This window comes from Periplaneta americana, chromosome 3 (assembly GCF_040183065.1).
Source record: "Periplaneta americana isolate PAMFEO1 chromosome 3, P.americana_PAMFEO1_priV1, whole genome shotgun sequence".
NCBI lineage: Eukaryota > Metazoa > Arthropoda > Insecta > Blattodea > Blattidae > Periplaneta > Periplaneta americana.
Genome location: NC_091119.1, coordinates 109,276,687 through 109,853,402, shown reverse-complemented (window position 1 = coordinate 109,853,402; position 576,716 = coordinate 109,276,687). Strand labels below are relative to the sequence as shown.

Genomic DNA, 576,716 nt, shown 5'->3' with positions numbered 1-576,716 from the left:
GCACGTCTGTAGACAGCAGTGTATGTGTACAAGTTGCAGTGTCCAGTCGATCAGTCCTAGTTTATTTATTTTTTATTTTATTGGGTTATTTTACGACGCTGTATCAACATCTAGGTTATTTAGCGTCTGAATGAAATGAAGGTGATAATGCCTGTGAAATGAGTCCGGGGTCCAGCACCGAAAGTTACCCAGCATTTGCTCGTATTGGGTTGAGGGAAAACCCCGGAAAAAACCTCAACCAGATAACTTGCCCCGACCGGGATTCGAACCTGGGCCACCTGGTTTCGCGGCCAGACGCTCTGACCGTTACTCCACAGGTGTGGACTCAGTCCTAGTAAAATGGAGAAGTACACGAGAGCGGAATAAGCAGACCTGATTTTCGAATACGGATGAGCCAATGGGAACAGTAGACAAGCTCATAGATTGCATCGGGACAAGTACCCACGTAGGAGGCATCCGGCCCATAACATTTTTCGACTGTTACAAAAGTTAAGAGAAGGAGGGCACGTGGTGCCAAATTACAATTCCATTTCTACACAACTATTTTTGCTTATAACTTTCGACTCAGTCATTTCCGGACCATGGTTCCTTATCTCAAATTGATACATGTGCCCTTCGCCATCGGAAATACTCTTTATAATATAACTTATACTTTATATTCTGAAGTGATATAGTGTTAAAATTTGTGTAATCAAGATGTACAAACTTCTATATTCTGTACAGTTAAACGCATACGAAAATATACTCGAGTAATTTAAAGCTGTTACTAAAATTTTGAAATCCAACCTAAAGAAATTGTTAGTACACAACTATTGCTGCATGACGTAATAATAAATGTAAAATAGCAAATATACTGTTTTTAATCTTATAGGCCTATTAATATTATATCTGAACTGCGACCGAACACGAACGCTGCTCTTTCGGTCTCAAATTTTGTTAATACTCTTGTATCTCCTTTTTTTATATTGATTGTATTATTTTATTTCTATTTCTCTTGTTTGTAATTATATTCTTTATTCTGCATATTTAAATTTAAATAAAATAAATAATCTGTTAGTTGTAGGTTGAAATTTAATTAAATTTAATTATGTTTCATTTAACGACGCTCGCAACTACCGAGGTTATGTCAGCGTCGCCAGTGTGCCGGAATTTGATCCCGCAGGACATGAGCCCGTCGCATTTAAATACACTTAAATGCCATTAACCTAGGTCGGGATCGAAGCCGCAACCTGGAACACAGAAGGGTCTACCGACTGTGCCACCCAGGCCGATAGTTGGTTGTATAAACAGTCTTTATACAATAACTTAATGATTTAGTGTTTAAATATATAAGAAAATTATAGTTTAAAATATAATATAATTAAATTGGTATTTATATTCTTAAAACACCAAAGAAAAATAATTTTTTAACTCCGGATGAATTAACTAATAGATAATATCGCACCTTTAAATTAATACTGCCGTTAACCATCAAAAGTTAGTTTTGAGTAAATGTGAGATAAAAGTTTCAGTCGTATGAAAAATCAGGATTACCAACTATGTATCAGTATTAGTCGTGCAGATTCGACAGTTCTATTGTTTAGTAGAGGATTACATAAAGATTACAAAACTGTCTGTAACTCTAAATTCAATTTTTGGGAGTTACGACAGTATTACTCTAGGGATGCGATATATAGAAAATGAACAATATCTGTTGACTAGTTTAGCTGAAAATCGCTCTATATCTACTGCTATTCATACAGAAAAATAAACGGCATGCTACAAAAGGTTTTTCGTTAGCTATTATGAATTCTTAAAACATTTATCTCAATGAAAGTAACGAACAATACTCACAGTTCGTATATTGAGACAGTAAGGGCCCAAGAAAGAAGATGAAAAGTGAGCGCTTGAAGTAAAGAAAGAGGGAAACTTGAAAGGGAGGTTTGCAAAAGAGAAAGCATGAGTGTTACAAAGAACACATTCTTTGCCAGTTATATTTGACACGTTTCGTAATAATTTAGTTCTATTATCATATTGCGAACGGTGCAGAATGGAGACAAATGGTTAACACGCTTGTAAATTAGCCTACATAGATTCTTCCTCCCAACTCCAAATTCCCTCGCAAGAACTTGTGCAATTTGGAAGACCAAATGTAATCAATTTTATCACTACTGCTGAGTTGCTTCAAACGCGATAGCGTACCTTTCAATTATTTCTTCTGCTATTTCCCCTGCTTTCATTGCATCAATTCGCACTGTCGGTCTCGCTCCGTTATCAAAGTTATTGGATGGGATGTACTCATCCTGTCTGTGGTATTACTATTTATTTAACCCTTAAATCCATCCTTACCTAACCTAATATTACACACAAACAATAAAGGAAAGAAGACGTTTCACGCATCTAAGAGATTTCATACAGGTGAAAGTGAAATAATCCTGCAGATTGAAACAGATGTTAGGATATACTTAAATTAATTACGTTTTGTGATTAAATGCACGGTTAATTAGAAAATAAAGTTGGCGTTTCATCAGTCTGGCAATATCACCGCTAACATACTGTTCTTTCTTCTCATAATACAGATATAAGAGGTCAACGAACTCAGGTCTGTCAGCCTTAGTAAACAATCTCCCATCTCCCATCTCCCTTTCTGGCTACAATGTTGCAAGCTGGTCACATTGGTTAATGGCTTCAAATTAGTGGTCTTTAAATTAAATTTACACGAAAACCGTCCACGGTATTGAAATGATTCTTTATTAGATTTTCTATCGATTTGGGCAAAAATCAAGATCCTACTCGCAATAGTTACGGAATAAGAGGACATTAAACATTAAAAAAGAAACTTTTTCTTTTAGAAAACTATTAACTTTCCATCACTATGGTATTAAACGTTTTTGCACGATCGTGTTTTTGTTGTATTTACAGCTATTGTTGTTAGGCCTTGAAAGTTAGAATTTCCACACAGAAACTTGTTGCTAGGAAACAACATAAAACTATACTGAAATATACCTGTTACAGTGCACTTATTGTTACTTAGTTACCATTATAGCTTAGTTTTGCGAAGGCTTTGGAATAATATTGCTCTAAATTTTCAATGCAAAATATATTGTACTTGCAATTTTAAAACTATGATCGTGCAATGTTGTACAATACACTTTGTAAGGTGCATTACAAAATCTCGAAAATTGGAAAACACGCTCTGCTCGTTTTTCAAACTCTTTCTCGATTTTTTAAAAAGCACTTCCCAACCTCGCATCGTAATCAACTATTTTGTTATATATACAATATGTGCTATTCGCTCTGAAAATCGCTAACTTCCACCCTGCATATCCGCTATGACATTTTCCCATATTGATATGTAGACTAAATTTTTCGTATTGTTCTTTTAATTTAAGACTGATAACAATAATAATAACAATAATAATAACAATAATAATAATAATAATAATTCTTAAATCAATCCTTACATAACCAAAAATTAATTAGCTATATACGAATAAAGGCGTTCCAAGAAATCCGAACGATTTCATACCTCCTAACATGGTTTTCCATATTGATCTGTAGATTTCATTTTTCGTATTGTATTATTCTTTTACTTTACGGCCAATAATAATAATAATAATAATAATAATAATAATAATAATAATAATAATAATAATAATAATAATAATAGTAATAATAATAATAACAATCCTTAAATCCATCTTTACTTAACCTAAAAATTACATACTGGTACTAAAAATAAAGATGTTTCACGTAATTTCATATATCCGATGTCACCTTTTTTCATTTGGATCTGTAGACCCAATTTTTCGTATTATAATTTAAATTTACGACATAATAATAATAGTAATAATAATAATAGTAATAATAATAATAATAATAATAATGTTTACTTGTATAAATAAAGGAGTCAAATCTTAAAGAAAAGGAAGTGGTGACTAGAAAAAGAATAAGAAGAAAAATCATAGTGTTTCACGAGATTTCATTTCTGTTCTTACCCTCTTCTTACAACAGGCAACAAAATATTATGAAGCCTGTGGTAAGGATAACTGATGAAGGTAGTGTGAGGGGAGCTCGAACCGGAGACCCGTGCTGGCAGCGAGGCGCCATACAACAAAGAACTGTATTTTCTTTCCCTCGCGGCTAATATCCGGGAACTGTCCCGATACCTAATAGCAATAAGACTGCAAGATGAATGCATAGGAAAAAAAATTGCCGCTGCCGCCTCACTCCCGTCTTTGTTGTTGGTTCCTCCCCACGACGAGCAGATTCCTGGAGGCGCAGTTCACACTACCGCGACCGAGTCACTTTCTCATTATACGAGGTGTAAGACAACGTATTGTGATGATACAAAAATTGTTTTCGAGACATTCGCGGTAACTTCAACATCACTGATATCGAAACAGTCACTTCGAGCATGGCGTCTGTCTCTGCGTGTTCAGCAATTTATCCGTTCTATGCCCACTGATAGCACAGAACACCCAAATTTTTGCATAGTATAATGATGCATGCTCAATATCTGGTTTCTCTGATGACTATTATTGCTAGTAGAATGTGTTTACATTCATTGTCTATGAATCAATTCGTCGACAATTTATGCACATCAAATATTATAATATTAATAAAAAATATATCTTCATTTGAAATCAAAAAACACAAAATGATAATCTCGAAATCGTAGCCAAATGATTTCGCTTTAAATGTTGCTTATGGCATAAGATGAAGAGAGACATGAAATGAACAGCTCTGCATTTGGCCAGAATTCTATGTTAGAGAGGAACTACTTATTATATGCATAATTATTCTATTTTCTGTTGCGAATATTTCAAAACCAAACAATATCAGGCTAAGCGAGTTACCCTTAGTAAATTTACTAACTGATAGGTGCTCCACCTGACTTAACATAACATCAGGTATACCACAGGGGTCGGTACTCGGACCATTGTTGTTCACAATGATATTACATCACTTATAAAGCATTGTAACTATCATTTGTATGCTGACGTCTTTCAATTCTACATCTCTTCCCGCTTAGATCGAGGAAAACGATGCTATAGACAAACTGAACGAAGACATTGACTCGATTGTGACATGGACATAGAAACTCCGACTTAAAATCAATCCTGGAGAAACACAAGCAATTATGACACAAACGGCAAACTGACGCTGTAAAACAACTTGACATTTCCCACGTTAAAGTAAGTACAGTGCAAATTTCTTTCATATCTTCAGTAGAAAATCTTGGCATTCACATGGATAATAATCTGAACTGGGACATGCAAATCACAGAAATCTGCAGAAAAGTATATTCTATTATCCATGTGCTAAAAAGGTTAAATGTTCATCTTTCCTCTTGCTTAAAAAAGTCCCTTGTGCAGACGCTTGTATTGCCCTATTTTGACTATGCCGATTTCTTACTGACTGACCTCTCCAGCGACAACAAAACGAAACTTCAACGTGCTCATAATTTGTGTGTACGTTTTGTAAGCAATGTTCGCAAATATGATCATATTACTCCAACCCTGGAAGAAATAGGTTGTCTTAAACTAGATAAGAAAAGAAATTTACATTCACTTCTCCTCTTCGAAATATTGAACTCTTCGGAGAAACTACATCTAGTGTCCCGCAAGAAATTTTTCTAAGTCCAATGATGTGACACTGCGCATGTGCAAGATACTAACTAAAAGAGCTACCATACCATGGATAAAGCTAGTGACTAACAGTGTCATGTACTTACACCGTTTTAGCACGTACGTTTCCTTCGTACCTGTCGCCTCGTTTCACTTACCTTTCTTCCCACCACAATCTGAACACACGCTCTCGCCATGAAACAATACTAACAATACAATCTCATCCCACTTCCTCATACTCATTCTCTTTCACAATAACCCTGCCGAGATTCTAGAATTCGATACCCGCTGGCATGAAATTGAATTCAAATGCAAACTTACTAGGCACTTGGTCAGTAATATTGAGACTCGTTCAGACATAGCTTCTTGTAAATAGTTATCTTACTCGGATTGGACGACTCAATGAGGCATTCGACTGGGTGGCAGACAGGACGGGAGCAACATTCGTGGACCCAAATTCGTGGATCGGTGACGGGGTCCTGGGACGTGATGGAGTCCACCTAAATCGACGAGGAACGACGGGACTAGGAGCGCTGTTCTCGAGGGCGGCGGCAACGGAGAGGAGCAACGACCGGGAATGACGGCGGCAAATAGTATGTACGAGTACTATTACTACGGCGGAGGAAGCGGCGACGGCGACGGCAACGGGAGAGACGGAGGCGGTAGCGGCGGCCACAGCAGAAACAACAGGGATCACCAATATCATGTCATGTAATGGTAAGTCTTTAGTAGTACTGCAGGTCAATTGTAGAAGTATTTATAATAAATTAATTGAATTCTGGAACCTAGTAGATTCGCATAATCCTGACGTCATAATAGGAACGGAATCATGGCTTTCCAGCGAAGTAACAGATTCAGAAGTATTTAGAAACGATTATGTAACATACAGACGCGACCGTGTAGGAACAGGGGGAGGGGTTTTTATATGTGTAAAAGAGTGTTTGCAGAGCGCTGAAAATTTTAAAGACTCGGAGTTCGAAATGTTGGGTATAGACATAGCGGATGATTATTCGCGAAACATATTACACATCATCGGTTTATACAGAGCCCCGAAAGAAGGCTTGAACGTACTGTGTAAAATAAGAGATATGTTGGAAAGTAGACAAATTCGCGGTCAATATGTTATCGTTGCGGGAGACCTGAACTTGCCCCAGGTAAACTGGCAGGGCACAATAGAGGGAGGGATGAGTCAAGCCCAGTCATTAGCAAACTCACTCATCTGGAAACATAACTTAATACAAGTAACAGACAGGCCGACAAGGGGAGATTCCTTACTAGACATATTTCTTTTAAGACCCTCAGAAATAGTCGCAGGTATTGAAGTGATTCCCGGTACTAGTGACCACGACGCGGTAATTCTTGAAATATTATGGAATGCTAAGTACAAGCAAAGCGGAGAAAAGAACAAAAATATCTTGCAATATAACAAAGCGGACAGAGAAGGCTTCCAAAATTATCTTAGAGAAAACTACTCATTATGGGTAGTGAAGGGCAGTGGTGTAGAAGAATGCTGGGTGGAGTTCAAGCAGATTATATTAACAGGAATACAGAAATTTATCTCGGTTAAACGCTTATCAAACAATCCCGATCCGGAATATTATAATAAAAACATACGGAAACTGAAAAGAAAACTAAGGAAATCCTACAGACAGCGCAAGGAAAGCCTTGCAAAACAAACCAATTTCACACAACTATCGAAAGAACTGCTTAAAGCGAAGAAGATAGCGCAGGAAAATTACCTAAATAAACTTTTCAAAGGTGAACAAAACGGGTGGGGGGAATTTTATAAATATGTGAAGAGACGACGCAAGGAAAACTATTCGAGCCTCCGCCTAAAAAATGACCGCAATCAATTTATCGTACAGGACAGCGAAAAAGCAGAAAAATTAAATTCCTATTATGCTACTGTTTTTGGGATGAGGACAATAATACCACACTTAGCTTCTGTGGAAAATACGGGTCAGTTTTCTATCAAGCCTAGGGACATAAGGAGAAGGATATCTAAATTGAAAACTCATAAATCAGTATGACCTGATGGTATCGCCGGAGATGTACTGAAATTGGGAGGAGAAGCCATAATTCCCTATCTAGTGCGTACATTTGAAATATCAATTAACAATGGTACTGTCCCGCGAGATTGGAAAGATGCAATAGTGGTTCCAATTTATAAGTCAGGGTCTCGCTCAGATACAAAAAATTACAGACCGGTCAGCCTCACCTCTGTGGTTTGCAAACAGATGGAACACTTGATTTCAGCTTATCTAAGGCAGCATTGGGATAACTCAAATTGGTTACATAACTGTCAGCATGGATTTCGGGGGGGCTATTCATGTGAGAGTCAATTAGTAACTGTATATCGGGATTTAGAAGAAGGAATAGATTCCAGTAGCCAAGTAGATGCAGTGATTATTGACTTTTCACGCGCATTCGATGTAGTCCCACACGATATATTGTTGGTTAAACTACAATCAACGGGGATTGACTTCAGAGTACTCCAGTGGATCAAGGAGTTTTTAACTTGTCGCACTCAGAGAGTACGGGTAGGGGAGGAATTATCGAACCCAATTGAAATTACTTCCGGAGTCCCACAGGGGAGTGTCTTGGGGCCTCTTCTATTCCTGGCTTTTGTAAATGATCTGCCAGTTAATATCTTGTCTAGGGTTCGCTTATTCGCGGATGATTGTATGGTATACAGGGAAATAAAAAGTTATGAAGATACTACTCTTCTTCAGACTGACCTAAATAGAATAAACGATTGGGCAATAGCCAACAAAATGAAAATAAATTCTCTAAAGAGCAAAGCCATCAGCTTTACAAGGAAAATAAATAAAATAGTCGCATCGTATACGTTAGGGGGTGAAACCATTCCGGAAGTTAACAAATGTAAATACCTCGGAATAACATTTAGCAGCGATCTCGGCTGGGGGGGAACATTTTACGGACACAGCGGTAAAAGCATGGAGAGCGTTACACTTTGTGATGAGGGTACTAAGAAAAGGGTCTGATAAATCCAAAGAGATTGCATATAAATCACTAGTATGTCCAGTAATGGAATATGGTGCTGCATGTTGGGATCCTTACAGATTAGAACATATTAAGACACTGGAAAAGATTAAAAAACGGGCTGTCAAGTGTTGTCGGAAAAATTCACCATTAAAATGGCACACACTGACGGAAAGGAGAACGCGAATTCGATTATGCGCACTGTTCAAAACATACAGAGGTGAGCCTGCCTGGAGAGAAATAAATAATAGGTTGCAACCGCCAAATTACTCTTCAAGGAACGACCACTTATATAAATTGAGGGAAAGAAGACAGAGGACGGACACTGGAAAGTTTTCTTTTCTCAATCGTACTATCAGGGACTGGAATGCTTTACCTGCAGACTTACTAAAGGCTTTACCAACAACCACAAACGTATTTAAAAATAGGCTTAAGGACTTTACTAATAGACGATAATTATACACAGTATGTAAAGGATGTAAATGATATTTTGTTATTGAAGTGTTGTATCAGTGAAGTGTGTTGTGTCAGTGAAACGTGTTCCTGTCAGGGAAGCTTTATAGTTTATAGTGGCAGTGCAAAGTATTTGAACAGTGAAATGTTTTTGAAGTGTTAGTGAAATCAGGATAGAATCAGTGAAATGTGTCGTAGTTCCAGTGCAGTGAGTGAGTTGACAGCAAAATGAGTGTAACGTGGAAAGGTACTTGTGCAGATATGAACATATCATACTCGTGGGTTTTAGTTCGAACTTAGATTTAAGATACAAATTAGATTTATTTTAAATGTTATTTTCAGTGATAGTGCTTCATTTAATTTAGGATATTCCCTATATTATTATTATTATTATTATTATTATTATTATTATTATTATTATTATTATTATTATTATTATTGTTAGTATTAATTATTGGTATTATTAAGTGTATTTTTAATTAACAAGTTTATTATTGTCATTATTGAGTGTAATTAGTTACCACTGCCACCGGATATATACCCATTGCAGTGTGAATAAATACATACATACATCATAATATATTTCAATATCCGGTAATTTCATCACTATATAATCTTATTATACTAGATTTAATTTGTACTTCAGTAAAAAAAAAATTCTTTGTTCTTAACGTCTATAATAAATAGTATAGCTTTTATTAATCAGGTAAACTTTTAGTACTTTGATTTTTATTTTAATTATTGTACATTTAATATTAATTGTATTTATAATTGTGTTCTTAATATTGCAGTTGTAATCCCCTGATAGAGGAAAAAAGAAGACCTGATGGCCTTATCTCTACCAGGTTAAATAAATATATACTACTACAACAATGATGCTTATTTCAATTAAAAAAAAAAAAACAAAATTTTAGAACATTTAAAACTCCACAAGAAGAAATAGAAACACGACACGCTTATTTTACGTTAAACGAAAAAAATTAAAAATATTGTTTTCAAACTCTTCAATTTAATTTTAATTAAATATTCTGTGAATAAAGGTAATAAGAAAAGCTTATCTTATGTTTTAAAAATCTACTTCATGATTAAAAAAAAAAACTCCGTTTGTCGTAATGCAAGCAATAGAAATAGTTCCCTCCGACTTTAGTTTTTAAAGTAGTACCCAATAAACATACATACAAGAAACAAAATTTCTCGAGCGGTCTTTAATGCAATTGTGTGTTATGTTTACATTTCTCGTTGACTCCTCCATCTCTCTCACAAACGCACAAGCGATCTATTCAGGGTACGTAGGTTTACGTATCTGCCTCTCTCCAGGCAATAGCCTTTACAGCATTCAGAGTGCGTTACATTTTAAAATTCATTTGCAGAACGAAAAGTTACATTTGTTCGGATCAAATTTCTGCACATTTGAAGGACAAAACTGAAATTCTTTCAATCATTATTATTACAAAACATTGCTCTCTTAAATTGACTGAGCATATTGGAATTAACTAAATAGCTTTCCCAAAGTACCCAATCATATATTTCATATAAAACAATTTTTCTCTCGAAAAGTAAGCAAACACGAGGTAAAATGTACGTGTTAAATTTTTTTGTTTGAAATATCGCAAAGAATAAACTCCTAAAATTAATGACATTACTTACGGTTAAAATGTAATAATACATTCACACATTCTCTTACAATTCCCATGTATATAATGCAACGTCGTATCATAACAAGCCATTAAATACTATAATTCCGTAGGCCTATCCACCCCTATCAGTCTTATGATACAACACAACATGCCACATATAAAACCGTATCGTATTTTTACTCAGTATAAGAAACTTTCTACCAATAAAATAATACATTTTATAACACGTTAGGCTAGACACAACGCATAAGCGCTGTGCCGCGTCCCCGTCTCGGTGTGACCCGAGCTTCAGCGGGCGCAGTGAGTGAAATGGAGAAGCTGCTGTGTTACAATAAATCAGATTATCGTCATGCGGAACGAAGACGCCCCGCGTCGCGACGCTGTCGTCACTTCATCTGGTACAATCCTCTCAGCAAGCAACACCTGCACGTTCGCCTCCTGGTGGCTATTAAGCGCCGGGACGCACCTCACAGAAAACACACAACACTGTTGTAATGCACGCATTCCCATCATATTCAACTACTGGAAAGCAACGCAGAGAAAAGATGACAGAGTTATTGCAATATACATGTTCTCATCATACCAACAAATTAGTCCTTACTTCATATAAATCGCCACACGTACTCTGCCACCACAAACAACGGCTCCGCACTGCGTAGAAAACATGGCAGAATTGTTAAATGCACACATTCCCATTATGTCCAACCGAACAGAAAACGCGGCAGCATTGTTGTAATAAATACATTTCCATCCAACTTGTTCATACTGCACAGCAACACAATATACAGTAGCTGTGGTTGCAAACCTTTTGAGTGTCACGCACAGGCGGAGTTATGGGGGGACATGGAAGGTACTACCCCCCCCCCCCAAACTTGTCTCAACTTTTTTTTTCTATTAATATTAGAAAATATTGAATTCAAAAGATCTGTTTTGCTTTCGTTCATGATTAAGTTTATGTGCTTAAATTGACGAATTAATATTTTCAGGTCATGTGTCTGGACTATAATATTTATTTTAAATTTCTGAATGTAATAAGAATTCCTATACCTCATTCGAGGAATGGAAGCATTTTAATATTTCTTTTGTAATAGCTTGTATTCATGTGTTAGAAGTCTGCAGGTGTTTAGGTCGTCACAAAAATGAAGAAAAAAGAAAAGTGATCCTGGTATAATATGTAAACTTAAAGACGAGATTAAATAAAATAAGGTTTACATTTCATATGATATCTTCAGGAAGGTAAGCTTCATATAAAAAAGTTTCTGTTACACTGTTACATAGTTTTATTGATGAATGCATGTGTTTCTCTTCCACGTGTACCCAGAAACTGGTTTCTTACTATAAACTACTTCATTTTATCAACAGAAATAAAATTAACCTTAATGTTTGTATATCAATTGCGTAGTCGTAAGCTTTCTCTAAGTATTTAACTATAGCAATTTTATTTTCCACCTTTGCTTATCTTAATGTTATTAGTTTACATTAACGTTTTCGATACTCTTGTTGTATCATCTTCAGATGTTAGGATGTTATGTCAACATATGTGATGAAAACCTAGCCTCATATTGTGTTGTGGGTTATTCAAATGCATAGAACCTATCATGATTTCCTAGTTTAGCTAAAGTTGATCGTTGTTATGAATTAACCTAATTCAGTATCTATAGTTACTTGTTAAGATTCTGTTAAAATTCACTATGAAGGTCCGTGTATTACAGTATAAAATTATGTGAGAACGATACTATAACATATGAATATAAAACAAGTGAAGTATACACTATAAAACACTATAAACACTATAAAACACTTTGAACATTTATATGGTTGGCCGTGTTAGCCTGTTGTGTCGTTGAATTGGGCTGCTTCTGCTGATCTTAGTTAAAATCACTGTCTTAATAACACACTTTTTTGTTCACTTATTTATCTATAATTTTGGTACTATGTGTTATTGGAGTCTTTATAGGCTTATCACTTTTTAAAAATTATGTTGTTCATACTGACTACTGTGAAAATCATTGATACAGTTACTATGTGTCGGTAATTAGACGTATGTGGTACAAGATGTTTGTGTTGAGTCCGTGAATCTAGTACAGCCGTGCATGTCTGCAACAATTTACATCATATTGATGAATTGAATTAGGACGATTTTGTTTTATAGTTAAGTTGAAATCTACTTCGCGTAAAACTTATGCAAGAAAACAACTTACAATTTTAGCTGTTGTCGAACTGTTCTTGTTTGGTGCTTGGCTGGGACTAGACTGGCGGGCTCAATCACAATATTTCCTAGTGTACGTCATCTGGCATATGAAGTGGAGGGGGTGTTGGTGGGACCTGTGTGGTTGTTGTGCATGTTTGTTTTGGCGGGAATAATTTAAATAAGTTAAAAAGTGGATTGTTTGTGTTGGCTATTTGTTCGTTAAGAAGGGGTCTTCCTGAGTTGAATTCTTTTATAATATGGAATTGTTCAGCTGTGTCTATTGTGGGGTTATTTATGATTTTTAGTATTTTTAATGTGTCATTTATGTTTGTTAATTCATGATTTTCCTCAATGAGGTGCTGTGCAAATTTGGATTTGTTCCTATTGTAAATAAAATCGGAGATGTGTTCTCGGAATCTGATTTTGAAATTACGTCGAGTCTGGCCTATGTATGTTTTGGTGTAGTTTTTACATTTCAATTGGTATATTCCACTGTTTAGAAGGGGTTCGTTGTTGTTGGTTTTGTTCGGGATTATGTTATTTAATGTATTGTTAGTGTTGGGAGCTATATTGATGTTTTGTTTTTTGAAAAAATTACAGAGTTATTTGAAATTTTTCCGTAGAAAGTCAAACTATGCCATTGTTTTCTATTTTTTGTTTTTACAGGTTGGAGTGTAGTGGAATCTTTTTTATATAGTTTTGTTTTCCTTTTTTGTATTAATTTATTGATTAATTGTTTTTCGTATCCGTTTTCAGTGGCTAGTTTTTTTTTATGTAATTAAGTTCTTTGTTGTAATTATCTTTGTTTAATGGGGTTGTAAGCAATCTATCAATAAGAAAGCGGAATTTGCTGATTTTGTGTGTGATGGGGTGCGTGGAATGTTTGTTTATAGAATGTGTGGTTGATGTTTGTTTGCTGTATATATTGAATGTGATTGTTGGGGGTTATATTGTTACATTTAGATCTAAAAAATTGAGACTATTTTTGTTACTTTGCTCTAGTGTAAATTTTATATTTTGGTGCCATTTATTGAACTCATTTAGTATTTGAATGTTTATGTTTTGAGTGTTTTCATATAGTATTAATGTATCGTCGACGTATCTCTCGTAGATACTGAAGTTGAATATCTTGCTTAGGTTGTTTATGTGTTTGTTTTCTAGATCTTGTAAAAATATGTTAGCTAAGTATATCTGCAATTTATTTTATTCGTTCCTTTCCAGCTCTTTGAACCCAGCACAATAATTTATAATTATGCTCTAAAGAAGAGTCGTGCTTGCGAAATCCTCGTGTACGTAACAGTGTTGAAACTGCCACGCTATTATAAATTCAGTGCCTTTTTGACGTCGATTAGAAAGTAAAACGGGTAACAATAAAGCATTTTTGGGAATAACTACTGCTAGACAGCCATTTATGTTTCTACAGAGGGTCGTACTGAAAGTCATGAGCAATACATTGCTATAATTTCAATTTCAACAATGTAACAAAAACGATTATATGATCATAATCTACAGACTTTACACTGTGTATTGATGTACTGTGACGACATTAACTTCTATCATGTGACCAAAATGGTCGACAACAATGGTTCGTTTCGACAGCGTGCTGTCATTAAATTTCTTGTTAAAGAAGAAAAATCTGCTGCTGAAATTCACCTCAGACTTCAGCGTGCATACGGAGATGTGTGCATAGGCAAAATTGACAAATTATGGTTTATTTAACGACGCTAGCAACTGCAGAGGTTATGTCAGCGTCGCCGGTGTGCCGGAATTTTGTCCCGCAAGAGTTCTTTTACATGCCAGTAAATCTACTGACATGAGCCTGTCGCATTTAAACACACTTAAGTGCTATCGACCTCGGCCGGGATCGAACCCGCAACCTCGAGCACAGAAGGCCAGCGCTATACCAACTACGCTACCGAGGGCGAGTGTGTGTGTGTGTGTGTGCATGGGTGCCAGCAGTGTTAGGAGATGGATGAAACATTTCGAAGATGGGAACACGAGCATCCAAGATGAGCCTCGTAGCTGTCGCCCTCGAACTGCCTGCACGGAACGCAACAAGGAAAGAGTTGATGAGTTCTGGGATGCATTTTGGTTGAATTTTCTGAACCTGGACAGACCACAAATGCTGTCCGTTATATTCAGACAGTTTTGAAGCTTCGTCGTGCATTGCGCGAGAAACGCCCTGGAAAGAAGATCATCCTCCAACACGATAACGCGTGGCCTCACACTGATCGTGTCACCGTGGAGAAAATCAGAACATTTGGGTGGGAAACTCTTCCGCAATCTCCCTACAGTTTCGACTCCCATCTTTTCGATTCTGTAAAGGCGCAGCTGCGAGGCCAACGCTACGAGACGCTGGAGACATCCGGAAAGCAGTGCATCATTGTCTTCGAGAAGATGAAACGGACTTCTACCAAATATTCTACAATGATAATACCGGAAAGTTCACGGTAAAAGTGGCGAATGTCTCGCCAGTGCTATCTAGCGGCAGGGATTGTAGGCAGCGTGGATGACGTGACGAATAGCGCGTTGAACTGTGATAAGAGCTTTATTCTTAAAAAAACACATGATGTCCTAAGGATTATTCTAATTATAGTTGTAGCCTACACAATGTCAGTTAAATGTGGAAATGTTTGTACTATGTTTTGTAAAAACTGCCTAGCAAAATATGCTAGAACTTTCTTCAGATTTCTAAAAGATAGAGATTGGGAGTAGTCATGTAAACACCAGTAGAATAGTACTTTTCTGTTACAAGATGATGCTGCTGCTGCTGATGATGATGATGATGATGATTATTATTATTATTATTATTATTATTATTATTATTATTATTATTATTATTATTATTATTACTGCTTCTACTACCGGCACTAGTTATTTGCTTTTGTCTTCTAGGTGTGCCATGCTCATATAGGTAAACAAACGCAGACAGACTTTAGTTAATGAGGTTTAATAGGGCGGGTCAGCTATCGCTATTTGCGTCCTTATCTAAACTTCTTTAAAAAACAAAATACAAACGATATCATAAGCAAAATATGAGCACTAACTAAAAATGCTGTCAACAGTTCTAGACAAACGTTTAAAATTAGAGGGATAGAATTATGTACAAAAATCACAAGATGTATTCGGATTACTTTTGATTATCGGACGTCAATAACCATGATTCGAAACAATAGGGGAAAGTAAAAATAAGGTGTAATAAATTGGAAAAATATACCGAAGTTTTAAATCAGTCGTAGGACTGTTAATTTTTAATACTCTGGTTTTAATAACAGACTGAAGATAATAGTTATTCCTTCACTGAATTTAACAGCTCCTTCTTCCGGAAATATGAGTCAAAATAAAAGCACAATAAAAGAATCGCGAAGGTCCCAAATAAACATATTAGATCTTGCATCGAGATAGCTGCGGGATTTCTGATGTTAGACAGAAACGACAGACCATACTCCTCCATCGTGTAATTAGATAGTGCATTAGCAATGACATATTCTCTATGTTAACTGAAACAGTTACTAAACTGCATAAATCTACTTTACATTGTTCATATAAAACACAATTTCTTTATAGCCTAGTTTCTCCGTATAAAAATTGAAAGTTTTTACTTTTTTTTATCCAAATAGTGTGTCTTGGGATGTGTAACATAAAAATGTGAATTGTTGATTTTGTGGAGAAAGTGGACGCATGTTTTTTCATAATAAGTGATTCAGGTCGTTATTCGGACAAATAATTTGCCTACTCCTATATTTTAAAGGCATTATTAATATTTCACTAAGTTAAGATCATTTTTTACGACGCAAGAAATCCTAAAAGAAAAAAACTGGCTCAAGCGGAGATGGCAGCTCTAAACACAGCAAGTCCAAATGCTGATTTAATGCTAAAGCAGACACTTTGAGGGATTCATTGAATTAGGTATAGATAGGCATAATCAACAGACTTCAACTGACGTAAAAATTTCAGAAGTACCATTTGCAAACCAAGTACTGGTTTTCATTATTCGAGGCATGTGCAAAATGTTAAAGCACACTACGTATAAGTTATTTTCTATCAAAAGATACAATGCCTGCAGAAATCTTAAAATCACATCTGCTTGATGTAAAAGATAAAATAGAAGATACAGGCTTTATCCCTGAAGCAGCGACTGTGCCAGTATCTTCACTGATAAATATTTCAATGTGCTAGTAAATTGTTACATCAAAAATAAAATGGATAATCATTAGCCAAGGAACGAAAGTTTCTAAAGTCATGCACAACTTAATCATAATTACATTTGAAAATACGAGAATTGTTCCATTTCATTTCTACTCCAATAACTTTGTAACTTCTTATTAATTTAAAATGTTGTGAACCTTGTGACTCTAAATAAAACTATTGATTTGCATTTTTTTATTGACATCAAATGAACATTTCTCCGTTTTTCCTCACGTAACGTAGCACGCCGCAAGGAGTGTGTAAACAATCCAAGCAGCTAGATAGCAGCATAGTCACTTTTCGCCGCCGCTTGCAATGCTAAACAGCCAAGCTTTCCAGTATTATTGTTATAGAGTATTTGCTTCTACAGCAAGGGAATTTTCAAACTTACAGAACGGCGGGAAAAATGTGTGCAAAGAAATGAAGAGTATGTTGAAAAGTGACAGTAAAGTCTGTAGATTAAGATGATGTACCTGGTTTGCCTAAAAAATAAAATTAAGATTTATAACAATGGGTTGCTCATGATTTTCAGTATGACCTTCGTATACCAAGAGGCTTAAATTTTCTAGTGGAAGTTTTAGAACTAGCACTATGATTGCCACTAACTTTCTCCAAACAAAGCACCGGGATGTTATTAGTTTCGCAACGTTTAACAAATTACGTTTATTGTTGTTTTTCCATAGACAAAAATATTTCTGGTCGAAGTAACGTACAAAATCATGGGTTGGATTCATTTAATTCACGAAATAACTATAATCTTATGAAGGACCTCACAGATCACACAATAATAACTGTAATCACAGAAGTACCAAGTGCTAACATTGAAAACCACGCTATAATTGGTAAACTGGCGTCAAAAATTGAATTAATACCACATCTCACTTCAAACAAGTGAAGAATTTCGAAGAAATACCAGCATTATATTGAGAACACTACCTGACAAAAAAAAATATGGTCAACACCTGTCGAGTCAGTTATAATTGGGTTGCCATGGCACCAACTTACTTCCTCATCCCCCTCTGGCTGGACATATCGCTCTTGGATGCGCTAGGTCTCGCACTCGAACAACGCATCATAGCCTGCGGCTGCCGGTAAGTGTAGGCCTACAAGCATTGCTGTAGTTGGGTCGGAACGCACCACAATGCAGTTCCAGTAAAAATAATATTAGAGTTCCACAATTCTAGTATGAATAACACAGAAAACGACTAATGAAGAAATTGGGAGCTTCTGAAATAGCTGTGTTTCAGTATTATTTTTTCAACTACAGCACTGCCTACAAGTTTCTTTAAGTGGCCAAGCACGAGCGCAAGGAGATAGGTTTTCGACAAAAGTGTTAATGGACACGGACAATACAAAATTACAAATTATAATTTAAATAAACGATGTAATGAATGAATTAACTTCGCAATAAATATGTGTGTAGGCCTATATTAAAAAAAAAACAGGCGACTCGGCATTTGAAACACATTAATAGAGAACCGCTACTGATCAGAGTTATACGACTATAAATACGCGAGGGTTTGTGGATTAATAATGGCGTTACTTAGGTCAGCTACGTATGCATAGCTCATGCGCGCGTTCCTGGCCGAATGGGACGCCCTGTAAATTAGTATGCTTTCAAACGAGGTAAATAATTGTTGTTTAGTCAACTGGCCGAAGGAGGTTTGAACCTCATAAGTGACAGCAATAAGGGAACACTCATGAGGCAACTAAACCAGGAGGGATTGGGGTAGGGTGGCCAGTTCCTCTCCCCTCCATTGCATATACCGCTGACTAGATACATATTACACTAATCAGACTTCAGATGTATACAAATAATTCTTGTTTCTCTGACACATCGTCAAGTGAGATGTACTGCCTGATAATAGATGTAGCCTACTGTAGGCCTACATAAGTCAGAATCTCAATCAGAAGGTGCAGTGTGCAGTGTGACTGAGTACATTCCTCAACTATATTCATAGCAGCAGTGTCAGTAAGTGCAGAGAAATACACATATTAATTTTATCAGTGTAATGACCTCATTGAGTCTTATGCTCCGGAGGCTCAAATGGCAGCATATGAAGCTTAAATCCAGCGCACCATCGTCGACTAAAGGAAGTAGATATTTATTTCTCATAGAGTTTTCGTGCGTATCCTTAATCTTGCATTTGTATAGGTAGTGCTTTTGACTGACCACACAACTCAAGTCCCTGTACTTGTGACGTCTAGTGTTAGTTCAAATTCCTCACAAGACTGGGAACGGGATGGATCAAAAGATCTATCCTCGATGCTAATTATTCTCATTCGGAAGAAAAAAGTTCGGAGCTAGACTGTTCGAAGCCTGATTCCATGTTCTAGAAGCAATATTCGGATGATCTGGCAGGTGAAGCCGGTGACAGCTACGCGCGTACTGGAGGGCAGCTCGCCCGAGTGACGGAACAGGCTGTGGCGCCTCGGAGTGAGAGGCCCACGGTAATCCGCACTGTGCACCATGCGGATTGATTCGCCGGCTGCAACCTGTTACTTCCGCTCCGCAACACTTCCGGCCCCCTCCCTCCTTTGTCTCCCACCCCTCGACATTCGCGCATCAAAAACTCCTCACAGCCAAGAACACAATCATGGACGAGAAGCGTGTCCGTCCGTCAGGCCATCTGCTTGCCTCTTCTATCCGTCCAGTTGCCTATGTATTTGTCAGTTACTTCGTTATGAGCCTGTCTGTCAGTCAGCCAACCAGTCGTATTCTTCCTGTTCCACTTTTTCTGCTTTTAGACTATCTCTTTGCCTTAAGTCATTCAGTCAGTCAGTTTAGCCACCGGACAGCAACTAAGTCAATCAATTTACAGATAGACGATCAGTCAGGCAGTCAATCAGTCAGTCGGACAATCGTTCGATAGTTCGGTCAGTAAGGTATTCAGTTGATCGTTTGGTTGGTTAGTCAGTCAGTTGACCATTCAGTAGGTCTGTCAGTCAGTCAGTTGACCGTTCGGTAGGTTAGTCATCAGTTGACCGTTCGGTACGTCGGTTAGTCAATCAATCAATCAATCAATCAATCAATCAATCAATCAATCAATCAATCAATCAATCAATCAATCAATCAATCAATCAATCAATCAATCAATCAATCAATCAATCAGTTCACTGTTCGGTAGGTCAGTCAGTCAGCTGACCGTTCGGAAGGTCGGTTAGTCAGTCAGTTGACCGTTCGGTAGGTCGGTTAGTCAGTCAGTCAGTTGACCGTTCGGTAGGTCGGTTAGTCAGTCAGTCAGTTGACCGTTCGGTAGGTCGGTTAGTCAGTCAGTCAGTCAGTTGACCGTTCGGTAGGTCGGTTAGTCAGTCAGTCAGTCAGTTGACCGTTCGGTAGGTCGGTTAGTCAGTCAGTCAGTTGACCGTTCGGTAGGTCGGTTAGTCAGTCAGTCAGTTGACCGTTCGGTAGGTCGGTTAGTCAGTCAGTCAGTTGACCGTTCGGTAGGTCGGTTAGTCACTCAGTCAGTTGACCGTTCGGTAGGTCGGTTAGTCACTCAGTCAGTCAGTTGACCGTTCGGTAGGTCGGTTAGTCACTCAGTCAGACAGTTGACCGTTTGGTAGGTCGGTTAGTCAGTCAGTCAGTTGACCGTTCGGTAGGACGGTTAGTCAGTCAGTCAGTCAGTTGACCGTTCGGTAGGTCGGTTAGTCACTCAGTCAGTTGACCGTTCGGTAGGTCGGTTAGTTAGTCAGTCAGTTGATCGTTCGGTAGGTCGGTTAGTCAGTCAGTCAGTCAGTTGACCGTTCGGTAGGTCGGTTAGTCAGTCAGTCAGTTGACCGTTCGGTAGGTCGGTTAGTCAGTCAGTCAGTTGACCGTTCGGTAGGTCGGTTAGTCAGTCAGTCAGTTGACCGTTCGGTAGGTCGGTTAGTCAGTCAGTCAGTCAGTTGACCGTTCGGTAGGTCGGTTAGTTAGTCAATCAGTTGATCGTTCGATAGGTCGGTTAGTCAGTCAGTTGGTCGTTCAGTAGATCGGTTTGTCAGTCAGTCAGTTGGTCGTTCGATAGGTCGGTCAATCAATTGGTCGTTCTGTAGGTCAGTCAGTTGACCGTTCGGTAGGTTGGCTAGTTAGTCGTTCGGTAGGTCGCTTAGTCAGTCAGTCAGTTAGTCGTTCTGTAGGTCAATTAGTCAGTCAGTCAGTTCGTCGTTCGGTAGGTCAGTCAGTCAGTCGGTTGTTCGATAGGTCGGTTACTAAGTCAGTTTGTTGATCGTTCGGTAGATCGGTTAGTCAGTCAGTCATTTGACCGTTCGGTAGGTCGGTTAGTCAGTCAGTCAGTTGACCGTTCGGTAGATCGGTTAATTAGTCAGTCAGTTGGTCGTTCGGTAGGTCAGTCAGAGTCAGTTAGTCGGAGTCTGTAAGTTGGTCGTTCGGTAGATCGGTTAGTCATTCAGTCAGTTAGTCGTTCGGTGGATCGGTTAGTCAATCAGTCAGTTGGTCGTTCGGTAAGTCAGTTATTCAGTCAATCAGTCATTCGATAAGTCGGTTAGTAAGTCAGTCAGTTGGTCGTTCGATAGGTCAGTCAATCAGTCAGTCAGTCAGTTGACTGTTTGTTAGGTCGGTTAGTCAGTCAGTCTGTTGACCGTTCAGTAGGTCGGTTAGTCAGTCAGTCAGTTGACCGTTCGGTAGGTCGGTTAGTCAGTCAGTCAGTCAGTCAGTTGACCATTCGGTAAGTCGGTTAGTCAGTCAGCTTGGATGGGACACGTATATTGCATTTTTATGTACTAAATTACGCAAAATTATTTATAGATTAGTTATACAAAGTCAAATTTTGTTATAGAAAATGTATAGGAAACAGTAATCGCATTATATTGTACTTCGTTCTTACCTCCCTATTAATATTTTAAAATGAATTTATTTATCCTTGGTGCAATCTTATTACCTTATGGCATTGTCGGTTGGGGCAGTGTTTCTAATTCATAAGAAAGCCTCTGGATTAGTTAACTATAAAAGAGAATAATCAAAATTTGTCTGTAGAAGTTTATTGAACTACTAACTTCTTTATTTGGATTTTAATGTTTTCAAATTGGAGCAGATATATAAATATACATTATTAACTTTCTTTCATAAGAACAAGAAAAATTTCAACACATATTGATATAATTGTAATACGAGAAGCAACATATTATTTCATTTTACAGAATCCAAAAGTTCAACAGCTGCTGGTATGAAACATGGCTTCAACTATGGCTAAAAACTATACAACAAATTAATTTCCCATTACCCTGTTTTAGCTAACATAAGTATGATTAAATTTAAACTGAAAATTAAAGAAATTATTAAGGAAACTTAACATAGGGTTAGATAATTAATTGTTAAATATTAGTCTTATATTAGATTTGTGAATATTGGTTATAAATATTTTCAATTGTGATTAATGCTTATCATATAGGCTCTTGTTTTTGTAATCTGTGCTATTTTCTTGCTTATATTAATTGTTTATTTTGTCTTCTTCTTCTTTCTGCTTATCTACAGTGCGGTTTTGAACTCCTGACCACGAGCGTTTAATCTTACGGGGGTAAATTCTTTAATTTGTATTTCTGTTTCATGTGATCGCCGTTGCACTACTTATTTGCGTCAACTCTTAAGTATTGCTATTCAACGCGGAAATGCAATGAGCGTTTTGGGTACTCTTCCAGAGTCCAGCCCTTTGGACGAACTTTTTCTCCTGTAATTTTTTTTATCTCTATGTAAATGTTTATATTTAGTGTTTATATATGTGTAATTGTAACAGTGAAAATATTGTTAATCCAATAATTTTTTTATTTATTTTTTTTTTCATAAGTGTATATTATTTTTGGGAGTGTTTTTGTAAGTAATTTTATGAGGTTGTTATTGATATGCTGATAAATTATGTATATAATAGTTTTTTTAATGCATCTATGTTTCTATTACATTTAATATGTATTTCTGTGGTTTTCTTATTGTAATAAAATAAATACATATTTGAATTTTAATGTTAGTAAAAAATAAACATCGGGTGTCATTTAACAACTACATTGAAAGCACGTGTTGAATTACTCCAAAAGAACATTGTGCGCAGAACTTTAACGGAACTAAAAATTGAAAAGTTATAAATAATATTCCAAAATCTTACTCACTCAGTATGTTACTGCTACGAAACGGAATCACGACAACACAAATATTTCCAAAACTAGAGCACTTTTAAGTTTAATGTACTGTACATTATTAATTGTAACTGAACCTTCTCGCCAGCCTCCTTATGTTTGTGCTTGCCAGGGTAGGAAGTAGCTATTATGTGCGCGAGCAGAGAGTAAAAGGGGGCAGGCGGACGCTCTTATGTGGCTTCTAACATTTGACCTTCTTGTTTCAAAGGGCCGTTGTCCGAGACGCGTGTGGGGACACGCGATCCCTGAGGGACGACACACCTCCCTGAAGAGCAGGACGGAGAATGTGCAGCCAAGGATGAGGGAAGTCCCACGCTCCGGCGACTGCAATTTTTGTTTCACTCAAACTTACTTTCACTCTGTCACAAACTCGTGCATTCTCTTCTGGCTTCGTCATTTCTACTTTATTATTTATTTCTGTTTGCTTGTTTATTTTCTTCTCATCTTGTCTACCTTTTAGCTTTCTTTTATTTCTTCCTCCATTTATTTCTTTTTATGTCTTTGCTATTGTTATTAATATTTAGGTCTATTTCTCTACAATTTTCTTCCTTTCTCCTTACTTTCACTTTATTTGTTTATTATTTTTAATTTACTCCTTGTTATGTTGCAACAGTGTTGCTAACTAGTGACTTGAAGCCCTTCTAAAATTTAATACTAATTAACATTTCCCAAAATCCTTAAAAAAAATAAAGAACAGGAAAAGGAAGAAATTTTCAATAATAAACAACAAAATTAAATAAACTTTCATTTTATAATTCAGTATAACTCTATAATATATAATATATTATGGAATCATAACATTAAATAGAATTAAATATTTGAAGGGTTCGGAGCCTTATTAAAAACGGAGGAAGCAAGGGTTAAATTTAAGTGAATACCATAATTTAATGAAGATTGACATATCATTTGGTTTTAATGTGTATACTTTATACAGGGACATCATTTTATTTTTACTAACATTTTTAATATTAACCTGGCTATACCTTTAGAGAACCGGAAACACAGATTGCTACCCCCCTTCCACGACTGTAGTTCGATGATACTGGCGTAAAACACAAACAAATCACTCTACTAGATATAGGAGGGAAGAAAAGTAGTTCATCCATTTACGTAAACTAGGAAATATCGCGATTTTGAGTTCGATAATTTTAATTAGGTTTTTGTTTAATCTTAATACAGTACTGTATTAAGAATAAGTGTTTTTACTCACGAACTGAGTTAGCCATGCGAACGTATTCATTATCCAGTGTATATTATACTGTCTACAGCATATTAGCGTACAATATAGGGAATGAAGTTAAATTGAAAAATAATCAAAATATGGATATTTAAACACATTTTTGAAAATGATGGCCGTTCATTTCGATACAGGCTTCAGTTCTTTTGTGCATATTATAGCACTATAGACTATTGCATCTAATTCCAATTGCCAGTTTCGTCCTTCGTACTAGTAACTCATGTTGAAATAATTCTGTACCGACTCTATGAAAGAGTACCTTACGTACTGTAAATTCAATTTTCACTTCTGCCCGACCCGCACAGATAAATTTACTCAGACATGCTATCTAATATCCGTCCAAGTGGTTATGCCGCAGGATCGTAGGAAGGAGGGAAATCACGTGACAGTTAATTACTTAACGAGGCCCTTTTATTTAAGTTATTTTAAACAGTTGTATAATATTACGTAAACGTCCAATTCCTAACAGAAATTAATGTTTTCAGAAAATAGCTAAGACAGCCCTGCTTTTACGGAAGGGCGAACAGAAGCAGGTGGAGGAAATAGGGATGCGACGTAGGCAAAAGGACAGTACCTGTGCGAAAATATGATTCAATATTGAAAGCTCTTTCGTTACTGGAAAACGCGAACATATTTCTGGAACGTACTATACTCACTAACTCAGTGCTGTTTACTATATGCGGTCTTGGACCTGTGTGTAGAGGCAGTTGGAGCTTCATTAGTAGAAGGGGTGGGAGTGAAGTACATTCAAAAACTCAGGTACAATCAAAATTGAAGTAAAAATAAAATGATGTCCCTGTATAACTTGCTATATGTTTCCATTGAATTATGGTAATAATTCATTGTAACCCTTGTTTTCTGCGGTTTTAGTAAATGGCGCTTGGCCCACTATGCTTCTGAACCCTGTATGTACAAATTCTAGATTATAGATTTGAATAGGAAATTTCAAGGATTAAGTATAGAATGATGGTAATAAAGAATTTCTGGGGGGAGGGGGAAGTAAGTCTAAAGTAAAACTAGGAATTAGGTCATATTTTGTCTACGCTCGCTGTGTGTACGAATTTAACCATTAAATATTATGACAGAATAAACTAAAGGAGTTATTGATTCATTGATTCTAGTTCACGTTAACACTTGTTTAAAAAACTTAAAATTGTATTGGTCGACACGTTAAAAGTGTTAAAATTTAAAATAGGTTATGTACCTTAGACAGACGGCCCGTTTCGACGCCGGTGTTGCGTCATCTTCAATGTCCTACGAACTACTATTGTTCCTGCTGATCTTGAATTCCAGCATTTGCGTTAGTTAGTTGTAGGGATGGGGGTGTGTTGCTCTTATGGTGGGGGTGGTTGTTTGTGTCTTATGTATTATGATGTCGAATAATGTAAGGGTATTGAACTGCAATTGTGTATTAAGTATATGTTGTGAGTGTGTTATGGTATGCTTATATATTTCGTATTGTTCTAACATGTTTAACTGTGGACTTTTTGGTGTGATGTGTAGAATTTCCATATCTGTTTCTATGTTATAGTCGTGATTATTGTTGATAATATGTTCTGCGTAACTTGATGTGATGTAGGGTTTGGTTATAGCTTTAATAAGTTAAATGTATCTTGTTTCAAATATCTTCCTGTATGTCCTATGTAAAAATGTAAGAAGAGAGTATTAACAATAGCAGGCTTTCTATACCATATAAGAATATTTTAATCGTCAAAAGAAAGTAAAAAGATCCAATGAAGAATTTAAAATCCCTAAAAAATTCCCTAATTGTTCTTTGTTTCTCCTAAAACTTACCCCATAAAGACTTACCAATAAAATTTCTCTTAGACTTAGAAATACCACAAATTTATGAGAAAAACCCCTAAGTTGACAACATTGCCTCGGAATTTTGCAGTTATCATGGGGACTGTTGGATACAAGATTCATGGCCGAGGACGATGGGTTTTATAGGGCTGTAAAATCCTTAACATGACTTTCTAAGGGAGGAAATAAAAGATGGCAATGGTAAAGGGTTCTGATCCGTTGTTTTTACAATGTATTTAGTTTCTCCTTGCTTGTGAGTCACTATCTACGGGATTGCATCACAGCGTGTTCTCCTACCACAGGCAAGGCTTTTTTTTTCTAAAGTAGAGCTAAGGTAGTTCTCTTCGTACTGAACTTATACACCTTGTACATACGAATCTGTTACAGGTTACGTTTGGTTAGTTTGGGTTTTTCTTATGCCTTGCATATACGATCGACTGCGTCTCCACAAAAAAAATCCCTTGTAAATTCAACAATTTTCACTTCCGAAATCACAAGAAGTATTTTTTTAGTGAAATGTAATCTTTTAGAAACACATCCCGTTACTCATACAAACATTCTGCTTAAACATAACATTTAGTTGGTCGATTATTATTATTATTATTATTATTATTATTATTATTATTATTATTATTATTATTGTATTATTATATTATTATTATTAATTATTGTTTTATTAGTTGTGATTATTAATTATCATTATTGAGTGTAATCAGTTACCACTGCCACCGGGTATATACCCATTTGCAGTGTAAATAAATACATACACATACAACATTAGAATGACCTCTTCCCCTTAATCTTGTAACTGATTAATCGTAATGCATGTGATCCAGCATGCTGTGCAAGAAGCAAGGAGAAATGAAATACATCGTAAGAACGACGGACCAGAACCTTTTACAGCTCATGCATTATGTCCAGACACTCCCCCACTCTTCCTACAGAGCTGCGCACGAGATCGGATGAGTCTACTTACGAATTATAGGGGAATGGGTTACCTTTGCCTTGAACTCCGTAGACACACGCCCGACCTTCCCTTCTAGTCCTACCCCCTCTACAGAAACGTTGTTCCCGTACTGCACATCGCGAGTGTCTTGACAAAATGCATGAGCTGTACCATTGCCGAAAAGCTATGCCACATATGTTGTTGATTTATTATTATTTATCGGATATTTATTTCATGGAAATGAAATACCAATTCTTAATGACTGTTTGAGAAATATAATGATTTCGATCTCCACTTTTCTATGCTAAAAATATGGCGCAGAAGTAATTCTTACTCCATCCAAATATGTCATGATCTCATAAATCATAATAATGGATGTAAATAGTCGTCACGGGATTTTACATCTTAATCTGTATTAATTCTACTCATTGCCAGGCATGACTTTGGCTTGGTTTTACGAGAGCGGGTCAGTATACTTAGGCATGTTTTGGCCCATTGTGCGAGTCAGACATACACAACACACACATGACAGGTGACCTACGTGGCGTGACAGTTGGGCTATCCTGCCTAGTTGCTGATAGAGCCAGGTCCCATTTCGTGGACGAGTAGCGTGATAAGACCCATGGCCCTGAGCCCAAGTCCTTCTTGATCAGCCGACGCTGACTGGTCGACCATCATGCCATCCGATAGAGCCATACGCACACACGAGTAGCCTGACAAGCTCAGAAGTTCGGAGCCCCAAGTCCTTCCGATATCAAAATGGGAAATCCGTACTATCCTCAAGTCTTCACCCCAGGCTATGTTTACTATTACAGGTGATAGATGAAATGAGGATTATGGAGAGTGTTGGTGGAATGATAGAGGGAACCGAGAATATCCCGAGAAAAACTTGTGACACATCTACTTTTTGCACCACAAATTTAATCACGATCTGGCCGGGGATCGAATCCGGGATGAAAGACCAGCGCACTAGCACTTGAACACGGACGCAGCGAGACAACTCACTGTCAGACGACCAAACGTGTGGTTCGCGACAGGAACAGTTTGGCTGTGAGATGATAATTGCGCATGCGAGGAATGCGCGGACTTGGTTAATAAAATCCTAAAATAACCAAATCTAACCTTCGTACATGGAAGATGGGTAACGGAAGCACGAAGGGAATTTCTTGATTTGATCTGAAGTGTGCACGCGAAAATAAATCCAGGTAAAGATCACGCTGGCACTGCATGAGAGATCCGCGCATGCGCCATAGCCAAACTGTTACTGTCGCTAGCTACTCCTACGATCAATATTAATTAACGGAAATTGGTATATTTATTTTATATTTAAGATAGGCGTTCCTATCGTCAAAGTATGAGTAGTATTCTCTAATTTTTCTCGCCTATTTCCAGCTGTGATTATAAATAAAGCTACGGTATTAGCACATCTGTAGATATGCCGTCGATTTATTATGCGAAAGACCTCAATACTCGTGTGATGAAAACTATGCGAACTCAACTTTGTTTTGAAATTTATCTCGAGAGAAACACTTTTTGATTTCATCGGAACCGGATTTTATGTGTGGTGCCCCTTCAGTACTGGACACCTATTTTGTTACATTCAGCTTCTGACACTTTTTATCTTGTCGTACTATAACCTAATTCGGACGGTTTGTGCAACGGTTCACTACTGTGTTCGACACCCGGCAATGACTATACTCATATGAATCTGGATTTTATTCTCACATCATCATTATTGTATATCTCACAATGAAACAGACTAACTTGACTTCACTTTGTTTCCAGTTAATTTAACACTACAATTGTTTAGCTAATTTCACCCATTATACTCATTTTAGCTAATATCACTTGTTTTACTTATGTTTATATTATTGAGGTTAAATAGGAAATATAGGCCTACTGTATTTGGTTATTTGATGTCAGGTAATTTAAGATTCAAGACCATTAAATTTTATCCGTTACAAAAAAAAAAAAAAAAAAAAAAAAAAAAAGAACTATGTTTGAAATATTCAATTTGAAACATTGTAAGCTACCGGGTCTCCATCCATTAATTTGAGGTCCTTGTTATAATTGTTTTGTGGCTGTCTCATAACAAGATTACAATACAATTAATAACTATTCAATTACTAAAAGATATTTAATAAAGGAAGTTAATATAACATAGGGGAAGATTGCCATCATTGGACCGCCTAACGATTTCTTATTATATCTGACAAGAGTAATGCTTTAAAATTCCGTTTTTAGGCTTGAACAATTACTTTACTAATAGGGAATGGAACAATAAAGTTTTAGGGCTATATCTTATTTCTATCTGTTTAAAGATTAGCTCATTTAAAATTCGGCTATTGGTCTATTGAAGGCGACAGGGTTCTATGAATGGACCACCATGTTCCCATGAATTGACCAAAATAAACATTAAAAAAATATCTCAAAATAATGTCAACAAATGACAAATCATAACAATGAAGAAACATAGATTCGTTTAATGGATGCTGAACTTACTTTTAATCCAATTGTAATCGTATTTTGAAACTCAGAATCATGAGAAATAGAATCCTTGTCATTTCACTATTTTCAAGTTGTAGACTGTTTCAAATTAGCTAATATTGTAGTTAAAAATTTTAGTAGACAACTTTAAATTACAAGACAGCAACATAATGATGTGATTGTACATATAAAATTATTTTCTCGAGTATAAGATTATTCTTATACTGTAGATCAAACAGTCTTTCCTTTTCAAAACACACACATGGCACGCAAAGCATTTCTTTTGACTCCGTCTAACATTTTCATAAGTTTGATATATCCATTTCCTGCAAGACATACACTGAATCTTATTTTCCTCAATGGTTTCTTCATACACTAAACAAAACTTGAATCATATTTTCCTCGATAATTTCTTCACATATTAAACAAAACCAGGAGTTGATTTTAATTGCTTCCTGAAGGGTTTTTCATCGTTTTTTTCTTCGGCACGCTTGTTTTTTTTCTTCTCCAGTGGCGAATAACAGTTCGTTTTTGAGATCGGTCTTTTCTTAGTCTTAGACCTAAGTTCAGCTTCTTCAAGAACTCTCTTGTAAGGTGAGTCCTTTAACTTAATAGTTCTCTGCTGTGGTCTCTGGCTTCTCAACACATGGGCTGCTGCCTGGGATAAAGGAGCGATTTTCAAACTCGTAAGTGAGATTAGACTCTATGTTCACTCTGCTAGACGTGGCATCATGACAATTAAGGTGAATAATGATGGACGTATTTGGCCTGCAACTAGCATCAGGAATGGCGTCGACTTCAGGTGTGAAAGCCGCTGAAGGAGCAAAATGATGATCTTGAAAAACATCTATATTCACAGGCTAAACTTCTGCTGTACGAATATACGAACTGCATTCATGGCTGTGAATAATGAAGCTGCTTTAGCATATGCCTTGTAAAAAACCATTCTGATTTTTTTCCATTTCACTAGGATATTCTCGTATGCATTTCTCAGTTTCTTCAATCATCTTGCTGAGAGAGCCTGGAAGAAAGCAGCATCGAGAGGCTGAGATGGGATGAAACTGTCAAGTTCATTTCTACTGTAATTGGTTTCCATGAATGATCCATTTTAAAATGCAATCCATTCATGGGAACTTCAGCTGGTCCATCTATAGCGACTTCTCCATTTTCTAATCACAGTTAAAGAGCGTTGAAGAGGTTATACAAAATTTATGAATATATAACTCAAAAGGAGGCAGACAGAACACTGCTTCCAGCTATATATGTCATTTCATAACTTAATGTCATTAAGCCAATGTGCTCTGTACTTAAAGTTACTTTGAAATTATAACAAAAATAACAAAAAGTATCTGAGCTTCTTGTTCAGCCTACGTGTTTGCTACCGCCACCAAAGACAACTCAGGAGTGACATATGCCAGGAGGAAGCCTTCAGGTGACGTTTCACGCACACGCAGTCAATATGACCAAGAATATGGCTACGGTGCATTGAAAGCAACGGTCCATCGATGGCTACTCTCCCCTATATCATAAGATCAACAAACAGGTAATAGGATAACAATGAAAATAACAACATTTAATAATCTTAGTGACGCTGCTTGTCTGGGTAGCGCAATATATAACTGTCCACCTACATATGCATAACGTGCTCTTGACTGGCTACACACAACCCGCGACTCAGATACTGCGGTGCCAAGTACCACGCACTTAGATTAAGATTCCTATTTCACCTCACAAAGTACCAACAAGAAAACAAGGTATCTTAACCATGTCACCTCAGCTCTACAACGTGATAACAACACGTAGGCTAACTCATTATCCGTATCGTAAGATATGCAGCGAGACACTTCCAGAAAGCAGCAGAATGAAAAGACGTACTCCACTTTCCGATGCTGGCAATGGGTGAGTTTTCAAGACAGATGACCCACCTGCAAACATTTCTGAATTACACGAGAAAGTAACGTCATTTTTGTGTCCTTTCATCATGTTCAATAATCTTCAGAAACGTTATGAACATTGTGTGGCACGTGAAGGTACACATTTTGAACACATCTGAAGTCGAATTAGTGTAATATGTAGCTAATCGATGATGTAAGCAATGGAGGAGAAAAAAAACTGACCATCCTACCCCATTATATTCTCGCCTAGTTGCCTCATAAGTAGTACCTTGTTGGTATCACTTGTGAGGTTCAGACCTGCCTTAGGACAGGTGACTAAACAACAACTGTACAACGCAATTAAATAACATCAGTGTCGTTTGTTTTGCCGCATATTTTATCATTGCTTCGTTGCTAGTCGACAAATTTCGTACAACCTAAGAATTCTCTTTGCGACGCAATATTTATGAGATAAATGCATTTTCTAAGATGATCACAGATCATGGGACAATGCAGAAAGTGCTATAGATTATAGTTATACCCTGGAGCACAACATAACTCTTCACTCTGTCGACTGAGATCAATTCTACGTATCATGTGATGGCCGTATAATGATCGGGCCCTCTTAATACCATCGATTCCCTAAGGTTACTCCGAACACAGGTTGCGGACATCGCTATAATGCTTAACATTTTTAGATAATGCACGAAACAGTCAAACAGTCACAGCTGCAGCAGGTATGTGGACTGCCTCACCTGTCCGTTTCAATTGCTGACGATACTCGCTAAGTCCATCGTCAATAATTCCTCGTTGTTCCTTTGTTTCAGCACCCCGTACCCTATTGATAGGACTCCCTCTCCGACAGATGGGAGTTCTGGCTTTGTTAAAGAATTCAAACGGGAGTAGGGGGTTGTGCGGGGGTACAGACGTGAGTTTGACCTCTGATTGGAGGGAGGGAGGTTTACTTCCTACTCTCGTCACTGCCGCACCCCTCGCCCCCATCCCGTGAGCGCCCGAAACCCAGGAATTGTGATAATGAGCTTACCATGGAGACACACGCATCGCTATAGTAACCAATACAGTTCCTATGGTTACGCGGCGAGATAGCTGATGTATAGTTCACACCTTATTTCCTTTTTTAATCGACTGGGATTACTCACTCACTGCTCTGTGCCACATTTTTTATGGACTCATCTCCCCCTTTTCTCCCTCTCTTTCTCCTTTATCGTCTCTCCGTCCTTCCACCCCACTTTTTTTTCCTGAACGCTCGGCTGGTTATTTAACGCTTTCCAAATACAGCCCTGAAAGTGGTAATGCTTTAACATGTTCTCTCTCCGTATGTTCGTATGTGTCTGTCTGTCTGTCTGTTCTGCTTCCTCTTCGAGCAGAGAAGAAAGGAACACAAATATAAATGAACTGATTTGAACGGATTTTTGTAGTCTATAAAATTCCCACCCCTAGCGTACAAAGACCGAATGGTTTTAACGAGAGGTTACACAGCGATATTCTCGACTTGGCAGCCATTTTGTGTGACTCTTGGTCAGAAAGTACGTGCCGGGTTGAAGTCACAGTCGCTAGTGACAAAATGAGGCAAGTTCAGAATGTAAAATACACGTAGGCTATACCTAAGTTCTCCTGAACGTACATAGTCAACGTGTATAGACAAATGTGTGAATTTTATCCTCACAAAATTCAACTCGTCTGCATGTATCAGTTTTAGAGTAACATTAATAAAAATAAATTGGCAGCTATCCTATTAATTTTTGTTCATAAATTTAATGGCCAACTAAACTGGGAACTCATTAAATTTCTCTTCCCTACGTTTAATGTACTCTGAAAATATGGAACAGAACATTCTCTTTTCACAAGAGACTTGTTTTAAATCCGTTCAAGAGAGGGACTTATATACATGGAAGTCATAAGGAGGAGATAGTCGCATACATAAATGAGCCGTTCAGAGCAGAAGTGGTGTAAGTCAAAATTGGGTAATGAGGTTTAAAGTAAAAATTATGTAAAATACGCGCAAAGTAGCAATTAATATGTCCTTCGTGCTATCCACTGACTACTAATAGTTTAAATAAATTGAATATTAATTGCTACTTTGCGCTGTATTTTACAGAATGTTTACTTCAACCCTCATTACCAATTTTTGACTTACACTACTTCTGCTCTCTACGGCTCATTTGCATGCGTGCGGAATTTTATTTTCTTGCGGAATTAAAATTGTCTTAAATAAAAGACAACATTCTATCTTTTAATGTCCCTTATATGAAGCTAATCGGCGATGTATGCAATGGAGGGTGGAAGAGAACTGGCCATCCTACCCCACTGTCTCCTGGCCAGTTGCCTCATAAATGGTGCCTTATTGATATCACGTGTGGGGTTCAGACCTGTCTTCGGACAGTTGACTAAACAAAAAAGAAATGTCCCTTAGTATCGTCTAATTAACTGAAATACGCAAAATCAATTTTCTCTTGGGTAAATTCTTCTTCTTGCGTGATTTGCTAATTTGATGAATACTGACATCAAAACTCGAAGTTTATAATGGATGCCTCCGTCTTCCGGCTCCCAAATTCCACCTGTGTCAGTCTGTCAAGGCACTGGAAAACTCTAGTCCACGACTTTTCTTCTCCTTGATTACTCCATCATACCAATTCTTCCTTGGTTTACCACTTCTCTTCTTCTGTCTATCAGCTTCCATATTATCGCTGAGTTGGATAATCTATTTCTTCCTTACGGTGAACGGATCCATACCATAGCAAATTTTTTTTCACCTATTCTACAATTTCTAGATCTTCCTCTACCTCAATATATTATTTCTCTACTTTCTCATTTCTGACTCTAGTTTGGATATTCTAGCCAACCTTTGAAATAATTCCATTTTTGTCACTCTCAACGTCTTCTCTATAGATAGATTGCAGAAGCTGTCACATTTCACAACCGTACCGGTATGTCAAAACACTTTTACATATATCGAGGGCATCATACCAGAAGAACGTATCAACAAACGCAGCGTTATTGAAATATTTTAATAAAACCTATTTATGACTGAAAACAATTGTTTGAGAATTACAGTGGGCATAGGGAAGAATCAAAGAATGTACCTTGTTATGTAGACAAGGATAGGGGAAATTATTCCATATTTAAATGTCTCTAATGTGTGTGTGTGTGACTAATGCCTACCCACTTCACTTGCGTGATTCGGGGTCCGCATACTAGGACTGTGACCCATTTTAATATTGCATACCACTTCGGCGGGCCACGTTATGCACGGTGTGTAAGCTTATCTATGAAGAGTTATGTCATGTATGAGGGTGAGTGTTGTGTCTCTAATGTAAACTTGCAGTTTTGTTGGTACGCCCTTCTGATATGACGCCCTTGATGTGTTCAGTTTAATTTTGTTATAGTTATGATTTTACTTCAGAGAGTGCAATTCATAGCAGCAATACATTTCTTTTGCTCTGTTTTTGGAATTTACTGTTTGAATTCTGTTCACTATGTACCTTCTTTACTTATTAACATTCCTAAATACTGATATTCTAATGTTAAATCCTCTGTATTTGTACCTAGACACAGGTTTAGTGTGTTGAAAGTTATAATAATAATAATAATAATAATAATAATAATAATAATAATAATAATAATAATAATAACAATAATAATATATGTATGTATGTATATTGATTGACATTACAATTGGGTATATACCCAGTAGCAGTGATATATAGTATACATTAATAACATTACAATAATTATATTAATAAAATTTACAATAATTACAGCAATAAAAATAAAATGAACATAAATTTTAATCTAACAATAAATATGCAAATAAATGCAATAAACCTAGGATTATAAATAAAAACTGTGCTATAATAACGTCTACTTTAAGCAAAAGTAAACATAACTTATTTACTTATCACCTTAATTAATTATATATAAAATTAATTAATTACATGACACAACTTAGATAATTACATTGCACATACAATTAAATTTTTAGTCTAATCTTCTCAACTTTTCCTTAAATGTATTGATTTTGAGAGGACCACTCTGAAAGATTGCCGCAGGTAAGCTGTTCCATTCTACTATTGTGCGGTTAACAAAGGATAATTTTGCTAATAATAATAATAATAATAATAATAATAATAATAATAATAATAATAATAATAATAATAATAATTCGTGTCGCTACAACCCTTAAATGGCCCAGACCGAACTGATATACCATGACTATTTCGTTTATATGACGTCATTCCATTTTCGACCAATGAAGTGTACTGACATTTTGAATTCCAACCAATCACAGTCATATATCGTGATAATTTTTGCAGCTCGATTTACCACTCTTTATTTGTCGCATGGTCTTTTTTTTGTTTAATCAGTGTCGCCAACTGTTTCCCCGTAAATCGATGACCATGAATCCATTGTACTAAATAAAGTGCGAAATTCTGCTTCCACATCTACATCTTCATCTTATAATTTCATTACCATTGCATCTAAAGAAAATGATACTCCTTCATAATAATTGTTCATTTCATTAATGTATTAACCAGGTTATTATTCTGTAGTTATATTATAAAATGTTTAAATTAAATTATGATTTCAGCAAATAATGACAATGTATTTCCGTTATAATAACAAGAGAGAAGAGCAGTACATGTAATCAAAATCGTTAAACCTGTATTTCGCTTTTCTCAATTGGCATTGCTGAATAACATCCCATTTCTTTATTGTAATCGATATTAATCTAGTTTAACTTCACAATGTCTGAATAAAAATGTAAATCACAAAATGTTAATAATTGCATATTTATGTATTCCTAAATTTTATTCACGAAATAGTCCCAATAAATGTCACTCGAGGTCTGAGATTTCCCAGTTAAATCTCAGACCTCTTGTGACATTAATATAGATAATTATTGTGATGATTTCTTTTAGCTAAACCATTTTTCATACGTATATCAATTAAACTGACTCTGATTGAGGTTCTATTATCAGGCAGTACATCTCACTGGACGATATGTGCCAGAGGAATAATAATTATTTGTATACATCTGAAGTCTGATTAGTGTAATATGTAGCTAGTCGGCCATATATGTAATGGAGGGAAAAATAAACTGACCACCCTACCCCATTGTCTCCTGGCTTAGTTGCTTCATAAGTGGTTTATTATTGATGTCACTTGTGAAGTTCAGACCTGTCTTCGGGCAGTTGACTAAACAACATCGATTAAAATGTTATACTCGCCATTCCCCAGGGAAGTAATGCCTGGATAATGTTGTTTAGACTACGCGCTTTACACTTCTGTTGGAGAAGATGCAGTAGCGACTAGGGGTTCCTCCCTACGTCAGAAGGACGCGCTTCTTAAAAATTAGCTTTGATAATTATGGTAATGATGAACTTCATTTTAAACCGTATTATGTTCAAGAATTTTTTTACGGAATTAAGAAAAACTGAATTACTCGTATACCGGGCAATTTTTCATTGTACTACACCCAACCATTTTTTAGCATTTGTTACACGGTTTATAAATGTGTTGACTTGAAACGATCAGACCTCACAGCATGAAAGACAAAGTAAGAAGAAGTAGATCAAATTCAGTTTCGTCCATTGATGGACTTAATATGTTTTGAACGTACTTTTATATAGAATTTGGGGAATAAAATGGGACAAACCTACATCTATTTAAGCCACTTGTAGTACTTCCATATTTCTTCGTGTAGTTCTCACACTTCACGAATCCCCTTTCTTGTGAATAGGTATGATTATGTTACGATTCCAAACCTCTGGTACGCCCCTCTTGCCATGATGTCACGAAGAGTTCCTTTAGTTCCTCAATCGGGACGATACCATCCGCCTTGATCATATCAGGAACTATTCCATCCCCTCCAGCTGCTTCTCCATTCTTCATTCGGTCAACTGCAATTTTCACATCTCAAAAATCGAGAAAAGAGGAGTAACCCCTGAAATGTTTCAGAGCTGTCTTTGTTTAGAACAAACCCATGTTTGACTTCCCGGAATTTGTATTTGACTATTAGGAGAGAAAGTCTCGATGAGTAACCGTTCGAGTGTGCTATTTTCTCCTTTCTCATGACATGGAGTTAAAATATTACATTGTCGTGATACAGTACATAAAATCAATTTCGAAACTTTTACGGAAAAACACGTTTCCAGCATCTCTGATAGCAAAAAATTGGTTTTGGTCATACCATTCTTCTATATGAAAAGGATTTCTCCTGAAAGATGGCGCTGGTTTAGTTCATATTCATTATCTGGGCGTGGGACATATTATAAAATGTAACAATGTTTTTATAAAACTATTAATGAGTTTTAATTTTGAATTAAGAAAGTAACTGGGGATTTATGGAATGGAATCCCTGTAATTGCGTAAAATGTTTATGATATTCGTCACTGTTACTGCGAGCATAGTTTAGATTGTAAGGACGTTTGGGACTTGAAATAAAAGTTTGATATATTTTCTTTGCATTTCTGCCTTCATACTCCCCGCATTTAAATTTAACAAGGCAGAGTCTTCTTGTTAACTACTTAATAATCGCTTCCTCATGCCATGAGGCCTAGCCTCCAGACAAGAATGCAACTGATAATCGAAACAAAGTCACATATCTATATGACGGCAATGAGTTGTTTGTATTTGTAATACCTATATAATAATATGACATCGTCATTACAGAGAATTAGATTGATTTGGAAATTAATACCAAAATTAAGTGATTTGAAATTAGACTATGTTAAATTAAGTATTTCCGTCAATATAGTCCCTGCATTTGTGTACGAATAATAATAATTTGTTTATTAAATTAAAATTTAGCTTAATATTTAGTTATGCTTTTAAACGTTGAAAAAATTTCAGGTGAAGCTCTTCCAAGTCCATCTTCTACCGAAATCACAGATCTACAGCAACTTTATTTAACTCGGCCCTATTGCATAAAGATAAAATAATTGAAATGAAGAAGCATACAAATAACATAATTCGTTTATTAATTCGTACGTCATCGTTATTGTTCGAATTGCGTATTTAAAGAGATGATATTCCGGATCGCTAGGTGGGTTCTTTCAGAAAATGCTGCTAAGTACATAACCTCTTAAAATATAAAAACAAATTAGGATGAATCCGCTACGTACAGATTGTGCATTCCTTTTAAACAATGTTGTAGTAGAAACATAATCTGGGTCATAAATGAACAAATGAACCATTTTAACTAACGAATGCATTGCGGATGACATCTTCGTAACTCCCATAAGAACAATATTGTATGCTTTGTTACAGTTTTTCTCGAGTGGTACCCAGAAAAACGTTCCACGTTACCATCAATTTATCTGACGTCACACTCTACAAAAATCCTTTATACCGGGTGAATCTTCTCATCCTACGGATTGAGAAGTTGTGTACAGTAGTATCGGCGTTTTACAGACTATACCGTAAACACAGTCCCCTGCGGCGTATAACTTTCGGCCGAATTGACTGCTACGTACCGCACTGAGCACGAGCGGCTGTAACCACCTATTTATAGGCAAATTCAATGTCTAAAATGTTCTACGCATTCGGGCAGAAAAATGCTTTTCTAGAACTCTCTCGAAACACAGGTAGATTATGAAAACAAAGTATGTATCCAGAGCCATGATTTGAACCCGGACCTAAACCAGGACAATCCAGCGTGTTAACCGTTGCGCTATCACAGCACATTAACACAGGTCAACAGCGTAGATTTATCGGACGGGCTGGTGAATGCGATGCGAGCATCTGCATTTCGCATCGTCTGTAAAATGCAGGTTCGCCTAGTTACCATTCCGCAGGATGAGAAGATTCACCCTGTATAGGTGCAATGTGGTAGGCAAGAATTTACATTTAAAAGTATCACGTCTTTTTGTAGAAATACCTTTTTGTGCAAATTAAATTATTTTATTTAATTGTGTAGGCCTATATCATTTAAATAATAGTTAAGTAATTTCAACGAAGAACTGCTTCAAAGGTCATCAACTACAGATATCACACATCTAGCTTTTAAAAGTAAGTGGAACCGGGGAGGCCACGTAGCAAGAATGGAGGACGACCGATGGATCTACAAATCTACCATGTGGGCTTCGAGGCAGGCCTAGGAGGAGATGGGCAGACATCTTGAAAGAACAGGTGGTCAACAATGGTCCAGGACAGCTAGAGGAAGAGGAGAGTGGAAAATTCTAGGGAACAGCCTGAACGATCAAGTGTCCACACTAACGCGGAGTAGCTCGCAATGTTACGTAGGCCTATATAAGAGTTAAACATTTAATAGGAGGCCATTGCTCTACAGGGACATAAATAGGCTTATCTTTATCTAATACCTTTTGTGTGAAATCAAGAAAGCCAAAGTTAACGTCCTTATAGGGTAAAGGTGCCTAATTCCGTGATACCCCTAATCCCGTGATAAAATTTCAATTGACTGCCATGGAGTTGTGGTCTCTGACTTTTAAGTTTTTGAAATACCTAACAGATGCCAGGAGATGTCTCTTTTCAGTTCTATTGGCATTTTATATTTGAAGTAAGAATTAATATAGCATTATAAAAATTGTATATTACTGTAGATTATAGTCAGCTGAATCAATGTGTATGATTATTTAAACATTATGAGACAATAACAATGCTAGGGAGCTTTCCCATTTTCGGATTTATTTTCATATTTCTCCTTCCTGGCTCAGTCGACCAGTGATGCCAACGCTAAATTGTGAAAATTAATGTCTATGAAAGAAAATAGTTCGTGGAAATAATAATAGAAATAAGCTATAGAAAATATCAATTATAATTCTAATAAAGTAATGGAGCATATATTTAACTTAATTAATGCTGTTGTTAGGAATATAAATAATTGTGTTATAATTCAAATTTAATCTTGTATTGAATTTAACTTTCAGTTTATTTTGTTTATAATATATTAATATGTAATATATATTCCTGTAGTTACACAAACATTTCTATGAAATTTGTCACTTAGGTCCTTTTTCTATGTTGTAATTTCTTGCTTAATCCATATTAAAACAATATACCATGACTTTAAAGTGTTTTTCCAGATACACGTTTGTTTTCTGAGCAGTTAATGAAGATTATTTTAGTATCACGGAATTAGAATATCACTCACGGAATTAGGAAACTACTATCAAGGTATTTGAATCCCTGTCACGGATTTAGGAGCCACTGTTTAACAATGAAGAATCATAGGCCTATAGTATATACGAAACTTGTGAAACTGTTGACATTGAATGTTGTAAGAACTGTAGCTAAAGGTCCAAATAACATCATTTAGGTATTTTTTGAAAATTGCTATTACAATTTTGGCATAAATATAGACTTTATTAAATATGTCACGGAATAAGGCAACCTTATCCTACCGTATGTGTGCATATTAAATTATTTTATTTATGTAGGCCTATGTCTATTGGATGATAATATTTAAAGAAAATGAAGTACAAACATTTATACCATTCAAAATATTATGATGATAATGATGATGATGATGATGATGATGATGAATGAGCGAACTGTAACGAAACGCGTAACACATTTAATATGTAATTGTATCACTTTCGTGACACTGGTTTTTAACTTCGAGTTAGGTATAGATAATTCTTGTTTCTTCATGACTCTCTCATTTCCTGAGTTGTTTCTATTCTTAATATTTATACTCGAGCCCTGTTTTTTGTATTTTCCAATCTGTTTCTATAATTCGCCTCCTTTCTTCTTCTTCTTCTTCTTCTTCTTCTTCTTTATGTGTATTATTTTGCTTGTTCTTATATCGTTTTCATTTCTCATAATTTTAACACACTTTCCCTTCTCTTCCGTTTGATCTATTTCCCTTTTTAACTTCTATTCTACTTTCGTAATTTATTTTCTTTTATCCTTCCTCCCTCCATTTCTCCCAGTCTACTGTACACTTCTCCGCAATTAGCCCCGCTCCAGCGTTGATTGGCAACACTGTTATTAATTCGATGTTGGTGCCGGTGCAGGACAAAGTGTAATTGCTGCTGATTACGCACTCACCTCTCCTGTTCTTAGCAACAACTGGACCGCGGTCCCGCTGCTGCTAATTGGCCACCTCGTAAAACTGTGTAAGAATCCACTCGTATGCAACACATTTGCATCGCTTCCGTCACTATAGTAACGCTATCCCATATCCTTACACAAGTTCCTAAAGCATGCGCAGGCAAACAGGTAGCCAGAGAATTTCAACGATTTGATGTACAAATGGATTGTTAGCTTGTTCGAATAGTATCTTATCCGAACTCGGATAATCGCGGCAAAGTAAATAATTGCAATGGTTATATTCCCAATAAAATGCGAGTTTTCTGTGAAGATGGCAAGGTACAGTCATTCCCTAAAGAAGCAGAATTGTGGCTTATAATAATTGAGTGGATATAAGTGCACTTAAGTTATTTTTGAGAAAATGTGTTGAAAGTACTTAAGCTTTCGTAAATTTCGTGGAAATTTTTATTTCAATTCTAGTGTCTCATGTGGTTGAAAGATATGTGTCTTTGCCGATAAAATTTTAGATGATTTTGCTTTCTCTGGATGCGCGTAACTAATGTTCTTAGAAATGTCGCTTGTACCCTCTCAATTGAAGGTAAGAGTTCAGACAATGAGCATACTCTTTCTTATTGGTTGGATCCAACCACGACTTCCAGTAACATACAATTAATAAATAAATCTAGATGCATATATGTACTCAAATAAAAATAAATTGAATCGATGAAATAATAAATCCCTCATTATGTGTAATGTCTAGACTCTAGAGATCCTTTATAATGAGAGTTGGGACGTTGATCCCATCAACAATTAAAATATATAATGATCTGATAGCACTGAAAATGGAAAAGCAAATCTCCTATGAGAAATAAAACCATAGGTCTATATATTGTATATAGATACTAAATAAATTTGGTACATAATTTTATAATCTATTATTTTATTTTGTAATATAATTTACTATATTGATATTTATATTTTTCAGCCAACATTACAATTCATAGTTATGGAGGACCTTGACATTTCTGCTTTTTGATCTACCATCACTTTCATATAACCCTTTTATGTTAATATATTTATTTGCCAAGTGTTTTCTGATTACTTCCTATTCTTCTGTTTTAACTGAATTGCTATCTATCCTCTTCTGTTCTTTCTCTTGTCTAGACTGTCTCTCTTCCACTTCTCACTTCCCTGTTAAATATTGTATATTCCTGATCTTAATTACTTTCATTATTTTTATTCTCTATTCTCAAATCTACCTGCGTTTAATCATTCTTTTCTAGCTATTTCCTCCTAATAATTTATTATATAATAATATAGAAAATAAAATTATTATTACAGCCAGTTTATCAGTGAGAAATAGAAAACTTGTTAACTTGTATTTATTACAAAGAAAGTCCTTGTAAGTGCAATATGCAACAAAGTGGGAGAAGTTTGACTCCTGTATCTCAAATCTTATATTCAAGAATTCATAAATAAACTCTGTATGTGGTATATTGTGCACAATTTTGACTAACGAGAAAGACTTTTTGTAATGCTGGTGTACAAAACAATATCATACACGACTAATTACAAGAGTATCATTATTGCACTCGTGGGTCGTAAAACACTATGTACTTTGCATACAGAGAGATTCTGAAGTTATGTAAGAAACTACTAGATATTGCGCTGTACCCATGTAAGAAGAAAACACATGGTGGAATATGGGTTAGACTTTACAAGTACTTGGGTTGTATGATTAATTATCATTTATGGATTATGGTACATCTCTATCTAATATGCCCAAATAAAAAACATCAGCGAGGACTAAAAAACTCCTGAGAAAATTGCAGCAAATTTAAGCGTAATTTTCCCATCGACTTCGCTTTCACTTCTTCACTATAAAGTACACTGCAAGGAAGGAATGCAATGTTTGTAGAACAACTAGTATTGCCACCATCTTATGACGCCAGACTGCACATGCCTCAGCATGTCTTATTGGGGGTTTACTCCTATCTGATATACAGTATCTATATAAATAAAACTAACAATATTCGCAAGTCCGACCTGCATTCATGTTCGAGTTAGAAACGAAAAGAGATTGTGTGATTAGGTAGTTCAGGAATTACGTAATTATTTCTTCTAGATCCTCCTCAAGAATAAAACACTGAATACCAATTAACCCAGTGTGCTAATGTGAACATATGGACTGCATTTCTCAAGTATCAGAAACAGCGCAGTTCCTTTGAGGCGAGAATGACTGGATAGTATTAAATTGAAGACCAGAACGTCAGAAATTTGAGTAATGGCATGGAAGAATAATTGGTGAGTGACCAGACAAAATATCTAGTATGTACTAAATTATTTCGTTAACTTTGTTTCGTATTGGTTTTTAATTCTGTTCAGTACTATTTATTTGTTTATTTTTAATAGTAGGTAGATTAATATTTATAAATTTATAAGTAGCCTACATAATGACAGAAAACACATAATTAGGAACATTAAATCCAGATGTTTGAGATGGGCAGGGCATGTAACACGTATGGGCGAATCCAGAAATGCATATAGAGTGTTAGTTGGGAGGCCAGAGGGTAAAATACCTTCGGGGACTCCGAGACGTACATGGGAGGATAATATTAAAATGGATTTGAGGGCGGTGGAATATGATGATAGAGAGTGGATTAATTTTTCACAGGATGTGAATGTTGTTAATTGTTTTTCAAGTATTTTTCTGCATCTTAATATACTCCTGATCATTTAGCCTATAACTTACCAGATGTGATGGTGAGTGTTGTTAATTGTTTCTCAAGTATTTTCCTGCATCTTAATATACTCCTGATCACTTATAACTTTCCATGTGTGATGGTGAGTGTTGTTAATTGTTTCTCAGGTATTTGTTTGCACTTCATATACTCCTGATCACTTATAACTTTCCATGTGTGATGGTGAGTGTTGTTAATTGTTTCTCAAGTATTTTCCTGCATCTTAATATACTCCTGATCACTTATAACTTTCCATGTGTGATGGTGAGTGTTGTTAATTGTTTCTCAAGTATTTTCCTGGATCTTAATATACTCCTAATCACTTATAACTTTCCATGTGTGATGGTGAGTGTTGTTAATTGTTTCTCAGGTATTTGTTTGCACTTCATATACTCCTGATCACTTATAACTTTCCATGTGTGATGGTGAGTGTTGTTAATTGTTTCTCAAGTATTTTCCTGCATCTTAATATACTCCTGATCACTTATAACTTTCCATGTGTGATGGTGAGTGTTGTTAATTGTTTCTCAAGTATTTTCCTGGATCTTAATATACTCCTAATCACTTATAACTTTCCATGTGTGATGGTGAGTGTTGTTAATTGTTTCTCAAGTACTTTCCTGCATCTTAATATACTCCTAATCACTTATAACTTTCTAGGTGTGATGGTGAGTGTTGTTAATTGTTTCTCAGGTATTTGTTTGCACTTCATATACTCCTGATCACTTATAACTTTCCATGTGTGATGGTGAATGTTGTTAATTGTTTCTCAAGTATTTTCCTGCATCTTAATATACTCCTGATCACTTATAACTTTCCATGTGTGATGGTGAGTGTTGTTAATTGTTTCTCAAGTATTTTCCTGCATCTTAATATACTCCTGATCACTTATAACTTTCTAGGTGTGATGGTGAGTGTTGTTAATTGTTTCTCAGGTATTTGTTTGCACTTCATATACTCCTGATCACTTATAACTTTCCATGTGTGATGGTGAGTGTTGTTAATTGTTTCTCAAGTATTTTCCTGCATCTTAATATACTCCTAATCACTTATAACTTTCCATGTGTGATGGTGAGTGTTGTTAATTGTTTCTCAAGTATTTTCCTGCATCTTAATATACTCCTGATCACTTATAACTTTCTAGGTGTGATGGTGAGTGTTGTTAATTGTTTCTCAGGTATTTGTTTGCACTTCATATACTCCTGATCACTTATAACTTTCCATGTGTGATGGTGAGTGTTGTTAATTGTTTCTCAAGTATTTTCCTGCATCTTAATATACTCCTAATCACTTATAACTTTCCATGTGTGATGGTGAGTGTTGTTAATTGTTTCTCAAGTATTTTCCTGGATCTTAATATACTCCTGATCACTTATAACTTTCCATGTGTGATGGTGAGTGTTGTTAATTGTTTCTCAAGTACTTTCCTGCATCTTAATATACTCCTGATCACTTATAACTTTCCATGTGTGATGGTGAGTGTTGTTAATTGTTTCTCAAGTATTTTCCTGCATCTTAATATACTCCTAATCACTTATAACTTTCCATGTGTGATGGTGAGTGTTGTTAATTGTTTCTCAAGTATTTTCCTGCATCTTAATATACTCCTGATCACTTATAACTTTCTAGGTGTGATGGTGAGTGTTGTTAATTGTTTCTCAGGTATTTGTTTGCACTTCATATACTCCTGATCACTTATAACTTTCCATGTGTGATGGTGAGTGTTGTTAATTGTTTCTCAAGTATTTTCCTGCATCTTAATATACTCCTAATCACTTATAACTTTCCATGTGTGATGGTGAGTGATGTTAATTGTTTCTCAAGTATTTTCCTGGATCTTAATATACTCCTAATCACTTATAACTTTCCATGTGTGATGGTGAGTGTTGTTAATTGTTTCTCAAGTATTTTCCTGCATCTTAATATACTCCTAATCACTTATAACTTTCTAGGTGTGATGGTGAGTGTTGTTAATTGTTTCTCAGGTATTTGTTTGCACTTCATATACTCCTGATCACTTATAACTTTCCATGTGTGATGGTGAGTGTTGTTAATTGTTTCTCAAGTATTTTCCTGCATCTTAATTTACTCCTGATCACTTATAACGTTCCAGATGTGATGGTGATTGTTGTTAATTGTTTATCAAGTATTTTCCTGCATCTTAATATACTCCTGATCACTTATAGCTTTCCAGGTGTGATGGTGAGTGTTGTTAATTGTTTCTCAAGTATTTTCCTGTATCTTAATACACTCCTGATCACTTATAGCTTTCCAGTTGTGATGGTGAGTGTTATTAATTGTTTCTCAAGTATTTTTCTGCATCTCAGTATACTCCTGTTCACTTATAACTTTCCAGTGATGGTGAGTGTTGTCAATTGTTTCTCAAGTATTTTTCTGCATCTCAGTATACTCCTGATCACTTATAACTTTCCAGACGTGACGGTGAGTGTTGTTAATTGTTTCTCAAGTATTTTTCTGCATCTCAGTATACTCCTGATCACTTATAACTTTCCAGACGTGACGGTGAGTGTTGTCAATTGTTTCTCAAGTATTTTTCTGCATCTCAGTATACTCCTGATCACTTATAGCTTTCCAGTTGTGATGGTGAGTGTTATTAATTGTTTCTCAAGTATTTTTCTGCATCTCAGTATACTCCTGTTCACTTATAACTTTCCAGTGATGGTGAGTGTTGTCAATTGTTTCTCAAGTATTTTTCTGCATCTCATTATACTCCTGATCACTTATAACTTTCCAGACGTGACGGTGAGTGTTGTTAATTGTTTCTCAAGTATTTTTCGAACTGCTGTCCGCTGAATTTTCAGCCGAAAATACTATTACATAAGCGATAGTGAAGAAAATGATAAATATTATAAATTTATTTGTGTATTTTCATAGTATGTAATAAATATAATAAAAATAAATTTTTAGTGCTACCTACATTTCTTGGGCGCTACGCTAAAATTTAGTTCAGAGAAAACACAGTTTTAAGAATGCATAATGAAAATTAATAATACATTTCAGTAGGGTTGAGCATTAGGGTGTGACACAAGGGGTAGGCGTGTTGTGGAAAAATTAAAACAAAAAACTGTGTATTACTGTGAGCGTGGGACTTTCTTTTTTTGTGTGTGCGCTCTAAGTCTGGGTTATGCAACCCTGCGCAACAAACTCAGCACTTTCCACCCATACAAAGCCCTCCCACCTTTTATCCTCCAAACATTATAAAACTCCCCACAGATTTCTCCCCGTTGAAAAAATTGCTTAACCCATCCGTGACGAAATAATACCGGGCGAAATATTCCCTTCAAACGCGTCTCGACTGTCTCTGCGGACCAGCAGCTCGGAGCGAGATGACGTCAGTCAGAGCTCGCAGTTCCCAAGGAAACGACATGGTCATCCGCATACATGTAGACATGTATCTCTTCATAAGCAAAGCAAATTGCATGGTGATATTTTGCAGGTAGCTCTGTGCTGGAACACGGGCATATCATTCCACTGACTCTAATTAGATTTCCGGAGTTGCTTGGGGTGAATCTAGTGGAAAAGAACATCGGCCAACAGGAATTTCCACCGGGATCTCCCGTTTCCCTTAACTTAAAAGAATTTCATTCCTCCAACACCCTCTCACTTATCTTTACTTTCCCTTCATTTCATGAGGAGCTACAATCGATTGCTACTCTTGTCGATGAAGCTGCCTCTGTAGAAGAAAGAAATGCATAGAAGAGACAACTGGTAAGTTATTACAATCAACCACGAAAAGTTTAATAGCCAACGAGGTTAAGCTAATGCCCGTAAATTTTATCATTAAGAAAATCGACTATCTGTCTAAGGTAAGCAAACATTAAACGACACCACACTATAATAGTGCAAAGCATTTAGATATGACACTTAATGTAAATATGAAATTAATCTATTTTCAGAAAACAGTATATTAGTTTCTCGGAAAACATTTCGAATTCTCAATATACCGTGCGGCCCTCTAGTACCTCCCTGATTTCAATCGCCTCTCAAAAAAAGAAAGAAAAGGTGAGAGTATTCTTGTCGTCTTTATTGGGAAATACTACTAAAAAATTTCACAAAACATTCAGTAACATGAACAATATCCAAATAATATCTACTCAATTTCAGTCCAGATTCTCAGTAGCATATCCGGAGTGTTTGTTGCTGCTGCTTCCACAATGCGATCACGTAAGCCGTAAGCTGTTGAGATCTGTCTTCTTGGTGGAATACACAATGTCCTTGACACAGCTCCAAAGAAAAAAATCTAACAGAGTAATATAGAGAGAACGAGGAGAGCATGTTATTGTACCACCGCGTCCAATCCAACTGTTTGGGATAGTGCTGTATGAACAATGATGCTTCAGTGAGGCGGTGCTCCATCTTCTTCGAAAATTATGCTGGTGTCTTTGCGTGAAATGTTTATAAATACATATTATTCTAGCATGTTTAGTTACGTAGGTGCTATGATAGCAGGCCCAATGAAGAAGAAGGGTCCAAATATCATATCCTGTTTAAGACAGCACCATACATTTAGTTTAGGACTGTCCAGAATACGCTCCATGACTATACAGGGGTTCTGAAAGCTCCATATTCGGACATTGTGCCGGTTAACTTTCCCATACAAATGGAAAGTTAACTCGTCAGAAAACATGACACAACTAAAAAAATCTTGATCTTCGTTAATGCGCTCTAGGATTTCAATTGAAAATTATTCTAGTCACTGAGTTTGGCCTGATTTATTCAACGATTTGTACAGTACCTTATAGAGGAAATTTTATGTTGCTTAATGTTCGCATCGACAGAAAATAATCACTAGTGCAAACTACACTAGTGACGAAAATTTTGAGTTGTAATTTCAAATAAAAATGATAACAATTTTTCTTGCGCCTTTAGTCTTCCTTTTCCAGTTGGAGAAAACCGCTGAAATGCGGAAGTGTTCCCGGTGATAGTCGAAGATGTCCTGTTGACGAAACCCGCTGGAATGCGAAAATGTTCCCAATTCGTCAGGGATGCCCACATGGCGAGACTCGCTATCATAAGAGAATGATTTGTAATATCTGGTATTAGAGAAGTGCCTAAGCGATCTTTTTCTTATCTCCGAAGCTAAAGATCCATACGTAAACAAACCATTCATTTCACTCTTTCAGCCAGGGATTGTAGAAATAATTTAGTCAACTATAACCTCAGTGCAAACGAACTTCTTTCGTACATCCATAGATACCAAAAGTAATTGTGTATCTCTGATTTCTCTTTCGGACTGGTTACTACCAAACGTGATAAGAAAACAGTCCCAGTAACCTACAACTGTTTAGTGTCAAATTTAAAAACTTGGCTCCAGAGGAGTGACCATGTTATATATAAAAATCTTGTTTAATTTCAGACTAATATCAATTTCTTCTGTTTAGGCTATATTAATTACACTATTTAAGTTTTAATAGATACCATACCAGAGTCAAATTAAACTGATTCTGCCTAATCCCTTGTTAAAAAAAAACTAAAATTATATCTCAGTTTTTTTCATATCAATATGTCAACGAGGGTCGTGCTTCATCCAATTATTGGTTATACATATTATACTTGTAATTATGAGTTAATCAGCATGCTTGAAAATTACTCGTATAATTAGAATAAAAATTATTTACTAATGTTCCATTTAATTTTATCATTCTGAGTCCTGAGAATACAGTAAACGAGAGTATAGTATACTATACTACACTTCATACATTATTATGGTATAAGATGAATGTGCAGAGACTCGAAGTATAATATAATATACCTGCATTTGTGACCTAACTATAACCTATATTTTTCCTCATTTTAGTGACTTTTTTGAAGTGTGGAAATTATACTGAACTTTAAAAATAAAGCAACAAATGTCTCAGGACCCAGGAGGTTATGTAAATATCCCAAGTTAAAATAAAATAGCCTATTCAGTATATTATAGAATTCGGTACACAAAACTGATAGTAGTGGGGAGCCCAAGGTAAATGGTTTTGATATGAGCGTATTCCGAATCTCAGCGTTGAAGGCATCACGGTGTTTCGAATTTCAACGATGACGTCACTGATGCTCCACCCGTGTCGCACCGGTGCCATCAGCTTGCAGAGGTGGTGGCAGTCTCCATCAGCAGCCATCAGTGAATCTGATTGTTCTTGTATAGGGCAGGAATTAGCAGACGAATGACATCGTGTACTGTTGTGTCATGGTGGTGTGTTCTGCTTTGGTTCTGCTGTATTGTCTGTAATGAGCACAACGTAAAAACAATATGTTAATGGCTTATGAGCGAACATGTCAACGGACAGTTATTACTACCGGTTCAAGAAATAAATTGTTTATGCTCTCTTTTCTTTGAACGAGATGACAGTACGGAAATTTCGCAAAATCTTGCTAACGTGGCACAAACAACAACTTGTACAGCCGCCATGATAGCCATCGAACCTTCCAGCAGTTTTGTTCCTATTTCGCTGCTGCGTGACGTCATTGTTGTCCACCGGTCCGGTGAGATACGGAATACGCTGTATGGCAACATGGGATCGGCGACACGTCGTTATCCTGCTGCGAGGACCAATTTATCAGCATTGTGTGTGAAAATTAGCAACCAGCTGGGAGCTATGGCAGTCATCTCAGTTGGTAAGCTTGTGTCTCTATCAGCGATTGGTACTATCTTCCTACCACCGCGCCTGGACGGTCGCTTTTACCTCCAAAATCTCCAGGTAACACTCCCTTCCTTGCTTGAGAATATTTTTGGCGGTGAGACGATGCATGTGGTACCAACACATTTACACATTAATGTTCGTCATTTTTTTAATAACAACTTCCCCCAACAGATGGATTTATCGTGTTGGACTGACTGCTTGGCCACCAAGATCACCAGACTTCGCCTTGAATTTTTTTGTGAGGTCACATGTTTAATTTGACTTTCTCAATGCCAGTCAACGACTAGGAGAATCTCCATCACAAAAATATGGCAGCAGCACAAACAATCTATGATACTCCAAGGATATTGCAAAGAGTGAGACAATGTATGGTGAGCAGATGTGAGCTTCGTTTGCAAGTGAAAGGAGGATACATAAACAATTATAATTCAGAACTAATAAAGTTCTAGTGTTTTCGTTACCAGTTTTCTACTAACACGATTTGATCATCACTTAGCGGAATAATGAAGAGTCGCCAATTTATCTAACAAAAACTGTTTATCTTGGTCTCCGAAATTACCCTTCCCAGATTGTGTACTGGATTCTGAAATAACTTCTATATTATGGCACTCATCACAATAAAAGTAATGAGCCATCTCCTCTGATACTTAGCCGCGTCTGAGTCTCAAGCACTAGGACGCTGGTCTTCCATCCAGGCGGCACGGCTTCGATTCCCGGTCAGGTCGTGATGGAATTTGCTGTAAACAAAGATGTTGAAGAAGATTTTCTCGCGATACTCCCGTTTTTCCACCAACACTGTCCACCTCCCGCTCGTTTTATTTGTCTTCTGCATTAGATAAAATCAGTCTAGGGTGAAGTCTTGGGGTAGAACGGGTTTCCGATACTGATGTAGGAAGGGCTTGAGGTTCTGGGCCCTGGAGCTTATCGTACTCGTCTGACGTTGGGACCTAGCTCTGTCAGAACTGATGTAGAATATTCCATCTATTAGCATACCGGCTCAGGAAATTTCAAGCCAAGCCTCTGATATATTATGTAGATGCTTTTCATATGGCCATACAAGTCAGTTCAACACAATTACATAAAAATGTAAATTATAATACTGTAATTTCAATTTATCACAGTCGAGAAATCAGCCTGTTAATCTCAAATCGGGCCGACTGTTGTTCACATTTCGATATGTAATATAATAAATTCTTATTTTATAGATGAGTTTAGTTTTAGTGCGTTTGTTGTAACCGGCAATTTCTTCGGCTTCAAATGAAGTGCTCTATTCAGTTGCAATGCTTTAGCTATTCAAAATCTATCTGGTCTTCAAATTTAAATATTTCGAACACGATTTTTCATTCATAATATACAGAGTGTTTCAGAAATACTTTGACAAACTTTGAGGGCATGTTCCTCACACCAAAACAGGAAAAAAAGTTCATATAAACATATATCCGAAAACCCTTAGTTTTTTTTTTTAGTTATTAATGAAAGAACATAATGAAACATCTGTTAGACATTGTCAGCTTGGCAGCAAGTGTTGCAACTTTAATCAATTCAGAAACTCATAACAAATGTTCAAAATGTTCTCCTTTTGCTTCTACTTTAATGTTTGTTATGAGTTTCTGAATTGATTAAAGTTACAACAATTGCTACCAAGTGACAATATCTAACAGATGTTTCATTATATTCTTTTATTAATAACTAAAAAACTAAGGATTTTCGGACATATGTTTATATGAACTTTTTTCCTTGTTTTGGTGTGAGGAACATGCCTTCAAGGTTTGTCAAAGTATTTCTGAAACACCCTGTATATACAACCGAGGATATCATTTTTGTAAATATCAATGTGTTCATCAAAGATCTTTATGCGCTATCCTGAGTGTAGATATATCTGAGGTTAGGGGTTACTGCGAGATGTAATAAAGAATTAGCAAGCAAAGACTTTATAATACGGAGTATATAACAAGTCCGGCCCCATCGCGCAGAAAACACACTATTTTGTTGTAAGAAGTGGAGACAGCAATCGTGTTTTATTTTGGAAAACAAACGAAGTTCGATGCACGCAACAGGAAAACTAATAACAGAAAATTCGAAGAGATCAAACGAGGCGCAGTAGAGGCAATTTGATAGACACTGCGGGGACGCTGGTTGCAGTTCCTGACAGTCTTTTTCGTGGGGTGAAGACGACTGCAAGACAAACCGAGAGCTGAATTGAATGATTCTGGCCAGAGCAAACAGATCGCAGCACCGCCGTTGTTAACGTTTTTAATGCATTGCTCTACGAGTATCGGTGAAGGTTTACTGCTTCACGAGGATATTCTTTATTTTCTCTCTCTCTCCCTTCATGTCCTCTACTCTTCTCTCAACATAATAAGTTTGACATCGACTCTTTTCTCTCTTTCTCTCTTTTCATCCCCTTCCCGCCTATCTGCTCGCAAATTCCACTTTAATTATCCGGCATTTGCCTTGCTGCGCTACATGGAGTGGGCCTGAAAGGCGGGCCGTGAGAGTGAGTGGGGGAATTAAAAAATCTGGTGGTGCCGAACGAATGAGGAAAAAAGCTGATCTGCGAAACTAAAATAAAGCAGAAGCTCCCTCTATTCTTGCAAGTCCCTCGCTCAGGGCTGTCAATTCCGCTGCGCGCAGTCAGTCGTCATGGAGACTATAGCGACGCTCGGTGTCCAGTGTTATTATTAATGCAGTTCACTGTATATTGTAAGAAAACAAACAGTGAGCGGAAAGAAAGGAAGAAAATTGAAGGAAGACTATAAAAGTAGAGCAAAAGAAAATAGAGAAGTAAACAAGAACGGGAACGGTGGGACTGAGGAAGGAGACGCACAAAACTTCTTAGTACGGAAAAGACACAGAGAAAGGCGAAGAAGAAATAAGCGGGAAAAATAGAAATGAGGTAATTATGAAAATAAACCGAGATGGTTGGATGGATGGTTAGACAGATGGACGGACGGAGAGACTAAAGGACGGACACTAGGGTGGAGCGAAAAAATAGATATCAAAAGTTTGAATAGCACGATGCCTCAAAACACGTGTTTGGTGATAACAGTGAACCACAATTTTTGCAGATTTTTAAACATTATCTTTTGCCCCCAACGTAACCTTGAATTGTATATGACCATTAAAATAGAAAAAAATGGGAGTTTAAGAGTACATTATATCAGTTATTCATGGATTTCAAAAAGACATAAGACTCGAATAAGAGAGAAGTTTTATTAACATTCTTATTGAATTTGGTATTTCCAAGAAACTAGTTCGATTAATTAAACTGTGTCTTAATGAAATTTACAGCAGAGTCCGTATAGGCCAGCTTCTGTCTGATGCTTTTCCAATTCACTGCGGGCTAAAGCAAGAAGATGCACTGTCACCTTTACTTTTTAACTTCGCTCTAGAATATGCCATTAGGGAAGTTCAGGATAACAAAGAAAGTTTGGAAATGAACGGGTTACATCAATTTCTTGTCTATGTGGATGACGTGAATATGTTAGGAGAAAATCCACAAACGATTAGGGAAAACACGAAAATTTTACTTACAGCAAGTAAAGCGATAGGTTTGGAAGTAAACCCCGAAAAGACGAATTATATGATTATGTCTTGTGGTGACCAGAATATTGTACGAAATGGAAATATGAAATTTGGAGATATATCCTTCGAAGAGGTGAAAAAATTCAAATATATTGGAGCAACAGTAAAAGATATAAATGACACTCGGGAGGAAATTAAACCCAGAATAAATATGGGAAATGCCTGTTATTATTCGGTTGAGAAGCTTTTGTCATCTTGCCTGCTGTCAAAAAATCTAAAAGTTAGAATTTATAAAACAGTTATATTACCGGTTGTTCTGTATGATTATGAAACTTGGACTCTCACTTTGAGAGAGAAACAGAGATTAAGGGTGTTTGAGAATAAGGTTTTTAGGAAAATATTTGGGGCTAAAAGGGATGAAGTTACAAGAGAATGGAGAAAGTTACACAACGCAGAACTGCACGCATTGTATCTCCTGATATAATTAGGAACAATGAATCCAAACGTTTGAGGTGGGCAGGGCATGTAGCACGTATGGGCGAATCCAGAAATGCATATAGAATGTTAATTGGGAGGCCGGAAGGAAAAAGAACTTTAGGGAGGCCGGAGGGAAAAATACCTTTGGGAAGGCCGAGACGTAGATGGGAGGATAATATTAAAATGGATTTGAGGGAGGTGGGATATGATGATAGAGAATGGATTAATCTTGTACAGGATAGGGACCGATGCCGGGCTTATGTGAGGGCGGCAATGAACCTTCCGGTTTCTTAAAAGCCATTTGTAAGTAAGTAATTGTAATTAAATAATGATTATAATGCAGTTATAATCTAACAGCCAACCAATCTAACAGATATGCCTATATTGCAAAACACAAAGCATGTCTATGATTGACGAATCTTTTACTCAGCTTCAAACTTCAACTTCTGAAATGCCTCAAATGAGAATTAAGTTAACCACATTAGCCAGAACGTGTGACAGATTTCAGGTGTCGAATAGAGTCGCTGCGGTATTGTTATCGCCTCTGGCGTTTTACAAGGTATAGGAATGATTACCACAAACGACATATCCAAGGTAAATGATAAACGTGAAGTCCATGGGGACAGGGGGAAAGCTTTTGTAGCATTGAAAGAAACAAGTGAGTGCAAACTAATCCGAGTTCTATGTTTCGACGAGAGAAAAGATAAGACGCTCGTACTGGAACACAATGAAGTTAAGCATCATCATCACACTATTGTGGAATAACAGTTAGCACTGATTGAAGAACCAGGTTCACGTTATCTAGGTCATGTTAAATCGTCGTCCGCTTCAGCAAACAGTGTTGAAGAAGCCATTCTAACCTTTTTGGAAACACATGAAATTACATTTCAGCATCTTATCTGCGTTGGCTTCGACGGTACCAATGTGAACACTGGAAACAAAGGAGGTGTTATAAGACTTCTAGAACTATATGTGAAGTACCCTCTTCAGTGGTTCATTTGTCAACTGCTTGGGAACGAACTTCTTTTGAGCCACCTGTTTCATTACCTAGATGACAGCATAAGTGGGGCACTGAAATATTCGGGGTTTATCGGCAAATTGCTAGAAAATTGTTTGCAGTTACCACTAAAGAAATTTGAGACAACTGAATGTGAATTACCATCTGTTGACAGCAAAGACCTGAGTACAGATCAAAAGTATTTATGGGATTTGTGTCATGTTATCGACAGTGAAAACTGTTCTCTTAGTTTGTCCAGGCGAGAACCTGGAAAATGTCCCATGCAAGGTGGCTTACTGCAGCTTATTGTATACTAAGAGTGTTTGTTGGAACAGAATCATCGTCAAATAATTTGAAAATTTTCGTTCAATTTATATTTAAGTTTATGCGCCACTATGTTTAAAATAAAAACTCATCCCTAATGCAAAGATAGGGCCCGTCATACCATGATGAGCATTAGTTTGATCAGGTATTTGAGTAATGATCTGAAAAAGTAATAGATTCCGTCATTCAAAGGAATGCTTATTTTACTTAGGCCTACTTGGAAAATATTTTGTGGACTATTTTAACCGATGAGAGAAAGCATAGTATACGAAAACTAGGACTGCGGTTTATCCTTAAATCCCCACAACAGAAAACCAAAAATTATACAAGACAATTCAAAATTCCACCACTTAATTTCAGTGATACGGACTACATTGACATGATTTATCGGCAGAAAACTGAAATAACCGAGTCTCCTATTTTAAAATATATTTCCGATGGAGATGTACAGTTGTTTTGTGAGCAAGAACCTGCCACTCAAATCAGTGGAACGATGTGTGAAACTAATAATCGAGACTAGCATGTCTGTTACAGGACATGACGCAAGAGATTGTTTCAATCCGAGCCAGAATCAAATCCGACATTACTGTATCTATGAAGTTTTGAAACTAAATCAAATTTTCAAATACTGCTGTAGTGTAGTCCAATAAAACTTATAATGTCTGTATGTTTTTATGTTTATGTAAATTAAGTGCAAAGAAATATATTAGAAAAAATTGTTTGTACTTGTTCACGTGAGTCTAAACTAGCATGAACAATCAGTATTGCATGCTAAGCTGGGAAAATATTTAGATGGAAGTTGGAGACAGAAAAAAACTTTGCAAATTGAATGGGATTTGGCAAACAAATTACTTAAATAAATAGGTAACTTTCTACGGGTAATCTGTTATAGCCTACAATTAAAGAATAGCCATTTTTCGCCCCACCCTATCGGACAGTGAGACAGACGGACAGGCAGACGGACGGACAGACAAACAGATTATATGCACGCGTGCAAGTATATATACATACATACATACATACCAGGGGCGTATTTTGCGGACTACCGGGGCTACCGGCGGTAGCCCAAGGAAATTACAAAAGAAAAAGTTTATAATATAACATAATGTAATAATTTTGTATTATTAGTTTTACCATAGTAATTAAAATTAAAGTAATTGTTAGATATATTTTGTGTAATAATAGGGTCAGCGGTAGCCCAAACCCTTTAACCAGTATACGCCACTGATACATACATACATACATACATACATACATATATACATACATACATACATACATACATACATACATACATACATACATACATACATACATACATACATACATACATACATACATACGTAATAAATTAAGGAAATAAAGAAAGGCAACATAATGGAAATGAAAAACTCTCGAATTCCAGGCCATTACCTATTACCAAGAGTCATGACCAACTTTCTTCCCAATCCTGTAACTCTTCAATTTCATATAACACCGTATGCCATCGACTTACGTGACAGACTGGCCATTTGTGTAGGAAATGTCGCAAATTGCTTAGTTGTACTCCCTTCTGCAGTGAGGCAAGATAGGCTGTAACGCCATTAGCCATGAAGCGACAACCATTGACAAGTTCAACAGGCGTAGAATTTACCTACAAATATAGTCGCCAGATTATAAGTGTACTTCACAATGCCTCTTCAATTTCTGATAACTATGGAAGGGCTAATAAGTAATAATAAATTTAATTTGTATTAACACGTCAGTTTAATGAATTCTGAATAAAAAAAATCTAAAATTTACAGGCTAGGAAAATTTGGTGTTCTTGTTTTAGTTTAAATTTGTTGTAAACTTTAGATTCTTCAATGAAAGTTAAATCTGAAGAAGATTCAGAGAATATTTCAGAATATTCAACTGTACAATATTATTGAAAGGATTCGAAAAGAAACTTCGTAAGAATTTCATAAACAGCTGTTCTATCAATATTGTAACATTAAGTTGAAAACAAAGTCAAAAGAAAGTAAGAAATAAGAATGTTCGTTGCAACAGAAATTTTTCTTCTTCTGGCCGATCTTCAGTTGTAGAAGAACAGACCATCATCATCATCATCATCATCATCATCATCATCATCATCATCATCATCATCATCATCATCATCATCATCATCATCATCATCATCAACCGACAAGTGTTAGGTCGCAGTGGCCTGCTATAATGTCTAGACATCTTTCTTGGGGCAGGAGATCTGCTTGCATTTCTACGTTGCATGGAATTAGTACAAGGCAGGATTAGTTTTAGCATAATATTTGGGTTCATTCTGTCTACATGTTGCTTCTATTGATTCTGTAGTTAAGAATATACTTCAAGATAGGTTCAACTTTTAGTTCGTATAGCCTGAGAGCTAAGGTAGCAGCCGTACCACTAGCCTACTCAATGACGTCCTCGTAAGCCTTCATGAGAAATTTTTGACGTGAATACGTTTTTAAAATCAGATCTACACATGGGGTACCAGGATGAAATCGGCGATGTAACGTTTGCAGGGTGATCCATTCCGACACTGTAACTTCGTGACTAATAATACGATTGAAATAAATGTGGTCTCGTTCGATCTGGTATACGAGTACGATGTGAGCGTGATCTTGAGTTGGCGCTGCGCATGCGCGAGACGCCGGTGGAAGTCCGCGGCGACTGGCGTTCATTTTGGCTTGGTCGAAATTTTCTGGGTAGTATATCTCGCGACTCCGGTATCTAGCGCCTTAATTTTGGAGCCAACGAAAGATCTCATCTATAGCCTATCTGTCAATGTAAGTCAGACGCATTCACATAAAACCCACGGCCGTATTTCAGATTTTTTCAGTATGTTGAAATCTCATCTAAAATAAATCTGGACTGAATTAATGTTGACGATCATAGATATAATTATTAATATAAAAGCGAAATGCAAATAATAATATATTTAAAAACAAAACAACACAAATCATGAAGTAGTTCGAGTCCACAAAATCATAAAATGAAGAACTATTAACTATAAAACTATAGGGAAAATGACTTAATAAACACACATTTACTTACTTACAAATGGCTTTTAAGGAACCCGGAGGTTCATTGCCGCCCTCACATAAGCCCGCCATCGGTCCCTATCCTGTGCAACATTAATCCACTTTCTATCATCATATCCCACCTCCCTCAAATTTATTTTAATATTATCCTCCCATCTATGTCTCGGTCTCCCCAAAGGTCTTTTTCCCTCCGGTCTTCTGGATTCGCCCATTCGTGCTACATGTCCTGTCCACCTCAAACGTCTGGATTTAATTTAATGTTCCTAATTATGTCAGGTGAAGAATATAATGCGTGCAGTTCTACGTTGTATAACTTTCTCCATTCTCCTGTAACTTTATCCCTTTTAGCACCAAGTATTTTCCTAAGAACCTTATTCTCAAACATCCTTAATCTCTGTTCCTCTCTCAAAGTGACAGTCCAAATTTCACAACGATACAGAACAACCGGTAATATAACTGTTCTATAAATTCTAACTTTCAGATTTTTTTGACAGCAAACTAGATGACAAAAGCTTCTCAACCGAATAATAACACTCATTTCGCATATTTATTCTGCGTTTAATTTTCTCCTGAGTTCCATTTATATTTGTTACTGTTGCGCCAAGATATTTGAATTTTTCCACCTCTTCGAAGGATAAATCTCCAATTTTTATGTTTCCATTTCGTACAATATTCTGGTCACGAGACATAATCATATACTTTGTCTTTTCAGGATTTACTTCCAAACCTATCGCTTTACTTGCTTCAAGTAAAATTTTCGTGTTTTCCCTAATCGTTTGTGGATTTTCTCCTAACATATTCACGTCATTCGCATAGACAAGACGCTGATGTAACCCGTTCAATTCCAAACCCTGTCTTTATCTTGAACTTTCCTGATGGCATACTCTACAGCAAAGTTAAAAAGTAAAGGTGATAGTGCATCTCCTTGCTTTAGCCCGTAGTGAGATGGAAAAGCATCAGACAGAAGCTGGTCTATAAAGACTTTGCTGTAAGTTTCACTGAGACACATTTTAATTCATCGAACTAGTTTCTTGGGAATACCAAATTCAATAGGAATATCATATAATACTCCTCTCTTAACCGAGTCATGTGCCTTTTTGAAATCTATGAATAACTGATTTACTGTATTCTTATACCGGTACTCGCATTTTTTCTCCAATATCTGTCGAATACAAAGAATCTGATCAATAGTCGATCTATTACGCCTAAAACCGCACTGATGATCCCCAATAATTTGATTTACGTACGGAGTTAATCTTCTCAAAAGAATATTGGACAAAATTTTGTACGACGTCAACAAAAGTGATATTCCTCGAAAGTTACCACAGTTAGTCTTGCCCCACTTCTTAAAAATAGGTACAATTATGGACTTCTTCCATTGTTCTGGTACAATTTCCTTTTCCAAAATAGCAAGTAGCAACCCATCACCGTAAAAAATAGCTTGTTACGAATCCATACAATAAGCCTCGGACTGGGACTGATTCTCTGGGACGACCACAGCAATAAATCCAAACAGAAGTTAAAAAGAACAATGTTAACAGAAAGAATACTGTAAAGAAAATTCTTAATCTTAATGCATCGTAATAATTGGAAAGAATAGCAATTAGTTAACTGATACCGGTCAACAAGCCTAATCGGATGATGATGATGATGATGAGGAGGAGGAGGAGGAGGAGGAGGAAGAGGAGGAGGAGGAAGAGGAGGAGGAGGAGCATAGTGATATGATTTGGAATACATTCAGGTTTAACATAATTCACTTTAATGTAATTTTGTTAATATAATTATGTAAGAAGTAAGACGTAAGAGGATGCCTTGGCTTTCGCGATCGCAATATAGCCTACGAACACCCACTGGCATAAATAATTCTGGAGATGACCAAAACTTGTTCGGAGGATCTCAAACATGTACTTCCGGTGAAAGCATTAAATTAACTTTTAACTTCTTACATTGTAGCTACTGTTCCCATAATATGCTGAAAGTTTTGCAGATAGAAATTCTGCACTTGGTACACCCCTGGCGTCTGATTACTGGCAGGGTATTATTTGGAAAACCACTGCGAGTCGGGAGCGAGAGAGATGTATATAATCGTTGAGGTTGGTAGCACTGGTTCGTATTATCCTGCTCCTCTAGTGTTTGCTATTCAATGTGCATCATTGTTAAGTGTCGGAGCGAAATCTGAAGGACGGGCGTCGAGACACAGGGCGCGCGCCAACACGCGTTCCACCGCGCAGGGATAATCCCAAGATCGCACTCGTTGCCTGGCAACAACACCGTGTTGCTGAATAACGCACAGGCCAGCAATATCCTAGCAACGAGCCATGCCTTAGTTCAAGTTACGCGAAGCGACAAAAGAAAACTTACTGTCTCTTAAAACCTAATTGCGTGAAAATTATTGTAGTAGAAAACTGAAGAAGTGGGAATTATAAGTGTGCTACCCACTACTTTCACTGAATTGTAAACGTAAGTATAGGGTTTCTTCTTTCGCATTTCTGGACGCTGGTTTTGTTAGACCCAAGACAAAGGAAAGAAAGTTAGAAAATGACAACTTTCGCTATACTTCAGAATACCGCGCAAGTAGCTCAGGTACAAAGAATAATAAATAATTTAGAAAAACATATTATTTTTTATGTATTCATTTATTTATCCTTGTACCATCAATAGAAAACACGTTTCTTCACCAAAAATAAATAATTCAATAATGCAATAACGATATAAGTACTTACGCGGTACTCTGAAGTCGTTCCTTAACTTTAAGTAACTCTAAAAGCCAAAATACTGACGGAGAACTAAGGTTGATAAATTTTACAGAATTCGAATTTTTCACGTGTCATAGACCTACCTCAATAAGAGCTTGCAATAATCTTCCTTTTTTATTAGTAAATATAAACAAAATACCTGCTAGTTTTCTTTTGCCTCGTGACACACATGAAACAGATACACAAATTTACATGTCTAAAAATTTTACATTTGTTTTTGTGCGGATTGTATGTATTATTCATTCATTCATAGTTTTCCGCCCAAAGGTAGGTCTGTCACTGCATACACAGCATTCCCCAATCTTCCAATATTTTCTGTCTTCCTCTTAATCTCCGCATACGAACCATGTATCTTAAATGTTGTCTATCATCTGATATTTTCTTCTGTCAAGAACTCTGCTTCCGTTCACCATTTCTTCCAGTGCCCCCTTCAGTAGGCAGGTTCTTCTCTCTCAGTGACTCAGCCAATACATTTTTCTCTTCCTGATCAGTTTCAGTATTATTCTTTCTTTCCCCATTCTGTCTAACATTACCCTACTATCCATTTTTAAATTTCAATTTAAATGAATATTCAATGTTACTTCTTACGGTTTGGAGGAGCAATGAGTTAGAGTGCACATAGCACATTTAAGTTATGAAACTCTACTGTTGTTCGAACAGATCTGAGGATAATTACTTTTAGTTTCGGAAACAGGTGAAAGTCTGATTGGCATAAATCTTTCGAGTATGGGGATCAATTCAAAGTCAAATTTTCAGTCAGGATGTTGTTAGAGGATGATGCATTATATTGCAAGAGTTTCTGGAACTTATATCACGACGTTTCTAAAAAAAATTATCTCGAAACTCAGTTAATAATATATAACAAATCTATAATACACGTTTCAGGAGAAAGGAAATTAATTTCAGGGCCATATTTCGTTAGGCCTATATTTACTAGCAGAACATTTGACTAATCAAGGATACAAGTTCATTCAGCTATTGAATGCAATCATTTATTGTTATAAATGAATGCTTCATAATTACGTTCTCCACCGAAGTCACATTTTTCATTAATTTTATGTTACATTATTTTCCGGAGAGGTCTTCAATAAATTAGACTATTCCGTGTGTGTACCAAAAATACTTATGCAAGTAACCTTCCTGAAGATATTTAAATTCGAAATTTGCTTGGGCGGAGAGAATCATCCCTTTATTGTTGTTTTTTTCTAAATCGTAATGATAGATCCATATTTCGTCATTAGTTGCAATAAAATCCAAAAATTCTGCGCTGTATCAGGCATACCAATTTCGGGAAAAAACTACAGTTGTGTTCGTTTGAATGTTTCATTTTTTGTTTCGGTTTACGAATGGAGAGTATGGGTTTATAATAACAGAAGTAATTATTTCTTCTTTTTATTTTATTTTATTTTGCTAATACTTGTAACATAAATTATAGTATACACAGATAGAAATTTCAACTCACTCCTGAAAGAGTAGAACTCGTGCATAGTGGCGGATTTCTGATTCTAAATTAAGAAGTATATAATACAATTTGTTTTATGTGTACTACACAATAAGAATATATAAATTTAAATTTACAATTTTTCATTATTTATAACATCCATACATATTTTTTTTTTAATTTAATACTATAAATATTAGAATTGACAAGATTAGGATATTTAAATATAAATTTGTTATATATTCTTTGACCTAAATTACTACTATGATTAAATACTGTAGCAGTGTTGCATTTTGTTTCAAACAATCTTAAAGAATTAATATTTCAGGAGAAAAATTCGCTCCGGCACCGGGGATCGAACCCGGGTCCTTGGTTCTACGTACCAAGCGCTCTGACCACTGAGCTACACCGAATTCAATCCACAGCACCGGACAGAATCTTCCTCCTTCAATGCTTCCCTTTGAGGCCTGATTCCAAGTTAGGCATATATGTTGACGTATATGTCCAATGTCAACAGCCATTATATTAGGAGCGCACTCAGTTGAGTGACTTGTTTGGCCGGGATTCCGTAGTTAAATGCACCCCGGCGCCGGAGCGAATTTTTCTCCTGAAATATTAATTGTCAATATTACAGATATTATTCTGTAGGACAAATTAATAAATCTATAATATTCTCATAGCTGCAGATTACTGTGCATTTAACTGCGGAATCCCGGCCAAACAAGTCACTCAACTGAGTGCGCTCCTAGTATAATGGCAGTTGACATTGAACATATACGTCAACATATATGCCTAACTTGGAGTCAGGCCATAAAGGGAAACATTGAAGGAGGAGGATTCGGTCCGGTGCTGTGGATTGAATTCGGCGTAGCTCAGTGATCAGAGCACTTGGAACGTAGAACCAAGGACCCGGGTTCGATCCTCGGCGCCGGAGCGAATTTTTCTCCTGAAATATTAATTGTCAATATTACAGATATTATTCTCTAGGACAAATTAATAAATCTATAATAATCTTAAAGAATTCATACCTTTCGTTTCATAACTAATATAAAGCGAGTCCACACCTGTGAAGTAACGGTCAGCGCGTCTGGCCGAGAAACCAGGTGGCCCGGGTTCGAATCCCGGTGGAGGCAAGTTACATGGTTGAGGTTTTTTCCGGGGTTTTCCCTCAACCCAATACGAGCAAATGCTGGGTAACTTTCGATGCTGGACCCCGGACTCATTTCACCGGCATTATCACCTTCATTTCATTCAGACGCTAAATAACGTAGATGTTGATAAAGCGTCATAAAATAACCCAATAAAAAATATAAGGCGACATTCCGAAATTAGTTTCAACTCATAACAAAACTTTCACTATGGTTTCCTAAAGGTGTATAATGCATTTACTAACACATTAATATTGCAGAACTCGCAATACAAATCAGGCTAGTGGTAACACAGGTCTGTAGCCGCTCTCGATGAAGTACAGTATAATCAGAGTCCGCGCAGCACGGCTACTTTAGTAAGCAACTTCGGCATCCTCATGCCCGTAGCGAGGGAAGGTAGCATCATTGGTTCATGGTCTAACTACAAATAATATTAGCATTCGACTGTGGTCCGTAGTCTTTTTATAGTAAGCATCTGAAATTCTACAATTATTGTTTGTTTCGCCACGGATATCGGAATGGGTACTCAACTTCCTGCAGCGAAAAACGTTTTTTAAGGGATAGTTGGGTAGTATCGGACATCGGGTAATAGCGGACAGTTAGTTTCTTTCATCTACCACCATATGGTAGTACCTGAATGACATGGTTACGTTTCTGTATGCGACATCACAGAAACGTAACCATGTCAATCAGGTACTATCATCGTGTGGTAGATGAAAGAAACTAACTGTCCGCTATTACCCGATGTCCGACACTACCCAACTCTCCCCTACGTCAAAAATCTACACGAATCCACTTAAAAATGGCGGCAATTGAAAATTGTCACTCTGAGTCGTTTCTAAATAGCGTTCAGGCATTTAGGTACCGCTACTCATTTACCGGATAATGTTTTCATTCCAAAATGTTGCTATATACGGCGTAGATGTTTTCTGGAATGGCCACAAGAACAAGTTTTCCAACATGGTGTTCATCTTTTATATCTCTATTCTTCGTCTCTTAAATTCCGAAACCCAATATTTATGGTGGCGTACGAAAGACAATGATCCCTCAATGTATCCCCCATATTCGCATAAATTTCCTTTCCGGACAACCCTTTCGATACTAGATGCTTTATTACCGGGCAGCACATTTTCGTACCCAAACAAGTTAGGACAGTTATCGGTTAGTACGTCCTGACCGTTAAGAGTTCAAACTCTGACGCTATATGCTTACGTCAGGACGGTACGAAAGGTATAGTTCAGTACATAATAATAATGGATCATGGCAACTATAAGTGGGATTACTACTACATTGAAATGATCTGTCCAGCTACTTTTTAACCACATAAACGCACTAAAACTTCGAAACTAGTGCTCTACAAAATATTGGTGCTACATATGACAGAAAATATAATTAGGTAATAGTACTGAACTAATATATAGAATATATATTATACAACATAATAGTAAACATGATACACATTAACTGTAGGCTTTATACTATATTTACAATATATGCAATTAATTCATGTAACAACATCAGTTCTGTTACGGTGAACAAAACATATATTCTGAGATCATGATATTCATATCTTTTACCATAATTGTCAGTAAAAAATTTGTTTAAGCTAAGAAAATGTTCTTCTTAAGTTACATGACGTTACAGGAACACAATTATAATAACAAAAATCAATATACAAATTAACAATATTTATATTTTACACAATATATACAAATAATTCATTTATTAAAACCTATATGCAGTGAACGAAAACATACATTCTGAGGTTACGAACGTCACATAAAATTTGTTTAAACTCAGAGAATGTTCTTTCTACGTCACATGACATTACGGGAGCATATTTATAACACATTACATCACAGCACAGATCATCATTTCACATAAATCACAGTATGTTTCCATTTCTTATGCTGAAATAGTCCTTCCGAAATTCGAATATAACCGACTATAACGTAGATCTTGCTGGAGGTATTCTTTGAAAGAAAGAAAATAAAGAAGAAATAAATATTGTATATTTTACCAATTAAGTTAAATTAATTTAGGCTCTAGCGACATTGGAATGGGACAAACTTGTGTTCAGAAACGAGCCCACTTAGAAAATTATTTAAAAAAAATACAGATCAACATTAAACACAATATAACATAGATTGATAAAATAAAATAATATTAACACAAAAGTCTAAATGAAAATTCAACTTACTCAGTATTAGAATTAGATCGCAATGTAGTCGTAACTTGGTGTTTTACATGAACATCATTGACGATGGAGCGTCTGTATTGTACTATGATTCATAGTCTATGAGTACCTGTTTGCAGTTTTACCCTGCTTATGCATTCACGTGACGTAATAGATGTAGCAGAAGAAACTACTCGATCCGGTGTACGTTCGGGAACATGAATGCGCTGCCTGTTTATTACATATCGATACTTAATTTTATAAACATTTAATTTTTTATATGTCATAATTTCTTTAAAAATTCACAATATGAAATCGGTCAAAATTTTATCACCAAATACAGAGGAACTATTCATCAAACAAAATAGGCTACTCTTTTCCACGGTAATTGCGTTGCAACGAAGGATCAAGGATAACTACATATTACTACTCCTTAGTATTCAGTTGTCGACAGTCTCATATCTTCTCACCCGACTCGTCGTTGGAATAGTACAAGTAGAATGAATGTGCCATATTATTTACTTTTTTAAAAATAGTCCCTATGTGTGCGGTACTTCGGTACTATTTATTCAATTATACTACAGGATATAGTTTTATATTAAAGGAGTAGCTGGCTACAGGGGATCAGTAAATTGAACCCGTGGCCAAGAAAGAGAAAGAAAAAGAAGAATGTGCCTTATTGGCTGAAGCTGTATTTAGCTGTGCCAAGTCATTGATATATATTTAAAATGTGAGCACTTCAATATGCAGTATATACAGCATACATGTTTTTTAATCATAACGAAAATCTATTACCTCAGCCAAAGCCCACCCAAATCAGGAAGGTGTGAACTCCACAGCAAATTGAATTTTAAGTAGGCTAAACACCACGTAATATATTACGTCACAAGGGTCGCTAGGGGGAAGGTACGACGGTCATTTCCACCGTCCCTGCTTCGGGATGTAACAAAATTAACTGTTGTACACGGCCAATATATTATTTCAATATTAAAGCTTCAAACATGGAGGCGTCCAGGAAATTTTTATCGAAAATGATGGTCAAAATTCCCCCTCTCTTGAACAAGAAGAAGATATATTTAATGCAGGATATTGACTCGTTCTACCCCTTTGCTTCTTTCCCATCCCCTGTGAGAACAAGTGGACTGTGATACAGCCTCATTCAATTCTCTCTCTTTTTCTAGGTTTTTTTTTTGTGTAAGGTTTCGGCAATGGAGTGTCAAACCATTTTGCTGGAAGATTGAACCCGGAGTTAATTAAATCTACCCCCACGGCCGGGGCGGCATTCTCACAAGTGTCCCGGAATCAAGTCGACGCTATATTGCCTTCGATATTAAAAAGTCTTTTTTATATAATTTACTGGCTGTAAAACACTTTTAAACAGTACAAAAGCGTCAATTCCTGACTCATTCCTGCACTCACGTTCCCGAGATATCTCTCTCCAAAGCAGGCAAAGAAACGCGTTTGCTGGTCGCACAGAGATGGAATGTCCATGGAAACCACTCCAACGCGGCTCTGCCAATTGTTTAATTAATCATCATGTACGTACATGATTCATTTCTATTCACGGACTGAATGAAAATTCAAATGAATTATAACACTGAACTTACAGCGAATAATATCAAGACATTCGGCTCATATATCATTGTAATACTTACACCACTAAATAACAATATATTGTATGTCCAATTTTATCAAAATAATTATTCTTGTTCGCTGTCAGAATAACGTGATTCTATTGGAAACTAGACAAGAATTTTGGTATCACGATAGAGCTAAATAAAATAACAGTTATCACGAACACGACACATTTTGCTACTGTATGTGTCATGCATTTTGCGGAACTTTTCATTTTATCGAAGTACAAAATGTTATTAGCCTTTATAGCTTATAATCTAAACTATAATTCAAAAGATACACACAAAAATAAAATAATATACACCGTGTTTCAAAATGAATATCGGGGTTTTAAGCCATTGTAGTATTTATTACATTTAACGTACAATTATAAATAATACATGAATGAAAGAGCAACTCAGTTTTGTACGCGCATGCACTGTTTCCTCTGTATGCCGTTATAAAGCGCGTTGAACGAGTGAGAGAGTCTTTTACTCGTAGCCCCAAGAAATCTGTTCGGAAGGCTAGTCGTGAATTAGCAATTCAAGCGACGTCTGTGTGGATAATTTTAAGGAGATGCATATGGAAAAACGCGATTGGTTAAATGACGTTGTACCTGACCGCTGGATTGGCCGAAAGGGGCCGAATGACAGAGCTTGTTTCACACGGCCTCCACTTTCACCAGATCTTACGCCATGCGGTTTTTACCTTTGGGGATTCATAAAGGATCGTGTGTATGTACCTCCGCTACCAGCTGAACTACCAGACTTATGACAGACGATTGAAGCAGTTGTTGGAACAATTACTCCAGACACACTGATCAAGGTTTGGAAGAACTCGCTTATCGACTCAATGTGTGTCGTGTGACGAATGCTGCTCACATTGAGCACTTGTAGCAAAATTGTTTGAGTTGCTCTTTCATTTGGTGTATTATTTATAATTGTACGTTAAATTTAATAGGCCTAAATACTACAAAGCCTTAAAACCCCGATATTCATTTCGAAACACCCGGTATTTTGTAACAAATAAGATACATTTTCGATTACTGCATTTCACACAGTTATTTACGATAGTGTCAAAAATTACATTTTATGTTATAAGTAGGGGTGTTTGCGAAACGAGGCTGGAGGCCCAGTATAGTAATCCTATGAACAAAATAAAGTCATGTTCAACATGTATGTAATACACTATTTTTTAGACACTCTTTCGTTTTTGCTGGTACAGGGACAATTTCCCCGACTTCTTCACTGCTGTAGTCCGCCTCATAGTAATAGTGAAACTTTATGACGTTAAAAGCAGTCGATGGTATAGATCAATAGTAGAACATTCGACTGCAGAATGATAGGTCCCGTGTTTAAACCCAGGTCCCCCCCTACATTATTTTAATTACATTTAATTCCTAGTTGTTTCATATAGCTATCAATAAAATAATTGTTGAAGCAATTTATTTCATTTGTGCAGCCATTTTTAAAAGTAGGGTTTGTTTGAACAGCTTTATTGCCATTTACTGTCATTGCTACAGTGTGGCATCTCGGTGGGAAACAACTGACGGTCGGTGCAAACTGTTGAATGTCAGTGTTGAATACTTTTCGCACTAGTGTTACAAGTAATTTTCGCACGCTATCGAATAATAGTAATTTTTTTAACAGGCTTTCCTAGTATTAAAGAGCTACTGTACTCCTAGTAATTACTACCTGAAAAACATTTGCCATAATCTCTAAAATAGCGATATGAGATTGATGAAATCCCTTACATTACGTGAAACGTCTTTAATCGTAGTGTGTAGTCATAATTAAGTTCACTTGTAGAAAATCTTGTATTACAACGTCTCATCCATTTAAAGATGTCTAACAAAAATAACATTTCAAATGTAATATTGTCTGCAATGAAGAGATATTTTAGTGGAATCATAGGCCTACTCTCTTCCCCACTAATTAAGAGTAGGATCTATTTACAGCCTAATACTGCGCTGTGTCCTTCGTTGCTCGGATAATATTGTCTGCGTTAGTTGGTACGCGATGTAAATAGTTCATGCGCTACCTACTTGTAGGAATCTTCGCAGCCTTTGAAGCGTTCCGACTTAGAGGATTGTGTCTGAGTGGACATTAGGACTGTGGTGGTTGCAGCTTATCCACAAGAGATGAAATAGAATTGCGTATGCTCTCAGAAAGCACAGGAACAATTATTCATACGCCAGCCGTTTGAAACAGTAGCATATTCCTCAAGGCAGCCACGTGTGCTGCAAGCCATCGCACAAGACAGACGGACGCGGTTGAATGGGAGATTCCTCAAATTTCGACCCGTCACGTCGGCCAGGAAGCTGACGATTTCTGAATAAAGGGTTCCTGCTTCGATCACTGACGTACACTGTGAGATTTATGGAATAGAGCACTTGTGTTACAGCGCTATTCAGTGGCGTATACTGGTTAAAGGGTTTTGGCTACCACTGACCCTATTATTACACAAAATATATTTTAAAATCCCTATAATAAAATTCCTTACATATTTATGTGAATTCCAGGCGTCTTGATTGGGACGAAAATACGTTGATGACTTCGTCCTTGAAATTACAGTTGGGCCACTTGCAAAGTTTCTGTAGAAATGACTTTTCAATGGATATTAGTGCCAAGCCGGATAAACGTTCTTATGTATGAGTTGATCTACAGTAGGATTTTATTCTCTTCAACGCAGAAAATGTTCTTTCTACCGATGCTGACGTAGCTGGTATTGTCACAATTAATGTTGCCAATTTAAGGACTTCAGGAATAACTTGGTTCAGCTGGTTTTCATATATGGCAGATAATATTTCATGGATAGGTTTGTTCGAAAAATCAAAGACTTCTGCTGAATATATTACACTTAATTCATTTTTCAAACGTACTTGATCAAAGTGACTGTTATAGGACTGAAATAATTTGTTTAGTGCCTAATTCGGGAAGTTTTCTCTATAAGCAGAAAGCTTTTGAGAATCTAGAAGATGTGTGAACTGAAGCTTTCCATAATCAGAAAATCTGTCAGTAATTTCCATGTGTATACGATCTAGTATGCTGTAGTACAGCTGCCTGTATTTCAATTCATCATCTCATTTTCTTCGCTTTAATGGTGGTTCCATTGTATTGGCTAAAGAATTTTCATTTTCCATATTACTCCATATGGACAGAAACCCACTACGTCTGAACTCGGATATAGTATTTTTTTTAACTTTGATACCTCTTGCAAGTAGTATGCTATGTCTAGACTTTTTGTCTGAAGAATATTGTAGAGCACATCTGTATGTGCGAACACTCTAGCATAGACTTCAAGAAGAAATATGTTCTGAAACTGTGTGAAAAAATTCAAATATCCTTGAGCCTGCACATTTACAGCATCATCCCAGTTTTCTTCAGAGTCATTACAAATGATATTTTTAAAGAAAGCAGTCCGTTTTTCTCTGTATTCCTTTACTGTATTTACAAGCCGAGATGTAAAATTCAATCTAGTTGGTGCTACTTTTGGGAGTTTCTTGTTCATAAATTCCTTGAGTTTTCTGATCTTTTAGGAGATGATGAGCAAAATGCAGCTAAACCCGACAGTGTTTTGAAAAAAATGCGGCATTCTGGAATGGATGAAGTAGTTTGTTGCAAAACTAAATTGAGAACATGGCTGTAACAATGGACAAATAGTGCTTGAGGATACTTTTCTTGAACTTTTGTTTTTAAGCCATTAATATTTCCCGCCATAACTGAAGCACCATCGTATGTCTGTGTAATTAACTTATTGCCGACATTGTATTCTGCTATAACACCTTGCACATGCTGAAACAAAGCAGCAGCAGTTTTGTCCGAACTGACATTTGTGAATCCTGTAAACCGTTCTTGAACATTGGCAGTACTGTCGACGTATCTTAAAACAGTGGACAATTGACTCTGATTAGAGCAGTCACTTGTTTCATCAACAACAATGGCCACAAAAGGTTTTATGTTCTTTATCATAACCCCACTTATAGGAAATATTAAATCATTCTGAATTGCGAGAGAAGTACCACGGAATACTGTTGAACTCTCAAGATGATTGGCCAGTAAATGGTCAAATTCACTTAAGGAACTTAAATATTCAATATAATTTCCTCTGTTGTCTGATTCCACACTCTCGTTATGACCCCGAAAATCCAATTCTTGTTTTCCTAGAAAGCAGACTGCGTTAATAAGATGCAGTAAAATCTCCCGATTTTTTTTTCACAAGAGCATTGTGTTGGTTGATGTGTAGAGCTTTTTGCTTATCTAGCTGTAAATCAATTCTTGTCTTCCCAAAGTTTGCAAAGTTCATGCTACTACAAATATGAGCTTTTGATTTGTCGTATTCTAGGACTGCTTTTCGAAGGGAGTTCATATTAGAAAACCCCTCTTTTGACCACACATTAGTTTCGCAGCTAAATAACAAACATGGCCAGCAAAATAGTTTAGACAGTTTAGAAGTACCACGCAACTAATTCCACTTACCATATGATGTTGAAGTGAAATGGCGTGTGTACTTACGCTGTTTTTCTTTTACGTCCATGGACAAATTTAACTCAGGAGTTGGTCTTTCCATTTTCACAATTTCAACTTTCTCGTTGTTATGTACGACAGTTAAAAGGCACTTTTAATAAACCTTCTATTACACAGTCATTTTCAACACAAACCTCTCCAGAAACTTGTTCTGCCATATTTTTCACAATATCACTTAGTTGGGAAATTAAAAACTTAATAATTCACAATTAATATAACTCTTAGACACTCGAACAAATCACAGATTTAAAATAATGCACTGCAAGAACACAATCACATTCAATTGCTAGCGTACTAAGCGTACTGCTGCTTCGCGCCTTCGAAGAAACCGATCACGAGAGCGGCAACTCACCAGCCTACACTGCACGATAGAAACAGTAGGGAGCGGGGGGGGGGGACGGGCAGTTGTGCTACAGGACAGCGTGCGCGGTACGGTCACAGGCTACCTCACGTAGCAAGCGGTTTCTCCAGCGATGCCGTCTTGACAACTTGTTTCTTTTCGAGAGCAGAGAGCGCATATAAATCTAACAATTACTTTAATTTTAATTACTGTGGTAAAACTAATAATACAAAATTATTACATTATGTTATATTATAAACTTTTTCTTTTGCAATTTCCTTAGGCTACCGCCGGTAGCCCCGGTAGTCTGCAAAATACGCCCCTGGCGCTATTATGTATGTATGTATGTATGTATGTATGTTTATCTTTATTTTATTTTAGTAGGTTATTTTACGACGCTTTATCAACATCCTAAGTTATTTAGCGTCTGAATGACATGAAGGTCACAATGCCGGTGAAATGAGTCCGGGGTCCAACACCGAAAGTTACCCAGGATTTGCTCATATGGGGTTGAGGGAAAACCTCGGAAAAAACCTCAACCATGTAACTTGCCCCAACCGGGAATCGAACCCGGGCCACCTGGTTTTTTCGCTGTGTAATTTTTTCCCCTTAAAAATCCATCCTCCTCTTCGATTGCTTTTTTTTTTTTTTTTTTTTTTTACCCTTGTTTGTCAATTAAACATAAGAGTTAGACTGGATATTCTTTAATGCATTGATAACAGTATTGATCAATGTCCCAAAAGTCATGGTGGGATTTCAGAGGATTATAATTTTTTGAATGAATAGAGAGTGTCAGATGAGAATAAAACTCTCAAAGTTTTCGTCTGCAAGTTCGAGCCACTAAAGAAAATAAAGACGGTAACTTACTTACTTACTTACAAATGGCTTTTAAGAAACCCGCAAGTTCATTGCCTCCCTCACATAAGCCGACATCGGTCCCTATCCTGTGCAAGATTAATCCAGTCTCTATCATCATATCCCACCTCCCTCAAATCCATTTTAATATTAGCCTCCTATCTACGGCTCGGCCTCCCCAAAGGTCTTTTTCCCTCCGGTATCCCATTTAACACTCTATATGCATTTCTGGATTCGCCCATACATTATACATGCCCTGACCATCTCAAACATCTGGATTTAATGTTCCTAATTATGTCAGGTGAAGAATACAATGCGTGCAGTTCTGCGTTGTGTAACTTTCTCCATTCTCCTGTAACTTCATCCCTCATAGCCCCAAATATTTTTCTAAGAGCTTATTCCCAAACACCCTTAATCTCTGTTCCTCTTTTAAAGCGAGAGTCCAAGTTTCACAACCATACAGAACAACCGGTAATATAACTGTTTTATAAATTCTAACTTTAAGATTCTTTGACAGCAGACTAGATGATAAAAGCTTCTCAACCGAATAATAACAGGTATTTCCCATATTTATTGTGCGTTATAAAGACGGTAACAATCGAACAATTTGAATAATTTTCATTATCACAATTAATCATATAAGATGGACGTCCAAAGAAAAGTGCAAAGCGTTTTGTGGCTGGAAACATTTTATATATGTATACAGAATGGGAATGATATAACTTCAAAAAAAAAAAACAATCTTTTTCGGTACGAAAATATTCGTTGGGCAATAATTAGGAAGTTGATAATGAGCAGGGGCGTATACTGGTTGAAGGGTTTGGGCTACCGCTGACCCTATTATTACACAAAATATATCTAACAATTACTTTAATTTTAATTACTATGGTAAAACTAATAATACAAAATTATTACATTCTGTTATATTATAAACTTTTTCTTTTGTAATTTCCTTGGGCTAACGCCGGTAGCCTCGGTAGCCCGCAAAATACGCCCCTGATAATGAGATAAGATTTTCTCTACATCTTCTTTGAAGTCCAGGAGAAATTTTTATATAGGCCTATTCTATGCGTGAGTATTTCATAGCCATTCACAAATTTATCTTTTTCTCGGAACTACATAGGATATTTAGATATTCAGAATTTTCCATGCGCATGCAGTTTTCACCAAATTCAATGAAAATACCCGTACGTGGGCATACATACTCATACATTATCTGAGATCTAACGTTGGGAAATCTTACATACCTTGAAAATTTAGAGCTAAAACAATAGTATGTAAATAAAAAATATGAATAAATAAATGTCTAATTTTCAAAAATTTATTGTGCCTGAACTTACCTAGATAACTTGAATTTTTCAATGTTAAATATTGGCCTTGAATCAAAGTCCATATAAGGAAGAAATGTGAACTTGCTTTATATAAATGCAATGCGCATGAAACATTTTGATTGTATAACTCATTTGCATAATTGAAAACAAGTAACTTCGACATTAGCAGTCCGAATAAACTCAAAATTGTCACACACCTAACTCTTAATCCATTTAACAAACAGCTGAAAAATGGAAGAAATCGGATTAAGATTGTAAACATTTCAAAACGCAGTTCTGGTGTACCTTCAAATAAATAAAAACCTGTTGTGCTTTTTGTAATAATAAGTGCATGGTTAATTAGAAGATTAGACTGAAAGTCTGCGTAGTTTGGCAACAGCGCATCGCCGGCTCACGTACGAAAACACTTAAGCACTCGGTGCGAGCAGCAAAGTTGCGTCTCTTTGTCATTCAGTAGGGTTGCCAGTAATGACAGTAAATTATAATACATGTTAATCTATCTTTTTAATTTGCAAGATAACTGTCCATTTTATTTGAAAACTGCAGAGGGATAAATAATTCTTTATCAGTTTCTCTAATAAGAATAAAAATCTTGTAAGTTTTATAACCGAGATCTTATTTCTACAGAGCTGATACCTGAATCTCACCAAATACGACCGAAATATTTAACGTAGGCCTACTTTTGGACCATATCGCGCACTTTTTCTTAAAAAAAAAAACTGTCTAAAATATAACAAAGTCCTGTGTTCTGAAGGTATGTCAATGCATGTGGGACAGTTACCTTCTTGTTCTCACCCCACAACAAGGCTACAAATAAGGGTGAACGTCCATTGACGAATGCAATAGACAGAGAAATCTATTTTCCGCATTCTCTGTTCATTTGTTTTATATTCAGTAGAGTTCAGCGTGTGTACGTTGGCCCCATCAAGTAAAAGTTATTCTTTGATCACATAGGCTACTTTCTGTTCCACTTACCCAGGGACGAATAAAAAATGGTATGGGCCCCCGGCGAAAGTAATAATTTGATTTCTTCATTAAAAAATAAAAATTAATAATAATAATAATAATAATAATAATAATAATAATAATAATAATAATAATAATAATAATAATAACAATAATAATAATAATTCACGTCTTTGATGCTAAACATAGGAACGAACATACCTTAGTCACACAGTTATTAACACACTTGCCTTGAATACTAATAACAGTAGTTAAATTTCCATTACACAGAATCAGTGCTCGGACATGGAATATAAATAAGATACAATAATAAAATTATACAATAATATACTAATTGATAAATCGTAGTTACAACCAAATCTCTAGAGGGGAACTTTTGGAAGGCAAAATAGTGACTGTGTCCTCAAAATCAATCTTCGCCAAATTTCATGTTCAGTGCTCATAAAACTTAAATTATTTAAGCCTGGCAAACCCAGTTATCAATAAGAACTCTCAAAAAAGATTACGCTGTTATCCCTAAGGTAATTTAATCTTATAATCAACAAAATTGGATCAAGTATTCATAAATAAATGTATAGAAATTTCTTGATTCATCTTTCATTAATTTTAGATTAGAACATGAACGTTGTTGAGATGCATTGGTCATAAACAATGTGAGAAAAATTTCCATAGCAATTTCTATATTGGTACATGCTGACGAAATATTGTCATGTTTCAAATAGCCTAACTGTATATTTTATTAAGAGGCCTATTAAGATTTTTATCATTCTGATGATCTCCAGAAATATCTTGCGAATATTTCATATTTACTTTTAGATATGGAGCACAGTGGCACAATTCAGGTATCAGCTCTGTAGAAATAAAATATCGGTTATAAAACTTACAAGGTTTTTACAATACTTCGACATTCCTGAACTGTTCAATACACGCCGATTTTCCAAAATCCAAATCTCTGAAAAAAATTCTATATACGCTTTACTGCGCAGTTTCTGAATTTCCTTGATACTTTATTCTCATTCTTTAGCTTTTTTTCGCTTAGCGCAACCTCTTTCAAAACGTCTCATTATTAATGATAAGTAAACAGGGAAGAATTTTAAAATAGGGAATATAATTAATAACTTATTTACACTCGCCAACATGATCACTTACGACCGAAAGTCGAATGAATACTGTCAGATGTTGTGTAGTATAAACCTATTAATAGTGAAATTCCATTGTAATAATTTTAAAATAAAATTTTATTAAGTGCAATTTTTTATAACAATAATCCAATTGCGAAGCCTAGACTTCTGGTTTATAAGGGTGTTAAAAAAAGTATTCCATATATTGAGAGGAAGTAGTATGCACCAAAACAATAAAAAAAAAAGTCCAACAAGCATGGGTCCTAAAACTTACACCTTAAGAGGTATGAGCACTTGTTCATTATCGCTATAGGAGGTATTCAATGTGAAGTTCATTCATAGTAATGCATCCTTCTGTCCTACGTCTGAAGGAATCATGCACTCCTGATTGGTCTCGGATGTGCTAGCAGACACTGGTGACACTCTCCTGTACTGCTTGTACGTCATTGATGGGGATTGCATAGACTAAAGTCTTCAAGTATTTCCACAACCAAAAATCCAAGGGATTAAGGTCAGGGAACGAGCAGGCCAACGTACTGGACCTCTCCAACCAATCCATCGCCCATTAAATGTCTGTGTTAGGTGTTCTTAGACATTTCGGTGAAAATGGGCTTGTGTTCATCATGCATGAGCCACATCTCTAATATTTGAAGGTATGGCACTTCCTCCAGCAAGACAGTCAATTCGATTGCTATGAAATGATGATACAGTGCATCATTCAGTCTGTTTTGTAGTATGTAAGGTCCTATTTGTCTATCGCCAATAATTCCTGGGTATATATTAATTGAAAATAGTTACTAATGCCTTGCTTGTTCAACTGCAAGAGGATTTTCAGCCCACACATCTTTATTATAGAAATTAACAATCATGAAACTAGCCTCATTTGTAAACAACGTCTTTGAATTTCACAGTAGCGATGGTGAACAAGTGTTCATAGCTCTTTTTTTAGGTAGGTCATTTTACGATGCTTTATCAACATCTTAGGTTATTTAGCGTCTGAATGAGATGAAGGTGATAATGCCGGTGAAATGAGTTCGGAGTCCAGCACCAACAGTTACCCAGCATTTGCTCATATTGGGTTGAGGGAAACCACGGAAAAACCTCAACCAGGTAACTTGCCCCGACCGGGAATCGAACCCGGGCCACCTGGTTTCGGCCAGACGCACTAGCCGTTACTTCACAGGTGTGGACTCATAGCTCTTAAGTTACGAGATTTAGGACTCATGTTTGTTAGACTCTTTTTTCTTGTTTTGGTGCATTCTATCTCCTCTCAAAATATGGAATATTTTTAACACTCTATATAGTCACTCCAGCTCAGACATAGCGACAGAGATACTAGTACAGTATTGTTGAAACAGTGATGACAGAGGCAGCAACAAAACACACCATTATTGTTCAGTGAATAAAGATTTGCTCCAAAAATTAATAATTTATTTGACCCTTTAGGCATACTTATTATTATTGTTATTCTCATCATTTTGCGGCCCCTTATGAGCCGACGCCCCCGGTGGTCGCCGGGTTCGCTCATGCATTAAAATGACACTGCTTACCCCCCCAATCCCAAGAATTGTGTAATCAGGTATGGCTGAACTAGAGGTGACAACTGATTCTGCGTGTATTCAGTCTGTGATGCTGTAGTTGTTGCTAGTGCACTACCGAAAATACAGTCCAACGTGCTTAATTCGAAGTGGAAGAGACCATTAAAAAATCGAATTATCCAAGATTTCGAAGAAATAGGTAAGTTTCAAATTACTTCCTTACTTTCTACGCCAGATATATTTTGATTTAAATATACCAACGTTTTTCGAGATAAACGGTCCAAACCAACCAACTAAATTTATGGAACCCGTAAGGGAATCGAACTCGGCACCTCTTGTATCAAAAAATCATTGCAATATAGTAAGAACAAAATCATTTATTTAAAATTTTGTACAATATTGCCAAAATACTGGACATTCAATTTAAAAAAACTTGTTACTTTTTCTTGTTTCTTTGTGTTTCTTTTTTTTTTTTTTCTTTTTTTTTTTTTTAGCATTTCATCATTTTGATTCCTAAACAATTCTTAGAATTTATTTAGTGATTGTAAAATTATTTCACTCATATTTTGTTGTCCTTCAACACAGCACCTTAATTCCTGGATGTGGTCTATGACCTGGCCGATTGTAGACAATGGTTTTTCGGGATGTTCTGGTCCTTCTCCTTCATCTGAAGACAGAGCTACAGTTTGCTCGCGCTATTATTGCGGACTCATTTTCATAATGACTATTTTCAAAAGTCGATTGGCAAAAAGACTGCTTTACGTCTCTAGAATATGATCTTTCTTCAAAAATAACTTTTGTGGAATACGATTTTTATTTTCAACATATCAATTGTCTTATTGAACACTAAATTGTAATTGTTTAAGTATTGAAATTACATGTAACTAAACAAATATACATTTTGCTATAACTATTATTGTTATTATTATTATTATTATTATTATTATTATTATTATTATTATTATTATTATTATTTCAATGTTTTCTGTGTTGCTGTTATTTGTATTTGCTATGCATTTTTATAGTGGTTAAGTGAAAGAGAAGGCCTTATGGTCTTAACTCTGCCAGTGAAAATAAATGAATTAAATAGATGAACACATAACTTAAATTGTAGGAAACATCATCGCAGTATCAGTCTTCGTAAGTAACTATAACGCATTGTGAACAGTCTATGAGGTCTAGTTTTGATTCATGAATAGAACGTCATCTTCAGCACGAACAACATATTGTGACACGCGTCCAATATGACGTCACGTCAATATAGCCTATGAGCAGCTAACATTATCTCCGTACGCCCTGAAACAAAATACGGTCCCTACTAATGACGCTGTATCCAGCGGCTAACTTCTGCCTAGGGCTCCAACCTCGGAGTGAGCCCGGTCAGGGAAAAAAAAAAAATAAATAAATAAATAATAATAATAATAATAATAATAATAATAATAATAATAATAATAATAATAATAATAATAATAATAACAGTGGAATTTGTTGGTACACTAAAACTTTCATAAATATAGAAATGGTAGAGACTGAGGACAGAATACACGGCTGAAGAGAGTAAAGAATTATATTTAAGGTCTACCACAGGACAGAACAGGCTTAATTAACTCTCTGAGCTGTACATAGAGATAATGCAGTCTGCAGGCTCTAGTGGGGTTATCCGTTCTTTCACAGAGAAGAAAGTTCGTCGCGTGGCATTGTAATCTTGTAATTACTTACTTAAGGAGGTTAATTGCCGCCCTCACATAAGCTCGCCATCGGTCCCTATCCTGTGCAAGATTATACAGTCTCTACAATTATATCCCTCAAATCCATTTTAATATTATCCTCCCATCTATGTCTCGGCCTCCCCAAAGGTTTTTCTCCCTCTGGCCTTCCAACTAACACTCTATATGCATTTCTGCGCCCACACGTACTACATGCCCTCAAACGTCTGGATTTAATATTCCTAATTATGTCAGGTGAAGAATACAATGCGTGCACTTCTGCGTTGTGTAACTTTCTCCATTCTAAGCACCTTATTCTCGAACAATCTTAACCTCTGTTCCTCTCTCAAAGTGAAGGTTCAAGTTTCACAACCATACAGAACAATCGGTAATATAACTGTTTTATAAATTCTAATTTTCAACTTTTTTGAAAGCAGACTGGATGGCAAGAGCTCATCAACCGAATAATAGCAGGCATTTCCCATATTTATTCTGTGTTTAATTTCCTCGCGAGTGTCATTTATATTTGTTATTGTTGGTCCAAACAATTGCATTTTTCCACCTGTTCAAAGAATAAATTTCCAGTCTTTATATTTCCATTTCGTACAACATTCTAGTCACGAGACATAATCATATACTTTGTCTTTTCGGAATTTACTTCCAAATCTATCTCTCTAAGAAGCTATCCTTTATATGATCGTCTTTCGATTCTGTAGGGGCGTGAGCATTTATAACTACGATATCGCACCATCTCCCCTTAAGTACTAAATACGATAACCTGTCACTGATAAATTCGAGCTTTTTCAATGCTGATTTTATTATTTTATGGATAAAGAATCCTGTTCATAATTGGTGATTATTGTTTTCTTTCCCATAATACAACAAATAATCTCCTATTTGTGATATGCCGTTCCCATCTAACCTAACCTCCTGTACTCCCAAAAAGTCTATTCTATATCTAGCTAGTTCTTTTGCTACTAATGTTACCCCTCCTGTTCTATACACGGTGTTTCAAGAATACGGGGCATAATTTCAGGTATGCATTTCCCACATGTAGACAATCAAAATAGTTCATTACAACATGTGTCCGAAAATGCTTCATTTCCGAGTTATGGCCTTCACAACATTGAAATTCACCGGAACGTTTTTCTTTCCGCAGGTCGTTGTCACTACAGAAGATGTTCAAAATGTCCACCTCCTGCTTGAATACTGACCTCACATCGATGTCTCATTGATCTGCGAACACGATCCCAAACTCCAGGAGTATTGCGTATGTCCTCAGAACATGCCACAATTCGATTCCGAAGGGATTCCAAATCAGGCACCGGAGACGAATAAACCAATGATTTTAAATGGCCCCACAAGTAGAAATCGAGAGGGTTCAGATCAGGTGAGCGTGGAGGCCAAGCAACTGGGCCACCTCTACCTATCCATCGATCAGGAAACCTTCGATCCAAGTACCGGCGAGCCGTACGACTGAAGTGTGCAGGAGCGCCATCATGCAAGAAGTGAATGTGTTGACGATTGATCAGTGGAGTGTCTTCTAAAACATGAGGTATGGTGTTTTCCAGGAAGTTTGTGTACGCCTGCCCCGTAAGTCTGTTTACAAGTACATGGGGTCCAACGAATCGATCACCAATGATACCGGCCCACATGTTGAGGGAGAACCGCACCTGGTGATGAGATGGAACAGTTGCACGTGGGTTTTCATACGCCCATACATGCTGATTGTGGAAATTTGTTATGCCATCTCGTGTGAACTGTGCTTCATCTGTAAATAAGACTAAGGCAGGAAAGTTCGGATTTACACCACACTGCTGCAAGAACCACTGACAGAACTTAACTCGTGCAGGGTAATCTGCTGGTGACAGGGCCTGTACACGTTGCAAATGATAAGGATACAATTGATACTCTTTCAACAGTCTCCAGACAGTCATATGAGGAACATTGACTTGCAACGCTACCCTTCGTGTGCTGATAGAAGGAGTCATGTTCACAGCCTCCAGAATCTCCTCCTGTACTTCTGGAGGTGTAGATCTTGGTCGTCCCCTTCCCAAACCAGGAGAGTTAAATTTTCCATACTCGCACAGACGGCAATGGAGACGTACAAATGTCTTCCGATCTGGACATTGTCGCTGTGGGTACCTCTCCTGGTACAAACGACGGACCAGCGCAGCATTGCCGTCCGCTTTACCGTACATGAAGTGTATCTCTGCCAGCTCTTGATTTGAATACATGTCGCACAGTCAAACGCCTACACAACACTGAATGTAACCTTCGCCTCGGAATGAACTGTCAGAGTGCCCTCTCTCTTAATGTCTCCTTTGACGGCAACGACCTGCGGAAAGAAAAACGTTCCGGTGAATTTCAATGTTGTGAAGGCCATAACTCGGAAATAAAGCATTTCCGGACACATGTTGTAATGAACTATTTTGATTGTCTACATGTGGGAAATACATACCTGAAATTATGCCCCGTATTTTTTAAACACCCTGTATAGACTTGTAACATTCCAAGTACCAAATCTCATAACATTCCTTTGCTGTGGTCGTGCCAGGGAATCAGTACCATTCCGAGGCTTATTTTGGGGTTTTGTAACAAGCTTTTTTTTTTTTGAATAATTTCGAGAGAAAAATTGTACCGGGGCTTTTTTTTACGGTGATGAGTTTTTAGCTCTTCGTCCAACTCCCAAGCTGGAGGACCACCCCTTATCGGATGTACGCGACTGCTTATTCAATAGGCTATATTCGCACTACCCTCCTCATCTGGAGGCCGTCCCCTCTATCCGCAACCTGAGGACACGCCATGCCGTGGTGATAGGGACCCACAATACATGGAATCTTGTAATTATAAATGTAAAAATTATAACTTGTAAAAATGGATAGTTGTCATTTGCCTAATTTATATCTAAGTCTGTTCATCTATTTTATAAAGTCAAAGTACGTTAAAAAATAAAAAATAAAATAAAATTTATTTTTTTTACATTACCAAAAAGGAGGCTCGACTCTGTTAACTGCCTAAGGGCCCGGGCCTGACTGTATCAGCTGCGAAGTTATCTAGAATCGCTGACATTTGATAGATGGTGTTTGTCGAAATAAGACCAAGAATTCGCCATGAATTACTTGATAGGGGAGACTGTTGTACCTTCAGCATAATGTACCTTTGAACATTTTTTGTTTTTTAATTTTTGCTGCTACCTAGAGGAATCAAACTGAAGTAGATTGTAGAGAAAGCCGCTAAGTAGCTCTGGTCGTAGTTTCGGTTTGATTTATTTTAAAGTTTGAGTTTTGTGGACAAAATTATTCTTTTTAGTACCAAAAGTAACACTTCTTTCATTGATATATATTTTCTAACACAAAACCAGATTGTATTTGTTACTATCAATCAAGTACGGTGTGTTCCCTATCATCTGGTGAGTAATAACATATTTTAATTTCCATGATTTATTCGAATCCCTAGTTTTGGGAGCCATATTTGTTTAAACGTGCACCTTTGAATCTTTGAACACAACATCTTGTACCATGGAACATGGAACTTTCATTATTTACTTTCATGTTGTTTTATGGTCGAGATATTAATGTAATAACTATGTAACCAATTGTATTCTATTAGAATTAGAGTCTGGCTGGGCGGAAGAGAAGGCCTGCTGGCCTTAGTTCTGCCAGATTAAATAAATTAACAATAATAATAATAATAATAATAATAATAATAATAATAATAATAATTATTATTATTATTATGTTCCAAGATACATGATGCTATCGGTTTCTGTTTTTCTTTTATTTTAAGATCATGTCACGAAGTAAGTCTGGAGTTAAGAGGCCCCCAATTGATCCGGATGCCTTCAAGAAAGCTGTTGGAGCAGTTATTGCTCCTCCAGGAAATAAAATCTGAATCATGGAAGCCTGCTCTGGTTTATGATTGCAAATACATTTTAAATATGATTGTCGGTTTTTACAACTATATTCCCACCTATATTCTACATGTTCCAAAGTACAAGAGGATATGTTCGAAAGTACATGAACCTGTTGTACGTTTGAACACATTACATATTCCTTTAGTTTATTTTTTTCCATTCTTAATAGATCTGTAAAACAGGAAAATACATACAGGAAGTTGTAAAGGAATCTTCAATAATTATTTCAAGCATTTTTTCATTTAAAAAATTTCATTTCCCAAAATTAAAAAAAAAATAAAATGTGAAAAGTATTTAAAGGTATGACAGTGTCCCCTATTCGCTTTACTATTGGGAAAATCCAACCAGATAATCAGGCCAGGCAGATATCAAACCAACATCTGAGAACAGTATACATTTGTCGTCTAATTACACTAGTCAACAAGGTTTTTGTCACAAGGGTAAAAATGGTCATTTTAGATCAATGTTTGTGTGCTGATAGTGGATCTAAACTTGAAAATTTTCCATCACGCACCATTTAAGAGAAAAATTGTAAATTGTGGAGAAAAAAAAAATGAATTTACCAAAGAACTTGGGTATCGAACTAAGGACTTTATTTATACGGTTACACAGTATATTCATACGTTTTATAACTTATTGTTGCTCAGAATATATTTGAAATGTATTTTAAGGAATAGATTCATTGAAATGCATGAGTCTCCATTAATAAGGCGCGTAGTAGGTGGTATATATCTGTATTACTTTATTGCTTTATGACACTAGACCAACAGAAAGCACTGAGAGGGTGGGCTTTTAGAGTGACATACAGTAGATTGCATTTTAGGATTAGTTGAATATTGTTTGAGTTTGTGACAAGTTGTATCTCTGGTTTTAAGTGTTCATCTTCACGTTCATTTACGTTTTCTCAGAATGAAAAGATCTCGTCGTGCGTGTGTAAATTCGCCAGACAGCTTTTGTTACGTATATGGAGAATTTACGGCAAAATCGCAGCGTCGGCCTTTATCAGATAAGTTAAAACAAGCATATTATTACTATTTTGAATGTAATGTGTGTGATGAGGACAAATCATGGGCTCCCCATGTGTGCTGCACAACACGTTACTCAAAACTGATAAAATGGATGAATGGAGAGAAGACTCGAAATATGCCGTTCGCAGTTCCAATGATCTGGCGTGAACCGACAAGCCATGCAGAAGACTGTTATTTCTGTTTAACAAAGATTACGGGATTTTAAAAGAAAACAAGAGCTAAAATTGAATATCCTAATGTTCCATCTGCAATAAGACCTGTACCACATGGACCAAAACTCCCTATTCCTAATCCTCCTTCGCAATTGGAGGAATTGGTTCTTCCAATAGAACAAACAGATGACGTGGCTCAACCATCAACATCCTCTGATCCGTCCTATAGTCCTGAACATAATAAAGAACCCCATTTAATTCAACAATGTGAACTGAACGATTTAATAAGAGATCATAATCTCACTAAACAAGAAGCTGAGATTTTAAGATCTAGAATGCAACAGTGGAACCTGCTAGCACCATATACTAGAATTTCATTGTACAGGAAGAGACATGAACGGTTTTCGAAGTTTTTTATAATGAAGAATTCTATGTGCGTGTGTGTAAATATAGACGGCTTAATGGAAGAACTAGGATTTCAGCACATTCCAGAGGAATGGACGTTATTCATAGATTCTTCCAAAATAAGTTTAAAAGCAGTGTTATTGCACAATGGAAACACTAAACCATCAATTCCAGTGGCGTATTCAGTGGATATGAAGGAAACTTATACAAATTTGTCAGTGTTACTAGATGCAGTCCAATATAAAACATACTGCTGGCAACTCTGCGGAGATTTGAAAATTGTCGCTTTATTGCTCGGACTTCGGGATGGATTCACAAAATACTGTTGCCTTATCTGTTTGTGGGGTAGTAGAGCGACTGAGTGACACTATATAGTGAAAGACTGGCCTCCCAGCGAAAGCTATGTCCCAGGAGCACATAATATCCCTTTAGTGAAACCGGAAAAAGTACTGCTTCCTCCTTTCCTCAAGCTTGGTTTAATGAAGAATTTCGTTAAAGCTATGGATAAAAATGGAGAAGGTTTTGCATATGTAAGGAATATGTTTCCGAAACTAAGTGAGGCTAAAGTGAAAGAGGGAATTTTTGTTGGCCCTCAAATTAGGAAACATTTGAAAGATGAGAGCTTCGAAAAAAAATTAAGTGTTGAGGAACTAGAAGCATGGAATGCCTTTGGAAGTGTTGTTAGTGGGTTTTTAGGTAATAATAAAGCTGACAATTATCAACAGCTTATACAAGAACTCCTGCATAGTTACCAGAAGCTTGGTTGTCGAATGTCATTGAAAATACATTTCCTACATTCCCAACTGGACTATTTCCCAGAGAACTTAGGAGCTGTAAGCGATGAACAAGGGGAAAGATTTCATCAAGATATACATAGGATGAAACAACGATATCAAGGAAGATGGGATTTTAGTATTATGGGGGACTACTGTTGGTTTTTGTTCAGAGAAGGTGACTCAAACTACAAGAGGAAAAGATAACTGTAAGTAACCAAATACATTTTTAAAAAATCTAGCTTCAAGTCTGTATATGGTTGTTTATTTCACTGTAGGGCTCCCAAGTTATTTGATTTGAGGTGTTAATCAATTTAATTTATAAAACTTAAAAAATTATAGTTAATTTGATCCAGTTTTAAATTAATAAAGTAAAAGCCAATTTTGAAGGGAAAAAAAGGAACATAATGCTATTTTTTTCTTATTGTAATTATTATTTATGCAGCGTTATTATTTTTCTGTGAAACGTCAGTGTATTTTGTGTATAAATTTTGTATCTTAGAAATGTATTTATTTTCACTGTTGTAATTACGTATTTTGAAATGCGCGAAAACGTTTTTTTTTAAATCAAAATACTTCCCCTTCTGTCACACAAAAATGTTACGTGTTACAGATTTTTCGCTGCCATTTTCGTAATCAGCAGGGTCGATTTAGTAAAAATGAGCTGATTTCATTTCTGTGACAGACAAAAAGTTAAAATTTGTTGACTAGTGTTATTACCATACTTACTACGGTATCCAAGGTTTACGGGTTCAAACCTGGTTGAGCGCAATAAAAATGCAAGACATGTCCTTTCTTTTGTAGGAAGTAAAGTTGTAGGCCTATGTCACAGCACCGAAAAGAATATTGTCTTTGATAGAGGGCACCAGGCGATATATTATGTCAGTCATTTCTCGCCAACGTCATAATTTGGAAGTAGCATAGTGAGCCCATATCATATGCCTGGACTTGTCCTACCCTACTCCTAATCCACTGCATACCATCCCTGCAATAAAATTATGCAGAAAAGTGACGGATAGATAAGTCTTGAAGCCACGCTAGTTCAGTCGGTCGTGACGCGCAGTTGGCAGGGAGCGAAGGTTATCTTTTTTGTTGTCAGGGTTCGCACTGCAGCGCCCAACCGAAGAACGCAGAGAGAACTGCACCCCGTCAATAATTTTTCCCAGTTCCAGGAAATATGTGCTATAAAACAGGTTCATATTTCATGCAGGCCATTCAAAAAAATTTAATCGTGTTTTATTTTCTGTATTTTTTATCAGAATCAGAACAATGGGGATTAACGTTGATCACATGGTACGGAGATTCTGTAGACATCAGGGAACAGGGCACAATTAATGCACCCCACCCCACCCTTTCTGTTAGTGCACAGCGCTGTCAACGCGAAGTAGCGAAATCTCGCTTCAAACATTAAACTGTATAAGCGAACTGAAGCTAGAGATTCGATATTTTGACATTTTCTGTAGGACTTGGGTATAGACAGTCAATATGCGGCAGTTTCACCTGACTACCTACCCTGGTCTACCTTGACGTTCACATTTCCTGATTGTTTCATTATGGCTACAGTTCTTTCCAGTCACTATGCACAGGTTCTACGTGTTTGTAAAAAATTATTAATGAAAAACCGACTCTCATTAATATTGAAAACTGAATAATATAATAGTGTAACGATAAACACACAATAACTTACATTATATTGACATAAACAATTATGTATGATCACATATAATTAAATGATAAAACTGAATAATATAATAGTGTAACGATAAACACAATACACTATGTTGATATAAACAATTATGTATGATCATATATAATTAAATGAAAAAACTGAATAATATAATAACGTAACGATAAGCACATAATAACTTACATTATATTGACATAAACAATAATTATGTATGATCTAATAATTAAATGAGAAAACTGAATAATATAGGCCTAATAGTGTAACGATAAACATATAATACACAATATTGACACAAACAATTGAGGTATGTTCAGCAGAAACGTCAGTTGTCCCAAATCATATTTTGTGGAAATCTTGAAAAAAAACTTCACAGCATCAACAATAATTATTGGCATTTCACGTTGGTAATTTGTATAAGCACAGTTATTGGAGTATCTGCAGTATGTTGTTTACACATAACGCATAATATTTGGGAAATTGGAGTAAAAAATCCTTTGAACAAATTATATTTTAACTTGAAAAATTCCACATTTACAATGCAGAATGCAAAATGCAACAAAACACACTAGCGCCTGCAGCAGCTACTCTGGTGCGATGGTGCTGCCAACACTATGTAGGTCAATGAAACCTGGACAACTGACATTCTTACAATAAATATTGTGGACTACTGACGTTTTAACAGAAACAGAATTTTTTAGAATTCATTCGACACTGTAGTACTGACGTTTTCAAAGAACTGAATACATGTCTTCATGCATGTCCCAGAGGAGCATCAAATGGCCGCTCTAACTGAAATTACCAGATTTTGGACAACTGACGGTTTTGCTAAACTCTCTTCAATTATGTGTGATCATATACAAATAAATGACTTAAGGCTGGTTCACAATAAACCGGGAACGGAAACGACAACGAGAACGGAAACGGAAATAATGTTAAAATAAATGTATTTAAATGTGAGCATTCACAATTAACTATTATGAATGCTCATATTTAAATACATTTATTTTAACAATATTTCCGTTCTCGTTCTCGTTGTCGTTTTCGTTTCAGGTTTATTGTGAACCAGCCTTTATAGTATATGATATTGAACGGTAAATTTTATACTCACTAGCAAGATAACACGGCCGTCAAAATGAGAACAAGACGTCTCCGATTGGCTATACGATTAGAGATCCAGTGTACTTAAAAAAAGCTCTATAAGAAAATTATCTTCTAGAAGACGTTCACTAAGGTATTACCGAGATGATTTGGGACGTGATTATTTGGAAAACTTGTGAACAAAATCCTCCTTTTAACTGCTTTAAGAACTCTCAATCATTAGCCAAAAACAACAACAACTATAATAATAATAATAATAATAATAATAATAATAATAATAATAATAATAATAATAATAACAAAAATAATTTTCATTACTGAATCGTATCAGCTTCCTTAGGACACAAAATATATTAAATTCCTCACACGAAATTTCTACGAAGCAAATAAACACACTCATCTCTGACGTTGACGCTTAGGCGCCATGTAAGCAAGACAGATAATATTTATAGAACGGATATTAACACTAAGTGATGTAATATTACAATAATACAGCAATTCTGCAAATAGAATAGGATTATAAGTCAAAGTAATCAAAGAAAATCTGGTCCAGAGTCTCTCTGCCGCCCGTAGAGCTCGCAGGATCGATCAGAAACGAACTCCAGTACCTTCGATGAAGAAATTTCAGCTATGGCGTGTCTTACCTGGGTTTGAATCCTCGCTATCCTCCAGAATGCTGAGAAGGATGAGAAAGTGTAGCGAGATCTGAGCATATGACATAGGCTAAATACTGGCTTTGCAAACAAGAAATTGAAATTTCGCTGAAGTTTCTCAGGCAAGCTGTCGAACTTAACTTGCATAAACTTCTCGGTAAAAGGGAAAACATGTCACAGCTAACTGCTCGATGACAGCTGATACTTGCTGATTGATTCCTTTAATTTGGGCTTCACAGATCCAGACATTTCTTTCGTAGCTATGGCAACCGCCATCGCCCCACTTCAGCAAATAACGAAAGAGTAACGATCAGATCAGTGAAATAAAAATGAATGTTGGCAGAAAGGAGATATGCCTGAATTACATACGTACAAGGTCCTTTAAACGACACTTCAAAATTTGAAGCATTATAAATATTATTACCATGAGATACAAATAAAGGAAAGAACAAGTACATACAGGGTAAACAATGGGGTTTTCATTTGTTACGTTCTGAATTTGTATATAGTTAGTATTTTGTTGATTAAAACATTAATTATTTCATTAGTACTGCTAAGATAATTTTGAAGTTTCAAGCCATGATTCTATCATGAAAGGATAAAACATAGCTGGTTAACTGCTATTATGAAAACAGTAGGGGATTTAACTAGGAGTTTTGAGGTAACTGGTTCTGTTGGTGATAAGAAGAAATCTGAAACACTAAAGATAATCAATGACCTGCTAAGGTACTTCAGCCAAGTAAACCTAATGAAATAAGTAGAAATAATGATCCTGGAATTAGTAGTGTTAGGTGTCTAGGCATATTCAAAGAAAATATAAACTAAAACAGTTTTCGAACTCAAAGTGATAAGAAGGAAATACATTATTTTGCTTCATTTGTGTTAGCAGAGATTCCAGTTAATAATCAATGGTTGGATAAAGTTTCCTAGGTAGATAAAACACGCTCCTTTCTTAATAGTAACGTTAACACACACAACTGCATAATTTGGTCTGAAAATGACCTCCAAGGTTTAATTCAACAAGGTCTTTGTGATTTGAAAGCCAGTATATGGTGTGGCTTCAATCCGCAATTCATCATTTGTCCATATTTATTTGAAGAAGACAATAATGGAATGATAAAGACTGTCACAGTAAACGGAGAGCGCTACTACAGTATGCTTCAGAACTTCGTCACTCCAAGACTTTTTAAAAATAGACTTTATTGATCGTTCAGCGTTGCACCGCAGTACAGATATGTGAGGAAAGGAATAACATAACAATAAGCAAATAACAAGGAGAAGGATTCCATTGATTCCTGTTGCTTTTCCAGTCTAAATTTCCTTAAGATCTAGCTCAGCTTCTTCCCTTAGAATAGAAAATCCTTTCTCATATTCTGATACGGCACTTTGTCTTCTATAGCTAAATTCTCTGGACGATTCAAGATTAATAATAATAATAATAATAATAATAATAATAATAATAATAATAATAATAATAATAATAATAATAATAATAATAATAACTTGGACTATCGATCCAAAGCTGCGCTCTGTCGCTCATACGAACTCCAATCGAAGACGAATATCGGATAAATTCCATGAAGAGACTTCGGACTCATTTTGTACGGATAAATTCCATGAAGAGACTTCGGACTCATTTTGTACGTGGGCGGTTCAATAAGTAATGCACATCATTTTCTTTTCTCGCCTATCTTTCGTTGGAAAACAACGACATTTTATACACATCGTCTTTAAAGCTTCTTGCATTTTTTCATATACAGGGTGATTCACGAGGATTTACCGTCCTTTTCCGAAGACATTCTGAGCAAAAGATGTCATATAAACATGGACCCTATTCTCAATATTTACAGAGTTACGTTTCCTTATTGGAACGCATTGCTGTGAACGCGTGATCTTGGTCAGCGTGCAGTCAGCAGCCAGCGCGAGCGCTACGGAAATCAAAGATTGCCGTATGCAGTTACGTAGAGCGACAAGTGCAGTTCACAAGCGTGCGGCCAAGTGTACTCAAGCGGACGGCGACATTTTTTAAAATGTGTTGTAAACTGTCCAAGACTGTAAATTAGGATGCAAAACAGAACTGCAAATAATTAAGTCGGTGGAAGTGGTGTGATTTGTAATAATTGTTGTGATAAGTGCGTAAGAATAATGTAATTTTATAGTTAAAAATAAAGAAAAGATGTTTGTACGAAGCAACTAAGGAGTTCATAGCACATTTTTAGCTTCATAATACTTACCAATTAAAGAAATGACGCTTCTGAATGGTTCATTCTCTATTTGTATTATTATTTTACCTTCACACTAAAGAAATACATATTTTACAAAAAAACCTTGAATTAGTATAACTCTGAAAATATTGAGAATAGGAGCTATGTTTATATGAATTTTTTGCTCAAAATGTCTCCAGAAATAAGCTTCGTAAAGGACGGTAAATCCTCGTGAATCACCCAGTATAGTTTCGCCGTTTTCCGTTAGATGGCTGTGATGTAGTTTGGTTTTAAAATGGCAACTGTACGTGAAACACGTACAAAGCAGAGAGCTGTGATTGAATTTTTCTTTGCGGAGCAGGAAACCATTGCAAACATTCACAGGCGCTTACTACATGTCTGTGGGGATCAAGCAGTGGATAGGAGTACTGTCAGTCTCTGAGTTAGCAGAGTGTCAGCGACAGAACGAGGTAAAGAGAGACTGTCAGATCTTCCACGCTCGGGATGACCACATGCTACTGCAACATCGAAGACAGTTGAACGCACCGATAGGCTTATTCGGGACGACAGGCGAGTAACATCCAAACAACTTGCTGTTCAAGTCGGCATCTCTGTGGGTAGAGTTCACACAATGCGAGGCCACACACAAGCGTGCGTACTCGTCAAGAAATCACAAAATTTTGGTGGACTGTTCTTCCTCATCATCCGCCCTACAGTCCGGATGTCGCACCATCTGACTTTCATTTGCTTGGTCCCCTGAAGGATGTGATTCGTGGGAAGCGATATGACGACGATGAGCAAATCATAGGAGACATCAGAACGTGGCTAAGAGGAAGACCATCTGAATGGTACCGAGATGGCATAAAGACTTTAACATCTAGATGGCATAGGGCCATAAATTTGAAAGGAAACTACGTGGAAAAATGGGTATTTGTAGAAAATTTATTCGAGAATAATGTGGTATATTTGAATTTGTAATAAAACAAACCTTGAATGAGAAAAAAAGATGTGCAATACTTATTCAACCTCAGATGTGGTTGATACAACATCGTTATACACTTAATAAGAATATCATTATCATCATCATCATCGTCATCATCATCATCACCATCATTGCTGGGTAACTTTCGGTGTTGGACCCCGGACTCATTTCACCTGCAATATCACCTTCATGTCAGTCAGACGCTAAATAACCTAAGATGTTGATAAAGCGTCGTAAAATAACCTACTAAAATAAAACCATCATCATTAGCACCGTCATTATCATAATTTTATATCCTATTTTGTTTTTTTATGATGGTTGTGATTTATAAGTGAAGAGTCCACTGCAAGAATGATGGATGTCATTTGGAATACATTTTTAAGGAGAAGCAATTGAAAGTTTGAAATGCTTAGCGCTCAAAGCTTAACTGTGACTTTCCGTTCATCACCGGACAATGACTATCAGTGTTAATGCCATATAACTCTCTATGTGTATTCTATATGTCTTAAGCTATGCATTGACAGTCTTGGTTCATTTTCAACAAGAATGTGACATCCATCATTCTTGCAGTGGACTCTTCAAGTGCTATAGTCATTTCTTCTTCGATCTAGCAAAGTTTATTCAGCTGGTATTGTAAAGAATCTCATCTCTGCTGTGTTTTAGGTCTTGTTTCCTAAATGTCCAGATTTCACTTGCGTACGATAGCATTGAAACTAACAAAATGTTGTGTACTGAACTTACAGGGTAGTTTTAAACTAGTATGCATTAAAAATTATATTTAATATTCGTAACAATAACTGAAATTTAATAATCTTGGTTCTAAAATTTGTAATAACACTGATAACTGACAGCCCAGATAATAGCATTTATTACCCTAATTAAAAGGATACTACTATTATTTACCCTCGAATTAAAACATAAATCCTAACAAGAATTTTATTTACACAAATAGCCCACTATGTACTTTGAGGGCGCAAACTATTAGGTCTAGATCACACCAGGGACGGCAAGCAAGCTCGTTTAATTCATACCTGAGTCAGAGATGTGTGCAGCTCCTGTCCCAAGAGAGTGAATCCAGGACTTCAGAGTTACGATTTGCGTAGATTTAAAATCTAATTCTGTCACAATCTTGCCACCGGCGTCAAAATATCGACAACCAATAAGAGTACTGTAAATATCCATCGTCTCCTGCTGTTCCGGAGCTACGATCGGACGTGGGTTCAATACCCTCTTGGGCTAATTATGTGGTTTGGGGGTTTTCCGATATTATTCCCAACTGAAAAACAATGTTAAGTAAACGCATGAGAAATCCTCTACCTTATCTAGCCAAATATTATCTCGCTAGCACCTATTACATCGATACTGAATAGCCTAGTATTTGATACAGCGTCGTTAAAATAGGTTAACAAAGGTACTGTATATTCTAGTGTTCGGTCAGTCAAGCAGATTAAGCTGTTTTAAGGAGCCTAATAAGTAGCATATGATTCTCACCCGTTTCTTTTTTTTTACCTAGAGATGAAAATAGAACTTATTATCAAAACGTTATGAATTCCTTATTCAACAGGAATGGGAAAAACAATTTCGATGTATAATTATTTGTTCTAAAAAACAGTACTATTGCTTTCTCCTCTTGATGACCAATGTTGATACAGTAATTGAATATGCAATTTCGAAAAGGGCACTTGTCGAATTTTTTGGCTGATCGGTTTTTTCACTGATATGACGTACTCTAATTACGTCTACATATCGTTTTGTGTGAAAAGGGCGCCCAACTTGTATACGCCGCTGTCAGAAACGCTGTGCAATAATAATTGCGAAAAAGGCACATCTCTATGTCATCAACAATATATCAATGTCATCAAAAGCTCAAGTGCCACGAGTAAATTTGACATAACACAGGTAAACCCAGAATAAATAATCGACTAAAAAATGGTCTTACCTTAACTTTAAAGTAAAACCGCTTTCTCTGAAAAACTATGGAAAACAAGTACCAAAGGACTAGAAATTAACATTTGTTATCCTCGTCCCATGAATTTGTAATTATCCCTGAAAAATCAGATGAAGTGATCGCAAAATATGACATAGGTAATAATATTTCTGCAGAAATGTTCAGTCATTCGAAAGTAAAAGTTTGTTGTGCTCCTCTACATAACAATAGAGACTATCCATCTTACAATGGCAAAGCACCGATCAACCAACTAAAAATAGCAGACATTGTAAAATTGGAAAGGTACATAGTTTCAGAATTCAAAGAGTTTTACCAGGAAATATTGCAATAGCCATCTACGGCGGCCAATGAGATGTCAAGATAGGATTTCTGATTTATTTTAGTACATTATTTTTCTTGAAATATCATAGTCATCTAATATTTGTCAACGAATATATATGTTTTTTGTATATTATAACTTGTGTTATCCTTTTTACTATTTTTCTTTTCCAATTCTTGCTTATTTATAAAAACATTGTTCATGTATTTCGAAAATGGCATATCTCCAAAATAAAAATACAAAAAAAAATCATAGGATAATAACTTAAATATATATTTTTTCTTTCATATTATATTGTGTTTGACCCTAAAATGCTAACTGTAAAGTTTCGTTGGTCTGGGTACAACGGTTTAAAATTAAATCAGTTTTTTTTTTTTAATTCCTGAACATTTTTACATTTCAGAGATATGCCCTTTTCAAAATTACACATTCAATTTACTGTAAATCTGTCCTTTAATAATAATGACAGTAGAGCAGAATAATAATAATAACAACAACAACAATAATAATAATAATAATAATAATAATAATAATAATAATAATAATAATAATAATAATAAGAGAGCGAAATAAATCGCCGGCCTTAATTAAGGATGACCACGAGGTTCCGGAAATGAATATTAAATAAAATATAATAAACTAAATATGAATATTGTTATAAAAATAAAATGTAATAATTAAGCGCCGTTGTTTATCAATTATAAAATAAAATCTTAGAAGATGACCCTTCAAATTATACTTATAAATAATAAATTTTATTTAAAATTAGCATATCCTTAATTAATATGCCTATTATTATTCTGTTGAGAAGTTTTTGTCATCTAGTCTACTGTTAAAAAATCTTAAAGTTAGAATAACATTTATAAAATAAGTTAGTTATATTACCGGTTGTTCTGTATGGTTGTGAAACTTGGACTCTCACTTTGAGAGAAGAACAGAGATTAAAGGTGTTTGAGAATAAGGTTCTTAAGAAAATATTTGGGGCCAAAAGGGATGAAGTTACAGGAGAATGGAGAAAGTTACACAACGCAGAACTGCACGCATTTTATTCTTCACCTGACATAATTAGGAACGTTAAATTCAGACGTTTGAGATGGCCATAGCATATAGCACGTATGGACGAATCCAGAAATGCATATAGAGTGTTAGTTGGAAGGCGGAGGGGAAAAAACCTTTGGGAGGCCGAGACGTAGACGGGGGATAATATTAAAATGGATTTGAGGGAGTTGGGATATGATGCTAGAGATTGGATTAATCTTGCACAGAATAGGGACCGATGGCGGGCTTATGTGAGGGCGGCAATGAACCTCTGGATTCCTTAAAAGCCATTTGTATGTAAGTAAGTAAGTAATAACAATAATAATAATAATAATAATAATAATAGTAATAATAATAATAATAAAGGTAAAGGTATCCCCGTAACATGCCATGAAGGCATTTGGGGGGCATGGAGGTAGAGCCCCATGCTTTCCATGACCTCGGCACTAGAATGAGGTGGTGTGGTCGGCACCACGCTCTGACCGCCTTTTACCTCCGGGAAAAACCCGGTACTCAATTTTATAGGAGGCTGAGTGAACCTCGGGGCCATTCTGAAAGTTTGGCAACGAGAAAAAATCCTGTCACCACCTGGGATCGAACCCCGGACCTTCCAGCCCGTAGCCAGCTGCTCTACCAACTGAGCTACCTGGCCGCCCCAATAATAATAATAATAATAATAATAATAATAATAATAATAATAATAATAATAATAATAATAATAATAATGCTAAAATGTTAAAAATTGAAAGTCTTATGATATAAACAATATTACAAAGTGTTTCGTACAAATTATTATAGAATAAGATCACTGATGAATAAGTGTGGCACATGAACTTGCTCTTGTGACAAGTTCTCATTAGTACAATTTTGTACTCTTCAGACGCTCAACGGAGGCATTTCACCGGAAATCCCTTTCACTTAACGCGTTCACAATTCACTAGCGCGAAATACATCTGTTGAATAGTATTTGTGTACAAAATCATAATAAACACCATCACGATTATCAAACTCATCAATAGCAACATCAGCATTATCAACATGTTGTACAACATCTTGTCTCCTAATAATCCGTTGCAATCTCCTGCTTACATTTAAGAGGTTCCCCTAACGTTATTCTACACTTTATGCAATAGTTCAGAAGCCTTCGAGGAATAAAGGTTAATTCACAATGAAAATTAAACATAACAAAAGCGTTAACTTAAAAATGTAAACGTTGCGGTAAAATCAAGAACATTCACGATGGGAACATAAACATAACCGCAAAGATAGGCTACTTGGTAACCATGGAAATATAACAACGACGTTATTTCCTCATATTCTGTCGTATACTTCAGCGCTCCATGATTGTGTGATGTTTGCAAATCACGTAAGCATAAGCATGAAAGTTTGGAGTTTGCAAACTTTCATGTTAACGTCTAACGGCAATGTTTATGTCAGTGTTTATGTTAATCATTGTGAATGTTCTCTTTTGGTAACCTGGGCGCAGACTTCTGTGTTTATGTTACTGTTATGTTTCATTTTCATTGTGAATGGGGCTTAAGAGTGCAGGGTATATGCCGTTACCAAGTCCGTACTTAGGTATGTGCCGAATCCGATGGATGTAATTTTTAATTGACTAACAATATCAGTGAACATATTTTTTTGCCTTAATTACCATATATCTTGAAATCTTTCTGAAAGATTCCATAATAAATAACATTGAGAAAGTTCGTTCTGTTTTCATTGCACTCTTTATTCTGCAACCGTAAATGTAAGGCAGTTATTGATCATTTCAGGAGTCGGTGCAGGATTAGCGGAGATTGGGCCATCGATCAGGTAAAGGAATTACAATATTTCCCTTAAAAGAGAGACCAGAGCTACAGTTTCCTGTTCCATCCACTGGAGGGCATTGATAACGCCGACAAAAACGTCACTTGAAGGCTTGTATCAGAGGTTACAAGGATCAAATATTTGCCTACCCTCTCCCTCTTTTTTCAGCAATACCTGACCTGAGAGAGTGTTTATTGTTAACAGGGTACGGTATCGACGTCCTTGTCAGCCTCGATTATTATTACCCAGCATTCACTCGGTCCTGGGAGACAGACAGACGTTGTGTTCACTTCACACACACCCAAAGTGTTCGCCCGCCACCCTCCCCTCCCGCCTCCCAACTCCTACACTCGAAAATGTAAATTACTTTTTGGCAGGCAACGCTAACGGTGAAGCATTCACAGACAGACACACAGACAGACAGACAGACAGACAGGCATGCAATATGGAGTACTAGGATCCCCGCGAGCTTCTGCCACCACCGCCACGAAGGGTGGAAGGGGGTGTATAGGACTATGAAAAAAACATGAATCAGTATTTTTGATATAACAGAATGATGGTGTTCCTTTGGAATATGATAATTGGGGGTGGGCTGAAGTGTCCGCTCGCTGCACAGAGCGTCGCGCGCGCTCTAAGGCTCCTCTCTAAATAATTCCGTATCTAACACCGCGTCAAAGCTAGATCAAGCCATTTTTGTTGTAAGTGTTTTGGGCGTTTCACATAAACATAAATACAATAACGGTAGCGTTTCGTTTTAAACCGACGCCAAAATACGTTGCAAAATGGCAAAAGTACTTAGGCCTACTTGTTCTTCGTCCGGGCCATGCATATATTATGGCTAGTTGGCGTCTACCGCCCGGCTTTTATTGCAGTTCTTCCTTTATCCATGGCTTCTGTAACCTGGCGACGTAAAGAATTTCATTTCTGAAGTGGGACACCTGCAAGGTGGAATTCATTACCCCGATTTTGATATGATAGCGAGAGTAGAATAGAGTTTCAACGTTTCGGGAAATAGCCGGTGAATTGTCTCCAGTAGTGTCCACTCACACAGAGGCAACGTCCCTTTACGTTCTGTAATGTAGTTTACTTTCGAAGGAATCCTAACACTGTCTATCTTTCATTCCAGCGACGTCAGCTAGGCTTAGCTAGACCCTAATGGCCACAGAGGGCAATGCAGGACAGAGATGTTTGAATATTTACTTAGCAACAAAAAGTTATCATCATCATCATCATCATCATAATCATCATCATCATAATCATCATCATCATCATAATCATCATTATCATCATTGATTGATTGATTTTTCGAAAGCATTTGATTTGGTGCCACAAGACATATTAATAGATAAGTTAAGTAGGCTAGGAATAGATAAAAGAGTGGTGCTATGGATCCAAGAATTCTTAAAAGGTAGAACCCAGAGAGTTAGAGTAGGTCATGAAATATCGGAAATTGGAAATATAAGTTCAGGGGTGCCACAGGGCAGCGTTCTGGGTCCATTACTCTTTATAATATACGTAAATGACCTATGCCAGAATATTACATCAAATATGAGGCTATTTGCAGACGACTGCATTATCTATAGAAAGATTAGAAATATTTCAGATGTAGATGCTATTCAAACAGACTTGAATAAAATTTATAACTGGGGGTTAAAGCATAGGATGAAAATAAATGGTTCTAAAAGTAAATCTATAACATTTTGTAAAACCCGAGAGGAAACTAGTCTTAATTACGAATTCAGTGGTGTTGTAATTCCGCAAGAACAATGTTGTAAATACCTAGGAGTGTATTTAAACTCCAAACTTTCTTGGGGAGAGCATGTTGATAATGTTACGGGTAAAGCATGGAGGGCACTTCACTTTATTATGAGAATCTTGAGAAAGCCTAGCCCCAAATCGAGGGAAATAGCATATCTAACGTTAGTGCGACCGTTAATGGAATACGGAACTACGTGTTGGGATCTCTATAGAATATATCAGATAAATTCCTTAGAAAGAATCCAGTATAGGGCAGCGAAATTTGTTAAAGGTAAAAGAGAAGATGGAAACGATACGATAAAAGAACTTAAATGGGAAACTTTGGAAAACAGACGTAGGAAAACTAGAATAACATCATTGTATAGAGCACATCTAGGTCAGAAAGCATGGGTAGACATAACGGCTCGGTTAGAAAAGCCAACGTACTATGGTAGGAACGATCATGATTTTAAAATCAAATGTAGGAAACAGAAAACGGATGTAGGTAAATTCTCATTTTTAAATAGAACTATAAATGATTGGAATGACCTACCTGCAGCGGTCTTTGAGGGCTGTCCTTACTTAAGGAGATTCAAGAATAATTAAAAAAGTTGTATATAAAGTGAAAATTAAAATTAAGGTGACATTCAACATTTAATTTTTTTAGGTGACATGTATTTATCTAGGCTGACGAGTTTATTTCCTTGGTTTGAATTGTAAATTATTTAAAACTAGCGTGTAAGAGGGCCTTAGACTAGAAATGTTTAGTTTAAATGTAGTTCTGTTTATAAGTATGCATAAGGATGTAATTATTTGACTTATTTGAACTGTTGTATCAGTGAAGCGAGGTGAGTCAGTGAAGTTATGGTTTCACAGTGCAGTGAACAGTTCCGATCAGTGATAATTTATAGCGTCAATGAAATGTGTTCTATAGTGTCAGTGAAATGTGTTACAGAGTGTCAGTGAAATGTGTGCTAAAGTGTCAGTGAAATGCGTCATAGTGCCACTACAGGGAATGAGATGAGAGTAAAGTGAAAGACTATTGAAACTTATGTAGGACCTATAGATAATTATGTAGGTTGTATTTTATTTTATGTTTTATTATTATTGTGTTAAATTGTATTGTGTATTATTATTGTATTGTGTGTAAAATTGTATATGTGTTGTAAAATTGTATTGTGTATTGTAAATTTTATTGTGTATTGGTTATCATTTTATTGTGAATTGTTAATATTGTATATACCACTGCCACCGGGTGCTTGCCCACTTGCAGTGTAAATAAATACATACATACATACATACATACATACATACATACATACATACATACATACATACATACATACATACATCATCAACTTCTAGGATTAGACCCTTAGGCCTGTTCTATTCCTACAAAGTTGACTGTCGATCTCTTCATTTTTTCTTGTGCGGTTCGTTTGCTTATGGTGTATAATTGGATACAGTAGAATCTGGCTTATACAAAACTCTGTTATACAGGATGATTCAAAAAGGACTTTACAACTTTGAAAGCTTACGAAAAGCCATTGAGAAGACTTACATAATTGGTTTTAATGTCATTTGATAGCAGACTGCCATTAGTCATAGGGCAAACATTCCATCTGAAATCAATTTCTTCCCAAATTCGACACAGCACATCCGGCGTTGGTTCGGTTTCTGAGCTCAGCGAGATTGTCAGGGAAGGGTAGTACAAACACAAGGTCCTTAACGAACCGCCAAAGGAAAAAAAATCGAGGCGCGCCAAATCTGGGATCGAACAAAGCTACAAAACTTGTTCGACAACTGCATCAGGAACACGTGGACGTTCTGCTAATAGAACAACCAGTCGTAACAGAAGTCCTGTGCCAAGAATAAATTTTTGACCTGCAGGAAGGATCCTTGCCAAATTAGGTACGAAAATTACGTTAAACTCTTATCGCAGATTTTGTTTCTTCAAACCAAAACGCACAGCGAGCACGCTCTGCATCTGTGAAAGCAGCCATTTTGAAATGAACACTGCTAGCGTTTGCGGTGATAGAATTCTGTACTACAAAACTAAAACTTGATATGTTCTGCTATGAAATGGTATTAAAACCAATTATGTAAGTCTTCTCAATGAATTGTCGTAAGCTTTCAAAGTTGTAAAGTGTTTTTGAATCACACTGTAGTTCTGGCTTGAACGTAATTATGCATAGGTTGTGGCAAAATTAATTTAATTACTAATAAATTAATTCTGAATTGTACGTAATTTATTTGTCTGTAATTCGGTTTTGTTGTTCGGTCAACTATCCGAAGACAGGTTGCAATCTCATACGTGACACCAATAAAGCATCACACATGAGGCAACAAAGCCAGGAGATAATGGAATAGGGTAGCCAATTCCTTTCTCCCTCCATTGCACACACTGCTGACCAGTAACATATTACACTAATCAGACTTCAGATGCATGCGAACAATTGTTCTTTCTCTGATATATATCGTCAAGTGAGATGTACTGTCTGATAATAGATGTATAAAATAAAATCTCAATCAGAGGTATTCGCTTTTGTAAGCAGTAATTTCTTTTAATCGAGTATGAATTATTTGACACGTAATAAAGTTTCATTTTAACTTCATATGGTTATTTTAGTCTTATGACTTTGAATACATTTTAGTGATATCCCACAATCATCATTGTCAGCTGCGGGATATTAGGAAACATATAAGCCATGTGACAGTGAAGACCGCTGCCTCTTTACAGCAGTGAACTCAAGTTCACGAGACCCTTACCGATAAGACAGCAAACTCACACAGCCCAGGCAAATACAGAGTCGCCATGCTCCGTCTTTACACGATTGCTTATCTTCTTTCTCCCGGGACGTGTTCCAAACATTTGAAAACAGTTGCAGGCTACTCAATATCTGTCTAGCAATCATGCGTGACAGTAAAAGGAAGAGCTACTCGCTAGAATTAAAGTTACATTTATAAAAGAAGTTGAAGCGAATCCCAACAAAACAAAAACTGAAATTGCAAGTAATTATTATTAAAGTCTGAGTTACTGATTGAAGAAAACATTTTATAGTAAATGTATGTAGTGAATTTATATCAAAAAATAAAATTCTAGCTATTTTCTACTGATTACAACAGACTTTTAAAAGTTATAAAACAAATTTGGACAAGCTAAAAGAATCTTTAAGTGCTCCTTGATCTTTACAGCAGGTTCGGCTAAACTGATTCCTAATCATTCGACAATTATCTTATATTCTAATTTTATTTATACGTAATTCTTTGTTGTCATTCCACTTCTTTACCGTATTTTAAACTGGAGGAATTTTGATTAATTCATTTCTTTGAAGACGTGTATACCAGTTTGGTCTAAAGCTGTCTAAAATTTCTAGTATAATGTACTTGGTATTTTCAATTCCAATCTAATGCAGTTATTTCTTTCCAAATCTCTTAGTTAGCCTATATCCCACCCAAAATCTGAGAAATTTCCTTTCAGAAAAATTGATCCTTTTACATTGATTCATAGCTAATGTCCAATTTTATACCCTATAGGGGAGGACAGATTGTTTTATAAAATTTATTAATCATATCTTTTCTTTCGTTTTTCAATAATGTTTGTTTCACTGTACTTATCAAACTGAAGAAACCTGTTATTTTTAACTATTGATGTCTGAATCAGACCGAACCGAATGGTCACGCGATCTAGGGTGCGCTCCCTTTAGGCGGCGTAGTCCGAAGATTCTGGATTCGAATCCCGCCTGGGGAATGGATGGATATCCCTTGTTAAAGTCTTGTTCTGTGTCTCTGTGGAGACTCCTACGCTCTACTGATCCCATGCTAGTGGATGCCCATATATGTGTTGGTGTTTAGTTTGTATGGTCCATAGAATCGTCCCCTCTACAGGAATTGATGTGTAAGTCATACAACAGGAGGATGTTAAACGAAAAAGATCTGTGGATCAGTCACATAATTAAATAGTTAAAATAAATAAAATGTTCTAACATCATGTTACTTATTTTAACCGTTGCTCTAAGCGGCTGTGTATCTTTAAATCCAATCATTTTGGTTTTACTACTGGATTTCTTCAACTCATAAATAATGTTATTATATGGAACTAAGGAAAAATGGGAAGACTTTTTAGCAGGAGGAATTCACTTCTGGAAAGCCGTTACAGTCAAAAGAAAGCAAATCTTATTTACTTACAAATGGCTTTTAAGGAACCCGCAGGTTCATTGCCGTCCTCACATAAACCCGTCATCGGTCCCTATTCTGTGCAAGATTAATCCAGTCTCTATCATCATATCCCACCTCTCTCAAATCCATTTTAATACAGTAGAGCATAGATTATCCGAATACCTATCAACCGAAACATCGGTTAACCGAAAGTGTTCCAGTCGACAAAATCAAATTTGCGCCCGCACCATGTAGAAGTTTTGCTACCGATATTTGCGAGATTTAGCGCCAAAAAATGAGTCTCAGCTCTGAAGCATAAAAAAAGGACTCCTTTTACTAAACTGTAGGCTACTTTAATGACTATTTTGGACTTCTCAAAGTAGGATAGTCAGTTCTCTGTGTTATTTGTAAGACGTGTGATGCTAAATATATACTGTATGTGCAGTTTTGTGTTTAACAACAGTGTTTCTTTGTTTTATACTGCTCCTATGACACCGGTACAATTTGTTTTCGTAAGAGATCGGTTAGCCGAAAAATCAGTTATCCGAACACCCCCTGTCCCCAATTGTTTCGGATAATCGATGCTCTACTGCATTATTCTCCCAACTACGTCTCGGCATCCCCAAAGGTCTTTTTCCCTCCGGCCTTCCAACTTACATTCTATATGCATTTATGGATTCGCCCATAAGTGCTACATGCCCTGCCCATCTCAAACGTCTGGATTTAATGTTCCTAATTATGTCAGGTGAAGAATACAATGCGTGCAGTTCTGCGGTGTGTAACTTTCTCCATTCTCCTGTAACTTCATCCCTCTTAGCCCTAAATATTTTCTTAAGAACCTTATTTTCAAACACCCTTAATCTCTGTTCCTCTCTCAAAGTGAGAGTTTAAGTTTCACAACCATACAGAACAATCGGTAATATAACTGTTTTATAAATTCTAACTTTCAAATTTTTTGACACCAGACTAGATGACAAAAGGTTTTCAACCGAATAATAACAGGCATTTCCCATATTTATCGTGTGTTTAATTTCCTCCCGAGTGTCATTTATATTCGTTAATGTTGCTCCAAGATATTTGAATTTTTCCACTTCTTCGAAGGAAATCTCCAATTTTTATATTTCCATTTCGTAGAATATTCTGGTCACGAGACATAATCTTATACTTCGTCTTTTCGGGATTTACTTCCAAACCTATCGCTTTACTTGCTTCAAGTAAAATTTCCGGGTTTACCTAATCGTTTGTAAACATAATAATTAAATAATACATTCAATGAAAAATAATCGGTAAAAATGAAGGGCTGTAGAGATAAAAGTGAATATTTCAAATACACAATGTAACTTATGTAGCACAGTTTTGGAGAATGAATAGAGGACCAAAAGGAAGAAAAAACAAAGGAAAACCTTTCAAACATGTCAGCTGAATCTGCTGACATCTTTGTTAAACAAATTTTCGAAGTACTGCAACATTATCCAAAGATAGTGGGCAAACAATGGACTTCAAACAGACACACAAGAACAAATCTAGCGGAGTGAGCTAGGAAAACAAGCACGTGAAGACACTGGTCCACTCCACTTACAACCTACCCATTTGTTTCGGAATCGGTGAATTAGAATATTCCTAATAGTGACACATAAATAAGCTTGTGCCCCATCATACATGAATCACGTCCGACGAATAACATGTGCCTTTCGTTCGATCAACACAATAACAGTAACAATGGCCTGATGATAACTTATATTTGTAAATATTTCCAAACACGAGAACCACATATCATTAACATGAAACACAAAAATAACATTGTAATTGAAAAATAAATCATATCTGTCTTATTTTTATATGAAGTTTTTGCTTGTTTTCTGATCATCTATTCGTCTTTCAAGGATTTTCCTCATGATCGGTTAAGTCTAGAGATGAACAACGATCGAGAAAACAAGACTAACAGCGCCCGCAACGCCGAAAACCCGCACGGCAATGTTGTAGGCTATACGTCACGTCGTTGACGTAAAGGCTGCTTGTGAGTGTTTCGAGACATCGAGATTGATCACTCCCGAAGTCCGAACACCAAGCAGCCTTGAATCGCCACAGTTGACGTTTTATCTACTTTGGCAGCTGTTATATATGTACAAACAATCAAGTAGCCTATTTGAAACATCATCTCTACCTTTCAGTGTATAACAATCCGTTCCCCATTCTTTATTTAATTACTAGGCCCTTATTAAAAGGCTAGGAATTTTCTTTTCATATGTTTGAGATCAAGTGTGCAATTTCAAGTAAAAAAATATTAACGTTATGTTTTATGTTTCTTAGAAATGCAAATTTATTTGAGAATATTTTTTTCTCTATTTATATAACCATATGTAATATCATATAATAGAACCAGAACATTTCGATAACTAAGATACTGTTCTGTTTTGTCTTTCTATCTCATTCCCACATTTATAATTATTTATTTCAATGATGTATATTATTCAAAGTTATGAAATCTTTCCACGACGACCAAATGCTATTTCGATAATGGTGAGCGAGACTCGAAGCGCACGAGAATGACGAGACGGGACTCGAAAGACAAATGCAACGAACACAGCGAGCGAGAGCGGCAGTTAGTTTGTTCATCGCTAGTTAGGGCCTACACCCTTCAGAGAGAGTGACTTAGGGTGCTATTCATAGACATTTCGCAGCACGCGCTACGAGCGTACTAAGCTAGCCCCGGCTATCGACTGGTTACTTGTACAGAATTCAAATCATATCTATCGCTAACACTGGTTTCTGAATACGAAAAACGCTGATCATCCACCGGAAACCCGCGCTAAAAATGTCTATGAATACGGCCCTTATAGAATTTCAAAGCCACTGGCGTAGTTCAGGAATAAGGGGTTGGTGTTCTGATCGTAGGTTGCTCTCGGGCGTGAATTCGAATCCAGCTTATGCTAATTATCTGGTTGGATTTTGTCAGTAGTCTTGTCCAGCTCTAAGAAAAATATCAGATAATTCGTGGCAAGTTCTACATCTAAACTAGTCAAAATGCCACCTATTTATCACCAATTCTACAGACAGAAGAGGATTCTGAGCTTGATAAAGCGTCGTTACATAACCTATTAAATTAAAATTATAGTTTCAAGAATAGGCCAAATTACAGATCTGCAGTATTATTACTCAAGAACGCAATGCAGTAAGTAAAAGGAATAATAATAATAATAATAATAATAATAATAATAATAATAATAATAATAATAATAATAATAATAATAATAATAATAATACCGGTAATATTAAAGATAAGTTAATAATCTTAGATTACTACGATCAATAATTTAATTTTAACATATTTAAGATATATATTCATAAACAATTTGTATGGACGCCGGAATAGGCAAACCGGCTTAATCTATAATGTGTGTGTGTGTGTGTGTGTGTGTGTGTGTGTGTGTGTGTGTGTGACAACGACAATATTGATGATAATATGATAATGATAATTGTGGTGGTAGTGGTGGCAATGATATGAACTTAGATCTTTCAGCTGGTTGTGAATAACTGAAGTATTGGAAAAAGTACGTCGTCCGATAATAGCATCTTATAATAAACGAACTATTTAAACTTCTGCACAAACAAAACACTATTTGAAAATATCTCCTGCTACAACTTCACGATGGAATGTTGACTGGTATCACAAACAACTATGAAAAATGCATATGTCAATGAAGGCACTGAATTCGCCTGGTGTGTTACACGAGGCGTGAAAACAATTGAAGCACGGATCGCAGGTTACCATGGCAACGTGCGGTTTGCTTTGACGGTGTCGAATTATCCACGTGGAGCGGATTCCTCAGTCTCAGATGAAATTGCTTTCAGGGGGCCTTGTCCCGGCAGCACAATGGAGCTCCTTGTTTCGAAACACACGTTACCAACTTTTCTTTCCGATCCTCAGTGCACGACAGAACTAAGCGTAACAATGGAGCATAGCAACGACACATGGCTCACGGAGCTCCTGTCGTCGAAGACTACAAACAAGATAGCAGAATAACCAAAAATACAAAGTACGTAACATAGCGACATGAAACGTACACAAAGACAAGTAGGTGTGGTAATGCTATATCGCATATTATGTGTCGTGGAAGAGGTAAAAAGGAAGCATATTGAATATAATTATTGCTACATTAGGAATCGGTTTAATTTACATCAGAAACCAATGAGTGTAGTGAAGTAAAATAGATTTGTTTCAGTGGAAGCCTAGACTTATGTTATGGATGATATTACACATTTAATATAAATTGATGACTGAAGTAACAACTGAAATGAAATAATAAAATAATTTTATTACTACTAGAGATTTTCTAAACAATTTGCACATTTAAGGTGAGCTTTATCTGTACACCTTCAAATAAAGTTACTTTATATGGCACATTTCATGGTCTACTGAATTATCACTTGTCATGGAAATAGAACTGCCATTACTGTTCATGTTTCTTCTTTCACTAATGGCGGGAAGTTGACTGTTCGTCATCCACACATATGAAGCCAGTTGTGTAGAGTAATTTACCGACAGAAACGTTGCCCAGGGTGCGCCATAGGAGGTTACACTGCGATGAGATGAGATGATGATGGAGTTTTTTGGGATGCCACAGGGGAACCGGAACTTCCAGAGAAAATTCCTGTGATACCTGGAGCATGAGCTTGCCCAACATAAGTTATAAATCGGGAGTATATCGGAGATCGAATCCGGGTCCACGGAATTATAAATCCAACGCTCTAGCCACTGAAGTTTTATCACAATTTTGAGCTGCCATAGAAATACGGAAGGGACGGATCTGATGATAGAAATTCTATTGAAATATTAAGAAGTTAGGGGAAGTAGATTTAATATCAGTTTCGGTTAAGTAAGCAAGTATTAACTTAATCTCTTTGTTTACTACGAATTATGTTACAAGTCTCTCTGAAAATAATACTGCGGTAGTTGAAAAATTTTACAACGTGAATGGCAGAAAGCACTCGAAAGGAACTTGACACATTATTACCACAAAAGTTTCAAGATCTTCCAGGATAGAATTCTTTACTTTTCTGGAAAATCTTTAAGGTAACTGACAACTCATTAGAACTTAATGAAGATAGATAAAACTTTGAATACGTTACAGTGGAAGTAAACTTAGTAAACAGTGACATATTAAGCTACGAAAGTAAGTTTTCAGTTACTATTAAAACATCTTACACTAAACAACACTTACCTAGTCGTTGATATGAAAACAGATCTGGAAGTCATTAGACATCATGTTAAATTTTATTTCTACGAATAATTAGAAACCTTGAACTTTAAAATGATAACACTATAAGAACAAGCAGCTAACCGTTGTAAACGCAATAATTAAAGCGCCCTTCCTTTAACATGAATAATTGTGTTTAATCAAAGTGATTCCAAGTTTTTCGCCATGCGTCTGTCTAAAAATGTGTTAGGTGTGATGGAAGACCTGATATTAATGTAGAGCAATATTCTTAAAGAGACGAGAGTTGTGGGAAAGAGAAGAAAATTACGCAATATTGAATTTTAGTCTCTGAAATTAATAGGATGTTTTCACATTTCTACACATTTAATACAACTACAATAATAATAATAATAATAATAATAATAATAATAATAATAATAAATATTATATAATATTAATAATGTTATTACTTTTATTATTATTATTATTATTATTATCACCATTATCATTTGAAGGACAATACATATATCGTCGTTGTTCCTGAAATAACTCCTATGTGCAAAATATACAATTTTTCAGTAGGAAGAGAAAACACATTTATTCATTTTATGGCAGTGGTACATAGGAAATTGTGACTTCTTACGTTTTCGAAAGAAAGAAATAATGTAATTACATATAGGAGATTTTAGTATTTGCTGAATAACTATTTAAGTTATTTAATAGAGCGAAACCATGAAAATCGATAAATATGTCACATAGGAGTTCCTGCAAGAGGAATAACAACTATATATATAGGTTTCTTTTGTGATATTAAATGTCATTTTCTGAGTATGACGAATACTCGAAGTAGAAACAGAGAAAAAAATAAAACTGTTTTGATATCTAAATTGGATGTAACATTAGAGTGACAAGTTGATGGAAAGAGGAATAAGAAAACGAAGAAACCGCCGGCGTAGCTTAGTCTGCTAAGGCGCTTGCCTGTCGATCCGCAGTTGCGCTCAGGTGCGGCTTTGATCATCGCTTGGGCTCATTACCTGGTTGGGATTTTTCCAGGTTTTCCCCAACCGTAAGGCAAGTGTCAGGTAATATATGGCGAATCCTCGGCCTCAACTCGCCAAATACCATCTCGCTATCACCACTTCCATAGATGCTAAATAACCTAGTAGCTGATACAGCGTTGTTAAATAACGAAGTAAAAAAAAAGTAGGGAAGATCAAAGTAACAGTGCAAGGAAAGTTAGAGGAAGTATGGATTACTAGTTCTGACAGAGGAAGACACTACAACAGTGGATAATTATGGCGATATTAGATTTGAAGTTAAATAAAACTGTCATACGGTAGCTATTATAGGAATTCATTACTTATGCATATCAGCAGAGGAAAAGAAATTTCACAATAACAGCAATAAATTATTTATGTTATTACCAATACAGCTTTAAGAGTGCAGGATGTAAAATATTTTACCAAAATTTTAGAATCTAAGAATTAATTCAAATCTTTACTGTGCAGTAAGTGCATTTAGATGCAATTTTCTGATCCAGTCACTTGAAATATCACAGCTCCATTGGATCCCTAATTAAAGTATTGGATCCCTAATTAAAGTATTGAATGCAGTAAGTGATTCTACGAGTTGGTATATATCAGCTAAAAGAAAACTAGTAGAACCAAAAAGAATTGGAGCGAAGACAATGAGAAGATAATAATTTGAGTTACAGTCGAAAATGAAAATTGGAAACCGAAAAAGTCGTCAATATCTATTGAATAAAGAACTACTAAAATAAACCACAAACATTAATTGTATAATTATTTTTCTTTGCTAGATAAGTTCATCATCATCATCATCATCATCATCATCATCATCATCATCGTCATCATCATCGTCATCATCATCATCATCATCATCATCATCATCATCATCATCATCATCATCATCATCCCGAGTTAGCGTTATTAGTAAACTGCACCGTCTTCAAAGATTTCTAAAAAAGCTAGTTGGTTTCATAGGCTTTGTGGGCGTCCACGGTCTCTTTTTCCTATGATCTGTATTAATATAATTTTTGGGGAGTCTGTTTATTTCCATCCTTTCAACACGTGAAAGTGAATTTGTTTGGTAATCACACAGATTTCCTAATGAACTAAATATCCCTAATTGAAGATAAGTTCTTAGTAATCGAAGTTAATAACAACGGATATTTTGTACATATCAAAATCTTTCACAAGCCTTTCTCTTTTACAATTTTTTTTTTTGTGGAAAGGGGCTTTTAAACTTCACACGAGATGTAACTCCTATCGCGTCATGTCAGCATGTTACCGATAACCGCTATTTTCCCTATGTAAATACAATTCTTCAATACTGTACACGTGTTTATTCATCTTCACTAAAACCGAGTAAATTGCATGTAGCCATTTTAAAGGAGGAAAGTGAGAAATAACGATATCTTCAAAATCTTTTATATTAAATGTTTGCTTGTTGTGAGGATACGTGTGAGTGTGGACTTGCGCCCGTTATGCACGCGTTGTCAGCTGTAGCACCACCACTCGCCTCGCGTCGTGCTAATGGAAACTGAAGGATCACTCGCCTCGCCTCATGATCGTGTTTTGTTGTATAGACATTGTAGCAGAATGTTTCCACGAGACGGAGTCATTGTGCGCACGCACAACAGAGCAACATCGTCATCTATTATTATTATTATTATTATTATTATTATTATTATTATTGTCATCATCTTCATCATCGTCATTATTTCTGACTATTTTTCCTCCCGCTTATCATCAGTCTTTTTTTCGTTCTTTATTACTAGGTTATTTAACGATGCTGTATCAACTACTGGGCTATTTAGTGTCGATGAAATTGATGATAGCGAGATGGTATTTGGATAGAGAAGAGACCGAGGATTCGTAATAGATTACCTGACATTCGCCTTACGCTTGGGAAAAACTTCGGAGAAAACCCAACCAAGTAATCAGCCCAAGAGGAATTGAACCCAATGCCCGAGCGCAATTCCATATCAGCAAACAAACGCGCTACCGCCTGAGCTACGCCGATGGCTTTCTCGTTATGCTGATAAAATATTTTTCTCTTCACATCTTTATACAAGTAAGATTTTTTGCTGTATTCTATAAGCAAGGGATTATAGTCTATTTTTAGAAAAATTCTCTCTTGCATAGGGAAGCATGACAAGCCTATTTTAAATTCGGCACTACACTAGATTTCAATTTTTGAACCGATGTAACTGGACGTGATTTTATTAGCAAAAGTAAATGAAGGATAGAAGTGTAGCGGATGCAGCTTTGATACATTGAACAAGTACGTAAGATTTCATCAGGATTTCTAATGCAAAACGTTGCCTGCTAGCAATAAACTGGCAACATGTTCTCGGAGACAGCCCAGTTGAAATTATTGTGTCACACTACATCAGTTTAATGTTGATTTGCGAACGAACAATCAATATCGTATGTTCAAATTTTTGGCACTGCTATTATTCTTAAATTATACGAATCGCAATATTCGTGCATTGGCATTGGCATGACGTATCAAGTGGAAAGTGATCATTCCCATCCACTGCAGTAAGGTTTTTGTGTACCCGTTATGAAATGAGCTACATGTCGATAGTGCCTCTCGGCTAAGTGGGTTCTATCATTCCGCCCACCATTACTCTCCAGCCAACAAATCCCATCACCATACCTCTGATGATAGTATCCCGTATCTAAGAGATCCTTCTAAGTCTCCACCAGAGATTCCGGGGCTCCGGTCCCTCTAAGTCCTCTAGTACCTATGACTACTATCGTCTACCAATCTTCGAATAAAACCGAGGAGCTGTATCATCGTACCTACATTGAATATGTTGCTGACTGCTCAACGAACTTTGAGTCCTGAGCCACTATGCGTCAACTGACTCTCGGCTGTAGGCCACGTGTTACTTCCGGCTTAGTTATTTAAGTTTTGATAACAAGTATAGTAGGCCTACCGTGTGGTTTACGAATGAAAAATATTAAGCCCAACGGTCCTTTGTGCTATCTCGAGGTTTCTAAGTGAAATGATCAGAAAATTTTTCCGAACCTTTCCATCAGAGTCCTTTGACGTAGAACTACGCCTTTCTCTTCTCTAGGGATGGGGAGTAACTTGGGAATTGTCCGTCACATAAAAATGCAACCCTCTACTTTGTTCTCTTTGTATTTCACTTGTTCTCACTCTGTTCACCTTGTTCTTCTTTTTAGCTTGTGTTCCTTACATCGCTTCATTTTCCTTACATTCCTCTTGTTCTCCTTTTATTTTCCTTGTTCTATGTGCGTTTCCTTTGTTCTCCTTGCCAGTACTGCAAAGAGGTACGAGAAGAGCTGAAAATACACTTCATGAGCCCTGCTGGAGAAGCTCCATGTCAGTACCGGCACATCTAGGTTTGATGTAAATGTCCATGTGTTCTTTTCTGTACTCGTTTATGTAAGACGTCTTAATGTTCTTTTAGCAGTTGATAGTATGAATTTTAAGCATTTTGCAACAGCATACAGGCCTTTGCACCATCAAAATAATGTTTTTGCATTGTATTGTTCATTAGGGAGAAATAAATAGATTTTTACTGGCTACAAAGAACAATTTTTGACAACTGATCTGTAATAATTAAGACATGCAAATAAATAAATTCATTAAGTAAAAAGTAAATAAAACAAAATATTTAGCATAGATTTGCCACAATTGTGAGAATAGTCACACATGCAACTCTCCTTCCAAAAATCTCAACAAATGAAAATATTCTCTCTGGCTCGGGCATTGAACATAGTGTGCCGGCTTCAGATATTTTTTCCCGCACTCCATTTAATGAGTTTGGAGATTACAATTTTCTTTTCATTTGATCCTAAGCCAAATCCTTGAATATTCTATTTCTTTTTGCCTGTTCCTATAATACTTCCATCTTGTGAAGAAGACTGACAATTCCTTCTTTTGTCCAAATTCTGTCCAGTTTGTTTTTCTTTGTGGCGGCAACGACACACAAGTCCAACCTTCTTGAAATTCATAGAGCATTGTCCGACACCATCCAAGACATGTCTTGACGGGGACACAACTTGCACGTACACCGCTCTCGCACAATTCGCTTGTTGATTTAGCGACACTGCTCTACTGGCCGTCTTAATACAGAAACTATTGTAGGTGTCTGAGATCTAGTGTCAGACATTTCGCTCTCCCGTTTAGACCCAGCTTAACAGTTCCAAGCTTCCAAGTCTTCCTTGAAGGACACGCACTAGCTTAGGTCTTGTTTTTTCCTCTCTCTCTCTAGCCTCATCGATTCATCGTACCTTCATGACCTACTGTACGTAATTAAGAAATGCTGCAGTGTACAGAGTTCTAACTGCAACTGTGTTATGATATTCCTTTCAGTCCCAAGCTTTGCAGCACTTTCCTTATACCAAGAGGGGTAGTTGAAATACTCTAGTCGACCTTTTGCACAATTATAATTAGGCTATATATATATATATATATATATATATATATATATATAAGGAAAGTACTTTATTTATGAATTATATATTACATTAGGTGTTCTGAATGCATATTCTGTTATAGTAAATAAAATAAAGTAAATAAATAAACAAATAAGTAAGTAAATAGGCCTAAGTAACTAAGTAAATAAATAATTCACACACCTTTCTATGTACAATTATATATCGTGAAAAAAGAAATACTTCAGTAACCTTCATTCACTAGTTATAAAGACTGAACTACTATAGTAAAATAATGGAAATGTTAGTATGTACCAACCAATTATTCCATTGACGAAAACCAAACTTATGAAATATTGCTTAAAGAATGAGAGCATAACTCTAATAATTTCTGGGAAAAAATTTATTTCATACTTATAGTGAATAACATGTAGGCTACAGAGCACAGTCTATGTTCATACAATAAAATGATTATAATATGTGCTGAAAAATCTTACCTTCATTCAGCATTGAGGAATTATGCAACATAAAAACAAGTATAATAATATTTAAGAAAAGCGTAAAAATGTCCTTAATAGATCCTGTTATGTAGCTAATCGGTGATGTATGCAATGGAGGAGAAAATTAACTGGACACCCTACCCCATTCTTTCCTGGCCTACTTGCCTCATAAGTGGTGCTTTGTTGGTATCACTTGTGAGGTTCAGACCTGTCTTCCGACAATAATAGACCCTGTACGCCATGTGGGGTAGTACTATTGAATTGTATCGTATAAAACAAATTTCTTATAAAAAAGAAAATCCAAACAGATGTGTAAAGGATGTGAAACATTTTTAAAACAAACTAATATAATAATAAATATATGTGAATATTAAGTCATTACATATGAGTCAGGAGCAAAGGGATATAAGTGCATTTAAGTTATTTATGAGAAAATGTGGTTGAAAATACTTAAGATTTCGTAAATTCCATGAAATTTTTTATTTCAATTTTAGTTAAAAAATGTATCCCTTTGCCACTAAAATTGTTAATGTTTTAGTTTGCCCTGGATGCACTTAACTCATGTTTTTAAAAATGTCACATGTACCCCTTTGCTTGTGACCCCTCAATGGTATGTTACAAAATATGTCCTGGAGTTTTCCGACTACCCGCTTGGGACTGGGAGGAATATCTAAGAACGCATTGCGAAAGGTAAAGGAGATCGAACAGCAGCAGGCTTTTTGTGTTCTCTATTAGTATTATCGCTTCACGATTGCACCTTTATTACTATATATTTAACCTATCCACTTTTAACAACCATCAATTTATGTAAAGTACTAAAGACTACCATCAACTGATTAAATATTTCACTTACGTCATCATGAAGATATACGAGATTCATCGTAGAAAACTGTAACGCAATTTTCGCTCTGGCATCGATTCAGAGACTCTGGCTATGAGCTATGAGTGCAGAGAGGACATGTGACCGCTGCGATGCGATTGCTGCTGCGAGCAAATGGAGTTGAAGGTGTTGTGTGGGAGGTCCGTTCCCACTTACGAAAAGAGACGTTCTTTACGGAGGGATTCGATGCAGAGACCCGCGATTCACGTGCGGCGTGACCCCGGTGCAGGCAGGTGCACGGTCCAGGGAGCAGAGGAGAAGAAGGGAAGCTGAGCGGACCGGATCTCGCGCGCGTCCCAGTCGCTAATTGGCGAGCACAAAGCGCCCGAATATTACCATTTTTATTGTAACGGTCTGTTATCATGCGGAACAATGTCGGAATTGGGCCCATTTACGGACAGAGAGGGAGATGGCGGCAGACAGAGATGAACACAGCTTCCATTTTTTTCTCCCCCTGCGATGCGTTCTCCCTCTATAAAAATCAATATGCATATATCGTAGCTGCTGACATTCATATATGTACCGAAACTCAATTGTCTCGCGAACAAGTGTAATAATAATTTAGTTGTCTCCCACTGGACTGTTTCTTGCTAATGGGCGTGGCTCGACGGATCCTCTCCTGCCGGGGTCAACAATAAATTCTGCAAAATCCCCTTCTACTGTATCGATGCAGCGACGACTGAAAGCTGGAAAGATTGCGTATTACAAGATTTTGTACAGCTGTACAGCTGCTGCTCTCGGTAATGACGGATGCAATGTTAAACAGCGATGATAGCAATACCCAGAGTCGGGCAATGGAAAAATCACCAGCAATTATGTCTCAACAGCGCGAATCCGAGGCCTGACAGATATCACTGCGCTGCAGCGGAGGATTCGACGCAATTACCGCTCTTAGCTATTGGATTGCCTGCTAGGATCACTTTTATACAATTGCACAATCGTAACTAATCCCAGGAGTCGATTCCCTCGTGCCGCTTTACCTAACTATATATTAAGGTGTTGACTCGTTGATATGATATTACCGGGCTGTGTCCTATTCAGTAACATGCGGATAGGACATTTAGACCTATGGCCTTAATTCTGAGTCTTTCAATAGTTTGTTAGGGTCACTTTTGTGCAAACTAAATATTATAATAAAATTCATCGTCTACTATGTGGATTAACCTGAGGGCATTTTTCCGGTTTCAAAGTTGTTTAATATTTATCTGACCAGCGTTTTCTTCAGCGTCCTTTGTTTCTCCTTACATCTAGTTTCTAATGAAACAGTTTGTATGGTGTCCTATATGGTTTCATGCCTTCTTTTCATTTATTATTGTTGTTTGTTGTTTAGTCAACTGTTCCAAGACAAGTCTGAACCTCACAAGTGATACCAACAAGGCACCACTTATGAGGCAACTAGCCCAGGAGATAATAGAGTGGGGTGGCCAGTTGCTTTCCCCCTCCATTGCATACATCGCCGACTAGCTACATATCAGACTTAATCAAACTTCAGATGCATAAAAACAACTGCTCTTCCTCCGACATATATCGTCAAGTGAGATGTACTGCCTGATAATAGATGCACATGCTTACTTACTTACAAATGGCTTTTAAGGAACCCGAAGGTTCATTGCCGCCCTCACATAAGCCCGCCAGCGGTCCCTATCCTGAGCAAGATTAATCCAGTTTCTATCATCATACCCCACCTCCCTCAAATCCATTTTAATATTATCCTCCCATCTACGTCTCGGCCTTCCTAAAGGTCTTTTTCCCTCCAGTCTCCCAACTAACACTCTATATGCATTTCTGGATTCGCCCATACGTGCTACATGCCCTGCCCATCTCAAACGTCTGGATTTAATGTTCCTAATTATGTCAGGTGAAGAATACAATGCGTGCAGTTCTGTGTTGTGTAACTTTCTCCATTCTCCTGTAACTTCATCCCGCTTAGCCCCAAATATTTTCCTAAGCACCTTATTCTCAAACACCCTGAACCTATGTTCCTCTCTCAGAGTGAGAGTCCAAGTTTCACAACCATACAGAAGAACCGGTAATATAACTGTTTTATAAACTCTAACTTTCAGATTTTTGGACAGCAGATTGGATGATAAGAGCTTCTCAACCGAATAATAACACGCATTTCCCATATTTATTCTGCGTTTAATTTCCTCCCGAGTGTCATTTATATTTGTTACTGTTGCTCCAAGATATTTGAATTTTTCCACCTTTTCGAAGGATAAATCTCCAATTTTTATATTTCCATTTCGTACAATATTCTGGTCACGAGACATAATCATATACTTTGTCTTTTCGGGATTTACTTCCAAACCGATCGCTCTACTTGCTTCAAGTAAAATTTCCGTGTTTTCCCTAATCGTTTGTGTATTTTCTCCTAACATATTCACGTCATCCGCATAGACAAGCAGCTGATGTAACCCGTTCAATACCAAACCCTCTGTGTTATCCTGAACTTTCCTAATGGCATATTCTAAAGCGAAGTTAAAAAGTAAAGGTGATAGTGCATCTCCCTGCTTTAGCCCGCAGTGAATTGGAAAAGCATCAGATAGAAACTGACCTATACGGACTCTGCTGTATGTTTCACTGAGACACATTTTAATTAATCGAACTAGTTTCTTGGGAATACCAAATTCAATAAGAATATCATATAATACTTCCCTCTTAACCGAGTCATATGCCTTTTTGAAATCTATGAATAACTGATGTACTGTACCCTTATACTCCCATTTTTTCTCCATTATCTGTCGGATACAAAAAATCTGATCAATAGTCGATCTATTACGCCGAAAACCGCACTGATGATCCCCAATAATTTCATCTACGTACGGAGTTAATCTTCTCAAAAGAATATTGGACAAAATTTTGTACGACGTCAACAAAAGTGATATTCCTCGAAAGTTACCACAGTTGGTTTTGTCCCCCTTTTTAAAAATAGGTACAATTATGGACTACTTCCATTGTTCTGGTACAATTTCCTTTTCCCAAATAGCAAGTACAAGTTTATAAATTTCGCTATATAATGCACTTCCACCCTCTTGTATTAATTCTGCTGGAATTTGATCGATACCTGGAGACTTGTACTTTTTCAGATTTTCTATCGCAATTTCGACTTCTGAAAGCGTGGGTTCGGGTATAAATGGCTCAGCAGTTTGTATTTCAATTTCGTCCCGATCATTTCTATTTGGCCTATGTACATTTAGTAGTTGCGCAAAATAGTTTTTCCATCTGTTTAGGATTGATGGAGAGTCTGCAAGCAAGTCACCATTCTCATCCTTGATCACGTTTACCCTTGGCTGATATCCGTTCTTAAATTCCTTTATACCCTTATATAAATCTCGAATGTTTTTATTCTTACTATTTGTTTCTACCTCATTCAGTTTTTCCTTCAAGTAACCTCTCTTTTTATTCCTAAGTGTACGGCTTGCTTCCCGTCTTTCATTGAAATAATTATCTCTCTTCTCCTCAACTGGATCCTGTAAGAATTTCAATTTTGCCTGTTTCCTTCTTTCTACTACCATGCAACAATCTTCATCAAACCACGGTTTCTTTTTCTTAGTTTCATAATAACCTATGCTCTGCTCAGCTGCAATTTTGATACTATCTCTGATATTTTCCCACACGCTATTAACATCTAATTTCTTCTCAACTTCGTCGGGACTTTCTAAAGTGGCAAACCTATTCGAAATTTCGACCTGATAATTTTGCTTAGCTTCCTCGTCCTTTAATTTCAAAATATTGAATTTAGTAATATTAACTTGTTGCTCTACTCGCTTGGCTACTGATAATCTTTCTCTTAATTCTCCAATCACCAAATAATGGTCAGAATTACAGTCTGCACCCCTGAAAGTTCGAATATCTATTATACTAGTATGTCTCCGTTTATCTATCAAGATGTGATCTATTTGGTTGTGTGTCAATCCATCTGGAGAAGTCCAGGTATATTTATGTATATCCTTATGGGGGAATGTTGTACTTTTGACAATTAAATTTTTCGATGTGGCAAAGTTGACTAATCTAACTCCATTGTCACTACTAATTGCGTGTAGGCTCTCTTTTCCAATAGTTGGTCTAAAAATATCCTCCCGTCCTACTTTAGCATTGAAATCCCCCAATAAAATTTTCATGTGATATCTAGGGAACTGATCAAAAGTATGTTCCAATTCCTCATAGAAGCTATTCTTTATATGGTCGTCTTTCTCTTCTGTAGGGGCGTGAGCATTTATAACTATGATGTCGCACCATCTACCCTTAAGTACTAAATATGATAACCTGTCACTGATAAATTCGACCTTTTTTACTGCTGATTTTATTCTTTTATGAACAAAGAATCCTGTTCCTAATTGGTGATTATTGTTTCCTTCCCCATAATACAACAAGTAATCTCCTATTTGTGATATGCCATTCCCATCTAACCTAACCTCTTGTACTCCCACGAAGTCTATTCTATATCTAGCTAGTTCTTTTGCTACTAATGTTACCCCTCCTGTTCTATAAAGACTAGTTACGTTCCAAGTGCCAAATCTCAAAACCTTATTCCTTTTCTGTGGTCGTGCCAGAGAATCAGTCCTATTCCGAGGCTTATTATAGGGATACGTAACAAGCTGTTTTTTTACGGTGATGGGTTGTTAGCCCTTCGCCCAACCCCCAAGCTGGAGGACCACCCCTTATCGGCTGTCCACGACTGCTTATTCAATATATTCGCAGCTACCCTCCATATCTGGAGGCCGTCTCCTCTATCCGCAACCTGAGGACGCGCCATGCCGTGGTGATAGGGACCCACAATACATGGAATAGATGCACATATCAGACAGAATCTCAATCAGAGGTGTATTTATTATTATATTATTCTATTAAATTATTGAGATTTTTTGTTGTAAAATTAAGTAAATCCAAGAATTGGTTTTCTTGTGTCAAGATTTGCTGTATCAGTTTCCTGATTCGTCAAATAAAGCCTAAGCCTTATTCGTAATGACATCGACAGGTACAATTAATTCCTTGTATTGAAACAATCACTTTGGAAATGTTATGACCAAAATCTATTGTAAGCAGTGTTCCTAGAGTTTCCATTGCTGTCATGCACAATTTTTACATCATATCACACTATATCATATTTCAAGGGAACCAAAACTATTGGAATCCTGAGTCAAGAAGATTTTATGTCGTGTGCCGTAAGTCGAAGAGAAAGTCACATAATAAACCGAGAAGAAAAAGAAAGAAAAGGAAATAAAGGTTATTATTATTATTATTATTATTACTATTATTAGTATTATTATTATTATTATTATTAGTATTATTATTATTATTATTATTGACTTTACAACAATTCATTAATACTAAAACAAACTGACTTGCTTCACTCAAAGTCTGGAACCTTCAGAAAACTTCGAATTGTCTTATTTCCTGATGATAACTGATGTAATCAATTTTGTATCATTTCCGATGTTCCTGATCAACGTGTACGGGCTTATCCCGGTTGTAAACAACTATGGACCTGATACCTTTCTTGTTTTCAGATGTCTGTTGAATTTTTTAATCCAGATTAGCATTACTGATTAGTCTTGCAACATTTTGTACTGTAAATTAAAACATATATTTTGTACTAATGATAGGCCTCTTTGTTTATTAATGTAATGTCCAGTCTACACCAAATGTGTAATCAGTAAAAGTAGTAGTATTATTATAGGTGATACCACGAGTTATATTGAGGCTAGTGAAGAGTTTTTTTTTTTTACTAATTTCGGCACCGCAGCCAGAGGCTTATTGCGCCTAAACCCACAACTTTACTGAACAAACGCATACACTATAGGACTCCCTCATTTACTGAGTCAGGGTACCCGGGGGTACTGCGACACCACAAACACTTGGACAATGGACAGACAACCAGTCCCCGTGGAGAGGTCCGAATTAAAATCCCTCCTGACTTCACGACCAGGAATCGAACCCGGGAGACTTTGATCAGGAGTCCAGCACGCCACCTCAAGACTAAGGAGGCGGACTACGTCATCATTTTCAAGTATATTTATGTAGGTAAACTTAAAAGTGCGAGCGGTATTGATTAGGACTGTTTCACAAATAAAATAAAATATAATAGAATCATAAAGTGCGATAATAAAATATAAATTAATTACTTACAGTCGTGCAGTTGAGAGCTTTGTCATTACAGCTAGATAATGACATTGCTTCGTTACATGAACTAACATCAGTTTTATATGCTAAAAAAAAATGTACTCGTATTAACAATAGATAGACAGACTTTATAACTAAAACATGACCTATATGATCGTCAGTTAAATACAAAATTATGGCATACATATTTCTCAAAATTAACTGTCAAGGGAGTTCGTTGTTATTAATTAGCAATAACCGAGCATTTGTATTTCAAATGCACATCGATCTTATACGTCTTCAGTAAAGGGGAAGTGATAGCGAGAGCTAGGAAGTTTGCACCGAAATTATTGAGTTGTGTGAACTTGGACTATATCTCTATCGAATGAAGAGTAGTAACGCAGCTCTAAATGTCAACAAACCAGCATCACAAACATGTATAGTCGGGTGGTAACTGTATTTGTCGTTGTGCCAATGGCCCATGGTCATAAAAGAAGAAACACAATTAGCAAATAATGTATAAAGACACTAATAGGCAATTAGAAGTTTCGTAATTTTCAATAATATAAAATAATTTTCGCATACGTATAAAAGTAACAAATCAAATGCATAGTGATATGTCTCTAGACTTTGTACCATATACCTACTTAATAATGTACAGTAGTGGCAAAAAAATAACCGGACCGACCCTCGTAGCTGATTTCAGAGCCTTATTCACTTCAGAGCGTCGCGTCGGTGCATATTCCTTGGACATATAAATATAGATAGCTATGCTAATAACGATTTTTGATGTGCAACAGTATTGTTATTAAAACATCAGGGAGTTTTGATTATCTTCTTCTTCTTCTTCTTTTTCTTCTTCCTCATGGAATTAGGCCTTTGACCTGTTTCCACATCAAGAGATTGTATCTTTCCATCTTGTAATTGGACGTCCTACTTTCCTTTTGTCTTTAGGTTGATATTGAAGTGTCAGCTGTGGAAATATATTATGTGGCATCCTTTCAATATGTTCTAACCAGTTAGTTCTTATTTGGTTTATTCTGTCATTTATGTTGTATATATTTAATTGTTTTCTTATGTCTTCATAATGTTTTTGTCTAAAAGTGTATAACTCGCTACGGAACGCAAGAACTTCATTTCAGCTGTCTCTATTTTTCTTCTGTCTGATCTATTGAGGGAGTTTTGATTATGCCAGCATAAATTATCCTCACTAGTGAGATGACAAATGATTTTAATACAGTGTGCTGGAAAGAGATAACATGCGGGCTTTAGTATAACAAACCAGCTGCGTGGCTGTTGTTCAACTGCACAGGTGGTTTCGGGTCCAAGGAATTTGCACCGGCGCTCTGGAGTGAACAAGGCTCTGAAATCAGCTACAAGGGTGGGTCCGGTTTTTTTGCCACTACTGTACATTTTCATTTATCAAAAGAAATACTCCTACTATATTCAGGAAAAAACTATTCGTATTCGGAAAATATTCGTTCTACGTCACAAGACGTGACTGGAACAAGTATGAAATATGATACAGTATTTCTTACTATATCATCAAGTGAACAATAGCTTTGTGAATCTAATAGTGCATATCGTATGTAGCACGCTATATTAAACTCATAATTTTTTTCAAGGACACTTTTCATATTTGTTTTAATGACTACTGGGCCTTATGCGGATTGGTAACTTATATATATAGGCTATTTAAACAAAATTATTCTGCCACATATCTCACGGCTTCAATCATTTCCACAGTTCTGGACTGCAGCAGAATGATTGCTACAGGCAATTCAATTACTTGAAGAGATATTGTAGGATACCAACATTATACGTTTAACAAAAAGAATAATTATACAGTATATACTTGGCTTAGGTGTTGAAAAAGACTGTTTCTCTCCGTTGCTTATTTCCTAAGGAAAGAGAGAGATTCCACGTGCTTATCCCTGAACTACATAGGCTACTATTATACAGGGTGATTCATGAGGATTTACCGTCCCTTACGGAGCTTATTTCCGAAGAGATTCTGAGCAAAAAAGTCATACAAACATTTGTCCTAATTTCAATATTTTCAGAATTACACGAAATTTGAATGTTTGTAAAATACCATTATTCTTTAGTTTTAAGGGTAAAACAATATTACAGATAAATAATGAACTCTTCAGGAGTATCAGTTCTTTAATTAGCTAGTATTCTGAAGCTAGAAATGTGTTGTGAATTCTATAGTTGCTTCGTACAGAATTATTTTTCGATTTTTAACTACAAAATTACATTTTCTTACGCATTTATCACAACAATTGTTACAAATGACGCCACTCTTGTAAATTCTTCAACATTTACATTAGGATACATAATTAAACTGTAAAGAATTAAGTTCCTAAAGTCGTATGATTTGTAACAATTCTTTTGATAAGTGCGTAAGAATTATGTAATTTTTAGTTAAAAATTGAAAAATAAAATCTGTGCGAAACAATTAACAACACGTTTTAGCTTCAGAACACTAGCCAATTAAAGAAACGCGAATTGAAGTTAAAACCAGCTGTAATACCGAACGATATCTGGCATTATACTGTATGTCACGTCCTTAGTGCTAACAGAGCGATCATAACGATAGGAGGCCTATATAGCGATATAGTAGATACTTCAGAGAATCAAGGCTGTGATTGGTTGTTATCATCATAGGTAGAAAGTTCGTACCTAAGCTGTACATTTCAGTTGAGTACAGCGAGGAGTATATAGATGTGACCCGCGCCTGCTCTACTCCCTCTCGCTACAGACGACACACAATATGTTCACATAAACAATGCATAGTAGCATTCTGTGGAGCTGTGTAGAGTCGTGAATAGTTTGAAGGTTATTGTTAATTTATATTAATATTTTAGGTTCTGAACAAAGTGAGCTATTCTTTTATTATTGTATTATTTACGTAATGTTAATATTATGCATGATTCCAAAAACGTAAACTGATCTGTTATTAAATAATTATGCAAACAGGAGTGTGTAACATGTTTATTTTTTCCCGGATTGTTCTTCGTTAAATGTTGACGTCTCGTGCTGCTACGCATTCGACAGCGTTACAGTCCAAGTTCAACATCGAAATTACGATACGAACTTCCTAGCAGTCATTGCAATAGAAATGAAAAATTGTCTTGAAAACAATTATGGGTTTAATATTAAGTACCACATACGAGATACACTATTAGATTCACAAAGTAGTTGTTCACCTGATGATAGTAATAAATACTGTATCGTATTTGAGATTTGCTCCAGTAACGTCTTGTGACGTAGAACGAATATTTTCGAAGTACAAATATTTCTTTTTCTGAACATAAAAGGAGAATTTATTTTGATAAAATGAAAACGTTCTTGATTAGGCCTATCTGTTGTCGTGAGACTCGAATCATTATTGTATACTTTGTATGTTATTTTTATATGTATGGGTAAATTATTTTAGTTTGGGAGTTACGAAGTTTATAATTACAAATTATTGTTTTTTATATTATTTGGTTATTATTTTCTTATTCTAAGGCTGTGTACGATTGGAGCACATGTTTGGTTACCACCCGGCTGTACATGTTTGTCGTTCTGGGTCACTGACATTGAGAGATGCGCTATTACTTTTCATTCGATAGAGATATAGTCCAAGCTCACACAACTTAACAGTTTTAATACCAACTTCCTAGCTCTGGTTATCATATTCCAGGATATGCAGCACCTCTCTCACCAATAGGTTTGTGATGCGTGGCGGTTGTTCAAGTCCATTATGACTCAATCGTAATATTGTAGCTATTACGATAGGTATGGGTAGGTGCGTTATAACAGAATCAAGGGGGGGGGGGAAAGAGACATAGTCGAATTTTTTGCATTTCCGAAAATATATTAAGTAATTTTAACAAAAAAGTGGCGTAAGCTACTTTTTGCACAATTATCGTAGTTTAAATTTAAATATAGACTACAGTGGAAGCTCTTAAGTTCGACAGAAAACAGATTCGACATCCTATAGTTCGACTGTTACGTAGGAGAATTAGACACGCCCCTATACTGGCACTAAAGAAATGGGTTTGCCATTTGAATGGGAATTGGTTCTGTGTCTTGTAATAATACTTTTGTTAAAGGAAAACATAATATTTTATTGATTAGGACATCCATATTTAATCACTGATTTTAAATTAATGAACTCTTCTGTCTCTATTTGAGAATTGTGCCGTTTGTGAGACGGAACTGTCGAAACCCACTGTGGTACTAGAAGCGCATACACAAGTCTCGGGACGGGCAGGAAATGCAAGTACAGTACTGAATTCGATGTTGGATAACCAATAAGAATTTGTATTCATTTCACCTGCCACACCCACTACCCTTATTGGACTGAAGTTTCAATTCTGTTACAGGCACTGTATTTTAAGAAGATAGTTTTTAATCTTATATATTGTTATTTATAGGGATTCTATAGTAACATACGAGTATCTTTTGTGAGAAATAGTTAATCGACAGATCCATGACAGTAGCTACTCATTTCTAGTGATGACAGATTCGAAATAGACTTCAGTACAACTTACTGTACTTTTGTACCAATCGTAAAACAAATACGATCACAAGCTGAGATCTACAGCCCTCTCTTATAGTACTCTGTCACAATTTGATATCTTAATTCAATGTTCAGGAATATGGACGATTTTGTCCAACCCTGTCACCACCTGAACAAGTGTTACCAACTTTCTTCATCTCATCTTGTTACTGTGCGCTGTCCACCCGCGCTATAGGGATCATCAATTTGCCCACGACGAAGATGGGGGATGTGGGGAGGGTGCTTGTCAAGAAGAATTCAACTACGCTGGGTTCCCTCTCAAGTTAATACAAAACAGTTGAATGTTGTTATGGCATTGCATAAATTCCAGTTGCTATGGATATCTGCTTAAGAGAGAATGCACTGCTTCCGTGAGAGAGTGAGCTAAGTCACAGAAACAATTAAACATGGTTCTATGTACCATCTCAAATATTCTTACGTGGAGATATGTCTATCTTAAAGAAGATAAACCAGTTATGAGTATTATAACGAAAGTCAATATTTGTTGTTTGAGCTTGCATTAGTTGCCTCTCTCTCTATCTAAACTGTTCTATCCCATATCCAAGATCAGTCGTGTCTCAGCCAGCTGTCGAGTTATTACAAGAACACTAGAGTAACATACGTGATAATGTCCTTGAGATTTATGGTTGGCAAAATGGTTTTCTTGCAGCAATTTGTTCTGAATGTGTGAAACTGTAACTGCATTATATTTTCGACAATCATCATACAGATGACGCTTGACGCTCCATCTAGTTTAATCCAGCATCGTTAAGCGATCTTCTCTCAGACGAATCCTCTGTTGTAAATATCTTCGTTATGAATTCTTCAGCTAATTGCTTCCGCATTCCTCAGTGGTCTTGCTGTTTACAATACAAACGAAATGTATAGACAGACTCTCTCTCAAACCCGGGGCCACACGTTTGAACCTGTTGATCGTGATGGTACTAATGCAAAGGGAAGGGGAGGAGAGAGTTAGGGAGCGGTCTTGGGGGAACAAGAGTACACAGCGATTAGGTACTGGGACTTCCGGATTGGAAGGGCAGTTCAGGTTAAAAGGAAACATCAAAGAACAGGGAGAGAAGAAATGCGACAAGAGTGAGAACGAAAATGAACAAGAGGAAAGGAAACTAGTGAAAGAGCGAAGAGATGAATGAGTAGGAAAGAAAATGAAGAGATAGAGAGAAAAAAGAAAAGAATAGAAGGAGAAGGAAAGAAAAAGGAAAACAGGAATGGAACGGGAAGGAGAGAAATGGAACAGAAAAGAAAGAAAAGAAAAGGAAAAGAAAGGAATGGAAAGATAAAAGATAAAAAAGAAAAAAGAATGGAAAGGGAAGGGAAGGGAAGGAAAGGAAGTTAAAACAGGAATGTAAAGGAAAAAGGAAATAGAGAGGAAAGGACAGAAAAAGAAAAACAGAAACGGAAAGGGAAGGAAAGGAAAAGGAAAACAGGAATGGAAAGGGCAGAACAGAAAGGAAAAACAGGAATGGAAAGGGAAGGAAAGGAAAAGGAAAACAGGAATGGAAAGGGAAGAACAGAAAGGAAAAACAGGAATGGAAAGGAAAAAACAGAAAGGAAAAACAGGAATGAAAAGGGAAGGAAAGGAAAAGGAAAACAGGAATGGAAAGGGCAGAACAAAAAGGAAAAGGAAAACAGGAATGGAAAGGGCAGAACAGAAAGAAAAAACAGGAATGGAAAGGGAAGGAAAGGAAAAGGAAAACAGGAATGGAAAGGGAAGAACAGAAAGGAAAAACAGGAGTGGAAAGGGAAGGAAAGGAAAAGGATAACAGGAATGGAAAGGTAAGGAAAGGAAAAGGATAACAGGAATGGAAAGGGAAGGACAGAAAGGAAAAACAGGAATGCAAAGGGAAGAACAGAAAGGAAAAACAGGAATGGAAGGGGAAGGAAAGGAAAAGGATAACAAGATTAGGAAGGGAAGGACAGAAAGGAAAAACAGGAATGTAAAGGAAGGAAAGGAAAAGGATAATAAGAATAGAAAGGGAAGGACAGAAAGGAAAAACAGGAATGTAAAGGGAAGAACAGAAAGGAAAAAACAAGAATGAAAAGGGAAGAAAAGGAAAAGGATAACAAGATTAGAAAGGGAAGGACAGAAAGGAAAAACAGGTATGTAAAGGGAAGGAAAGGAAAAGGATAACAGGAATGGAAAGGGAAGGACAGAAAGGAAAAACAGGAATGAAAAGGGAAGGAAAGGAAAAGGATAACAAGAATAGAAAGGGAAGGACAGAAAGGAAAAACAGGAATGTATAGGGAAGGAAAGGAAAAGGATAACAGGAATGGAAAGGGAAGGACAGAAAGGAAAAACAGGAATGAAAAGGGAAGGAAAGGAAAAGGATAACAAGAATAGAAAGGGAAGGACAGAAAGGAAAAACAGGAATGGAAAGGGAAGGAAAGGAAAAGGATAACAGGAATAGAAAGGGAAGGACAGAAAGGAAAAACAGGAATGTAAAGGGAAGGAAAGGAAAAGGATAACAGGAATGGAAAGGGAAGGACAGAAAGGAAAAACAGGAATGAAAAGGGAAGGAAAGGAAAATGATAACAAGAATAGAAAGGGAAGGACAGAAAGGAAAAACAGGAATGGAAAGGGAAGGAAAGGAAAAGGATAACAAGAATAGAAAGGGAAGGACAGAAAGGAAAAACAGGAATGTAAAGGAAGGAAAGGAAAAGGATAACAAGATTAGAAAGGAAAGGACAGAAAGGAAAAACAGGAATGTAAAGGGAAGGAAAGGAAAAGGATAACAGGAATGGAAAGGGAAGGACAGAAAGGAAAAACAGGACTGAAAAGGGAAGGAAAGGAAAAGGATAACAAGAATAGAAAGGGAAGGACAGAAAGGAAAAACAGGAATGGAAAGGGAAGGAAAGGAAAAGGATAACAAGAATAGAAAGGGAAGGACAGAAAGGAAAAACAGGAATGTAAAGGAAGGAAAGGAAAAGGATAATAAGAATAGAAAGGTAAGGATAGAAAGGAAAAACAGGAATGTAAAGGGAAGGAAAGGAAAAGGATAACAGGAATAGAAAGGGAAGGACAGAAAGGAAAAACAGGAATGAAAAGGAAGGAAAGGAAAAGGATAATAAGAATAGAAAGGTAAGGACAGAAAGGAAAAACAGGAATGGAAAGGAAAGGAAAGGAAAGGAAAGGAAAAGGATAACAAGAATAGAAAGGGAAGGACAGAAAGGAAAAACAGGAATGTAAAGGGAAGGAAAGGAAAAGGATAACAGGAATGGAAAGAGAAGCACAGAAAGGAAAAACAGAAATGGAAAGGGAAGGAAAGGAAAAGGATAACAAGAATAGAAAGGGAAGGACAGAAAAGAAAAACAGGAATGTAAAGGGAAGGAAAGGAAATGGATAACAGGAATGTAAAGGGAAGGACAGAAAAGGAAAACAGAAACAGAAAGGAACGAAAAGGAAATTAAAACAGGAATGGAAACGGAAGCAGAGAAAATGGAAAAAGGAAATAGAGAGGAAAGGACAGAAAAAGAAAAACAGAAATGGAAAGAGAAGGAGAGGAAAAGGAAAGCAGGAATGGAAAGGGAAGGAGAGAAAGGAAAAACAGGAATGGAAAGGAAAGGAAAGGAAAAGGAAAAAAAGAATGGAAAGGTAAGGACAGAAAGGAAAAGCAGGAATGGAAAGGGAGGAAAGAAAGGGATAACAGGAATGGAAAGGGAAAGGCAGAAAGGAAAAACAGGAATGCCGGTTGGACGCACGGATGAGGCTTGTCTGTGAATTAGCCTGATTGTCTACTCACAGACTGGATAATCATTGAACCTTAGCGTAGTCAGCTGGTATGCGCTGGAAGTGTGCCTAGCTGGGAGTAGAAGTTTACTCATATGAGCGCAGCGCTCACTAGAATTCAGCCGTCCCATTCGGCATAACAATAATAACTACAGTTAGGCTTGCTTTGGCCCATTGTGCGATGATTGTCGAAGTCCGACGGTGGCCTGGGTGGAATTCGTGAATCCGATGCTGACAGATGCCGCAGCCCTTATAGTCAGATTCCATCCTCAAAGAACCTTATAAACCCCATGACCCGGAACCCCAAACTCTTCCTTTATCACCATCGGAAATCCGCACTAATCCAAAAACCTCACCGCAACCTACTTTTAACTAATAGATGAATTAAGAGAAGATGGAAATTGTTGTTTCAATGGTAGAGGAGAACGTGTGAACGTCGGGAAAAATCCACTGCAAGGTTTGCTTTGTCCACCACAAATTCCATCATAACCTGGGGCGGGGATCGAACCCGTACTGCCTGAATGGAGGACGCGGCTCTCCCTATCTGCTTACAGTGTAGAGGTACACAAAATACCTTATGACTTCTACAGTACTTCAAGACTAGTATAGAAAGCAGCTCAGAGCAGAGCAAAAGCTGCGACGTAAATAATACGCACACAAACATCCTTTGAATTCCTCGTCAGAGACACTGCTGTAAGATTTGTTATTGTAAGCGATAAGAGGAGTGATTATAAAGTACCGACAAGAAGATGTTTATAATAAGCAAATGCTTTCTTTTCATGAAACGATGAATACAAAATCAATAAAGTGGCAATGATGTGACGTCGGAAGTTGATTCCTGTGTAAATACTGTCGGTGACTCAGGAGAAGACGAGAGCGGACTGAGGAGGAAGGGATGTGAACAGATAACGTACGACAACACGTCCAATATTTGTACTGCAGTAAGCGGAAACATAGGTCTCCTTCTGTTCAACTTAGCTTTAATTTCCATACGCACTGTTACTCATGTTTCCTGTACGAGTAATAACCTGGCTACTGGGATGCTTATCTGAGCGATGTTTATAATAATCAGCAGCGATAGTCAAGAAGGTCACATTCTTTCCGCTCGTCTTCTCCTGAGTAACGGACAGTATGTTCACTCTCAGAAGTTTTGAAGGTGTTCAACTGCCCGAAACAAGAATGGGAGGCACTTGAAATTGGGAAAAGTTAGGAGCGGTAATAATAATAATAATAATAATAATAATAATAATAATAATAATAATAATAATAATAATAATATCGGTAATAATAATATTTTTTTCTTGGTTATTTAACGACGCTGTATCAACTACTAGGCTATTCAGCTTCGATGGGACTGGTATTTGGTGAGATGAGACCAAAGATTCGCCACATATTACCTGATATTTGCCTTATGGTTGGGGAAAACCTCGGAAAAAACCAACCAGCTACTCAGCCCAAGAGGAAATCGCAACTTCGGGTCGGCAGGCAAGCGCCTCAGCCGACTGAGCTACGCTGGTGGCTTTTTCATAATAATTATCGCACCCAGTCCGCAAAATAACAGTGGCATAGCGTAGCAGATTGATTCCATGAACTTTCAAAAATGTAAAAGTTGTTCTATTGTCGAAACAGCAGTCTTGGAAAAAAGTTGGGATGGAAACAGCCATAATAATATAATCTTTCCACGTGTCCGGCCTTGACTGTCCAGATGATTTTCCCTCATTCATCTCTTTCCAGCGCTCTCTCTTTCCATCCTCTGACACCTGCTGATTTAAGATCCTCCGCAGCCTCTTGCAGCGGGTGTATATAATGTGCGCCACGGTTAACCCAGATTTTGTAATTGAATGGAAATTAGATAAGTAGAGTGCGGCACGAAGATTTGTAAACTACGCCGCGTAGATTTGTAGTTGCGTCAGGAGTAATACGGTAAACAAAATCGAGGGAGTTCTATCAATATTGAATCTATCTATAGGTTAGTACGGTTTGCCAACGGTTGGTAACAACTATTCTATATCATAGATCACAACACACCCCCACTAACCAGTGATTCGCTTGTGTCTCAACTCTCATAGTTGTCGCAGCCATGGACGTGATGGCTTCTGAAATGGTGAGTCAAAACGGTAAACATCTGATCATCGTTGATGGCTACAAATCCCGATTGAAACATAAAAGTCAAGATGGTTGGTGCAGATGGTGTTGTGTAAATGAAACCTATTACAGTAAAATATAAATGTGTAGCGAGTCAGACTATAACGCTGACTTACAGAAATCAAATTTAGAACATAATCACGAACGCGATCAGAACTTAACCGCCAAATAAGTGTGTAATCATCTTAAAAGAAAATTAAGAGAAGAATGTTAAATGTTATGTTTTATTTAACGACGCTCGCAACTGCAGAGGTTATATTAGCGTCGCCGGATGTGCCGGAATTTTGTCTCGCAGGAGTTCCTTTACATGCCAGTAAATCTACTGACATGAGCCTGTCGCATTTAAGCACACTTAAATACCATCGACCTGGCCCGGGATCGAACCCGCAACCTTGGGCATAGAAGGCCAGCGCTATACCAACTCGCCAACCAGGTCGACTTAAGAGAAGATGATGCATTACTTCGATAGAAACCCACACTATGGCCGAATGAACAATCCACTGAATACAAAGAAACAACAACTGCAATAGAATCATTTCATGCAAAATATAATTCCATGTTTTACCACGCCTCGCCCAACATTTTCCTTTTCTTAGAGTAGGCCTACTTCTCCAATTATTCCAAATACTGTAAGTGCCTACATAAAAGCAAGACGTATTCAACAAGGAATACATGTAAGAAAATAAGCTAAAATAAATTATTAATATTCTCACTAATACATAAACAATTAAATATTTAGTTTCGATTTAATTAAGAAGACGTCATATGAAAACAAAGTGCTCATGAAAAAGAAATAAAGTTCAGAGGAATGTTCATTTTATAAATGAAAAAATTACTAAGCCTAACATTTTTAACCATTTTATAAGTTACAAAGTTATTAAGCTTAGCATTTTTAACCACACCTACGTAATTTCGTAGTCAGTTCTCAGTCTGGGAAAGTGGGAAGGAAAATGTTAGCGTACCGCACTTTACACATGTCGGTAACGTTATTTACACCATCTAATTGGCGCACTTTACGTCGGTGGCGCAGTGTACAACATCTCGGTTGGGAAAAAAAGATGAAAGTGGCGCTGATTACCACCTCGCCTTCCAGCTACCACAGTGGAGGAGCACCGAACTCTTCTGATAACAAACAATAACAAACAAGTCAGAAAAGCATGTGTAGATATTTCAGCATTCACGATAATTTCGTTCATTTTCAAAAGTTTAAACATCTTTCTATTGTCCGAAATAAGAATATAAAATAATTAAGGTTTGAGAAAGATAGCGATGGAAACTCTCAGCCTTCTGAAGCGTATTTTTTTTTCTTCTGGCATTCAGTGACTTGTGGGATGGGATATCTACCGACAATCAAAGTTAACAACTTGAGAATTCTTCATTACTTTAAGATGTCTGGTTGTTTTACTTTATTTCTGTTTAATTTGTTAGTTGTATGTTTTGTGACAGTGAAGCTTAGTTGGATTTAATTCGTTATAAATCAGAGGTGAGTTAGTATTTCCATTACGTAAATTTACGTTTATTTTATCTTTTTATTGCTGTAATTATTGTATATTATATATCACTGCCATCAATTGCAGTGTTAATAAATACATACTTACCAGCAGTAAAATATCAGAAGCTTTATTTTACTCACAGTGTCACCATCCGAAATTATTTTCAGCATCATAGCTTTGTGCCTGCCCTCAAAGTTAAGATCAAACATTTTCAATCAATTTTTATGTTTATCCTATAATAGAATATTAGTTCACCGTTGTAGAGTAGCGATTAGCTCGCCTGACTGTGAAAAGAGCAGGCCCGGATTCAAATCCTGGTTGTTTTTTTCCTGGGTTTTTCCTCAAGCAATTGAAGCAGAATTGCTGGATAATTTTAGGCGTTGGATCTCGGACTCATTTCGCCATCATTAACTCTACAGGAGAGCGGTCATTTTTTTGTGTCTAAGGCTGTACATTGATATTAATAGATAATTAAGATTCTGATACAATTTAATGCCTACATAGCCGATCAGTATTATTGAAGTTAGATTTTCACTTTTCACGGAAGTAGTGCATATCCTAGCAACGACTTGCAGCTACTGTTGCGTCGTAGAAAGAGAAAAAGGACGTGGCGTGTGGCAAGAAAAGTTTGCTCATCTGCTTCTCTTCCCCTCCCCACTCTCCCCCTCTCCCATTACGCGTGGATTGACGTGGGTTTCGATTCCTGCAGGAAGAAGACTAATATCCCGTGGGAAGAAACGTGATAATGTTGCAACATTTTTACATAAGCTGATGCAGCCATTGTATCAAAAACTCGATCTTCTCCTCCAGCGCGCGGAGAAGAAAGTTCCACATACAAAGGAAAGCTTCCTTAACTAATATCAGCTCGGTTCACACCGCAGAATACCTCAGTGCAGAATCTGTACAAAACGTATCCTTGAGTTATTATTACCATGGAGATGGAGGGCGAACTCCAGCGCTAAGTCCACACTGACCTCGAAGTTACCCGCATTCCCAACCCTCACCGGCTGACTACACTAAGGTTCGCTGGGTATCCAGGTTTTGAGCAGGCAACCCTGCTCGTCTCAAGACAGTCCCCTCTACGTGTTACCAGCCGGCGATCGGGGAATGATAGAAAATGGAGATCGGATGGATTGATGTCGATGTCTAAAATAAGGAAACGGGAGAGCCTTCAGAAAAACTCCAACTGCGATCTTGTCCACCACAAGTGTTATTATGAATTTTCAGTGCAAAATCCCTGAGCTGACCGGACTCGAATACGGACCGCCAACGTGGCAGACTGATAGTCTATAAAACGCAACTTCCGATTCCCCATTATAGTACACTGGAAGTATATGGCACTGGATAATGGGCAGCAGTTCCAACCAGGAAATTGTAATGGCTACAGTTCTGCGTTTGGTTACCTAGAGTCACCAAGCAATCCGCAACAATGTAGTTGCGTATGGGGTATAGGTCAGTGGCACTGAACCCCAGACCCAGAGTTCAGGTCTGTCTTCAGTGAGTAAGGCAGTCAACATGCCGAAACAAAACAAAAATAAAGAAGTCAGTGTAAATAATTTTGTTTTTTACTGTGATTTATTGTGTTATTGCAGTTCCCACCATTTATTTATTCATGTATTTATGTATCTATAGACGTGTACTTACATTTGCTCTATCCAGTTACAACGTTCACGTGTAAAAATGTAGGTATCTTTATAATTAATTTCCATAATCTGGCATTCCTGCCTAGAACTCGCATTACGGAATGCGCGCTAGTTCGAGTCCTCACGGGGGAAGAAATTTTCTCATGAAATTTCGGCCAGTGTATGGGACCGGTGCCCACCCAGCATCGTGATGCACTTGGGAAACTACGATAGGTAGCGAAATCCGGCTACGCAAACCAGCTATAACGGCTGGTGGCTCATCGTGCTAACCACACGATAGCTCCATTCTGGTTGGATGATCGTCCACCTCTGCTTCGGCATGTGGCCGTGAGGCCAGCAGCCGGCTGGTCGGTCTTGGCCCTTCGTGGGCTGTAGCGCCACGGATTATATTATTAATCTGGCATTAGTGACGGTAATATATGGAGACAAAATTCTACAAACATTTCTAAATGAACGAAAGTTGAAACATTAAGGCCGAAATATATTTCATATACTTCAATATTAACTTATTTTTCATTGTGAATATTCAAACTTCAATTCTTTCAATAACTTGTCATATTTATTTCTAGACTCATTATTTTCACTTTGATAAAATACTGTACTATACCTATTTCTTTAAAAAGTGCAATTTAAATATTGAAAACTCTGTAAATAGGAGAGAAATGAGCATTGGTTTTCACTTTTTGGATGAAAAATACAGAGTGTTAAAAAAAGGATCCAATATTTTAGGAGGTGCTAGTATGCATCAAAATAAGAAAATAATGTCTAATAAACGTGGATCCTACAACACATACTTTCTGAGATCTGAACACTTGTTCGTAGGAGGTGCTCAATGTGACGTCCATTCAAGGCAATGCATTCCTTCGGCATAAGTAATCACGCACTCTTTGAAATTGACCTGGTTGTTCTTGATAACCAAAAGTCTAGGGGACTTATGTTTGGGGAACGAACACGCCAAGGTGTGGGGCCTCCCCGATCAATCCAGCGGTCCTGAAATGTCAGCGTCAGGTGTTCACGCACATTGCGGAGAAAATGTTATGGTGTGCCATCGTGCATGAACCATCTTTATTCTTTACTGACATGGCACATACTCCAGCAAGGTAGATAATAGGTTAATAAGAAAGTCCTGATAACGAGCCCGAGTTAATCTCTGTGGTAGCACGTATGGCCCTTAATCTATTGACAAGAACGCCTGCCCATACGTTGATTGAGAATCGGTGGTGATGTTTTATTTCTTCAACTCCATGGGGATTTTCATCAGCCCACACATGCTGATTACGAAAATTCATAACACCATCTCTGCTGAACCCCGCTCATATCAGCAACCAGACTTTTGTTTTCAGTATTCCTTGCGATGTATCATTATTCCATCAAGTTATGGAGTTCCAGAATATAACAGAAGGAACAACAGAAATAGGCCTACTTGCAAATCGTATCTGAAATATTTTGCGGAAACACCAGCTGACTGAGAAAATTATTGCATTTTACACAGATAACTGCAACACCAATTTCGGTGGATACAAACGGGTGGCACTAATAATGTATTTTCAAGACTGAGCAAAGAGTTGAAAATGGACATTCATAGTACTGGGTGTGCTGCTCATGTTGTCCATAATGGAGTCCATACAAGTGCTGATATTTTGCAAATTGATATTGAAACAGTTATAAGTAGAAAAGCTGAGATCTTTTAAACTTTTAAAATGTTGTCAATTATTTCAGAATTGAAAGACGAGGACATCTTTGATGAAAAACATTTTTTAGCCACCACAAATTCATTTTATGATACTTTCCTTGAATATTGAAGTAAATGAACTTACCATTTCCAGCCACTAAAAACATTTCACTGGATTAAACTGAAACTCCACCAACTTGGGCAGGAGTTCAATGCAACCTAAAAACAATCAACAATGTTGATAGCAACATATTGAATATCACTGACGAAGATGAATTATTTGATGAAATCAATCATATAAATAATGTTGCCAACTCTATTACAAAAAAAGGAAGGACATAAACGCTGAATTGGATACAAAGTGGTGTGACGTGTTTAAGGTTATCCAAGAAAAAAACATCCACTACAAAAACATACTGTCAGTTGTTGACTTTGTTATGGCAGTCTCAGGAACAAATGAATAGATTTGCGATTGCAGAGAGAAAACAGGATTATCTAGCAACTGTGGAGAGAATTTTTTCTCTCATGACTTCTTTGTGGACAGAAGAAAAGAACCGTTTAAACATCAAGACTGAAAGCAGTAATCGTGATGAAGACACACTTTGATATTTCGTCTATTGACTTTTATGAGAGAATACTGAAAGAAGAAAACCTTTGGGAGACACAAAGTCTTCACATAATTTAATGACAATTCTGATACTGTGTAATTGTATTTCAGTCCTGCATTTAATTTACGTTCAAAATAGTTCTACAATAATAATAATAATAATAATAATAATAATAATAATAATAATAATAATAATAATAAGTTACTCAACTTTTATGTATATCATAAGGAAGGTCCCGTTTTTGTCCCTTTTTTAAGTGCTGAAATATTCAAAGTATCCCTTTTTCTTGTTTTGGAAATCTGATCACTCTAACATAACATATACATGGACATCATTTTATTTTTACTTCAATTGTTATTGTACCTGAGTTTTTGAATGTACTTCACTCCCACTCCTTCTACTAATGAAGTTCAACCGTCCTCCTCACAGAACCAAGACCGCATATACAGTCCTAGTAGCCTTACTGTCATAGTAAACAGTACGTTCCAAAAATATGTTCACGTTTTCCAGTGACGAAAGAGCTTTCATTATTGAATCATTTTCGCACAGATACTGTCGTCCATTTGCCTACGTCACATCCCGGTTTCCCCCACCAGCTTCTATTCGCCTCTTTGTAAAGGCTAGTGGCTGGGTTATCTTAGCTGTTTTCTGAGAACATTAATTTCTGTTAGGAATTGGACGTCTACGTAATATTATACAACTGTTTAAAATAACTTCAATAAAAGGGCCTCGTTAATTAATTAACTGTCATGTGATTTTCCCCCCTTTGTACGACCCTGCGACGTGACCACTTGGACGGACAGTAGATAGCATGTCTGAGTAATTTTATCTTTTCGGATCGGGAAGAAGTGAAGATTGAATATACAGAACGTAAGGTACTCTTTTATAGAGTAGGTATACAATTATTTCAACATGAGTTACTAGTACGAAGGACGAAACTGGTAATTGGAATTAGGTACAATCGTCTATAGTGCGATAATATGCACATTAGAACTGAAGTCTGTATCGAAATGAACTGCCACCATTTTCAAAATTGTTTTTAAATATTCATATTATGATTATTTTTCAACTTAACTTCATTCTCTATATTGTACGCTAATGTGCTGTAGAGAGTATAATATACACTGCATAATAAATACGCCCAAATGATAGCTCAGTTCGTGAGTAAAAACAATCATTGTTAATACTGTACTGAATTTTGATTAAACAAAAACCTAATGAAAATTATCAAACTCAAAATCACGATATTTCCTAGTTTACGTAAATGGTTGAACTACTTTTCCTCCCTCCTATACTTAGTAAAGTGATTTCTTTGTATTTTACGCCAGTATCATCGAAATCCAGTCGTGGAAGGGAGTAGTAAACGGTGTTTCCGGTTCTCAGCCGATCCAAAGGTATAGCCAGGTTAATATTAGAAATGTTAGTAAAAATAAAATGATGTCCCTGTAGTTAGAAAATGAGTCATGAAGTAGGTTAAGGCATATTTAACAGTGCTCAAATAAGGTATTCAAAAATCCCTTGAAAGGACATAAATTCTGAGATAATATTTATTTAGAAGGCAAGTACAACTGCTACCTCAAATTATAAGCTTTGTCTTTTAAAGGGAGGATCTGAAGTAAATTTTCTTAGCAGTTTCGCACCTACTTCAGGATTCTGACGATTATCCTTTGTCTATATAATACCGGCACCTGTGTTGTTTTAGAGATGCATGCCTGGTGTCGTGTTGATGTCACATCATGAAAATTCCACTGTACGGTTTGTTAGTGCGTAGTAAAATAAATATTAATATACTAAAATCGCAAGGTAAACGAGAACAGCTATGAAAACTAACGAAACAAATTAAAGTGTTCTCCGCTGATTTGATGCTAGTGACTATGTGTCATTTCGATGAACTACTTTACGCAAGACCCTGAAGTTTCCTCGCACCATGATTTCAGTTGTGAGGGACAGAAATATCTCAAATTTAGTCTATATACTTAACAAAAATAGTTAATACTATTTATAACTCTTTATATTTATAGAATATAGGTCAGTTTCTGTCAGATGCGTTTCCAATTCACTGCGGGCCAAAGCAAGGAGATGCACTATCACCTTTACTTTTTAACTTTGCTCTAGAGTATGCCATTAGGAAAGTCCAAGATAACAGAGAGGATTTGGAATTGAACGGGTTACATCAGCTGCTTGTCTATGCGGATGACGTGAATATGTTAGGAGAAAATCCACAAACGATTAGGGAAAACACGGGAATGTTACTGGAAGCAAGTAAAGAGATAGGTTTGGAAGTAAATCCCGAAAAGACAAAGTATATGATTATGTCTCATGACGAAAATATTGTACGAAATGGAAATATAAAAATTGGAGATTTATCTTTTGAAGAGGTGGAGAAGTTCAAATATCTTGGAGCAACAGTAACAAATATAAATGATATTCGGGAGGAAATTAAACACAGAATAAATATGGGAAATGCCTGTTATTATTCGGTTGAGAAGCTTTTATCATCCAGTCTGCTGTCAAAAAATCTGAAAGTTAGAATTTATAAAACAGTTATATTACCGGTTGTTCTGTATCGTTGTGAAACTTGGACTCTCACTTTGAGAGAGGAACATAGGATAAGGGTGTTTGAGAATAAGGTGGTTAGGAAAATATTTGGGGCTAAGAGGGATGAAAATATTAAAATGGACTTCAGGGAGTTGGGATATGATGATAGAGAATGGATTAATCTATCTCAGGATAGGGACCAATGGCGGGCTTATGTGAGGGTGGCAATGAACTTCCGGGTTCCTTAAAAGCCAGTAATTAAGTTATATTTCATAAAATAAGTGAAATTTCTTAAACTACAACTTTGCAAAACAACGTGAAACTAGTGATCACAGGAAGTAGGTCAAAAAATTAGGTGAGAAACATACAGCGTATTCCGAATCTCACCGGTCCGGTGGCATCAATGACGTCACGTTGCAACGAAAATAAGGAACAAAACTGCTGGAAGAATCGATGCTGTCATGGCGAGTGTGTAAGTGGTTATGTGTGCTACGCTAGCAAAATTTTGCGAAATTTCCGTACTACCATCTCGTTCAAATAAAAGAGATCATAAACAACTTATTTCTTGAACCGGTAGTAATAACTGGTCCGTTGACATGTTCGCTCATAAGCCATTAACATATTGTTTTTACGTTGTGCTCATTACAAACAATACAGCAGAACTAAAGCAGAACACACCGCCATGACACAACAGTGCACGATGTCATTCGTCTGCTAATTCCCGCCTTATACAAGAACCAATCAGATTCACTGATGGCGGCTGATGGAGACTGCCACCACCTCTGCAAGTTGATGGCATCGGTGCGACACCGGTGGAGCATCAATGACGTCATCGGTGGAATTCGGAACACCGTGATGCCATCGGATTGCTCACCGGCGAGATTCGGAATACGCTCATAAACTACAGTAAATATTTGGGATGTGTAATATGATGATGCAATGAGTTTAGAGAAAGATTAGGTTAAACCTGAATATGCCTATATGATCAATGCAACTGCGAGTTGGCAGATATAGGATACAATATAACACTATTAAACAATTCCGTGCTATTCAGCAAGTTTCAGTGACCTTGTTGTAATCTTGGAATCTAGATGCTAGAAGTCGATTGATTTATTTTTATGATTTAGGCATTGTAGCATTGGTTCCCAACCTTTTTTGACTGACGACACACTTTACCGAACGTCCACAATACCGCGACACACTTACTTGTTTTTTATTAGTAATAATACTGATATAATAATAACAACCAATCGCAATGACTTTGAAAACGACAGTTATAAACGTCTTTTTAGTTTATTCCGCACCATCGACTGATTTCACAAAACATTTCCGCATATAAGACATTCGGATTTTGTTTATATTCATCTCCACGCCACCTAAAACCATATTGCAAGTATTCATCACTATATTTACGAAACGCAGTACGTTTTTGTGAACGCTGAGGGAATTTTGGCTCACATTATTTGAATTAGCACTGCTGTGATCTAACCCAGAACTCGATTCAGATTGTCTTTTTCGAATTCAAAATTTGTCCATGATAAAATTTAAATAGTGCGACTATTTTATCAAAAGTGCTTTATCACCCACTCACACGTATATACTGAAACTGACCAATATGTTCTGGCGATTCTAAATTCTGTTTATTACTAAGTGGAAAGAGTAAACGAGTTACTAAGCATTGTTGGAGGTGTTCACTTTCATTCGAATTATCGCCAGGCAGAAAAATTGAACTGAACATTGTTGCAGGTCTTCACAATTCATTGTAAAGTCTGTCTCAAAATAAAATGTACCATATCAAAGACTTAGTTGTAAATAAAAAAATGCGTTGTACAGAGACACACCGGTTGGGAACCCCTAAATTATAGAATGGTGCCGTCTCAAAGCATCTGAGTAGACATTCACTTGTGAGGCAGAAAATTGGATGACTTATTTAGGTACCTTAATTGTACGACAAACGAACCCCGATCAGCCGAGTATGATGCCGCCAACTTCGGATCCAATTACAAACATAGTAATAACAAGACTATCTGAATGACTCAATGAAACAATAGGATAGGATAGGATAGGATAGGATAGGATAGGATAGGATAGGATAGGATAGGATAAGAGGAAACGCTGTTATTTTAAACAAACCTACTACCCTGACCATGTCAGAGACTGTCGCACAATATCAAAATTCAAGTTTAAATTAAAAAGTCACATTCTATTTCATGGAATTGCTTGTTGAACACCTGTCAGATTGCGCAACTTCGCTTTAACCCATGACATATAGTAAATATTGTAACTAGGCTGTTGTAAAATTGACAATTAAAATGTAATTTATTATTATTATTATTATTATTATTATTATTATTATTATTATTATTATTATTATTGTTATCAGTTATCACTATCATCATTGCTATCTCTGTTTTCTTTCTTTTTTCTTGTATTAACTCGATGAGAGATCTATAGTGTTCTTTTGACTCTGTTGACCATCTATAGGGCTTTAACTTAATTTGTATTATTTTCATCAGTGTTTGTATTTCTTTTTGTATTTATATGTGCTATCTGGTAGGATGGAAGAGAAGGCCTTATGGCCTTAATCCTGTCAGATTAAATAAATAAATTATCATGCAACAACTTCGCCTACCAAAATTCTCGTAGGAATTGTCGATTTGTCGAGCATCGAATCCAGAACCCTCCAGGGAAAAACCGCGAACACTGAAAGGAGGTATTCACATCGCGGTTACACAGTTAACGAGACCTACCAATACGCATAAACTGTAACAACCTCGGCACTGGAGGGGAGGGCGTAAATTTATGGGCGGTGCTGTACAGCGCAAAGTGATATTTGTAAACGTAATGGTATTTGTGGAGTAATTTTGCAACGCAATCGCCCATGACACTGTTGTTATCCATAAAAATAGTGTCTTCACTCCAGTAGACACGCAGTATCGCCCGCCAATGAGTTTCCGATTAAAAAACAATCATCATTCTCGGACGGTTCGATCCAACGCAACCAACCCGCCCACTGTCACCGCGCCTCGAAGCAAGGGACCTCGAGATATTAGGCTCAGGTTTTTCGGTGGCTGCCATTAGATCAGAGGTGCGCGGATTCAAACTCAGCCCGGGGAAATCGGATTAAAAACGATCAAACTTAGACATAAATCAAGCTTGTCAGCATGTTGTAATACATGCTTCGAGATCGACTGACTAATCACGCAAGGGATGTTGCAAATCCAACATTTCGATACCAGAATCGAAGCGAACATCGAAAAAAGTTTTTCATACAAGTGTCGACAGTGGTACAGAAAAAAGTAGTGGTATCGATACCGATACCAATACCTATACCGAAGGTGTTTTTAAGATAGTAAACTTCATTCACTACTAGACGAGTTGTAGGAAAGGTTTGAAATAAAGCAATGAAATGCTGAATAATAGTAATTTATAGTATAAGTGAGTAAAATTAGATTTTATGTGCCCATGGCGAAGTCGAGGGTCATAATTTCCACAAGCGCATAAAATCTGTTTACTCTTGTGTGCTATACAATATTGATCCATTACTGATATCTAAATTTAATTACTGGTATCTAAATTCAATTTTAAATTGTACGTCTTTTCTTTGTAATGTTTTGTTTGTGATGAAATAATTATAAATGAATGAATGTATGGATTTTATTGTTGCTAATGTGTTGGTTGTCATGGAAAAAGTTTTTAATTCACAGCAGTGAATTAAAAACGTTTGTTTCATACTGTATCGAATTTTACTTCTTTCCGTACTCCAAACCAGTTCGGAAAATAAAACTTTACGTTATAGTTACTTTTCGGACTCCAGACCTACCAACATATGAATACACCATGATGAATCTAGTATGAAAAGACTCAATTATTAGCCTTTTCTTTGTTTTGTGGCATTATTTCCAGTTTCTATAATCATTTTACATTATATATATGATATAATTTTTATTTTACGCGTTGTCATAAGTCAAACGACGTTCCTGCGTTGTCATAAGTCAAACGACGTTCCTTAAAATAATTAATAAATTCTAACTTTGATATCTTTTTTGGACGGGTCTGTGGTATTAGATGTTATTCCTACAACCATAAAGGAACACAGCACAAAACATATACTTTAAATCACTTTTATGAAAACACAGACATAGAAAAGCTTCAGTTCAGAGACATGCTACCCATAATATCAAGCAAATCTTCATTATCGATCGGAGTACTTTGTAATGGCGCATTATATATACAAGCTAGAATTTACCTACTTGAAGTCAATAAATTAAATATAGATGATGTTTCTGTCAGTTCTCATTAACTTCCTAACTAAACTAAATTAATTTACTTGCATAGACCTAAATATTTATTTCACCTTTGTTGCACTGTTTCATAATATCTGGTATAATTTTCATTGTTATAGTCGTGTCGCTGTTATTTCCGGTGTGACTCCTCCCCTTTGCTTAAGTCTTAGTAAGTGAAGGCTCTATAAATTCTAAGTAGATAGTATCGTTCGCCATTTTTGTTCTTTCGTTGCCGAGCTACCAGATGAGGAATCTATTTGCCACACCGTTAAACATTATCATGTCGTAGCTCCTATTATAATAAATCAAACGCACTGTAATTGAGCAAATAATTGAGCGGCAAATAACGTCCTCTTGTGGTTTCTGCGAACGCCAACGAAAGAGCCAAAATGGCGGGCGATTATATTAAATGTTTATCGAGCCTTAGGAAATGCATTACATCATCAGTAGCGAATGACAAGACGCACACGTTTAAATGTAGCCGACCTGCAACGTGATTGGCTGCCGGAAAAAAGAGCGACGGGACTACACAATTGCATTTTGTACATGATTCTCTCATGCCTCTGTATCGCATCGTGAAGATTCTGCCGCCAGATGTCAGCTTATTTCCCTGTACCTCTACGATCACATAGGCAATGATCATTATTATAAAGTTGTTCTCATTTTATACGTTGTGGGACATGAAGTAGCACACAATAATTAACAAATATTAAATATTTATACCGGTGCTTCAAACTGAATATCGGGGTTTTAAGGCTTTGTAGTATTTATTACAATTAACGTACAATTATAAATAATACACCAAATGAAAGAGCAACTCAAACAATTTTGCTACAAGTGCTCAATGTGAGCAGCATTCGTCACACGACACACATTGAGTCGATAAGTGAGTTCTTCCAAACATTGATCAGTGTGCAAATCAAGATTTCAGGTATAACTGTAAAGTTGATTTGAATAATTTCGAGGGAAAAATTGTTCCGGAGCCGGGTATCGAACCAGGGACCTTTGGTTTAACGTACCAACGCTCTACCACTGAGCTACTCGGGAACTCTAACCGACACCGATCCAATTTTTCCCTCTATATCCACAGACCTCAAAGTGGGCTGACAACCGTCAAGCAACCAACTTCGAGTGCACACTAACTCCGTGTGACTTAAATGATGGTTTTCTGTTAACAAACAGTGACGTGTATTATGCAAATCAAGATTTCAGGTATAACTCCCTGTAAAGTTGATTTGAATAATTTCGAGGGAAAAATTGTTCCGGAGCCGGGTATCGAACCAGGGACCTTTGGTTTAACGTACCAACGCTCTACCACTGAGCTACTCGGGAACTCTAACCGACACCGATCCAATTTTTCCCTCTATATCCACAGACCTCAAAGTGGGCTGACAACCGTCAAGCAACCAACTTCGAGTGCACACTAACTCCGTGTGACTTAAATTATGGTTTTCTGTTAACGAACAGTGACGTGTATTATGCAAATCAAGATTTCAGGTATAACTCCCTGTAAAGTTGATTTGAATAATTTCGAGGGAAAAATTGTTCCGGAGCCGGGTATCGAACCAGGGACCTTTGGTTTAACGTACCAACGCTCTACCACTGAGCTACTCGGGAACTCTAACCGACACCGATCCAATTTTTCCCTCTATATCCACAGACCTCAAAGTGGGCTGACAACCGTCAAGCAACCAACTTCGAGTGCACACTAACTCCGTGTGACTTAAATGATGGTTTTCTGTTAACGAACAGTGACGTGTATTATGCAAATCAAGATTTCAGGTATAACATATATACCTGAAATCTTGATTTGCATAATACACGTCACTGCTCGTTAACAGAAAACCATAATTTAAGTCACACGGAGTTAGTGTGCACTCGAAGTTGGTTGCTTGACGGTTGTCAGCCCACTTTGAGGTCTGTGGATATAGAGGGAAAAATTGGATCGGTGTCGGTTAGAGTTCCCGAGTAGCTCAGTGGTAGAGCGTTGGTACGTTAAACCAAAGGTCCCTGGTTCGATACCCGGCTCCGGAACAATTTTTCCCTCGAAATTATTCATTGATCAGTGTGTCTGGAGTAATTGTTCCAACAACTGCTTCAATCGTCTGTCATAAGTCTGGTAGTTCAGCTAGTAGCGGAGGTACATACACACGATGCTTTATGAATCCCCAAAGATAAAAATCGCATGACGTAAGACCTGGTGAACGTGGAGGCCATGCGGAACAAGCTCTGTCATTCGGCCCCTTTCGGCCAATCCAGCGGTCGTTTAACCAATGGCGTACTTCCATATGCGTCTCCTTAAAATTCTCCACACAGACGTCGCTGGAATTGCTAATTCACGACTAGCCTTCCGAACAGATTTCTTAGGCTACGAGCGAAAGACTCTCTCACTCGTTCAACGCGTTTTTTAACGGGAAACAGAGAAAACAGTGCATGCGCGTACAAAACTGTTTGAGTTGCTCTTCCACTTCATGTATTATTTATAATTGTAAGTTAAATGTAATAAATACTACAAAGCCTTAACACCCCGATATTCGTTTTGGAACACGGTGTATACTTACTTACTTACTGGCTTTTAAGGAACCTGGAGGTTCATTGCCGCCCTCACATAAGCCCGCCATTGATCCCTATCCTGAGGAAGATTAATCCAGTCTCTATCATCATATCCCACCTCCCTCAAATCCATTTTAATATTATCCTCCCATATACGTCTCGGCCTCCCTAAATGTCTTTTTCCCTCCAGCCTCCCAAGTAACACTCTATATGCATTTCTGAATTCCCCCATACGTGCTACATGCCCTGCCCATCTCAAACGTATGGATTTAATGTTCCTAATTATATCAGGCGAAAAATAGCTATAATGCGTGCAGTTCTGTGTTGTGTAACTTTCGCCATTCTCCTGTAACTTCATCCTTCTTAGCCCCAAATATTTTCCTAAGCACCTTATTCTCAAACACCCTTGTCCTATGTTCTTCTCTCAAAGTGAGAGTCCAAGGTTCACAACCATAAAGAACAACCGGCAATATAACTGTTTTATAAATTCTAATATTCAGATTTTTTGACAGCAGACTGGATGATAAAAGCTTCTCAACCGAAGAATAATAGGCATTTCCCATATTTATTCTGTGTTTAATTTCCTCCGGAGTATCATTTATATTTGTTACTGTTGCTCCAAGATATTTGAACTTCTCCACCTCTTCAAAAGATAAATCTCCAATTTTTTATTCTCCAATTTTTATATTTCCATTTCGTACAATATTCTCGTCACGAGACATAATTATATACTTTGTCTTTTCGGGATTTACTTCCAAATCTATCTCTCTACTTGCTTCCAGTAAAATTCCCGTGTTTTCCTTAATCGTTTGTGGATTTTCTCCTAACATATTCACGTCAACCGCATAGATAAGCAGCTGATGTAACCCGTTCAATTCCAAACCCTCTCTGTTATCCCGGACTTTCCTAATGGAATACTCTAGAGCAAAGTTAAAAAGTAAAGGTGATAGTGTATCTCTTTGCTTTAGCCCACAGTGAATTGGAAACGCATCTGACAGATGCCTATACGAACTCTGGTGTACGTTTCACTGAGACACATTTTAATTAACGAACTAGTTTCTTGGGAATACCAAATTCAATAAGAATATCATATAAAACTTCTCTCTTAACCGAGTCATATGCCTTTTTGAAATCTATGAATAACTGATGTACTGTACCCTTATACTCCCATTTTTTCTCCATTATCTGTCTAATACAAAATATCTGGCCAATAGTTGATCTATTACGCCTAAAACCACACTGATGATCCCCAATAATTTCATCTACATATGGAGTTAATCTTCTCAAAAGAATATTGGACAAAATTTTGTACGACGTCAACAAAAGTGATATTCCTCGAAAGTTACTACAGTTAGTCTTGTCCTCCTTCTTAAACACGGCGTATATAGTATGAAACAAAATATTGTACGTAACTCCTTAAGAAAGCGTTTTAACGGTTCTCGTCACGATATTCTGGACTCGCTGGACGGCTAGTTCGTAAACATCTCACTCTTACCGTAAAGACTCGCTTTCCTAAGGAGTTAGTAAATTACTATTAATTCAATGCTGTGAATAAAGCTATTGTTTACGTTGCTAAGGACGGTGAAATAAAGACCGTTTAGATACCTGCTATGGATAAATACATAGTATAGTAATATATATTTATTTAACCTGGTAGAGATAAGGCCATCAAGCCTTCTCTTCCTCTCTAGGGGATTACAACTACAATATTAAGAATACAATTACAATTATATAAATAAACGTAAAATCAATAGTAAGAAAGCATTACCACATTCCACATGTCCTACAATCACCTAAAATTACAATATTTGCATGCATTTTCTTGGACTGTGATTTCAATGTTAGTCGTCAGATTTCCGCTTTCTTAAAAAAATCGCTTCGGTACTGACGTTGTTATAATTCTATTCGGAATGATTTTCACGCTACTTAAAATACAAAGTCCTGCACTTCCAAACATCATAGTTTTGTGTTTGTAATTTAATTTTCAATTTCGGTTACCTTATAAGTCCTAGTACACAGAGCACTCGTTGTTGTTGTTTGTTGTTGTTGTTGTTGTGGAGGTTGCCTTAGCTTGGCTTTTTCGAGGGGCGGATCCTTGCACATAGGCACGCTTTGGCCCATCGTGCACCCTATATGTGAGATTAATATCTGGTCCGACAGGTGGCATTCGTGAATCCGATGCTGACAAGTGGATGGTCTGCCTCAGATTGACAGAGCCATGTTTCATCCTCAGACCTGTACCTAATAAGCCCCAGAACTCGGTGCCCCAAATCTTTCCCATATCAGCGTCGGAAAACCGTACTACACCCACGACCTTAACCCAGCCTATCTTTAACTATTGCAGGTATTCGTATTGCAGACAATAGAAGAAATGAGAGGATGTTGGAGAGTGTTAGTGAAATGATAGATCGAAATGGGAATATCCCGAGAAAACTCTCTGCAACTTCTGTTTTCCCATCACAAATTCTATCACGACCTCGCCGTGAATTGAACTCGGGCCTCACGGCATTAATCTATTGTAAAATGGACAACAGTAGTACAAACTTGTTACATGACCTTCACTTTCCGCCAAAAAGTTAAATAAAAAAATTGATATTATTATCATTATTATTAAAATTACCATCAGCGTAGCTCAGGCGGTAGGCGAGTTTGCCTGATGATCCGGAGCTGCGTTCGAGCGTGGGCTCAATTCCTGCTTGGGCTGATTACCTGGTTGGTATTTTCCGAGGTTTTTCCCAACTGTAAAGTGAACGCCTGGTAATCACAGAGTGAATTGTCTGCCTCATCTAATCAAAAACAATTTCATTATCACCAATTTATTTCGACGCTAATGAACCTAGTAATTGATAGAGCATTGGTAAATAACCGATTAAAAATTTGTCAGAATAGGTATGTACTGCTATGAGTTAAATAACTTAAGTAAAGGAAGAATACCGATTGCTTTATTCAGTGTTCTACCAAAGGGCAGATCTTTCACTGCAAACCCAGCTTTATCTAATGTTTCCTATTTTCATACCGACACCGAAGTAAATAAGAGCAGTACCTACTCTTCCAGGTAAATTACAGGGAGTAGTTCGGGGTATCGATGCCAATATACCCGACTTAGAAATAAAATTAATCCTAATGTGGATAAAGTTTCAGAAGTAAGACATGCCTATTCATCATTATCCTCATCATAATCATCATCATCGTCATCATAATCATCATCATTTTGTAGACTTCAAGGTGTTACGTCTCTTGTTGATTTGTTTCGGCCTCACTTGTGAAGACCGAGACGTAGATGGGAGGATAATATTAAAATTAATTTGAGTTGGGATATGATGCTAGGAACTGGATTAATCTTGCTCAGGATAGCGACGAGTGGCGGACTTAAGTTAGGGCTGTAATGAACCTCAGGGTTCTGTAAAAACCATTTGTAATTAAGTATTCTTATTCAGGACGATGTAAACTGGTCTTGAAACACTTAGATGTGTGGACTGTACTCATCTAGGGAAATTCTGTTACTATTTTTATGACATTGGTAGGCCTATAATACTTGGATACAAATATCAGTGCTTCAGTGTCAATAATATACAAACAACTTCCTCAGGTTGTAACTAGACCTACTATAAAGACAATGTAGAATTTATTGCATATCGTACAGTCAGTGAATACATATACTATGTGCAATTGACAAAGTCAATAAATAGGATACAAGCAGAGACATGAAAGACGATAAAATCGTATCAGAAACACTCAACAACACTAACATTAAAAACTCATTAATATCATAAAAGGGTTTGTTCATCAACCAACCAGAGCCAAGTCTGTTAAACATCTCCTTTCAAGATTGAAGAGATAAAACGTAAATCTATTTGCAATCTTTAAAGACATACCGATAATAAAAATTATTCATTGTTTTGGTTAGTATATATATTTAGGTAGGTCAAAAAAATCATGGTTTCTGGGATTGTACATGTGCACTACATCCCTATGTGCCAACATTTATGATTTATCTTTGACTATTACACTCTTACTACATCATACTACTTTTGACCAATAAAACGGTATGAAAGGACGTATTTCAACCAATCATGGCTGCTTATCGCACAATTTTATCGCGTCCCTAGCACTTGTTTAATTTTATCGCGTCCCTAGCATTTGTTTAATTTTATCGAGTCCCTAGCATTTGTTTCTTTGTTTGCCAACATTTGAAACTGCGCTGGTCTCGACGTCAAAAAAAAGTATATATATATATATATATATATATATATATAATTACAAACCACTCCAGTCGATGCACAGCAGTTTCAAATATGACTCGCATTGGCATTCAAGAACAAGAATTAATAAAAATCACTGATCATACCTATGCATCTTCTGAAATCCTATTTACAAATAAATGAAGAGCACCATTCGGAAATCCTGAATAGGTTGAATACATCATGTAAGCCTAAATCAACGAGTTCCACTTCTATTACGCACACGTCCAATATAACATCAATTGAACCACCAACCACATTCAAATTTGAAAATTGTACATTCAATAATTATTCCTTTTAAAATTATTCATTCGGAAATCCTGAATAAGTTGAATACACCATGTAGGCCTAAATCAACGAGTTCCACTTCTATTACGCACACGTCCAATATAACATCAATTGAACCACCAACCACATTCAAATTTGAAAATTGTACATTCAATAGTTATTCCTTTTAAAATTATTCATGTTTATTTTTATGTCATCGTCGTTAATTAAAACTTTTCTAACACTTGTGTATATTATTTAGGTTATGTTATAGCTTCTGCTATATGATATTATGGATAGTCACGTATCAGAGATTGTTTAATACTGAGATTTATTGAAAATCATCTGTCAAGTGACGTTGATTACTGGGATCCGGATGATTGAAGTGGAATGCAAATATTTTAATAAAAACGAAACTGAATCAACAAACCCTTCTTGACTAGTAACCGTCTACAGAGTTCAATGAAGATTCCATAGTTGGCCCAACTGCCATCTTGCGTAATGGTGCAATAATACATTTGAAGACAGGTTTATTTTCATAAGTCAATTAATATTTTATTGTATTGGAGTACTTTGTTACTTATAATCTTGATATACTTTCTTCTAATCGTGTAATAGTCAATTAAATCCCACTCGAGTTTTGATTTTCTCTAGATAAATCAAAACCTCTAGTGAGATTACTGTTGACAAAATTTAGGGCTTGATAAATGTACTATGATGTTATAGTCATTTTTATTCGCAAATAACGGTCTGTAGTGTGCCTTCTTTGATGAATTTCTTACAATTATAGTAGTTTTTTTTTGTAACATAAAAACCTTATGCATATGAGTACTACTATCAGTCCATAAAAGTAAACCATAAGAAAGTATGCTCTGAAAATAAGAAAAATATGCAACTCTAATGTACGTCTTCGAAACAAACACTTTTAAATTTCGCAGAAGAAATATTATTATTGACAATTTTTTTCCAAAGAAAATTAATATGGTCTGCCCAGGTAACTGTGTTGTCCACAGGAATACCGAGGAGTTTAAAGTTATCATTATTCATGGCTGTACTACTAAATAACAGAGACGCAGTTTTATTTTCGTTTAGAAGAAATTTATTTGAACTAAACCATTTCTTAGCTTCCGTGAAAGCTGAATTAGTAAGTGTTTTCAATTCATTAATGTCTCTATGATGTGACAAAAAGTGGCATCATCAGCGAACACCACACAAAAAGCAGAAACATTGCGCATAAAATCATTAACCATTATTAAAAACAGAATTGGACCCAACACTGATCCTTGAGGAAGAGCATATTTTACATTCATGAGCTTAGATTTTTTTGCCATTAATGAAGACACACTGCTGACGATTAGCAGTTAAAATGTCCAGTGGAAAATGTCCACCGCACAAATGTCCATAAACTATAATGTCCACCTTGTCATGACGTCCATATGAAATAAATGTCCACAACGAAAATGTCTATAAACTATAATGTCCATATGAAATAAATGTCCACAACGAAAATGTCCATATACTATAATGTCCACCTTGCTAAGACCTCCATATGAAATAAATGTCCACAACGAAAATGTCCATGAACTATAATATCCACCTTGCTAAGACCTCCATATGAAATAAATGTCCACAACGAAAATGTCCACCATGATTTAATATCCAGCAATTATATGTCCTAAATACATAAATGTCCAGAAAATATACAAAATTACATTCTATTAAAATTGGTATGTTTTGTGGTTCTTCAACAACTCCCCTGTGCATTTTCAGATCTTGTAACTATTTTTCCAATACGCCTCATGTACTGTAGGTGCTGAGAACTTCCATCCTTAAGAATAACTGTGTTTTCCAGATCAGTATTTGTCACGCATCTTGCCATACATGTTTGCATGTCTGCAGACCTTCAATATAGTTTTTCCCCATTTTTTTTCTAGAAAGGAAGTGGTATACACAACTGTTGTTCACTAATATTTTTTCTATCTTCTGTGATAGTATTACTTCAGCCATACTGAAAATTTTTAATGAACAGCATTGCATTATTAAAATATCAACTTGTAGTTTTTGAAATATCTTGCTAAGCAACAACTTCGAACTAATATTTACAGTGAACATTTCTGCATGTGGACTTTGTGTCTCGTGAACATTTCAGATTATGGACTTTTATATGGACATTTTAGTTGTGGACATTTCTGTTGTGGACTTTTATTTATGGATATTTCAGTTATGGACATTTCTGTTGTGGACTTATATTTATGGACATTTATGTTGTGCTCTTTTATTTATTGACATTTCTGTTGTGGACTTTTATTTATGGACATTTCAGTTATGGACATTTCTGTTGTGGACTTATATTTATGGACATTTATGTTGTGGACTTTTATTTATTGACATTTCTTTTGTGGACTTTTATTTATGGACATTTCAGTTATGGACATTTCTGTTGTGGACTTTTATTTATGGACATTTTAGTTGTGGACACTTATGTTGTGGACTTTTATTTACGTGGGCTTTTTGAAATGGACATTTTAACCTGGAAGTCTGCTGACGGTTATTGATATAAGTTAAAAATAATTTCAATTCTACCATAAGTTTGTAAGTTTTCTAATATAACATCATGTGAAACACAGTCAAAAGCCACAAAATGTAGCAGAGACAAATTTATTGTTCTCAAGAGCTTCGAAAACATAACTAATAAAACTAATAACAGCTTTGGTTGTATTAGAATTAGATCTGAATCCATATTGAGAATAGAAAATACGTTATTCGATTCAAAGTATTCAGAAATTTGATTTTTCATTACAGTTTCAAATATTTTAGCGAAAACAGGAATGAGCAAAATTGGCCTATAGCTATTAGGTTCCGTATCGCTACCCTTTTTAAAAATGTGATCACCTTAGAAATCTTTAAAGCATCAGGAAATACGCCAATGCAAAGACAGTCATTGACACAGGCGGTCAGTGGAATTACAATAAATTTAATAATTTTTTTCATAAACTTATTAGACACCTATATCATAATAATTTTTACTGTGTGTGTTTTTCATGGAAAAAAAAAAAAAAAACAATTTTTAAAACATTATCAGCAGAAATAAATTTTCATTTGAAAACCAACTTGAGTTTGGTAATGTTCGATAATAATTCACTCGCTAAAGTGTCAGATGGTTCCAACTGGGCATTTATATTCTCGGGGAGATTGGACAAATACTCACTAAATTCATCACACGAAACAGCAACCTTATTATTTATACTTAGAGTAGGACGTGACTCCTAGCCTACAAAATCTCAATTGTGTGTCATTTATTTAATAAGTTAATCAATTCACATAAAGTTTCCATATAATGTGCCAAAAATATTGTACGTAACTAGTACGAAAGTATATTGAGATTATTAGTATAAAAGTGTCTTTCGCGCACTCGTTTCGAAATTCAGGACTCGGCTAACGTCTCACTTATATACAAAAACATCACTTTCTGTTCTAGTTACGTAAATAATTATTACATAATTTAACACAAAACGTTTTTTAACATGGCTCGTTTAAGTGGGCACCTACTCGGGAAAATATCCGTAATCATTTGTGTAATATTCTGCGCGCATCTTGCTCCTTTGCGGCAGCGCGCCGATGCAACCCGCAACATATCGTTATTGGAAAAACAATTAGTTTGAATATAATCGTATATGTATTACATTCAATGTATTACTAGCTCTCGAGTCAGAACTTATATGCTATAGCCCTTCCTATAGTCTACTTCTATATGGTAGTGAAATTTGGATTAAAAAAAAAATTGAAATGAAATTTTTCCTAAGAGCAGGATAATTGTACCCCTTTGGATTTAAAAAGGAACGAAGACATTCTAGAGCAGGGGTCATCAGCACAGAGCACGCTGGGGCTAGCCTCTCTTACCCGCGGAAAACGCTGTGCACTATAGTGCTCTCGTAGCTGCTAGCGGGTATGCTCTCTATCTCTCCCTGTTGCACGACAGTGCACACGGGACGGCACCGCGTACCCATTGCACATTTCAGCGAGTGCTGACGACCACTGTTCTAGAAGTATTAAAGATTGAAACTATTGTCACCAGAATGAATGACACTGGAATCCCAAAGATCTTTTTACACACCAAGTGGACACATAGGCCAGGCAGACTTCTTAAACGATTACTGGTTGGGGCTAAGCAGGTCTACAAAGGCCTAATTCGTGAAGGATAATGATGACGATTATATTTCCACTGGCTTGAGCAGCGAATGCTTTATTTTCTTTTATGATTACGATATGCATTAAACGTCCAAGTTCTTTGTTTTATGATTATGCTAAGATGATTCTAATCAATTACAGTATTTGAAATCACACAACCAGCAATAACTTTAACTTTACACACCATAATTATAGAGATTCTACGAATCCCCTGCCATCCATTTTTATTCGGAAATAATCTATACGGTTAGTGCTGCTATGATCAGGTTTTTCTCCGGAGCGGTTGTTTGTGCGCTTTCAATCGGAGACCTCCGGTTACCTCCAATTGATGCCGCGCAGGTTGTATATGTGCTGTGGCGCAGACATACATTTTCCGCTGAGCATTCCTTTAATCGGATCAGGTAGTGATTGGAGTCTGCTGACGTCCGCGTATCTTTTAAAAATAAGTCTGTAATTTTTTGTTGTTTATTTTCTCTTTTTTACTTACCTCTCTCTCTCTTCCTTCGACTCTTCTTTTTTCCTTGTTTTGCTTGAAGTACTATGTTAGCTGACAGTTTTTTTTCTAATTTTGAAATTCATAGTCTATGTGGAAAGGCGTATTAGTTTTATGTCATTGATCAAATTAATAACATTAAAATTAACTGAAAACTAACGCAGAAGTAAAGCTTTTCAGTAGTTAATGTAAACATTTATAATTTTCCTGGAAAAACTCGTTTATTCACAAACAGTTTTTATCAATTATTATTCTAATCGGTTTAGTTTAACGTAAAATATATTAAGGGAGTTTCAGAATCGAACAAAAGAAACGTGTGGTATCAATGGGTTAAAGTTTACTGTCCAAAATAATTTATTAAGATTCTTCACCAGACAGCATTGTGAACATTGTGTTAAAGGGTGTCAGTATTTGAATTATCTCTTCTAAAACGCGTCACTCTTCCTCTGTAATAAAAATTATAAGCGGATATCAACTTAAGGATAATTGTAATTATGTATTATTACCACACGTTTCTTTAATTTCAGAATGAAACTCAATATTTTAATCTGATAACTCAAGTTACCTTTTAAATATTCCATATAAGTTATGTATGATTTTTATTGCCTCGAAAGTTACGTTTTATAGAAATTTCAAGACTTTTTTTATAGACTGTGGACTTTTGGAACAGTAGCACTAAAGCAGTTAAAAATCGTATCAAATGGTTTGCGTAATTTTAAAACTACGAAAACGGTGATATCACTAATTAACCGTCAATGTGTATCTGAATGGTTTATTTTTGACAGCAAGTACGAGTACCACAACCGCGGCTCTTAATGTTAGCCTAAACACTTACATACCTACATTTTAAAATTTAGATCTACTCAGAGAATCTATCTAACCTGGTCCACGCCATAGAGATTTCCAAATACGGACCTGTTAGCGTCCTAGGAGCGTTTGGCTTTTCTGGCAGCACAATCACCAACTCATATTTCATTTCAAGTAAGCGGCCCAACACTGAAGTTTGGAGTTTCATCTGTAACAATATGCTGGATCAATCTTAGAGGGTCCTTTTTTGCTGAAATTCTTATGCTTTTCAGTTTTTCATTCGCAATGTTACTCTGTCTGCACACAAAACCACGAAATTATTTATTAGAACTTTTATATAATGAATTAAAGTAAACACGCTTTTTAAAAGAGTTCAAAAGTGTTTTGAACAGTTAAATTTACTTACTTACTTTCTTCAAGTTCGCGATTGTGCGATCGCTTCAAATGGTCTAACAAATTCGAAGTTCCACCACCCTTAGAGTAAATTCGCCCACAAAGTTCACAGCGTGCGACTTTATTATCATTTTCAACTAAATTAAAGAATTTTCATGCGACGGATATTCGATTTGGTGCCATTTTATTCCACTCACAACTACCTCAGTTCGTACGCGCCGGTCGACCTTGAGCTCTACGTCTTCCAACTTCGCTTCGCTCCGAACTACCGCATCCCTCCGTATGTCCCCTGTTCCACCTACGATAGTACCGGAGATCACCGGTGAGAGCTTTATTCGTAATCTCCGATTGCTCCGCGGTAGTAGTCACTCCGATGAGCAGCACTATATACGGTACAACTTGCTCGACAATGTTTACTTTGTTCGATACTTAAAAGCGAGAAATACTGACTTAAAATGCATAGAATATTCGTTCATTTGTCAATGATAACAGAGAGAATCCCTTTGGTTTCAATACTATATTAACCTAACTTACTAATCACTAGAACCCGGATATTTGGCAAAATGCCTTTTTTACTTGATGTAAATAAATCATTATTTGCATAGATATAAATGTGATTTGGAGTAAATCAAAATTATAGGGCCAATTTTTATTTTGCCTTTTTAAGGTGTTTCTTACTAATAAATGCTTTTTTGTCTTTTAGAGCAATATTTTTTGTTTATTTGTAATTTTCTAATTAATTGTAATGTAATGTGTATGAAATTTAAATATTTGAAACAATGACTGACAATAGTAAATAACAATAGTAACAATAGTAAACAAAAGTAATTTATTTCGGTGCTTAATCTGCTAAAATAATCATGCTTTAATACTATTGGTGTAATATGAATAATGATCGACAATCTACAGTTACAGAATAATATTGTTTTGTCTTCACAGTACCAAAAGTCAGCTTTATAATTTTAAACACTAAGTTCGTTCTCATAGAAATTGTCACGTAGCACTTCCAATTATTGTTTCCTTTCATATTTTCGAATCTTACTGTTACAATTTTGTGCTATATGTGTTTATTATTGTAGGAGAAAGAAATTTGAGTGAGGAACAGTCCGTTATTGTCAGGTGACAGGAGGTATAAGATGGGTTAGCTAGAATGCCTAATTCAGTAAACCATTGAAAAGTAAATTTCATGCTTACGTTAGTGCATTCGGTGCCCACGTGTTTTCAACCGATGGAACAGTTTTGTTATGTAAGGTTTGTGAAAAGACAGTTGATCACGTAAGAAAGTAAATATGTGAGTTATGTTGATATAATTTAAATTTATTGCTAAAATATATTATGCCTTTTTTAAATGTATAATGCTTTTTTTCAAAGATTATTGTTCCTTTTTTTTACGTTTTTATTGCCTTTTTTACCTGCCCATTTTAACCGTTATAAACGCCTAAACATCCAGGCTCTACAAATCAAACTGCATGCAATTTCTCTTAATCCACATTTAAAATACATTCTAAGGCACAAATGAAATCAATTACGGCTCGACTTATTTCTGTTGCTTGGCAGCTTTAAAACGGACTACGTTTGTGACTCGTCCTCAAGTCTCCAAGATAACAACACAAGGCAGATGAGGAAGATTTCCTTGACGACGGCTGAATATAGAGAAGATACGAAATCCGGAAGGTGTGTTGCGGGATGGTATTCTGCACGGGGCAGGGTGCTCAATATGAGACTCCCGCACGGCGATGACAGCGTCGGAGAAGAAACCGAGAAGAGGGGGAGACATTTTTAAAACTAATCTCAAGTAATAAATTTCCCTACTAGTGAAAACTGATTCCTCTCGTCATATCCGCAGCCACACAGCCACCAGAGTTTTATTAATAACGCCTGTCCTTGACTCAAGAATTATTGAGCACCCGTGCAGGCGGGGCCCACAAAAGGCATTCCAGCGGCCACTCAAAACATACGTCCTTCACTCCTAAATCGTGGTCCGCGAATCGTTCTCATTTCGGAAATAAAATGCGCAGTTCAGAAGAGATTTCATGGTGCGAGGTTTAAGGGTTGTTGCACCTTTCCGTAGTCATAGAAACATGTAACGCTTCATAGCTACATATCATTAGGAAGGGAGAAAAAGTTGGACCTACCTGTAGGATCCATTAACAAGAGAACTGGAGAAAAGCTCTTGGTAATGGAGCCAACATATAGACTTTCTTTTCTCTACCTTCCATGATGATGAAGTCAACACATAGCTCCGAAATATCGAATGTTTCTGCAGCTATGTCAGAATAAGAAGAAACCACGAATCTTTTACCAAGTTGAATGCCGTGAAAGTTTCAAATAACACTTTATTTTAAGTGAAATTTAATTTTCAGTATAATTTTGTTATGTCACTGTAACTACTGTAAAACTTCTTTTTTATGCAAGGCAATTTTCGTGTCAACAAGACGTTGCTCTTAAAACTGAACTTGGCTCACTTAGATCGAACAGGTTTCCAACCAGACAGGGGACGGGAAAAGTTTTTCTCCTGGCGGATCACTGAATAAAATTAGACAATAAGGTCATATTGAAAATTCTATGGCATAATTACATGCAATTCCATTCCCGTTTGGACTGATTAGCTGGTTGAGATTTTTCCGAGGTTTTCCCCAACACTGACATGAATGCCAGGTAATTCTATGGCGAATCTTCAGCCTCATCGTGCCAAATATCATCTCGACATCACCAATTACAACGACGCTATTATCCTAACGTTGTTAGTAACAGGCTAAAATAAAATAAAACAAAACATTTTCAGGGGGATTTAAGGAAATCCAAATGATTGCGTAAATCTTGTACACTCGAATTAAAGTAACAAAATACAATGCATACTTTCTTGAACACTGTGGTGTATTTTATTTGATATTCATGTATATGCATAACCCGTACACTCAATATATCCATGATTACTGTTTGGAATGGAGCAAGACGGACAGCGTAGACAGCCAAGAGTCAAGAAGTTCATTTTTCGACTTTTCCTTTTCCAGATTCTCTTAAGTTACTTAAAACGAAAGGGTGAAAATCGAAATGAGACAGCAGCCAACAGGCTTCAACCTCACATAGATACTTCTTCACAGCCCCAAATTCACTTGCAAAGACGAGCGAACACGTATTCCTCCCTTTTCCTCTTCTTTCATTGTTATGGTACCACGAGTCACGACAGAGTAAATGCTTCATATCAAAATACTACAATCTTTCTATCTTGTACCTCGAACGTAGATGTTTCACTGAGAAATTACATGCATACATGTGACTGACACTACTGATGGAAATGATCAGATGTAAGACTTTTTCCGGAATTCACCCGTTTCTCCTTTTCTTTAGTGGATTATTTTACGACGCTTTATCAACTGCTGTGGTTACCTAGTGTCTGAATGGTGATAATGCAGGCGAAATGAGTCCAGGGTCCAGCGTCGAAAGTTACCCAGCATTGTTTACTCTTAATAGGTTGAGAGATAACCCCGGAAAAACCTCAACCAGGTAACTTGTCCCAACCAGGATTTGAACCCGGGGCCGCTCGTTTCACGTTCAGGTATGCTAACCATACTCCACAGCGGTGGACCCGTTTCTCTTAACTTTACCAATAATTATACCAGCATTCTCCATTTTATTTTCCAAATTTCATGTAATTTAATTTCATAAGAAGTAAGTCACAAGAGCGTAACAGATCTGATGATGCGGGATAGAGGTGGTCTCACTAGTACCCTACTTCTCAGTTAAACGCTCACGATAGTGTATTTGTGTTAGCCGTGGACGTCCAGTTGTGAGAACTGCTGGCATGCGGCAGAGATTGTGATACTGGATGACGGAATCCCTTTCAGCGAGACTTGCTGGCATACGTAAGACCCCGTTTATGGCATGGGAATTTCTCGAAACGGTAATTTATTTGAATCCATTTCGTGCGGACAGCAGTGCACACACGGTTCGACTTTTTCCGGTATATAGCGTAAAAGTTGGTAATATTGTGATAAGAATAATATTGTGATAGTTCTTTTTGAGAATGTATTACAATTTTACGGAGCGAACGGAAGATCGGGTTTTTTGCGTCAACGTATTAAGAGAATGTTCGTAGACAAGTTTCTGCACAAAATCGGTGTTTCTTTCGCTCAGTAAAATTGTAATAAATTCTCAAAAAGAACTATCTCAATATTACCAACCTTTACCCTAACTGATATTACTGCTTATGGTTTATTTTCTTGGACTATTATTTAAAATACATACATACATGGACATATTTAATATGCAGCTGAGTAAGAAGACAAACTTTTACTTTCTGGGTTACATAGCGATACAAAAGACATTTTTCATAATTCCAAAAACAAAAGATTTCATTTCATTTATGAAGAGTACGGTTTAAGTACTATATTTGTAGGTATGTAGTTAACTTTTTATATGAAATAACATAAAACAGCTTATGTGAATATATATTTTTTCTATTTTATAACAATACTTTTTTATTTACAAACATTTATATTTAAAAGTGATGTACTGTACAAGTTAAAATAAATTAATGGGAATCTAGCGTTACTCAAATGGTTCACACAGAGTAAATCGAAATTGTTTAAAAGGGATGGTAAATCTTCGGACAGACTTTGTTCTCCGCTACCTGTCCTTTGTATTTCCACGGGATTTGAAAGCTTAGTCTGAGTTTGCAACGAAAATTAGAAATAGTGCTGCATAAAATTATTAATTTCTTCAAAACATTTAGGTCCTAGTACACATTAAACTTTTAACTCCATTTATCTCTCCACCTATGGAGGAAACAGAAGAAAAAACCGTTTGGATAGATTCAGCGTTCGTGTCCATTTTGTGTTTTCCATTTCAAATGAAGACCTATGAATTTTTACTAAAATTATTATAATTTATGTACATCATTATCCTATAATTGATTCGTAAATACTGAATCTGTAGACAATACATAAAATAGGTTAGGAAAAATCGCTGTACACAGACAGATGGTAGTTGAAAACTACGTTTTCGGGATCACTGATGATGAAAACGCGCATTGTCTCGAATATCTCGAAATCCATTTTTTATGCCCACACAATTCTTTCTCTTCATACCTACTTTTATAGCCTAATATGAAAGTAAACTTATTATATTAGGCGTGCATCATATCCAGATAAATTGAAACGTAGATAGGCTGACAATGAATGAAATGTGTTGGTATTACACTGCTCCTACTATTTAGTAGAATAATACGTTTGAATCTAAAAAAAAGTAGAAAAACAGTACAACGTGGTCTGTTGTTGGAACGAGAATCAAGCCTCTGCTTATCGGTAAGGCATCATGTCACAAACACGTTCACGTCTGAGTCTTTCCGACAAAGTAAATATTATTCAACACCTTGAAAACAGCGCAAATATTAAGAATATTGCTGTAGAATTTAAGGTAATATTTGTTTATTATTTATTTAATTATTTATTTGTTGTAGTATTGTATTTTATAGGTAGATTTTATTGGGTTATTTTACGACGCTATATCAACATCTGAGGTTATTTAGCGTCTGAATGATATGAAGGTGATAATGCCAGTGAAATGAGTCCGGGGTCCAACACCGAAAGTTACCCAGCATTTGCTCGTATTGGGTTGAGGGAAAACCCCGGAAAAAACCTCAACTAGGTAACTTGCCCCGACCGGGATTCGAACCCGGGCCACCTGGTTTCGCGGCCAGACGCGCTGACCGTTACTCCACAGGTGTGGACTTTATAGGTAGATGTTCATTTAGTGCTCTGCCCAAGGGCAGGTCTTTCACTGCAAACCCAGCATCCTCCAGTCTTTCCTATTTTCTGCTTTCCTCTTTGTTTCCTCATATGATCCATATATCTTAATGTCATCTATCATCTGATATCTTCTTCCACCCCGAACTCTTCTCCCGTTCACCATTCCTTCCAGTACATCCTTCAGTAGGCACTTTCTTCTCAGCCAGTGACCCAACCAATTGCTTTTCTCTTCCTGATCAGTTTCAGCATCATTCTTTCTTCACCCACTCTTTCCAAGACAGCTTCATTTCTTATTCTGTCTGTCCACTTCACACGTTTTATTCTTCTCAATATCCACATTTCAAATGCTTCTACCTGCTTCTCTTCATTTCATCGTAATGTCTATGTTTCTACCCCATACAATGCCATACTCCATACAAAGCACTTCACTAGTCTCTTTCTTAGTTATTTTTCCAGAGGTCCGCAGAATATGCTCCTTTTTCTATTAAAAGCTTCTTTGGCCATTGCTATCCTCCTTTTCACTTCCTGGCAGCAGCTCATGTTACTGCTTATAGTACACCCCAAGTATTTGAAGCTCTCCACTTCAGTGGCGTATACTAGTTTAAGGGTCTGGGCTACCACTGACCCTATTATTACACAAAATATATTTTAAAATCCCTATAATAAAATTCCTTACATATTTATGTGAATTCCAGACGTCTTGATTGGGACGAAAATACTTTGATGACTTCGTCATTGAAATTACAGTTGGGCCACTTGCAAAGTTTCTGTAGAAATGACTTTTCAATGGACATCAGTGCCAAGCCGGATAAACGTTCTTGTGTATGAGTTGATCTACAGTAGGATTTTATTCTCTTCAACCCAGAAAATGTTCTTTCTACCGATGCTGACGTAGCTAGTATTGTCACAATTAATGTTGCCAATTTAAGGACTTCAGGAATAACTTGGTTCAGCTGGTTTTCATATATGGCAGATAATATTTCATGGATAGGTTTGTTCGAAAAATCAAAGATTTCTGCTGAATATATTACACTTAATTCTTTTTTCAAACGTACTTGATCAAAGTGACTGTTATAGGACTGAAATAATTTGTTTAGTGCCTCATTCGGGAAGTTTTCTCTATAATCAGAACATTTTTGAGAATCTAGAAGATGTGTGAACTGAAGCTTTCCATAATCAGAAAATCTGTCAGTAATTTCCATGTGCATGCGATCTAGTATGCTGTAGTACAGCTGCCTGTATTTCAATTCATCATCTCCTTTTCTTCGCTTTAATGGTGGTTCCATTGTATTGTCTGAAGAATTTTCATTTTCCATATTACTCCATATGGACGGAAACCCACTACGTCTGAACTCGGATATAGTATGTTTTAACTTTGATACCTCTTGCAAGCAGTATGCTATGTCTAGACTTTTTGTCTGAAGAATATTGTAGAGCACATCTGTATGTGCGAACACTCTAGCATAGACTTCAAGAAGAAATATATTCTGAAACTGTGTGAAAAAATACAAATATCCTTGAGCCTGCACAATTACATCATCATCCCAGTTTTCTTCAGAGTCATTACAAATGATATTTTCAAAGAAAGCAGTCAGTTGTTCTCTGTATTTCTTTGCTGTATTTACAAGTCGAGATGTAAAATTCCATGTAGTTGGTGCTACTTTTGGGAGTTTCTTGTTCATAAATTCCTTGAGTTTTCTGATCTTTTAGGAGATGATGAGCAAAATGCAGCTAAACCCGACAGTGTTTAGAAAAAAATGCGGCATTCTGGAATGTATGAAGTAGTTTGTTGCAAAACTAAATTGAGAACATGGCTGTAACAGTGGACAAATAGTGCTTGAGGATACTTTTCTTGAACTTTTGTTTTTAAGCCATTAATATTTCCCGCCATAACTGAAGCACCCTCGTATATCTGTGCAATTAACTTATTGCCGACATTGTATTCTGCTATAACACCTTCCACATGCTGAAACAAAGCAGCAGCAGTTTTGCCCGAACTGACATTTGTGAATCCCATAAACCGTTCTTGAACATTGGCAGTACTGTCGACGTATCTTAAAACAGTGGACAGTTGACTCTGATTAGAGCAGTAACTTGTTTCATCAACAACAATGGCCACAAAAGGTGCTTCTTCTATTTCAGATTTTATGTTCTTTATCATAACCCCACTTATAGCAAATATTAAGTCATTCTGAATTGCGAGATAAGTACCACGGAATACTGTTGAATTCTCAAGATGATTGGCCAGTAAATGGTGAAATTCACTTAAGGAACTTAAATATTCAATATAATTTCCTCTGTTGTCTGATTCCACACTCTCATTATGACCCCGAAAATCCAATTCTTGTTTTCCTAGAAAGCAGACTGCGTTAATAAGACGCAGTAAAATCTCCCGATTTTTTTTCACAAGAGCATTGTGTTGGTTGATGTGTAGAGCTTTTTGCTTATCTAGCTGTAAATCAATTCTTGTCTTCCCAAAGTTTGCAAAGTTCATGCTACTATAAATATGAGCTTTTGATTTGTCGTGTTTTAGGACTGCCGTTCGAAGGGAGTTCATATTAGAAAACCCCTCTTTTGACCACACATTAGTTTCGCGGCTAAATAAAAAACATGGCCAGCAAAATAGTTTAGACAGTTTAGAACTACCACACAACCAATTCCACTTACCATATGATGTTGAAGTGAAATGGCGTGTGTACTCACGCTGTTTTTCTTTTACGTCCATGGACAAATTTAACTCAGGAGTTGGTCTTTCCATTTTCAAAATTTCAACTTTCTCGTTGTATGTACGACGGTTAAAAGGCACTTTTAATAAACCTTCTATTACATAGTCATTTTCAACACAAACCTCTCCAGAAACTTGTTCTGCCATATTTTTCACAATATCACTTAATTGGGAAATTAAAAACTTAATAATTCACAATTAATATAACCCTTAGACACTTGAACAAATCACAAATTTAAAATACTGCACTGCAAGAACACAATCACATTCAATTGCTAGCGTACTAAGCGTAATGTTGCTTCGCGCCTGTGAAGAAACCGATCACGAAAGCGGCAACTCACCCGGCCTACACTAGTACACTGCACGGTGGAAACAGAGGGGAGCGGGGGATGGGCAGTTGTGCGACAGGACAGCATTAGCGGAACGGTCACAGGCTACCCCTTGTAGCAGCGGTTTCTCCAGTGATGCCGCCTTGGCAACTTGTTTCTTTTCGAGAGCAGAGAGCGCATATAAATCTAACAATTACTTTAATTTTAATTACTGTGGTAAAACTAATACGGAAATACAAAATTATTACATTATGTTATATTATAAACTTTTTCTTTTGTAATTTCCTTGGGCTACCGCCGGTAGCCCCGGTAGTCCGCAAAATACGCCCCTGCTCCACTTGTCTGCTGCTTCATTTAGAATTCGCAAGTTTATCTTCTGTATTTTTCTTTCTATGACCATGCTCTTCGTCTTATGTGCATTTATCTTCATCCCAAGATAGATAAAGGGTAAAGGTACCTAATTCCGTGATAAAACTTAAATTGACTGCCATATAGTTTGGTTTCTGACTTTTAAGTTTTTGAAATATGTAACAGATTCCATGAGATGTCTTCTTTTCAATTCTATTGACTACCCGCTTTTCGAACAGAAGTAGTCGACTGCGGAAGCTTTTGTTTGGTGAAAGGTGGTTGATCAGTAAGTTTTTCTTTCCCTTGTGACCGCTCCTGAAGAAACATTTTATATTAGAGGTAAGAATTAATATAACATTATAAAAATGATATATCACTGTAGATTATAGTCAGCTGAATCACTGTGTATGATTATTTAAACATTGTGAGACAATAACAATGGTACAGGAGCTTTCCCATTTTCGGATTTATTTTCATATTTCTCCTTCCTGGCTCATTCGACCAGTGATGCCAACGCTAAATTGTGAAAATTAATGTCTATGAAAGAAAACAGTTCGTGGAAATAATAATAGAAATAAGTTATAGAACACATAAATTATAATCATAATAAAATAATAGGGCATATATTTAACTTAATTACTGCTGCTGTTAGGAATATAAATAATGAGAAATAATTGTGTTATAATTCAATTTATTCAAATTCATTTTTGTATTGAATTTAACTTTCAGTTTATTCTGTTTATAATATATTAATATGTAATATGTATCCCTGTAGTTACACAAGTATTTTCTATGAAATTTATCACTTAGGATCTTTTTCTATGTTGTAATTTCTTGCTTAATCCATATTAAAACAATATACCATGACTTTAATGTGTTTTTCCAAATACACGTTTGTTTTTAAGCAGTTAGTGAGGATTATTTTAGTATCACGGAATTACGATATCACTGACGGGATTAGGAAGCCACTATCACGGAATTTGGATCCCTGTTACGGATTTAGGAGCCACTGTATATCAATGAAGAATCATATATTATAATATATCAAACTTGTGAAACTGTTGACACTGAATGTTGTAAAAACTATAGCTAAAGGTCCAAATAACGTCATTTAGGTGTTATTTGAAAATTTGTATTACAATTTTGGCATAAATATAGACTTTATTAAATATGTTACGGAATTAGGCAACCTTACCCTAGTTCTAAGAAATAAAACTAATTTGTATTAACGTTTTATCAGATTCTCTTCTTATAATGAATTAACAACTCTTAAATACCCATTCCCGTATGATCGATTTTTTTACTGTCCATAGTATTCCTTGTCTTTCATGCTCTACCTAAACACGATGCTTACCGATTGCAGGGGACTTGCTCCGCGTGTTATATCTATGTAGGTAAACATTGACTTTCTCCAATATCGACAGAAGAGTATAGTAGGATACAGATCTACTCCCATATAAACTGGCCTGACGTTATTCTAGTAGAATTTGGGTCCACTCCATGTACCCTTATAACATTTATGTACACTAATGAAATTTTCTTTACCGGGTTTGAAACATTACGTTAAGGCGAACTGATTAACAATCTCATCTAATATATCAAGAAATGGTAAGTCAGGATGCATCATGCGCCACCAATAATCTACCGGGGAACCAGCCATCAACTGTCTTTGTCCCGCGCATTTTTCTCAACAAAACAGATTTTACATGATTCCAGTTTGCTTCTATTCCTTGGTTGACTGCTTCCACCATCTTCGAGGACCGAAATCTCTTGCGCTCGTTGCACTTAAAAACCTTCATACCTCGATCTCTTCGAAATTTCCTGCTCGACGAAATAGCTCCGGCGTAGTTAGAGATCCCTAGGAGACAGTGACCTGCTTGAGGCAACAAATCGTTTCTTTGTAAACTCAGTTGCCATATGATCCTCAGTGTTGGACGCAATGCAGAATTGAAAGTTAGGCCTATTTGTCTTTCCTAGCCGTGTGGTGACTTACTGTACCATAACTGCATATTGATCTGATGTCGATAGCACATTTTTCTCAATTGTGGGGGCCTATTATCTTGCACAATAGTTACTTGTCATGTGCACTACCCTAGTAAAAAAGCTCTACATATAACATTTTTATTTTCACAATGATGTTACAAATCCACTGTAATTAATTTATGGTGTTATGCAGATACTCCAAAGCTATAAAAATTGACATACAAGTCTGATTGGAAAATATATCGGTGAAACATACTATTCAAAAAATTATTCCTGGAAATTGCTTGTGTACTATTACTTGGCACAACAGCTAATCTTCGTGGTGCATTAACAAGAAAACCGTTATAATAAAAATTATGGAAATTATTTCTTTAATGCAGCCTGGATACATTGTCACAAATAACTCGTCCTATTAGTCACATATTAAATTTTCGTCACAGTATTGCGCATCACATAATAACTTTTGTAACAAGATTATATGTCCCATAATGGTTTTTATTTTCCAAGTATCCTTGGTTTTTATTTTTCTAGTATCGTACAATATTTACATGGCTTTTCTTTTTCTCATTTCGCAAAACATTTCCATAGTTTTTAATTCATTAGCATCACAGACCATTTACAAATTGTTTATTTGTAGTATCATAAAACAATTCTATGGCTTTATTTTATTATCACAACACAATTCTATCGTTTTTGCTTTTCAAGTTTAACAATACATTTCCATGGTTTTCATTTTTAGTATAACAATACATTTCCATGTTTTCATTTTTAATATAACATTACATTTCCGGTTTTTACTTTTTAGTCCTACGAAACATATCCGTGCTTTTTATTTCTCGACTATCCTCAAACATTTCCATCATTTTTACTTTTTAGTATCACGAAACATTTCCATGGTTTTTATTTTTTAGTACAACAATAGACTTCCATGGCTTTTATTTCTTAGTAATTTAAACATTTCCCTTGTTTTTATTTCTCGACTATCATGAAACATTTCTATGGTTTCCATTTTTTTGTATCACGTTACACTTCTACCGTTTCCATTTTTTAGCGTAACAATAAATTTCCATGGTTTTTATTTTTTAGTATAACAATACATATATATGTTTTTTTATTTCTTAGTAACATTAAATATTTCCCTCGTTTTTATTTTTATGGTTTTCCTTTTTTATTATCATGTTACATTTCCACGGTTTCTATTTTTTAGTGTAACAATACATTTCCATGATTTTTATTTTCTGGTTTCTAATACGAAACATTTCCATGGTTTTTATTTTCTAGTATAACAATACATCTCCATATATATTTTTTATTTTTTAGTGGTTTTATTTCTGGACTATCATAAGACATTTGCATAGTTTTTTAGTATCACGAAACATTTCTATAGTTTTTATTTTGCTAGTATGTCGTAAAACAAATATTGTCTATGGCTTCTAATTTGTTTAGTATCACAAAACTTTTTCAAGATTTTTATTTTTCTACTATTAGAAGTAGTTCCACTGTTTTGTATATTTCTAATGTTGCAAAGCATTTATATGGTTTTCTTCTTTTAGCATCACGAAACACTTCTATGGTTTTTATTTTTCTGTATCACAAACTCTTTCAATGATTTTTATTTCTTTACTATTGCAAACCATGCTTAAGCTTTTTTTTTCTCGTATCACAAAACATTTTCAAGATTTTTATTTTTATGTTATCACAAAACATTTCTAAGGTTTTTATTTTTCTAGTAACGAAAAGCATTTCCATGGTTCTATTTTTCTAGTAGTGCAAAATATTTCTATAGCTTTTCATTTTTATTGTCGCAAAACATTTCCAAGGTTTGTATTTTTCTAGTAAATTATTATACGTCATTTTCATGATAATTATTTTTATACTATCACAAACACTTTCATGGTCTATTATATTATTACAAAATATTTCCATGGTTTTCATTTCTCTAGCATTGCAAAATACCTCCATGGTTTTTATTTGTATAGTTTCACAAAACACTTCCATGATTTTTATTTTTCTAGTAATGCAAAGCATTTCTATGGTTTTTATTTTTTATTATCTCAAAATATTTTCATGGTTTTTATTTTTCGAGTAAGTTATTACAAAACATTTTTATATTTTTATAGTATTACAAAATATTTCCATGGTATTTTTACAGTAGTATTACAAAATATGTTCATGGTTTTTATTTCTCTAGCAGCTCTACCGCAGATTACTTCAGTGATTTTTATTTGTAAAGTATCACAAAACATTTCTACTATCGGAAAACATTTCCGTGGTTTTAATTTTGTATATCACAAAAATTTTTGAATGAGTTATCGGAATTATTGAGAACAAAATCAAATTTACAAAAATTAATTGTGATGTTGAGAATTTATCTACAAGGAGTACATGTTCACCAAACGTCGAGTAAAAGAAATGGTATTGCGTGTTTTTTGACCTATATAACGAGTATAGGCCTGTTTTAGTTATTCCACAAATAAGATTGATTGGCTGATTGATTGATTTCAAGAAGGTTGAATCCGGTAAGGATCCTTGCACGTAGGCCGACTAGACCCATTGTACGCCATATAATCTATTATTATTTAAGTCCAAAGGACGGCTCGGGTGGCATTTGTGAATCCGACGCTGAGAGGCGGGCCGTACTTCTTATGCCCTGCAGGTAAGGTCCCATCTTTTATTGACGAGCTCGAACCCAGAGCCCGGAGCGCCACGACCTAGATCAGCATCGGAAACCTGTCCTATCACAGATATCATCCCAGCCTATTTTTTTACTATAATAGACGATAAATGAAATGAGGGGAAAGTAGAGAGTGTTGGTGGAATGAGAGAGAGAAACGGGTGTACCCCGAGGAAAACCCTCTGCAACGTCTGTTTTGTCCATTACAAATTCCATCCAGATCTGATGGAATGTCGAATCCACACTGGATGGAAGGCCATCACTGTAGCAACAGACGACAAGAAGCATAGTTAAAGGAACATCAGAGCATTGTGATTCTACTCCTGATTGGAGAAAAATACAGGCAGCAAAGTGTTTACAAGGATTGAGGACGGCGACTGAGTCCCCATCAGACATTATTAGCAACATCTGTCAAAGGCTCTTGAGCGAAGCACTTCCTAAGAGGTAATCTGTTTCAAGAACTCTACGAAAGACTCGACGACAAAATGTGCCACCTGAACCAAGAACTCTGAAACTGGAATTTATTGCTGACAGATGTACCGGAACCCTAAACGGTCAAACAGAATATTCTTGTGATGAATTTGGTGCTGTGATGCATTGCCTTTTTGTGTCGAAAAGGTCTGTGACAAAGAGTTGTGATAGGAAAACTTTGTTGCGAAAAGTCCTAAAGCTTTCATTAGCTACCCTATCCAGTCATAAGGAATTAAATTTAGTAGGAATTTATCTCTGACGACAGAGACTGGGAAATAGCTGGCGAACCTAATACATGTCCGTCAATCTGGTGTGTGTACTTCCGTATACACCTGACACTATCAATCTACTTCCTCCTATTTTAAAGTATGTAACGACCTTTTTGGCGTATTCAAAAACTGATTGTAGAATCTAATTCAAACGTTTCTAATTCCGGCAACAGTCTTGCAGAAATATGCACTCGCGATGCAGAAACTTGGGCGAGAATTGGTCACCGTTAATTTCACAAGGAGCCGATGCGTTCAGGGATAGGGTCTGTAGTTCCTCTAAGTGCTGTAATTTTACGACACGAGACTTTCGGCTTTATTAATATTGTGAAAAATTTATGCTACGCCTTTTCATCGCCCTTAAATTCTAACAGTCTCGACTTGAGCACGAAATCCTCAGATCCAAAGAAGTCACAGAAACCACTCCCCCGCTGATGACGAAAAATTTTACAAACGTCCACAAGTTTCTTCATTTCCTCGGTTACCATCCTCCAACAAACGAATATATGTTGTTGGGTTTTTTTTCTCCCAGATATGTATTCTCCACAAAATCTAGAGATATAATTTTTAGCATAACAATACCGTTTTGTTTGTTACCCTACATGAAGAAATAAAAAACAGCTTACAAAACGAAATATAGAGCGGCTCATCGCATCTTGACAATGCCTCGGATTATTCGCCAAGTGGCCACGGGCGGCGTTACGAGCGCCGGGTCCAAGGCCCCCTTCCAACCTCTCGGTGCTCGGATATTGTTTTGATAGGCAGTAACTTAGCAACCAGATCTACGTCATTCCAGTCAGAGCTCGCCAAGTACTTTCACTCATTTCTAGAACATAGTCTACTGATAAAAATGTATACGATAGCTGTGCTACAGCTTTTGTACTTGATTACTGCAACATTTGGCTAAAAGAAGAAATCTGAACCCAACAAGTATTCTGTGATCTTCTGTAAATTAGATCACACAGATTTAGATTTAGAATACATTTGGAGTGAGAAGTAAGTCTCTATGTAAGTAGGGTTGCCTACAGTCTTTGATTTCTTATTATACTTAAATATTGGTAAAAACTATTGTGATGCTGCAAAGAAATCGATTTCAAGATTTTCGCGGAAATACTTATTTTCAGCACAAGTCATACGGAAAAGCTACTTTGGATCAGGATTTTTCCTTAAGTACTGGATGAATTTTGTCCGTATTTAATTTTTTCGAGTTAACTTACTCGCGAATGATGCACAAAAATAAAAATAAAAACTTTAGAAAAACATTAATAAAATTACAACTTTTAAAAATCATTAGGGGAGAGTTAGGTAGTATCGGACATCGGGTAATATCGAACAGTGCGTTTCTTTCATTTACCAACAGATGGTAGTACCTGAATGACATGGTTACGTTTCTGTATGCCACATCACAGAAACGTAACCATTTCATTCAGGTACTATCATCTGGTTGAAGATGAAAGAAACTCACTGCCCGATATTACCCGATGTCCGATACTACCCAACTCTCCCCTAACACAAAAATTTGATTTACTTCAAATCAAACCAGACATATTCTGTCATGTTTTACGTGGTGTGTCTAAAAAGTTCGGTGAATGGTGTCATATCTGAACGGAAACTTGGCGCATGTGCTTGCGCATGCGCATGGTTCTTCAGAGACTTGGGGAGATTCGATACACAGCATGCAATGCATCTGACTGGCAGTGTAAACAGACTGCGACCAGTTGAACGTAGTCAGTGTGAGAGGAAGTGTCACAGCGCAATAGAGCAACGTGTAAACATCAAGTTCTGCTACAAATTGGGGAAGACTGCAACGGAGACACATTGAATGTTGGTGCAGGTGTACGGGAGGGAAGCCGTGAGCAGAAAATTTGTTTACGAATGGTTTAAACGCTTCCGTGAAGGGAAGGAAACAATTGAAGATGAGCCACGTTCAGGTCGGCCATCGACAAGCAGAACCACAGAAATGATCGAGACAGTGCGACAAATGCTGGCACAAGATCGGCACCTGACTCTAAGATCGTTTGCGGAGGAATTCGACATTAGCAAGGACACGGTGCACACCGTCGACCGCGATGATTTGGGTAAGCGGAAGATCTGCTCCCGATTTGTGCCGCACAAGCTCACAGATGAGCAGAAAGCAAAATGGATGGACACTTCTGGTGATTTCATTTCCATGTGTGACCAGGATCCATTGCTTCTGAAAACCATCGTCACGGGAGATGAGACCTGGTGTTACCAGTTCGATCCGGAATCAAAACGGCAATCGATATCATGGTGTTCACCGACTTCCCCGCGACCAAAAAAAAGCCTTCTGCAAAAATCCAAGGTGAAAACACTGTTGATCGCCTTCTTCGACAACAACGGCATCATCCAAAAGGAATTTGTTCCTGCAGGTCAAACCATTAATGCTGCATTTTACCAGTCCGTTTTGAACCGATTGCTACAGCGTATCCAGCGGGTTCGGCCAGAGTTGCACAAGACTGGAAAATGGATGCTGCTCCATGACAATGCCCCTGCACACTGTCCGATCCGTGTGCGCCAATTCCTGGCTTAGAAGATAGTAACTGTTCTTGAATACCCTCCGTACTCCCCTGATCTGGCCGCCTTCAAGCGGGGAAACATTAAGAAGTCCGCAGGAGCCAAGTCAGGGGAGTACGGAGGGTGTTCAAGAACAGTTACCATCTTCTGAGCCAGGAATTGGAAAAGTTCGGTGAATGCTATCAGAAAACAAACAAAACAAAGATACAAACAAATTTTCATTATTGCCTTTCAAAATAGTCGCCACCCGCTACAACACACTTTTGACAACGTTCGTACAGCTTCTGGAAACTATATGCAAAGGCCTCCTGTGGAATCGATAGAAGAACGGCTGTCACTCGATCTTTGATGGCATTCACGTCCGCAAAACGTTCACCTTTTTTTTCATGGCCGCCTTCAAGCGGGGAAACAGGAAGAAGTCCCCAGGAACCAGATCAGGGGAGTATGGAGGATGTTCAAGAACAGTTACTATCTTCTGAGGCAGGAATTGGCGCACACGGATCGCAAAGTGTGCAGGGGCATTGTCATGGAGCAGCATCCATTTTCCAGTCTTGTGCAACTCTGGCCGAACCCGCTGGATACGCTGTAGCAATCGGTTCAAAACGGACTGGTAAAATGCAGCATTAATGGTTTGACCTGCAGGAACAAATTCCTTTTGGATGATGCCGTTGTTGTCGAAGAAGGCGATCAACAGTGCTTTCACCTTGGTTTTTGCAGAAGGCTTTTTTTTGGTCGCGCGGAAGTCGGTGAACACCATGATATCGATTGCCGTTTTGATTCCGGATCGAACTGGTAGCACCAGGTCTCATCTCCCGTGACGATGGTTTTCAGAAGCAATGGATCCTGGTCACACATGGAAATGAAATCACCAGAAGTGTCCATCCATTTTGCTTTCTGCTCATCTGTGAGCTTGTGCGGCACAAATCGGGAGCAGATCTTTCGCTTACCCAAATCATCGCGGTCGACGGTGTGCACCGTGTCCTTGCTAATGTCGAATTCCTCCGCAAACGATCTTAGAGTCAGGTGCCGATCTTGTGCCAGCATTTGTCGCACTGTCTCGATCATTTCTGTGGTTCTGCTTGTCGATGGCCGACCTGAACGTGGCTCATCTTCAATTGTTTCCTTCCCTTCACGGAAGCGTTTAAACCATTCGTAAACAAATTTTCTGCTCACGGCTTCCCTCCCGTACACCTGCACCAACATTCAATGTGTCTCCGTTGCAGTCTTCCCCAATTTGTAGCAGAACTTGATGTTTACACGTTGCTCTATTGCGCTGTGACACTTCCTCTCACACTGACTACGTTCAACTGGTCGCAGTCTGTTTACACTGCCAGTCAGATGCATTGCATGCTGTGTATCGAATCTCCCCAAGTCTCTGAAGAACCATGCGCATGCGCAAGCACATGCGCCAAGTTTCCGTTCAGATATGACACCATTCACCGAACTTTTTAGACACACCACGTATATAAGAGACTTACCTCTTCAACTCTGCAAATTTAATGCCAGAATGTGCCAATTAAAATCAGTCGGAACAATTTAGTTACGCAGCTGATTTTAAACTTTTCTCTACACAACAAAAATTAACGTGTTCGTTCTGCATTTGAGCACTGCATAATGTCCCCTTCTAGCCTAAGAACAAAGTCCTCGTATCATTTAGTAAGTTGCAGCACTTTCCAACGAAATAAGTCGGGTATCCCATTTTATCATACCATCCTGTTTTATCCAACACTCCCGTATATACATATGTGTGCTAATTCTAAAACTGACAACAAAATCGCTATCCAGTTCAATTAGTCTATCTATACGATATGACACTATATGAATATATTATTACAAAAACAACCCTTGTCAAAATTGCTATTTTTCAGGAGAACAATAAAAATAAATAGAATAACACATGTCAGCTGTTTCCGTACAACTTTGTTCATTCTTGTGGTTACTGCACCTGACATGTGTCATTTTTGGAGTCTATAAACATTTGAAACAGTAGCAAATATGTCCTTAACTCAATTTCATTAAAAACGACTAGGGCTGTTTTTGTAATAATGTCTTCATATGATATGACATGGCATGACAAATTGTGCTAATTTTAACAATGACGCAAGAAAATCAACTGAAGTTCATCTTATGTGAATTATTAGTTACAGTTGAACCCTGAGAGTAACCTATATACTGTAGCATTAACACAATCTATACAGCTGGCAGAATACGAAATCTTGCCAATACTAAAAATGGCAGTTTTGAGATATTTTATGTACGTTATTAATTACAATGAAACTTTATATTTGATCTTGTTGTATCGCATTAATGCCTTTATATGCACTCTTGTTGTACCAAATTAACACAGTCTATATCCGAGAGTGTTTAAAAAAGTAAAGTAACAAGAACTCTCATGGATAAACTTCATTTTACAGGCAGATATACTGATACACAGTAGTAGGGCAATGGTACGCATTACTTTTCAACATGTCATCATGCTTGTCCAAATACTTGTTCCAACGGCAGACCAAGGCATCAATACCGGCATAGAAGAAATCTGCGTCGTCCCTGAAGTCACGTCATGAAGGCTTGCTGGACGCAGTATCAGTGTTGAATCGTTTTCTACCCAGTTGCTTCTTCAACGATCGAAGAGATGGAAATTACTTTGTGCCAACTCGGGGCTGTAAGTAGTTGAGTCACTCCCACCCGAAGCACCGTTTCCGTGACATGACATTCGCACCATACACAGGGCATCTCAACAAAATGGCGATGAATTTCTACTGATGAGATGCCCTTCTGACGCAAAAACCGAATCACACTACGCACTTCTACGTTTGACCATGTTTCCATGCGCGCAGTCATCTTACAGCTGATATTGCGAGAGTCTGACGTAATATATGCGCCATCTAATGGCTGTGTGATGAAGCTGTACTTTGCTGCTGCGGCCCTGGCGGAAAATTCGAACAAGAGGAGGATATATCACCAGGGAGAGCTCTTGTTACTTGTTACCTTACTTTTTGAATCATCCTCGTACTTATATACTAGACATACCAGTGCACTTTGCTGCACTTGTTAAAAATGAAATATATAATTGACTTAACTTTGAAAACCGTTAGTTATTATAGCTTTATTAACCTTTGTTCACTCTAAATCGGCGTTTTCCCAACCCACACTAGTTGTCTACGCAAAGATTCGCACAGTATTGAGGCTGTGAGCAGACTACTTCGCTTGTTTCCTCAGCCGGCGATCGGCGAATATTATGCAATAATAAGTGAATGATGTTGATGTCTAAATGGGGAAATGGGGTAACCCCGAGGAAAAAACCCAATTGCGACCTTGTATGTCACAAGTGCTACTAAGATTTCTTAATGATAAATATGAGACCTGATCGACACTCAACCCCGACCGCCACTTTAGATTAAATCAGCGTCGAATGAACTTTGAAAACACTTCTCTTAATTGACAAACATTGAACCCAAAACACCAAGGGCGCCCACAGGGGGTAGCCAGTGGTAGGAACACTGAGATTTTTATTTTTACGCGTTTTTTATTTTTCTCTACGTATTTGATACATGTTTCCTGAAACCCTCAGTAAGTAATTCAACAAAAGCGAGTGCTTTAGACTATGAATGCGTGCGCAAGGTAATTTAGATTTCAGAACTGGCTATTTTTCATGTTCAGTTTTCTCTCTCTTCGTCCATCTGTTTCCTCTATTTTTCTAACCATCTTGCTACCACTGAGATTGGATCCTGCGGGTGCCCTTGCAAAACACCCTGTACAACTGTACGTGGCTGCTAGGGTATGAACTCACATTAATACTAAGATTGACACTGAAAATCGTTGGTTAAATTCATTTTGTGTGCATTTGTATTGTAATTTAATTTCAGATCCAGTCTTTTGTATGTATGTGTATGTATTTATTCACACTGCAAATGGGTATATACCCGGTGGCAGTGGTAACTAATTACACTAAATAAGGACAATAATAAACACAATTAATAAAAAATACAGTTAATAATAATACTAATAATAATTAATACTAATTAATAATAATAATAACAATAATAATAATAATAATAACAACAGGGAGCATCCTAAATTAAATGAAGCACGATCACTTAAAATAACATTTAAAGTAAATCTAATTTATATTTTAACCCTAAGTTCGAATTAAAACTCACGAATATATGTTCACACCTGCACAAGTACCTTTCAGCACTACACTCATTTCGCTAACAACTCACTCACTGCATTGGAACTACGACACATTTCAGTGACTCTATCCTGATTTCACTAACACTTCAATAACATTTCACTGTTCCAATTCTTTGCACTGCCACTATAATCTACGAAGCTTCACTGACAGAAGCACACTTCACTTACACAACACACTTCACACTTCACTGACACAACACACTTCTTCACTGATAGAATACTTCAATATCAGATATCAAGTACACCCTTTAAATAGTGTGTATAATATACTACCGTCTATTAGTAAAGTCCTTAAGCCTAGTTTTAAATACATTTTTGGTTATTGGTAAAGCCTTCAGTAATTCTGCAGGTAAAGCATTCCAGTCCCTGATGTAGCATTTCGAATCAATTCAATTCAATTCAATTTATTAAGCCATTAAACATACAGTGATAGGCTTCGTCACAAAAAAACATACATTTGAAAATACACATATAATTGAAAACAGCAATTAGATTGAAAACACAAAACATTCTGAAACTCTAAAATTAATTAAAACACTTCACTCTTATGTAATAATTGTAACTAATCTAAATAACTTTATTTATTAAAAAAACAATTTCGTATGAATTTATGTTAAGAAATTCATCTACAGAGTAGAAGGGATTAATTAAAAGCCAATTATAAAATCTAGCTTTGAAGCTATTGGTTGGTAACTTATAATATTGACTGGGAAGCTTATATAATTTCATCCCCATGACAGAAAAATTTGTACTAGTTTTATGTAATCTACAGTATGGAACATTAATTTGTTCACTATTTCTAATTTTACGATCATGTATATTGGCTAATAATGAGTAATTGTCTATATTTTGTCGAGTGTAAAGGACTAGGTCCTATATATATATATATATATATATATATATATATATATATATATATATATACATTTATGACAGTTAATATCTGTGATTGTTTAAAAAGAGGTCGACAATGTTCAAGATAGTTTGATTGACATAGAATTCTAATGGCTTTCTTTTGCAAAATCAAGACACTCCCAATTTTGCTACCATTTCCCCATAAAAGTAAGGCATACCTAATTATCGACTGAAAGAACGAAAAGTAGGCACACCTTAAATAATTTTGAGAAACACAAGTCACTAATTTCTTTAATAAATATATAACTCTTGATAATTTTGTGCATATATATTCGATATGTTTTTCCCATGTTAAACTGGAGTCTATAAAAAGTCCTAGAAATTTGGTATAGTTTTGTATGTTGTCCTCTTTTATTACATGATTTAGGGTAAAAGTTATGTTGATAGTATTTTCTTGATTAAGCAAAAAACCATTAGATTCAAACCATAAAACCATCTGTGATAGAATATCATTGGTTAGAGCATTTCATTCATTCAGAGTAGAGCTAGAACATAAGAAAGTAGTGTCATCAGCATACATAATTAAAGAGTCCACTGCAAGAATGATGGATGTAATTTGGAATACATTTTGCAGGAGAAGCAATTGAAAGTTTGAAATGCTTAGCGCTCAAAGCTTAACTGTGATTTTTCGATCATTACTGGACAATGACTATTAGTGTTAATGCCATATAACTCTCTATATACATTCTATATGTCTTAAGCTATGCATTGACAGTCTTGGTTCATTTTCGACAAGAAAGTGACATCCATCATTCTTACAGTGGACTTTTCAATTGTTATAGCTTTAATGAATTTAGGAAGGTCATTTATTGCTACTAAGAATAGCAGTGGACCAATTATTGAGCCTTGTAGAACACCATAATGTATACTGGAAAGATTTGACCAATTTTCACCTATTGAGACTAATTGCCTTCTGCCATGAAGATAGGTTCTAAAAATATTTAGTATATTCCCTCGAATACCATAAAATTCTAATTTTGATAAAATTAAGTTGTGATCAACGCAATCGAACGCTTTGGAGAGATCACAAAACACAGCATTAACTTGTGATCTACTTTTAAAAATTTATTAAAATTTCGGTTATCAAAAGCTCAATTGCATCATTTGTTGATTTCCTTCTTCTAAAGCCAAATTGGTTAGTACTAAAGAGATTTGAATTTTAAAAGTAGTCATAAATTTGATAGAAAATTACATATTCAAATATCTTAGATAGTACTGAAATGATAGATATTGGTCTGTAACTATTTGGACTTAATCTATTGCCTTTTTTTATAAATTGGGATTACTTTCGAAATTTTTAGTTGATCTGGAAATAGACCTTGTTTTAGACAAATATTGATGATATTTGTAAGAGGAATATAAATTGAATTTATAACTTAAAAAAAATCATTTGACATATCATAAACATCATTTGTATTTGATTTTTTCAAAGTTTTTATTATATTCCATACCTCTTCAGTGGTGACCTCTCTCCATTTAAAAGTGCATGAGATTTTGTCATTTACGGGTATTTCCATAGGGGATAGCTCAGAGCATTGAATTTTGGATTTGATTTTGTCCACCGAGTCAATGAAAAATCATTAAACTCTTCCAGCGATATATTATGATTGTTTATTTGATTTTGAGAGTTATTAGACCTTTCTTTATTTATCAGATTCCAGGCAGTTTTACATTTGTTATGAGAGTTGACAATTAATTTTGTGTTATAGTCTAGTTTCGCTTGAGTTAATTGATTTCTGTATTCTTTCTTAATTTCATATAATTTATTTTTAATTGTGAGCAGATCAGTCTCTTTATAAATATCATGTAGCATTAGTTATTGGGTTTTCATCTGTTTTAATTCTGCAGAGTACCATTTGTTTTTATGTTTTTGCTGATATTTAGATTTACATTCTTGACTTCGAATGATAAGTTAAAATATTCTAAAATTAAATTAAAAAATGTGTTAAAGATTTGAGCTGCATTAGTCTCTTGAACATTGAAGAAGGATTCCCAATCAACATTGTTTATATAACAACAAAATTTCATTACTCTTTCAGCGGTAAATAAACGCTTTTTAATAATTTGAGGTTGGTTATATCCGCTTCTCAAGTGAATATTTAATTGCAATAATAAGGCAGAGTGGTCGGAATATGGAAATTTTTTTACCTGAATGGTATATGATTCCCGCTGACTACCCAATGAAAATGTTGTCGAGGCATGCATTTCCTCTCGTAGGAGTGTAATTTCCTGGATAGAAGTTGAATTGTCTTAATAGATTTAATAGGTCAAGTACAGTTGTTTTCTCTGTTAAGACATCAAAGTCAGAATTTACGTCTCCCCCTATTACTACTGTGTAATTGGGCCATTTAGTGAGTATTTGAAGAGGCTTTTCGAGTTGAATTTAAAAAATATTTGAAGATCCACTTGGAGATCTATAAATAGAAATAATTATCAATTTCAATGAGTCAATCATTACTCCTGAACATTCGAAATGAAATTCTACTTTTAGTTCATTAATTTCCATAGGAATGAAGTCTAAGTTGTTTTTTTTTACAAAAATAGCTGATCCTCCATGAATATGATTAGATCTTTTAAAACAATCACCTAAATTAAAACTATCAACATTTATATAGTCAATATTATAGTCACGCAACCAATGTTCCGTAAAACACAAAAATAAGTAGGTGTCTAAGTTAAAGAAAGTTTCCAGGAGATTAATTTTGTTATTCAAACCCTGTATATTGAGATATAAACCAGTTATTGTTATTATCGCATTGTTATCATTTGGTGATGATGTGGAGTTTTCTATGTGGCCTGCGTTTGGGGGCGCCTCCTTTGAAAAAACCTAGTGACCAAAACTCCTTGCGGCCAGATATTGGTGTCCAAATCTCGTGCAATATTGTCGGAATTTATTGTAATTTTAAACGATGCATAAGAATTAGGAAATTTTGATTTCAGAGGTTCGCATTGTGCCTCCGGGAAACTTTCTTTCACAAAGGACTCTAAACTTTGCACTGTTGTAGTTGGGTCTAATCTAGAGAAAAATAAGTATCTTTTCTTAGGAACAGTTTTTAGTCCAATATCATTAGTAATTGACTTGTTACCAACTACAATTCTTTTGTTATGTTAGTAAGTGTTAGGCTGACAAATGTGTGGCAAGTCCTACATGAACTGTAAGTGTAAGTTGAACGGTAGAGGAAAGCAAGTATAGCAATGTCACATATGTGTTACATCTTCATAACCCGGGGAATAAGCAGGAACGTCGTTAAACAAAATCAAATCAAAAGTTACAAGAGCATTGTGCGGATAATTCCTTCATTTTTTCTCTCTCTGTCTCCAGCTTTATGGAAATCTGGTTTAAAATACACTCGTGGAGTTTAAAAATAAAAACTAGGACTGGCAACTGACTGTGGAAATTTTCACAGACGCTGTGCGAATTGAAAGCTCCCTGCCTGCCCTATGTGTGTGTGTGTGTGTCCTTCTCTTATCAATTCACCAAATGCTTCATAATTGGTGTCATACCCCCTCCCCTCAGCGGACTTCGCTCATGTATATTCATGGCCGAGGGGTCGACGGTGCTGGAGACCGCTTCAAATATTTTGCAGTTTTTTTTGTCTCCATCTCTCCAGCGCCGCGGAGACAAGGGCGGCGTGGATCAGTGTGAAGTATCACTTGAACTCTTCGAGTATTTTTAACACATAAGGGAGAGCTGTTTGCATCTCCGTGAACAAAACCTCCCTCCTGTCTAGAAACTATGACAGAATTTTTTTATTTCACTCGAGTCCGGTGCCTTCCATTGTTGAAGCCTTTCGTGTTTATCGTTACATTTAATTTCCTGCTCTCAGTTGTTCAGTTGCTTAGCAACTGGTAATGGAGCTTATATGGGTCATGTGAAACAAAAACTAGTCTTGCTAACTGGCCCTGCCCTGGTACATCTCACCATCTCTCACCATGAGAACTCAAATCATCTCATCAAAATATTTTGCTTTCTCTCTTGACAACTCACTGAACGAAACAGAGTTTAATATTGTAAATTGTTCTCATAGTGCAGCATAATGTCGGTACGAAATTTCGCAGATTATGCAATTTAAAAATGTAGCCTATAAAAATACGGTTTTCAGTTGATTCCAATAATTTCTCTGGGACACACTTTTTACTAAAAAAAAAGTCGAACTTACAGCGTTGAGGCGTGTAGACGTAAGCCTAGTTAATTACTAGCCACAAATAAATTATCTAATGATGAAGGATGAGTGGAACGGAGAAAAATTCTCTCCGGCACCGGGACTCGAACCCAGGTTTTCAGCTCTACGTGCTGACGCTTTTTCTACTAAGCCACACCGGATTCCAGTTCCGATGCCGGATTGAATCCTTCTCAATTTAAGCTCCACCTCTCAGTTTCCCTTTAGCGGCCAACCCTCATGCACTGTGTCAAAGATGTTTAATAGTGGCAAAATGTCCAACACACTATGTGCAGAGGTGCACTTATTACGAGTGACTAAGTGGCCGGGATCCGACGGAATGAGTTCCGTCTTAAATCACTAAATGATTATTTTACGCATATCATATTATTATGATGTACCGAAGTACTGAGAAGGATTAAATCCGGCATCGGAACTGGAATCCGGTGTGACTTAGTGGATAAAGCGTCAGCAGGTAGAGCTGAAAATCCGGGTTCGAGTCCCGGTGCCGGAGAGAATTTTTCTCCGCTCCACCCATCCTTCATCATATGATAACGCAGAATTCCTGCACGGAAATATCATAATACTTCGGTACATCATAATAATATGAAATCATCTAAGTATTACAATTCAAGTAGACTTTTTGTGTACTCGCTGTGAAATGGGTTGCAATCTGATTGTGTAACCGCTAACTACGAATCAATTCCTCTCGAGATAAAGGAAATCCGAAAACCAATCTTCTGGTGATAGTCTGCCTTACCTCCAAGATCTACCCGATTCTTCTGGTTCGACGCTTTGGATTTGGGAGTTCTGTTCGTTGTCATCTTTGCCGTCTATTAACCTCTGGACAAACCACTGTGGACAGTAGACACGGCTCGAGTAGATATCTTGATTTTTCGTAATCAAAGAAGAATTTATTGTGAAGTGAAGTGTGTTAGTGAAATGAAGAGGGGGAAAACCGGAAAACGCTGATAACAATCGTTACAAACTTGGCTCTCTCCACCACAAATTCAAATCCGGGACTTGAACTCTGGTCAGCGGTCGACGTAAGCCAGTGATCTATCAACTGAGCTGCCAAGGCGACTAGGAATAATTATTCACCGCTATGGAGTAACGGTTACTACGTATGACCTCTGATCACATATAACAGATTGATCAGCCTAATGCACTTTTAAGACAACAACACGCAATTTCTGTATACTGCTATCTAGCGACTGCAAAAGAAGTCACGTTCCACCCTGGTGGAATTGCATGGAGTAATAGCTTGGAGCTGTATTTCCATCTCGTGGTCATTGTCAAAAGTTAATTTTCGACAGTGAAGATCATAGCGATCGTTGTCTTTTATACATGGATCATTCAATAATTAATGGCAACAATGCTTGTATGTGGCGCTATCAGTGGTAAATGATGCAAGCTGATAACAATGAGAAAGAAGAGTATCTGATGTGTGTTATCTGTGAGTTTGAAGACAATAATTTCATTTATAAGATATTTGTAGTGAGTTTAATTTGTAGACTGTTATCTGTAGTGCTCTAAAATGTTCAGCAAATACGGACAAAGATGCTTTGTTAAAATTCAGATTGCAAGAGGCAAGAATACTCGACAATGCCATACAGCATTACTGGAAGCTTGTGGTAGAGAGGCTTCACCACATCATACCGTGGCTAGGTGGGCACATGGATTTCGTAACGTGAGGGAAGATGTTCATCAAAAACATGGAGCTGGCAGACCGCAATCGGCAAGTGATGATGTACATGTGAACGCTGTAAGAGCAGTGCTGGAAGAACTTGTTGGACTTGTTTTGAATTAGCAAGGGAAGTTGGAATTGCTCCTGGTACGATTCTTCACATACTTAAGTAGAAGTTATAGATGAAGAAAATCTGCGGTCGGTGGGTTCCACACAATCTTAAAGAGAAAAACATATGGCAGAGAATGGAAACAGCGATATTGCACTTAGAACGCTATGGACGTGAAGGCGAGGGTTTCCTTCGGCGTATCATAACTTTAGATGAAACTTGGGTTGGATGCTACCAACCAAAATTGAAGAGACAATCAAATGAGTGACGGCACAATGATGCCCCATGGCCAAAAAAGTATCGACAAGAACAGGAGCCACTTAAAGTCATTTTCATTGTTGCTTATGATTTTGATGGTGTCCTTGTCACTCATTCTGTTCCTGCGGGAAATCATGTGAATGGTTCATATTACAGTTCCTTTCTGGAATACCATTTACATCCAGCTGTACGGCGTAATCGTCCAAATCTCCTGAATTCTCATCCTATTGTGCTACATGATGGTACTCGCTCTCACATAGCTGCCTCTGTGGTTAATTTACTTCGCAGATGGAACTGGGAAATTCTGGAACATCTTCCATACTCTCCAGATATGAGCCCATGTGATTTTAACCTTTCCGCGAAAATGAAATTACCACTTAGAAGAATTCGCTTTAGAACCAGACAGGCAATTATAGCAGCAGTAGAGCAGCCTGTTCGAAGATTAGTACAACAAGACGCTGTGGATGTCATCCGTCGTCTCCCTGAGGTGTGGAGGCGGGTTCTTCTTGTTAGAGGAGATTACTTCTGAGCACTGCAACAATGTGACTGTTCCAAAATGTTTTATTTGTTGTTAATTCAAATGTTGCCACTAATTACTGAATGAATGATGTATGTTGCCATTTTATAACATGGGAATGATCAATATGTGATCAAGTATCTGACCGTGAAACGAGCGGACCCGGCTTCAAATTCTGGTTGGGAGAAGTTATCTGGTTGAGGTTCTTTCCAAGGCTTTCTCTCAACCAAATGAAGCAGAATTGCCGGGTAACTTTCGACGTTGGACTTCACTCATTTCGCCATCATAATTACACTTCCCTTCTTTCATCATCATCTCCACATCTTTAATATATTTCGGGCCTGCTTCGATGTAGAATCAGCTGCGAGGCCACCGAACTAGGACCTCGTGGATACGTGGTCATTCGTTGTTAGTGGTAGTGCTATGCACCGTGGGCTCTTCACTGGGCTCGTAGTAGCTGCTCGTGGAACCGGGGATGAGGGACCGCAGAGAGGCCTACAAGAAAAGGTAAAGGAATCATGAAGACTGTAGGGAAGTTCTGAGGAGACGATCAAGGGAATCTGTTGCGCGGGGGACCTTAGGGCATGCACATCATTCCATCCCGAGTAGTACAATGAGCCCATCTGAGCGGCCTGCATGTCGTCCCCTGAAAGGGGACTAACAGACTAGAGACAATTGCAAATAACGCCTTGATGACTATCTAGTAGGTCCCTTTCGTATTACACATATAAATCCTTTTCATTATTAATAACAGGAATATTATTAAGAAAGTGTGAAAATTTCTGAGTTTCGAACGAATGAATCATTATCACAAAGAAAATAATCCCTTAATTTAATGAAGAACGTAGAAATCACGTCATTAATCCGAGTTGCAGCTACTAGGCATATAAAATAATAAGTATTGCTCCAGAGTGAGAATTCACAGTGTTTGTAACTTCATTTTTTATTCGTACCTCTACAAGCACTAGGCTATATTCTTTGAATAGAAGTTCTCTGCTGTGATCGTCTTTTCATCTCCTGAGCTTTCGCATTTCTAGGTTAGCACCAACTTTTCTTCTATTTTGAAATAATCACATTTAAGTTACATACATTATTTAACAAAATCCTTAGTTCTACGCTCTCTGATGTTTGAGGAATGTAGCTCCGGCTTTGTTGTACACGCTTCTATTCCGACAAAATTTGTTTGATACTATAAAATGCAGCCAGCACTTTCAAAGGTTCTACGAGTAGCTATATTGCTCTAAAACATGGAGTGGCAGGCAATGAATTCGTTTTCACCTGTGAGGAACGTCTTTTCATTTGCAATCAACCGAGGTTCTCCTCTACAAGCATACGGGAATGCGCATCCTTCATATTGGGCAACGATTCGCTTTTGATTTATCGACGCTCGGCGCTCGTCGTGTGTTTACGAGTGCGTGGCGCCTCTGCATTGTAGCGGCTAAATCAGGAAACATAGCGCTCTGTTACGTGGTTCAGTGGCCACCGTCTTTTGTCAGAGTGCTATCTACTGTGGCGGAATCGGCCTCGAAACAATCGCATGCGACATTGCGTGAACGTTTGTTTGTTCCACATTTTTTTACTAAATTTCACCTGTTCTCGTGCGTGAAGCTTAGACAGAATAAAAAAGTAGCTCATAATTTTAATGTTGAATAGAAAATCTTTTGATGAATATAGAACTGTTATAATACTTCGTTATAAATATGTTGGCCTGCATGTAGCATCATAAACAATGTGGAGGAGAATAACGTCACAAAGCGAACAAGTTTGAATATAAATTGAGTAATTCTCTTTCAGATTTGCTAGCAATAATAAAATACAGACATACAACCCGTTTAAATACATATTAAAATAGCACAGATAGTCACTGTTAAAAATTGAACACATTATTACTCTTGTTGCTCATTAAAACATATGCAATTGTTTTGTATCTATAGTAAATTGAGTCGGTTAGAGTCATAATTCACTTGTTCCAAAAATGAGAATTTAAAAAAAATGAGGGAAAACATAATATTTGTAATACTTGGAGTCAATTTTCTTCACAATGAAGGTTAATAAATGAAAGAGCAATGATTAAAAACTACTATTCAGATTGGTAACCGTATTTATTTATACAGGAGTAAAAGTTATTTAGCTTTAAATTATGGATCATACGAGTTTTGACAATGATCTTTCGATCATGAGTGTTCTGAGAATGCTCCGTTTGGAACATGTAAGTTTAGAAAATAACCAGTTGGGATCATGTAGAATTTGATAGTAACAAATTAAAACATTACACAAGAACATTATCTCAAGTATATTTTTAAATTTAATATAAAAAATAGGTGTCCAATTATTAAATTCTTCAGATGAGTACTTTTACAAAATAACAAAGTACAATATAAAATGAGGGGTCCAGTCAGAGAGAAGGACGTCACAAGTCTTGGAATAGAGAAATTAAGTATTCTGAGAACAGTCTGCGAATTTCTGGCGGAAATTTAAAACTCCAGTGGGGTAAGCTATTGCCAGAGATATTGCAATTATGACACACCATTCTAGAGGCAGTAAAAACTAACTCTTCTTAGAAACGCGGATTCTCTCCTTATTTGAGTATAACTCTCAATTTACAACCTACAAAAGAAATACTGATTAATAATTTTATGAAAACTCAAATTTTCCTTTACACCACAAGATTAACCTCTTAGTATTAAAAAATCCTTTCACCACTTCTCCATGTTTAAAGATAACAATTTTCATTAAAGAAACACTGAATATGACGTTCAGAGACTTTACATACCAGTATTTGGAAATGTTTGGTTAATATAATTCGCTAAAATACCGGTTAACAATTAACGCATTTTATAGAAATCTGGCTTTCAGGTAGTAGCTCCCTGTAAAGCAGGTTTGAATACTTTCAACGTATATTTGTATAATACATTCGTTACTGGAGGTACGTTAACAGAAAGCTACAATTTAAGTCACACAAGTATTTGTGAGCACTCATAGTTGAGTTCTGGCGTCTTGTCAGCTCATTTGAGTCGTGTGGATACAAAGGAAAAATTGTGACGGTGTCGTGTATAGTTCCTGGAGTAGCTCAGTCGGAAGAGCGTTCGCGCGCTAAGCGAAGGGTCCCGGAATCGATACCCGGCCCTGGAACAATTTTTCCTTTGAAATTATTCAATTAACGAATTTATTATATATTATTATGATAGAATATTCGGCCCTGCTTAATTTAATAATACATCACTAGGACCCAAACAGGATCAGAAAAGAACACTAACCTTGCTAATTTGGCCTGGTGTTTTTTCGTTATTTCTGGAACCGTTATACGTTTCCATGGTCGTCCTCTCTCTCCAACCGATGATACGTTCTCTTCCGTAACATTGTTTTTACAAAATACTCAATTACAGCCACTAAATTCACTGATATTTATAAAAATAAAACAGCACATGCAAGATACTCATCTATAATCTTATTCTATACAAGAAGAAGTGGAGAAGCGGGAAGGAAATAATGATCGGTATTGGTCGAGAAGCGCTATGCAACAGAACTCACAAGATCCTGTGGATCATGAGACTTTTGACAGAAACCGGGAAGTTTGTCGCCCGTTTACACAAGCATCATGTAAGAATGTGACAAATTAACCTCTGAATCCTGTTCTACGCAGATAACCGCATGGGAATATAACAGCATCTTAATTTTTCATTTTTTGGAGCATGAGAGTTATGACTCTAACCAACTCAATTGTAATCTGCTATTTTACAGTTGCAAAAAAATAAAAAAATAAATAAAATAGAAACAATTTCATTGTATGAAACAAATCACACTTTTAGGAAGAGGCCTTATAATTCAGTAGAAATTATTTAATTTTTGCCTACATTGACTTCAAATTTTGTTCTTGAGACTTATTGTTGCTTAAAAGAAACACTGGTGTAAAAAAAAAAAAAAAAAAAAAAAAAAAAAAAAAAAAAAAAAAAAAAAAAAAAAAAAAAAAAACTTACTTGTTTCCGAAAGTCCTAGCTTGTCATATAATTATTCCTAATATTGAAATTGTATTTCCTTGCAAAGTCAGTCTTACAAAGGAACTTAATGAACTCATGTTGAAATCTACCCTCGATCTGCGCTCATAGCTAGCTAGATCTGCACAGCAAATATAGAGCCTATTTACTAACTGCAAAGGCGTGAAAACTTACTTGGAATGTGGCATTACAACGGTGCGTGTTTGTAGACAATAGATGAGTCACCATCCTCCGTGAATCACTTTTCTATCACATGACGCAAATGTGGAATTTCATACTATATACCTTCACCTTAACACTGCACCTCTGAAACAGAAAATATATGGACCATTCACAATTAACTCCCTCTTCTCATAAAAGGGGCCGGGAAATGTATTTTCAGTAATTTCAGCAATATTTGTTTCGCTATCCCCACATTATTTATCACCTCCGAATAACCTTTGTATTTTGAAAGCATTGTTTAATAAACATCTAACATAATTAGAAACAGTCAAAATACGATAGCACTAAGTATAAAAATTCAGACCACCCTATATAAGGTTTGGAGAAGCAATATGGCAGCTCGTCTCGTAACCTAATTGATTACTGCAACAACTCAAGTCTGGCTGACGAAAAGAGCCAATCTCTGAACGAAGGGCTTCATTTAAATTCTACTTTATTAGAAGTTGTTTTGCTTGCATTAACTCGGGACTGGCGCCATTCTTATTAATATCAGCCCCCAAATATACACTTCGCCTCGAGGATGAGGCCAAATGACGTCGAGTGTTGGATGGGATTGTTCGTTTTGCAGTTGTAGTTTGGACCGCATATGAAGCGCTAGTTGACATAACCTGTCACTGAATTATAGAAAACAATAATAATTGTAGCCTAACTATAGCAATACTACTAACAAATACAAAAATAATAAAACACAGTAATGAATGGCCGTGAAAATTGGATGTTAAAGAAGACAGACCGAAGAATAGTACAAAGAGCTGAAATGATATTAAGAAATATTACAATTTGTATGTCAGGCATTTAAAAATAAATTATTGTATGACACAAAATCTAAGAAAACAGAAACAACTGACATACATATTTAAAGAATAAATAATGGCAGAATTTTCAAATATACGACAATATTGAAAAATGAACACGTAAAAGTAACAAAATGTGGGACGAACTTCATGAAAGTAAATTCTGAGGGATGATGATGAGGACAGTATCATCACTATCACAAGCATAACAAATCATATTGATGATTCTAAAATCTCGAAGTCCTCCTGGCATTGAACAATTTCGTTAATTGCTAAATAAATTAAAAAGAATATGGCTTAGAGAATATTCTTGCCGTATTCCTTTAACAGGTATTTTCTCTCTTAGTTGCATTGCAATTTTAAATTGTAAACTAATTGTTACGGCTCAAGAGGGATCAAATTTCTTCCTCGCCCTTTCGGCATATATGGTTCATACTAGAAAAGACAGGTCCCGCGCCGTGACGTCGTGGTCTAAAGCATTCTGCCTAGGACTCGCGTTACGGGATGCGCGCTGATTCGAGTCCTCATGGGGGAAGAAATTTTCTCAAGAAATTTCGGCCAGTGTATGGGACCGATGCCCACCCAGCATCGTGATGCACTTGGGGAGCTACGATAGATAGCGAATCCGGTTGCGAAAGCCAGCTGGGGTATCATCATGCTAACCGCACGAAATCTCAATTCTGGCTGGATGATCGTCCACCTCTGCTTCGGCATGTGGGCGTGAGGCCAGCAGCCGGCTGGTCGGTCTAGGCCATTCACGGGCTGTAGCGCCACGGATTATTATTATTATTATTATTATTATTATTATTATTATTATTATTATCATCATCATTATCATTATTATTGTTATTATTATTATTATTATTATTATTATTATTATTATTATTATTATTATTATTATTATTATTATTATTATTATTAGACTATTATTACTACTAGAAAAGATAGGGAATCCAAATTTTTTTCGCAGGCGGTTCCCGGAATTCATCGTTGATACTACAAAATGCATAAGCAAAGTATGTGCAATCGTGTTTTCTCAGTATTCCGGGAAATGTTAACGAATTCAGCAGCTTCGACGTCCGCCTAACAAGTAGTTTTGATCTTCATTATGTTGTGAATTTGTGTAACTTATAATTAATTCGGAAGCTTCTTATTCTTATTGTTAGACTAATCATTGTACGCACTTATAGGCAAAGAGTGTGAGATGCTTTCAAAATATTCGAACACTTTTACAAAACATAACACTATTCAGACCTACTAGAAGCAGTTATATGTGTGGATAATTGGTGAAGATCATAATATCTGAGAGAAAAGCACACTGGGAGTACGACTTTGGCCATATACAGGGTGATCCGTTTGGGTATGGATAAAATAAAAACACCGTAAAACATTTACTACTGAACTTTATTTGTTGAAACTTTGTGCATATAATACTGAAAGATGGGAGATTCCTCAGAGCTCAACATGACCCCTATTGCGCACCCTGCACAACTCATAACTGTGATGCAATTCAGCTCATGTCCGTTGTAACATAAGAGGGGTGATTTGTTGAAAAGATCGAGTAATTTTTACTCTCAGATCATCAATGTTCCTGGGTTTCTGTGAATAGACAATGTCTTTAACAAAACCCTACATGAAGAAGTCAGGAGGGGTTAGATCTGGGGAGTTTGTGGACCAAGCCAAAAGATAGCTGCTTCTCGTACTGGGTTTCGCATGCGACCTCCTGCATGTTTTTTTTTTTAAGACAGAACCTACAAATGTTCGATACCACAACATTATGGAATCGTATTTAGGTACATTACGCACACCATACTCAGGTCGAAATTCCCTTTGAACTCTTTTAACACTCTCACATTTAGCATACCAAAGAACACATTGTGCTCGCTGTTGATTTGTAGTAGCCATTTTAATCATCTACGATTTTCATTTGTCCTTTCAGATTATGCATTATTGATTGTCATATATGGGAACTCCCATCTTTTAATCATAACATAACCAGCAAGAAATTTTTCCTACTATCATAATAGCTTTACAATAATAAATTAATATTATCCATACCCAAACGGATCAGACTGTATTTTATTTTTATGGTTGGTGGGTGTAGAAAGAGTGAAATAATAGCAAGGAAAATACGTAGGTATAACCCCACAATATCTAACCCCAACTTCATCTTTGTCAGCCACAAATTAAAGTTAGACTCACTGAGATTTCAACTGAGTTCTCTGGCTTGTGATTCCGGTACTGCGGTTTATTTTATGAAGTATGTACCCTTTGCAATTAAACCACATTTAACAACGGCATTGAATATTATTTTATTCTCTGGTAAGAAATCACTCTAAGAATTTGACAAATAGCACTGAAATGATTTTTGTTACAACTTTAGAACCTTCAGTAAACAATTCTAACGAATAACTGAAAGTACTGGAGAGAGAGAGAGAGAGAGAGAGAAGAAGAAGAAGAAGAAGATAGTTTCAGAGTCACTATTGTCAGTGTTTGATAAAACTTTATACCTTTCCCCTGGAAAGGATCAAAGCTCAAAACTTAAGCCGTATTTTTTACCTTATAATAATAATAATTAGTAGTAGTGGTAGTGCTAGTGCTAGTGGTAGTGGTAGTAGCAGCAGTAGCAGTAGCAGTAGTAGTAGTAGTAGTAGTAGTAGTAGTAGTAGTAGTAGTTTCAAATTACCTGGTTAAGGTTTTTCCCGGGGTTTTAGTAACACATTAAGACCAAATGATAGCACATACGGCGCTGGACTCAGGACTCATTTCGCTGACATTATCACCTTCATCTCACTGAGATGATAGATAACCATAGCAGTTGAAAAAAGTCGTAAATAACCAAGTAGTACTATAATAGAAGTAGTAATAATATTTTATTTAATTACACTTTTTAGTGCAGAAATTATTCACCGTCAGAATTGAAAATGGGAGAGAAATGACCGACAATTCTTCCTGGAGCTCTCTAACAGAGACAGAGGTCTTTCACTTGCCGTAAATCTTTGGCACTGGACCAACAGCTTTGCTTTCCTCCTGGAAGGAGCCGTGGTTTAATGTTTTTATTTATTTATTTATTTATTTATTTATCTATCTATTTACTTATATACTTATTTATTAACTTATTTAATTATTGACCTATTTATTTATTATACCTATTTATTTATTTACGTATTTATTTATTTACTTATTTATTCGATGTATGAACTTTAAAATTCGTCGTCTGCCAAATTTGAATCCGCAAACTTCGGATTCAACTTCTAGCATGGTAACCACTAGACCACAGACGAAGTCTGAGTCTTATGTCACATAGCGCTTGCGGTATATACTGTGAAAGAAGCGTTAGACCGATTAATACATCAAGCAAATTCTCGACAGCCGTTGCATCTTTCACATACATAATTATGTCTTTCAGGTTGAGATGACTGTGTGATCTAATCAGATACAGCATAATATAACACATGAAGAGATGTAAAAATTCTTCATGATTGTGCATCATTCTATTATTGGTGCTGTCATCACCTCAGATTAGTCAGAAATATATTTTTGCTTCTACCTTCTGTGCGCTTTTTCTAGTAGCCTATAACAGTATAACTTCTGGAAGACCTTAGTCGATCATATCTAGAGATTTTGATAACAGATTACCAGCGATTAGTAATAATATCTTTAAGTATTTTTATAAAAGATTTCTTTATTTTTACCAATTTTAAACTATGTAAATTACAGCAAAATTATTCCTAAATTTCTGAATGCTTCCATTTTTCCTCTTTCATGACTAATAAAATGTAATCAGTAATTCGCACGAGTATATCCTTCAGAATTGACCTAACTTCAGCAAAAACTAACCATGTCTAGACATTTCAATAATAAAATTAAAGAAGGCTCACCGGGACACATTTTGACTGGTGACAGGATTTTTTCTCGTTGCCAAACTTTCAGAACGGCTCCGAGGTTCACTCAGCCTCCTATAAAATTGAGTACCGGGTCTTTCCCGGGGGTAAAAGGCGGTCAGAGCGTGGTGCCGACCACATCACCTCATTCTAGTGCCGAGATTATAGAAAGCATGGGGCTCTACCTCCATGCCCCCCAAGTACCTTCATGGCATGTTACGGGATACCTTTACTGATGAACCAGCAGCAAGACTAAAACATGACAAAAACAATAAATCATAATTATTGAAAGCATCGCATTGAATCTACTTCTTTGAAATCTGTAAAACAATTTGTTCATTATTAGTATCCCCTTCCACAGTTAAATATAGAGAAACTGAAAGGACTATTTGCAAAATAATATGTCAATAAATGACAGTGAACGTGTCTGTGTGCTGGCAAACTTCGCAAAACCAGAAATACATTTTCACTCACAGCTTGAGCTCTGCTCGACTGTGTTTTGTTCTTATTCTCGTCACCAGGTGCTTGAGCCGGTTTTAACAAATTATATTCCAGCGCAAACCAACGACACCCACCCCTCGAGCACTGTTTTGTACTGCTCACTTTACAAAATATAATCACGCCCTCCAACAGATATTCTGACGTCATTTCCTACAAAGATAACACCTCGTTCATCACCACGTGACCCTCGAAGCAGCGACTCGAGAGCCCTCTCTCAGACCTTATTGGAAGTAGGTCGTAAAGAAACAACTGACTCGCGCCGTTAATGAATTTTCAAGATGGCGCGATGGGCACTACATGAATGGAGTGTCTCTAATTAATTGTTACTTTTGTCTCAAGATTTCAGTACTCGAAGTTGACAGTCAAGCAAGATTCATTATGTTCCATGCGCACTTTGCGTTAAGAGTTCCCAAATACTCGCGTCATGTATTGAGATATTGAACAACAAAGGAGGTGGTGACTCGTTGGCTTTGCAATTTCATTGTTTGAGTCCTTGGTTGAAAAATTTCAGGAGTTTCAAAATACGATCTAATTACGGAACGCAATAGGTTATGTTTACTTTTCTGTGAATTAGCCCTTAAAACTGTATTTCATTCACTAAAGTCTATACATGTTTATAAGGTGTTAATTGACAAAAAGCTCGAAATACTTCAATTTACCATCAAACTTCTCTTAGAATGTACATTTCTTCACCAAATTCTAACACACAATTGCTCTGTACAGAAAGGGCTTCAGTCCATGATGTAGGCTATCAGAATGAAGCTAGCCTTTGGAAATGATATCTCAGCTAACAATTGTAACATTCTGTGCAGGAAGTACTTTATGTGTTTGAGAGACGTTGAATGGCGGGTTTTAATTTATTGTTCCTCGCAGAAAGAATAGACTTTACTTTGTTTATGCCAAAATGTTCTGCGTCTGAAGTTCTTTCTACATAGAGTGATTCAAATATTATATTGCTTTGAAGTGCCGAATATGAATAAATTTTGAGCATGATATTGAAAATAGCTTTTACTTGATTGCATTTAAATGTTTCTAGATATTGTTAAAATCTTAGGATTTTCTGAATTCTACTAATCATACAATTTTGATGTTCATTTCAGAGACGGAACACTTGTATTGAAAGCACTTGAATACGAACGCATCTTCTTCAACAAATGCTTCTTGCATTTGTCCTGCATGTGGAGGAGAAACTTATACTGAGCAAAATTAAGGAAAGTAAGCATTACAGTGTTAAGGATCATGCGCCTTTCGGTACAATGAAGAATGAGTTGAGATGGAAAATGATTCAGTTTTATGTGATGACTTAACGAAATAAATTTAGAACATAATTTTGGCTTTTTTTGCTTTTGTTCTTAGTCTTTTACGGATTTATACCGTTTAAAATAACATTTGTCACTACTTAAAGTATTTTTCGCAGTCCTTCGTTCTCATTGAATGTGTTAAATCAATTTTTTTACACACACACACACACGCACACGCACACACACACACACACACGCACATATATTAGTTTTTCTTATTTGCTTAGTGTTCTGTTACTTCACCAATAATGTTGTTCTGTGAATGATTAGTGTAGAAAGCATTAAATACATTATTTTGTATTAAATATACCCTTGAAAATTTAAAATGCATTTAATCCCTATACTGTCCATATTACCGACATATATCCCTATTTATACTTACAGTGCAGGTAACATGGTCACTTGTAAGGTTCTAGTAAAAATCATATATATATATATATATATATATATATATATATATATATATATATATTATGCGTCATAAAAGAATAATTTTAACATTTTAATGGATTATATCTTTTAAAATAGATATAGCCTACTCAAAAATGTTTTAAGTTTTAAAACTGTTATCATTACTCAAGTGCAATATAATAGAGTAAAATGCCTTATGGTGCCCATATTTGCCGGATTTCCCCTATTCGGAAGGGTCACAAAAATAACGTTGGAATGTAGTGAGTTAAAAACTGCTGGGTTAAGGGAATCCAGAGAATTCACATCTTAGTACTTCGGAACTAGCTCGGTAATTTTTATTCCATCTTCAGAAGCAAACTAAAAGCGGTGCTATATTCAAACCAGTTTGGTCAAAATAGAGGTCAATACTTCTTTAGAATATGTAGAAGACAGAATAATAGACACAAATAAATTGATTGCATTGAAATAATAATAATAATAATAATAATAATAATAATAATAATAATAATAATAATAATAATAATAATAATAATAATAATAATAGAGAAGTCAAATTTAAGCTTTTCGGATTTGAGTATGCCATTTCTTCAGTTACTGTTTTCTTAACCAATATGTCCGGCGTAAATGCTGAGAAAAATCGAATCCAGTATATTGTACTGAAAATTAATAACTTGGTAGACCTATAATATTCTATGTGTGTCTCCAATGCCTACTCACTTTCACTTGCGTGATTTGGGTTCTGCATATTGTGGATAGATGGCAGGATAGTGACCCATTTTCAAGTTGCGCACCACTTCGGCGGGCCACGCTGTGCATGACGTGTATAGCGTATGTGGAGAGTTATGTCGTGTACTAAGGTAAGTGTATGTGTAAATGTAGTTTATGGACTGAGTGAGGATGTAGATGAAGATGAGGAAGGGAGAAGGGGAAACCTGGTGCCGGCAGGTATCAAGGACTTAACGTCCGACGGACGAATCGGTATAAACATCAGTGAGATATTATGCTTTCTCTTCATATTATGCACTGCGGAAAGATTCGGGATTTAATCCAGGCACATTGGTGCACAACCTAGTGATTAAAAGTTGTACACAGCCGCATCTCTTAGTCCCGAGGTAGAAATTTTACATGAAAACCTATGACCCCGCCGGGAATAGAACCCGGGCCGGCTAGTCTGGAGGCAGGGACGCTACCACAGAGCTAACTCGGCGGACCACCTATAACATTCTAAAACGTAATAATTATGTTTATGCTCTTGTTTGTCTAATAATTCTTTTCATTGTTCTTTATTTTCTTATTTATGTTTTTCTTTCCTTCATTCTTTTTTCTTAATTTACTAAAGTTACGATTCCTTGAAAATTTGGAGAAAGATTTTTAAAAAATTTAAGACGTATTGCTTTTAATAGATGTTTAGAATGTAAAATTGTCAATTAAGTAGAAAGAAGCACCATATGAATTAGAATTGCATCCAATTGGTCATCCCTCATCATTTGCATTAGAGACTGACTCCAATTGGTCATCCAATATCATCTTCAACATCTGTATTAGGAATTGAATTCAATTGATCATATGTCAACATCTTCATCATCTGCATTATATATTGGATTTAACTCACTATCCGTCATCATATTCATTAGGACTGAATCCAACATTAACATTTTTGTTTACATTTCTAATTAATTTCACATAAAACACATATGGAGGATGAGACTGTTCTATGTGCCATTGTGGATAATTTTACAGGAGCACAAAAAACTTTGTACAGCTTGAACAAAAAGTTATAAAATTAATTCCTTCGTCCCAAACTATCTTTATTGCTTGCATAAGCATATCCATGCACGTTTACAGCATAGTACGACGGCACATAGAACGCAAATCACGAGAAAAACAGTTTTGAAAAAAAAATGGCACTTACGAACGTTTTGTCAGTTGCACCCTTTATATATTTTGTTGAAACAGACTTGTCGTTAACATTTGTATTATTTTTTTAGCTTGCAGAGCTATATTTATGGAAAATTTATATAATACTATATGCAGAGCGTTTAGAATAGAAAGTGTGGTAACTCGGCAAGGGTCTAATGGGACTTTTAAACCCCCTAGTGTCGCCACAGGAACTGAGCGAAACATTGGCGTGGCGATCGTTTTTAGATTCCAGTTTTCCTCTTAATACTGTCGACAGAACAGACAGAACTCGCTCTGGTATGGAATTAAACAGATATTTCTTGCGATGTTCGGGTGATTTTTATTGTGCCGTTTATGTGAGCGAGTAGTAATATGCCTAATTGTTTTGTTCTTGGTGTAAATCCGGTTATAATATAATCTGTAAGGGAGTAAGACGTTTCTTTTTTCCACCCAAAGACTAGGCTATTTTGCAGAAGTGGTGTAGAGCAATTCCACGGAGACAGAAAACTGTATGCTCGTTCTTATATCTGCGGTTTTTATACTAAGAGCCGACAAATTTATTATTGACGGTAAGGAGATAGGACTTCTACGGAAGAACTGGTGACCGAAACCGGATGCCATACCACATATTTTCCCGAACTTGTTTCGATACCTTAAAAAATTAGAAGAAGAAAAAATCTCCACCCAATCCTTTCTCATAACCAGGGAAAGGATTTATATGTAAATACATATTTACTTATAAAGCTAATATAATTTATATTTTGCATTATCTTTATGTTTCACAATGTGTAGGGTTGAAAAATCCTACTTTTATTTTCCATATTTTTCCATATTTTAGAGTTTAGTACATATTTTCGTTAATTTCCATATATTTTCCATATTTCATATAAAACAGTCCATATTATATTAGGTTTAACAATAAAACAAAACAAAATTCCATTAACTTTTAAAAATACATTTCAACAATAGAGATTTAAACACATGTTCAGTAATCCCTTTAACATCAGAGTTATTTGAAAATTAGCAGTCCTATCAACAATGGGAAAGTAAGTTACAAAACTGTATTAATTTAATTTAAAATTTTTAACAGACTTCAGTTGTGCAGCTCAACAGTTAAATGCCAGTCAGAGTACACATAGGTTCAGTTTTGTAAATCATACTATAAAGACGGTAAATATGCCAAAAGTACGTCATTCAGTCAATTTAAAATCAAAACTAACAAGTTACATTTCAGAATTTAAAGAAGATGGTTTATCAACTGACAATAAAATATTATTTTGTAATTTGTGTCAGTGTGCAGTATCATCTACACAAAAGTTCCTGGTGCAACAACACATTACAACTAGTAAACATCAGGCCAACAAACAACTAAATTCCAAGCAGAGACAATTGTTTTTAACACAACCAACAACATCGAATGTAAGATCTGAGTTTAACATCGACCTGTGCCGTTCTCTCATCTCTGCTGATATTCCTCTCTACAAACTAAAGAATAAGGTCTTCAGGGAATTCCTTGAAAAATATACTCAACATACAATCCCGGATGAGTCAACACTTAGGAAGACGTATGCTCCATCCATCTACGATGAGACAATACAGAAGATAAGAGATGAAATTAAAGATAGTTCAATTTGGGTTTCCATTGATGAGACTCCCGACAAAGAAGGTAGACTTGTTGGTAATGTAGTTATCGGTTTGTTAAGTGAACAATATTCTGAACGAATTCTTTTACATTGTGATGTTCTAGAAAAGTGCAATAACAAAACTATAGTTAAACTGTTCAACGAAGCTATGGGTATCCTGTGGCCAAAGGGTATTATGTACGATAATGTGTTATTCTTTATTAGCGATGCTGCCCCTTATATGGTCAAAGCTGGACAAGCATTATCTGTTGTATATCCTAAATTGACTCATTTTACTTGTGTGGCGCATGCATTTCATCGTGTGGCAGAAGTGGTCAGAGACAATTTCCCTAAAGTAGATTTGTTGATTTCATCAGTGAAAAAAGTATTTCTCAAAGCTCCCAGTAGAGTTAACGTGTTGAAAGAAATGTACCCTGAAATTCCATTGCCACCAAAGCCAATTTTAACTAGATGGGGTACATGGCTAGAAGCAGTTGAATATTATGCCGAACATATAGACTCTATTAACAATGTTCTCCTTGCATTGGACTCTGAAGATGCAGTCTCAATTGATACTGCGAAAACAGTTACCTGTGACATAAGTGTGAAGAATGACTTAGCTCACATTCAGCATACATTTTCATGCATCATAAAAACGCTCAAAAGTCTCCAAAATAGGCACCTTTCACTATCTGAAAGTTTTGAAATTATAAATAGTACTGTGGAACAACTGAATCGTGGTAGAGGTAAAGTTGCAGATGCAGTAAGAGCTAAGGTGGACACTGTACTTTCAAAAAACCCTGGATATGAAGAACTACAAAAGGTTGTTGCTGTGATGAGTGGTGAATCAACAGTGAAGATTAACTTGGACTTATCCCCAGCAGACATTGTGAAATTGAATTATGTACCAGTTACTTCTTGTGACGTCGAACGCTCTTTTAGTCAGTATAAATCTATCCTCAGAGACAATAGAAGAAGATTCACTTTTCAGCACTTGAAAGAAATGTTTGTAACCTATTGTTATGGTAACAGACAATAAAAATTGTGTTTTGTTGAAACTACATTGGAAGATAAGGTACGTCCATTATATTTTTTGTTTAGTTTGATTAAAATGTACCAATATTTAACGTACATAGTCATTTTTTTATCATTTTAAGTCCATATTTAATTCCATATTTTGGTAAAAATCCATATTTAATTCCATATTTTGGTAAAAATAACTACATATATATTTACATATTTCATATATTTTTAGTCCATATAAATCCGTTCCCTGCTCATAACAATGCACCCTTACCAAATATCATCTGGCTATGACCAATTTCATCGACGCTAAATAACCCAGTAGTTGATACATCATTAAATAACCAAGTAAAAAATAATTGGACGTGATGCCCGAAAATCAGAAGAACACCTTAGCTGATCTTGCTCTTGTATGCATGAATGTGTCATTACTCCACATCTGAATGTCCAAAATTGTCTAGTTACTTTGACCGTAATTTCTTTTTCTTTTACTCGGTTATTTAACGACGCTATATCAACTACGAGGTTATTTAGCGTTGATGGGATTGGTGATAGCGAGATGGTATTTGGCGAGATGAGGCCGAGGATTCGCCATAGATTACCTGACATTTGCCTTGCAGTTGGGTAGAACCTCGGGAAAAACCCAACCATGTAATAAGCCCAAGCGGGAATCGAACCCGCGCACGAACGCAACTCCGGATCGGCAGGCAAGCGCCTTAGCCGACAGAGCTACGCCGGTGGCTCGTAATCTCTTCCAGTGAATGAACGCCAGACCAGCATTTCAGCTGTTTTGTGCGAGTTTTTCAAAATCGATACTCTTTTTAGAGCCATAAACTGTGATGAGTTCGAGGGAAGTGAAAATACAAAAGAATATACAAGGTGAATGAACGGCCTTGTAGATACAATGAACTCAAATTCTTCCTCCTCTGCCCTGTACAAAGGATTCTAGCATTACACGATTTTAGAAAATATATTACACGTAATTGGCAACACAAAGAACACGTCTGTCTAAGAAAGAACTCTTGAATTATTTAGAGTGACAGTTCAGAGCACTCACGAAATATATTCATTCTTGTGGAATAGCAGATTTAAATATATTGTGACAGAAAAAGTTTAACCAGGATCTTCTACAGCAGGGGTCGTCAGCACAGAGCACGCTGGGGCTAGTCTCTCTTACCCGCGGAAAATGCAGTACACTAAGGTACACTCCGTAGCTGCTAGCGGGTATGCTCTCTATCTCTCCCTGTTGCACGACAGTGCACACGGGACAGCACCGCGTACCCTTTGCACATTTTAGCGAGTGCTGACGACCACTGCTCTACAGCGACATTTCGGAATTACAAAATGATTATCTTGTGGTGATCACCATAGACTTTCTACATCTGAACATTTTTCAGTCTCTGTGCCGGTTACAAAATGTGCTATATGCAAGTGCTAATTGTGAACCCCTAATTGAATCCAAGCACCTAGCTTCTACTTAATTAAATGTACATATTTAATTATTAATTATTTTATTTTTAATAATAGCAATTCTGTCGTAATTAATGAAAAAGTTATTTCAGTAACAAAAATACAGTATAATGCTGCTTTGTATGTGGGGTACAGGTTAATCTGATTTACAATTTTATTACATTTGTTTATTACGTTTCCACATCATAAGAGATTTATGATCAATAGACATCGGATTTTTAGGCACTAAAAATTGCAGTTTTAGGCGCCTAAAATAAGCTCAAAATTTGTAAAGTTAGGCTCTATTTTAATGAAAATAGGCATTTTAGGCACATCAAGGTATCATACTTATTACTTTCACTGAAATTTTTAGTTATACACTAAAATACGCACAAAAAAGTATGTTTAAACATTAAAAAAGAATACTATATTATATTTATAAACAGAGCTGCACAAATTTAATATATTGAAACTAATGAATAATGATTATTGATATCAAGATTACTCATTTTAAGTTATTGAAATTCAGTTCCATGCTCAGACTTTATTATAATTATCTGCACAGTACACCACCAGAATTTTTTTTTAAATTCTCCACAGTTAACCTTTGCCTTTTGTCACTGAGAATCATTTTGAAAGCAGAAAAACTTCTTTCAACCGAAACTGATGTGAGAGGCGCAAATTTTAAATTAGGTACAATAGAAACATCAATACTTACTCGAACATTTACACTTTCCCCCGATATCACTCTTGATACTTTTTCCAACAATGAAAATCCTACATTCTTATTTAATACGTTGTCCCACTTATTTTTAACTTTTTTTCCCAGTTTCGCCCAAAGCAGAATGTATGTTCACTTGAGCTTCCTTTACTATTGCTATTTGGCTACAAAGAGATTGCTTTTCACGTTCTAATTGTTCAATGCTTGCAGGTATGAAAGAAAAGTTTGATGTTATGTAGGCAATATCGTTTTTCACTCGTGAGTCATTCAGACAATCTTTCACTGCTTTCACACACGCTGCACTATCAGTTTCAGGTAATTTATTAATAACTGTGACCACTTCTTTAAAATACTTAGAATAATACACCACTGACTGAATCCAGGTTCCCCATCGTGTAACAACCGGCTGAGGTGGGAGTGGGATATCTGGAAAGTTCTCTCTGAATATTGAAATCCTGGATGGGGCTTTACAAAAACTTTTTTTGTGTTAGAAATAAACGAATTGACAAGAGGAAATTCATTCCGGATTGTTTCAGAAACCCTGTGAAGGCCATGTGCTAGACAGGTTACATGCGTGAGGTTAGGATAAAATGTTTTAAGAAGTGGAGCTGCAGCAACCATGTATGAGGCAGCATCAGTACAAAACAACAGAACTTTAGAATCGTCTATATTACCTGAGTATAAAGACTGTAGGCCTTTATTTACAAAATAAGCAATGGCTTGGCTATTCACTTTCGAAAGTTCCTTAACACATATGAGGTGTGGAATCGAAGGTCCATCTACTACCATATTTGCTATATACCTATTCATAGGATCTGAGGTTTCATCCACAGAGACCCAAATGTAAGAATCACCTATATCCTCCCGAATGGAAGCTAAAGTTTCATTGTATATTCTGTCTAAGTTTTTTTTTCTTAAGGTCGACTCAGATGGGATATTTTGTTTGCAGTATTTTTGTAAAAACTGTCTTAAAACCGGATTTTCAATTGCATTCCAGGGAATGTTAGCAGCAACAAACGCTCTGGTTAAATCAGCATAGAAATTGCTGCTGAGATTGGATGAAATAGGCTGTGTTTTACTGTTTGTTGCAGTTGATTTTTCTGCTGAGCTTTAGCCTTATGAGGCGCTCCTTGCACATGCTGCTTTAGGTGGCACTTCTTTTCTTGCGAAATCTAAAAATGTAAAGTAAACTGAATTAAAATAAAATCCTAATTGTTGTATTGCCGTATTTCTATCACAAAGTTAGTGGGTTTGAACAATCACAATTTTAATGACCTGAAAATACTTTAACTATCGGAATTTAAAAGGTTAAAGTGTAGTGATCTTAAAAAGAATTATACCTCAGGATAGCTCAGTCAATGTATAAATATTATAGGCCTACTCATTAAAATTAATAGAATTTATATATTTCAACTATTGTTACATACCTGTTTGCTACAAATCTTGCAGAATATTATTTTTCCACCATAAGTGAATTCTGAATATTCTGTTAGCCATTGCCGGATCAATGTAGATCTTGCACTTATATTTTTCGGCATTATCGCGTTAAACTTCACAGGAAAACGTCCTACCGCTCAAAACTTCTCAACACAAATAAGATGAGGGAAAGAGCAACTGTTAACGAGCATTCAAATGAACCGTTGTTATTGAGATTCAATTGGACAAAAATACAAAGTTCCACTTATTGGTGCATTTCCTGGTAGTGTTAACACTAGGAGGGCCATTCTTTTAAATATTTTGTAACGGTTTACCCTACTAATTCTCAGTTTTATGACTTTTCATAAATATTTCAAAAACACTCTTTCTCCAAAAATTGTGATTTTATGAAACTCTGAAGGGCAGTACAGCTAATCGGTTTCAGACCGAAAACAGTCATTTTTATAGTATAGTATATCTCTGAATTGGTAGCAGCACATGTTGTGATTGTTGCCTGCTTCAAAACTAAGGTTGGTTCTTTGTCGGCATTTATGCCTCCAAACATGTTAAATTCGGTGAAATCTATTGTGAGTGTCGTGAGATTCAAAACATTTTGTTTCCTTTATCAATGGTTTCATGGCCGGTGTGAAGCAAACTTTCCACTTTTTAAATGCCTTAAATTTCGCAGTGAATGCATGTATAAATTATAAAAAGTAAAAGTAAAATGCGAAACTTTACAGTGAGTTAGGCATTTTTAGGCGAATATTAACAAATTAGGCTCTAATAACCGTTTTATGGCATTTTAGGGCGCTATAAAACTCTTTGAATACCTTTCAATTTCCATGAAACACAAATATTAATAATTATTTTTACTTTTCTCCTAAAGAAACAAAATAGGCATTTGCCCTAGAATCCGATGTCTGATGATCAAGCATATGAGAAAGTAAATTGGTCCCATGGAAAAAGTCGTTAATTTAAAAATCTCCAATAAGTAGCATACAACAACTTAATGCAGTACTACTAAATTGTTTTAATTGTACAAAACAAAAAATAACCCAGATATTTCAAAAGATCAAAACTTGCATTGTCATAGATATAATATCGAAGCTTAATTTGTAAGTCTGAGTTGCAGTAATATTGCTTGTTCCCCCTGAATTACGTATAAACCAGTTACCACTGCAACTAATGGGTAAATAGTAGATAAAAACTATTGGTGAAAATAAAGTGTCTCCTTTATTATATTACATTCTTTCCTGTGTATAAAAAACATAATTTCATAGTAATGCGTACTTTATAATGCCACAAAAATTAGTTTATTTTTGCGAAGCTGTACTCCTTTTTTGCGTACTTCTGGTTGAAGCTGGCACAATGTTCCCATTTTCGGTTAATTATTATATTTATTATTCAGAGATGTATTATAACTCACAGTTTGTTAATGTAGTAATGTTACATTTTTAAAATAAGTAAAATAGGCCTATTGCGACAAAGTACTCTACAATGCAGTCTTTATGTAATGGGTTATTTTAAAAACCTTTTGCATTCGCTCGAATAGCGATGCTGAAACTGGGGCGGACAACAGAGCTAGCGCCACTCGGCGCCGAACCACTGAACTAGAGGAAGTTGCGTCACTTTCTCTTCTACCCGTTCTGCTATATGTAATAAATTTACTTAAATAAACCCACTGCCTTGCTTGAAATTAGCATCGATTGTCTATCACAATTTTCCGTACGAAATAATAATAATAATAATAATAATAATAATAATAATAATAGTTATGTTTTATTTAACGACGCTCGACACTTAAATGCCATCGACCTGGCCCGGGAACGAACCCGCAACCTTGGGCGTAGAAGGCTAACGCTATACCGACTCGCCAACCAGGTCGACAAATTAATGTAGCTACTTCACATTTTAATTCATCGCAGAACAAGTACCACTACATCACTTCACGTGTTTCTCCGTATCAATCATGACGTAGAACTACCCGCTTTCCAAAACAACCCAAAGCAATCCATTTTCATAATCTATTGTGACGTACCAAACAGACACCTAAACATCCATATCTCTCTCCAATTTTAGGTATTGCTCACGGTGCACCATCCACATTGTTTTAACTAATAGAAATTCCATTTGGGTTCTTTGGGATTTAAACTCGAGTCTCTATCGTGGAAAGCCTACACGCTATAAAATAAAACCGCACAGTATACTTCTACATGCTTTTAAAAAGCCGTACGCTTTGTACGAGTATAATCTTTCTAAACCAAAAAAAATAAATAAATAAATAAATAAATAAATAAATAAATAAATAAATAAATAAATAAATAAAATAATAATAACAATAATAATAATAATAATAACATGAACTTCTTTTTTCTGGTCCAGAATTGTGCACCAGTAGGAGAACTTGAGACTGAAACCGCAGTACAACTGGCTTAGGTTGTCGTCGGTGGTCTAGTGGTTGCCTTACTTATTACTGGATCCGAAGTTCGCGGGTTCAAACCTGCCAGAGGGCGATGAACTTTCAAGGACAATGAAAATCCTTAAAATTCTTTGCTATATGTAAGTATAAATCTGGAGGTAGTACAATGGACCCGTATCAAGGTGAAAGTTCGAGTTTTTGTTCTGCCCTCTACTCAAAATACATAACTTAACATACACCTGGCTTAACTTCTTTCTTTGTGCTTTAAGGTGGTATTCATAGAGATTTGGCTAGACCGCGCTACGAGCGTGCTAAACTAGCCTCGACTATCGACTGGTTACTTGTACAGGATTCATATCATATCGCTAACACTGGTTTATGAATACGAAAAGCGTTAGTTCGCTGATCATCCACCGGAAGCCCGCGCTAAGAATGTCTATGAATACGGCCCTTCATAGTTATTTTAATAGTCCGCCGAGTTAGCTCTATGGTAGCGTGTCTGCCTCCAGACTAGTCGGCCCGGGTTGATTTCCGGCGGGGTCAGAGATTTTCTTGTAACATTTTTCTACCTCGGGACTAGGAGAGATGTCGGTGCGCAACTTCTAATCACTAGATTGTGCACCAATATGCCTGTGTTAAATTCCAAATCTCTCCGCAGTATGAAGAGAAGGCATATGTCACTGTTGATAGTGATTTGTCCGTCTGATGGGGATTTTAAGCTTGGCGGCCCCCTTGATGCTATTTGACAGGAGTAGGCTACGTGCCGGCACCGGGTTTCCCCTTCTCACTTCCTCATCTTCATCATTATCACTCATTCCAGACACTACACTTACACGAACACTTACACATACAGTACACTCACCCTAGTACACGACATAACAATTAGAAAACGGGTCACAGTCCTGCCATTTATCCGCAATAAGCGGAATCCTAATCACGTAAAGTGAAGTGGTTAGACATTGGATACATACATACATACATACATACATACATACATACATACATACATACATACATACATACATACGTACGTACATACATACATACATACATACATACATACATACATACATACATACATACATAAATGTATAGTTATTTTAATTGTCTCAACAGATAGAGCAGTTGAATTTATTAGCTACTTATGTTACTTTTTAAAAATATTTTCATACTTTATACAACAAATTTCAAACCTAAATACTTAAAACAATTCACTTGTTCTAAAAACTGGTAATCCAATTATTATTATTATTATTATTATTATTATTATTATTATTATTATTATTATTATTATTATTATTATTAGTAGTAGTAGTAGTAGTAGTAGTAGTAGTAATAGTAGTAGTAGTAGTAGGTAGTAAGTAGTAAGTAAGTAGTAAGTAAATAGTAAGTGAATACTGAGTAAGGAGTAGTGAGTAGTGAGTAGTGAGTAGTGAGTAGTGAGTAGTGAGTAGTGAGTAGTTAGTAGTAGTAGTAGTAGTAGTAGTAGTAGTAGTAGTAGTAGTAGTTCGCTATTGTGGCTATGTGGATAGCATGTTCACTTCCCAACCAAGCGGTCTGTGATGTGATTCCCAGCGTGAGCAATGGAAGAGATTTATCTTTCATCTATGGGACTAAGTGTTTGTCCCTTGTCCTTTGTCCCTTGTCATAAATTCTGTCCTGTGTTGTTTCAGCGGTGGCTCTGCGCGGAGCTGACGACACGATTAGCGAGGCCTACAATGTGTGCCTGTCAAGTGTTGGTTCAGAGATAGCCTATATATAACCTCCCATACACTGCATTGGATTGTAAGTCCGTAGGAAAGGAGAGGTAAAACAGAAGTATTTATTTTATTTTTTTTTTATTTTTATTAGTTTATTTTACGACGCTATATCAACATTTAGGTTATTTAGCGTCTGAATGAAATGAAGGTGATAATTCCGGTGAAATGAGTCCGGGGTCCACCGTAAGTTACCCAGCATTTGCTCATATTGGGTTGAGGGAAAACCCCGGAAAAACCTCAACCAGGTAATTTGCCCAGACCAGGAATCGAGCCCGGGCCACCTGGTTTCGCGACCATACGCGCTAACCGTTACTTCACAGGTGTGTAAAAAAGAGAAATAGAAAGAATATCATTATTATTATTATTATTATTATTATTATTATTATTATTATTATTATTATTATTATTATTATCATCATCATCACCATTTTATCAACATAACTGAGCATCGGTAGCATAATATATTTACTCAATATTCATTAACTAATAACTTGTGTATGCGTAAGTTTCTCTAAAGAATTTTTTGTTGTTGTAGAATTAATAATGTTTTAAGGAACTTCAACTGTCAAGTTGTGACTAGGATTCTATGTATGACTTATATTGAATTACTAACTGATCATGCATAAAATGAGAATATTGCAATTACAATAAGTACGAACTCAGTTTTGCTTAGAAAGAAAGGATTTAGGGTATTTAAAAGCCTGGATATATATTTTCTGGAGAAAATGAATAGTTCAAATTCTCGAACCCCGAACTCCTCTTCTACCAAACAACCACTTTCCCGTCTCGATAGAATTCTATATAGCATCCGCATTGCACACGATAACAGACGCACTCTGCAGACGGAAAGCGAAACAAAAGAACAACAAATCTGATATATGACGTAACAGGACGGGCTTAGCATTCAATAAACCTGGTACCGACCCTCCATTTCAAAGACCGTGGATCGGGCTTGAGGGCGAAATTATGTGGTGGGATATACATACACGGCATTCCTACAGCATGGGTGGCCTGCTTCTATTTGGATACAAAAATTGGAAACTGTCGGTCCCCCTTTGTCAGGATAAAAATCTCATCTTGTTCGGATTAGCAAACATGGAGTCCTATCAAACAGCAGCTACAGGCTACGTGGCAATAATGCAGCTCATTATTTGCTTTAGATAAATGCTGTTCTGAACGGAAAAACACCTCCGCATGCGTGTACCAAAATGCAAATTGACAAAAGAGGATTGGGGCTCTCCCCACCCCAGGCCACCCGCTAAATATCAACAACGTCATTACAGCGACTTGCTACATATTTGATTCGACAAAAATACTCACCCCTCCTCCCCGGCAGTTGCTACAAAGGAAAGGACTTGATGGTGGAAGAGATATTACAAGGGTAGAACTCCCTCTTCCCCTCGAGGAATCTTGCTTCTTACAACAGCGGTGGTAGTCAAACAAAATTTTCCCGACAATTAAATACTTTCCTTAAGGAGAACCGATACTACTAGTAGCCGCTGAATGCAGGAGGGACGCCCTGAAAGGAATCCACAATATATTTTTCTTCTTTTTCTTCTTCTTCTTCTTCTTCTACACTTTTGTAAAGCTATCAGCCTTTGTTGATCGGAGTTCAATCGCTCCGTCTTTTCTGTGACCTCCTACGACCTTTTTTTTTTTCTAAGATGGGTACTAGTTTAACGTATAGCTTTAATAGACTGTCCCCCATCCATCGAAATACATACAATCCATTTATTTCTTCTCTTTGTAAGTTATTCATCTACAGGGTGGAAGTGAAATACCCAGCAGATTTTCAGAGCGATTAGCTCATGTTGTATATAAGAAAAAAGTGTAATAACATATTGGTGAAAAGTTCATAGTTTTATCAGAATTTTTTTCAAATGTTTAACCCCCTCCTATTTGATAACTATTGCGAGTAGGATCATTATCTCTGTCCAAACCGATAGAAAATATAATAAAAAATCTGGCGTATTTCAATATCGTGGACGGTTGTCGTGTAAAATTAATTAAAAAATTAATTTGAAGGCACTCACCGATGAGAGCAGATTGTAACGTCGTAGTTAGAGAGAAAGGTGAAAGGTAGGGAGAGGGAGATGAGTTCGTTGACCTCTTACATCTGTATTACGAGAAGAAAGAGCAGTGTGTTAGCGACGCTGTTCCCAGACAACTGAAATTTGCAACTTAATTTTCTAATTAACAGTACATTTGATCACAAAACGTAATATAGATTTTATATTTATTTTAGTTTACTCTATCGTCCCTTTCAATCGGCAAGATTATTTTACTTCCACTCTGTATATTCAGCATATCATATAGTACTATTAGGCTTATTACAGACCATGTCTCGTCACTTCCATTAACTTCATTAATGTTTTTAATTCGTTTATTTTATGACGCTTTATCAACTACAATGCTTACCTAACATCTGAGTGAAATGATGATAATGCCAGTGAAATGAATCCAGGGTCCAGCGCCCAAAGTTACTCAGCATTTTCTCTTAATGGGTTGAGGGAAAACCCGGAAAAAACTCAGCTAGGTACTTTGTCCCAACCAGTATCTGAAAACCTGTGTCCGCTTGGTTTATGGTCAGACATGTTAACCGACGTTCTAGTGTTTTTTTTTATTCTTGGTGTATTTATTTTTACATGTGATTTTATTTAAGTAGGTATGGCAAGATAAAATATTTGGAGCCAGATGTTTGAGATGGATAGGGCATTAACACGTATGGCCGAATCCAGAAATGTATATAGAGCAGCCGTGTCGAAAATGCGACTCACGAGCACATTGTGGCTCGCAGTGCATTTCCCTTGCTTCCTACCTACAACCCCCACCCTCTCACTCAATGGAGTCAAACTCCGTTCCATTTGTATTTGTCTCTGACCTGCGAGTGGCGTATCGTCGCAATGTCTCTCTCGAAACCATGTACCTCTATAAAAACGAAAGTTTCAAGTAGGATGGGAGGATGCATTTTTTGCTGACAATATAATGAGAATATTAAAAGTATGATTTGTTCACAAATATTACTAGGAAAACGGTTGTATAACATAAAACGGCATTATAAGTTACTACATGTTACTGATGAAACATTAAAAGGTTAAGTATTATTATTATTATTATTATCATTATTATTATTATTATTATTATTATTATTATCATTATTATTATTATTATTATTATTATTATTATTATTATTATTATTATTATTATTATTATCTCTGTACGTCGATCCTTTTTCACCAGATGTACGAATAATGCCGTTAGATCTTCAATTTAAACTCACAGATTTACAGCGTGATGTTAAATGAAAGCTAGATGTAAGGACTTGACAAATGTGGAACTTTTCAAATCTTTGCGAAAAAATAAAGATTTGAAGTTTCTTTCTTTCGCTTGCTCTGTTGAAGCCATGTTCGCTACAACTTACGTTTGTGAAAAATTATTTTCAACTATGAAAATAGTAAAAACCAAATTTACATCACGACTGACAGACAAATACCTTCGTGATCACCTACGACTGGCAGTAAGTGACATAATTACTGATTTTGAAACTCTGTCGCAGAGACATTCTGAAGACAATTAATTTTAGGTTGTGATAATGTGTCCTATGTTTTCTTGTTCATTTCTTTCTTCGTTACACGTAATAAACATTAGTTTGTAGCCTTGTACTGTATAAAATTTTATTCAAGTGCATGACATAAGGAAAATGAAAATCCGTTAATAAGTCAGACAGTTGCTTCACTTCCCCTTCGGGTGTCCGCCTCCCTCCATAGATGCTATGCACGTTGCAGCTTACACAGTGGCTGCATTTCGCCACGGCTGATATAGAGTGTTAGTTGAGTGGCCGGAGGGAAAAAGACCTTTGGGGAGGCCGAGACGTAGATGAGAACATAATATTAAAATGGATTTGAGGGAGGTAGGATATGATGATAGAGACTGGATTAATCTTGCTCAGGATAGGGACCAATGGCGGGCTTATATGAGGGCGGCAATGAACCTCCAGGTTCCTTAAAAGCCAGTAAGTAAGTACAGTATGCCAAGATATTAGGCATATATTCATTTTGGCAGTCTGTGAATACATTTCCTCGATAAATTTTCAGCATTTTTACTTGAATAAATAAATTATTATTATTATTATTATTATTATTATTATTATTATTATTATTATTATTGTTTTAAGCAATAGCTTCTTGCTGCTGACTTGACAATGTTACACCAGTTTTGTCTATTTAAACAGCACGTATAAAAATTGTCCAATTTGAAAGTTTTCAAATAGTTCTCAAAATTGTCAAATGATTGTAATTTTGGATGTCCTAATGTTTTCCTTGCTACTGGCTTTTATTTGGTCACTGTTTTAACCAATTTGTCCGGCCTAAATCAAGTGAAATAGTCAACCCAGTAGGTGAATACGGTAGACTGAAAACTGGTTTGTCAGACATACAATATTTTGAAACACAGTAATTTACGATTTGGGAATATTTACGAATTTTATACTCTTAAAACGAAGCATTTGTTTCTTTTGGTTAATTTTTCCCTTATTTCTTTCTCTCTTTTACTCTTTGTAATCGCTTTAATTTACTTATTTCTCTCTTTCTTTTCTTATTTATTTTCTCTTTTTTTCTTTTTCTCTCTTTAGTTTTTGTTTTCTTCTTTTCTTTTCTCTCTCATCTTTATTCCTTTACTTACTTCTCCCATTCCTTTCCTATTCCTCTTCTCTCTTATTTTTCTTTTTTTTTATTCCAACTTACTTTTCTTCCTCCTTTTGTATCTTTCTCTTTCTTTCTGTATTTTTCTTTCTCTTTTTCTCTCTGTTCTTATCATAGCAGCAGTCTTCAAATAGCTTTGGCCCAAGTTCAAATCTAAAGTTTCTCGGTATGACCCATGAGCACGTCGTCAGACCTCGAACTAAGACAACAATGGTCATCATATTGACAAAAGACAAACATCCATGCCCTGAACACTACTCAAACTATGATTTCCAGGCAACGTTAAATCCCCGTACTTTAGCTTAAAACTGAACTCCACTCGTTAAAACTAAAAGAGATGTAACTCGCACCAAATGCTGAACGAATGAACTGTAATGTATTAGTATTAAAATTTAGAAATTTAGGGCAGTATGTAACTCTTAAATTGTATCTATGTTCCTGCATTTTAAGCAGTTTGTGCAATATTTCAGTCTTGAATTGTATCCTAAACTCTGAAGCACTCATGTGTATTTAAGGTTATCAAGCACACAAACTCGCATTTCAGCCTTGCAGATAATTTTATTATGAAATTGTTACAAATAAATTGAATTATCTATGGATAAATGAGTAAGAATCTAGAATTTATATGCAAAACTTGAATTGATATGTACAATATAATATGTTTGTGTGTATATGTTTATTTATAACATAGACACTTAAATATTTCTTTGTTCTCAATTCTATTCATAGTGAATCATACTGAAGCTGAGCCCACAGAAAAGTGTAATCACGAGTTCATGACGAATAGTGCAGAAACTGAACTCAAGTTAATAATGAAGAACTTGATTATGAACATTTTCGAAAAAGAAACTGATGCATTTCATTCTGTAATACATGTTACATCGTAAGTATTAATACAAAAAATTAATGATGATGAATAATTTGTTGTGAAAAAATACTTACGTAGTACTGAACAGTTTCCTCTCTTTCCAATTCACACCAATTCTCTTTAGAATCCCCATCAGTTTATTCCAATCCACTCTGCCAAACGCCTTTTCTAGGTACACAAAAACTACATACACACTTCTTTATTCTTCTCTAGGTATCTTTCGCCGATTGTTCGTAGCAGTCCAATTGCATCTCTCGTACCTTTTCTTTTCCTGAAACCAAACTCCTCTTCTTCCAACTGTCCTTCCATCTTAGAATATAAACGTCGATTCAGTATTCGCAGGAGAATCTTCGCCGAGTATGATACCAGGCTGATAGTCCTGAACTCCTTACATTTCTTGGCATTATTTTTCTTCGGTATTGGAAGCAACACTGTCTCCGTAAAATCTTCAGACCAGTCGCCTTTCTCATATATTTCGTTGCATAATGATGGAATTTCCTTCTTGTCTTCAACCAAGCATTTCACTAATGCAATGGAAATTTCATGAACGCCTATGGTGTATATATTTTAATATTTTATGCTAGGCCTAACCCTTTGTCATCGAACATATTCGAATGTCAAGCTAGAATAATATTATAGGTCAGTTTGCAAGGTCAACTTTATACAAAACATTCATAATTACTATGAATTAATAAATTAATAATTATTTCAGTGTAACACAATAATTAAGGTTGTGTTTAATTGGTTTATCGCACAAATCATACCGTCGTTGATTATGGACATAACGCCAACTGCAAATGAAACGTTAGGATAGCAGGTCAAATCACATAGATAATTATGAAAGATATCCACTTAGTTAAAAATAGTCTGTAGAGAATACGTACGTAATCTACATTGGTTACTATATAATTAAAGAAACATGACACTCAGGAAAAGTCCCTGAAGGTTGTGTAAGGAGCGTGGAGAATCTCGGAAAGACCAGATTGTGTGTCTGGTCGACGAATGATATCAACAATAGATACGGAATTTCAAGAAAAGATATTAAATCATATCAACTGAACGATTATATTTACTTCACACATCCTATACTAAAACTCCAAAGTTCGCTACGGAATAGAGACAAATAAAGTGAATAGTTTTCATAAGTTTCTAACGTGCGTTATGTACGATACAGTTACAGACATCAGCTCTAATGTTTGAGCTACTGAGATATGAGGAAGACCTACTCTTTTTTTCCGTGTTTCTAAATGCTCACTGAGGAAGATATAAAACACATTATAACCTAGCTATATAGATCGTAGGTATATTTATTAACTGGAAGTTGAACCTAGTCGTGATGCATTTCATTCTGTAATACATGTTATATCGTAAGTATTAATACAAAAAGTGAATGTTGATGAATAATTTGTTGTGAAAAAATACTTACGTTACAAAAGTTGTTCGCAGAATTATGGATTGAACAGACCTTGTGTTAAAACGTTAACTCGTGTATGTTACTTTTGTAGGTACCGGTACAAAAGAAGTTTGGCTGTGCAATTATTATGGGATAGGGTTTATACTAATTTCTACAGTTTTCGATTTTAGTGGGATATGCATTTTTCGAACAGTTAAAACTATTCAATCTTAAAAGATATTATAAGTTGTATCATAGTGAGGACTATGCTGAAATCAGAGGTGAACAACGTGTCGTACAATTAGATCAACTCAAGACAGCACTGACAACACAGAATGTAAGAATAATCTATTAGAACTTAATGTACATTCCTGTTACGTGTCATTTTATTGAAGTATTATCCATATTGTTGTGATCCTCTACTTTATGTGACAATTGTACTTATTTATTTATTTATTTATTTATTTATTTATTTATTTATTTATTTATTTATTTATTTATTTATTTATTTATTTATTTATTTAGTCATTCATTATTCATTCATTCATTTTTTTCATTTATTCACTCATGCACTTATTTATTTATGTATTTATTTATTCGTTTGTCTATCTATTTTAGCAGAGTTAAGGCCATGAGACTTTCTCTTCCACACTGCCAGAAGTGACATAGGCCTACGCATTTACAGTAAGTAATAATAATATAGTAATCAGTTGCGTAATATTTACTCTGGTGTATTTTATACTGACAAAAATTGTTTTTGATTGCATAGATCATTTATGAAAAATACGTTTCTCGTCTATGACTGCAATCAAAACAAAAGAGAGAAACATCCTTCAAAATTGAAGATATCAGTGTGTGTGTGTGTATCGAACACACAGTTCAGATTTTAGACGCTACTTTCTGAAAAAAAAACAGGCACATTTATGGCATTAATTATTTTTCACTTTATAATGAAACATTTTTTAAAATTTCATGTTTATGTTTCTAAATACAATATAAATGTATATATTTTTAAAGACATGAACCCAGTTATATCGTTGAAATTGACAAAAGTTCACAAAATCGATGACATTTTGTTTGCATTATCGAGTAGACGTGTGTGCAGATTTCATACCGCCTACTACAAGAAATCGGATCACTGATTGTTGTTCAATCGCATATTGTCTTTTGACGTGAATTCGTCTTTAAAATCAGACAGATATATAGGATACCAGAACGGTAACGATATTCTTTTGAGTTTCTTCCGGAAAATGGTAACATATTGTTGTTTAAAATTGTGCACATTTAATTGCATGGGTCGACCTGGTTGACGAGTTGGTATAGCGCTGGCCTTCTATGCCCAAGTTTGCGGGTTCGATCCCGGGCCAGGTCGATGGCATTTAAGTGTGCTTAAATGCGACAGGCTCATGTCAGTAGATTTACTGGCATGTAAAAGAACTCCTGCGGGACAAAATTCCGGCATATCCGACGACGCTGATATAACCTCTGTAGTTGCGAGCGTCGTTAAATAAAATATAACATTTTAATTACATGTCCGCGAAAAGAAACATACGTAGCATACGACACATAGCTAAATTTCCACCAGTACTTTAACATATTGAAACGAATAAATTTATATTTGTCAAGTGATGTTGATTAGGAGTCAAGTTTCCTTAAATATCCGCCGATTTTGTCTCTAGTTGTTATGTTAATATCTTGGCCTTACAAACTGTTATTCACAGTACTTTACAGTGATATATATATATATATATATATATATATATATATATATATATATATATATATAGATCGTCAAGGAGAGTCTTATGACTAGACCAAGAATTGTATGCCGTTACATCGCGTTTCATGCGCCTCTGACTTTAGGGTACCAGTACGTAATTGCGTTGGGGTGGGGGATTTCAGTGTGTTTCGTTCAGCAGTGAACTTTAGTTGATCGGTTACATTACGACCGAATACTGCTATTCGTAACAAGCAACATTCAACGTCCTGTAAAGAAGAATAATAGCAAGATGCCGAGGACGAAATTTGTGGCTTATTTTCAAATGAGGAAATTTGTAATAATGATACAGATTTTGAGGTAAATAATGTTTGTGTAAAATGTTTCAAATTTTCCCCCATTGTTTCTGGATAAGTGGAAAGAAGTGTCTCTAGATATAAGGCTGTGTTTTCTAGCAACAAGCTATCATTCTCCTTTGAAAATTAGAAAATGTGGTTTGTTATTCACTGTAACAATATATGAAATGAAAAATTATGTAAATCAGAAACGTAATACACCATCATATTAATATAGTGAAATAATAAGGCTGATACTTGTCAATGTCATACTCGGTGTATTTTCTACAGACATAAAATAGCATGTAGTCAATGATATTGTGACGAAACGAATAGCTGGAACACGAAATAGGGAAAGATGAAGCAAAAAAGATAAAAAATTTACTGGATAAATATTATGGATATTTAGCTCTATGTAAAATTTGTGACAATTTCAAATGAGGAAATTTATAATAATGATACAGATTTTGAGATAGATAATACTTGTGTAAAATATTTCAAAAATTGAATGTCCTCAGTGTTTCTGCAGAAGTGGAACAAAGTTTTTTCTAGATGCAAGGCTGTTTTCTAGCATCAGACAATCATTCTCATTTGAAAATTTGAAAATGTGGTTTGTTATTCACTGCAACAATATATGAAATGAAAAATTATGTACAACAAAAACGTAATACACTATTATATTAACATAGTGAAATAATAATGCTGATATTTGTCAATGTTATATTAGGTGTATTTTCTACAGACAGAAAATAAAATGCCTTTAAAATAGTGAAAATTTTCTTTAACAAAGAAAATTATGTATTTAAATTTTTCTTTAGCAGATAGTTGTGCTTCGAAGTCAAAGGAGTGGCTTTCAACCACCCAAATGCTGAGGACTAACTTACCGTGATGATAAGCATGAGTTCAAACGAAGGAAAGACACTGCGTTAACTCACCCCAACTCTGAGACGTACTCAAAGTCAGAGGCGCACGACGCGCACTGGTAGTATAACTGCATATATTTCTCTACTTATGACATACTAAACATTTTGCAACACCAGCTACTTCTATGAATAAGAAATCTTCCCATCCATCTTTAAATGATAAAATCGAAGATCTCCGTTTAGTACCTGTTATACTTTTTTTCAGTAGGTTATTTTACGACGCTTTATCAACATCTTAGGTTATTTAGCGCCTGAATGATAATGCCGGTGAAATGAGTCCGGGGTCCAGTACAGAAAGTTGCCCAGCATTTGCTCATATTGAGTTGAGGGAAAACCCCGGAAAAAACCTCAACCAGTAACTTGCCCCGACCGGAAATCGAACCCGGGCCACTTGGTTTCGCGGCCAGACGCGCTAACCGTTACTCCACAGGTGTGGACTGCTTATACTTGGCTGAGACATCGTTGTAAGGTTACTGACGTTATGTTCCAAGTCCACCACTGACTATGTATGAACCCGCAAGCAAGCGGCATGACGCAATAATCATCTGCCAGTGGGATACGTTCGCTGCCACTAAGGTTGCTGCTCTTTGCCAATAAACACGATTCTGCTCGGGACTGTTGTAAGGGATGAAATCCTGTATGGTTCTCCAGGTGGAGTGAGGGATTATCACCTCACACTTATCCATAAGCTTTGGATAAAAGCTGAAGAGAAAAATAATTCTGATTACGCCAACCGAAACCAGTCTGTGTGTCCAAACCTGGACTATGTGCAGCAGGATTGCCAGCTCTGTGAAGTGTAAACAAGCAGGGATGCGAGCCCAAGATACTGTCATGCATATTGCATACCTGGCCGGGCGCGGAGACGCGCAAAATGTGAATAGCAATCAGCAGTATGGGAAATTAAAATACTTTATCAGCTTTTTCACGTAATGCATTTACCCGAAGAGTGGGTCTAAGCCTCTTTGGCTGCGATACGTTAAAAATTTATACACGTAATAGGAGCGGGGATTCCCCACATACAATCAATACAGGAAGTTTTTCCAATTTTTATAGCGCTGTAATTGTGTTTTGATTTCCGATGGATGCGGACCGTATGCGTTTTAAAAAATTAAAATTCTAGGCCTACACACCAGAAAAATTTTTTGTTGTTCAGTACTGGAAAAATGCTATCTCCTGTGTGCGGATTTGATGGGCAGCTTGGCAACTGAAAGGGATGGAAGGAAATTGAGTCCATGGTAGGCCTACAATACGCGAGTGTTGGTTCGACACTTAATAGTTACTGACCACTCCTACAAAACAGATGGGAAATGCACGTGTGAAGAAAAGGTCTCACATCTACTGAAATACTGACAATAGAGGGTTTTCCTGTTATTGTACATGGGTGACGATTGATAATTCCAACTACTGAATATCCACTGCACCGTTATCACATTAGTGAGCTTACGTTGTCGTACTCCTTTAGCTAGTATCAACCTGAGTACAAGACACCACCACCACCATCATCATCATCATCATCATCATCACAATCACACGCTTCCAGGTATTAGGTCAGTCGACTTGTTGCAGTTTTAATGTCATTTTTCAGCGGTCTTTCCAAACTGCTTTTTCGTTTAGGGTTGTAATTTAAAATTTATTTTGCGATTCTCCAATTTTGTATAAATCTTTATATTAGTTCGACTTTAAGTTCATGCAGTGTTTATTTTCTTTCTGATGGTATACCATTTTTAGCGAGTTTTTATTCTACAGATTTAATTTTGGAGATAGTTTCTGAAGAGTCCACTGCAAGAATTATGGATGTCACTTTCTTGTCGAAAATGAACCAAGACTGTCACTGCATAGCTTAATCCATATAGAATGTACATACAGAGTTACATGGCATTAACACTGATAGTCATTGTCCAGTAATGATCGGAAAATCACAGTTAAGCTTTGAGCGCTAAGCATTTCAAACTTTCAATTGCTTCTCCTGCAAAATGTATTCCAAATGACATCCATCATTCTTGCAGTGGACTCTTCAACTTTAAAGATATGTAAGCAATGACTAGCCAGTTGTTCGTCTCATGAATCGCATTTATGACCTACGTGATATTGACAATAATGAAGGTTGCGCTGGAATAATGGGGCAATTTAACAAACACCTGAGAAAAGACTATTTTTTAAAGTTGAAGTACATGAAAAGTGTAACTATTTGTTACGATTCAGAAAACTACCTTTCAAATAATGGAGCAGAACAACAAAAACATTAGTGACACAAATATGAAACATACCTATTTACGCGTTTCCAAAAATGTCTTTCTGCCATCACTCTGTGATTATATTACCGTTTTAAGTTTATTTTATTCAATTATACTATAAAACAAACGAAAATATATTATCAGAGCTTAACGTCAACCTTGCCTTTGAAAAAATTCCACCATGCAGGATTAATAATTGACATAACATATTGAAAAAATTACGAAGAACAGATTACTAAAATTTAATTTTAAAGTAGCAACCAACAGTGAAACGGAACCAAGGCCGCCCTCTTATGAGATTTCTGGATGAATAATGAGCCCAGTCACCAGGTTTAAAATCTTTGATTGTTTTATATTGATGATAATGATGATGATAGTGATGATGATGGTGATTATTATTATTATTATTATTATTATTATTATTACAAAGAGGTACATAATTATAGATTACTTACAAATAATTATTCGTATATTGTAATCATGCAGCTACTGAAGAATACCAGAGACAAATATATATTTTACCATAGTGGGAAGGTTTTAATTACCTACAATTTTAATTGAACACAATCAGGTGGTTACATCTAACAATAAAAATAAGTAGGTTATTTTATGACGCTGTATCAACATCTTAGGTTATTTAGCGTCTGAATGAGATGAAGGTGATAATACCGATGAAAAGAGTTCGGGGTCCAGCACCGAAAGTTACCCAGAATTTGCTCAAATTGGATAGAGGGAAAACCCCGGAAAAACCTCAACCAGGTAACTTACTCCGACCGGGATTCGAATCCGGGCCACCTGGTTCCGCGGCCAGACACGCTAACCGTTACTCCACAGGTGTGGACGGTTACATCTAACTCTGAAGATTACTTATAAATATATATTCGTATAGGCTATTGTAATTATGCACCTTTTCAAGAATGCCAGAGACAGATATAAATACATTTTACCAAAGTGGGAAAGGTTTTAAATATACTTTTATTTGCAGAAGTTTAGATGGTTACAGCTAACTCTGAAGGCTACTTACAAATAGCTACTCAGAAGTTGCATAAAATAACATCTAAATCTAATTTTCAGATATCCGACAATGCTCAGAAGTTTACTGCATTCATAGGGAGAGACATTCTAAGAGTAGGATAAAAATAATGATAAAAATGAAGCCATCCAACAGATAATTCAATTCAATTTTTTAGCATCTGACATTTTGTACAATTATGGTTACGATTTACATTATAAGCTAAACTTATTTCAACATATATATGTGCGATACTATTAGGCGTACCATTAAAAATAAGACCAGGGAAGAGACTCTTTCAAAATTTATAGAGTTATGGCGATGCAATCACTGATTTATGGGCATTAAGCAATAATCAAAAAAGTAGATGAAGACTCTTATATACGCGGGGATCATGTACGCAATACAAACATTAAAAAAATGTCATTGAATGTGTTAATAACGCAAGGAAACAAGAATGGTATGAATAGAATATATTACAAAGTTGACAGACATCCAAAAACATAACATTGTTTATCAATACCTATTAAAAAACGACGAGATGTGGGACACACTAGAAAGAGATGGGAAGATGATGTTACTTAATGAGAGGAACGGTTTCAAAATGGAATCGTACCAGCAAGAAAATTATGATGATATTTTTTATAATAAGAACTAATCATATTAATAATTGGTAAATATCTAAAAGACAAGATACGAGGAAAGAAATCAGACGGCAGTGTAAAGTACAAGATAAAACAAAAGTTATAAAAAAAGAAAACTGGGATGTCCATGTAAACAGGCTGCATTATAATGCTCGCCAAGAATACCCAGGGGCATCATTCCTCTTGGACGACGCACGACGGATAGACAGAAGGCTTTCAAAGCGCTGGGCAGAAGCCTGTGCATCGCCGGTGTTAACTGAATCACCAAGAAACCATCATTATAGAAAAACAGGCGCAGTCTAAATACAGGTGGAAGAAAGAAGAAGAATTCTTCATTATATTCAAAGACAGCAAATCCCTATTTTTAGAATTTCACACTTAACCCTTTGCAGCATAGTGGTTGTTCATAAGAACCACCGTTTTCTTTCTTTCTAAATTTTATGGCGCAGATATTCCACCAAGGAACCACCTCTTGAGTATACATAGAGGTGCCATCTATGTTTTGAAATTGTGTGCAGGTTAAAATGTTGAAAAACATTGATCGAAGCTTTGTTATGATTCATGAAATGAAAAACAAAAAAAATTAATTTGTGCTGCAAAGGATTAAGAAAGTGGACTTACTCTCTGGAGCTATAAATGATCACCATTATTTCATCAAGTTTTGTTGAGAACTTTTCACGTAAGTCGGAGTTTAAGATACATCTAAAATATACATTACAGTGCATGCTTATTTATAAGCTGTCAGGGGAATTATTCGACGAAACATAGCTTCAACCAAGAGAAGGTGTGCGCTGCTCACTATTGCACACTACACAAACGTGGCGAGTTCTGCACATTAACATCAGAAATACAATAATCATAACAGTTTATTCTGGAGTCTTAAGTCTTATTCAATTCCTAGAATGATAGCTGCATAATAATTTAGTCCTTTTACTTAATTACAGAACCACAATCTAAACTGAATCAGATATACAAGGAAAGAGATAATAGTGAATCGTAAACTGGCTTCACTTGAAGGCATTGTCACAGCCGGTATCATCTCTCAGTTTACGGCAATCGTTCGAGCACTGTAAATAGTCACAAAAAATTTTTTGGAAAAGTCTTCCAACACTGTAATATTTTCCAGCTTATGTGATTTTTAGGAGACTTGAATAAGGGCATACTGTACTGTATTTCTATCTTGCATAGAATTCTTGGTCATGATCACATCAAAGGAATAAGGTTATGAGATTTGGTAATTGGAATGTCACGAATCTTTATAGAACAGGAGGAGTAACATTAGTAGCAAAATAACTAGCTAGATGTAGAATAGACTTTGTGGGAGTACAGGAGGTTAGGTTAGACAAGAATGACATATCATAAATAGGAGATTACTTGTGGTCCTACGGGGAAGGAAAAAATAATCACTAATTAGGAACTGGATTCTTTATTCATAAGATAATAAAATATGCAGTAAGAAAGGTCGAATTTCTCAGTGACAGATTATCGTATTTAGTACTTAAGAGAAGATGGTGTGAAATCGTAGTTATAAATGCTCACGCCCTTACAAAAGAGAAAGATGACCACATGGAGAATAGCGTCTATGAGGATTTGAAACATACCTTTTATCACTTATCTAGATAACACATAAAATTTTTATTGGGAGATTTCAATGCTAAAGTAGGACGGGAGTATATTTTTAAACCAACTATTGGAATAGAAGGCCTACACGTAACTAATAATGATAATGGAATTAGGTTAGTCAACTATGACACATAAAAAATTAATTATGAAAAGTACAACATTTCACCGTAAGGATATACGTGAATATACTTGGACTTCTCCAGATGGATTGAGACACAACCAAATAGATAACATCTTGATAGATGAACGAAGACATGCTAGTATAGTAGACATTCGAACCTTTAGAGGGACAGACTGTAATTCTAACCATTATTTGGTAATTGGAGAATTAAGAGAAAGACTATCAGTAGCCAAGCGAGTAGAGCAACAAGTTAATATTAGGAGATTCAATATTCCGAAATTAAAAGACGTGGAAACTAAACAACATTATCAGGTCGAAATTTCAAATAAGGTTGTCACTTTAGGAAGTTCAGAAAAAGCTGAGAAGAAGTAAGATATTAATAGAGCGTGGGAAAATATCAGAGATAATATCAAAATTGCAGCTACGTAGAGCATAGGTTACTATGAAACTAAGAAAAAGACACCGTGGTTTCATGAATATTCTTCAATGATAGTAGTAAGGACTGACAATGAGCATACGCAGTATATTATAACTAATACTTGGAAAATTTAGATGGCTCAAAATTTGTTTCTGGGTCTGTAGATAGGCTAATAGAAATGATGGGAACGAAATTCAAATACAAACTGCTGAGTCATTTATAACCGAACTCTCACTTTCTGAAGTCGAAATTACGCTAGAAAAGCTGAAATTTCAACAGAATTAATACCAGAAGGTAGAAACGCATTATCTAGCGAAATTTATAAGCTTGTACTTGCTGTTTGGGAAAACGAATTTGTACCAGACAATGTAAGGAATCTGTAATTGTACCTATCTTTAAGAAGAGGGAAAGACTTACTGTAGCATAAATTTCGAAGAATATCACTTTTATTGGCGTCGTACAAAATTTTATCCAATATTCTTTTGAAAAGATTAATTCTTATGTACATGAAATTATTGGGGATGATCAAAGTGGTTTTAGGCGTATTAGATGAAGTATTGATAAGTTTTTTTTCTATTCGACAGATATTTAAGTAAAATGTGAGTATAAGGGCACAGTACATCGGTTATTCATAGATTTAAACAAGGCATATGACTCGGTTAAGAGGGAAGTTTTATGTAATAATCTTATTTAATTTGGTATTCCCAAGAAATTAGTTCGATTAATTAAAATGTGTCTCACTGAAATGTACAGCAGAGTTCGTATAGGCCAGTTTCTATCTGATGCTTTTCCAATTCACTGTGGGCTAAAGCAAGGAGATGCACTATCATCTTTACTTTTTTAATTCTGCTCTAGAACAGCGGTGACCAAAGCGGGTGTCGTAATTACATCGCCTAATCACAGACATTCAAACTGGTACGAGAAGTTTCCTGTACATTGCTGTACTGAAGACAAGCAGTGGCGGTATCATGTTGCTCTACAAACTATGTCTCTACAAGCAGTAAAAGGTGGTTTCGTAAAGAATGAGAAGGAGAACGTTTTTTTTTCTTCTGTCGGACAAAATGTAATATGTTTACTTTGCTCAATGGTTCAATTAGGAGCATATATAAACATTAATTGCCACGCTGAATAATGTATTATTAGTATTATTATTATTATTATTATTATTATTATTATTATTATTATTACTAACCACTAAGTATGTGTTTCTTAGTGCATGAATATTGAAATTGTTAGATCTTCTCCCTAGAAAGATAAAATTATTAGGTTTTATCTCAATTTTAATTTTCTTAATCTTTAAATCAGGGTAACTATTTATTAGTTATCCATTTAATAATAGTATTGTAGAAAAACTGATTCAATATTATGTGCCAACGAACTGTTAAACGCCAGAAATTGACATGTCTTAAATCATAGCCAAGAAGAGAAAGATGAGATAAATAAATGTAAGGAAGTCAGATACCTAATGGAGTTTGAAATATCTCGTGCTCTAAAGCCTTTTAATAGAGCAGAATTTATTAAAAGTGTAATAGCTTAAATAACTTTACCATAAGAAGTTTTTAATTTAAAAAAAACTACGAATTTCTCGATCAAATATCGAGAGAATAATTTAGAAAATTTCTGATTGTATTCAAGAGGAAGTTTAAAAAAGAAACAAAAAAGTCGTATATTATTCACTGGCTCTTGATGACAGCAGTGACATTATTGATACAGCAAAGCTTGAGAGTTTTATCCGTGGGATTGATCAAGATGTTAGTATAGGAATCACCATTGGCTGTAATTTTCATACCCAGTACCATTCCTCCGTCTCCTTACTTCATAGGCTGTCTGTCGCATGTAACCACTGCAGCTCGAATATGCCATTAGGAAAATTCAGGATAACAGAAGGGGTTTTGAATTGAACGGGTTACATCAGCTACTTGTTTATGCAGATGACGTGAATATGTCAGGAGAAAATCGACAAACTATTAGGTAAAACAAGGGAATTTTACTTGAAGCAAGTAAGGAGTTAGGTTTGGAGGTAAACACCGAGAAAACGAAGTATATGGTTATGTTTCGTGACCAGAACATAGTACGAAATTAAAATATAAAAAAAGGAAATTTATCCTTTGAAAAGATGGAAAAATTCAAGCATGTTGGAGCAACAGTAACATATATAAATGACACCCGAGAGGAAATTAAACGCAGAATAAATATGGGAAATGCCTGTTATTATTCGGTTGAGAAGCTTTTATCTTCCAGTCTGCTCTCGAAAAAGCTGTAAGTTAGAATTTATAAAACAGTTATATTACCGGTTGTTGTATATGGTTGTGAAACGTGAACTCTTACTTTTTAGAGAGGAACAGAGACTAAGGACGTTTGAGAATAAGATTCTTAGGAAAATATTTGGGACTAAGAGGCATGAAGTTACAGGAAAATGGATAAAGTTACACAATGCAGAATTGCAGGCATGTATTCTTCACGTGACATAATTAGGAACATTAAATCCAGATATTTGAGATGGGCAGGGCATGTAGCACGTCTGGACGAATCCAGAAATGTATATAGAGTGTTAGTTGGGAGATCGGAAGGAAAAAGACCTTTGTGGAGGCCGAGACGTAGATGGGAGGATAATATAAAATGGATTTGAGTGAGGTTGGATATGATGGTAGGGACTGGATTAATCTTGCTCAGGATAGGGACCGATGGCGGGCTAATTTGAGGGCGACAATGAACCTCTGGGTTCTCTAAAAGCCATTTGTAAGTAAATAATAGAATCAAGGGTTTTCTTGCAGATTCTCAGTACTATTCACGTCTCAACACAAGTCCTGGGTGTCAAAAAATAACTGTAGGACGGTTTTCTGCAGGGTAGCCTATACGTACTTAAAAAAAAATATATCCGCTATAAATTATTTTCGTACTTTGTTTGTAAGTAATCTTCAGAGTTAGCTGTAAACATCTGAACTTCTGCAAATAAAATATATTTAAACCCTTCCCCACTTTGGGAAAATGTATTTTTGTCTGGCATTTTTCAAAAGGTGCATGATTACAATACGTTATATGAATATCTATTTATAATTAATCTTCAGAGTTAGATGTAACCTCCTGATTGTGTTCAATTAAAAGTGTATTTAAAATCTTCCCACTGTGGTAAAATATTATTTGTATTTGTCTCTGGTATTCTTCAATAGCCGCATGATTACAATATACTAATAGTTATTTGTAAGTAATCCACAATTATATATCTCTTTGTAATAATAATAATAATAATAATAATAATAATAATAATAATAATAATAATAATAATAATAATAATAATAATAATAATAATAATAATCATCATCATCATCATCATCATCATCAAACAGGACCACTACGACCATTTGTACAGGGTGAATAGATTACTTCCTTATCGCGAAGAGTTTCCTCGATCCTGGAAGCAACGTTCCCACTGATCGGCTACGGAGACAGCGTGTTATCGGCGGGTAAACATTGCTAGCTTCGATTACATCTCAGCTATCTTTATCTTCATCGAAGCAAAGGCTAGATCAGGTATTGCACGCTTGTGTTAGTGTTAATAATTTAAAGCTCATAATGGCACACAAATATAGTATTAAACATGAAATTATATGTATATTAATATGTGTTAACAAATTCGGAACGAGAAGTTCGAAGGCGAAACCTATTAAGAAAAAATTTCCTGGTGTTGACATGCCAAGTTATCCAATGATCCATGAACTTGTGAGTAAATTTCGGGTGACAGGCAGTGTTACAGAGAAGAAATGCAGAAGAAGATGTATGTACTATCCTCACCGAGGAAAATTTAAATAACAATGTACGTTTCCCTAAAAACAGCTTCGTCGTCTTTCGCAAGAACAAGTCTGTATACAGTTCTATACGACTGCGCATCTCCCCCACTATAACTTCTGTCACTTCCAACGTAATTACGCTATTTTGAACTGAGTTGCAGGCATGTAAACATGGCTGCTGGGTCATTCCATACAAAATTTTAAGAAAATGCCAGCGATGTCATGAATTTTTTTGGGCTTTTAATATAATAATCTTATTATGAAAATAAATTAAACTGCCAACTATGACCTCCATAACATTAATATTTTAGTCATACGGATGACTGAAAAATGGGTGGCAGTTACATGTTCTCCATCATTTAAAATATTCTAGACACCCTATATGAAGTGTCTTCGAAACTAAACAGATGCTATTGTAAACCTGAATAACCATATTTTAATACCTTAAAGACTAATCCGAATAATATTAAGTCATGGTCAGAAAAACACCATTGAAAAAAGAAATAGTTTTATATTTGAATGCAACAAATTAAATTCATGCGAATTTCATTCATATTAAACAAAATCTTATTCCTAATCCATCTCCCAAGTTTTATAATTTTATTTTAAAAAACCTGTGAATAATTAAATGAATAAAATTATTAATTTTTGTTCCTACGGTTGAAAATCGCTTGCTATGTGTGGCGGTCGCAGCGTTCGCGAGACTTCATAACGATGAGTAATCTCAAACGTCCGACTCCCTGACCTTGATCGCGCAACATTCTGTACGAGCCTACCTACTGAGCGCCTTTGTTCCGGTGAGTTATTTTTATTAAAAACTGACATGCTATTTAAGTCACTATTCTGAAATTTTCACAGTGGAATCAATATACCCTAAAGAATTAAACACATTTTTTTTTCTTCTGTAAAAATGAATTGCATTTTGTGTTCTATATTTTTTTAAATTATTTTACGATGGGTAACTATTAAAAAAATATATATTTTTTTTTCATTTTAAGGGCATTTATAAACAAGGCTCTCCTTTTTCGAATTGCATTGAACTCACTTTTTCATCTTATTTACATAGTAAGAAAACTTCAATGAATGAAACCGTGTTCTTTGTTAAACCAATATTGTGGAAGAGAAGGCCTGATGGCCTTAATTAACTACACTAGAATAAATAAATAGATTAATAGATAAATATTTTAAATGCTGATTGCTGCCAAATTATGAAAGATATAAATATAGTATTGCTTGAAATTCATATTTAGAACATACAAAATAACCTACTACAATATTTTTAACTTTTGAGACATCAAGGTTCAAAAACATACTTTTTTGAATGGAATGACCCTGCTACGATTGATTCTTGGGCCAAGTGCGAGTTGCGTAGAGTAATTCGGTTCCTCCAAGCAGAAGAGAATAGTGCATCTTCATCGAAGAATGAGCCGAGTATACGGCAAAAACTTTATAAGTGATAATGTTGTGCGTGAATGGTGTAGGAAAATAAAGAAGGCCGAACCACTGTTCACAATGAAGGGGGACAAGGACGCAAGTCTGTCGCAACAGAAGACATTGTTCAACGAGTTGACCAAGTGGTTCGAGAAAAACGGAGGTTTGCCATAAATGAGTTGTGTGTGGAATTTCCTGAAGTTTCAAGATCATCTCTTTGCACAATAGTAATAGAACACCTACGCTACAAAAAAAAAAACTGTGCGCTCGATGGGTTACAAAGATGTTGTCTGATGACCACAAAGATTGCCTAATGGCATCAGCGCTGAAGCTCTTCACCTGTTATGAGGCTAAAGGTGAAGATTTTTTAAATCAATTGTGTCACCCCCGAAACAAAACGATAGTTACAACAATGGATGCACTCAAACTCGCTAAACAAACTGAAAAATTCAAACAAATTTCAACAACAGGAAGGTTACAGCTACCGTGTTTTGGGAACAAAGGTGTGTTGCTTGTTGATTTTATGGAACCAGAGACTAAGATCAATACAGCTGAGGCCACCGGCGTGGCTCAGTCGGTTAAGGCGCTTGCCTGCCGATCTGAAGTTACGCTCGGGCGCGGGTTCGATCCCCGCTTGGGCTGATTACCTGGTTGGGTTTTTTCCGAGGTTTTTCCCAACTGTAAGGTGAATGCCAGGTAATCTATGGCGAATCCTCGGCCTCATCTCGCCAAATACCATCTCGCTATCGCCAATTTCATCGACGCTAAATAACCTCGTAGTTGATACAGCGTCGTTAAATAACCAACTAAAAAATGCAGCTGTTTATTATAACTTTACAACGACTGCGGAGAGCCATTCAAAACAAAAGAAGGGGCATGTTTGTCTTCTGGAGTTCTTCTGATTCATGACAACGCCCGTCCTCAGTGTTACTGTAACTCAATAGCATCTTTGCAATTTCAATGAGAAGTGTTTGAACATCCTGTGTATATCCCCGACTTAGCGCCGAGAGACTTAAACCTCTTCCCTGAACTGAAAAAGTGGCTAGGAGGGCAGAGGTTCCAGACTAATGACAAGTTTCAGAACAACGTTAAGGTCCATCTCAACTCTCTGGCGGAAAAATTCTATGAAGAGCAGATTGTAAAGCTCGTCCACAGATGACAAATGCCTCAATCTTCACGGTGATTATGTCGAAAAATAAGCATGTTTGTACATAGCTTTGGTAATAAATTCATTATTGTAATTTACACTTGTCTTTTTTATGAGCCAACGGAGGTTGAAAAGAAAAACAGCTCTAGTATAAATTAAAAACATATTCGATAGACAAACGATTTACTGAAATTACAACAACTATGAAAGCAAACTGAGTGTGGTAATATGGCCAACTGTTTGCTGAAGGAGAGCAGGAAAGAGATAGTAAACATACAAAATTCCACCTCAGAGAAGAAAGAAATTATAAATATCATAAAACATATTTCGGACGTGATATCGTCATATTTTACAGATTTCTCGGGAACTAACATCGTAAAAATACACATTTGAACTTCCAGGTTTTGTTCAATGGGATGTTTTGAAATGTGTTGATTTATTTATTTACCTGGTTATTTAACGACGCTGTATCAACTACGAGCTTATTTAGCGTCGATGGAATTGGTGATAGTGAGATGATATTTGGCGAGATGAGGCCGAGGATTCGCCATAGATTACCTGACATTTGCCTTACACTTCGGGAAAACCTCGGAAAAACCCAACCAGGTAATCAGCCCAAGTGGGAATCGAACCCGCGCCCGAGCGCAACTCCGGATCGGCAGGCTAGCACCTTAGCCGACAGAGCTACGTCGTTGGCTGAAATGTGTTGATTTGAAGAGTTTTTCACTAGAGAATTTTGTGGGCTGAAGTATCAACTAAAAACGAGTCGGTAGTGCTGGCTACCTGGGCAACACCGCTTGAATGCAGTTTGTTAGAACTCCTACTTCTTGTGCAAATATTGTACGTAATATTTCCATACATATGCACTTAAGTTATATGTGCTATATAAGTAGTATTTTAGATTGAAGGGTCAGATGCAGTAATAAAGCTACATTACAATAACTTTATCCCCACTACATCCACTCTAAGACGCAGGCACACGGCATGTCCTAACCCACGGGTTCACCCAGTTCCCCACTGGACCATACGGCCGAGTCGGGCGGAGCGGGAGGGCGGGTGTGTCTAGAAGGCAGGCGGCGCGGCGCTCTGATTATCCTGCAATCAACTTTAATTAAAAGTAACGCATCACCGCCATATTGCAATTTGCTTTGCCGCTAGTCATGTAATTCCGATGCTGCTTGCAATTATATTAAAATATTTTTTTCACGTGTAGCAGCACATGTATATATGTATGTATGTTTTTTATAACGCGGCGTTAGAAAACAAAAGAAGGGAGAGAGGGGAAGAAGCGTCACACAGTGCGGAGGGACAGAGAGAGTGAGAAAGAGAGAGATTGAGTCGTTGTCATGGAGATGAACAATCGGATTGTGACGCCCCCACCCCCGATCCATCCCCTGCTTCCGTTTATTTCCGTTGGCACGCTTATTGAAAGAGTTAGCATCCGCTAGCCTGGGGATTGAGAGGTAGACGTCTGTCTGTCCGTCCGTCCGTCTGTGATTTATTCTGGGGCAGGCGGGAGGGGGCGGACAGCTCCGCGACCAAATTGTAACGATCCAACTCATTACTCAAAACCTGCCGCGCAAAAATATGCAAGTCCAAGATCGTCAGCACTCATTTGTTCATAAATCTCCCAACCTTTTGGGTCACAGGAGCTATCAAGAGCAAGAGAGCCCAAGTGTTACACGATTATAAGTTTATTTCCTTGGAATTAGTCCCTAATTTCTGAAAACTTCTTCCACTTTAACAAACTTGACACATCACAATAAAATGAATCACTTCGTGCTGCTGGACAATGTGGAGCAACTGCAAAATATCGATTTCCAAGAAAACGTAAGTTTTGGAGTCTACTGAGTACATTTTAAACATATCTTACAGTAATCTGTGATATGCGTCGCAATCTTGATATGTCGCCAATTCGAACCATAATCAATTAAGAGTCTTTTAAGTATGTATTTAAGACTTCAATTGGGACTGAGTGTATTTCCCCTGCTATCTATTTGTCCATGTTGTCTCAAGTGGTAGTCATGATATTCACGTGATAAGGGAATCACGTCATTATAAACTGTTGGAACATAATCATTTTTAAAAGACTGAAGAACCGAATCTTTTCAAGATAGACTATGGTGATTCTAATGACTAAAGTATATGCATTTCATTGTTTTCTTTCATTCCAGTTATGCAAGCGACCAGAAGTTCTCCCGAATTATGAACAATCAAGTGTTCTGAAGGGAAAGGGGTGAGATGAGTGAAACCTAAGTGGACTTACAGTCTAGATATAGGCCACTACAGAGATTACTTAGGCGTGTCCGTGCAGATCACCCGACTTAACTGACTACTCCCATGCCTACGAGTTCGCCAATTGGACGTCTTGCGAAGTGCTTGTCTGTGCTACCGACATCGATTTATTTGAACGAAAGCTTTGTACAGAAGATGTACAGTACACTTAGCGGCAAAAAGAATGGGCTGGCCGACAATTTCTAAGTTCCAGAGACACAACATTGCGCATGCTCGTCTCGTCAAAGCCGTAGTTCACTAGGTAACACATAATTAAACCATTTAAATTTGCTGTATTTTGTTTAAGAGTCTAAAATATGAAATAAAATCGAATGGCGGATTGATTCTAGATACATCAGGGCCCTTGAAGAGTGAAATAATAATAAAACTGATAAATACTAAATCAACCGGAGCGAATGTGAACAGGAAAACGACGTATTATGCCGAACTGATATAAACAGTCACAGTAGCATAAGTCGTTACGGCATTGGTCTATTGAACAAGTTGATAGTAGTAGCTCAAGTATCGAATCTCCCCCAATCTCGTATAATGCCGAACTGATATAAACAGTCACAGTAGCATAAGTCGTTACGGCATTGGTCTATTGAACAAGTTGATAGTAGTAGCTCAAGTTTCGAATCTCCCCCAATCTCGTATTATGCCGAACTGATATAAACAGTCACAGTAGCATAAGTCGTTACGGCATTGGTCTATTGAACAAGTTGATAGTAGTAGCTCAAGTATCGAATCTCCCCCAATCTCGTATTATGCCGAACTGATATAAACAGTCACAGTAGCATAAGTCGTTACGGCATTGGTCTATTGAACAAGTTGATAGTAGTAGCTCAAGTATCGAATCTCCCCCAATCTCGTATTATGCCGAACTGATATAAACAGTCACAGTAGCATAAGTCGTTACGGCATTGGTCTATTGAACAAGTTGATAGTAGTAGCTCAAGTATCGAATCTCCCCCAATCTCGTATTATGCCGAACTGATATAAACAGTCACAGTAGCATAAGTCGTTACGGCATTGGTCTATTGAACAAGTTGATAGTAGTAGCTCAAGTATCGAATCTCCCCCAATCTCGTATTATGCCGAACTGATATAAACAGTCACAGTAGCATAAGTCGTTACGGCATTGGTCTATTGAACAAGTTGATAGTAGTAGCTCAAGTATCGAATCTCCCCCAATCTCGTATTATGCCGAACTGATATAAACAGTCACAGTAGCATAAGTCGTTACGGCATTGGTCTATTGAACAAGTTGATAGTAGTAGCTCAAGTATCGAATCTCCCCCAATCTCGTATTATGCCGAACTGATATAAACAGTCACAGTAGCATAAGTCGTTACGGCATTGGTCTATTGAACAAGTTGATAGTAGTAGCTCAAGTATCGAATCTCCCCCAATCTCGTATTATGCCGAACTGATATAAACAGTCACAGTAGCATAAGTCGTTACGGCATTGGTCTATTGAACAAGTTGATAGTAGTAGCTCAAGTTTCGAATCTCCCCCAATCTCGTATTATGCCGAACTGATATAAACAGTCACAGTAGCATAAGTCGTTACGGCATTGGTCTATTGAACAAGTTGATAGTAGTAGCTCAAGTATCGAATCTCCCCCAATCTCGTATTATGCCGAACTGATATAAACAGTCACAGTAGCATAAGTCGTTACGGCATTGGTCTATTGAACAAGTTGATAGTAGTAGCTCAAGTATCGAATCTCCCCCAATCTCGTATTATGCCGAACTGATATAAACAGTCACAGTAGCATAAGTCGTTACGGCATTGGTCTATTGAACAAGTTGATAGTAGTAGCTCAAGTTTCGAATCTCCCCCAATCTCCTTTTTTTATTACAAATTTGCCATCATATGTGTCTCTCAAAGCTATAATTATGTGGTGATATATCTTAGAATATGCCCAAACTCTAATAAATACTAAACCTCCCTCTCTCTTTCAAGCAATACTGCTATATATTATGTTAATACAACGTTCTGTCTCGTCATTACGCTTGAAGATGGCACAGAAACAATAACTCATTGCCCTGGTTCGCATAGGTTATTCTGCGTATGCTACTCTCCGACAGGATATCGATTGGAGAAATGTCATTTTCTCCGACGAGGTAATTGTCTCCAATACCAACGATAGTACTGCCCTAGTTTATTGTATGAATGGCCACCGATGCGATGAACGCTTCGTGAGACGAATTAACAAGTTGGGTTGCGTGAGGGACTCGTGTTGGGGTGGATGTCATACGATGGGGCAGGACTTCTGGAACGCATCCACGGACGGTTTACGACAAAGTCTACGAACACATTTTGGCAAATGTAATGATCCCTTCCGCCCGAAAGCGATATCCAGAAGGAACACTTTTCTTCCAGCAGGATAATCATCCGATTCACATCGCCAATCGGATTCAAAGATGGTTTACGAGGAGGCGTGATGTCGACCCAGTCGACTGGCCTCCAAATTCACCAGATATGAATCCGATTCAAAATTTGTGGGCTGCAGTCAAAAGGATCCTACGCTCTAATTGGGCAGAAAAACCACCCGTTCGAACACCTGAGGAATTGTGGGACAGAGTTCTATATGCGTGGGAGGAGATGGCCAAGAATTTAGACCTGTTCCATAATCTTGTGGACTCCATGCCGCGCAGAATGAGGGCAGTTGTTGACGCAGGTGGTTTGTGGACGAGATACTAGTCCCCACCACAGGCCTTGTTTTGTTAATATATTAAAAATTGTTTGTTTTTGTTAATTTAATTATTTATTTGTGTTTGATATGCGTCCGGTTTTTTAGGATGTGAAACAAGTATTTTTGTTTATACGGGCTAGGTCTCATCTATCAATAGCCCAGAGGAGATGGGCAATAATATTCTTACAAGGCAGGCATAACGAAGTTTGTTAACAAATGTCATTTCACATTTAAACTAATAAATTAAGTAAAAGTTAAAATTTAAAAAAATAATAATTTTACCGTACCGGGAGGCGAACTCACAACCTCTGGTACAGACGTCAGACTTCTTACACACTGCTCGTAAGGTTTACTACATTATAGACGGATGACTTTCAATGAAGAGACACCACAGCAATGCCTTGCAGTGGGTTACGTTTACACGAGTGAACCGCGCGATAGAACTTAGCATTTCTATCGACCAAGAATCGGCCCATTCTTTTTGCCGCTAAGTGTACATTAACCTACAGTATGTCATGCTTTTTATGCAATGAAGTTGTCTGAAATGAGGGAAGGAGTGAAGTAATATCGAGAGGTTAAATTTAGACTTGCATACTGTCCAACGGAGCTGCAAGTCGGCTCTGTAATCAGGGAAGACAGAAAAGAAGAAAAATATCTACGAGAAATGCGTGTACATAGCAAGATAGTATCTACTATCAGAGGAGAGCATGAACTGGGACTGTCCTCGCACGCAGGCCGCTCGAGTATGCCCATTGCACTACCCGGGATGGAATGGTGTGCATGACCTAAGGCTCCCGTGCTACAGATCCCCTGCGCGCCGCCTCCGAACTCCCCTACCACCAACGACGAATGAAGCACATCCATGAGGTCCAAGTCGGCCCGCAGCCGACTCTACATCGGAGCAAGTCCGAAATCTTGGAAAGAAACGGAGATGATGTTGAAAAAGAGGAAGTGTAATTATGGTGACGAAATGAGTGCAACGCCGAAAGTTACCCAGCAATTCTGCTTAGAGTAGTTGAGGAAAATCCTAAAAAAAATCTCAACCAGGTAACTTGCCCCAATCAGTGTTTGAACCTGGGCCCGTTCGCCTCACGGTCAGACGTGCTAACCGTTACTCTTTTACAATGTGTAACTCATGACCTTCCTCAATAAGATGATAAGTAAATTTTGATTTATTCCTGTTATATTTGAAGTCTGTGGCATTGACAACAAGTCCACCCACCCCACAACGCATAAAATCAGCAAATTCAGATATTTAATAGACCGGTTAATCATGACACCATTAAGTAAAGAGAATTATAAGACAGAATTAAATTATATCCAAAACCTTGCCATAGAAAACGGTTACGACAAACACTTAATCCATAAACTATTGAAAAACAGGAAAGCTAAATTTTCAAAGAAAAAACAAACCACACTGGAACCAGAAAGAGAAAAACCAAACATAAAATGGAAAACCATGAGGTCATGAGTTACACAATATAAAAGATAGACTAAAGATTATAAAAGCCACCAATAGCCCCGCAATAGATATAATAGAACAGTACCACATTGCAAAAAGTTTTAATCAAGGAAACAAATTACTAAATGAACAAATAATCAATCCTAATAACCCGTTATTTAATCTATTCAAATTAATATCGAACAATCGAACCATACCACCTCCGCTTCCGACGGCAGGTCCCCCGACCCCTGTGTCACTTCCGGTTCCGCCGGACACACATTAGGTTAAGAGCTAATGTACACCTTGAGCGCTTCTCAGTCACAACCAAGCCATCGGGTAACAAACATCATACCCAGACCATGCACGTAAGTCATCAACTCTATCTTTGCATTTCAACATTAGCATTCATTAAACGAAATGTAATGTTCACAGCGCACAATGGCCGGACTGAAAACCGCACGAGGTCAATAAGAATTCTGTACCTGTTTAACAACTCTTCCACCAAGCTACAACCAGGTAATACAAAACCTACATTACGTACGACGTATCTAATGGGAAATAGTGCAACATATAGCATATATGAATATTAAAACAATTCAACAAGACTACAGTGTTTTATAGTGATTATCAGTGCAAGTTAATTTTAACATTTACCATTTTATTGGATATTTTATAATATTTAACCACGATGATCCACATTAAGAGAAGACTACTCTAACAACATGTCATCGAAGTAATCACGTGAACTATTGTTAACATATGTATTTTATCTATTTTATCCTTAAGTTGTGTTTTATGTAGTTTATTAACAGCATCAATGATGTTCATGAATGTTCCAATTCCACAATCAAGCAGACCTATTTAAATGTAACAGGTATCCGCATTTGAAAATGGTACACATGTACTGAAAAGGTTAATGCTATAAATGTAATACTAGATAAGCACAGACTGTTTAATTTATTCAATACTTAAGATTATAACTTGCTTATCGGAAACTTCATACATAATGAAATTACCAAGAGTTAGTTTCCAGTCCTGGAGACCACACATTATGGAGTAAAAAATGTTGCTTAGATGAAATATATGAAATTGTTATAAATTGTACAACTCTCATCACCCTCTCTTACACGTCACTAATATCATACCAGCCAAAGAATTATAAAGTAGACCCGTTCTCGAGCACTCAGCTATCAGAGCAGCTTCATGTGATTGCTTCTGGTGACAAGTAGTTGACATTATAAGTAATAGGCTAAATAAAATTCCAAATAAAATATATACCGTACAGGTGGCAATGGACACACAAGGAGTAGAGAGCTTTTAATATAAGCCAACAGAGTAAAAATGCTAAAGTCAAATAATCCTGATCATTTTTCCGTATTCAGAACCAGACTAACTGCATTTTTAAATCCACTAAGAATAATACAGGGTTGTTTCCGATCTCTGATAACGAATTTGAATAACATCATGTGCGTCAGGAGTCACACGGCAGCTGAACTGTGGCGCAAGGTGACAAACCAGTAGTGAGTGATCTCATAGTCACACGACAGCTGAACTGTGGCGCGAGGTGACAGACCAGTAGTGAATGGTCTCATAGACACGACAGCTGAACTGTGGCGCGAGGTGTCAGACCAGTAGTGAGTGATCTCATAGTCACACGACAGCTGAACTGTGGCGCGAGGTGACAGACCAGTAGTGAGTGATCTCATAGTCACACGACAGCTGAACTGTAGCGCGAGGTGACAGAGCAGTAGTGAGTGATCTCATAGTCACACGACAGCTGAACTGTAGCGCGAGGTGACAGACCAGTAGTGAGTGATCTCATAGTCACACGACAGCTGAACTGTGGCGCGAGGTGACAGACCAGTAGTGAGTGATATCATAATCACACGACAGCTGAACTGTAGCGCGAGGTGACAGACCAGTAGTGAGTGATCTCATAGTCACACGACAGCTGAACTGTGGCGCGAGGTGACAGACCAGTAGTGAGTGATATCATAATCACACGACAGCTGAACTGTAGCGCGAGGTGACAGACCAGTAGTGAGTGATCTCATAGTCACACGACAGCTGAACTGTGGCGCAAGGTGACAGACCAGGAGTGAGTGATCTCATAATCACACGACAGCTGAACTGTGGCGCGAGGTGACAGACCAGTAGTGAGTGATCTCATAGTCACACGACAGCTGAACTGTGGCGCGAGGTGACAGACCAGTAGTGAGTGATCTCATAGTCAGAGTGACGGTGATTCACAGCAGAAATTCCCAAGAAAATCGAGCATTTTGGGGGGGGGGTACATAACCTTTTCCGATGCCAAGTACGGTTAAGTGAAAATAAAATAAGCCTGCAATAAACGAAGTTTCGTTATTTCCAAGAAAGGCATCTTCTGTGTACTTAATAAGATTGGTGAAGCTCGAATGGAATTAATTTGTATCATCTCGTGGGGTGCGGCGACTTGTGACGGGGTGTGGATTTGCTTGCTTTTTCCACTCTGGAATTAATCCCATCCGAGCTTTGCCAGTCTTATTAGGTACACACAAGATGCCTTGCTTGGAAACCACGCTTTTTACAGGCTCCTATGATTTTCACGTTAGTGTACTTGGCATCGGAAAGAGTTGTTATGTACTCTTTCCGATGCCAAGTACACTTACGTGAAAATCATAGGAGCCATCTTCGGAAGTTTCCCACTGAATTTGGTGCTTTTTAGTATTATTCAGAGAAGAAAAACTGCCGTCGGTAGTCAAAGAAATTTTCACATATTTTTAAAGATTTCTACAAATTGTCTTTATTTTGTACCTATGTTTGCGACCCAATTGCTAGAGACAATGGTAGTAAATGAATCTCAACAACAATAGACAACAATTCCTTTACTCCTTTTTGCTCTTCTCTTGAATTAGGCTATCTAATAGTAAGAAAAAAATAAATTGAAGGCTAAAGGTTAAATACGTTAAGGTTATGTTTGCCGTCTTATTTACCGTATCAAAATTACATGTGATTTATTTATTCACATACATCACAACATATAGAAAAACCGTAACATTATTTAACCTTTAAAAATTGAGCTTATCGGAAATCCTACAAACATGACTATAAATTGAAGGCTGTTTGAATTGACAGCGGATGGCCCGTGAATACTTACAGTTATTATAGTGATCTGTCTTTTTGAAAATTATTAGTCGCTATGGTAGTACCTGTGCTGTGATTGCGGTATCCTTAATCATAGGAAAGTAAAGTTTCTTTCGTTCAGAAATTTGGATAATCGTGGCTGGAAAATATTAATTTAAAAGAATGGCTTTTGCAAGTGTCTGAGAACTCTACTATAGTGAAGTGCACATTTTGTCAATGCAACTTAAAGGCAAAATTTAATGATTTAATTGACCATTCGAAGACAAATAAACATAAAGCTGCGGTGAAGGTATTTAGTTTATCACGTCAAACGAAATACAAGTTTCCTCCCGCCGATAAAATTAATTTGAATAACTAATTATCTACTCATAATAAAATAAATCTAAGGACACATTTTACAACTCGAACAAAAAAGCCTTTACAAAACACTGATACATGAATGAAACTAAGTTTAACCCGCCAACAGCTCTCCTCCGCGCCGCGATTTTGAATTGCATATGGAACTCGACTATGAAGAAAGAAAACAGTGGTAATAACCAGGGCAACATGAAATGCCCTCATCTACCCTTTACCGATCGGTTTTCCAAATACTGACCATTAATTGACGAATCTGAAACTTGTGAACAAGAATACTTCAGTATTAATACTGTACGTCGAAATGTAGAAAAAAAAGTACTTATGATTAGAATAAAACTACTTAGATATATGCAGCAGAAACTGATTCGAAGGGAGACCTTAATATATGAAAAAGGAGAATACAAGACATTAAATGACTTCCAGGACTCAAAAATCTTTCTTTGTTATTTTTTATATCCTTCATCTTTTGTAAACATTAGAATCATTCATCTTTTCTTGTCTCTACTGTCATAATATAGGCTATACCAATTATGGGGACTGCCGGAGCACATGGTCCGCCATAGTCTTCGCGGTTTGCCCGAAGATTGTAGATGGCAATTATGGTACCACTAGTGACCGGTTTCACAGATCTTCGTTATTATTATAATGTCTCGTTAAATAATTTAATGACACTTTAGTCAGTTTTTGTGTTTCACCAAGCACCGTTATTGCTAAAGCATCTTTAAACTCATCGTTAATTTATTAGGACCTATTTGTCGCGTTAAAACAGTAACGATGCGTTAAGAAGTCAACAATATGGCGGACGAATTCGATGCTAAAATTCTTTATTTAAAACTTCAATATAATTGCGAATATATATGTGGTAATAACACTCGGAATAATGATTATAAAGATAGAAGTGATAAAAAAAATTCCACGAAAGCTACACATTAAATAAATAAGTAGTAAGAATGATTCTAGAAGAAATTGAATATAGGTTGGAATACGACAGGTAAGAATCACCCACTTAACACCTCTTCAACAGATTCTTCTCGCTTTAAGATTTTATGTTACGGGAAGTTTTGAAATAGTAGTCCTAACTGGTGATATGAACGGGGTGTCAAAAGCTGTATTGTCTAGGTACTATGTGAATAAAGTGTCACACTTATTATCAACACTACGACCACAATAGTCATTAGTATGTAATTTATGAAAGAGGCAGTTTTCGGTCCTAAAATTAGGCCTAAGCACAACCTCTGAGAATGTAATGTATGTAATAAAATAGTGGCATCAATTCTGAAGCTGTTCACCTTATCGTCCGCAAAATTCTTCGTAGACTTTCTTTTGAAGTTACAATTTAACTGCTTTACATTCCTCCTACTTACATTTTGAAAACTATTTAATAAAATTCTTTTTCACAATTATGTTACCCAAATCTCCTTGACTACAAAAGGAATGAACTAATTACAAAAGAATCGGAAATTACACCTATTTGTGAAAATCTCAACCACTATAGACAAAAATGGCTTAACAATGTCAATAGGATGGACCGTTCCAGATTCGCAAGACAAATTCTCCGCTATATGCCACATGGAAGACAATCTTTGGGACGCCCCCTGAAAAGATGGACGGAGACCATAACAGGCCACTAGGCCTAATACCTGCAAGGACGATAATGATGATGATGATGATGATGATGATGATGATGATGATGACCCAAATCTCTACTTTTTTAACATTAAGTATTCCATCTGACTTTTTGTGACAACATACTGCATTTAGGAAGAATATCAACAACTAAGAACTTTTAGATGTTCTTAAAAACCACTGGCTCTTACTCATTTGCCTATCATTGTTTCATTATACCAAACAAAACAAAGTTGGCCGTAACCATATGTAACCAATGAAATTCGCGATTTCGACGCCATGATCGTATGAGAAATAAAACACGCAAGATACAGGTATGTTGATTTTAAAGAAACGAGACTTGGTGAAACAATCAACTTTTAAAGATCTAGTTAAAATTAAACAAGCCGTTTGTGCTGATTTAAAGAAGCTTGGTGAAACCCGCCATTGATGATGCATAGATCTGCTTAAAAGACACCGGAAACCCTCCCCCCCTCCCACGTCTTTGCATGCCAGACGGGAACATTACGACTTATGTAGACCTGTTAGGCACGGCAGACTACAACCAGAGGTACGGTATACGGATTTGGTGACTTGAGTGAATGATAAAGTCGGCTTAGTCGGGAAGCACAATCGACGTGAAATGATTTTATCACGTAAGAACAAGAATAGCCTATTTGGGATGAAGTGCTTAGGGATGATCCATGTCCCTCCCGATAAGTAGGCCTACCTCGTACCTCTAACATTACCTACATTCATTCAGCAGAATCTGACTTGAAGGAATACCTTCGCACATGGCAAGGGGGGGGAAAAAAAGACAATGAAATAACATTCTGGATTCAATCGCTGTTCTTTGCTATTTTTCATATTCTCAGTTTTTTCTAAACAACAGAGTCTTTCATCTCTTTCAGTCCTCAGTATCATCATGTCTACCAACACTGGCACTTACTATACTCTTATCGAAACTCTTCGGCCACATAGTGGGCTTGACATAAGGTTTCCAAATTCGACGAATAAACAAAACTATTTATCATCTATTCTCTTTGCCGTATCTGATGAATTCGTACAATGTCTCAGTCAGATGAGAGCGATATGTGACTGATAATACTGGACATTTCTCGAAGATGAGAGACTGAGGAAATAGTAACAGCAAAACTGCGTGCTTTCAACAGGCATGCCAGATCATAACAATTTTCAATTCTACAGGACTTGGAAAAAAAAAAGTGGTGCGGTAACTATTTGCACATCATGTATCTGCTACAAATATAAGCTTTAGTAGGCTCTGTTTTTCAGGTTCGCATTAAAGTAAGAATAATCGGAACTCCAAATACATTCATATAAGTATATATATATATATATATATATATATGTGTGTGTGTGTGTGTGTGTGTGTGTATAAAAGCTTAAGAGGCACGATATTTTTATTGTGAACAAAATCCGTTCTTAAACAAAGCGGGAAGGAAATTAGACTTTTTATTGGGATACGGTTCAGAATAAAACAAATCCGTAGCGTAGAAGTGGGTCACGTGACAGACTCGCATCTACGAATGCGGATAAGCTTATTTATGCGGGGAAGGAATAGGGCAGACGATAACATACGCCGTAAGCACCAAACAGAATCGCATCGATGTTTCGCTCTCTCAAACGAAGATAAGTTGAAGCCTTGGATTCAAAAAAAAAAAAAAATGAAAACCAACAAAAGCTCATCATATCTGTTATCATGTGATCACAGCAGAAGTTTTAATCGGATTTCGAAATATCCGCCATATTGTGGCTTCCCATCCGCACACAAAAACAAAAACATTCGAGTGATGAAATAAAAACCTGACGGAGTAGAAGCGCCAGGCAGCTTAGAGGGAGCGTACATCAACGTTCCTTTGTCTGATTGACAGTTGAAGCACGACCTGCGTCCTGGGTTCAATCCTACGCACTATCCTTGCATTTTATTCTGATATGCTTTGTGTTATGTGGCAATGCTTCGATCCTCTTTTTATGAGAAATATGTTACGGCATGAAAACTGTCGCTTCAAAGAACAGGATATAGAATTTGTAACGCGATACCTCAATTCTGCTTTAATTAAAAATTATTGTACACTGATTGTAGCTTTCATTTAATGCACAGAATTTAGTCAGAGAATGAATGTAAACTTGTGACGGCACTGTTACATTATTTCAAGAAAAGTCCACATTATAAAAACTGTTCAGAATCGGCGAGGCAGTGATAAGGTGGTGAAGATGGGAAATGGTCTAAATACTCCTAGACTTGTCCTGTGTTTTTTTTCCCTCCATAAATCTCGGAGAATTATCCCGAACCAACCCCGGTATCTTTCATTAGAAAGATTAGCGTCTGATTTCGTATGGCAGGGTCCAGTCGCAAGAATTTTAAACAAAATATTTATCGCACTGAACTAGCTGCTATGTATGGATCGTAGACGTAGACTCTGGTGAAAGCATATAAATGTCTAAGGAGACTGAAACGGAAAATTCTGCGTCAGATTTTTGGAGCTGCTAGAAGTGAAGGTACTTGACGATAAGAATGGCTGGAGAGCTTAAAAAGCTCTCTACAGAAGACCAGATATTGTCGTCAATGAAAAAAAAGTAACAGATCTAAATTGCTGGGACATGTTATAAGAATGCCAGAGAAGATGCATAAGAAATTCTTCAATGAAAATCTCGGAGAATAAAATGCAGGACTAGCGGAAGGCGGATTGGTAATTTGGAATGGAACTTGTGACGTTGGTAGTGGGTGTGATGAAGGAGAACTAAGGTTGCTGATCGCGAGGAATGGGTTGAAACAAGTTAAAACCACTGTAAACCGAAGACGAAAACCTTTAAAGAATTTTAGAGTCAAGGGAAGTATTATCACAGTCTGGTATATACAGTCACGAAGCTTGAGTTGTGAGGGTGGTAGGAACAATAGACTGTGCCGGTACTATTTCGAATTGTCTGTAATGAGGCGATAGTAGCGATCCTAGTGGTTAGAAACTATCTATGGATGTATATGCTACGTATTGAGCTTCGTGACTATATATACTAAACTGTGGTATTATTTCGTCGGTTTACAAGCAAAACACATTAAGGCTCAGATTTACGGACACGGAATAAAATCTGTTAAAATTAATCCAATAATTAAGCAAAAAAGTGTTGTACGAACACAGTACGGAATAGTGCATTATTCGGAGGATATCTTCAGAATAAGCTATTCCATGCTCTCTGTCGCTGTTAAATTGTTATCTAGAGAATAAATTATTAAATGGCAGCAACATTAGACATGAATTTCTGATACTGATTGTGAATTACTACATAATATATTTTTTAGAACGCGGAAACAAAGGAAAATAATGCATAATATACCTGACGACTGTATGAAATGAGCATGACGACGAAGAATTTCTGACAAGACTTACTTTTAGACTAAAAATGGACACTGTTTTAATTGTACTGGAATTTTATTAATCAATGATGATTTGGAACACATGACAGACAGGTAAAAATAATTCGCATTATCATAAATGTAAAGAAATGATAATTTTTTTAATAATTAAAATTAAATTTTAAAGAAATTCATAAGACGATAGTGTAACATTAGCTAATATCAGTATTACGTTCTGCATTCCTGTAGATATTTGTGTGAGCATTAAATAACCTAGCTATAGGCTCCCATACTCTTACCTTTTGATATTAGACGTTATGACTTACGACATCAGATTTTTTGTTCCCTAGCACATTATTGTAGCAGTCATTAACTATTTCAGCTGGCTTAAATGTACTTCATAACTTATAGTTTTGATTTCTAATTCCTTTTGATTCATATTCATATCTTAATAATAAACTCCGTAGACAAAATAGTAATAATATGTTCAGAAATATAAAAAAATACCCGTATTGTGAATACACTTTATAAACAAAACATCACTTAAAGTACTGCCAACCTCTGTTCCAATTCTACTTTGAATAGATAATCTTGGTATAAACGAAAGTCATACAACACGGAGCTCCATTTGTTCTATAGTTAGGCCTAAGTTAGGCTGTTACACACTTGAAGAGATTTCGCTAGCGAAAAATGTTTTGCGAGAAAATTCAAAGATTGATCATATAGATTCAAATGGACGTCCAAACACTGGAAGAGATTCTCGTTCGAGGCGAAAACCTCGAGCGAGTTTCTTGCTGAAATCGGTAGCTCAGCGAATTTTCTTGACACATTTATCAAAGATGTTTGACATTTATACTCTTTATGACGATTGAATGAAGGAAAAGGTATCACAGGTGGCGATGAATTGTATTGTTTTTATTGAAAATGAGCAAAGATGGCTGATAATTGCAGTCAGAAACTTATCGAACTTGTACGATGTCCCCCGTAGACCTATTTATATGATACACGGGATTAAAACTATAAAGACACGGATCTTAAAGAAGAAATCTGGAAGAAAATATCAGATGATCTGAAAATAAATAGGGCTATATTTTATTTTGATGAGATTTAATAGTATTAATTATAACATTTGAAACAATGTTATCTATATAGAAAATACTCGGAATAAGCCTGAAGGACAGAGTCAGAAACGAAGAAGTACGGCGAAGAAGCGGGATAGAAGACGTGGTCACACTCGCTAGCTAATAGGATGAAATGGTGCTGGGGAGGACGCGTGGTACGAATCATCCTACCAGATGGGCACACACGACGACACTGTGGGATCCAAGAATTGGCTGGAGAAACCGTGGACGACCGAGAACCAGATGGGGGGGTCAGTTCAGGTTGCAGCTAGGAGGACTGTGGACCAGAATAGGACGCCAAAGAACACGGTGGAAGGACGCAGTCAACCAACTTTGAGCGGCAGCAACAAAAAAAGCTAGGAGTGTAAATAGACTATCAGGTCGGCTCTTCTGATGGTCAAGACTCGAGCCACCCTGCCCAAGCAGGAGGCCTTGCCCCACTGGGGATTTACGGCGTTTATTATTATTCATTGATTAAAGTTCTCGTTAACACTTTGTTAAGAACATAAAATTTACTTTGTCATACGTTAAAAGTGTTAAAATTGTTAAAAAAAGGTATTTACCTTCGACAGACGGCCCGTTTCGACGCTATGTGTCGTCGTCTTCAGTGTCTCTTGAACCACTGGTGATCTTGACTCTGCGATGTGCAGTTGTCGATGGTGGGGGTGGGTGTGTTGCTCCTATGGTGGGGGCTGGCTGTTTGTATGTTATGATGTATTATGACGTCAAATAATGTGTGCGTATCGAACTGTAGTTGTGTGTTAAGTATAAATTGCGGGTGTGCTATTGTATTCTTATATATTTCGTACTGTTCTAGGATGTTTAATTGTGAACTTTTTGGTGTGATGTGTAAAATTTCCATATCTGTTTCTATATTATTGTAGTCATGATTATTGTTGATAATGTGATCTGCATAATTTGATGTAATGTAAGGTTTGGTTATAGCTTTAATATGTTCATTATATCTTGTATGAAAGGATCTTCCTGTCTGTCCTATGTAAAAATGTCGGCAACTATTGCATTTTAATTTGTAAACTCCAGTTGAATTATATTTATTTGAATGTTTAGTGTGTTATTTAAGTATTTCTGTGTTGTATTATTTGTTTTGTATGCAATTTTGTACTTTAGTTTTCTGAATGAAGTTGCAATTTTGTGGGTATTGGTATTGTGATATGTTAATGTTATGTATTTATTCTCGCGTGCTGTTTGTGTTGGTTTGTTCTGTTTTTGTTTTGCCTTTTTTATTAGTGTGTCTTTTATGTTAGGGTTGTATCCATTGTCTTGTGCTATATATTTTATTGTGTTTAATTCTTCAGTGTAGTTGTCATTGTTCATTGGTATATTAATTAATCTGTGTGTCATTGTACGGAAAGCTGCATGTTTACGTTGTATGGGATGATTTGATGAATTGTGTATATGTGTTGTGGTTGTAGTGGGTTTCCTGTATATTTTGAATTCGTGTCTGTTATTTGTTTTGGTTATGGTGATGTCTAAGAAGTTTATAGCTTGGTTATGTTCCGTTTCTATTGTATTCTTTAATTTGGGGTGTATTTTGTTGAGTTGTTGATGTAGGTTTTCTATTTGTCTTTTGTTATAAGACTATTATGTCATCTACATATCGATGCCAGTACATTATTTTCTCTGCGTGTTTGTTGTTGTTGGTGTTTAGTATGTGTGTTTGTTCTATGTTGTGAATAAAGATTTCAGCTAATATACTTGATATAGGTGAACCCATTGGTAATCCTTCAGTTTGTGTATAGTATTTATTGTTATGTGTGAAATAATTTTGTTTAGTAATAATTTCTGTGATGTGTATAATTTCGTGAATGTGAGGCTGTGGTATGTTATTTTTGATAAGCATTTTCCGAAGTATTTCTAGTGTTTCTGTTACTGATATGTTTGTATATAGATTTACGATGTCAAATGATGCTAATGTTGTATTGTGTGGAATGTGTTTGTGTTTTATTTTGTTAACTAGGTCTATGGTGTTGATTATTGTTCTTGGGTTTTCAAATTGTATACTATTTCTTACAATGTTGTCTATATATTTCGCTAATTTGTATACTGGTGCATTCTTGTAGTTAATAAGAGGTCTGATTGGTATATTTTGTTTGTGAATTTTTGGTAATGCATTTAGTTTAGTTGCGTGAGGTTTAATTTGTTTCAATTGTTGTTTTTTGTTGTTAGGTATGATGTGAGTGTTTTGATTTATTGTATTTTTGACTATTGTTTGATATTTTGTTGTTGGATCTGTTTTTATTTCTATGATGTTATTTTCGTGAAAAAATGTGTTAATTTTGTCATTCATGTCTTGAGCATTCATTATTACAGTGCAATTACCCTTATCAGCTTTTACAAATGTCAAATTGTGTGCTTGTTGTTTCTCTCTTAATGTCTTTATTGTTTTAATTTCATGCTTATGAGTTAAAGGTTTGTTTATTTTATCTATGTTTCTTAATAAATCTTGTCGAATGTATTCTTGGTGTTGTGGTTGTGTGTTTTGAATTGCTGTTTCTGCATTGATGATCATTTGCATTTGTTGTGTTCTTGGTGTCTTGTTATATTGTAGGTTATGTTTTAGTCCTTTTTCAAGTAATTTCGTTTCATTTTGGCTAAATGTTACGTTGGTATTGTTGAATAACTTAGGATGGAATTTGTGTGTTTTGTTGTATTTGGTTTTTTGTTTATGTGTTAATGTTGCCAGTTTGTTTCTATGTCGTTTCTTTATCTTATCACTTATTTGTGCTATTACTTTGTTCGTATGTAAAATAATTTCCTCTAATTGTATATGATGTACTATTTTTGTTAACTGCAAATATGTCTTATATGCATTTGTATTGTGTTTGTTTTTCATGTGATCACCAGTGGTTCAAGAGACACTGAAGACGACGACACATAGCGTCGAAACGGGCCGTCTGTCGAAGGTAAATACCTTTTTTAACAATTTTAAACACTTTTAACGTATGACAAAGTAAATTTTATGTTATTATTATTATTATTATTATTATTATTATTATTATTATTATTATTATTATTATTATATGTCTGAACAGTTTACATAATTTTAATTAGAACAGCAAAGAATCCCCTGTCATATCATGAATGGCAAAAAACTGAGGTCTATTCAGTCTGAAATAACGTCTAAACGTATTATCCATATCGAAATTAGTGACGGAAAGTCGCCCTTATCTTCGTGAGATACAATGTGATTTCCAAATATTTCAGGCTTTATTTTAGGCCTACTTTTTCGTTTCATTAACAAAATACGTTCTTATAACTATTTCCTCATCATCTAAAGATTCAGATTCAACATAGCGTTCGTACATAATTTCTAAAGTACGACAATATACTTATAGGTTATACATTTAAGTACGACAATATGTGTAAATACATAACCTGTAATATTTCTCCCAATGAGTGATTACTATAATCAGAAAAATTCTCTCTGCATGAAGGCAGTACATAGATGAACATAGCGTGGTGTGATCTATGATAGCGAGAACTCGCTAAGTGTGTGGAGGAAGGCTCTTCGCCTCTTCCTCGCACCACATTTCTCGCTAGCGAGATCTCTTCAAGTGTGTAACGGGCCCTATTCCACGAATAGCTATTCCAAGATTTATTCCGCGATCGGACAACTGGACCTAATTGAAAGTAAAAAATATTACTTCTGAGAAAACGGTGTATATAATGTACATAATGTATGTTATAAACTTAGAATTGGAAAATGAAATAAACATAAAGAGAAACGACTTACTAAAAATACAATTTTGAGGATTCAGTTTTGTCAAGATTAATATATTTGTTTGTAAGCTGACGATTTGACAACAATGAAGCTGGAATAAAATTAAATTCTCAGATAAAACCTAAGAAAAGAGGAATTTTGTCCCATGGTCGCTTTATTCATCATATAGGCCTACCTTCCAGCATCTACTAGCATCGAATCCTAATCTTTGGTCAACTGATTGGGACATAGCAGGAATGAAACTGTCAATACATTAACATCATCATCATCATCATCTTCACAGATCAAGCCGTCTAGCTTGTTCTACTTCAGTATTTTTAACTGTTCCCTGGTCCTGCAGTGGCAATTTCATAAACGGTTATTAATAGAGCTCGGAAGTTGATGAAATATCATCCTTTTTTCTGAGAAATCACAGACAATGCAGGATGCAATACAAACTCGTTTTTCTTCAACACGAACCAATATAGCCTACTTCTATTTTGCATTTTCTTTTTTTGCATTTTCTGGTCTTTTATTGTCTATTGGTAATTTTTTTAGGAAATCTTTTATGTTTTGTTGCATTTTTTTTCTCTTTTCTTCTTACGAACGGACATTTTTCGTGGCATTGTCGTAGTCTATATTCGAGAGCCTACTGCAGATTGCATCTTAAAAGAATTTTTCTTATGGTTCCGTCAGCCTGGACTCCTGTTCATGTGTTTACGTGCTTCCCTTCATTCGCCGCAACAGAACAATTACTGCAACCGCAGTGCCCATAGTCAGCATATTGTATCACACTAGAGAAAACGTAAAAATGTCGAAAAATTAAACAAAGCAAATAAGGTTTTTTTGCAACAATTAGTGACTGAATTTGGTGACAATGTATTTTCCACAGATCGAAGCATACTGTTGTTTTGTTTGTACTTTACTATTAAATTCATGGTCATTTTTTTAATTTTAATGTCATATTTTCTAAAATTTAAGGTCATTTTATAGGTCATTTTTCTGTTATTTTTAGGTCATCAACATCCGAGCCCTAGTTATTAAGTATTCTCTGCTTACGTTCACTCCGTGTTTTTAAATAATAATTTATAGCAACTGGACGGCCGACCGAGCTCGGTACAGGAGACTGAGGTAATTTCATGTTGTTGGGACAAGTGCAATTGCTTTCCTTCTTCATGGTCGAGTTCCATAGGCAATATTTCAAGACTGCGACGCGTGGGGCGTGGTTAACGAGTTAAATATACATTCATTCATGCATTACTGTTTCGTAAATCGCTCTTTTGAGATGTAAGTACGCCCCTTAGACTATTTTATTTTATTAGTAGTAGTTTAGTAGTTATTCAAACTAACGTAATCGGCATCAGAAAACTTAAGTTTCTTTGGGCGCCATAAACTAAATGACTGAACCGCAGTTTTATATTTATTTGTCTTTTAATTTTCAAAATTAAATCATTAAATTCTGCCTTTAACTGCACTCGACAATATTTATACGTCCTATGGTAGAGTCCTTCAGAAACTCCTAAAAGCCAGTCTTTTAACCTAATAATTTTTAGTCTAAATGTCTGAATGAACGGAACTTTGTTTTCCCATGATTAAAGATATCGCAATCACAACACAGGCACTAATACTGCGTCTAACGGTCTTTAAAAAGACAGAAGACTATATTATTACTGCAATTGCAGAAAAAAACTGAAACTGCTTACGGGCCACCTGCTATCAAATCAGACAAGCTTCAATTTATTTTTCCTTTCTTACCATTGCGTAATTTAAGAGAAGAGAAAAGGAGTAGACGAATTGCTATCAATAATTGAAGGGTTCAGAGCCATAGTAGGGCCAAGCGCCATTTTTTAAAAACGGAGAAAGCAAGGGTTAAAGTTAAGTGAATACCATAGTTTAATGAAGATTCATATATCATTTAGTTTTAATGTGTAGGCCTATACTTTATACTACTTGCTATATGTTTCCATTGAATTATGGTAATAACTTCATTTTAACCTTTGTTTTCTACGGTTTTAGTAAATGGCGCTTGGCCCATTATGGTTCTGAACCCTTCAACTGTTGAGATTTATTTTTTGGCATTCTCTCTAGCAATGACGTCTCTAACGTAGGTACAAAATAAAAAAAAAAACTTTGAAAACTCATCTGACCACCAAGAGCAGTTTTTTTTCGCACACGAGTAGCAAGATAAGCTCCAGGGGCCCGGATCCCTGAACCCTTACTATCTCAGCAACGGAAATCCGTACACCCTCAAGACTTCACCCCAGCTTATTTTTACTATTACAGATTATAGGTGAAATGAGGGGAAGGTGGAGAGTGTTGGTGAAATGACAGAGGGAAACGGGAGTGTCCCGAGAAAACCTTCTACAACGTCTATTTTGTCCACCACAAATTCCATCATGATCTGGCCGGGGATCGAACCCAGACCGCCTGAGTGAAAGACCAGCGCACTAGCACCTCAGCCACAGAAGCGGCATGAGTGCGAGAGCAATCATGGACATTCACATAGTAATTATGGTGTTCGGCAGGACGCTCAGCTGTTTTCTTTGAATTCAACTGGGATGTTGTGAAGTTGCTCGATTGTTTGCGTTCTTTTTTAAGTTTTTTACATAATATTCGGCTCTGTGTTCATCTGTATGGTGTAAAGGCACTAAGCCTATGATGAGTAAGCAGCGTCAGTGGAAATTGTGCGACGCTCTAGAGCAGTGGTCGGCAAAGATTACGTCATATATATATATATATATATATATATATATATATATATATATATATAATTCAGCCCGCAATACACAGCAAAGGGGAAAGTAGGAGAGGAAGGATACCAAAACTGTTTTACTTTGAATGAACAAGTGAAGGCTAAAGGGAGGGAGACCATGCCTTACCCCCTCCTAACTGCTTGTGTGTTACGGTTTTGACTCATGAGACAAAAAAACATCGTTGACCAATGTCAATTTAGCTGGAGGCCATTTCTTCTTTAAGACCTGACGTCTTCAAACTCAATATAAAATTATTCCTTTGTTCGTGTGAAAATGTTATTTCTGAAAGCTGTGCAGTGTACTTCGTCCTAAGTTTAACTGACCAGCCTTCACTTCCATACTTCCATAATTTAGTGCGATGTATTTTAAAGGATCTATGAGTGTACAAAATGAGACATAGTACCTACTTCAATTGGCTATTTTTAAATTTTATGTATATTTTTTACGCGAATGTACTTACGATCAGCATGTGTAGCAAGCGTACAGGTACAACATCTCCACTCGCCCCTTCTTACGATAGAGCAAAGTTGTTCGTGTTCAGCTAATATAAAGCAGGGTACCCATGTCCGGCTCTAGTCATAATCGTTGCGGTGAAAAGTTGTTAGAGCTGGACATGTTTTATTTAATTATCCCACTTAAAATTTCTTGGTAACTTGGGTACTGTCCGGCCGAGTGGTTATGTCGCAGAATCGTCAAAATGGAGTAAATCACGTGACAATTACTTAACTAGGTCCTTTTCTTTAAATTATTTTAAACAGTTGTATAACATTACGTACAATTCAAATTCCGTACAGAAAATATTGTGAGGAACGAGCCTAACAACCCAGCAACTAGCCTTTACAGACATGCCAGCAGAAATGGGTGGTAGAAACCGGGATGCTACATAAGCACGCCGACTTTCAGCTTATTTGGTAGTGGAAGGTCCCTGATTCGATTCCAGGTACTTTTATTTTTGCTAAATTTCAAGAACTCCTCTGGAATCTATTCAATATCTGTCAAATTGAGTACGGGGTCTTTCTCATAAGTAAAAAGATGGTCAGAGGGTGGTGCCAACCTCACCACCTCATTATATTGTCGGGGTCACGAAAAAATGGAGCTCTTCTTCCGTGTGTCCCATACGCATTCCTTCCGTATAAAGATGATGCGTAGCTATCCATTTTAAGGAAGGGAAGAATTTGCTTACAACAAACCTGTTTTCTGACAGTTGACTAAACAACAACAAACAACAAGGTCACGGGATTTGTTGAAAGGAATGTACATTTGACATTATCGTGTATATAATTTTATCCACACGATACCTCCATTCTGGTTGGATGATCGTCCACCTCTGCTTCGGCAAGTGGGCGTGAGGCCAGCAGCCGCCTTGTCGGTCTAGGACCTTCACTGACTATAGCGCCACGGATTATATTATATAATTTCACACAATATCTACTGTAATATGCAATTTATTACCTGTAATTTTTGTCGAATATCAGTTTTTATGTAAATATTGCTTGAAACACAAAATTCAAGAGTTTAATATGCATATCTGTCAGGGTCCAGTAGCCTATGGTAGTTCTACACACGAATGACGCGTTCTTCACTCTTCCTCGATATTGGAAAACTGTTACTATAGGGGAACAACTTACAAAACTCCGTTGGTCTGCGCATGTGTCAATCTTAAAGGGTGACTCAATATACTATTCACCTCCTCCTTCCTCGCGTACTGATAGCAGTGATGCGTCAGATGACTTGTCAAGCTGTAGCGACAATGGTTCAGATTAATGGAAGGAAACTCCAGATTCCGCCTCCAGCACAACGGTAAGGTTTAGTAACCTCCTACAACGGAGTTTTCCCAGTTGTAGGCCTATAACAGCACTAACACACCTATCTGCTGCACTGTACATTATGTCCCGATAGTAAAACTTTGTTCAAATTTTCACCTAAAGAATATTTTGACAGAATTGTTCAGAACTTTCTCTACTGCTATCGTTCTTTACTCGGAATTTTTAACGGCACTACACTGTTTTTATTTTGTCCCAATCGTATGTACAATACCGGAAGTCACCAATTTCGTTCACGGAATTCCTACCACTTAAGGTCCGAAAACATACTAATATATTTTATTTCACATGGAAAATCAACGATTTGTTTTTACTAGCATATGTTCGATCAACTGTGTGTTTCACAGTGGTAAAGAACACTGGCTGTAGACTGTACCGAGAATAGTTATGTTGAGCAACATGAAACACCAGGAATGAATGAAGCTATTGTGCAACACAGTCAAAATGCTCACGTCATCAAACACGCAAAAGACGAATCTACGTATATACAAAATGATATGTCAGTTTACTTCGGGATCGCTAGCAGCCATTAGATAAAATTAGATCATTGCTATGTTTGACGTTTTAGTGAAGTTATTTACATTGCAGCACTCAAAGTCTGTAATCTTGACCCAATTATTTGGTCCACCCAGAATCATTCAAACTCAAATGCGTATAGACAATTCCAACAATAACGATGACGTATAAATAAATAAATAAATAAATAAATAAATAAATAAATAAATAAATAAATAAATAAATAAATAAATAAATAAATAAATAAATAAATAAATAAATAAATAAATAAATAATGTATTTTGTGCTTCATTATTTCAATTATTTATATCTTCACACAAAGGAGTCCGTATTAAAAATAGTTACTCTAGATCTGTGATTCCGGTGTAGATGGACTGGAAGAAGAGGTTCGCGTGAAACCTTCTGCAACGTCTAAAAGTCCACCGCTGTGGAGTAACTGTCAGCATGTCTGACCGTGAACGAGCGGACCTGGGTTAAAAATTCTGTTTGGGACAAGTCACCTGGTTGAGGTTTTTTTCCAAGGTTTTATTTCAACCAACTGAAGCAGAATTGCTGGGTAACTTTCATCGTTGGACCTCGGACATATTTCGCCTCATAAATACACTTCCCCTTTTTCATCATCGTCATATTAATAAGGTTGCTGTAAGGATCTACCAGACGAGTGGCTTTCAAAATTAGCCGTGCGATTAGCGCAGATAATAACTTAGGGAGAATCACGGCCGGCGTGTCCTACGTCATATACTCGATCAGTCTACGTAGCTCGCTTCCCTCACTCGCCTATGGCTAACGTCTTATGCGAAACTGCTCTACTGCTGCTGCTAAACACTGTTAAATTATTGGAAGAAGACGGACTCCATATGCAGCAGCATTTCTGAATATCTCTCTCACTGTTCAATCTAAAGCTTTTCGGATGGCAACTCTTGATTGAAAGCGAATGCCTCGCTTCCACCCAACTTGCAATAGTTCAGTATGGTAGGATTTCTCTCCCACACGCTTCTTGTAGTGCTTTGAAGCACTGAGTTGCATGTTTTTCTCTTGCAACTTGGATTTTTATGAAGCACCTTTATTCGTAGCTTTAGGACTATATTGTTTACTACAAATCAGAAACAACCACTGTATTTACAAAATATGGCTACTTCGAGACTTTCAATATTGCAAATTTATGAACTAATCGCTGCTCTATTACGTAATACACAATTCAAATGGTCACTGCTAGAAGCACTGATTTACAGCATTTTTGCCATTACTTATTGAATACCCTAGTATATGGCGTAGAAGTTCAAGGCAGAGGAAACGTAGGCCTAACTGTGAATGCCTTTTGATGAAAAAACACGTTATGTGCTATGTATGTTAAGGAGTGGGAACAGAACAAACCAAAAATATATGAAAACCTTATTCGAATTTCGTATCTCCTTCAAAAAGTCTGTCTAATTTCAAAGCAAGATACAAGCATGAAGAATGCTATTTCACTTTCAGTGAGACTGGCTAACACTCTGTGTTTGTTAGCAACGGGTAGATTATTTATGTTAATATAAAGTGAACAGAATTTTATCATATTGCAAGAAACCTTTGCTTAAGAATGTTGCTTCGAGGAGGAGTCGGTTGCGGGCCGCCAATAAACTTGGACTCCATGATATGTGGTCATCAATGGCAAAGCTCTTAAGATACTTTTGAGGATTAGCCTACTCAAAAGATTTGAGTTGTTGTATCTAGTGACATCATAAGTTCCTAATAACAATGTATCGTAACACTTGGTTTCACTACGATTCTTCCATATATTAAATGAGGAGGTGAGTTGCAAAACGTGCCAAGTGTCATTTTCAGGCGAATTGAGTTACATACGTCATCCACGTCTCCAGACCAATCTCTAGAATGTGCTGAAGAGATATCCTACCAATAATGACCATGTGTCATAATATAAGTATTTGAATATAGGGAAATGTTGCAAAACAAACTTAGTTTGATTTCTTTCAGAACCCGCGACGTGTATCAACTAATAGTAAGGTTTGGTTTTCATGCTTAATGGCCGTTCACAGTCGGTTGTTTATGATAGAGGCAAGTGACAAGATCCATCATGCTGGAAGTACTGTCGTGAATTCTACTGCAGGTGTGAACTTACGCCCACAGAATATGTATTTTCTGCTACACATGGACAGATGATGAAAGTGGGAAGGGACCCAACCAGATAGCTTCAAATATTTATGACTGCTTGAAAGAGAAGATTGATTCGACTGTTGTCAAGAAACTCCGCTTATTTTCAGATGGTTGTGGTGCTCAGAATCGTAATCGAATAATGATGGGATGGTAGCAAAGTGGCTCCGAGTAGATGCTCCTCAAGAGGTTCAAGACGTTGAGATGCTATTCTGAGTGCTCGGGATTCAACATCCCACCTGAAAGTGTTTTGGACACATTGAAGCTGAAATTAGAAGCCAGGAAGAAATCTTGTAATCTGAAGATTATGTTGAAATAATGAAAAATTCCAGTGAAGTTATCAGATTGGGAAGGACTGGAACTGTTACAACTGGAAGAGTGAAGCTGAGGAAGTAATTAAAGATACCTCATCACTCTATTTCAGCATCGCTCAGAGTAAGCGCATCATACTCAAGCGGAGTAAGAAGAGTGAAATTTGGTGAGAGGAGAGCATCTTTACAACACCAATATAGGAATGGAGGACAATATAATAAAGAAGGCAAGACATGGGCTTTTATGCAACCACAGAAAATGCCAATAGAAATTTCTGTTGCGTTGGTCAAGATCCATGGTATTCACAATTCATTGGTGAAGCATTTTGGTAAAAATTGGGAGAAAGATATACGTACAGAAATGTAATTTAAAAACGATGTCAAAATGTTATTATGGACAAGGGCTGTGGAGTAACGGTTAGCGCGTCTAGCCGCGAAACCAGGTGGCCCGGGTTCGATTCCCGGTCGGGACAAGTTACTTGGTTGAGGTTTTTCCGGGATTTTCCCTCAACCCAATGTGATCTGGGTAACTTTCGGTGTTGGACCCCGGACTCATTTCACCGGCATTATCACCTTCATCTCATTCAGATGCTAAATAACCTGAGTTGTTGATAAAGCGTCGTAAAATAACCTACTAAAATAAAAAAAAACGAGGGGATGCAACGTATGAACAAAGAGATAGGCCCGGATAGAGTCAGGAAAGTCAATTCGTGTGAAAGAAAATGTTATGACATGTATTTTCATTTTGCTATTTTAAGTAATGTAGGCCTAAAACATTGTTCTACTCATGACTGATGTGATTTGTATAAAACAATCCATGAACTCGACGTTCACTTTCAAAACTGATAACCAATGTTATTATAAATTACCGAAATTTAAGGGTAACTGTGGCCCTGGATCTGTTGTTCTTTTGAGTACTGAAACAGATTGTGACTGATAATTATGACCCCAAATTTCGTGCTTTGTGAGTATAATAGTATAGACACAATATGTTTTTCTATTTTTCCTACAAATATCAATAATGTTATGTGGCAGATTTTGCCACTCACCCCCTCAAATTCACTGTTGGCATTCATTCCAGGATGAAGAGTTCAGTGCGAGAGGCTTGTGGCAGAAGCCTCGTAGCGACGGCCTCACTCATAGGTAGCGGCACTCACAAGTTTGAGGGAAGGCCGGGAAGGAGGGGATATCGATTCGCTACGGCTCAGTAGTAGAAATGTGGCTAGTCTCAACATCGCGTTATAATACGCCGCGCTATATTGGTGTTCTGTGAATGTGCTGCATTGTTGAGTGTTAGGTTAATCAAAAGTGCATGCGTGAGTTTGTGTGTGTTACATACTAATATTGTGTTGAAAACTCTAAATGGATGTTCAGTGAAACAAGCGTTAGTAAGCAAGACTTCATGTCCCTGAAACTCCTAACCTACACTGATTGTACAAATGGAAACGCGCTTTTGAGATGTTGAAAAAATGAAATGTTTTGTTCAGCTATGTCAAAATAGCTTTGTTGGATATAAACTGAATTTTCCTATAATGAAGTTAAATAACCTTCTTATTTAATTGTTTAAGCTAATTAAGTTAAAAATTGATACTCTAATATTTATGTACTTTTGTATTTTCTATTTGTATATAGACCCTATTATTACTTGCTGTATTATTTTACCATTTATTAATGTTATTGTGCTCAATGAACTCTCTTAATTTTGTGATATATTTTGTATAACTGATCTGAACTGCGCCCGAGCACGAGCTTCTGCTCTTTCGGGCTGCAATGCCTAATGTAGCTCAAGTGTAAAGTATTAAATAAAGTATAAAGTATTATAAAGTATAAAGTATTATAAAGTATTCTATCCACATATTCATTTTTCAACGAACAATTAGAAAATGAATTGACTTTACTATAACACGCAATATTGAAACTTCCAATTTGGTATGAGTGGACTACAGGCGCGTAGCTTGAAAGCCTTCGAAGGGAAGCGCTGATTGTATTATGCAACTTCAAGACTGAGGTTCGATGCTTGTTGCCGTCATACCTGGGGTTCAGTGGAAGCAGGACCTACCTCTACAGTAAAAATAATAGAACTTCAATAATTTTTTTAGGCAAAACGGGGGCCTATTCGAGAAAAAGCTGAAGCACGGGTGTTTTTATTTTCAATGTACCTTCACCTAAACAATTCCCTGTTCGAGCTGTGACATCGGTCTGACAATGACTCCTTGTTAGTTATTTAACGATGTTTACCAACTAAGAGATTATTTGGCGTCAATGGGATTGGTGATAGCGCCATAGATTATCTGACATTCGCGTTAAAGTTGGAGAAAACCCCGGAAAAATCCAACCAGGTAATCATCCAAAGCGGGGATAGAACCCGAGCCAGAGCGCAAGTAAATTAAATTGTACGAGTTTATTCTTCTATGACAATGAAGCAAAATGAAACATTATTGAGCTGGAAAGATCTTTCTTTAAATTATTTTTTTCTTTCCATATCTATCATCATTTGTAATCGTCTATCTTACATTCTCTTTTTCTTTTCATGTGAAACATTAATATTCGATCTAAAATCTGAGAAAATGTGTAACACTTTTTGTAGAGGGACGGAGGGGCGTTCATCGCGGACTCTGTCGGACCTGGGTGTTGTGTAGCTGAATCGATATATGGTACCAAACATTGAATCATGATACTTACAGAAATGCAGTCCTACAAACTTAAACAGTCATCTCTACCATAGGAATGGTAATCACAATAAGCCTCCGGCTACGGTGTAAACCTTCGGGCCCATCCTCCGTAAAAAAGAAAAGATATGAAGTTAATTAGGCTACAGAGGCAGCACTATCGCTTTCGTTAATGCATTAGCCGATATATGGTAGTTTCGAAATGAAATGTACAGATACAGAATTAAAAAATGGGTTGTGTCTTGGTAGCAGTCCTCCTCTGTGTATGCAACAAGCTTCGCAAGGCTGTCCACAAGTAGCATACATTTAGGCGCTCTTGTTTACTGCATATGTGCAATGCGTTGTATCTGGAACTTAGTAAAATTAGGTGGCCCATATTTTGTTTATGGGTCTGTAAATAAAAGGAAGTGATGACGTCATACGGCAGTACAAGTTTAACTACACGAGTCCACTTATACAATGGAGATTGGTGGTAGTTAGTGTTTCAGTCCTGAGACTGGTCCGTCCCCATGTAGAGCGCCCTCAATGCATCCCAGTCCTTGGTCTTTTGTTTCCAGTGTTGGTAGTTGATACATTCTGCGTCTTCTATCAAGGGAGATTGGATATTCAAAATTTAAAAAGTGAAAGAATCCATTATATATCTATAGATCTATGTTAAGATTTGAATTGATATCTTTTACAAGACTCAGTATTGCTTTCTTACGGAAGCGAAAAAGTCGTGAGCAGAGTGCATGCGTACTTACTGTAGCGAAAAAAAGAAAAGAATATAATGATAGTAAAATCTGTTAACCGGTAAAACCAAAACGTGCCAAAAAGAGTGGAAACGAAAGTTCGAGGGAATGCAGACAATGCAGAAAGGAAGGACAAACAATTTTACAAGATGTTATAACAATAAATAATCATGCTTCTACAGCAACTCTAAATGTGTAGACTATTCAAAGTTAAAGAATGTTATAAACAATCTTTTAGCTAAGTTACTAGACATTTTTATTAAAAATAAGTTTAGTTACATTTGTAATGTGTGTGATAGACTGTGATATGAAGAGAAAATAAAACCTGTGAATTTAATTACGTACCAAGAATAAAGACGTTTCGATTAATTCAAGTGATTACATAAATTCTCTGTCGCTTTTTCGTTTTAATGTCCCTCTTACTCAATTTTAATCCCTTTAGGCGCCTGATATCCATCTTCAGTGCCTTAAAATTCAGCCATAATGTAGTTGACATTGGATTAAACTTGGTGTAGCCAGTAAACTTGTATGTGATTAGTCATTTACATTTTATATGGGTCTGGAGGATATAAAGTGTCAACCTTGCTCCACACCAGACCCTTGCAATAAAGCTAGGATCTCTTTTCTTAGTTCCAACATAAGAGATCCGTGCAGTTCCACAAGTGTGCAAAAATATCATTATTACCCTGAAGAGAGAGGCTGAACCCATAGCGCTACGTCCATCAAAGTGAACTACGTATTTCAGTAACCCCGGCTAGATGCACTCTCATCTATCCTATACATGGATTAAAAATACTTTGTGATCGCCAACTGATGCATTCTGAAAGCAATGTTGCCGTACATTTCACTCTTATGGTACTTAATGCGCGCTTTCTGCCGATGTGTTTCGAAATTAAACAAATGTGATGCCATGAAAAGAAAATAACAAAATAAATACAGGAAATAAGACAATAAAATAATAAGAACAACGTAAATAGATTTCACAATGAATTAAACTACAACAGCACAAACAATAACTATTTAACACAACAGAACAAACTCGTTTACATTATCTGAGAACTGATACGCACAAACCACACAGCAGACGAAATACAAGCGAACAATCGGGGTTTTGTTCATAAGATGACCCGTCAACAATGCTAGTATATTACAACTCAGAACACACTGTGATTTGTTGTTGCCATAGCAACCATTGTAACGTCCTGCGGACATACTTTCGGTGAAATCACAAAGTATCCAGATTTCATACAGGCAACACTTCAGGTCCCCAAGGCAATCCTCTTCGCACGTTGGAGACCTATGATCAGACAAATTCTATGAATATGAGAATGGAATGGAAACGGCCATAATGATGTAAATGTCTCACATGGGGAAACGGGAAAACTCAATTATACGCCAAATGTCTCAAAATTAATGTATTCGAGAAGTAAATTATTACATAGAGTAGGGATTCAAATTTTATCCTTATTCATTTACTTGTGAGAATTATACAGAGTGCCTATAAAGTAACTATACATTTCACGGAAAGCATTACTGTGGCTCAATTCTGTTGTAGGTCCAGCACTCCATGCTGAACTCTGTGCTGAACGAATGACTGTAGTGAAATGCCGTATAGGTGGCAAAAGCTATGCTGAGCTCCAAAGGTCTTTCAGAGAAAGTATCACAAAAAGCGCCTCGAGGCTTGCTGTTCAGTAGTTAGTGAACAAATTCAGGCGAGCAGGGTCTGTAGCCGATGAACAGCATCGTGGACATCCTCCAGTCATCCCACAAAGCATACATAGAGGGTAAGAGATAGCATCACCAGAAGTCCAAATGCTTCTACTCTTTAGATTAGTCGTGAACTAAACATTTCCAAGTTCACAGATTGGAAAGTGCTGCACTATACTCTTAAGATAAAAGCCTGCCACATCCAAGTGCTTCACAGTCTGGAAGATATGGTCTAGAACAAGCCATGTGTTATGATCTGTGTCGTGCTGCAGCCGAGAAGGCCCTGATGGGATCATGTTCTCTTCAGCAATATTTCTCCAGTGCCCTGTCCCACGACATGACTCCCCTCGACGTTTTTGCATGAAGCTTCAAGAGCTTCGTTTATAACACCTCTGTATCTAATTTGCGGCATTAAGAGATATGTTATTGTATGGAGGTCAGCATAGTTTTTGACACCTAAACAGCAATTCATTCAGCAATGGTTAACATTTTGACGTTTCCTCACTGGACGTATAATAGAAATGAGCCACACGTATGCTTTCCGTAAAATGTATAGTGACTTTATGGGCACATGAAACTGAAACCCTAGTTACTTTACAAAATAGTTCTCCAGCTCATCGACAAACTTTAGCAAGCGACCAAGATGTTTCTTCATTTCTTCTTCAAAGAACACTCTGCGTTGGTTGCACAGCCATTCTCACACTTACGAGTATTTTGTCAATATGTAATTCGTTGCAAATGTTTTGCCACCTAAGGTTTTCTTCAGCGGTGCAATCGGACACGACGAGCTGTTATAAGTATATATAGCAGCATTGTACAGCCAAATTGAGTAAGGATAGGCCTATCTTATGTAATTTTTGCTCAGTGAGCTAGGGTGTTCGCAAAAAAGATTCTGATTCCTTTAGACAACTTTCAATATCGTCTGCTGAACCTTATGACTTGTACAATTTATCTTTCAAAATGTTATTATCGTATGGTACACTCGTTATTTACGTAATAGAAAATCGATTAATACTGACCCTTTCATGTTACCAAAAACCGTAGCCAATACTTAATCTGATATGATTTCACTTCAGTCTTTTTTGGTAGTGGCGAATGTGAATGTTTTCATACCTTCTATCAATCTTGAATTAAGAAGTGTATTGACGTACCAAAGTATCATCAATTGACACAATTCCATCTAGCAACTCGTCACTCTGTTGATTGGAGCTTCGGAGGTGTTAGGAACAAAGTGCTCTGTTTTCTTCAATCAGATTTTTTGGCATTGATCGTGCACACTTTGTTTTTAATCTGTAGAGATTGGTGAATAATTTGTTCTGTACAGCCACCATTCATGACCAATTTACTGACATGCAATTTTTTAGGTTTTTCAGAATAATTTCTTAAAATGAGTTGAATTTCCTGTTTATTAACAAAAGTCTCGGGACTAGCAGTATGTGACATGTTAAATAATTTACCTAACAAGAAAAACAGTTTTCCTACAACTGTGCTAGAAGTCTTCTATAAATTTCGTCACTTCTGATTCCTTCCTCACTGAGAAACGTCACGATAATTCGTTGTGCAGTAGTATTCGAAACGTATCTTCTACGTCTGTTTTTACTTTGTTAATTGTTGACAGAAAGAAAAGATGAGCAATGGAAAATATAAATTCTTATAATAGACTAAGCCTACTTAGAATTAGTATTAGTAAACATTATGACGGGGCGCGCGGTAATGTTGGAGTCAATACGTTACAAGCCGAAATAGAAATGAGTAACAGGGTGATTCCTTGGGGGCAAAGGAGGCCAGCACATAGGACTGTCATCGCTACTGTTACTCAGTGCCGATTCTCTCGTGAGGTAGAAGCCTTAACATCTCACCCACCCTAAGAGCCTTCCGAGACCTGTAATTACATAGTTGTCCCTTAAAATTAGTTTAACCCGCGGAAAAAATAAAGTCTGAATAAAAGCCTTAACATACCACCCACTCTAAGAGCCTTCCAGGACCTGTAATAATTATATAGTTTTCCCTTAAAATTAGTTTAAGCCGCGGAAAAAATAAAGTCCGGATAAAACCCTTAACATCTCACCCACCCTAAGAGCCTTCCAGGACCTGTAATAATTATATACTTTTCCCTTAAAATTACTTTAACCCGAGGAAAAAATAAAGTCCGGATAAAACCCTTAACATCTCACCCACCCTAAGAGCCTTCCGGGACCTGTAGAGTAATTATGTAGTTTTACCACGAGAAAAAAATAAGTCCGGAAAAAAAGCCTTAACATCCTACCCATCCTAAGAGCCTTCCGGAAACTGTAATTATATAGTTTTCCCTTAAAAATATTTTCACCCGAGGAAAAAATGAAGTCCGGATAAGAGCCTTAACATACCACCCACTCTAAGAGCCTTTCAGGGCCTGTAATTATATAGTTTTCTTTTAAACTTATTTTCACCCGAGGAAAAAAATAAAGTCCGGATAAAAGCCTTAATATATCACCCACTCTCAGCCTTCCAGGACCTGCAATAATATAGTTTTCCCTTAAAAATAATTTAACCTGAGGAAAAAATAAAGTCCGAGTAAAAACCTCAACACACCACCCACCCTAAGATCATTCTGGGACCTGTAATTATATAGTTTTCCCTTAAATTTGTTTTCACCCGAGGAAAAAATAAAGTCCGGATAAAAGCCTTAACATACCACCCACTCTAAATGCCACCCAAGACCTCTAATTATATAGTTTTCGCTTATAATTAGTTTAACCCGAGGAAAAAATAAAGTCTGGATATAAATCTTAACATACCACCAACTCTAAGAGCCTTCCAGGATCTGTACTTGTATAGTTTTCCCTTAAAATTATTTTAACCCGAGGAAATAATAAAGTCCGGATAAAAGCTTTAACATCCCGCTCACCTTAAGAGCCTTCCGGGGCCTGTAATAATTATATAATTTTTCCTTAAAATTAGTTTAACGTGAGGAGAAAATAAAGTCCAGATAAAAATCTTAACATCCCACCCACCCTAAGAGTCTTCCGGAATCTGCAATAATTGTATAGTTTTCGCTTAAAATTATTTTAACCCGAGGAAAAAATGAAGTCCGGATAAAAGCCTTAACACCCTACCCATCCTAAGAGCTCTCCGGGAACTGTAATTACATACTTTTCCTTTAAAATTATTTTAAATCAAGGAAAAAATAAAGTCCGGATAAAATTTCAAGCACAATAATTGCATTTATATTATACTCGTAGGCCTATATGCTTACAATCGAAAAACGTTCCAAGGAAAAAATTATAATCTGAAGATACGTACACGAATATATTTCTAAAATTATGTAACATTATCATCACGCAAATAAAAAACTATTGCTTTATGAAATGTTTAATTTTGTGTGCAAAAACGAAAAAAGGTGGCCACAAATAATTCTAAAACAAGGCCTTTCTTTTTATTAAAGGATGTATTTTGTACTCGTAGCCTAAGCGAATCACCATAATAGTTATTTATGGGGCAGTTCGTAAAGGTTCTCTTTTGAGCACAAGTGTAAAGTATGTGAAACGAAGAGAAGCCGATTTCACAAACACACGAGGGCCAAAAGGATACCTTTACGAATGTGTGTTATACAATGTTTTTTCTACGACAGCACAAATTTACACTAAAAAAATATTTAAATTTTGAGAGGTTATAAGATCTCAATGTCATGGTCTCTAAATTCAGAACCATTAAGAAGTATGTATCCATGGAATGTCAGCCTGTTTTATTCATGTTCACGATTTCATGACCATCTAAACCGGCCATATAATCAACAAAGCGGTTAGAAACAGTTGGATGATAAAATCTTGTTACAATGAATACTACATATAACTTCAGAATAATAAGGGCTAAAATGTAGATATGAATGTTAAATTTTTTACTTATTTCTGTTACGTGTAATGTTTAAGTAATGAAAGATCGATGTAGTGTATTAATTTCTTACTGAATGAAGTTTTTACATTGAATATTACATTTTCTTTGGCAGTGCGTAAATCAATAGCAGTGCTAAAGTGATTACTTACTCTTTTTAGGCACTAGTGTTTTAAAGACTCACTTTGGCACTGATAACTGTAAGTAAGATGCAACTTTACGCACAATCGTAGAAAAAAGATCTTTATTTTTGAACACTTTGATTTCAAGTTTGACAGTAGAATTAACCAACACTTTTATAACACAATTATGATCTAATAATATTATTAATATTTACGTTAATAAATTTTAAATATGATTTTCACAAATACGAAAATAAAGTAGAACCGACTGCAGTACGGTACTTATGAAGAGCTTGCTATATTATGGTTAATGTTTGCAAACTTAATTACATAAACCGCGTAACTAAAGTTTTACTGTTTGGGATTGCAAAATAACACACTTTCTCTGTGAGAATCGAAAACGGAAGTTTATACCCATTTCCTGCACAACAAATTACTTCATATCCTAAGAGTATAGGGATTTTGATGGTTAACACCGCTGGACATTACCGCTTTTATGGTTACTTGCCGGTTCTTAAGGCTGTCCTCATGGCGGTCGCCGACTCTGAAAGCTATAAAAGGAGGCTGAGCACCATCTTACAACGCTATATATCCGGATGATTTTCCTATTCTTTCCATTTCATTGGTATGAGTATGAAACAAGTTGGCACCGATGCTCGTCTGAATACTTAATATAAAAAGTGCCTATCACTCAAGGAGAACATACTTTATTACAGTACGTAGAAAGTGTGTACTAACAGTAAGACATAAGTTACCATATTAATCTTATTACATGTAACCGAAAACTTAAGAAACATCTATCTTTCTTCCTTAAAACTGAAATAAATTGCGGTACAAGTTTTGAATTGTCACGTGATTCGAAAATGCCATTTCGTTAGTGTAACACAGTGATGTCAAAGAAAGCGCATTTTTCTGACCTTGACGTCGTGCGCGGGCATCAGGCGCTTGGTATGGAAGAAGGAATAAGCAGTCTGTTGGATTAAGAAAACAATGGTGCACAAACTTCAAACGGAACGTGAAATTTATATCATTATTTCTATATGGCTTCTTTCTGTTTGATATTATCTATATTGTCTGTAAAACAAAAGTACTAACACCAATTTCTTAATATTGCAGTTGTGTTTTAAACGTTAGTAACATAATAAAGAGTTAAGAAGGAATATTCACATTAATTCGATAGCAGTACAGCTATAATATACTAAGTGTATGAAACACATCATTCATAAAGAAAGTGACATCCCCCCCCCCCAAAAAAAAGATTGAGTATGACATGATAAGTTGGAATTGATATTGATGGTATCTTTAGCCTTATAAAAGTAATCAATGAACTAATCAAAACAATATTATAGTACAAAGCAAAGTTACCTATCCTGTATATATTTTAAGTGTAACTAATATTCTATAACAAAACTCTTATCGCATTATGCTTTTAAGGTGATATTGGTGCTCAACTTCCTATCATCAGAATATTAAATTATTTTCTTGAAACCTGCTGAAGCTATAGAGCTGACATTTTTACAACACATGGGCATATATCTTTTGCTTATGATGTAACAGTAGTTGCATTGTTAATTCATTTCCTTACAAACATTTTCTATGCGAATATTTTCAAAATTTGTAATACACTATCTTCAGTAATACGTATTTTACGATATATTAGATTTACGCAAACACTGTTTCAGTACCTGGAAGGCTACTAAGTAAATAGGCCTATATCTGGAAATTTCACTTTTCTATAAAAAAAAATTGAGAAAATATTCCTTTTGAATAAAGAAAAACAAACTTGTGAAAAATGTGCATTAAAATTAAAACTTACATTCTTATAATGCACTTATACTTCTCATACAATTCTAAAGATTAACATGGATACAGTTTTAATAAGTTCTCTATTGAATCAGTGCTGGCCATCCCTGTATATAGCTCGACAAAGCGGCATATACTACCTCTTTCGTCTGTCTCTTTCCCTTCCACTATAAAGCGCTCAGGCTCTCCTGAGCTCTAAAGCGTGCGCTTGCGCCTATGGGCATCAATTGACATGACTGGTGTAACATCAGATTTATCTGATTCAAACGGGAGAAAACTTTCTGTGTTGTATATTATAGTAATCCTGGAAGTTGTTCCTCACGTTTTGTATTTACGGTGACCTTTTTCTGCTGAAAATATGCATGAGAAGGATTCACTGTCAGGTGTATTGGCCAATTTACAAAAATATATTAGCCATGTGTCATGTCATCTGTGCTCAGGATACATTCTGTACGTCACAATGCACTTGCAACATATTCTACATAATTTCCTCGACCAGACTCGCTTACAGATTTACTTCAATCGGTTATTCAACGACGCTGTGCCAATTATTACGTTATTTAGTGTCGACGGAATTGGTGATAGCGAAATGACGTCGAGGATTCGCCATGAATTACCTGACATTCGCCTTGCAGTTTCGGAAACCTACGAAAAACTCAACGAGATATTCAGCCCAAGTGTGACTCGGAGCAACGCCTGAGCGCAGTCGGATTAGCAGAGAAATACGCTACCGCCTGAGCTACCCCGTGACTGTTCAGAATTAGATGAAAGACAATTTTATACTAGTGTCATATAATAACAATAAAGAATTGGGTCCTCAATACTTGGGTGTATCGAGAGCGATCGATACTTTTGTGGAAAGGACTCAATACTTTTTCGACGCCTTTATGTTTTTAGGTGCCTTTTTCTTTTCATTCATTCATTTATTTAGTCACTCCCTTTCTTACTTGTTTATTAATTTACATATTAACTTACTCACATTCACTCACTCACTCACTCACTCACCTTCTCACTTATGCATTGTTGATTCATTCATTTATTTTTTATTCACGTATTACTTTATTTATTTCATTTATTCATTCATTTAATCATCCATTCATTTATGTACTTATTCATTCATTCATTAATGTAGTCATTCATTCCATCATTCATTAATTCATTTATTTAATTATTCATTTTTTCATTCATTCATTTCTTTATGTATTTACTTACTTCCTTATTGATTTATTTATTTATTTATTTATTTATTTATTTATTAACTTATTTAATTATTTACTTGTTTCATTATTTAGTTATTTATCTATTAATTAATTAATTTATTTATTTATTTATTTCACTTATGTCCTTAATTTATTCATTATTTTATTTATTTATTTATTTATATATTTCACTTATATCTTTATTTCTTATTAACTTATTCATTGATTCATTCATTCATGCATTAATTTATTAATTCAATCATTCATTCATTATTTATTTACTTATATTTTGTTAATTATTTATGTACTTATTTATTTATTCATTTATTATTTATTTATTTCACTCATTTATTCATTTATTCACATATTGATTTATATCTACCGCTCTAAGGATTGAAAAGGTTTTCATGTGACATGCACAATAACATAAATTTTTAGACAAGAATTGGCGTTGTTTTGGAAGAAAATAAGCTTAAAATATATAATGATAGAGGTCTCAAACATAATCACATACTGTACATATGTACAAATAATAAAAATGGCCAAATGGACTAAGCGATTTTTGGGATCACACTCTTCATTCATTCATTCATTCATTCATTCATTCATTCATTCATACCTTGTCGGCTGTGTAGGAGAAAGTATAGGTTACTGGATACGACATATCACAAAGACGCTGACTTTCATAGGGTTGAAAAAATGTTATGGAAAGTTGATAGACTACCAGAACATATGTTAAACGAAAACGAAGTCCACAAAATCTGGAAACTGCACAGAAAACAAATAAGAAACCATTTTTTAAAATATCCAAAATATAAAATTCATAAATATAATTGCATTACTATTAATTACTCTGCATTCAAAACCTTATATATAGTTTCACACCTCGGATATTATAGGTGAAATAGTACACTTTGATCTAGAAAACAGATATATCAATGACTATAACTTAAAGGACAATTCATATTCATTGCTTTAATGATAATTACAAATATTTATACATAATATGCATTATCTACATAGATCTACTAGTTCTTAAAAACCACAGTGTTACTACAAGACATTCTGATATGGATTTCTTCATACTATGTCTTTCTTTCCTAATAACGACGTTAATTTTCCCAACAGGCAATCTACTGTAAAGTCTTCACTGAGAGTTCTGTAAATTCCTGATATTTCTCATAAAACTTGTGGATATTTGTAACAGATACTCAACAGCTCACCAAGGAACTGCAGTATGAAAGATGGAGCTGCGTGTAGCGTAATTGTGCCATATAAATGCCGCGTTGTAGTAATATGATAATAATTCACCCTGTACAATCACTTATATTTTATTACAGTGTATCGAAACGGAATATATCCGGAGAAAGTATCTACCACCCTCCACGCTAAGTCAGAATAGGAGTTCGCTTGCATGTCTTGACCTCATGGGGAATAGAGAATGTGAACAAAAGACTGGATTGTTCCTCTTGAAGGCGAGACAGATTAGAAAATCAGCTGACGAAGGGATAATGGTAAATACTGAATTATACAGTTCTATGCCTGTTTGTATGTTAGGTTAGGATATATTATATAATGTGTTTTGTTTGTGCCATTTTTACATTAATGTGTGTGTTCTTTTGGAGAGTGGTTGGAACTAATCATAGGTGAGGAGGTGAAACCTACAAAAGAGGACTTGTTTTACACAGCAAGTACGGTCATTGTATTTAAGAGAAAATTCTGATAATATAGTACATCAGTATGTATTATATTGCTCCATCCATATCTGTCCGTCCGTCCGTCCGTCCGCCCGCCCGCCCATCCATCCATTCATTATCTATCTATCTATCTATCTATCTATCTATCTATCTATCTATCTATCTATCTATCTATCTATCTATCTATCTATCTATCTATCTATCTATCTATCTATCTATCTATCTATCTATCTATCTATCTATCTATCTATCTATCTATCCATCCATCCATCCATCCATCCATCCATCCATCCATCCATCCATCCATCCATCCATCCATCCATCCATCGATCTATCTATCTATCTATCTATCTATCTATCTATCTATCTATCTATCTATCTATCTATCTATCTATCTATCTATCTATCTATCTATCTATCTACGCCCTTTCATCTCGTACTTCATATCCTGTTAAGGAAGGGCGCCAATAGCCATAGTAGCTGACGCGCTCTTTTTAAACACCACTAACTAACTCTTGTTAAGGACCTCAGAACGGTCATTATTCCTTGAACCATGATCTAATAGCATCTCTATATGCCATGATCACGCACTGTTTAGAGTACAATCTAAGGATTGGAGCTTATCGTAAAATTACAAGTTTTCTTTAAATTGATTACTTAATAGGCTATCCAAATGTCTTCCATTTCTCGTGCATACGGCTTATGCTTGACCACTTAACTCCTCTCAACCATTAACAAATGTTATAAAAACATATTGCAATGAGTAGACAGCGTAAAAAAGTCATTCGGATGAGAAGGTAACTACATCGCGACTAGTTTGTCTCGTCAGCACAGTAGGTGCACTAGAGGCGCGTGCAGGTATAGGCCGGGGGAAATGTAAATTGATACACGGAATAATCACTGAATTTGGTTGTACGTTGATGTAACTATTGTAATGCCATATTGTCATAGCTACTTATGTGAAACAAATGAATAATTCTGATGATAAAATTGCAATAGGATTACGTTAATTAATACTGTATATACAAATACACATATTTCTATCTACTTCGGAAGAGGGAAGATAGTCAAGCCATCCCACGTCCTGGGTCGGATTCACATTGCAATGCACAACAATATACAGTACTTCCGAAAGTTGTCGAATGCGAAGTTTTTCCGAATTCCTAGACAATGTTTGTATTGTGAAAAACTTCTTTCAACATCACATGATGTGATTGGAGCATATTTAAAGTATGACACGTCAGTAGCGTTGATTCCTAGTTCATTTAGCTGTTATAATTGTTCGTTAATAAACAGAGCACGTCTGATGGAGCACACTGCAGAGTAACCAATATTTTTAAAGAACACTGTTAAACTGAACACAAATAAATATGTTTACGTAGGCTATCTCAATGTTCTCTGTTCACGTGCGGACGAGGACTGACTGAGAATGCAGAGCGGCAGTTGTTTTCGGTGTTCGCGTGGTGCTCTCTGCGGACTGTACCGTGTTGTACCTGCTTGGCATACGTCCACACCTCATGCTATAGTCTATGCCAGCGTTGTCAGGCAGAGAATAAACGGAGCGGAGCGCTCCACTATGACTCCTTTAAGTGCTCCGGTGTTTCCACAGACATAATAAAGTTCAAAGCATGACTGCGTCTACAGCAGGAGCGCTGAACGAATCGAGCTGAAGTTCTAGTTCCTTCTTTGACACAAGCTGGGAGAACGTGTTTTTGTGCACAAAGGTGAGGAATAATGTACAGTGTCTAATTTGTAAACAGTTCCTGTCAATGAAAAGACTCAATGTGAAACGTCATTACGAGAAAAAGCATCAAAACGATTACAAAAATATAGGAGGGGAGGAACGTGCTGATCTGGTAAAGCGTATGAAACTGGAAAGTGATTAAGATGAATGCAATGTATTTAAACTCTTTTCACTGGAGAATACTATATTACAGTATTATCTGATCTTCTTCACGAATTTAGCAAACTTAGGTAGCTTTGACACTGAATTAGCTATATTCGAAACTCCACTCTCAGTAGATATCAAAACTGTGTGAGACCCTGCTGTACAGTTGGAACTCATTGAGCTTAAATGACATCGTCGTCTTTTTGAAATACTGAAGACAAATGCTATTGATATGGTGCAATTCTATAAAGATCTTGATAAAACACAATTTCAGCACTTACGTAAGAACGCCGCTGAACTTATTTCTATGTTAGGTAGCACTTATGTTTGCGAGGAGGAGTTTTCCGTGTTGAAACAGTTGAAAAACAAGAATAGAGAAAGGCTTTCTGACATCAATCTGAAAAACAACCTTCGAATTTGTTTGGCAAATAGCATCTCAGCTAACATAAAAATATTAGTGGGCAATAGAAAATGTCAGGTTTCAAGCAGTAAGCGCACAGTTATTGGAGAGTTAATGAACATTAATATCTGTTTGTGAGAATTAATAGAACAATATTTCAGGTTTTATAATAAAAATAGGATTTAAGAAGTTAATTTATTTTATTTGTTGCTAACCAAATGTTTGCTATTAAAGTTTTGAATACTCGTTAAATATGTATTTTGTATTCTATTATTATCATTATTATTATTATTATTATTATTATTATTATTATTATTACTATTGATATACGAGCATCTGACAATTTACTTGCTTAGCACTGCAGTTCTGTTTGACTCCGTTTTTTAAGCCTAGCTTTTTTCCTTCCTTATGTAAGTTCATACTTTCATTACGAGAAAGATCTAGAAACAGAAATCAAGCGAATGCCGCATACTACGCGACCAAGGCGGGACCCGTCGTGGCAGAATGAGGAACTCCGTTCTCGCTGCGTATGTTTACTGCTGGAGTGTCGTCACATCCAATACCTAGCGTTTCAATCTGATCACAATGCCGCATGTAGGGAGACGTATGTTTCGTAGCCAAGCGCGGAGCATGATTTATAATGCCATCAAGTTTTGTGATGAAGAAAAGATAACTGGTTTATTCCTACCTCTATCGAAGACAACAGAGCGTGCTGCAGCTAATTTGAAGTTAAATAAAGAAACAATTAGTAGGATTAGAAAGGAAAGTAAAGAATGTGAGGACAAGGGTGTAGAAATATCGACACCAAACAAAGTTAGATGACATCCTACAAATAAGGTTGAATTAGACGACATGGGCAAATGTATCATAAGAACAGAAGTTCATAAATATTATAGTCTCTACAAAAAGCTTCAAACATTAGGAAAGTTGCATAAATTTTGTAAGAGAGGGCTAGGTTTTAAAGGGTGCAAGGAAACTTTACAAAAACTCATACTATCCATGGGATTTGCATCCAAAAAATGTAAAGATAAAAGCAAATATCTAATAGAACGCTCTGATATAGTAGCCCGTTATTTACCTGAAAGAAATATGGTTCCATATTCATTATACTGTTCACAAATGTTGGCAAGACGTAAACGTGTCAGGAGTTTATACAAATATCAGTGCAGGTCAACGACTTATAGTGGCCAATGCTGGTGGTAGTGATGGGTTTATACCGGGTGTTTTCCTCATATATGACGTCCGGAGTCCGACCACTTTAAAATGGTAATGTAAGAAATGTAGGCCTATATCAAATGAAATATTGTATAAAATACAGTACCTACTTTAGTTTACGTTACTTTCGATTCATGTTCCCTTCTTTACGAACACCGATGTTTTGGTGTTTTTTCTTAATATATTCCTATGTAAGCATATGATAAAAAAAAACTAAACAATAAAGTTAACTATATATACGAACATATAGCATATAAAGCGTGTTAATAATAATGAAACAAGAGCGCAGTTCAGCATGTGCTTCATTTTGCATCTGATGCGGACTTTACAGCACGGCCTGTGTTGTGAAGCGAATCGCAGCGCCACCACACAAAACGGTTCCCGCCTTGGTCGCGTAGTTCAGCTGCATCTGATGTTCAGGATACACTGTTGAACAGACCCAAGCGGAGAACGTAAACAACGGAGCTCACGCTTCGACTGCAGTCTCCAGCTCCACAACCTGTTTTGGAGCTTACAGCTCTGACACTACTGGTCTATGCGTACAGTACTTGTAAACAGTAAACATGACTTCTATTTGACTTTTTTTCCGCTGTCTAGTGATGAGTTTCCTGGCTGTTATTTTCAATCATTCCGTTTAGCTAGCGGCAGCATCGTACAGAATTATCCGTCCACATGAAGCCTAGGTACCACACTTAAAAAAAAAAAAAAATTATATCTCAGCTTTTGGAACTTCAAGTGGTGACTTGTCCTTCATCACTTCAACCCTGTTGATTCCACGGAGTATCTTACGTCAGAAACTGTAAATACGATTCTGGAGATTGCATTACACTTTACGTTATGTACACGTTAAATGCAACTTGTTTGTAGTCGTACCAGTTTTCAAGTTACATAATTCGAATTTCTTGAAATGATTGATTTATGTGAAAACGCGACGTACAACTTTTGTTCTGTAATGTAAGTTGAGCCATGGACGAGTACCTCTTGAATCGAATTGAATTTCGATAGGGAGCACTATGATCCAGCAACTGCCATCTTCGTAGATCTATTGCACTAATCCTCAAGCTAAGGAGGAAAGGAACTGGTCACCCTACCCATTATCTCCTGGCCTAGTTGCCTCATAAATGGTGCCTTCTTGGTATCACTTGTGAGGTTCAGACCTGTCTTCAGGCAGTTGACTAAACAACAACGACCTCAGGTTAAGTGTATTTCTAACTCACACCGGCTGACGACACTAAGGCTCGCTACTTACTAGTGTCGTGTATTACAGGTGCTATGTTCGCTTCAAGTTTGTCGAGTATGACTATGTTCAATATTCGTCTATGTCCGTTCTGCAGAGAAAGGCCTGTCGAGTTTGTTCCACTTTGTTATAAAAATATTCCCTGTCCTCCACTCCCACCCCTTCTTGTTTTAACCTCTTAAAAGGATTTTAGCAAAGATCTTGCGATTAATTGTTCTTATGAAATAAGACGAAGTTCGTAATGTCGTGGTTGCATCTCTCATGTTCCAACATAACAGGACACAGCCATGTTTCGAGAAGGGAACCCCACTCGTCCCTAACCTAGTCCCCTACGTGCGTCGGGGAATGCTATGGAATGATGACGGATGGAGAAATGTTGTCGTTATAAAGATGTGATGCCTAATATGGGAAATGAGAGAACTTCGAGAAAAACTCTAACTTTGTCCGTCACAAGTGTCACTATGGATTTTTCAATAAAAAAAAACCCAGCCTGACTGGGACTCAAACTTGGACCGCCTGCGAACGAGTGCCTTTAGTCTAGTAGAAGTTGCAGTACTAGTCTTCGAGTTTCTCCTCCGTAACGAACGAAACAAATATACTTGGCTGTCAAATACAACAAGAGAATAATATCTAAAACGATTTTAAGTGTACAGTAACACATACCTGATTTTGCTCACGATTCGCCACTGAATAGATCTGCCGCGAATTGAATCCCAATTTCTCTATTGAAAGGACTTCACTAACTACGATGTTCCAATCGAAGCCGGTACTCCGAGATACACGCTCACACTGGCACAGATCTTGCTCGCACAACCGCAAAAAGATTAAAATCACAAACAGACCGTTGATGTAGATTTAAGCTGCTTTGCTCCGTAAACCGCAAACGAAAATATTGTGAATTATTTGCTGTTTCAATAGTCACCGCCGCCGTCGCTCATAATCTTCTAGACTTGTTACAGATGAGATGGACGGAGAGGAGGCAGAGAGAGGGGGAATTTGCTGTCGGCGAACAAATGAAGCGCGTCATCCGCACCGTCAATACTTTAAAACCATTCCGCTCCCATGGGAGACCAAGGTCAACAGAGGCGGAAAAATGGACAAGCAACAATTTTTAACAACCGAAAAGTAAGAATTGTAAATTGACCATTTTGTGTTAACGTAGTACCCTTAGTGCCGGTTTCATCGACAGATGTTTAAACAATACAAACACGTTGTTAAAAACATGTCACATTTCAATAATTTGTTAAGAATCATGTGTGTCACCAGGATTTTTTTGTTAATAAATAGTTAACATCCTTCTATCCTTCCGGAGTATTACAAACAGTTGACTCACAAGTTGATTTTGTGAAAGTATTTCATTATGCTTTTATTTAGGCACAACTTATTAAAATGGATAGCGGAAACATGAAGAGAAATTGAGACACTAGGCTTATTGAATTAGAAAAATCTTTAATGACAGAATTATAACAAAATATAAAGAAATTATTAAATATAAGAAACCACAACTGAAAATATTATATACCAATAAAATTGTGATGTTTTTTGTTACTAAGCTGCCGATCTTAAGAACAATAGGCTGATTCTACTATAGTCTACTCAAAATAAGAACCGCCCTTCATATAGATACTAGTCGAAGTACTGAAGGCGGAAGGAAAGAAAGCGTTCTTTACTTGTCTTTTTCTCCCTTGTTATTTCACAATTTATAGCAAAGACGTGGCGTACCTTTATTTTTCCCAAAAATCATACCTGACAACGCGTCATAATTCATAAAGTGAAATTGCCCATAAAAGCGACCTGTATTAGCCTATTGACAAACGAAGTTTGTTACAGCAACGCATAAATATTGTGCCAAGGAATAATATTGTTTGTCGAATAAAATGCTACTTGTAAAAATGTATAAATAGCTGAGGTATTTCGTTTAATATCTATGTGTCATCAATCAATGTTTTATTTAGATGTAGTTAGTATACCTTATCACTAACAGAGACATATAAATGCGAAAAATACATTTAAAACCAATAAGCTGCAACATAACAACAGGTTGAGTAGGTTAGTCGAACAGGTGTGCGGAGTAATGCATATTTGTTTATGTTAGGAACAGGTCTTCGTCGGATGAACTATAACAGTTGCTTTTGAAATACCGACATTGTCTCCAACCATTAAATTAAAACAGCCTATGACATAAAATCTCAATGTTATAAGTCACATGTGATATACAGGGTGTAAGGGGTATAAGTACCGTCCTTTTCATAGTCGTCGGGGACGGTCTACAGGATCAAAAATGTCCATACAACATAGGGTCAAAACTTGATAGTTTTCCCAGAAAAAATATTTCTTGTCTTATTTTATTTGCGTTATACTGCTTATATCGTTAGTAAAATTACATCAGTAGGTATATCTAGAAAAGAATTAATATTAGTTTACATAAATATGTTTGTGTTCTATTACGTTTTCGTGAAATTAAATAAAAATGCATGCTTAAATTTGTTAATATTCTGGCGTAAGAGACGTGGCAACGTTCAGCAGGCAGTATTCTGCACAGACGTAAGTACGAGTCAGCTGAGTTCAAGCTCCCTGTCCATAGCTCTACTGCCGTCACAGTTTAGGAATATCATATGTTATTAATTTATGGAGAAAGTCATAGAAATTCAAGTGAGGCAATAAGGATGTACTGTCAACGTTTTCCTCAAAGAAGGTTACCTAATCGGCGAACTTTTGTAGCAGTTTCCCAACGATTATTAGAAACTAGAAGTCTCTCAACCCGTTTCGAAAATCACACAACCAGAAATTTGTTTAAAAATGACACTGCTTTACGGATACGAGAGAGGTTAAAATGTTGCATTATAAAAAATGTCAGTGTGATTTTGTGCAGAAAACCATTATTGTTTATTTTTTAGACGTAGGCCTACAATTAAAAATGGAGCAATGTTGTTACATAAAATGTAAATTTACCATAACATTCTAATAATGAGATTGAAAGTTTGTATTTGCTGCTCGTTTTATGTAAACAACAATATTGTCATGGTCCGCTCCTGCATTGGAACAGAGCATCTGTTCTACACCGATATGTCTGTACCCGCTTGATCTGTACCTACTTCTAAACCTCCTTCTCCCCGCTTGAGCTGTACTGTATACTTCTAAACACCCTCCTCACCAACCAGCAACGTTGCAAAAGTCTAATATTGTAAACTTTAATAACTAGTTAAATACTGCAGTTAAAAATATTGTAAGGACATTTTTCTTCCTTATGACATGAATAATCATCAGTTAAAATAACGGCACTTACACCCCTTACACTCTGTATAGGAGAAAAATAGAACCTTGTTTCTTTCTCTTGTGTATTGTAACCTATTTCGAATTTTTATTACGGCCTTAAAACAGCTTTCAAAATTCTGTACTTCCGTTTTTTGTGAAGGATTTTGTCTGTAATGAACAACACAACATTCAGTAGGTCTCAATAAAGCTTCCCTGGTAAGTCTCAATGAAGTTTTCTTGAAAATAACATTATTTATACCAGCCATCTTGAGAATTAACAAATGCTAAAACTTTTAACACGAGTAAAATGAAATGTTAATTTAATATTTAGTTTAACATGTTGTCACACTTAACAAGAGCGATGAAACAGAATTTTTTGTCAAATCCGATGTCAAAATAGTGTAAGGTAACTAACTTTTGGATTTAAATATGCTTAAGTTATATAGAAGTAGTCCTAAGAGAACTTAAGTCCTGAAATATAACAAACTATTAAATAATTATGTGTACATCCATTTATAAATCCGGCTCACAACGCTGTGTAGCTAGTGGCACTCTTGAAAGTAAAGTGAAGTAGGCGTAACACGCTATGAAAAATTGACTTCTGTATTTAATTACACTTAAATTACAAAAAGTAATCCTAACACAATTTGAAATCTTGAAACTCCTAAGAATTTTTGGAGTATATTACTGAATAGGATAGTAATATCCCAGCAACGAATCCACAAAGCTAGGTAAAGCGATATAAAAGAATCGACTCTTGGGTTTAACACTTAAGTACTCGCGAACTATTTTGTGACATTAGTACCATATAACACTGGGGGTCAACATGACCCCCACGCGACTACTTAAATGTTAATTATCAAATTGTATGAACTTGATTCCAATAAACGAAGAACTGAGAATTATATGAGTGCTAGCCATCATGTTACCGAGTACGATATAGTGCACTCATACATCTCAGCAATATTCTAGCATTTAATTAGGGCCTATAATAATTATTAAATTGTAGTAAAACAGCTTAACAGATAATGGGAGCATGCACGATTTTTTTCTATATACATTCTATAATCTATAATCAGGGAAAAGGGGTACTTGGTTTACCGAGCGGGCTAACGGATTGGTAGAGGGCTGGCCTTGTATTCGGGAGGTCCGGGGTTCGATCCCAGTGGCCGGCAATCCTAACTGAAGTTTTTCATGGTTTCCTCAGTTATTTCCAGGCGAATGCCGGTATTGTACCTCTTGAAAGTCCGGCCATGGACTGTGAACCTTCCCTTAATCCTTTCATATGTATGAGTGAATGCTGTGTAATGTCTCAAATGTTTGTGTTGTATCGGAGGTGGCCCTGGCATTGAGCTGATCTCTCATCCGGGGAGGCCCTCCATGTCCTTGTGTGATCAAATAAGTATGTATGTGATCCAATAGATTAATTCCTCTCCCGACAGGTCGCGGCCCTGTAAGGCCCGGGTGGCGTGGGTCGTATAAATGAACCTAAAAATCAGAGATTAAACTAAGGGAAAGAAAGAAAGAAAGAAAGAAAGAAAGAGTACCTGGTTTGATTGAAATATCTCTTTATTACAGGCAATAATATAGGCTATTCTAATATTCTTTCCTTGACGCGTCTGAAGTGAAGAGTAACGACTAGAAGCATTTGAAATGTAGATATGGAGACGGATGGAGCGTGTGAAGTGGACACAGAATAAGAAACGTAAATGTGTTGGAAAGAGTGGGTGAAGAAAGAATGATGCTGAAACTGATGAGGAAGAGGAAAAGGAATTGGCTGGGTCACTGATTGAGAAGAAACTGCCTTCTGAAGGATGCACTGGAAGGAATGGTGAACGGAGAAGAGTTCGGGGCAGAAGAAAATATCAGGTGATAGACGACAATAAGATATGTGGAGACAAAGAGGAAGGCAGAAAATAGAAAAGACTGGAGAATGCTGGGTTTGCAGTGAAAGACCTGCCTTTGGGTAGAACACTATGAATGAATGAATATCAAATATACAGTTTTTTTTTTTCCTTTTATGAACTGTAATATTTTTAGGACTAAAAGAGTTCCTAACAAACTTATAGTTTTATTGTGTTCTGAAAGGAAAATAAATAGTATTTTACAGTCTGGTAAGAGTAGTGCCTGCAGCATAATGACCGGTACATTTTACATAAGGTTTCTATATTAAGAAATCTCCATTTCGACTTCATATGTAAGTAATTTATTCCAGCTTGTTTTTAGAGTTTCAATGGAAATTTTAGCGCAGCGGCAGCGACTTATAAATTGCGTGGGAACACTAATATTATAATAGTATTATCTGCTATACGCTTAAAATTATCACTATTTTCAATTCGAAGAATAACTTGCAGTTTTTGCTGCATGTTTAAAGATGTCCGCTTGACAGACATCTCTTACCGTCTGTGACGTGCTCGGTACTTGTGGCTGAAATGAACTGGCATCATCATTGTTTACTAAGGCACGGACACGCTTACAACCTTACTTACTTACGGCTTTTAAGGAACCCGGCGGTTCATTGCCGCCCTCACATAAGCTCGTCATCGGTCCCTATCCTGAGAAGATTAATTCAGTCTCTACCATCATATCCCACCTCCCTCAAATACAGTTTAATGTTACCCTCCCATCTACGTCTCGGCCTCCCCAAAAGGTATTTTCCCTCCGGCGTTCCAACTAACACTCTATATGCATTTCTGGATTCGCCACACATGCTACATGCCCATACCATCTCAAACGTCTTGATTTGATGTTCCCAATTATGTCAGGTGAAGAATATAATGAGTGAAGTTCTGCGCTGTTTAATTTTCCCAATTCTCCTGTAACTTCGTCCCTCTTAGTTCCAAATATTTTCTTAAGCAACTTATTCTCAAACATCCTTAATCTCTGTTCCTCTCTCAAAGTGAGAGTCCAAGTTTCACAACCATATAGGACAACCGGTAATATAATATTGTTTTATAAATTCTAACTTTCAGCTTTTCTGACAGCAGACTGGATGACAAAAGCTTCTCAACCGAATAATAACAGGCATTTCCCATATTTATTCTGCGTTTAATTTCGCCCCTAATGCCATTCGTAGACCTATTTGTTACTGTTGCTATAAGATATTTTAATTTTTCCACCTCTTCAAAATATAAATTTCCAATTTTTATATTTCCATTTCGTGCAATATTCTGGTCACGAGACATAAACATATACTTTGTCTTTTCTGAATTTACTTCAAAATGTATTTCTTTACATGCTTCAAGTAAAATTCTCTTGTTTTCCCTAATAGTTTGTGGATTTTCTCCTAACATATTCACGTCATCCGCAAAGACAAGGAGCTGATGTAACCCGTTCAATTCCAAACCCTCTCTGTTATCCTGAACGTTCCTAATTGCATATTCTAGAGCAAAGTTAAAAAGTAAAGTTGATGGTGCATCTCCTTGCTTTAGCCCGCAGTGAATTGGCAAAGTATCCGACAGAAACTGGCCTATACGAACTCTGCTGTACGTTTCATTGAGACAAATTTTAATTAATCGTACCGGTATTAGTTTCTTGGGAATACCAAATTCAATAAGAATATCGTATAAAACTTCTCTGTTAACCGAGTCATACGCTTACAACCATTCACAGAATTGGAGTCGTACTGTATTATCCTAGTTCCTGTGCATTTATTACTGTGTCATGAAGCCAGATGGAGTGATACATAGTTGGGATTAAGGATACGTTTCTAGTGCTGCACGAAGGACGCGACCCTAACTCGCATCCAGGATCATCCAGTATCTAGCTGATACTCGAAGATAGTTGTACCACCTGGCTATTGTTTGAGACTTGCCTAGTCATTTCTGCTTTATCTTCGGAACTAGAAGCCTCATCCATCTCATCCCAACCTCTTGGAATTTATATGCGCAATGAACCTGCCTCTGCAATCTACATGAAGAATGTGTTTCTTCCGGCAACACGCACTAACACACAACTAACAATGAGTGTAAATTTAATTAAACTCTTAGTTATTAACTTGCATACAAGTGAGCCTAATAGGTAACTGAAGTGTCTTAGTCACAATATAAGACATAACGTACATAGGAAAATCAGTATTTGCTTGTTTCAGAAACTGGGTGATCGAAAGAAGTTCGATAGAACAGGACTGTTTTAATAATACAATTCGTTTTTTTAGTTGTGGTTACATTATTTACAACAGTCTAATTGTATTGTAAATGCAATTGAAACAAACATCTTTTTTATTCGTCCGCAGCATGAAATAGGTTGCATTATATATTTATTTCCTTTTTCATTTTTTGAGTGATGCATAAAACATATAACAATTATAGACTAAAGAGAAAGGAAGAGCTTCCTTTCAAACAATAGAAGTCCATTGGATAAAATGTCGGCTTAGAGGCAGCCTCATAAAACAAATGAAGTCCTGTAATTCATGAGCTATAATCTGTGTTGGAACAAGTGTCCAGGAAAGTATCGTTATTTCAACAAAAATACTATGTTCTTTAACAAGCTGTTGATGCAAGGCCTTTATGATGAAATGTTTTCTGAAACTCATCTGTCATGCAAACCTGCCAATATGTTGAGTCCTGGAAACCTGCTACACACATAAAATAAAAGTAGGCCTACGCTCTGGTTCAAGCTACGGCTGGACCGCAAATTTTACTAAGACGTTACGTTAAGTTGAATGATAGCGATCTTCTTCTGCGGATATTAAATGTTTTATCTGCTTATTTCCGAACTCTGTGAACCTCCCTACATCTCCTTCTTCCGTTTTCGGTAGCATTCTTACTTTTGTGAGGCAGTCAGTCTCGGCATCATGAAGCTGTAAGATAAAATCTTATGAACTATATTTTTGAATACTTACTTACTTACTTACTGGCTTTTAAGGAACCCGGAGGTTCATTGCCGCCCTCACATAAGCCCGCCATTGGTCCCTATCCTGAGCAAGATTAATCCATTCTCTATCATCGTATCCCACCTCCCTTGAATCCACTTTAATATTATCTTCCCATCTACGTCTCGCCATCCCTAAAGGTCTTCTTCCCTCCGGCCTCCCAACTAACACTCTATATGCATTTCTGGATTCGCCCATACGTGCTACATGCCCTGCCCATCTCAAACGTCTGGATTTAATGTTCCTAATTATGTCGGGTGAAGAATACAATGCGTGCAGTTCTGTGTTGTGTAACTTTCTCCATTCTCCTGTAACTTCATCTCTTTTAGCCCCAAATATTTTCCTAAGAAAATTTTATTTATACATGACATTAGGTAGGCCTATCGTTAGAGCTTTCCAAAGAGTATTTGTTGTTAGCATATATTGAGTAGTTTTCGAGCTAACTTATTAAATATTTTAGATGGTAAGAGTGAAAAAATCGCGTGATTTTAATATGGCCGCTATTTTAGCAGTTTTCAAGATTTTTCAATTAGGCCTATTAGGCCTATCGTTTTAGCATACCTATTACCTTTCAAACGATATACGTTCACTGTTCTAATCGAAGTAGGCGCTGAGCACTGTGAGCAAATGCAGGTAAATCGAAAGTCTGACACCGTTAGAGCAAAAATGAGCCCCCTTTCCATGTGCACCAAAATGTAAGACTTTCATGTAAAAAAATCAACTGTTCTGAACATGCACCTATGTCCCATATCGTGAACCGCCAAACTAAAATTCCTACTTAACTCCGAGAATATGTGAAAGGATTTACACAAACATAAAAGCTACAATTGGCTTGCGACGAGATAAATCTATCTAATTTCTTGGTAGTGGCACTACGAAGTTACACAGACCTTTAGTCTGCCGCGGTTCGACCTGTCCGCCATAAGTGTCACTTATGGTTTTTTGAATGAAAAATCCCACACATGACCGGAACTCGAATTCGGACCACCTGATGGCCTTGTAAAGTCCTGTAATTAAAATTTGTTTACTGATCCCAAACGGAGATATAATATAACGTAAATCAAAATAAGTAAACGGCGCTATTAAATTGCGTATTACTTTCTCATTAGTTCCTTCATTACATAAAAATATTACTCAGCAGAATTGAAATTATTATCGAGGAAAATTGTGGAAACGCGTTTCGAAATCTTTCCGAAGTGTGTAACATTACTGGAAAAATTTATATTTTTCACGTAACAAATAAATTTGCGGGTCCGGGAATAAGTAGGCATTAAGCTGCAGCAAAAGAAGTTTTTTTTTTTTTTAAAGAAATAAACGCTGAACATTACATTGTCAGTGAATTTGTTGTGCGTGATGTCCAACGCATATGTACACATTACGGTAGAAGGATGCTAATTCCCAGTAGAACATTGTAAAATATGTTCCGAAGATTTGTGTATGTTTAATGCTTTGGAGGAAAACCCTATGAAATTCTGCTTCTGTTATTTCCTTTATTTTCAGCATTTCTTCTTCCCTTCACGCGTATTATAGGCCGCGCCACCGTTTTTGGCATGTGAAATAAGTAATGGGAACCTTAAGTGCGAATGTCTTACCTTTGTAGCAAAGTATGGGCGATAAAGCTGGCAATTGTGATTGGCAGATTGTTGATGTGACGTGTATTTAGGAGGAGGTACCGTTCTCAGCTTCAGTGTCAACAGAAACTCACTGACTGGACACTGTACTCAAGGACACACAGCAGGAACGCTAGCGTAGGGAAACTTAAGTGCGAGTATCTTACTTTTTCCACAGTCTGGGCAGCAAGACTGACAACTGTGATTGGCAGATTGCTGACGTGAAGGAGGTAATACCAGTCTCAGCTACACTATCAACAGATGCTCGCAGATTGTGCATTGTACTTAAGGACACGCGCCAGAAACGCTGGCGTCAGCAATACTAATAGGTTAGCTGAAAAGTTGTCCTGTAACTGGTACTTTTTCTATCAGAACAACAATAAACAAACAAAATATTATTATTCCTCAAAATAAAGACCATCATTTTTCATTACTTGCACCTATCTTCCTGCCATAACCGAATTTGTTAACTATTTGGACGCGAAAAATTCTGCACTCGTATTTGTGAATCTTCAAGATTATCAAATCTCCTTCCTCAATCTTGTTCAATGGGCAGGAGCATTGTCTTGCTGCAGTAAAATTCGCTTTTATAGATTAACGTTGTGCAGTTTTGCCTTGAAACTTCACAAACTCGGCCCAGTTGCTCAGGGTACAACTGAGCGTGAATTGCGTAACCATTTGGGACCACTTCGAAATGGACAGCACCGAGGAAATTCCAAGAAACGCGGAGCATCTCCTCTTACCCAAAATTACCTCGACAAATCACTGGTTGAAATTATTCTTTCCCACGACTTATTCACTGCTTGCTTTCCTCAAAATTATATATATAAAAAAAATCATTTTTCATCGCATGTCACAAAGTGCTTTCAGAACCTGTCGTTCAAGGAGATGAAGAAGCTGTTTGCCGGAGCTGTTGTAAGTTCATATGGATCTACTATTGCGTAGCAACTGTGGCTACGGAAACACAAAGGCTTGCGGACAATTCACGGATGCTGACAAATGGCAGTTCTTCGAGCACGCTGCGCAGAACCTCATTTTCTACAACTGATGGTTCTACTTCAAGGCTAATATCACAGTCTAGTATATACAGTCGCGAAGCTCAATACGTAGTAAATATGCAAACATTAGGTAGTTGCTCACCACTAGGAGCGCTAATATCGCCTCATTACAGACAATTAAAAATAGAACCGTCACAGTCTATTGTTTCTAGCACCCTCAAAACTGAAGCTTCGTGACTGTATATAGTAGACTGTGCTAATATCTCCATTACTGAATCGCCTAAACCAATTTAATACTGTTCTAATACTAACCACAACTTTACCTTCTACTTAAGATTTCTTCGTCACACATTCTTGACTAGATTTTAGAGAATATTTGCAGAATATACAGGTTGTTGAAAAAAGTATCCAATAGTTTAGGAGGTGATAGCATGGATCAAAAGAAGAAAATAATGTCTAATAAACATAGGTCCTATGACACATACTTTCTGAGATCTGAACACTTGTTCATAGGAGATGCTCAATGTGACGTCCATTTATGGCAATGCATTTCTCTGCCCTACAATACAGCAGACTATCAGATAATCATAACGCAGTTGACACTCCTGGCATGGAATAATGATACGTCGTAAAGAATACTGAAAACAAAAATCTTGTTGCGGATATGAGTGAGGTTCAGCAGAGATGATGTGAATTTTCGTAATTAGCATGTGTAGGCTGATGAAAATCCCAATGCAGTTGATGAAACAAGGCACCATCATCGATTCTCAATTAACGTATGAGCAGACGTTCTTGGTGATAGATTAATAGGGCCATACGTGCTACCACAGAGACTTTCAGGACTTTCTTATTAATGTATTGCCTGCCTTGCTGGAGAATGTGCCATGTCAGCAGAGACTAAAGATGTGGTCCCTGCGCGATGGCGCACCAGCTCATTTTCTCCGCAATGTGCGTGAACACCTGACGCTGACATTTCTGGACCGCTGGATTGGTCGGGAAGCCCCACATCTTGGCCTGCTCGTTACCCAAACCTAAATGCCCTAGACGTTTCGTTATAGGGGCTCATGAAGGAACCAGATCAATTTCAGAGTGCGTGATTCCTTACGCCGAAAGGCAGAGGAATGCATTGCCATGAATGGACGTCACATTGAGCACCTCCTATGAACAAGTGTTCAGATCTCAGAAAGTATGTGTTGTAGGACCCATATTTATTAGACATTATTTTCTTGTTTTGATGCGTACTAGCACCTCCTAAAATATTGGATACTTTTTAATACCCTGTATATTATGTATGTATACACTCGTCCTAAAGTATTCTTCAAAATAGTACAATCAGCAGCTATAAATAAATCGTCCACAGTACCAAGAACCATCAACATCCTAAAGCGGAAACAATTCATTTAAAAGAAAAGTAATTGGGACATTATAGGGATTTCAGAAAATTTAAAAGTTTGATCTTCAAGTGAATATGCGTTTCTGCTGCTTCACAAAGAAGAATCTGGAATAGAACAAACAGGGCTATATGTATTCGGATAGAGAATTCGTTTGTTCCTCACTTTCACTTATAAACATAAATACAAATTTACTGCATAAACTTTTTTTATTATTTTCCACACTATATTAGAGCGCCACATACTGAAATTTATCCAACATAATTGTAAGATCTGAATGATAAAATAGATGTACAACATTAATTTCATTCAACAAAACAAATGTAACGTAAACAATATTTTGTACAATAACATCACTATACAGTATACACAAAAATGTTTTTAAAATTTTATTCATTTCTTTTTTGCTATACAGGTGGTATTTGGAACTAGTAAATTGCTTGGAGTAATAAAGACTAGAAGACAACTCAGAATGAGTTGTACAATTTATCTTAACACGGAAGAAATGTTTGTAATTAGACATCAGTTCACACTGAAAAAATGATCAAATTCTTCAAAAATTTCTGTCATTAGTATATTCCACAGAAACGAAAATAATAAATATCTAATTTAACATACAGGGTGGGTTAAAAGACACTATACATTTCAAAACAATTGACGACTTGAAAGCACCCTTGGAAAAACATTTTAAAAAATTGGTTGGAATGAGATACAGTGCAGATAAGTATGTTTCAGTGTCCCGGATCGTTTTCAGTGATGTATCAACTTGGGAAACAATTGGGTAAACAATGATAAACTATGGTTATCCTATATAGTAGAACACGCCCATTCATAATTCTTAGCAATATCTTAGCAATGAGTCACACACCGTAATATATAGTTATGTAAAGCGACGTATGAAAATCTACCGTTAGGCTTTATTATAATTATTAAAATCACATAAAAGTGAGTGCTGTGAATTATAAGTTGATCATCCACCATGTTACTGAATGGAAAATATTTTGCTTATAATTCTCAGTGGCATCTTAGTAGCCAGTCACACATTTTGATATAGGGCTAGGCAAAGCGATGACGACATAATAATATCTACTATTAATAATTGTAAATATTAAATTTATAAAATTGGTCCTAAGAGATAAATAATATGCTCAGAATTATAACTGCGCTGTTCACAGTGCCACTGAATGTAATGTAATCTATTTACAAGCTCTAATTCACTGAAAGTTAAAGGCACATAAAATATTTCGTGGTTCAAAGACTGTCACCACATAAAAGAACATCCTTTCATGTTCAGTTAAAATGCTTTAATGATTCTTCAACTGAATTTAAAACTTTTTTACTTCTCCTCATTTCTTTGGTAACTGTACATCTGTCAACATAACTCCCTTACGGTGGGAAGAAACAGATCATTCAGAGATCGCACCTAGCATTTACTAGTTCCAAGTCCACCAGAATAAACACGTCTTTACAATAAAGTACAATGGTTTGATGAGAAGGACACTCATAACAATGTTTGTTGCGTCTCGTCGTTCAAATAGGAAACGTCATTCCTTAACATCATCCTACTTCCTCCTTGTGATCATCTTCGCAGGTTGCGCGTTCGCAGCTGGAGAATCAGGCCAAGGCCTGCTAATCAGGTGACGTGTATCTGTTACTGAAGCTCCAACTTTGATACTTCTCAGAATAATTGCACAATGAAGAATCATCTGTCAGTTGAGCTTCTCACTTTCGTGAACCAAATGGTGTCGCTACTTAGCCTACAGTAAATCGGGAAAAAAATAACCGTACTGAATTCGCAGCTTGAATGAATGAATGAATGAATGAATGAATGAATGAATGAATGAATGAATGAATGAATGAATGAATGAATGAATGAATGAATGAATGAATGAATAAATGGATGGATGAGGATAAATAAATAAATAAATAAATAAATAAACAAACAAAAATATTAGTAAATAACAAAGAAATGGAAATTTAGTTTCAGTATATACAGAATGTTGCGAAATAAGTGCAAATATTTTGACAAGTGATGGAAACAATACGAACTGATAAATCCTCTGTTACTTTTTCATTACTATCTATAACGGTTTATTCAATAATTAGCCAGCATGTTTTTAGAATAAATGTCACGTTTAAACGCCTGCAACATTAGGCTGTCCGCAATAAAACTAATTTCATTTGCATTCTGAAGACCTTCAATGAGTCAGTTTTTCTCAGTTCGTATACTTGGAAGATCAACTAAACTAAAAACTTAGTAATTTTGCAATGCATAGATACACTATGATATCGTCGCCTGAATGCAAGAACTAGGTAACTCGAAATTTGCGTTTTTTAGTTACCTCTTTTATAGCATAACAAAAATCGCACAAAATGTAATCCAGGATCTAGGTAACTGATCGAACGATACCAGCGATAGCTATTTTCCAATATAACAAATAGGTAAAAGAAAACGAGACATATTCCTTAGTGCAATAAATAAGTAAATAGCCAATGTCACAAAATATGAAAAATCAAGTTACCTAGTTCTTGCATTCAGGTGACGATATGCTAAAATGAATACGGGATTTTTTGTTTATTTTATTATCTTCTATATTCAAAGAAATATTTTCATTTTTTATTAATATCCTTTATACATAAAACACCTTACGCATATCTGACTCCTCCCATATTATCATGTTTCGTTCACAAATAAGTATCACTTCTGATAAATTAGGTAGTCTTAACATGTTTTGAAATGATTCCTAAATCGAAGAAAAGTACCAATTTTTAAGTAGGAAAGTAATCGATATGTATACGAGTATTTGCTGACTTTATTCTTTTCATCAGTTCCCCAAATGGAAATTTAGAAATTGCGGTATATTTAAAAAAACATAATTAAGTTACGCCATGGAAGAAATATAATTATACAAGGTGGACCAAAAGTCGCTACCAATTCAAAATCAGCTGAGGACTTGGAAAGGAGCCACTGAAGATGATTTTTAAGAAATTGACTCATATCAGATTATGTGCGAAAAGGTAAGCCTATGTCTAAGTTTCCAGAGAGTCTTCAGTGATGTAATAACGCAGAAGAAAAACAATCTGAAGGACACTGAAGAAAGAATGAGTAGTGACTTTTGGCACACTCTGTACGTGAAAACAAGTTGATTCCTTTGTTGAGAGAAGTTGAAACAATATGTGAATTATTACCGTGATTTCATTGCTATTTAAGTCGCAGCTGTTGGTTCTATTTCTTTCTGCTGATTTATTCATTGAAATGAGCAGTCCTAGAATGGTTACAATAAAATACGAATGAAACTTAATGTGTTAACAGTCAGATTTTCTAAACACGATAATAAATAACCATTGTAATTGATAGATGAGCTGTGTGTGATTTTAATGCAATTCCGCTACAACTTTACTTTTACTCAATTGAAGACCTCGATGCAAAACCTGTCAAGTCCATTTTTTTTTTTTTTTTTCAAAATCCACATTTACTCGTAGTATGCATTGCATAGATAAATATATGCTGCACACTTTGGAACAAGAATCTGTCAAGTCTGATTTATAATAATGTCTCTTCAGTCCAAAAGGACTTAACTTCACTGATTCGCGTCAAGTAATAGATATGTCCGGCTGATTCTTGTTCCCAGATCTTCCCGGTATACGAAAGATAAGTCAATATTGTTTTCCTACAATAGGCCTATATATTTCAATATCAATTTTCATTATAACCTTAGTCCCTAAGATCATATACATGTAGGAAATATAACACATTACAGAATATTAATGTTTGGAAATATTTATGTAATAAATGCACTGACTAATCACTCAACGGGAACTCACCTGAGACTGAAGTAAATTTCGTAGATTTGTTTTCAAATAAGAAATAAATGAAGTTTAAGCATGACATAGGAATAAATTGTATTTTCGGGACAAAAACATTCAAGTTCACCATTAAAAAAAATGCTATGTACGGAAGGGAATAAATAAGAATATTGATAACCTTATAAAATATCCACTAATTTCCTAAATGATCGTGTAAAAATCAGTTTCAAATTAATGCACATTTAATTTTTGTAGGACGCTAATTTTATCTCCTGTAAAATATTCATTTCTGGACTTGGCCGGGTTTTGCATCGAGGTCTTCAATTATGTATGTATATATGTATGTATGTATGTATGTATGTATGTATGTATGCATGTATGTATGTATGTATGTATGTATGTATGTATGTATGTATGTATGTATGTATGTATGTATGTATGTATGTACTGTATGTATGTATGTATGTATGGATGGATGTGTGTGTATGTATGTATGTATGTATGTATGTATGTATGTATGTATGTATGTATGTATGTATGTATGTATGTAAGCCTATGTATGTATGTTCCAGGATTAAAATTATCGGCATGAAATTCAGAAGCAAATAATGATATTGGCTGCATATTATTCCGGTGTAGTCTGGCCTAATTCCAGCATTGCATTACGCAATGAAATACGGGAAAGAAATTCAGATATATGTCCCTGCTGCGACAGAATGCTGCCAAAGCGGGGTTCTATTACATATCTTCCGTTGCACTGTAAATCCTACTTTCACATCTTGTTTTGAATGTCAGCAGCTAAGTATACAGTGAGCTAATGCATAACATAGCAAACGACGAAGTAAGAAAAGCAAGTGCCTGACACTTGAAACTGAACTCCTAAACTTAGAAAAGAAAAGCTGTGGAGCGAAAATAGCAAACTACTCTTTTCTTAAATTAAAGTGCCCTAAAACTGAAATCACATAGCCTTATACTCTACTCTGAAATTAAGCGGACTATTATAATTCATTAGTATAAGACTTATTAAGAATATTAAGATTTTATTAATTTGTCCTACAGAAAACATCTGTAATATTGACAATTAATATTTGAGGAGAAAAATTCACTTCGGCGCCAGGGATCGAACCCGGGTCCTTGGTTTTATGTACCAGGCTCTCTGACCACTGAGCTACGCCGAATTCAATCCACAGCACCGGATCGAACCTTCCTCCTTCAATGTTTCCCTTTGTCGCCTGACTCCAAGTAGGCATATAGTTGACATTATGTTCAAGTCAACTGCCATTATACAAGGGGCGCACTCAGCTGAGTGACTTGTTTTGCCGGGATTCCGCAGTTAAGTGCACAGTAATCTGTATAGAAATATGCACTGCTGCTATGAGAATATTAAGTTTTTATTAATTTGTCCTACAGAATAACATCTTTAATGTTGACAATTAATATTTGAGGAGAAAAATATAATATCAACATATATGCCTAACTTGGAGTCAGACCACAAAGGGAAAGATTGAAGGAGAAAGGTTCGATCCGGTGCTGTGGATTAAATTCGGCGTAGCTCAGTGGTCAGAGCGCTTGGTACGTAGAACCAAGGACCCGCGTTCGATCCCCGGCGCCGGAGCGCATTTTTCTCCTCAAATATTAAATATTAACAGCATACGACGCTTTTTGTTGTTGGAAAAAAGAATTAATTTAGTGAATGTAATAGTAATCGTGTCATTAGAAAAGAGTTGTCCAACAATTAATTTGAAGTAGAGGTATTTATACCTTTACAACTTACGCAGGTTATTATATCTTCGACTCATGCAAAGTTTGCGTATATTATGAATAACACATGTAACAGTAATACGATTCTTTTTTCGATAAACTTGCTTCAGGGTTTTGTAAAGGGAACATCATGAAGTAAACAGATACGTTAGTAAGTGAATAATTGAATGAACGAATAAATAAATTGTAATTACATATACTCACATTTAAGTATTACCGTATAATACAAATAATGCATAAATAAAATAAATAAGTAAATAAGATTTGTGTTTGTGTGACTAGATACAACTTTGGAAGTTACAGATAGCAATTACAGATCACTTTTCCTTGGTATGAACCAATTCCCTTCTTGACAATGATTTACGTTAATACGTCACTTCCCTGAACTATCACGAAATATTATAACTTCGGACTTGAACTAGAGACTCCAGCCACGAAGTATCACATGATTCAATTTTCGAAGCGTTGTTAAGCAAGTCCGACAGAGAAGGAGCCTATTGCCCCGTGTTAACTAGAAGTTCAATTTAAACTTACGAGCTAACAGAAATGAAAAACATCATCAAGAAAGAACTGTTGCGTTTTAAGTAATCGTATTTCCCACACAGTTGCTTCGTCTCGAGATCAAAGCAGCAGTCTGCTTGCGCCTCCCCTCACTTCAAACTATTACTGCTATTTGTTCTGTTGTCGTAGAACACATTTCATCTTAGTCTCAAACAAAAACATTTTCTTTATTACGGAAATGTTAATAAATATCTACAATTTTCATTATTCTTTTCCACAGTCATTAAAATTATTCCGCATCCTTCACATACAGCTCCAATAAAAAAAATTGAAATGAAAAACTATCCCAAGAGCATTGAGTTACCACCAATCTATTGCACTTATCCACAGTAACTTTTACAAAACATTTTAATTGGTCTTATACAGAGTGATTCTTATGTGTAAATATTAACAGGGTGTAATGTAGAAGTAAATACAAGACTAAAACATCCTATAATACATGGTGATCCGTTTGGGCATGGCTAAAATAAAAACACCGTAAAACATTTACTACTGAACTTTATTTGTTGAAACTTTCTGCATACAACACTGAAAGATGGGAGATTCCTGGGAGCTCAACATGATCCCCATTGCGCACTCTGCACAACTCATAACGGTGATGCAATTCAGCCCATGTCCGTTGTAACATAAGAGAGGTGATTTGTTGAAAAGCTTGAGTAATTTTTACTCTCAGATCATCAATGTTCCTGGGTTTCTGTGAATATACAATGTCTTTAACAAAACCCCACGCGAAGAAATCAGGAGAGATTAAATCTGGGTTTCGCCTGCGACTTCCTGCATGTTTTTTTAACACAGAATCTGTTTCTACAAATGTTCGATATCTCAACATTATGGAATCGTATTTGGATACATTACGTACACCATACTCACGTAGAAATTCCTTTTGAACTCTTTTAACACTCTAAAATTTAGCATACCAATGTGTTCATTGTGCCCGCTGTTGATTTGTAGTACCATTTTAATCATCTATGATTTTAATTTATCTTTTCAGAGTATCATTATTGATTGTCATATATGGAAACTCCCATCTTTTAATCATAATATAACCAGCAAGAAATTTTTCCTACTATCAATAGCTTTATAATAATAAATTAATATCATCCATACCCAAACGGATCATACTGTACTTTTCCCTGAAAATACTTCTTTTCAGACTTATGCAGCAAAGAAGCAATAACAAACTCAATACAAACTGAAAGTAATTTCTCCCAAAGCTTTTAAAAACGCACGACGTTCATAACGGGTGTTCAATGTGATTTTCCTGAACTCGTAGACAGAGTCGTACTCGTCACCTTAAGACACCTTGTAACGTCAATGAGTTCGCTCAACCTCTTTTCGAACACTTTCATAACCAAGTTCTGCTCTGTCCGGAATGACATTAATGTATACTAACGATTTTAAACTACTTAACTGGTAGAAATTTGGGGGTTCATGCCCGTTGATCTGGCTCGCCAACCATATGGTTCTTCATGACTCCGGCATAATTAGTAAAGCACTTTCAGAAAGAATATTATAGGGCGTTTTGTTTTTGTCTTTACCTCTACATTACGCCCACCCAATATTCATAGTTTGTCTGCTTATGAATCACCCTGTATACAGTATACTGAGTCTATTTCCATTTCTTTTTCAGACATCTGTATTACATTTAAAGACTTCATAATACGTTATGTATATTCTTATCACAGACGCAAGGAAATTGTATTTAACTAAATTTTGCCGTGTTTTCCATGTCAAGCCCATTATGTTTAAGTAATTTTAAATTAAAATATACAAGCTTCCCCAGAACAATGACAATTAATTTAAGATGCAAATAACCTTCCAAACCAGTCACATCAAAATGGTCTGAGGTAAGATCATGGAGGCCTACAGAGTAGCGAGAGGCTAAGGGTGCTATTCATAGACATTTCGCTAGCCCGCGCTACGAGCATGCTAAACTAGCCCCGGCTATCGAGTGATTACTTGTACAGGATTCATATCATATCATATCGCTAACACGGGTTTATGAATGCGCTGATCATCCACCGCAAGCCCGCGCTAAGAATGTCTATGAATACGGCCCTAAGGCTTCCACCTGTACATAGACTACGATCGGCAATAGTGGCAGTAGGGATGTTCTACGTCCCCGCTGTCTTTACACCCAAGGAAATATCCCTGGTATTCATTTCTGTTAGATGCTGAGTAAATCCCAGGGCCATAGTGCGACTGGAAAAATTAGAGATAAAATCGATAACTCGATCGGGAATCGAATCCGCGACCTTCCGCTTTGTAGCGCACGCCTTAGCCGTGATTTGCTCGCGCGCTCTCCTAAATGGGTGTAGTTATATAAATATACAGGTTGTTAAAGAAGTATCCAATATTTTAGGAGGTGATGGTATGCATCAAAACAAGAAAATAATGTCTAATAAACATGGGTCCTACAACACATACTTTCCGAGATCTGAACACTTGTTCATAGGAGGTGCTCAATGTGACGTCCATTCATGGCAATGCATTTCTCTGCCCTACAATACAGCAGACTACCAGATAATCATACCGTAGTTGACACTCCTGGCATGGAATAATAATACGTCGCAAGGAATACTGAAAACAAAAGTCTGGTTGCTGATATGAGCGGGGTTCAGCAGAGATGGTGTTGAGAATTTTCATAATCAGCATGTGTGGGCTGATGAAAATTCCCATGCAGTTGAAGAAACAAGGCATAAGGACCGACGATTCTCAATCAACTTATGAGCAGGCGTTCTTGGTGATAGATTAATGGAGTCATACGTGCAACCACAGAGATTAACTTGGGGTTGTTATCAGGACTTTTTTTATCAATGTATTAAAACAAATTTCAAAGAGTGCGTGATTCCTTTCGCCGAGTGGCAGAGGAATGCATTGCCATGAATGGACGTCACATTGAGCACCTCCTATGAACACGTGTTCAGATCTCAGAAAGTATGTGTTGTAGGACTCATGTTTATTAGACATTGTTTTATTTTTTTGATGCATACTAGCACCTCCTAAAATATTGGATACTTTTTTAACATCCTATATAAGAAGTCTCTACGAAGAACTTTAGCGCTGTCGGGTGTTCTTTGGCTTGAATGCTATTAGAATCCAGGTTCTCATATAAGTAACTTTAAAGACGATAAAACTCTTTAGCATGACAAGGTAGTAAATCTAGGAAAAATAGCCCTGTCCCTGAGTAAAAGGGTTTCAGATTAAATTTACTGATCATTTTCTACCCTAAGTACAATAGGCAATACAATGTACTCTTGTGTGGGAACAAGATTTTTCTCACTCTCCACCTACAATACATACAATGTATCTCCTGGTATATATATATATATATATATATATATATATATATATATATATATATATATATAAATACACGATATAAACTGCCAAAATTATAAAGATTGTAAATCTTGGTTTACTAAACATGATATGTAGTAAAATTTTCTTTTTCTTCCATATTTGTTTTTAGTTCCTAAAATATCAGTTTTTAGGATCGATAGTAGCCTAATATTTACTATTCGAGTAAATGTGAACGTCAATGCCAATGCTCTTACGTCCAACAAAAGCTAACACAACCACAATAGAGAGACAACAGAGTATCCTGATTTGTAAACAAGGATATCACCATAGTTGCAATGTTGGTACATGGCGGATCGAAGTAAATAATGACGGTCTACTAGCATTTCCAAAAACATTACACTCACAGATAAAATGTTTTTCTAGGGAAACCACCAGAAAAGGAATTATTACACTTTTTCACTTTTTTGTTCAGTAATTTATGCTTTATCACAAGGACTTTTTGGCAGTTTATATTGTTTACACTCTGTATATATATATATATATATATATATATATATATATAGTAAATCTATATATATATATATAATGAACTTGTAGAACTTTGCTATTGAATGCCTTCTGATGTAACTGACAATGAATAATAATAATTAAAATAGGCAACATAATTTCTATAAGTAAAATATATATATATATATATATATATATATATATATATATATATATATATATAATCAGCTTTCTGATTGAAGAAACAACCAATTTACGCTTTTGATATGGAACAGTCATATTGTAATGAATAATACATACTGGGGTTCGAAGCAGCAGACTACTGCTGTGGGAAGATCACAGACGAAGTAGTTTTGACGTTTTTTCACGAGTACTGTGCACGAAAAAAGATGAAATGGATTAACATCGTTGAATTTTTTAGTCAGATCTCTTCGACACAACCTGAACTTTGCAAAGTCGCAAACGAAGCAGCTGAAACCAAGATCACCACCAAACTCATGTCAAGTTCAAGGGCAAATACAATTCAAGTGAAAAAGATTACCTTAAATACCGACATTGTAGGTCTCAGTGAATGCAGACGGAATACAATTTCGACAGTTCGCACTATAAGTTATAGAGTGTTCACAAAAGAGATTATAGACTTCAAGGGCGTAGAGCGCTCAGTGACAAATAGCTGACAACTAGGCCTATTTCCCACTACCTGCAGCACCTGTTTCTACATTCTTCTTTTCCTGTTTCAGTGAACGCAGTGCACCTAAGTCCATAATCCTTTCTTGCCAACGTCCTATGTATACTCCAGCTACGTCACTTCTTCTGTCAGTGAAGATGTCTTAACCTTGAACTTCATTTCATGTTGGAAGTCCTACCGATCCTCATTTCTCCTATATTTTTCGCTTCACAAGTGTAGGACTCTTGTTAGTCACGAAGATTTAATATCAATATAATCCAGACTCTAAATATCACATGTCACAGACTCCACATTGAGCACATTATTATGTACAGAACTGCATTACACTGGCAAAATGTCCGGCTTAACCCGTTTTTCTGAAGCGTGGATGTGTCTTGTCAAACTGGAAACGGTGAAGACAGAAGATCCTATCCCACGATCACATTTATCGTAAAATATATTGGTAAATCCTTGCTTAGCGACTCTTTTAAACTACAAAGGCTGTTCCACAGACGATGAAATGGTAAGGTGATAATGGATCAATGGTGCATTGAAAATGTCAAAGTAAATCGAAATATTTGGAGAAACATGTTCCACAGACGCTCTTTTTTTTTTTTTTTGGTAAATAGAAGATTAAGTTATATCGAGACATCTTTAAAATAAAAGTGACAAAAAATGAAATTGATGTCAAGCTGTATGACAAGTATCAGAAGTAGAACTGTACTGAATATTTGTTTAGTTTGCTCGAATAGAACCCGCTGAAGCTCCAGACTATACACTATTAACAACATTGTATCTTAAGTACAGAATCCAGAAGCTGTGGACGTCACGATAACAGATTTCATTCTCCTCCAGGGCTTATTACAAGTGTCTGTCAACTGTGAGTACAATACTATTTGTTGTCTTGGATGGAGACCAAGCAATACGCTGCCTCGAAGTTACAGACTCTGTAGTGCTGTGTGGTGTCATATGGAAGAAGGTCAAAAATAGACCTCGACCAAAATCCCGTATGGGAAAGAGAAAATATTTCACAGAGAGATTAAACCCACAACTATGTCTACATTTTTCGTCGCAAGTCTCATAGGAGAGAGCGGATATCGAGTATTGCTCCCCTCGCCGACTAAGCCACGGCAGCACCTTGCTTCAAACACGACAGTAAGCTGCCGTGAAGCTCACCAGGGTCGCGCAACCGAGGTAGACATTATCCCAGTTTCGAGGTGTCCACTGCCCTACAGCTGGCGCATGACGTCGTGCTCGATGGCGGGCGGAGTGGTGGTGGGGGCTCCCACCACGTCCACGGGGCCCTCGCTGCCGGAAGCCTCCCCGGGGCTCTCGCTGCGCCGCGGCGCCTTCTCGTGCTTGACGTAGTCGACGACGAGCTCGAGGCCGATGAGAGCCCGCAGATCCTTGCAGCGCGGCTTGTCCTCGCCGTCCTGGCCCTCGGAGCTGGAGGCCTTGTCGTCGTCGCCGTCGTCGCTTTGCTGTGGGGGTGACTGCTGCTGCTGTTGCTGCTGCTGGCTGCGGCGCACGTCCTGGTAGATGCGCGTCAGGTTCTGCAGCACGTAGTTGGTTGTGCAGGCCGCGGCGTCGCGCCGCAGCGCGCACTCGGCGCCCGGAGAGTGGCGTCCGCGCGGCTGCGGCACGCTGAAGGCGGAGCAGTGTTTGCTCTGCTTCACCAGCGACGATGATGACGGCCCGGGAGACCTTTGCGGGGGCTTCTCGTCGCCTTGGGGTCCCGACGGGTCGCCCGTCCCCGACGGAGGAGTGTCCTTCCCTAATTTGCGGTCCCAGATGTGCCCAGACACCCGCAAGTCGATGAAGAAATGCAGGGGGTCGATGCCGTAAGGGGGCTGTGGCGGAAGCGGATATAAAGGAGGGTACCACAGAGGGGGCGGTGGAGGCAGAAGCATGTCGGGAGGAAGAGAAGTGTCTGCAGACGGTAGCGGAAGGAGACCGCATGGAGGAAGGAGCAACGGGGGTGGCGGCGGGGGCAGCGTGGGTGGGGACGAAGAAGGAACGGGAGGCTTCTCCTCCTGGGGAAGAGGTGGCGGAGGCGGGGGCGGTGGGGGCGGCTGGGGCGGCGCCCTCGAGGTAGTGGTGAGCTCCAAGGGTTTGTCGAGTGCGGGGCCTAGCGCCGAGGGAGGCTTGGCGCGCTCCGAGCTAGCTTCCCTCCACGACCGCTTGCGGCTGCGACGCTGTTGTGCCGCCACCGCAGCCGCCGCCGTTCCCGGCCCCCGCATCGTGCCGCCCAGCTGAGTGCCGCTGTTGCCCTCTGCCTTGGCCTGCACGAAGCTGCGCAACATCTCGCTGAAGAAGAAGCTGTGCGGCACAAGCGGCATGTTGTAGAGGTAGGGGGGCGTGGCGGCCAGGAGCCGCGACACCAAGTCCCCGTTCCGATAGTCGAGGGGCGACTGCAGCCGCGCGGGCTTTGGGGGCGTCGTCTCTTGCGTGGGAGACTGCTGCGGGGACCCCACATCCCCCGCCGAACTCATTCTGTAACGAAACACAAGTCGTTCCCTTCTCACAGCTTACTAATATGACGTGTCGTGTAAGTGGAAACATGCATAGTCTCATGTGTACACAATTATGACAGTACGGTAGTCATTTTTTCAACAATGGTCATAAATATTTTTTTTTTGTGCGAGATCGTGCGTATTTGCTTGGTTTCCGCACAAAACCAATTCGCGGAAAGTTTAAAATTCTGCATTCAGTATTCCCAACCTAACACACATAACAATTTCCCTCTTCTTACCGCTTAAGTGACATATTGATTTTACTGCTTTAGGCTTTTAACATATTATTTTTAGAGACGTTCAATATAGTAATAATTATAAATTGGAAACTTACCACTGCAATTTCACCTAAATTGCACTGTTAATTATTGTTTTTAAATATTTGCAAAAATTAAGTAAACTCTACAACTCCACTAAAGTTACTGCATTCGTGATGCAAGTAACATTAAGGAAGCCGTGAAAAAATCAACAAGATTCCAGACTCATAATAGATTGGGGGGAAAAAAAGACAAACGCTTATCACGGCCTGATGGAGTATAGTAAACACAGAAAACATTTTAAAGCAACAATGTTGAAGATAGATATTTTTGTTGTGTAAATTTGCCGTCATTGAACAGAAACCAAGATGGAGATTTCATTGCAACTAATTAGAAATTCCTCTTTCAGGTATGTAATAAACGATCTTCGCACAAAATAATGTACGATACGCGAGCGGTATGTTTTCTTTAAATTCTCGTAAATTAAAAAAGCTCAACTATGTTTCGCTTTTTCAAACTTTACCTCGAACATGAAAGCTTCAACATACCGCTCTTGTAACGCATATTACTATTACAGCTTACGTATCAGTCAATTAGATACTAAGCGATTGTGTACACAAACAACTAAGTGCTAAAAACAAACTATATAACTAAACATGCACTAATAAAATTACCAATACGAAATTAAGAATGAATTTTCATTTGATAAAGACTATAGCTACGTATCGTATTAGAGTGATACTGCTTATATTTTGGACAATGTAAGTAAGTCTTTGACAATGTGTTTGAAAAAAAGGTATATTGATAATGGTTATGCCTTAGAAACAACTCTGATAGGAATGAACAATATAGGCCTTCTAGGCATTTCATTTGAGTACAAAAAAATAACATAAAATAGTTTATTTTGACAGTCTGCATCAGTAAATTTATTGTTGGCATTAAATTGAACCACAATAGAAAACATCATCACCATCATAATTAGCTTTGTAGCCCACAAAATACACAATTTGATTTAAATACATTTGATATTAGGTATTCTTTTTCCCCGGTCCCAGTTGGAGCGAGCCCATTCCCTGCAGTTCATTCACTGGATCGTGCACCTTGTTTCATGCACTTTCAAGCTGTAGATAACTGTGTCGTTCTTTCGGTACTCTCTGGTTTACTTAATGTCGCCGGCTCAGTACTAGCGCGCTGGTCTTTCAATCAAACGGACCGGGTCCGATCTCAGCCTTGGTAGCCATGATGAGAGCTATGAAGTTACTACCAAAACTGTTAAGTGTATGAGTTTGGACTACATCTCTACCGAATGAAAAGTAGTCTAGTAGCGCAGCTCTCAATGTCAGTGAACTAGAACGAACAGAGTACAGCCGGGTGGTAACCAAACATGTGCTTCAATCATCCACGGTCTTAGAACAAGAAAATAATAAACGAATAGGCTTAATATAAAAAACAACAATTTGTATTTATAAACTTCGTAACTCCCAATCTGAAATGATTTAAAATAACATACGAAGTATAAAATTATGATTCTAGCTTCATTGTAACAAATAACAATGAACATTTTCATTTTATCAAAAGAAATACTCCTTCTATGTTCAGAAAAAAAAATAAAAACAATATTTGTACTCTGAAAATATTCATTCTGCGTCACAAGACGTTACTGGAGCAAATCTAAATATGATACAGTATTTCTTAATGCCATCAGGTGAACAATTACGAGGGAGAGTCAAAAAGTAACCTTCATAATGCTAATTGAATATGTACAATAAGACTACAAACACTTGATCACTTTTCAACATAGTCCCCACTACGTTCAATGCAAGTGTTCCTGTTATACTATGTTAAAAGTGATGAAGTGTTAGTAGTCTTATTGTATATATTCAATTAATAAAACAGTTATTAAGGTTACTTTTTGACTCTCCCTCGTACTCTGTGAATCTAACACTGTATCTCGTATGCGGCACAAAATATTAAACCCATAATTATTTTCAAGAAAACTTTTAATTTCTATTGTAATGACTGCTAGGACGTTGGTATCGTAGGCCTACTTCGGATGTTGAACTTGGACTGTAACGCTGTCGAATGCATAGCAGCACGAGAAGTCAACATTTAACGAAGAATAATACGGGACAAAATAAACGTGTTACACACTCCTGTTTGCATAATCACTTAATAATAGATGAGTTTACTTATACATAATACTTATATTAACATTACGTAAATAATACAAGAATAACAAAATAGCTCACTTTGTTCAGAACCTAAAATATTAATATAAATTAACAATATTCTTCCAACTATTCATGACTATACACAGCCCCACAGAATGATACTTTGTGTTGTTTATGTGAACTGTGTATCGCCTGTAGCGATCGGGAGCAAGCAAGGCGAGGCACGGGTGAGGTGACATCTATACTCCTCGTTGTACTCAACTGGAATCTACTGTTTTGGTACGAACTTCCTACCTATGGTCATGATATTTCTATGTAGGCTATAGAACAGACAATTAATAATAATAATAATAATAATAATAATAATAATAATAATAATAATAATAATAATAATAATAATATAGAACAGACGTTGAAGAGAATTTTTCCCGATATACTCCCGTTTCCCTCTATCATTCCAAACACACTTTCCACTTACCATTCAATTTATCTATCATCTGCTAGAGCCTAGTTAAAATAGGTTCACGCGATGTGTTGGTGGTAATATGGGTCTTCGATGCTGATAAAAGATTTTGAGGCTTGAGGCTCCGAAAACTGAAGTTTATCAGGCATTCGTCTGGAAATGGGACCTGGTTCTGTTAGGGCTGAGAGAGGATGGTCACGCCTCTCAGCATCAAACTCACGAATGTCAATCAGACTGCCAGTCAGACTTCGACAATCATCGCATATATGAGAGGCACAATGGACCATTGCTCCAATGTAAGCATAATTGTATGGATCCATGCCGGTTCCGGTCCTCGAAAAATCAAGTCAACAGCTTTTGTTTCGCACTTGTTCTCGTATGGTGAGACCGCCAGGAATATAGCGTTCTTTCCGTTACTTCACTACTCATACGAAGTGGTGATATTTTCTGTGTCGACTTCGGTGTTGCAGCCCTGTCATCTGAGTTCTAATCACATTACATGGGATTCATTTTAAAAATCAGTAGCCGATGAGTCAGCCTCTAGAACAGCCACAATCTTGAAAAACATTTGGATGTTCGTTTTTTAAATCAGTTTTTATATCAACTACGCCTCTAGCGCGGTGCGATTGGTGATAGCGAAATTTAATTTGGTGAGATGATTTCGAGTAAAATCTTGGGAGAAGCCCAACCATATAATCAATCTAAGCGGGATTCGAACCCATGCCCAAGTACAACCTCGGATCACGAACCACGTTCCATACCCCGCAGGTGTCCAACACCTCTTTTACAAACTCGTTTACTAATCACCTTCTGCACATAAGGTCCACTTCAGGCAGTGATCCAATGAGTGCACCAGTAGCCCTAGTTATTAATTCATTCATGTTCTTTCGAGAGCTGCACGCTGGAGCGTGCTGTTAGAATAATTCGTGATGCAACAAACCAACTATTATATTATTATTATTATTATTATTATTATTATTATTATTATTATTATTATTATTATTATTATTATTATTAGTTGGCGATTTATATACCAATGGGCGTTATTTTGTAAGTCTGTAAAGCTTCTTATCATTCTTACCGGCATTTGTTCACACTGTTGTTTCTTTGCTGATAATTAGTTAAAAAAATATTAGATAAATAAAATTATTACAGTACCGTACTCGATCCACCATCTTAATAGTCTATTATTGCACAACATTTTATCATGCAAGTCCTAAAACCAAAATGAAAGTTATGTCCTTTCAAGGAAAATTATCCATCCGAAGCAAAATTACAGGGGGTGGATAAGTTCCAAGAATATCTATCATGTCATCATCTGCATCATCAGAGTCTCTACTGCGTCCTTCTATAATGTCTCGAAATGCTCGGCTACGTTAAGATCTGATGATGCACCAGACCATTCTGTGTTCCCGAAGAAGTCAATGCCACTATCACGTATGAGCTATTATATTGCGTTTGTCTTAGAGCAATGATGTCAAAGCAAGCGCATTTTTCTGACCTTGACGTCGTGCGCGGGCATCAAGCGCTAGGCATGGAAGGAGGAATAAGCAGCCTGTTGGATTAAGAAAACAGTGGTGCACAAACTTCAAACGAAACGTGAAATTTTATGTCGTTATTTTTATATGGCTTTTTTTTTTGTTTCATATTATCTATATTGTCTGTAAAACAATTTCTTAATATTGCAGCTGTGTTTTAAACGTTAATAAAATAATAAAGATAAAATGTATCAAAATATAATTGTAAAAAAAAATAGAGAGTTAAGAAGGAATATTGACATAAATTCCATAGTAGTACAACTATACTGTAGGCCTACTAAGTGGATGAAACACATGAACACATATCTCTTGCTTATAATGTAAGTTGCGTTGTTAATTCATTTACTTACAAACATTTTCCCTGCGAATATTTTCAAAATTTGTAATACACTATCTTCAGTAAAACGTATTTACGGTATATTTAGGTTTACGAAAACATTGTTTCAGCATCTGTAAGGCTACTAAATAAATAGACCTATATCTGAAAATTTCACTTTTCTATATAAAAAAATTGAAAAAAAAAACATTCCTTTTGAATAAAAATAACAAACTTGTGAAAAATGAGCATTAAAATTAAAGTTTACATTCCTATAATGCATTTATACCTCTCAGACAAATCTAAAAATTAACATGGATTCAGTTTTAATAAGTTCTCTTTCCTTTATCTATTGAATCAGTGCTGGCCATCCCTGTATATAGCACGACCAAGTGGCATATACTACCTCTTTCGTCTGTCTCTTTCCTTTCCGGTGTAAAGCGCTCAGGCTCTCCTAAGCTCTAAAGCGAGCGCTTGCGCCTCTGGGCATCAATTTACATGACTGTCTTAGAGCATGATGCTTTATCGCGCAGGAAACAAACCTCCTGAGGATCAAGGGTGTTGCAATGGAATGGAATGGAATTTCGGAAGGGGGCACTACGACCCAGTACTGTGACCCCTCAAGATTTTTGCGCTAACCTTCAAGCTAGACGCACTTCCAAGCCCATACTGGCTGACTACACTAAGGTTCAGTGCGCATCCAGGTTCCGAGCAGGTAATCTCACTCGTCCCTATACCAGCAACCTCCGTGCGTCGCCAGCCGGCGTTCGGGTAATGCTATGGAATGACAAAATGGAGAAATGATGACGGAATATGTAAGTGCCTAAAATGGGGAAATGGAAGAATCCCGAGAAAAACCCCAACTGCGACCTTATCCGTCACAAATATCAATATGGATTTTTCGATGAAAATCGCACGCCTGGCCGGGACTCGAGTCCGGACCGCCTACATAACAGACTGAAGGTCTGACCACTCACCCATCACAGGCGTATCAAGGGTGTAACCAGGACCTCTGGAAATGGAAATGCTTTGTCGTCTTTCACGATGTCCCTTCTTCGATAAACCATAGGATTGCGTGCTGTCTGGGAGGCAAAGGATAGGCACACAAATTGTCATTGATGTGGAATATGACATGTAGAAACGAATAATTAAAGAAATTATAATAGCCAAGTGTGTTCATGTGGGTTTGCTTTTACTTAAGATCGATTTCACCAACATGTTATTAATCCACAATTAACTAATTGTAATTTAACTTAAATACGAAAGTCAAATAATTTTTAATTAATTTACATTTCACCAAACTAATACTTATTTTAAAAAAGTCAATTAATTTATTTCTCAATTAAGAAATCATGGCCTTCGCAATCATAGTAAAATCTTAAATTCAAAAGCCATGTACCTTATTAATATGAGCAGTTACATTAATGGCGAGTTCATTTGTTATATTACGACGTCATCATAAACAGAGGTAACCTCAAAACATTTTAAAATCATCGGAAACAAAAAGACGGATGGGTAGACTTTAGAAGAAAAGAAGAAAGGTTCGAAATAATTAGAAAGAGATTTCAATTCAAGAAAAACCTCATTCCAATGTCTTCAGCAATATTGATGAAAAAGGGGATAATGTGAAAGTATATGGCAAGAAAATATCATGCAACAAGCAAAATGGAAAGACGTCATGGATTTGCGCTATTCCAATGTCTTCAAATGTAATATTAGGCAGACAAGATAAATTTGTTATTCATATTACTTTAGTTACCGTATTTTATGCAATCGAAGACTGATTAAACATGTCTTCAAAATTGTATCATTTAAATAATATTTTGAAGTACTTAATTAACATTTGGAAATTCTGTATCACCTCCCCAACAGTTCTCACTGAGCGACGAGTGGAGCTGGATGTGAATGACCGCGCGCCGTATTAAGTAGCGAAGTGAAAATAGTACAAACAAATCGTTCTAAAGTTTAAAGAATTGTGAAGTGAGTGTATCGAGCAAAATGGATCCGGAAAATCTTAGGGAAAGCATCGTCAAAATTAATAAGAAGATAGAAGAATTAAGAAATGAAAGTATAGAGAAGGTAAATAGAGCAGATAAAGCAAATAAGGCGGAGAGCAGCAAGGACAAACCAGCGTACAATTTAAGGAAATGGTGTGTCAGTGGAATGAAGGATTAATTAAGGGTGCAGTGAATATGGATGAATAGTGTTTAAGTATGAGAAGGGTCTTGATGAGTTTATTTAATTAGTAGGAATGAGTAGGACGTATTGTAAATATAGGAAGAGTAGAGGAGCTAAAACTAGAACTAGACTAGATAGGTATCAGTAGGGCAAAGAAGTAATATAGATAGATGTAAAGCAAATAATAGAGGGTAGGCCCAGTTAAGACTATAGTTCAGTAAAATTATTGTAGTGATTTGTAAATAAGTTGGGTCTGTGAAAATGCAGAGTAGAAAAAGTAATTGTTTTGTTATTAGTAGACATCGGATTTTTAGGCACTAAAAATTGCAGTTTTAGGCGCCTAAAATAAGCTCAAAATTTGTAAAATTAGGCTCTATTTTAATGAAAATAGGCATTTTAGGCACATCAAGGTATCATACTTATTTCTTTCACTGAAATTTTTAGTTATACACTAAAATACGTACAAAAAAGTATGTTTAAACATTAAAAAGGAATACTATATTATATTTATAAACAGAGCTGCACAAATTTAATATATTGAAGCTAATGGAATAATGATTATTGATATCAAGATTACCCATTTTAAGTTATTGAAATTCAGTTCCATGCTCAGACTTTATTATAATTATCTGCACAGTACACCACCAGAATTTTTTCTACATTATCCACAGTTAACCTTTGCCTTTTGTCACTGAGAATCATTTTGAAAGCAGAAAAACTTCTTTCAACCGAAACTGATGTGAGAGGCGCAAATTTTAAATTAGGTACAATAGAAACATCAATACTTACTGGAACATTTACACTTTCCCCCGATATCACTCTAGATACTTTTTCCAACAATGAAAATCCTACATTCTTATTTAATACGTTGTCCCACTTATTTTTAACTTTTTTCCCAGTTTCGCCCAAAGCAGAATGTATGTTCACTTGAGCTTCCTTTACTATTGATATTTGGCTACAAAGAGATTGTTTTTCACGTTCTAATTGTTCAATGCTTGCAGGTATGAAAGAAAAGTTTGATGTTATGTAGGCAATATCGTTTTTCACTCGTGAGTCATTCAGACAATCTTTCACTGCTTTCACACACGCTGCACTATCAGTTTCAGGTAATTTATCAATAACTGTGACCACTTCTTTAAAATACTTAGAATAATACACCACTCACTGAATCCAGGTTCCCCATCGTGTAACAACCGGCTGAGGTGGGAGTTGGATATCTGGAAAGTTCTCTCTGAATATTGAAATCCTGGATGGGGCTTTACAAAAACATTTTTTTGTGTTAGTAATAAACGAATTGACAAGAGGAAATACATTCCGGATTGTTTCAGAAACCCTGTGAAGGCCATGTGCTAGACAGGTTACATGCGTGAGGTTAGGATAAAATGTTTTAAGAAGTGGAGCTGCAGCAACCATGTATGAGGCAGCATCAGTACAAAACAACAGAACTTTAGAATCGTCTATATTACCTGAGTATAAAGACTGTAGGCCTTTATTTACAAAATAAGCAATGGCTTGGCTATTCACTTTCGAAAGTTCCTTAACACATACGAGGTGTGGAATCGAAGGTCCATCAGGACTAAGTTTTCCTACTACCATATTTGCTATATACCTATTCATAGGATCTGAGGTTTCATCCACAGAGACCCATATGTAAGAATCACCTATATCCTCCCGAATGGAAGCTAAAGTTTCATTGTATATTCTGTCTAAGTAATTTTTTCTTAGGGTCGACTCAGATGGGATATTTTGTTTGCAGTATTTTTGTAAAAACTGTCTTAAAACCGGATTTTCAATTGCATTCCTGGGAATGTTAGCAGCAACAAACGCTCTGGTTAAATCAGCATAGAAATTGCTGCTGAGATTGGATGAAGTAGGCTGTGTTAGTAAAGTTTGTTGCAGTTGATTTTTCTGCTGAGCTTTAGCCTTATGAGCCGCTCCTTGCACATGCTGCTTTAGGTGGCACCTCTTTTCTTGCGAAATCTAAAAATGTAAAATCCTAATTGTTGTATTGCCATATTTCCATCACAAAGTTAGTGGGTTCGAACAATCAAAATTTTAATGACCTGCAAATACTTTAACTATCGGAATTTAAAAGGTTAAAGTGTAGTGGTCTTAAAAAGAATTATACCTCAGGATAGCTCAGTCAATGTATAAATATTATAGGCCTCCTCATTAAAATTAATAGAATTTATATATTTCAACTATTGTTACATACCTGTTTGCTACAAATCTTGCAGAATATTATTTTTCCATCATAAGTGAATTCTGAATATTCTGTTAGCCATTGCCGGATCAATGTAGATTTTGCACTTAAATTTTTCGGCATTATCGCGTTAAACTTCACAGGAAAACGTCCTACCGCTCAAAACTTCTCAACACAAATAAGGTGAGGGAAAGAGCAACTGTTAACGAGTATTCAAATGAACCGTTGTTATTGAGATTCAATTGGACAAAAATACAAAGTTCCACTTATTGTTGCATTTCCTGGTAGTGTTAACACTAGGAGGGCCATTCTTTTAAACATTTTGTAACGGTTTACCCTACTAATTCGCAGTTTTACGACTTTTCATAAATATTTCAAAAACACTCTTTCTCCAAAAATTGTGATTTTATGACACTCTGAAGGGCAGTACAGCTAATCGGTTTCAGACCGAAAACAGTCATTTTTATAGTATAGTATATCTCTGAATCGGTAGCAGCACATGTTGTGATTGTTGCCTGCTTCAAAACTAAGGTTGGTTCTTTGTCGGCATTTATGCCTCCAAACATGTTAAATTCGGTGAAATCTATTGCGAGTGTCGTGAGATTCAAAACATTTTGTTTCCTTTATCAATGGTTTCATGGCCGGTGTGAAGCAAACTTTCCACTTTTTAAATGCCTTAAATTTCGCAGTGAATGCATGTATAAATTATAAAAAGTATGAGTAAAATGCGAAACTTTACAGTGAGTTAGGCATTTTTAGGCGAATATTAACAAATTAGGCTCTAATAACCGTTTTAGGGCATTTTAGGGCACTATAAAACTCTTTGAATACCTTTCAATTTCCATGAAACACAAATATTAATAATTATTTTTACTTTTCTCCTAAAGAAACAAAATAGGCATTTGCCCTAGAATCTGATGTCTGGTCATGACATCATAAATATATCATTGTTTTCGTAATACGACTATTCCTCCCTCATTCAATAGTCTGAAATCTAATTTAAATGCCAAACGACTACACTGATATTTCAGGAATTCTGTAGTTACATTTTTACACTCCTCTAGCAGTACTGAACTTTCGACTGCGTCTATTAAATAATTAAAGACTGTAGAATGCTGGGTTTGCAGTGAAAGACCTGCCCTTGGGCAGAACACTATGAATGAACGATCCTATTCTTACTAATATTACAACTTTTTATCGGCAGAAAGCCGGATGTAATTTCCAGTGGCGGCTCGTGGATATTGAATTCAGGGGGGCTGCATACAAAAATAAACCATGCAACTAATCTTATTTAAAGATTAGTTCCATGCGCCTTGTCTTGTAGGTTGCAAACTTTTGAATCATCTTCTTATTAAAATCCGATATGTCGTTTAACATAGTCTTTACAATGGAAAACATAGCTAATGCGGTCAGTCTCTCTTCTCTCATTATATTTCTGAGATAGGATTTTACTCTCTTCAAACACGAAAAGCAACGTTCTGGTTCGGAAGTTGTCATTGGTATGGTGATAGCTATGCGTAGTAGTTTCATAACTTCTGAAAATGAGGCCTGCAAGTTCTCAAATAGAAGAAATTGCAAGAGCTTGACTGCGTCACTGATATTTCTGAATTCTTGTCTCTGATACAACACAGTGAGTTTCGTTTTTACTTTGTCTTTATCGAACATTGGAAAAAGCTTCAAAAAATCATTTAAGTCATTTTCAGGAAATGAGCTTCTGTAGCATTCAAATTTTTCTTGAAACAAAAGAGAAGATAATATCAGATGATCTATGAACTGGGATCGGGTGTTAGCTTGTGTGATATTGACTGCCGCAACCCTTGTCTGAATCCCTTCGACCTTACGACGCTTTTTGGAGTTTTCATTTTCACACATCTCGCTCTCAACTGTGCACTGTTCCATATTGTCTATATGGAATTAACAAAGCTTGATATGCAAAGTCGGCCTCGGTAGCATAGTCGGTTGCGGGTTCGATCCCGGCCAAGGTCGATGGCATTTAAATGTGTTTAAATGAGATAGGCTCATGTCAATAGATTTACTGACATTTAAAAGAATCCTGCGGGACAAAATTCCGGCACACCAGCGACGCTGATATAACCCCTGCAGTTGCGAGTGTCGTGAAATGAACCATAATTTAATTTTTATATGCAGATTTGAACCTTAGAAATATCTAACTGGCGATATTGTAGTTGGTTGTATAATATTTCTACATGATACATCAATAAATGAAAAAACTGAGCCAGAAATTGAATTCAGGATCTTCAAGAGTACGCATCAGGGCGCTTGCCTCATTTATTGTGATGTTGTTAGATGTTTCAGATTCCATTATGGTTTGAAAGCATTCTAGCAATGGCTCCTTCTTCTCATGAACATTTACTGTTCTTATTTTAAAACTCCATCTTGTTGCCCCAGCTGATGGAATTGTCTTTGAAACACATTAATCTAATACAGGCTGTGTGGAGATTGAGAGAAGAAAGCAGGGATACTGGATAAATTAGCAAAAAATATGCGAGCTTTGTAGGCTATTTTGTTTAGCGGCTCTTTCCATTATGAGATTCAACTGATGGGCACTTAATTTCACATTTCTCCTGAATTATTAAGATACTGAACTGAATAGACTGTAAATATTGTACAGAATTAAACATTGTTGCACTTGTTATACTCACAACATTAAAGAAAATGTATTTAAAACTGCGCGCTACTGACAAACTGCTGCAAATTTTGCAGCGCCTGGTGACACTGGATTCGGGGCGAGGGACAGCAGGGGGAGGGGTAAAACTAACGCGCAAAGCATCCGAGACGAGACTGGCAGCTCCAGGGGAGGAAGTGGCTTCACCAATCCGTCCTTGTCTCTGGTTTCGCTCTGGCAGCACCAGGGGAGGAAGTGACTTCACTAACGATTGCGTGCATGTCAATGAGAGCGAAATTTTTTAAAAAATTTGAGCCGCTAAATAGAGACTGTTTAATAAATGTATTCCACAACATAAAACGAGATAAGAGTCACAAATGTCGGGGGGTGCTGCAGCTCCGCAGCCCCCCTTCGAAAGCCGCCCCTGGTAATTTCTATATCACACATGACTAGTGAATGAATGAATGCTAGCCTGTAGTTAATTACGAATTGAGACACTGCGCGGCGCCACCAGTACGATTTCCAGACCCATGCACGGTGCCTATAAGTTAGTGGAGGTGATAGGAAGTATACTAGAAGAAAGCCTTTCTCTTTCTTCCCGTTAGGCCTATAAAAAGTCCGACTGATAAACAACATTTTCATCAAACATATTCTACGACTTCTTCCTCGACCGTCTAGGTCGACGGTCATCGGCACAGTGCACCCTCGGCTAGCGTCCCTTACCCGCGGATAAGACATTATACTGGCGTGCATCCGTAGCTGGTGACGGATAAGCTTTCTCTCTCTCCCTTCTGCATGACGGTCCATATTGCGATACACTCCTTACACGTTACCCATTTCAGCGAGTCCTGACGACTATTGGTCTAGGTCTTTCTTTGTAAGGCGTTTAATATAATTGTCTCTAATTCGTCCGACTTCATATTTTATAATTCACCTTTGATTCGACGAACGGAACTTAGTGAAACCTCAATTGCTTCGGCTACTTCTCTTTCCTGGGCAGCTTTTAATTCAACGGGAGCTCCAATTTACCTTTCTCTTTGCCTGAACTGATACACGTTCACAATTACTTCACGAGTTTGACTGTGCAGAACTTTTCTGTTTAATTTGCTTTTAATTGGAAACATTTGAAAGTCGCTAGATGTTTTCGGCTCCGTTAGTACAGAATCTGACGGAGAGACACTGCACAGTATGCACTCTGTGAAATTTTAAGCAATACTGACTCGTCTATGGACTACCTGGTTTCGTAACTCAGGCTCATGGACTCGTCCATTGCAGTTGCGTATTTTGTTTACACTGTTCTTCTCTAATATTACGACATGTATGTATGTATGTATGTATGTATGTATGTATGTATGTATGTATGTATGTATGTATGTATGTATGTATGTATGTATGTAGTCATTATTATCCTGTATTGCGACCTAGTAGATCTATTGTGAACTTTTTCTCCAGGTAGGCACTATCCCAGCCACACCAGCTGACTACATTAAGGTTTGCTGAGAATTCAGGTTTCTATCAGGTAATCCTACTCGATCCTAGCCCAGCTTCCTCCACACGAAGCCAGCCGGCAGTGAGGGAATGCTATGAAATGAAGATAGGATGGAATGGTGTTGATATCTATCATGGAAAAACTCAATAACCCCAAGGAAAACCGGAAATGCCATTTTGTCCGCCATATGGATTTTTCAATGGAAAACCCTAGGCCTGGCTAGGACTCCAACTCGAACCGTCTGCGTGACAGGCCGAAAGTATGACCACCTAGCCACAGCAGGGCCATCTGAAAGATGTTTTTAAGTTGCTATTGTTGAATGTTCGGACCCTTTATATCCGAGTTTCTTTTTGTTGATTTGTTATGTTTTGTCTGTGTCACTATAGACTACCTGGTTACACTGTACTCTCTACTTACCGTACATTTTACTACATTTTTGCATTTTCTTCTGTATAATGTTTATTAATTTTACTTCGTTACCTTACAAATGCTTCGTCCTTCCTTTTTAACGTGCGTATGATTTATTTTCTAATAACAACACTGTTCTAGTTACGATAGTAATTCTGTTATGTATTTAAAGATTTTACAAAGGCGTAAATAGTCAATGCTAACGCGGCTTTCAAATAAATCACTAGAAGAAACGAATAGCAATGTATAATTTTAAGTATTGGTGATTATAGTGCTAATCACAGCTTCGCAGTTACGAATGAAATGGAAAAGATTTTAGTTAATTAAATATTTCTAATTTTTCTTCTTTTCTGAGGGCTTTTAAATCCTGTAGATATTAATGAAAGATTACTGGGGACTTTTCACCTTACATTAGCTATACACATAGTAAGATTTCATTAACATGGGGTTTATGCGATACTGGGCTTGCAAGAGGATACAAATCATGTGTTTGTCAGAGGATAGAATCGAACTCATTACGGCTATGTTAAAACTGAACGCCTTTACCGTTGCGAATACGTTTCCATTCTTCCACCGTAAGTTAAATATAGGAAATTAAATTGTTGAGTGATTTTTAATATGAAGATGGGTACTACAAACGTCTCATGTTAAAATGCGGTGTCGCTTTTGTCCCCACCAAGTTTCATACAAATCGACCATTTGGTAGAGGGGCGGAAGGGTTTCAGAGAGATGTAAATCTGTAGACATCTGGTTGCAAGCACCGCCGCGGCGAGGCGCTGCCGATGGCGTCAGTCTGTGAAAGAATGGGGCCATAATTAGAAGCCTACTTATTCCGGATTCTTGGAAAGCTTATTAATTTGACGATCTCAATAAAAGCTCGGAACTGTATAATACAGAAAGCCTTTTAACAACCCTTCCTTGTTCTCGAGAGGGGATGATTTTATTCGCTTGCTTTTGAAAATCACGACGAGGCGATGTCTTTCTTAATCTCTTTCGCCAAGTTACGGATGCGACTCTTGGATCTCCCGGCTTAGTGTAAATAATCATTATCTGAGCCGAGGGTGAGGGAAGGCACCTGCCGTGTACAGTGCAGCTCGCAGCCTTCAGCCACGATGGTGCCCATAAAGCTCGGGTCGTAATAATAATAATAATAATAATAATAATAATAATAATAATAATAATAATGTACCGGCTTTATTGACGTGATTGTCGTCTTCCGATTTCCAAAGACAAAACCGCCCCGTCCCACAGTGCGTAATTTAGCGAGTCTAGCCGGCCAAAAATCATTTCTCGAAAACTAATCGCTCAATTTTCATAAAATTTGGTATGTAACTTCAATTATTGAAGTAGATAAGTTTTCAATAATGAAAATGAAAATAACAACTATTTTTAATGAAAATAAAATTAGTAATATTGTAAAAAAATCGATTTCAGTGAAAAAAAAAATAAATTAGTGTTCATAATGTGGAATGCGCTTAAAATGGAAAGCGTAAGACGAAGGAATATTGCTACATATCTTACTCGTTCAGACGTCAGATGCATCCCCATCAGAATCTGTATCTTCGCTGCTAGTCTCTCCTTCGGCAGCACCGAGTAATGAAGGCTCGGAGAGAACAACAGCACTACTATTAAAATCGACAGCGATTTTCTCTTTTTAATTTCTTTAAGCTGATGATGTAAGTGTCCAAAGAAATAAGTAGCTTCAGTAAAAGATTGGTATTTGTGTCTTTCTTGATGTTTTTCTTGCGAAGACTTCTCTGAAAAGTCTAATATAGTATTTGTTCCTCGTTTCCTGGGCTTCCTCAGATAGTTTGCCAATAGGTATAATAGTGTCATGTGACCTTCTGTCCATGAGCCAAGAGTTCGTAAAGGGTTGTAGGCATATAATACTATTTGTGCAAGCATAAATATAATTCCCTTGTCTCCCTTGCATACATGTCAAGTGCCCGTTCATCAGTATTGCAAAACCTCAAGAAAAAAGTTTCTGATATAGTGTAAACGACTTATTAAATTTCCATCTATTCCCGTAATATATGCGAAAGTGGAAACTTCCCTGAAAAATCTTCTTGTGGTATTTGCATCATTTTTATTGCGACTGCCTTGTTTTATCATGTCAACAAGTAGTCCCCTTTCCTGCCTGAACCTATCCTATCTTCAGTGTTTCGCAATAAATAAAACGATGGATCTAAATTAGCTGTTACAAGATTTTGCATGTCCCTTAATTCTTTATAGCCTATTGATTAGAGGTCAACTGTAAATCAGTAATCAAAGCGAGAACCTTATTAGGTGACAATTGTTGATCGTTCCTGCAAAATCAATTTTCACGTTTTTTTCTCGATTTTGTCGCACGTTGAAGTGATGCAAGTAAAAGCTCTCCTACAATATTGGCCGCATCTCTTTTCCTAGAAGTTCTGAAACTCATATGGGCAGCAGAAAGCTTTTCTTCTGGTGATCTTTCTTTAAAAAGTGGACTAAATTTTTTTCGTTTTCATCTTTCGCTCAGTTCTCCGAAAAATTTATGTGATCGTCCCCGAATGCTTGTACGGGCAGACTCAAATTGGAATTGTTTTGTAGTAGATTTCAAAGTATTATATATTTTATTCTCAGACTTTGCATCTTGGTTCAAATATAGAACATTATATTTTAAGAAAATTTTCTCATTCATGCTGTATTTTTCCCACCGTAATCGAATTTTCAAGCATAGAAATTTAATTAATTTTTTATTAATTATAAAATGACTTCACAGTAATCTTTGAGACCAAAATGTTCAATTATATTTGAGAATTTCACTTTTTTCTCGCTCTTGTTCCATACCTGGAAAACAGCTCTCCTGATTACGGAGCGCATGGTGTCTGAAAATAATTAATAGTTTTTCTGTCTGCGTCTGGTTGTAGAAAAAAATCACGACGTCTTGCTCAGAAAAGCATAATGAATATGTCCACAAAACTTTAACGAGGTGATAGAGGGCTACACCTTTTAAAATTCAACTCAAAGTAATGTAATAAGATAGAACTTTGACTCTCTGCAAATGTTCATTCAGACACTTATTCTAGACAATAAGATAATAATTTTTAGCAAAAGAATTAGTTTATTTGTAAGTATATACCTCCTTATGACATATCCACACTGTGTATTAAAGAAAAGTATTATATTAACTTCCTCACTTTGCATCATCGAAATACAAACTGCGCGCCTGCCTCTGCAGCGTAAATGATCTTATCGCAGACATGCAACTTTCGCTGTGTTGTGAGGGTCTCCTACCAGATGTAAGCATCTGTCTACACTTGGATAGTATACTTTGGACTATTATAAACACGTCTATATAAGAATTTAGAATTAAAGATAGGGTGTGAAAATTGATTTTTGGCCGGCTAGCTGCTTGAAATTACATACTGTGCGCATCAATTGATCCCTTCTGAAGTCCTCTTCCTTGAATAAATTGCTTCATTGATTTTTTTTCCCACAATATTCTTGGTTTTATTTTCTATATTCAACTATTAGCGTATTCAAGTACCTTTCGATAATCTGGGACCTTCCATTTTTTTTTTGTAGGTAGCCATACCATATTATTTGTACTATTTTAATATGGTTAATGATAGTGTCTTTTACGCCCACTTTTTTCGGATGGGAAAAAATAACTTTTTACTTTCTTTATACTTATTTTGACTAAACGACATTAAGAATCCATTTAAGTTGCCATCAACTTAGAACGTGTTCTTTTTCTGCACTGCCATATTTCAGAAGCGTGTGCTATAATGCTTTTAACAATGGTGTTATACACTCGGCGCAGTTCATAGCCGTAGAATGTAGGCTAATTATTAATCAACCAAAGCCCACATACAGATACCCACTGCGCTGTCTGTACAGTATAGGTCTTGGTTCGATTTCACCAAGCTTATTTAAATTTAATTGTTACTTAAAGTATTTTTAATTGAACTCAAAGTGACAATGCATTTCACCAACACAAATTGAGTTTTAAGCTTTCATTAAACTACATTTAAATTAATTGACCAATATTTGGTCATTTAAATTATTAATCTTGCATTAACGACAATAATTTTCATCACGGCGAGAAGAATGATGGACTTGATACTTGAAAATTATGATGTCTCACCAAGACTGACGAGGATAATTTTCGAAAGAAGATTAGTTTAATACAATGGACGAAAAAGATTTGCTAAGGTTTATGCTAAGCAAAACATCAGCTTTGGATATTTTGAATAGTACAGGAGGTGATATGATAGTATGGTTTATTCTGACTCAAACCTTTGGTCCTGCTGGTCCTTCACATTTTGTATTCGGGCCAGCAGTCCCTTCCATATACTATTTACAACTTGCACAATACCCGATGTTAATAACCGACATCTCTTCATCATTTAGTGTTCACCCACTATGTCTTTCATGTTCGTTCACCACACTTCCTATATTTCTGCGTTTATTAAATATTCCTTCTTTCCTTCTACTCCTACCTTCTACTATTTCCTATTCCTAATAACCAGACACCGGATTCTAGGGCAAATGCCTATTTTGTTTCTTTAGGAGAAAAATAAAAATAATTATTAATATTTGTGTTTCATGGAAATTGAAAGGTATTCAAAGAGATTTATAGTGCCCTAAAATGCCCTAAAACGGTTATTAGAGCCTAATTTGTTAATATTCGCCTAAAAATGCCTAACTCACTGTAAAGTTTCGCATTTCACTCTTACTTTTTATAATTTATACATGCATTCACTGCGAAATTTAAGGCATTTAAAAAGTGGAAAGTTTGCTTCACACCGGCCATGAAACCATTGATAAAGGAAACAAAATGTTTTGAATCTCACGACACTCGCAATAGATTTCACCGAATTTAACATGTTTGGAGGCATAAATGCCGACAAAGAACCAACCTTAGTTTTGAAGCAGGCAACAATCACAACATGTGCTGCTACCGATTCAGAGATATACTATACTATAAAAATGACTGTTTTCGGTCTGAAACCGATTAGCTGTACTGCCCTTCAGAGTGTCATAAAATCACAATTTTTGGAGAAAGAGTGTTTTTGAAATATTTATGAAAAGTCGTAAAACTGCGAATTAGTAGGGTAAACCGTTACAAAATATTTAAAAGAATGGCCCTCCTAGTGTTAACACTACCAGGAAATGCAACAATAAGTGGAACTTTGTATTTTTGTCCAATTGAATCTCAATAACAACGGTTCATTTGAATACTCGTTAACAGTTGCTCTTTCCCTCACCTTATTTGTGTTGAGAAGTTTTGAGCGGTAGGACGTTTTCCTGTGAAGTTTAACGCGATAATGCCGAAAAATATAAGTGCAAAATCTACATTGATCCGGCAATGGCTAACAGAATATTCAGAATTCACTTATGATGGAAAAATAATATTCTGCAAGATTTGTAGCAAACAGGTATGTAACAATAGTTGAAATATATAAATTCTATTAATTTTAATGAGTAGGCCTATAATATTTATACATTGACTGAGCTATCCTGAGGTATAATTCTTTTTAAGACCACTACACTTTAACCTTTTAAATTCCGATAGTTAAAGTATTTGCAGGTCATTAAAATTTTGATTGTTCGAACCCACTAACTTTGTGATAGAAATACGGCAATACAACAATTAGGATTTTATTTTAATTCAGTTTACTTTACATTTTTAGATTTCGCAAGAAAAGAAGTGCCACCTAAAGCAGCATGTGCAAGGAGCGGCTCATAAGGCTAAAGCTCAGCAGAAAAATCAACTGCAACAAACTTTACTAACACAGCCTACTTCATCCAATCTCAGCAGCAATTTCTATGCTGATTTAACCAGAGCGTTTTTTGCTGCTAACATTCCCTGGAATGCAATTGAAAATCCGGTTTTAAGACAGTTTTTACAAAAATACTGCAAACAAAATATCCCATCTGAGTCGACCCTAAGAAAAAATTACTTAGACAGAATATACAATGAAACTTTAGCTTCCATTCGGGAGGATATAGGTGATTCTTACATATGGGTCTCTGTGGATGAAACCTCAGATCCTATGAATAGGTATATAGCAAATATGGTAGTAGGAAAACTTAGTCCTGATGGACCTTCGATTCCACACCTCGTATGTGTTAAGGAACTTTCGAAAGTGAATAGCCAAGCCATTGCTTATTTTGTAAATAAAGGCCTACAGTATTTATACTCAGGTAATATAGACGATTCTAAAGTTCTGTTGTTTTGTACTGATGCTGCCTCATACATGGTTGCTGCAGCTCCACTTCTTAAAACATTTTATCCTAACCTCACGCATGTAACCTGTCTAGCACATGGCCTTCATATGGTTTCTGTAACAATCCGGAATGAATTTCCTCTTGTCAATTCGTTTATTTCTAACACAAAAAAATGTTTTTGTAAAGCCCCATCCAGGATTTCAATATTCAGAGAGAACTTTCCAGATATCCCACTCCCACCTCAGCCGGTTGTTACACGATGGGGAACCTGGATTCAGTGAGTGGTGTATTATTCTAAGTATTTTAAAGAAGTGGTCACAGTTATTGATAAATTACCTGAAACTGATAGTGCAGCGTGTGTGAAAGCAGTAAAAGATTGTCTGAATGACTCACGAGTGAAAAACGATATTGCCTACATAACATCAAACTTTTCTTTCATACCTGCAAGCATTGAACAATTAGAACTTGAAAAACAATCTTTTTGTAGCCAAATAGCAATAGTAAAGGAAGCTCAAGTGAACATACATTCTGCTTTGGGCGAAACTGGGAAAAAAGTTAAAAATAAGTGGGACAACGTATTAAATAAGAATGTAGGATTTTCATTGTTGGAAAAAGTATCAAGAGTGATATCGGGGGAAAGTGTAAATGTTCCAGTAAGTATTGATGTTTCTATTGTACCTAATTTAAAATTTGCGCCTCTCACATCAATTTCGGTTGAAAGAAGTTTTTCTGCTTTCAAAATGATTCTCAGTGACAAAAGGCAAAGGTTAACTGTGGATAATGTAGAAAAAATTCTGGTGGTGTACTGTGCAGATAATTATAATAAAGTCTGAGCATGGAACTGAATTTCAATAACTTAAAATGAGTAATCTTGATATCAATAATCATTTCATTAGTTTCAATATATTAAATTTGTGCAGCTCTGTTTATAAATATAATATATAGTATTCTTTTTTAATGTTTAAACATACTTTTTGTGCGTATTTTAGTGTATAATTAAAAATTTCAGTGAAAGAAATAAGTATGATACCTTGATGTGCCTAAAATGCCTATTTTCATTAAAATAGAACCTAATTTTACAAATTTTTAGCTTATTTTAGGCGCCTAAAACTGCAATTTTTAGTGCCTAAAAATCCGATGTCTAATAATAATACTATGGTTATTTACAAGCAGTGTAGCCTACTTACTTTCGTCTGCGTACTGCTTGGATCCACAATTAACGTTGTTCCGCTTCAGTTTTCTTTTTTGGGAATGAATATTCCTATAAGCATTACTGCACCAAAGAACACAGCAATTTGTGTTACCTTTCCGCTTTTTAGGATTATCCGTATTTCTAATCATTTAACCTGAGACGTTAAAGTACATTCATACGTTTCAAGCATAACTCTGTCGCTGCTGTCCTGCAGTTAGTAACAACAGTCGCCGCCAGAGGAGCTTGCACGGTGCCTATAGGCTAATATATTTCTGGAAAATTAGCACCGATGCCATGAGTTGCATTGTATTACTTATACACGTATATAGGCTACTTCTATAAGCATACACGCGCTGGCCACATCTGGAATGTTCTAATTTCGATTTAGACGTGCAAGTGGAGTGGTTGGTGCAACTTATAGCATTAAATTTAATTACATCATTGAGCCTTCTCAGTAATCCGGCACCCTCTGAGCAAGGAATGGCCGGATTAGAAAGGGTCTACTATCCTATTACATCCTTCAGATATAAGTTACAAAGGGTAAACAATAAGTATTTTAAATAGCCTCCATATGTAGGTATTGGATCATTAAGATACAATAACAGAAATTTAAAATATCTTCTAACTATTTAGGACCTTGAAGACAAAATGCAAGCAGTAGCGGCGAGAGAGAGTTGCATTTTTATGTGACGTTCAATTCCCAAGTTATCCCCCATACTTAGTGAGGAGAAAGACGTAATTATATGTCAAAACAAGGGCCAAAACTTCATTTTAATCTGATGCCACCTTGTCGCAATCCGTGCTAAAAAAAAAAAAAACTTAGAAACATCACCATCACAAAGTCATACCCAAGAACTCCGATTAGTTTCAGGTGTACGGTGGGTTGTCGTCCAGTACTTATTTGGTCCTGATTAAGATACATATAGTTTATTTTGTGAACATTAAGTTAATATTAAGGATGTGAAGTATGCGAGCCAGGTAATACTACTTGCTGGTTTATTGTCTTGACGTGGGCTGGACCGGGGACGATTCCGTATACTTAAGCATGTTTTTGGCCCATTGTGCGCCCTATACAAGGTGTAAGTAAAATGTATGTCAGAACATAGAGATGAAAAAATTATTTATGAACATTGATCCGGAAACGTTTTATTTCCTTGTTATAGCTCTTTCTCTACAACTCTGCTTATACTGTGTGATGCGGTACGTTACGAAATAAAAATAGCATGCCATATGGAAATCCGTCTTACAGGAAGCGCTCAAAATAGCCCCGTTAGCATGGATACATGCATCAACCGTCCGTAGCATTGAATCCCGGATGCGCTGGACAATCTCGTATTGTCTCGCCGTCTTCCAAAATACGGGCTACAAGATTCTTCATCTTGCACCGGAGTTTCATATACGCAAGTTCTTTTAAATGACTCCACAAATGAAAATTGCGGAGGTGATATATAAAAATTGGAATCATGTCTGTGCTAGAAAACCTCAATTCACTAAATGTAGGCATTTTTAAAATGAAGCAGACAACAGTTCTAAAACACACACTAGTGTAATTAACAATCTGTAGACACGACTGAATTCTTACATCTCTACGTGAGGAAATTTTGCGCCTATCGTCAATAGTAAGGTCTGTATACATCACCGTATCTATACGACTTTGTCCGCTATTTTATGTATGATTATAAGCGTCTCCAATGATCAATGGTGAAATTATGGCAGAGTAAACGAAAGTATTTCGAGGCAATCTCTCTCAACACATACTCCATATCTTTATTCATTACAAATTTCATTTGAAATCTCTGGGAATTAAATTGGAGTTTCCGGCATGACAAACCGACTTCATGACCGCTTTTCTTACGGTGAACCGTCCAGATGTACACAAAATTTTGTAGAAGTAGATCTGAATCATTTACTTCAATCAATCCTAAAGACTTCACCTTTTCGCCTTAACCATGTTCCTTTCTCTTCTGCTGTTCCTTTAGATTGTTCATAGTTGTTTAAGTTCATTCTACTGATGTATTTTTGTCTCTATCTTCCTCTTTCCTTCCGTTCTTTTCAAGTATCTCCCTCTTCAATATATTTACTAAAAAGTGTTTTGTCTGGTTCTCTGACCAGTAAATTATAGCCTATTTCCTTTCTTCAATTTTTCCTTAATGCTTTAGTTTTATATACTATCTTTACAACTTCAATATTAGACATTTTATCTCTCCACATGATTTCTTGATTCTTCGCCTGATCCAAATTTCTATGGATTAGCTTCTGAATTTCAACTTGCCAATATTCTCTTCTATAAAATACAGGGTTGTTTCCGATCTCTGATAAAGAATTTGAATGACATCATGTGCGTCAGGAGTCACAGGACAGCTGAACTGTGGCGCGAGGTGACAGACCAGTAGTGAGTGATCTCATAGTCAGAGTGCAGGGCGACTCACAGCAGAAATTCCCAAGAAAATCGAGCCTTTTTGGGAGGGGTACATTACGACCTTTTCATTTCCAAGCACAGTTAAGTGAAAATAAAAGAAGCCTGCAATAAACGAGGTTTCGTTATTTCCAAGAAAGGCATCTTCTGTGCACTTAATAAGATTGGCAAAACTCGAATGGAATTAATTTGTATCATCTCGTATGATGCGGCGACTTGTGACGGGGGATGGATTTGCTTGCTTTTTCCACTCTGGAATTAATCCCATCCGAGCTTTGCCAGTCTTAATTAGATACACACAAGATGTCTTTCTTGGAAATAACGAAACCATGTTTTTTGCAAGCTCCTATGATTTTCACGTAACTGTACTTGGCATCGGAAAGAGTTGTTATGTATCCCTCCCAAAAAGACTCGATTTTCTTGGGCATTGCTACTGTGATACACCGTGCACTATGATTATAAAATCACTCACTACTGGTCTGTCACCTCTCGCCGCAATTCAGCTGTCGGTGTGCTTGCTGACGCACATGACGTCATTCAAATTTATCAGAGATCGGAAACAACCCTCTGTAATACATTATAGGTAAAATATTTCACAAATATTTTTCATATTTTGATGTTTATGTAGCGGAAAATCAATAGGCTTAACTATTTTAATGGTGAATGTTTCTTTAGCCAAAATAAAATATTGTTATTTAGTTTCGACTGCACTTCTATTGTTATCTGTGGAGAAAACGGCAAGTAACAGAACTTATTTGACATTTACAATTTCCAATTATTATATTTATAGGAAAATTTGACTTTTTACTCTGCACTAGTAATCTGGCCATATTAATATTTATTTTTTTATTTGTCGTTTAACCTCTCCTGTTATAGGTCTTACATACTAATGTCTGTAGGGGAGGAGACGACTCCATGGATATACACATTAGACATCGACACATTTGTGGGCCTCCCTTATCCTGGGGTCATTAGAGCGTAAGGGCTTTACTGAAATACGCACAGGATGTAACATGAACAAGGGGCATCCAGCCATACCCGAGGTGGCATTGGTAACCCATGAACCTTATGACTGCGCCTCTTAAGGGGAGTGCGCCTTAGCCATCCTGCCCGGCCTTAGTATTTATTTTAAGTTTAAAGTGCTTTGAAATTGATAAAAAGGTAAGTCATCTGGACGATTCTCTGTCTCATATAGCTCTTCTACATATTTCGCCCATCTGTCTAGTATAGCTTGTTTGTTATTTCATTGCCGATTTCGTCTTCTACCAACCACATGGATTTCCCGTTCTTAAACGTGAAATACACACGTTTTACTTCGCGATACATTAAATCATTTCTTCCTTTCTCTCTAGATTTTCTACTTCTCTACATTTCAGTTTCTTCCAGTCGTCCTTCGCCTTATAAGTTTCTCTTCTTAGTTCGTTGTTTAGTTTCCCGTAGTTTTTCTACTTTCTTCTGTGTTGATGTTTCTCCATTTTCTCCTTTTCTCCATCTTCTCCAACATTTTGCCTGTTATAAGTTTTCTTAATACGCATACCTTCTCTGTATCCTATTCTGTAGGCTATTCTAACACCATTAATTTTTATTCCCCATTGTTTTCTACTTTAAGTTTCTTATAGCGTCTTCAATGTAACATTTGAACTAAATAAATAAAATGAAGGACCATCTCTGGTTTACGTCTCTCCTTATATTTTGCTATTTATTTTTTCTTATCTCAATTAATGAATTGTGTGTCTTTATAGAGTTTTAGAAGTAATTCCTTAAGAAATTGAAATTTTTGGCTACGATGATTTCAGTAATAATAGCTCAAGTTAATTAAATCCATAATAAAATATCATTTGATCAGAATTAAAATATTCGTCGAATATAAATGGTTACCATAAATTTACCGAAGGGTTTAAAAATTTTAGCCACAATAGTTCCTATTCCAAATGTTCCCAAATACCTCAAAATTATTATTCCAGAAAATTAATTATGATACTATATAGGTCTAGTTAGATATATATAAATCAAGTTCAATTCTCTTGCTATTTTACATGAGTTCACAGAATTTCTAAATATGAAAATTAGATAGTTGTATTCGTTGATGACAAACACATGAATAAGATTACTGCTACGGAAATGAAATTTATTAGGAGAGCAGTAGGAAAAATCAGAAGAGATAGAATCAGAAATGAAAAAAATCCGAGAAGAGGCTGGACAAAGGAAAGCTATGAGCATGGTAGTGGAGGAACGCCAATTGAAGTGGCATGGTCATGTTAAAAGAATGGGAGAGGAAAGGAAAGCAGAACAGGTTTTTGAAATGCGAATGGAAGAAAGATATGGGAGAGGAAGCCCACGTACAACATGGGAGGATAAAATTGAGAGAATTGGACAGAAACGTGGGAAGACAGTGGGAGAACTGAAGAGGTTGAGTAATAACAGACAGGAGTGACAGAGATGGATAGACCAAGGTTACCCCGACGCTTGACAACATAAGGGATGGAAGAAGAAGAAGAAGAAGAAGAAGAAGAAGAAGAAGAAGAAGAAGAAGAAGAAGAAGAAGAAGTATTTGTTGATGTCTAGAATCGTTAAATTTTCGGGGAAGTAGAAAGCTTGCATTTTGAGCAATATCTCAAAATTAAATGCTACAATTGTCTGAAGACGATAATGGAAGAATCCGTCAGCGTTTTGCGTCGCTGTATTTCGGCTAGCCCCGCTTTCTTTCACTGCAGCTCCGGACAGAGGTGAGCGGGTCTGTGCAAACACGGCGCTCACCTCCAACCCGCGCTGCCGGCCACTTGCTGGATTAGAGCGCAGTGTTTGCCTTGCGACAAGACAAGTGGACGCAATTTTGTCTAATCCCTTAACAAAACCAGGTACAGGGCTTTAAGCCGCTGGCATAATTAGAACACGCTGGCCAGTTCGCACAGCATCAACGCCACTCCCATCTTCACTATTATTATTATTATTATTATTATTATTATTATTATTATTATCATTATTATTATTATTACTAATTTATTTACGCAACAACTAAGTGGCAGTTTTAACTTTACTTGGAAGCTACGATCGTGTGTTCGAATCTCACATAGGCTACGGCTGTTAGCCTATTCGTCGTTAATGTAATGTCATATATTACCTACGATGCAAGCCCAGGATCCAATGTCTGGGGAATTCGTTATTTGGTTGTCTACACTCTAGAGCAGTGGTCGTCAGCACTCGCTGAAATGGGTTACGGGTCGTGCAGGAGGAAGCATCCCCGCCAGCAGCCACGAATGCACGCTGGTGCTGTAAGAGACTTGCGGGTAAGAGACGCTAGCCCGAGAGTGCAGTGTTCTGATGACCGCTGCTCTAGAGTAGTGGTTCCCAAACGTTTTCCAGGCGCGACCCACTTTTGAGCGAGACTTCTGTTACCGAACTGGTAGAGTAGTCTACTTAACCCAATTCGAAAAATACAAATTCCTGTAAACTCCAAAACGACGATAGTTTTACTAAAAATTAGTGGATGCCACCCAAACAACGATCAAAATAGAACAATAGTGCAACAATGACACGAAATATTACATTTATATCATTTTTAGTATCTTAAATAATAATCCGTGGCGCTACAGCCCACGAAGGGCCAAAACCGACCAGCCGGCTGCTGGCGTCACGGCCACATGCCGAAGCAGAGGTGGACGATCACCCAACCATAATGGAGGTATCGTGTGGTTAGCACGATGAGCCCCCCAGACGTTATAGCTGGTTTGCGTAATCGGATTTCGCTACCTATCGTATGCATCACAATGCTGGGTGGGCACAGGTCCCATACACTGGCCAAAATTTCATGAGAAAATGTATTCCCCCATGAGGACTCGAACCAGCGAGCATTCCGTAACGCGAGTCTTAGGCCTTAGACCACGACGCCACGGCGCGGGAATTTTAGTATCGTACTTTGCTGAAATGTTCGAATAGCGGTACTTCAGTACATTGAATAGTAATTTGCAAGGCCACGATGTTAACATAATAACAGCCAGGGATAAAATCAAAGGATTTATAAAGAAACTTGATTTCTGGTTGACAGCACTTGACAAAAAGGAATGTGATGCATTCCAGTGTATTAAAAAAATAATTAGCTATGTAGGATACGACAAATATTGAGTTTGTTTTTGCGAACGTGCAATTAAGTTCTCACAATAATTCTAAACAACAGCTTTTTAAGTATTTTACGGAAGATACTCAAAAGAATACGACAGTCACAGATGGATACTAAATCCATTTTTAGACATTTGCGTTCAACTGGCTGAAATTAAAAATAGGTAAATAATTTAAATAGACTATGTACCGGTACGTATCTACTGATGGAATGTTGAAACTAGGCTTTTTCGTAGAGTGTAGACCAATTTTGGATTTAAAAATGCAGGAATATTTCGAGTTTGTTCTTAAATTTTTTATAAAATTTGCAACTTCACATTTGGGCCTATGCAAAATAAGCTTCTCGTCTATGCCTGCCTTCGAAACAAAGACCAGAAATCTCACTGAACTTGAAAGTGTACCGAATACAGAGTCCAGATTTGAAAGCCACTTTCTGAAAAAGTAGGCACATTTGTCGCGTTAATAAAATTATTTTTTTAATTTAATGTATAATTATTGAAGCTTTATTTATGTTTATGTTAAATGTTGTTTATGTTTCTAAACACACAGTACATGTATGTTAATAAGACTTTTTTTCTTTTATTTTGTAAATCATCTCGCGATCTTCTTTAGCTCTTCACACGACCTCTAGTTTGGGAACCACTACTCTAGAGTAAGATTAAAAAAGAACGAACTCAGTGTAAACTCTAGCAAGGGCATGAAATCTCTTGATTTATTATTATTATTATTATTATTATTATTATTATTATTATTATTATTATTATTATTATTATTATTATTGCTATAAGTATCACACTCTTTCTTGTGATATATTTAGCCTCCCTCATTTACTTTATTCTGGACATTTCAAATTCGAGTGTACGCACGAAACTGTGTATCACATACAGTAATGCGAATTCGGAATTAGAGTCCTGCAAAACCAGGTGTGAATAATTTTAATTGTACAACGATAGTGAGCACCTCGCGTAAAAGGCAGATCACGTCATTGAGTCATCCAGATACTACAATTACCTATCTTCAAAAGCAACAACTTACAGCGTAAAACTACATCCATCAAGAACCTGAAAGTACATTTTTTGTTAAAAATTATATTATTTCTTCTTAAAAATAACTTCTTAGTGAAATAATCATCCATGCATTCTTACAGTAATTAAAAAGCATTATATATGAATAACAATTTCTTTTTAGGTATATATTTTTATTTTACTAATAAACTATGCACAATATAGAGGTTATACAGGATTTACACACCGTTGGAATGTAAAACGTAACTATTAAACAGTGTATAAGCTATTCTCTATATAAGAGATGTACAATTATACACGATAATCGTTACACAACCTATCACCCTAGTATAAGCCTTGCATAGAAGAACAAGATGGCCGACTCCGTAAACAGCTGATCGTTTGTTTCCTGACTTTTTTTTAAACTGAGCTCAATATCTCCTGTAAAGAAAGTTATACAACCGAAATTGTAGATTTAAACGATTATTTAATAAGTACAGAGGACATTGAAGATATTGATGGTATAAATAATTGTGGCAATAGAAAAATAAAGCAGTATAAAACTTGTTTTTATCCATTTAAATTTAAGAATGAGAATTTTAAAGGAAAATGTAGATTAATCAAGCAATATATACGAATTGTTGCTGATATTGTGAAAGAAAATATGAAGCAAGTGGATCTGTAAGTTCTGAACTGCAAATGTTAATATCACGTGAAGTCTTCGCACATGGGAAAGAAATGAAGTATTGACTTAATTTTAAATAGGCTTATATCTTTGAATACGGTTACTATATTATATTGTGTCCGAATTCGGGAAAATGAACTGGGCATGCCTTTTTTTAAATATATCCTTCCCTATCCTGATAGGGTAGAGAATGGATTAAAGGAAGCTTGATTTCCATTACTAAATGCATTTGCAATTACAAATAATGACCACAGACACATTAAATCAATTTTTTTTATAAATTTCTAGAAAAGCTACGCAAAGAAGTCACAAAATTATGCAAATCAAGATTTTCAGGTATAACTCCCTGTAAAGTTGATTTGAATAATTTCGAGGGAAAAATTATACCTGAAAATCTTGATTTGCATAATACACGTCACTGTTCGTTAACAGAAAACCACAATTTAAGTCACACGGAGTTAGTGTGCACTCGAAGTTGGTTGCTTGACGGTTGTCAGCCCACTTTGAGGTCTGTGGATATAGAGGGAAAAATTGGATCGGTGTCGGTTAGAGTTCCCGAGTAGCTCAGTGGTAGAGCGTTGGTACGTTAAACCAAAGGTCCCGGGTTCGATACCCGGCTCCGGAACAATTTTTCCCTCGAAATTATTCACAAAATTATGTCAAGTTTTCATAAATATAAGAAAGCAAGGCTCTGGCGCGAGTGGAAATCTAAGTGCCTATAACCGTAAATTTAGGAGTTGAATATTATAACTGTTTAAATGGTGTTTTCTTCAGTATAAAGGAGACAAACTTTCTATTTGCAATAAATTAATGAGAGAAGACTTGTCCCTTTCAGTAACCATTATTTAGACATTTATAATTGAAGTTTGATATATGTAATATGTAGCTAGTCGGCGATGTATGCAATGGAGGGGAAAAGGAACTGGCCATCTTACTCCATTATCATCTGACTTAGTTGCCTTGTAAGTGGTGCCTTCTTGGTATCATATGACGTGAGGTTCAGAACTGTCTTCGGACAGTTGACTAAACAATAATCTACAATATCTCCTTTTTATCCATATAGCCAGAAGAAGTACCGCATATATCTCGTCCTACTTATGATAAAAACATACGTTTATGGTATTTTAAAATATTAGCTGAGTATTCTCATGACTTATTAATATAATGCCTACCTATTACGAAAGACGTCTATTAATATACACAATAACTTATTAAAGTACTGTATATGGTACTTAATTTTTCTGTATTGATCCAATTTCAAGATCGTGTTTTCGTCCCCCTTCTCATTTCTTTCTGTGTGAGATTTGTGCTCTAAACCATCCGCGATCTTACATAAACTGTAAACACTTATGTAATTTCGATTATCGGGTTATACAGTGCGTTCGTAGCTCCGCCGGACCGTTCCGCGGCGGTCTTGGACTGGGTGAAGATTGGCGCGCCTGCCGCCAGTGTGCGCTGTAGCTACCGCTGATGCGCCAGTCAGTCGAGTTGGATCTGTCGTGAGGGAAAGATGTGCGCGTGTTTTGAGTAAAATTATGTTGTCTCGTTTCTATTAATAATGGCTGAGTACACTTTAGAACAACGTATTTTTCTCTAAGATGCGTATGTGAAATACTCTTCTGCAAGAAGGTGTCGAAGAAAATATGAACATCGGCTTGCAGGTGTTCGAATTCCTAACAGGTCAACTATTCATGACCTTGTCAATAAAGTCAGAAGTACAGAATCTTTTTTGAACAAGAAACATGTTCAACAACGCCGTGTACTGACAGAAGAGAAGCTTGATGAAGTAGGGGCCCGGTTAGAGGACTCACCCCGCAAATCACTGCGTCGCCGACGTTTAGCACAAGAGGTTAACATTTCCAAGACGTCAGCTTTTGTGGCAACGAAACTTCTGAAACTTAAGCCGTACAGGGTAACTGTAGTTCATGCTTTACAACCAAGATCCTGTAAGTAGGGTTAATTATTGCAATTGGTTTGTCCAGTCCGTTCATAATGGCGACGTGGACCAATTTTTAACGTTCTTCACTGATGAAGCGTGGTTTCATCTTCACGGTCACGTTTCTACTCAGAACAATAGATACTAGACTACCCAAAAATCCCCATATTATTCATGAAGTTCCTCACCATGCTGCAAAGGTTGGGGTTTGGTGTGCAGTGAATGCGAGTAGAATTATCGGTCCCATATTTTTCGACACATGAGTTGATTCACACGTTTATGTAACTTCAATTTTAAACAATTTTTTTCCGCAACTAACAAGAAATGAACGATTGAGTGGCTGGTTTCAGCAGGATTCAGCTACAGCGCACACCGCTGCGAATTCTATGCATGAATTGCGAAGTGTGTTTGGTGACAGAATAATTAGTCGAGGATTGTGGCCACCTCGTTCCCCTGACCTATCTCCATGTGATTTTTATTTATGGGGAACGTTAAAGAATAAACTGTACGCATCAAATCCGCATACGTTACAAGAATTGAAGGACAACATCACGAGAGAAATACAGGCAATCAGTCAACATGAACTTTTGCGAGTGAACCAGAATTGTTTTCGGAGATATAGGGAATGTGTTCGAGTTGAAGGTCATCACTTTCAACATCTGTTGTGATGCAGGTAAGCCTAATGCTAGTAGAGTAGTTAGTGTTCCGTACCCATGACTTGCCGGTCGTTTGCGTGTAACTCTGGCGGCAGGTGCGCCAATCTTCAGTCAGTCCAAGGCCGCCGAAGAACGGTCCTGCCGAGCTACGAACGCACTGTAGGCCTATAAATCGAACGAGGCTCAGTCGATATGTTATCAAAAAGAGCTTCCACCTCGATACTTTTGGTAAATCATCTTTCCACCCGTCACTTTCGATACTTTGGGTCTCTTTCGATACACTCTGTACTTCAGCTCTCTCTATGCATTTAGAAGAATATTGATCGATAAATAATTGTTATGAAAAATCTTGGTGCTTCGATAAGATATACATTTTCAGTGATAATTTCACTCATTTAATATAGTTCAACAGCGTTCAGTAATGTATTTGATATAAACCAACAACAGTCGTGATCGTTTGATGTATTATCGCTACACGATTATCACTCTATTATTATCACCTCCTCGTTATTGATAAGGCACAAGAATTAGTTTGTAGCGGAAATACATGTGCTCTGAAACAATGAAGTTACTTCATAATTTAATTGTGAAAATTTTGTATTTAAATGAAGTTCAATTTATACCGTAGTTAATGTTTTGTATGTTGTATTGGTAATATAATTTTTTTTTTAGAAAATGAAATTGGTAAGATATGTAATGTACAACAGCAATGATATCAGCTTGTTGCAATAACCAAACTCTCTACCACACGACTGCAAGTAATTAATATTTATAATATTTTATTACAGAATTTTATTTTTTTATTTTAATTGTCAAATAGTAGACTACTGACCTAATAAATAAAACACTCGTGATTTTCAGTTTCCCTACATAAATTCAGTCACAGCACACGTTGCTTGGTGATTTATAGGTAATCTCAAAAGCTCCATTGGTATTATCTATGATTATATTATAACTTACCACATGAAATTTCGAAAATTCGTAAACTCCTTAATCTGTTCCGATTTATAGAAATGAGTTTTCTCAGGTATTCAAAAACATTAGTTGACATTGAACCGCTCAAAGTGTGGATTTTGCTTCCTTGTGAGCAGCAGATAGATTTTAACTTGAAATGTATAATTAAAAATGGGGAGCATTAGGAAATATCGGTCGATTTAGAGAAAAATTCTTCAGCATAAAAAAAACACCAGGGACTTTACGTATCCGCATCTGATTAAAAAGTGAACGGGTGAAGCGAGGAATCCAATAATAAAGGGATTACATGCTGACGTTCAGATAGCACGAAGACAGTTTGTTAACAATCGCAAACCGTCCTTTGATGAATTGATCTTCGAATGACGGAAAAAAAGCTAGAGGTACAGAGGTCGTAATCAGGTGAGATATGGAACATCCCTAAGCATTGCAGCCCAAAGGGCTTTCGTGCATCCGTAACGGAATGAATTGCATGCCGACTGTGCTTCCCGGCTACGCGGGAACATTACGCATTTCTCTACAGTCTTCAAATTTGTCTACTGTACCTCTGGTTGTGGTCTCCCATACCTCACAGATCGATTCGAGCCGTCAAATCCCCATCGGATTGAGAGAAGAATCTGGGGGCTTCGGTGCTTCTTATTTTTTAGGTGGTTATTTAACGACGCTGTATCATTTACTCAGTTATTTAGCGTCGATGGCATGTGATATCTATATGGTATTTGACGACATGAAGCCGAGGATTCGTCACAGATTACCTGATACATTGCCTTACGGTTGAGTAAAACCTCGAAAAAAATTCAACTAGGTAATCAGTCCGAGAGGGAATCGAATCCGAGCGCAACTTCGGTTCAGCCGGCAAGCGTCTCAGCCGACTGAGCTACGCCGGTGGCTTCGGTCCTTCTTATACAGATCTATGAGTCATCTAGAAACCACCACAAAAACCACATACTAATCTCTGGATAATCTATAAGGAACATTATCCGCTGCAGAACGGCCGATTCGGTGTGATGGAAACACAGGAGATGTCCTATTTTTCAAAAGAAACATTAAAAGATAATTGTGGTGAGGACTGTGGATTGACTAGGGGAAAACGGGATAATACCGAGAGAAACCCTCACAACTTTGGCTTTGTCCTCCATAAATACGACTTCGGCAATGCCTAGATTTGAGTCCGGTTCCGCGGTCGTCGTAAAGCCAGCGCTCTGACAGCTGAGGTACCAAGGCAACTTGCCTCTAGATTAGGAAGCGACCAAGTAGAGCAGTGGCGACTCGTGATATTTTTTGTATGTGGGATATGAGATTGACGTCTGATGACCAAGACAGAAACTAATATTAATAATATAATATTAGTAATAATAATAATAATAATAATAATAATAATAATAATAATAATAATAATAATAATAATAGAAAATGTAAAATCAATACAAGTAGGCCTATGTTAGTCTTTGACCCACCATTCTGGAACTGGCAATTTATTAGTAGTGAAGTTCGATTCTCTTCCCCATTGTAGTTGCGAAGATGGCTCCTAAGCTATTTTACTGCCCGATATTTACCGAGGTTCTGTCGTACGTTTGCGTAAATAATTTCTTGCTACAGTTAAATTCTTTTAAATGGTAAAATACAACTTCAGATATTCTTTCGGCTGTCCTGCCATCTGAAAGTCCTGTTAATTCTTGTATTTATTATAGCTTATTTTGTTTATTTTTATGTAATTTTGTTTTTTATTCATTTTATTTTTACATTATACCATTTTAAATTATTTATTATTTCGTTTATTCTCTTCTTTTAAAATGACCAATGAACTGCATTTAAGGAGGCTATAAGGATACTTGAAAATTCTTATTGTAGTCTCTGACAGGGTCTCCATCACCCAGAAAGAAGGGTCGTAGTATTCGGATACGCGATCATATCCTCAAACGCGGTTAAACTCAAGCCATACCCCGCCCTCCGAACTCTCCCCTGTCCACTAACTTCACTATTAAAAATGCCGTTTGCTGTAAGATATTTGGATGGTTCCTCGGAAATTATTTCTGAGCTGTGCAGTGGCAACAACTCACGACAGAAAGTGGAAGCTTAAAGGAAATTAATACGTCGGAACGCATCAAAATCTGTAATTGAAATATTTTCGCAGGAGTTAACATATATTTTCTATCCTCACAGGCACGAAATTAAACTGTAGGATCATCCTCATATCCTTCATGGAGGAATCGCCACTGAGCGAGGAATTCATTAACAAAGATAGATTTCGAGGTAACACAAAGGCATCCGTCCTCAGAATAACTGAACTTCGAATGGTGAACAAAAAACAGAGGAAAGGTTCAAAAAAATACTGTAGTCCATTATGGATGTACTATATTCATTAGATATTAATTAATAATGGTCCACTGAGTAACTGAAATTACAATACGTAGATATTTAATGCGCTTAGGAAAATGTGCTTTCATTAATAACGCTTACAGTATTTTTATATTTATTTATGAAAATACGTGGATGGTTTGAAGTTGTATTCAATAACGAAGCTGAAACATAAGTATCGGTAGCTAGTATCGAAAAATTATATAATAGGGAATAATATTAATTAATATCACTTTTGTTTTTTAAAATTCATATTACAGAATTACTTTTCTGCAGATTACTAGAAGCAGCGGTACACCGCGCAATAGGTTTCAAGTCGCAGATGGTAGTACTTTCCCTATATATAGTACGGTTGTTTCATGTTATTATAATAATCATAACCATCATCATAATCATCAGTATTGCTGAGAGAGTGTCAGTGTCGCTGGAGATCAAAGCGCTGCAATGCGGGACGCCTTTTAAAGATCCTCCTGCAAGTGGGAGCGACGCACAAGTGTGAAGTAGTCAGTCATCTGTCGAGCCGCTCGTTACAGTGCCGCTCGCCCGCCCACCGACACAATTACACAACAATTATTCCCGCAAGTTTAGTTTCTTGAGTGGTTTTGAAACCATTCGCGTTTAAAATCTGCGACGAAATTTCCTCCACCTCCCACCCTCCTTCCTGTTCTCTTGTAACTCTTCTGCCAGCTCCCCTCTCGTGTTTAATTCTTGCTCTCCTTCCATTTGTTCCCCGTGTTCAGTGATTCACTGCGCCGTATTGCAATTGGATTACGCCTCGCGCGTTTCCATAGCGATCCCACTCGCCCCGGATTTTATTAACTAGTGACAAGTAAAACAGCATTGCATGACTTCCTCCATCCCGGGCTCTGCTTCTCCAAACCGATGACATTGTCGTCATTTCTGCTACAGTGAATATCCACAATCTTATTTTTATATTTATTTGTGTTCGGATGTCAAATTGACGGACTCGAATCCTTCTCAATTCCAGCTACAGTTCAAACAGTTGCATATTTTTCACACAGTCCAAAGTTCGTAAGATAGGGTAAAATAAAATGAGCCAATCCAATCCTACTTAATGTCAAATTTAACCCAAAATCTATTAGGATAATCTTCCAACATTTATCTGAGCTAGAATCTTAAAAGAAAAAAAAAATACTGTAAGGCTATGGCATCCCGCCGCGCTGTAGCGTCGTCGACTAGGCAACTTGCCTAGATTCGAGTTACGAAATGAATGTCGGTTCGAGTCCTGATGGGAAAGGAATTTTCTTATGAAATTTCGGGCAATATATAAAACCCGTGTCCACCCATCATCGTGATGAATTTGGAGAGCTACGATAGGTAGCTAAATTCGGTTTCAAAAACCAGCCGGGGGGGGGGGGAGGACTATAGTGCTGAAGACACATTGTCCACGTACAGGTCTGCTGAGGCATATAGGCATGAGTCCAACAATCGGCTGGTAGGCCTTGGCCCTTCATGGGCTGTCGTGTCACGAATTGATTGATTTATTTCGTTTTGCTAATACTTGTAACATAAAATATAGTACACACCAGGGCTGGGCACCGAGAGCGAAATCAAACTCTAAAAGGGGAAGCTTAATATTCATCCATATCGGCATCAACGCTGCGCGGTGTTCGGCGGAGAAGGAAGGGGTTGAAGAGAAGTTATATGGCTCCCTATTAGAGAGTAGAAATCGCTCTTGGTACCCAGCCCTAGTATATACAAGACACTTTTTATCTACAGCATGATTTGGACAGACTATATAGATGGAGTATCGATAATTTTCTTCTGTTAAATCTTAATAAATGTGCTTTATGACGTAGTCTAAAAATAAGACAGTGCTCAAAATTCGTATGAAATTAATGGTGTGAAGTTACCTAGAGTAGAATCATTTAAGGATTTGGGTATTTATTTTACATACAACTTATGTTTTAAAATGCACTTAAATCACGTGATAATTGATGCATATAGAAAATTAGGATTTATAATCAGAAATACAAAAGAATTAAAAAATATAAATACTATTGCTATTCTATATAAAACTCTAGTTAGGAGTAAGCTAGAGTATGCGTCTGTAATATGGTCACCTCAGTTCCAGTCCCATCAGATGCAAATAGAAAGGATACAGAAAAGATTTTTACGTTATTTATATTTTAAAAAACATCACGCGTCGTCTTATGACAAGCCAATTTCATATAATCAGTTACTTTTTGAATTTAATTATAAAACTTTAAAATCTCGACGATTAATAAATAGTCAAATTTTACTCTATAAGACTGTTAACGGTATATTGAATAACTGTGGTTTTCTTAAATTCCTTCAGTTCAATGTAAAAAAACAGAATTACGTGATAGGCAACCTTTTGTTATTCTTCCCATTCCTATAACTGTTTTCTTCAAGAACTCTCCATTGTTTGTTATGTGTAATACTTACAACTCTTTGTCTTTAAACTGTGATTCTCAATCAGATTTCAGTTTAACAGTTGAACAATTTCATACAATATTAAAAATAATTGTACTTCCTTAGATATTTAAATTATGAATAAGTGTATTATAATGTTTTTACTCTAGTTTTTAAATAATTTTGCATTATTATATTGGCATTTGGCACTAACTTATATTAACTGCAATATTATATTCTAGCATCTATTACGTTATGTATTTTCTTTCTTTCGTTTGTGTTGTTTTGTTTTTTATTATGTATTTTGTGTAAGCCACCTGTAATTGGAAGCATGTTCTGTTGCTGGTGGATTTAAATAAATAAAATAAAAAACAAAACTTTAGTTCACTCTTGAAAGAGCAGAACTCGTGCTCAGGGGCGGATTCCTGATTTTAAATTAAGAAGTATACCTCTGGAAAAGAACTAAGGAAGAGACTAGTGAAGTGCTTTGCATGGAGGGTAGCATTATATAGGGCAAACACATTAACATTACGACGAAGTGAAGAGAAGCAACTAGAAGCATTTGAAAGTGGATGTGGAGAAGAATGGAACGTGTGAAGTGGACAGACAGAATAAGAAATGAAGCTGTGTTGGAAAGAGTGAGTGAAGAAAGAATTATGTTGAAACTGGTCAGGAAGAGGAAAATGGATTGGTTGGATCACTGGCTGAGAAGAAACTGCCTACTGAAGGATGTACTGGAAGAAATGGTGAACGGAAGAAGAGTTCGGGGTAGGAGAAGATATCAGATGATAGACGATATTAAGATATATGGATCATATGAGGAAACAAATAGAAAGACAGAAAATAGGAAAGATTGGAGAAAGCTGGGTTTGCAGTAAAAGACCTGCTGTTGGGAAGAACACTAAATGAAATGAAATGTTTTATATATCTTACACAATAAGAATATGTAAATTTAAATTTACAATTTTTCATTATTTATAAAATCCATATATAACTTTTTAAATTTAATACTATAACTATTAGAACTGACAAGGTTAGGTTATTTAAATATAAATTTGTTATATATTCTTGGGTCTAAATTACTACTATGATTAAATACTGCAGCAGTGTTGCATTTTGATTCAAACAATCTTAAAGAATTCATATCTTTTGTTTCATAACTATGAGAATACAATTCAAAGTTACTTCGATTTTTATGTATTAATTTTATTAATACAATATAATAAATTTGTCTTATTTTAAGAAAGTCCCGCGCCGTGGCATCGTGGTCTAAGTCATCCTGCCTTGGACTCGCGTTACGGAATGCGCGCCGGTTCGAGTCCTCATGGGGCAAGAACTTTTCTCATGAAATTTCGGCCAGTGTATGGGATCGGTGCCCACCCACCATCGTGATAAACAGCGAAATCCGGCTGTAACGACTGGGGGGATCATTGTGCTAACCACACGATACCTCCATTCTGGTTTGATGATCGTCCACCTCTGCTTCGGCATGTGGACGTGATGGCAGCAGCCGGCTGGTCGGTCATGGTCCTTCATGGGTTCTAGTGGCTTGGACTACTATTATGTTAAGAAACTTAAAGTCTAAAAACAATTTTTGAGATGGAAAATCAGTAGGTTTATGAAGACATATTTTAATTATTTTCTTCTGTAATAAATAAAGTGGATTAAAATTTGTTTTAAATATGCTACCCCATCCTATAATTCCATACATAATTACAGATTGAAATAATGTTAAATATATTGTGCATAATGAACTTATTGACAAGTAATTCCTCAATGAAACAAAATAATATATTATTTTACGTAATTTATTACAAAGGTGATTAATGTGTAGCTTCCATTTTAAATGATTGTCGAGAATTTTGCCTAAACATTTAACTTCTGAGGACTCCTCAATAATCGGACATTTACAATGTATAAGGCAACAATCAAACTTATGTAATTTAATAATTAATATAGATGTAGGAGGTTTGTTACATTTTTCAGAAAATGAGAATGGAATAATTTTATTATGGTTTTATTTTCATTGATAGAAAGATAATTTGTCAAACCATTTTTTTATTAATTTAAGTCCATTATTTCATTGATTGATTAATACGGTTATGCGGTTATAGTAGGCCTACTCTTCTACTGAAAAAATATATGGATATTAAATGAGGATTGAGATAGAATTTAGGCAGCGAAATTGAATTTTATGGCAGCTACAGACTGTTCTATAATTTTCATAATTACTGGCCATGTTGGCTGAGAGCTAGCGTATGACTGTGAACCTGAACTCAAATCTTGGTGATGAAGTATTAATTGCCATGGGCAAACCCAAGATCGTGAGGGCTTTTCTCGGAGTCTCCCCACTTTTTCCTCATCATTCCAGCAACACTGCACAATACCACTTTTATTATCATCTCCGTGTGGAAAAATGGGACACTTTCCTATTTTGCGTGACAACGAATCATTCGCCGTGTGGGTGTTCCCCGAGGCTTATAAAAAGATGGAAAGATAGCAATACTAACGAGTCCTAAATACTCGTAACTCGCAGATCTCTGTAAGGGGCACCAAAGCCTCCCAGATTCTCCCCTTCACCTGATGAGGTTATGGAGACCCATACGGATCTGTGATATATGGCAGACCACAACTAGATGTATACTATACGGATTTGAAGGCTATACTCAGGTTATGAACCGACTAAACCGGAAGCAACGTTCTGTTGCTCTCTTTCTGAGCTCTGTTGCTGCATAGTGGCGCGAGATTCAAAGTAGAGCTGGGAACGATATATCGGTTTTTACGAAATACCAATATTTTCGTTTCGATATAGCGATATATCGATATCGAAATTTTGATTCAATATATCGTATAATATATCGGTTTTCTCATAAATTTATCGATTTTTTTTGTGGAATTATTATCATTATCAACAACAACAAAATCCACACTAGACAAGTCCGATAGTTCCCAAGAGATAACGCTACTGAAGGTGAACAGTTACATAATTGTGCAACCTCACTCAATACCTTGTTCTGATTGGCTGGACTGGAATTCGAATTCAAACTGTTTAATATACAGCACAAAATTCAAATGCAGCGTGTGCGAACGTGAGACAGACGGGAGGTTTATCTAGCCTACTACTGTTTTAATATTGTTATTTATGTTCTCCAAGGCAGGAGAGCAATTCCCACCCTGAAAGGGAACCGTCTGACCTCAAAACGGGTATCAAAACTTTTATTCCTATATTCTGAAATGGAAAGAGAAACAAGGATTTAATACCGATGTGACATTTGTTTACGTCTATGATTTCTATGCACAACCTAGTGCTGACATTCTGTTTTCTTATTATATCTTTTAGTGCATAAAAATTCTATCCTTTAATCATCACCATTGTTATTTGGAATGTTAAAGTGTAACAATAACTTGCAATGGGAACTTACTATAGAAGGATTGTATCAAATCAACTGTGAAGTTTGTTAAAACTTGTAACGTTCTAAGTGCGGTTTACTTACATTTAAAAATAATTAAAAGTTTGTTTACTTACATTTAAAAGTGATTACGTTGTTAGGTAGAAAATAGCATTATATCTGTGTCCTGGATTGAATCCTATATAACATTAGAATACGGTATTGAAAATGTATTGTTTATTGTTACAATTGTTATGATATTAATTTCAATGTTAAAAAGGAATATTTAAATTTAAGTAATTTTATTGTAATACAGTAAATGTACGCCTGAAAATGCAATTTGCTTACGGAATAGCGATATATCGATAATCGTTCGATATATCGATATATTTTCTGCGATATATACCGTTTATCGAAATTAGGTTTGCAATATATTGCAATATCAATATATCGGTATTTAATTTATTTTCTCCATCACTAATTTCAAAGCGTGTTCAGCGTTTGTCACCGATATGTTTAAAATAACTCTCGTAGCTGTGTTTTCAATTGTTAATACGAGTATAATAAAGAAGTATATAACGGATTCAAACATTTCAGTTAAAAGAACAACGATTCAATTTATATAATAATAATAATAATAATAATAATAATAATAATAATAATAATAATAATAATAATAATAATAATAATAATAACAATAATAATATAGTGTTAACTAAATATATCAAGATATAGCCTATTATACTAATTTTTATTTTATTTTGAGTCGTGATAAATCGAATTTACTATTTAACTATTTTCTGTACATCAATAATAATAATTTAATGGACATGATCTTAATTTTATATTTATACTGATTGTGTCATATTCAATTATTATTATTATTATTATTATTAATTCACGTATATATCAATAAGCAAATATACAAATCTAAAAGGAAAACTCGAGCCAGCTGCGCCATTGTTTAAAAATAAATAAATAAGAATATTCGGACACTATTAATTTATGGTACACACAACATGGAAATTAGAACAGTTAAATAAGTAAGTCACAAGTTTTGCTTATAAACAAATCACCTGCCTTCATATTCCCTTAATATATTAGACACGACAGCAGTTAATTTTCTCCAGACTGAAAAACCCGCTTTCTTTTTGTATCGTAGCACTCGTAGAATTAATTATTCTATTCAAGTACTACTGTATATAGTTCTCGATAATACTATCAATAATATTAGTAATTAAAATGAGTGTTTTAAGAAAGCACGAGTTAATGACACTTGTACGAAATACGACTCGTAATACATAATATGGTATTGCAAATGAATTGGGAAGTTTGGCTACACTGTCTCCGTGATCCCGTTGCTAGATTTTCCTTAGCAGACGACAGTTTTACGTGAGGTCCAAAGAAAAGTTACGTTCTCCTTCTCCCCTCCAACCCCACCCCACACTCAACGTGTCATCGCTGCACAGGCTACCCCTCTAAGCCGCACTTTCCTCTCGCTCTCCTAACTACTTCCTGTTTAGTCGGTTCATAACCTGGCTTTTAGTAAAGAGAGGAATGCGTGGTGTGGTTGAATGTGGAACCGCTTAGCCGGATAACATATTTAGTACACAACTCATTCCATCATGGGTGCACAAAAAAACCTATTTTTGGCGAAGAGCTTAGGGATGCGCCTTGTCGGCCTCCATACATCTGCCAAAATTAGTAACCAAGATTTCAAGAAGTAGCTGAAATCTCTGTTCTATACACAAAAAAAAAGAGATAAATACAGGGTGTAACTAAAACGTATGTCAAAACTTTAGGGGCATACTTGTCTCATATAAAGAATGATAAAATGTTATATGAACATTGGTGCGGAAACGCTTTATTTCCTTGTTACAGTCATTTTCTTACAACTCTACTCACATTGTCTGATGCGATATATTATGAAATAAAAATAGTATATCACATGAAAATCTGTCTTACAGGAAGAGTTCAAGATAGTCCCCGTTAGCATGAATACATGCATCAACCCATCGTCGAATTCGCATGCGCTGATGTAAACCTGCATAATGCTATTTTGTCTCGCAGCCTTCCAAGATACAGGCTCGAAAACTCTCTTCGTCCTGCACCGGGATTCCATTTACAAGTTCTTTTAAATGACACCACAAATAAACGTCTAGTGGATTTAGGTCTGGAGAGCGTAGGGGTCAAGATATCATCTCTACCTATCCGTCTGTTATGGAACCTTTGATTTAGAAATCGACGAACATTGGCACCAAAGTGAACAGAGGCTCCATCGTACATTAAGAACGTGTAACGGCACATGGTGTAACAGAACAGGTAAGGTGTAGTAAGAACTCTTTGTATTTATGTTCGTTGAGTCTGGGTGAAAGAACATGAGGTCCCACCAGAACGTCACCAGCAATGCCGGCCCAAATACTGATATTTCTATGTGTTATGCTATTTCATCAATGTAAGTAATGTTGTATAAAAGGGTTGTAGCAAGTAAATAAAACGTTTCCGGACCAATGTAAATATAACATTTATTCATTCACTCTGTGAGAGAAATACGCCTCAAAGGTTTTGACATACATTTTAGTTAAACTCTGTAGATGGAACGCACGTCGTAAGAATGAAACATACCAACTAGTAGACGTAGTTTGAAAGGAATTCCAACTGTTAGTAAAAAGTGTGTATTAGTTCCAATAGTGAATAATGTCTATTGTTTGAAAATTTCCACAAAGTAGCCTATCAAAAGTTACCACATATCTTGCAAAACACCCAATACAGTTTAAAGTGATGATACATATCGAATCAATTTTAAAACAACTATCGGACTTTAATTACTATTTATGGCATCATTACAAATATTTTTATGAATATTTTAGCATAAAATTACATAAATTTAAATGCAATTTTATAACATCAAACTAAAAGATATGCACTTTGTCATAACATCGATTACTATTGTTATAATAATAAATTGTTTTCATGTTTAACGTTCTTTCAGTTCTTATTCCCATATTTAGCCTCATTATTATTTCTATTATTATTTTTCCGTTGATGTTGTGGTTGAGTTCGACACTGAGCTCCCTCCTGCGGTAGCGCCATCACTGTGAACGACAGGTGCGACGCATGTCAGAAAAACCCCTCAAACACTCGTCAGGACGGCAGCTTGTCAAATGATCAGCGACGTTATTAATTAGACTCTTGTCTGCTGCGGAGCCACACGAGCCTCTGCGCCTGCACAACAGCGAACTGCGCGACAAGTCAAACATCCAGTCTTAATATTATGTAGTTTTACTGTAGACACAAGGTTATTAAATACGGAATAAAATCGTCATCATAACAGTCACAACACTTAACAACCCTGCTCAAAAGTCTCATCCCATCTGCTACAATAAACAAATTTATTTTTTATATGTGTTAGAAAACCAATTTGCAGGACATAGATTCTTCTATGTAACCCAACCGTATTTCAGCCAGATGGTGAATTCTCATCAGAGTGCAGGGTTCGTGACGGAACCCTTTATTTAATTATTTTATTAAAAGTCTGTGTTAATAAATAAATAAATAAATAAATAAATAAATAAATAAATAAATAAATAAATAAATAAATAAATAAATACATAAATAAGCCCACTACATCCCATTAGGGCAAGGGTCTCCTGCATCAAGCAGGGTGAGCTCTCCTTATACTCACTCGCCTGGGGAGCTATTCCTCACGAGTCTATTGTACTAGTTAAAAAAGTTACTATACTCATACTTAACGACTGTTCATTTACTGTGTCTAATGTTTGTCCAAAGTTAAATACAGTTTTGAAAAAATACAACATGAACATCTCCAAGAACAAAACCAAAGCAATGGCAATGCAGGGAGAGGCAATTAAAAGAGTTAAAGTGGTAATAGATGGAAATATAATACAACAAGTAAATAGTTTTAAATATCTTGGATGTGTTATATCTACAGTATATACCAAATGAATAAAGATTTAGAGGAGAATGTGCAAAAGTATAATAAGCTAAATGGCTGTATTAGGAGATACCTAGGAAAAAACATGAGAACAGAAATAAAGTTAAGGATGTATAATGTAATCTCAAAACCCGCCCTACATACGGGAGTGAAACTTGGGTTATGAGGGAGGAAGATAAGAGACGGATCGAGACTTCGGAGATGAGATTCCTGAGATCAATGCTTGGTGTAACACGGAGGGATATAAGGAAACAACTGAAGTGTGAAAGGATGGTCAAAGAGATTCAGAAGTACCAGAATACATGGTATAACCATATCAAGAGAATGTCCCCTGGACGTCTCCCGAGGCAAGCATATTTTTATAAGCCTACCGGCAGACGAGACGTTGGCCGTCCAAGGAAGAGATGGACGGAACAAATATTCCTTTAGTTTCGGAACGGGACAAAAACCCAATCCTTGAAAGGAAGAAGAAGAAGAAGAAGAAGAATGTTTGTCCATTTTCAGTCGCTAGTGGTTATGCACCGATAATAGTTAGATGTTTGATTCAGTCCACTTTCCGTCACTTAGGATCTGTCCATCTTCTTCCGAGCATCTGCCATGTTGTCCTGCATGTCGCCGTTCTTTTCCACTGTCTACAAGCTTCCCTCCTGAAGAAGTCGCTCCATCGGGCCCTCGGTCTTCCCGCTGTCCTCTTCCCCGTTCTTGGATCCCACATGGTTGTCACTTACGCCCACCTCGACGTGTTCAATCTGTTCACGTGGCCTCCTCACTTCCACTTCAGTCGCTGAGCTGCCATTACGACATCTTGTAGGCCTGTCAGCTTCCTTATTGTGATGCACTTGGGAAGCTACGATAAGCAGCAAAATCCGGCTGTAGCGACTGGGGGGATCATCATGCTAACCACACGATACCTCCATTCTGGTTGGATGATCGTCCACCTCTGCTTCGGCATGTGGACGTGAGGGCAGCAGCCGGCTGGTCGGTCACATACTCCCATCTCGACGTGTTCAGTCTGCTCAGGTGGCCTCCCCACTTCCACTTCAGTCGCTGAGTGCCATCACGATGTCTTGTAGGCCTGTTATCTTCCTTATTGTTGTAGCTGGCACTTTATCTCTGAGAGATATTTTGGTGGTCCTACGTTCCATTTTTCGCTGGCATCTTTGTAGTTTTAGTTTTTCTCTTTCTGTGAGCGACCATGTTTGGCACCCATAAAGTAGCGTGGGTATTATATAGTGCTCGAGTGCTTGTTTTTTGATGTTCAAGTTTTGGAAATTGTCTTAAAAAATAAATTTCTTGCTCCAGTACTTTCTCCAAGTTAAGGCTATCCTCCTGTTGATTTCTGTAAAGCATGCGTTCTCAAATGACATCATCTGCCCAGGGTAGATGTAATCTTTCATGTATTCTAGGGTTTTCCCGCTCACTTGTATTTGTGTTTCCGTTCCGTTCGTCATCAATTTTGTCTTGCTTGGGTCATGAGTAGCTCCGCTTCTCTACTCACGTTGTTCAGTACTTCAAGCATGTTCGTCAATTCTCTAGCTGATCTTCCGAAGTCAGTGATATGATGACGAAATTGTAGCAAAATGTTGTTTATAGTACAAAATAGATTCTGCGTATAATCTCCCTATCGATTCCTATCAACTACTAATCTTTTAATTTTGTACCCTGTTTTTCCCATGTCCATGGCTTTTTTCACATTCGTTCTTTCCCAATTATTCTTTCACTAACGATTACTCTAGCATCAGCATAGCAAACGTTCTGATAGGGACAGATAAAAATATTAATTTTTTTTCTTCTACCACGTTAATAATGTCAGAAGAATTGCTTATACAAAATTTAGCCATTCGACCGCGATTACGAGGACCGTAAAAAAATAAGTTCGCCAAGGGCCGCTAACAAATTTATTGGAACGGACACAGCAATTGTTGAGCTATTTTTCAACATATTTTCCATCGGAATTGAGACATTTCTCATATCATGGGATCGACAGAGAGAGGTGCAGACGCAGTCAAACGCTGGCTTCGTTCTGGGGCGTCTGACTTCTACAAAAATTGATCCCATGTTGTGACAAATATCTCAATTCCAGTGGGGAATATGTTGACAAATAGTGCAACAATTGGTGTATCTGTTTCAATAAATATTTCTGTGCAATTGTGCTTTTTTCTATAAACGGCCCCAGGGAAAATCACTTTCTGGACGGCCTCATAATTGCGGTCGAGTGGCCAAAATTTGTATAAGCACTTCTTTTAACATTATTAACATGGTGGAAGAAAAAAATTTGACTTTTTTTATCTGCCCCCATCAGAACATTTGCTTGTAAGTGGTAAGCTGCTGGACTCCTGATATAGGCTTCCTTCTGGCGTGTGATGGAATTCCAACTTAAATTATTAAAAGGTTGATCTTTTTCCAACAATTTTCAAAACTACATGGTGAATATGAGGTATCCATTGCGAATCCTTCATCTGCGTTCTATCTATTCATCTCGTTTTTTATGTAAGACAGAGTGTTCAGCTACTTCTTGAAATGTTGGTTACTAATTTTCGCAGATGTATAATATACAGAGTGTAAGGGGTATAAGTGTCGTCCTTTTCACAGTCATCGGGGACGGTCTACAGCAGTGATCATCAACTCGCGTATGAACGGGCACGGGCAGTGCTTGGCTGTTGCGTGCTTACTGTACCGGGCAGAGGACCGGTTTGTAACGTTGCGTTGTAGTGAGCAGAGGCGGTTCTTGCCTTCCATTTAAACAGGAGATGTGAGGAGCAGAAAACACTTCAAAACGTAGGCCACACTGAAGAAATACAATTTACAGATACATTATACAACTCACAGTAACGAATATGGCAGATACGAAGGTGAAGAGCATGCAGTATTAGTTCAACAATTGAAGCAAAATGAGCTAGAAGTTGTTTAAGATCACAATGTTAGTGAATCGGCTGTGCGACTCAGTTATAAAATTTCACTTGTAATAGTAAGATATTAGAAATCTTTTAAAGATTGAAAATTTGAAGAATGTTTAATTGCAATTGAAGAACTTTTGTCACAACAAGTGTAAGAGTTTGAATCTATCAGCTTGTCTCCTTCCACCGTGATGCGTCCCATCCGAGGTCTAGCCGAGGACGTTCAGGTCCAACTAGTAATTATTTGTCACCTTTCATTTATTATTCCTTGGTAGTAGATGAAAATACTTACGTTAGCGATAATCCCCAACTGGTGATTTTTATAAGAAGCGTTATTGAAAACCTTCAGATTAAGCAGAGCTCTTATATATTATTCTCATAAAGGATACTACTAATGATTCCGATATTTTCATGTAGAGGCTGTAGAAATTATTTTGGACTTTCTTGGAATAAACTTATATCCTTGGCAACCAATGGTGCTCCTTTCATGTTTGGAAGTAAAACGGGTGTAATAAGGAGTCTAAAGGACGGAGTGAAAAACGTTAATTTATCCCATGAAGTTATTTCTATTAACTGCAATATACACCAACAATTAGATCAAACATCTCACTCATCGTCAATTTAAATCTTTCTTGACGAATGCAATAGTGAGTATGGCGATCTTATAGTAAAGTGCGGTGACTAAGTCGTGGCAAATTATTGGATAGGTTCTTATGAACTGAGGGAGGAAACATCATCATTCACGAAGAAAAAAGAAAAGCCTGTATCGAAAAATGAAAAAATGGATTTGTGAATTTGCATTCTTAATGTAATTATCTGAATGCTTTAAATTGTTTTCTACAAGGAAGAACAAGATTATTGCACAGTAGGTCCGGGGTTCGATCCCAAGTGGTGACGGGATTTTTCTCGTTGCCAAACTTACAGAACGGCCCCGAGGTTCACTCAGCCTCCTATAAAATTGAATACCGGGTCTTTCCCGGGGATAAAAGGCGGTCGGAGCGTGGTGCCGACCACACCACCTCATTCTAGAGACGAGGTCATGGAAAGCATGGGGCTCTACCTCCATGCCCCCCAAGTGCCTTCATGGCGTGTGACGGGGATACCTTTTTTTATGACAGAGTGAAGGCGTTTAATATGAAACCACCTCTAATTATGGAACGTTAGCTTAACTAAAAGGATAAGTTACAGCACATTTTTCAAAATTAACAACGATATAGGCCTACTAGTTTCTTAAGACTTTGGATTTCGAAGAATATATTCACACATAATGCGATCTGCGCCAGGAATTTGATTCGAGATTTAAAGACTAGGAAAATTTTCAATTTGATTTTCGATTATTATCTGTAATTGGAACTTATTGATTTACTTTACGATAGTGAATTGAAGGGAAAATATCAAAACAAAAGAAGATTATCTGACTTTTATATGAACTTTCCCCGATTGTACAGACATACATGTTAGGATCCATAGCCTATATCTGTGCGAACAGTAATTTTTTCCTATGATGAAGATAAACAAGCCATGTTACGAAACCAAGTATCGGATCACAACTTAAAATGAGCTCTCAGATTATGCACTATACGAAGAATAGTTCCAAACGTTGAGAAATTGCTGAGGGAAAAGAGAATTAAACAAATCCCGAAAAATCAGTGCTAATGCCAGTGTTGAGTGAACTGAATGGAGTTAATTTCTGCATTACTATTCCTAGGGTTTTTATGTGTTTTGTTCAATACTTTCACTAACAGAAGCAGTTTACACATTTACAGTAATTGTCATGCATTACCCGAATAACTAACGTGAATAATGTGTATTACATTTCTAAAAGTAATTATAAATGTATTAACTTCTAACTTCGTTGAAAATAGGCTACAATATTTTTCAAATTGCTTAACATGGTTTATTTAGTTATTTCTATTTAGCCCTATCTTTTTACATCAGAAAACAATCATAAACCTGTGCAGTAAATTCATATTGTGGTCCCGCCGCTGAACGTCTTAACCTGCCCTGTTACGACTTTCGCTTGCCGAGCGGGCAAGGCTTGATGACGACACAGTGCTCTGAGTTGAGGACCTCTGGTCTACAGGATCAAGAAATATCCATACAACATGGGATCAAAACTTTATAGTTTTCCCAGAAAAAAATATTTCTTTCCTTATTTTCTTTGCGTTATATTCTTATATCGTTACTAAATTATGAAAACAATTACATCAGTAGGTATAGCTAGCAAAGCGTTAATATTAGCTTAATAGTAATATGCGTTACAATAGCGGTATGTTGAAGTTTTCATCTTCGAGGAAAAGTTTGAAAAAGCGAAACGTAGTTGAGCTTTTTTAATTTCCGAGAATTGAAAGAAAACATACCGCTCGTGTGTCGTGCATTATTTTGTGCGAAGATCGTTTATTGCATACCTGAAAGAGGAATTTCTAATTAGTTGCAATGAAATCTCCATCTTGGTTTCTGTTCAATGACAGCAAAGTTGCAAAACAAAAATATCTATCTTCAACATTGTTGCTTTAAAATGTTTTCTGTGTTTACTATACTCCAGCAGGCCGTGATATGCGTTTGTCTCCCCCCCCCCAGTCTATAAATGCGAACTTAAAACAAACGGCTTCCTTAATGTTACGTGTATCACGAATGCAGTAACTTTAGTGGAGTTGTAGAGTTTACTTAATTTTTGCAAATATTTAAAAACAATAATTAACAGTGCAATTTAGGTGAAATTGCAATGGTAAGTTTCCAATTTATAATTATTACTATATTGAACGTCTCTAAAAATGATATGTTAAAAGCCTAAAGCAGTAAAATCAATATGTCACTTAAGCGGTAAGAAGAGGGAAATTGTTATGTGTGTTAGGTTGGGAATACTGAATGTGGAATTTTAGACTTACTGCGGATTGGTTTTGTGCGGAAACCAAGTAAATACGCACGATCTCGCACAAATAAATATTTGTGTAGTCCATTACGTTTTCGTGAAATTAAATAATAATGCATGCTTAAATCTGTTAATATTCTGGCGTGAGAGACGTGGCAATATTTCTACCAGGATTCATCTGCTGACAGTACTCTGCACAGACATACAGATCAGCTGAGTTCAAGCTCCCTGTCCATAGGTCTCCTGACGAGTGGATGGCAGTTCAGTATAGGGTATTCGATATACAACTTACAATGTCATTCACAGTTCAGGAATATCATATGTTATTAATTTATGGAGAAAGTCTTCGTAATTCAAGTGCGGCAAGAGGGATGTATCCTCAATGTTTTTCGCAAAGAAGGTTACATAATCGGCGTTTTAGCTTTTTCCTTTATCAATTCAGTTTCCGTATTTCCTTAATATTGTTCCCAAGTAATCATGATTATTCGCAAAAAGAAGTCTCAACTATTATTAGAAACTGGGAGTCTCTTACCCCGTTTCGAAAATCACACAATCAAATATTTCTTTAAAAATGATACTGCTTTACGGAAGTGGAAGAGATTAAAATTTTGCAGTAGAAAAAAGTTCGTGTGATTTTGTGCAGTAAACCATTATTGTTCATTTTGTAGACATACAATAAAAAATGGAGCAATATTGTTAAATAAAATGTAAATTTACCATAATGTTCTATTAATGAGATTGAAAGTTTGTATTTGCTGCCCGTTTTATGTAACAACAATTGCCCTGCCGCCCCTACATTAGAACAGAGCATCTGTTTTATACCGGTATGTCTGCACCCGCTTTAACTGTTCTGTGTACTTGTAAGCCCCCTCCTCCTCCCCATCCAGCAATGTTGCAAAACGTCTAATATTGTAAACTTTAATAAGTAGTTAAACACTGCAATTAGAAAAAATTGTGAGGACATTTTTTCTTCCTTATGAAATGAATAATCATCAGTTAAAATAATGGCACTTACATGTATACCCCTTACACTCTGTATAGTCCGGATCAGCTTACTTATTAGACTACCCTAAGTGTGAAATCTAATCATTTTTCCCCTTTTACCACATATGATAGTGGATTATAGTGATTTTCTAGCTGTCAGATTGAATTTTTTTTACCAACTTTATTTCGAATTTCAAGTACTGACAAAATTAATACAACAAGTGGCAGTTATTTTCTAACTGGTATGTTGGCAGCAATAATTTTGGTTTGCAGTAAAGGAAACTGATGAAATGGAAGTATAACTACCCTTGTGAAATTCGAACGTAATTAATAATTAATTAATACTGTAATACCGATATTAATATTAATATCAATACACAATTCAGTTATATTGCGTTATGATTTCAATTCAACACTATACTCAGATAAGTGTAATTAAATAAAATATAACTAATAGACCTACGTAGTAGGAAACATTGATGTGGCTAATGACAGATTTTTGTTAAAATATCCAAGAGAGGAAATAGCATGGTAGCGACTTAGGAGTATGTATTTTAACTTAAAGTGTATAGTCTACTTAAAATTTTTAAGTGGGTATACATTTCAAAGTAATATTCTATTTTAGGAATTCGAACTAATCATTTCATGTGATCAAACAAAATACATTTTTAGGTTAGGTCTCATCAATCGTAAACTGTTCAGTCAAAACAATGAATTTCATGTTGTGAGACAAAATTCATTTTAATATTAGATCATACTGATCTACTAATTATCAACATAATGTACGAGAAATCCAGGAAGAAAATATACTCTTTCACCTCCCAACATAAAGATGAGATGTGGTAAATAAGTAAATAAGCAAGATATTGTTATTGTTAATACTTATTATTATGATTATGATTATTATTATTATTATTATTATTATTATTATTATTATTATTATTATTATTATTTCAGTACATGGCATTATGATCTTACCCTCTTTGGTGATATCTGGTATTTGTTGGCAACACTGAAGAGACGGCCAAATTAGTGTTTTAGGAAGCACTCTTACGTGATCCTCATTACGGAGGCCGGACAAGACGAAGTTGTCCGATTCCCTCCCAAATGCGTAGCCCTATTCCCTTCCATCTGAAATCAACTTCACGGAGGTTATGGGTCAATTCCCTCCCTCCCATTTGAAATGAAAACACGAATTCCGGTCCCACATATAGATCTGAGGACTGTCATGAGACCCATAAGCCCAAATTAATATCCGTGGCTTTGCATTTAGCATAGTTCCGAATTATATCTCGGTTCAGGTTATCGGAACTAACGCATTCATAGTTATGTTCAATATTTCGTTCAATCATGATTGAATCAAGTATTTTAATCAGTTTTAATGAAGCACTTATACTTACTTACTTACAAATGGCTTTTAAGGAACCCGCAGGTTCATTGCCACCCTCATATAACCCCGCCATCGGTCCCTATCCTGTGCAAGATTAATCCAATCTCTATCATTATATCCCACCCCCCTCAAATCCATTTTAATATTATCCTCCCATTTACGTCTCGGCCTCCCCAAAGGTCTTTTTCCCTCCGGCCTCCCAACTAACACTCTATATGCATTTCTGGATTCGTCCATACGTGCTACATGCCCAGCCCGTCTCAAACGTCTGGATTTAATGTTCCTAATTATGTCAGATGAAGAATACAATCCGTGCAGTTCTGCGTTGTGTAACGTTTTCCATTCTCCTGTAACTTCATTCCTCTTAGGACCAAATATTTTCCTAAGCACCTTATTCTAATGAAGCACTTACATGTATCTTAATGCATATCCATCTTTTTACATCGTCCTTCAATGTCTTTTGAAAACTGAATTTAAATCAATTATATAAAATTAAGTCCTTTCCAGTTTGTAATGTGTGACAAGTGTGGATGGTGACTAGTTTGTAATGTGTGACGAGTATTCCGTGTGACGAAAAATCTGTGGCGAATATTCCGGATCCAGGCCACCCTACCCAATTATCGCCTGGCTTAGTTGCCTCATGAGTAACACCTTATTGGTGTCAGTTATGAGATTCAAACCAGTCTTTGAACAGTTGACTGAACAACCACAACCAACCACAACGGTAAGACACTCCACTGATCAATCGTCAACACATTCACTTCTTGCATGATGGCGCTCCTGCACACTTCAGTCGTACGGCTCGCCGGTACTTGGATCGAAGGTTTCCTGATCGATGGATAGGTAGAGGTGGCCCAATTGCTTGGCCTCCACGCTCACCTGATCTGAACCCTCTCTATTTCTACTTGTGGGGCCATTTAAAATCATTGGTTTATTCGTCTCCGGTGCCTGATTTGGAATCCCTTCGGAATCGAATTGTGGCTTGTTCTGAGGACATAAGCAATACTCCTGGAGTTTGGGATCGTGTTTGCAGGTCAATGAGACATCGATGTGAGGTCTGTATTCAAGCAGGAGGTGGACATTTTGAACATCTTCTGTAATGACAACGACCTGCGGAAGGAAAAACGTTCCGGTGAATTTCAATGTTGTGAAGGCCATAACTCGGAAATGAAGCATTTCCGGACACATGTTGTAATGAACTACTGTATTTTGATTGTCTACATGTGGGAAATACATACCTGAAATTATGCCCCGTATTTTTGAAACACCCTGTATATGAAATTGTATTCAGCAGGCTGGAAAAACAGTCATGTGTTGTCGGCAAGACTTTGTCTTCCAAAGACACAGTCAGCAGCCACATCTAGAACTTGGGACAGAGTGGAAGAAGCGACGAGTAGATTGGTGTTAACTGATCGAAACACAGTCCGAGCGATAAGTTGAAGAATATGAACAACTCCAATAATTCTATAAACTTTCTATTCTGAAAGATAATTCTGATGTACAATAAAATCGATTTTTCTGCATAATCTGAGAATAGAAGATGGTATAGGTACCCCGTGGTGAAGAATCTCAACCAGCCATTAAAATATTTTACAGCACAAAACGATACGGTGTGTTTGCTGGAAATAAAATTCTGTGCACTGCCCCAATCATAGTGTTGTCCCAGAACCACATAATTATACTCTTAACAATTTTATTCTATCGACTATCTTTGATCAATAGAAAGTGTGTGGTCTTTGAATAATACAATGCTCCAAGCACCTCGGTGAGATTGACGCAGGGAAAATTTCAGGAATTAAAAAGCAAGGGATGTGTTTCCTTATTCAGTATACAGTACAGATATTGCGACATCTAGCTGTACATTGTTTAGTTATGGCATTGGAGACGGTAGGGGCCACGACTTGGCTTCATTCTTCGAGCGCTGAACTAGGAACGGGTCCTTACACTTCCTCATGCATGCTTTGACCCTTGTACGCTCCATATATGTTATAATTCTCTAAGTCTGACAGACAGCCTGCGTGATATTCGTGAATCCGATGGTGACAAGTGGGCCGTCCTGCCTCAGCCCCATTCGCAGACTAGTAGCCTGATAAGCACCCAATACTTCACCTAAGTCTATTTTTATCTATTACAGATGATAGGTGAAATGGAGATTGTTGGTCGAATGATAGAGGGAAATAGAAGTACCCCGAAAAGAACTCTCTGCAAAGTCTAACACGAATTCCATCACAACTTAGCCGGGGATCGAACCCGGGCCACATGGATGGAAGACCAGCATGCTAGCACCTGAGCCATAGACGCGGCCGACGCAACACGACGGCAGGGGAAGTGTAGAATTGTAACATTTACTCACCCCACAATCTTCGACTCTGAATTTGTTTACATCAAGTGCCCGCTGTGTTCTGCCGTAGTACTGAGTAAATGAAAACATCGGCGTCCGTGCCATTTCAGTATACATTTCATATGTTGTACGATTAAATATTAAAAGTCACTTAAATATTTGCTTTTGAATGTATTTTTAGTGCTCAAGTACACATAATATCTCATTAATGTAGTATTAAATAGATATAAATGAAACTTACTAAGTTCAGTACTTGTTAAATCACTTGAGCTGCAGGCCGCTTACTGTCTCTACCAGAAGTTTAAAAACACCCCTTCGAAAGAGATGTTTCATCCCTGTCCTTATACTCCTGTCCTGTTGTTTATAAAGGACCAAATGCCTCTGAAAAATGGAAGCTTTTTACTGCAAACCCAATCTCGCTATCTTTCAAACTGTAGATTATATAACAATTTTTCTGTTCCGAAAACTTACGGAACAATTACATTTCTTTCCGGAAAAATATTAATTACTCCAGAATGAGTGTATTAAGATCAATGTATTTTTTAAAGAATTAGATATTATTTAAAGTCATTCTTCCATATCCCAATAATCTGCCACTTCACATCCACACTCCTGAATTTCGATCCATTTTCACTTTTTTTTTTTTTTTCAAGGTAGAAATCTAACCTTTCCACACTTGTAACAAACTCCACAACTGTTTAATAAATAAGCTGGTTGACCAGCATTAACAACTCCCAATGTTATGATGGTAAGTGGCAGTGCCGTCCACCATTGTTGCTGAGGGGTTAGCGAGTCGAACCCCGAACCCAGCGGGCCTAGGTTCGAGTCCCGGTCGGGACGAGTTGCCTGGGTGAGGATTTTTCGGGGTTTTCCCCTCACTCCTATGGATGAATATCAGGTAACTCAGGGGATTGGAACCCCACTCATATTCGCCACTTCCTTTCCTCCCCTGTCATCCTTTCATTCATTATCCGGTTACTTCTGGTTTTCAGATCTCTCTACAGGCGGCCCTCCGAAGCTGCTGGCTCTCTCGACCGGCCTCCGTGGATTGTATTCATGTGATGATGGATACCTTCTGCAACAGAACCCGGGGCAGACCTTCCGCCTCGGACCGTTAAGGGAGCCTTGAGGGGGATTTTCGAAGCAGGAGTAGTACATGGACTCTGTTGGCTGTAGGGACCGATCGTTAAGGGGGTCAAGTGGTTAGGTCGGTCCGCGTAGAAGATCGGTGGGCACACAACTCTCCCATATAGGGGAGTGTACAATAGACCTGAGGTCGTAGTGCGTGGGATGTCTTCCTCCCTCCTAACAAGGAAGAAAGTGGCAGTGGCGGTCCCGGGTCAATTTGCTAAGAATTTCAAACTCAAGAGAATTTTAGAAAATAATAATTTTTCCTAAAGAAAATAAAGAAAAAATATGGATTTTAATGCATGAACGAAGTGTCACAATTTGTTTGAACAAAAAGTAATATTTGCACAAGAAAGGTTTCAGTTATTTCTAACTCCAACCTAAAATTCACTGATTTAAGTACATTCATTCTAGAGTAATTAATTTTTCTCCTACAAAAAATGTAATTTTTCAACAAGTTTTCATAGCAAAAAAAATGTTACATAATCCGCAGTTTGAAAGATAGAGAGATTGGGTTTTTCATTAAAGGACTTCATTTTTTCACAGACATTAGGTCGCTATATAAACATCAGGGAATTTCATATAACGATAGGAGTGAAACATCACTTTTGAAAAAGTGTCCTTAAACTTTTGGTAGAACCTGTATATATCTTATTCCTAACTATCATTTCTATATTAGGATTACCATCTTTTGTACTGAAACATAAAATTGATACAAGATGGTCTTCGGTTAGACGAGAGTGAGTAGTATCGTACTTCTAATGTGGTTTCTTTATTTAAAATAATAGATTAGGTAACGGTGGCTAGGGGGGGTTAGGGACGACCCTTTGCACTTTCGGCCATTCTGAGGCCTATGTGAATTTATGGGATGAATGAGGATGTGTACCAACCCACCGGCAGCATGTGACCCCTCACCAGCGCGCTAACACTGTATTTTGTATTTTATTGGGTTATTTTACGACGCTTTATCAACATCTAGATTATTTAGCGTCTGAATGAAATGAAGGTGATAATGCCGGTGAAATGAGTCCGGGGTCCAGCACCGAAAGTTACCCAGCATTTGCTCGTATTGGGTTAAGGGAATAACCCCGGAAAAACCTCAACCAGGTAACTTGCCGGGATTCGAACCCGGGCCACCTGGTTTCGCGGCCAGACGCGCTGACCGTTACTCCACAGGTGTGGACCTAACACTGTAGCCACAGATGCGGTGATACTTGGTTTTTGTCTATGGTAACACTTTTACAAGTGGTGATTCAGTACACTTGAGGAGAATATCTGGCCTCCAAATCGAACTATTAGGATCGTCGTCAAATTCGGATACTCACATAGAGACGAGTGAAAGTCAATGAAAATAAAAAAGACAGTACTTTTCAAATAAGTTCGTCTTATTGTTTCTGTTTTTTATTTACAAGTGAAGTAAACAACTATAGCAAAAGTTTGAGACAACCTTACGATTACACAGATAGCTATATGGAAATACTTGTTTTAATACATCTGTCATCGTTATACCTCATTCAGCAGCATGGACGTCATATCAAATTAACGTTTCATTATCCTTGAGATATGATAAACTTGGCAGAATCTTGTATATGTGTCCACGGTCAGGCGTGACTGACCCACCTACCCATCATCCCAGGGAATTGATATAATGGTTTAAAGACTTGGATGACGCCCGGCGTCGGTTTAATGACGGCTGCGCCCGTAACAAGAGACGCTGCTGTATTGGTAATGTAGGACACTCAGAGCCTCATGCAAATTCATCGCCTCAAGACGCGTAACGAGGCCGACAGTTCCGCGCTACACCCTACACTAGCAAGTCGTCATTAACTGCATTTTTCCTACATATTGCTATGTAGGGGAACTACAGCAGCCATAAAAACATAGTTCCATAAATCTGGAAAATGCGCATTGTGAAGTCCTATGAACTCTTTTTCACTATTTAGCCATGATGTAAGTACTTAAATGCAACAAATATTTTTTTCACTATAGTGCAGGCCTACAGACTGTATATAAAATTGATGTTTTTTCTTTGTTATCCTTTCACATGTTTTCTCGCGCTTCAGTTCCTTATTTAGGCTCCAGTGATATTTATATTTATAGTTTATTTCATTTACTTCATTTTATTTTCCACCTGACAAAGTTAGGAACATTAAATCAAGACGCTTCAGTTGGGAAGGGCTTGTAGCACGTATGGGCGAATCCAGAAATGTATATAGAATGTTAGGTCTGAAGGAATAAGACCTTTGGGGAGGCCGAGACGTAGATGGGAGGATGATATTAAAATGGATTTGAGAGAGGTGGCATATGACAGTAAAGACTGAATTAATCTTGTACAGGATAGGGACCGATGGCTGGCTTATGTGAGGGCGGCATGAACCTCCGGGCTCCTTGAAAGCCATAAGTAAGGATTTAGTGAAGAACTATTTTCAGAATAAAAGATGGGTGTCAGTAGGAGGAAAAAAATTAAAGTGCATAAGATTTGCTGATGATATGGCGATGTTAGTAGAAGAGGAGACGATACTAAGGGATATGCTATTGGAGCTAAATGACAGCTGTGAGCTAGGCATACGGGATGAAGATAAATGCAAATAAGACGAAGACCATTATTATCGAAAGAAAAATAAAGAAGGTAAACGTGCGAATTCGAAATAAGATAGAAGAGCAAGTGGATAGCTTCAAATACTTGGGGGTATACTATAAGCAGTAACATGAGCTGCTACCAAGAAGTCAAAAGGAGGACAGCAAGGGCCAAGGAAGCTTTTGATAGAAAAAGGAGCGTCTTCTGCGGACCTCTAAAAGAAGTAAGGAAGAGACTAGTGAAGTGTTTTATGTAGAGTATGACATTTTATGGGGCAGAAACCTTGACAATACGACGAAGTGAAGAGAAGCGACTAGAAACATTTGAAATGTGGATATGGAGAAGAATGGAGCGTGTGAAGTGGACGGACAGAATAAGAAATGAAGGTGTGTTAAGAAAAAATGATGCTGAAATTGATCAGAAAGAGAAACGGAATTAGTTGTGTCACAAGCTGAGAAGAAACTGCCTACTGAAGGATGCACTGCAAGGAATGGTGATCGGGAGAAAAGTTTGAGACAGAAGAGATATCAGATGATATTAGTACAATTATTACTCTCCAATTTTGTATGTTGCATTTCTTGTGAGAGATGGAAGGCATGGTTCACATATTGCTTTGTTTTCTATAATATGTATTTCATTAGGCTGTTGGGGGCTATTCGTACTTTCAAATCTGTTGGTAGGATCAATTAATTACATGGCCGAGATCCTCGTGTCGATATATGGCGATTATACAACTCTTCGTGTAGAACACTCTTCAAACAGGCACGTGACTTCTTCGTATGTTTCCTAGTGCGCATTTTAAAGAATTAGCCAGTAAGGAATGAACTCTGTGGCGTATTGCATTTATTATGAGTTCATTTTTCAGACAGAAACACAAGATATATCCTAGTGTTTCACTCACATCACAGTCAGTATGACGGCGATAGACATCTTGGGCTCCACTAAGTAAAACTCGAACTGGCACAGTGTTCGTATTCATTTTCATTCCTATTATTAATGTAGTGATTCCTTAATGTTTTCCCAACCATTTATTCACTGGGGTTACTTACTTAAAGAGGATCATGCCTTCGTCGTTTTGGAGAAGCTGGCACCATACATCGAAACTCATGCTTTAGTTTTATTTGTTGTACTTTCTACCTTACATGTTGTAGGCCCTACGCAATGTAGTTGTTCATAATGGAATTTCATATTGACATTGAGATATGCTTCATCCAACCGCTCCAACAATTGCGAGGTGTTGATTCCTCCCGTTTAGCTTTCACAAGCCAGAGTCCTCTAAATTTCTGAGGTGAATATAACATAACAAAAGGAATGTCAGAGAACTTCCTTTACGGGAAATAGAATTAATGAATCAATATCTTCAAGAAATGCTTACTGGAAGTGAAGTAGTGGATATATTAATGTTAGTCAGATGTACAGGTTTATAACGGTAGATTTTTGTTATCATTTCTTGAAATAATAGTCGAAAGCATTTCTTCAATACGTCGTAAATTGAGATTCACAAATACAAGCTGTTTATTGACACATTTGTCGATATGATTACGAAGGGTTGATTTCACAATGGTGTTAAAAATTCCAAGTTCCGTCCTTGAGAAGATATTATCCAAATAAGCTACGTATAAGTAACCGCATCATCGACTTTTCTAACTCGAGGTCTGAAATTTCATCTGCAGGCCTATAATAGCTATTAACAATGTCTGCCGAATGTGACTGAATGTTTCGTGTTAGACTCGTTTCATACTTATTCTTGTGAGAATTTTTCCTCAAAATTGGACACTGGCAGGACTTCCTGATGACGTTATCAGCATGGTGTAAGGCCGCTTCTTGGAAAAACACTGGACAGACGAAGGACAATTGACATATCTTCAGGTCTAAAGGAAGTGAAACAGACAAATCTCCATTTAATTGCCGTACATTTAACCTAAATTTGTTGGATTTATAAGCGAACACTTTGTCACTTGAGCTACAGCAAAGACGATAACCGAATAAATCAATTTTGTCAAATGCAGACTATATTATGAACTACAGAGGGGAAGCTGTAACATAACATCAGGTAAAGGCGTTCGTTCCATAGGAAGTAAATTCATACACATTTTCAACAACAGTACTGAAATGTTACATTTAGGCTGATTCAGTGTTCGATAATAAAGTCACAAAAATAACTGTGCCATTGAATTCTTGTGAATTCACCTTCAATTATATTGGATAGTCTTCATTTATCATAAATCTTCATTCACATGAATATTAATAATGAAGCAGGAAGGCATTTGCAATATTGAACGTTTTTCATCTCCAAGTAATTGCATTATAAATTCCCTAGTAAGAGCCCTTGATAAACGTGTGTGAAATGCGCTCTGAAAATGTCACTCAGGAATCTCATTATTTAAAGGTTTCGGCATTTTAAATAAGGGAAAAAACATTAATTATTAATATTGAGGACGTGACGAATGAAAGGTTCATGAATACTGTACACACAGTTCAGTGAAATTAGTATTGCCAGGTGAGAGCGGGAAAATTCGGAATCAGCCAAGTATAAATAGTACAAACCTTATGTCATTGCTTCGGACAGAATACTCCTACAGATTTAAAGAGAGAATAAAATGGTGGACTATTAATCATGAACGTTACCTATTCACTATATCACTTTCATTCCTGTGCATTTGTATATGTGCTTATAAAGGACATGTCAACTGAAAGATCAGTCGATCTTCCTCACCAGACCACGTTTAACTAGCTGTAACGGTCCTAACGAATGAGATTCCAATCCTCTCCGGTTTTCCTCATATGAGCTCCAGGATATAAAATTATCTTTTCAACCTACACCACAAGAACACACTGATGTATTTCAGTTACACGGAGTAAGAGCGATATTGGATCTTCACTTGATACAGCACAGACTATAAATTCATAACAGCAACTATCTTCTAAGCTAGGTTCAAATCCACGATTATCGTTTCATACGACGTTAAAACGATATGTTAACACCTCCACATATGGCCAATTCATACTCTACTGGACTCTGTTGAAATGAAATTTACGGGAGGGGCACACTATGGCCCAACACTGCGACTTGTTACGATCTATTGCGCTAGCCCTCAAGCTAGGCACATTCCCAAACCAACACCGGCTGCGTACCCAGGATTCGAACAAGCAACCCTCCTCGTCCCTAGGCCGGCCTCCTCCGTTCGTCGCCACCCGGCGATCGGGGAATACTATGGAATGATGACGAAATGGATAAATGGCGACGCAATAGTGTAGATACCCAATATAGGTATGAGTATGGAGATGTGACGTAGCTATGACATACGTCAAGCTCACAGATTGATCCCGATATCTGTAAAGTTTTCACAGTAGAATTTTGTAATTTTAGTTTAGCCATTTCTACAATAATTCCGGTTAGGTTAATTCTGTGAAGTAATTCCTGTAAAAATAATTATTTGAGTTCTAAAATTATTATCTGAAGAAGTTCTTAATTGGAGGCATACTTCTCTATATAACAATTTACTACAGAAAAAGTTATCTTTTGCTCTGTTTCCATAACTGTTAAGCATAAGTCAGTCCCAACACTATCTATTTAAAGCACATTTGATTTAAAAAAATAAACACGTCGAATTATCTAGAATCAGGTGGCGTGGTTTGCACCATGCTACAACCACTTTTACTACTGGGAAAGACCTGGTACTCAATTTGACAGCATTCTGAATGGACCCCGTACCATTTCTTTATTTCTGGCAACAAGAAAAATCTCCTCATCGTTGGGGGTCCTCGGGATCTTCCAGTCCTCAGCCGGTTGCTCTATAAACTGACCTACCAAGCTGCTATATTGTATTGTATGGCTATTATGTATACAATATTTAGACCTAATTATATTACATTAGTATATTGGTACTAACAGAGGGAAAAAACATGGAATACGGAAAATGACATGGTTGTAGGGAATTCGGTCAGCTAGAAGACAGAGAAAAGACTTGAAGAAGATGTCTGTGATGGCAGAGAAAATATAAATAAAGCTTATTATGAAGCCTTAACGGTTCTTCAATATCTTACTGGTTTTAATATTGGGACAGACCAAAATTTGATCATGTTCATTTCTATACCTCGTTTTAGTTTGTATGTTTATACTATAATTTATCAGTCGGTCTGGATGGCGCAGTCGGTACAGTGCTGGCCTTCAGTGCCCGAGGTTGCGGGTTCGATCCCGACCTAGGTCGATGGCAGTTAAGTGTGCTTAAATGCGACAGGCTCATGTCAGTAGATTTACTGACATGTAAAAGAAATCCTGCGGGACAAAATTCCGATACTTTGGCGACGCAGATATGACCTCGGCAGTTGCAAGCGTCGTTAAATAAAAAAACATAAAACTATAATTTATCATTGTAGTGTCTTGTGATGCTTTTCCAATCCACTGCACGCTAAAGCAAGAAGATGCATTATCACCTTCACTTTTTACCTTCGCTCTAGAATATGCCATTAGGAAAGTTCAGAATAACAGAGAGGGTTTGAAATTGAACGGATTACATCAGCTTCTTGTCTATGCGCATGACGTGAATATGTTAGGAGAAAATCCACAAACGATTAGGGAAAACACGAAAATTTTACTTGAAGCAAGTAAAGCGATAGGTTTGAAAGTAAATCCCGAAAAGACAAAGTATATGATTATGTCTCGTGACCAGAATATTCTACGAAATCGAAATATAAAAATTGGAGATTTATCTTTCGAAGAGGTGGAAAAATTCAAAATCTTGAAGCAACAGTAACAAATATAAATGACGCTCGGGAGGAAATTAAACGCTGAATAAATATGAGAAGCTTTTGTCATCTAGTCTGCTGTCAAAAAACCTGAAAGTTAGAATTTATAAAACAGTTATATTACCGGTTGTTCTGTATGGTTGTGAAACTTGGACTCTCACTTCGAGAGGAATAGAGATTAAGGGTGTTTGAGAATAAGATTCTTAGGAAAATATTTGGGGCTAAGAGGGATGAAGTTACAGGAGAATGGAGAAAGTTAGACAACGCAGAACTGCACGCATTGTATTCTTCACCTGACATAATTAGGAACATTAAACCCAGACGTTTAAGATGGGGAGGGCATGTAGCACGCATGGGCGAATCCAGAAATGCATATAGTGTGTTAGTTGGAAGGCAGGAAGGAAAAAGACCTTTGGGGAGGCCGAGACGTAGATGGGAGGATAATATAAAATGGATTTGAGTGAGGTGGGATATGATGATAGAGACTGGATTAATCTTGCATTGAATAGGGACTGATGGCGGGCTTATGTGAGGGCGGCAATGAACCTCCGGGTCCCTTAAAAGCCATTTGTAAGTAAGTAAGCAAGTGTCTTGTGATGTTTGGCAAGCGGTAGAATGTATCAAACATTTGTTAAACCGGAAATATATACGAAGTCCCAAAACGTCTATGTGAAGAAGTTCTCCATTGGGGGCATAAATATATAGGCCCTATTCTGTAATAATTAATAACTAGTAAACAATTAAGTTGAGAATACAAGGTAGCAGGAAATAATTTCTATATCTCCTATATTAAGTAACGGAGTGCCAATAAAGAATGAACAAATCCAAAGAATAGCTTTAATCTGCCTCTCTTTGAGAGCTGGAAGCACTAACTCAAAGGAATGACACATTTGGTCAGATCTAGCAAAGCGCTAGCACCGAACAGACCACGTACCTTGTTCCTAGAAGGATGATAATGATGATATTGATGATAATTTTGTAATATGGTAGAATTTCTAGTTATATATCCAGAATATCATACCACGATTTTCGGCAAGAAAGGCATCATTTATTTCTTTTTCAAAGAAACTGGTTATATATTCTTCTTGAAGTGGTGTCTTTCGTAACGTCTTTGCTCTATACTGAGTCCGTGACTAACAGTGTCGCTACATGAGAATGTTAGTGTTGGTTCAAAATGTCCACAAGAATGAAGACTGTAGGCCTACGGACCAAAGAATTAATTCTGCAATACAGATATTAATGTTAATGATGATGGTCATGATATTACGATCTCCAGCTGGAATATCTGCCTATCTTTTTCTGTCTTGCAGCACTCGAAAATTAAACGCAAAGTATAACTCTCTTTGAATCTACTCGCTTACCGTCTTACCGAGAAGTTTTCGAAGGGCTTCGTCACTTCCGAAGGTCCGCTTACTCCTCTCATCCCTATTTGGAATAGAATCGCTGTTTCTCTCTGGAGAATCACACATCGGTCATAAAAATCCCGGAACTGAATAGATGAGAAGCAGCAGATAAAAAGCTACTAATGCATTATTATGAGCCTTTTGTATCGCGCATTATGATTAGCATCGATTTTTAATTGTGCATTTGTAACAAATGTTAAAATGGACTGCCTGATCCACTCGGCATCAATACTTCACATTCAACCGGTAAAAAATCGAGTCTGAATATTTCATAAACTTCAGTCTGCATTTCAAGTATGATAATGCAAAAAAGTCACGTCACCTCGCGGGTACATGTACCGCATTAAGGTATAACGTATGTCTTGTCAGACTCATTAGATTTTTTGTCGAGTTTTGCATATCATACGAGTAAAGAATTTGGTAAGAAGCCTCTCCTAATAGGATGATAATTTATTCATAAAATGACACATAGCTCTGCAGTGCTCGGGAAAATTGACATAAGTCAGTTTCCACAAACCTTTTTTGATAATTTATTGACAACTTACAGAACATCTGCTCGCTTGGAAAAAATATATATAAGTATTTCTCCCAATACAATAATTCATACAGAAAAAAATCAAATCGACATAAACCAGTGTAAGTTGTCAATAAATGATCAAAAAAGGTTTGTGGAAACTGACTTATGTCACTTTTCCCAACGAGATTGTAACGAGAACTATCGTTGTAACGAGATTTGAGAGGAAATAATAATTCACTCATGTTATGAGTGATTCAGCTCTCTACAATCTTACTGACTCTCTGAGTTCATGAATATCCATCTATCCTCTTGCAAAACTCACTGGTTCATTTTCATTCTCAAGACCATTGCACCATATCCCCAGCGGTTTTATTCACATTATTCTCATAACAACCAGCATCCTCAGATTTATTCCAATGTTATCTTTTCGGTTTCCACGTATAACGTCTACAGTATATTCGACCTACGTAATAGAAAAGGTGAAAGGGTTTTGTGGAACGGAAATTACATTGGTGTTGCATTGCAAATGCGTCATAACCGAAAGTGAACGTGTCAATTTCTATACTCAAGGGGAGTACACACACACACACACACACACACACACACACACACACACACACACACACACACACGAGTAACATAATCTACTTGGAAGAGTTTATTATAATTCATAGGGGAGTTGAAATATGAAGGGGTGAAAATATGATAGTCCAAAGCCACACTTACAGCAAAAACGTTTTTTTTTGTGCGAGTTCATTTTTTACACATATGAGAAAGATACTATTAAAATATTATAAGCCACCGGCGTGGCTCAGTCGGTTAAGGCGTTTGCCTGCCGGTCTGAAGTTGCGCTTGGGTGCGGGTTCGATACTCACTTGGGCTGATTACCTGGTTGGGTTTTTCCGAGGTTTCCCCAACTATAAGGTGAATACCAGGTAATCTATGGCGAATCCTCGGCCTCATTCGCCAAATACCATCTCGCTATCACCAACCCCATCGACGCTATATAACCTAGTAGTTGATACAGCGTCGTTAAATAACTAAAAAATATAAAAAATACTCAACAAATGACGTAAGTATACGCAAAAGAAATTATGATACCGCAACTAATATTATTGGACTCTAAACCTTTAACATTTCCCCTGTAAAATTTTGTCTGTGTGGTTTAGGATTATATCATTCTTAGTCCTTCATATACCGGTATTTAAAACAATAATGTTATTCAGTTGTGCTTTGATAAAGATGCAATACAGACGCGTTCACATGTGCGTAGCTATAGAAAGTTAATACAAGCTTTGCATTACTCACATACATGTGGATAAATACCAATAACAAACTTTGTGCGAGATCGTGCGTATTTGCTTGTTTTCCGCACAGAACCAATACGCGGTAAGTGTGAAATACCACATTCAGTATTCCCAAAGTAACACACATAACAATTTCCCTCTTCTTACCGCTTAAGCGCGACATTCATTTTACTGCTTTAGGCTTTTAACATATTATTTTTAGAGACGTTTAACATAGTAATAATTATAAATTGGAAACTTACCACTGCAATTTCACCTAAATTCCAATGTTAATTATTGTTTTTAAATATTTGCAAAAATTAAGTAAAGTCTACTACTCCACGAAACTTATTGCATTCCTGACACAAGTAACATTAAGGAAGCCGTGAAAAAATCAACAAGATTCCAGATGCCGATGCTATTACTGCAATATGTTATATAAATAATATTGTTAAAATATTAAAATGAAAAATAAATCATTACATAACCTTACCGTTTGTTTTATGTTCGCATTTATAGATTGGGGGAAAAAAGTCAGACGTATATCACGGCCTGCTGGAGTATAGTAAACACAGAAAACATTTTATAGCAACAATGTTGAAGAAAGATATTTTGGCTTTCCGAAGTTGCAGTCATTAAACAGAAACCAACATGGAGATTTCATTGCAACTAATTAGAAATTCGTCTTTCAGGTATGTAATAAACAATCTTCGCACAAAATAATGTACGATACACGAGCGGTATGTTTGTTTTCATGTTCTCGGAAATTAAAAAAGCTCAACTACGTTTCGCTTTTTCAATATTTTCCTCGAACATGAAAACGTCAACATACCGCTCTTGTAACGTATATTACTATTACGGGATATTCTCATGTGTTTATATACTCGTACAGTACACTAGTTAATTCATTGTTACTTGCTTGTGGCTCAAAAAAAGATCTTTATTTTTTCTCTTAATAGTACACTTTTAAAATATATTATTGGAGGACTGACTGTCATTTATAATTTATTTCATTCCTTCCAGTTGACATACTTGAATCTTACCTACAGCAAATTGTATTTAGTTATCCTAATTTCTGTATACATGTTACACGCAATCATAGGCATTTCCTAAATCCTCTGTCACTGCTTGCAACGTTATTTTCCCTCGCTTCTCCAATCGACACTCAGGTGAATTGCGTGTAATTTGTATATGCATGTAAATTTACAGAGAGATTGATCAAAGTTCTCTTTGTGTAGGCTGTAGGCTGTATAGGCAGGTCTGTTATGCATACAAACTCCAGGAGGTAGAGATAAAATTAGTTAGATATCCTTGCGGGTTGCATTTTATTTCGGAGATACCTCAGACATGACTCAGATATATACCTAATGGTCACTACATAGTACAAACCGACAAATAGCACAAGAGAGACATCACTTAGATCTCTGTGAGCTCGAACTGGCATGAATACTCATTAAATACAAGCAATGTTCCTGCAAGGTGTCCTTCATCGAGCACCGAAAATATATAGACTATCATAAGTTCCAGAGAGTTTTTCCTAACGGGAGCCTTCATTTGACAAGAGCACAGTCGTTAATGTTACACGGAGAAGCAGTCAACTGGCTTATTTATCGCTACCGGGCCTCACTGAAGCTCGTACGCTATACCCTGAAATGAATCCTATAGATTCAAAACCCCCTAAAGACCATTTTGTTAATATTTGAGTTATACCACAAACTGATGGAGAAGAATGAGTTATAATGAATTACTATGTACTTCTAATTTAAAAGGTAACCAATTTTAATACAAAAGTTATGTCAAAAGTCACTATGTCTTAGGTTGAAGATCCCCTTTATTTGCCTCCAGTTACTGTTAAAATCCTTTAATTTGTGACTGTGGATATAGGGGATTTTGAATCTATAGGATTGAAATCATTTTCTTAGGACAGGGAAGGAAGATAAGATTGAGATGAAACAGAGGTTGTTGAAGGAATGAAATTTTTAATGTTGAGAAAAACCGGAGAATTCTTATAAAACTCTCAACCTCTGATTTTATCCACCACAAATATATATTCAGCCAATACTGAGAATCGAACTCGAACTCGTGGAATAATACGTCAACAAGCTAAGATTGAGCTACAGGAGGACTACTCTAGTTACTTACTGTTCTAAATACTTTGATAATAAAGTACATACAAATTGCGCTTGAAATACTTTATTATCATTCTAATTTAAAAATCGAATACTATAATTTTATCCATACAGCACAAGAGCAAGTTCCAATTCCGTAGAATCCATTATGTTGTACTCTAAAATCAATTTTTAAGCACGAGTGGAGATCAGTGTGATTACTGCAAGTGAACTAGGATAAAAAAACTATTTCTCTTATTTGATAAAATTCCTCGAAGTGCAAGCGAGGAGAGTGCCCGGGATGAAATGGAAACAAGCATCTGCACAACTCTTTTAATGACCCCATTTCCATAAGAATCTTTGTTCCTAGCATAGGGCATGAATTCTAAAGATTAGTGTGTAATTGATTCTTCTATAAAACGGCAGGTCTACCATAGTTATTCTCTTAAGAATGCAAAGTAAACTTAGATAAGCAAAGCATGAAATCACTTTGTCTAGAAACAGCTCTGGTAGGAAATAATGCCTAACCTGGCAGCCGTGTTTTGTAATTCCATGTAGAGAGACGGCACTATAAAAAGAGTTTTAGAAAACCGACTACAAACCCACTCACCCATTAAAACAGAAGGAAAAATCTTATACAAATATGACAATAACGTTGATTTTAATGAGTATCCCCGGAAAAGCGTTCTTCTCTTTTTTATTTCAGTTCTTGGAATGATCCATCTCTCGGTCCGGTGGCCGTTTCCTGGCAACCAGAGAAAGGGTTTCCGTTCTTGCACGTATCATGCAATTTGAGTGACACGACAATGGAAGCTCCGCGTGATAATTGGTTGCCCAAACAACTGAGCGACGCAGCCACATCTCAGCTTTTCTCCTCCATGAATATTCCGAGCTCCCGCCCGCTTTTCGGCCCAGTACACACATGAATCCCCATTATTATGTCTGCGTTACATGAGAAGCGAAATATACTCCGCATTCAGTTAATTTGAGACTCGCACCTATTGCTTTCCGCTGCTTTACGATTGTTCCTGACATTCCACGCAAAAACGCACGTGATCGACAAAGCAATTTAAGAAGAACAACAAATGACCGGTAGCTTCACAGAACACAACTTACAATAAATTACTATTGTCTGCTATGAACGCTTTTACTCGATTGAATAACATGGGAACATGCATGGAGTATATTTTAAGTCGAATGTTAGTTATTTATTGAAATACAAGTTATCTCACAGGAAAGCTTCGGAATCTTTTTCATTAGATTGCAAGTAAGCCAAAAAAGAAAAAAGTATAGCGGATTTAAGGAAATTCTAAATATTACTTGAAACGTCTATACTCGAATTAAAGGAGGTCTAACAAAATACAATATGTACTTCCTTTAACACTATGGTGCACAGATGTCCAATTGCAACTCGTACGAGGTAACCCCTGGCGTAAGCAACCCGCAGCGCGTATTCTTTAAGGTCGTTTTTTCTATTTCATAGCCTATGAAAAATTATTGCATGCTGTAGTGCATTTTATTTGATATTCGTGTCTATATTTATATACAGAGTGAACTGTAAGTAATGTCATTAATTTCAAGGGGTTTTTCTTTGAGATATTTCAAACAAAAACGTTTAATAAAAACTTTGCTCCTTTTCGAGATAAAAATTGTTTCATATGACACAATTCATAGCGTATTTTGAGAAAGGCATTGTTTGAATTCCCGATATGCTCAGTCAATTTAAGACAGCAATGTATTATGATAAGTGATTGAAAGATTTTTAGTTTTACCCTTTAAGAGTGCAGAAATTTGACCCGAACAAATGTAACATTTTAAAATTCCTTTGCAGAACGAAAAGTTACATTTGTTCGGGTCAAATTCCTGTACATTTCAAGGACAAAACTAAAATTCTTTCAATCATTTATTATCATAATACACTGCTCTCTTAAATTGACTGAGCGTATTGGGAATTAAATCAATGGCTTTCCCGAAACACGGTATGAAACGTTTCACATAAAGCAATTTTTATCTCGAAAAGGAACGAAAAACTATCAAGACTGTATTAAGCATTTTTGTTTGGAATATCTGAAAGAAAAACTCTCTAAAATTAATGACTTTACTTACGGTTCACTTTATATGTTCGCGCGTCCTTGTAAGAGAATTTGGGACAGAGAGGAAGTGTCTATGTGAGCTCCAAGTCTGTTAGTCACTTGCCTCACACTCTGGTTTTCATCGTTCCGTTTGGAAAACCTCAAGGCACATTACATAGAGAATGCAGAAGGAGAGAACGTATGGAAAACCACGAGATTCGAAGTTCATCGTAAATTTCTTTTGATTCCCGGACATTTTCCCGAATCCGCACTCCCAAACACCCATTTTCCCGAATAGAATTTTTCCCTAATACAAAGTTCCTGAATCCACATTTCCGATAAACATTTTCCCGATTTCTTTGATTTCCATTTTCCCGAAATTCCATTTTCCCGAATACAAAATTCCCGAATCCACATTCCCGACTTCTTTGATTTCCATTTTTCCGATAATACAGAAATGTATATTACCACACAAATATATTTAATATAATTATGGTATAATTACTTACACTTTCTCTTTACAAAGTGAAATAATGTCCAAGTGCCCTCAGGTAATCGAGGTGTTTGTTATCGGCTGCACAGGTGTGATAATCCTGCACGATAATTCGTATTCGTGCTTGAAGTTGTAGCCATTCTCTCTTCGGTTGTGCCCTCATGCGTCTACCCAATGTGAATTCAGCAATCATGTCGCTCTCTTCCTTTTGGAGCTCAGTCAAAGCAGTATAGGAGCTTGGATAGTGTCTCCCAAACACCACTTGCAGACGATTGTGGAAGCCTTTCGACAGATTATTTGTTCGGTGTTCGTTATTTAATATGGAATTGTATTGATTCCACAATGTCGTATCATATCAAGGAGGTACAGGTCGTCTTCTGCCACAAGCTCGTTTGCCACTGATGTACGTGACATCAAAGTACAGTGGACTCTCCTGAGTTCGACAGAACAAAATTGAAAGTTCTGACCAATAAGGGTAGTGGGTGTGGCAGGTGAAATGAATACAAATTCTTATTGATTATTCATAAAAAATACAGTACTGTACTTGCATTTCCTGCCCGCCCCGCTGCGCTTCTAGTACCACAGTGGGTTTCGACAGTTCCGTCTCACAAACGGTACAATTCTCAAATAGAGAAAGAAGAGTTCATTAATTTAAATCCAGTGATCAATATGGATGTCCTAAACAATAAAATATTCTGTTTTCCTTTAACAAAAGTATCACTACAAGACACAGGACCAATTTCCACTCAAATGGTAAACCCATTTTTAGTGTCCATATAGGGGCGTGTCTAATTCTGCTACGTAAGCAGTCGAACTAAAGAATGTCGAACTTGATTTCTGTCGATCTTGCGAGCTTCTACTCCAATCAAATACTCGAGAATTTCTCGCATAATATATTCGGGAAACTGAACAGTAAATTAAATTTCCTTGTCTTCGGGAACTTGGCTTCGGGAAGGTCGATTCGGGAAAGTAGCATTCGGGAAAAGGTAGCTTCGGAAAAACGTCCATTCTGGAATGCGGATTCGGGAAAATGGGTGGGAACGATTTCTTTTTCCATGTTATCACGAGTGACGTTAGAGTAAACCTTTAATGTCAAGTCACAATTTGTCTCTTGTACCTCGAACATAGAAGTTTCGCTTCAAAAAATCAAATATGAAATTAATAAAGAACGCCACTTCATAGATCTCACGATGAAGCAGACGTTACTACAACAGCATGTTTCTGAGTTAGATTGGGTGAAACTTTTCTGCGCATCGTATTCATTTCTGCCAGTTATTTTCCGTCATCTGTTGTAGAAATTTACAAGTATACATATTCCTGCTGAAAGGGTGCACACGGAAAAAATACACCTGATACAGTGTGTCAATATGCAAAGCACATCACTCTTGTCACCTGTGCTTAGAATAGGGCCTACACATTGCAATTTACAATAAACTTGCCACTTCTTCTATTGACTTGAGTGCATTCTACAATACTGTAGACATGCTTTCCTCGACAAGCACTAGTTGCGAAATTTGAGGAAAAACAAGCTTTTTTAGTAGCCTAACATTTTAGAAATAATCGAGAAGAACATATCGGTGCTTACCTTGGAATAGTTAGTGCTAATTTTGGTCAACAAAAAAGCAGACTTTTTTTTACGAAGGAAGCTAACACAAATGAATCTGAAAGTGGTAAACTATTGAATGGAGACTTCCTAAACCCTCCGTAGTTAATCGTTTTATTTTCTAACTTCTTTCATTTGAAGACTAGTAAACAATAGAATGCAAATAACAGTCAATATGCCTGCACAGAACTGAATATGTCTGATGATGTGACACCTGTTTTAAGATGTCTCGCGGAAATTAGAAGAATATGCATTACTGTTTGTAATAAATTTGTGTTTTCATTAAGCAGTGAAATTTTCTTTCTTATTCAGGGCCACAGAATCCATTTAAAAATAAAAGCAAATACAGTATAGCTAACGACTTTCATTATTAAAACTAAACTTGACTGTGGGTTTTCTTATGTTGCTCTTCCTAACTTCATATTTTGAAGTATGACTCGCTGCTAAGATATACATAGGCCTACAGGTATACAGTGTTTTTTATTACATCTTCCTGTGCCCAATATTATCTATTAGCCCTACTTTTCTCTCTCCATTCACTCCTATCTTCCCAGCCTTCTTCTTGTAATCCTCTTGCATGCATGCTTTTGATAAATCCTCCCAACCATGCCTCCTTAAGTGTCCCTCTTTATTTCTCCTCTTGGTAACCATTCAAGGAATCTTGTTGATAGTCTTCTGTCATCTTTTGCTTGCTGATCGTCTGAGAAAATCCACCTCACCAGATTGATTTTGAATTTATTTTTGCCCTCATTCGCCACATTTGAGCACCATATGCCAGTATACTTCTGACTAGTGAGTTACATAATATAATAATTTTCATTTATTTGAAAATATTTTTATCCCATGATACTGAATTTAACATAGAAACAACTGGTATTCCCTCTGCTGTCCCATTCATTACTTCAGGTTTTCATGAGTACCGGTACTTTTTTTTTATTAATTTTTACTCCGGAGTATAATACATAGGGTAAAGGTTGGTAATATGATATGAGTAATATTATGATAGTTATTTTTGAGAATTTATTTCAATTTTCCTGAGCGAGAGGAAGATCGGTTTTTTGCATCAACGTATTAAAGGAATGTTCGTGGACAAGTTTATGCACAAAACCGATCCTTCTTTCGCTCAGTAAAATTGTAATAAATTCTCAAAAAGAACTATCACAATATTACTCGTGTCACAATTTTACCAACCTTTACCCTATCTTCAAGAACCTTAACAGCTAACCCATCATTTTATACCAAATCCTTAATTTTCTCATCAACCGGCAAATATTTGGCCCCATTTAAATTTTATCACGAAGAGAAAAAGAAATTGGCTGGGCCACTGGCTAAAAGAAACTGCCTACTGAAGATGCACTGGAAGGAATAGCGAATGGGAGAAAAGTTCGGGGCAGAAGAAGATATCAAATTATAGACAATATTAAGATATATGAATCGTATATGGAGATTAATAGAAATACGGAAAACACAGGGAAGACTGGAGAATGCTGGGTTTGTAGTGAAAGACCTGCATTTGGGCAGAAAATTATTAATGAATGAATGAATCTAAAGTTTTGCTCAATTCCCATTTTGCATATTTTTCAGTACATTTTATAGGCACGTTTTCACAATAATCATTGCTAGGATAGTACTGAGACTTACAAGTGGACTGTGTCCAATTCAGTACCGTAACATGATGAATAGTACTCTTATAGCCTAATTATCACGATTTCAATTATCTATTAGGGTATTTCATGCAATGTAAAATGTATTATTTTGTAATTAAATTCAAGAATCGATTTCCTCACATGGTCTTACTTAACTTTATGTTAAGGGGTATGACTTGTTGCGAGGATACTACTCAGTATTTATAAGTTGACTGTGTTCTATTCCGTAAAATGGTTAATAGCCAATTATAATGCATAGCATTTCAACTACCTTTTAGGACAAATTCTATGCGAATTAATAATTAGGCTACAATTAAATTTAATAATCTATTATTATTACTCTTCACGTAACTTTATTTAGATACTAGAGACGAACAACGATCGAGAAAGCAAGACAAACAGCGCCCGCAAAGCCGAAAACCAGCATTACAATGTTCTATACGTCGCGTCGTTGACGTAAAGACTGCTTGTGAGTGTTTCGAGATGTCGAGATTGATCACTCCCGAAGTCCCGAACGTTAAGCAGCCTTAAATCGCCACAGTTGTTTATATCTGACTGAACTTTTATCTACTTTGGCAACTGTTATATATGTATAAACAATCAAGTTGTCTATTTGAAACATCATCTCTACCTTTCAGACAGCCTATAATAAACCGTCCCCCAGTCTTTATTTAATTACTAGGCTCTTATTAAAAGACTAGGAATTTTCTTTTCATATGTTTAAGATCAAGTGTGCAATCCCAAGCAAAAAGATATTAACGTTATGTTTTATGTTTCTTAGAAATGCAAATTTATTTGAGAATTTTTTTTTCTATTCATATAACCATAGGTAATATCATATAATAGAACGAGAACATTTTGATAACTAAGATACTGTTCTGTTTTGTCTTTTTGTCTCATTTAAACATTTATAATGTTATTTATTTCAATGATGTATGTTATTCAAAGTTACGAAATCTTTCCAAGCCGACCAAAGGCTGTTTCGAGAATGATGAGGGAGACTCGAAGCGCACGAGAATGACGAGACGAAACTTGAAAGATAAATCCAACGAACATAACTAGAGAGAGCGGCAGTTAGTTTTGTTCGTCTATAATAGGTACATATGTTAAAGATGGAGTTTATTATACTGTATCTCCTCGCTATCTATTGAAAGCAAAATTCATGCTATTGTGATGGACTTCATAATTCCCAGTTCTTTAATTTCTATTAGGATCTCCCACTAAACCCTATCGAATGATTTGAACTGCAGATAATACATGTGGTCCGCACTCTTGTGTCGGCTTCTCCCCACGCTCGCAAGCTGAGAAACATCAGCATCCCCTGCTTATAGAGCACCCTAATACCAGATATGCGTATGGGGAAATGTGCAGCCGGTCCATTATCCTATTACATCTACCGGGGATTGATCTCCGGTCTTCCAGACAGACCTACGAATTAATATGCGCTACGATACCTGCTGACAAATCCTCAATGACTCAAAACTCATAAGCCTACTGTCCTCACACCTAACTGCAACCAGTTAATTCAGCAATACCAGCAATGCTTCCTCGTACACTGCAAGCTGCTACGTCATATTTCAGTATCTTTTTCGAAATAGTTGACAATCTGAATCAACGAGCATTCAACAGACTTTATACTTTACAGAATATTATGATCAGATCTTACGATACCTATTACGACACATAAGAGCAACCATCAAAGAGTTGTGATGTTAGATGAAAAACTAAATTAAGTCTAGTTGAAGAAGATTCGATCTACAGTCACTTTGGTTACCAGAAATTATAGAAATCCATTTATTTGAAAGCCACAGCTGTGCACATAGGCTTTAATGTACTTTCTATAGCCAGAACTAGAAAGAAATGACAGTTACCACTGTTAGGCAGTAATATTGTCAGGTTATGCAGCAATACGTGTCGTCTGCTTCCGAGGAAATGTTAGATCTAAGCAGTTGACATACGGTTAGCATATTTCAGAATTGAAAAAGTAGAAGAATCTACTAATATCACGCATGTCCAGTCAAAGTACAATAAACTAAAGATAATATCTTATATTTCATGATCGAAAATAAAAGTGTAACTCACATGTATTATTTATTGCCTTCTGTGAAAGTAAAATACATAAGTTGGAGCCACGAGATTCACTTACACAGAGATTACAAACACAGTCAACAGAGATCTCATATAGTTCAAACTTTTTCTACTAGAAACAGTGCTCGCAGTGACTATGTTTCTTAAAAGTGTCGAGATCTCCCAGAATGACCCTACATCTGCAAAAACTAACATGAAGAACAACCCACCATGTTCAAGCGACGGACATGTTGAGCGGTTGCATCATAAATACTACTTTATATTAAAGGTGTCGACGTTAAATTCAAAGTTGCAAGTTTATGTTCTGAAAACCTTGCTTGTCTCTTTAGATTTCATTACAAGTGATCTTTACAGTGAAGATGCAATTTTGAACACTCTCAGGCGCGCACTAAAACAATAACAACACAAATACTCTACCAGGTGAATAAAAATTTTGGAACACTGCATTTAGCTTTCCATGAATTAAGGTAAGCTTTTATCTGTCATTATTTAATTTAATTCATGGCTCCCTTATTCTCCATAGCCATAAATTGATATACTGAAGCATTTCTCTTTGTTATGTACAGTAGTGGCAAAAAACCTGACCGACCCTTGTAGCTGATTTCAGAGCCTTGTTCACTCCAGAGCATGATAGACTGGTAACTAAGACTTTCATGGTTCGAATCCTGCCTGGAAAGGAATTTTTTTTGTTCCATATTCAAATTTATTCCCAATACTTTTCGATTGCCGGTAAAATTCATGTTCTGTAAATAATAAGTTAATTAAGTAGTAAAATTTCGCTGCAATCGAAAAGTATTGGGAATAAATTTGAATAAGAAATAAAAAAAAGTTTCCTTCCCTGGCAGGATTCGAACCACGAAAGTCTTAGCTACCAGTCTATCGTGCTCTGGAGTGAACAAGGCTCTGAAATCAGCTACAAGGGTCGGTCCGGTTTTTTTTTTTGCCACTACTGTACTTATACACTGGGCTCATAAATTTGAGAAAATTTTTACAAAACAGTGGTTCATAAATTGTAAAAGATATATGATTTTGTACGTTTTAAGATCTGAAGAATGCAAAAATGGAAAAATAAGTACGTGTTGTCATAAAAACACTCTCCTAGGCACATACTTTATAAACGGTTCCATAGTTTTTATTCATCTGGTATATCCACGTTACATCATGTTACGAGTAACTTACATCATCCGGCTATTTAGTGGTCACCACGAACAGAAGTGACAACTGTGATCATAGCAATCGATTGCTTTTTATTGGTTAGTTTGAACGGTTGCTACAGAGACCGCCGCATGAGGCTTCCTGTTTCTAAACAGAATATAGATTATAGCAGCGTCGAGCTGGGTAGCGCAGTCGGTATAGCGCTGGCCTTCTGTGCTCGAGGTTGCGGATTCGATTCCGGCCCAGGCCAATGTCATTTAAGTGTGCTTAAATGCGACAGGCTCATGTCAGTAGACTTAGGTACGTAAAAGAACTCCTGCTGGGCATAATTCCGGTACACCAGCGACGCTGATATAACCTCTGCAGTTGTAAGAGTCGTTAAATAAAACATAGTTTACTGTTTTTAGATTACAATATTAACTGATCTGAGAGTGATAATGATATAAGAATGTTCTGAACATCAGTCAGAAACGGAAAAATTCAGAACAGCAGAATTAAAGTTAGGCGAAACAACTTAAACACAAGCTCTCAATATAGCCCACATGAAACATTGCTACATTTTCCCCTCACCCTTCGGATTTCCTGGCCTATTCATCAAACCCTCTATCTCTCACTTCCCTCACGACCAAACCTTTCAATGTGACGTGAATTTAAAAAAATTTCTGTCTTTAGAGTTATTTTCCTCTTATTATTATTTTTTTTACTCTTTAAAAAAGTACCTCGTCCTTAAACAATTCTCCTATTCAATTGACTGCAGTTCAAAATATTGTTTTCTTCTTAAGAATACCAACCCCATGTGTATTTTCCTGAGGGTTTCGGGGTGGTTTCTTTAGCAACCCTCCAGTCTCTCGTAATTACTTTGCACATTAAAAGTCACACAGTTGAGAGGACAAGGAATCATGAAATAACGAAGACAATCTCGCAGCAACCCTGAGGGACATCAAGGGAGGGGCAGAATCTAGAAATACCTTAATTAAAGGGCGAGACACATATAGACACACATACACAAAAAGTCTGCTGGGGTCTGTAGCAGCGTTAATTTCAATTTGAAAAGTTTCAGTCCAAGTTTCACAATATATTTTACATTCCAGCCTCCATTATTGGGCGAGTGGGTGGGATGGAAAACCTGCTGCTGTAGAATTGTTGTGGAACGAGAGAGGAAAGATAAGGACCTCGGAGATGGGGCGGGGAGAGGGAGCAGAGAGAAGAATAAAGTCTCGTCGCTTGAATGTGGATTCCAAACAAGCATTAAAAGTGTTCGCCAAAGATGTACGAGTGTATTAAACGTTTTGGGAGCCATGAATTTCAAATATGAGGACTGGAACAAGTAGTGGAGATGTTCTCTAGCCGGGATGGCTCTGGTACATCATTCAGACTATCGCAAACATTACTTAACAATGCTGTATTTATTTCATTCACTATGACACTTAGCGTACAGGTGTTGGAGGAATTGCACTCTCAATATGAAAGTAGCAGTTCTTTATAGAACCTCTTCTAAAACCAGAGATACTATTAAGAGTCTGTAAGATGATATGGCGAGAGTGGAGTTATGGTGGAGTGAATATCTCGTTGAAGAATCTGCCCGGTAGACACTTTTCCCATTTCATATCTCATAGGGTTTTACTGTCATTAAATCCTGGCCCTATTCTTAAAAAATCTTCAGCCGACTGATGCTCGACGGCCTAAGTTTAACATAAGGCGAAATACTACTAGTGGAAGGGCCTGAATTCAAGTCATGATGAAGGTAAAAGTTTTCTTCTCAACGTAACTTACAGGCAGATCTGAAGTCCACTCAGTGTCCTTAGTTCAGTAACGTTTTTATAGATAGTAAAAGCCAGCCGCAGCGTGAGCTAGCTACATTATCTTCTTCTAGTGCCGATGTCAATAAACAAGGGAGTTCCTATCAGTTTTAATGTCGTGTGCACCAGTGATGTCAAAGCAAGCGCATTTTTCTGACCTTGACGTCGTGCGCGGGCATCAAGCGCTAAGTATAGAAAGAGGAAGGGTTGTGTATATGAAGAAGCAGCCTGTTGGATTGAGAAAACAGTGGTGCACAAACTTCAGACGGAACGTGAAATTTTATGTCGTTATTTTTATATGGCTTCTTTCTGTTTTATATTATCTATATTGTCTGTAAAACAAAAGTACTAATAGGTACCAATTTCTTAATATTGCATTTGTGTTTTAAATGCTAAAAACATAATAAAGAGTTAAGAAGGAAGATTCACATAAATTCCATAGTAGTACAACTATACTGTACTAAATGGATGAAACACATCATTCATAAAGAAAGTGATATCCCAAAAAAAAAGAGATTGAGTATGACATGATAATTTGGAATTGATATTGATGGTACCTTTAGCCTTATAAAAGCAATCAATAAACCAATCAAAACAATATTACAGTGCAAAGTAAAGTTACCTAGGTGCTGTATATGTTTTAAGTGTAACTAATATTCCATAACAAAACTCTTATCGTATTATGCTTTTAAGGTGACATTGGTGCGCAACTTCCTATCATCAGAATATTAAATTATTTTCTCGAAATGTGCTAACGCTATAGAGCTGACATTTTTACAACATGTGGATACGTATATTTTGCTTCTGATGTAACAGCAGTTACTTTGTTAATTATTTTCCTTAAAACACTTTCCATGCGAATATTTTCAAAATTTTCAATACACTATCTTCAGTAATACCTATTTACGGTGAATTAGATTTACGAAAACATTTTCTAAGGCTCCTAAATAAATAGGCCTATATCTGAAAATTTCACTTTTCTATAAAATAAAGTTGAGAAAATATTTCTTCTGAATAAAAAAAATCAAACTTGTGAAAAATGTGCATTAAAATTAAAACTTACATTGTTATAATGCACTTATACTTCTCAGACAAAACTAAAAATAACATGGATACAGTTTTAATAAATTCTCTTCCCTTTATGCATTGAATCAGTGCTGGCCATTCTTGAATAAAGCTCGACCAAGCTGCATATACTACCTCTTTCGTCTGTCTCTTTCCTTTCCGCTGCAAAGCGCTCAGGCTCTCCTGAGCTCTAAAGCGTGTGCGTGCTTCTATGGGCATAAATTGACATGACTGGTGTACACCAATACGTTTACCATATTCAGCCAGTGACCCAACCAATTCCTTTTCCTCTTCCTGATCAGTTTCAGCATCTTTCTTTCTTCGCCTACTCTTTCCAGCACAGCTTCATTTCTTATTCTGTCAGTCCACTTCACACGTTCCATTCTTCTCCAAATCCACATTTCAAATGCTTCCATTCGATTCTCTTCACTTCGTCGTAATGTCCATGTGCAACCATGTTAACGACGTATAATTCATATTCCCATCAACATCTATTTTCAGCTCAAACTACTTGCTGAATATGAAGCCCAGAGATCTTTATCACCGAACAAGTATGATACAGATTTGGTGAAATGATAACAGGAAAACAGCGATGTGTACTACATTCCCTAATTTGAAGACGTCGTTTACTTTAAACCATTCCCTTAATTTGAGCGACAAACTGCCTCGCTCACATACGCTTTGCTGATAAATTAATGGAATTTTAATCGACTCTGAAGCAATGAACTGTTGTGCTCAGTCTAATGGCAGCACGTCACCGTACGGACGTTTATATTTACGGAACTCCTTTATCCACACGGTAGTATACTTTCCGTTTCGCTATGTTTATTGGTTCAAAAGTTATAAGCTATACCAAAGTAACACGTTTTTGGTCATCATCAAGAGAGGTTTGCAGTTCTATGTCAAAATAAACCATATACTGGCATATCTATCACTATCATCACGACAGAATAATTGTATTGTTGCAATAAGAGTAAAACATGCAACACTACCGGCATGAACCCTAACATAAATGAAACATAAATCATTGGGTTTTTCCTAGGATTTCCCCAAATGTAAAATATGGCAAATTCTCGGCCTCATCTCGCCAAGCGCTATTTCGCCAATTCCATCAAAGCTAAATAGCCTAGTAGTTGATACAACGTTGTTAAGTAACCCACTAAAAGAAAAGAAACTAAATGCTAGATATACTCATTTGTTACCTTATTTTTAATAAAGAGTTCTAAGGACTGTTTGTGTATTTCCAAGACGGTCACCGTTAATAACACCAGGTTGGCAGAACCAGTTGAGACAGTGAAATTCATACCAAACAACAAAATTGGATAGTTATTTGTTTACTATTTCACTGATGCCACTATTCACCAATTCTTGGTGTGTAAGAATCCGTTGAAATTCAACCAATCAGATCCGTATAGGACAACACAAAATTAGTGATATATTTTATCGCATAAAAATTATCGTCCCTAAGAGTCAGTTATTGTTTCTTTTTTCGTGGAATCAGTAGTATACAACCACATTGCAGTCATAAACTCATAATACGCACAAATTGCAGTGACTTACAAGACAAAATGGCTAACCGACCGGAAAATATATAGAAAATGTAACTAGGGTCGCAAATTCTTGTAAGTTTAAATGGTTTGTTGTTTATTTTTAATGGTTTGAAATAATTTGTTGCATTTTAATAGCTTCTTTATACTTAGTTTATAATTTAAATGTATTGTTGTTATGTAATATAGGCGAAATGTTGATTTTTCTATCCTTAGATAAGGTAGGTCAGTTGTAGCCGAAGTCTCAAAGTCAACTGCAAGTCGGTAAGTCGAAATCGTGAAAAATGAATCGTATGGTTAGGGTGTGTGGAATATTTGGCATCTGGATGCCCTTAAAATCAAGATTTAACAATATAACAATTTTGGACAGGATCATATCAACTCATTGCTAGATAACGACAAAATGGTGACCTAGGCTATTAAATCTGTTTAAATTTGGCGGTGTATGACATCACAGAGACACGAACAAACTCGAAGCTTGTTAGTTCGGCGACGATAAATTTCATTGAATTAAAAGTGGGTGTAAAGAAAGATCGTGAATTTCTTATTTCACTCCGTTTATATTTTAACCAACATTCCTTATCAATATTCCTAAATTATTAATGTTATTATATTCCTAAAATAGTCTAAACCAGCGTTTCTCAAAATATATTTCGCGGAACCCCGGAGGTTCGCTAGAAAATCCTAGGAGTTCCGTTGTAAATGGTTTTTAAACTTAATTTTATACTTGAGTATACTATAAAATGTATAAAAAAATCATCAAAATATAAATCAATAATGACCTGAAACGTCGCCAATAATAGTAGTAATAATAATAATAATAAAATAAAAATATTATTATTATTATTATTATTATTATTATTATTATTACATTTTATAGTGTAGTAATACTACATACATTTTATAGTACAGTATAGTATAGTAATAATAATAATAATAATAATAATAATAATAATAATGATGATAGTGATAATGATAATAATAATAATAATAATAATTATTATTATTATTATTATTATTATTATTATTATTATTATTATTATTATTATTATTATTATTATTATTGAAAATATAAAACGGGAAATAAATAATATTTATCGTTCATTTTAGCACTGTCTGTCCTACAAACACAAAATACCGAAACGGACTATATTATTATGTAGAAGCAGAACTGATGTTAGAACTTACCGCCATAAACCCTGATATAAAGGAATGCGCAGTCTTAAAAGCAAACACAATCATTCCACGTAACAGAATTATTGACACGTTAGTTTTCACATTTTTTAATTATTAAATACTAATAAAAATATGAGAAATGTTGTATCATATGAACGAATTTTTATTTTTTTTTTATTTCTGGTAAAATTGCAAGTATTCATTGTAGCAAATCTGTAATTTCAATAAAATATAAAGTGCAATGTTCTAAAAATTTATGTTCATTATTAACACAGCTTCAATTTTTCAGTTACAGCAACTTCAATAAATGTGTGATGATGATGATGATAATGATGATGATGATGATGATGATAACAATAATAACAATAATAATAATAATAATAATAATAATAATAATAATAATAATAATAATAATAATATGGAAACAAATAAAACGGATTACAATAGTTCTTCGGCTGCACTGTACAACAAAAGAAGTCCTGCGGTGAAATAAGTTTGAAACACTAGTCTGAAAAAATACCACTCGGAATGCTGCCGATGAGCAGCATTCGTGATAATTACTTTGCTATGATAATTTCGTAAGTCCAATCCTTTTTTTCCCCAACACATTGCCTAAAGGATATTCTGAAGAATATTCCTAGACCCAGAGTTCAGTATGTATCCTTTGCACGTAGAGTGGTGTTCCAAAAGTATAATATTGAATCTTCAATTGAAATAGTCTACAGCTAGGAAAGGGCTATATTCAATTTAACATATTTTTCATACAACTAGGAATAGATACTTATGACACACTTGCGAATCATATAATGTGCAACTGAAGGTAAATAAACCAAAATGAAAAGGGACAATCTAAAAATCGATTGTAATTTGCATCTTTTGGAATAAAAACATTAGATATAAGTTAATGTAAAAAGAATTGGGATGCATATAATTCACGATATAACATTCTGACTACTGGCTAACTGTCTGACTTCAAAAAGCGTCCACCAACTTGATTTTTACTCTCTCATTATGTGAAGAATAAAGAGAAAGTACTGCGATGCTGCTGAATTTCTTTTAGAGATCTCCGTACAAATATATGTTTGTAGCATCCATAATACACAAAAGCTTTCTGAACCTGTCGTCTGTCTGTCCGATTGTCCGGAACTACGATTTCTCTTGAACTACTAAGCGGATTTCGTTCATATTCACTACCTACAAACCAATTTATGCGGAAATGATGTGCATTAAATGTAAAAATGTTTAGTGAAAAATTTATGAGTTTTTACTTGAAATCAAAGACACAACATTGCACTTTACTTCAAGAGTCGGCAGGCAATTTTGTCCGTCTCTTTTTTTTTATTCCCTCATAGAATAAGTTGACAAATGAGACAGTCTAGTTAGCATGGAATAAAAATGATTTGATTGGAGAAAAGAGTAAATTTTTGCTTCTCCTTGCGCATTTCTTGGAAGTCCTAAGCCCTCTGTGGCCAAGTAACGTAAAAGATTGACAATTTCTTATTGTAAAGAGAATTACTACCCGCCTGTAAATATTTGTTAAGGAAACTTGTATTGAACACATAGAAAAGCATTATAAATCTGCTAATATACAAACCGCAGGTGCACAATTAAGTTGCAGCCATAATTTTATGTAATTTTTACAGCGTTACAATAGATAATTTAGGAACTTCATTTTTACTGATAATTCTTAATAATAAAGTATTTAAAACAGACTATTATAATAGTATCTGTGTAGCTGAGGGAGGTGGGATATGATGGTGGAGACTGGATTAATCTTGCTCAGGATAGGGACCAATGGCGGTCTTATGTGAGGGCGGCAATGAACTTCCGGGTTCCTTAAAAGCCAGTAAGTAAGTAAGTAGCTGATTGTGATTAAACATATCCCTACAATATTTTATTTATTTATTAAAAATCAGTCTAGTTAAAATTCATAATTTCTGTAAAAATATTTAAAATTCTTACATCAGTATTATAATAATACTGTTTTAACTTGCGTGAGTTATGAAAGTTTACATACAAAAGTCAATTTTCTGAGTAAATAAATATGTACCTAAATGTCTAACACCTAAAAATATTTCTAAATGGTCCATCATAACTCTGTCATAATTACATGAAATGATGTCTTTAACTTTTTGTTCATTTGAGGTTTAAATATTAGCAAATCTGTAACGATTTTTTTCCGCATCGTTACGTTCAAGTTTCCTTAAATGTGCGTGAACCTCTGGAGAAAAGTCTCAAAACTTTAGAATTAAAAGCAGTCGACTTCTTCAGAGTTTCACTGTAAACTTCAATTACACTTTTAACATTTATATCAATTTAGAAGTATATTTTCTTAAAATAAAAGAATTATATGAGAAATTATCACAATATGCATGTAGCTATTTTATTTTAATTTGTACAATATCAAATTAAAAACTAAAGTCTGCTCCTTTTAATTCCAAAGTTTTAGGAGTTTGATCCAGAGAATCACCCATGCTTGAGGGAACTTGCACAATATGTCAATGCATGGAAGAAAATCATTATGGACCAGCTACTGTAGATATTCTTAAATTCTGTTATGCACAAATGAAGGAATAACTTATAAAATTATTGTCATTTAAACCGTGTTTATTTTTATTCTACTGCTCTTTTAAATTCTTCATAATTATTGACTTCATTCTACTGATCATGTCTTTTATGTCTTTACTTCTCGATCTTACTCTTCATTTTCGTCAAGTGCTTTCTCCTCTAATGTATTAACTAAAAGTGTGTTATATTTTATTCGATGAACAATGGATTTAATTTGTTTCTCATTTTTCCATTAATGTTTTATTTTCTTTTACCCTCTCTAAAGCTACAGTATTTGACCCTTTATCTCTCCAGTAGATTTTTTGACATTCTACGCCGGATCCACATTTCCATCGCTGATAAACGATTATTTTTTTGGTTCCTATTTCGCCAACTTTTGTTGCCCGGTAATAATACACTGCAGATACATTTTTCATAACTGTTTTTCTTACTGGAATACTTACATGGAAGCAGGTTAATAATTGTTCTTAAAAAATAAAGCCGTATTTACCTAAAGCAACAATACTTTTAATTTTGACTACTTTTATTACTATTCTTTATCCCGATACTGTCAATGCAACAGAACTGATTAACTTCTTACATACTGTATATTTTAACATTTCCAATTTTAATGTTGGCAAAAAGATGAGGCGTATTACTGAGAACTAATAATTTGGCCTTCTTAACTTTTTTTTCAGTTTCAATTTCTCGGGTGTTGTGTGTTCAAACATTTCTTACGATACATAAATCAAGTCAAATTTCTTACATTTGGGATTCAAAGAATGCTTTTCATGTGAAATCCAGTAATGAAAGTTCATCTTCTTATTTGGCTGTATATTAAATTATTTCATGCATGTATGTTTTTGAACAATAGTTAAAAAATGGGCTGTGAATAGTAAAATAATTCCTATATGACAAAAGAAACTAACTTTTTACGAGACGAATAAAACGTATGAGAAAGTATGTGCCAACTTCCTGATACACATTTTTATTAATATCCTTACATGCGAATCTCATAATATGTAGCTAAGAAAGGGCTATACTCAATTTAATTGATCTTTCATAAAACGAGTGATAGACATAATGTGTCAATTGTGAACCATATAATGTGTAACTAAAGACTGATGTTTGATTCTCCCTATGGACCTGTGCTTTGTGTGATGTGAGATGAGTTCAAAAGCGACCGAGGCGCGCAAAGACTAGCCTTCCGTTAAATTGAAATGGGCTGACCGTAATATTCCAAACTTACAGCTGGAGTAAATATCTGTGACCTACGTAGTGCTATAGTTATTATACGCAAAGAAAATACGTCCATAATAATGCTCATTGTAGGTTACAGAGATGTATCTTCAAATTAAATGCGTTTACAAAAAGTTTTGTTCAAGGGGTTTGGATACTGTGCATGCAAGCATCGAATGAATAAAAAGATTAAAATTTCTGTGTTCACGACATGCAGATATGGTATGTAGCTTTTCACTTCTATTTTATATACATTATTAATGTTATTTATGTTATGATATGGATCTTCATGGTCACCCGGACTGTCGGACGGATGTATTTGTTTTAAAATTAATAACAGAGAGTAATATATCATTTTAAAGTCTATTTTGTGTACTTTCTGCCTGTATTTTTATAATTACATTTACGATTATGATGTCCTACTTTATGACATTATTATTAACAGTGAAATGTTTTTGAAGTGTTAGTGAAATCAGGATAGTGTCAGTGAAATGTGTCGTAGTTCCAGTGCAGTGAGTGAGTTGAGGGCGAATGAGTGTAATGCTGAAAGGTACTTGTGCATGTATGAACATCTCATACTCGTGGGTTTAGGTCGAATTTAGAGTTAAGATACACATTAGATTTACTTTAAATGTTATTTTAAGTGATCGTGCTTCATTTAATTTATTATGCTCCTTGTTAATATTATTACACTATTGTTATTATTATTATTAATTGTAATTTATTATTAATTGTCATTATTGAGTGTAATTAGTTACCACTGCCACCGGGTATTTACCCATTTGCACTGTAAATAAATACATACATATTAGTCAATAATATTTATTTTCTGGTCTGGTTTTAGAAGATTAAAAACTGTTAAATTGTTGAGATCTTTTTCTAATTTTTTTTATTATTTTGCTTTTATCCAAAACAATTTCATCTGTAGACACCAAGGCATTTAATTTTTTTTTCTTCTAGGCTATGTTAAAATGTTAAAATGTTTTGCCATTCAACTTGATATGGAATGTTGTACAAAGCCTTCCATTTTTAATGTTTATGATCTTTCACTTGAAGATATTAACGTTTAAGCTAATTGCAGATAAACTATTAACTGTCATATGGGGAAGTATCTGAAACGATGCTTCGTCTTTCCCAACCAGTTCCATGTCATCTGCTAATGCCATAGCAGAAATTCTTTTCCAAGTCATTATATAATTGAAAACCATAGGCTTTAGCACTTTTAGTATCAGTAAGATCTTTTAGAATATGACCAATGGCAAGTCAAATACTACATGTGAAATAGAAGAACCTTGGGCAACTCCTTTATCCAGTTTTAATGCAGGTGTTTTATTTATACCGTATTCCACTCTTATGCTATTTTCCTGGGTGAGAGCAACAACCAAGTCCCTTAAAATAACAGGCATGTCAGTGTTATTTAAACAAATTCTAATATGCTCATGGCTACGTTATCATAAGCCCTGGAAATATCAAGGAACATAATACACAAATCCTTTTTATTTTTCTTAGCATTTTTAAGATTTGATAAAAGTGTGTTCACGTGAGTGTTAAAACAAAACCACGTAGGTGAATGGATAATTATATATGTATGATCATAATCGTTTATCGATCGATAGAAATAGAACGCCAGTTTGAAATTTTATTTTCATTTCCACCTTTAAAAATTAATACCGTTCTTGCTGTCTTAAATACTTCTGGACATTTTTTTTTTTAAATTTCAGCATGGCATTAGCCAACAAGCACAGTATTTGTTTGTCTTAAGTTCCTTTAAGGTGCGAACAATAATATGGTCAGGGCCAGGAGACGTATTTGATTTAATTTGGCGAAGTGCAGTGTTTATTTCTTTCACATATATTTCAATGCATTCTACTGTACAGACAGGATCCGCCAATGGCAAAGATGTTAGTTCATTCTAATTAAATTTAAAAAATGTTGATAGATTTCCGTAGATGAAATTGTTGTAGACCTACATTGAATGCCATTTTGAGATTTCATGACATTACGCACGAATTTTCCTCTCTTAATATAATATAAATATTGAACTACTTCGTACTGATGTTTTCTTTTATTATTTTCCCGTTTTCGTTTTGTTAATCTACAAGAATTACTCAATTTAGAGAAAGACTTGACATTATTTTGTTTGCTGAATCTTTTTTTCACTATAATATCGTACAGCAGGGTGTTTTGGTCCCGTAAGCGAATGAACTGCATTTGCTAGAAATTCAGATATTTCAAAGGACAAGGATTCATATAATTCAATGTCATTATTTATAATAGCCTGTTGTAATTTATGGTGAAGAATGGGTAGAACAGAGAAAAATTCTCTCCGGCACCGGAATTCGAACCTGGGTTTTCAGCTCTACGTGCTGACGCTATATTCACTAAGTCACACCGGATGCAAATTCCGATGCCGACCTGAATCCATTTCAGTTTAAGTTCTACCTCTCTGTTCACCTTTGGTGGCCTACCCTCATGTACTGTGTCACAGAATATGTCACGGTGGCATAATGTCCAACGTTAGGTATAAAGGAGCACTCATTACGAGTGACTAAGTGGCCGGGGTCCGACGGAACATGGCGCCGTCTTGAATCACAAAGTGATTACTTACGCTTATCATATTAAGGGGAACAGAGGGGTAGAACTTAAACCGATATGGGTTCAGTCCGGCATCGGAATTTGAATCCGGTGTGGCTTAGTGGATAAAGACTCAGCAAGTAGAACTGAAAACCCATATTCGAATCCCGGTGCGATGTCGGAGAGAATTTTTCTCCGTTCTACCCATTCTTCACCATATGGTAATGCAGAATTCCTGCACGGAAATTTCATGTGTACATCATAGTAATCTGTTGTAATTTAGTTTCTAAATTCAATTACATCTGAAGGTTTTACTTTCTGTGTTGATTGAACATCGATATAATCATCATTATTCTGATCAGTTACTTTCTGCGAATCTTGGGGATTAATTCCCTGTACAGCTGTCAAAAGAAAAAGTGGCCGCTCTCCTGAAACAAAGTTCCCTTCGGGTATCTTCGCTACAATTCGGAGACAGGCGATGTTACATGTTGTTGGACCACGTTGCCTGATATCTACAGTTATAATTGAAGTATTCTGTGTGTTATCGATAGCATAATGGTAGCGTTCAGGCCTCTTATTCATGAGGTCCTGCGTTCGACTACAACCACGTGCTTTTTATGTTCTTTTTTGTTCTGTTTTTGAGAGAGACAAACTATACATAATGGCTCCTTTCTCTTTTACGATTATTTTAGTAATTAACTTCAGGTTCATTAATATATTATGCCATGACTTTATCATTATGATATTGTGGCTGCAAATGGAAAGAAAAAAGATTTTATTCTCAATAAAAATACCTTTCGTGGCATAAATAAAACAAATTTACTGGCGTCGGCCTTAAAACATTCAAACAATTAAGCGTTCAAAAAACAAAACAAAAAGCCACAATTCAATATTTAGTCTATCTTCCTCTTATCTCGATCATCTTGCAGTCGAGTGGGCATGGAATTGACTAGTTTTTGCAAATAGCGACTGTTTTTAGACACGATATTCCAGGCATTCTGAACATACATAAGTGTTCTGTCCATGGGCAGGTCTTTCATTGCAAACCCAGCAATCTCCAATCTTTCCTATTTTCTGCCTTCCTCTTAGTCTCCGCATATGATCCACATATCCTAATGTCGTCTATTATTCTTTTCAATCAGAGACACAACCAATTACTTTTTATCTTTCTAATCAGTTTCAGCATCATTCTTTCTTCACTCACTTTTTCAAATACAATTTTATTTCTTATTCTATCTGTCCACTTCACACGCACCGTTCTTCTCCACATCCACATTTCAAATGCTTCAATTCGTTTCTCTTCATTTCGTCGTAATGTCCATGTTCCTTCCCCATACAATGCCACACTCCACACAAAGCACTTCACTAGTCTCTTCCTTAGTTCTTTTTCCAGAGGTCCGCAGAAGATCCTTCTTCTTCTATTAAAAGCTTCCTTTGTTCATGTTTGCAGTTTTTCTTGGGAAGGATAGGCCTAAATGCGGGAACATCCCGTTGCTTTCCGCACACCACTATCTCTTTCGCATCTTATTAAATTCCAGGGGGCCCAAGCGTGGAGATGAGGAGAGTGGATTTGACTAATTGGGCCCTCCGGACTTCACCGAAAGTCACGGCAAGGGTTAAATATTAATTCTATCAGGATGTTTGACCCTATCAGAGATCGGGAAATCTCAATTAGCCTTTGCCCCCCGCATCCTGGACTAGCTTCTACGAATCATCAGAAAATCTTAGAGTGTGATTGGGTCAATTTTTCCGAAAATGTTTCCACACTTTTGCCCTCGTAGCTCAGCGGACGAACGTCGGAATTTAGATGTCAACGTCTCAGGTTCAATTCCTCGTTACTCCTTTTCATTTTATTGTCGTTCAAGATAGTATAATGTAATAATACAAAAAGAAAAACTAATAGCAGTATTATGCAACTGGATTTTTCCAAACCTAATATTAAATTTATGTTATTTATATCGCTAAAGAACGATTACAATATAAATAACTTGAATATTATTTATACAGTATCACTAAAGAACGATAACACAATATAAATGATAAATATCGGTTTGTTTAATTAATATAAGATATTATATAGTACGTATTTAATTATCTAAATAAAATAACCTATTTTACAAAGAAAGATGTTTATTTGTGTTATAATAATTACTTACATAAAATACAGATTATTTATATTGCGAAAGAACAATAACAATATAAATAACTTGAATATTATTTTATAATGCTAATGAAGGAAAACAATATAAATGATAACTTGAATATTATTTATATCGCTAAAGAACGATAACATTATGTATGTGAGTCAGTTGTGGGATGCTTGATGTCGTCGCAATGTCGTAATTATAGTTTGATTGTGTCTGTGTGACTATTGTGTATTAATTTATGATGTATGGTACGGAAAGCTGCATATTTGTGTTATAGAAGTGTTACGTATGTGTGTTGTTAATGTTTTTGTATGTTTCAAATTGATAACTGATATTTGTTGTGCAATCGCAATGCCTAATTTACGGATTGTTTATGTTTTGTTTACATCGCGTAAGCTAATTTAATTTTCTTTTCAATTTCTCTTTATTTCTCTCTAACATACATGTGTAAAATAGGGCTAACCCCCCATTGGAGATACTGTAGCTACAATAGTAATAATTATTATTCATATCGTTATAAAACGATAACAGAATACAAATGATGACTTGAATTTTATTCATATCTCTAAAGAACGATAACAAAATATAAATAACGTGATATCCATCAAGAACGATAACTGGATATAAATGATAATTTGAATATCATTTACATCGCTAAAGAACGATTAAAAAATAAAATGAAAACTTGAAGAAGGCCCGAACCCAGAACTTTTGAATCATTAAACAAGCACTCTACCGCTGGTCTGCGAGGAGCAGATATGGAACACTTTTATAGTTCCGGAACTGCTTGTACAAGCACATGCATCGTGTAACATCGCCGCGACCCGAAGTGGACTTTGAAAATATTCGCTGTTCACGAGTGCGGCCACTTTTTTTTTTTTGACAGCTGTACATTTTTCGAAATATTGCCTGAGGTATCATATTTTGTAATAATATTTTTCCTATTAATTTTAGAATAAGTCTTGCTAATATGAATACCACACTTTTAAAATAATTTTCCACAATAGCATCACTCACTATGTTCTGTATTCTCAGTACGATTGTTTGTCTATCATTATTAGCAAACGATGTAGATGACTGGGGATTAGCTGTTGTCACTAATAAATGGTTGTCAAGCAAAATAAACACAACAGATAGGATTGACATTTTCCTGAAATTGTCTTGATATTAAATAAGGAGCTAAAATCTTACCTAGTCAATATTGCAGAATAGTACAATATGATTTTTCAGTGTTCATATAAATTTTATATCTCTTTTTACATCAGTAATCCCGTAATTCATGTTAAAAAATAGAGCATAACTATTAGGCATTAGCTTCATTCCGAGGCATTACTTATCCCGTTGGATGAAACGGATACTTACGGAGCAAACCTTACAACGGCAACCACAGTAACACAATACAGCGACTACCTCATAGCAAGAGATACTGGTAATGCACCTTGTGTATTCAACGAAATTCTAACGCACCGTACATCAAGATACTGCTGCCAACTTTTGGCCAAATATCGTATCTTAACGAAAATGACGAGTGGCTAACCTTGGGGACCTGGCGAACTTAGGGTAGGTACACGTTGGAGCAACGATAAACGATAAAAGAAATGACCTAGCGACGCTTTGGTATTATCAAAGAATCAAGTGTTCATATCGGAGCAACGAGGACGCGGGAAGCGAACATTTTGATTTATCAGTAGAAGATATTCTATAATCCACTTAATGAAAGAAGATATATAGGAAATATTAGCTGCTAGGTTCAAGTTTAATATAACTTAAATACATATAAAATTGAACCCGTTTCTCATCCCAAAGGTAGTATAAATTCATTGTACTGTGATTGGTTATTGTGATCACATAATGTATCACGAATAAATACACAACTGATCAATTTGCCAATATCTACAACAATTAATTTAATATGCCGAAATAATAATAAATCTATTAATATTCGGATATATTGATAACCACCGGTCATTATACAGATCAATATTATCTTAATCAAAGATTATATGAACGACAAGAGCGAAGAAAATGGAACTTATCTTTTTCGTCGCTTTTATCGTGTATCTTCGCTTTTATCGTTACTCCAATATGCACACCTCAATGACAATGCATGCTTCAATTCTCTCTGATATATCATCGTTTATCGTCGCTCCAACTTGTACGTACCCTTAGAGATAACTACCTTATAACTTACGTCTTAGAATCACTTAAATGACGTGGTAAATTATGTATATAGAAAATTGGGATAGCCTATATAGCTAGTCATAAACTGCAAAGAATTTGAAAATGTAAATATTATAGATACCCTATATAAAACTCTAGTTAGAAATAAACTTGAGTATGCTTTTAAAATACTATCACTTTAGTTCCATTCCCGCCAGATGCAAATAGAAAGAATACAGAAAATGTTTTAACGTTACCTATTAATTATTAAAAAACACATTATATGTCGGCTTACGAAAAGCAAATTTCCTAAAAGTACTTACTTTTTTAATTTAATTATAAAACTTTAAAATCAAAATGATTAATAAACTGTCAAATTTAACCCTACAAGAATGTTAATGGTATAATGAATAACTGTGATTTTCTTAAATGCCTTCAAATCAATTTGAAAAGAATAGGATTACCTCAGAGACAATTGTATGTCATTTCAATTCCTGTTTTCAGAACTGTTTTCTCCTAGAAATAGGCGTTTAGAAAGATCTTAACAAAACTGAATCCTCAAAATATTATATCTAGTAATTTTTTCCTTTATGTTTATTTCATTTTCTAATTCTAAGTTTATATACATACATTATGTAAATTATATACGCCTTTATCTCAGAAGCAATATTTTTGACTCAACATGTTTTGTTTGTAAATCGACGATATGTACTGTATCACCTATAAATGGAAACTTGCTTCTGTTGGAGGTTAAGTTTAAGTAAATGAATAAATAAATATTACAATAAATGTTATGGACGCACATGTAAGCGCCAGATATCAACTACTCTAAGTCTCCTTATGTTTTGCCACGTACTGTATACCATCATTTGAATTAGAGTATGTTTGATTGTAGGTCCGATAGAAAAATATTTCTGCACTGCACTAGAGTACATACTTTCATTGATGGTCACTGATATGGCTAGAGCAGCGGTCATCAGAACACTGCACTCTCGGGCTACCTTCTCTTATCTGCAGGTCTCTTACAGCACCAGCGTGCATTCGTGGCTGCTGGCGGGTCGTAGTGGGAATATAATGGTGTAGCAGACGGTTGACTCAAACTCGTTTTCTACTGCGCATGTCGTCACTTGGGAAGCAGCAGCGGCGCTCTAATTCGCACCGCAGTGCTCGAGGAACAAAACAAACAGCTGTTGTGTGTACGTGCACGGGGTTAATTCTTTGTTTATATATATTATATTGAATGTTATTCTTGTATCAGTAATGCTATTAATGTGACACATGCTATTAGTTTAGGTTTCCGAAGAATGAAGACTTGGCAAGACAATGGTTGCAAGCTTGTAGAAGGGAGGATGAAGTCAATTTACAGCACGATGAGTTTTCTCGCATGTTACTAAATTTTATTTGCTTCGCAACTCATTTGCAAAATATATTTTTATGTTAAACTTATTGTTTTACTTATTCCATATATTGCTTTGAGGGAAAAGAAGGGGGGTAAAAATCTTAATATTTAATGCTGTTTCAGCTCGAATATGTTCACTTCATTTTGAGGAGTCAAGTTACGAAGTACCTTTAAAGCAGAAACTCCTAAATTATGAACCAAAAAGCAGTCGTAATCTGAAAGTAGACGCTGTACCCACAAAAGCTCTGGCGCAGTCTTGCTTGAAACGAAAATCAACAGATAATCTGAGATTGGACAGATGTGAAAAACGGAGAAGGAGAAAAGAAATTCATGACATCATTGCCAATAGTTCATGTACTCTTCAGGCCACTTCCAAAACCAATTCAGACGAACATGTATCAGAGGATAGTGCATTAGACCTAAATAACGAAACGTAATTACAGCATTATAATAACTATTAACTAGTATGTTCCTGTGTATCATATTGTTAAAATTTTTCACATATGAGTCGCTCCGCAGAAGGGAATAATTTTCTCATAGTTCTTCAAAACTTTCTAAGCTAAAAGGACTTAATTACATGTCTCATAAAATGTTAAAGCTGTGTTATCTTTTAACAACTTCCAGACAGAAAAGGCTTCAGTAAATGGAAGGATTCAATTGTCTCGAATGTCAATAGAGCAGCAAAAAAGGCGTCAATCAATGGGCATAAAATAATTATTTTCTCGCTTAACCCTAGCATTATCACGGTTGGGAAAAAATTGCCCACCCTTTTTATTTTCTAAATTTTTTTGAATTAATGAAATCTGACAGCTTTCACCTTTACTCTATTTGTCTCTAACATGATAAAGTATGCACACATGTGTTCTGTTTCAGATTTCAAATATAGCAGACTAATAATTTGAAGCATTTGTTAGTGGACAGATTTTACCCACCCTTGGCATTTCATATGACCTACACTTTAAACATTTTCTAGTTTGAATTCTGTGATTTTTGTCCATTGTTGTAACTGTTTGTAATGCCGTTAAAGTCGTTTACTGTTTCAATTCTCCACTTTACCATTTACTTGCAGTGTAGAAACTTGAGTTGGTAAATTTGTTCTTTCTTTATTGGTGTTTATTCAAATCTAGTTGTATTCAGGGATACAGAACATAGACATGAGTTGTTTTGTGGATAATAGCAGCTTTAATGTTTTGGGTGAAAGTGATATTATAGTGCTATTGAAAATTGATTTACCGGCGGAGTTGAAGAAAGAAAGTGGTAGTGAGGAAGATAATACAGAAGTGGTTAGTGAGGGTGAATCAAGGTCTATTTCAAGTACAAGAAAGCCGTTCACATTACGAAAATTAATGTCAGATGTGGAAATTGTGGACTTAATTTGTGTAAAAAATATTCAGATATTAAAATTGTGTGCAGGAGCATTTTACTAAAAGAAATAAGCAGAATCACTGGAATGAAAAACTGATGTGTTTTTTTTTTTTTTTTTTTTTTTTAAGTAATGTAAAAATGTTGACGATGAAACTTTATTGAACGTATTTGAGGAGCTCGGAATCAAAACGCGTGAAGTCCACATTTTATCGAAAATGCGTTTTTTTTCGAATTTGCCTTCTTTTAGGGACACTTCATCATGCTACACTTGACATTTGTTGCAATTCACATTTTCAGCCTCTTTAAAGCCAGCCTGAAATCGAAGGTCTGATTCAGAACGTATTCTGTCCATCACCCTGAATGGATCAAACCGAGTTGAGTCCATGAACTTAAGATATCTTCTAACGAAAGCAGTACACCAGAATGAACGTAATTAATTCGACACCTGCCTTTAACAAATGTTCATTATTGACTCTTTTCTAAAGTTTGCTTGTTGCTACCTTTAAGTTCATGCAGTAAGATTTAAAAGGACGGGTTTATTGCATGGAATCTCTATTTAAATCTCCACGCGCAGACAGTGAATTGGTGGTGTGCGGTAAGTGGCATTTAAAGGCAGGTGGAGGTCGTTTGCAATAAACATGGGTCTTTTACTACAAATTGTGATATTATACTCATAATTTGGTAACAGTTTGAACAGTATGTTAAGTTTCGAAAGACTCCAGTACAAAACATTTCTTGTGAGATTTACAAACTTTGCAGGTTCTCGCTGGCTTCTTTTTCTGTGGGTGTAGGTATATGACGGGAGGGGGGGGGGAATATGCCCAACAGTTTGTTGTAATATTGTCGTCGTAACCCTCTATAAAATGCCTGCTTCCAGGTCAAGTTGAAGATTTGTATAGATCCTTTCCTTCCTGGGTTTGCTTCCCTTCGCGGTCTTACATGCAATTACGTAGACATTGAAAAGCTGAAAAGTACCATAAACATTATATTGAAGAAACATTTCTGTAGTTTTTTTACGTATTTTCCCATAATGGAGAAGGGATATAAGACTTCATTCTGACGCTGACCTGACAGTCAACCCACAACATAACGTTATTGTATTCTATTACGCCCTTCAGTTTCACCACTGTTTATTCCCCTTCATTGTTACCCCTTTTTCCTTTATGTTGGTCATGTGGAAGTTTGCTTCGTAGACAGACCTTTTCTGTCATGTCACTTTACTGCCAATAACTCTTACAAGACCTCGATTCTGATTCCCTTTCTTAAACTTTGTTCATTCCACTTGGAATGCAGGACGGAACTTCAATGCACTTTTATTCAAACAGAATTCTGGAAAACCTTTCGCGTATATTTGGAGGAAAATAACTCCTCTTCTTCACGAAAGATCGTTTTACAACATACAACAACCCTCTAAATAGACAGCTTGAAAAAACTGCATTTGACAGCTTGAATGAAAACTGTAAATAAAAGTCGCAGGGTCACAAAGACGTCATGTCTAGACGGCTATGCTTTGGGAGCGCATCACAAGACGTTAGTAGGGAAGGGATTAGTTAATACAGCTTCTTGGTTTTCATAATCAATTAACCTACCCCACTTCCAAAACCTTACGGAGCTGAGCTGAGCTAAGCTAAGCTAGCAAGCTGCGAGAGAGTCTGCAATGCTTCCCGCGTGACGTCATCACGTAGTAGAAGAACGGGCGAGGCTGCGCACTGCTTCACCATTATATTCCCACCACGCTGGCGGGTATGCTTTTTCCTGCACGAGGGTGCATGTCGCCATGAACTGCTTACCCGTAATCCATTTCAGCGAGTGCTGGTCTAGAGTCTACGGTTTAACGAGCAGTACTCTTTCTTTGAGGCTGGGTTCTGATGTAGTTTCGAATGCAGCATGGGCTAATTGTTGGGTTTCTCAAACTGTAACGAGAATATAAAGTTTCTTCCTAGTTTTCCTCTAACTGTAAGCTGAATTTCAGGTAATCCAAAGGCTAATCCCCAGACTCATTATCACTAATTCCACCGATGTTAAGTTACTGCACAGTTGATGTATCGGCTTAAACTAAACTATATTTTGAATTATACTGTGATTTTAGGAAAAAAACAAGTCATGCTGGATAGTTTCCAATATTTTTGTAAATATCAACTAATATAAAGAACAATAATTGTACGCCATTCGTTGTGTTTTTGGTCTTAGGAGAGTTCGCAATCCTTCACAGAGTTTTTAGTATCACTTTGTCCGTCTATCTGCATTTATCTCTGTGTGTCTGCCTGCATGCTTGGAACTACTCATATTCCATTGAGCCAACCTTAATACAACTTTATACTTTAATTTTCATTTCTATAGGACAAAAAGGAAAAGGCACAACTCTCCATAAAAACACGGAAGATCAATTAGTTCGGCATATCCTTCGCCTTGATTCTAAAGAATTTATGAATTAACAACGACGTAAGAGAATTGACATCCTGACGTACTGCAAGATAACATGTTTGAGTACGATCTGGTTCTAGCCGAAAATTGATGTGAAATTCACGTTGAAGAAGACATTACCTCTCCCCCCAAAACACCACAGACACCATCTGCACAAGGACATTTAAGCCTGTCTAATTCCTCACCTACTGATATTTCTTTTGAAGAACTGTCGTCAGTTCTGCTTTATCATCATCATCATCATTAGACTTCGTGGAATTGCCACGAGAATCGCAAGGTTTACTGCGCACGCGTTATAGACTGTATGAGAAGGGAGCGTGCAACGGATAGAATATGCCTCTGATGTAAACACTGAGCAGTATACTGCGGTTACAATAAAACCTGGATCCTGCATTCAAGAAATATAATGAATGATCATTGAAGTAGGAACTATCTAAACATGTAAATACACAATTATTTTATAGTGAGATATATTAACTCTTAAAATTTAATGTAAGATACTCACATCATCCTTGAATATGTGCATTGCAGTGAAGAGTTTCGTACATTTTGAGCGACTGCAAAGTAATCTCCTCCATGGTCACTTAAACAGTTTTTATTTTATGAAAATGTACGTTCAACATCACACGATGTAATAGGTGCATATTTGAAGAACGGGAAGTCACTACTTTTTAGTACACCAACTTCAGACGTCTTGTCGTGACCTCATGGTACATCATTTATAATACGAAGTTGTGAATATGCAGAATTTTTAGCAATAACGTTTCTCAACTTACATTTCACTTTTTCTGAAATTAGTGAATTCTTATTTTGAATCACGGTTTGTGTTACTTTATCCACTATATTACGGGCTTCTGAGAATTGTAGTTTAGACGATTCTAACAGGATGATGCTTTTGGACACGATTTTAAAATTAGAATCAATGAACAGAATATCTTCCAATAGCTGTTCAGAAGGCAATGATTTTACAGCTGCAAGAGCGGAACTGTCTGAGCTATCCAATGCATCAATTACCTCCATTATTTTGCCGTAATGTTCTGTATAATAATTAACAGCATCCAACCACGTTCCCCAACGGGTCAAGACTGGCTGCGAAGGTAAGGGTATTCCAGGGGTAATTATTTAGAATAGCAACATTCTCATTGTAGTATGTTTGATTGAATTCTTGTCTGCACTGAACAAATGTTAAGCTTTGACTATTCCAACCACAGTAATGCAAAAACAAGTGTTTACATAGGTATACATTAGCTGTAGCTGCTCTATCTATTTTGACCGGTCTCAACTCTTAACATGAACTGCTTATACTACGAGACCGGGAGGTCGCTCACCTCCTCTATACTACCGTACATCGGCAACCTGATTGCATGCTGCGTGTGGCAATTCAACGAAGTCTAATCATCATCATCATCATCATCATCATCAGATTACAATGTATAGCAACATCAAGAGAATATAGAGAGAAAAGGGGAACACAAAAAGAACAAGGGAAAGGCAAGGAGAAGTGAAATGCAAGGAGAACAAATTCATATATACAAGGAGAACAAGGAGTACACAAGGAGAACAAGGAAATACAAGAAGAAAAATTGAAAGATAAGGAGACAAAGAGAATAAAGAAGAACAAGGGGAATGCATGGAGGATAAGAGGACCAGAAAGAGAACAAGATGAATATAAGGAGAACATGGGGAAGGCAAGGAGAAAAAGGGAAAGACAAGGACAACAAAGGGCATAGGTACAAGAAGAGCAAGGAAATACAAGGAGAAAAAGTGAAAGACAAGGACAACAAGGAACAAACAAAGAAAATAAAAGGTATACATAAGAATAAGGGAAATACAAGGAGAAGATGAAGACAAGAAAAACAAGGAGAAGACAAAGAGAACAAGAAAAATGCGAAGAGAACAAGGGGGAGACAAGGAAAACAAATGGAATACAAGAAGAACAAGGGGAAGACACAAATACCAAGGGAAATATAAGGAGAACAAGGGGATGACTCGAAGACAAAAGATATACAAGATTAACAAGGGAAATACAAAGAGAACAAGAACTACAAGGAGAACAAGGGGAATGAAAAGAGAACAAGGGGAAGACAAGGAGAACACGTAGTTCTACATAAATATATTGTGCTTATTAAAACACTCATCTGTCGATTTGTTCTCATAAAACTGCTATTGACAAACCAAAAGAACATCTCAAGAGGAGTAAACGTAAAATCTAGAATTAAGAAAATTCAATATTAGAAAGAAGAAGTAAAAATTTCCAGAACTCCCGCTATCCCGCTATCTCGGCATTAGAGCTCAAGCTTACTATTCAATGAAGTCAAGGTCAACCTTCGCAGTTAACGTAAGATACTTGCGGTGTGCAAGATCACAGTATAAGACTTTTCCTAAGGTTTTCCGCGTTTCCAATAACTTCACAGCTTTCGTTTAACGAATACTCTCCATTTGATCTCACCCTTTACCTCATTTATAACATTTAATTACATGAGAATGTAGGACGGCACACGAGCTCAAGTGATATCAACAGTCTTATTTACAATTCTCTACGCAATTCTACCGGTGCCGTTAACAAGTGAAAGCATTTGCAAGAATCGTTGTGGAGGCCAAGATAGCAAGAACTACTGAGATGATAAGCTATATCTGGTGATAGTTAGGAATATGCATACTTGAACTATCACTCGTTAGATTGTACTGATATCGCAGCTTTATTAGGGCGTTATATGCACAACATATCAGGTTGTATTAGTTGAGAAAAGCCTCGGTTAATTTTCTCCATAGATGGAATAGAACAGAAGATATGGCCCAAATAAACAGAGGATGAAGAAGAACCCAGATTTCCTGAGTCGATTAGTGATAATTTTTTTCATGGAGGAGAACATATTTTTTTGTTATTTTTTAAATATTTAAAACATTATTATCCAGCATTAGAGCGCAGGAGTTTCTAAGGTATACATATCCTATAGCTTGGAACTCAATGTTGCCATACTCATAACTGAAAAAGCGCTAGATCAAGATACATTTTAGATATATTTTTTATTATCCATTTTTACATTCTAGCATCATACATAGAGGTAAAAATGAATACAAAAATGGACATCATTAATCGTGGAAATGTTATCATTGCGGCGGAAACAATTAACGAAATAGGATATTTTTAAACAAACTTTTATGTTCAAATAAGATGACGACTTCAGTAGTAAAACTTCATATCTACAAAAACCATTACATTAAAAATTACTAGAAACTAATGCATTTTTCTCACTCATAGACACTAGATTCGGTGCTAGGCGATAAAACAGAATCTTTGGCACTAGTATTAAACTCAAAGCGCTAGATATAGGATAGCGGCTCAAATTTGACATCAGTGACTACAAAGTCCGAATCATCAGGCGCTTGAGAGGACAGGACCTTTGTTCAACAGTGGAGATGATAATAATCAGCATTCGCAGGGTAATGTGATGGTAACACGACAATAGCTGTGGAAACTGATAACTTTTCCCTCAGCCACTTTGCCTACACAATCAGTAAAGAAACGAATCTCGGCGCAAAGAGGAGGGTTGTCATCTGACCACTTGTCTCGGACAGCAGATGGACAACTGTTATCGAGCCAGGGACCCTCCTGTCTGCTGCGCCAGCGAGACTACAACAAACACAAGGCAATGGGATCCCTTTCTAATTAAAAACTAATCAAAATCTTGATTAAAAGCGAGCGAGCGTCCACAGCTCTTCTTACTGCACGTGTGATTTACACTTCCAAACAGAAGAGGTAGACCTACTTCTCAATGCGACAGACGTTAATGCTGCACAGTACATAAACTGACCTTCGCCATTACTTGTCTACTCATGTATTACGTTTGGTTTATTTGGCTATAGTTGAATCTGTTATCCAATATGGTATAATTGGATGGGGAGGCATTACAAAAACTGCTCTTTTTCCTCTAATTATGTTGCAAAAACGTATAATCAAAATTTGTTTGAAAAGGCGACTGGATTATCCAACAAATTCTGAATTGAATGTTTTTAGAATTGACCAAATTTATAAATACTCTTTAATGAAATTCTATCATAAAAATAGAACGAAATTTGTAGCCAGCCACATGCTCATAATACGAGACGAAATGAAATTCTTAAATTAGTTGAACCTAAATATTTCACATCTGCTGCTTTACTACACAGTACAAATTATGGTCCACGGCTATATAATTCGATAATAAAATTTCATCCAGAATTCACTACTTTAAGCAATGAAATTTTCAGATCCAGAATTAAAAAATTTATATGACAGACTTCCCTGTATATATATTATGTACCATGTATTGTAAAACAAGTTTATTTCTATCCTAAGTGTATTTTTCTATTTTATCTTGGTTACTATAACAACATGACCTGCACTAATTATACTACTAATAATAATTTAATACTAATCCATCAATCTAAACATCGTCTTTTTTTTCACTCAGTTATTATTAGTATTATTATTTACTAATTTTATTACAATCTTTATGTGAGCTTTTTTCTTAAGTATCTTGTCTACAAAGTATGTGTATCTATGTAACGGAACTGTCCCCGAACACGAGCTTTGCTCTTTCGGGGTATTTTAATGTAACGTTTTTATGTATATGTTATTATTAAATAAATAAATAAATAAAAATAAAAAAAATAAATAAAGTGTTTTTTTATTTCTTTTAACACTTTGCTTACACTTTTATAGAATTGTAGAGGTCTTGCATTTGTCGGAATTATTAAATTTTAAAACAAAAGCAAAAATTACGAGGTAAATAAAAATTAAATAGGAAAAACGCTTTCACATAAATGTTTTGTTCAACGTAAAAGTTGCGATGACAATTCTCCAGTACCTCAGTGTTATCGCACGGACTTTTACTGCGCGAAGTCGGATTCGATCCCCGGTTTTGACCGGAGTCACAGTTCTTGCAATATTATTGCATTGATAAAAACCGCACAGAAAACGGACAATTGCAGACCATCGGAAAGAGCTTTACAGACGATTTCTAACAGCAAATTCTGAACCTCTATCACAGTTTCAAATTGAAGAAGAAACTTAAATGCCGTATTTCTCTATAAATGCTCACAAGGTTGATTTTCGTGTTTGAAGAAGGATGCAATTATTTAAAATTTAAAAGCAGCGCTAGGGTGAAACAACCCGCATACCAATGAGGCCGTGACTGCAGCCTACTCCCAGGGGTGAGGGGCACCAACTGCCTGGAGAGTGTTTCGATGTCGGGTCTCCCCAGAGAGCGTCTTCACCTGAACGCCTACACGCAAATGCTCTCCTATCTGTCTGGCAATTAGAACGCTTCCAGCTACCTCGGAATGAATTTGAAGACATGGCCGAGCACTGAAGAAGGGATCATTCGAGCAGTAGCAAGGAGTAAAGGGGTGATACAAATTGTTCTGACATCCAGTTGAAGTCCTCTTGAACATGTTCAGAGTCGCTGCAACGAAAATATGGCGGTAATACAATTAGCCGGCTTTCTACACTGGAGACCCGAATTCAAATGCCGGCGAATCTAAGTGGAATTTTTTATGAGTGAAAATAATTACGGAAAATATTTTCTAGAGGTACTTTCGCTCACATGCCATTCTCCCACCAATTATACTGTACATAATTGTTGATCATAACTGAGACCGTTGATGCAGCAAAATAAAACTATTGCACATTACGAAGTAAATAGGATCAAACAGTGGAAGTCCTACGAAACGAGTATCCATAGGAATACCATAAAGCAACTCAGCGTCATAGCGCGGACTTATTTTTCTGCGTACTCAGATTCGACCTCCAGCATTAACTAGAGTGATGACTTACATGTGGCAGACAGAATAGGAGGGTGACGTTTAACTCAACTTTATAAGTGCATCCCGTCAACATTCTCACCTTAGGCACACAATTAGCTGAAAGGATAGAACGTTTGCTTTCCACGTTGAAGATCGCGTTCGAACCCTGGCAGATTCAAGTGGAATTTGTGGTAGACAAAGACTGTGTTCGGTGTTGGGTTTTCTCGAGTCTCTTATCTCCTCTCCCCTCTACTACCATTCCACTATTGCTCCATTGATCAACATCAACTGGTCCTACAGTAGAGCGTCTCGTTTAGGCATAGTGAAAAAGTAAGCAAAGTGCAGGTAACGTGTGGGGGAGGACGAGCCGAACGATAAACACGAGGGATGCACAAGGTTTTAGTTACAACATGTATGGCGGAGCATTAATTGAAATTATATTTTCCAAAAACACACAAAACAAAAGAACACAAACTGCATAACGTTATCACATACACATTTTAACAAACAAGCAATGGTAACGTTGAAATAATTAAATGTAACAAATCAAATTTTGCTACTTACATGATGTTGCTTTCAAGCAGCAGCATTTTTTACGGTCACGAATTTCATTCTTTGTATGACTAACATAATATCACCGTCTTCTGTAGCCGAATTAACAAAACTACAGTATATTGGTCTGAAGTGACAACATTACCTCCTTAACATAATCATCCCTTCTCCAAGTTCAATTTATTCAGGTACAGTAGCAAAATTTGATTTGTTATATTGAATTATTTCAACGCCACAATAGCTTATAATATATTCATATAAGAGGCCTCGCCGTCTCGATTGAATAATCAAAACTTTTTGTAGTCAACTTGTAGCTACCTATTATTATAGTCACAATTACTTGTTTGCTAAAATGTGTATATGATAACGTTATGCAATTTGTGTTCTTTTGTTTTGTGTGTTTTTGGAAAATATAATTTTAATTAATGCTCCGCCATAATTGTTTTAACTAAAACCTTGTGCATCCCTCGTGTTTATCCTACGGCTCGTCTTCCTCCACACGTTACCTGCACTTGGTTTACGTTTTCACTGTCCTAAACGAGACGCTCACTGTATGTAGATCGTCTACTATAGTGCACTGAGGGCAAGACTTCGGCGGCAAAAAGATCTACAGTAAAATGAGGACTTGTCACTCCTAGAAGGGGACGCTTGGGTGAATGACGCAAGTCAAACACCCACCACTGAAAAAAAAAAAAAATGTCCACTCTATCAAGGACACATCGTTACATACAATACGTCACTCACTTTCGGGAATGGAATTACAGTTATGTTGGTTTGAATGTTTTATTCTTGTTTCGGTTTTCAAATGGAGAGTAGAGGTCTCAGATAAGTGAAGTAATTATTATGGGCATGCAATATTTTTCCTCTCCATATGAAGCGACATTCAGAAATCAGTACCACCTCACAACAAATTTTTCACTGTGGTTCACTCAAAATATTTCTTATGTGTCTATTATTACTTTAACATTGTAGAACCTGCGATTAAAAATCACATAAACGGTAACACAGTTCTGTAGCTTCTCTCGATGCAGGGATATTACTGATAGATATCTCGTGGCACGCCTGATTTTATACGCACTTCGCCGCCCTCATAATCGTAGCGTCATTAGCTGTAGTCATACAAGTTACATTAGTTCATGGCCTAAATATTAATAACATTAGTATTAGGCTGTGACTTATAGTCTTGTTACTGTATTTTAAATTCTGTCATTTCTGTATCACTACGGATCTCGGAACAAATTCCCATAATCGATGCGAGGAAAGACTTATTCTATGTCAAAAACACATTCGCCTTAGATTTCTCATTATTTTATTTATCTGTAGTAATGTCACGAGAAGTCTGAGATTCGCTGATAAATCCACGAGCGAAGCGAGTAAATAATATATCCCTAAAATTCGATCACAAAATGTTAATAATTGTATATTAACGAATACTTAACCTATTCAGACATTGCGAAGTTGAAATACTCGTAGATGAATATCGATTACTGCAATACAGAAATTCGATGTTATTATTCAGTAATGCCAATTTCGAAAAGCAAAATACAGGTTTAACAATTTAATTACATGTACTGCACTTTTCTCTTATTATTATAACATGAATACATTTTCATTATCTGCTGAAATCATTATTTAATTTAACAGTAACAATGGGAACAGCTATAGACCAATGCTTATGTATTCACAGCGAGACATGTTGCTACACAGTGAAGCCATCTCTGCATAGATAGGCCTAATTAAAACAAGAATTTTATTACGCCATACGGAAGGAACTTTGATCAAAGACCTTATTATTACTATGCAAGGTCTTTGGGTTTGATATGCGATGATGTTAAATAAATTTGAACATCTGACTTTCTATTAATTGTTTAATTTCATTCACAAAATACAAATTTTATAGGCTACAATTATAGGTTAAGTTACCTGTGGAAGCAGGACCAATGTCAGCTGTGCCTTATTTCGACCGTTACTTACAATCAGTGCTACACGAAAGCATTTTTTATAGCTCGACAAACTCATTCTCGCTGTAGTGTGTAACGGAACTAAAGCTGCATCTACACAGTTCAATATTCCAATCGCGTATGCGTGCAATCTGGGAAGAATATTGAAAGAATCAAGTTTGAAAGGTACGTTCAATTAAGATGCATGAAGATTTTGTGTCTACATGGTGCGCCGTTTTGAACGTCGTCTTCACTGCGTAAATATATTAATTAATTTTAAATATCAATCTTGCATTCATTGCTTTAAAGTTGAAAGAAAAGTTTAACCGTATAGTTGCATCTTAATGTATTCATGATCATCAATTTACGGGGAAACAGTTGGCAACAACGACTAAACAAACGAACGACCATGCGATAAATTGATAGCGATAAATCTAGCTGCAAAAATTATCGCAAAGTGTGACTGTGATTGGTTGGAATTCAAAATTTCGTTACACTTCATTGGTCGAAAATGGAATGACGTCATATAAACGAAATAGTCTATGTAATTTCAATAATAAACAACTTGCGATGGCATATGAGCTCAGGTGGTACCGGACATGATCAATGAAATATAACTTTCTCTAAGGTATTATGAATCAATGCTGACAGAGAACGTCAATTCAACTATCCGGAATTGCCTCTAAAATCTGCTGACATTATCCTAGATATACGTTATCTCTGGACTCAAAAGTCATCCGCTGAGTTTATCTTGTTTCATCCCTTCCTTCCAGGAGATTACTATTACTACGCACAATAGACCAAATGTTCGAGTGCTGGAAGAGTTTCATTCGCCACCTCTGAGATAAAATAACAGCAGGAGACCACATTGTTGGTAACGAAGTCTGAGTGTTCGGCCATGGCACTAGCAACAATACTCTCATTGTTCGGATCCTACTTTGGCTGATCACCTACTAGAGGTTTTTTTTCCCCGAGGTTTATCTCTAGGCGAATTTCAGGTAATCTCATAGCGAATTCTCTGCCTAACTTCGCCGAAATACCATGCCCTTTTCACCAATTCCACTGGCACTAGGTAACATCGTAGTTGATATCGCATTGTTAAATAACCAGTTTAAAAACAACAGCTTATTGGAATAAACTGAAATATGTGCAAAAAGATCTATTTTGTGTACATTTTCTACAGCACAGACTTCTAGGGAAAAGAACCGTGATTCCCGTAGTCAGAAGACAACAGTTGAATGAGCCGCGCTAATTACTAACAGTCTTATTGGAAATGCTGCGGTCTCCTCCTGGGTTTCCATAGTGACAAGAGTTTGTGAAAGAAGCTTCGAGTGTGTCCGTCCTGCTGGACAGTTGTCCGCCACATCTTGTTTCTGAGTGTGCAAGTTTCCGATGCATCGATGTTCATTACACGACGCACGCCCCTCCGTCCCCCTCCCCGCACGTCACGTCACGTCATGACGTCAGCACGACGCATTGTTTTCTGTGGCCACCATTGTACTCGTCTTTATTTCCGGTGAAACAATGGTTCTATTGTTGGGTCCAGCGGCTACCGACGGGGAGGGGAGAGACTGGACTCGTCGCATTGTTGAGTTATGTAAAGCAGAGACAGTCCGGCCCTCCCCCCGCGCGCGTCTTCAAGAACACGGGCGTCTGCCTCATCGGAAGCGCATCGATCCCCCGCAGCCCCATTACGCCAAGTATACACCGAGTATTGTACGAGGAAAAAAATGTATTACTACATATGCAAGGAAACATAGGTTTGCAATACGCCGAATACTTAACACCGTTTGAACAGTAGTGATAGGATCGTAATAAATGATTAAACGGTAGAAAACGGCGTTTTGTTGGAAGGAATTAAAACAATCTACAAATTAAAAAGTCACTTATAATATTCCGCTGCTGAACCCTCATACTCGTCGTCTTTCTCCATCTACCAGTTCCATCTTTAATATCTTCATGAAACTACCCAGACGCCATAACTTTTTACTTTCTCATTAGATAAAATACTATATTTCTTCAAAATATATAAATATTTCGAGATTTCAGTAAAAATACCACTTTCAATATCCCTGTTACCGAAAAAAAAAGTTCTGTAGTGTAATTTGTTCGTCTCTGTTTGTCTTCAGTCTGTGTACAACAACTTTTCCTAAATCACTATGTGTATGCACTTTACAGAACTGAAACGGCGCGGCGTACATATTTAATGCCAAAGCGGTATCATAACACGTGAGGATGAATTCAGGATGAGCGAGTTGTTTGGATGGTGCAAACAAGGTGAAATAAGCTTAAATCACGCAAGTTTATCCTTACGTTTATCATTCAGAAGGCTTTGCGATCCAATCACACGACATCTCCATAGTGAATAATATGGTATGTTTTGTAATTCCGCTCTAAATGAAGTTTTCTAATACTGGTAATAATTTTTCCACAAACCAAACACTGTGTCCCATTTTCTGTGTCCCTCCGAAAATAAATAATCACTTTCCCGCAGAGGATTCAGTTGAAACTGTCGTTTAACTTCACTTGCGCTAGACATACTGAAACTGATTTTTCTTTATCTTATTTTTAATCATCTCCTTTATAACTATTTATAATCAGATACGGTGTAGGACTTCGAAGTAACACTAGATTCTCTCACAATACAATCCCCGTTGGCCATGTGGCCAGTACGATGTAGAGACACCGCGGAGACGTCACAGGACAAGTAAATATAAGACAAGGGACAAATACCTAGTCCTGTGATAATTCTCCTCCCATAGCGGGAATCCAACCTCTTGGTTGGGAAACACACACGCTATCCATTAAACCATAGCAAAGGAATATTAAAAAAGAAAGACAAAAAATAGTTACGTAGGCCTACTGAAATTTGGCTCAAGTGACTCTTTAATTTCTTTCTTATATAAAGTAGGATGAATAGATTAATGAAATGAGTTGGTCACTGTATTCCCAGACACCTATATTTAGGAAAAATTATTATTATTATTATTATTATTATTATTATTATTATTATTATTATTATTATTATTATTATTATTATTATTATAAGTAGAATTATTTATATTTTTCTTTGCGAAAATTGTGTGAAATACCAAAAGCCCCTATAGGCCTAAAGTATATCATCTTAACAACCAAGATCCTTATTGAAAGGAGCTTCACTGTAAAATGATTAAATATAAGCACCTTTGTTCAGCGAAAATCGAATATTAAATTAACAAACCGTTATTATATTTTAACGCTTTTAACACTTACTGTACTTATATAATTTATGAATGCTTATTTTCGTGAATAAACATATGGCATTAAAATGACTGCAAATTATTGTACGTACAGTTATGTAAAAATTACGCAATAATCTAGCCTTTCCATATCTGCTGAGAACTAAGTAAGTGACACGTTACTAGTAATCTCGTTTCACTCTTGTTTTCATATTTCGTCTTGGATTCAAAAGAAAGTGTGTCACTTAGCCCTTCTTTCCATTCGTTCTACATTTTAAATTGGGGCATTTTATTTTCAATCATTGTTAATCAAGTATTTGTATTTAATAGCTTAAATTGTCTATCACTTTTAGTTCACCATTAATATCATCATATGATGTCATGTTAAGTCAATTCATGTATATTGGTAGGCGGCTGGATAGCTTCGTTGGTACAACTGGGTATGGACTGAAAAGTGCATATGAAAAAAACCTTACTCCCCAATGAAAGGGCTCCAAACAAAATTTACTGTACTGCGTAAAGAGTTAAAGTTATCTCTAGTACAGCCCCATAGAATAGCGGAGGTTAAGGTCTCATCTTCTTAGATAATCAGCACTAATAAGAGCAGGGATGTCAGTCCTACGTGCTTGTCGCCTTTACTCTCGAGCAAATACCCCTGGCACTGATTTCTCTTAGAGGCTGAGTAGATCCCGGACCATAGTGCGGCCGGAAGGATTAGATCAATTTGAAAAATCCATGACCTCATCTGGAATCGAATCAGTGATCTTCGGCTTTGTAGCGTAGCTTGTTAACCACTATGCCACCGCGTGTCTCTATATTACTGCGTAAAATTGGCTGTTTATAATAAAAAATATATCATCATTGTCGTCAGCATGATCACCATAATTATTTACAATCTAAACTTGAGTCCTATCACATTTTCCCACTTACTCCCTGGTCTTGTGGTTAGCAAGGCGCAAGAACAGTACTTAAGACAACAAGGACAGACCTTAAATAAAAAGGCACAAAAGTGGTTTTTGTAGGACGATAACTCTAAACTTTCTGCCAGGAATCGAGCCTGTGCCCGATAGAATCCTAGCAGGACATGTCACCACTGCGGAATAAGAATGTAAGTATGAGTTTATTTTTACATTATCACATTAATGATGCTGCCATTTTTAAGGGAAGCACTTTTTGTCTACTATTTCTACATGAACTGACCTTGGTACGGAGTTAGTGTTCCTGCAGTGCAAATCGCCCTTTTCATGTAATATGAGCACCTCACAATTTAGAACCGCAGCCAATGAGTTTTAATCACCTGTTCTACATTAAAAATGTTCATGGAGGGGGTCGAAGCAGAAAAAAAAAAAGAGAGATTTTATTAAACTGCGTCATAAATACCGCTGCAGTAGGCGGCCGCGCATTAAAAAGTTCATTGGAACACAATTAATAGTGGTGCAAATGACCGTAATAAAATGCGTGATTTACGTAACGTTCCCACCCCCTACGGAGGGGGAGGGACCGGCGGCGTCTTGAGCAGCTCGTTAATATCGGGGCTGACCGCTGCACACCGCAAGACGGGCTGCCTATTCATAGGCGCATGGAGTCCGTCCAAAACAATAGTGATTCACTACGTGGTCTACGGGCACCATGTCCAGATTCAAGACCCAAGATAAGGGACGGGGAACTGAAAGGAGAGTGATTTAAAAGATGCGCGCCTTTCCGTGCCTCAAGACTGACTGGAATGGCAATGGAAGCTCCAAGTCCGTTGACACTTGTCTCACTACGACTTACCCGTCCTACCGAAGGAATATTCTCAAGAGAATAAAATCAAATCGAATAATTATGTAACATATTACGTGAAACAGAGGGGGAACTTATGTTACAGATACATGTCGCTTCTTCTGTCAACAGCGCTTTCTTTGCCAGTCTTGAGCACTCGAACCCGATACGTACGAGTACAATAGTGGAGAAGTCGGGACTCGATTTCTGATTCCTTTAAATCAGGCATGTCAGAAATCAGGCTCTATATGTGCAGTTATGTGCGCGGATCGCCGGTCTGTGAGGTTGCATCAATCAAGCGTTGCTCTTACCCGTTCTTAGCTGGAGGGGTGTACAATAATCTATTCTGCGCTTCTAGGGTTGGATTAAACAGACATTTGGATATTATAAACATAGTTAGCAGAATGAAAAAAACACAGTTATTATCAGTGTCTATATTTGATATTTGTAATACAAGAAACTTTAGGCTTACTCAGTTATACTTCACAAAGTAGTGGTTTGTAAAGCATAATTTATTAATATGATTTTCATACAGTATTTGAAGAAAAAAAATTGCAGTAATTTCGAAACAACAAGAAACGAACAAGTATTTCATTTTACGTAGTAGGTACTAATTATTTTAAAGTAATAGACCCTACTCTTTCATTGTTCGTCAAGCATTATTATTTACTGTGACCATTGGTGCACAAATGTTGAAGAAAATATTATACTCCCAATTAATTACATTCAGTAGGACATTGTGAAGTTTTTACACTGAAATCATTTCTTTGCTGTATGTCAATATAAATTAATATTAATATTAATAAATATAAATTAAGCTTAAAATTTAAATTCATATATAGTTTATCTGAAAACGTTGAGAGCAAGTATCGAAAAGTTGGGAGCGTTACTCAAAGAAATTAAAAGTGTAGGTCACAAGCTCTGAAGCGACGATATTCTCTTTATGTCAGATTTAAAGATTTATTAATATAAGTATATTGAATTAATATTGTGGCGTGAGTTGGAAAATTTGCCATTATATATTTTTCCAGAAAATTTTTCCGCATTGCAAATAGTTCTTTTCTTCTCTCCTTACAACCTCAAGAGCCTCATATGTATTCCTCACTATATTCTCATCACTTACCAGTTTATGAAGTGAAAGTGGTAAGTCGTCTAACCTTTGATGGCTGTGTTAGTACAGATTCCAAAACAACGCTATTGTCAAGTACGTTTTGTAGTGAGAATACTGTTTAAGAAATAAGCGCTGGCAATATCATAATTTGAAAACTTTACTACTAATGTGATTTAAATTGTCACCTCACAACATTATTACCTCGATATAGGCTGATGAAAGCCTTTCATTTGAAAATAATTATTATTGTTGGCTGAGGAAAACATTATAACAATTACGTTATATGATTCGTAATTTCTCTTCTCCTTTATCTGTGAACTCCTCACTTTATTTATCATAACTCATTCACAGACACAGCCAAATCGGCACTCGTACTGAAACTGTGTTACTGAAACAAAAGGTGCTGCTGGTATTGTATAGCCCTGTCGCGTTCCCCTCCAAGGCGATTCAGTCCCTCCAGGTAGGGGAATAGAGAGTGCACATCGCACAGAGACAGTTGCACAATGTGCGCGACTGCACAATGTGCGCGACTGCACAATGTGCAGATTTTTGACATGGCTGCTTTAAATTTTACTTCTTGCCAAGACAAAGCCAAAAGAAATATAATGTAAATTTGGGAAAAACTAATGTATTGGGAAGAGGACGTATGCCAGTACCTCATTTCTACCTCGACTTACCCCAAAATATTTTACTTTGTGCCTTGGAGAAGTCATCGCAAAACCAGAGAGAGGGTGAGAATTCTCCGACAAGGAAGCTTTGCCTTGAAAGTCTGTACACAATTAGATATTGCAAGGACTTATAACACTAACTGTATGATGCACAGAAATATGTTTGGAATACAGCGTATACTATTGTTTGAATAACCTTCCTTCTCATTTCTAGCGAAGACAATCCAGATGTGTCGTAACTTATACTACAGTAGAAATATGTTTGTAACTTAGAAGTAAAAATTTAAGTAAATCAGCGTCTATTACGAGCTGTCTATTGTATTATCATTTGAATATTTTAAAGAAATTCCTCATACTCTATCAATAATTATGACCCAGTGTGATGAAGGACAGAGACAAAATTTTGTTTATAATTGGTTTGTGGATGAGGGCCAATGAAGGATCACGGAGAATAATGTCGAGCATATTTTTATAACAGGCTTGAAAAAGGCAGTTATTTTTCTATATACTAACCTATATCTTTAGACGACTTCTGAAGAAGATTTTAACTTAATGATTTTGGCAGGTTCAAACAATCTCAGTAGAAAAGCCGTACAAGTCAGATGCTATTTATTTTTACCAAATAAATTTTTCTCTCTAATTGTCATGCTTACATTATTAGGAAATTCGTTTACGGTAATTAAAATTGATCTTCTAAGACCAATAAAATTACTCGGCATGGCTTCATTCAAATTAACGTAACACAGCAGATTCCTGCTCTGAGTCAGCAGACAAAGCATTATTCATGTACCTTTTCTTGTTCACGTCAAATTTCACTTGTTAGGCGTAACAAACTCAAATGCAACACCTGCAACAAATTCTACATAGGACAGACAGACAGATCATTTCAAACATGTTACAAAGAACACATCACAGCCATAACAAAACTACAAAACACTTCCACATATGCAAAACACATCACAAATGCTAATCAAATCTACAGAGACAACAACACAGACATGGAAATTCTACATGTTCAACTAAAAAGCCAGAAACTAAACACACTAGAACAATACGAAATATATAGACACAAAAACACATCCAAATGAAATTCTCAACATACAACTCAATTTCAGAACACACACACTCTTTGTCTCCACATTACACTAAACACACTCCCACAGGAAAAACAAACAAAAAGCGCCAAGACCAGCAACAACCATGGCCGATAACAGGCTGAAACATGTTAAAGAGGTAATGTAAAATTTAACACGAGAAAGACACATAATATGTTTTCCGAAGTGATATAGTGTTAAAAGTTGTGTAATCAAGATGTATAATTTTTATGCATGTATATTTTAAAATTAATTTTTGCATAAATACTTGGGCTCCAGTTACATGTAAGCAAGTGTCAAGAAATCGGGTCAGGTACTATAGCACTGTTTTTAGAGTACAGTAATCATGTCAGTACTGACGCCATTACTGCGCCGAAGCGAGAGAACAAATAAACATCTCACAACACGAAGAGACATCGTAATTAAATCATAAAGCAGGGGGCAGCACAATGCAAATAAACAGCCATAAAGCTCTCAAGTCAGAGCGTAAGGTGTGTTTATTGTGCCGAATCGATGGCGCGCACTCGTAAAGCGGGGCACTTAACAGCGAGGCTGTCTTTCGCGCTACAAGCCATGAATTGCGAGTGCATAACTTTATTTACTGCCCGCTGCATGCACACATAAACAATTACTTCGCCACGCAGATCCCCAAAAAACAAATCTATTGATCGGCACCTCTCTCCATCCCGGCAATCTTTAACCACACCCGACACCAACGCGTTTGGATGAATCATAATTTTAAATAGTAGGCTACATCGAGATACAACAAACCACCGAAGAAATCTTCAGCCACCAGTCAGTTATTACGTAACAAGAGAATCTCAGAGATAAAGTTGAATTTGTGTTACTTCTCAGCTTTTTACATGGTTTTTCTCTTTAGGATAGACAATAATTGGAAGTGAATTTTATTTTTCATTTGTGCGTTATAGAACCAGCAATTCGGCAATATTCCTATAAATGATCCTGCAGAACTAGTAATAGAACCAACAATTCGACAATGTTCCTAAGAATAATCCTGTTTGATATTTATTTATTTATTTATTATTTATTTATTTACTCATTTATTGGCTTCAAAATTTGTTTTTGTTGTTTATTTTATTTATTTATTTATTTATTTATTTATTTATTTATTTATTTATTTATTTATTTAACCTGGTAGAGATAAGGCCATTAGGCCTTCTCTTCCCCTCTACCAGGGGATTATAACTACAATATTAAGAATGCAATTACAATTATAATTACAATTAATATTAAATTTACAAATACAATAAAAATCTAAGTAGTAAAAGATTAACTGATTAATAAAAGCTAGGCAGTTTATTGTAAAAGTTAAGAAGAGAGAAGCATTTCTTTTATTGATTAAGTAAAAATTAAACCTACTTTACGCACTAAGAAAATGCTTAATAAGCTTACTTTTGAACGCTACTAAATTCCGACAGTCTCTGATGTCACTGGGTAGGGTATTCCACAAGCGCGAGAGCGAGATTGTGTATGATGATGAATATGATGATGTCTTATGTGTTGGTATGGCTAGTATGCGGCTATTTTGCGTGCGTGTAAAGAGATTATGATATGATGACAGGTAACTGAAACGGGAGGCAAGGTAGGTAGGTGTAGAAGTGTGAAGGACTTGGAAAAGGAGAACAAGAGAATGAAAATTTCTACGTTCGTTAAGCCGTAGCCAGTTTAGAGTTTAGAAGAAAGGTCTCAACTTAACAAGTGAGGCAACTAGGACAGGAGATAACGTGATAGGGTGGCCAGTTCCTTTTCCACTCCATTGCATGCATCGCCGATTAGCTACATATTACACTAATCAGACTTCAGAAGTATACAGACAATTGTTCTTCCTCTGACACATATCATCAAGTGAGATGTACTGCCTGATAATAGATGTACATATCAGTCAGAATTTCAATCAGAGGCATTCAAAACTAGATGTTCCATAAAACCAAATTCAGACCTGAAAATAGAATTACAATAATAATGTGTGCAATCTCCCATACTCAGTAAGAGATTAACAGGTTATAATATAATTCTGGCTGATATGTACGTCTATAATAGGCAGTACATCTCACTTGACGATGTGTTTCAGAAGAAAAACAAAGATGCATTTAGACCGCATGGTTCCCTTTTAGTAGGTAAGTTAAGTCGGGAATCCCGTGCCGTAGAGTTATGGCACATAAAGGAAAGTTGTCTCTGAATGAGAAGACTGGAGGTAAACCGCACTGGTCAATTCCTCATACAGCTTTGCTGCTTCGCTAACGAATGTTTCTCTACACAAAATGAGACTACAAAAATCTGTGATGATCAGATCAGAAAAAAAAAAAAAAACAAAAAACAAAAAAACCTATTCCTAATGTTGTTGCCAAATTTCTGGAGACTTACACAAGAGTGCTAATACTACGGAACATAACTGTGTTAATAATGTTAGTCTACTATTTTTCTCAGCCAATATGAGGAGCAAAGTAAACAAATCTCTTTCTTTCTTACCAAGAAAATCCGTGACAGTTATTACTACCTATTAACTATCTACCATGTTGTACTAATACAATGTGGATGTGAAATAACCAGGCATATTCAATGGACGTTAAGAACATTCTATAACTATGAAAAAACGTATATTATATTTTGTTGTGAAATGCATGGTTAATTAGATAATTCAGATTTAACATTCAGCAGAGCAGCAATATCGCGTAACCTCTCGTGGAGTGAATGAACTTCAATGTAAACAAAACATTACATAGGCTACCTGACGGACATAACCTCTTGAGCTTACAATGACCCATCTATCTTTCAACTTGAATGTAAGCAAAACATTGCGTTAGTCTACCCGTCGCCCATAACCTGTCTTTGAACTTCAATGTAAACAAAAAATTACGTACTTGTTCATTTTTATTAGCTTATTAAAAGTTATTCATACTTTAATGACACAAATAATGTTTAAAGTTAGAGTCATTAGACATAAAACCACAATAAGATTATTGGTAAACTCACCTGAAGCATTACACGAACATTTCAGAGGTAGGCCTAATGTTAAAAATGGCCTCCATTCGCTTCTATACATGCTTGACACCTTCTCAACCAATTTTGATGCGTACTTGCCATTCACCGGCTCTCCAAAGTACACACGTAATCGAACTCAGGTTTGTCTGAGAAGTGAACGATCCCCACTAACCACCCCCACAGGTTACATGTTGCAATTATCCTTACGTTTACATTAAATTTACTCGAAAACAGTTCACTCTATTGAAATACGCCAAAGGGAAAAATAATTCTTTATTAGGTTCTCTATCAAAATAGACATAAATCACGTTCTCACTCGCAATAGTTATCGAAACAGAGGGTGTTAAAGATTTTGGGAAAATGATTTTTTTCTGCGAAAACTATAAATTTTACACCAATATGATTCTAGACCTTTTTGTTATACGCAACATGAACTATTCATTCTGGTTATTTTAATTGCGCCCTGTATAGTCTATACGAGTACAAAAGTGAATCATATTTATAAATAAAATTAACTTAAATACTTCCAATATTAGGCCTAGTATGTTACTAAAACATGTTAAACCAAAAATTGATCTTTTTCACAACTTTGAAAATATACGCCTGTTACATCTAATATTATGCTATGAACTCATGCCTGCATATCCACAATGAAAGTGGTATTCCGAAAATCATACTAGAAAATTTTTATATTACAGCCAATAATAATTAAGAGCGGTAGCTAAGTTGTTAGTAAAACAAATTTTGTTATATATGTTTATTCAAAAGCTAGGAAATATTTCATTTTCACTGAAACTTGTTTCAATTGTTTCAGTGTTGTTTATGTAGAAAGTGGAATAGTTAAAGTGCAATTCAAGCTACTCTTGAGAGAATTAATGTGTGAGTTTATTTTTCATTTATCTGTTTTTTTAGCAAATTCTTAAATGAAAATAATGGCTTTGCCGGTACTAATACGAGTTGGCCTTATTCATTGTACCAACGCACTGGGAAGATTCAGATCTATGAATGGATTGAAGTATGGACTCTGCTATTTGTCGTCATTGTGGAAGTTTGTAAATAATTCTGGAGATATTCCACAAAAGTTTCTTCTGAATTCTGTTAATTTCTTAGAAAAGAGGCTACTAAAGACAAATGAGTAAATGGAGACATATCTGAGTATTATTAAATTACTTTCTATCTGAATAAATCCCATTCATTCAAAACTATATTATTATTATTATTATTATTATTATTATTATTATTATTATTATTATTATTGTTATTGTTGTTGTTCTACTAATTTAGACCTACATCTTAACCAAGTTAGAGGTATTTCAAATCTTTCTTGACTTCCGATTGATCATATAGAACTATATAGCCCAGTGGTCGTCAGCACTCGCTGAAATGTGCAACGGGTCCGCGGTGCCATCCCATGTACACCGTCGTGCAGCAGGGAGAGATAGAGAGCATACCCGCTAGCAGCTACGCAGTGCACTATGGTGCGCTGCGTTTTCAGCGGGTAAGAGATGCTAGCCCCAGCGTGCTCTGTGCTGACGACCTCTGATATAGGCTATATAATTATATTGCAGAAAACTACATTAATCAAATTTATAAAGTTACACTATGGAACCGGTTGTCTATAACAGTAGACTAAGTACTTAATCACTGTTTTATTGTGACATCCCCACCTACATTCCTACATTTACTTAGGTATCCGACATGTGTGTTATGTTTCACTTGTTCTTGGTTTATAATTTCAATCGCGTTTATGATAGTCATTTCTTTAATTTTCCTCCAATCTAAATTAAATTTCCATTATCCATGTTTTTGCTCCGCGAAAGACGATTCCAAACTCATTTAAAAGGAACAGGAAGGGGAATATCAGAAAAAAGCTTGTCTCAGCTGTTCATGCAATACGCGATGAAGGAATCCACTCGTAGAAATTAGCAAAATTCAAAATCATATTGATGGCACAGAACGAAACTATCACAAGTGACGTTTAATGACTTCACTTTGAGTTAAAGGCGACTTTACTCCTTTTGATGTATGGCCAAAAATATGAGGAAAGCCGCACTGTCGTTGTGATATCTATGCCCACGAATCTAATGCTCAATGACAAGTGAAATATAACGATTATCAATATTGCGACTGTTGAGATGAACCCGCCTCTAGATCAATAATATGTCTAATTGTATAAATGTAGATTATTTATCTATCCTTTTACATTAAATACACTATTGATCGAGTAATAAATAAAATTAGAGTGAGAATAGTGAACGAAATCTAAATGGTCAAAGAAAATCTCCTCCAAAGTAGCTTTGTGTATCGAGAATCTAACTGATGTAATCGATCATTAATCTATTTACATATGATTTCTCGTAGCTATAGTTAGTTGACAGCGTGGAAGAGTAATGGGGTTATGAGAGACAGGAAAAGAAGAAGGAACTGCCTGTACTTCCAGAGGGCACCGAATGTCCTGTGATACGTAATCATGTTTGTACGCGTTGCTACGAACAAACGTAAAATTTAATAACTGAGAACCATTTATCACAGGCGATGGTTGGAGGGAGACCTTTACACGGGGAGTGACATAATTATCAGCCAGGTCCGTCCAGATCCAGCCGCACTACAACAACACTTAAAACACAGCTGAGGGCAACGGTCAGAACCGAGGGCCACACGCGTGAACAATGCAGTGCCATGATACTGATATATTATAAACATTTTATATTAAAAAAGAAAATAATGAATTCATCATATGGCATATCACAATACAAATGGAATAATTATGTTAGCAATGACGGCGCTGTGACACAAAACACGCGTAAAGCTGTTTCCTTTTCATTTGAAGTTGTTTGGGTTTATAAATCGCAATAATTTATTTGAAAAAAAAAAATACAACAAAAAACCTCAAGAGACCGCGCGGACCACAAAAGATAATAAATTAATAAAAACTCTGAGGGATCGACTGTCGGCCTTTCCTCTCAAATTATTCACGCAAAAACGTCGGTGAGCAAAATGTACTTGTTACAATAGTGAAGCAAGTTGGCTCAGTTGGCAAAGCGACAGGTGATGGACCCAATTCCGGCGAAGGAAAGGCAGTTTTCTCTTTACCATAATTTCGTAAGGCTCCGAACTCACTGGCCCTCCTGGCGATAGTTAAACAATTATGGAATAATTGCTAAATATGCTCATTGTAATAAAATCAAGAATCCCTTCAGAAAAGTATATGTCAATAAAATTCTAAAAGTTAAATAATTGCTTAAAAACTCGAACCAATACAATAATGCATTAGGTAAAGTAGAATGAGTTTTAGGTATAATTTTTGTAAAGATTTAAGTAAATATTTAAATAGTCTATTTTGAAATTTTCAGTGAAAGGGCAAGATATGAACATTAGATAGGAATGATTGAAACAGACTTCAACTGGCCAAAATCAAATCGTTGAGGCAATCAAGGCATGTTTGAGAATTGACAAAATTAGAAATCAGGATATCAACAAATAACAAACAAATTATGAACTACAAAAATGGATGAAATTCTTATATTCTAAAAATGAAAGAATCCCTCATTCTACGGTAGCATTCATATACACTCTAGCTCAACAATTTTCAACCGGTGTATCGCGAATGATCAACTGGTGTGCCGCGAGAAAATGAAAATATTAAAGGTTGTCGTAGCAAAGTTTGAAAAATAAAAGTGAAAAGAGTAATAAAAACGTGAATCCACAAGAATCAACAGTCAGCGAACGCGGCATAAGTCAACACTGAGTAAACACATTCCCTCCTAAAGCCCTCAAAATTCTCCCCTGTTTGGGAAGCACTGGTTTAGATTATGAATGTGCCGCGAGATTTTAAATTACACTTTTAGTGTGTCATATATTGATAAAGATTGAAAACGCTGCTCTAGCTGGTAGACGAGATTTAGGGCAAGTGAAACATAAGTTATACCGAATTCGAAATATGAAATTCCAACATTTCATGAAGCGACGGTTATGATTTTTATTGGTTATTTTACGACGCTTTTTCAACTGCTATGGTTATTATAGCGTATGAATGAGGTGGTGATAATTCCAGCGAAATCAGTCCGGGGTCCAACGCCGAAAGTTACCCAGCATTTGCTCTTATTGAGTTGAGAGAAAACCCCAGAAAAAACATCAATCAGGTAACTTGCCCCAACCAGAATTTGAATCCGGGCCCGTTCGTTTCACGGTCAGGCGTGCTAACCATTATTCCACAGCGGTGTATGCGACGGCTATGATGATGATGATGATGATGATAAGGAAGAGGAGGAGGAGTTGCGAAAGCGAGGTAGTTCTTTCCTCCTATCTGTCATTTTCATGAAATTACTCAAGATAGCTTCACCACCTAAAAATTAAATGTCTTTAAATCCAGTGACCTAATCAGATATAAATGTTAAATTTCATATCAGAATCTATATTGTTCTATAAAAAATCTCCTAAAGTTTTTAATTCCCTTTCTATAATTCTTCTCTTATCTGAGACCTGATTATCTGTTTTCTCAAAGTGACTAATAGTATCCAGATTTTATGCAAATAGGCCTATATATTCTGTCCTATACATGTAGCTATAATAAAAGCTAAAATGTCAGCGAATCACACTAAAGGAATAATTGTTCCGAAATTTTAAGTTGCATATTTTACATATTTTAAAGGATACTGCATATTTTGAAACAATACACTTTCTTCCACCAATTTTCCCACGACTTAATTCATACATAGTTTTGAAAATTGTTTATGGAACTTGTCCATACGCATCTAATGCATAAAATAATTTCATAATTGAAAATAATAATTTATTCTGTAAGGAAATGGACATCCCTTTGTCATGCTAACAGTTTGTATATCCCTTAAGAAGTAAAGTAGGAACAAATACCAATGGGAAGGGTGCGTTATTGCACCGCAGAGAAGTACAGAGTGAAAATTATCCTGTGGGTATGACCGTGTGGCACAAAAACTCCCAATCAGTTGCTCTGAAAGAAAACAGTAGTCCTTTCAGTTTTCTTGAGAAGCATATTCTGACATCAGGAGATACAGCTAGCTAGTCTACTGCTTTGGCGCCAGTTGCATCCAAGTTAAAAGATTGTATTTCAATTGACGATGCCTTTGCTAGTGATAGTAAAATCGTGCTGTGCGAAGTGTGTGACAGACACATTGCGTGCTCCATGAAATCATTATTAGAACATCGTTTAAAAACTGACCTTTATGTGAGAAATAAAAAACGTGCTCCATTGAAAAAAAAAGTTCTTCTTGTGGTCTTAAAATTTATGTCTTCAAGCAATCTACCTAAGAATTTACTTATTTAAAAAAAAATAGTCATTTTTGAATTCAGTAAAATAGTTAAGAATGATATCGGTTGTATATTCAAATAAAAGTAGTAACCCAAACTTTATCAGTTTACATAGTTTAGTAAAGTAGTTCATCAATATCTTGCTACTTCACATAAATAACAAAGAAAAACTTGAATATAGAGATATAACAATTTAACTGATTATTTTTTTATATTGTTACCACAGTTTCTCATGATGTATCATATATAATCGTAGGCATAGAAACTTTTCGAAAACTTAAGAACCTTTCAAGAAACTTCAGTCCGTACATTTCTGTTGTACTCAGTAAATCAGGTTTTTATTAATTACCTCCGTATGCTTTATATTGGCTGTCCGCCGGTTAGATTGATCAGAAACAGCCGAGACTCGTCGAACTGATTTCAGCGTACTCAATGTCGGCCTAACAAATCATAAACAGTTTTGCATGCAGTTTAGTCGTGAGTGTGGTGCTAGTTTGACACACGTTTATTGCTCTGTGCGTAGTTCATTGTGAAATATAACGAGAGTTGTATATAATTTAAAACAAAGAATATTCATTCATGACAAAATCCTGCATAATTATCCTGAGACACAGCTTTCATTATCACAATCAAGTTAGTGAAAAAAAGTGCGAACACATGGTATTCCCTGGGAGTTTTATTTCTGTGCTGCCCTCAAACATAAAATGTACGCAAACAATACACGTAATCTGAAGGTAGATATTTTTGCAATTTTGAGCAAAATGAATTTCAGCAGTTTCCCATAATCTTTTCAACATTATTGACTTATCTTTAAAAGCAGAGATTGAATACTTCGATCGTCAGACGTAACGGTAAGTACTATTTTATTAATTAAAGTAAGTACGTCAGTAAAGTAGGTTATTAAAACAAGAAAAAACAACCAAGTGGTGCAGCGCTTTGCCGACGGCAAATATTGCATGAATGAATTAATGAATGAATTAATTAATTAATTAATGGATGAATGAATGACTGAATTAATTAATTAATATTCATTGCACTATTCAAGACTATTGAAGTGTTTTGAATGGCATTGTATGGGGCAGAAACATGGACATTACGACGAAGTGAAGAGAAAATACAAGAAGCATTTGAAATGTGGATGTGGAGAAGAATGGAGCGTGTGAAATGAACAGACAGAATAAGAAATAAAGCTGTATTTGTAAAAGTAGGTAAAGAAAGAATAATGCTGAAACTGATCAGAAAGAGAAAAAGGAATTGATTGCGTCACTGGCTGAGAAGAAACTGCCTACTAAATGATACACTGGAAGGAATGGTGAACGGGAGAAAAGTTCTGGGAAGAAGCAGATGTCAGGTGATAGAGAGTATTAAGATACATGGATCATATGTGGAGACTAAGAGGAAGGCAGAAAATAGGAAAGAGTAGAGATTGCTGGGTTTGCAGTGAAAGACCTGCCCTTGGGTACGAAACTATGAATGAAATGAATATTGAGGTTTCATAAAACACAGATAAGCATTAATCTAGCCATTTATTTTAAGTGTAGATTTCATGTAAGCAATTATTACATTGAAAACTAATTTTATTTTCAATATTTAGTTTAACCTATTCTGGGACTTCCACCCACAACATACTCCATCAAGAAAACCACTAATGATCGCTGATACTCAAACTATGTATTTATGTCTATGTATAATAATTCAAATAATGGACTTAAATTAATAAAAAAAATGGTTTGACATAAATTACCTTTCTATCAACGAAAATAAAACCATAATTATTCCATTCTCATTATCTGAAAAATGTAACAAACCTCCTACATCTATATTAAGTATTAAATGACATAATTCTGATTATTGTCTTATACAGTGTAAATATTCGATTATTAAAGAGTCCTCTGAAGTTAAGTATTTAGGCATAATTTTCGATAATTATTTAAAATGGAAGCAACACATTAATTACCTTCGTAATAAATTACGTAAAATAGTATATTATTTTGTTTTATTGAGGAATTACTTGTCAATAAGTTTATTACGTACAATATATTTAACTTTATTTCAATCGGTAATTATGTATGGAATTATAGGATGGGGTAGCTCATTTAAATCCAATTTTAATCCACTTTATTTATTACAGAAGAAAATAACTAAAATATGTCTTCATAAACCTATTGATTTTCCATCTCAAAATTTGTTTTTAGACTTTAATGTACTTAACGTAAGACAAATTTATTATATTGTATTAATAAAATTCATACATAAAAATCGAAATAATTTTTAATTGTATTCTCATAGTTATGAAACAAAAGGTATGAAGTCTTTAAGATTGTTTGAATCAAAATGCAACACTGTTACTGTTAGGCCCAAGAATATATAACAAATTTATATTTAAATATCCTAATCTTGTCAATTCTAATAGTTCTAGTATTAAATTTAAAAAGTTACGTATGGATTTTATAAAAATTGAAAAATTGTAAATTTAAATTTATGTATTCTAATTGCATAGTAGACATAAGACAAATTGTATTGTATAATTATTGATTTCAATTCAGAAATCCGCCCCTGAGCACGAGTTCTCCTCTTTCAGGGGCGAGCTAAAGTTGTTTCTATATATAATATACTGTATGTTATGTTATAATTATTAGCAAAATAATAAATAAATAAATAAATCTATTTGTGTCAAACATATTTCAATTATAGAGACTATCAGTTGCACAACATAATTTGAATAATTAAAGCAAAGGGTCAATAGCCATAAGGAACATAAAGGAACTGGAAGCAATCGAAGGAAAGCTACACCAAAGGTATTCGTACGTAAAAAATCTCATAGGCTTTAACGAAAATCAAACATAATTTTTTTATTGAAGCCGTCAGTGAACTAAGATACATCGGTTCGACTCCCTTGCGCGCTGGATAGAACTGAAGCTATTTTAAGGTATCCTGCATTAGGAGCGACCAGCCTGTTGTGATTTGGGACGGCAGATAACGCGATGTGCCTCTCCACTTCGCACTGCGTACAGGATTTACACACCACTAATAGAAGGATTTCTAAATTCCTCCGAGACGAGACGATAAGCTTGTTTGCATATGCCCGATGTTTGTTCCGTGAAAAACACCAATCCGATCAACAACGGGAGCTGCAGGGGAGTTCTATTTATTTGCTCTCTTGCTTACTAATTCAGAATATTTTTACTAGCACTTTCAACTGTACGCATTACATTAGGGAATAATAATTACAAGTATCGTTAATATTATTATTATTATTATTATTATTATTATTATTATTATTATTATTATTATTATTATTATTATTTCTTATGTTCTCCTATCGTCTAAAGGAGACCTGCAGAACTGTAGCTCCTCAAAGCGACTGTCTTACCATCTCTTCTACCCCACCCACCTTTTCTACCAGTGCGTTCTACTTACGCTAGACTGCATCAACATTCATTCTCGCGGCGGCAGGTATACAATACGCTATCAAGAATTACAAATGAACAGATAGTAAAATCCTTAGGAACATACCTTTATAAACTAAGAGAAAAATGAATGAGGGAAATAAATAAGTTAAAATACATGCAACATAAATTTTAAAATATATGTGTGCATATAATGTAAGAAGGTCTACCTATGTATATATCGTCCAATTACTAGTAAAGCCGATTAAGTCCACTTTTTGTGTAAAATAAGTTAAGTACAGTCCCCGACTTTTCTTTCCGTGCTCTGTATTCTACTAAAATGGAATAAGTCCGAAATGTTGCTTTCAGGCAACAAACCAATTAGTTTATTTGAAGAATTGATTATGATTTTTCGTGTATTAATAAAGATCCCTGTTTTTATAAAACTTGCATTACTGGTCTTAACTGGTTTTACTAATAATAGGACGACAAATAAATTGTACGTTGATAAGCGAGTGATAGCTATATGACCGGATGCAAATGCTGTCATTCAACATTGTAACGCACTCCAGCCAAATAAATAAATAAATAAATACATACACAATACGCGTACAGCAGTTTAAGGAGAACTGGAACATGGCAAAATCTAAACCCGTGAAGAAATACTACTTCCAAAGGAAATGGGAATATGATTATTTTGTTGTTGAAAACGAAAGAATTGCTTGTTTACTGTGTCCCATCCAATTTATTTCTACTCGTCATTTCAATATTAAACCACATTTCAACAAAGCCCATATTAAGAATTGTGGAATGCACAAACTTTCGGGTAAGTTCATTATTACGGACTGTATATTGATTATTTATTAAGGACGTCACTCATTGTGTTCATTTTGAATTGAAATTAATAGTGACTTTCAAGGTTCATTACTTAAATGCTATAAATTTATGTTTCCGTATGTGATGATAGCAGGAAAGTTTTCGAAAATCTAAAGCAGGCTGGATGCAAAGAAATCTCAAAGAACCTACCGACAGGAAATCTAGCATAATTTTATTGTAAACCTTGAAACGAGATAACGCATTATTAATACAATGAATTTATTACAATCCTTTTTGAAAATTACAGTATCGCCACTGATGAACCTTGCAGAGGAAAAGAATGTAAACAACTCTACGCGGAAGTCGATCATCCCCAATAGAAGTGGAGTGAGGCTGACGTCATATTTCTCATACTTACGGGTCCTGCAGGCCTGGACTAGAGGAATCAATCAATGGTATACACTAGACGTAAACGAAAGTGAGTGTGCGTGCAACCCAGTATTTTCATCTACATATTATGATGGCGAACTTCGAATAACAGTGCAGATGTAACCTATTTTAGGATACTCCATTCAATTTCCACTTTCACTCAGTCGTTAATGTTACTTCTGCACTTAACAAAGTCTGTTGCTTAGTGTTGTGATATCAGTCTTCTTCTCTTTACTTATCATTCTGTAAAGTGGAGCCAGCTATGCACAACCATCACTCCCAATATTGATGTGCTAGGTTATTGTCAACATTTTTGGCAGGATGCATTTGTACTGGGATATAGTAGTTTACCTTTTAGTTTTATGTAATCGTATTATGTTCATAGTTTCAGTCACTGATTGACATCCCGATATTATCTGTTTCGTATTTTCAACATCACCTGCACATTGCAACGACTATATATTGCTTGCTTAGGCCTAATTCTTCATAAGTAGCACAAGCAATAAAACGAGAACGAACATGCGTTTGAGAAGTCTTTCTATTAGCAGTATAGTGTTTAATAATTAAATCATATCAGACTGTGAAGTCTCGTAATGCTCGTATATTAAATGTTTTCCTTTGTCTAATTTGGTTATATATTTATTGAAGTATACTTCTTTAGTATGTATGTATGTATGTATGTATGTATGTATGTATGTATGTATGTATGTATGTATGTATGTATGTATGTATGTATGTATGTATGTATGTATGGTATGTAATGTATGTATGTGTGTATGTATGTATGTATCCAATGCCTACCCACTTCAATTTACGTGATTCGGGTTCCGCATATTGCTGCTAGATGGCAGGTCTGTGACCCATTTTCTAGTTGTACATCACTTCGGCGGGCCACACTGAACATGATGTGTATCTGTGGAGAGTTGTGGCATTTACTAGGGTGAGTGTATGTGTAAGTATTAATGTATGCATTTTAGATTAATCTTCGTTTGATGTCCTTATCGGTAATTTAACAAAATTGCATTAACTGCGCTGTTATCGATGGGTTCGAGGATTGCCTGGCATTCACCTTACAGTCGAAGAAACTTTGAAAATCCCTAAATAGGTAATCAGACCAAGCAGGATTCGAACCTACGTCCCAAAGCAGCCTTTGAAATATGAGCTCCGCTTCTTACCCTGAGCCAAGAAGGTGACTGTGGAATACTGTGAACAATACAATTTCACATTCGAAAATTATTGTCTTACGTTTGCTTGCAGACATCACCGTAAAGACTTGGTTCTTCTGAACCGACGCATGCGACGTGCGAGGTGCGATGCCCGCCTCGCACAAATCCGGACTACACGAGAGATATTCCCTTTTCGCTATAAGAAAAATCCTAATGTAAACACAAGCACGTGGCTGTCATACCCGTGACTGGCCCCCAGTCGAAACACTCACACGACGCAGGAAAATATAGTTCCGTATTTGGAAATCATAACCTTGTATTATTTGAAAATAAAATTTGAATTCTAGTTATTAAATACGACGAAACATATAACTTCACTCACATGTAAAACGCTATGTAAAAGAAAAACTAATTTTATATTTTGTTATTTATGTTGTAAGCGGATGAATACTAAAAGTAATGCCAAGGTATTCTGTTCTTCTGTTCTTGTAATATCCTGGCGCCACTTGAGTTTGTTCTCTTAAGCACGTGTTAGTAATACTCAATGTGTGTGGTTACTAAACATGAGAGTGGAAACTCTCAAAAGCAGAGAGAAAGAATTAGTGTTGAACGTATATAGTAAGTCCCAATTAATAAATTATAAAGTAACAGTTTTCTAAGCAAACCAATGCATAGTAGTGAGGTTAGGTCTACTTTGACGAGTATCGGAAAATGTTTAACATGAAACAGAATGTACAGGAGTGGGCGGGGTTACTTGCAGAGAATCTCTGGTGTCAAACTGCGGCCAATCAAGCCTCATTTCAGTCACGTGCCATTGTTTACTGTAGGATTACTCTTACAATGAAAAGATTAGAGTGAGTGGTTTCTGTAACTGCGAGATGCGAAGTCTGCGCTCCTCTATAAACCACTCACTATCTCTCGTGTAGTCTGGATTTGTGCGAGGCGAGAATCGCACCTCGCACGTCGCATGCGTCGGTTCAGAAAAGCCAAGGCTTAAGGCGAGGTGTCTGTATATTAAAAATAAGTATCTTAAAGATTCTTTTAATTATGCTGTGAGTTACTGAGTTCTCTTCCTATTATAATATTACTCAATTTATTCGTCCTTTAGAGGAATCAAATTAGTCATTTTTGTTAGTGGACACTTTGTTTTTTCTTTGGATTTCATTTGTAATTGTTTACAGTTTCAACCTACAAAGTTTATCAAAAGTAAGTGGTAATTGCAATTGCTTATGTCTTCGTTATTTTCCACACAATTTCAGAATTCGGATAACATCTTATTACACAAGAAATGAGACTTTTAATGCAGGATCCTCTGCCATAACTTCAGCGTACATATTTTATGAGTTCACCATTTTCTTCTTGAACAACTAGCAGTCTATCTTCAATGCTACAACAATAGCTCTGAGCTCATGTTCTAGAATACCTGCTACATGCTGTATGACGGATTCCTTCATCTGATGAATTTTTATATATGTGTTCAGAAACACTGTTCCCTTCAGATGGTATCACAATCAGTAATCTTCAGGATTAATATCTGGTGATTTAACAGACCACGTTACAGGAAAATGCCTAATGATAATATAGTCACAATAAGTGTTACGCAAAAATTCTTTTTCAGAGTTAAAGATGTGGAGAGGCGAACAATCCTATAATGAATACGGTATTTTCATAACTCTTGTAAGATTGGAATCACATAGTCGCAAAGCATAGACTATTCAAACAACGTTATGCAACGTTATTTTTAATATACTCGGTATGCAACGGGCTTGTTGTTCCTTCTTCAACCTCTTGAGGAATAAGTATGGTCCTATTATAAACCGATCTGTGAAGCCACACCAAACGACAAGTTTTAAATCGTGCAGTCCTTGTTAAATGACGGAATGTGGATTACTATTCATTGTTAAAATTTCCGATAAGTCTATTTTAAATATTCGTAACCATACACTGTCAAGTTTCAATCAATATGACTTATCTATACAATAATATTAGCCAAATAACACGTTAAGTATATTATATTATTTGCTTTATACATATTACATTAGTGAACGTTTTCGCCTTACGCATCTTCAGACTGCAATTTATCTAAATCATATTCATATATTAACCCGGGTTCAACTTTAAATTCTATATAATGTAGTCATTTGTATTTGTCTAGTATGAATATTGCAAACAATATAGTGACTTAATTAACTAATTCTGACGTAGGCCTACATCATATACCAAAAAAATAGTAAATCTGAGTGATATCATCCGGTTTTTATCTAATATAGAAAACTAGAAAATTATGTTACGTAATAATTGTGAAAATCACTGTAATTTCGTAAAATTATTGCCAACATGTCAAAGTCATTAATGATCATATTTAAGTTATAATACTTATATAACTTATGCTGGGTTGCAAGAAAACAGACCTATAAATAATGTATTCCTCCATTAGTTAGTGAATCTTTAAAGGTAGTGGATGTCGGGTTGCAGAACAGGGGTTTAACGGGCCATTAGTTATTGGATCGTTAACCAAGCATCTTTGGATTTCACAAGTGACGCAATAGGACGTGAATGAATAAAAAGTGAATATCGGCTGCTAGACTGATGTGAGGCATTGCTTTTATTGTTGTCAAAATTTGTAATAAATATAGATTAATGCGGACAAGAAAGAATTCAGAAACAGAAGTTTCAGTGAGGAAGATAAAATATGTCTATTTCTTATTATAAATAGCGCACGAGTGCATTAACTTTATAGAAAATAAAAAGACAGACTACAGAGCACATAACCTCGTAGTCAGATGATGACCTAAAGTCTGTAATAAAGAAATAAATAATTATTTCGCTATTCGAAGAATTAATGAATAAATAAAGAAGTAAATAAGTTATCAAATTACAGTATATCGATGGCTAAGAAGAGATATAATTTAATATTCCATGTCAAATTCCGAACTGCTTAACTTAAGTATGATCTTGTATTGTTCTCAATGTGAGGAATATCTGCGATAATTACATAAAAGTTTTCAAGAAACCAACATCTTTACTAAACAAGCAATGTTGCATGGGCCAAATGCAAAGCACCATGGCTACGAAATCACCGAAAGGCTGCTAAAAAAAGGCTGTATGCATATTCGTAATAATACTAATTAATTTCGATACGAATTTGAAGAGGTAATAAAATCTTATTTTCGCAAATATAAATAATTAATAAAACACTCTTTTACTTCAGTTGAGGCGTGTAGTTGCAAAATCAGATACATCACTAAAACATAATTGTTCAGTATGAAGGAAAAACGTTTGCAAGGAACCAAGGATTTGCAACCAATACTATTTTTCATCATACAAATCCATGTGATGTATCTGGATTTGGAGCATAACAGTCCTACAGCAGTTGTAGAATCATATGAAGATATGAAATATAACATTAACTCATTTTCGAGAAAAAGTGATGTATCTGGTTTTGCAACTACACGCCTCAGTTAATCCCTTCAAAATAAAATTGTTAAACTCAAACAGAATTTTATTACATGAACTGAAATAAACAAACGCGTTGCTATGACAATCCCATTTCTTGCGTAATAAGTAAATGGCAGAATTTTTAAGATTGTATAGAAAATAATAGAGATACTGTCCGAAGACAGTTGAACCTCACAAATGATACGAAAAGGGCACCACTTATGAGGCAATTAGGCCAGGATATAATGGGGTAGGGTAGCTAGTTCCTCTTCTCCTTCATGGTATACATCGCCGTTTAGCTATATGCCTGACCAAAAGATAAATATATTAAATCAATATATCTGGCCTCAGTTGGTTTACCCCTTCCAATGTGCTCCTTTAAAAGATCTTAAAGTGAAATTTCTATCTGATATTGACAAATTAATTCGCAGCGCTGTTAAGGAAATAATTAACATTCCTACCGACACCCCGGATGCTATGTTGTATGCACCAAGAAGATTGCGAGGTTTAGGAGTATTTAAAGCCCAGTGGGAAGCTTACCTTCAGCACTTAAATATTTGTCAAAGACTTTTACACGTTGACAACCCTCATGTAGCAGCCACTCGAAATCTTCCAAACGAAATTGAACATTGCATCAAACAATTACCAATTACCTTCGATTGCTCCGAACGTATTTCTTCTCAAAAACTAAGAAAAACATTGCGTGAAGATTCTTTTCATCAAAGGAGCAAATTGAAAAGTAAAGGTTTGGGAGTTGTTTTCTATTCTCACTGGAAGAAATGTAATTCGTGGATCTCAACCAAAAAGGCACTTCCGAGCAATCAGTGGACGCAAGCCATTAAGATGAACTGTAATACAATACCTGTACGTACTCTCCCTGGTAGAACTCTTGACTCAACCCGTTGCAGAAGATGCGACGAGCAAGAAACGCTTCCTCACGTCTTGGGTTTCTGCCATCATGGATAATTGCTCCGAATCAACAGACATAATACGGTTCGTTCTCTCATCGCAGCTTCAATCCGTCAGAATGCTTCCTATGAGGTTTATGAGGAGGTTGGTTGCATCTCTTCTGATGGCTCTACTAGACGTGCTGATATCATAATTGATCGACAGAAGGATAAGGGTGTCATTCTTGATCCCACAATCCGTTTTGAGATGCATGAGCAACAGCCACAAGAGGTGTGTCGTGAAAAACAAGTCATCTATGAGCCTTGTTGTCAGCATCTTGGAGCACAATACCACATCACACATTGGACAGTTTTTGGGCTCATGTTCGGTGCCCGTGGCACGATCCCACGTGAAACTTTAAATCAACTTAAACAATATAAAATTTCTGATGCAACGATTGATGCCATAGGATCTCACGTGTTAAAATCATCATTAGCTATAATTAGTAATCATTTTTACCCAACAAAATTTTTATTGTAAATGATTTCCTATGTTTTCTTATCTTAATGTTGTTTTTTTTTCTTTCCAAGTGTCACAAAATTTGTTTTGTTTACTTATTATTCTTTATGAATTGATTAGTAGGCCGATCTATCGAACCCTTATTTAGGGCGGCTTTTGTATATACAAATTTATTATTACACTAATCAATCGAGGTATGAATAATTAAAATTACCTCTTACTCTTGAAAAACTCCATAAAACACCAAATGAAGAATAGAATATCACTAACGAATCTGTAAAACGTATTGTACAAGAAGCCTACGAACAATCCATGTAAACAAGAACTCGTCTCTTAGTATCGTCAGACGCGCGATGTTTTGCGGCAGCAAAATGTAGGAAATGGCGGCTAGTGGCCAGTAATCCAGCCCAGATATCACGGTATGTCCCGTCGGTGAGAGTACAAAACTAAACGAGAGGAATGGAAAGAAGTAAGTACCGTATATTAATAAATAGAAATGAAGAAAGAAAGAGACTGAATGGAAAAGTGTGAATTGGTATAATGAATAAAAACAAAATATAGGCATATGGAAATGATGAAGAATGTAACATTAAGAAAAACATTAGAACTGAAACAAAAGCAAAATAAATGCATAAAAGGAAACAAGGATAAAATTACAAAAAGAAAGAAAGAAAGTTATATCGGCTATCTTTTGCTTACGTATGGACACTGATAAGGAAGCGAAGTTTTCTGTTTACAAGATACTGTGTAAGATTGTCTTAAGAAAATGAATGAAGATATTAGAACAGAATTTAAATTAAACAATACTATAGCAAAATAATTAGATAGAGCATGTGGGCAGAAAGGAAAAAGTACTAGTGTTTATTACAGCGTAATTTAAAGCTACTCAACAACTTGCAATCAGACTGCTTAGTAGCAAAGACTATCCTCTATCTCTATCTCTCTCTCTCTCTCTGAAAAATATGGAGATAAAACGCTAGCCAGAAAAGCAGGAAATCGCATATTTTTCTTAACACATTTACAACAGCACAACAGCATAGGCCTAGCTGCTATTATACTGCTACCCTTATACATAAATATGTAGAGAAATGCTGAGTACATAATTCGTTATTAAAGGAATAAGTAAAAACCATAAAACAATATTTCTTTCTATTTCGTTTTTTTTCTTTTCAATAATAACACATTTTCTTCTGGCCCGATTCCGCCACTCTTACCCTAACATTACTTAATATTTTAGGAGAAAAATTCGTTCAGGCGCCGGGATCGAACCCGGGTCCTCGGTTCTGCGTACCAAGCGCTCTGACCACTGAGCTACGCCGAATTCAATCCAGAGCACCGGATCGAACCTTCCTCCTTCTATGTTTCCCTTTTGTGGCCAGACTCCAAATTAGGCATATATTTGTTGACGTGTATCCAGTGTCACCTGCCATTATACTAGGAGCGCACTCAGCTGAGTGACTTGTTGGCCGGGAATCCGCAGTTATTATGCATTGCTAGCTGAGAGAATATTATAGATATATTAATTTGTCCGACAGAAACATCGAAGGAGTAAGGTTCGATCCAGTGCTCTGAATTGAATTCGGCGTAGCTCAGTGATCAGAGCGCTTGGTACTTAGAACCAAGGACCCGGGTTCGATCCCCGGCGTCTGAGCGAATTTTTCTCCTAAAATATTAAATGTCAACATTACAGATAAATTCTGTAGGACAAATTAATATATCTATAATATACTAACATTTATTGCCTTGTAAATACCGAATACAACAAAATGCTGTACACAGACTTATGGCATGCCTTAAAATCCACTTTTTTATAATCAGGCATTCTGAACATTTTTATTTCCATAATAATCTCCAAATCGATTTTTGGAGCATAACAATGCTTTCTGTTTGTTCTGTCTACAATAAACAAGTACAAAAATACAGACAGTGAAGAAACACATTAAGTACTCGAATGATAAGAATATGTTTAGTTGTGCCTGTAAAATCATATCCAATTGAATTTCCCACATGGGACCGCAAGTTAAAAAAGCAGTAAATTACATTTCTAAGAACCATAAACATTTTGAAGAACTTCTCATTGCAATCTCAAAGCTAGTCCACATAAAACACGACGAAATTGTTTTAAAACTAATAATATAATGAGGACAAGTGGAAATGTGCGGGGATACCTGAGCAGAACGAGTCTCATTTCTCAATTAGCGCCGAGTTGTAGCTCGTTAACAATCTCAAGCTGTCCCTAACGAGACTGCAAGTTTCTAAACAGCCAGGGGCTCTAGTGTCCGTCCCACAGTCAAAGAAATGTCTGCTTTCTGTGTGAGTGGTAACACACATTCCTCGAGGAAACGCATGGACATTGTGGTAGCAAGAGTTTTATTCGACAGCACTTTTAAATTATATTTGCAATACAGAGTCGATGAGATGATTATATGCCTGGCATCATAGAAGAAATGTAGGAGAAAGACAAATTATTTGGAGGAAACCTGCCTCTTCCACTCTACAGGATCAAACTGAGTATAGTTTTAAGTTGCCTCCTTGCACTATTCCGACATGACCAGACAGTCCCGCTGCTTTTCAATATCTAAAGTAAAAATTCTTAAATATAAAAGTTAGAATAGAACTCCCCAATGCTCCATTTCTTGAAGTATGATTACGATGAGGATTTGTAAGAGTTTTTACATATTTTAATTATCGTTAGAGCTAGTATTTTTATGATAATACATTTTAATCATAATTAGGACTAGAATTGTAATGATTTTACTTAGGTAGTTTTAATGGTGATTAGAACTATGATTTCATTATTTTAAACCTTTTTATGATGATTACATCTTTCAATGACAATTATGGTCAGGATTTTAACAGTTTTAAAATTCAATCGTAATTAGGATTATGACGATTTTACGTCTTAATGATGATTAGGGTTAGGATTTTCATCATTTTACTTTTTTTTATTCATGGTTAGGGTAAGATTTTGATAGTATTACATTGTAATTATAATTATAGGTCTCGCAACCACGGATTACCGACTGAAGGAATACCAATCAAACACTACGATAAGGAAGAGCGGGTGAGAGGAAAGGTCACGAGATAACTTGAATGATATTCGAGAGTACAGTCGGAAGAGAAATGACATCGATAGAATCAGTCTTGCGTTGTGATAGTTATATTACGACTTTAGTTTGTTCCATTGCATGTGAATACGTGTCTTGTATCGCACGGTATTATTATTTCATTCTTAAACATACGGTGTGTTGCGCGTTTAATTAGCTTCGAATTTTTCTCTTGCTACGTTCTTTATTTCCACAACGATATCCTCATTTGTTCATCTTCTTGGAAGAGATACTACTTCTATCGGCTCGCATCTCTCCCCCCTCGGCGTGCCTACATACACACGTCAAAACAGACAGCAACGCCATCATTGTTTTCGGTAATCGTTTCTTGCGCGAGCTATAAGATTTTGATTATTTTACTTTTCTTAATGATGATTATGACTAGAATTTTAATTATTTTAGATCCTACTATCTATAAAGAGAACTAGGGTTTGGATGATTTTATATATTCTTATTGATGAACAGAACTGGGATATTGATTATTTTATATCTTGTTAATAATGAACAGAACTACAATATTGATGATTTTATTTAATTTAACTTGTCTAATCATCTCCGCACTAGCGACATCTATGAACGCGCTCGTATGGTCAGGGAGAATAACGACAAATTAAGCGCAAAATATATTCATTTATCTATTTATTTAATTTAATTTAATTTAATTTAATTTATTATCTTCTTAATGATGAATTAAACTAGAGTATTTATGATTTCATACTTCACTTTAATAATAGATAGAACTAGGACTTTAATCTTTGGTTGAAATCCGAAGGCCTGTGTACTATTGTTGAGACTGGTTCTATTGTTGTGAAGTAGATGGCGATTGTATAAATGTATTACTGATTTGTTATGAATATGATTTCGGTGATGAATGAGGCCGGTGATATTCAGGGATGTTGTGGCCCGAATTTCCTGGCATTTGCTTCACGGTTGAGGGAAAACCCTGAAAAACCTAAACTAGGAAATTCAACCTGACAGGGAATCGAACCCGGGCCCTCTGGGTAAGAGACCAGCATACTGACCCCTACACCACAGAGGTGGTCTTTCATGATTTTATATCTTCTTAATGATGAATTAAACTAGGATAAAGACAATTTTATTTTTAAAAATTATGAATAAGTCTCAGATTTTATAAGTTTACACCTTAATTATGATTGCGATCATGATTTTGATGGTCTTACATCTTTTTACAGATGATCAGCAGTAGAACTCTTCAATTTTACACCTTAATAAAATTGGTAATAGGATTTTGATTATTTTACAACTTTATGATGATTATGAGTAAGAATCTGATGATTTTTTACATATTCTTGACTAACATGATAATAGGAGTCTAATGGTTTTTTACATTATTTTCTGCTAATAAAATTACATTATTGATTCAGTAATAAATTGAAATATCAACAACTTGAAATTGTTTAGCAGTTTCTAAATGTTTTTTTTTCTATTTTTCGTTCATAATACATGTTTTGATAATTTTAGACATGATTTCGCCATTGCTTTCAGGATTGTGAACGTAAATCTACATAAAGTAAGATTTAAGATTTTCACAATTTTCAACATAGTTTTTAATTTTTCCACAGTGTCACAGATATATCCAACGTTTCGGAGCTGTATCTGGTTTCGTCAGGAAAAGCAAGTTCAAGTGGACCCTGTCTTCTGGATCCGTCATCAAGAGGTGACTCTCTTCGTTTGTTTGTTTTCCGATATGTGATTCCAAATTATAATTTTATAATAATAATTATTATTAGTAGTAATAATAATAATAATAATAACTAATAATTATTAGTCTATTAAATCTTTCTGGACCAATGACACGATGAAAATATGCAAAAATCTCTCACACCATTGTAACTCTAGGCTATATTATTTTGTTTTTTAAATGACAATGTTGTCCATAAAATTCGATTATTATTGTAGCAGTTCTTTCTCTATGATTTCAGTACAAATATTGAATTTCGTATAGGAAATAAATCGGTTTATGACGGCTGCTGTCTTTCGATCCCAAAGTTCATTTCTCTCTGTTGTTCCACTGTCCTTAGAGCGTTTACTTTCCATAGGATCAAAGGAGGAACGTGAACATTGTTCATTACCAGGGAAAGGATTTATATGTAAATACATATTTACTTATAAAGCTAATATAATTTATATTTTGCATTATCTTTATGTTTCACAATGTGTAGGGTTGAAAAATCCTACTTTTATTTTCCATATTTTTCCATATTTTAGAGTTTAGTACATATTTTCGTTAATTTCCATATATTTTCCATATTTCATATAAAACAGTCCATATTATATTAGGTTTAACAATAAAACAAAACAAAATTCCATTAACTTTTAAAAATACATTTCAACAATAGAGATTTAAACACATGTTCAGTAATCCCTTTAACATCAGAGTTATTTGAAAATTAGCAGTCCTATCAACAATGGGAAAGTAAGTTACAAAACTGTATTAATTTAATTTAAAATTTTTAACAGACTTCAGTTGTGCAGCTCAACAGTTAAATGCCAGTCAGAGTACACATAGGTTCAGTTTTGTAAATCATACTATAAAGACGGTAAATATGCCAAAAGTACGTCATTCAGTCAATTTAAAATCAAAACTAACAAGTTACATTTCAGAATTTAAAGAAGATGGTTTATCAACTGACAATAAAATATTATTTTGTAATTTGTGTCAGTGTGCAGTATCATCTACACAAAAGTTCCTGGTGCAACAACACATTACAACTAGTAAACATCAGGCCAACAAACAACTAAATTCCAAGCAGAGACAATTGTTTTTAACACAACCAACAACATCGAATGTAAGATCTGAGTTTAACATCGACCTGTGCCGTTCTCTCATCTCTGCTGATATTCCTCTCTACAAACTAAAGAATAAGGTCTTCAGGGAATTCCTTGAAAAATATACTCAACATACAATCCCGGATGAGTCAACACTTAGGAAGACGTATGCTCCATCCATCTACGATGAGACAATACAGAAGATAAGAGATGAAATTAAAGATAGTTCAATTTGGGTTTCCATTGATGAGACTCCCGACAAAGAAGGTAGACTTGTTGGTAATGTAGTTATCGGTTTGTTAAGTGAACAATATTCTGAACGAATTCTTTTACATTGTGATGTTCTAGAAAAGTGCAATAACAAAACTATAGTTAAACTGTTCAACGAAGCTATGGGTATCCTGTGGCCAAAGGGTATTATGTACGATAATGTGTTATTCTTTATTAGCGATGCTGCCCCTTATATGGTCAAAGCTGGACAAGCATTATCTGTTGTATATCCTAAATTGACTCATTTTACTTGTGTGGCGCATGCATTTCATCGTGTGGCAGAAGTGGTCAGAGACAATTTCCCTAAAGTAGATTTGTTGATTTCATCAGTGAAAAAAGTATTTCTCAAAGCTCCCAGTAGAGTTAACGTGTTGAAAGAAATGTACCCTGAAATTCCATTGCCACCAAAGCCAATTTTAACTAGATGGGGTACATGGCTAGAAGCAGTTGAATATTATGCCGAACATATAGACTCTATTAACAATGTTCTCCTTGCATTGGACTCTGAAGATGCAGTCTCAATTGATACTGCGAAAACAGTTACCTGTGACATAAGTGTGAAGAATGACTTAGCTCACATTCAGCATACATTTTCATGCATCATAAAAACGCTCAAAAGTCTCCAAAATAGGCACCTTTCACTATCTGAAAGTTTTGAAATTATAAATAGTACTGTGGAACAACTGAATCGTGGTAGAGGTAAAGTTGCAGATGCAGTAAGAGCTAAGGTGGACACTGTACTTTCAAAAAACCCTGGATATGAAGAACTACAAAAGGTTGTTGCTGTGATGAGTGGTGAATCAACAGTGAAGATTAACTTGGACTTATCCCCAGCAGACATTGTGAAATTGAATTATGTACCAGTTACTTCTTGTGACGTCGAACGCTCTTTTAGTCAGTATAAATCTATCCTCAGAGACAATAGAAGAAGATTCACTTTTCAGCACTTGAAAGAAATGTTTGTAACCTATTGTTATGGTAACAGACAATAAAAATTGTGTTTTGTTGAAACTACATTGGAAGATAAGGTACGTCCATTATATTTTTTGTTTAGTTTGATTAAAATGTACCAATATTTAACGTACATAGTCATTTTTTTATAATTTTAAGTCCATATTTAATTCCATATTTTGGTAAAAATCCATATTTAATTCCATATTTTGGTAAAAATAACTACATATATATTTACATATTTCATATATTTTTAGTCCATATAAATCCGTTCCCTGTTCATTACGTACCACCACAGAAAGTAATCAGATCATACAGGGTTGTATCAGGTGAGTATGGAGGCCAATTGGTCAAGTATTGGTCTTCGGCAGTGTAACGGCCAATCCAAAGTTGAGTTACAGTATTCATGCAATGGTGGTGGAAGTGAAGTAGTGCACCATTTTTCTAAAAAATGAACTCGTCTTCCTCTTCCTGCAGCTACACCAACAATGCGATTGTTCGACAATAGCGAACGTATGCAAATATAGTAGTTGTATATTTAATAACTAAGAGATATATTACCTGTCTATTGAGACTAATTTCACTGTTTTCCTAATGTTTACATACTGTCCTAAATAAACAGTAGCCTATTAAAATCGGAGCAATCATTTTGTGATATGTATTTGAAAGTATCATCAGATGTTTATATTTATAATGGATTGCCATATTATCAACACGGAAAATAGTCGAACTTAATGATATTATTAGATATATTTTTCTTTTTTTAATGCTCACGACCTAGAGATCAGTGCTTTAACGTAGTTGACGATTATAGAGAGACCTGATTCCTTACCCTATAGTTGGCCTGTCTCTGTGTTAATTTAAAGTTCTGAATCAGCCCTTGGAAGTTCGTTGATCTCATTCCTTCCTCGAAAGGGAACAATAAGTACAATACACTTTGCGGTCGAAGTTAAAAAAAAATAAAGAAAAACAAATAGTGCCCAAGTTTTTATCACAAGCAGCTCGCATAAGTTAGAAAGTGCAGCATTGTTTAAATATCTCCCATACAATGATTCATTAGAACTAGAAATATAAATTATGCAATTTGAAAACTGCGTATTTTCAATTAAGTTTGTGCACTGAATTTGCATACGTATGTCCTTTGTATATGCTTATTGTTTATATAATAGCGATAATTTTGCGTCACTACGTTTTTGCTGGAGGTGAAGACAGGAAAATGTCACATTTCCTGTGTAACAGGAAACAGTAACGTCATTCAGTAATAACCAGGGAAAGGATTTATATGTAAATACATATTTACTTATAAAGCTAATATAATTTATATTTTGCATTATCTTTATGTTTCACAATGTGTAGGGTTGAAAAATCCTACTTTTATTTTCCATATTTTTCCATATTTTAGAGTTTAGTACATATTTTCGTTAATTTCCATATATTTTCCATATTTCATATAAAACAGTCCATATTATATTAGGTTTAACAATAAAACAAAACAAAATTCCATTAACTTTTAAAAATACATTTCAACAATAGAGATTTAAACACATGTTCAGTAATCCCTTTAACATCAGAGTTATTTGAAAATTAGCAGTCCTATCAACAATGGGAAAGTAAGTTACAAAACTGTATTAATTTAATTTAAAATTTTTAACAGACTTCAGTTGTGCAGCTCAACAGTTAAATGCCAGTCAGAGTACACATAGGTTCAGTTTTGTAAATCATACTATAAAGACGGTAAATATGCCAAAAGTACGTCATTCAGTCAATTTAAAATCAAAACTAACAAGTTACATTTCAGAATTTAAAGAAGATGGTTTATCAACTGACAATAAAATATTATTTTGTAATTTGTGTCAGTGTGCAGTATCATCTACACAAAAGTTCCTGGTGCAACAACACATTACAACTAGTAAACATCAGGCCAACAAACAACTAAATTCCAAGCAGAGACAATTGTTTTTAACACAACCAACAACATCGAATGTAAGATCTGAGTTTAACATCGACCTGTGCCGTTCTCTCATCTCTGCTGATATTCCTCTCTACAAACTAAAGAATAAGGTCTTCAGGGAATTCCTTGAAAAATATACTCAACATACAATCCCGGATGAGTCAACACTTAGGAAGACGTATGCTCCATCCATCTACGATGAGACAATACAGAAGATAAGAGATGAAATTAAAGATAGTTCAATTTGGGTTTCCATTGATGAGACTCCCGACAAAGAAGGTAGACTTGTTGGTAATGTAGTTATCGGTTTGTTAAGTGAACAATATTCTGAACGAATTCTTTTACATTGTGATGTTCTAGAAAAGTGCAATAACAAAACTATAGTTAAACTGTTCAACGAAGCTATGGGTATCCTGTGGCCAAAGGGTATTATGTACGATAATGTGTTATTCTTTATTAGCGATGCTGCCCCTTATATGGTCAAAGCTGGACAAGCATTATCTGTTGTATATCCTAAATTGACTCATTTTACTTGTGTGGCGCATGCATTTCATCGTGTGGCAGAAGTGGTCAGAGACAATTTCCCTAAAGTAGATTTGTTGATTTCATCAGTGAAAAAAGTATTTCTCAAAGCTCCCAGTAGAGTTAACGTGTTGAAAGAAATGTACCCTGAAATTCCATTGCCACCAAAGCCAATTTTAACTAGATGGGGTACATGGCTAGAAGCAGTTGAATATTATGCCGAACATATAGACTCTATTAACAATGTTCTCCTTGCATTGGACTCTGAAGATGCAGTCTCAATTGATACTGCGAAAACAGTTACCTGTGACATAAGTGTGAAGAATGACTTAGCTCACATTCAGCATACATTTTCATGCATCATAAAAACGCTCAAAAGTCTCCAAAATAGGCACCTTTCACTATCTGAAAGTTTTGAAATTATAAATAGTACTGTGGAACAACTGAATCGTGGTAGAGGTAAAGTTGCAGATGCAGTAAGAGCTAAGGTGGACACTGTACTTTCAAAAAACCCTGGATATGAAGAACTACAAAAGGTTGTTGCTGTGATGAGTGGTGAATCAACAGTGAAGATTAACTTGGACTTATCCCCAGCAGACATTGTGAAATTGAATTATGTACCAGTTACTTCTTGTGACGTCGAACGCTCTTTTAGTCAGTATAAATCTATCCTCAGAGACAATAGAAGAAGATTCACTTTTCAGCACTTGAAAGAAATGTTTGTAACCTATTGTTATGGTAACAGACAATAAAAATTGTGTTTTGTTGAAACTACATTGGAAGATAAGGTACGTCCATTATATTTTTTGTTTAGTTTGATTAAAATGTACCAATATTTAACGTACATAGTCATTTTTTTTATAATTTTAAGTCCATATTTAATTCCATATTTTGGTAAAAATCCATATTTAATTCCATATTTTGGTAAAAATAACTACATATATATTTACATATTTCATATATTTTTAGTCCATATAAATCCGTTCCCTGGAATAACTAAGATAAGAGTGCAACCGCAGCGTACTGCTGTCGGACTACGTAAAGTCTCGTCACACTTTTCATGTAACTTAAATTCAAGTCACTTGATTCGACAAACTTAAAAAGTGTGAAGTGTGAAGTTGAGTCTCTTTCTACTTTTTACTTGACTTGAAAGGATACTTGAAGAGTGTGAAGGTCACTTGATAACTTGAATTCAAGGAGAAAAGCGCGGGAATTTGAATTAACTGCTGTTTTAAGAGCGTTAAATTAACAACTGATTGTTTTTCTATTCTACTGGGAACGTAAAAATAATAGGAAATAGTAGTAAGTGAAATAATGACCAAATATTTGAGTTTCTGAAATTTTATAAAACCCACGAAGGCCTGTGGATTATTGAAACTGCAGAGTATCGTGACAGAAAAACAAAGGAAGCTGCCAAGGAAGGAATAGTTCATTGAAGAATTGAACAGCAGAGATTTTAGTGTGGATACAGATGAGATATGAACAACAATTAAAAACCATTAAACTGTAGATAGAGAAGAAGTGAGGAAGAAAGGAAGGATTAAGAAGAGCGTTGCTTGAAGGGGTGTCATTTATGGGCCGAAACTGGCATAGTTTAATGTGGCTGATAGATTTTTTGTTTTTTTGGGGGGGGGGAACTGTAACAGCTTCAAGATAATCATTTTCAATTATGGTAAATCAGACTTGCTTATATTTGATTACATTTACATTAAGAATGGTTAAATCTGCTTGAAGATTGTCAATGGTCGTATATTTCTCTTACTAATCCAATTCCTAACGCATACTGAACAATCCGTCTTCCATTTCTTCAATATATTTATCATTTCCCTGGCACGAAGGCTTGCTATTACAGAAATTCCTAATTGTACAACTTCCATCGACGCCATTTTATCCTACTTGAAAACAAAATAACTTGAATATGTCTGAACTGTGACTTGAATTCAAGTTACTTGAAATCATGTGAATTGAATTCAAGTTACTTGAAAAGTGTGAACGAGCTTAACGTCATGTACTGAACGAACAAATAAAATTATAGGACGAGTCCGCATCATAGAGGGAAGTATCGACAAAAATAAATGGAATCGTAGGACGAGCCCATCTCATAAGCGGGTAGAAGACTCATATTGCTCAAAAACTGAATATAAATTAATCGAGCATAATTCATACAATAATAGCCTATGCTAAATATCCAATTGGATAACGGGATATAGGCCATCGTCGTACAAGATGGAAGCGGCAGTTTCCTTAGTCTCATAACTGGTCGAGAGACTCAATCCTTGATATGGTAGAAGAAGATATATTAAATAATCTGTACAATTATGACATAGTGTCAATAAATATGAATAAATACCTCATAAGGAGCTCATTAAAATCAATCTATTGTAAAATATATAAGATAATATAGCAAAAATAAAGACATAATCACGCAATCGATGGGATTTAAAAATCAACTGTCAATTTTAGATATTAATTTTTATTTGTAGGAAAGATATAGTGATAATAGTGAAAATTAAAATGATGTTGGTGATGATATACCTTAAGATCTACTCCTCTCCCCGGTAATTTTGTCAAGAAGTCGTGAACCACTTGGCTTTAGGTCTAGTGTATTATTATTATAATTATTAGGTTATTTTTTATGACGCTTTATCAACAGCTTGGGTTATTTAGCGTCTGAATGAGATGAAGGTGATAATGTCGGTGAAATGAGTCCGGGGTCCAGCACCGAAAGTTACACAGCTCTAGTGTAGTCACTCGCATAATATATACGAAAAATTATGCATATCTGCTATTAGGCTAATTCGTTCTAAGAAAGAATTAATTACTTAACCGGCTAATACTGATTACTGAATTATTTTCTTCTCCGTCGTCAGAACTCGAATGACGGGCTTAAAGAAACGTACACTCGTATTCCTGGACAATTTAATTGCCATTACGGCACAAAGACGCCTTTTGTTTGCGTTTAGAGTGGATATTTCCACAATAAGACTGCGTAGTTTTGTTTGGGCTTCCAAGACAACCAAACAGAGATGTCTATCAAGTCACTCAGCACTTTGAACCATTTTGAACTACGCTTGTAATATTTTCTATGCACCAGCGAGAGGTTTCACTTATTTTTATTCTCAACTGTTTAAAAATAAAATTGCTCATACAAACGTGAATAATTAAAACGATAAAAAATCAGTCTACTGTATGAAGGCTATTTCGTCATTTCGATAAAAAAAAACCTAATATGACAGTAAGGAACATTGTTCTTGACTAAGAAATTAGAGAAAAATACTGCGTACAGAATAATATGAACTGTTTTTATGGTAAACTATAAATATCAAAGATAAAAGTTATAAGTATACACACATTATACTACACATTTTAATATTATAGAATCGATTTTACCTCTGACTGATATGTACAGATACGGAATTAAAATTTGGAGTGAGTCTTGATGGGAATCCATCTGTATGTAGGCAACAATTTCCCACAACTGTCCACAAGTAGCATATATACAGGGGCTCTTGTTTACTACACATGTGCAATGTGTTGTAAGCGAAACACAATAAGGGAGCTCCAAATTTTATTTCCGTATCTAGGCCTATTATCACGCAGTACATCTCATTTGATGATGTGTGTCAGAGGAAAAACAATTGTTTGTATGCATCTGAAGTGCGATTAGTGTAATATGTAGCTAATCGGCGATGTATACAATGGAGGGGGAAAGGAACTGGCTAATTACTTTCTGATTAGCCCTTACATACTCCCACCAAGGCTCAATGCACATATTTATTAGATCTCCCTAGAAGAGATACCACCAGAATCTCTATAGGAGGTAATTACAATTGCAGATAGTACATGAAGTTATGGTTCAAACATGAAGGAACCCCTGCTCACTTTGTGGTTGTGTACGATAACATCCGGTAATAAGTTCTAACAAAAATGGATCTGAATTAAAATATCAGTTTCAATATTATGTGCGTGATCCTGTATAATCAGAAAGTAATAAATTATTACTATTATTATTATTATTACTATTATTATTGTTATTATTAAAATTATTTTTATAGCTTTCTGGCCTCCAAGGTCTCCAGACTTCTCACCTGTGTATTTCTTTCTTTCCCAGGGAATACATGTGAGAATTGATTTACTCGGGTCCAGTGGAATCTGGAAATCTTATCTGTCGCCTCATAAACCATCAAAGACCTCTGGGATTTTCTAGCTAATATAAGAATATCTTCTTCGTAGGTGTACTCTATATGCAGTTGCAAAGTACAAGGTGGGCCAGTCAAACGGAAAGATTTGATGGGAGTATACTGTTCATATGGAGAGGGTGAGAATGAATATAACAATCTCTTCTCTACCTACTTACGTTACGATTTATCATTCCTTAGGCGGTGACGCCACTATCTGCGCGTTCCCTACTAACCAAGTTGTTTGTCTCTACCATGTTTTGTTATGGTGCCCATCGTTACTGCAAACTGCAATTAATTGATTTCAATTGTCATGAGAAACCTCTCCATGCCCAAAAGGTAACGGTATGGTGCGCGGTTTCATCAACTGGAAAAATCGGCCCATTCTTTTTTGAGAATGAGGCCGGAAATGCAGTGACTGTTAATTCAGTGCGATATGTTAAAATGATACAGAACTTTTCTACACCACAACTCGCCCATTTTCCAATGAATGAAAACACACTGTTTCAAGAGGACGGAGCAACAAGCTACACCGCAGGAATTTCGATGGACGCTGTGAATGCTTTGTTTCCGGGCCGCGTCATTTCTCGGAACGAGGATATCACTTGGCCGCCTAGGTCACCTGATTTAACAGTATGTGATTTCTTCCCATGGGGAGACCTCAAAACGAAGGTGTTTGGAGGCAATTCATCCAGAACAATTAGAGCCCTAAAACAACGTATACGAGAAGAGGTCGCTGCGATACCTGTCAATATGCTGAGAGGGGTTATGCAACAGTTCGTGGCCAGACTCGAAGAATGTGTGCGTTTCAATGGAGGTCACTTGACTGACGTAATTTTTAAGAAATATTTTTTCTTGTTGCATACCTAATGGTTATTCATGTACTTGTCATTTCTACTCATTAAATTGATATAATAGTAACTTTTTATTCTTTTTCTGCGCCTTGAAACCTTTCCGTTTGACTGGCCCACTCTGTAGAAATGTTGATTGAACCTTGTTTGTAGATTTTTGTACCTAACGAATAAAAATTCTTACGTAAAATAACTACTACATGTTTTTTTTTTTATTTTACTACAAAGTATCACAGTTCCGATAAGAGTGGTAGAGTGCCACATCAAACATCACGCTTTCAATAATGTTAAAGAATATGTCTGTCTTTACAACGATAAATGTTATGGAACTTACGGACAAAGCACAATAATTACGTATTTCCGACCCACGATTTTCTATCTTAACATGTGTCTCTTGGCCCAATCTATCACCTCACGAGTAGTTTAAAAATAGTTATTCCGCACATTGTGTATTGAAAAGAGTGTTCTCATTCAAATTCTTAGGAGCTAACAATCATTTTCCACGTCGTCAACATCTTGCTTCTTTGTGAAGAAGTTACTCTTTCCTATCCGGATCGTCTATGCAAGAAATACTCGACGATACCCGTAACAAATGGATATCCAGTCAAGCGGTGGTGACCTGTCAGGATTCCGTTCAAATACTCGTATTTACACACTTTCATTACAGTAATACATTCTTGGTAGACTAATGGTTACCTATTCGCCGTTGAATCCGAATCCTTCGAAAGGAAAGTAAAGCTAGGGTATCATGTAGTATATCTTCTGCACGAGAAAGATACTACCACTGAGAGAAGACTTCAGACAAAATTCGTCGGCAATTTCTTGAGAAAGAACAATGACAACAAACCCATCTCTAACCCATAATTTCTACCATACCACATGATGTATCCTAATAGTAACTGTGCTAATCGTTGGACTTGAGATTCGTGGACTCAAACCTGGTCGAGGGTGATGTACCGTATTTACTCGTGTAAAGGTCGTACTTTTTATATTCAAAATATTATGCAAAAAGTGGGGTGTGGTTCATACTAGAGACAATTAATACATGCCTTATTTTAAAAGAACTATTCTCAATTATTGTCTTTACATATTCATTAATAATATTATGCCAAAGGGCAGGTCTTTCACTGCAAACCCAATATTCTCCAGTCTTTCCTATTTTCCGCCTTCCTCTTAGTCTCAGCATAGTCCAGCACTGTGGGGTATCGGTTAGCACGTCTGACCGTGAAACGATCGGGCCCGGGTTCAAATCCTGGTTGGCGCAAGTTACCTGGTTGAGGTTTTTCCGAAGTTTTCTCTCACCAATTGAAGCAGAATTTCTGTGTAACTTACGGTGGCCATGCTAATTTGAAAGAGGGGAAGTGTAATTGTGATGGCGAAATGAATCCGAGGTATAACGCCGGGAGGGAAGTAAAGTTGGTAGAACTGTGTCATAGATTCACGGCAAATAAAAGAATCCTGGCTCAATGTATTGGTACGAACTTCCTAAGATTGATCATAAGACGGCTAATTTCTGAAATCTGATTTCATGAACTATTCGACTTTCCAAAACCTTAATTACTTAACATACCCTCAGTAAGTTACGAATATCATTCTATGTGATGTAATTTCCAAATACTTAAAACATGCGTTGAGGTGTAATATTTTTAGTGTCTTGCTTATTGGTTTCATATTTAGAAAAATACGTTAACGATAGGAACATGGCAAACTTTCAAGTAATTCAATTAAACCAAAGAAAACCATATGTTTCAACTAAAAAATGCCCACCTTTTTAAATATATCTACCGAAATGATAAGGTAGATAGATAGATGTGGATTTATTCAACAAGTATACATACAAATGTATTACACTAACAGAATTTGCCCTTAAATCCAGTGCATGAGTCTTTTGACATTACGTGCTATACAAAGCAGGTCCTACTTTGTAGGATCTCACCTACGATTAAAATCCAACCACACTCCATAAAACGCACAGACTAATATGCAAGTGGTACATACGACAGACATTATATCGTATACCCTAACCTGACTTATTAACATACATAAAAATGTATAATGCAATAGTTAGCATTATCCGTGTAATACCTTCGCTAGTCCGTGTCATAAACTGGAACAGCTGATGTTCTAAGCTGTCTCCCCTTGAAGAGGAAGACTCCAATCTTTTGTTCATATTTACTATTCCCCATGAGGTGAAGACATGCAAGCGAACCTCTATTCCGATCTAGTATGGAGGGTAGTAGATATTTTTTTCCAAAGATGATTTTTGTTTCTTTACATTGCGCTAGAATGTGCTCTCATGACTTCTTTTCGACACATAATGGACAGATGCGGTCTCCTTCTTCGGTTACAATTTTAAGACCCTTCGATGCACTCAATCTTAGTCAAGCCAATCCCGCTCTACTACCTTTTCTACAAGAATTTACAGTCACCCCTCCCCCAATTAAGCATGAGGTCTCATTGTAAATGCAGCGAAGAGTTTTCCAAACATTAGAGTTCAATCTCTTGCCTCTCGATATCAATTAACCGCAACTTCATATTACGCCATACCTTTCGTCTATTATTTCCTCCTTTTTCCACACCCAACACATTCCTATATGATGCAGCCCTCCATGCAGTTTATAAACCCATCCTTTTCCCACCTCTTTCTATTTTTTTCATTTATTTATTGTCGTTTTATGTTTCTATTCTTCACAGAGAAATATTCAATAATATAAGACAGAGTAACAAATTATAAAATTACGCAACGGATGCCGAGATCTAATTAAATAGTCTCAGGTAGCTATATCTTAACAGTGAAACGAATTAAATTATATAAATTTTATAAACCAGACATCATTGCATATTAAGGAATAGAACAACATGTGAAACTATGAAAGAATGCCATAAAGCCAGAGCAGTGAGAAAAGTGGGCGTTAACTGAAACAGATGAAGTCATATTCCGAAGAGAAAATAGAAGATACATCTTCACGGATAAAATGACAGTGAAACAATAAGGCAGCAGCATGTATCTATGTATGTAAGGGCCCAAAAAAATCTATATTCGTACACACTTTCACACGTGTTATATTATATGGATTCTCAAGGTTCAACTGAATTGCTACAGGAATGTGTAGTGTGATATTATATTAGGAGATAATACTAGTCCCATAAATAGCTAGCAAATAATGCAATTGGTAGGACAATAAAAAAATACGGCTGCAGGTTTGTCATTCAAGAAAAGTACAAGAGGAGGAGAAATTTGCGAGTAAAATGATTTGCAGAATTTAAGCAAAATAGTAGAGTGAATTATCATTATTGTGTGTACTGAAAATCACACATTCATGTACACAAGGAGTCAATTTACTGGGACTCAATATCTGGTGTGGATCTCATCCAGGGATGTAACTGGATCATTATTTTTCAATGAAACTGTCACTGGACATGTGTACCTCAACATGCTTCGTACATCCATTTTACCTGCCATTCGTGCCCTCTAAGGGAATGAGCAATTTTATTTTCAACAAGATGGCGGACCACCACACTATCACCAAGATATACCAGGTCAATGGATAGGGTGAAGAGGTGCTGTTGAGTACCCTCCACGCTCACCCGATTTAATTTCATTCAACTTTCACTTATGACGGATCCTAAATGATATGATGTATTACGGAAAACCAATTACATTAGTGAAGCTACATGAAGAAATTATCACAATGGACATATTGATCAATGTTGCAGATGAAATAGTTCATCGAACCATAAGCGTCCGGATGCTAATGGGGAACACTTCGAGCTCTTATTGTGATAGTAATTGCTAAACATATCTCCTTTGATATTTTGCACCTTTGAAGTGTGTATACATTTATGGGCCCCTCTGTATGTATGTATGTATGTATGTATGTATGTATGTATGTATGTATGTATGTATGTATGTATGTATGTATGTATGTATGTATGTATGTATGTATGTATGTATGTAATATATGTATGTATGTATGTATGTATGCAGGTAGGTAGGTAAATTCAGCCGGAACATTGTTATAATTCTTCACCTCCTGATGTTGCGGTGAAAGAAGAGTAGGGGTTTCGATCTACTAGCTCCCCACGGTATCATTCATTGTACAGGTAGCTTGCAACTTCTCTTAAGTGTTTTACGGTTAAGTTGAAATCGTTAGAGTTTACGGTTAATTTTCATTTTGAATTAAGCCTAACTCCGCATACGTCGTCCACAGCAGACGCTTGAGTTCTCCGCTAACCCCGACGTAAAGCAGCCCACAGGGGCATGGAGATTATTGTGTGGGAGTGAGGCCACCGACCACCGCCAGCTGGTCCGCAAGTGCGTCGCGCAAGTTTCCGTAATAATGCAATGAATAATAATAATAATAACGATTGCAAGGGTGTCTTGCGGGCGGTCGTCCACAATTACGCTAATGATTCGCTCTCTCCCCGCCGCTAATTGAGTGACGATAAACTGCGGACAAATATTAACTCGCAAGTTGGGCCGCGCCGCGTCTGTGGAATACCTGGCATATTTAAGCCCGGCTATGGTAAACAAGTCTTTTTGATATAGGAGCCTCGCCAGCGCTTTTGAGGGTCGTATAACAGCTGCACGCTGCTCTCAAACTTTCCGTTTGACCAGAATTGTCGCAGAGCGCAGGATATTTAAAACCTTTGTAACGATTTCTGTCGAATTATATAAAAAAACTTTTTATCAACCGGCTATCGCGGGCATGCTTGCGTGCGATGGTGTTTGTACAACTTACGTCAATAAATTAATTTAAATTAATTCAATTAAAGAGAATATATCAATTCCGCCTATATGAACTAAGCCAACTCACGTGCCTGCCAACGAAGAGCCGCTCGCTTCCATCACTGTAACAGCCGTGGAAATTTAACAATCTTATAGGTATACGTACTAGTATAGCTAAATGTAATTTTTTCTTGTCTTTCCTCTCCTTCACTTCTGAGTAATAATAATAATAATAATAATAATAATAATAATAATAATCCTCATCCTCATCATCATCCTCATCTTCAAATACCGGTGCATGCTTCACCCTTCTTTAGACTTTTCGATCACGAAACTGATAAAAGCAAAAGTTCAAGTGTCACAAAAGTTTTCTTTAACATATAAGGAGTTCTACCAATTTGTCAAACAGGATATTAAATTGTTGAAGACTGCCAAATCACAAGATAAATATGAGAAATAGTAATTGTCTTGTAAGTATTAGTAATTTAAAATTATTAATATTATATTCATTTTTACCTAATAATAAAGTGTTGTGAATTGTTAGAATATAATACTGATTCCTCTTACTCTACTTTGCATATTGTACGTAAATGTGCATTTGACAAGTGACACAATTAATCAGTGACAATTTCTAAATTTCTTTCTAAGGATATGTCTTGAAAAATCTTCCTTTTTTTCTGACAAGAATCTGGCAACCCTAACTTCAGGTGTACTATTAGTAGTAACATGAGCTGCTGCCAGGAAGTCAAAAAGAGGATAGTAATGGCAAAGGAATCATATCTATATGAATGCATAAAGTACGTCTTACTGACCAATAACAAGCGTTTGTAGTTGATAAAGAGGATCATAAGAAGTAATCTGGAAAGAAAATATATATTATTTTAATGTACCGAAGTACATATATTTCCATGCAGATATTCTGCGTCATCATACGATGAAAGAGTAATAGAACGGAGAAAAATTCTCTCCGGCACTGGGATTTGAACCCGGATTTTCAGCTCTACGTGCTGATGCTTTATCCACTAAGCCACACCGGATACCCATCCCGGTGTCGGACAGAATCGTCTCAGTTTAAGTTCCAACTCTTGGGTTCCCTTTAGTGGCCACTAGAGTTGGAACTTAAACTGAGACGATTCTGTCCGACACCGGGATGGGTATCCGGTGTGGCTTAGTGGATGAAGCATCAGCACGTAGAGCTGAAAACCCGGGTTCAAATCCCGGTGCCGGAGAGAATTTTTCTCCGTTCCTTTACTCTTTCATCGTGGAAAGAAAATGCTTATGTCCAAAGCTATAGGCCTAACAGAGCAGTTATCACTAAAATACCAGAAATCCAGCAAACCGTCATGCAAGCATACATATTTAAATGCCTATTTCCTGGGGAATCCCACTAGCAGATGAATAATAACCAGACAGCAGATTTTCGGTCCCGACCAACGAGTTAGATACTATAAAGAGGCTGAAGACCTCTGATAAGCGCTCCCTGCGGAGGCCAACAGTACTATGGATCGTTCTCTAAAAAACATGGCGGTCTATAGTACCGCCAGCCTCCGCAAGGAGTGCTTATCAAAGGTACACTGCAATTAAGACTTTAAAATTTCCAGAAATGTCTCATTCCCTCGGATTTAAATGAAATGTACCGTAAATCATAATATTCGTTGCTGGATAATTAAACCCTCTCAATACAGGTACCACTGCCGCAGAGAATATAAGATAAGACGGACTGAGCATAAGCGAAATATCTGTATTAATAAGTTTGTACCATCAAGAGTTTAGTATTTATTGTGTTTATAGAGCTTACTCCAATTTTCTTTTTATTAATGCGTAGGGCTCTTTTTGTTAACAAAGAGGAAAGTTAGCACTTGCATCACACACAATTTGTCATTATTGTTCAAAATAATGTAAGAACAGTTTTATTCTGCAAAAGCCTCTGCCTAGTTGCGAGACACGTGTGAGATCAATGTTTGTTTCAAATTATATTAGACTACACGATGTCTCTATCACGCGAAAAGAAATGTACTTAGCTGTGGCCCCTGTTGTTTCTGATAACAATGTTAATCGTAAGTATCTTATCGTTTCAATGAATGTGGTGAGTTATGATCATGAGTAACTTTCTATTAGTGTCATTCTTTAATTATTATGTTGCATGCTAAGAGGTTATTTGTGGTTTAAATAATTGCAGTTTTCAAAAGTTCTCTGTATTAATTCCAATTTCAAATGAATTTTTCTCAATAACTTAATTACTCGATATTTTTTTTTTAATTTTCGCCACTACCTTCCCTATATTTTACTCCTATTAGTTACATACGTCGTCTCTCTTAAAATCACCTGGTGAGCACTGAATTACATAATTTCATGTTAGGTTAGATTAGCTGTAAGGTAATTAAATTTGTGACGAAGTCAAAAAATTATTTATTTTTCTTCTGCCGATTAAATTCATCCGTCTTTAGGTGCTTTGCTTTGGTTGCATCGAGTATAGCTTGTCATTTAATATCTGGGCTATATTTAGTGAAGCTAATAAAACATAGGCCTACAGCTGTTATAAAACGTAAAGTTTTGTGTGTATTTTACTTTTTACTTATTAACATAGTCTTAATATGTAACTCAATTCACAATAATACTAACTTCATCACAGTCATTTCCTACAACATCCGAGCCACGCCCCTTTGTTTTGACTAACCGAAACATGGCGGACCAATGTTCAATCACAGTCTAATATATACAGTCGCGCAACTTCAACACTTTTTTTGCCAACATTCACGACACTAGCGCTCAAGCGGCAGGCAAGGCACTGGTCATAGGGTTGATACAGCCAGCACGTGCTTTAAAGATATGCGAGATGTTATAATAACGTTTTAATCATGCGTCGGAATAAAGGCAATGTGTGCAATGACGAAAATTGCAGTAACAACAAGTTTAAATCTCCGAATTTGTCGTTCTTCAGATTCCCTAAAGACCAAGAGAAAATCATAACTCAGTCATAACCTATAATCCACGCCGTAAGTAGCCTACGTATTGTGTTCTATAAAACATTTATTAGTTATCAGTTACCTATTTGTATGTCAGGAAGGAGAGTTTAAATAAAAACAAAGTAAATACCTGTTACAGTATATTACTCTTTTGCAGAGATCATGTGTAAATGTGTAACCATTCCGATTTTGGATAATGTATCTACAGTTTTTAATGCAAGTAATTCCATAATTTTCGTACGGTATTCGTGTTTTTTTCTTTATATTTTTCAAAAGTTGAACGTTATATTGCATTCAAGTAGGTATCATGGTGTTAATTTTGCAAGAATTCATGGAGTATAGTAATCCTTTTACAAAATATTCACTTCTTGAATAAATCCAGGCTGTGTCGATAAATTTCTGATGTGTTGGTGTAGATTCATGTGGCAGACGTATTAAGTTCTCAAGAAATAAAAGAGCCTTTTTAAATTTAATATAAAAAGCAATCTTTTCTGTAATAATTTGCATGACTGTTATTGGTGTTGATTTTACATTACCAGTGATTATTTGAGCCGTTCAGAGCAGAAGTGGTATAAGACAAAATTAGGTAATGAGGTTTAAAGTAAAAATTCTGTAAAATACAGAGTAAGGTAGCAATTAATATATCATTCGTGCTATTCACTGACTACTAATAGTTTAAATAAATTCAATATTAACTGCTACTTTGCGCTGTATTTTACAGAATGTTTACTTTAACCCTCATTACCCATTTTTGACTTACACCACTTTTGCTCTGAAAATAAAATTAGGCCTACATTTTCTGAGTTAATTGAAGTTACAATGTTTTCAACAAAGTTGTGTATTCATTTGTTCTCACCTACGTCATAATAACAGTAAGTGCATGTAAATTACGTATTACATAGGTAGGATAAGTTAAAATTAAGCTTATGTGTGAAAACTGGAAATTTAATGTAAAATACGGTAAACTTTCCATAAAAATTTAAACCATAATATCAGCACTATTAGCGACTCAAAATAATAATAAAAAAAATGAAAAATAATGAACTTCATAAATCAATGTCTGTCAAATTAAGGTTTAAATCTTCCACTTTTTTATTTTTAAGTTTACTTCAGCGGCCGAGTTTACCCCAATTTGCGGTATGGAAAATAGTTAATTTTTCAGGAAATAGGGAGAGGAGTTCACCACGCGATGTAACCTACGAGATATGCCCTACAATTTTGACTTTTCTCACAGGAAATATAGAGTTCCAATGGTTTATAAATATATTTAGGAATGAATTGAATTAACCGTCCACGTACAAACAATTATATTATTTCAAACCATGATACGTGATCAGGGCCATGATTCAGTTCTAAGGAGCAGAAAGAATTACGTTTATTTCCAACTTCTGAAAGTTGTAGATTAACTGCGTGTGAAATTCTTCCAGGATTCTAAAGTAGAATTAGTAAGAACCATATACACTTATTGTATAGCATAAAAATATAAAATAAATTACGCAAAACCCGTTTTCTGATGTGTTATCATATGTCGTGTGCACACTTTTAACTTGCCTGCCGCTAGAGGGCTACTGTCGCGCCAGCTGTCAAATGTTGGCATATTTTATACGTATGAGTTGCGTGACTGTATCTATTAGACTGTGGTTCAATTGTCTTCAACTTTCTGAGGTCTTTGGCCTCTCTATAGTATCTAACTCGTTGGTCCCGACACAGCGAAAGACGTCACGTCCCTTGGCGTACGGAGAGAGCGCAGCAATGAGTTCAATAACCTCCTCGCAGCTGAAGTAAACCTAACGATCAGTATAGGGACTGAAAATCCGCTGTCTGGTATTAACACTTCTGAAATTCACAAGATAGCGTTGACTCCTGTATACATATAGTATAGTATTAATATTAAAGCGAGGGAGGTAACTTTTCCGTTAATGGACTCTTGCTGACACTGGAAGAGGCATTTTATCAATCTTCAAGTAAAGTTTCCTATATGTTTTTAGGTATCCCAACTTCCATACGAAAGGATTTGCTTAATGTACGGTAACCTATTTTGGGTTTTAACTCGTAACCGAGATATTTTCGACACTGAGTTTCACATATCAAATTATTGCTTGTGATTTCTTCTACTAATCCTAACATTTTTGGAACGAACACACTCTGTATATTAAAGATCAATCGATTTTTTTTTATTTTATTGGGTTATTTTACGACGCTGTAGGTTATTTAGCGTCTGAATGAAATGAAGGTAATAATGCCGGTGAAATGAGTCCGAGGTCCAGCACCGAAAGTTACCCAGCATTTGCTCGTATTGGGTTGAGGGAAAACCCCGGAAAAAACCTCAACCAGGTAACTTGTCCCGACCGGGATTCGAACCCGGGCCACCTGGTTTCGCGGCCAGACGCGCTGACCGTTACTCCACAGGTGTGGACTAAGATCAATCGACACAGCCATATGGGCAGAGGGGTATATTATAGTAGTACTTGGATCCAAGGATTGTCATCGTGAGTGATGACTAGAGTCCTGCGTTTGATTACTTTGAATACATCGATCATAGCTACTAGCTTCGCTTGGTACAGAGAGCAAGCTGCGAGTCAAAAGTTCACACTGCAGTTCACCAGTCTTCCCATACGCTCCGGTACTCTGTGTTTATCTCTAGATTTTATTCGCATATACCTTATTTTATTTCAAGGAGTGCAGTTCGGTGTTCAAAGGAGCCACCGAACTGCACTCCTTGAAATAAAATAAGGTATACCTGTGTGTATGAGTCAGTGAGCAACAGGAATAGTACTCAAGTATAAAATAACACTTGCATTTAATAACAACAATAGCAAAGTATTTATTTAAAGGCAGCTTATAAGCAAAAAAAAAAATCAATTTTTCTAGGAACAGACAAAACTAAAAATATTCAGGAGCCATCCCCTTTATTTTCAGGAGCCACCACACTTTGTCCACACATGCAATGAGAAAACCATTAAAGCTAAGATGAAGATACATTTACTAAAATATGTTACACAATATTAAATATATATATAATGCAAACACACGTTCTCAGAGACTCTGTGAAGCTATGTAGTAGGACAGTATCTTGAGATGCGTAACAAATGTAACTTCGAATTTCTTCCTACAGCCGCTTTTCTTAACATCATGTACCAATCGTATATACATAAAAATCCAAGTCTTAAAAAATTTGAACACAATAAACAATTCAAGCGACACATGAAAATTTTTAGTCGCCATGGCTACCTGGCGTCCGGAATTTGTCTACACCTGATTTTTACAATAAGTAAAACTCATCTAGATACTTTAGATCTAATTACACTACTCAACAAATTTGAACTTTTTTTTCATAACATTAATAAAATAGGCTGATCTTAACTAATTTACATGCGCTGAACACGAAAATGACAATGAAAAGTTCGTAACACGTCACGTTTTTGTGTTATAGATACTTACTTGATACATAGAAAAATCAGGTTTTTTTACCTATTAAAAATTACTTTGTTCTCATTTTTTGTGTGAAAATTTCCAAGGGCAGCTTAAATATGATAAAACTGATACTTTAATAACTGACCAGCTATTAAGACATATAAAAGCCACTCTTCGTGCAATAAAATAGAGAAAGATAAGAAAATACCTTAATTTTTTCTCTTACGAGAACTGGAATCTTCCCTTTTTAAAAACTAGCAATAATCGCTCATCATCGCTGGATCTCATCTTCCTTGATACCGTTGCTCCATTGTAACAATGTCTTGGTAAAATCGCTCTCCCTGTTCATCGCGTACAGTCCCCAAGTTCTCGAGGAAAACGTCCAAATGTAAATGTAAGAAGTGGATCTTCAGTGACATACTGCAGGCATTTTTTTTTTTTGTAGTTTCTTAGTAACGTCTCTATTAATTGACGATAATTTTCTGCCTTGTGATTCTCTAAAAACCCTTTGATGCAAAAGATTTCCATGTTGGTAATTCCTTGGGGTTAAGTCTTTTCTCAGAAATGCTGTCCTTTAAAAGTTTTCTAATTTTTGGACCGACAAATATGCTTTCTTTTAATTTAGTATCACTGATTTGAAGGAACAGAGTATTTAAGTATTGAAAGGCTTCTCCACTCTTATCTATAACTTTCACAGAATTTTTCATTATCCCTAGTTTTATATGCAGTGGAGGAAAAAGCACTTTTTCATGTGCACTAGCGGAGGATATTTAATATTATGCTCACCAGGAATATAATCTTGTCTGATAGGCCAGTTCTTCACCGCATAATGTTGTGCTGTTGCTCGACTGTCCCACAAATATAAAAAACAACATAACTTAGTAAACCCTCATTGTAATCCAAACAACAAAGCTATTACTTTCAAATCTCAACAAATTGCCAAGCGACGTTCATTACAATTTACTGCATTCAATATTAGTGAAATGTTTTCATAAGTTTCTTTCATAGTGACTGAATGAGCCACTGATGGAAGGTTTTTTATTGCTATTGTGCAATAAAACTGCTTTTAAGCTTAGTTTTGATGAATCTATGAACAGCCTCTTCTTCTGGATTATATTCAATATCTAATTCATCTATCAACCCGTTCACATTTTTGGAGGCGCAAATAGAATTTTCCATTACAAAATAACTAGTCAGTTTATCGTTTCGTTTTCTGAACACGGAAATCTTGGTATCTTTTTCTAATAAGTCCCATTCTTGTAATCTAAAACCTAATAGTTCAGCGTGTTGCTTGGGAAGACCTAAATCCCTAACTAGGTCATTAAGTTCTGGCTGTCGTATCAGATGTGGTGTTCTATGATGTTCGGGAATGTAGGTGGGATCAGCGAAAATTGAAGGGTAGTCTGAGGATTCTGATAGTTCATGTTCCTCTGGAATGACAATCTTCCCCACTGGGCGGAGCGATATGGACAGGAAGTTCAGGAGAATGTGGCATGAGTCCTATTACTGGTGGGAGATTAAGATACACAATTATATCTTTAGTTTTCCTTGAAAATCCCTCGTTTTGGTAATGCAGAATTAACAATCATCCATATGACTGGTAGGCTGTCGCCAAATCATTGGAACAGTAAAAGACATGTTATTTTCCCCCGCAACCACTCTGTTAACTTCACGTAACATGTTACACAACTCAAGTGTGGTGCCAAATTTTTGTCTTGTTCACCCACTTTACAGCCAAAATACAAGTAATATGCCTTTTTTTACGTTGTCTGTAATTGATCGACGTTGTGATTTCAAAATTAATCCCCCACAAACATAACAGAAACTATTCGGAAAATTTTTACATGAACAACGATTGCGATCCATTTAACACTATTTCAGAATAACTAGTACCGCTCACAACACTTCCACAATCAGAACTAATCGCTAAATTGTTCATTTCTTGTCTAACAATACAACAGCGACCGTATTTCCTCCTTTCCCTTAGTCAGTTATAGACAGATGTGACCTACCCTCCGTGCAGCTGCATAATAAGGATAATAAAACAATAAACCATCGCTAAGGGTAACACTCATTTAACCTACAAAAGTGAAAGTGTGTTTCAAATGGTACCTTAAAAGAACGAAAATGATATATAATTGTGTAAAAGATCTACGGTAAAGATAAGAACCTCTTTCAAAGTGGCTGGGTTTTAACACATTTTTATACGATTCACTAACTAAAAATCTAAGTTTTTGAAAAAATGTGACGTGTAGCCACTTTTTCAATGACATATTCGTAATCAGGACATACAAATTACATAAAAATAGTTATTCTTGTCCATGTTATGAAAACCTTGTTGAGTAGTGTTATTAAAATTTGGAATTAAGAAATGAAAAAATATAAATGTCAGCACAAACTTCGTATAAAACTAGGCTAATTATGAGTGTGCGCTTTACAAGTCTCAACACATTACGACCAATAACAGTAAACATTCTAAGTGTTTAGAAATGAAATTTTTTCCTTCTTTCATATAAAATACATTTTCTCACTTCCTAATGACATACTCGCTATCAAATTCTTCTATTGGAGTACTCATTTCCTACCGCCTATCTTGTAGTCTCCATATTCTCCTTGTTCTTCTTCTAATACCCAAGTTCTTCTTGCATTCCTATTGTTCATCTTGTATTACCCTAGTTCTGCTTGTATTCACCTTATTCTCCCTGTCTCCTACGTTTTCTTCTTGTATTTCCTTATTCTCCTTGTATTCCCCTTGTTTTCCTTGTATTTCCCTTGTTTTCCTTGTATTTCAATTGTTTTTCTTGTATTATACTCTTCTCTGCATTTCCCTTGTTCTCCTTGTCTTCCACCTGTTCACCTTACATTCCCCTGTTATCTTTGAATTCCTTGTTCTCTTTGTCTTCTTCTTGCATTCCTCTTGTTCTTATTGTATTTGTTCTCTTGTATTTTCATTGTTCACCTTGGATTCCCTCCTTCTCTCTGTATTCCTCTTTTTCTCCCTGTATTTCCTCTTTTCTCCTTGTATTCCCTTTTTTTCCTTTTCATTCCCATTGTTCCCCTTGTATACCTCATTTTCTCTATGTATTCCCTTGTTATCTTTCATTTCCCTTGTACTCTTGAATTCCTCTTGTTCTCTCTGTATTCTCCTTATTCTTCTTCTTCTTCCGCGTTGTTCGTCAACATTTCTACGTACATAAGGACAGATGATCTCACTCACACATAGTTCTACGTAAATATATGCAGAACAGTAAAGCAATGCACATATCGATTTTTTTAATGAAAAACGTAATAATCGGTAATAGTAATATGCGTTACAAGACCGGTATGTTGAAGTTTTCATGTTCGAGGAAAAGTTTGAAAAAGCGAAACGTAGTTGAGCTTTTTTAATTTCCGAGAATTGAAAGAAAACATACCGCTCGTGTATCGTACATTATTTTGTGCGAAGGTCGTTTATTACATACCTAAAAGAGGAATTTCTAATTAGTTGCAATGACATTTCCATCTTGGTTTCTGTTCAATGACGGCAAATTTGCAAAACAAAAATATCTATCTACAACATTGTTGCTTTAAAATGTTTTCTGTATTTACTATACTCCAGCAGGCCGTGATATACGTCTGTCTTTTTTTCCCCCCAGTCTATACATGCGATTGATTTTTTCACGGCTTCCTTAATGTTACTTGCATCACGAATGCAGTAACTTTAGTGGAGTTGTAGAGTTTACTTAATTTTTGCAAATATTTAAAAACAATAATTAACAGTGCAATTCAAGTGAAATTGCAGTGGTAAGTTTCCAATTTATAATTATATTGAACATCTCTAAAAATAATATGTTAAAAGCCTAAAGCAGTCAAATCAATATGTCACTTAAGCGGTATGAAGAGGGAAATTGTTATGTGTGTTAGGTTGGGAATACTGAATGTGGAATTTTAGACTTACCGCGGATTGGTTTTGTGCGGAAACCAAGCAAATACGCACGATCTCGCACAAAATAAGTTTACAAAGTCGTAGAAAGTGCGTGCATGAAATAATTCGCTTTCCCATTGAAATACTCAAAATTGGTTAGACCAGGGATACAGAACTGGCGAGAGAGGGGTGGAAAGCATGGGGAAAGCGTTGGTTCTCCGTCCACATTCCATCGGCTTTAAATGACGTATCTATAGTCCGTACGCAATCACATGACAGACACTGAATACAAATCCCCTCCCCTATCAAGTCAATGACGCGGAGGTGGAAAGAAGGTATTCCAGTGAGTGACGTAATGCCACAATTGTCGCCGAGTTCTGCAAGCCTGGGTTAGATGTTTAAGTTTTGTAGTGTCTTTGACAAGTCAAGAAGCGATGTAGATTTAATATACACAAATATGGGAAAAGAATAACAAATGTTTTTGCACGGCACAGCAAAGCAATAGAAGCAATCACTGTGTTCTGCATACTAGTAACCTTATGAGATTCTGAAGCAGTCATTTAATCAATAATCATAACAAACTCTCAAACAAAAATGCTGTGATCCTGATCTATCCTAAGCAAACCTCGTAACAAGATCAAAAGGATAGTCCTCCAATGAATGTTCGCTGAGTTTGGCATTAAAGTAATTAAACCCTAGAGACGTAATAGCAAAGTTCAACCACAATTCGTGTAAAAATAAATAATGGTCTGCATTCGCAACGTATAAAATATTTCATCAAATAAACACAACGTGCAAAATAAACTATTACAAAACGGAAAAGAAAATATTGAGAATCAACACCCAATGAACAGAGTACATTTTCAGAGCTCTATCGAAAAACAAACTACTCGTATCTTACTAACGACATGCGTAAATTAATATGCCTTTATTTCACAGATACACAAGCACAATTTACTAGCATGAAAAGCAGTATGCACACCAGAAAGTGTTCCTAAGATGCAGTATGGAAAATCTCATCGTAAGAATATGTCAACTACATTCAATAATTTCACGTTACAAAACAAATGAGTAGTCCAGTTTTCTCTTTACATCTATTTTTCTTCCTTCCTTGCTCTGTGTTTAGCTCTATTAAAATGTTATAAAATATTCAGTAAGTTCAAAGTAATCACAAAGCAGAAAATATGTAAATACTGTAAATAATCGTAGAAGATGTGACAAATTTTTTGCTGTACCTTGACGCTAATGAAGAAAGAGTTCTTAGAAGTCCTTCGGCTCTAGTCTCTAGAATTTACTCGGGAATTCCTGGACGCCATTTGCTTTTCCTTCTTGACCTGTAATGATAAAGATAAGCTACTTTTAGTGACTATTCGTGTAAAGAAAAAACTAAATTTGACAACAATAGATACCAAAAAATTGTCATACCTAACAACATTAGCTGGTTCTTGTTGAAAATCAACATGATCACTACTAAAATGAAAATATGAGTGCTCATTTGAACCTAGTTTAAAAGATGTTGAGACAGTAGTGGACATACGCATTGTATGTAACACAATTCTATCAGAATTTTTACGTTATCACAACAATATACAGAGAAAATACCTTTTCATATAGGATACACAAATAATGCACACAACAAATATCATTAAACATACACATTAAAAGATCAGACTTTCGTAAAATACGAACCCATTGACACCTCACTGTTGTCTCTGACATCACTACATCACTTTGTGCATTCAGTTACTTTAAGGGAAATATTATCGGCAAATCTTCACTATGATGAACTATCTTAAAAACTTGCTGCACATCCGGGTGCTTTGGGCTTCTCATAGTCAGACGTCATAAGTAAGGGTTGTTTCTGATCTCTGATAACGCATTTGAATGACATCATGTGTGTCAGGAATCACACCGAAGCTGAATTGCGGCGAGAGGTGACAGACCAGTAGTGAGTGATTTCATAATCAGAGTGCACGGTGTATCACAGTAGCAATGCCGAAGAAAATCGAGCCTTTTTTGGGAGGGGTACATAACAACCCTTTCCGATACCAAGTACAGTTACATGAAAATCATAGGAGCATGCAAAATATGTGGTTTCGTTATTTCCAAGAAAGACATCTTATGTGTACATAATAAGACTGGCAAACCTCGGATGGGATTAATTCCAGAGTCGAAAAAGCAAGCAAATACATCCCCCTCCTCCCGTCACAAGTCACCGCACCCCACGAGATGATACAAATTAATTCCATTCGAGCTTTACCAATCTTACTGAGTACACAGACGATGCCTTTCTTGGAAAAAACGAAACCTCGTTTATTGCAGGCTTCTTTTATTTTCACATAACTGTACTTGGCTTCGGAAAGGGTTGTTATGTACCCCTCCCAAAAAGGGAGGGAATTTCTGCTGTGAGTCGCCGTGCACTCTGACTATGAGTTCACTCACTACTGCTCTGTCGCCTCGCGTCACAGTTCAGCTGTCATGTGACTCCTGACGCACATGATCTCATTCAAATTCGTTATCAGAGATCGGAAACAACCCTGTATTGGTTACTTCCTCATTATACGAAGTTTAAAGATAAAGTATTTGATGCTTCAAATAGTTATTTTATTTTGTGAAGAGGAATGTTCGCGAAACGAGGCCGCAAGACGAGTGAAGCAAGCCATATGAACAAAATAAAATAAATATTTAACATGTGTGTCGTACACTCTTTTTAGACAGCCGTTCGTTCGTGCTGATATAGAAATAAATCCCTCGACTTCTCCACTGAGATCACTGTAACAGTGAAACTGTAACATGTAACAACTAAGCGGTGTTGTACTTCAGCGGTGCAGTACTGGACTGCAGAAGGAAATCAATCTTATCAATAAAATAGTTTATTTTATTTGTGTGCATTTCTTAACCGAAAAAAACAATACTGCTCTAATACCAACCACTCTTTACCTTATACGTCACATATTTTTTCGGCTGCTGACTTCACATCAAACCATCTTTTGAAGATAGACGCTCACTTACCGGAAAAAAAATCGATCGGGGCGTTCGGATTTTTATTATAGTATCGCTCACTTGTCCGCATTTCCGAATTAATAATCGAATAGTGATATAATTTACCGTTAGAGAGTATTATTTCATTGTAGCGTTCTGAACTGAACCTTTAAATAAAATGAACAGCTCTGTAACTTAAATAAACTATGAAGAACATATCTGATTGATTCGATATTTTTCCAATCTCGTCCCATTTAAGCTTCTTGCATAGACCTATTGCATTGTTATAATTTTAATTCGATGAATTTTAAAGCTCTTCATACTGTTGGGCCAACAAAATAAGCTTAGCGTCATCCATTTAATTTATACCTTCAATAGTGTAATATGTAGCTAGCTGTTGATGTATGCAACGGAGGGGGAAAGAAACTGGCCACCCTACCCCATTACCTCCTGTCCTAGTTACCTCATAAGTAATGCCTTCTTCCCATCACTTGCGAGGTTCAAACCTGTCTTAGGACAGCTGACTTAACAAAAATATTACTGCGAATGAAGGCATTGCAATCGATAGGCCTATAATTTTCATAACATGCCTCATTTCGATCTTGGCCCGTATGGAAATCCGTTTAGAATTTTCTGGCCAGAATTCTGAACAGAATCTGGTCATATGAACAGAGGCGATACGGCCAAATGGGCGATGGTCCATTCAAAATAATGCAAATAATAAAAAGGCGAAAGCGCCGAACGAGTCCGTTCCGAGAAGTGAGCACATATCTTAAGGAAAACTAAGAAGGGCGCGGATTGAGATTTTGTCATCGCACATTCTCCGTTAGATTTTGAAAAACATACGCAGAAAATAATAATTAACTTACATATTTGTATAAGTTTGCACTCGTCTTAGAGCCTGTTCCTCAAAATATCATTATCAACAGATATAACTCAAAGACAAATGAGTAGATAATTTATAGAAAAATCTTTTCAGTCAATCGAATATAAAAAATTAATATTTCCATTATTCTGTTGCTTTGTCATTTATATGTACTTAAAGCAGTTAATACTAGGTAGCCAAAGTCCTATTTGTAAATGAATATTTTTCTTTTTTTTTTTCTTTGTTGTTTAGTCAACTGTCCGAAGACAGGTGTGAACCTAAGTGACACCAATAAGGCAACACTCATGAAGTAATTAAATCAGGAGATAATGGGATAGGATAGCTAGTTCCTTTCTCCCTCCATTGCATACATCGGTGACTATTAACATAATACACTACTTAGACTTCAGATGTACATTGCTCTTCCTCCGACACATATCGTTAAATGTGATGTACTGCCTGATAATAGATGACCAGATACGGAATGAAAATTTGGAGCGAATTTTAATGAGAGTCCACCTGTATGCAGGCAACAATTTCATACGACTGTCCACAAGTAGCATATACGGAATTGAAATTTGTACAGATATTGAAATAAAATTTGGAGCGAGTCTTGATGGGAGTCCACCTATATGCAGGCAACAATTTCGCACGACTGTCCACAAGTAGTATACATACAGGGGCTCTTGTTTACTGCACATGCGCAGTGTGTTGTAAGCAAATCTTGCACAATAAGGGAGCTATAAATTTTATTTCGGTAAGGGTGTTTGAGAATAAGGTTCTTAGGAAAATATTTGGGGCTAAGAGGGATGAAGTTACAGGAGAATGGAGAAAGTTACACAACACAGAACTGCACGCATAGGAACATAATTAGGAACATCAAATCCAGACGTTTGAGATGGATAGGGCGAATCCAGAAATGCGTACAGAATGTTAGTTGGAAGGCCGAGACGTAGATGGGAGGATAATATTGAAATGGATTTGAGGGAGGTGGGATATGATGATAGAGACTGGATTAATTTTGCACAGGATAGGAACCGACGGCGGGCTTATGTGAGGGCGGCAATGAACCTGCGGGTTCCTTGAAAGCCATTTGTAAATAAGTAAGTGTCTGTACATCTCAGCTAGAACTACAATGAGAGGTAATTCTTTCATTAAGAATGTAAATTAGATATGATACGATGTAAATAAATAGTACGCTTTATTAACTTAATTTTATTAGTTATGTATTATTCTATTAATTTTACGAAATATCCCACGAGATTTAATTTGCTATGCAATAAATTTACTCGTACCTCGCGTTTCGCGCTCGCGAATTTGTCGACAAAATGAAAATTTCTTGTAATATTCCATACGATAATACCAAGGTAGAGCAATTTTAAAAGTATTTATTCGAAGCTGTGAGGAGTTAAAAATAGGAACTCTTTATACTAAAATATATTTAAATTTGCTTACTTATTTGTTTAATTACGTTCCTATTCTTGTGTACAGTTATTTATCAGTTATTTTATTTACTTGCTTCTGTATTGACTTATTGAAGCAATGGAATGTTATTTATAGTCCTTGTTTGCAACAGATCTCGAGTCAGTTCGCAATGATACTATTCTGCTCATATAATCTAAACACAAAGTACAAATGACTTTAACGGTAATGTTCTTCAGTTATGGCCTCGTAGACTATCTTTCATATCATGTTACACACTGCTGAATCTCTCAGATGAGGGAATAATTTCACTAAGAATGGCCGATATTTTCATCCAGTCTTGACATCCTGAGTATTCGCTAGAGAAATAATGGAGAAGTAAGTTATACGTAATCTTTCGAGATTTATCTTAAACTTTTATTCTTGTCTTGTTTCTGAAACAAAAAAGAAAACAAGTTTCTGAGAGTGCGACATATTTTCTTCAGCAACTTTTGCGTTATAGCAATGAAATAAATCCCGGGCTACAGAAGGGGGACAGAAGGGGAGGCAGATACCGAGTTTTTCTTGCCTGTAATGGAAAACTGGCATAAATATTCTTCACTCTCCCTTCTCCACCAATTAGCATTAGAAATTATTAATGAGAGAAACACTTTGGAAAGTTGGAAGAGACGAGAAGAATCCGTAGTATTATTTTTAGTTGCTTTTTCCTCGCGTTAATACATATTGCTGGAAGATTTGTTCCTTCCCGAGTTTAGCAACTTGTGGCTTTGTGTGCGACGGGCGGGAGGCGAGGAATTGCATAATTAAGTCTTACGACTTCTGCCGCTGCACCCAGCTCCGCTCAAAAATCAAGTCTCTAATAAATGTCGCGCGAAACTCTCGCCAGGGCTCGCGCAGTCCAGTGACCGCTAGTTCCTTCCTAAGTCTGACTTCATATGATTAATAAACTAATAGGATTTAGTTACTGACTATAATATTTACAGTGTAGAGTCACACTGATATCTGACGATAAAGTCGAATATCGAGCGTCAGAATTTGCTATGCTGATGATAATACAGGTAATGAGAGGCGTAGACCGATCAAATTTTGTTAGAAGCCACAAATAAGAGAGGACTTCAAACTTTAAAAAGCTTTATTTCTATCTATAAAGAGTTGCGTGAATTGTGGCATGCAAAAGCAAAGAATATCCTAACAAAATAAACGCAGTTTTGCGTATAAGATGCTGAAGAAAAGTTATGAAAAAGTTAAATCAGATGTTTCCAAAGATAATTTCAAAAATAATATTCTTCAACATAATTTTAGAAAGGTAAATAAATAAAATAGAAAACTAAAAAAGTAGAGGTACTAGGACGAACACGTACTACGCGACCAAGGCGGGACCGTCGTGGCAGAATGAGGAACTCCGTGCTCGCTCCGTATGTTTACTGCTGGAGTGTCGTCACATCCATGCCTAGCGTTTAGATCTGGTCGCAATGCCGCGTGTAGGAATACGTGTGTTTCGTAGCCAAACGCGGAGCACTATTTATAATTCCATAAAGTTTTGTGATGACGAAAAGACAACGGGTTTATTCCTACCTCTAACGAAGACAACAGAGCGTGCTGCAGTTATTGTGAAGTTAAATAAGGAAACAATTAGGAGGATTAGAAAGGAAGGTAAAGAATGTGAGGACAAGGGTGTAGAAATCTCGACACCAAACAAAGTTAGACGACCTCCTGCAAATAAGATTCAATTAGACGACATGGACAAATGTATCATAAGAGGAGAAGTTCATAAATATTATAGTCTATACAAAGAGCTTCCAACATTAGGAAAGTTGCATACATTTTGTAAGAGAGAAATTGGTTTTAAAGGGTGCAAGGAAACTTTACAAAAACTCATATTATCCATGGGGTTTGCACCCAAAAAATGTAAATATAAAAGCAAATATCTAATAGAACGCTCTGATGTAGTAGACCATTATTTACCTGGAAGAAATATGGTTCCATATTCATTATACTGTTCACAAATGTTGGCAAGACGTAAACGTGTCAGGAGTTTATACAAATAGCAGTGCAGGTCAACGACTTTTAGTGGCCAATGCTGGTGGTAGTGATGGTTTTATACCGGGTGCTTTCCTCATATATGATATCCGGAGTCCGGCCACTTTAAAATGCTAAGGTAAGAAATGTATAACAAATGCAATATTGTATAAAATACAATACTTACTTTAGATTCATGTTCCCTCCTTTACGAACACCGATGTTGTGTTTTCTGAATAGATTCCTATATGTATAATTATGATAAAATAAAACTAAACAATAAAGTTAACTATATATATATATATATATATATATATATATATATATATACCAACATATAACATATAAAGAGTGTTAATAATAATGAAACGAGCGCAGTTCAGCATGTGCTTCATTTTGCATCTGATGCGGACACAACACGGCCTGTGTTGTGAAGCGAATCGCAGCGCCACCAAACAAAACGGTTTCCGCCTTGGTCGCGTAGTACATACACCTTCTTCTTCAGCATCTTATGAACTCATTTCCCTGAGAAAAAACGTTTTTTAAGTCATTTATGTAAGTTTTATTCTTTTCAGAAGATTCACTTGAGCATTTTGACCATTTTTTGCTATTCATTTCTCTGTCCACTGCTTCCTTTTATTCCATTTTTTAATTCACTGCTAAAAGTACAGTAACTCATCTTTTTTTTACTCCATGAATGGCCTGAAGATTTTATGGAGACAGTGTTATTGCCAATACCGAATAAAAATAATACCAAGAAATGTAATGAGTTTAGACTGTCAGCATGCTATCACACTCAGCGAAGATTCTCCTGCGAATACTGAATCGGCGTTTGTATTTTAAGGTGGCAGGTCAGTTGGAAGAAGATCAGTTTGGTTTCAAAAAAGGGAAAAAGTACGAGAGATGCAATTGGACTGCTGCGAATAATCGGCGAAAGATACAGCGATAAGAATAAATTAGTGTATATAGCATTTGTTGACCTAGAAAAGGCATTTGGATTGAAATAAACTAATGGGGATCCTGAAGAAAATTTGTGTGGATTGGAAAGAGAGGAAGCTTTTCTGTGACCTTTACATGAAACTAGTCAAACTCAGAAAAGGGCAAGAAATGTCAGAAGGAAGTGAAATTGGGAGAGACGTACGACAAGGGTGTCATTTATCACCTATCCTGCAACATCTACTTGGAGAATTTAGTGAAGAACTGTTTACAGAACATAGGAAGGGTGATGGTAGGAGGAAGAAGAATAAAGTGCATAAGTTTTGCGGATGATACGGCTTTGTTAGTAGAAGAGGAGACGATACTAAGGAATATGATACTGGACCTAAATGACAACTATGAGCAGTATGGGATGAAGAAAAATGCAAAGAAGACGAAGATCATGGTTATCGAAAGAAAAATAAAGAAGGTATTTGAAACAAGGCAGAAGAGCAAGAGGACAGCTTCAAATAGTTAGGGTATACTATAAGCAGTAATATGAACCGCTGCCAGGAAGTCATAAAGAAGATAGCAATTGCAAAGGAAGCTTTTAAGAAAAAATAGCATCTTGTGCGGACCTCTGGAAAAAACCTAGGGAAAAGACTAGTGAAGTGCTTTGTGTGGCGTGCGGCATTGTATGGGGCAGAAACATGGACATTACGACGAAGTGAACAGAAGCGACTAGAAGCGTTTGAAATATGGATATGGAGAACAATGGAGCGTGTAAAATTGACAGACATAATGAGAAAGAAAGCTGTGCTATAAAGAGTGGGTGAAGAAGGAATGATGTTGACACTGATCACGATCACTGATCTCTGGGTCACTGGCTGAAAAGAAACTGTCTGCTAAAGGATGCACTTGAAGGAATGGTGAACGGGAGAAGACATTGGGGCAGTAGAGGATATCAGGTGATAGACGACATTAAAATATATAGAGCATATGAGGAGACAAGGAGGAAAGCAGAAAATAGGACAGATTGGAGTGCAGTGAAAGACCTGCCCTTGGGCAGAAAACTATGAATGAATGAATGAATATCCATTGTGTTTGTATGTACACTCACGGCAACCTAAATCGCCTAGAAACTAACTTTCTTTACTGTATGTAAAAAGACAAACTGAGAAGAAGCACTGATGATAGTGTGAAACAGTCAATAAAGAAAATAATGACAGTATTGATAGTGTCTTGCGCCATAGCTGTGTGGTGCGGTGGACTGGCGACACGGAATTAAAGCTTGTTCGAGTTCTTATGGGGAAATTGTCTCATGAAACTTTCTCTAACGTATAAGACCAATGCCTACCAGCATCGCGATGAATTTGGGGAGCTACAGTGAACAGCGAAATCCGATTATACAAGCAAGCTATAACTTCTGAGGAGACCATCATGCTGGTCACACGTTTTAGTTAAATGATCGTTCAACTCTTCTATGACATATATGGGCATGAAGCCAGCATCAGCAGATCCGCCATACCTGTAGTCCTCTATGGGCTGCAGTATCAATGATATATTTTAATTAATGTTCGTGTGAGGCCTGATATTCTCTCCTCTCACATCTATTCATCGTTAACATCAGAAATAACGGATCTGCACATTATGAGGCTAGCACATCACTATAACGCCTAGTATCACCTTTTCTATAACTCTCAAATTATAGTCTCTTACGAAAGCATCCAGTTATTTTTTGCAATCTTTTGAAAAACTTTCAACATATAGGGTTATTGTGTGTTAATAACTCTTCAGTAGAAATGACCTCGGACCCGAAGATACTAGAGCAGTGGTATACATTACGCGGCCCGCGGACCACATGCGGCTCTCAAAGACATTTATTGCTGCTCTTTAACTAATATTACTATTACTACATTTTTTCTAATAATTAATTTTTTCATAATCAACCAAACAAGTATAAGGCCCAAGGACCGTTACGGTCTCAGTTATTCTCGGTCCAATATATATATATATATATATATATATATATATATATATATATATATATATTTTGACGGCCTAAAGATCTCTTTCCTTGGGGACGGTACTGAAGCATGGCTTTTGGAAGTCTATTACGATTCATTCGTTGGACATAGTTTTCCCACTGCAGCTGGTACTTCTTTTTTAATTTCTGTAATGATATGCAATTGGAGAAAACTTTGGTTATCCTGTGTCATTGTGCCAGTGAAGATTTCCAAAAAAAAAAAATAGCGTGCGTTGAAATTTACAGTATAAAATTAATAAAAAATGGGTTGAAATAAATTATCTTTCTATCAACGAAAATAAAACCATAATCATTCCATTCTCATTACCTGAAAAATGTAACAAACCTCCAACATCTATATTAAGTATTAAATTACATAACTCTAATTGTTGTCTTATACATTGTAAATGTCCAATTATTAAGGAGTCCTCAGAAGTTAAGTATTTAGGCATAATTTTTGACAATAATTTAAAATGGAACCAACACATTAATTACCTTTGTAATAAATTACGTAAAATATTATATTATTTTGGTTTATTGAGGAATTACTTGTGAATAAGTTTATTACGCACAATATACTTTACTTTATTTCAATCGGTAATCATGTACGGAATTACAGGATGGGGTAGCTCATTTAAATCCAATTTTAATCCACTTTATTTATTACAGAAGAAAATAATTAAAATATCTCTTCATAAACTATTGATTTTCCATCTCAAAAATTGTTTTTAAACTTTGTTCTTAAAATAAGACAAATTTATTATGTTGCATTAATAAAATTCATACATAAAAATCGAAATAATTTTGAATTGTATTCGCATAGTTATGAAATAAAAGGAATGAAGTCTTTAAAATTCTTTGAACCAAAATGCAACACTGCTACAGTATTTAATTATAGTAGTAATTTAGACCCACGAATATATAACAAATTTATATTTAAATATCCTAATTTTGTCAATTCCAATAGTTCTAGTATTAAATTTTAAAAGTTATGTATGGATTTTATAAAAATTGAAAAATTGTAAATTTAAATTTATATATTCTTATTGCGTAGTAGACATAAGACAAATTGTATTAAATACTTCTTAATTTCAATTCAGGAATCCGCCCCTGAGTGCGAGATCTACTCTTTCAGGGGAGAGTTAATTTTTCTGTTTATTTATATTTTATGGTACAATTATTAGCAAAATAAATAAATAAATAAATAAATAAATAAATAAATAAATAAATAAATATAACAAGTATTCAAAATATTCTCAATCAAGAATAGAAAAACTGAAAATGTTAAAAATGTCCGTAAGGTCTAAACAGAAAGTAATCTATTCCACTTCACATAAAAAAGAATTGACAACAAAAACATCGTACCACGTCTGTAGAAAAAAAAAACATTATGGTTTATTTAACGACGCTCGCAACTGCAGAGGTTATATCAGCGTCGCCGGTTTGCCGGAATTTTGTCCCGCAGGAGTTCTTTTACATGCCAGTAAATCTACTGACATGAGTCTGTCCCATTTAAACATACTTAAATATCATAGAACCGGGCCGGAATCGAACCTGCAACCTCGAGCATAGAAGGCCAGCGCTATGCTGACTACGCTACCAAGGCCGACACGTCTCAGAAATTAAGCAATTTACAGATGAAAAGATTATTAAGAAGTGTATTCTAGCTGTATGTGACTTTCTATTTTCTAAATTTCCAAATTCAAAACAGAGTATAGGTGAAATAAAACAACAAATCAATCTACTCGTACAGTTATGATTTTGCAGATGAGTAGCAGAGTCCATCTTTCAACTTCAAAATACCAGTAATATGTAAGTGTTAGTTCTGTTAATTTAAATTGTAATAATAATAATAATAATAATAATAATAATAATAATAATAATAATAATAATAATAATTTATTTTTTTATTTATTAATATATGTGTGCTGAACAACAGCCAGAGCTAATTATAGTTCAGCACAATACACAAACAGAAGATACAAAGGTGCAAGAATAAATAAAATAATACCTTAAATCAAGAAAAACATACATAAATAAAATTGAGAACAAGGACAGTAAATAATTCTAATAAACGAAGCTACACTTTAAAAGGATCTAAATCGTTCCCATGCAAATTGGTATATTTTATGCATTTACAGACTGGAGAAAGAGCTTTTGAATTTCTGTTGTAATTTTTTTTTTATCTTGAACCCTATGTAGGAATACGAAGGCTAATATTGTTTATGATAGACTCACAATCAATATCACCCTTGATAACTTTGCAAAAAAATTAATAATCAAGATTTGACGTCTAGAATAAAGGCTACAACAGTTTAGTACATTATGCAACGAGCCTATAATGGTAGTAATTAAGACGCGAGTATGTTTTTTTATGAAACGTGAGCAAGCGAGTTTCATAATTTTCATTCGAGCGTCTTAATTACCATTATAGGCAAGTTTCATACGACTTTTTATGCTCGACCATATTTCTAACTTGAAATTATTCATAAGTATTCATGTTATGGTTATATAAGTGAGGAGCGGAACTGACCTGAATTGTGAGATGTGCGCAGACGCGAAAGTATTGATTTTTTCCGAGGCACGAATGTCATTGACCTTGATAATATAATCTAGAGAATAACATGAACTTTAGGCTTGATATAACATGGAAATTGATTTAGAATTGAAAAACGAGATGACAAATTGAATTTATTTGAATATTATTTATAATTAATGCTAATTATTATAGTAACAGAACATAACCTTCTGCGACAGTATTGGATTTCCAACCTCCGTGACTTTTCGCTAATTGTCTTTCGATTGCATATCCGAGAATAATCGATACTTGCGGTTTTATAATGGTACAATGGTGATTTCTCATTGGCTGAACAACTGAATTATAATGAATAGGTGTACTTTAATGAGGTGCATTAAAGGGCTACTACCAGGTGTATAATTACTACATTTCGGCATGATCGAGCATAAAAAAATATTTACAGGTAATCTCGTAATTAAAATCAGAGGAATTGGATATAAATCGAAAAGCACATAAGGAAATAAATTTTCTTTCAATATTTTCCAATTTCACCGAATCAGTTGAAGTAATGGAATTCCAGGCTACAGATGCATATTCAAGTTTAGATCGAACCAAAGTAAAGTATAGAATTAATAAGAATATAATAATAATAATAATAATAATAATAATAATAATAATAATAATAATAATAATAATAATGATAATAATAATAATAATAATAATAATAATAATAATAGGCCAGATAATTCAATAATTAAAAATCGTTCGGCTTCAGTACTGTGAAAAGCATTGTGGCTCTCAGCAAATTACTATTTGTCACTTTTGGCTCTCCTCTAATTTCTAGCGAGTATCACTGTACTAAAGGAATAGGTCAGGCAGTTCTCTAATATTCACCAGATCTAAAGACCACTTCTTGTGAAAAAAAGGATCCACAATAAAAAAAATCGCACAGATAAAACAGTACATCCGACTAGCATCTCAGTCTGGTATCATCGAAACTCGTGCTCCTTGTCATAATTCAGTGAAATTAAATGCTACCGTAAGTAAAATAAATGAGTGAAAAAGCTGTTGGAATGAAATTTGTAAAGTTTAGGAAAGCAAGATAACCCTGTAGAAACCCTCTTCCCCGATCTTACTCACTACAAATATTAATTCCATCAATGCCGAGGATAGGACCGTAGTCAGTTGAACGACAAGACTTTGCTCCTAGCACTGAAATACCGAAGGGACCAGTTAACATACTGTAGTGTAATAAAGAAAGTTAAGCATGAAATTGATCTGTATTCAAAATATCTTTCTAATTCAAGAGATTAATGAACAAGACAATTATACGGCGACAATGGAACAATATTGTAAAAACAAAAACACAGAAAATCCTGTACTCAATGAAAACCGCTTCATGAAACATGACACAAATTTCAGAAGAAATGAAGATTTTTTTTAGCTGCTTAATTAGCAATGCTGTATAAACTACTAGATAATTTAGCGTCTATGGAATTTATAATAGTGAGATAGTGTATGGTGAGATGGGGCCGAGGATTCGCCATGAATTCCCTGACACTAGCACCGTATTTGGGAAAAACCTCGGAAAAAACCAAACCAGGTATTGAGTTCAAACGGGAATCGAATCCATGCCCGGCACAGCTTCGGATCAGCAGGCAAACGCGCCATCGCCAAAGCTACGAAGGTGGCCACCTGAACATGTGGAACTGTGAGCTGAGTGGTGCGATGTCATCCTGAATAGTACCCAGCTTCTTCTTTCAATTCACACAGTACCAGATCGTTCCAAAAGTCTTTTACTATAAATTAATTTCTTCTCATTTTTCCGAGTTGCTAGGTATCGGTACGTCAATCTAAAGAATCAGTATCTATTTTCTTTAATGAAATTCCATCTGGCTAATGTAAGAAATGTCTCACACTTCTAGATTCTCCGCTCCCAGTTACAATTGAGTAATGAAATATCATTTATTAAACAACGCTGGCTTTTACTTAAAAATTATTACAATCTTCTGAATCAGATAAAGAATATATCGTAGGTTTACAAGCAAAACACATTAAGTCAAAATATTACTTCTGAGAAAAAGACGTTTGAAAGTTCTTGACAAAATTGAATCCTCAAAATATTAATTGTAATAAGTTGTTTCTCTTTATGTGTACGGTATTTGATTTTCCAATTCTAAGTTTGTACACATACATTATGTACACGTACTTATTTATGGCTTTTAAAGAACCCGGAGGTTCATTGCCGCCCTCACATAAGCCACATTATGTACAGATACGTAATTAAAATTTGGAGTGAGTCTTAATAGGAGCCCACCTGTATGTAGACAACAATTTCACACGACTGTCCATAAGTAGGATATATACATGGGCTCTTATTTATTGCACATGCGCAGTGTGTTATAAGCGAAACATACAGTAAGGCAGGGATGCTCAAAATTGTAAAAGCACCGATTACACGGATGATGCTGCACTGCAAAACACACACAGTGTAGGGATTGGGCTCCGCAACTACATTGCATCGTACTGTACATTGCAGCACCGCCGTAGCATAGTTCTTACACTCTTACACATGTGGATAATAAACTGAATTTGAAAAAGGAAAGAGTAGACACTGTAATATTCAGTTATTACATTATTTATTACACAGTATTTAATATATTTATGATATCATTATATCATAGATAATGTTATTTTCATATTCCACCACACATTGCGGTCTATTCAACATGTGCATTCTTTTATGCAAGTAATTGGAAATCTATTTCCAACGAATTTGCTACAATGTGCAGCTGGCTCAAAAGATGCTCATCTGTTAATCGGGATCTATGTTTGGATTTAGTAAACTTCAATCTCGAAAATAATTTTATTGTTGGCACACGTACTATATCGAGGCGAAGGTAGCTAATATAGTGCCAGCGAATAAGCTCATCTTGGGATATTTCGTTTTGTTAATTTTTTTAATAATGCTTGTCAAGTCATATTCTCTGCATTTAGTTCAGAATTCTACGTTACTTTGCAGATCAAGTAACTCGTCCTGGAACTGCACTCTCACGGACTGTACTAAATTTGCTATGAAAGGATTAACAAAAAGATTAATATCACTATCCATACGTTCAAAATCACTAAATCTATGTTTTGTGAATTCACATTTGAACTGTTGCAGTAGGCTACAGAGATATAATTAACTATATTTTGATCAGGCACCGTACATCTCTTGCTCCTAAACACAGACTCTGAATTGTTTGACTCTCTTCAATGTTTGACCTTTCATGAAGTGCTTTCAATTCTTGAAGCTGTAGTGCACGTTGCACCCCTGAAAAATTATTTTATCAAAACATGTATTTCTGCTGGAATAAAATCACTACAATAATAATAATAATAATAATAATAATAATAATAATAATAATAATAATAATAATAATAATAACAATAATAATAATAATAATAATAATAATAATTATTATTATTATTATTATTATTATTATTATTATTATTATTATAACATTGGTATATGAATACATATTACAGAAAACAGCTTCTCTGTTACTTCGGCATATTCTGGGTGGCAGACCCTATAATGTTGTTTTATGTTGCTCAGTAGTATTTCTAACAGTACCTTACAACATAGTAAACACTTTACGTTTTTACCACCGTACATCTCTTGCTCCTAAACACAGACTCTGAATTGTTTGACTCTCTTCAATGTTTGACCTTTCATGAAATGCTTTCAATTCTTGAAGCTGTAGTGCACGTTGCACCCCTGAAAAATTATTTTTTCAAAACATGTATTTCTGCTGGAATAAAATCACTACAATAATAATAATAATAATAATAATAATAATAATAATAATAATAATAATAATAATAATAATAATAATAATAATTATAACATTGGTATATGAATACATATTACAGAAAACAGCTTCTCTGTTACTTCGGCATATTCTGGGTGGCAGACCCTATAATGTTGTTTTATGTTGCTCAGTAGTATTCCTAACAGTACCTTACAACATAGTAAACACTTTACGTTTTTACCTAACGCACAATAAAAATAGTCTTCCCCCCAGACTGTACGGAATGATCGTTTGCTTATAGAACGTTTTTGCTGTGTCATTGTCCCGCAATGTTCGTACGTTTACTAATTACTTGAACTGCCTTCCTCAGTCATCCGTCGAGCTTCGAACGAGGAACAGCACGCTCTACATTGGATGGTTGTGATTACAGAACGTAATCGGGAGACAGAGAATGAGCATACCTGCAGTAAGGGAGCTCCAATTTTATTTCCGTATCTCTACATTATATACGCCTTTTTCTCACAAGTAATAATTTTTACTTAATTTGTTTTACTTGTAAACCGACGATATGAAAACAATGAACTTTTTTTACTGAATTAAACATGAAAATAGACAACATGTAGGCGGACGATATTTGGAACAAGAGCTTAATATATTAAGCTCATGTTCCAAATATCGTCCGCTGTCAATAATTCTCTTATACTCTGTATATTATGTATGTATTTATTTACACTGCAAGTGGGCAAGCACCCGATGGCAGTGGTATACACAATATAAACAATACATAATACAATTACAATAGAATACACAATACAATTTTACAATACACAATACAATTATATACACAATACAATTTAACACAATAATTACAATTAATAATACATAAAATAACCTAATTAATAAGTGAACCTAATTGTACAATACAACCTACATATGTATAGGCCCTACATAAGTTTCACATTGGTACTGATAATAATCTTTCACTTTACTCTCATCTCACTCATTGTAACGGCACTATGACGCATTTCACTGACACTTTAGGACACATTTCACTGACACTATAGAACACATTTCATTGACACTATAAATTATCACTGATCGGAACTATTCACTGCACTGTAAAACCATATTAAGTAATAAAACAAACACGAAAAACAAAATATCGACATGAGTTGAAATATTTTCAGAAAATGGCAAGTATGGGTATAATACTGTTAATGTGTGACACAAGAATAAATTAAATAATGGAATACAGGAATCAAAAATAAAATTCTTATTAAGAAATTAAACCAGGAATGAAGTTGCATAATATGAATTCAAGATTTTTCCATGAATGATAGAATCACAAGAAATAAGAAAAAATATTTGATCACATTGGAAGAATACTGAGTTACTTTTGATATCTAGGAAAACAACAAACTCAAAACATGATTCTGAGACTGTAAGTTACCATATGAATCAAATATTATCAATTTTTGCCCAGCACTTCACATAGCAACAAATTCCCTGCACCGAGTGTCGTATTGGCTGTTCCTTTGATATCTCAAACCCCGAACCACAGGTTGCCTGCTTGTGTCGCCCTGTCGGCAGAGTGATTATTGTAGAAGAAACCTCACACATGGGGTAGCGACCCCACATTGCGTATTCCGTTGCAGCTCAATACACCCGGCAAACGGCAGGGTTAATCGCAACGAACGAAGCAATCAACTAAATTCCTCAAAATTGATTCGCCAGCAAAAAGCGATGAAAACAACTGTAGCGTTCATGGGTTAATTGAATATGTATGTAGCCTGTTTGTGTGCCTAGCCGCCCGCCCGTCCGTCCGCCCGCCCGCCGTTATTTTAATATATTGAACTAACTAAAGTAATTTCAATTTCCAAATTTATTTCCCCTTTTTGTGCAATAGTTTAATTCCGCATTACCATCCTTCCACTGCAGGCTTGTAACACACCTACAATTAAAAAAATTAAGATCTGGGAATCGATTTGAATACAAAAAGCAAGTAATTCATAAGCCTAATCTCTGCAGATTTTAATCTGCTTTGATTTTTAATGTAGGCTATACGTGCAATATGGAAAGCTCATCAATACCAGCGTTCAATGATTTCCGTATTCCCTCTCTATCTTCTCGATAAGACCGGAGTTACGTGTCTCTCGAGCAATTACGAGTATTACGCTTTTAATATACTATATAACGCGACTGTCGGGAGACGTACTTCACCCCCGTCTTAGAACTTGTCAGCAGAATATCGGTAGGTTACTTCCAGGAGGACCAACGAAGGGACAGGAGAATGAAGAAAAGAAAACTACAATATTATACTATTTTTATTTTATCAAACATACTATTTTAAAAATAACTTACCAGCTAGACACCTTCAGTCCTTTGTAATAAAGGGACATCATTTTATTTTACTAACATTTCTAATATTAACCTGGCCATACTTTTGGACTAACGGTTGAGAACCGGAAACACCGTTTGCTACCCCCTTCCACGACTGGAGTTCGATGATACTGGCGTAAAATACAAACAAATCACTTTACTAGATATAGAAGGGAAGAAACGTAGTTCATCCACCTACGTAAAATAGGAAATATCGCGATTTTGGCTTTGATAATTTTCATTAAGTTTTTGTTTAATCAAAATATAGTACAGTATTAACACTAGGCCTAAGTGTTTTTACTTACGAACTGAGTTATTATTCGGACGTATTCATTATGCAGCGTCTAATATACTGTCTACAGCACATTAGCGTGCAATATAGAGAATGAAGTTAAATTAAAAAATAATCATAATATGGATATTTAAACACATTTTTGAAAATGGTGCCGTTAAATTTCGATACAGGTTTCAATTCTTGTGTCCTTATTATCGCACTATAGACTACTGTACCTAATTGCAATTACCAGTTTCATCCTTCTTACTGGTAACTCATGTTGAAATAATTCTGTATCTACTCTATAGCAGAGTACCTTACATAATGTAAATTCAATCTTCATTACTGCCCGATTCGAAAAGACAACATTACTCAGACATACTATCTACTGTCCGTCCAAGTGGTTTTGTCACAGGGTCGTAGAAAGGGAGGAAATCACTTAACGAGGCCCTTTCATTTAAGTTATAATATTACATAGGAGTCCAATTCCTAACAGAAAATGTTTTCAGAAAAGAGCTAAGACAGCCCAGCCACTAGCCTTTACAGAGGGGCGAACAGAGGTTGGGGGAAACCTGGATTCGACGTAGGCAAACGGACGACAATACCTATGCGAAAATATGATTTAATATTGAAAACTCTTTCGTCACTGGAAAACGCGAACATATTTCTGGAACGTACTGTACTCATTAAATCGGTAGTTTACTATGGCCGTAAGGCGACTCTAACTGCATACGCGGCCTTGGTTCTGTGTGGAGGATGGTTGGAAGTTTACTAGTAGAGGGAGTGAGAGTGAAGTACATTAAAAAACTCAGTACAATAAAAATTGACGTAAAAATAAAATGATGTCCCTGTATAAAATGTAATAGTGTTTAAAACTTTCTTTAATCACTCAACCTACTATATGCGTAGGAGTGATTTACTGAAGTCTAGGAGCGAGAATTTTATATGGAGATGCAATTATTGTTCTGCATTGTGTACACCATAGGGAAAAATTCTCGTACTTTGTCTTTAACGGTCTTATTAATCAATATTCTGTAATATAACCTATTTATATTTCAATTTGTATAATAATATTTTTTTGTAAAAGGCAAGGGTCCAAGAGACCTGCTACTTTTAATAAAAACATCTTAAAACTCAAAAAGAAATGTGCAGTTGAGGATCTGAGCTTGTGCTTCATTTTCTGTTGTATTGCTTATGCATTACTGTAACGGATCAGGAATAATATGTGTTCAATTTTACCTTTTTTTATTATCAATGTCGTGGATCGCAATATCTAATTTAATGTAATGCTTTATTCATAGGAACACGTATATATGCAGATCATAATAAAATTTGTTTTGTTCATGAATACGATTGTTGTAACACACTCAGAAGATTAGTATTATTTCATGTGTATTGAATTTCGGTTCTAATTTGTTTGAAATGATTTTGACACGAAAGGGGAGTGATTTAATGTGCACCTGGATCTATTTTTAATTACTTATTTCTCTTTGCTTCCCTGCATTTTTATACAATTTGCTAGGCCGTCACTAACACGTCATAAACAATCCTGATACTGTCAATATTACGCTTCCACTTTGCCCCTCCCATTTCACATCTGATAATGGGGTGTATATAGCGCAAAATGTTCGTAGCTTCCGAGAAAAGCACTGCTATATCATTATTTTCTCTTATATACATTCGTATTTTTGACAGAATTTCAAAGAAAGAAAATTTGTAATTCGGAGTCGACTTGCTGAGCGACTTGTGTTTTGACTCCAATTTCCATGGACGAACAGTTGAAAATTATGGATTGGGAAAAAGAAATGACAGAGGAGGATATTTGGTGAATTTCTGTAAAAGACATGTCCAAGGGACGAAATCAGATATAAGATAGACTATATACTGGTACAGGAAAGATTCCGAAATTGCTTAAAAATTGCAAAGACTCTACCAGGAGCAGATATTAACTCAGATCATGTCCTGCTGGTAGACGAAGTAGATATTCGTCTGAAAAAGATAAGAGGAAGAGAGGTGACGAAGGAATTGAACATGGAAAAACTGAAGAATGAAGAGGACAGAAGAAAATTTGAAGCAAATTTTCAAGAGAATGCCGCTATATTAGAATCCACACCTGAGAATAGTAATAAGTACTGTACTCGTTTAAAACCTTGTATACAGACAAGAGCAGAAGAAACAATAGGATACAGAGAAGGTGTGAGAATTAAAAAACCTTGAGTCACAGGGAAAATGTTGGAGAAGATGGAGAAAATTAGAAAATGTTAACCAAGGATGAGAATGGTGACTTGCTTGCAGACTCTCCATCAATCCTAAACAGATGGAAAAACTATTTTGCGCAACTACTAAATGTACATAGGCCAAATAGAAATGATCGGGACGAAATTGAAATACAAACTGCTGAGCCATTTATACCCGAACCCACGCTTTCAGAAGTCGAAATTGCGATAGAAAATCTGAAAAAGTACAAGTCTCCAGGTATCGATCAAATTCCAGCAGAATTAATAGAAGAGGGTGGAAGTGCATTATATAACGAAATTTATAAACTTGTACTTGCTATTTGGGAAAAGGAAATTGTACCAGAACAATGGAAGGAGTCCATAATTGTACCTATTTTTAAAAAGGGGGACAAAACCAACTGTGGTAACTTTCGAGGAATATCACTTTTGTTGACGTCGTACAAAATTTTGTCCAATATTCTTTTGAGGAGATTAACTCCGTACGTAGATGAAATTATTGGGGATCATCAGTGCGATTTTCGGCGTAATAGATCGACTATTGATCAGAGTTTTTATATTCGACAGATAATGGAGAAAAAATGGGAGTATAAGGGTACAGTGCACAAGTTATTCATAGATTTCAAAAAGGCATATGACTCGGTTAAGAGGGAAGTATTATATGATATTCTTATTGAATTTGGTATTCCCAAGAAACTAGTTCGATTAATTAAAATGTGTCTCAGTCAAACATACAGCAGAGTCCGTATGGGTCAGTTTCTATCTGATGCTTTTCCAATTCACTGCGGGAGATGCACTATCACCTTTACTTTTTAACTTCGCTCTAGAATATGCCATTAGGAAAGTTCAGAATAACAGGCAGGTTTTGGAATTGAACGGGTTACATCAGCTTCTTGTCTATGCGGATGACGTGAATATGTTAGGAGAAAATCCACAAACGATTAGGGAAAACACGGAAATTTTACTTAAAGCAAATAAAGCGATAAGTTTGGAAGTAAATCCCGAAAAGACAAAGTATATGATTATGTCTCGTGACCAGAATATTGTACGAAATGGAAATATAAAAATTGGAGATTTATCCTTCGAAGAGGTGGAAAAATTTAAATATCTTGGAGCAACAGTAACAAATATAAATGACACTCGGGAGGAAATTAAACGCAGAATTAATATGGGAAATGCGTGTTATTATTCGGTTGAGAAGCTCTTAACATCCAGTCTGCTTTCCAAAAATCTGAAAGTTAGAATTTATAAAACAGTTATATTACCGGTTGTTCTGTATGGCTGTGAAACTTGGACTCTCACTCTGAGAGAGGAACATAGGTTAAGGGTGTTTGAGTATAAGGTGCTTAGGAAAATATTTGGGGCTAAGCGGTATGAAGTTACAGGAGAATGGAGAAAGTTACACAACACAGAACTGCACGCATTGTATCGTTCACCTGACATAATTAGGAACATTAAATCCAGACGTTTGAGATGGGCAGGACATGTAGCACGTATGGGCGAATCCAGAAATGCATATAGAGTGTTAGTTGGGAGAACGGAGGGAAAAAGACCTTTAGGGAGGCCGAGACGTAGATGGAAGGATAATATTAAAATGGATTTGAGGGAGGTGGGGTATGATGATAGAGACTGGATTAATCTTGCACAGGATAGGGACCGCTGGCGGGCTTATGTGAGGGCGGCAATGAACCTTCGGGTTCCTTAAAAGCCATTTGTAAGTAAGTAAATAAAAACATTAACACAGAAGAAGGTGGAAGAAACTACAGGAAACTTAACAACGAACTAAGAAGAGAAACTGATAGGGTGAAAGAAGACTGGATGAAAGATAAATGTGAAGAAATAGAGGATCTAGAGAGATAAGGAAGATATGATTTAATGTACCGCGAAGTAAAATGTTGGACTTCAAAAACAAGAAAAGCAAATCAGTGAGGTTGACAGATGACGAAATCGGAAATGAAATAACAGATCGACCAGGAATACTGAACAGATGGATGAAATATGTAGAAGAGTTGTATGAGGCAGGGAATCGTCTGGATGACTTGGTTATAGAAGACGAAGCAACCATATCAGATGACGAAAAAGGATTTCCTATTTTAAGGGAAGGACTTGAACTAGCGCTTAGAGAAATGAAGAATGGGAAAGCAACAGGAGTTGATGGAATCCCCACTGAACTAGTGAAATGCTTGGGTGAAGACAAGAAGGAAATTCTATCATTATGTAATGAAATGTATGAGAAAGGCGACTGGCCTGAAGATTTTACGGAGACAGTGTTGCTTCCAATACCGAAGAAAATTAATGCCAAGAAATGTAACGAGTTCAGGGCTATCTGCCTGATATCACACTCGGCGAAAATTCTTCTGTGAATACTGAATCGACATTTATATTCTAAGATGGAAGAACTATTGGAAGAGAACAGTTTGGCTTCAGGAAGGGAAAAGGTACGAGAGATACAATTGGACTGCTACGATCAATCGGCAAAAGATACCTAGAGAAGAATAAAGAAGTGTATATAAACTTAGTATTTGTGGACCTGAAAAAGGTGTTTGACAGAGTGGATTGGAATAAACTGATGGGGATCCTAAAGAAAATTGGAGTGGATTGGAAAGAGAGGAGGTTGTTCAGTAACTTTTATATGAAACAACGAGTGAAAGTCAGGATAGGAGAAGAAATGTCTGAAGAAATTGAAATAGGGAGAGGAGTACACAAGGATGTCCTTTATCACCTACCCTGTTCAACACCTATTTCGAGGATTTAGCAAAGAACTATTTTCGGAACATGGAAGGAGTGATAGTAGGAGGAAGAAAAATAAAGTGTATAAGATTTCCTGATGATATGGCGTTGTTAGCAGAAGAGGAGATGATACTAAGGGATATGCTACTGGAGCTAAACGAGAGCTGTGAGCAATATGGAATGAAGATAAATGCCAACAAGACGAAGACCATGGTCACAGGAAGAAAAGTAAAGAAGGTAAACTTGCAAATTCTAAATGAGGCAGTAGAGCAAGTGGACAGCTTCAAATATTTGGGGTATACTATAAGCATTAACATAACCTGCTGCCAAGAATTCAAAAGGAGATTAGCAATATCAAAGGAAGCTTTTAATAGAAAAAGGAGCATCTTCTGCGGATCTCTGGAGAAAAACTAAAGAAGAGACTAATGAACTGCTTTGTGTGGAGTGTGGCATTGTATGGGGCAGAAACATGGACATTTCAACAAAGTGAAGAGAATAGACTAGAAGCATTTGAAATGTGGATGTGGAGAAGGATGGAGTGTGTGAAATGGACAGACAGGATAAGAAACGAAGTTGTGTTTCAAAGAGTGGATGAAGAAAGACTGATGCTGAAACTGATCAGAAAGAGGGAAAGGAATTGGCTGGGTCACTGATTGAGAAGAAACTCTCTCCTGAAGTATGCACTGGAAGGAATGGTGAACGGGAGAAGAGTTCGGGGCAGAAGAAGATATCCGTTGATAGACGATATTAAGATATAATGGGCATATGAAGAGACAAAGAGGAAGGCAGAAAATAGGAAAAACTGGAGAATGTTGAGTTTGCAGTGAAAGACCTGCCCTTGGGCAGAACACCATGGATGAATGAAATGAATGTATCCAACTGCTGAATAAACTTGAATCCTTGATTAGGCAAATGGTTCTGCTAGTAAATATAGGCCAAATGTAATATGACCCTGGAATTATTTTCTTTTTTCCTGAAGCGTATATTACAGATTTACTGGTTACACCCTTATTCGAGGGAGGTCTTCAATCGAGTCTACTTCGTTAGTACTAATTAAATCTTTGGTAATTTTTTCAAGCCAATTTTGTACTCCGTTGATCCAAACATGTAGCTAGATTAAGCGGTCACAGAAATTCTAAAGGTAGGAGAAGGAGGCTCTTGAGTAGAACTATACGCAAACTAAGCCCGAGGATCAATCAATACGTGGAGATGGAACAATTCAGCTAACAGAAGTGTTAGTCAGCGAGGAGGACAGAACGCCGGCCACGACGCCGTCCGTCGCCGCCGACAGCCGAGGCGCACCCGCGTTGTAACATGAACACTCCGACATATCCAGCGAGATACTCGAAACTAACGGACGTTTACCAATACCATCCTCTGTTTAAAGGACCATTCAATACGTAACATCTCGGGTGATAGCTATGCGATTTATACTTTAATTACTATTACCAATTGGCTCTTCCTGCTCATAAGGAGATCTAGATACTATATCCGACAGAGAAAAAGGTTTAGTGTACGTGCGAATGTGAATGAATTTTCTTTCAAGTACTAAATTCCCTCTACGTTTCCAGTTCATAGTTACCTTGTTGCTGTCGTTTCAAATTGGAACCAACTCTGAACAGTCATTGTAATTAAAAACGGTCTTTAAATGAACTGTAATTTCCTCCACTAAACTCATTTATCTCTGTTAAATCGAGTCCATCTTTATATTAGGTTGATGCATAAATTTGTAGCTTTTTTTATAAAATGCAAAATAATTTACTTTACATGAACCAAAAATACATAATTATACATATCGGAAGTTAAGGCACTAAAAATGGTATTTAGATGCCTAAAAAGCTCTAAAAACAACAAAAATATGGCAATAAAAGGCATTGAAATTATATTGAATCATCCATAATTCATAAAGTAAACATCCCTAAGACCATAAGTAACTTAACAAAGTACACTGGAAAAGTAGTTTCTCTGTTCTATAGACTTGTTTCACTTGTACTTATTCAGCCACAATTTCGCGTCTATAATTTGAACTACAATAAACAACAACCAACTTTTCAAGATTAACGCACAAACTTCTGTCACGTTTATTGGACAAAATCAATGTGACGAATCCACACCTGTGGAGTAACGGTTAGCATGCTTAGCCGCAAAACCAGATGGCCCGGGTTCGATTCCCGGTCGGGGCAAGTTACCTGGTTGAGGTTTTTTCCGGGGTTTTCCCTCAACTCAATATGAGCAAATGCTGGGTAACTTTCGGTGTTGGACCCCGGACTCATTTCACCGGCATTATCACCTTCATCTCATTCAGACGCTAAATAGCCTGAGCTGTTGATAAAGCGTCGTAAAATAACCTACTTAAAAAAAATGTGACGATGTAGAGCCGGTAGAGCCGCGAAGTCCTACCAGCAAGCACCGTCTTTGTCCACCACAAATTATAGTTGGACTCACCGGGATTCAAAACCGGGTTATCAGCGCGGAAATCCAACGCTTCATGTATTCGACTAAAAACTGATGTTTGTTGTTGTTTAGTCAACTGTACGAAGACAGGTTTGAACCTCACAAGTGACACCAATAAGGCATCACTCATGAGGCAACTAAGCCAGGAATTAATGGAATAGGTCAGTGCTGGAGTCAGGTAGCTGGGTAAGAACAACACTGCATTGCAACAGGGTATCCCGTATCCATGGCTACTATAAGAACTGCAATTTCCTTAGTTTCGAACGCAGAAATAAATGCAGTATTGTTGAGTGAGTAGTCATATAAAGAAAAAGGCAAAAAAATACATATAAAAGCAAGAAAAGGGAAAAAAAATACACATTAAAGTAAAAAAGGCGTAAACGGCAAAGAAAGGCAAAAAAGGCAAGATCAAACTTCATCGGATGCTTCATTTCTCATGATTCGTGTACATTTACTAAAAGCCTTTAAATATGAACATTCAAATAAAATAGGCATTTTCCTAAACATCCGATGTCTATACATACATAAACCACTCAATAATATATAACCCTAGTGTTTATGATTGACTCCCAACGATCTAGTAGTTTTTCAATTTCACGCCTGAAGAAATCGTTATTTTATAAGAAAAAAAATTGTTAAACCAATTTTGAAAAGTAGCTTCTTTAAAAAAAATTTTCCGAAGATTGCTGGATAACAAACGAAGGAGATAAAGATCTGATGGAGCATGAGCAGGAGAATATGGTGAATGTGGAATAATCACTCAACAGAGCTCTTGCATAACCGCTTTTGTAATATTATCAGCAATATCATGCTGCAAAATCACTTGACTCAGTCATCCTGGTCGTTTTTTCTTGAATTGCGGCCTCAAGGCGACTGCGTTGTTTGCAGTAAATCTCAGTAGTGATGGTTACATTCCTCGGAAGCAATTCACAGTAGATGGCCCTTTCTTTGTCCCACCTGATGAACATTAGCTTACGTGAATGCACATCAAATTTTGCATGGGAATTGCTTTTTTGTTAGGGCTCACAAGCAAACATTCTAATGGGGGCAGATAAAAAAGGTACTTTTTTTTTCTTTCACCATGTTAATAATGTCAAAAGAAGTGCTTATACAAATTTTGGCCACTCGACCGCAATTACGAGGGCCGTAAAAAATAAAAAAATAATTTCACCAGGAGCCGTTAACAGAAAAAAAACACAATTTCATTGGAAAGATTTATTGGAACAGACACAGCAACTGTTCAGTTTTTTTTCAACATATTCATTACCAGAATTGAGACATTACCATAGGATCGACAGAGAGGTGCAGACGGCTGTCAAACGCTGGTTCCGATCCCAGGCGGCTGACTTCTACGACACAAGGATACAAAAATTGATCCCATGTTATGACAAATGTCTCAATTCCAGTGGGTGAAATGTTGACAAATAGCGCAACAATTGCTGTAACTGTTTCAGTAAATCTTTTCATGCAATTGTGCTTTTTCTGTAAACGGCCCCAGGGAAAATCACTTTACGGACGGCCTCGTAATTGCGATCGAGTGGCCAAAATTGGTGTAAAAACTTGTTTTGACTTTATTAACATGGTGGAAGAAAAAATTTAACTATTTTATCTGCCCCCATCAGAATGTTTGCTTGTCAGTAATTTCTTTCTGTTCTTGATATTGATATAAAGGCAATATTTTTCGTCACCAGTAAACAATCTGGGATAAAAACTATCTATGTTATTGAAAAGCTAAACAATGAAGAGCAAGCGAAGAAGCGCAAACGGTAACATACTGATTCTTGTTTTCGCTCAAAATATACTGTGCTAATAAACCGTACCTATATATTTTTTTTAACTTTACCAGTAGAATTAAATATATGATGGCTGTTTGGTCATAATTCATCATTCAGGCCAATTCTCCAGTTGACTGGCGTAGATCATAGTGAATTCAAGCGTTTAAATTGGCTTCATCAGAGTCAGACGGTCTTCATTTTAACGTGGGGAATTTCAAGTCAAAATAGCCCTCTTTTGAAAGAGAAAACCATTTTCGTGTAGTATTTTTCCCGATGGCGTTCTCCCCGTAAACGGCAGAAATGGTCAAGCTGGCTCTGATGCCATTACTCCTCCATTAAACTCAAGCAAAACGATATGTCGGAACTTCACATTCCATTTTCTTTACATCATAATTAAAATAAACTTCTTAAAAATTAAAAAATTCAAGACATAACTCATTCAGTAACACAATACCACAGTCTAGTATATACAGTCACGAAGCTCAATACGTAGTAAATATGCATCCATAGATAGTTGCTAACCACTAGAATCGCTAATATCGTCTAATTACAGACAATGCGAAATAGTACCGGCACAGTCAATTGTTCCTAGCACTCTCACGACTCAAGCTTCGTGACTGTATATTCTAGACTGAGATAATACCACAGTCTACTATATACAGTCACGAAGCTTGAGTTTTGAGGGTGCTAGAAACAATAGACTGTGACGGTACTATTTTGCATTGCCTGTAATGAGGCGATATTAGCGATCCTAGTGGTGAGCAACTATCTAATGTTTGCATATTTACTACGTACTGAGCTTCGCGACTGTATACAGTAGACTGTAATAATACCATGACATTAAAATGACAAATGACAAATCCCAAAGAAATATCTCACAAACGTGCTGTTACCATGGAAAACAAAATCACTACGGACTTATGCATCAATCTCTTATTAAGGATCGTATTCATAGAGACTTTGGACCAAAGTTGACTTTGCAAAGTACAAAGTCGCCATTTTCCTATTCACAGTCGACACTTTGACGAAAGTAAACTTCAATCGTGACTTTACTTCGAAGTCACCGAAAATCTAGACTTTGACTTTGACTTTCGTTTGACATAAGGAAAATTCCTGATATTTGGAAAATTGTTCAATTTTGCCGAGAATATTGAAGACATCCAGGAGATTATTAAAGCTGCTTATATTTCTTTGCTTATTATTAGATATAGATAGAAAATTCAAATCAAGGTACAGATTTGATAAAGAGACCGTGTTAGATATCCTCGTCATGTTTCAACATTCACTGATGATCAAAGAGGACTATCTGTTTCACCAATAATACAATTTCTACTTTCATCGCGATTTTATGCTACAGGTAAGGATTGATGGCTTAATATTAATTTTGACTATTTAATTCTATAGAGAATAGGTTATACAGTTTGATATGTAGATAATTTATAATCCTTGCTGTCGTCATAATAATGTTTTCAGCATGTTGATTTCAGATAATTTTAAGTAGTTTTTACAGACGTGCAGGGAATAACTCTGACAACTCTCAGCAGGATAATATGTTTCTTTCAAGGTCTGTCATTGGTGGTATCTTCTTACCTTCTATATCTTCAGAATAAAATTATTTTATAATGAAATAATTTGAAAGCTTAATGTGAAACTAACTAATAACAATCGATGTTTTATTCACAACAAAATTCTTAACAGGTAATACTATTTCGGATGAACTATACAATCATGTTTTGTAGTTACGAATTGTGTTATATACAAGATTGTTCGGACCTGAATTACGATTTTTGTGACCAAGTAGATGAACAAATTATTATCGACTGGCGTCAATTTTTGTATACGTTAGTTTCACACTAAGCCCTCGAATAATTATTCTTACGTAAAGCTGCAAGAACGGTTAACAATCGCTTAACATGTACTAATGTCCAAATTGTTTCTTTGATTTGTGAATCAAGAGATGGCTTTGATTGTGACAATGCCTACTTTATTTCTACTATCTGTTAATTTAATTCGTTTAGAAGGCAGTGATTGTGATTGCCGACATTAGAAAAAGATCGTCAAATCTCAATTCACCAAAGTCAAAGTCAAAGTCTCAGAAGTATATTGTCTATGAATAGGACTTTTAACAAAGTTAAACTTTACTACGAAAGTCGACTTTGGGAAGTCTTCATCCAAAGTCTCGTTTATGAATACGGCCCTAATATACGTACTTCGTAACATAGTAAATATATGTTACTAAGTATTTTCGTATAGTTCTAATTACAACAAAACCCAGTCTGCTGATATGAATCAAAACTGTAGTTTATGAGCAATATTTATGAAACGTTGTACGAATAGTCTCGTCCATTTTAGAGGCGTTACATACGTACAGACGGACGAACAGACCGAATTTAATAGACACTCAAAAAAGATGTGCAAGCGCCCAAAAGTATTGATTTTCCATTTTCTGTTTTGGCGTTTAACGTGTTCGAACGAGAGCTAACTTAACACATTAACGTGTCGATTAAATCTGTAATCCGTGCTACATCGTACTGTAGTTTCCGTTGTAAACATTTGAGACTCTCCGGTTTCCTTTGTTAACGCGTGACTCTGTTCCTGTAATTATTTTTAATGTTGATCATTTCTGGTTCCAAGTATTATTAACATGTGAGATTCTACAACCCTCATTGCCAATTTCTGAGGTTTTAAGACTATAATTTTATACTTTATCTCTCAAGTTTAGTCCCTTCTATTCTAATACTCGTCTTATTGAAGTTACAATATTCTCACTATTAAGTCCCGAGTTCCTCGACACTCGCTGTTAATTTACGAGCTTCAAAAGCTTCATATGTCATTCATGGTTAAACAAGGATTCAATTGTTATTTAACATGTTAGGCTATAAGGCAAAGTTATTGTTTGCTAACTTTTATGTTTATCAATAGAATTATAAGGTACCATTGTTTTAGCGATTCAGATTCTGCGATTATCATTGTTGATGTTTCACAATTCTTCTAAAATTCTCAGTTTCTATGATTGACATTTTAAAGTAGTGTTTCTGTGCTCAATTCCTTTCCTCAAACCGAACTAACCCCACACTGACACCAATAATGTCCTCAGGATCGATGGGGGAAAATTTTTACAGAATGACTATATTCTCAATTGACGTGTCTCTTAAAATTAAGATATTCTTCCTGTTTGTGATTTTCAATGGTTTTGCTAAGGCTCTAAGACAAATATATAGGTACAAGTTCTAAAAGAAATGGGTCACCGATCTATTCAGCCAGCCATATGAGTAAAATATTTTCGTCTTTTTCCAAATGTTTAAACCTATACATCACGTAGGTTTCCCTTGCCTTCAGGAATTTTTAATGCAGAAATCCTCAAATCCTCACAGTCAAAGGAGAAAAACACCGAAACTAAAGAAGTGGTGCGGCGTGTGTTAAAAAATATGTGCTCAAATTTTCTTGGTGGAAAATATGTTAACGATCATTGAGGTAATGGTCTGAAATATGTCCCTGAAAATCCATTTTCTGCAGTCTTATCTCTATTTCTTCTGGTAGCTACATCTATTACGTCACGTGGATGCGTAAGCAAGGTCGAATTGCAGGCAGGTACGCATGGGATCATTAAATAATAATGATATAATGTATTATAAATATGCCCCTGTAACGTCTTATGACGTAGAAACAACATTCTTTTATTTTAACAAATTTTTTGTGATGTTCGTGAAAGATTTGCATTTTATAACCTCAGAATATATGTTTTCGTTCACTGCAACGGGATAGGTTTTGATAAACGAATTATTTGTATATATTGTGTACAATATAAATATTGATAATTTGTATATTGATTTTGTTATTATTATTTTGTTCCTGTAACGTCATGTGAAGTAGAAAGAACATTTTCTTAGCTTAAACAAATTTTTCACTAGCAGTTATAGTAAAATATGAATTTCATAATCTCAGAATATATATGTTTCTGTTCACTGTAACGGAGTTGATTTCGTTAAATGAATTAATTGAATATATTATACAGAGTATTTACAGTTAATGTGTATCATGTTTACTATTATGTTCTATAATATATATTTTATATTATATGATACTATATTGCTATTCTGCGGATGCCAGTGCTAATTTTTTTAGGTTCCAAGACTCTCTTATTAATTACTAAAATTCTTATCATTGTTAACATCTGAGATTTTAAGGCTTCACTCTTACTTAATGAGTATCTGCAGTTGCCAGTGTGTTGTTTGAGGTACTAAGATTTCATTCTTATTTCTGAGAGACTGCTGTTATAGTATGAACGTCCTTAGGCTCTCATTATTAATTCTGACATGGTAAGGTATATCGGTGTTCATCGCTACTTTTGACTCTGGAAGATTCTACTGATATTTTCCAAAATTCCCATTATAATTATATGTTTCAAATACTAGTATTTCCATCACTAACTTTTTTGTCGATAGGATAACAGAACTTTGACATGCTGTAAATGTTCATGTAGGAATGGTAGGAGTTTTATATTTGACTCCAGAACTGTAGCAGTAACTTCTACACAATGAGGAAATAGTCCTATGAGACAACAATCAATTCATGAGTGGACGTTCACGAATTCGCAAGACGAAGGCGATAATTCTGACTGAGGACCTGCGGTTGCAAGGGTGTGAACCCAAGAAGCACCATGGCGGCACAGTCCACATGTTGTACGTAGCAGCTATTAATCGTAATCAGCTCAGCGGCATCAAGGAGGCTGTGCCGGACCCCCGCCCCCGCCCGCGCTCTCCCTTGATCTCTCGAGTGTCACGAGTGTCCGGGCGCGCGATGAGTCATTACGCGCCACAGTAAATTATTGATGATGATGTGCGAATGAATCGATCCGATATGCCAGCGTCTCTTTCACATGCATGTAAGAGTACAGACCGCGCAGACATGTAAGACTACTTTAAAAACGAATGCGCTGTCGTCTGAAGAAAATTCAATGGTACTTGAACAGAATTTTTTGTGGAAATTACCTCAAATATCATCACCAAAGACACAGGGACTCAATCTCTGTAGATCCTGCGGTGATCAACTCGACTTGAGGACAGTTTCTCAGACAACTTAGTCACTAAGGGTGCTATTCATAGACATTTCACAGCAAGCGCTACGAGCGTACTAAGCTAGCCCCGGCTATCGACTGGTTACTTGTACAGAATTCAAATCATATCCTGTCGCTAACACTGGTTTATGAATACGAAAAACGCTGATCATCCACCGGAAACTCGCGCTAAAAATGTCTATGAATACGGCCCTATGGGATTATCTCTGTTGTTGACACTTCAGCTTACCTGCTGCAATCTTTCAGGGTGCTCCTCTCAAAATCAATACATTTAGGGAAAGGTTGTGAAGATTAGACTGAAAATGTAATTGTAGGTACTGTGTAATTATCTAAGTTGTGTCATGTAATTAATTAAGTTGATATGCAATTAATTAGGATGATACGTAATTAAGTCGATATGTAATTAATTAAGGTGATATGTAATTACTTAAGTTGGTAATAGTTGGGTTAACAGAAGTACTTATAAGTTAGGTTTACTTTTGCTTATGGTAGCCGTTATTATAGCATAGTTTTTATTTATAGTTCTAGGTTCATTGCATCTATTTAATTATAGTTAGAAATAAATTTATGTTTATTTTACTTTTCTATTGTTCTAATTATTGTATATTATATATCACTGCCACCGGGTGTACACCCAATTGTAGTGTTAATACATACATACATACATACATACATACATACATACATACATACATACATACATACATACATACATACATACATCGTCGATTTAAATGGCCTTGGCTATTTGTGGTTCGTTGAATAAAGAACTAAAGAACTACCAATAACGACAGCAATACAGAAGCTAAATATAAAACATCTAATTTAAATGTCCGATTCATATCCTATTCTCAGTATTCATCTAAAAGAGAGAAAAAAACACGGTGAATTGTTTATAAGAAGTATAGATTGAACTTTCTAGATCGCTGTTAATGAACAAGGAACTCACAACATTTCAGATATTGGATCTCTCTTGATCTTCACGTCAACAAAAGTGGGGTCAGAGAGGAGTTCCTACTAGTAGGGTCGTTACAAACAAATAAATCTGCTTGACCGACTTACGATAGCCAGGAGAATGCGGGATATACAGGCAAAGGATAGAAGATCATTTGAGGATTCCAAGAGATAAATAATATGAATAAAAGAAACATGGACGGAAACATGAAATATGGAGAGGCAACAAACTGGAATAAAACGCCTATGTACAGCACCAGTCAAAATAAGTAGTATACTGTAAAATAGTGGAAATATCTGCAACAATTTTTTTTTTTTTTTTTTTTTGTAAACTGCAGGTGGTCATATATCTGGGAAGTTTAAACTGGATTGGCGCAAAGATCATCTGAATAATTCATATCAGCAGTTTCTTTTAATTTCCTGGAAATGTGATAAGGTTCGATTTGTTCACCTGAAGACGAAGATAGAGCCAGCCTTCGAGAAGTGATTACTTCATTCATTAACTTTAGCAGTCCAATCTACACATTCTCTGCCCTATTCTCAAGATGTAAACCATAGAGATATAAAAACTTCATTATCGTCTGTTAGACGCACAATAGAACAATTGTATTTACAAAAATGTCAGTAGTCACGTCCTTCCTTGTATTAGTTTGGCACCAATTAGAAATTTCTTATTTGCTCCATTTTCACCCAAGTTTGCTCTAATGTCTCCAGAGTCCCTTCTGGTAGTTCATTGCTAATGCGGGGCGTTACCATTCGCGAGCTCGGATGCGATCCCCGGCGTTGACTTTAGTGATACTTGTAATGGACAAGATCGGTGGATGGGATATTTTCTAGACTCTTCATATAATTTCATTTCATGAAAATATAATGCATAAAGGCTTCAGTCATGCTGATGAAAATGACATCTCTGTGCAACGCTCACGACTATGCCACTATCCAGGTGGGATTGCTCGATGAACAGTATCTATTGGTGGATGAGCAGTATTTCCGGCGCTTGACGAAGGACGCTTACAACATCCGTTAATAGCCGTGGGATGATCCGGTGCCTTGCATTAGCACAAAACCACATATTTTTTCTACAAATTTCGGAGTTTCTGTTACGCAAATATTTAAATTTAATTACCGCAAAAGTCAAATAATCTGTACCTTTTAGTCTTGCAAGAGTGCATCCATCGAAGGGCTTGCCTAGCTAGTTTAGTTCTGATGCTCAAAGTATCTTATTCTCCAGAGGGTTCGTCTTAGCAGACTGAATTCTCATTGTTTTTCTTCAAAACTGCATTGGTTTGTAACGGTTCCCTAACCTTTTGATATAGTGCATCAAGGATTTTGAACCACTTACATAATTTTTCTAAAGATCTATACTAGATCTGTATCATTCTTTGACGTATTTGCTCATTCTTCTATTGTCAACAGAATTGATTGAGACATGACTTCACTTTGGAGTTGCTTAAACTCTTGTGTTAGCACATGCACTGAACATTGGGGTTCATAAAACTGTTTCTTTTTCATATTTTTTCGAACGATTCTCCCCATTTGTCGTTCGGGGATCATCTGATGGATTAATATCCCAAAATACTGCAGAAAATTTGGTTGCAGTATAGATGTTCTCAGTAATTCCATGCAGGCACTGGTACTGTCACTAACAATGTAAGCACATTCCTGCAATCACAGTGATAGCAAGGCTATTTCTGTGGTGTTTAGGCAAAGGGAGATAAGTCATAAAAATGAGTTTTCAGTTAAATGAAAATTAAATAGCGAACCCTAATTATAAATCATTTTTTACACAAATAAAACACATCAATACTAATATTCTTTTGTTTTTTGCACACTCACTTGTAGAATTTAACTTGTGTATTTTGTATTCCTCAGGGAACAAAACTCCAGTTGCACAAAAAAAAATTTAACCCCCTTTACTAGAACACTACATATTTAACACAGCCAATATACCGTAGCTTAAACAGGGTTGCCATAACTGAATAGCGTGAATATGCTGTGCCATCCACTGCACTGTTGCCAAACCTATAATATTTGGTTAATTAGCTGTGTTTCTTGATTTTTTGTAATGTAACTACAATTTTTGCAGTAATTAAAGGTCGCCTCCTAACCAGTTTTTCGCAAATGAAATACCCGTGAACGACCGTCTACCTATGTCGTCTTCGCGGTATCTTCGGATTTGAAAAGTCGCCCGTAAAATCACTTGTTCATAATATTTTTAACTCCTAATTAATAGACTTGCCTGCACGGTCTGCTGATGGATACACACATATCATGTTGACAACTTCTGTAATCCCAGTACAGAGTCTTGAAGATTCCTCACTTTATTGTGTAAATTTTGCCATTGCTAGAGTTCCTCAAAAAGAAAGTAAACGTCATGATATCAAGATAACATGAAGTTCAATCAATCGGTACCTCTTTTCTGGTATAACGATCTGAAAGTCTTGCATCAGTGAAATGAAATAATATTTTACTTAAAAGAAGAAAATAAATTTAGCTGCAGTATTTCAGGTGAGGAAATCTTTAATGTTGAAGGTTGTTCAGATTTGAGCGTCCTGTGGCAATGCTCTTCGAAAGGAAAAAGTCCGAAGAGGCCATACCATACATACCGTGCAAGTTTTCCTGATACACTGAAGAATTAATTTGTCATTCAACATTGAAACATTGCGTCCATTCACTGAATTATAGACAGAAAAAGTGAACTCGTTAGGAAGTACGACTGTGATCAGGAAATTGGAGGTCTGTGTCGAAGCGGTCAAGCATGTTATCTGCACACCGAAAGAGAACATGAAAATCAATTGATTTTTAAATGAAAACTTGATTTATATACGTATATAAGACTAATGAGAATCAATAAAATTGCATACCAATATTGCTTACTTCTTAAGGACATAATCAAATCAAGAAGAAATATAATATTATTTAGCAACGCTTTTAAGTGAAAATGATATTCAGAGTCTAAATTCAACGTGGGCGAAAAACAGGCGACAAATTTGTGCGAAGTCCTCTCTCTCTCTCTGTTATTTTACACCCCATAAAACTATTACCCGAGACCCTGTCGAAGAAAGCTATTCTAAACATTTTACCTCCCTTTAAAATCCTTTAACCCCGACCAGGTTTGAACTCGAAAACCTCACAGTTAGCATGGTAACTGAGGACGATATCGAACTTAAAGAGCTTAATGTTCACATCCGGTATAAGTAACTAGATATAAAAACGAAAACCTAAAGAAGAAAATCGAATAGCATGAAAATGAAATACTAACTTACTGCCATATTTTAGACCCAAAAGTATATTTCCCTGTTTCATTTACTTCGTTGTTTTCAGGTCCTAGATCAGACTTTCGGCCTGTCATACAAGTCCGAGTTCCGATCAAATCTGGAATCTTAAAAATCCAGAATGACACTTATGGCGGACAAAGTTCCAGTTGGGGCTTTTCTCGGGATTCTCCCGATTTCTTATGCTAGGCATCAACATAATTCCGTCCGATCTTCATTCCTTTATCAGTTTATAGTATTTCCCGATCACCGGCTGGCGGGCTAGCCTAGAGAGATGGGGTTGCCTGCTCGAAAACTGAATACTCAATTAACCTTAGTGTGAGTTGGAAATGTTCCTAACTGAATAGGATGGCCAGATTCACATCGATAAAAACAAAGCTTCAAAAAGAAGGATATTGTTCGAAATAGAGGACAGAAAATATTAGTATTTAGTATTAGTATTTATTTATTTAACCTGGTAGAGATAAGGCCGTCAGGCCTTCTCTGCCCCTCAACCATGTATGTATTCTACCTCTATGTACTTAGATTTAGACTTAGGCCTATATTATACTATAAATTACGTCAATATCTGTTTTATTACAAAATATTTATTTTACAGATTTAGGCTTATATCATACTTAAAAGTATGTTAATATTACAAAATAGTTACGATAAAACTTAATAATAATGATTTTACGGGTACATACGAAAATCAAGGGAACTATATTATTAAAGAGGACAGAAAGTATATTAAAGATTTAGGCTCAGGTCTATAATTATACTAAAAATTATGTCAATATCTATTTTATTACAGCATTACATATGATAAAAGTTAATAATATCAAATGGTTTTACAATTAACTACATATTAGAGCCAAGGAAACTATAATTGTTATCAAAATTCGTAAAAAGACAGCACAAAGTGTGAATTTAATATTATTTTGTAAGCAAAGAATATATTCCGTCGATGCTGCTGCCACCTACAGGCAAATTACTTGAAAAAGGCGTCAAATCAGATAATTTCAAAATATCAGGCATACAAGTTACGAAAAGAGGACATTTCTTGATTTTTTTTTAAATCTGCTCGGACTCTGGACAAAGCCTAAAAGGAGGACATGTCTGACTAAAAAAGGACGTCTGGTCGCCCTATAACTGAAGGGTAAGCGCTCCAGAATTACTGGGTCGCAGTGTTGGGTAGTTGTGAACCACATATCGTCGCTTTACACACAAAGAGACATAACTCCAAAAAATCGAGTTTAGTGATATGCCCTACTTCCGTAGTCTATGTAAACTACATATGGATGTATTCAAAACCGGCGTAACTCTAAAATAGATTTTTTGGACTTACGTCTCTTAGTCTGCAAGGCGACGATATAGGCCCACACACAGTACTTCCATATCTAAAAAGCTACAAATTTGTACAAATTTACCTATCAACACAACAATTCATGAAAAACTAAGATCATACTTTCATGGATTTAAGATCAAAGATAATCCGATACGTCCTTGTAAATTAAATCCACAAACTCTTGATCACGTGTTCCGTAATGTGAACTATTAGTAAACAAAGATTAATTCTTAGAAATAGTGTACTGAAAATAGTGACTGGTAAAACAGACTCAGTGAACCATGTCAAGTTATTGAAGAGCGCTGAAAATAGATAGTTACTCAAATTCTTGGTATCAAATTTTGAAGCCATTGAAAATATAGTTTACCGTTATTCCTAATCAAGGTTAGCCACGTAAATTACGTGGTATCTCCTATCGCTCTATACATATAATTATTTTCGAGGAATAGCATATTTGTAAGGTTTTTTGAACTAGTAATGTTAAAATAAATGTATTTAAATATGAGCATTCACAATAGTAAATTGTGAATACTTACATTTAAATACATTTATTTTAACAATATTACCGTTCTCGTTATCGTTGTCGTTTCCGTTCCCGGTTTATTTCGAACCGGCCTTAAGTTGTCATTCTACATACGAAAGTTTGCCAGGCAAAAAAGAAAACTCATTTCTTTAACTCACCGTAACTCGCAAACCAGTAAAGATTTTGAGTAGCAGTCACTTTTAAAAGTAATGTCCATTCTTTCTAAACATTTCTCTCGCTTTGACTCCCCTATCTAACGTGAAAAATAAAAAGGTTTGTCGCTTATCGTGTCAATGTATATTTTAAACGGCTCGCTTCAAAGTTAATAATTTTTTTTTCAAACTTTTCAAAAAAGATTTTGATTTAGAATTTTTTCTATGCTTTTGTTAGACATTTATCTATGTATCCTAAAAATTACAGTACGTTTGATTTATTATCATAGGAGCTATGGCATGATAATGTTTAATGGTGCGGCAAATATTCCTCGTCTGGTAGCTCGGCAACGAAAGAACAAAAATGGCGAACGATAATATCTACCTAGACTTTACAGAGTCTTCATTGCCTAAAGCGTAAGGAAAGAGGATGATTCACGCCGGAAATAACAGCGACGCGACTATAGCAAGTTCGCATTGCAAAATCCAGTAATCGAAATACAATTATTAAAATCTGCTTTCATCGACAGCTGTGAATGTGGTGGAAATAATTGCTCATAAAAAAAATGGAGGATGAAATCTCAAGCATATACAGTATCTTCTAATTACTGATTATGCCTGCAGCATATGGTAACAATAATGTCTTTCATTTCGAGGATATTAGATGTTAAGGCTCTTTGAGTGTTCGTATTACATTCCACAATCGTTCACAGTCACAGTGAGATATTAGATTGGTTTGCAGTAATAAAGTATCCTAGTATTTTTAATTTATTACATATCGCACATTGTGCCTTTGGAATGTTTTTGTCAGTGTTTGTCACGGGAAAAATTAATATCTCATGCTTCGGAAGAAGTCTGGGGATGCAGCTTCAATCCAGAACACAGAATTTCTCACAAAGAGAAATTAAGAGGAAATTTAGCATCTTTCAGAACAGCTCTTGTCAGCCGCATTAGAAGGAACGGGAAACGGGAGAAAATTTATCTTCTCATCATGTAAGAAAATGCTGTTCAAAAAGAAAAACATCACCAAGAGATAGCAGGAAAATTCTCAAGATATGCAGGAAAAACATAAAAAAGAGCATGTATCAGTTGGAAACTACGTTGGAATGTGAGAGAATTGAGATTTCTGAAAGTATTGTGCGCAGGAGATTGTACGAGCAAGATTGCAAGTGCTACAAGGACTACTAAAAAGAAACTTTTCTGACAGATGCATTGTTGAAAGAACGTCTATTTTGGGCAAAGCAGCACTAACATTGCACTATGAAAGATTGTAAAAGTAGACTATACGTACTAAACATTGTGTAAGTTCTAATACCTTATTTTAAATTTATATCCAACAATAAATATTAATGGTAGGCCTAATTTTATTCTTCATATTATAGTTGTAATCCCCTGGTAGAGGGGCAGAGAAGGCCTGACGGACTTATCTCTACCAGGTTAAATAAATAAATAAATACTACTAATACTACTAAACACTATTAAATTTCAAAATTTATACTCCTCATACTTTATTTATATCTTCCTCACGTATTCTTTCCGTACGAATCAATCTTTCAGTGTATATTTGCTAAAGAAACGTTTTCCCTACGAAAAAATAAGAATTCTGAACGCAGTGTTGAAACTGTGAAGCATCCAACATCGATCACGTTGTGGTCAGTGTTATCAGAAAAAGGTACAGATTGCCTGTACATTGTTCAGGGGATAATAAAACAGGACCTGTATATCAATGTGTTGAAGACACGACTAATTTCACAAATTAAAATACTGGTATCGAAATGGAGAGTAATGTGTATTTATGCATGATGTGGCACTTTGTCACACTGATAAAAGAGTGAAAGTCTTTCTATGTCAGAAAAAAACATCCTTCGTTATTCTTGGCCCGAAAATTCTCTGCATTTGAACACAATCAAGAATTTGTGGGTCCTGGTGAAAAGGGAAATGACTAAATAGGTTATTGCAATTAAAATACAACTAATTGAACGCCTACTTCAGTTTTGGAATCACAATAATAGAATCCAGAATGTGATGCAATCCAGCACTGAGAGCATGCCATGCAAAGTTGTTCTTTAGTCAATTGTCCGAAGACAGGTATGAGCTTCACAAATGATAGCAAAAGGCACCACTTATGAAGCAACTAGACCAGGAGATAATAGGGTAGGTGACCAGTTCCTTTCTCCGTCCATTGGATACATCACCGATTAGCTACGTATTACACTAATCAGACTTCAGATATATACAAACAATTGTTCTTCCTCTAACACATAACGCCAAGTGAGATATACTGCCTGATAATAGATTTGCATATCAGCCAGAACCTCAATCAGAGGTGAAGTTGATCACGTTATTAGAGTAAAAGAAGGACTCGTAAATTATTAAGTACTTCATATGGGCTTATCTAGAGTATTTTGCCACTTTTTAATCTGAAAATACAAATATTGTTCAAAATATATTCTGAAAATGAATTAAAGATAATATAATTTAATTTTTAACTGTAAAATTGCAATAAATGAAGAATTAAAATTAATTGTTTGGCAAATTGCAGGTGATTCTATTAATGTGGGTAAGTATTATATCTCTCTCCAATAACACGATTCAAAGAAGGATAGGCGACATGGCTGAAGGAATTGAAATGCAAGTTCTCGAAAATATAAAAAAAGTACGTGTACGAATCCACAGAATATATTTCCATTTCATAAGTAGTCTTTTAATATATGATACAGAGAAAGATATTACGGAAGAGACTATTTAATAAACTACTAGAAGCCAATACTACCAGAAAATTTCTATTGATCACTTTAATGCAATGTATTATCCAATACGTAACGGTACGATATTTACTGGATGAAATGCATTGGTAGATATATGCACAGATGGCGCCAAGCAGTGGCATATTTTTAAACAAAAGAGTGCCCTGGCTCTGTGATTTCGGTAGTACCGATTGTAGTAATTTGTTTTCATCGTCGTCCTCACCACCACCACCACCATTATCATCATCATCATCATCATCATCATCATCATCATCATCATTTCCGCAGGAATTTACTTATAAAATGTCAGACGAAAATACATGAATTCGAATTTAGATGTAGAGATTAGTAGATCTGCGGAGTAGACTTCACAATGAAATTGTTGAAATATGAATAAAATTGGACATTTTACAATGTAAAATTTGACTATAGTAATACAATTTGAGTATGAATTAATAGCCTTAATAACATATAATTTTACAATATTCCTGTAGTGCTTAATAATGATAACAATGAATATCCAGCAATTATATTGGTTGTATATAAAATTACCCTGACGCTGCCCGACCTCGAAAAATAGTACCAAGCATGAAACACATCCCTGGCGCCAGGGAAATGATAGGACATCGAAGTGGTCTCAATGTCGGATTAAAAGAGATAATTCTGAATAGCTACACTGTTTTTACATCGAGAAGCTCTTGCATCGAAATAGTTAACGTCTGGTACAGATTGTGTTTTAAAATCTGTCACTAAAGTGGTAAATTCTATTAAAGGAAGAGTGTTGCAAACTATGCTGCTTGGCACGTCTTCACTGCTTGTGTAGGCTTGGCTTCCTTTGAGGGAGACCGACAACTGTCGGTTTCAAGATTGGCATGCCACCTGGCTAATTTTCAACGCGGCAAAAGCCAACTAGACATCTATACCAGACACTTGACAATGTCACTTGGCACAACGGCCCCGGTGTGGACGCATTTTTCAAAGATCGGCATGCCACCTGGATAATTTGCAAAGCCGCAAAAGCCAACTAGACGTCCATACCAGACGCTTGACAATGTCAGTTGGCACAACGGCCCCAGTGTGGACACACTTTTTAAAGATCGGCATGCCACCTGGCTAATTTGCAACGTGGCAAAAGCCAACTAGACGTCCATACCAGACGCTTGACAATGTCAGTTGGCACAACGGCCCCAATGTGGACACACTTTTTGAAGATCGGCATGCCACCTGGCTAATTTGCAACGTGGCAAGAGCCAACTAGACGTCCATACCAGACGCTTGACAATGTTAGCTGGCACAACGGCCCCAGTGTGGACACACTTTGTAAAGATCGGCATGCCACCTGGCTAATTTGCAACGTGGCAAAAGCCAACTAAACGTCTATACCAGACGCTTGACAATGTCAGTTGGCACAATGGCCCCAGTGTGGACACACTTGTTAAAGATCGGCAAGCCACCTGGCTAATTTGCAGCGCGACAAATGCCAACTAGACGTCCATACCAGACGCTTGACAATGTCAGTTGGCACAACGGCCCCGGTGTGGACACACTTTTTGAGAAATGGCATGCCACCTGGCTAATTTGCAACGCAGCAAAAGCAAACTAGACATCCACACACAAGCCGCTTGGCAATGCCAATTGGCACAGCGGCTTCGGTGTGGACGCACCTATGGGCATACAAAACTCTATGTCAATCCGTTCTTGATATCTACTGAAGAAAAACTATAGTTATTAGCTGGTGGTAACGCGAGACATTTTATTCTGACAACTAATAATTAATTAAAGTTACATATTTAAATTGGAAACAAATTCTAATGGTAATAGTTATTATTTCGACAATTAGCAATGGAAAAAGCCCAAACAGATCAACCATTGAACAATTCATCGTTACTCTGCCCCCTTCATTCAGATCAGTTAAAAATAGTAAAGCCAAAAGTATAAACATGGTGGCATTCGTGTCACAAATTAAATATTCCGCCGAGTACTATTTGAGAAGTTCTTTACTGTGATCTGAGATATATGACATCGATATACTACAGTAAGTTTACACCACAATTAGCTGTTATTCACAACTGTAGTACAGTATTCAAGGTTCATTTAAATGACATGTATCTGTGTACACATTCGAAGTAGACTGCTTTAAGAGCTGTTGTATTGCAACATGATTTGTTAGCTCGCAGCGACGCGTGTCCCTTTCTATTTTATAAGCTCGAGTTAATAAATTTTCGACAGTGTGAACTATTTCCAGAACTACACATATAACCGTACTGCCTTGATGGACTATGTAACTGGTTATAGTTTTATTAGCATGTGAAGGTCGTATTTAACCGATATGCCGTGCTACACAATGCGGCAGTTCGCGCTGCGGAGAAATGTAATGTGGGCTTAGTTTAATTTCTAGTTCAGCATAAATCCGTCACCCTCTGCCCCAAAAAATCGCATGTTGTCATATTCAATTACCGCTGCATAATGATGCAGTTTTAACGCGGGACGTAAGGCAACATGGCAGTTGGATGTTACTGGATGACAACGCCACGTCACTTCGACTCACACAACTCACATTTCTATTTGTACTGTATAAAACTCCCCTATCGAATAAAACAGAATTCCCCTGCATAAGGATTACTGTATAGCTTCCGTGACAGCAAGTCCAACAGTAGGACTATTTACCAACTTAATAAAATCGGCAATACAAACTCTTGGTGGACTTCCCCCATGTGATCTACTACGTTGAGTAGTAGTGGTAGTAGTATTTGAAGACTCATCCAACTGTAGAAGTCAGTGTGGAAATTCACTGTGTGTATGAATTGGCAAACAATTTTTGTCTGGATCCACTAATAGAAATACAATATTCTTCCACATGCCATGAATCTATGACACATGATACATAGCTTTAATTCCCGCAGATAGTAAGCTACTACTGGGTGTTCATTTCAAAGTGTGTCATGACGTCACTGTTGTTGGGTCACCGATTTGAAACGAGTTTCAGCTTATATGTTAGAGAAGTTGCCTATTATTTAAGGCGTTCTTCTATCTGAACTTGAGAACGTGTACGGTATAACTTGAACGTCGTAGCAACAGATGGCGGTCTGTACCGTCTGTGTGCTACCATAACCTCTTTCGAACTGTGTTTTGCGCCGGCAAGTCGTACGCAGGGTATTTGTTATCATCGGTTGCGTACGGTAACATTCCACAACACAAATCAAATGCTCCGTGTCCATGTTGACCGTCGAAGTTAATGTCAACAAATACGTAAGTAATCGTCTTAACCCTCTCCCCATATCCCGACAGTACGTATTTCCAAACAGTTCACATTCCTGCCACTACCGGCGTTACCGTAAGTATCGGTACGTACTCTTCAGAATGAACCCCGTACTTGCTAGGCAGCTTTTCTGCCTCTTAGGTGATACACCTCTGCGGAAGTGTAGGAAGATTGAATTCTCTAGGCTCATCGGCTAGCCACATGACGGCATACAGCGAGCCATGACACATTTTGAACTGAACACCCAGTATAAAGATTTATTAATTGCTGGATACACACTTATAACACATATAATCACGGATTAACCTTGTAATTTCTTTATTGCATTACTTAACATTACAAAATTGCCTGGTTAACTAGTTTCGAAGTGACAGTCTTCATTGTCCGAAGCCTAGAGTAGATCCCGCGCTATCTTCAGGTTTTCTATATATTATTTTAATGTACCGAAGTACATATGATTTTCCATCCAGATATTCTGCGTCATCATACGATGTAAGAGTAATGGAACGGAGAAAAATTCTCTCCGGCGCCGGGATTTGAACCCGGGTTTTCAGCTCTACGAGCTGATGCTTTATCCACTAAGCCACACCGGATACCACCCCGGCGTCGGACAGAATCGTCTCAGATTAAGCTCCAACTCTTGGGTTCCCTCTAGTGGCTGCCCTCTGCACTACGTCATAGATGTCTATGAACGTAGGACCGAAGTCCACACATGTGCTGAGGTGCACTCGTTATGAGTGACTAGTTGGCCGGGATCCGACGGAATAAGCGCCGTCTTAAATCACGAAGTGATTTACGCATAGCATATATATTATTTTAATGTACCGAAGTACATATGATTTTCCATACAGATATTCTGCGTCATCATACGATGTAAGAGTAATGGAACGGTGTGGCTTAGTGGATAAAGCATCAGCACGTAGAGCTGAAAATCCGGGTTCAAATCCCGGCGCCGGAGAGAATTTTTCTCCGTTCCATTACTCTTACATCGTATTCAGGTTTTCTGTTGTGGTGGGGTGTGTTCATGATTGTGTCGGAAAGGATGTGTATTTTGAAATTGAATTGAGTATTCAGAATGTGCTGTGAGTGTATTTTTGTATGTTTGTAAATGTCATATTGTTCTAGTCAAGTTTCTAATTTTTGGCCGGATATGTAGTATTTTCATGTCAGTGTCTATGTTGCTGTAATTGTGACTGGTGTTTGTGATGTGTTCTGCGTAGATTGAATTGTTGTGTAGTTTGTTATGGCTGTAATATGTTCCTTGTAATATGTTGTAAATTATCTTCCACGCAGAGAAGAGATACAAATAAATACAATTTAACAGGTGTATATAAACTATAATGCAATAGTTGCAACGACTTCTACATTGGACACACTGGAAAATATTTAAATCACGTTACAAGGAACATATCACACCATATAATATGTAATTATAATATTTTAGTATATTGCTTCTTTCTCATTGTTTTCATTACTGATGAATAGGATAACTATCAGCAAGATAGATGAAACCGAAGGACTCAAAGAGAAACTATTAGCAAGATACACTTGATCCATAATATTACGACAACTTCTACGGTGTACGTCTGGTATGGAACTGAATTATAAGAGCTTGTAGCACACTCTGCAGGCATAAGAATGTCACCCCTTACTTCATTGTTACCAGGCTGTGAAGACGTCCCCACATACCACCGTCTGCCGCTCTGCAGTTTATGACCCTGCTCAATAATTCCCTCCTCCCTGCCCAAGCACAACGAGGACCATGTCAAATATTATCTTCAGAAACTCAAGTTCCGTCATTTCATCTGCTTTCAAGAACTGCACCCATATCCACTCCAGCGAACAGATAATACACACTGCTCTTGCGACTACCTGGCTATGTGGTCAGCATGACACAAGTTACCGTAAAATAGGAAAACATAATACAAAAGATTAATATAAAATCTTACTGGAGAAAAGTCTTACTATCTCTCTCCTGGAAACTACAATTTCACGTAATCAGTTATTTGTTATTTTCAGCAAATATAAAATAATAATAATCGATTGTGTAAGGAGATCCATTCCATACTGAATCCAGCTTTCTCAGTAGCAGATCCGGAGAGGTTAGTTTCTTCTACAACCGATTTCGAAGAAAGTGAGCAGTTCCAAGTATAGCAATGTCTTTTATTTGTCACATGTTTCCCTGTTCTGATAGTTTTAATAGATACTGTGCCAGCCTTCGCGGTATATGAGCAGAAGTGTAAGATTACGTGTTTAATTAATACAATACCAATCCTACATCTCACATTCTGCTCACCTTAGTTGTGAGGTTCTTATATCTTAGCTGTTCTTCAGCTTCTTTAGACACCAAGTTCCGGTTGTGTGGTAAATCAGCATCAACAGCAGGCATGCCTTTGCATCTAAACTACGGATTTCATCATCCGACTTATTTATTATCTCTTACTGTACGATCAGTATCAAATTGGTGGTATAATATTATATGATTCATAGAAACATTTGGCTGTAGTACATAGTCATACCATTTTATACTATGTTATTATTATTATTATTATTATTATTATTATTATTATTATTATTATTATTATTATTATTATTATTATTACACTGGTCAACAGTCATTTTGCGTCAGACATAAAACTAATACATTCTTATTAATTTCGACCTCCTGAATTAAAAAATAACAAACAAAATATTCCATCAGTTCGGGTTTCCGAGATGCACAATATAATTCAATTTCTATAAATTGTATTTTTAAAAAATCACCTATTTCGTGTGTAACTATTTTGTTTTACAAATGTGACGACCCATTATGTGAAAATAAGATTAGTATAAGTAGGCCACCATGTTAGAAGCACTTGTAGGAACGGAAATTATTTTATTGCTCTTTTACGAGTTTATTTGGTGGGGGTAAAACAGGTTTGCAATATGATTTCGCTTGAGTTTACTTGATTTTACTTGAAATATGTAATTATTTCACTGTGAGCTTTAGCGACATTACTGTAGTTTATATTTTGCAATAGACCATTCTGTCAGAACCACTTCTAGAAGCGGAAATTGTTTTATTGTCCTTTCCGGTTCCATTTGGAGGGGGAGAAACAGGTTCGTCGTATGAAATCGCTTCAGTTTACGAGGAGATTTCCGTGATGTTAGTATTCTGTGTAAGATGTTTATTTCTTTAAAGTGCGCTTTAATGATAATTAATAGTTTTTGTTATATCGGATAAGTGCAAAATATCTCGTGTGTTAACAAAACTGACAGTTTCTGCTATATTTGTGGTGAGTTTGTTTCAGTTAAACAAAACTGAAAATTAACCCCATTAAATCAAAAAGCATACGAATTATATTTCAACTGTTTGATAAAGAATGGGCCCCTAATACTTGTTGTAAAACTTATACCTCAAATTTACAATACTGGTTAAAGGAGAAAAATCGAGCCATGAGATTTACCGTACCAATGATTTGGAGGGAACCAACAAATCATAATAATGACGGTTACTTTTGTTTGACTCCACCAGTACAGAGTATGACATCTAAAAGCAAACCTACAATATCCTATCCGAACATTCCATCAGCCATCCGACCACTCCCTCACAGTTCCGAATTGTCTGTGCCAAAACTTCCAACTAATTTTGTACTTGATTCTTAATCACCCGAAGAAGAAACTGTCCCTTCTGAAGCCTTCGAATACGAAAGCACTTCCTCAACAGTGCATCATTTAATGACACAAGGAGAACTAAACGATTTAATTTGAAGTCTGGATCTTGGTAAATCTAAAGCAGAACTATTAGCCTGCAGACTAAAGGGATAAAATTATTTGGCAGTAGGCCTAGATGTCAGAGTGGCAGCATTTCGTATTCGGCGTTCGAAAATGGACAACGTTCTCTATTGCAATGATTTTTCCCCCGAGAATTGTGGCAATTTAAATGATGAGCATGGTGAGCGCCTTCATCAAGAAATTTCAACTATGGAAAAAATATACCAAGCCAGTGGAGTACCAATACGCTAGCAGACTATTAATTGGACTTTAGCTCGTGATGTACCTGATGCCCAGGTATAAAAGAAGATGCAGAAAAAGAAAGCTGTAATCTTCTGAACAGTGAGTATTTAACCTTAGTGTCATTATATAAAGCAGTATTTTGAACAGATACTGTATAAATTCGAAAATTTCTAAAAAAAAAAACCGTAACCAACAACTGTTTTTATTGTCATATTCGTATTCAGGAGATTTAAATTATATACAAAACATGTATCACATGCCCAAAGCAAAAAAAAAAAAAAGTTCAAATTTGTTTCATCATCTTTATCATTATTACTATTATTATTGTGTTAGGTATTATTTTCTTTTTTCATCTACGAGTAACATCGGTTTCCTAATATTTATTTGCATACCGGTAAGTAGAACGGCCGTATAATTTGAATTGTTCATCATTTCTACATGATTTTTTAATTTTGTATTAACTTATTATTTTCTTGTTCATGATGACTATTTTGCCCACATACCAGTTCACCAATGAACTGTAAGAATTCCTTCAATCAGTGCAATATTGTCAATTTTATATTGTAACTTTGTCTTGTTGATGATTCGCAATTGTTTTCTCTTTTATATGCAATGGAAATTATAGTGTGTCCATACAAAAAAATGAGGAACACCATAACCTACGAGTAATTAATTGTCAATAAATTTAGAAAATAACCAATCAATACCATTTTACTCAGCATCAAGTACACCCAATAAATTTACTTTTATGGAATGCCACAACAATATTGTATACTTAATTAAATAGCCATAATTTCAATTTCATTGTGTTTGTAATAAAAATTAATATTTTTATTATTACATTGTTTCTGCCATCCATGCGTGGTTATAATCGTTAACACTATATGTCTCTAGTAGTTTTTTTAAATAAATATTTTCAAAATTTTTTTACGAATACAGTAGGACGTGACAGCGAAATGAATGTGATACGATGTAAATAAATAAAATATCTTATCGAAATAATAATATGAGTTATTATTTGTATTTTATTATTTATTTATTATTATATTCAAGATTTTCATTTCCTTCGGGTATATTCTATCACTCTTCGCGCTTTTGAATATACAGAGTGTATAAGTGCCGTCCTTATCGTCGGGGACGGTCTACAGGATCAAAAAATTTCCATACAACATAGGGTCAAAACTTGACAGTTTTCCCAGAAAAAAATATTTCTTCTCTTATTTTATTCGCGTTATACTGCTTATATCGTTAGTAAAATTACGAAAACAATTACATCAGTAGGTATATCTAGCAAAGAGTTAATATCAGTTTAAATACATATTTGTGTGTTCTATTACGTTTTCGTGAAATTAAATAAAATTACATGCTTAAATTTGTTAATATTCTGGCGTGAGAGACGTGGCAACGTGTGCAGCAGGCAGTACTCTGCACGGACGTACGTACATGTCAGCTGAGTTCAAGCTCCCTGTCCATAGGTCTACTGCCGTGCGGATGTCAGTTCAGTACAGGGTATTCGATAAACAACTTAGAATGCCATTCACAGTTTAGGAATATCATATGTTATTAATTTATGGAGAAAGTCGTCGTAATTCAAGTGAGGCAAGAAGATGTAACGTCAATGTTTTCCGCAATGAATCGGCGAACTTTCGTAGCGGTTTCATAACAATTATTAGAAACTAGGAGTCTCTTACCTCGTTTCGAAAATCACACAAACAGAAATTTCTTTAAAAATGGTATACTGCTTTATGGAAGCGGGAAATATTAAAATGTTGCATTTAAAAAAAAAGTTCGTGTGATTTTGTTCAGTAAACCATTATTGTGTACTTTTTAGACGTACGATAAAAATGGACCAATATTGTTAAATAAAATGGAAATTTACCATGAAGTTCTATTAATGAGATTGAAAGTTTGTATTTGCTGTTCGTTTTATGTAAACAACAGTCCGCCCCTGCATTAGAACAGAGCATCTGTTTTGTACCGGTATGTCCATGGGTGGGCAACTCGTGCTCTTAAAGTGTCAACACAATCTCAGTGCAGGTAGAACGGACTCTGTAGGCTACTAGCTGTACTGTCTGTGTGCGGTTCTTTCAAACACAAGTTCGATCGCGTCTGCAGTAAGTGGCGGCTCGTTTTAAGTGAAAAACAATATAATTCCCAGATCATTTCCCTTTAGTTACGAGTAAAAAGATATTTTTTTTTTATTAAGAAGAGAGGTAAAGCCTGTATTCTATTACACTTTCTTACTATGACATTTTATGTTACAAATAAACAGTGAAGGTTTTAGTAAAGAAATACTGTCTGCATCTGCTTTAGAACAGCTAAAGTTAAAATGAGATATCAATCAGGTGAGACTGATATCAAATATCATTAGCACGTTATGCGTGCGAGTTACAGAATTGCAAGACATATAATCGACTAGCTAAGAGCATAAGTAATGTCAATAATTTATGAACATAAATTTTATGGATAAATTTGAAATGTGGCAGTAGAACATAGACAACTTACCTTTCTTTGACTATAAACTATCTTGAAGAGTGATAAGAAAATCTTCTTATCAAACATAAGACCCTACTTCAAGACCTACAGCAGAATTCACTGCTAAGTTTGGAGAAACAGTGACAATTGACAAGGAATCGAAATTTTTCTGAAATCTTTTTGGCTTACGCCGATAGAAAATCCTGAAAATTTATAGCTTGAATTAATAAATCTACAGAACAGCACGTCACTCAGATTCCAGCAAAATCAGGAATCGAACTGTTCGTAATGTTGTCTAAGTCAGAATTTCCAAATATACTCTTTGCTTCCATATTTTGCTTGAGGCAGAGTTCAATACAAGAAAGAAGTGTAAAAGCTCTCAAAGTAAAGAAAGAGCTCAGAAGTAAGCTTATTTCATCTGCAATGACATGTAAAAAAATACTTCCTTAAATTTGTTATTGTTTGCGAATACAGACTATTACATTTCTGAGAACAGAGGAATACTCTGTAATGTATAAAGACTTGTAAATTCTAGCGTTCTATGTTTCAAATAAGACATATAATAAGAAATATTAACAAATAGTGTAATAATAAATAAGTGTTGCAGCTATATTTGTTGTATCTTGAAAAAGTTGTATTTAGTTTGTGTTTCCAGTACTAAACTAATTTACAAAGCTAGAAAATAATATAATTTTGTTATGTGTTCAGGTATAGTCTGTCTGAAATTACTATAATTACTGTACCATGCGTCATTCTGAAATTCAAATCATGAAATAGATATCACGATCACTTGCATGAGCCGCCAGAGCGCACCGTGGCTTTTGCAGCGAAACTACAAACAACTTGTAACTGCTGCGGCTGGCTCCGTCTGCCTTTCTCTCTTTCAAGGTTTTTAGCACTTTCGGAGCACGAGTTGCCCATCCATGGGTATGTCTGTATCCGCTTGAGCTGTACCGTGTACTTGTAAACTCCCTCCTCCCCATCCAGCAACGTTGCCAAAAACCTAATACTGTAAACTTTAATAATTAGTTAAATATTCCAATTAGAAAAAAATTGTAAGGACATTTTTTCTTCCTTATGGCAAGAACATTCATCAGTTAAAATAATGGCACATATACCCCTTACACCCTGTAGAGACAAAATGAAAACTTCTTATGTTACCTATGATAATGTTTACCTTATTAAACATCTTGTTACATCTTAGTGGAAATTGTGTGCCGACTCAAAACATTCATAAATTGTAAGACTGACTTCATAACTATGTAGTTTGCTTGGAGATAGATGCAAAGTAAGACGCAACAAGTACCGTCAATATTAAGGAACATAAATACTCATTTCAATCGACTGGAATGTAACAGAGACCGTTGGTTTTATAGATAAAAGCACTGCTTCTGTACTGAGTAATACATACGATTGTATTATTATTATTATTATTATTATTATTATTATTATTATAACTGTCGATTTAATTGATTAATCGAAGCGATTAATTGATTAATTTTGAAATCGGATTAATCGATAAAATTTGTTTTAATTGATTAACCGAACCGAATAAAATTAACGTGTGGTGAAGTAAGCATAACTAGACCTATCTTGTGAAGTCTGTGTAGCACGTAATCTGTATATCTTTCAGTGCGGTAAACTCTTAGGCTATGATCGACAGGTCATTAGTGCACACCTGATATTCTTGTCTCCTTGCTATAAAAAGGCAAAATCAATAATACTGTAAGTACAATAATTATTATACAGAAATTTAAATTCTTCCTTAATAGCTTTTTTCTTTGAAAACGCAGTTTAGACAACAACTTCAGGCTATTTTCACAAACTATTAAAACGACGTAGCGTAGGCTATATTGTATTTTACTTGCGAACATGTTGTCTTTTGTAATAATAACCACCCTAAAGTAGCTAGAATTTTGCAATTGGAAGAGGGTTAATAATCTGAGTAATTGTACATTTTCTTGCAATTGAATACTTTTGCTTCGTCCACGTGCACCTGACTTTGTCCATTAGTTGTTTATGAAACTGTCAATGCTCTGACTTCGGTAACTTCAGATTGTCAGTTCGTTTATTTCTCAGAGATTGTGCGTAGACCTACTTGTTGGTTACTCAAAGGTGAGTGTGTGCATTCAGCGTTGTATATTTGTGAACTTCAGTTGCAAATATGGATCATGAATCTTCTTTGCATGGAAAACTTTGTGAAAGTTTCGGATTTAAATTAAACGATTGTGGAAATGTGACGGACGAAAAAGCAACGTTTTGCAATAAATGCGGAAAATCATTCAATTATAGTGGAAGTACAAGTATTTTTCATATCATCTTGAACATATTGATCCTTTCCAAAATGGACCTACATCTACTAACGTTGCTACTTCCAGTTCATCTTCACAATCAACGTTGGAGCACCTAATAGTCAAGCCTATTCCCTGCGTTAAAGAAACTGAAATAACTAATAAACTTATGAAATATTGACGTGCTTAGCTGTATCAAAGAGATGTGACAGTGAAAACTGGAAACTTTTTCTTTTCATTTTTTGTATACATCATCAGTGGCAATTGCTTCTTAATAATAATTTGAGATATAGGGGGAAAATAGCCATCAATGGACCACCTAACGATTTCATATTTTATCTAAAAAAAAAAAAGGCAATGCCTTAAAATCCCGTTAATAGCCTTGAACAATTACATTACTAATAAGGAGTGATAAAATGAAGTTTCAGGGTTACATCCTATTTATATCTGTTTAAAGATTAGTTCATTTAAAATTCGGCTATTGGTTCAAAGAAGGCGACAGGGTTCTATGAATGGACCACCATGTTCCCATGAACGGTCCAAAAGAAACATTTTTAAAACATCTCAAAATAATATCAACAAAGGACACTAATGCAATGACATGCAATCATGTGATTAGTCTGTAAATGTTTCGGATTATGATAACGCTAAATATAAAAACGCTGTTGATGAGTTATTAGCAACTAAGTTTCACTCCATCACTAAGATGGGTTGAAGTCATTCCAATACAAATTGTAATCCTATTTCGCCTTTACTATAATTTTATGGGTAAGAAACTGTAATTATTTTAATGCCATATACCGCAGATATTTTACTTCAGTAATCGTGGGTTTCTTAACACCTTGCATATCTGTTTATTCACTTCAAAGTACCGTTGTTTGTCCGTCTTTGTTCGCTTGTGTCATATGAGAGTGCAAGTAATGATAGACTATTCAGAAAAGGTGATGGTTGAACATTTTAATTGCTGATGAATGATGATATACTCAGGGTACAAGTAGCCCTATAGGAATTCACGACGTTTTGATGGTTGATTCCCATCTTCAGGTGAAGAAAGTAAGAATGTAGTGTAAGAAAGCATTCTTCTCGTTGTGGTCGTTATCGTTGTTTTCCAAGTTTATTCCTACACATTCACAAATATTACAATGGCTCTGATCAACCGCTATACAGCAGTGATGGTCAGTAGATCTCATTAAAAAACTAGCCAACTCGGATTCAATTCCAATACAAGTCGTCTAGTTAATGTTTCCCAGTCTTTTCCCTGAATGTAATTATTAATCAACTTGTTAGAAATTGTTCATCGGGTCTTACAGAACTGTGTCTACTGAAGCACTGTGCGTGATAACAGAAGTGATCCCAATAAACATCCAAATAGAGGAGATAGCAGAGTATTACCAAGTTGTCAAAAGAAACAGAAACCAAGATGACCACGAGAACAGGAATCATATTGACCACGATATGGAGCAACAACATTGGCAGCATCCACTGACTCCGTAACAATCAGAGAAGGAATAGCAGAGAACGAACATAATATAATTTAAATCTTCACAGATGGGAGCAAGGGTGAACTCGGTGCTGGAGCTGGAATAGTTTATTCAAAGAAGGCAACCTGGAGGAAGTGCTAAAATACAGGCTGAATGGCAATTGTTCAAACAATCAGACTGAACAACTAGCTACATTAAAAGCTATTTAACATGTACAAACCATTAAAAGTCAACAGCAAACAATTTCAATATTTACAGACAGCAGGAAAACATTAGACTCCCTTAAAAACCAAACAAATCATACACATCTCATAGAAGAAATCAGAAGAGAGTAAAGGAAGCGGAGGGGAAGAACTGGAAAATAGAATTCAACTGGATTAAGGCCCACGCGGGACACGTGGGGAATGAATTAGAAGATCAACTTGCGAAGGTGGCAGCACAGTCCGAAGATATTCAAGAGAGCTACAGCAAGACACCAAAAAGTGCAGTGAAAGGTGAAATACACAATCTCAGTTTAGTGAAGTGGCAAAACGAATGGGACAACACAGCAAAAGGACAAATCACAAAATCTTTCTTCCCAAATATAAACGATCGGTTAAAACTAAAACTTCACAACCATAATAACAGGACACGGAAATATAAAATCTTATCTACATAAATATAAAATTATTGATAGCCCATTATGTCCATGCAACAATGACGAAAAAACGATAGATAATTTGTTATACGTAAATTACTTGAGAGAGAAAGAGACATTCTGAAAGTGGCAGTTTTCAAGACTAGAAACTGGCCAGTAAATAAAAACAAACTATTGTACAAATATCTTAAGAATTTGACCATATTTACTAATAATATACAATTTGATAAATTACAATGAATAATAAGTACAAAATTTCATCCACTTATATAGCCTACAAAATAACTCTCAGAATAACATAAAGTAATTATTTGTACATAGTGTAAAATAAACCAATGCTTGTAGTACTACTCCACGGTAATGAAGCATGCAGACTGTGAATAAAAAAAAGATCTGTCGTTACTCTGTTTTTGTTCATTCTCAAGACGCGTCAAATTAATTACATTTCAACGTTAGATTAAATTAATAATTGATTACAATTTTTAGTGGATTATTTTACGATGCTGTATCAACATCTCAGGTTATTTAGCGTCTGAATGAAATGAAGGTGATAATACCGATGAAATGAGTCCGGTTACCCAGCATTGCTCATATTCGGTTGAGGAAAAAACCCGGAGAAAACCTCAACCAGGTAACTTGCCCCGACAGAGATTCGAACCTAGGTCACTTGGTTTCGTGGTTAGACACGCTAACCGTTACTCCACAGGTATGGACGCTACATTTTTAATTCTCCTAAAATTTCCTTCTTTCTCTTCTGGTCTAAAAGTATGTAGCCTGCTATTATTTTGAACATCTCACTCCAAAAATATCAATCTATTTTTGTCTTCTTATTCCAAAGACTAAACTTCATTTCCAAAGAACTGACAAGAAGGGCTGATATAATGCATACCATTATTACATAATGTTTTCGGAATTCTTATGTGTAATTTTATGAATATGATTTCATTTCGCTAGTTATGATATATTACATACCACATACTTCAAAATTTGATACTTGTTCCAAATATTCGTTGGTCACTGCAGTTTTACATCGTATTAGATCCAATTCAAAAATTGCATTTTTTAAACATATTTTTCGATGATATCTCGAATCCCAAATCTAATACATACAACTGTTTTGAATGTTTGAGAAACATCTCAAGTCCAAATTATCTTTAAATTTATCACGAAGTGCACAGTCTTTTTCTAGGCTGTTCTCTGAGTTAGCATGTAAAATCTGATCTTCCAACAGGATCTTCTTTTCATATTTGCTCTTTGTGCTAAGTGTTACCTGTTTTGTAAATATGATTCCACTTCAAAAATTTAAATTCCATAGAGATTAAATAACATTGGTCATAAGGAAGTTTCTTTACAAAATTTATTATTATTATTATTATTATTATTATTATTATTATTATTATTATTATTATTATTATTATTATTACTTACAAATGGCTTTTAAGGAAACCGCAGGTTCATTGCCACCCTCACATAACCCCGCCATTGGTCCCTATCCTGTGTAAGATTAATCCAGTCTCTATCATCATATCCCACCTCACTCAAATCCATTTTAATATTATCCTCTCATCTACGTCTCGGCCTCCCCAAAGGTCTTTTTCCCTCCGTCCTCCCATCCGACACTCTATATGCATTTCTGGATTCACTCGTTCGTGCTACATGCTCTGCCCAAGTCAAACGTCTGGATTTAATGTTCCTAGTTATGTCAGGTGAAGAAAACAACGCGTGCAGTTCTACGTTGTATAACTTTCTCCATTCCCCTGTAACTTAATCCCTCTTAGCCCCAAATATTTTCCTAAGAACCTTATTCTCAAAGACTCGTATTATGAGGTTATTATTATTATTATTATTATTATTATTATTATTATTATTATTATTATCATCAACATCATCATCATCATTAGACCGATAATATGTAATTCGAACACATTTGGTTTACACCAGTGCTTCGCGTGTTACTCGTCGAGCTGAAGACAAGGCTGCTGGCCGACGCAAGCCGCCAAGCGCTGCATTGCAACAGCGAGAATTCATGAAGCTGTCCACACATTAGCGCACCAAAATGTTCATTATTATTTTCTTGGAAATAAGGTGTAGCAAACCACGACAATAGAAGAAGCCTACTTCCAGGACTGTAGGAGTGTACTAGAAGTTAGAACAAAATTATAATAATATGGAAACAAAAGGTAGCATTTTCCTTGATTTTACTTAAAATCGATATTTACAATAATACTTGAGGTTTACTCTTTCACGATTATAGCAAGGAAATAAGTAATGCAAAGAACTCAAAGTAGGTTAACACATATTGCAGTCATTGGGGATTTGGTATGTTTGTTCTCAATTTTGCGAGAATTATGAACCAGTCAGGAGTGCCCGTTAAACACATTCTCGGAATATGCAGATATCAAACTAAAATATAGATTACACTAGAACTTGTTATACACGGTGAACACAAAAGACTTAAAGCATTTTCTTTAATTACTACAAATGTTTTATTTTAATTAGACTCGCAGCACCATTATTTTTTTGATCCTATAGAATTATCTGTTACGCTTACCATTGGTTATTGATGGAGAAAAATTCGCTCCAGCGCCGAGGATCAAACCCGGGACCCCCAGAGCCGAACAGTGCATATATACTGTGGAATCCCGGCCACCAAGTCACTCCAATGAGTGCGCTCTTTGTGCGGTGACAGTTAATACAATATATATGTCAATATATATGTCGAACATGGAGTAAAGCCACTAAGGGAAAATACCAAAGGAGAAGAATTCGATCCGTGCTGTGGATTGAGCCTCGGCGTAGCTCAGTAGAGTGTCCAGTGCGTAGAACTGGGGTTCCCGGGTTCGATCCCCGGCGTCGGAGCGAATTTTTCTCCATTAATAACCAATGATAACCATCAATGCTGTTAACGACCCTGGTAATACGCAGCCTCAATGAGCAAAACTGTAAGGATGGAACAAACACGGTTTCCTTTATGTAGTCACATAAAAAGAACTCGCAGGACGTTAGATCTGGTGAACGGGGAGGCCACCTTAAAATATTCAAATCGTTCTCTCCTGCACATCATATCCAGCGCCGTGGTAGATGCAGTTTAAGCTACCAGCGGTGAAAATGCGGCGGTGCGACATTCTGTTGAAACATGAAGTCATTCTTATCGTCATTTAGCAATGGCATCATCCATTCTCTACGTATATCTAGATCACATGACCCTGTTGGTTTAATAAAAAAAAATGTTGTGTATACATTTTCGCATGACAATGCGCAGAACACATTATTCTTCGGTGAATCACGCTCATGCTCAACATAATAATTATGCACGTGAATTCTCATATCCTTAAATGCTCACGTTATGACGATTCACTTTTCCACTCGTATGAAAGGTTACCTCAACGCTGAATATCAGTTTGTCAGCAAAGCCATCAACTTGTAGTCCACATTCTTCAACAACAAAAATATCGATAGCCACCTATAATAAAATTTTGGGCATTGCTCTGTAATTCCAATCAAATTCCATGGCCGTACTTTTGATATGATTAATATATGATGATTCCGAAGTCGTCTAAATCATTTGCGCGCTACATATGTATAATAGGCTATTTAATAAAGTACAAAATAAAGACAGTCTAACAAAGGGTTAAGTAAACCGTCAGTACCTATTAATAGGATAGATCATCAGACATCTATAAGAGAAATTTTTAAATTTAAATACATAGTTCAAGATATGCAAAAATTCTTAACGGTATGACACATTGGCATAATGAACTGTGATAAGACAGCTCAAAGCCGTATATACTTAAGGATAACGAGACTAGCTAAACAAAAGAAATATTAGCCTAACATTTCGATTTCATCCAACAAGATTGACAGTCCTAAATCCTCTGATGATGATGAAAACTTAGCTGAAAGCAACAGAATCTAGCAGTCAAGAGATCACGGTAATACCACAGTCTAGTATATACAGTCACGAAGTTTGACTTCTGAGGGTGCTAGGAACAATAGACTTTGCCGGTACTATTTCGCATTGTCTGTAATGAGGCGATAGTAGCGATCCTAGTGGTTAGTAACTAACTATGGATGCATATTTACTACGTATTGAGCTTCGTGACTGTATATACTAGACTGTGGTAATACACAAATAGAAAAATATGCATGAACCAAAGTTTTATTTACTTTCTCAACATGTATTTCAAAATGTTCGCGAAAGTAGTAGGCCTATATATTTTGAACATAGCGTCTGTCTATGTGTCTGTCTGTTTGCGTGCAGACATTTCTTCTCAAGTACTATACGCGTATTAACGTCATTCATAGGCTTATGCAGTATCTACGAGTGAAATTATCAAGGAATTATGCATGTGAAATACAATAAAGTTATTTTTTTATTATTTAACGACGCTGTATCAACTACTGGGATATTTAACGTCTATGGGAGTGATGATAGCGAAATGGTACTTTGGCGAGATGAGGTCGAGGATTCGCTATAGATTACCTGACATTCGCCTTACGATTGGGGAAAACCTCGGAAAAAACCCAATCAGGTAACCAATCCAAGCGAGAATCGAACCCGCGCCTAAGTGCAACTCCGAATCGGGAGGCAAGCGCCTCAGCCGACTGAGCTACGCCGGTGGCAATAAAGTTTATTAAAAATGAATGGGATCTAACGTCAATTTAGGAACATAACATGGAATTTAATAGAAATCCGTTTTTATTTTGTATATTGCATAGTTATATTAGTTGTAGTTTACCTTTTATACAGTGTCCTAAAAGCGGATACAGGCGTAAGATGAAGAAATAAATCAAATTTTGTATACATTACATCCCCAGTTTCTTATTCTCCAGAATAATTAATTATTACATAACAAATTAATTACACTTTTGTTGCGAATTATCTTAAGATCTAAAGTCCTCGGGTCATAGTAGGTAAGACAGTGAAGGGTAGTGAAGATTGTCTCGTTGTTAGAGGATTATCATCCTTTGTTGAGAACCAGTTGCAAGTGAGTAAGCCACTGAAGCAACGTCTACTACATTTCAACATAATATATCACTTTGAAATGGCTTGTTTTAGTAAATATAAAAGTAATATTACACCAATAGTTTTTGAGATGAAAAGAAGACGGAAATATAATCAGTAATATATTATCCTACATTATCTATGACTCTCTGCCAACACTGGGGCAGTTTTTCGATTCCACGTCTCAAGAAAACTGCTGGTTTGGAGTTAAAGGGGCCGTCAAGCCAAGATTGTAAAGCATCTTCGTCAACAAACAATTTCCTTTGAAGATTGTTGGATAGAGAAGGGAAAAGATGGAAATATAAGAGTGCAAGATCGAGTGGGGAATGTGGAATCACCTCCCAACCAAGCTCCTGGATATCTGATTTCGTCATGTTAGCGGAGTGCGGGCGTTCATTTTCGTGTTGCAGCAGCACTTGAGGTAATCTTCCCTGTCGTATCTCTTCAACTGCGGCCGCAAAGCATTTCACTTGTTGGCAATAAATGTCAACTGTTATGGCTACATTCCTAGGAAGTAATTCGTAGTACACGATGCCTTCTTTATCCCGCCAGACGTATAACATCATCTTCTTTGGATGGATACTAACTTTTGTACGGGATGTTGTTTGTTGAAATGACAAAACCATTTTCTTCCAGTGATATTTCGAGGGCATTCTCTCCATATGTAGCACAAATGTTTCGAGCCGCCTCCGCTGCCCTTGCTCCTCTATTAAACTCAAACAAAAGAATATGTCGGAAGTTTTCGTTTTTTTCCACTTGACAATCCATCTTCTTCAGCCACATTTATCTACCGCAAATTTTCTTCAAATTCGCAAAAAAGAAAGGCGTATATACACGCACAACACTCCAAATCACAAATCACAAATGATAAATGACAAACGATAAACAATCTCCTGACAATACCGTGTTGTGATGACAAACAAAGACGATACGAACGTATGCATCTATCTAATACTTCTGTAATGAGAAATGAGTTTTTCCTTTCAAAGATACACTGTGTTAGAGTCAATCAACGCAATAGCAAAAATTAAATGTAATCAGTTCTCTTTAAAGGGAAAATGACAAAAGTTTAAAAGTGTTTTTAAAATCACATTTAATCTTCTTCAGCACATGGGAGAGCACAAAAGCTCACTACAGGTACATACCTGTGCTAGATTGATATTTCATTTCTGACAGAAACGCTCTCAATACAAAACAAAAATAAATAAAATCTATACTAATAATAAAACTGTAACCAAAATTTTTCTGGTAATTTTCGCTTTTTCAAAAATAATTGGCGTTAACATGTATAATTAACTATCCTGAGACCAGAAATCGCATTTTTGACATTTTTGTCTGTCTGTCTGGATGTTTGTTACCTTTTCACGCGATAATGGCTGAACCGATATCTATGGTAGATAAATTAAGTTGGGTTCCACTTAGAATTTAAGCTATATAGCATTTAAAATACTTCATTAAAAGAAGGGTTATAAGTGGGGCCTGAAGTTTATAAATCGAAATATCTTGTTTATTATTGATTTTTATAAAAATATTATATAACAAAAGTTGTTATGAAAATGTTTCCGACAATTTTTATTCCATACAAAATTTCGATAGAACCAATATTTAACGAGATATATCAGTTTGAAAAATAACAATGTGTTTTATATCAGTGTCGCCTTAATCAGACTAATACAATGAAGTGAAAACAAATGACTCTGCGTTTATTTAAGGTGGCCTTTGCACAACAAGCGGAACATATTCAATTAACACTATTTTTATATGGATATCATTGTATTCTATTATAAACATATAAATGTTTATCAATATTAATATGTAAAGAGAGAGTGTTGTGTGTTTGTATGAAGTATATCTCAGAAGATACTTGACCGATTTGTATAATTTTTTCACCATACCACGATTAATATGGTGTCTTAAGTGAATATTTCATACAAAATTAATAAAAATTCTGATATTTAATTAATATCGTTATACTTATTTCATTTCACCAAAAATTGCATGACTCTCTTGCATGTAATATTATGGTATTTATTGTTGTTTGCTATTATAAAATTATGGACAGGATTAATGTTTTCAACAGACTAATATCTTAAAATTTTTCTAATCAGTTCTAGAATTAATTAAACAGGATATTCTCAATTGTGTTATTTCGAACTCTCTTATTTATGGTAAGTGGCATAATATACAGGCTAATAATAATTATACAAAAGATAATTTATAGTAATTCAATGTAATGTAATGAACTGATTTTTATTAGTTAATTCATTTTATGTAATTGAAGGGTTCAGAGCTATAGTGGGCCAAACTCCATTTATTAACAATGGAGAAAGCAAGGGTTAAAGTTAAGTGAATGTCATAGTTTAATGAAGACTGACATATCACTTAGTTTTAATGTGCAAACTTTATATTACTTGCTAATTCACTTAATTTTAGCTCTTGTTTTCTACGTTTTTAATTTACGGCCCACTATGGCTCTGAACCCTTCAACTAAGATCACTGTTACAATTTTAGGATATTTTTAACAATTTAAGAAAGTTTATCTTATCGTGGTTGGTTTGGAAAGTGGTTTAGGAGCATATTGAAGTGTTACCAAAAATTAAAATGTAGTAACAATAAAATAATTAGTATTCTATATGGACGAAGTAAAGTATAAGTATGCATTACCGCGGCTCACTCAACAATGTAATTAAGTAATGAAAATGTGTACTTTACGGAATATTTAATATGCGCCGCTTGTATATTTGTAAAATTATTCCGCCTCTCACTTTCTTTTGATCATGAAATAAAGCAACGAAATCAGACATTAGTCTCGTATGTAGTGTGAGAAGATATCAAAGGTTCATTTCTTTTTTGTCCATGAAACATATCCGTATATTTAACAGTGTTTTCGTAAAAGACGAATATTTTTGTTGGACCTAAAACAAAATACATATAGAGTAAAAATTAGTATTTTACCGTGGAGTTCACGAGGGGTTTTCATTTCCATTGTCTAAGTTATACGAGTCATTTTACAAAGTACAAGGAGCACGAAATGGATTCCCTATGATTATCATTTGCCCATATTTGTTCCCTGTGTTTCTTAAAATAATATTTATGTGCAATATTAATTTTCATTTGTTTTATTTACGTAAACAAATGTTCACAATGAGACCAACGCAAAAAATAATCTTGTACACAATCCATGCTTTATTGACATTGGTTTGGGGTGTTTATTAAAGAATGCATTCAAGACTAATTTATAACCTCTTAAATGAATTATCCTTGCACCAAAAACGGATGTTCTCTGAACCAAATGATAGTACTTATTTCAGTTATTTTGATACAATAGCAATTAATAAAACGTTAAAGGAATTGTTCTTGCACCAAATGCATGCTCCCTGGACCAAAATGATCACATTTTAATTATTTAAATATAATTTCAAATAAGAAACATGTTAAAAGTTTTTCTTCATACCAAAAACGGATTCTCGATGGACAAAATGATTGCATTTTAATTATTTAGGCGTATTTTTAGGCCTAATTATTACTTAATTATGTAATAACGCCATTGTATCATCTGGCATTGTATGAGCTGGTTGTGACTGAGTTATCTATTGTTAATTATTTTTATTTATAACATTAGGCCATAAATGATCAAGTAAATAAGAGTCGTGCTCAAAAAGGTTGAGGTGGGGGTTTGGGATGATGGCCCAAAAGCTACAAGTCGCGCTTTAGGTGTTGCTTTGCTAATTATCTAATGTAGAGTGTTATGCACTATACAGAACCCTTGCCTATTAAGTATATAAACTTCTCATTGATTACATCATGTCTCTGGTGTGGTTTGTCATAATTTTCAGGTTACTTTCAATTTTAAGTACGTTTTCTTCCTTATATGTTGCACGTTGTCCAATGTTGTAGATCACACTGCGCGACTGTGCCTGCTCTACAGAGAATCATGGCAGACAGCATCCAGGCTCCGCTGCATGCTCAGTGAGCGGTACTACGTACTGTATGAGGCTTTGAATTCGATTTGTGCTTCGTTCATTTTAGCGGATAAGTATAAGTCCGACATTAATAATTTCCGGTGGTACATCCCGAAAAGGTTCTATACGTTAACGTTAAGTATTGATTTTCACATACTTCAAAATGCCAATTAAACAAAATTCTCAGTTATCCCGAAACATTTCTGCCCCAAGACAAAACAAAATTCGGAGACTTAATAAGAGTGAGGAAATAACAATGCAAACATTTCAATGGCTCGACAAAGAGAAACTAGCATCTAACACTTTGAGCGACTTTGACGATACCAGAGTTCGAACTTGCCAGGGTCGTGAAAGAGAAAGCAGCGCTGAACGTTCTCATATGATTAACAAAAAACGACAGTGTATTACTAGAACTAGAGAGCTTAGTCAAGAGCCAATACGCAATAATAGTATATTAGCATTCCATTACGGTACAATATTTAATACTGATTATGCTCATTCGAATGGTATTCACATAGATAATAAGGATAAAATATACAATAAATGCAATGGAAACAATTGACTAATGAGCCAAACGGATTATGTTGCGCTGCTGGAAAAGTTTATCCTGAGATTCAAGAACTACCACAAGCAATAAAAAAACTTACTTATAATTAGGAGTACATCCGTTATCAACACACCTTTTAAATAATATAGTAAGATAGTACATCTTATTCCAAATGACATAGTTTTGGTACAAAATAAATACACGAAGGCAATTTTATATCAACATTTAAAGTACAAGAACAAACATCATTTAATTGGAAGCCCTCTTCCAGCTCTCAGTTCTTACAAATACATTTTGTCTCAGACGCTGGCCAATTGTCTGTTAGGTCTAATATAGGAAAAGCTTAAAAGCAGAATTGGTTGAACAACTCCAGGAAGTATTGTATGATAATAACAGTTACATTCATAGTTTTAAATGCAATTTTCAAAACGAGCAAACTATTTACAACTTTGAATAAGATAACTTTTCGCTAAGTAATAATAACGCTGTATTCAAAAATATAATAGATTTAAGTCAATGATATTTATTTGTAACAAGTGCAACGTAGAGCACGGGTATGGCTAGTAAATAAATAAGTTCGTTCAATAGATCATATTTTGATGAAGGGACTATTTTCATAATACCGGAATTGGTTAAATGAAATTATTTAACATTGGGCTTTGGTTAAACATAGATGGATATTACGATTTTTTTTATTATGATGTACCGAAGTACATATGATATTTCCGTGCAGATACATCTGCATCATCTTTCATCATGCGAATTTTTTGTTAAACTATTAAAAAATCCAAAGATATGATAAATAATATTACGAGGAATAATGCGAACGACAGATTGTTTAAATTTTTTATTCCGTATCCACCGGATATTTTCTGTTTTGTGAAACGAACTTTCTCTGTTCTTTAAAATTGACTGTCCCACAGGTTCTGAGTGACCAAAATTTCATTGTGCAGAGAATACTCTTAAATGAAGTATCTCAATCAATGCAATAACGAAGATAAAATATAACCAGTTCTTTAAAGAAAAAAAAATAAAAGAATGCAATGGACAAAAAACAGAAGTCCGATGTAGCGAAGATATATTCTATCAGTTAGTCTACACTTTGAACAATAAATTATTGCATAGCATTTCTTAAATGTTTTATTGTTAATTTATTGTGTTGTTTTTCTTCAGTTTAACCAAATTTCAATATAACGAAAATAATTTACTGTCCCCAGAATTGTGTATGAAGTATTACGCTCCCTCTTCGGACATTTTCTGCGTGTTAATTCATGAAACAAAATTTCACTGTCATGTATCTGCATGGAGCGATGATTTTGACTCCTTCAAAAATGAGATGTTATTACGTCTGGGCGACTTCGTTTCACTCTATGGGGAAAGATAATTCCAAATATAAAAAAAAAAATTATATCAGAGATTCTGACTAATTATCAGACGGCGATGAGTATAGTTCACTTAATACTTCTCTTAACCCTAGAACACTATCCATGAGTAAATTTTATTCACTTCGCACGATTTCACTTTACTCGTGAGCCCTGATTACTTTGAATGTCCATTGTAATATTCTTCTTTCTGAATTTCATGTTCAAGTTTACAGAGATAATGTGCTTCAGCAATATAGTAAATACTGCATGAATTGATGTTTGAATCTTAATTCACACAATATATCATGCTCAAATTTCTTATTCACATAAAAGAAACATGAAGGTAATCATAAAATACTCTCTTAAGATTTTACTGGTGATTGAAAAATATATGAGTAAATATTACTCCTGATTAGTATGCACGGGTGTAGAATAATGTTAGTATTCAAGGGTTAATGAGAAACATCTATTGTTTACTTAAATTTTACACAAATGATTTCTTTAAGAAATGAATAGAGAATCTGAGAGTAATGTGATGTAAGGAGGACCTGTGTTCGATATAATTAAGGAGCATTCTCCTTATGTAGCAATCGCACACTGTAGGCTTAATTGGAATCAAACGTACCAACATTATAATAATTTTGTTAGTTGAGTTATATTCGATATCTGATTACACAGTATTAAAATTAGGTTAATTAAATTTGTGCGTAATGTTAACAATTGGAAAGACAACAGAAATTCTGATGAATTGGCGGAAGCACTTTTACCCAGAGTCAAAAACCAATCGCTGAAAACAAATGTTTATAGTTCAGCGGGTGGGAACTGTAATGATAGCGTTCACTCAGCAGAAATAAAATCACGGTTGACTGCGTACACACTACCACTATAAACACTTTAAATCACGTTCTTACCAAGCTATAACAGAACATATTTAATATCCATGTTGGTGTCTCAATTGCGCTATCACGCTCAGATCCAATTGTACTCAGAGCTGTAAAACTCAATTAGAACTAGAATCGCAGTGTTTTTGTTTTGAGACTTAATGTTTAAATATGTATCTGTGTACGGTGTTTCACAACTCAATTTCCTAACGCTGCCATTTAAAGATCTGGGTCACAGTGAAGGTGCATTTATATGCTACAATATTAACTGTGATACATTTCTATAAGAGAAGTTACTCAAAATACACAAAACAAAAGGAGATAGGTTTGTTGTTAAAGACTCTGATTAGAGTGTATGAGAACAGGAAACATATGTGATATAAATTTTATTGTTATAATAGTTGGTAAATCAAGTAAATGCTGCTAAAAAATTTCAAATTTCAATTATTTATTATTGCATGGGGCGGAAACATGAACATCACGATGAAGTGAAGAGAAACTACAAGAAGCACTTGAAATGTGAATATGGACAAAAATGGAGCGTGCGAGATGGACAGATAGAATAAGAAGTAAAGCTCTGTTAGTAACAGTGAGCGAAGAAAGAATAATGCGAAATTGAACAGGAAAAGAAAAGGAAACTGGCTGATTCACTGGCTGCCTATTGAAAGTTGCACTGAAAAGAATTAGGGAAAAGTTAGAACCAGAAGAAGATATCGGATGATAGACAACATTGAGACACGTGGATAGTATGCGGAGACTAAAAGGAAGACGGAAAATATGAGAGTGGAGAATGCTGGTTTACAGTGAATGACCTGTCTTTGGACATAACACTATTAATGAATTGAAAGTAAAACCCTTAACAATGATTATAACTGAAGTAGATATATAAAAAATATAAAAAACAAGAGAAGGAAGATGTAGCCTATTGCTAACATTTCGATTTCGATATATCAATGTAGAAAGAGTTCCGAACGAGATAAAATCAAAATATAAACACTTCCCTGCTACACGATTTTTAAGTAACGAAATTTCATATGTTGTTAGATACATTATAATTTTATAATTTCAAAGAACATAAAACAGTTTAATTGTTACCGGCCGCAAAAAAGAAAGGATAAGAGGTAGTTTCAGACACGAATTAGGCCTATAAACGAAGGTGTCATAAAAACATTAAAAAAGAAGGCAAGTAGGCCTGTGTTAAAAATTTAGATTGGTCAGAAACCTCAATTGCTGGAGTAGCTAGCTACGGACTAGAAAATCCTGGGTTGAACTTCTTGTAGTGGCGGGATTTTTCTGGTTGCCAAATCTTCCAGAATGGCCCTGAGGCCCACTCAGTCTCCTGTTGAATTGAGTAGCCTACCGGATCTTTTCGGCCGGTGAAAGGCAGTAGGGGCGTGGTGCCAACCACACCATCTAATTTTAAAGCCGAGGTTAAGAGCATGGAGCTCTATTCTAATTCATATTGATGGCATGTGAAGGAGATACCTTCACCTTTTTTTAGTTATAAGTACAATATGCTATATGTTAATATGAAAATATAAAAATAAATAAGGGAAAGCAGTTTTGACGTTAAAATATCAACAGTGGTGTATCAGTACATATTAGTTCTAAATATAAATGGTAATGCTATTTTATAAATAAATAAGAGAATTAATTGAACAATAATTTCAACTCCGATATATCATGGGTCCAGCACTATAATTACGTAACCACAAACGTAATGTTTTGAGATAATGTTTTATAGATTCTGTACATATAACCCGGTATAATGGATTTTTTGTAACTTTAGTTTAAGAGACCATAATGAATCTCTAAATATACTGAAATAATATACTGATAACTCAAAATCGGAAGAAAAAATCAAGTTATCTAGTTATAGCACAGAACCCGGGGGAGATATGAACATACATAAACGCTATAAATATTACTTACAATGAATTTTAGTATAGGCCTATATGTTTGTATGGATTAAAAGTTCTAAACATCTTGCCTTTCTTTTATCAGTTTCACGGTTTAAAACAAATGTATTCAGTCTAATATAATAAAAACACATTTTGCGTTTGAAATGTATTAAATATGGTTTCATCAAGACAGCTACGGCGACATTATTAGCAATATTGGCCTCGTTCGTAAAAATTAATATGTGAACTATATGCACCAAAATATTAAGAAGTCAGCTTTAATAACTTCGCAGAAAAAGAAACTTTAAAATTAGTCTATTAAGTAGCAAATTTGCACACTCCACTATATTTTTAAATTCCAATACAAAATGTTATCATCTACTTCCATAGTAGGCTAATTTAACTGAGAACACAATTCCTAACGATCTGAAGAAGTGTAATACGGTAGGCGTACTTCAAATCTCAGTCAAAGGCTTTTTTGTCGATTACTTCACGACATTCTATCAACTGCCAATTTATTTAGCGTCGATGAATTAGTAATAGCGAGATGGTATTTAAAGAGAATGTTATATTTTATTTAACGACGCTCGCAACTGCCGAGGTTATATCAGCATCGCCGGTGTGCCGGAATCTTGTCCCGCAGTAGTTCTTTTGCATGCCAGTAAAGCTACTGACATGAGCCTGATGTATTTAAGCACACTTAAATGCCATCGACCTGGCCGGGATCGAACTCGCAACCTCGAGCATATGAGGCCAGAGCTATACCAACTGCGCCAACCAGGCCGACATTTAAAGAGATTAGACCGAAGATTTGTCATGTGATCTGCCTCACATTCTTCTTACAGTTGGGGAAAACCTCTGAGAAAACCGAGCCAGGTAGATAATTATTACAATCAGCCCAAGAGCAGCTCCGTCCGCCATGGGTGAACTTGGATATACATTTTACACTCATTTATTCTGGCACAGAATTACTACTTCACACATAAACAGCTTAACGAACGAAGGTAGTTATTTAATATGGATATTGGCGTTCCAATACCACGCTAGGACACGCATCTGTTTTAAGACAACTCATGGTTATCCTTGCATTTTAGTAGCTATTATCAGAGAAGAGTAGCCGCTATGTTGAGCAACGAGTCTACATGAAACAGCCGTTGAAATGCGGAAACTTGTGACACAGGAGTGTGGCGTATAGCATATCATCACGACAGTTCTAGTACAAGGGGGACAATTTGCTGAAAGCAGCCAAGTGTGGGTAACTGCGGGTAACAAGATGAATCCCTTGAGAGAGGGTGAGTTGCGTGGACGATGAGGGCGCGCGCATAGAAATCGACTTCTTTGATAGATTTGTTCAATTTATTTCCATACACTATTAACCGACAAAACTTCTAGGTGACATGAAGAATTTCGCTTCAATATTTATCGATCTAAATTTAAGAGATAAGTATACGACCCAACTATAGAAATAATTTATTGTAACATACTATTACACAGAATTATAATAGTCTATATCAGGTGTAATTAGAATAGTAGCCTATACGCAAGAAATTGACGCTATTGCACACTTCACTCTAGACAGAAACAAAAGTATCATTCAAATAATTACAGGCCTATAAATTATATTTATGCACATATAAATATATGGAAACAGACGTAAGTTTACAAGCAATGGATACATTTGCTTGCTGAATACAAAGTTCATCATCAGATGACTGAATATAATCAATACGCATGAATTAATGGAAGAACACTGTGGCTTTCGGAAAGACCGACCATTTTCAGATGCCATATTTACAACAGAGCAGATAATTCAAAATAGACGAGGGTTCAACTTTCCAATATTTATGTAAACTTCACTGATTATTTTAAAACGGCATTTGATAGATTGTCAAGAAATGGAGAAATCGTGTATAAGAGTAGATTCCCAGAATATGTGATAAACATAGAACAAAGTTTGTATTTTAAATCAAATATATCTACTGAAAAAGGTCACCTGTGGAAAAGCATTAAGAAATTTAACCAGAGAGTTGAGACATAAATTCTTCTAACATAAAAATAAGCTCTTCAGACAGATATTCTTTTACCTCAGTGACAATAAGAGTATTTTGGAATCAATTTGAGAAGTTCTCATTGGTTATGATTAAAACTGCGACCGAGTGAAGGTGTGATATTTAATAAAGTGCCAATAATAATAATAATAATAATAATAATAATAATAATAATAATAAATATCAGGATATTCCAGAAAAATTAAAATCATTGACAATAAATACCAGATGCGATAACATTTATTTTGTATAATAGTAATCAAACCAATTTCACATCATAATAATCTTGAATTGAATAATATTTTACTATGAAAATTACAGTTATCTGTTACATAAGTAATTTTCCGAATTTTGGCTAGTATTAGTTGTAATGTACAGTTTCCCTGAAAAAGGATGAGACGATTGAATATTCCTAAGTCTCAGATGTGAGACACTGCGCATGATCGGAGACCAGAGCACTGATACACAAGATAACGAATATTGAGTTACTTAAATTCAGACTATTTGGTTTGTTACTAGCATCGTTCCGAAATTCACTTCAAAAACTGCAAAAAATATGATAATATTACGTAAATGAAAGATAAATATATACATAAATCGTGTAGTTAAATCGACAATGGACCTTCATGACTAGATCGACACTCCACACAGAAAGGAAAGCTTTCATGTCGTTTCAATAGCTCAGACGGTAAGACTTCTGCGTGTTGTGTAGAAGAGTGCGAGTTCGATTCTTAGTCTATACAACGATTTTTTTGTCTAAATAACGTTGAAATAGCTAAGTAACGTTGAAATAGAGTTTTACAAAGTCCTGAGATTAAGTGTTAATGATCGCAAACAATACAAAATTACAAGTTATAATATTATAAACGTTAATCTAATGAATGCATTTATACACACACATATACAATGTAAATGCATATATATTAAAAACTAACAATTAAAATGCATATATATTAAATATATATATATTAAAAACTAGCAATTAAAATGAAATTATAAAAATATATATAATAATAGACAAACTTTTACAAAGGTTTAGAGTCCTTAGGCTATGTAATTCGTTGAGTAATTATTACAATATTTTATTGATAGCTTTCCCATATGTGTAAGAAATGCACTCGCACAAAACAATTTTTGTTAAAAGTATGGCTTTAGATTATTTCATTCTCACACCTGCAGTTAATTTTAACTATTTTATCTACGTGTTTGCAATAGTGTTTAATTTAGTATGCATTCAATTTTATTCATGTTATGATTGAATGGAAAAGCACTGTTGCAGTTATTGACTAATTACATATATTAATACTAATTATTAAATGCATCTGTTAAGTAACCAATTGCAGTATCTTTTGCAAAATCTTGAATGTTTAAGTTGTCAATAATATTTCTGTACTATATACTATAATACGTTAAAAGAATTTGCAATAGATTTGGGATTCTCTATTTTATAATCATTGGTTTTAGTGAAAAATATTTTCTTTCTTAGGATATCTACAAGTTTAAATTTAATAATATTCCGAATAGATTTAATTGCATTATCTAAATTTTGTACTTTTCTATTCAAATATATTCTATTTCCCTCTTTCATAATTTTTGATAAATTACACTGTACTCCTTGCAGTATTTAAGAACATGAGGATCATTACATTGCAACTCATTACATATAGATTCTTCTTTTTAATACATGAGATTTTGAAGTCCCTGCGTTATCTACATGTTTTTACTTTTGAATTTTTTCACAACATTGAGTGGAGAAAATCCACTGAAGTGATTATGAAATTAAGTGAAAAATGCAATACATTAACTCTTAATATCAGTAGTACCAGTATCATATACGTTTTTCCAAGATTCATTTTGTAGACATAAATGTAAATAATCATTAGATACAACATTTACGATCCTTTCTTAGTTTTTAAATTAATATTTTGAAATTGTCCAGTGACATTGGAAACACTTAGGATTTGTTTATCATGTTCAGACAAGCCATTGATTATAGGTTCTGTCGAAAAGGAATTCAGTCTAATTCTTTGTACAAAACATGCTACTTCAGCTTAGATTTAATTTGATTAGTTTCGCAACAATTGGACTTCCTGTTATATCCTGTTATTTAGATATTTTATTTAGGGTTGATTTATTAACTCTTACTATGCAAGATGCCTCTTATTTCAATAATTCTATATCACGTTAAATAGTCATTGTCTACACTAAAGTATTATCGTCATCCCTCATTTCTCATCGTAATGGCGAACCGACGTGATATGAGACAGCGAGTTATAGCTCTAGTTGAGGCTGGATATGGGGCTAGATCTGCTGGCCGTTTGGTCGGTGTTCCTGGAAGTACAGCCGCGAGGTGGGTTATCGTTACCAAAATTTAGGGGAGGTCGAAAATCGCCCTATTCCTGGGCGTCCGCGGATTTCTTCATTGGAAGAGGATGCTCTCTTATTCGAGACAGTTCGACAGGACCCCTTTCTGACTGCTAACGAAATAAGAGCAGTATCTAACTTTCCCGGCTCTTCACAGACTGTGATCAGCAGGTTGAGGAACCGCGGTATTAGGAGCCGGAGGGCTGCGCAAATGGAAATATTGGGGGAAGCACAAGCTGTCGACCGTCTTGCCTTCGCTACCAATCGAGTGGATTTCGATTGGAGAAATGTAATTTTCTCCGACGAAACAACCATCTCGAGTGATTACGAAGGTCCTGTCCGTGTCTATCGTGAGGATGGTCTCCGACATGACCAGCGCTATGTGCACCGACGTGAAAGATCGGGGCGCTTTAGCATATCGTGTTGGGGGTGGATGTCTTACGATGGACCTGGCGTTATAGAAGCATCTATAGCCGGTTTAATGCGGGAACTTACGAGCACATTCTGGAAAATATATTCCTTCCCTCCGCCCGAGTACGTTTTCCCGAAGGAACATTGCTCTTCCAGCAGGATAGCCATCCCGTACACTATGCTGCAAGCATTCAAAGATGGTTTCAAAGGAGACCCGAGATCGAAATCATTAATTGGCCTCCGAAGTCACCTGATTTGAATGTCATCGAAAATTTATGGGTGGAATTGAAAAAGAGAAGGATAGTCCCTGTGCCCACCGACGCCCTCGAAATCGAGACGAATTGTGGGATCAAGTTGTTGACACCTGGGAAGATCTCGCCGGGGATCAGAACTTATTTCACAATCTCGTGACATCCATGCCGGATCGACTTAGATCTGTAATAGAAGCTGATGGCATGTGGACAAGATTTTAAGTTAGCAGGTCTCTTTTTGTTTCTTATGATTTTTGTTTGATGAAGAATACTTTTAACTTCCAAGTAAGTTTTATTTTTTTTGACGAGGTTCAGCCAACTTGTAAAACCCAGAAATTGGGCATAAATTATTCCATATTTTTCGACAAATTAGACAGTCAAGGAACTCTGAACAAATTAATTACACCTCAATAAAAAAAGGTTTTACCCGGGATCGAACACGAGACGTTTCGGTTATACAGCGGAACCAACACGCTACTATATGAGCTACCGAGACAAGACAGTGACAGCAGTAGTCCAGAATGTAGATCCCATAGCAGGCATTTGCCATTCGGTACAGTGAAGCAATGATATTTTGTGACTCGAGCTATGTTGTGAAATCCTGGCCTTAAATGGCAGTCTTCTTCGTGATCCTTATTCTGGTCCTTGTCCTTGTTGTGGTCCTTGTAACAATTCTTGTACTATTTGTCATGTTATGTATCGTTACGTCGATATCGAGTGAACCGCGCTGTAGAACTTTAACTTCCGACGACCAAGAATCGTCTCATTCTTTTTAAGGGTAACTGTACGTAGTACATTGTAACTTGTGTTAATATTAATACTGCAGAATTTTAATGATATAAGTTAATTTCTGCTAATAATAATAATAATAATAATAATAATAATAATAATAATAAAGAACTGTTCCTTATTTTTAAAAATTATAAACAATGATATCTTCAGCGAAACGACAAAATTACAGATGTAAAGTATGTAACGGACATATATTAAGTTCAAAGAATACTGAAATACAAAATTAATTACCTTTACATGACACAGAACACACCTGATGAAATGCATAAATATTGATAATACAGTTCGTATTTGACATTTATAACAAGAGGAAGAAATTAAACCGACACACGTCAAGATCCTCTGAGAAACGCATGATACTCGTATAAGCACCAATAAGTAGACCGCTTCTTACCTACACACCGGTTACCTAATGTGTTTCCCTAATTTGAGAAAATGGGTGAAGTTATATAAAAAAGCCCATCATCATTATTATCGCGGTAGGACGCTTCGTAAAACAAACTGAGACTTTATCGGTTTATATTGATGGACAGTGAAATTCGAGATAAGGGCAATATTAGGATGCATTTTCTCCGTGAACTTCTGTTTGTCCGGCAATCGAACCAGTTCATTACCTTCACAACCGGTCTTGCAAGCCAATAAAACTATAGATCCTCAGACAGAATGGTAGAATCATTTGTTTAATATAAGTTGAGATTAATTCAAATTACGAGAAAATTAACGGTCATCTTACAGTTTGTACATAGTACCATTAATAAGGGTCCGACAATAGGGAGACAGCACGACAGAATCTCTGACAAAATATTGGTACCTAACTTCTTTTTAACACAATTTCCTATCTAGTGACGCTAAATTTAGAGAGTATATTAGGCCTACAGGGTTCAAAATAGGCCTACCGAGAGCAGGAAAACGTAAGTGAGAAAAACATAACCAAACAGTGAGGCATATTCTATTTAAAATATCCGTTATTCTGGAGAATGGTTCATGAATATCAGTTCAAATCGAGATTTCCGAGGTTACATGTTTTCCATTTCTTTACAAAAACTACACTGCAATGAAGTCATTTAAAGATTTGACATTTATTAACTTGGTGTAGGCTACATAGAACTTCAGCGAGTCAGTTTAGTGTTTATCTTCAGTTAATATATCGATCGTCCAGTTCAAAAGTGCGACAACTCAAAAATTGCCATTTTTTTAGTTATTTATACTACTGAAAGCCCCTTTCGGAGCTGTTTCAGATTCAATATTGAGATAAGTCATATTTACAACCAAAAAGAAAAAAAAAACTAAATAAACTGCTTTAGAAATAATTATAACTATGGACTTTACTAATTCATTATTAGTACATTTCGAAATGTATTAATAATGAACTGGAAGATTATGATAAACTCCTCCTGAATACAGACTCATTTCTAATTGTCGTGGTTATGAACCAGAACTCTGTTCCTTTCTAAGTGATTTATTTGAAACTTTCAACTGAAGATATCTCAAAACTTGTTTTTCTGAGTTGTCGCACTTTTGAACTAGACGATCGATATATGTTTAATTCTTTCTCAGCTAGTTATGATCGTATTTTATCACCACTTTTAAGGTATTAAGTGATTTCATTAGTTAATAATAATAATAATAATAATAATAATAATAATAATAATAAGTCGTGGTCTATAGGTCTAACACCAATATACAGTAACTTTCAATGAAAGCAATCTCTATATTGGATGTTCAATAATATAAAGCACGCCTCTGTAATTATATTTATTTCACTCTATTGATAAATAATTGAGAATAATGTGAATGAAAATTAAAATACTGTGAAATCTCAGTTACAACTTAACCAGCTGTATGGTTTCTTACTTGGACGTCTCTTTGATATACCTCGTTTAAATCTCGTAATAACTGTCTACCTTTATATAAATTATATACCCTTCCTTATACATGTATTATTTTTATTTGAACATTTTATAGATCCAGTAGACCCCATCATACGCGGTTCCGCCGAAATTGTCACGCACATCTGTATGGGTTAAGAGAAGAAAACTATTAAAATAATTTATGGTCAAATTTTATTGCACCACTATTTCCCAAAGCAACGTGTTCGGTGAATCTACTTTTCTGTATGATTTTGTTGTTCTCACGTTTCTTATATTTCCTAATAAGAAATACGACACATTAACACAAACGAATTACAGTTGTAGCGCTTGACAATTCTTTATTTCAAAATATCAATGTTTTATTTATACATACAATTAGTGACCCATTGTGGACTGTAAGAACTTAGTGCAAACCCAGATTGAGAGATTTCTCATCTCACGACAAATTTAGATCAGCCTATTACAAAACTGAGTATATGTACCAGATATTTCTCGAGGGGGGAGGGAAGGTAGGTGGGACATGATGCTGATAACACACCCGTCTTCTAATGCCGAGGTCAAGAGTAACAGGGGAACTCTATTTCCTCGCCTCCTGCTGTCCGATCGAGTGGTTATGTCGCATCTTGATTTCCCCCATCCGTTTCTGCTGACCGCACTGTAAAGGCTAGTGACTGAAAATATTTGCTGTTCGGAACTGGAAGTCTTACGCAATATTATACAACTGTTTAAAATATTTTAAAGAAAAGGGCCCCGTAAAGCAAGCAACTGTCACGTAACTTTCCCCGTTTCGCCGATCTTGCGACATAACTACTCGGTCGGACAGTATATGGCTCAGTGTCGTACATGCGGATACTATTAACTCAATTGTCTTATTACAAATAATCAATACGAATGGCACTTCAATGTAGTAAGATTCCTTCTACATTTTAATTTTCATTATTCGATTTTCCATCAAGAAGATTAAAAAAAAATCACTTCTATTCACTTCCATTTCTTTACAGTCATCCTGACAACAGACGAAAGCAAACTTCCAAAATTAGAATTAGAATTAGAACCAACTAAACTTAGCGCATTTTGCCTTCCAGCAAAATTCAAGGAGTCTCTTCTCATAAAGTAGGTTTCCTTTGTAAGTATTTCTATGAAACTATTTCAATAAATATATATTATGGAGATATTATACACAAGCCTATCCATAACTCGTAAACGGCGAATATTTAATGAGTATGAACTACGAGTATTATTTTCAAGTGACATCATATGACGTGAAATGTAACTGGAAAAGTTATTTCAATCTGGTTAAACAATTTGTACCACATAACTGAAATCCTACGCGTAATGTAGGCTAAGTAAAAATGCTGAATGCTATAGGTTAGACTATAATGTTATTCAATTAAAAAAATTGCGGTAAACCAAAATCATTTCTGGAACTCAGGTGAGATGAAAATTTTCATGACCATCAAACTCTTGAAATCAAATGTTTGCAATACCGCAACATTTTTTTATATAATTATGTACGAAAAACAAGAAAATGAATGACAAATATTACATTGAAAATTGAAAACAAACAATATGAACTTTAATTGGTGCCAATACTGCATACAGTGAAATGTTAATTCTGCATACAGTGGAGTCCCCATGAACACTCAGTTGAAGTTTTTTCACTACAAAAAAAGCGTAGGTCTATACTTTTTAATGAAGAGGGGATCGTAAAATAAAATTACAGCAGGATGGAAAGTGTTCTTCTATCAAGACGGTTTAAGAGAAATGCCCGAGTATTATTGTTAGATACATCAATTTCAGTTCACTGCCTCTCTGAACTGAATTATATTGAAAAATACATAAATACTTAAAAACCTGGAAAAGGAGTCCTATCCAATACTAAAAATTAATTCTGTCATAAAGTGGGAATTAACAATAATAAAATATCTTGTTCTTTAAAATGTCAGTACCAATAAAACACCAAAAATTAAAATTAGTTTCTTATCTATTTCAGAAATAATTATATGAATTTTATAAATGAAAAATATGAGTAAAAATAAGATTGTAAAAACCAAATTAATTTGTATCTTCCAATACAATTAACTTCGCTATTATTATTATTATTATTATTATTATTATTATTATTATTATTATTATTATTATTATTATTTAACCATTTTATGATTTTATTTTGCCCTGTTCAAAGTCACAAAAGTATTCCCAACTAACAATCCATTAACTTGGGTGAGTGAAGATCTCATCGCCTAAAATACGTGAACAAAAATTTTTTAGATTATTTAGAATACATCAAAAAGCACACAATAATTGCAGTTTCGTGTTCATGAAATTACATAGATTAAATTCTTTAAATATTTGCAAGAAATTTGTAATACTTTGGCTTTCCAAAGATTTTCTTAAAGAATTTTGATTGAACGGATTTACAAAACCAATAATTTAATCAACAAATTCTCAAATGAAATAGGCTACTATTTCGAAGTATCTTGCATGGTGCCAGTTCATTTGACCGGAGATATGGATATAATTAAATTACTGTCAAATATTTCAACAGAAGCACAGATTACTCAATAACAAATTCTAAGTCCCGAGTGCAGAGTGTTTAAAATGAAAGTAACGTATTAATGTACTCTAATTGATTCTAAATGCAGTGAGCTAGAATAATGTGCAATATAAAATTAAAGTCACACAATTCAGTGGCAAAGGAATAAAGCATCATCAGATTTCAACACGGGTAAGTGTGAGTGAACAAACATGTACGATATTTCCGGTACTCTTTACATAATATTTGGGTTTGCATTAGCCTATTATATATTCTATCTTGATATAGTCTATCATACATGTATCCAAATAGATTGATTTGTTCTTGTAAAAATAAACAAGAAACTCAATACAACTTCGGTAACGCCAAGAGCTTGACTCTCAGAATGATATTTACTGATATTAATCATTGTTATTTATTTTTTCACAATAAGATAATAACAAGAATTCATAAAATATTTAAATGAGCTTTATTGGTAATTTCACAAATCTTTTATGTTCTATGTAATGTTCATCTTTTGATGTGGAAAATGAGACATAAAAAGACGGTATCTGCGAAACTTCCCAACACGTGGGACGCCAAAAAAGTAACACCAGGAAGTTATTTCTACAAGCATTCCCGTTTGGTACGGTACTGGGTATGGTATGATCTTCAGTTGTCTTTCATTAAACTCAAACGAATGTCTCGTTGTACGTTATGTTCATAATATAATCTGCTGATTTAAGATATCAAGAATAGATTTTACTTAAAAAATATGTATCTTGACTTTTAACTTGGTAATATTATTAATACATTTAGTTATTCTCGTGTTGTGTATGGAAGCGCACTACGAAATGTCATCAAGTGAAGAAATTCATTTTCTGGAAGAAATAAAAATTTCCTGACAATGCAAAAGGAGTCCATAAACTTATAAAACTTGATGAAAATACACAAGAAATTTGTAACTACTGCAGCTGTGCTGTGTTGTTATTATTATTATTATTATTATTATTATTATTATTATTATTATTATTATTATTATTATTATTATTATTTCAAACTACTTGAAAACTTCGGGAGCTTTCTGCTGATGATTTATCTAGATGTGAAAGTAGTCCTCTATAATTACAAAACAGAGTATTTTCAATATATGTTAAAAATTGTAATACAAAACTGTCAAATTATCTTAATTTTGTTCTTTCTAAAGCACTTCTTTCTGGATTTAATTCAGTGTTACGATATAATTCCGAACAGATAATTGTAGGCCTACATACTGTATAGGTGTTGCCCATAATATGTAATATGATTTCTGCAATTGTAACCTTTATGGCTGTAAAACTAATGTATTAAGATGAATATGATAAATGAAGAAGTGGCACACAATTATATTTAGACAAATCTAAAGAACTTCGCTTGTATGCAGACCGTATAGGCTATATAATAATTATTCTTTCTTATTCAGTTGTTACGAAGTATAAATCGGAGATAAAGCTGCAAATTCGTATTGAAACAAATTGGAATAGAGGCTCACTTGCACACAAACACCGCACACCACGTGGCTGTGGCAGGGAGCTGCAGTGCCGACCGGAACCACCTGTTCCCACGTACCTGTCTTGTCCGCCGCGGTGTCCGAGCAGTGTGTGCACGCCAGCGCTGGTCCTGCCGTCCTCTCACCCTCCTCCGCCCAAATGAGATCATAATCGTCGCTACTGCCGAGAGATGATCGAGGCAATCTGCGCAGCAGCTTCTCACTCAGACGACACCCCCACCGCCCCCTGCGCCCCTCCCCGCCACCACATTGAATTACACCCCTCTCTCTCTCTCTCACTCCCCATCAACAACTTCGCTGCTGGATCACCCCGAAGGACTTTAAACGGTACGCGCGGATTGCAGTGTTGAGTGGGGGAGGGTTGTTTGAAAGAGACAGGGTTGGGGGGTGATGCGGGGGGTCGTTATTCGTTGCGGAGTATTGAAGTGATGGCAGCGGGGTGAGGGGCGAGCCAATGAAACTAGGAACGGGTGAGTCTGCTCACGTGGTAGACTGACAAGTGTAGAGAGAAGGGTAGCAAATAAAAGGGGTGGGTTTTAGGGGAGTAAGAGAAACGCGTGGCGCACAATGATCGAAGACGAATATGCAGACATCTGTCATGTTCCAGCACGCCTGAAGAATCTCCCACGCCGTGCGCGCTCTAGCGGGACAGGGGTTCCCCAACCGTGGATCGCGGCCCCCCGGGATTCGATCATATCACCGAAAAAAAGAGTCCCATGGATAAGCAAGTTGGAATATAAATGTCCCTAACCTTTAGCACTATATGACTAACTTTTCATTTAGTTTTGTATAATATTAATATGCAGCTCTATAATCGATTTATAATATAGGGTAAAGTTGCCTATTTTCGTGATACCCCTAATCCAGTGATACTTTTGTAAAATTGAATGTCAGTCAAAGCTTTGCCGTTCGACCATAGCGCCAGACATCTGTCTCGAAACAGTGCATCCTTCTCCTACTTTTGAGACATCGGTGAATTTCATACCAAGACATCCAACCAGTGACATTCAGTGAAAAAAAGTATCACGGAATTAGGCAACTTTACCCTATTATACTATATTATTCGATTTATGTAGGTTATAAGTTCGTAGCGTTTTTGTTCTTCACAACATAACGTTGCTAGGAGACTGTTCATCGTTTGTCTTTTGTCATTTGTTATTTGGAGTATTGTGCTTGTAAATGCGCCTTGAATTTTGCGGATTTGAATAGTTTGTGCTATTTATGAGCTAAACGAGATAAAGTGTCAAGTGGAAAAAAGAACACTTTGACATACTCTTCTGTTTGAGTTTAATAGAGGAACAAAGACAGCGGAGGCGGCTCGAAACATTTGTGCCGTGTATAGGGAGAATGCCATCGGAGAAAGCACTGCAAGAAAATCGTTCTGTCATTTCAACACACAACACCCGTACAAAAGTCAGTATCCACCCACACCAGATGTATCTGGTGGGATAACGAAAATGGTTTACAAACTTGGCATGACGACTTCTTTAACTCCAAACCAGAGACATAATTCAGACACGGAATCTAAAAACTACTCCAGCGTTCCCAGAAAGTCATATATAATGTAGGGGAATACATTAGGGCGCATACGAATTGAGCACAATATGCCTGAACAACCCTTATTTCTTATTGAGTAGAGCACAAACAATCTGAAATCGTTCATTCGCGTTGAGCACAAACAATTTGACACATTTTCCTTCCCATTTTCTATAAACTTAGTACTGACAGCATTGATTTTGCTGGTATGGTTAAAAATGTTGGTCAAAATTAAAATCATGTAACTGTTTTAATTAAAAAGATATGCAGTGATGGGCTGCTGGTTTTGCGTAACCTAATCGAGAAATTACTTCTGTCTTATATTTTAATAATGCATCTGTCAAAATATCTCCTTTTTTATGTTTCGTCGAGCGGTTTTCTTTTGGCGATTGCAGCTTCTTATGTTAAATATAAGCCTCTGTTTGTACTCCTTTTAGAATATCAAAAAAAATGTATGTTTGGATATGGGCTAGTAAAATTCTTATTGAATTTAGAATGAAATGTAGTCCTTTGAGATTTCGTTGACTCAGATGCTCACATTTGCGGAGGGAATAGTGCAGAATCACTTATGTACATGTCTACTAAATAATCGCTGAATCTACTAACTTCCGTAGATTGGCAAGATATGAAATCATCTACAAACGAAGCGTCGACTACCGTTGGGTCAAGGTAGGTAAGTCCAGAAATTGAACGCAGCTAATTACCACACTCGGATTGTTTGTCCTTACGTTTGTATTTACGCTCTTCTCATAGAATCGTTTCTATTGTTGTTTGTGCTCAACTAGAATGACATCGATTTTAAGCGCAGATAGTAGTTTCTGACCATTGTGCTCAACACGTATCTATCCATCTTATTACTGATTAAATAAAAACGTTTGTCAAAGTGAAAAAAAAAACACTACGAAGTTTTGCACCAATCTAATACAATACATTAAAATTACCAGAGTACATATTTCTCACATCTCATTTTCAAAAACAGGTTGTGGGTTTACTATTATTTGCCTCAGCATTAATATGTTAAATGAGAAACAGTAAGTTTAAAAATGCAATAAAAATCAAATCCAAAAAAGAGCAGATAGGCCCTACTTCAAATATACCAGCGTTATAATCCGTTTGAATTGTAAAATTAACTTTCCTATTTTAAAGTTTTGTTTAAATTACCGTGCTGTATTAATACGATTATTATCACAATCATTAATACAACCTTCATTAACCTCGCAGACTTCTTTAGGCTACCTGGACAGTGACAACATAAAACTCTAACTTTGCTTACATATTGCATCTTCAGTCTTCTAAATTCACGATAGTAGTCTATACTGTATTTCTCAGCATTGTCCAATCATCTCTTGCGAAGTCTTCCTGGAATCCTCTTTCCTCTAGTTGTCCCTTACGATCTTCACAATTCGACTGTTTGCTATCTTGCTAATATCTTTTATTAAATTCATTTTTGTCGTTGATAATCCAATCCCCAATTGGCTGAATTCCACACTGCTCTCTAGTACCTTAACTGATTACGCTATGAAATTTGTTTTTTCTTACTATGTTTCTCAGGGTATATATTTCCGTTGTATCAACCTCCTTCCTAGTTCTGGATGTGTCTGCCCTCGTTTAACCGCATGAGCGTAATTAGTCTCATACTATTTGTAAATCTTTAATTTAGTTTCTTTTATTAGATGTTTATTTTGCCACATTGCATATTTTAAACGTGCTGAAATTCGTGTAGTTTATGTACTTTATATTACACCTCATTCTGAAGAGCAATATTAATAATAATTATAATTTTTGCTCCTAAATCCGTAATTAACCTTTGTTATCTGCTCTGCAATCTCGCCTTATAATTCCAAATTACAACCAAGAGGTTTCTTCCTAGTCTTACCAAATGTATTAATCTGTCACCTTTTCTGTCATGAGTGACACTAATTTTCATTTTCTAAAGAGGCTGAAAAGACATAACTTAACCTAGCAAAACTCAATAAAGAATAATTCTTTATTCCATCGAATAGAGGATATATACAAAAGAATAATTCTTTATTCCATCGAATAAAGGATATAGCCTATACAAAGTGTTTTGAATATGAAAAATAATGGTTTTGATATTTTAATGTAAAAGAAATATTTTCAGCATCCTTAATACTGAAAAAAAATATACGCAGTATACATGTAGGGCCTAAAACAGTTTTCCCCCTCAATTATTAATCGGATATTTCTCGTCATCAACACTTATTACTCAATTCAACCTATGGGAATTCACCAATTTTATAACATTTTTAGTGGAAAAAAATTAGCTTCTATAAATTCCTTGTCGAAACTGAACAAAAATATACCTATCTTAAAGTCGACTCATATGAGTTTCTCCTTAACCTTTTCATACGTAATAAAAAGTGCCTAATGAAACTCTGTATTCTTATTCACACAAAATAATTCAATGAATAATCTGAAATAAAATATGTCATCTTAAATTAACATAACTGTTATTGCTTGAAAAAAGTCTATGAATAATTATTTAGCCTACTACTAACTAATATAAACTGAGTCGGTTAGAAGTAAGAAGTGGCGTAAGTGTCGTAGGCTAAGTTTAGTAAACATGTGCTAGACTATTAATATTTAACTAATTAGCTATTTAAGTAGTGCAATATTTAATCAGCATTTGCCTTAAAGTGGAAATAACTTATTCAGTTTCCGAATAATAGGCCTATACATTTATATTTACAATTAACATTGAATTTTATCGTTGTCTACTTCACGCAGCATTATTTTAACGGATACAGAAAATAAATAACAATTCTTCCTTCAACACAGTTTTTTATTGTGGGCGATATGTTCTCAAGCTGTTTAATAATTAATTTATATAATTATTTAAGTTATGCAATTTTTTAAATAGTAATTGTTTTAAAATATCGGAAACAAATAATTATCTCATATCATTCCATATTCATCGACTTTTTCATCGATCTACAGACGATTAGATAAACAAAAGTAATACTGCTTTAAAATATTAAGCATGATACAGCTTAATAATAGCTGGCGTCTAATAGTAGTTTAGACATTTTTAAATTCGGAAACATATTTCAAACAAAAATTTAAAAGATACAGAAAAATAAGGTATTATAGACCTATGCTATTTCTGTATGATTAGGTGTTAGCAAAAATTAATGTAGTCACTATTACTTTCAATCGAATCGCACACTATCTAGTAAAGAAATTAATAGTTTTTTCAAGCATAACACTTTTGTTCATTTAAGATGACATTTTTCAGTTAAGATTATTCAATGAAATATACTGTGTCAAAGAAAGCAAAGCTGTAGTTCTTGACCCTCTAGTTCGTTTCGAACCAACAATCGACCAGGCAAAGGAAGATGACTTAGAAAAAAAGAATTTACGAACCATCTCGTATATTCCTGACTTGAGCATTCGTTATGGTAGCCTATACCCTTCTCCCAAAAAGTGGCCAGTCATGAAACTACTTTTTCGCAATAAGGGTAGTATGAGGTGCGTTTGAAAACTTCGTGGCTTGACACATAGATTGTATTGAAAATGTGTCAACAATGCCGCTATTGTTAGGGGCCATTTTACATTAGTTCAAGCACAAAAAAATCATCATTTTCTGTAGACTACATTTTGTGTAGTTTAGTTTTGAAATTAGTGCGCAGGACAGATTGGTAAAAGTGGAAAATATCGAGCTTCATGCAGTCATTAAATATTTCGTAAAAAAATAATACATAATTTAAAGCACACAAGGATGCTACTCTGAGAGAATCCGCTCCAGCATTTTCGACTGTGAAAAAATGGGCGGCACTATTTAAACATAGTCGAAAGAGTGTGGAAGACGACCACCGCAGTGGACGTTCAGTAACAGTTAACAAATGATGAAATTGTAAAAAAAATCTACGATATGGTGTTGAATGACACTGACTGAAAATGCGGGAAATTAGAGAGGTTATGCGTATCTCGACAAAACGGGTGCGCCACATCTTATTCACTGTCTTGGGCATGGCAAAGGTCTCTGCAAGGTGAGTGAATTTGTTAAACGCCGGAACAAAAAACACGTCCGATGTCAAATTTCGTTGTCTGGCTCCATTCGAGAAAAATGAGCCCGAAATTTTGAGGCGGTTTGTGACCATTGATAAAACCTGGGTCTACTGACATCTTTCTTTTTCTGAAGTTCAAAGCTCACTTGGCTGGGAAGAAATTTTCGTCAACTGAAGGGGTTATCGCGGCAGCAGAAGGCATTTTTTGCAGTCCTCGAAGAATCTGTGTACAAGGAGGGTATAGCAGCATTGCGACACTGGTGGACCAAGTGTGTGAATCTCAGGGGGGATTATGTTGAGAAATAAGGACTGTTTGAGAATAATCTTACTTTAATTTCTATGTCGGGCAATGAACTTCTCAAACAACCCTCGTATGTCCAAATTTGCGTGGGGTACCGTATATTAAAAACTTTTAGTATTCACTACTGTGAAACTGTGGAAAAAATTATATTAGGGATCATCAAGGATTCCTTAAGAATGTTTCATTACAACCTCTATTATAAGCCCCAATATTTTAATTTAATTTGCATAGACCTATTACGTGTTATAGAGGCTCTCATCATTTTAATAATATATAGTTTGATTAATGTTTTATGGCACGATTCAAAATGTTCAGTTTCAATAGAAGTTTACCATTATTTTTAGAAATCTATATATAATTTACTATATTTCAAAACCCAGATATTTCTCTTTTTTTAGAATTCAGGTTCGTTATGGTCTGCTAATGTTATTGGTCTGATGTTCTTCATAAAAAATATATCAGCCTATATAGAATAAGTGTTAACAATAGGTTAGGTAACACATTTTGAAGATCAGTTTGCAACAAAAATACACACTTATCAATCTGCACAGATTCTCCAAATAGGCCTATCATGGTCTTCTGTTAGCCTATTTATAGTGCTCTGTATGTAGGCCTACTTCAGAACGTAGAGTTAAATCGTAAATTACTGACAACTATTACTAATTTCAATGAACTGCATTTCTTTCCCTACACATTGGCATTGCATCATGTCACTCACCATCTGCCTAGGACAAGAATTAAAATGCAGATAATATAAACGTTACTGGGTAACTTAAAATTATTTTATTAAAAAGAGATTTTAGAGAATTTTAGTTAATTTAATATACATTTAAAAGAATACATATGTATTTTTTCAATTATTATGTGTGTTTTGATACTGAAGAATATATGCTATAATCAAGAAGGGGATTGAAGTTCACGCCTATTAAACATAAAATCGATAAAATCAATATTCTAGCCATATCATTCAATAAAACAGAAATAACATTAGAGATAGCAAATAACTATAACAGATAGTTGTATAACACGATACAATACACTGTATAAATTTGTATAATTCTTTCTTAATTGGATATAATTATACAATGATTTTGGAAAAATAATAATAGACACACGCTTACGATTTGATATTTCATTTATTCTTGTTGCTATATGCTGTCCAGCATTCCTGACATTCACAGGCTTATACTGATTTAGTATTAAGCCTACTTTCAAGACAAGTTTCTATCTAGAAATGTTATATTCCAACCCCTCTGTAAGCTCCTTCAGTTTCAGCACAACCTCGTTTGAATTAACCTGTATTTAAGTTATAATAATAATAATAATAATAATAATAATAATAATAATAATAATAATAGCAATATTAATAATAATAATAATGATAATAACAACAATAATAATCTCTGACGTAACATCCCATGAAAGGTCAAGGCCAACCAGCCGACTGCTGGCGTCACGTCCACATGCCTCAGCAGAGGTGACTGATCATCCAACCATAACCAGAGTAACGTGTGTAAGCACGATGATTAGTCCCAGCCGTTATAGCCAGTTTAAGAAACCCGATTTCGCTATCTATCATAGCTCCCCAAATTCTTCACAATGCTGGATGGGCACCAGTCCCATATGCTGGCCGAAATTTCATGAGAAAATTTCTTCCTCATGAAGACCCAGTCCGTAACAAGAGTCCTAGGCATCATACCTTAATCTACGACATAGAACATTTAAATTGATAATTATTAATGCAAATGGCTGGTAATAATATCATGAAGAGAATGTGAGTTAAGGAGTTTATGGTTTACTTATATTGTTGTATGAATAAATATATTTGTGTTGAAAAACATAACACAAAAACTTTTGGATACTTTTCCGAGAACAATTTTCCGTAAAATTATTATTTTCATAACAGAAAAAGTGCGCTTTATTTGTATTTTTGCCAATATTGTGACTCAATTATTTAGTGCCAACTGTATTCAGCCAAGAAGAATTGAAGTTCGGATGGAGTCCCACTAGAGTGCCCGTCCACATTCCTGAAAGCATATCACGCTTCCTCAGTGATATGCCATCTGTACACCAGTCACAATACATCACGCTCCACTTTTCGGATAATGCTATTGAAATGGTGTTAATGAATACTGAAGTTAAGAGTGATGATAGAATAATGGAGGGAAAGAAGAGGAACTCGAGGAAACTTCTTAGGAACCTTGGATTGTCCACCACAAATAAGACTCCACCATAACCGGATTCGAACCCGGGTCCGCAGTCCTCGTACACCAGTGCTCTACCAATTGAGCTATAGGATTGTGTTCAAGAATAAATTAAATTCTAAGAATTGTGGGTGAAGTACAGAACAAATGACATCGTGCAACAATTTATTGGGAATTGGTATATTTAGAGAATTCGTGAACCACATTCAGACATGTACTTTACATATGAAAAGACACTGTTTAATATGTTTACGGAAAATCATAAACAAACAATACATTAGAACTAACCTTTAGATTAATAGATTAACCTAATTGTCAAAGAGTTGAACAGCATGTTAGGATGATGATTTGGCTGGAAAAACCGAACAACAAATCCGGAGTTGGCAAATTTCTCTTGTTACCGCCCTCAATTAGCAACTCGATACGAAATACAAATAAAACACACGGTGATGTTTGCGTATCGAAAACAAACGGTTCGATGCTCGAAGAATCCTAGCGACTGTTGAACAAATACGCCCCACCCCTGCATAAAACTACAGATCATCTCAAACCGCACAACCAGCGGGGTAATTTGCTGTTGGGGTGGAACGTGCAAAAGTCAGCGCACTCCCTCAGTACACCCTTCCTTTATTTCACCCCTTCTGTGCAATAAACGCCGTATTTACTACAAACCAATCCTTTCAACTCCAAACACGCAATAGTCGTTGTAAATTGAAGAAGTGTTGTCTTGCCGAGTACTACAAACTGCACGCCCACTGCAATTTACACACCAGCACGCAGGCCATCTCAAGAAAATTTACAACTGTTCTAATAACTTCAAATGAAACTTTCTATATTGTCACAGTTAATTAAGCACGATACTGCTTTATTATGGACTACAAATGTTAGTCGAATTGGTGCATTTCTTGGATTTGACCTAGCTATGGTCCTTGCTATAACAAAGTAATTATGCAAAGTTTGTAACCCCAATGATACTAAAAATAAGACCACTCCTGCACAGCGAAAGACCACATATTGCAATAGTGACCCTGCATTAACAAAATATGGCGAATAAATCCCTGACTGTCCATAAATTACACAAGCAGAATCTCATTATGTGAGGGATAATACGAAAATAGCTCAAATTTTCAGGTAAAATTTAAAACTACAAAATTACAAATTTAATTAGTAGCTCAGAATTTCCAGCCAAAATTAAAAATTATAAAATTATATATTCAATTAGAATGAATGTAAAGCCTAATATCCATGACAAATACAATAATAAAAAAACAGTTACGAATTTCTGTCAGAGTACTTATATGATATATATATATAGGCCTACGTAGTTTTTCCAGTACAGGAAATGTTACAAATATGAAATAGTATGATAGCCTATATGACCTGATATGTGTATTCTAGTGGAAGCTTTCCACATTACTACGCACTGATGCTCTCTTTCGCGGAAATGTGTTAGTTTACAGTTAGAAGCTGAACTGTTAAAACGTTTATCATTATTGCATTTTCAAGGAAAGTGAAAATTTTGGCGGTAAGTTCTTTTCTTGAATAGGGATACATAGTTATTTCTCAATGTTAGAAATATTAATGATATATATTCCCAAATAGAAATACTCTACCTTTGTGACAGTGGTAGAATGTTTAATTGAATTCGTTTTTAAATAATGATATATTTTGAGGTTATGACTTACAACATCAGTGTGCCACGAATATGAAATACTAGTATTATTAGTATTCCATCTTTATACCCTGGTTTTCTGTTCCGTTATTAGTGTTGGCACCTATAGGAGGAGAGAAAACCTCACCTTCCAACAAACTTAGAAAACAGTGGAATGAAAAGGCAATGCAAGAAGCCATAAAAAAAAAGTTCGAGAAAAGACGTGAGAGACGATTCATCTGGATTCAGTATTACGGTTGGGAAAACCACTTCTAATGAAGATGCTGAATGCTTGTTCTGTGCTTTTCTTAGTAGAGGCCATTTTTTACTTCACAATTTTTTTAATCTTGTAACTTGTTAATAATATTCCATATTTGCACTTCCACTTTTATGAAGGAAATATGTCAGATTTTGAGGAAATTATTTTTTTCACACATTTTATAACATCTTACGAACTTCTAAGTCCGGTGTACCATTTACAGCGACATTCAGCAATAAACAGAACGATAATTTACGTTCAGTATTCAAAACATGTAGCTTCCAAAACGAAAAAAACAAAATGGTATTCCATATTTGTAACACTTCCTCTACCGGTACTTAATTTGTGCGATGAACTTGAATATTTCCAATGTTTAGGAACTCTTTTCTGACAGCATCTTCAAGGATATAAAGATCAAGGTGGGAACATTCTATTTTTGTATCACCATGTAGCTAAACGGCTCGTTTTCTAAAATTGATCATCCTAACTTTGGATTTCCGTGGTTTTCCTAAGGCACCAAGAGAAATTCCGGAATGATTTCTAAAAGACATTATTCACGGATCTAACACGTTTATAGTCCTCATAAAATAATTTGAGTATTTTTCAAATGTTAAGCTTATGTATGAAGTATTGGTTCTAGCTTGTCTTCAAGAGATTCATATAGAGCTTTGGTTTAAGTTCCAGTACACCGAGGTCCTCACTCACGCAACCCCAGATTCTATATCCATAACTAGTGAGAATGTTATAATCACCACTGTAGTCCGACAATTTACTATAAGAATGTTCACAGAACCAAGGCGCATCAGTTACGTGAGTGGAGAAGTCCCATTGTAGGAATATGTGAGACTCCGAATCCAATTTAATTAGGCTTTGTTTTATTGCAATGCATGTCTCCGCTATAAGTCAGTGATGTTACCTGTCGTTATGGTAATGGAAAAAAATAAGTAACAATGTATCTACGTAAAGATTAATTTTTTTGTCTTACAGAATACGTGTTACGGTAACAATTAATATTAAACAAGAAAAATTCGCTCCAGCACCGGAGATTAGACCCTGGTCCTTTGGCTCTACGTACCAAGCTCTCTAACCATTGAGCTTCGAGCAACAGTGCATATTACTGTGGAATCCCGACCACTAATTCACTCGTCCCCCATTTGGTTCTCGGTCGTCCACGGTTTCTCCAGCCAATTCTTGGATCCCACAGTGTCGCCGTGTGTGCCCATCTGGTAGTTGCATTCGTACCACGTGTCCTCCCCAGCGCCATTTCATCCTATTAGCTAGTGTGACCAACGTCCTCTATGCCGCTTCTTAGCCGTATTTCTTCGTTTCTGACTATGTCCTTCAAGTTAACCTAAAGGATGACATCAATTTTTTAGTCTTATCTTCGTCGATAATTTATAAATTTCTTCAATAGAATGGTGATTCATTAAGTGAGTGAACGGGCCAACAGGCTGGAAATTTACATTTTCTTATTTATTGCTGCAGGATCCTTTGTAAGGACGCGTGCTCCCGTGCTCTTTTAGTGCATCATTCCTCCATTGTCTCTACTGATTTTGATTCCGATAATTCCATTTCTCCAAATAGCAGATACTAGAAAACACAAATAACCAACATATTTTAATTCAACTAAAACTAAAGAAAAGCAAAATCTAAAGATAGGTGTTGAAAAATAAAAGAGCATCGCCCACGAAAAGAAGAGACTAGCGAAGTGCTTTGTATGGAGTGTGACATTGAACGGGGCAGAAGCATGGACATTACGACAAAGTGAAGAGAAGCGAATAGAAGCATTTGGAATGTGGATATGGAGAAGAATGGAGCGTGTGAAGTAGACGGACAGAATAAGAAATGAAGTTTGGAAAGAGTCAGTGAAGAAAGAATGATGCTGAAACTGATCAGGAAGAGGAAAAGGAATTGGGTGAGTCACTGGCTGAGAAGAAACTGCCTACTGAAGGACAATGGAAGGAATGGTGAACGGGAGAACAGTTCGGGGCAGAAGAAGATATCAGATGATAGACGACATTAGGATATATGGATCATATACGGAGACAAAGGGGAAAGCTGGGTTTGCAGTGAAAGGTCTGTCCTTGGGCAGAACACTGTGAACGAATTAATGAATCGCCCCCGAGGGAAATAATCAATAAAACAGAAGAAGTAAATGGTAAAATTCTTCTGGAGATGCAAAACTTCAATAGTTTAGAACGCAAGGTATGATTTTTAATTGTAAATTATGTTTAAGAATTATATTTAAGCATTCCAAAATATATATGAGTCATTAAATACGTTGAGAAACAAAACAAACCGTGATGAAATTCTTCTCGTACAACGCCATAGTAGTGTCATCGATGATGATAATAATATGGATAAGAATGTTGTTATAAACAGAATACTATAGAAAATAATCGGTGTAAAGGAGGTAAACTTCCCTTCTCCGTGTATATTCTTCTCCGTGTATATTTTATGCATTTGGCTAAAATTCAGCTCTTTATCTTTTCTTGAACAATCGCCACGGTGCCTCAGTGCTAGCGCACTGAACTTATAGGCCTAAGCCAAGGGTCCGCGTTCAAATGCCGATTGATCTATTTTGAATTTATAACTTGTGTTGGGCAAGTCTGTGCTCAAGTCAACAAAAGGGTTTTCTCCGGATACTTCGGTTCCCCTGTGACATCCCAATAGTTCATTATCATCATTTATTACAGTTCAATGTAGATCCACCGCCTGTGATGCACTCTGGAAAGTTTATGACGTCTAAATGGTCTACGCTTCTCGGCACTAGCGACATCTATGAGCCACATACTTACAAATGGCTTTTAGAACCGGCAGGCTCATTGCCGCCCTCACATAAGCCCGCCATCGGTCCCTATTCTGTGCAAGATTAATCCAGTCTCTATCATCATATCCCACCTCCCTCAAATCCATTTTTATATTATCCTCCCATCTATGTCTCGGCCTCCCCAGAGGTCTATTTCCCTCCGATCTCCCAACTAACACTCTATATGCATTTCTGGATTCGCCCATACGTGCTATATGCCCTGCCCATCTCAAACGTCTGGATTTAATGTTCCTAATTATGTCAGGTGAAGAATACAATGCGTGCAGTTCTGCGTTGTGTACCTTTCTCCATTTTCCTGTAACTTCATCCCTCTTAGCCCCAAGTATTTTCCTAAGAACCTTATTCTCAAACACCCTTAATCTCTGTTCCTCTCTCAAAGTGAGAGTCCAAGTTTCACAACCATACAGAACAACCGATAATACAACTGTTTTATAAATTCTAACTTCCACATTTTTTGACAGCAGACTAGGCGACAAAAGCTTCTCAACCGAATAATAACAGGCATTTTCCATATTTATTCTGCTTTTAATTTCCTCCCGAGTGTAATTTATATTTGTTACTGTTGCTCAAAGATATTTGAATTTTTCCACCTCTTCGAAGGATAAATCTCCAATTTTTATGTTTCCATTTCGTACAATATTCTGGTCACGAGACATAATCATATAGGCCTACTTTGTCTTTTCGGGATTTAGCCTACTTCCAAACCTATCGCTTTACTTGCTTAAAGTAAAATTTCCGTGTTTTCCCTAATCGTTTGTGGATTTTCTCCTAACATATTCACGTCATCCGCATAGACAAGAAGCTGATGTAACCCGTTCAATTCCAAACCCTCTCTGTTATCCTGAACTTTCCTAATGGCATACTCTAGAGCAAAGTTAAAAAGTAAAGGTGATAGTGCATCTCCTTCTTTAGCCCACAGTGAATTGGAAAAGCATCAGCTAGAAACTGGTCTATACGGACTCTGCTGTAATTTTCACTGAGACACATTTTAATAATTAATCGAACTAGTTTCTTGGAAATAGGCCTACCAAATTCAATAATAATATTATATAAAACTTCTCTCTTAACCGAGTCATATGCCTTTTTGAAATCTATGCATAACTAATGTACTATGAGCCACATGGTTCTTGTAAACACCAGTCATAAAGACAAATTTTATTCATAAATATTTCATTATAATATTTCTTATAGCTGACTTTGCCATGTAACATTACATAAAATAAAAGTAGCCTATAACCGGCGAATAGCTCACACCGTAAAGAATTTCATGAAAACTCGATGAAAATTTCATCATAGTTCTAGAGTTTTATGCATAAAATTGTGACTACATATCCCATATCACGAGGTGTCGGGAGTTGTTTAATTTCGTTACTTGTAATGGAAACAGCAGCGCGGAATGCAACGTTTTGACACTATAATAAATTATTATTTAGCTTCATCGCACCAGTTTCGTTGCTAGACAACGACATCACACACAGTGTTGAACACTATAATGAGGAACTCGCGCCAACTCACAATCTCTCAACCCGCAACAGACGTAAGAACGAAAAGGTGGCGAAGTTCCCACTGTCTGAGAATTTGAGCTGAGAACCGTCCCTAATTTACGATCACTCTTAATTTCCCTTTTCTGCATTACTCAAAAATATCGCAGCCTATTCTTGAGAGATTTTTATCCCATTAATTTTCATTTTAATGGAGGGACAAAGCCTCGACCTCCCTCCCTTTTCTAGAGGGGAAGGAATGACAAGAAAGTAATTATTGAGTGTAGCAGGAAGAAATGACAGAAAGAATGAATAGAAAAATTAAAGAAAGGAAATGTAAAGTGAGAAGAGAAAGAAACACTGCGTGGAGAAATTAAACAAGAAATAAATAAGAGAAAGAAAGATTAAAATAAATGTGAAAGAAATAAAAATAAACCAAAAATAAAAGTGGAAGAAAGAGCAAAAGAAGGGTCGAAAGAGAACACAATTTGGATGCAGGTTGAGCACAATATGTCATGGAAAGACGGATCTGTGCAGGTTAACCCGCGGACCCTTGTAAGTCAGGGGGCTGTGGACTTCATCGCGATTGATTGAGGGTTGGGACGTGGGATACGGTGTCGCGTGCCGGAGTCAGCTGATGGTGCGTCATCACGTGAGTGCCCCGTCGCTCCCCGCAACACAGCATCTTCCGTACAGCCGTCTGGTCGTCGCGCTCAGAGTTCATCACAACAAACCAATCCACACACAAGGCCATGTAGTAGGTAGTTTCTTTTTAAAGTCTTGTTCATTTTTACACTTCTTTCATTTTTTTCATTCCTCTATACATCCCTCTTTCGTGCTTTTCTTCTCTTCTGTTTTTTTACTGCCCCCTAAGTCTCATTATTTCATATTTTTCTTTATTCCTTCTTTCTTTGATTACTTATCTTTCCTTTCTTTCTTAATTTCAATAATCGTCCTCGGTGGTCTAGCGGTTACCATGCCAGCCCTAAGCTTCGAAATTTGAGCGTTCAAATCCGCTCTAAAGAGATGAATGTTGATAGAGTGATAAATTCTTACCGTGGCTTCCTCCTCGCGGAAGTAAATCTGAGAATTCCGTGTTGTAGATTTCTTTTACTTGGTTATTTGATGATGCTGTATCAACTACTCGGTTACTTTGCGTCGATGGGATTGATGATAGCAAGGTGGCATTTGGCGTATGAGGCCCAGGATTCGCCATAGATTACCTGACATTCGTCTTACGGTTGGATAAAACCTCGGAGAAAACCCAACCACGTAATCAGCCCAAGCGGGAATCGAACCTACGCCCGAGCGCAACTCCGGATCGGCAGGCAAGCGCCTCAGCCGACTGAGCTACGCCGGTGGCTGTGTTGTAGATTTACCGAAGAAGATATCAAAACCCTGTTCCTGATAGAGGTATCTAGAAAAAATGTTTGGGCCATTTTTCACCCACGACGAATTTCGATGTTGAATAATTTCTACAGTTGAAAACGTCGTTAAATAAGAAACTACTAGACTACAAATTCATGTCACTAACGTTATTATTGTAACAGCATCTTTTTCTTCGTCTCCATCTTCGTTCTTACAAAGTATACTTCATTGTGTACATGTGCATAAGCATACTGCGTATAATGTATGTTATTTTTTTTCGCTTAATGGTGAAAGGCTAATTAGGATTGGGAAGGAGTCGGGTCGTTCATGTATGCACGTAGGCTATGTATGTAATCTACATATGTGTGTACGTACTGTATGTGCGTGCGTATGTATATATATATATGCATGTAGGGGTATGTATGTATGTATGTATGTATGTATGTATGTATGTATGTATGTATGTATGTATGTATGTATGTCTTTGGGTCGAAAATCGAAACCAATGATAGATAACCGGTGTAGACACACGTATTAAACACTTTCTTAAAGAATTAGCACAATCGGTTGGAATTTATAGATTTTATTAATGTTTATACAAATCGCGTGTATGTTTGTGTATGTATGTATGTATGTATGTATGTATGTATGTATGTAGGTCCACACTTGTGGAGTAACGGCTATCGCGTCTGACCGCGAAACCAGGTGGCCCGGGTTCGAATCCCGGTCGGAACAAGTTACCTGGTTGAGATTTTTTCCGAGGTTTTCCCTCAACCCAAATTGAGCAAATCCTGGGTAACTTTCGGTGCTGGACTCCAGACTCATTTCACCGACATTATCACCTTCATCTCATTCAGACGCTAAATAACATAAGATGTTGATACAGCGTCGTAAAATAACCTACTCTACTGTATGTATGTATGTACAGATGAAGAGACGAAACCTGGCATGTGAGCTGTGCGAGAGGGAAAAGAATGAGCTATCAGAACGAGATTGTTTCATGATGGTTAATATTATACGAATCTATCAACACAGAAGTTCATCTCATACTAATAACTATCTTCCCCCCCCCCATATCATTGGTGATATAGGCACGCCACGTGATAAGGATACAGGACAGGTCTTGCCTCCTTTACTGTATGTACGAGTATATGAGTATTTATATTTAGGACTTTTTAGATTACATTTCAGTGTTTAATATGTACGTCCTGGTTAATTCAAATCGACTTAACCAAAATTTATCCAAACTTGAGTAGTGACCAGGATAATTTGGGGAGAAAAGTTGAAAATCCTTGCGGTTTCAAACACTTTATGACCAATTACAGTGCATGTCATAGCAAAATTCTAATAAATTGTGAACTTATACAGATGCGGGTATCCGCTTATACAGATGAAGATATGTCAGCTTATGCAGATGAGGATAACTGCCTTCTCTTTCTTTTTTTCCTTTTCGGAAAACAGGAGACCTCTTGTGTTTGCACCAAGTCATCATCCGCCATTTTTTCTCGGCGTGTCTGTCTGTACATATGTACGTGCGTATGAATTTATGTTTTCTATCTTTCTTTTTTTTTTCTGCACTGTTCGTGCATCTCTTTATTAACTCTTAAATTTCTGTTCAGAGTTTGACCAATTTGTTAAACAGATAGTAAAATATGGGAAAATAAGAAGTGATGAAATTCATAATTAATGTTTTCGAAGTTCATTAACAGTTTATTAAATTTCGCACAAATATTTTTTCTTATATATATATATATATATATATAACGAAATTATAAAAAAAATAGGAAGACAAAACAGATAATTACAGTACAGTCTACTGAAAACACTTCTATTGGGCATATTTTTCTTGTGAATGAATTTCCATAAGAAGTTTCTTATTCTGTGATAATAACTTCGTTGTGTTAACTTTCAATTAATGTATTTTACCCGATGTTCATATTCTGTTAATTTTGGCAAATCCTTTTTTGTGTAGGAGCATTGTTCCCAGATAGGGTAAGCCAAATTGTACAATTCCAGCAATGTTTGTGAATGACAATTTCTGAAAGGACATTTCTACCCACCTCATATGAACTTCTTTCTCCTCTCTACTCATTCAAGTACTTTGTTTGTACTAGCAAATTCCTTCACATAAACTCATTGGACATGGCATCGTCATCAATGTTCGGAACGCCAGAAACATTTGTACTTACTTAGGCCTAATCTTATCTATACACATTTCAATTCTTTGGGACATTGTTCAGAAAGATCCTCTTCTGCATTTTCCAATAAAACGAGACTAATAGGCATCCCAACAAGAACTGTCGGGACACCGAGACGGAAGGTCTAAAAACGGGAGTCCCTTTCAAAACTGGACGTCTGGCCATATTGTAATTAAATGTGCTAAAACAGCTTTTACCATATCTCCTAGTTAGGCCGGTTACACACTATACCGAGAGATGTGTAATGTGAAATGTGTGCCGAGAAATGCGCGAGCGAGGCGAGACAGCATTGTCCACACACAGCGCCGAGAAATGTGTAATCGAACCAAGAGTACAGAATAAAAAATAGTTGCAGGTTTCGCGCGGTAGCCATCTTAATTTAACCTACCATTGTATTTTCATGGCGTAGTTGTGTTGTTTTAAATTTTTTAGTAATATTTTGATAAATTGAAATATGTCGATCCGGTGTGCTATATGGCAGAGGAAATAAAGTGTCCAAGAACTTACCTGGAATAACCTATCATGGGTATGTATGAGAGACTAATGACATTATATACGTAAATATCCGGAGTTGTTGTCGTCTGTAGTTTATTAATATTTAAATTTAACTTGTGTTACAGCTTTCGAAAGGATCCTGAGGTTGAAGCTGTTCGGACACCTCGTGTTGTCGCAGCACAATTTGTTCCAGTCACTTCAGGGAGGAGGATATGGATCGCACGACCTTATCATATATGTATCAGAAAGGGGGCTGTGCTGTATATATTTGCACCCTGAATAATCAAAGGTTAATTATTTGAGCATTACACTGATAGAATAATATTGGTATATCTATTCGCTATTGTGTACAAAGTAGGCTCGTTATGTTATATGAATTATTATTTTCAGGAAAGAAGAAGAGTAAAACTGAAGTTTGCTGAAATCTTTCTCTCCCTCTCTCTACTGTGATAGTTGTAGACGAAGTTGGGACCTCCGTTATGTCATTGGAAGGTGATACTGAAAATGAAATTCGGGTTCTATCGAAGAAGAATAAGGAAGTTAAGGAAAGGATCGTTTTGTGTACAAAAAGAGAATTAGACATTGCAACAGTATAAATGGCGAGTGGTGAAATCAGTGGGTGATTTGAAAGATGTGTTGGAAACTGTGAAACAGAAAATCTTGTTTGAACAGTAGTTTTGTGATATGTCACGTTCCATTTCAAAGACTTTTGTAGGCCTATCTCTTCTCAAGAGACATATGAAATGTTAAGGTAAAAAACAAAAGAAACAGTGTGATGAAAACGTACCGGTAACAATTAATTTTCTTTCCCCTAACACATATAACTTTGTTAAAGAATTTGATACAGCTCTTCCTAATCCTCGGACTCTATATAAATGGTACAGTATCGTAAATGCAGTTCATTGTACAATAAATGAGATATTCATATTCACAGCATAATATAAATAAAATGTTAATATACAAATAATTGTGTCTTTCTATGTTTATTATGTTGTAGCCTAATATAGTTTGAACCTTATAAATCATCCAATTTCTTAATACAAATATAGCAGTGGATCAAACCAAGAACGAACAGTTTAAAAATACTAAAAAGGTAAGTAGTTTACATAATTTCGTGGTGCAAAACATGAATTAATTAAATGTAACTTTTATTTTCTTTGAGACGTTTGTTACTCCATTACCATGAAAAAGATTTATATTGCATAAAACTGCAATAAGTGTATTTGATAGACTCTTTAATGCGACAGTGGCTCTGGAACTATGCATTTTCAATTTTTTCACGGCCTTCAGTGAAACTATGACAATAATGTCATAATATAGGAGGTGATAGAGCTTCTTTCTTAGCACCCAATTATATAAAATATTTGGCAAATTTATCAACATAAGACGCAATAGTTCCTGCACTAATTACTAGGGAAATAACCAGTTTTCATAGTATTGCATCTTGGACCTAACGAGTGTTATGTTTGTAACAAGTGAGGGGGGGCTACAACAATGTATTAAAATACAGAAGAATCAAATTTGTATAATTTTAACAAGTGCGGGATACAACATCGTATTAGAATACACAAGTATCAAAAGATTTTTTATCCTGAAAGTAAAATATTTGTGGCTGCAAACCAAAACCATGTTTTTACCACATTATACAACTAGCAGAAGTCAGTGAAACGAAAGAAAATTGTGCCTTTCTTTGGTGTAATTTTTCTGGAGAAATACCATTATTCCCTCACTATATTAAACAGCATGCAGGAAATTGTATTTCACATTATCGCGAAACGGAATGATAGTGTTCACTTTTTCATGAACAGGAACAACATTCTCTTCAGTCCAATAATGAAACCCCTGAATCACGAGTACAATTAAGATAACTGAATCCTTAATAAAATCATGTTGACTAGCAAGTAATACATACAGTAATATCTAATATAAAATCATATATTTTTATCGGTAAGTATTGTGTGATAATAAAGTCATAATTTCATTCATAGCCAATCTTACGTTGATTGGCATTGCAAATTAGAAACCTAACCTAATTAATGTCTGATTAAATCGGTCATCTGCTTCCAGATTTCTTCTTTTATTTGAAGACCTCCCCGGAATAAGGGCATAACGAACAAAACTGTAAATTCATGTTTCAGTAGAAAGGAAAATTATTCAGGAGCATATTTCATTAGTGCTTTATTTACTATCACAATCATTTCACTAAACAGGGATAAATGTTTATTCAGCCATTGAGTTCAGTTTGATGTTGATAAAGCGTCGTAAAATAACCTACTAAAAAAAAGAGTTCAGTTTATTGTTATAAATAAATGCTTTAAAATTTCTATTCCTCCCTACATCACATATTTTAATAACTTGATGTTACATTCCTTTTTTCCGTCGACGTCTTCAATTTAGTATTATTATAGTTATCGTCTCGTGAGTCATATTTATTTGTATGACACCAAAAAAGTTCAATGGCCGATCTGACATATTAGAACAATTTTGCTAAGTTTTCTGCATTTAAACGGCTGAAAAATGTTTTCCCGATGTCTGTGTGTAATCGTAATCGTTGACAGAGGTCGAATGTGTCTTGAAAAATTCGCTGGGCTAGCGATCAGAGCGAGAAATGTGTTTACCTCGCGCGAGGTGAGCGAGAAACTCGTTGTAGTGTGTGACGTTCCATTTAAAACAATGCTTTCGATTAAACGCATTTCTCGGCACACATTTCACATTACACATTTCTCGGTATAGTGTGTAACCGGCCTTAGAGAGAAACTCTTTTCAAGCAATGATAGAGCACCTTGACGCCATCTGTTATCTAAATGTTAAACTTCCCGTAATGTTATGATGTGTGTATAAACTAAGATTCATGCCACTTAGTGCACGACGTAAACAAATAAGTGGAGAAGTCTGCTGTAAACATGTCAAGGGAATGGCTGCTTCACATAAGTATTTGATATATAAGTTTATAGAGTATGTCCAAACATTATGTCGGTGATAGTGTTGGGCAAAGAAAGAACGAGACTTACAGAATACTCACTGTCAGAAAACATTCACGCCAAAGGCTAAAGAGAAACAAAGATCTTCTGTGCTGTCAATTCGTATTTTGTTTCAAAGTCCCAAGTTGTGATGTTTGTTATACTATCTAACTATGAAATATGCAATACTTTATTGCGATTGCCACTATGAAGCAAGTATGCTTTACAGTTTTTTAATGTAAAAACAAAAACTATGACGTAGAAACTCACTGATATCGTAGGCAGTCCTCTCACCAGAACAAACCAAAATTCTACTCTTATTCCGAGGTACCCTGTCTTGTGCTTACTCATGACGTATGTTTATCAGTACGTTTGACTTCAAATCTGAAATGAGGAAAACTGTCGTTCCTGTTTATTTACACTATAATTTTGAAGTTTAGGCAGAACAGACACGTTCTGTACTACTCTGCAGAGGACTTCTTCTGACTTCTAATTCACATAACGCAAGAATCTGGATGATTATGTATCATTAACATTGGGACGAAATAGGTAATAATTACGCGAAATCAGGCGTAATTAAGAGGTGAGACTAATTTTGTCTTTACTTTTATCGCATATTTAAGTTGCTTTGAAATGGTGATGAGCGCGGTTGATTTAAATTTATCACCTTATGTGAGGTCGAGTTTTTGTGTGAAAGAAGGCCACACGTGTCATTTTCTCCAGAGTACTGAGGTTTAAATCTTGTCAAGAGTAGCATAAATGACAGGTTACACAGATGTTATTCAGCCTCTTTGTAAACAGGTCAGTCAATCAGCCGGCCTCGGTGATTAGAGATTACCAAGCTAGTATTCTATTCTACCTAAAACTCAGTCAGAAATGCAGACTGAGAAAGCAATTGAGACCCGGAATCCAAGAGGGGCCCAAGTCCATTACATCAAACTTTTGGGAAATTGAAAAAAATGTTCGCTGTTGCTACAAAATGCCTCTGACTAATTATTTTTTGTTTCGCAAGTACATCTCCATTACATTTTTTTCATATAACCATGGCAACAAGCTTCTACTAATTATTATTTTGCACGAGAAATAAATTTTGAAAGTGATTAAATATTGGGCCCCTCCTGGATTCCGAGTCTCAATTAAACAACTTATTTATTGTTTTATTTATTTTATTCATATAAACTAAAAAGATATATTTAAAAGCTTAATAATTTAGGTAAATTTCTGTTCAGAGTCAAAATTAGATGGGAAAAGAAGATAAAAGAACTAGGTGAAGACAGATTGTAATGTGAGAGAATCCTTCGCTCTACAAAAGCTATTAGTTAAGGAGTAACCAAATTAGTAACTTGATAAACAGTTTAGTAAACAAGTGAAAAAATAATTAGAATAATAATAGTAAAACATTCAGCATTGGTAAATACAGTGAAGTGAGTTTATTATGATATTAGCCGTACCCGTGCGCTCCGCTGCACCCGTTAGAAATAAATATAAAGTAATTGCATAATTAAAATAGGACATTTGATCCAGGGAATATTCGTGTTTGACAGAAGGATAAATCGTTTATTATGTTACTTAATTTAAATTGTATTAAAAAAATTAAAATGCGATCATTTTGATCCAGAGACCACTCATTTGGTCATAAAAATTATTTTAGGAAATACAGGAAACGAATGCCTCTCAAGTTTTCTGTGCGTAAGAAGCTATTTTAATCTTACCTGTCCTCGATTCACTCAGAAGTTACTGTAATAACATTATAGCATTATGTCCATCTAGAGAAGCTACACTTTCCAATGGTAAATTAATAATTAATTATACAAATCGGTTAATTTAGCTTCCGATATTACTTCATATAAACACAGAAACATTTTCTGTAGGCTACCGTACAGTACGTTTCATAGCTTTCGATTGTTGTTGTCCAAGGCCCCTTATAGACGAAGTCATTTGTTTTTTATTTCATTACACCGCCTTAGATGGCGTTGTTATTGTAATTTTAAAACTCATTTATCTCATTAAATATCAGTCCTATCAAGCTTTTGCATGGAATAAAACTTATCGGAAATTATTTTTAAAGAAACTTTTGTTATTTAATGTTTTTCATGAAAATTAATAATAAGGGAGATATTTCGATTTATTTAATTCAAGCCCCCTTATAACCCTCCCTTTTAAATAAAATAGTTTGAATGTCATATAGCCTGAATTCTAAGTTACAACGAACTTAATTTATATTCAAATTTTCATTTAAATCCATTCAACCATTATCGCGTGAAAAGGTAACAAACATCCAGACAGACAGACAGACATACAAAAAAAAATTCAAAAAAGCGATTTTCGGTTTCAGGGCGGTTAATTATATATGTTAAGACCAATTATTTTTGGAAAATCGAAAATTACCAGAAAAATTGTGGCTACATATTTATTATTAGTATAGATTATTATTATTGTTATTATTATTATTATTATTATTATTATTATTATTATTATTATTATTATTACTGCATTCGTGTGTGTTGTATAATGTAGTATGATAGATATGCAGTATTAACAAGTACTATACTGTTATTAGCAGAGCTACAAATTAAGAAGTAGTTCATAGGCTAGTACTTGTGAAACTACGTATTATGTTGTAATTACTTTGTATTTTATATGGGAATGGCATTTGAAATGGAATGCATCAAATCCGCCATGTCCAGACAAGATTGATGAGAAATAAAATAAATAAAAGATACATTAAAAACTATTATATACATAAAACAGACATATAAATTAAAGAATTTATCCCCGTATGAGCAAACTTTCGTGGTCGGGAGTTCAAAACCGCACTTAGATAAGCAGAAAGAAGAAGAAGAAAAATACACAATATAAGCAATAAAATATCACAGAACAACACAGTTAATAAGCTTTAAATGGGATTAAAAACATATTTTAAATAAATTCGTGTTTCAGAAAATAAACTTACACAACCCTGCCCCAGGCAACAATCTTCCATTACATAGCGTGTAAAGAGTACATGTGTAGTATGAATATTATAATGATGTCCAACTAGTCTATATGTGTGCATACAAGATTTACTTTTTACATAACAATTATCAGACTTTCTCCAGGTTACATATAACAATTCATCATTATGCAACAAAATACAAAACACTAAGAATAGTCATGTTATAAATAACTGTTGTATAAAATCTCTGAATCCTCTGAAACCTCCATTACTGCTATTTACCTGTTTTTGAATATACTAGGAAAATAATTGTGTCGCGGCAAGTGGACGATCCTGCACCACACAACACACAAGGAAATGTATTTCTCATCGGCTATGATTAGGGCTAGGAAGTTCATGCATTTGCATATAGTTTTCCATTAGGTGTAATTAATTGCTGATTAATTATCTTCACGAACCATCATCATTTAAGCTTATCAAACCAAATTTTATGTTACATATATTTGCATATTTTGGCTTTTTTCATAAATGCATAATATTTCATTATATTTATATTATTGTGGCATATTTTCGCGTTTAAGCTCATTAAAACTGATTTTGTATTGCATAAAAGTATAGTAATTATTTTTACCAGAAAAGTATTGAAGGTTTTGCGGCACACCTAGCGAATCTCGCGGCATAGTAGCGTGCCACTCTCCACAATAAATGTAACTTTAATCTCATCTAGTATGAACTATAATTTTATCTTATTTATTATTATTATTATTATTATTATTATTATTATTATTATTATTATTATTATTATTATTATTAGTATTAGTATTATTATTTTATTAGTGATATCAAGAATTATAGTTTTGTATTAGTTCATATTTATTGGCATATTTTAAGGTGTTCAAAGTCACACTTGCATGCATATTAATAGGTTTTTAGGGCATGAACTTCCTGGCCTTAGCTATGATAATGAAGGGGGATTGCGGAGTGTGCTGGAGGAATGACGAGAGAAAACGGGAGAACTCCGAGGAAATCCCTCTTAACCTTGGCTTCGGCCTACACCTAAACCAGCGGTCACCAAAACACTGCACGCTCGGGCTAGCGTCTTTTACCCGCGGACAAGACACAGCCCTAGCGTGCAATCGTCACTGGTGGGGCGGGTATGCTATCTCTCTATCCCTTGTGCACGACGGAGCAGAGTTCCTTACCCTCCATGCACTCTACCAATTTCAGCGAGTGCTGACGACCACTGAACTAAACTGATCTGTAGTCGAGATCTGGATTATACAGAGCTGCAGCAAATAATTTATAATACTGTTGCAAATGGTACACGCGATATATTGCTTTACTAAAATGCTTACTTTTATAATGTGGATTTCTTAGACACTCCAGGTGCTATTCATAGACATTTCGCAGCACGCGCTACGAGCGTACTAAGCTAGCCCCGGCTATCCACTGGTTACTATATTATAGTACAGAATTCAAATCATATCCTAACGCTAACACTGATTTATGAATACGAAAAACGCTGATCATCCACCGGAAGCCCTCGCTAAAAATGTCTATGAATACGGCCCATAGAGACTAAAAACTGACGAAGTGGATACGGCGCAGAATTTCCCTCAGTACTTGAAGCTATTCTGTCATTTTCATTCTCCATTATAGCCGCCTCTGCAGTTTAAAAGAGTTGTTAAGTAAAGAGTTGTGTCACAACAGTAGAAGAATTTCATTTACGCCTTCTCACGTCATGTACAGTATATCCTTTTATCTGCTGTCCAGGAGTTAAAGAGTCCGTGGGTCCGGGGACTTACTACGAAC

At 36.0% G+C, this 576,716-nt stretch overlaps 1 protein-coding gene, 1 long non-coding RNA gene and 1 other non-coding gene across 3 annotated transcripts; all 3 read right to left on the bottom strand.

Moving 5' to 3' along the window:
- Positions 1 to 48,341: 48,341 nt before the first annotated feature.
- Positions 48,342 to 279,906, bottom strand: LOC138697133 (uncharacterized). The gene is made up of 3 exons (XR_011331532.1): positions 279,655 to 279,906; positions 191,578 to 191,709; positions 48,342 to 50,541 (listed from the first exon to the last, which is right to left on the bottom strand). It is a non-coding gene; the product is annotated as an uncharacterized lncRNA (long non-coding RNA).
- A 22,749-nt stretch (positions 279,907 to 302,655) lies between these two features.
- Positions 302,656 to 550,800, bottom strand: LOC138697045 (WAS/WASL-interacting protein family member 1-like). Its single transcript, XM_069822639.1, has 3 exons — positions 550,718 to 550,800; positions 469,849 to 469,947; positions 302,656 to 304,217 (listed from the first exon to the last, which is right to left on the bottom strand). Exon 3 carries the CDS (start codon positions 304,214 to 304,216, stop codon positions 302,954 to 302,956), a length of 1,263 nt encoding a protein of 420 aa, XP_069678740.1. The 5' UTR covers position 304,217; positions 469,849 to 469,947; positions 550,718 to 550,800; the 3' UTR covers positions 302,656 to 302,953.
- TRNAY-GUA (transfer RNA tyrosine (anticodon GUA)) lies at positions 514,839 to 514,910 on the bottom strand. The gene has a single exon. It is a non-coding gene; the product is annotated as a tRNA-Tyr (tRNA).
- Positions 550,801 to 576,716: the final 25,916 nt, after the last annotated feature.

Excerpts from the sequence above, each read along its gene's own strand:
- LOC138697045 (XM_069822639.1), bottom strand. The coding sequence starts at position 304,216 with ATGAGTTCGGCGGGGGATGTGGGGTCCCCGCAGCAGTCTCCCACGCAA.